The sequence below is a fragment of the Ambystoma mexicanum genome, chromosome 4p (assembly GCF_040938575.1).
Source record: "Ambystoma mexicanum isolate Mex_15411 chromosome 4p, UKY_AmexF1_1, whole genome shotgun sequence".
Lineage (NCBI taxonomy): Eukaryota > Metazoa > Chordata > Amphibia > Caudata > Ambystomatidae > Ambystoma > Ambystoma mexicanum.
In genome coordinates this window covers 968,690,103-969,129,659 of record NC_090927.1, presented here as the reverse complement: position 1 = coordinate 969,129,659, position 439,557 = coordinate 968,690,103, and the positions used below count along the sequence as shown (strand labels likewise).

Sequence of the window (439,557 nt, the reverse complement as noted above, 5' to 3'; positions counted from 1 at the left end):
AAATAACAGTTCTTATACAAAATTAATCATTTTAATTGCAAACTTGGTTGAACTGAAACAGAGTTAACATGAGCATGTTTATTTATTGTATTTGTTGGTAGCGCCCAAACCCGGAGGTATCACAGTGCTAAAGGTACATAGTTAGGACTAGATGGAAAACAGTATGGTCATTATATTACATCAGAGAATGTGAGTCGTACAGAATAAGGTGGTTGCAGAACATTTTAGGACGCGAGTCATACAGAATAAGGTATTTGAGTTACATCATAGATCATGAGTCAAGTTCAGAGTATGTAGGGCAGTCCAGAAATGTACAGATATTTGTTGAACAGTGAGGCTTTTACTTTCTTAGGTAAGAGTACATAGGCAAGTTCTTCTTGGATCCGCTTAGGAATGACGTTGCAGTGTGGGAGCGATGAATGAGACATGTTATCCCCATTTTCCCATGAAGAAAACCCCTTGATACCCAACACCCTATTGGCTTTTTAGGCCAATCTTCCGTCCCTGGACAAAAGGCAAAAGCTCCAAGACTGTCTTTTCCAATTCATATGATCATCAAGTAATTTCCCAAGTAATCTGCATCAGTTTTCATCGATGGACTCTATCTCCATAATTACACAAGTACTGGGATGAGGAGGAAGAAGGGAACGATACAGAGCGTAAAGAGCCTCAAGCTCAATGAACGTGCTAGTTGTTTTCAAAATGCACCATTGGCTGGACATTTACAGGATTAAAAATCAACTGCAAGAGGCTGCTGCTGTCTGGGAGAAGGTGTTGCACCTCTCTGCGAGGCTTGTGGACCTTGGAAGCACGAATCAGTGTGGCAGAGCCAAGGGGCTCGCCAACAGAGAGGCAGAGGAACACTGCACGAGCAGGACAATACCGCAGACACACCAGGAGCCAAGGAAAGACTCCTGGACGTTCAACAGCAGGAGAAAGTAGCGTTTCACCTACCGGGACATTAAGCAAGACATGCATGCTGGAGCATAGCCGCGAGAGAAGCCGGAACGACGTTAAAGCAGCCCAGAGTGTAAAGCCAGCGGCAAAGCATTGCTGTGTAAGCACACACAGGACAAAAGATGCCACACAGAGCCGGTGAGTCAACCCGAGCAAGGTGAGGACCCCAGGGCATTTCTGCAACAGCGCCAGAGACAAAATGTGGACATTAAAGCTACAGAAACAGAGGCATTAAAGTTACTGATTGTAAATCAAGCCTACTTAGTGTTCATTTAGTTCTTTTTCACCAGCCATTCGACTGGTGCTTGTTCTACCTAAATAGTCACATGATGGTGTTGATTCACTGATGTCGGGTATGCACAGGGCAATCTTTCATTGATGCTGTCTGGTGGCAGCTTTATATGTGTAATCCTTTTTGTCTGTTATACTATTTTGAGTTTTGCGTGTTTCAGATTGTTTTCCTGATTCTGCAAAAACCCTTTTCATTGTTAATACACAAGTACTTATGTTTTGTCTGCTCTGCAAGCAACTTGCGTTCAGTAAAATACATCATTTTTTTCATGTGTCTATCTGATCTTGTTTAATTCTTTGCCTAAATACCTTTTGGATACACTTTTAATTCTTTAAATATAATTAAGTGATCATTTCCCCTTAAGTGTACAGCCACCCCTGGTCTCCTCTTGTTGCTCTGGACAAGAAAACCACGTCTGCTCACCAGAGTCTGGGACCCACACAGATAGAAGAACGCTGGGAAGAGAACAGTGAGTTTGAGACCTATGAACATTGTTCTTGGCAGGCGAGTAAACCAAGTCTGTGTTGGAGTTGTTGTACCTGGGCACAGAGGGAGCCAGGTCTGCCAATAAGGGTCTGGGACCCTTGGTTTGGAGGAGCATCCAAGCCTCTTCTTCCTCGTCACAGTACCTGGGCACAGAGGGAGCCAGGTCTGCCAATAAGGGTCTGGGACCCTTGGTTTGGAGGAGCATCCAAGCCTCTTCTTCCTTGTCACAGTACCTAGGCAAACGAGGAAGCCAGGTCGGCCAATAAGGGTCTAGGATCCACCTTGGTTTGGAGGAGCATCCAAGCCTCTTCTTCCTCATTGCAGTACCCGGTCATTGAGGAAGCCAGGCCTGCCAACAAGGGTCTGGTGCCCACCTTGGTTTAGAAGAGCATCCAAACCCTTTTCTTCTTTATCGCAGTACCTGTTCGAGAAAGGAGCCAGTTCTACCTATCATGGTCTGGGACCCCTATAGATGAGCAAAGAAAGAGAGAAATGTTTCCTATAAGTTGGAGAAAGACATTGGCCCTCTTTACAAGTGTGGCAGTTCCGATTACGGCACATGTTCCGGACCGTCACACTACGAGATGAAATGACAGTAGCAATGGTGCTGGCAACAGCGTACACTGTGCCACGGTTGCCGGTAGCACAGGTAACGGAAACTGTGGGACCCACGTGAAGCAGTGCTGGAAACTCCAGCACCACAGAAAGAAGGCCGCATTACAAGGGCAGATTTCCCCAAAACACTGGCACAAAAATGCCACTGCCACTGGGAAAACCGTGCCAGAAACACTGGCCCTGCGGAGAAGGCGATAACCAGGCCTATCCGGAGATGGGAGTTAAATTGGGTTTTACCTCCAACCTTTTCCTGGAGGTAAAAATCTCCATTTAACGCCCGGTTTGGGCGCTATTAGCGTGATGTTAATTGAACCGGAGCTAATAGTGCCACAAAACCCTCTTTGGGTCTATTGGACCCAATGAGGAATGGAGCTTAACCGGCCAATCGCTACTCGTGATCCGGCGCTAACAGCGCCGGACTGAGTAGCGGTAACGCTATTTGCATTGGGCGGTATCCCATTGCAATTAGCGCCGGGATACCGCCCAACTCATGATGAGGCCCTTTTTCTTTTATACCAGTAGTTGAACCAATTGGCTGCTTACATTTGTTTTGACATGCTCCTTTGTGAAAGCAACCAGGTACATTCAAGTGTACAATCAGAGATTGGGTGGAGAGGTTGAGTTCCAGACTCCTAAGTTCGTGGCCCCTGGATGGGCCGGCAGCGCAGGCCATATTGCCGCTAATAAGAGAAGCCAATTGGCAAACTGCATAAGTATGATGGAGTATATTAGGTAACTGCCTCACTTACTTGCATCGGCCAGGTTTAGTGGTTCCTTCTGGGTTCTCGGCAAAGCTCCCTCTCTGATGGAACGGCATGCTGCGCTCCACTCTTACTGCCCTAACTGCGATGGTTCACGGCTATACGCTGCTCTGCAGTAACCGTGCTTGCCAGGCGCTTTGTGGCCACTTCACAGAGGAAAGGTTTTTATACGTATATCTACTACCAAGAGTGATTGGCTTCAGGGTGAGTTAAAGGGGCCACGCCCTTTTCCACCAGCAAAGGTTCATGGCTGCACGCTGTCATTGTAAATAATTGTAATGATGTTGCCGCCAAAATATATGGCAGCATTCCCACCGAAAACCACTTCCACGATGCGGTGGCCACAATGTATGGCTGAATTCTCGCTGAAAGTCGCTTTCATGATCCAATGCTCACAATATATGGTAGCATTCCCTCCCTCTGAAAATCACTTTCAAGGGGCTACAACCACATTACAGGTAGGCATTGGCATTGAAAATCATTTTCATGATGCTGTGCTAGCAATTATGCAAGCTTTGCCTGTCTAAATCCCTTTCATGATGTTGCACACACCATATTATACATGGCAGCATTCTTGCTGTCAATTACATTAATGATGCCGCCACACCAATGTATGAGAATGTTGCCCCTCTATTTCAGTCTATTGGAGCTACACGTTATACATGTATTTATTTGATCGTATTGCCCATTTATATTGTGCTTAATGTCATATTCTGAGCATCTATGCACCAGACTGGCTATCGAACGCTTGTTGCACATAAACTTGCTCCCAAGTTGAGCACATTGCCCCTATGCTGTTCTCCCGCCATTGTCACTGTAAAATACTTTGATGATGCTGCACTCACAATATATGACACCTTGCTAAGTGTACATCTCGTTCATGTGCAGTGTGGTGCTTTTGTGCCCCTCACACATTGACGAATTACACACACACGCACACACACGCACATGCATACAAGCATATACTCACAAGGCGCATACACTGATTCATCTCTTGCACGCACACACTCACAGAAATATACCCGCATGCATATACTCACTCACAGGTGTGCACATAGTCACAATGCCACACGCACACACACATAGATGGTATCTGTATAAATGATCGAATAAAAAACGAAGAAGAAATGACAATGTTTTTACCTATTTGTTTCTCGACATTTTTGGGCTGAGTCTGTTGTAATAAAATATAGGTGTGGGGTGGGGTAAGGGTATTAGTTAAGGTAGGGGGTGAGGTTAGGTCCGCATTATTAGAAAAGAAATGTGGTACTTTCTCCTTTCAAATTTTTGAATTCGATCATTTCATGGTAAACCCACATACATATTTAAACGTACCTTCTCTCCCGTCTGAACGGGCATCGGGATATCATGATCTACCACTGGGCATGGGGGCTGTGCAGAAAAGGAAAGGACTAGAGGAAGGAATAGGATGAATAGTGACAGGGACTCAACACTGAAGCAGTGCTTCCTAGCGACACAACTCACGGGCTGCTTCGATCGACACTGGTATGCTACGGCAAAGCCTAAAAGATTTTAAAAAGTGGGATAATTAAAGACAGCCCAGTATATACCGCTAACATAGGAGGAACAGCAGAGATAAGAGGCAGTTGTCACACTGAAGGGGGCACATGTTTCTAGGTAGGGCTAGATTTGAATGACAGAAGCATTTCTCCAACCAGGGTGTGCCTAACGCTGTCTTGTAAGGGTCAGGAACAAACCTGATTGGATGAATGCTGTACAGGAAGGAAACAGCAAGCCAAACTACCTTATATCCATACACCAATCCTAAAAGCCCTTACACATAGTAATAGGGTGCCTTTCAGCCAAAAGCAATGAACAACTCTTCTTCACAGGTCACGCCCAACCCTTTTTTGTGAAGTTGCTTGACATTGAAATTTTACAATTTCTAATTATTTTGGTGTGTGTTTGATGCCCGCTTCCATTGATTAATGCCAGGGTTAATGGAGCAAGACAAACAAAATGGAGCATGCTAAAAAGGACAATATCCTTGCTGGACAGCTATTGCATTATCCCCACTGGCCATCCAAGGAGGGTTTATTCAACATGGTTCATAGAGGAGATGCAAGAATCCAGCAGGTGGTCCCTACTGGATCCTGAGGGCAAGATGTTCTTCATCTGACGGTTACGGCAACGCTTCAAACAAGTCACCTAATGCTTTGCTGTGTAAATTGTTATAAGTATACGATGGCATGCTTGTTATGCTGCAATATAATTGGATTTCTTGGTTTGTGATTACTGTCTCCATTTAGAGAAGCTTTTCTGTCAGTCGGGAATGTTTCAGCCTACTGCGCTACCACAGAGAACATGTCCCACGGACTGCCCCCACTGAGTAACTCTGTGGTTAGGACGGCATTTGCCTCGCAGCTACCCTTGCCGCAGCCACTGGATCCACGCAAGCACAGGGTGAGTAAAGTCAGCTCATCAGTAATCACTGTGTTTGTTGTACCTGATAACCGGAATATCATAATATCTTTTTGTGAAATGGAAACCTCCTTTATAGGCTTCAAATGGCATGCCTTGACTGACAGCTACACACATAACCATTCTCATAGCTTTCCGATTCATCTTCTGCACGTTGTGGTGGTGCACAGCATTTCAAGAGAACACTATTTTGATATTGCTCTTTCTTTTCCATTTGCCAAGATGTCCGGGGTAGCGACATTACAGGACGTACAATCACAGGATCATTAGCACCGTTGACACCAAAGGTTGCAATCTTTCAGGCTGGTGGCATGGTGGCATCACAGGAAGCTGCACCACTAACATAAAAACTATAATACATTCAAGATTCATAAAGTCATGCAAATGCTACTAAAAGGCTAGTCTAGTTACCAGCTTTAGATCAAATCGTAGGGTGCTGTCCTGATGGAGGAATAGGGAATATAAAGGAGGCCATATACCATAGCAAGGATTTGGGCAAACGGAGAGATCCAGCCGAACAAAACGATTCCTAAGAGAAGCTAATTCTTCGGACCAACTTTCAAACTATGTTGAATAAACGTTGACTCGGTCAATGAATTAAGCTGTGAGTACAGAATGACATGGCTTCTTTCAATGAATAATTTTTTACATACATTCAGAAAAGAGCAGAACTAAAACAGTGTGTTTCTTAACACATTGGGGATAACAAAACAGTACAGAGGGGCACTTTTTAGCAGTCAAGAATGACTGAAAAGGACCAAAGTTAGTAACTGAAGTGCAAAACATAGTCAATTCAAGAGAAAACAAATACATTCCAAATAAGGGTAAAAGCGGGTAAAATGAATGGCCAATCACTTGTCCGGTCTTGCCCATTATATTGCATCTTTGTCTTTACAAAGTCATCAGGTATCTCTCTTCCTCGCTCTGTTCCTTCACCTTTATTGCCCTGCTGCTTGGCACTGCATCAACCTCGAAAATCTATTTTCAGAATATTCTCTGATTCATTTGTCAGCATAAGATGATATATTGTCCATCTCTCACGCCAAGAACAAACAGAAACAAAATGTATATAAGAAAAGGTAACATTAACCTAAGGGGGCAAGTGCTTCAAACTAAAGAGGAGTAGGAATTCAATATGCAGAATTGTCACTGGAGGCAGTAGGGGGGTCAGGTTGGGAGGATGCAGGAGATGGCAGTGACAGCTACCTTTTTAGCAAGTAAGCAAAGTTTGAGCCAAGCTTTGAAGTGATCCACAGCTGGGCTGGCTGGTAATGTCATGGGCAGCAGGAGGTTTCAGGTGAGCAGGGTGGGTATGGAGAAATAGAAGAAGACAGAGGAGGCACAGGCAGGGTATGGGACAGTGAGGTTGAGTGCAGAGGAGGATTGAAGGGAACAGGATGGTGAGTACATTGAGATACAATCAGACAGGTTCTGAGAAGCAAGACCATTGATAGGTTTGTAGACTAGATCCAAGGCTGTGGAAAGGAAGGTGTGAATGTGCAAGCCGGTTCGTGTTGGTCAAATGGAGTCATAAGTGCACAGTGAAAGTCAAAGAAAGAGCAATTAATGGAAGAGGTATACATATGGAAAAGAGACACATCATCAAGGTAAGGGGCAAGAGAGTCCTGCCTGAATTTCCTCTTAGTCACTGATGAGGCGAGATGAGGAGTAGAAGGTGTAGGGACTGAGAAGTTAAAGTAAACAATGGAATAATCAGAGGATGAGGGGTCAATGGAGAGGTCGGAGGAGGAGAGTGAATTAGAGAGAAAGACAAGGTCAAGAGAGTTCCCACCAGAGTGGTCAGATATGATGGATTTAAGTTCAAGGCTGCAGAGGGCTTGGGAAGGTATCATATAGGCACTTAATGGTAGTAGTCACCCTCTTTATTAGGTATATCATAATTGGTTATTTATAATGTGCCTAATAACCAGAAGTTTCTAAGCGCAGACCCGGGATCAAACCTGTGTTGCTCCACATCGTCTTGCTTCCAAGGCAAGCATGTTGCCCCTGAGCTATCCTCCCAAGGCTAGTGACTGGATTAGGTTCTTATTTTAAATCTAAGGTCTCATCTCCCCCTACTTTTATGCCTGTTCTGACTGCTTATGTAATCACCTGCAGGAGAGGTTGTACCCATTTTAAAAACAGTCTGTTGTGCATCCAGGTCTTCATCATATATGGAGATTAAGAGTCACATAGATACATTTCTCATTACTGCTGCTTATGTGCATTCCACTTCATTGCAGTCATACATGTTTGTACGTTTGTAGCCACGCGATTGAGCAGTTATTTATTTGGCTTGCCAGCCCTCGGAGGTTTGACTTTGCATTGTGTTGCCTTGCTTTACTTCATAGTCTGAGAGGGAAATAATAAATGGGTCCATCTGTCTACAGATCATCCCTTTGCCCTCCCCAGAACTTGCCTGCAGCTTTTCCCCCCGCCTATTCATAGTAAAACACAAGTAGTAAATAAAGGGTGGATGGGCTGCAGCTCTATTGCACAAAATGATAGCACTGCTAAGAGGGTATTTTTTCAGCTGGAACAGGTGGAACAGATGCTTCATTTTATGAGCTCCCATTTGCTTATTTTTTTAGGAGGAACACATGTTCCTGCTCCAGTGGCTTAGCATTCAAAGCATGGGCACCAAAGAAAAGGTCCATGTGCTAACAGCCCTAAAGACAGCAGAATTGCACTATGTACCAGCTGTTAAAGTTGTTAAAGTCAGAGAGACCGTAATCAAGGCCCAAACCATTTAGTTGCTGAGTTTTTCACTAACGGTACAATCCGATGGCCCTTCCAGAGTGTCTACCTTTCTGAAATGGCTAGACCCTGTTGCAGCAACTTACAACCTGCTGCACATTTTAAAAATGGATATGCATTTGTAGTGTTTAAAATGACACTTGTTAGTTTGTTTTAGACATTTGCACTTATTGTTCTTTTGTTATCTTTTCAGACATTTCTTATGTTTCCCTGGAGAACATTTTTATCAGATGGGGGTCTCTTCCCCGTGTTAGTGGGCAGCCTGTGCACCACAGAATACAACATGCAGGTACCGTAACGTGTGAAATATCATTCCTTAACCAGCATTTGTTTATGCGATGGTGTGCACTGAAACAGCGTCAGAGGCTTTCCATGAACTACTGCAGTGGTCTCCTCTACTTTTCTCCTTTTGTTTGTTTTTGCCAATGTGTGTTCAACAGAGTTGTTTCTACCTTGAAAATGTTTTATCGGATACCAAGCAACATGTATTCTAGAAATACATGCTTCCTACTGTTTTATCTGATTTCATTTGAATGCTTATGGAGCTCAGTGTTCACTCAATATGGCGTCTTTCATCTACAAAGAACATTATTGCAGCCAGTCTATTAAAAGTAATGTTTTAAGTAAAGCTAACTCAGCTGTATGAGATGTTGGTGAGTAAACCAAGTCCTCTCACCTGCCAACCTGAGTCCACCCAGTGTTTCATCCTTCATAGGTTGGTATGATATGATAGGTTATTTATAACGTTAAAGCGCAGACCCAGGGATCGAACCAGTGTTGCTCTGTGTCATCTGGCTTCCAGGGCGAGCACGTTGCTGCTGAGCTATCCTCCCAAGACACGTTGGGTACGTTCGTTTTTGCAAATACAACCACAAAGCTCATTGAACTTCACTGAGTATCCCTACACGCACACATCCCATTCAAAGACAGCTGCAGCATATGCAACGCCGTCATCAGGCATACTCCCACCTACCTGGCAGACATCATTGACGGTCAGTGCACCACCGGAAGTCAGGACCCGACGAGACTAGATCAGCAGAAATGCAATAAAGAAAGAACCAGGAAACAAGCATGCTCAATCTGCAGTTCAGGAAAGAGATCAGGACTCTCCTCTTTAAGGAGCGGAAACTTCACACCCTGTACGATGCACCCTACGAGCCACCCAGCCCAGTGTTTCTACTGATGTCAGCTTCTACAGTCCTCCCCCGTTCATTTCCCCCACACATCTTTCAGCAATGTTTTCTGTTTCATACTAAATGTAAACGTTCCCTCTACCTTAAATGGAACCCCGGTAACAAATGCTGTGTTTTAGGGACTGTTCCCCGTAACCATCTAATGTATGTCTGTGACCCCTAACAATGTAAAGAGATATATTGCTTCCCAAAGCTACCCCCCGTGAATAAATACCCAAAATAAAATAAGGCATACATTCATAAAGCCCCCAACATAGATTTGTACTGTTCACTTTTGTTGAATAATATGAATAGGTAGAGATTACGTTGAATTACTTCCCATCACAAAAAACATAAGTATAGATGTTATAGCTGGATCGTAAGAGGTTGACCCATTTGAAAACCTTTTTTTGGTAAACTCTTTAGCCTATCTTTAAGCTGTTTCTGGCAACTCCACCTATACACTACTTCATATCTATGAAGCAGGGACGTGTGGGTTTCTTGCACTGTACAGTTCTAATCCTGGAGTCCAGGGTTCCATGCTCTAAGCCAATAAAAGTACAAACAAAAACCTGCCCTGCCAGTAAACCTTCCCTCTTCTACCCAGTCTTGGAACTCAATTATCAGGGAGTAAGTACAGTAAGGTTGCTCAGAGGCAGCAGAAGACAAAAACGTCTGCTGTCAATAATATCCAAACAAGGACACAACTAGCGCAAAACAGCAGGCAAGAGCAAAATGAAGAGTTGGAAAATATTCTTTTATTTTATGTTATCGTTCTGGGTAGAACCAGGGCATGTCCAGCGTACGAGAATGTCAATGTCCTGGCTATCATTGTGACATCTGTTGAATATCATGCTGTGAGGATCCCGATCTAATGTTGAGACGATTGCAATTCCTATATAAAAATATGATTGCCCCATTTCTAAAAATGTCTTCACTATAAGCGCAGCAGTCTCAACCAAGTACAGCAATTTTGCATGTGCAGCAATTTTAGAAGGCATTGCTCCATCACATCCAAGGGGCATCCATCTTAGATGAAGCCACTAAAAACTCACCTCTTCTCCTGGGCCTTACAACCTTTAGATTACCAGTAAAGGATCAGTCGCTGAAGAAACCCAACCTGCTCTCTCCACCTACTAATCATCATTACCCCCAGAATGAGATTCCAATCAACATGGACTCTACTCAGCCCTGGGCTTTCTCCAAAATGTACCAGTATCACCTCCATGTGTAGTTAAAACAGAACAATACCAGACTTCCTTGTGCACTCCTGCATTGGTGGGCCCAGGTAAATACTACCCTGAAGCACAGCCACACCACCACGTGCAATACAGTACCGTACAGAAGAATTCAGTGGCCCAGGAGAGGAGGAGGGATGGTTAAAGGCTTGCACCTGAGATTTAGTGAACCCTGGAATGAGCAGCTGTGTCCACAGTGATTATGTATGACCAATGTTTGTGTGATATGTAGCATGTTTTTTTGGTGAAACATCCCAATTTAAAAGAAAACTTGTGCATTGGTGTATTTCTCTATTTAATATTAATGTGGGGGATGTATTGAAAACAAAATGTGCACACACTTTATACTCAGAAAATAATGTTAAAACCTGAACTGTACTAGAAAAACAAAAGAGAGGTGAATGAAACACAAGTGAAGAGGGGACAAAGAAAGTAAGACGTCCAGGGTGACACTATTACTCTTAATCTTTAATCAGGAGCATATTTTATCAGGGCTAGAGCACATTTATATTTGAAAATTGAATTTTCCTCTGTGGGCTGGTTTTCTCATCAACATGGGCAGCAGCAGTCTTTACCCATACAACAATTGAGGCTTGTCTTAGTCCTTTCTTGGAGAGGAGTGCTGCTTTTGGTGTCAGGGAACAGGGATACTGATGTGGCACTGTCAATACATTTGATCTTTTTCATCAGGTTATTTCTAGTAAAAAAAAAAAGTACTTCTGTATTCTTTCTTCGCACCGTTAAGTCAACTGAGGTGAGCACTCTTGCAAAACATATGTACAATATTTGAATAGAACCACAGATTTAGCAGTTTCACACAGTGAGAAGCAATCACAGCATCCGACAAGGGCACAGGAACACAAGGGCAGGGGGCTCATGGCGTTGCAAAGTGTTCCTCCACCAGCATCATTCCTGCCCGAAATTGGGGAACTGGCCATTTCATGAAAAAGATGGATCAAGTCTTTTGAAGATTATGCCAGTGTTGTGTGCGGCATGAGCTACAACGTTGATAGAAAGAAGCCTTTACTCTTACACTGTTTGGGACCAGCAGGACAAGAAAAATTTGAGGACCTTCCATATCTACCAGAGGAGGAATGTCTCAATATGAATGAATATGAGAAATCTGTAAAGAAAATTAACAAGCACTATGAGAAAAAAGTAAGCACTATACTAGAACGCTACAAATTTGGCAAACGGGTACAAGAAGTAGGAGAAAGTGCAAAGCAGTACATCACAGCCCTTTGGAAACTTGCCAGGACCTGCAATTTTAATCAGCAGTTGGATGAAAGACTCAAGGATCAATTCATGCTGGAGTGCAGCAGCAGCAAAGTCAGGGAGAAACTATGGGCGGAAGGGATCCCCCGTTTGATACTGTACCACGGATTGCAAAGTGGTGGAACGCACTTATAAATGCGTCAAGACACTGTAAAGCAGGATTAAAGAAATGATGATTGGGCCAAATCCAGAAAAGGCTCTACCCAGGCTGACGACTCCTGTTGTGTCATCGGAGACAATAGCACCTGTAAATGATCACCCTCCACAGAGAAAATCGGTTCCGGAAGACAGAAATTACAAGAGAGGAGGGCAGAGGTTAGAAAACCATAGGAGGGAGAGGAACGCCCCGAATGAATTGGCAAAGTAACCCAAGAAGATGTTACAGGTGAGACAGTGCTTCACACTGGGCCAACAACCTGGATTGCCCGGCTTTGAGAATCATTTGTAAGGTTTGCAATGGAAAGGGCCACCTGGCCAGAAGTTTTAGGATCAAGAAGACCTCAACCCACTAGATAGGTGGCGATTACAGCAAGAATGATGGAGATTAATGCATATCACCAGTAGGCAAGGAGGAAGAGGAACTAGACAGCCCTAAAGCAGCTGTTTTCATCAATGGAGAACCGGTCATGATGACGATCGACTCTGGGGCAAAGTACACTCTTATGCCGGAGACTCAGTGGAAGAAGTTTGGTCATAAATACCTGAATGAGGTCGACACAAACCAAAAGGCCTATGGGGCAGTAAAAATAGACCGCAAAGATTGGTTTCATGCAACTCTGCAATTCAAAGGGAGAGACGCTACTGGGAAAATATATGTGTCAATGAAAGGAGCGATCCTATTGTTGAGCTGGGCCCATCAAAAATAACTTTCTGCCAAGCTGGATCCGAATGCAAAAGACAGTGTTTTCAATCAAAAATTCTCAGAATGTTCTGCAACAAATGTGGGAAGGAGTATTTCAAGGATGCTTACATAGTTTTGTTAATCGAATAAGGGTCAAACATAATTGTACGCCAGTAGTTCAGAAGCAGCAGAGCATTACGATATCTATGAAAGATGAAATGAAGATGAAATTGAAGAAGCTTGAGAAACAGGGAATTATAGAGAGCATTGATGTGTTGATGTCTCCCCTTTGGTCGCAGTTAGGTTGAGCTCAGGAAAGTGAGATTGTCCATGAATATGAGCGAGCTCAACAAATGTGTCATCCCAGAGAGACATCCCTTGCCCAAAATATAAGAGAAAATATCGACGATGGTTCCAGCCAAAGTGTTCTACACTTTGGATCTCACCTCAGCATACGATCAAGTTAAGGTGCATACGGACTCAAGGCATTTGACAGCGTTTGGTTTATTTTGACAGCCTCCGTATTCCAGAAGATTATGTACAGTATATTTGATGGTGATGAGGGTGTGTTGTTCTTCCAGGATGACAGTTTGGTATATGCCGACAATATGGAAGAGCACAACAGAAGGTTAGATGGAATCTTTAGGAAAATATATGCTGATGGTTTACTCTGAGTAGGGAGAAGTGCAAGATCAACAGAAAATAGATCAAATATTTAGGGCATGTCATCTCCAAAGAAGGGATATCTCCCAAAAAGAACCTATCAGAAGTAATTGAGAAAATGCCCACACCAACTGGTAGGGACCAGGTACACAATTTCCTCAGTATTGCTGAGTATAATTTTAAGTTCATCTGAGACTTTGCCAAGCCCACGGCTGAGAGAGAGTTGATTAAAGCAAAGATAGCATTTGAATGGAGTTATTGCTGTGAGAAGGAATTTGTTCACATAAAGAAAGCGTTGGCAGCAGCCCCCGTGCTGCAGAATTACAGAAGGGGAAGGAACACAGTCATCACAACGGATGCAATCAACATTGGTGTGGGTGCATTGTTAACTCAGATTGATGGAGGGAAAGCGTATGTAGTAGCTTTTGCCTCAAGATTACTAAAGGGACCGGAGAAGATTTATGCCACCATCATAAAAGAGGCTTTGACAATCAAGTGAGTAACAAAGAAGTTTGGGAGCTTTGTGCGGGGAACACAGTTTGAAGTGCACACTGACCACAAACCACTGGTGGAGATAATCTCATCCAAAGGCTTGGATAAAGTGTCAGCAAGAATTAAAATATGGGTTTCCAGTTTAGAGGAATATGATCTCAATATGATGTATACACCAGGTGTGAAGAACTATGCAGCAGATCTTCTGTCTAGAATGACAATGAAGGAGCAGACGAATAATGAAGAGGAGGAGCATGAGGTGGTTTTAGTAATTTTGGGGATGTCCATTCCACAAGAATAGTATGAAGAAGCTATGCAGGGGGACGTGAGACTGCTGAAGGGCAACAAGTGATCTTAAAGACGATGCAAAGGATAAGGAACTACTTCTGGTGGCCTGCCTGCAATGTGCAAATAGAATGAGTTGTAAGAAACTGTATCCTTTGTGAAAAAAGTGACCATGTCTGTGTGAGTGCAAAGTGTCATATGACAGTGACAGACATTCCCAAACATCCGTGGGAAAAAATATGGATGGATGTCATTGGGCCGATCTGGAGTGATGGTGTCCGCATCTATTGCGTTGTTGTGCTTAATCAGCTGACTAGGTGAGTCAAAGTTCTAATGACGGAGCAGAGTGATTGAGTTTCTGGAGAAGTTGTGTGGTCGGGAAGAATATCCCAGCATGGTGGTGAGTGATAACGGGTCCCTTTTCAGGTCAAGGGAGATGGAGAGATATTTCACGGAGCATGTAATTGTACACAAAATAAGTGCCACATATCACCCTGAGACTAACTGGATGGTGGAACGCTTTAACAGGGTACTAAAGATTCGATTTGATGGGCTTGGACTAATGGGAGAGATTGGAAAGCTGCTGCGAAGGAGATTGTTATAGCTCACAGGTTCATGACCTACAGTACTACACGTGTATCACCTTTTGAGCTCAGAAGGGACAGAAAAGCCAACACCAAGTTGTTCCCCCATCGGATGGGGAGTGTTGGCATTGCAGATGGTAAGGTGGAAGGTGTTGTCGGGAATATGAGGAGTGAGATGAAGAACAAAATGTGGTATGACAAGACTGGTGTGAGACATTGAGTGTCTCGACAGGTGGGAGACATGGTGAGAATTGAGTTGCTGTTTCCCCTCAGGAGTAATGGATGCAAATGGTTGAAACCGATCAGGGGGAAGGAGGTCTTTAGGTTTGCAATCAAGACCGAAGATGATTGTGTGCGGAACATGGAGAGAGTAATGGTGGTGAAAATGAATGATGGAAGCGAAGAGTGTGATACTAGGAAAAGAGCAGTTGGAGAGTTTTCCTTGCCAGATGAAGCAGGATTAGGGCAGTCCAGCTCAAGGTGTGGAAGGAGGTATTCCAAGCCGTAATAAGCCATATAATGTATAATCGGTTCCATAACAAATCCAATAGTTGAATGCCAAATTGCAAACAATACACAGAAGCATTGTACAACATTTCATGTTGGATGTATACTGCCAAGACAGAGAGCCACCAGTTTTCACTCATTTGAGTTTACTGATAAAGCCAATGGGGAGCGTCACATTGTGTCAGCAGATCCATGCTACTGAAGAGCCTGACAAATGGGCTCCACTCCCGTCCCCAAGTTGGGGGGGTTGCATTTCTGTGCTTCTTTTGGGACCCTTGAAGCAGCTTTTCCTTTTGCACTGAGGGACATGGAGGAAGACACGGAGGGGGGAAGGGCACGTCCCTGTTACGCTCACCTGGCTCCCACAGGGGCGTCGATCGGACCCAGACAGCTGCGACCTCCTCCAACGTGAAGCGTAGTGCGGAGATGACAGACTGGACTGGACCGCCTAATCACGTCTGCTTGACCCGTAGAAGTATTCTCCTGCAAGTGGAGAGAGGGATTTAGCCACCTGTGGATTCTAGTAATGGCTTCCCACTGTTCTCCCCACTAATCACCACCTATATTCACTTTCAGTAAGCTCACCTTATGTTTTTAAATGATGAGCTCTCCATCCTGCGTGGAATGCAGGGGCGCGTAGATACCAGTTACTTCACTGGTTTGAAGGCGTTGGAAGAGTTCGGATGAATATTGACTCCGAGGTTCCAGGCGAGAACCCGTAAGTATAAAGTTCAAAGAGTTCAATATGTCCGATGTTCACTCCTGTACATTCCTTTCTTGTGTTGCAGCTGGATCCAAGGGAAGATTGTTTTATGGCAGCTGATGGTGTTCAGGTAAGAGTCTGTATTACCCGACACTGTCCGGTAAAAGATGCGTGTATTTAAATTGCTGGTTTCTCTCTACTTACAGGTGCGGCGTAAGAAGTTGCGGTTTGTTACAGAATAATGCCTCCTGTTGTTAATCAGGTAAGTCTATGGTGGAGAGGTTGTATTTGTTGGCTCTCTCTGCTCACCTTATGTTTCTTTTGTCTCCTAGATGGTGGAATTCGGCAAAGAAAAATGATGGAGGCTGCGCCGGATCGAAAAATGCTGTGAGGACTGGTGAGTATGGCGCGGCGCTGCAGCTGGTGATGCGACGCGTGTAGAATAATGTCCTTTTCAAGTTCGAAGACGTGATGGATCCGGAATTCAGGTAAGGATTGAAATAATATCTGTGTTCTAACCTTTCCTTCTTCTTTCTTCTATTGCTAGGAGCTCTGGATTCGAGACGGGTGTGGCTGAAGACTGGATGCTGACTGCAGGCACGGTGAGTGTTACGCTGCTGGATGCAGAATAACACAAAGCATGTGCTGCTGTCGGGCGTGGTTTAAATAGCCTCCAAAGTAGTTCCAGGTAAGAAGTCCCTAGAACCACACCCGAGTAAAAAATAGTCCCTGTAGTAAAATAGTCCCATCCAGGCCTCAAGTTGGCTTGGATTCATTTGCAGCATGGTCTGCATGAGGTAAGTAAAGTCTATGAGCCTGGCGCATATGCCGCCAGGACTGATTTCTATTATGAGCCTGATGCCTAAGGCGCCAGGACTGAACCCAGACAGCCCCCAGCCGGGGCTGCTGGGGTTTTATTAAATATCTGGATGCCTGCTCCCGGGGCTGATGGGCTTGATCCGGATGCCCGGGGGTAGGCATCATGACAGCACTCCCCCCAAAGGCCCCTCCTAAAGTTGCTCTTCCCCTTGGTCCTGGTTTGTCTGGGAAGTTTTGATAGAATTTCTTCACCAACCGAGGTGCATGAATGTGGTCACTAGGCTCCCATGACCTTTCTTGTGGTCCGTAACCCTTCCAGTCGATTAAATAAAAAAGTCTTGATTTAACCATCTTAGAGTCCAGGATATTCTTTACCTCGAATTCAGGTTCTCCATCTATTAGGATGGGGTCAGGTGGTTTGGTTAATCTTGTCCCAGGTTGAACTGGTTTTAGAAGTGGAACATGAAAGACAGCATGAATCCGCATATTAGAGGGTAATTCCAATTTGACGGCCACCGGGTTGATAATGGCCTTAATGGTGTAAGGGCCCAAATATCTAGGATTGAAAGTTCGAGTTCCCTTTAGAGGTATGTGTTTTGTAGCCAGCCAAACTTGATCTCCAATCTGGTATTGTGGAATTTCACTTCGATGTCGATCAGCATTTTTCTTGAATTTCTCCTTTGCTTGTTTCAAGTGTTCTATTGCTTCCTTAAAGGCTTGTGTAATAGTAGAGTGCAGATAAGTCACTGCAGGCATTTCTAAGTGTTGAGGCGAATCGAGTTCTGAGGTTCGAGGATGATGTCCATATATGGTATAAAAAGGGGTTTGTCCGGTTCCTGAATGTACGGAGTTATTGTATGCGTATTTGGAAATCCATAAAATATCTTTCCAATTGCTTTCGGTTTGGTGTAGTATACAACGTAGGTATTGTTCAAGAGTCTGGTTGGTCCTCTCCGTCTGACCATCAGTTTGGGGGTGGTGACTGGTTGAAAGCTTTACATCGATTTGCGCCAATTGACCGAATTTCTTCCAAAATTGCAAAATGAATTGACTACCTCGGTCAGAGACCAATACGGAAGGAAATCCATGGATTCGAACAATGTTTTCGAGAAATTCCTTGGCCAAAATTGAAGCGAAAGGTAATCCTTTTAAAGGAATAAAGTGGGCCATTTTGGAAAAAAGATCCACAGTAACTAGAATGGTGTTAAATCCATTACACAGAGGTAGATCTGTAATGAAGTCTAAAGACAAGGTGCGCCATGGTGTAGGTGGAATATCCAAAAGTTGTAAAAGGCCAGCTGGTTTTTTCTTCTGACTTTTGTTTTGGGCGCAGATACCACAAGACATCACAAATGACTTTACGTCCTTTCGTCAGGTGGGCCACCAGAATTGTCTTTTAATTTTAGCTTCAGTTTTTGCGATACCTGGGTGTCCTTCCACAAGGGCGTCATGATAATTGGAGATGACTAGTTCTTGTAGTTGCTTGTGTGGTAGAAATAGACATCCTTGATAGTAAGGTAGGTAATTGATGACTGAATAATCTTGGCCTTTCTTTACTCAGTCCTGCAGGGATTGTTATTTCTTGGAATTACAACTGTAATTTCGATACTGTTTCCCGCAATAATTAACAAAATGTGAATAATCTCACCTTGACAGATCGAGTAGACCGCCAGAGAACAACCATGTGCAGCCGTGAAAGATACCCTAGGACAGCCCTGTCCTCTCCGACCCGGAGTGGGATTAACCAGGGGAGAGAACAGGGTCGCCAGGGAAACCCTCGATGGGGAAGAAAACCCTGGTAGAATCCGAAAGTGTTGTGGATCCGGATGGTTGATGAATGTCTTCTATGAGTGGCTGTGGAAGCTGGGCAGGAAGGCTTCGTCTGGATTAACAAAGGAAAATGGTCAGAGTGGTTGTGTAAAGAAGGGAATGGGAATTGGAAATTAAATGGCACAGTAAAAGGTTCTCACCAGCGGAGTGAAGGAGAGGATGATTGATTTAGGGCTTCAAAGGAGAAGAGATCGGGAGACGGGAGCTCTTAAAGAAATAATACTTGGGTCACAATCTGAATCAGGAGAGACAGAACGGCATTCTGATTTTATAGCACTTACAGCTATCGGGTGTTTCTGCAAGGATGAAATCAGGGTTGGCGTAATCGTGACGCCGATGGATATCTGGGCTCGATGAGAAATCCCGAGAGATAGCGAGACCGCAATGGGAGTGAGAGTCTGGAGATGAGAGCTTGAGAGACAAAAGGTTACAGGGTTAGTCGAAAAGTCAAACAGTAGAGGCAGAGATCTTGAAATCCCTAGAGGCGAACTCACGGAGCGTCTGTAGAAACAGAAGCGACGCGAGGAGTTGCCGGCTTCCGTGTTTGATAAAGGATCACGTGAGCAGGCCGGAACGTCTCGGAGAAACGTGAAGAGTCTAGACTGCTTCCTTCAGAACAGAAGCCATCTTGAGAAGGATTCTCGGGAGTCGCGTAGAGAAGAGTACCACACAACTGATTGCGAGCCCATAGCGACCACCTCCCACAATGTGTAACAGTATACCCCCTCCTCCTGGGGGGAGAACCCGGTTTACCCGGGAGAAAAAGAAAGAACCGTCGAATCAACTTAGGAGCATGAACACCATAAGCTGGTTCCCAGGATCGTTCAGCAGGTGAGTAGCCCTTCCAATCTACCAAAAACTGCAATTTACCCCTCCTGTAACGAGAGTCACAAATATTGGCCACTTCATATTCTGGACCAGTAGCAGTGAAGACCGGAGGCGGAGGAGGGTTCTCCGATCTCCGAAAACGGTCCGGAACGACCAATTTGATTTGAGATAAATGGAACACTGGATGAATCCGAGACCAAGAAGTCGGTAGGGCAAGTCTGATTGCAGCAGGTCCAACCCAGGATAAGACTTTAAAGGGTCCAAAATATCTATGAGATAATTTAGAAGGTACAAGATGCCGGGGAAGGAATCGGGATGCCAGCCAAACAGAATCTCCTGGGATAATAGTAGGGGCTGCCCGACGATGCTTGTCTGCGTTCCTCTTAGCCCGATCTTGAGCCTCTTGAAGCAACAGTTTGGCTAGCTTCTGACCCCCTTGTATATCCGAGAGAAGACTGTCAACCCCAGGGCAACAGGAAGCAGGAATAGAAACGGTAGGTACAAATGAAGGGTGATACCCATATGAACAATGAAAAGGACTAGTGTGAAGTGCAGAATGCTTGGCGTTGTTGTAGGCAAACTCTGCAAATGGGATCAATTCGACCCAATTGTCCAGGGCAGCTGAGATGAAACATCTCAAATATCCTTCCAAAGTTTGGTTTAATCTTTCCGTCTGCCCATTAGTCTGGGGGTGGTATCCGGAGCTTAAAGCTCTCTTGATTCCCAGAATGTGACATACCTCCTGCCGGAAAAGAGAGGTATATTGGGGGCCTCAATCCGATACAATGGTATCAGGGAGTCTGTGTCGAGAAAAGATTTCGGAAAGGAATATCTTTGCCATATCCGCCGCTCCAGGAAGTTTCACTAACGGGGTAAAATGTGCCAGTTTGGTAAAGTAATCGATGGTGACCATGATAGTGGTTTTATTCTCAGAAGAAGGTAGGTCCGAAACAAAATCGGTGGAGATTATCTGCCAAGGTCGGTCAGGAATAGGCATTCTTGAAAGTAAGCCCAGAGGAGACGTCAGAGGAGACTTAGACTGAGAGCAAATTGTGCAGGCTGCAACATAATCACGGATGTCTGCCTTTACTTCCGGCCACCAAAAATGTCGTTGAACAAGCTCCAAGGTTGAGGCATATCCTCGATGGCCAGCTGCTCGGGAGTCGTGACACATTTGTAGAACTTCTTGTTGTAGTGAAGGAGTGGGAATCAGAATCTGAGCTCCTCGAAAATAATGGCCCCTCTCTTCAGTGAGCTGATGGTTAGCGGCGATTTCTTCACATAGGAGTTTGTTTTGATTAGTGGAAGTCAGTACTTCATGAAGAAAATCAGTTAGGACTGCGATAAATCGTGCTGTGGGGAACATCCTTTCAGAACAGAAATTAGAAGTTGGAGAATCTTTTCGAGAAAGAGCATCGGCCTTTAAGTTTTGTTATCCATGAAGAAAGGTGTTTTCGATCCGAAAGGGAAGAAAGAAATAGGCCCAGCGAGCTTGTCTACTGTTGGTGGTCTGGGCATTCTGGATTACTCTGAGATTTTGGTGATCGGTTCGGACTTTGACAGGAAAAGAAGATCCCAACAGCAGATGTCTCCACTCTTCGAAAGCCCGCTTAATAGCTAAAAGTTCCTTCTCAAGAACTGAATAATTCAGTTCTGCTGCGTTGAATGTCCTAGACAGATACGCGACGGGTCTTTCTTCCCCCTGGTCAGAGAGTTGTAACAGCACAGCTCTCATTGCGTATTGAGAGGCATCAGTCTCCACGATAAACGGCTTGGTCTGATCAGGGGTGATCAAAATAGAGGCAGAAGTGAACATTTCTTTCAGAGTTTGAAAGGCACTTTGGGCTGCTTCATTCCAGAAGAATGTGACGTTCTTCTTTAGTAATTGTGTAATGGGCAGAATGATTTCAGAAAAACAGGGGATAAATTTCCTGTAGAAATTTGCAAAGCCTAGAAATGGCTGAATGTCTTTAACACAGGAGGGAATGGGCCAATCTAAGACTGCGGGCACTTTCTTTGGATCCATAGATATGCCCAGGCTAGATAACACGAAACCTAGGTATGTAACTTGCTCTTGATGGAATACACACTTTGAGGCTTTGCAGTAGAGATGGTTTGATTGGAGTCGACCGAGAACTATGTTAACATGATTGATATGGTCTTTCGGGTTGGAGGAATAAACAAGAATATCGTCCAGGTATACGATTACGAAATGAAACAAGATGTCAGCGAACAAGTGATCCATGAATCGTTGGAACACTGCTGGTGCATTCACTAGACCAAATGGCATCACATGATATTCAAAGTGTCCGAACGGGGTGCGAAAGGCTGTTTTCCATTCGTCCCCAGGAGCTATTCTGATGAGGTGGTAGGCTCGTCTGAGATCGAGTTTAGTGTAAACAGAAGCCCCCCGGACTCCCTCTATAATGTCAGATATTAAAGGCACGGGGTACTTATCAGGAATAGTAATCTTTTTGAGACCTCTCTAGTCGATGCAGGGACGGAGTTCCTCAGAATCTTTTTTGGGGATAAAAAAAAGAGAAGCGCCCGCTGGGGAGATGGACTCAGAGATTAGACCATTGCGTAAATTGGCCTGGAGATAGTCTTTTAGGACTGCCTTTTCCCTTTGGGACAAAACATAACATTCTGCCAAAGGGAATGGGCTGTTCTGGAAGAAGGTTGATATGACAATTGTCCCTCCTATGAGGAGGTAGAGTGGGAAATATGGGATTCTCAAAAACTGACTGAAACTTTCGATGACACAGAGGGATGATCTCTAGTTGGTTTATGGTGGGCCCGGTTGGATGGTCTGACACTTCAGTCGGAATGTGAACACCCACTGACTCCTGGGACAAACAATGATTTACGCAGAACTCAGACCCTAGGAATAAAGTACCCGCCGACCAGTTAATATAAGGGTTATGGAGTCATAACCATGGGAGACCCAAGATAAGAGGGAAGTGAGCGGCTTTAATAAGGTCAAAGACCAAAGTTTCTTTATGATTGGCAACCATACAAGTAATCGGTTCGGTCTGTTCCTTGATCGGCCCAGAGCTCAATGGACTTCCATCCACTCCTTGGATAGGAGTAATGATGGATTTGGAAACAAGTTGTATCTCGTGTTTCGTGGCCCAATCATTGTCCAGGAAATTGCCTGCAGCTCCACAGTCAATCAAGGCTGGTATGCCCGCTAACACTCGTTCTGAAAGAATCATGGATAGAGATACCACCACCATGGTTTGGCAAGTAGCTGTGTCAAGCGACATTCCCATTCGGTATGGGGAAATAGGATTTGGAGCCACTGCCGTTCTTCCCCTTGAGGTAGGGCTTTGAAGTTTCCCGATTTAGGAGTTGGGGTACGTCGTGGAGGAACCAAATGACAATCCTTCAAAACATGTAGTGAAGAACCACAATACATGCACAGTCCACCGGTCTTTCTTCTTTCTCTTTCAGAAGCGGATAGTGGTCCCCTCACAGCTCCAATCTGCATGGGCTCCTCATTTTGGAAGTGTGGTTTATTTCCTGTCTGATAATATTCACTAAAGGATCGGGTACTCTTGCTCTTTTTCCGTTCATAGGATCGTTCTTGCAACCGGTACTCAATTTGCATGGTTAGCGTTATCATGTCTGCTAAGTTGGCTGGGCGAGGAACTTTAGAAATCTCGTCTTTCAGCTCATCTGTTAAATCCCCTACGAAAAAGAGTAAGAAGACCCTCATCCGGCCATCCTAATTCAGAAGATAACTGCTTAAATTGGGTGATATACCCTAAAAGGTCCTTTCCGCTCTGTTTTAGGTCAAGAAGTCTTTCCTGAGAGGATACAGTGATTTCTTTCCTCCCAAACATGGATTTTAAACTGTTAGAGAAAGCAGCATAAGAATCAAGGATTACATTGTTTGAGGTAACCAAGGGCGTGGCCCATGCCAATGCGGGCCCAGATAAGTGAGAAATCACAAACCCCACCTTATCTTTGTCTGTTGGGAAAAAACGAGGTTTAAGTGTAAACTGGACCGTACAGCTATCAAGAAATTCTTTGAGTTTGTAAGGGTCGCCATCATACATTATCGGGTGTAATGTGGACGGGGGGTATCAGAAAATGCTCTAGCAACTTGTTGTCGTAATTGTACATTGTCCTGCTTAAGTGATTGTACCTCTAAAGACATGGCCTGCATAGCGGCCATTAATTGCTGCATTTGTTGTTCCATAATGGTCTTCGTCTGTCAATATTTTATTGGCGTCGCTTACTGTTATTTCTTGGAATTACAACTGTAATTTCGATACTGTTTCCCGCAATAATTAACAAAATGTGAACAATCTCACCTTGACCGATCGAGTATACCGCCAGAGAACAACCAAGTGCAGCCGTGAAAGCTACCCTAGGACAGCCCTGTCCTCTCCGACCCGGAGTGGGATTAACCAGGGGAGAGAACAGGGTCGCCAGGGAAACCCTCGATGGGGAAGAAAACCCTGGTAGAATCCGAAAGTGTTGTGGATCCGGATGGTTGATGAATGTCTTCTATGAGTGGCTGTGGAAGCTGGGCAGGAAGGCTTCATCTGGATTAACAAAGGAAAATGGTCAGAGTGGTTATGTAAAGAAGGGAATGGGAATTGGAAATTAAATGGCACAGTAAAAGGTTCTCACCAGCGGAGTGAAGGAGAGGATGATTGATTTAGGGCTTCAAAGGAGAAGAGATCGGGAGACGGGAGCTCTTAAAGAAATAATACTTGGGTCAGAATCTGAATCGGGAGAGACAGAACGGAATTCTGATTTTATGGCACTTACAGCTATCGGGTGTTTCAGCAAGGATGAAATCAGGGTTGGCGTAATCGTGACGCTGATGGATATCTGGACTCGATGAGAAATCCCGAGAGATAGCGAGACCGGAATGGAAGCGAGAGTCTGGAGATGAGAGCTTGAGAGACAAAAGGTTACAGGGTTAGTCGAAAAGTCAAACAGTAGAGGCAGAGATATTGAAATCCCTAGAGGCGAACTCACGGAGCGTCTGTAGAAACAGAAGCGACGCGAGGAGTTGCTGGCTTCCGTGTTTGATAAAGGATCACGTGAGCAGGCCGGAACGTCTCAGAGAAACGTGAAGAGTCTAGACTGCTTCCTTCAGAACGGAAGCCATCTTGAGATGGATTCTCGGGAGTCGCGTAGAGAAGAGTACCACACAACCGATTGCGAGCCCATAGCGACCACCTCCCACAATGTGTAACAGGGATGCTGGATCGAAAAAAGTTGTTGGATTTTTAAATGAATGTCTTGTAGAGTCTGTAGAGTAGTTATGCCAAGAATTCTTTGTTCTGAAATTATAGGCACCGGTTCCGGGTTCGAATATACTTCTCTCATCCATATTCGGGATAAGGCATCTGCTTTGCCGTTTTTACAACCTGGTCGATAAGTGACCACGAAATCGAATTCGGCAAAGAATAATGCCCACCGAAGTTGACGCAATGATTGGGCCTTGGCTGTTTTCAAATACTGCAGATTCCTGTGATCGGTTATTACAGTGATGGTATGCCTGGCACCGAGAAGATAATGCCGCCAAGCCTTGAAGGCGGACTTGATGGCTAATAACTCCTTATCAGTAACCGCATAGTTTAATTCGGGTGCTGAGAACTTTCTTGACCAGAATGCTACTGGATGAAGTTGACCGGTTTCGGGATCCTTCTGGGACAGGACAGCTCCCATGGCTAAACTGGATGCATCGGTTTCAACTATGTATGGAAGCTCAGTGCGGGCATGCTTTAAGACAGGTGCAGAGGTGAATTTCGATTTTAGCTCTTGGAAGTCTCTTTCAGCCTCTTCAGTCCACAAAAAACATTTGTTTTTTCACAAAAGTGCTGTGATGGGGTGTACAATATGTGAGTATTCCGGAATAAATCTGCGATAGAAATTAGCAAATCCAAGCATGCTTTGTACCCCTTTAACTGAACTGGGTGATGGCCACTTGAGGATTGCGTCCACCTTTCGAGAGTCCATTCGAACTCCTTTTGGAGTCAGGATAAATCCCTGGAATTCAACTTCTGTAGAGACACATTTCTCCAATTTTGCATATAACTTGTGCTGGCATAGTTTCTCAAGGACTGCACGAACGTGCTTCAGATGCTCTGATTCTGAGGAGGAGTACACTAGAATATCGTCTATGTATAGGACAACACAGACGTCAATGAGTTCACAAAAGACATTGTTCATAAAATACTGGAAGGCTGCTGGTGCATTGCACAACCCGAACGACATCACCTGGTATTCGAATAACCCGTACTTGGTGCGAAAGGCAGTCTTCCATTCATCGCCTTTCTTTACACGTACCAGATGATATGCCACTCGGAGGTCTAACTTAGTGTAGATACAAGCATCCTTTACTTGATCTAGTAATTCAGGGATCAGAGGCAATGGGTATCGGTTTTTTACCGTAATCTGATTTAATGCGCGGTACTTTATGCACGTTCTAAGGTCACCTTCCTGTAAAAAAAGTGTTCATGCTGCCTGAACTAAAATATGTGCCAGTGTTATCACTGTAACACACTTTAGTAATGGTGCTTAGTGATGGTGCTTCGAATATATGCCAGTATGTCAGTGTGCCATTATAAATCCTATTTGTGGTGTGAGCCAGCACATTCATAGTACCAGTGCTCCGCCCCCTCAAACAGACACACACACTGACTCACTCACAAATGCACACACATTCAAACTCTCTTGCGTACACACACTTCGCAATCACTGCAAGCAAGCAAAACATAGTTTTTGCCCCTTTTTTGAAGTGTACATTTCAATGTGGTGAGCCAGTGTCTTAATTCCATCCAGTCAAGACCTGGTCACACGAGTAGAGAATGCAGCAGAGCGTGTGTGATGGGACCTAGATAGGGAGTTAAAAAAATAATGTCACCTACATCATGCCTAGTGAGGTTTTGGTGTACCGATTGCACTGTGCATTTACAGTAAGTAATCTGATAAAAACCAAAGTAGAGATTTGGCAATTCAGCGCCAATGTCCCAACGTTCTGCTACCAATTGCTGCACGCCTCTTGGTTAAAACCCCAATGAAAGTAAAGTTCTTGAAGATTTAGGAATGCACGCAGCATGCCACAAAGCTCCACTGACCATGCGTGGGACCTTCCCACATATAATCACAAATTGCAATATCAAAGCAAATCCGGGACTAAGCAGGTGGTAGAGGGTGCAACCGGACAAGTGGAGTGACCACCACTTCCCCTTGCTCTGCTACTGCTCCTCTGACAGGTCATATACATCCCCTTTAAGAAAAAAAAGCACCCCTCCCATCCATGCAATGCCGAAAAACGTCCTGTTGCTCATTCATGGTGTATGTCCAGTTGCATTTTACGACAGCCCCATATATTTTGTACTGTTAGTTATTTTGAGTTGTCAGTTGGTCACGAGAAGGGTGGGTTAAGGCAATTGACTGCAAACTGCAGGCCCTACATTTGTGCCGTGGCACATTTTCTGATCTTGTGCCCAGGCCCCGCTAATTGCACACCTGCACTGCCTCCCTGGTAATCCCTGCACCTGGGGACTGTTATTCTGTATCCCTACGGTCCCCTTACCAGCACATATGTTTGCTCTTACCTTGCACTTGCCACCATCTGGCCGTTTTATTTATCTTATTATTCTACTATCCCATGTACTGCACTTTCCCCCCTCCCTTCCCTCTCGCACTTTTCCCTTTCCCCCCTTCCCATGCACTTGCGCGATCTGAAGGACACCTGGCCTAGTAAGATCGTTGTCTGTCTTCCCCCTGTTTCCCCCTCCCTTGCCTCGTCACGCCCCAAGGCGCGTTATAAATGCCATACCATATCATATCATATCATAACCTGAAAATGCATTATTGAACCTAACTCAGTGTACTACAACACCCCACGGCATACAAAACAGAAAAAGCGATTTGCAGGCCTAAAAACAAATAAATGCAACCCTCTCTGATGTTTCCATAGTCAAAATGATTCTCAACAGTTGTTACTGGGTGGTCTGCTGACCAAGGGATGGCACAATAGCCACCACTAAAACATTTGACCTGAACCAGTGATCGAAGTGATAGGGAACGATCAGGAGCAGTGCTCCACTACTTTTGTTTTTATCTGTTTATCATTCCTGTACTTTTAATGATCAAATGCACCATTCTATACAGAGGATTTGTCCATTCCTGTCTTTTTGCTAGTGTAAAGTTGTAATAGGAGTCTTTTTTACTGGGTCACTTTGACTATTGCAATGCCCCGGATACAACACCCGTAACACATTGCAATATGTTTCTGCCTATCCTCTCCCCTGCTGATACCACAGTTCCACTACTTTGATCGATACACTTCTACCACTGAGCCCTATTTCACAACACATCTCAGGGCACGATTCCAATCCCGAAACAACACAGATTAACACAGGCCGAATGTACACCACCACAATATACCTTTCTACTCTACATTTCCCTAACCAACACACAAACCAACAACCAACACATCTCCCCATACTCCTTAAACACCCATCGGTCAGGCCCCAAAGAACTCCACAAACATTTTACATAACCTGGAGCGTACATTAACAACTGCTTCAGACAACCTACAAAACGTATATCACATTTACACACCACAAAGAGCCCTACATTTTCATATTTGCACACATCAATAATGCAGCAAGCAACCTTACCCTGCTCCTCCTCCTCCTCCTCCTCCTCCTATGTTGGTCTAAGACCATGAAAGGGCAGAAGTTGTGCTGTGCAACTCCCAATGACATGTCATAATTACAGGGCATAGCAAAGGGTGTTACTCATTCTACTGTGAGGAAGAGCGTTGTATGGCCCAGGATGCTGTGATGACTGGCGGTAGCGGAGGAGGAAATGAATGCGGCCTTTTCTGCAGTCCGCCCCATTTACTGGATTCTCTGGTGACCTGACTAGCTGTTCAGTAGGTATGTCCTCCTATGTAAATGAAGTGAGGATAAGTGTGGCAGGATCAGTGCTACAATACACCAATTCTAGGTGACAACATGAGGGACACTAGCAATGGAGCATAAGGATACCAGTTTATCCCTTAAACATGACATCTGCCTCATTGTAAGAGAGTCTTTTTACAAACAGCATGAACTTAATCTCTTCTAGGGACTGTAAATGTTTGCAGACAAGATGCAGATAAGATGCAAGGACAAGACTTGTCCTTTAGCGGTAAAGTGAGGTGTAAAAAAGTGGGCAGCAGACTAAAGTCTCACATTACCGATCCAGCAATGTGCACCCACTATGAAATGTAGACACTTGACCACATACCTTCAGAACTCTAGATGGTACAAGTATTTAGTTGTTTGTTTTCAAGAACTGTACAGCATCTTTCTTATAGAGATTACTCGCAAAGTGCACATATCAGCTGTATGACAAATATATACATTGTTATATTAAGCAGAGTATGATTACAGATTTATTTTCCACATCCTGGTTAGAAAATACAAATTCCAGAATGCAAAGTGTTGAAAGCTTGAAAAATCTCTTTCATAGCAGACATAAATATACACTAAGCTTTAAAAAGACGTTTTACTTGCCTCACTTTAATTGTCTTGGAAAGAGGCACAGCATGTGAAGTTAACACGAGGTCATCTGCTGCCTTTTCCTTTACACTGATAATCCGTTGGTAACATAAAGGTGTTGACTGGGTCATTCCCAGGCCATTGTTAAGGGGCCAGGATGCAGCATTCCTGGTGTACGTCCCAGAGCTCAAGTTGAGGGAACACTCGGGTGGACGGTGCCCCCCCATTTTTTTTCGGAATGTGGACTCCACCCACCAGGGTGTTTTAGAGGCCGTGTGTAAAACAAGACACTTTGACTGTCTTTTTTGAAATGACAAATTTACGCACAATCTGGGGATTCGAACCGCAGTTGCTAGATTCGCGGGTCAGGCACTTGTATGTCAATGAGTCCCCTATTTTTATTTTTAGGACTTGACCCCTGGTGGATCCTGTTTATCTTCATTCTCCTCAGGCTCGGACAGGCCTACATGGCAATAAGGCAATGCCCAATGTTCAGGACCCACATGACAGTGTGGGCCAGTTTTCTGTGCAAAGTGGGGCCGTTTTCTGTAACAAAATGGGCCAGTCTGAGAAGTTTCTTCACTCTGCGGCCGGTATTTTTGACCAAAATTACAGAACAAAGATTCTTTAAAATGCACTATTTGAAACGCATTTTACCAAAAACTCCCTGTTAGGTGCTAAACAAACAGTCTGTCATGAAAGGAACAAATTGTCATTTCCAACTATAGGCCACTTTTTTATTGGTGCCTGAACAAATTTGATGCCCCAGGCCGACCCTGATTGCCCTTCCTTTATCCTTGAAGGAGTTTTTCACTCTCAGATCTCGACATACTTAAATCTGCAGTCCTTGCTTCCCCTGGCTCAATCTGGTTTTTGTCCTACACACTCAACTGAAACCCAAAACATCATTTCTCCATGTTACTAACTCTCTTCTCCTCTGGGCACTTCCTTCTTGATCTTTCTGTGGCTTTTGACACAGTGTCGGGCACCCCACAAAGCTTACTAACCTCTCAGTTTTGGGATTCTCTGATCCACTCACACGCTGGTTTCATATATATCTCTCTGACTGCACTTATTCTGTCCCTTGTAGGGATGGGAGGGGGTCAAACATCCTTAGCTCATACTCTTTGCTATAGTGCCCTGCAAGGCTCCATACTTGGTCTTTTGCTTTTCTCCAATCATATTGTTCTCCTTTTTTTCTCTTATTGAGTCTTTCAAACTCTCATCTCACTTCTACACTGACAACTCCCAGATCTTCTCCTCTTTCACTTCCTTTTCTGATTCTCTTCATTCCTCTGTCACTGCCTGTCTCTCAGCTGTCCAGTCCTACATGGCGACTTGCTTCCTACATCTTAAGCCATCCAAAACAGAGATCCCCTTCTACCCACCATCCTCCCCTCCTGCCCCCATCCCCAGGTCTTTTCTTTCCTCCTTCTTTGCTACCTTTTTCCTTCTCTTCACGTATTCTCAGTGTTATCTTCGACTCTTCAATCTCTGTCTCCTCACATATTTCGTCAGTCCGCAAACATCTGCTGTTTCCATCTTTTCAACATTCATCGTATTCGTCCCTTACTGTCTTTTCACGTGGCTAAACTCCTTATTGCATCCTCAATGTTCTCCTGCTTCGCTTTCTACTCCCTCATTGGCTTGTGTTCCTCACATCTTACTAATATCCACTCAGTCTTCAATTCAGAAATTCATCTTCTTTTTTAGTATCCCCTTTCCTCTTTTTCTTCTTCTCTCTTAGCTATCTCTATACTTCCTTAAAACTCCTGTCTTCTTTTTCACTTTCTCTGTGTTGTTTTCAAATGTTATCACAGACTTTCCCCACACCGTCCATCTTGCTGCTCTCATCTCATTTTACTCACCCAATTCGTTCACAAAACCTTTATCTATTATCTGCCCCTAAACCATCCTGCGCTCCTTCTTGCATTCGGTCCTTCTCTCTTAATGCTCCAAAACTTTGGAATTCTCTGCCCCTCGACATACGTTCCTTCCACATCTATTGATCTTTCCTAAAATCTCACTGTGTTTCCACTCTCTCCTCCCGGTAACAATCTTCTGGTCCGATTATTTATATTTCAACCTGTGTGTATTGTGTTGTGTAACCATGTGCAGCACTTTAGCTAATGCGCTATACACATTGCAAAAAAATACAAAATTCTAAAAGCCACAGAGGCAGCAATGTCTGGCACTGTTGTGTGTTGTTCTTTATTTCAACTCCTGGAGCGTGTATATTTTGGGCGCCTCTTCGGTCCCATAATGTACCCAGATAAAAGTTGCAGCCTGAGTGGCAGGGACTGCATCTGGAGAGCTGCCAATATGCAACATAGTTGTTGAATAGCTATGAGGGCTTCTTTGTTTTGCGTGTGTCCCATTGATGACTTTTCACAATATACATGTGGGGAGGACTGTTGCAGCGGTGTAGGAAATGATCAGACATCAGCCTACTTGGAAGTATAATTTGAAGCATGCCTTGAGCCGCAGGTGTCCAATGTCATCTCCCTGAGATCCCTGCCTCGAGGTTCATAGGCATAAGCCATAGAGATAGTTTAGAGAGTTAAGGATTTGTTGCTGAGATAATGGATCCAACTTTGGGTCAGAAGTTAAAAATCCTGGAAAGGCCAACTTGCTCTCTCAACCTTCCCAGTACCATTAATAGCAACACCTGCGGTTTCCAGTGTTACCCAACAGGGAAATAATGGTAGCAATCGCTGCATAGCAACACGTTGTTATCACTATATGATAAAGTAGAGTTACACTAGACAAAGCCTGTCGTTGTAGTTTTTTCTCTATCACACACTGCTCCAGTGGCAGTATGTGTTTGTGCTCAGAAGAATAGGCGACTGAGCAAAGAGAGAGTAACCCGGCCATTTTATTGTTTTACTTTTGTCTCTAATAGTAGATAAATATATCAACATGTTTTTATTGTATTATTTTTAAATGCACAAATACAAACAAGTAATTTCACAGTGCATGAGGGAAAGAAGTAAAAGGGAAGCGTGGGGTGTCAAAACTGGCCCAATAAGTGCAAGGGCACAAGGGAGCATTGTTGACCAATGATTGTTGACTACGCAGAGCCACAACTACCTAGTATACAGATCAGCAATTGCATCACGTCAGAGGCAGGAGTGAACAAGGGTGCGAACTTTCAAAACTGTTACCACAGTACTGATGATATAACTTCACAGGACCTGACGGCAAACCAAGAAAGGACAGGCCACGGTGCTCTGATAGGTAGGAGGGGTAGGGTCCTAGCATGTTCGGGCAGTCCCCCTCCCCTTAACTGCTGTAAAGTTAGGGAACTTGTACCGCTTGCAGATTAAGGCAAAGTACCAAGATGAGAAGGGGCTCAAGTTGCCATGGGTGGGAGAAGTGTGAGGGTGGGCTGCAGTGAAAGGGAGGAAGGGCGGAGATGACTGAGCAGTCATTTACTAAGTGCATGTGGCCTTGAGGGTACCTGGATTCTTGAGCAGGTGGGACTTCACCGCTCATTTGAATCTGAACTCATTCTCTTGTAGTCCCAAGGCATTTGGAAGGGCTTTCCAGAAAGTGGCTGTGTTGTATGCTAATGATTTTACCCTCCTTTTGCTGTTCCCTTGGTTTGGTTATAAGAAGGTTCTTATTCTTGGATCTAAGCAATCTGCAGGGATGATATTTAGCCACTAAGGTTGTGATGTATTGATGTCTTTTCCTAGACAGACCGTGGTGGGTAAAAGACAGTGCTCCGAGTGTTATGCAATGCTCCATTGGAAGCCAGCGGGATGCTTTGAGGCCCGGTTTGTGATGTGGTTATGTGTCCTAAGACCCAGAATCAGCCTAGCTGCATAATCCTGTAGAAGGGCAGAGTTAGTGTGTTTGTATTTTGTTAATACCTAGGTAAATTCCATTACAGTAATCCAATTCAGATAGTACCAACCATCTATCTAGTTCTGCTTCCTTTTTGGGTCATTTAAAAAAAAGGACAGATTTTTTCAGCAAGTGTATTTGGAAGTTGGACTTCATAACCACATCCTCGTCCTGAGGTGAACAAGGTAAGATTTCATTAACTAGGATGCCCAAGTTCCTGACTGTCCCAGTGGCACAAGCAATGAACCCTTCTCCGTGGGTCAAAGGCTAGGGACGGAGCTAGGCATTTGGGTGTTGAAGAATAATTCACCTTTTTATGGTACGGTTCTTCCTAAATGGATTCAAAAGTGGACTTATGTTTGCATATTTTGCCTTACTTCACAGCTGTCAATGGCACATCTACTGTACAAGGTTATTCATGGTGTTTCCACTGCATCAAATATTCTGTCTGATTGTGCAACACCATGCCACATGTAAGCATTTCTGTGCTCTGTGCCCCTCTAGTTGTGCTTATGTGGCTTGAGTGACCAAGACCGCAGAGTGGCTCATGGGGAGTTGGTTGCAGTGCAGCTGTTGATGGAAGACGTCCTTCAGAATAATTATGACTTCCACCAATTGGACTCAGAAGGCCAAGAAGCACCTTCTCCTAGTGGAATACAGGTCTGGTATTTTAACCACTACAAAGTAGTTCTACAACTGATATCACATCACAGAGGAAAATGCATCCTTTTTCCCTTGGGCATTCCTTTTGTCTAAAGGAAATCAAGAGATCTGCAACAAACATGTCACAGACACATACATTCTCCAAAACCAAAGTTTCTGGTCAAGCGCTCAAGTGCTGAGCATAGGACTGGGCTCATCGACCCACAGAATCTGGTTTATGTGAGTGTTTGGAAATATTAAGTAATCTCCATTGAAATTAATTGCATGTACATTCTTGTTCATCAAAGCCATTGTAGATATTCTGTAAACCTGTCTTGATTTTGCTATTTTTTCTTTTGAGACATTCTGCTGCTAAACATCACCATTTACTCTTTGCTTGCCCAATCCTTTCCAATACCAAAGGCAAATTAAGCAACTAATTAATTACTATAAAAACCTAATATCTAATCCAGCCAACACATGTTTCGCAACAGTGGGCACTTTCTCAAGGCGTAGAAAGTTCAACTGTTCATTAATCGTGGGGGTCATGTGAAGGGTGGTTCTTGAAGTAAGCATGTAAGGAAGAGTTCCCTTGGCACTGTCACTTCCTGGCTTAAATTTGAAGAGAAGGTGCTGTGAAATTGCTTTGAACCATTGAATCTATGTGCAAAAGACTGTCATGATCACAATAATATTACATTTTGGCTGCCGGATGCTGGTGTAGAGACATCCCGGGCCGTGCAGGGCCTTGCACATTTCTTTGACTGAGGCCAATAAGATAGCAGCGGCAGCACCTACAGCAAACTTTGTGTCATGTTCCACTGCAGCTGAACGGAGATGAGAGGTCTGTCATTGAGCATACAACAGTACTCAAAAAGGCTGAATACTTTTAGGGGTGCTCATGTAGATGTAATGTATGAATTGTTGGTCTGAGAGAGGGCTGTGAGACTGGAAACATGGAGGAGTGCATGGAAAACCTTAGTTGGAATGGAAAAAGCTTTCATTTCAGAAGTACCATTTCCCAAAACAATTTGTAATAGAGCGTGCACTGAAGTAATTGGGGCCTCGCCCTAAACTAGGAGCTATCCCATGCTCATGGGTTCTTAAATATGTAAAATGCCATGGCTGAGTGACCACCCTATGACTGGCCGGAGAACAAGGGGAGCTTCAATCCCAATCATGATTCTGAGATTTTTCCCCGCACTTCAGCCTAGGAGTTTGGAGAGCGAGGAAATCCTTTTATACTGCAAAGAAACTTCGATGTGATAAGAATATCATGGTAAAGAGGGAGATATGTCTCTGACAAGTTGAGGAGATCATTGGGGTTGGGGGGTTAGGGAGATGGCAATATTTAATGTTAATTATGCGAGAAACAGTGAGAAGCTTTTTTGTTGGAAATAATATTTCATCCTTCTGGCCTGAGTAGGACTGAGTAAAAGAGTACATATATTCAAACACACATGCCATGATGAGTGCTGAAATCAGGCTGCTATCATGGAATATACATGGACTAAATAACCATCAAAGAACTATAATATTATTAACATATGCTTGCAGACATGGAATCAGTATTTTATGCCTCCAGTTTTCAAGTGACATCAAATACATAACAACGTGGGTGAAACCGCGAGAGCAAGTGGACCACTGGATACCTTTCAGCATACTCTAGCTATGCAAGAGGAATAGCCATCATGATTTTGAAGTTAATGCGATACACACATGCAATCACGGAACCTGAGGGTAAATTCATCTTCATGGTTGGCTCAATAAATAACTATGGCATACAAATACTACACGTATCCCTCAGCAAACACTGAACACCAGAATTTTAAAAAAAAGGTTGCTGGTCACCTGTCACATAGGTTGGAAACACTATCAATATGGGTTGGGGATTTCAATCATGTGTATGATGTAACTATACACTGATCACACAGCAAACAAAGGCCCACCTCTAAATCAATCAAAAACTCTGTACTGCACTATCATTTTGCAGATTTATGGAGATCGAAACATCTGGCACCAAGGGGGTTTTCCTATTACTCGAGAGTGCATGACCCCTTGGCTAGAATCGATTGTATATTTGTCACACATGAAATATCTTCCTGCTGTCAGAATGCATTATTCTGCCGAGAACATTAATCGATCATAGCCAAAAACAAAATCATAATGAGGCTGCCAGGTGATTTCAGTTTGACTCAATGGAATGGACCTTGCCTTCGAGGTGCTGACCAGAATGGGGCAAAGTCATGATATAATTCACTAGCTGAAATTGTTATGTACGGCTCTGTAGTCAAGAGCCATCACAAATCCAGATATATCACCGAGCTTCACATTTCTGAGGGGTATGAGACAGAGATGCCTATAGTATTTGCTTGGTTATTTAACCTTTCACCCACTTTTTTGCTTCAGAAACACACATAGCAAGGTGTTTGGTGTGGTTAAGCTGGTCCCTGATCTTCCTTTAAGTGGACGACATGGCACTACATGTCACTGGCCGACAGTTTAATTTTAACCTGTTAGTTAACAATGTGCTGAATACAAACAGTACGTAGGGCCGGGAATAAATTGGGGCAAATCAGAGCTGCTATATAGACTGAGTTTAGATATTGTCCAGCTGTACCTGAGAGTGCATGTGGCTCCAGAACCTGATGTGGTATTTAAACTTAATTCTGCGATTCCACAGCAAGAACAAAGAATATAAAGATGGATTGTTTTACTGCTATCTCTAACCTTTATAGCCACTGTAATTAAAATCATAGTACTCCCACTTGTCTCAGGCAAACCCTGTATGTTTACTGCTGAAATTCTTTGCACAGTTGAAGTCACTGTTGGTTAGATTGCTGTAGAGGGGTAAGCAACTGTGCTTACATTTGGAATTCCTTACTGAACCCCATGACAGGCACTTCATCCTCTATCCTTATACTACAGGGTAGATGAAGTTCCCTGCTGTGTACTGGCTTCAGAAAATGGGAACTGATCTGCATGTGAAAATGGAACAGTTACTGACAGGGCCTACTACATTGAATACCTTCGTTTCCTAAGGGATGAGGGGCCTTTCTAGCAGACTAAATCCAGTGCAGAGTACTCACTGGACGTGGCAGAACATCACCATGATCATGAACGATGACGTGCTGTTATCCCCTCTCATACCACTACTGGAAGGTAAAAGACGTGGTATTACATGTGATGCATATATGTACAAAACATGGAGTGGGCTGGAGATTACAGAGTGGGCTGACATAACTGAAAGGTGATACATCTCATTGCATCTAAATGTATTCACATACTACAGTCTGAGATTTGATCTTAAACAACATTGTCCGAACATACCGCTGAGCCCGCTGTAGGAGCAGCCCGCGCTGCCCCCGAGATGCAGAGAGGAAGTGGTAAGCTCCAGGCATAATATCAGCTGCCTCAGAGCCCCCGTTATCCTCACAGCACATCTTCGCCTCATCCGCTCTAAAATCGCTTTTATTGAAGAGCACCTGTCTGCTATACTCTACAAATGCTGCTAACCTTACTTACCTGCAGCCTCCAAGCACATATTGCCCATGTGTTTGCATTCCACTCGAAATTCGTTTGTCAGGCAATTTAAAGATGGCCGCCGTAATTTAAAGATGGCCGCAGCGCTTTGGACCCCCGCGCCTGACCTTGTCCTGAATGCCTGCCTGACCTGCACCCTGCATCCTGCCTCCGGATTGGTGCTGACTGGCAACACATCGTGCCTCCAATCACCAGTAGGTGAGAGCCGGCCAATGAGGTAAGGCCCAGAGAGAAGGCCATCCCCCTGACTGAGCTGACCGAGCGCAGCCACGCAGCCAGGCGACGTCCTTATGCCCAAAAACATCTGCAATTCATCTTGCCTCTAGTGCCACTCCGGCTAACTCAACCAGCAGTGCTTGACCACCTGCAATGGAAGGTAATCCACGCTACCTGCATCACCTTTAATGTACTTTATTGACTCTGAGATACAGCGCTCTCCTTACCGTCTATAGTGCTCGCCCACAGTTTGCTACCAACGTGCTCACCTGCAGCACCCCTGTTTAACACCTGCCATACTGCCTATGATTTACCTGCAATGCTCCCTTATTGCGCCTGCCTCAGACTAATGTGCGCGATTCTTGAGTTAGTCTGCCTACCTCCTGCATTATCCAAACCTGCTGCGCACATATTCTGATCTGCTCCACATGTATGCTACATCGCTCTTCTGCCTGATAATGCTTGAGGTGCAATGCCTGTTTGACGTGCCACACTTTTGAATGGTGCCTTGTGTACTCTGCACTGCTCCTTACTTGATGTAAGTGTAGTGTACTTGCGTAACCTAACCTGCTGTGCCTCACTACTGATTGGTGCCCCATGTAAGTTGCATTGCTCTTTGCCTGATATGCCCACATTTGCTGTAAGCCTGGTATCTGCTTTGCCTTTTGTACCTCTGCTATGAAGGTGCCCACTCATTCACCCAGTACTGCCTAGACTGCCGCATTGCTACAACTGTACCCTGTGACCTTTTTGAGACCCTTTTGGTCGCCTACCATTGCACCCTGTGACCTATCCGAGACCCTTTTGGTCGCCTACAACTGCACCCTGTGACCTATCCGAGACCCCTTGGTAGCTTGCCACTGCATCCTGTTACCTATTTAAGACCCTTGGGTCGCCTGCCTTGCACGTTGCTAACTACTCTAAGTCATGCATTTTAGTTCATATTGTGATTCTTGAATATGATGATCCATATCACTAGATGAACCCCTGGCTATAACTAGCCACCCGCAATCTATATTGCGACACCCTAGCCAGACATCCTAGCGAAGTAAGGGAAGTAACTTGAACCATTTAACTACTCTAACTACCATGTGTAGAAACCTGACCTCCCTGACCCTCCTAACTACAATCATGGCCTTTGCTACCTACAGCACTAGCCCCCCCACAGACAGAAACCTGAGAGACTTAGGGCAAGACTACCTTGCATTTATGAACCCAAAAGAAATAGCGCAAACAATACTGTTAGATCCCCAACTATACAGACGCACTTGGATAAGCAAACTCAAGCCACGAAACCCTCAACTCCGACCCCGAATCCCACTCACTTTCATAAAAAGAAACACCCGAGTCGAAACAAGCACACAGATAAATCTGCAAGCTATCCTATTCCTAAGAATACTTTATCACTTACTAGATCCCTTATCAACGCCAGATCCATGGTAGCCCATGCAACTGAAATTGCTGACATACTAAACAACAGCAGCATCGACCTCCTTGCCATAACAGAAACTTGGTTCCACGAGGCAGCAGGACCCTCCCTGATGCTAGCCGTACCTGACAATTAACAGATCCACAGAGTAGATAGACCCAATGCTAAAGGCGGTGGCCTAGCCATCATCGCTAAAACTACTTTGCCTATCAGACTCAACACCTCACCTCCCTGTGCTTCCTGCGAAGTACTCTCATCAAAATTGCAACTCTCTAATAACCACACACTAACTGTTCTATTGATCTATATGCCCCCAGCTCCCTTGGGAACCTTCGAAGATGACCTTACCACCCTCATAGCTAACAATACCCAAAATCACTCGCAAACGCTGTTGCTGGGCGACTTTAACATTGGCTTCAATGAGCCAGATAACAAAAATGCCTTCTCTATAACAGCTATCCTAAACGACAACGGCCTTACCCAAAAAGTCCTCACCCCCACACATGTTAAAGGTAGAACCCTTGACTGGGTATCTGAACTTAACTGCAACATAGTCATTACTGACATCATCCCTCAACCATGGACCGACCACTATCCAATACATTTCATTGCCACACTTGATCTCCTCAGCCCTAAAATTATCAAAATGATACCACCACTCCCCACCAGAAGTAAAAAAGACATTACTACAGAAAAACTCATCCCCCTCCTCCTGCCTACTATCAATGGCCTGGAGAACAATACTGACCCAGACACCCTAGTGGACACCTTTAATAAAGCTGTGTCTCATGCACTAGATACTATTGCACCACCCAAACTACGCAAAGCTAAACAAGAAGCCCACCTTAATGCTTGGTTCATACCCCAACTCAAGGACCTTAGAAAGCAGAAACGAAAACTCCAAACTATCTGGCGAAATACTGACGACAACAGAGTTAACTTAACCCAATTCACCAAATATTACAAGACAGAAATTATCAATACAAAAAAAATGTGACTGAAAGCAGGCGTGTGGGCTGTCCCAGATTATCTCGCTCTGACAGAGGCTCGTTCTAATACCATATACATATTTAAATAATTGGGCATATACCTAGACAATTTCTTATATATCACATGGACACATATTCACAGATAGGGGTGTATCAGCCACCTTTACTCCTGAAAATAATCAAATACTCCCAAAAAACACAGAGTAGAACTACTCCCAACATAAAATAGAAAACGGCCATGTAAGGCGTCTGCCCCGTGCTTCCACCCACAAAGCTCCAGGGATATGTCTGGGCCATTAGTACACCAGAGCCACAGGAAGAAAATCTACTATTATTACTGCCTGATCTGAAGATGCTAACATTTATCTTTTAATGTACAATAATATAATATAAATAGGTGCAAATATCTATATATATATACATATTACAAAAATATTTCTGTTTTATAATTAAAACATATTTTACTCACTTATAAAATACTCTTATTGTGCATGGGTCTTTTTTCTCCCTAAAATATCATTTTACTACCAAAATAGGGAGTAAAATACTTCAATGTCAAAATCTTATCTGGGGCACTACATGGAGATGAGGGTGATTAATGAATTACATATAAAAAATGGTTGAGATTGTTGGGGACACTATCCCGCTACCGCCAACTGGATGTGTATTGGGATTGTTCATTGATTATCATAAATTCATTGCAAAATTCATTGAGCTGGCTCTATTATTGACTAGGCACAGGATTGCGTTACAGTGAATGCAAGAAAGCGCTCACGGCATGAGGACGGGATTAAGATATGTGATATTGTGAAGGGTTACTTTAATCTCTTGAGTGTGTGCTCTAGAAATATGGAGACGGTTCTATGCATACGTATATCAATTACATGATCAAAATGTGCGATATGATTCTGAAATTCTTCCTACCTCTTCAATTGGTACTCGTGGTATTTGTTCTGCGTTGGCAGCATGACAACTAGAGCTTGTAAAATGTGTGCTGAGCACATTAGTACTTTATTTGGAGGCTTTCTCCTGAATTTTAGATGCTTAACAGAACCACATTAAACGTAACTGTTGTCATGTGCTTGGTGTGAATGCAGGTGCTCGGGAACGCATGAGAGAATGTTGGTGTGCCTGAGAGAATGTTTAGCTGTTAGTGGAGAATTGCCTGTAGTGACGGTTCCACTGTATGTCAGTTTGAGAGCCCCAGCGTGGGTGATGGGACCCAGTGGGTCATGTTTACCATCTTAATGTAACAGGAATAAAGCTTACTTGTGGAACCTACCCAAGATGACTAAGGAGCTTTAATTATTACAGTAACAATATAGCTTGGGGTTGATCTTGTTCATATTATGAATGTTACATTGTGAAACTAAGAATGTGTTTGTAGAAATCATGATGAAATGGTTGTAATAATTATCACAATTTCTTTTTTTAAACTTCTTTTCTTTATTGGCAAGTAGTAGCGGCAGGTACACAACACAGTACATAAACAGTTACAATCTTATATTCAGATTTTACGGTGCATTTGAGAAGTATTTAGTGGGATGGGCTGTTAGCCCGGTGTATTTTCCACAGTTCGGGGTCAAGGTTTGTCTTGTACATCTGGCGAGTTAGGGGACTCCGGTTCTATATCTTCTTTGTTGTTGAGATAGCTGCAAAAATCTGTCCACACATCTTTAGGGCGGGAATGCGCTGGGAGGGAATTAATATATTCCTCTTCACAAGTCTGCATCCAGGTGAGAGCATTCAACCACATCTGAAATGTAGGGGAGGAGCGGCGTTTCCAACATTGCAATATGCATTTTATGGCCACCATGGCACTCACATTAAAACATGTAGACATTTTCTTCACTTCATCCCCATTCCACATCCCAAACAGTATGGCTAACGGATCTGGGCCCAATGTGGTACCGACTATTTCTGAGAGGGCATCAATCACTGCTTCCCAGAACGCGCCGAGCACATTGCAGGACCAGAACATGTGTATGTGGTCAGCATTTTCGGATCTGCATCTAGGGAAAGTGTGTATCTGATTATGTGCGAATTTCGCCACCTTGTATGGTGTGTAGTACAGTCGGTTGAGGAGTTTGTATTGCATGCAGTGGAATCTAAAGTTAAGGGAGATCTTACGTGTGTTTAGACACATTTTCCTCCATGTACCATCAGTGATTTCCAGGCCCAGCTCCTCCGCCCACTCGTCGCGTGGGCTGCAGGGTGCGTCCTCTGATTTTTCCAGCAGTATCTTATATAGAGAGGAGGTTATGCCCCGGCTGTTAGCTGAGTTGGCTACAGACTGAATCTCGGGCAAATCTGGGGGCTTGCTCAGGTAGGATGGCCAAATATCGCGGACTGCAGCTCTTAATCTGAAATATTGCAACAGCTCTAGTGCCAATCCCGAGTGGCCCGGGCACCATGTCTGGGGGGTAATGAATTTACCTTTGGGGTATAGGTCTGTCAGTGCCTGGTATCCCAGGTCTAGCCAGTGCCGCGAAACACATTTGTCGTGAGTGGAGGTAAGCCCCAGCAATTGCCAGATGGGTAGCCATTTGTAGTACGGCCGGTGATCAGGCTGGGAGTGTAGTAAGCAGTTCCATGCCATAAGTATGGTAGCCACGGGGTCTGACGGGGCATCCGTGCAGTATGTACGGTGGAGAATTAGGGACATGACATTTACTCCCTCAACTGCTAGTTTTTCAAGCTTAACATGAGGAGGTGCAGTTAGATGCTTGTACCAGTGTGTAGTGTGTTGGGCTTGTGCAGCAATCCAGTATCGGGTTAGATCAGGGGCTGTGAAGCCCCCTTTCTCATAGGGGAGGATCATATGTTACCACTTCTTACGGACCGGGCCAGAATGCCAAAGAAATTGGGCGCATGTGGAATTCAGCTTTTCAAAGTATTGCTTCCCTGGCCAAATCGGGACATTAGCGAATGTGTAAAGGAGTTTGGGGACCACTATCATCTTTATTAGTGAGAGTTTGCCCCCTAAAGAGAGTGGGAGATTGCGCCATCTTGCTATTTTTGATTCTATGAGCTGCGCTGTAGCAGTATAGTTGTCAGCCAGCAAGGAAGATCTAGATAGTGACACCTGAACCCCCAGATATGTGATATCGCCTGGGGACCAGCGGAGAGGGAATTCACATGTCGGTTGTTTAGTTGCATATGTGAGTGGGAATATCTCTGATTTAGAGTAGTTGATGGTGAAGCCCAAGAATGTGCCTATTTTCATTATGTCGCGGATAATAGGGTCTACATGTGTAGATGGGTTCCTGATGAAGAGCAGTACATCATCAGCATTAAGCAATATTATTTCCGGTGTATCCTGTAGACGTATGCCCTTGCAGGGGTGGCAAGCTCTGACATTATCGGCCATTGGCTCGATGGCGGGCGCAAATAGAATAGGGGAGAATGGGCAGCCCTGACAGAGTGAAGGATGAGGACGTTAGGAAATTGACCAGAACCTTAGCTACAGGACTTGTGTATAGTTTAATGTAGGATATCATATTAGGGCCAACCCCCATTTTCTCCAAGACTGCCCACATATATTGCCAGGAAACCATGTCAAATGCTTTCTGGGCATCCAGTGTGACAGCAACCGCAACAGCTTTTTTGATCAATCCTGGACATTACATTGAAGAGCCGTCGGATATTGAGGGCTATTGAGCGACCGGGGACAAAGCCGCTTTGGTCTTCATGGACAAGATGTGTCATGATTGGAAGGAATCTGCTTGTTATTACCTTAGCAAATATTTTTGTGTCTGTGTTTATAAGTGATAGGGGCCTGTACGACCAGCACTTGTTGCGGGGTTTACCCGGCTTGGGAAGAACCGTTATGAGAGCCTCCCGTAGGGATTGGGGAAGAGTGGATAGGCAGAGTGATTCAGCCCAAACTTCAAGTAGTTTCAGCGGTAGGAGGGCTACATGCTCCTGATAAAATTCTGAGGAGAGCCCGTCCGGCCCCGGGGCCTTGCCCTTTGGGAGATCTGTGATGGTTTTAACTATCTCATCAAGAGTGATCAGGGTGTCACGTTGTTCTCTAGTGGTTTGGGAGATATAGGTCATTGGGATTTGGTCCAATAGTTCACTTATGTCTTGGGCGGTGTGTTCATGTTGGGGCGCATATAAGGCAGCGTAGAATTCCGAGAAGGTGTCAACGATTTGCTGGTCAGACCAGTGTTGCGTGCCCCTCGCGTCTATGATGCTATCAATCCGGGTCCTGCCCCCTTTGGTGCACACCAGCCTGGACAGGGTTCTCCCTGGTCTGTCCCCCTCTCCATATATCCGTGCTACTAGTGGGCGCGTGCAATACCGTACCTCTCTCATGGCATGGGATTCAAAGGTTTCCAGCTCCGATCTTATCTGTGCCAACTTTGCTGGGGTAGTGATGTGGCACATTCGGCTCTAGCTCCTTGAGTCTAGATTCCAAGCGATGTAAATCTTGTTTTGTGACCTTTAGCACTCTCGCTTCCCTTGAGATACACATGCCTCTGATGTAAACCTTAAAGGCCTCCCAGCGAATTCCCTCAGTTGTGTTGTGATGTTTATTGCAGTCAAAGAAGGTGTTTATATCAAGTAGAATCTCAGCTTTAAACACAATATCGCATAGTGCCTCTGATTTGAAGCGCCAGGGAGAGCGGTTGGGTGAGTCCGTCCCTAGCTTAATCTGCACCGTCAACGGGGAGTTATCTGAGAGTGTACGAGCTGGTATCTGGATGTCTATGACCTTGCCTATCAGTCCACCCAGGTCAATTCTGGACTAGCTGTCGTGTACTGATGAATAATAGGTGTATTCCTTCATGTGTGGGTGAAGTGTCCTCCAAGTATCGCGTATGCCCAATGAGATCATGTGTGTGTGCAATCGGCGGGAAGCCCGTGACATAGCTCTATGGGTTGCCCCTGTCCTGTCGAGATCGTTGTCCAGTATCAAGTTCATGTCTCCCCCCATATAATAGTGACACCAATATACCCCATGAGTAGGGAGGGCACCTTGTCGAAAATTTCGGGGCTGTCAATATTCGGACCATATGTGATTACAAGCAAATATTCCTCATTGGATATCGTACAGTGGAGGACAACATATCTTTCGTCCCAATCATGGGACTGAGACCGCACTGCTAGATTTAAAATCTTACACCGCTGGTCTAGTTGACAAGGGTCATACTGCCCTGTTGCTATTATTGGATCTATCCGCCGCGTTTGATTTAGTCGATCATCAATTACTGGTGGACAGACTAATCACAATTGGTAAATGCTCCCCTGAAGCATCTGCCTGGCTCAAATCGTTTTTGGGTCCACGGAACATGAGAGTTACTAAGGATAATGCTCACTCCATGGCTTCTCTATTATTATGTGGAGTTCCACAGGGCTCATGTCTTTCGCCTCTACTCTTTAACATTTACTCTCGTCTTCTCTGCGCTCTTCTGTCAGCCCTGGGCATTTATTTTGCCAATTACGCTGACGACACGCAGATTGTTATCAAACTCACTGGTGAGTATCTAAAAGATGTAGAGTATATTAACTCCATCTTTGCTGAAATTCAGAAGTGGATGGCGCTGAACTCTTTAGCCCTCAACAATGCTAAAACGGAGCTGTTGATCCTACGTACCCAGCAGAGACTGAAGAAACTTGGCACAAAATATGACAACTTTTTGATTGGTCAACATATATCTCTGTATCCAAATCCGTAAAAACTTTGGGAGTCTATTTTGACCCGTTGCTATCCTTCACTCGTCAGGCCAATTTCCTTAAATCCTCGTCATTATTATATTCAGTTTCTATGGCAGATTCGTCCTTATCTGTCTAAAGAGAACCTTGCACTGATCGCAGCTGCAATTGTAAACTGCCAGCTGGATTATTGTAATAGTCTTATGATCGTTCCTCCCAGGCCAACATTAAAGCTTTGCAGATTATATAAAATAGTGCAGTACGCGCTGTATTGGGCCTCAAGCGAAACATGCACGTCTCTGACGCTAGACGCAGCCTTCACTGGTTGCCAGTGAAACAGCGCTTACACCATAAAGGCTTAACCATTGTGTTTAAATGCCTATATGGTCAAGCTCCATCTTACCTTACCACTAGGATTAAAAAGAAACCAGTCACCCGTTCTCTGCGCTCAAGTAGCAATACAGTCTTGGTTCAACCTCCATCTACTCTGAAAGGATTTGGGGGTATTAGCTTTGACTCTTGGGCACCAGCTCTTTGGAATGTACTCCCTAAATATCTTGCTAATAGTGAGTCTCTGCCTATCTTCAAAAAGCAATTAAAAACCTTCCTGTTTGACAAAGGATATGACTCATATGTTCTCCCAGCACAGTCTCCCTCAGTTTCCCGCCATATCTCCCCATTTTGCTGGCCTTTGTGAGGTTTGGTTTCCCAAGTCTCCCTGTTTCTTTGTTTTTCTTGTTTTGGCATTGTCAGTTGTCTGCCCTCCCTTTTTCTCCTGTGTGCGCCCTGAGGCCTGCGGGTTAGTGGCGCAATACAAGAACGCAGATAGATAGATAGATCTTCCTTCAGGGTCTATATGACTCGTTTTCAGTAGGATGGTGCCAGACATGATGCAAGGTGCCCCAGGGATGTGTCTCCTGCAGTAGAAGTATTTTGATTCTGTGTCTCTGAGCGTATGCAGTGATTCTGCAGGCCTTTGTAAAATTACTTAACCCCCAAACGTTCCATGTCATCAGTTTAATGGCCATGTTGTGGCATTATGGAACCTCCCAGCACTAGGATCTGCCTCCATTCAACACTGTGTGTGTCACCGTGGCGTGCTTGTGAAACGCCCCAAACGAAGCCACCACTCTCCCGCCATTTTTCTTGTAACATTCCCCAACTTTGCCACCCCCACCCTTACTGCCCATCCCCGAGCAGCAGTGTAATGTCTCCCCCCATAGAGCGGACCTCGGCGTGCCATCCCCAACTCAGCACAGCCAGTCTGCAAGCCCAACTGGGCCACAAACACAACAATTTTGCAAGAGTAACATTGCAGCCGCAGCGGGGGTCGCCGCTGCCGTGTGACCAACTTTTACTAATGACTTAGTGTGAGAGACACCATAGTTCTCGCAACAGCAGTTGATGCTCTGAGTTACAAGAGAAGCCACAGAGTGCATATAGAAAACCATAACAGTTGAAATACAAACTTTGGGGCCGATGGTTGTTCCAATTAGACGGTGGCTCTGCACCGGCCCATGCAGGGATGGCGATCAGGGTCAGGGATGCCCACCAGTCTGGGTGTAGGTGGGAACAGGATAATGTTGTTGTGGCTCAGTCATCCAATGGTGATGTGCATCCAGGGTAAGGGTGAGCCATGAGCCTGAGGGCAAAGTTCCACCAGGGGAGGCCCAGCAATAAATGGCAGGTGACATCACCCTCAGTCATTGTCCATCAGGTCGTCTGCTGGATCTCTAAGTGGGATATGTGCCTCTATGAACTTCACTGCTTCATCTGGGACTGTGAAGAAGTAGAGTTTGTTACGGTGGGTACATTTTATGTGAGCGGGAAAAAGCATGGCATAATCAATTTTCCTTTCTCGAAGAATTTTCTTCACTCCATTGAATTGGCGTCGCTCCATTTGTACCCCCTTAGAGAAGTCCGGGAAGATCCTGATAATTTGCGAGTCTAGCCTTAGTTCTCCTTTTTCACGTGCCAGTCGGAGTATGTGATCCCTATCCCTGCAACTCAGAATCTTCGCAATTATTGGCCTGGGGAAGTCTCCCGGTTTGGGGCGAGGAGCTAGTGCACAGTGTGCGTGCTCAACAGCGAAGAACGGGGAAAGCTTAGGATTGTTGAGTAAGTCCTGGAGGAGGTTTTCGGTTGCAAGATCTATGCGCCCTTTGAGTGCAGATTCAGGAACACCCACAATGCGAATGTTGTTTCTGCGTGACCTGGATACTAAGTCATCGCACTTGTCTTTGACAAATTTCATGTCGCTGGCAAGCTCTGTGACTGTGTTCTGCAGTGCATGAATCCCATCTTCCTTAACACCAATCCTGGTTTCCGATTTGGTGATCCTGGCTCCGTGTTGGTCGAGCTTGGTTTTAAGCAACGCTACGTTTGCATTGATGTCAAGTTTTTCATGGAAGGATGCAAAGATCTTGGACATGGACTCCATCATTGCTGTTAAGTCAGGGTGAGGAGGATCTGATGGTATTTACACATCTTCCTGACCTGTGGAAGGGCCCCCCTGCACAGGCCTGGGCGCTGCCTTGGCAAACTTATCCATAGCTCCGACCTTGTTGGCACCCCGAGATCTATTAGACATTGTAGGGGCGGGTGGTTGTGCACCCTGGTGCGGTCAAGTTTCGCGTGTGCACCTTTGGGATGCCCCGCACTGTAGCCCCCGGGGCTACAAACTCAGGTGACAAGGCAGTATGGTATCAGCGTTGTAGGTGGTTGCACAACATATAGCCCTGCGTCCTCTTTGAGGATCCCAGTGAGCTCCTAGTGTAATCCGGGCCATCAGAGGGACCCTGCAGCTCTCCCTAGGTTACACCAGAGGGGCCAGTAGAACCAGGGTAATCAAGGCAGAATGCCGCAGCGGGAACAAGGGAGGACTATGTTCTCTATCCGATAATCAGCGCACGCTTCCGACACCACTGAGGTGAACAGGCCAACAATGTTCTGTGTAAGAGAAGATGCCAGATAGAGGCCAGCGGGATTGTCATGCACTTTCAGGGAGCCAGTGGTGCAATTGAGGGGTAGTGGCTAGTTGTGCTGCAATATTGCAGGTTTTCTTGTCAGGCCACCGAAGTAGTAGCTGCAGATGCAGAATAAGTGTACTGCCGCACCACTGTGTGATCAGATTCCTGAAGGCATGGGCAATGAAATGTGGATGAGGGCATAGGTGCCGGTCATGGGTCAGTGTTCTGTGTTTCTGCGGTGGTTTGGAGAGGCAGCAGGATGGCATGCAGTACTGTGTCCAGCCAGGTCATAAGGAGAATGCGAGATGAGATGGTGGGGGCTCCAGTGATGTGGCCCTCGGGCCGCCCCGTTCGAGTTGTGCTCAGGGTGTAGTGGACTCTGTAGTAGCCGGTCCCAGGTTGGAAAGAGGCATGTATGTGTGGCAGGGATAAGTGCCAGTAGCCACAGTGTTCCAGACAGACAGAGCCCCAGAGGCTGGATGAGTCGGGAGGAGCGGGAGCTGGAGCTGGGCCCCCCCAACAGCAGGGGGATGGGTATGCAGCTACAACCTTTCCAGGCGCTGCAGCCTGTCAGCATGTTCCGGCCACTGGGCGACCGCGTCAGCTCCCCACAGTAGTTGTGTTCTGGGGGGCCGGCCAGCCGCGAACGAGGCGCCGGCATCCACAGGTGCCCCGGAAAGCCCAGCAGCAGTGTCGCACCCCACTGGCGCACTTACTTCAGGTGAGGTCGGGCTAGCCTTGGCGCGCAGGGGTCCAGACGAGGTGTTCCAGGCCAGTAGCTGGGGTTTGCAGCCTGTCCCAGGCTGCCCGTTGCCCTCAGCGGGGTCACTCAGGCAGATATGGCGTGCGCACCCAGGGCAACACAGGTCGCGTACCACCATCTCGGCCCTCCCCGCTCCAGGATTGTATATGGAGTTTGGCTCCGCGAGTCCTTAAAACCGCATCCGGCTCCGCACCCCCAGCAGGAGAGAGCAGCCGAAGACACTTCCCGTCTATTCCACAGGTGTCTGCACGGCCGGAGCGCGATGCAGGGCCGCGCAGCTCCACGCAGCCTAGCGGGCAGGCCTGCCGCCGGTTCAGCTGTCCTCAAGTTCAGGTGGCTGTATCACAGTCGCAGGCCTCCGATTCTCTTTGATGTCTCGCACTCTTGGCAACGTGTATAGGCAGTTGTAGGGCTCAGTATATGGAGAACCTGCCGTTGTTGTTGGATTGGTGTCGGTATCACACAGAGCTTCCCAGTTAGGCAGCCATCTTGCAGGCTGTTCAACAGCACCCCCCCCAATTATCACAATTCTGATGTTGTAGCCTTGTTAACTAATAAAAATAGTTTTTAAAAAATGAACTGCTAATTCAACTTTCAATATGCTATCAACTTGTTTTCTTTGTTTATTTCCAGCATGATAGTCAGGGCTGGCATTATATGCATTGCGCAGGGTTTGTATGTTCATTCCTAAATGGAATATTTGCAAACAATGGAAGCTCCCATAGGTGTGAAACACGTGTTGGCTGGATTAGATATTATGTTTCAACTAGCAAAAAGTACCCGTACTCCACACAGGTTCCTTAGGCAGACATGATAGCACTCTCATAAATTGTTGAAAATCAATGATCCTGTAGGTTGCTGTTCCGAGCTGCTTATCGCTTGATGTGCTTTGCACTCTGAAGTAAACTGCACTGACAATGGGCGCGTGTGTCTGGCTCACTTACCCTGGTGCAGATGTGGAGGGGAGGGAAGAGTTGGCGTGCTGCGGCATACTGGGACCTCCTGTGCACTCTCCCCACCTGTCGCCTCACCTTGCAGTGCAAATATTTCAGAAACTGTGTGACCTAGGGCCTTCAAGGTATAGGGACCTTTGAGTTGTGTTCCTCTCATCTATTCCGCTTACAATGAGCTTTGTCTGGTCTTCTACGACCACATTGATGGTTTTGCTGATTTCAGGCAACTCCCTTATATGTGAAGGGGCTGAAATCCATGGAAAGGGGTGGGTTGTCCAGATGTCATGTAGGCAGTAATGTCAGGAGGGTCCTAACAGGTAACTATACAAACTTTAGTGCAGATTGGTGGATCGGTGTGGAATTGTATAAGGAACAAACTAACAGATTTTCTACTTTATATATATATAGATAATAAACACAGCAAAGGTCATTTGAGAATGATCTCCTTTATTTATACTTGCAAAGAATTAGGGGAGCACATAGGAGAAGATCATTTGTTCAGTGGCCGATCGTTTTGAAGGGAGTAGAGAGGCCCTTCTCTCCTAGACCTACTGTGCAGCCACAATGCAAACTTAATTGGATAAAGTACTAGCGACGCAACTGCTCTAATCCCTTTTGTAAATAGAAACCGGTTGATATTTACATTACTGTTAATAAGATCCGACCCATTTTAAGGCCAAGTGTCAGTTTTCTTAAACAAGATGACAAGAACATTTAGGAATACACTCGTCTTCTCTTCTGAATGTGCACCTTTCAGTTTCTAATGTGCCAACCCTCCCGATTTAGGGGGTAGACTCACGATTTTTAAATGAACAATACTGCTATGTTTCCTTTCTACCATCTAAAATAATTCTTACCCCAAGGCAAGCCTAGGGGAAAATTCATTTATCCTGCTTTCTATGGGAAGCTGTCCCTGCCAGGTGCTTCTGAATGTTGGCATGTATGACATTGGGCTGTCTATCAGCCAGGATCTTCCCCAAGGGTCAACACCTACTCCCATATTTAGGGGAAGTCAACAGCATTCACACACGTTCCCGAAATAGCATTCAAAAGGCTGCAACTGGCACAAAGTACATGCAGAGTTTATGTGCAGGGCCACCAAGCCGGGAAGTGCTCTTGTCTCCATGCAAACAGTAAAAGTCTAATTCACTGAAGAGCAACAAATGCATGCCTCTCACCTCCAGTAAAGCCACAACGGGTGCACTGCCCGAGCTTCGCACTGCTGGCAGGATATGAACGGCCTAAACCCCTGCCCGAGCTATGTAAAATGAAGCCTTCCGTGGGAATGTTAGTACAAAGGGAAAAACATTTGCCTCTGGAAGTGTTGTGTACTGTATAGATGAGGGGATGTTGGGTTAGCATCTTCATAAAACTCACAAAATGCCTTTGTGATGACGTCTTCCGCCTCACTCTGGCAACATCCAGTCCATTGTTCGGGGGGTCTCAATGCCTCCCCAAGCCAGCGGATGATAGGCCTGGGTGTGGTATGAAGAGGATACCCTAGTCGCCTCTACTTAATCCCCATCTCAGGATTGGGGACTGTCACATTGCCACCACAGACACCTCTGCCCCTTAGTGGAACCCAGGAGCAGCAATCCCACAGAACTGGCAGCCCCTGCAGGCTCTACTCGCTTTGTGTGGGCACAAGAACCCCATGAATCCCATAGATCTACAGAGGGAAAGAGAGGAACATGAATTAGGGCAGGAAACTCGGCACTCCGTCAGCCATCCATTGCTCAGGACCTCCAGTCTCATGCAGTTAAGCGCAGATAGGCTAATGGAGTCCACCCCGGTTCCTGGGCAGGGAGTGACCACCAGATAGAGGATCACTTAAGAGGATGGGCTAGCAAGGCCTTCGTCCCACATCAGAAGTGGGGGACATCCTCAGCAGTGGCATGGGCAGCTTTTGATGCTGGGTGGGGGGCGGAGGGGGCCTGCGAGTGTGCTGAGGGGAGCATTGGTGATGTCAATAATACAAGGTCGATGGCGGATTGTGAATATTATCAGTGAAGTGGCACTAACATTTGCCCCAAATTAGCACAAGTGGCTGATTGAGGGAGCCTTAAATTAACATTTGGGGGATTCAGGGGTACTCTCCTGAGACACATTTGTTTAAATGATGGGTTGAAATGGAGCACTTTACAGACCATTTTAAGTAAAAAAGGGTTGAAAAGCCATCCAATTTACAAATATTCGCTAAGAAAACACAGGGCATAATCCAATAGATTCCTGTCACCATCAGTAAACATGAGCATTTCACAATATTTTCACAATGGCTCTGTCCACAATATATGCCACCATTGCCCCATATATCATGTTCATGAAGCTCTGCCCAAAATATAAGACATCATTGTCACTTTAAATTACTTCGATGAATCTGGGTCAATATATGGCAACAATTAATGAAGGTGTGGAAATCTAGAAAAAAAAACTGCATTATGAGAACTGGTTATCGGACATGCGTACACTTTCGTGGTATGAGAAGATTCAGGCTTCTAGGCGTTTTCGGGAGACTGATTATGAGGAGATGTGGGGATCGTTTAATAATTTGTTTGGATAAGGTGTAGGATTTGTTCTTTAGGTGTAACGTTGATAGGGAGTTAGGTGGGGAGTGTTTGTCTTGTCCTGTTTGGTGTTGTGTTTTGTTTAATGTAGGATATGGGGTGGGAATTTTATGGCAATGATGAGTTGATTGTTGTATGTATTTTAGAGAAGTGATATGTATGGAATTGCTTATACTTTACTCTCACAGGTATGTTTTTCAATTGTAACTTTTGGAAAATTATTAAATAAAGTTAAAAAAATATATATATATTGCCTATGTAAATTACTTTTTATGAAACTGCAGCCACAAGATATGCCAAAACTGCCACTTAATTATTGTGATGATACTGCACCAACAATACATTCACACTTTCCATCACTTTGATGTTGTTTACAGAGTATATACTGGTATTTCCACTGTAAGTAACTTTCACGGCGGCCCGAGTCCCCACCAAATAAACATTTGGAAGCATTCCAGGTAAAAAGATACACACACACGCAAACATTTCTAAATATGGAGCAATCCGAAACAGTAAATGCAGCGGTTGCATCTAAGCACCACCATGCGTCATTTATTCCCATTTGCGCAATCATAAATAGTGCTGTTTTGTTCATAATTAAAAACAACCAAACACTCACATTAGTTTTATAATTAGATCAGCCTGAATATGGTGCATACACAGAACTTGTTCATGTTGGAACATCTGCATATAAGGGACCTTGAGATAAACTGATTCCTCAGGATCACACACTTTACTTGTAAAAACCAGTCTACGAGTTAGGGACTTGGCCATATATCTTCTTAAGTCTACTTTGTAGAAATGTGTTAATGTTTGCTTTCAAGAATACTATTATATTACTTGAAAAGTACTTAAATGATAAAGACAGCTTCACAAATATGAAAACCCTGATAAACCCCTATAGAAACATATTAAGCAACAAGTGTAATTGTAGCTTTCTTTTCCATCCATCTTGATTGGAAGACTAAAATTACCAGAATGCAAAGAAATGTAGTTTGTTAAACACACTGCACAGTAAACTAGGACAATTGCTCAGCAAGTCAATTGTTTAAAAATGGTGTTAATATCGGAGAATCCAGACTCAAACCCTTTTAGGGGATTTAAGAGTTGCAATTTCTCTCCCTACCTGCAAACCATTCCTGTTACCAGACAAAGGCTAGACATGCCAGAGATTAGCCAGCTCTATGCAATTCTTTATATTGAAACACACATACAGAGCATTACATTAATACCCATACACCCAAGAGGAGGGACAAGCCAAGACCAAATCCCACATGAGGCCTACAAGCCAGCCCCAGTGGCAGAAAACAACACACAGCAGCCAATCCATATTCCAGCGAACACATCCGAGTTCCCGTTCACCAGCCTGGTGGAAGACGGGGCCAAAACCCTTTAAAAGCCCACACACTCAGTCAGGCAGATAGTGTGGGTGTTTGGAACATACGCTGAAAACAGGAGGGTGGAGACAGGTTGGATGAGAGATCACTAGATTGAGCAAGACCCTAGAGAGTGGTTGAGAGACCCAGGAGACTGTGCAATAGTGGAACCTGTGAGCTGGAAGGGAGTCCCAGGTGACAAGACTAATGAGCCAAGAGAGCTGGTGCAAGAGGTAAGGGCCTGAGAGAATCAGCACAGAAGTGAAAGAGGGAGTTACTATGAGGAGGTGAAAAGGGGAGAACATCAGGGGAGGACACAATTAGTCTTGAGAGGCGCAGAAGGAGTGTTTTCAGGAGGGGGGAGGAGGTAAGGCCCATGGGGAAGACAAAGGTGATATTGAGGAGGTGATAGATGGTGCAGGTCTAAAGATAAACAGAGGTGGTTATCATGAAGAGGACAGTGAAGAATTTCAGGGGTAGCATTGAAGAACATCAGGATGTGGGCTGTTAATGACATCAAGGGGCGGATGGAGGTTTTTATCAGAAAGTGGTAGGAGGTAAATAAATGGGGGTTGAAGGCGCTGGATATCAGGCAGTGGGAAAAAGAAGACACTATTAGTCGGAGAAGTACCAGGTTATCTGAGAGTGCAATTTGGGAAAAGAATGATGCCAAAAGATTTGAAGTTGTGGAGGCCAGGAATACGTTACCATAGGTTGGTTTTTGGAGATCAGAATGGATGAAGAGCGATTTTTATTGAATCCAGAGGTGCTTCGGGATGAGGGACGTACCTGAAGGACTAATAAAGATGGTACCCAAAAGGATAAGGAATGAGAGAAGGAAAGAAAGAGGGGAGCAGTAGATGAGAAATGGACAAGAAAGGAAAAGGAGTTAGAAGACTGGGATCAGGAAAGTGTGAACAGACTAATAAAAGAGAGAAAGAGACAGAGCCCAGAAGCAGGTCAACGGTGAAGTGTGTAGAAAGAGCAGAAAGCTGGGCCTTGGACTGGGCATAGGCTCCATGAGAGACAGGATCAGTGTCTTTGGCCACCCTTTCCCCATGTGTCTCTCTACTGACCTGCACCACAGTTGCCTTCACTCTTTCTGGCGCCCTCACCAGTAAAACAACTCTGGTCTTTAATGGACTTGGAAAGCGGCGAAAAGTCTTAAGCGTGAAGAAGGGTGCAAGCAACCCTGAAACCTAAATTGGAGATTAAAAGGGGACATATTCTGAGACAAGAGAGGGTTTGTGCCACCCTTAAACACAAGTTGTACAGCTCTGAGAAGCAAGGTGCAGGTAGCCTTAAAGCCTAAACTTATAAATATCAGGGCGGAACCCAGAATGACACAAGAGGTGAAAGACTTTGTACAAAGACTTAGGTCAAACTTCATCTGGGTTGGAGAACTCCAAAGCAAGCCCTTCTTAAGGAGAGGCCATCTTTTACTTAGACTTTCCACTTTTAGATGATTTGGCACTTTTACTTCACCTTGTGCAATCAGCTGATCCTGACACTTTCATTAATTCTTCCTTGTTTATTATTTTGCACACCCCTGTAACATTTCCCCTAATCATTATGTTAAATTTGATTTTCAGAGTTTGTCTGGCCATTTGATCCCCACCACAGATGCAACACCTCTCATCATTCCTGGGGCCATGAGCCTAAAATCGCACGTGACAATGCCCATTTGAGCTTTTAGAATTCTAACAAAACAGGTGTGTGATTAATTGGGGAGATCAACACATAAATGTAATATCTAGATAGCCTTCATTTTGTGGGCACTTGGCTAGAACTTGCAAAAAATTGCTCACCTTTGCTCAAACAAATGCGCTGTGCAGTGTTTTGACTCACGTTTTGAAACATACAAAAGGCTGCAATTTGCAGAAATTGTCACAATTGCAGCCTTTTGTGTGTGAAAAAACTGCAAGATCTTTTATAATCCCATTTTCTACTAGAGCTGTGACAGCTGGGCCCTAGTAGCGCTTCCCAGCAATTGGAATTGTGACTTCCAACTCTGGACAAGTGGCACCGCTCCCCCGCTGAGCAGTTAATCTCTGCTCTGATCCAGCACCTTCTCCAGTGGCCCTCCAACAAACCACCTGCAGATCTTTTTCATCACCACCAAAAAAGAACAGGAACTGCCACAGTTCACTACTGCCTTTTTAAGGGCATGAACCATTGGGTGGATGGGGCAACTGCTTCTAAGCCTCTGAAGATCTCTGGTCAAGAGGCTCTCCCATATTTACTTATTCCTCCTGAGAGGCATCTGGAAAATGTGTAACTGAGGCCCTTTCCTTAACATTGGACTTATACTTATGGGTAATGCAACATCAGAACCAGTGTCCTGCTCAGCCAAACAAAAGCTGGTTCTTTCCTCACATTGATTCCTATGAGTGACTCACCTCCGGTTGTTGGGATACAGGTCTCTTAGTGCCCTTAGGGTATTACAAGTCCACCTTAGTAACCGAAGGACCTGTTTCATGTTGAATATTAACTTTGAGCATAACGGTCAGGACCGCAACCCTAAACACTGAAAAACAAACTCCTTCTAAACAGTCTGCTTACCTGTAACATGACCATCGGTTACTCATCTTGAAAGTATTATTATATGAAAGTCACTTTGTTGTGATTCCCTTATACAAGTCTTGCGCTCTATCTTCAAACCGCCCTGCTCTCTTCACTGGACTGTCTGCAATATATACTATTAGGGGAGCCAGGAAAAGCTTACAGAAAGCCATGCAATCTAGCTGCAGGTCAGACTCTCACACCATGAACACAGGGCTGAGAGGAACAACCACCCTAAAACAGACAGAAAACCATGCAACCTAGCTGCAGGTCAGACTCTCACACCTTGAACACAGGGCTAAGAGGAACAACCACCCTAAAAGAGACAGAGAACCATGCAACCTAGCTGCGGGTCAGACTCTCACACCGTGAGCACAGGGCTGGGAGGAACAACCACCCTAAAACAGACAGAAAACCATGCAACCTAGCTGCGGGTCAGACTCTCACACCTTGAACACAGGGCTGAGAGGAACAACCACCCTAAAAGAGACGGAGAACCATGCAACCTAGCTGTGGGTCAGACTCTCACACCGTGAGCACAGGGCTGAGAGGAACAACCACCCTAAAACAGACAGAAAACCATGCAACCTAGCTGCGGGTCAGACTCTCACACCGTGAACACAGGGCTGAGAGTAACAACCACCCTAAAAGAGACAGAGAACCATGCAACCTAGCTGCGGGTCAGACTCTCACACCTTGAACACAGGGCTGAGAGTAGCAACCACCCTAAAAGAGACAGAACCATGCAACCTAGCTGCGGGTCAGACTCTCACACCTTGAACACATGGCTGAGAGGAACAACCACTCTAAAAGAGACAGAGAACCATGCAACCTAGCTGCGGGTCAGACTCTCACACCGTGAACATAGGGCTGAGAGGAACAACCACCCTAAAACAGACAGAAAACCATGCAACCTAGCTGCAGGCGAGACTCTCACACCTTGAAAACAGGGCTGAGAGGAACAACCACCCTAAAAGAGACAGAGAACCATGCAACCTAGCTGCGGGTCAGACTCTCACACCGTGAACACAGGGCTGAGAGGAACAACCACCCTAAAAGAGACAGAGAACCATGCAACCTAGCTGCGGGTCAGACTCTCACACCGTGAACACAGGGCTGAGAGTAACAACCCCCCTAAAAGAGACAGAGAACCATGCAACCTAGCTGCGGGTCAGACTCTCACACCGTGAACACAGGGCTGAGAGTAGCAACCACCCTAAAAGAGACAGAGAACCATGCAACCTAGCTGCGGGTCAGACTCTCACACCGTGAACACAGGGCTGAGAGGAACAACCACCCTAAAAGAGACAGAGAACCATGCAACCTAGCTGTGTGTCAGACTCTCACACTGTGAACACAGGGCTGAGAGGAACAACCACCCTAGAAGAGACAGAGAACCATGCAACCTAGCTGCGGGTCAGACTCTCACACCATGAACACAGGGCTGAGTGGAACAACCATCCTAAAACAGACAGAGAACCATGCAACCTAGCTGTGGGTCAGACTCTCACACCGTGAACACAGGGCTGAGAGGAACAACCATCCTAAAACAGACAGAGAACCATGCAACCTAGCTGTGGGTCAGACTCCCACACCGTGGACACATGGCTGAGAGGAACAACCACCCTAAAAGAGACAGAGAACCATGCAACCTAGCTGCGGGTCAGACTCTCACACCATGAACACAGGGCTGAGTGGAACAACCATCCTAAAACAGACAGAGAACCATGCAACCTAGCTGTGGGTCAGACTCTCACACCGTGAACACAGGGCTGAGAGGAACAACCATCCTAAAACAGACAGAGAACCATGCAACCTAGCTGTGGGTCAGACTCCCACACCGTGGACACATGGCTGAGAGGAACAACCCCCCTAAAAGAGACAGAGAACTTGGGCATGGCAGGGGTCTTTTTAGCATTGTATACAGACTGGGCTGTTAAAGATCAACTTTGGGGTGATGTCCTTGGCAGCCTTTATTTGCATAGTTGGCAGTACTGTATTTTTATAAAGTATCGAAATCGATTTTGATTAATGTTCAGTTAAACCTTCCAGAAATAAATGCTTTCAGAAGAAGTGGAATAAGCTTTTTCATTAGAAATGAATAGTTGCATTTCAACTAATACCATATATGCTCCATGTCACAGGGTGCACAGAGTGCTCCTTTTTAGATGAGCATGCAATTTCAGGGATCCTGCAGCAAGTCGTGCCGTTGCTCTCTTTAGTTGTATTGATTGACTTTTGCATATTGTGGTGCTTAGAAGCCCTATACTGTATTGATGTGCACATGTTATCATTCATTCCATTATTTGGCCGGTTAAAAAAACAAAAACAAATAGGCCAGATTTGCAAAGAAATTCACAATTCGAAAAAGCACAAACAATGCACTTTTGTGAGTTGTGTGAGTCTGAGAGACATGCAGGTCACTGTATTCAGAAAGCTGTCGTATACATTTATCGTATGTCAGTCTAAATGATGCACTATTTTCCTGACTTAACTACATTAGTGCTGGGCACGTGCATACAATACTAATGTTCTATAGTCTTGCAACACCTACTGTCTGGTTTTGGGATGTATTTCACTACCATGGGCATTTAAAGGTCCTTTGATAGGGTACTGTTCAGAATTTAAAAAAAAAAACATCTATCCCTGTTTGAGGGATAGGCATGCATACTAGAAAGCAGTTTTTAAGCTTTTAAGCGATGAGTTAAAAATGTATGTTATTGGTTTTATGTAGACCCTTCAGTGCATTGTGCAAGCATCCTTGCCTGTTCCAAACAAGCACAGGGAAGTGTTTTGCTTTTTATACATTGAAATTACGTTTTAAGTGACTCAGGAGGCACGTTATACATTTGTGTTACCGCCCCTGTATGCCCCCTGGTTTGCACAATCACCCCTGAGAGGGCCTTTGAATGTTTGCAAATCCCCCATCACTAGAGCCAGCAAACCTTTTGTGAATCAGACGGTTAGGAAAGATTTCTCTTTTAGGCAACTTTACCTCCATATTCTATGGACCCCCAAACTTTTTGATTTTGTTTTTTCACCTGTCCTGATTTTTTACAGAGACTTCCATGGCAGTTGTGCTCATTTTGTCATGTGGAAACTGATCAGTCCTTCAGTCTATCAGTATTGGGAAGCTGTTTCCCCTATGTCTTTTACTTTTTACCTGTTTTGGTAACTTTTCTTACAGTGCACACAGCATCTTACAATGCAGTGCCTGGGGATACTTTTGTGTCAACCTAGTCTTTTACACTGGGGATTTTTGGTTGCTTTTATATGTGCCTATAGACAGGCTGGTGCCAGCAATTACATTTTTACCATTTGTGTAGTGTTGTTAGTGTGCATACTCACGTTTATTGCATGTGGCTCCTAAACGTGGCTAGTGCCCTGAGATTTTCTCCTGGAACTTCAGTGGTCGCAGATCATCCTATAAATCGCCTCCGTGCCAGGTTTCAGCATCCCAGCATCAAGGCAGCTGGACCTACAGGGCTGTCTTTGTTCACGACTGGAGAGACTCCTGCTGTCGCACGTGTGCGGTGAGTGTCGCTGGAACTGACTTCCTTCCATCAGGTAGAGTGTCAGGAAGAGGCCTGCATCGGCGCCTGATGCATTTCTTCTTTGGGAAGGGTTGTAGCTACCTCCAGATACTCCCAGTCGAACGGTCAAGTCATTTGGGAAAATCTGAGTAAGGGTCGTGACTAATCGCAATAGTTACAGCCACCCTTATGTCCACTATAATAAACTTTGTGAATAACTTTGATTTTTTCGATTCCCTCGCTTTTTAATTATTTGTTTTAAAGCTGTTTAAGAGAGAGAAAAAGTATCTTACAAACCTGTAAAATCCTTGAGAAGTCTTTTGGAACATTTTTCACCACCACACACACTCTTCCTACATTTGTCCGCTCTATTATCAGGAACCTTTTGACTTTTGGGCAAAAGGCCCCAATCCACAAAGGGATTATACTTATAAAGTTAGGTTCCTCATTCTTGTGAACTGGTTTTCCTTATTGCATAATTGCTTACATTCTTTTCAGGTGTATACATGAATTGTATGCATTCCTACAAACCAAAGGTGACTGTATATATGTTTTAAAACTGTCTGATAGTATTACCTGCTTGATTCCTTTTTCTAGTGTGTCTTTGGACCCATAATAGAGTATGTTTGTACTTACCTGTCTAAGCAGAATCTTTGGGCCTCATTACGAGGTTCATGGGAACCCGCTGGTGCTACCGGTCCGTTGCCGCTGACCTTGTAACACCATTTCTGCCTCCTGATATCCCGGTGCGACCGGGATATTACAAGTCCCGGTGGCCCAGGATGTCAGGCGGTGGGAACTGTAAGTCCCCATTCCTGTGGAGTCCCATAGGACTCCACGGTAATGGGGACACGGAAGCATACCTACAGTGGCCAATGATCCCTGCAGGTCAGACCTGCCGCGAGCACCGGCCCCTGCAGGCATTCTCGTAGTCTGGCGGTCTGGAAAGGATGCCGGTATGTTGCTACCGGCAACCCTTATTTCCGGACTACCAGACTTGTAATGAGGCCCATTGTGTATTTCACTGTGTGGAGTCATTGTGGACACCTGACCCGACTCACCTCTCCTGAGACTAAGCCTTGACCACTCTCCATGCTTACCTTGATTGGGTGTGGCTAACCTCTCAGGGCTCCCCTGTTCACTATAACTAGAACGGCGTCCTGATATCTGTCCACCAAGCCAGATTTGAGAAATACATTTTAACACTGATCTTAACAAAGGACCAAAAAATGCTTTATTTTTGCTACCATCTTCTAACCTGTCTGACATTTTGAAATAAGTGATTATATATTTCTCCCTTTAATGCCGCCAGATCATCTATGTCCTAAGCCCACTCCACCTGAACCTCACACAAATGGCTTTGTGCAAAGATACACTCCCAAAGTGCCCAAGTGGGCTAGCGACACATCTGTGCCTTCTTGACTCTTCCTCATTCACTTTTAATGACATACTTTTTCCTTTGTGATTAAGCAACCATCTGTGGAAAATGATCATCAGCTCGAACAGATGCAGCCTGTTTGGAGTACTTCTGCAGAGTTTCCCGGAATTCATAATCCGATCACGGCCTATTCTTTGCTGAGATCCTTCCTAAAACTATGGAAGCAGCTTGAGTTGTTTAAGGAGGCGTGGGGCCGGCTAAAGCTGCGAGTGGAAGAGGTGAACACTGTGCCACTGTACAAACAGTTTTCAGAGCTCTACCGGTGAGTCTTCATGGAGACGAGAACATGGAGAAATGCCTTGAAATGATTTTCTGAAAAGAGTGCAGTCTAAATGGTCTTTGACTTGTAGGGCCAAACTCGTTCCTTCTGAGCTTCTGTAGTATTTTCTTTGCTTCCTTAATCGTTTAGAGACTTATTGATCTGAATATATATTACATCAGGCAGTAGTCAGCCAAGTTGACAAATCTGGTGTCAATATATTACTCTGGTTGAAGGGTAAATTTGTGGTGTTACATGTGCAATCTTGTTAACCAAAGGAACACGAGTCTCAGCAGTAACTGAAATGAGAAGTAATGGCGACATAAGCATTCACAATAAGTAAAGCCTTGAATTATATATTAGTCTGAAATCATTTACCATGTGTGTCTGGTAAATGGACAGCTGCTATCAGTTCTGGGCACTGGGACATCATAATGTCATCTTCATGTGTGATGATCGTACAACCCATACAACATCATGGGCCACCTTCTTCAGCTTAATGATGGCTTTCCATGAATCCACACGGCTGATCGCTAAAGCAGGGTATTCATAATCTGAGCAGTAAAGCAAGTGATGAAAGAATATGCAGTAGTGGGCATTGACGGAAATGATGACTTATGCTGACACATATTGAATATTACCTTTTGATTGACTATGTTTTGCACAAAGACCAAAGGTTCAAGAATGTGGAAAATGGCAGTATTCAACAATTAGGATCTGGAACTTGTTAGGTCTTAGGCATACGTATTTTAGTTTGTCTCCAGCACTCAGTTTTAAAATACATTGTCCTATCACACCCAGTCCTATAATCAATGGAACTGCAGTGCAATAAAAGTAATTGTGAAGTTATCTTTTAGTTATTTATGCAATACCCACATTTAAATAGAATAGTGCCACATTAAATGGACCTTAGTGGACCTTTGAGTGACTCCTGGTAGCACATGAAATAAGAGTTGCACACAGTCCAGATTGGTTTGCATTGTTTTGGAAATCTTTCAACTGAGTGACTCGCAGGTTCCATGTGACAGCCAACATCACAACTCCAAGAAAAGAAATGTACGCACTGCCCAGATATCCACCCAGCCGTCTACAGTATGGCACTTCGTTAAGAAAAAGAGAAGACACATACTTATCATCTAAATACATGTACTTGAAAATGTAATGAGGGTTTGATGAACTTCTACTAGACCGCCAGCAAGGAAGCATTCCAAACACTTCGTAATGTGGTAGGAAGACAAACTGCTCAAATGGCAACTCATGGTGGATTGAATGATGTATTCAAAAAGTATATAGCTCATTAAAGCATGAAAGCTGTCCATGTGCTGATAACAAGTTTACATCATCCTAAGGGATGAAAAGCCATATTTTCAGAATGATCCTAAAGTGCACCAGGGAGCTTATGCTTCTCTCCTCTAAGGTGATGTATTCCACTTTTCTGTCCACTGTACTCTAAAATTGCTAAACACAGAGGGAAGACTAAGGTAAGGCTCAGTGCCGTCAGAATAGCAATGAGTTGAGACACTTAGGTTTTTTTCCTGTAGAGCAGATGGCCCAGGTAAATAGTACTGATTACCGCTGAGAGGTTAAAGCAGAGGATTAAAACGTTATATTGTCAAGAGTTGACAGCAAAGCTTCTCAGGCTGCTGTGAGTTCTTATCTGATGATCACTGTTTCTTAGCTAGTGTGCTTCTTGGATACAATTCAAAATGTGGATGCATATCACTATAGCATCAAAGGTCAGCCCCTTTTATATTTCAATGAAATATATGCCCCGTACACCGCATACACCAGCCTTCACTTTTGGTCAGCCCCAACAGTCTTCCTTGCTCCCATTTTTTAAAGACTCTGCATTCTATGAGCTTCACGCTCCTGTTCTCCTAAAACGGATCCTGGTACATACCCAGATTAACCTAGTTATAGTAACTATATAGACTTGCCATTACAGTTTGTACTTGTTGCATCTATATCACAATCTTCCGATTACTGTCCTGAATGATACCAATATCCAGGAGTGTACAGCACCGTTTCTAGATGTAAGTTGTTGTGTTAACAATATATTGATCCGAAGCCTCAATTGAAACTGGTCCCCAAGACTAACCTCTATGTATTCATAATTAGTGTATAAGGAAATGTTGTTTTTGTGCTTTACTTCCCAATTTCAATTATGTGACCTCTTTCCATATCGAACACATTCAAACATCTCTCAAAAGGTAGTTATGTTTTGCGTTGTCTGACGTATGACAACTCAGTATCAACCCACGCATTGGTACCATTGCCCCCCTTTACCTCTCTCATCTGCTATCACCCCTGCATATAGGGCTGAAGAGGGCTGGTAATCCCTCCAGTCCTAGCCTAAGGAAATTCATACACAGTGGTCCGTTAATTGCCTTTATTTTATATACATTTTGAATTCTTACTTGCTGAATTTGTATTGCTTGTAGAGCTGTTCTTATACTTATTTTTTATGCTATGTTGGTTCTTTTAGTGACTTAGTTTAAACTACACCTCACGCTATCTCGGATGGGGGCACTTTTGCCCGCAAGGTGCCTAGAATTGCTTCTTGCATTTCCGCTTGAAGGAATTGTTTAACTTTCATAATCTTGCTTGTTGCACATTAAGCGTTCCTTTTACAGTTTCTGACCACATTTCCCAGCTGCCTGAGGGAGACATTCTAGTTGCTCATCAGAGCTTAAACTACTTGCACCTCCCTATTCATATTTTGGGCCCTTTCCCTCTATCTACCTCACTGCATTTATACACCAAGCTTCCGGATCCCATAGGATCATGGCACCTTTACAAATGAATTAGTTGCACAGCACCACATTAACCCACAGAATCTTTTTCAGGCAATCATGGCAGGTTAGGGATTCAATTCAAGTGGACATCCCCTTTTATTAATGTCCATTCATTTCCTAAACACACACTGGAAAGCTCAGACCTAATTAATGACAGAAATGTAGACTGGTTAGCCATCACTGAGACTGGGCTAGAGTCTCACTCCTGCCCCTCTTTCACCTAGGCAGCAACAGATGGCTACTTTGTCACTTATGCTAATAGGTCCACTGGCACAGGGGGTGGTGTAACTATAGTTTATAAGTCTTCTTTTAAGATTGTTCCTTGCCCCTGCATACTCAATAAGGGTTGCAATATTCTCAGCAAAATTATTAACCCAGAAACATCATATTATTCAAATTGTCATTATTTATCGCTAAACCAGCCTATTGAAAAAGTCATCTGATGATATTTCATATACCCTACTTCCTGTAATTAAAGCCAGCAACCAAATGATTCTTTTGAGTGACTTTAATTTAGGATTTGAAGATCCTCAAGGCCATCAGGCTCAAAATATTTGGGCTTTAGCTACACAAAATGTTCCTGTCAAGGCTTTACTTTACACCAAATGTATTCCAAACTTAAGAAGACAAATTTCTGCATAGATTCAAAAGGATTTAATGCAGACAAATATATAATTTACATTCTTTTAAGATCACTAAGACAAAATGCACCAACATTGCCAAATGCACAACATTGTTGCACTGTGCAAAACAATCAATCAATAAAAAATTGTCACAAGACTAATCAACGTCATGAACAACTAACACTTCATTCCCTAACATGATCACCTAGCATTGCATTAATTCAAACCATGTTAGTCATCATTTCGTTTGAGTATCTATCATATATTGCCTGGAGTACATTAAAATTAAGGAATCCAATTGGTCTCTTTGATACTGTAGATGTTGCTCACCAGCGTGCAGGCAGGCCGGGGCATTGCTCAGCTGTTCAAGACTCCAAAACTTCAGTCACTTCTGGGAGGATTCCCTTTGGGGAATGACCCAGACCGGACCTCCTCTAACTGAGGAAACTCTTTTTGGCAATAGACCTTCCTGCTGAACATAGGAAACAGTCAAAAAGGTAAATCACCCAAAAGAGCGGGGAACACCCACACCGCTACACCAACACCAGGCTGCAAAGAAAAGAAGATACGTTAACACCAGTTGACAAATAACCCCACAAAACAAATCTACTAATGGGAGAACTACCTGAGTTCTGAGCAAATGGTCTAATGGCTGAACCTGAGGAGGAACAGGAATAGGAAACAATTCAGCTAAGACAGGGACTAATGACTGGATTACTGTACTAACAGTGTAGACAACAGTGAAACAACTAGTACCGCATGTCTTACTCTGTATGTGTAGGTAAATCCTTTTAGGCAAAACAACGACTTGAAAAAACAATAAACAGGAAGGTTAGTAAGGGATATCTCCCTGGGCGAAAAGAGGGAAGCTTCTAGTGCTGGGATGGTGCAATTAGGCAGAGGAGCATTCAAGGTATTGCACAAGAAGTTCCAAAGCGTTTGTAGACTGCACAAGACAGTTCCAAAGTGTTCGTATTAATGCACAAGAAGGTTCTGATATTCCAGGTGTTGTAGAACTGTGTGTCTATGAAGTAGAAAGTGTGGATGCCAAGATGTTAATTCCCCTACTACGTGGAAGTAGAGATTGAGGGCCGTAGGCTTACCGGGCTACTGGCAGGGCACAGTGCGGGCAAATCCCAGGCGAGCAAGGCGTAAAGCAGTGGATGTTCCTTTGGGTTAGCAGGAGCCAGCGAGTTTCCACATAGAGATAGCGGACGGCGGGAATGCAGGGTCCGCCGGAATGAACTGCGCGTTGAGATTGTAAGAGGTGGTTAAGTGAGCAGTTCAGGGGATATGCGTGTAACGTAATACACAGGAAGTAAATGTTCCAAAAGCAAACCACGAGGACAGTAAGTAGCAAGTCTAGAGTCAAGCGGTCCGGGTCGGCAAAAGGTATTCAGGTAACAATGCAAAGTGTGAGGCGGATGAATGGTCACAAGGATTTCCGAGGTCAAGACATGGAAGAATCAGGTAAAGTCCCTAATATTGGTAAGAAACGCTTATCAGAAGCACTGCCGCTGGGGCTTTGGACTCCTTTATTGGAGAGAAGGCGTAGCCTGTGCTTCCGCGTTGGCTTGATAAGTCTCGTTGCGGTCAGCTGGTGAGTCATGTGACCCGAGGGAGAATGCTTTCATTTCCCTAGCAACCTCCAAAGCTGCCAGAGCGGGGAAACCCTGGACAAACGCTGCTCCTTCAGCTGGGGATAACGCACGTAGCGCACAGCAGGTTGAACCCCAGGTGTAACAGCAGACTCCACTCTACAGTAATTACTTTTGCCACCTTTGCCCTGAGCTTAGCCACACTCTGTATGGCCAAATATTGGAATACATTTGGTGTAATGTAAAGCCATGAAAGGAACATTTTGTATAGATAATGGTATAGTCCTCAGTTCCTCTTAGTCTAAAAGACCCCTGTATGTAAAACTCAAAATATGTAGGAATGCTTCAAACAAGCTTATCGTGATAGCTTTAAAAGAAAGGTATTGGATCCTATTTGGAAAATTAGACATTACCAATATTACCCCTGTTAACGTGACTTGGTCCAACCAAAGGGAGATATTTTTCACTTTGCCCAAATCGGAATAACAGAGAAAAATGGGGTTATCAGTTATGCCATTTAGAGATTACCCCTCTATGCTTCAAGTGAAGGTTTTCCCATTGTTTAATCGTCTTAGTCAAACCCTTGATGAGCCCCTCAACAGTCCTCAATTAATTTCTCATTATAAAATACCATTGGCAATTTAGTTAACTCTTTAAAGTTCACATCAGACAAGAAAACCCCAAAACACAATGTTTGGTATTCTCCCCACCTCTAAATTAGACAGCTCAAGTGAAAATAGAAAAAATATTATTTTGTACTCTGTTAACCTTTCTCCTCATGATGAGCACAAATCGTACATTGCTGTAATCTTGCAAGCAGAAAATAAATATGTTGCTGATGAAACTGATTCTGCAAGCAATCGAAGCAAGACGTTGTTTCAAATTGTAGGAAAACGTACTTATTCACACCCCCTCTCTTATTCAGTTACTCCTTCTGAGGAATGGTGCAATACACTTAAATTCTCATTCAATTCTAAAATCATTGCAATGTGAGTTAATATCAAGAAATTGAGCTCCATAATAACTCTGGGCTTTAGAGTCCCAACCCCACCTTTCTCCATGCCAACTGACGGATCAAAATTCAACAACACCCAAGAACTTAAATTGGAAGAAGATTTAGTCTGCTCAGTGAATATACTTGCATTCTCATTAGCCAAGGTCTCTCCTGAACAGGCTATCACAGCAGAGCATAATGTAAATCCCACCTTCTGCCCCAGTGATAATCCTTTTAATAAAACAACACATTGAAGCAATTGCCCCCTTCATAGTACTTTTTATTAATCTCTCCTTTTCTGTAAATTCAATCCCTCTGGAATTTAAGCATTTATGGATTACAACACTTTTAATAAAGCCTTTCCTAGATCATTCTTTAAGTTACAACTATAGACCTATGACCAACTTATTTTTCCTTTTGAAAATGTTGCACAAAATTGATACCTGTCAACTATAGGAGAATTTGGAAGAAAACAATATTTTAGGTTACTTTCAGCCCGGCTTTAGGCCGAATAGTGCTAACGAAATAGCCTTGCTAGACATCAGGGACAATCACCTCCACATCCTTGATAGAGGCCATGATGGAAGTCTTTTTCTCCTAGATCTATGTGCAGCATTTGATACCCTAGACCACCTGACTCCCCCTATCACCATTGGTGGAGGTCACAGGAATGACCCACCATGCTGCAAAATGGTTTGGAGCATTCCTTTTTAATCGAATCGCTAAATATGTCTTGGAACCTTCGCTTGAAAAAATGACTTCCCGAAATGCGGGATCTGCCAGGGAGCTTGTTTATCTCCCCTTCTTTTCAATATATACTTATGCATGCAACCTCTACAGAACATTTTGTTAAAGCACAATGAATAATTTCAAAATTATGCAGACAACACCCAGTTTTCCTCAATTTTCTTGGTGAGACTAGCCAGGTCTTGGATTGGATCCAATTTATTTTCATTCTTATTGAAACATGGATGACCGAGAACTGGCTTGGTCTGAGTCCCTCTAAAACGGAAACTCTTCTTGTGTTACAAAGTGTATCTGCATCTTATAAAAAGTTAAAATTACAAGGGAATATCATAAAGTCTCAAGGCAAAGTAAAATCCCTCGTAGCAATATTCATTGCTGAGCTGTCTTTGGCTAAAAATGCCAATCAGATAGTCAGTAATGCTGCATACCATCTTATGCTCCTCCAGCAGATCGAACTCCTACTCACACCGGATCCCCTAGGACTTATTGCTCAGGCTATTATTGGTTTGTTGTAATTAATTATTCCTTGGAGCTTCCAGGTACGTAGCCAATGACCTCCAGTTATTTATTAACTCCTCCGCAGTCCGCAAGAATTATTACCAATACACCTCCAAGTCATCACACATCTGCAGTATTATGAAGATTAAATTGGCTTCCGTTCAGGGCTAGAGCTTTCACCCTTGTTCATAAATCCATTCATGGCAAGAAACCACCTTACTTCACCATTTGAAAATGTACATCCCTAATAAGACTTTAATGTCCTTGAGTAAACTTTAGGTGATATTCACAGGTGCCAGCAAACTTGTGCCGTTGGGTTCTCATTTTTGGTTCAGGCCGGTAATCTGTGAAACTCTCTGCCAGGAGATTTAGCATTTTATTTAAAATCTTCTTGCCTTTGGGAGGAAATGGAAGACACGGTTGTTTAAGTTCTCCCCTACAGGCTTTCTTTAAATCATTAAATCACAGAACCGGTTCACTTTATTCATACGCCATCATGTTCTTCCACTGTTGGAAATGCACTCGATTACCTTTTTAGGTTGTGTCATATAAACAACCAAATCACATTAAATCAGTAGAATAACCACAAAAACCAGGGCAACAATGCGCATGAAACACATTCATGGGATTAGTGTAATTTGAATGTGACTTCCAATCTGGATGGTTGTGGATATACATAGATACAGGTTGAGCAAATGTCAAACATTGATAAACACCCAAAATGTGAGTCCAGGAAAAAGCATATGAGTCCCTGCGGTATCAAAAACAGTCGGAATTAACAAATATATTAACCACAATCTATGGAGACAAACACATTAAATCAAACCGTCAAAATATACAAGCTATGTCAACCACGGGTAAAGGGGGGAGGGAAGAACAGAACAACACAGTTAAATGGTCATCATGGTAATTAATTCAGTATTTGTTAATCAAGTTATGCGATCACTATGAAAATCTGCCTGCAGTAAACTTCTGCGCCCTATGACTGAAGTGCAAGGATACAAAGTCAGTTAGTGGGCCTCATTCCGAGTTTGGAGGTAACCACGGCGCTATTTGCGGCATGGCTGCCTCCAAACTCGTTCCGATTCCGCCCTGGTGAATGGAGCAATTACCGGTCCATTCCAAAGGTTGGCGGGACCGGTAATTCCCCATTCAACAGGGCCCTTCCACATTCCCATTTGAGCCCCCATAGGGCTCAATGGGAATGGGAAAGGTTCTAATAACGGTACCGTAAATGAGCTCTAAAGTCCCTTTGCGGGTCCTGGCCTTAACGCCTGCTAAAAGCAGGCGTTAAGGAAGGACCCGCAAAGGGAACTCGTAGTAGGGCGGTAAGGGTTTAACGGCACCGGTCTCGTTACCGGTGACCGTTAACCCTTACCGCCCTACTTGTAATGAGGCCCAGTGTCTTAATCTTTTGGTAAAAATGTTTGCATTAATCTACTGACTTGCACATAAGAAAACAAAAGAAATGCAAACAGCGCAAGGGTGTATCTCTTGTTCGCAGCACACATGCTAATAGTGTACGTTATGCCAGAGTACAATAAAAAGTAACCTCCAAGGTAAATGCAGAAGAGTCTGCTATGGATAAACATACAGGAATAACTAATGTCAATATGGTGTTGTATTAAAAGGGACGCCGTGTGAGTGCTTTAGGAAATAATGGAGCGAGTTAATGTAAGTGCACCAGGTTTTACCCGGATGATTAGAGTTCAGGAGGCGTTGCAACTTTAAAATTAACCTTTCGGTATCTATACATATTGAACATGGGTCCAACCAAGGGGGTCTGACAGAAAAAAGAAAAGAAGACACGCTGTACAAAAGGTGAAAACAGACATCAGTGAGTGTTCAAAGCAATTTATGACAAAACCTTACCAATGCCATGCTGTGTAAGGCGCAACATGTACTACCAATTCGGTGTACTGATCTTTTGGTATCAAAAGACAAAGCTCAGCGGATACGCGCAAACAATTCTATGGAGAAGTAAGGGGAAACAGCGTTGAGAGACTGTACCTCACATACAGTCTGACATGAAGTCACAAAGGTGAGCGACAAACTCTAGGCATAATCCTTACCCGTGCATGACTGTCTAGGGTAGAGCACATGCAGTGCTAGCCTTTCGGCGTCCCGGTGTAGTTCGGTATCGCCATTTTGGATTGTAGATATAGGCGTATGCACGCATGGCATGCCACGTACGAAATACAACGCTTAAAAGGGCTCTAAAGTTCTTCCACGCCGCATACAACAACAGTTGTCATCAAATGATGTTACAATGCGAGTGCGAAGTGGACAAGATAATGATGCAGCAACATCTTTTGCAAAATAACTTGCGCTCAATAGTGAGAGTACAGGGAACATCAGGGTTAATGTGCAATGCAATAGTGAGCATAATGATTGGGCTGATACAGCTGCTGAATCAATTGAGTCGCGAAGATGAATGCACCACAGTCGCTGGTTGATGTCCGATGCAATGATAAGCCTAGTAAAGACATTCTAACACTTGAAATGCTGATGATGAATTATCTGAATGCAAGGAACAACGTAGCCCATGAGTGTGCTAAATGCATCCAAATCTCCTACATACAATAGTGACAGGTAAATCCTGCACGAAAGGGAAGGAATAACTCCCAGGCGCGTGCTCATTGGACTCACACAACTGCTGTAAATTAAGTTATACAAATGCGATTCACAATAAACACTAGTAGCATGGTTTAGAACACCAAACGTTCTGTGAGCCTTGTCTTTGTTCTATTGATATTGATATTGATATTTTATTTCTATCGCGCTCGTACACAAGTGTTTCAGAGAGCGACAAGGCAAGGGAGGGGAACAGGGGAGAACGAAACAGCGATCTTACTAGGCCCAGTGACATTGAGAACGTGCAAGTGCATGGGAGAGGGGGAGGGGAAAGGTGCATGGAAGGGGGAGAAGTGGAAAGTGTGAAGCAGAGGAGGAACAGATAAATAACAATAAATAAATAATAAAGGCAACAAACCGTTTTAGTGCAGCCAGCATTTTGCAAGTGCTAGGTTTAAGGCAGCAGTCAGGTTAGGTCAGATAAGTGCAGGAAGAAATGGGGGGGGGAGTTGCATGGGTAAAGATACAGATCCCAGTGCAAGGGGTGGCCTGGAGGCAGTGCGGGAGGGTGGCAGGGTGAGCAGGTACCTGGGCCCGGAGGACAGAGGGTGGCCAGGTGCACGGTGCCAAGAGAGAACAGATCAGCAGGGGAGAGGGGAAGCGAAGGCAGAAGAAAAGAGGAAGGTCTTGAGGTGCTTCCAGAACCAGAGATGGTTCTCCTCAAGTTTTAGGGCCTCATTACACGGATGGCGGTAAAGGTTTACCGGTACCGGTATTTTACCGGTACTGGTAAATCCTTACCGCCTTACTACGAGGTCCCTTTGCGGGTTGGGGAATTTAACGCCTGCTTTTTGCAGGCATTAAAAACCAACCCGCAAAGGGACCCAGGGAGCTAATTACGGTACCGCAATTTGCGGTGCCATAATTAGCGCCTTCCCCATTCCCATTATGCCCTATTAGGCAAAAATGGGAATGGGGAAGGGCAATGGTGGAAGGGGGAATAACCGCCCCGCCAACCTTGGAATGGGGCGGTAATTCCCCTTTCCGCCAAGGTGGTGCCGGTATTTTACCGGCATGAACCATGGCGCTAATAGCGCCATGGTTCTCCGCCATCCGTGTAATGAGGCCCTTAGAGTGGCAGGGAGGCTGTTCCAGAGGGAGGCCCCAGCCGAAGGCAAAGATCTACCCCCAGCTCATTTCTTTGAAAAACGACTGACCCTCAGGGAGTTGGAGGTAGAGGAGCAAAGAGCTCAAGAGGGGAGGTATTTGCGGAGGGATAGCTGAAGGTATTTTGGACCCAGGCCCCAGAAAGCCTTGTGGACAATGCCGAGGGTTTTAAATGTAATGTTTGCATCCACTGGGAGCCAATGAAGGGATTTCAGAGCTGGAGAGATACGATCCCAGGGCTCGAGGCGAAGGACAAGTCTCGCAGTCCTGTTCTGGATTAGTTGCAGAGGGCGGAGAGTAGAGGCAGGTAGATTTAGAAAGAGGCCGTTACAATAGTCCAAGCTAGAGAGAACCAGAGCTTGGGATACCATGAGCTTCTGGGGGAAGGAGAGTTGAATTACATGTCAACCACAGTAAAGTGATTGCGTGACCCAAGTCAAACAGCTGAATAAGCATGCTCTGTTCCACATAATTTAGAAGAAACACATGGGATTCCTAACGAGTGATGATTTGCATATCCAAAGTCAGTAGATCTAAAGCGTGTCCAAATCAACATAATTTTAAAGAAACACGCTGAATTCATGATCTGAGTTGAGTCCCAGAGACACAGTTCTGTGCTTGCATAATAGTCATGCTTCAGTTTTCTGTAGCTTAAGTTCCTGGACCCCCCCTCTGATTCCACACAAGACCGTCACAAGTCCTGCAAATGTAATGTCTGTGGCTGATCTGCTTGCAGAGCTGATGCCAACTTGGCCACTGGGTGCTAGAGCATGTTTCTGTTTGCAGTGGAGCTGCTGTGGTGAGGACATGGTGGATCCTGGTGATACTTGCTGTCCAGTGGGTGCTCTGCTTACAGAACTGCTGCAGATCCACGTTGGGAGCATGAGGGACTGTTCTCAATGGCAGGTGGCCCACAGCAGTGACTTGTCCGTTCATTTATCCCACCTCGCAGACCTGCGGCACCCACTTGTGCTCAGCATGTATTTTTCTGTAGCAGTCAAAGTTAGGAACTGTTTGGAGATCTTCCTTAAACCCTGCGGTCAGGGTCTTCAGGCATATCTTACTTCCTAAGGTGCCAGTGATTCCCTTATTTTTTACCAGGCTCTCTAAGAGGTTGAGTGGCAGGGACACCGAGGCTTAGCCCCTAACAAGCGAGAGGGGTCATTAAAATGTGAAATATAGAATTACTCAATTAGAGATTTCCCACTCAATATGTTCATAAAATATATTCTTTATACATAAAAAATTAAAAGATCAAAAACTACGCTGACAGTAAACTTTACAAAACAAGTAGCAAGTTTTCAAGAGTTCTGAAAAGTTCAGTACAATGTTTTTCCTACAGCAGAAAATACATTTAGAGGAAAAGGAAAAGTGTTTTCAGGGCCAACCGGTTTGTGTGGTTCCGGTAATTATTTAGCAGAACACGTGATGTGCTATGAAGAATGTCCAATAGAGTCCCGGCAGAGTGTAGGCCAAGGAAGACCCTTGATATAGAAGAGTAGCACCACCAGATTAAGATCCAGCTGAAGAAAATACTTGCCAGCAGCGCCAGAGAGTTGAGAGAGCAGTACCCCCGGGTAGAAGAAGCAGTTCTGCAGCAGGTGGTTTTGTGGTTTCCAGAGGATGTGACTGTGTAGGGTGTTTAGTGACCACCCGAATGTTCCAGTGTCAGCACGCCAGTGCAAGATTGACCCCAAGTCCTGTGGCCAGGTTAATTATTAAAGATCTCTATCATCCTCGGGCTCAAGACTCTGCTTCAGAGGATGGGGTCACTTGGGAAAATTACAATAGTCTCAGAGTAGTATCTGCAAGAGCAATGTCACACTTTTTACAGGGAACTGTTTCCATTTCCGTATTGTTCTTGAAACAATCTTACACTAAAACGAGTAACATTTTTAACCAAAATAAAAATAATTTAAAGCAAGTGAATCATATTCTTTTTAATCATATGCCAGAGATCTTACTATTGCTGAATCATTAATCGAAGATAATGCATCAAAATAGAAATAAAAAGCAATGGTCCGTTTGACATCCGCATTAGTCTTCAAAACAAAAATCTTATAAATATGTCATCCTTCAGCAATGTAAACATGAAGTAAGATTAGTTATCCCTGCAAGCTCGGTACTCTGTAATAACTCGATGCGTTTTGGGTTAATAACCCATTCATCAGGAGAGCAGTCTTCAGGGCTCTTCTGGGTCCAGTGAAGCAAGTGGGGAAGTGGGTCTGCTTTTATTTCCCTCCAGAGGCGGCGAGTGAACACAGCACCCAATCACACACTGTGCAACATTCAAACAGGGAGGTGGGCAGCCAATGGATGACCATCCTTTGAGGCACACCGAGGCAATCGCGAAGGGTTCACTCTCACAGAGGAAGGGAATCCACACTTTCCCAGGCAGGTATCTGCATATGTTAGTCAGAACTGGAGTCGGGAAGGCTACAGCCCCTAGTCCCGCAACAGAGGCACCCTGCGACAAAATACAAAGAGGGACAAAGGATGGTCATGTGACCCTTCCAGTGTTCAAGGCAAACAAAACCTACCTCCATTTTGTGAATGGAGGAGTGGGTGAAAAAGGACCCCAGCTAGGTAACATTGTTTCCATGCGGTGGACGCAATATTACGCAATCAGCCTAGCTACTTGACTGACAGAACAGAAAGGGGAAGCCTCTATAGAACACTGTAGAGTACCTTTGAGGTGTCCTTGCCATTGGAGTCTTAAGGACTCTTAAGACAGAGCTCCAAAAGCAGAGCCACTCTCACAATCTAGCTTTGTATTAAGCTGGACTGAGAAGAAACATACAGTCCAAAACCCAGTAAAGCCAGCAAAAGATCCAGAGGGCTACCACATTAAGCATAACGCAGGATTTCTCCCTAACAGGGACCAATCGTGTTATGTTCATGAAAGTGTTATAGAGTGGATGTGAGAGAAAGGCAGAATTGCAAAGGAGAGGTTTATTATGATTATGGAAAGGGGAACTTCCCATACTAGGGGGTTGGGATTATGGAGATTCATCTCCAATTAGCTCATGACAATTGGCAGAGCCCACGTTTTCCTTTTTCTTTGGCCCCTCATCTTCTTTAGCCCCCAGTTTCAGGCACTGATTTTGTCACACTAGCACCCACCAAGGTTCCCTTATCACAATTATTTGGGCTTTCATCCTAACCCGGGCCAACTATGCCATTTCCCGTTCCCTCATTCATCTCCAAACCATTCTGGAACAGGGGTGCTGAGGCCTTCTTCAACCTTGGGCCTTACGACCGCACCACTCAAGCTCTGATGACTCAAGGTCTGATGAACATACCCCCTGTCTCCTCCTGGATCATCTTCAAACCCTTTGCCTCATGCACTGCGCAATTCAACACATTTTCCTGGCAACTTTCAACCCTGCATCAAGAAATACCAATCATTGAGAGACCTCTAGGCTTCGACTCCTAGACTCCCCAAGATTCCACAAACCTCACCTTGTGGCCTTTGGTTTGCAGTACATGCTCTGAACTCTCTCTCTCTCTCTCTCTCTCTCTCTCTTTCTCTCCCTCTATCTCTCTCTTTCTCTCTCTCTCTCTCTCTTTCTCTCTCTCTCTCTCTTTCTCTCTCTCTCTCTCTCTCTCTCTTTCTCTCTCTCTTTCGACTATGGACTGAGGTACAGTAACAGTGCTCAACTTTCACAAGAAATGTTGAAACTCACCTGTTCTGATGTGCCTTTTTAAAAACCTCTAATGTTTGTTTCTTCCTCGCTGCATTCATTTTTCTCCCTCTCCACTTGCTCTCCTACCTGACCGCTTTGACTCCCCAAACCTCCATCATGTTTTCTATGGTCTGAAAAGATTCTAGGTCTGCATAAGCACTTTACCAAATAATAGTTCAACGAACCACAAACTGGGGGTCATTCCGAGTAGGGCGGTAAGGGTTAACGGTCACCGGTAACGAGACCGGTGCCGTTAAACCCTTACCGCCCTATTCCGAGTTCCCTTTGCGGGTTGGTACTTAACGCCTGCTTTTTGCAGGCGTTAAAAAACCAACCCGCAAAGGGACCTAGGAGCTAATTACGGCACCGTAATTTACGGGGCCGTAATTAGCGCCTTCCCCATTCCCATTGAGCCCTATGGGGCAAAAATGGGAATGGGGAAGGGCCCATGGTGAATGGGGAATTACTGACCCCGCCAACCTTGGAATGGGGCGGAAAAATAACGGCGTCAACCAAGGCGCTTATAGCGCCTTGGTTAATGCCAGGGTCGGAATGAGGCCCACTGACTCGTCACTCCGATCTCTTCAATGAACTTATGCTTAGTTTTCTTTATGACTGTATCCAGATGGAAGGTAATTGTTAAGCATACAAGAATTGTTTATAAATGAAGGCTCGCCCACCCTAAATAACACAATGTTTCTGCTCTTCTGTGCCACTGCAGAGTTGACATTCTGTACCCCAGCTTGAAGGACCTTGCTAGGCAGATGGGCAAAGAAGAGGAGTTTGAAGCGCTCTTGACAAGTACGCAGACCATACTCCCTCCAAAAGGAGCTTCGGAGGTTGACATCAGGACCCGCCAGGTGAGGGGAACTTGTGTAATCCTATAATGATGAGCTGCCAGACTGGGCCAGTGAGCTAAGGTGTAGGATCCTTACCATACACTTGAGAAGTGTGTTGACATCATGTATCAGGTTCTGGATTCCCAGATTAAATGACTTGCTCTTTGTGGTCCTGGCACTTGATGTAGACTACACCATCTCTGTTGTTGATATTTATCTGTTAAGTTTCTGTGGTAAAACCACATACATGACAAAGAGTGTGCCACATCACCCAGGGCATTGCACTGAAAAAGTGAAAGATCAAGTGTTATAATTTTACATGCATAACTTGAAGTCAGGCTGGGAGTAATGTTCATTGAAATTGTCTTATGAAAGGAGTGTGAGATGCCCGCTTAGATGTAGGTGATGGGACACTGTGCCACAATAGCTTCTATAACGTGATTTTGTTAATTAATATGAATTTGCACCTGTGGCTGTTGACTCAGCCACTCAGAGTGCTCTGAATGTGGCCTTTATCTATTGGTACAAGCTCCTGTTCAGTGCAGCCGGTTGGTTGCACCAGCCCTCCAACTTTGCTTCCCGCCTCCCAGCATCCATGTCCCCCTACACACCTCCCCACATTACTTGCCCCAATTTACCTCAGCCCACACTAAGAAACAGCCATCCACACCGCCACAGCTGTCCAAAGATGTCATGGAAATGGACCCTTCCACTTTTTCCACGGAGGCCATCTTGTAGCTATTTTTCTCAGGAAACAACAGGTTGCATACTCTGCGTGACTCGTATTTATCCATTAGCACCCAAGTGTTCACCAACGCTTCTAATGGTAATAATGATTTGCCTGTTGGGGTATACTTGTTGATAACAGACCAACACCTGAGCGAGGGCCTATTGATTTGGATGGTGGGCCATTAGCACCCAGTAAAAGTGGCCAAGGAAAGGCATCGCTGTCCACTTGCAGAGCCAGGTGCCCAATATATGTATATGGTTCTTAGAGGATTGCCAGTAGATCATGGATCTAGTAGGTTGGATCCAGTTGCTAGGAAACCCAGGGTGGAGATTTCTTCTTAAATTCGTAGTTCGAAATGCTTGACCATTGTCCCTCCATGAACCTTTCAGATTTAGGTGAAAAATGCTGCTGGCTGATCGCACCAATTAATATAATTTAGAAGCAGCACAGCATGTGATTATGGCCAAGTGAGATGCTGGCTTTTGGATGTACCAAAGTCATAATATTTAAAAAGGACATTTGGTGTGATAGGATACTGTGTGCCTGTTCTTGAAGGTAGAGATGGGGCAAACTATCAGCCTCATTATAAACTGGGTGGTGCAGGTTTGGGTGTAAGGTGGGGGAAAAACCCTTGCCACACTACCGCCCAAAATCTGCCAATTAGGCAGTATTTCAACTGGCGGTAATACTGTTGAATGGATGGAGAGTAACACCACTTGTTTTACGGCAGTAATACTGCCAGACCAGGTGGTGGTAACGGTAATACAGTTGGGTGGTATCTCGGCAGATTACAAGCACAAACACACAGGGTTCGTAATGATGCCCTATGTGTTTTGGTAACTGCAAGAGACACGGAGAAGGACCCACGGTGCAATGGATTTCCATTGGCTGCATCCATGAATGCCAAAATGCCTAGGGGTAATTCCAGTTCACCACTTACTTACTAACTTACGTTATGTTATGTTAACAAATTTGTAACGCGCACGTTCACCCTAAGACATCTTGGCCCGTAGAGGAAACACACAGTTAGGTAGAATACCCAGGGTTAAAAAAGTAATGTCTGAAGAAGACTTTGGAAATAAAAAGGATTGTCCACACCTCTCGGAGCCAGAGGGAGGCCATTCCACAGCTTACCAGCTGCCACAGAAAAGGCCCTACCACCCATTCTGGTCAGCGGAAACCTATGGACCACAACAAGATGGGAAGCATCAGGGCGCAGTGTGCGCTGAGGGATATAAGGCTGAAATGTGTCCTGCAGATGGTCAGCACCTTGATGGTATTAAGCTCGATGAACTAAGCATAATGCCTTGAATTTAACCCACTCCATCACTGGGAGCCAGTGAAGAGCCCGCAGCACAGGGCACCATACAGGGTGGAGGAAGCCAACAGACGGCTACATTTTGTTAAAGTTGTAAACGATGTAAAAGTTCATGGACATTCAGTACATGTCCAAAAAGGCAAAGGTCTGCAGACTGGATCCAGTAGAAACAATTACCAACTGGAATTCCTACAATGGGGCCAAAACGCGTAACCCAAAAAACGAGCAAATGGAATCTAATAGTGATGGGGAATAATCGTGAAGATAGCCAAATGGAGTGTGGAAGAGAGCGTTGGAAAAGCTGCAGCCAGCATAAATATGTTTTGATCTATTTGTATTTGTAAGGTGCTGCATAACATAGTGACGGAGGTGACTTCAGGTCCAGCGCTGCATGCTCGCAAATGTTGCTAATGTCAGATTCAACAAATCATGCAGCCATCATGTCTGAGGGTTCCCCATGACCAATCACGGTCAATCACTCCCCAACCCGCCACCATCCCCAGGAGCCCCGACACTTCCCCCAGTCTGCCCTCACTAGCGCTAGAACTGAAATGTTGCTAATTTGAAACACTTGTGTGGTCAGGATTGGGAATGTACCACGCACATTCTAATATAGTAGTGTCCTAAATAATTATGCTATTTAAAAGGCGAAATAAATATATTTTGCTGATTTGGGAATGTATCCCACCACCCACCTCACTTAGGCCGCTCCCTTAGTTAGAGAGACAACGCCAATTCTAAAGGTTCCTTAGTTATGCCTCTTGGGCCACGCCGTTCGCTAAACAGTCTTTCATGATGCTTTAGCAACAGAAGGCCTCATTCCTGGAACTTTTAGCACTGTGCAAAGGGAAGTCAGAATATTCTTCTTTTTCATAACAAGCTTCTATAAAGTTTGGTTTTTAAATGGTGTCAAGTTGGTTAATAACGTGATTTGTGTATTTTCTAAGTCAGTTACACAGAACAGAGCACTGTGTTAGTTCATGAAAGTCAAACATTCACAAATAATTGCACCTTGATCTGTGATAAGGACTGGGAAACAATGTGCTAAGTGCAGAAATGGTAGATTGGTTAAAATCTCAGCTTCACAATTTAACCAATATCTGTGTTCGTGGGAAACCTATTTAATCTTGTGGTATTTAATCTTATCAATTTGCCAGTCTCTAAACATTTCAAAATTGTCAGCCCTAAAAGTAATGTAGTTCTCAGGGTTTTTTTATTTTTTTTTTATTTTTAAAGTGTCACCCATGGTGTAACTGCCTATTGTATTGCTTCATGTATAATATTTGTGGGCTTGTTGTATTGCACACCACAAAGTCAATCGTTTCTTGCTGACTAATATCGATAGCACCTGAAAACCATCAATCTGTTCTAATCTCACTCTATGTTAGCATCCATGCACCTTTCAGTAGCTTTTAATTTATATCCACTGTCTCTTCTATGCAATGGTATGTGTACCTTTCTCTTAGCTTCCAATCTGTCTTCATGCGTGAGCCATTTACATTCTGTGAGAGTGCTAATATGAGTCCTTTCTATACTGGGGTGTACGTACCTTTTTCATATGACTACTGATCCGTGTCCTGCATCTACACTGCCCCTTCCTCATGGCTTCCATCATTAAAATATGTCCTGTACCTACGCTAGCACACAAGCACCCTTGCCAGGGACTGTTAATGTTGCCAATACAATGCCGTTTGTTTATTATTCCGATTCCAGGATGTCTGAAGAGGATAAAGGGGCTGTAAGGGAATACCCATTTATATGTTGAGTGCTGCTGGCAGCAGATCAAGCTATGGGTTGTGATCGCTTTGATGAGTGGTGGCATGACAGGAGATTCTGGATCCTTTCATTTATTTGGTTTGAGGGCAGGCCCCTAAGGCATCTGTGCCCCAGGCCCAAAATTCCTTAAGATAGCCCTGTTTAGGAACACCAATTTATTTTCATCCCGCCAGTATCCCCATGCAATAAAATACTCCTGTTGGCTTTACCATTAAAAATGCCATGCCACAATAAGAAAACATGTCCAGACCAGCTGCACAAATGCACGCCAGTATAAACATGAAATAACACTTCATGTTTGCTTTATCATAGCTAATCAACAAACACGGGTTAGCCACAGTAAGAAATGGCTAGTCTGGCTGCACCAAAATGACAATCTAGCCAGATAATAACACTTATCATGCTTTTTTGAATCATAGATGCCCAGCAAAAAATACCATGCCACAGTAAGCAAAAGGCTAAACTGGATTCACCAAAATGCCAGTCTAGCCATATAACAACTCACTTACCATGCTTGCTTTATCATAGATGCCCAGCAAAAAATGTCAGTAAGAAATTGATAGGCTGGTGCACTGAAATGCCAGTCTAGCCATGTAATAACACTTATAATACTTGCCTATCATAGATTCCCAGTAAAACAAATGCTGCACACCATTTCCCCTCCCGCCACCAAATCAGTGCTCAAACCCACCAAACACAATTGCATGCACACACACACATTCACACAACGTTCACGTGCTCATTCTCATACTCATTCATCACACAAGCCGCCAAGCATCCCTACAGCCCTTGCATACACGCATTGAAGCATTCACTCTGAGAAACAAAGAAAATTCACCTGCATACATTCCCCATTCATACACTCAATCAACAACATCCATTCACACGTACAATCAACAATCACCTTCATTAATTCACATGCACATTCAAAAGCATTACACCATCACGCTCACATATACACAATTGCAAACATACATGCACGCATGCATACATACACACAATAAAATAAAATGCTCACTTGTTCGTCGGCTTGGCTCTAGGCTCCCGGTCACATTGCAGCTGCTCTGGGAGGCGTTCCCTGCAAACCCTTCAGGCAAGAAGCAGGCAGATGCATCAATGAACCAACCATTCCTGCTTCCTGGTGCCTAGTCGGCACCCCAGGCCCCCCTGATCCATGGGGATCTACACAGACAATTCCCCAACTGCCAATATCATGGGAAATGTCCTTGAAGTTTAACTAGGTATGTTGGCTGTCATGTCCTTACATGAATTACACAGGTCATCAGTAAACCTTACCGAGATGCTGCTATCTAAGAAGAGATAATGGATCTCATTACAAATTCAGCGGTGCAGTAAAAAAAAAGGGGCAGATATTCCATTACCAACAGTTTTCTTGGCAGTAACGGAATTATTACCGCTTTTGCCACACCTCCCAATTATATTTTTAGTGGATTTACCACAGCTGAATTACCGCTTATGACAAATCCCCAAAAATCTCCATGTAGTCGTATGAATTTAAAAAATGGGGATTAAAACTGCCCTGCCACCACCCACATTCCAGTGGTAATTCTGCCAGACTGAGTGGCGGTAATTCGATGGCAATACCGCAGAATTATCGCTAAACTTGGAATGAAGCCCAATGTGTGTTCTGGTGGCTTTTCCTATGGAGCAGCCCTCGAACTAGCTCCAAAAAGTTAATGCAAACGTAACCGGCTAAAAGCGGGTTGCTGCATAAGACTCTGGATAAGCACGCGGTTGGTTCTTCATGCAATAACAGCTGGAATAGTGTGAACTGGCATGGCTGACGTACATTTGCAATGCAGCAAATGGAGAGACGCCTATGAGAATCATTTGCACCTATTGCCTCACACCTGATTCACAAAGCCTAAAAGGGGGGCAAATCTGGACCAACACGGAGATGCCCATCACCAAATCTTAGTGAATCTCATGTGCACGTGAGCATCACAAATCTACCACCGGATACATCTCCTGACTGGCTCCGGCTTAGGCAGCAGGTGTGAATCTGAAGGTCCTTTTCTCCATTGCAAACTGCTGTGAATCAGGCCCAGTATCCCAAGCAGGAGTTATCGGCAGGATCTAACCTAACCTGCGGAGCTGTGGCCACATTACACACATTGCTCTGGTACCAGGCAATTCTGCCCCAGTCCTGGGAAGTTGGGCACTACCACGTGCACAGACTGATGACAAATGTTATCTTCGTACTGGTCAGTCAGTGCAATCACATTACCTCCTCGTCCATCTTCCACGTCACAGCCCTTACTTATGAGAGACCTACACCTTTTTCCCCCACCACTTCTGGGCCATACTCCTCACCTCCACCAATGACTCCTGCGTTTGTGTCTGTCTCCACTGAAACGAGCTACTCATCCCTTCCAGGCTTGACAAGATAAGTTTTGTGTTATGCATATAATCATCGAAACCTTGCAGCAATATACTTTTCAGCAGAGTGGATAATCCGGGGCATGACACTAATTAATGTGTTTTGATAAAATGTAGCGTGGCAGCATGGTGACTACCACGAGCTGTGTTTGTTGAACGGATTCTGGCATCACTGTGACTGATGCGGAAAAGGTCACTAAGCAGTTCAGGGCAACATATTACATGGGGTGGACTGGGTACCAAAAGAGGCCATGGAAATAATGCTCCAAGTGGCCCCATATTGCACATTTTCAGCAAGCCCAACCCTTTTCCTCTGAGGAAATGTGTAAATAAAGTAGGTAACTACACAGGAGAAGCCCAGGGTGCAGAGGCCTACTGGAAAATCTCCAGAGTTCCCCATAGGCCCGTCCACCCCTGCATATCAAATTTATGCAGGAGCTGCGACTAGCTATCGCTGGGCAGCACACACAGCACATATAACAAGGGTTTCTATCAGGGCAGAATATTTGAGGCAATCACATCCCCTGTATCACTGCTAGGGATGACAAGGTCGGTAAAAGCTTAGTGCAGCAGCGAGATGCTTGGCAGGTGTCCCACTGCTAACTTCCGGTCCGGCAGTAACAGGGATGTCCACAGAGTAGATCCTTAACAGTAGAGGCACAGAAGCAAACTGCTTGGCAGGTGTCCCACTGCCAACTTCCGGTCCGGCAGTAACAGGGATGTCCACAGAGTAGATCCTTAACAGTAGAGGCACAGAAGCAAACTGCTTGGCAGGTGTCCCACTGCCAACTTCCGGTCCGGCAGTAACAGGGATGTCCACAGAGTAGATCCTTAACAGTAGAGGCACAGAAGCAAACTGCTTGGCAGGTGTCCCACTGCCAACTTCCGGTCCGGCAGTAACAGGGATGTCCACAGAGTAGATCCTTAACAGTAGAGGCACAGAAGCAAACTGCTTGGCAGGTGTCCCACTGCCAACTTCCGGTCCGGCAGTAACAGGGATGTCCACAGAGTAGATCCTTAACAGTAGAGGCACAGAAGCAAACTGCTTGGCAGGTGTCCCACTGCCAACTTCCGGTCCGGCAGTAACAGGGATGTCCACAGAGTAGATCCTTAACAATAGAGGCACAGAAGCAAACTGCTTGGCAGGTGTCCCACTGCCAACTTCCGGTCCGGCAGTAACAGGGATGTCCACAGAGTAGATCCTTAACAGTAGAGGCACAGAAGCAAACTGCTTGGCAGGTGTCCCACTGCCAACTTCCGGTCCGGCAGTAACAGGGATGTCCACAGAGTAGATCCTTAACAGTAGAGGCACAGAAGCAAACTGCTTGGCAGGTGTCCCACTGCCAACTTCCGGTCCGGCAGTAACAGGGATGTCCACAGAGTAGATCCTTAACAGTAGAGGCACAGAAGCAAACTGCTTGGCAGGTGTCCCACTGCCAACTTCCGGTCCGGCAGTAACAGGGATGTCCACAGAGTAGATCCTTAACAGTAGAGGCACAGAAGCAAACTGCTTGGCAGGTGTCCCACTGCCAACTTCCGGTCCGGCAGTAACAGGGATGTCCACAGAGTAGATCCTTAACAGTAGAGGCACAGAAGCAAACTGCTTGGCAGGTGTCCCACTGCCAACCTCCGGTCCGGCAGTAACGGGGATGTCCACAGAGTAGATCCTTAACAGTAGAGGCACAGAAGCAAACTGCTTGGCAGGTGTCCCACTGCCAACTTCCGGTCCGGCAGTAACGGGGATGTCCACAGAGTAGATCCTTAACAGTAGAGGCAGGGCAGCGAGCTGCTTGGCTGGTATCTCACTGCTAACTTCCGGTCAGGCAGTAACTGGGAAGTCCACAGAGTAGATCCTAAACAGTAGAGGCACCGAAATCTATGGGAAACCTTGTGAAAATCATCAGAAATATTTGGTATACTTCTGAGGAGTGGTAAATTCCATACTTATACAGAGGACATGTATTGGAACTGTCCAAATATTTTAAAATCTATAACTGATTTCTAAAATTTGCAGAGAATTTTAAATGTCTGTCCTCATAAGAAATCTGCTTTTTATGCTGAAAAGTCCAGCCCGCAGATTTGGACTGCCTCCACTCACCAGTCTCTCTGGCTTCTTTTTGTCCCCCATGACGCCATCAGCTGGATCCATCAGAGCAAGTGGTGCCAACATGGGGGGTCACTGTTCATGTATACCGCACTGAAACATTCCAACAGTCTCAGCCACGCTTTGTCAGCACGGCATCTCTAAACTAGTGATGACACCGACCACCTTGTTACGGGGCTATGCTATTGCAGGGCTTGTGTCTCCTTAAGAGACTGCAACCTTGCCACGTGAGAGACATCACGTGGGGAAGTACGTCAGGAGGAGGGGAGGGAGTACGGGGTCAGTTCATGAATGTACGAGAATAAAGAAAGACGTATATTCTCCATCGGTGTGTCTGTCCTCATTTCAAGGGCCCAGTCCGGGCCTAACATCTGGTGACGAGCTGACCTACCAGACCACCGAGTCCTCCTCCTTTGCGAGCAGCGATCCCACTCCAATCCGCGCCGCGGGCACCTTCCAGCCTGGCGCACGAGCCTGATCCCAGGCCCGCCGCCTCCTCAACGCGCCGACAGCGCATCCGCGCCGCGGGCATTTCCGAGCCCGGCGCCGAGCCTGATCCCAGGCCCGCCTTCTCCTCACCGAGCAGACAGCGCATCCGCGCTGCGGACAGTTCCGCCTCCTCCACCTGCGTGGTCCCAGCGACGTTGCCTGATCCCAGGCCCTTTTCCTGGAAAAGAAAATCACATGAATAAATGAAGAGCGGGTGACCCACGCCCGCGTCGTGTGACTCAGCAACTACACCACCAGGCCCCAGACTACGACAGAGAACCCACGTGCCAGGCGCCACGCGGCCCAACAGGAGCTGACTGCCCAGGAGTGTTTTTCCGGGGCGCCCTACGCCGACTGCACGGCGACCCACCAGCAGGTGCAACGGAAGCCTGGAAGTCATCAAAGGTGGGTCAGACAACACTGCCACCACACATACTCAGGCACACCCTGCCTGCTGCGTAAACACTCAGCATGAGCTCGCCTCAAGCCCAACAACCACCAAATGCCCCAGCCCCTGCAGGGAACACAGCAACGACAGCATGGCGCATGCCTCCCCCATTTTCAATGATGCCACAAGCGGACAAAGGTCCAAGATGGACTGGTTGGCTAGAAGACTTCAACACCTTCATTGACGCTGCAGGGGAAGACAAGTCCCCTCGGCTATGAAGCATGTTCCTAAATCTGGCGGGAAATGACATCAAAGTCCTTACCAAGACCATTCCCCCCGCAGAACAGACTGACGTTCCAACACTAATAGCGGCCATAAACAGATGATTAGTTATTGAACCCAACAGAGACTATGAAAGATACATATTCAACCTATGCATGCAGAGAGTCGATGAAACCATTGATGAGTTCATAACCCGCCTACGAATAAAAGGGGCCAACTGTCAATTTGAAGCCTTCTCACTCGACGAAGCCATACGGTTGAGGATTACTGAAGGCTGTTTGTCTCAAACCTTAAAGAAACAACTCCTCAAAAAACCTATCACCATAGAGGAAGTGAGCCAGATGGCCAGAATTCTAGAGAGAGTCGAAAAGCAAGTGTCCCAAATTTCGAACACCGCCTCGATGAGACAAGAGAAAGCCGAAACCGTTGTAGCGCTACAGGCCAGCCACGCAAGACAAGGGGACAAAGGCGCCAACCCCAACTATTCCACGACGCCGAGGACCCAACGCCAATGCTACCACTGCGGAATGTCTTTCCCCCACGCAGGGACCTGCCCCGCCATATCACAGAGATGTGGCAACTGCGGCAAAGAGGGACACTTCCAATTAGTCTGCAGAGAAGGCAGACCATTCCCAACACAAAAGTTCCCAATCGCCCCTCAATTCAAAACGCCTGTCAGGAACCCCCTAACCCAGGCCTACCAACCACATCCATACGCCCAGAATCCACTGAGGTACGTCAGAGTAGTCGAAGAGGTGTACCCGAGGGTGAGGAGCAAGTGTCCCACATCAGAGACGAATATGATGGGCCCCCGACACAATTTTCACAATATGAGGGAGGGTCACAAGGAGGCCAACAGGAATTCGACCAATAAAATCAGTATCCACACGACGAATATGTGAATCTCATCATGGATGAAGGCGAAGCCCGTGAGGCATCCAAGATACCCGTCGACATAGCAGGGCAACAATTCTGTTTCCTTGTAGACTCGGGGGCCACCGTTAACATAATGGTTGAGAAGGAATTCAATCAGATCACCAACCGGCCGCCCCTGACACCCTCAAACTGTAAGATCTACCAATGGGGTGCCACAACTCCTCTGCAATCGATTGGATTTTTCAGCCGTCGGCTCATCCATGATAACCAATCCACCACGACTGACATCCATGTCATTCGCAGCCCTACCAAAGGCAGATGCCTGCTCAGTTACAGAACAGCGTCGTGCCTGGGACTCATCGACATACATGTCTGTGAAGGGGACAAAATCCGTTCCACAGACCCAACACTGGAGACGACAGAGAAAGTGCTCTTCCTCTCACCAGCGCTCACCCAAACTGAAATGATGTCGCGCAATGACATCCTGAAAGAGTTCCCTCTCATCTGCAAAGGCCTAGGTCAACTGAAAGGACCACCTGTGAAACTCCACATAGATCCCACCGTCCGACCTGTACCACAACACCCGAGAAGAGTCGGGTTCCATCTTCAGACCGCAGTGTCGGCAGAACTCAATCAACTCCTAAATGATGGAATAATTGAACCAGCCACGGGTCCGACCCCATGGGTATCCCCGTTGGTAATAGTACCAAAAGACGGTGGACGTCTCAGACTCTGCGTCGACATGCGCATAGCCAATACAGCAATCCAGCGCGAAAGGCATCCTGGGCCACGAATTGAAGACATGATAGTTCAATTGAATAAGTCCACCCTCTTCTCAAAACTGGACTTGAACCAGGGTTACCACCAGATGGTACTCCACCCGGAATCCAGGGGGATCACCACGTTTGCCACACACGATGGGTTGTTTCGGTACAAACGCCTAAACTTTGGCATCTCATCAGCTGCGGAAATTTTTCATGAAGCCATCAGGCAACTCATACGTCCGATCAAAGGCACACTGAATTATAGTGACGACATACTGGTATTTGGGCGCACTCGTGAAGAACATGACGCCGCTCTTCGCGCCACGTGCAAAGCCATCCAAGACGCAGGCCTCACGCTAAACGTGGATAAATGCAGATTAAGCAAAAGCAAGCTAACATTTTTCAGTCACATCTTCTCGGCCGATGGGATGACACCGGACCCCGACAAAGTGGCCACTATTTTCAATCTGCAAGCTCCAAGACAGATTGCCGATGTCCGTTCTTTCCTAGGCATGGCTGGGTATTGTGCCCGATACATACCCCACTATGCCACCATCACGGAACCTCTTCGGAAGTTACTCCAGAAGGACATGCTCTTCGCCTGGACAGCTGAATGCCAGGATGCATTTGACTCCATTAAACCGTCCCTAGCAGAAGCGCGGAAACTGGCCTACTTCGACCCAGAATGGCACATTGAAATAGTGGTCGACGCGAGCCCGATGGGACTAGGGGCTATACTCGCCCAGACCAACGGCACTGACGCCCACCCGAGGCATGTAGTGGCATATGCCAGCAGAGCACTTGCGTCCCCCGAGGCCGCATACTCCCAAGCGGAAAAAGAGAGTCTAGCAGCAGTCTGGGCATGTGAACACTTTCACAACTTTATCATCGGGAAAAGATTCACCCTCATAACGGATCACCAGGCCCTCCTGTCGCTGTTTGGGAACCCACGGACGAAAATGCCCCCCAGAATCAAACGATGGGGCATCCGGCTGCAGGAATATGACTATCACATCATTCATCAACCGGGGGGCGAGCATAATCCAGCCGACTATCTGTCGAGACACCCCTCCGGAACGTCAACACCAAGACAAGGCGACATAGAATACATAAGCTATGTCACCACCAACGCACTACCTCCGGCAATGTCACTGGAAACAGTGGCACTCGCAACAGCAGCGGACCCATCCATGGCCTTGGCAATTGAACTCACAGAACACAACAAGTGGAAAGACTACAAGAGAGCACTGTCAACACACCCAGGAGCAAACCGAGACAAATTGGAAAGGTTTGCAAGAGTTCACTCGGAGCTGGCCGTACAAGACAGCACCATACTTCTCAGAGGGGGCAGAATAATAATCCCAACGGCCCTGAGGTCTGAAATAATCAAGACAGCACATGAAGGTCACAGAGGCGCAGACAACACCAAGCGCCAACTACGACGCCACGTATGGTTTCCTTTTCTCGATGCCTTAGTCGATCGATGGGTAAGAAACTGCATGGCATGCCAATGCACAGCCAGGGAGGAAGCACCCGCACCTCTACAAGTGACACAGATCCCGGAACGTCCGTGGGAAAGGGTGGCGGTAGATTTCTACGGGCCCCTAGAGTCAGGAGAATACTTACTCCTGTTCATTGATGAACACTCACATTTCCCCATTGTCAAAAGGTCATCATCCACCGCCTTTGCAGAAGTAACGGCAATCTTCGATGAAGTAGTGAGCGAATGGGGCATACCAGATGTGATCAAATCTGACAACGGACCCCCTTTCTGTGGACATGACTTCTCAAAACTGGCAAAGCACCTGGGTTTCAAACATCGGAAAACAACGCCACTTTGGCCCCAGGCGAATGGCATGGCGGAGCGGTTCATGTCATCTATCAAGAAAACAGTACAAAGAGCCAAGCTAGAAAATGTAGATCTCCACCAAGCTCTGTGCAGGATGCTTCAGGACTACAGGAACACGTCACATGAAGCGACAAACAAGACCCCGGCTGAATTTATGGTAAAGTACCAAGTTCGCACAAGGATCATTCAACACCCGTTGAACAGACCGGAAACAGACACACAACTCCTAGAAAGAGATGCGCAGAGAAAAGAACGAGCCCGCACCCAAACCGATGAAAAGCAGCGAGCACTTCCGAAAGACTTTCAAGTAGGAGATGAGGTCTTTGTCCAACAGCCAACGGTGAAGAAGAGCGACCCTAGGTTCTCCCCGCAGACACTACAGGTCACGGCCGTTAGAGGAACAATGGTGACCGTCGAAAACGAAGAAAGAGAAATCACAAGGAACTGTTCAAAGTTCAAGTTGGCAACAACTACAGACTCTGAGAGACTCCAAACCCCAGACCCTGAGATGATGACAGTGGATGGGCGAGACGCATTGTGGACGCCTCCAAGGTTCTCTCCCCGGCCAGGAATCAAGAGGACAGAGAGACCTGAAGAAGATCCTCAAGAAGGCACCAGCACCCGGCCCCAGCGCGCCATAAAGAAACCAGCACGCCTGGTCGAAGAGTGCTGAACTCGATGCAAGGACATTTCGTCCGGGGGTGATGTAACGGGGCTATGCTATTGCAGGGCTCGTGTCTCCTTAAGAGACTGCAACCCTGCCACGTGAGAGACATCACGTGGGGAAGTACGTCAGAAGGAGGGGAGGGAGTACGGGGTCATTTCATGAATGTACGAGAATAAAGAAAGACGTATATTCTCCATCGGTGTGTCTGTCCTCCTTTCAAGGGCCCAGTCCGGGCCTAACACACCTCAGCCATGAGGTGGAGAATATAGGCAGGTTAAACAGGTTGTGACGCATCAGGTTCTCACATTCCCGAAAATGTTCAGGGTCACTCAACTAGGGGTATGGCTGCCACCTGCGTGGACTGGGGTTGGACATCGTTTAAAAACATGCTGCACCACTGGCCAAGCAAAATACATGTGTAAGATACTGACACGTGAATGGGTTGGGGGGGGGGTTCAGCATCAGTGGAATTCGGCAGGTCATTTTTAATTTCTGTTTTGTTGGCAGCACTTCTTAATGAACCACAGAGTGTGCAGCAACTGGTCATATTCTTAGCTCGTACTGGGATACTGGTTGGTACTGCCTCACGTAGGTAATGCCCGTGACCAGGGAGTCGGAAGAGGTGGCAAGGGCCCGTTTACTGACCAGTAATCTTCATAACTGCTATGCCAAAGCTAACACGCCACAGTCCTTTTTCTCACACCTCAATCTTACTTTAACGGCTTGGAACGTTCAGTAGTCAGCGGTGGATAGATGGAGGGTTATGTTTCCCCATGGGGATGGGCCAAAAGAACTAAATAAAAGGTATAGAAGACGGACGACAGACTGCGCTCTGCCTATTATCCCCGGGTGGCTGGATAGTAGGTATCATCAGTCTGGAGGCGGAAGTCTCATTTAAGTAAAGACGGTGATGAGGAAGCCTTGGACTTTACCAGCTGGTTAGTTAGTGCAAATGCTGTTGCAATACTTCCCTGCGCTGACGCAAAACTGCCCTGAACCAAAACAATATATGTACTCTGGATCCGTATTATAAAGCGAAGGCCGCCATGTCAAGCAGTCCGCTCCAAGGTAAATGTGTTCTTGTGCAGCAATCGCAGTGCTATACGTTGATTACTTGAGTCTGATTCTTGTGACACAGCGCCTTCTTCGCCTATGTTTTATTTCTCTCGTTCAAGGTCACCAGTGTCCTATAATGGCGCTCCTTGTCATTTGTTCCTCTGCTTATCATGGCAGCCTCTCCAAGCAATCCCATTCATGTATTCCTCTCTGTCCTCTGAAGCTGGTAGGAGCTAAGAATATCATGGGGAACAGGGACCTCTATGGATAATTGTGTCTTAGATTGTAGCTATTATATCTTGACGTTTTCATCTGTCATGGCCGCTCCTGATTCCCAATTTCAAGAAGCGGAAGGGTACATAGTGTTGATATTGATATATCAGACAACACAGCTCTTAATGCATGTTTTCTTCTATTTTAGCTTCAAAGAATTCTGGAGGCCCTAGAAACCCACATGATTCACGAAGTGCACAGGAAAATAAGCAAGGACATAACCATGGTTATATCTGAGCGAGCAAGAGAGGACAGAGGTCTCCCAACAGGTGGGTCTGCACTGCCGAACTACGCCCTCGAGAACGTTTCCCATAACATAGCGCTCAGACCCTCAATATGTGACTGCCAGGAATGGTACAAACAGTGACTGTGTTACAAAATGTCCCTCGTTTTCTCTGACTGCCTAGTAACAGGTGGTTAGGAAAGATGTGTATTATTGGAATTTTGTGTCCAGCATTTTAAGTGGGACCCCCAGCTTCTTGTCTCTATCCTGGAAAAGTGGCAGTTCTTGGAGGTAATTAAAGTCTTTGCAGCTTCACTTACCAGCTCAAATCATTTATTTTTGGGGGGACATTGTTGAGCCCCTTGTGCTGCCAGTACACAGAGTCTGTTTCTCCTTTTCATGTTTTCCTGTGTTTTCGTTTTGTGACACACACCACCTTAAGTGGAATGTTACAGGAGTGGTTTGAGTCCCTTTTCCCTTTTGTTTAGCAGCATATTATATTCATTTGTATGTGCATAAAATAGGCTGGGGACAGTGAACCATGTTTTAGTTATTTTTCTGGTGCACTGTTAATGCACCATCTTTATATACTGCATAAGGCCAATTTGAGCACTTCATACTCAAAATGGCTTTGCCATGTGGTTTACATGCTGTCCTTTGGCCATTTTGCGTTTTGCCGTCTTCCTTCTCTCTCAGGTCGAAACTCCCATATAAGCTCCTACGCTTTCACCAGGTCTGACTGGACTCCTGGGCAAAGTGCTTTGTGTGACTCATCTGGTTGAAACTCCCTATCCACGCTTCTTCCAGGAGATGTCTGTTGCTGGGCAGATGGAGGTAAGTAGATGTCCATGATTGGACAGCCCAAAAGGGCGGAGATTATTTTGATTGGATGGCTGGGAGAACTGCCAAGCCTGGATTTCGGATGAGAAGGGGAGCTTTGCAGTCGTTCTAAAGGCCTCCCACTAGAGCCAAGGATCCAGAGAAGAGACGACTGCACTGAAGACCCAGGGAACTGCTACTACAGACAACTAGCATTGCCTGGGCCATCTACCGCCCAAGCCCTCCTGTCACAAGGGAACATTCTTGACAATGCCTGTATCACGTGGACGCTTGGACTCATCCAGTCCTGTGCCCTGCACCAGTATTCTGCCGTCAGGCTTTGGCAGTGCCCTGGGACCACGCGGCGGGCTGCCCATCCACTAACTAGGCCTGGCTGATGCAACGTCCACCGTACTGAGATGCAGCATGGGACGCTGCAGATCTTCGACTTGTGCCCAAGATCTTGCCTGCTGCCCCTGTTCTCCGGCATGAGGAGGGGCTTATTCGGAGCCTGTTCTTTGCTGCTGCAACACATTGAGCCTGCAGACCCATGGCCGTGGTTTCTTCGCAGCTGCACTTTTCCTGCCATGTCCTGGGGGTCCCTCGCTGTCATGGACTTCATTGTGGATACTGCCCTGCGGTGTCTGGCCCATCCTGCGTCACGTCTGATGGAATTGTTCTTTTACATTGGAATCTCTGCCTAGACTGACCCAATGCGGACTCCTTCTTGATCAACTGCACCCAGGACCATTACTGATGTCACCACTGATAGAAGTTAGTGTCCCCAGTGCTTCTGAGTATCCCAGGGGTGGTCAGCTGGAAAATCAGAGTAAGGGGTGCGAGTGTATGTTCCACTTTTGGTGTCCTACTCCCCCGTAGGTACTGCATGGGCGCAAAGCCTACTCCTTACACTACCCTTAGCTGGCTGTGATTGATGGAGTTCTAGCCTAGGATTCCCCCAGCGTAACCTCTAGTCTGGTGGAAATGGAAATGTTCCCCTAATTGTGTCCTTTAACCTTTCCCCAAAAGTGTGCTTTTAAAATACATTTATTACTTACCTATTGGCTGTAGGCACAACTTGTGCAGAGGAACTAGTACATAGTATTTTTGAGTTGTATATACAAAATGTATTACGGCCTGATAAATAGTATAATTGTATAGATCAGTGGGGAACTCTATTACTTGGTGTCACTGCTAAGTGTTGTTAATTGTACTTGCACATCAGCCCCATATTTGCTAACTCTACCTTACTGCTCAGCCTACAATACCATGTGAGCGGTTGGTTGGACCAAGTGTGAAAAGTCCTTGTTTATCCACTAAGTTGACATCCAAGAACTCTCCCAAAGAGCCAGAAACAAATCTCCTAGCATAGGCCATGTTGTATTTACTACATGCAGTATTTCGAGGGATAGTTTATGCAGTAAACATCAAATGATCATGTCCATATGTTTACCTCCACCCAAAAGGTGGAGGTAACATTAATTTGCCCCTCTCCCTTGTCGTTTCAAAAGTGTGTGGCCTTAAGTGAAGGGCTGCGCCGGTCGACCCTTTCACTTAAAAGACCAAAATGTGTGGTGGGCCCCAGAGTGAAGACATGAGCACCTTAGCTGTCTACATTGTCACCCCCATACTCTAGAATGCACAGTAGGGCCATTACACAATTGTATGTGTATTATTTTACATGGTACAACAGCAGTGTGATTCTTTACTCTGCTATATCCCTTTTCATTCCACACACAGCAATAGGAATCAATTCTTTACATTGGCAAAACATAACAGGCACATTTTCGCAACCATGTATTCAGTATTTCAGAAAATCTGCTTGGTTTACTGCAGGTATGGGGGTAAACTCCGGATACAGTGCAGACCCTTATGTAATGCCTTTGTTACACATATGGTCATGGAAAACCCTTCATCAGTATACAAGAAGTGTACACAGGTGGGGAAGAGACACATTTTGCTCACCATATAAGGAAGATACGAGAGTAAATACATGTGTGGTTCTTCCTGGGCTTTAGTCCCTAATGAGCCTCACAGGCACAGCACATAAATGTGTCTAACTGAAATTCATAAAGTATGTTAAAAACATATATTCACCACAGTTAATAAATAGACTAGTCATTTGCATGGGGAAATGACCTGATTTTCATATTGCCCAGGGGTATTTTAATATAAATGACACTGCCCTAGCTCACATGACCGAGCAGATAAAGAGAGGTACTGTGACGATTGATGCGCTCTCTTGTGGCTGTGATGATTTCACCTGCCTGAGTGCAGGTGAATGGGAGATATGGTCATGGGGTTGGGTGCGGGACCTCAGGATGGTGTGGAGAGTATCTATTGCTTACCCCCTCACCCCAACGTCTTGGTGAGGGACAGTGGCTTGACACAATAATTACAAGAAGACATATGGCACTTTAGGAGAAATCCCCAAATTATAGTAACAAGCCATGTTGGTAGAACAAGCGCCACAGGCCCTGTGAATCGGGCCAGCTGTTGAAAAACATTCTTCTTTCGGTTTGGAATCAGTGTAGTTCCCAAATAGCGGCTAGACTGGTTATTGTGTCCAGAGTGCAACATCCAATGTCTGGGTTGTTTGTTTTAGGTAGTTTGTTTTTTGGCCGATCTGTGAATTGTGTGTTTGATGTGTGACAGGGCTGGCAAATTAGTCTGTGTGAGATATGTGTAGAGTACGCTGGAGAGGAGCTGGGTGGTTATTGGTTACTAACACGTGGTTATTTTATTGTTAGTTCCAGGATCCATACTGTCCTTTGATTGTCTTGGGTCTGCAGTGATATTGAGGGAGGTGCCCTTTTTATGCTAGTCTTGGTGAGTTGACTAGCCATGTTTTCAGTTGTTTTCTGAATGTAAGGTGGTCTTCTGTTGTTCTTATCCCTTTTGGGATTGAGTTCCATAGATTGGCTATTAGAAGGGAGAATGTAGCTCCCTTTTTTCATAGTGTTTTGTTTCAATTTGGAGGTCGTTGCTTGATCATAGGTTTCTTCTTGGTTGGTAACGGTTGATTTTGGCTTGGAGGAATTCGGCTCCTTTTCCGTTTAGTGATTTGTGAGTGATGCAGAGGGATTCAAAGTTAATGCATTTTTTACTGGGAGCCAGTGTAGCCTTCACAGAGTTGGTGTGGTGTGGTCTCTTCTGTTTAGTCTCAGGAGTATCCTCGCAGCATTATTTTAGATGCGTTGGAGTTTTTTAGTGGGCCAGTCTAGCATTTCAAGGTAGAGGCTCTGCGCATTGTTGATTTTTGATAGCACTAAGGATATGATTACGAGAGTTCTGTGTGGGAAGGAGGAGTAGGGGAGGATCCCTCTAATTAGTCACAGGAGGTAGAAACATTTCTTTGCTATTGCATTGGCATTTGGTTCTAGTGAGAATCCGTTGTCCATGAGTATTCACAGGTTTTTTTTTATCATGGCAGATGCTTCCGGTTGAGTTCCCATGCCTGGTGGCCAGTTCAATTGTGTCTGTTGCATTTTCCTCTCTGGGGGAGATCATTATTTCTGTTTTGGTCGGGTTTAGTTTCAGATTGTTGATTGTCACCCAGGTGAATGTCTGTGCGGCATTTGTTGAGGGTGTTGTTTGGGTCCTGGGTTAAGGTTATCTTGAAGATGAGTTGGGTATCATCTGCATAGTTGTAGGCGGTCAGTCCGTGGCCTTGAATCAGTTTCATTAGGGGGTGCATGTATATGTTGAAGAGGAGTGGAGAGAGGCTAGAAACTTTGTGGTACACCTCTTGAGATCGTTTTTTCAGTATGGTTAGTGAGGAAATATTTTAGCCATTGTAGAGCAGTCTCTTCTACGCTGCATTCCTCCAGTCTCTGGATTAGTGTTGTCTGTCTGATTGTGTCAAAGGCATCTGCTATGTCCAGTAGTATGAGGGCCGATTGGGTGCTCTTGTCTTTTTTTATTTTAGGTCGTTCCATATGCATAGGAGTGCTGATTCCGTTCCTCTCCAGGGTCTGAAGCCGACTTGCGAGTGGTCAAGTAGGATTTTGTAGATGTAGTTCTCCAATAGTTTTGCCAGGTAGGGTAGATTCAATACAGTTCTGTAGTTGGTGGGATCTTCAGCACTTCCTGTTTTGTTTTTCAGGGGGGCTTGATGTATGCTGATTTGAAGGTTTTAGGTAATATTTCTGCATTTAGGGATACGTTAATAAGTAGACGCAAGTAAGAAGCTGGGGTTCTGTGGTTGAGGATTTCTTTGAAGATCCCTGAAGGGCATTGGTCACTGGAGGAACTGGCGAGGTTGATGTCTTTTATTGGTGTGTTGAAAGCTTCTTCATCTATGAGTTTGAATTGGTCAAGTGTTGTTGCGGTTGGTGGTGTGCTGGTTATGGATGGTTCTGTGTTTGTGTTTATTGTTGCGTGACTTGTGTCATTGGTCTGTTGGATTGTTTCTATTTTTGTTCTTAGGTGGGTAGTGATGTTGTCACACAGGGATTGTGATGGTATGACGCCTTTGTCGCAAGATGTTGGGTTTTTTATTGCTTTTATTAATTTTGAATAGTTCTTTTTGTGGGTGTGTTGCCAATTGGATTCTTGTGGCATAGTATGCTTTATTTGCTTAAATGGCTGTCGGCATTTAATTTTGTCTGATTGATTGTAAAGGTTTCTCCATAGCTTTCCAGTTTGCGGTTTGTTTTTCTGAGTTCCCTCAGTTCTTCTGTGAACCACCTTGCTGCCATTATTTTTTGCAGTGGCTTTGCAGGGCTTTGCTGTTGCTAATTGGTCTAGGGCCTCTGTGATCCAGGCATCAAGTATTTTTTCTGGTAACTCCAGAGTCATTATGTTTAACTGGGCGATGTTTGGTTTGGTTGGTTCCATCAGTTCTGTTAGGGATTCCAGATCAAGACCCTTCTAGTTTCTTTTGTTAGCAGCATACAGTATTGTGTTTCCGGGCAATATGTGGTTTGGGAGTTTGACGGTGAATGGGATCAAGTGGAGATCAATCCATATGATCGGTACCAGTGGGGCGGTGATTGAGAGTCCGTCTCTGCAGACAATTGCGCCCAATGTGTGTCCAGCACTGTGGGTGGGTGCATTCACTATTTGCTTGAAGTGGAGTGTTTCCAGAAGGGCTCTGAGGGAGTTTGCTGTGGTTTCGATTTATTTTTCGGACCAGACGTTGAAATGCCCCAGGATATTTATGTTATCATGATAAGAGGAAAGGTTGGCAATGAAATCAGTGAGTTTCATTGCAAAATTTGGGTTGTAGGATGGCGGTCTGAAGATCAGGAGGAAGAAAAGAAATGTCTTGGTCATTGCGCTTGATGTTGATTAGGAGAGATTTGCAATCTTCGATGTCAGTTGGGGGAGTGGTATGGTGCAGATGTGGTTGTTTTTCGCCATTGCGATTCCACCTCCTCTTCCATTTTCTCTGTTTGTGCGCATTCGTTTGAAGTTGTCTGGTATGGCATCATGGTCGATTGTTTTGTAATTGTCTGATAGCCAAGTTTCTGTGAAAAAGAGTGGATCAGTGCCGCCCTCACTTAGGAGGTCCTACATTTCTGTTTTGTGTTTAGCCACGGATCATACGTTGAGTAGGCTACAGTGTAGCTTGTGTGTTTTTCCTTGCTTATTGTTGCCTATCCTTTCTTGCATCTCAGTCGAGTGGTGTTTGTTGGGTTTTCTTTTCCTGAGGTTTCCTCTTGGATGAGGCTGTTGTTCATTCATATTTTGGTTGGAGCCTCTGTCTCTTTCTTGAGGAGTTTAATTAAATTGACAGAAGGGTTTCTTTGTTCTGGTTCATAGGGGTGGGTTGTTTGCTTGTATGTGTGGTCTTTTTTCCAGTCTTTGGTTATGTAAGGTGTATGGATGGTTAGGGATTCAAGTTTGGCTATGATTCTTGTTGGGGTCCTTCTGAAAATGTCTTTTGGGTTTTTGAGGAATCCCATGAGGCCAGGGTGGCGATGCAGCTACCCGATTGTCCCCCTGGCGGTAGTATTCAGTGGGTGGATCCCACTGGAGGGGAAACCCCCTTTGGGACCAGTGACAACCATATTGGGAGAACGCAGTATCCCTATAACAGCCCCACCTCTCCTTTACCTCCTCCCTCTTCACCCCTACCATCCTCTCCCATGTACGTCTGTAGTAAGCCATAAGTAGAGAGTACTCAGACAAGGAAGATCTCTAGTGAGTCACAACATCATAACTCGATCAGTACTGTGACAAGGAAGAGGCGAGGATCAGTACAGAGTACCTGTCACTGCCCACAGTTCCTTTCCCTGGGATCACCTCACCTGGGTCTTCACTGTGGCTGAGTACCTTCTGTCTTCTTCTGCGGTCCTTCGGGGGTTTCTCCTCTTCGTCTTCCTTCTTGAGAGATCCTTTCCCCTTCTTACGTTCAAAGAGATAGGGGCGGTCTCCTCCCGAGGCCACCTTGACCGTTGATGGAACAAAACAGTCAAGTGAACCCTGGGGAGCCCGCTGCTTCAAAACAGGGAAAAAGCCTAAAAGGCAGAAAAAACCTTGTGTAGCTGCAGATGATGATGGCCGGGTGGATTTGAAGGCCCAGAGGCTGGTATGGTCTTGCAACAACGATCTTGTTTGTATCTCCAATGGATGGCGGCACTGTTTCTGGGCATTCCTTGGGAGGAATGAAGGAGCTCTGGGAGGAGAGGCGGAGGGTGAAGCCACCGAAGAGGGCTTCAGCAATACCGAAGGAACCGTCCAAGGAAGGACGAAGGTAAGATATCACAAGAACAAACAGGGTATACAAAGGAAAGCTCTACCGGAGAACAGGTAAGATCAAGGAGAGCGAGAAGTCAGAGAGAGAGAGCGAGAGAGTATGAGCGAGAGAGAGAGAGAGAGAGAGAGAGAGCGAGAGAGTATGAGCGAGAGAGAGAGAGCGAGATGAAGTGAAAGTGACCCCAAGCGGGTGGGAGCCGGCAAGTCAGAACCCAGCCGCCGGGAGAGACAGGTCTGCGGCAGCGCGAGGCTGACCACAGAACCAGAGCAAACCAAAGCCGGGGAAAGGAGACTGAATAGAAGAGAAAGAAAGGCGAGGGAGGAGAACAGATACCCGGCGAGAAGGCTAAGAGCAGCAGGGAAAACAGGGGAGCAATAGGGGAATTGCCGAGAAAGGGGAAAAACAAGGAAGGCACTGGAGTGGGAGAAAACGAAAGTCAGCGAAAGCGAGTTGCAACGCGACTCGCAGGGGCCCTGGCTTCCTTAAATGCCTGCAGCAAAACAAAGGCTGGACCGCTAGCAGACAAGCCGTAGAGACCTAATAGCGCCTCCATCTTGCCCATAGCTTCCATGGTCACAGCGGTGTGACAGTATGCCCTCTTCTCCTCCGGGTTTCCCTGGGTGAAGGCGATGGAACAGCCTTAGCAGACGTGGGGCGTGAATGTTACGTCTGAGTTCCCAAGATCGTTCTGCAGCAGAATACCCTTTCCAATGGACCAAATACTGTACGGTGCCATGTCTGTAACGGGAATCCAACAGCCTCTCCACTTCGTATTCTTCAGGGTCAGGATCCTCGATCCTTGAGGAGGAGAGTCTACGACGATTCATGGGATCGGGATGATAAGTTTTCAGGAGAGAGGTATGAAATACAGGGTGAATCTTCTTCAAACTAGGTGGCAGTCGTAAACGAAAGGCGACAGGATTCACCTGAGACAAAATAGGGAAAGGACCTATGAAACGGGCCGAGAATTTTCCTGGGTGAATCCAACGTGGGAGATATTTGGTTGATAACCACACCTTGGTTCCTACTGTCCACCTGGGATTAGGTGATCTCTTCTTATCAGCGTATTTCTTGTAGCGAATCCTACTAGCCTCCAACTTCTGTACCGCCTCCTTTTAGATGGAACGAAGATCATGAAGGCGTTGATCAACCGAGGGCGCAGTTGTAGGAGGTATCCCAAAAAGAGGTATGTGTCTCGGATGATACCCGTAGGTAAAGAAGAAGGGACTAAATCCTGTAGCGGAATGTTGGGTATTGTTGTAGGTGAATTCTGCCAATGCTAGATAGGACTGCCACATGTCCTGTTCCTGATGGCAGAAACAGCAGAGATATTGTTCGAGGGTGGCATTTAAACTTTCTGTTTGGCCGTTGCTCTGGGGATGGTAACCACAAGATAAAGCTCTCTTTATCCCCAAAGAGCTACATAACGCCGACCAAAAACGTGAGGTGAATTGGGCCCCCCTATCCGACACGATGGTTCGGGGCAGGCCATGTAATCTCAGCACATCTCTCAGGAATAGTTCGGCCGCAGCAGGAGCAGAAGGCAGGCCAGGCAAGGGAGAGAAATGTGCCATCTTGCTCAGGGTGTCTATAGTCACCATGATAGCTGTGTACCCCCTAGAGGGGGAAGATCTACAATAAAATCGGTAGAAATATGTTCCCAAGGCTGTGATGGTAGAGTTTCTTGTTGGAGCAGGCCTAAAGGTCGGTGAGTGGTATGCTTGTTGGCTGCACATACTGGACAACCCGTCACGTAAGCCTTAATGTCTTTTATCATTGGCGGCCACCAAAAATATCTAGAAGCCAAATGTAGGTTTGCCCCTGGGCCCTTATGCCCAGCCGAAGGAAGGTCGTGGCACCAATACAAGGCTTGAGTTTGGAGTTCCTTAGACGGTAGGTACAGTGCGCCCTGATGAAGGTACAACATTCCCCTCTTTACCAGGAGTGGTTTGTACTCCGATGACACTTCGGAACGACTGGTGGCAAGCTCTACTTCTTGCAAGAAGGAGCTAACCATTCCCAGGATTCTCTTGCCCGCAAGTATTTCATCCTGGCCCTGATTCTCTTGGTACTCCAGACTCCGGGAAAGAGCATCCGCTAAGGCATTGTCCTTTCCGGGAAGGTATGTTATTTCAAAGTCAAATTGGGAAAAAAAATAGGCCCATCGAGCATGTCGGGAGTTACGACACTCCATCTGCTGCAAAACCTTCAGATTCCGGTGGTCCGTACGGACCAGAAAAGGATGGGCAGCTCCTTGTAATAAATGTCTCCATTCAATGAATGCCTGGCGGATCGCCAGTAGCTCTCGTTCCAATACTGAGTAATTCCTTTCACTAGGTGTAAGCGACCTGGAATAATATGCAACCGGATGTTCCACTCCATCCTTGCCAGTCTGTAGGAGGGCGGCTCCAATGGCCCTCCAGAGGCGTCCATCTATACCACAAAGGGGAGAGATTGGTTAGGTTGCACTAGAATGGGAGCTGTCGTGAAGGTCTTCTTGAGTAACTGGAAGGCTTGATCGGCATCCTTATCCCATTCAAACTTCTGACCCTTCTTAAGAAGACGAGTGATGGGCAAAACAATGTCAGAGAAATTAGGGATGAATCGTCTATAAAAGTTGGATAGACCCAGAAACCTCTGTATCTCCTTGGGACTCTTTGGAGTAGGCCATCTAAGGACTGCCCTTACCTTTTCGGGATCCATCTGCACCCCCTTCTTTGAGAGGATGAACCCTAAATATGACACTGAGGCAGCTTCGAAGACGCACTTCTCTGGCTTAACCAGGAGCTGATTTTCCCTTAACCTTTGGAGGACCTGAGTGACATGCCTACGATGTTCTGAAAGGGAAGAAGAAAAGACCAACACATCGTCCAGATAGACCACTACTGAGGCATATAACAAGTCCGAGAAGATCTTAGCAACGAAACGCTGGAATACGGCGGGGGCGCTCACCAGACCAAAGGGCATGACTCTATATTCAAAATGTCCCAGAGGAGTCCGAAAGGCAGTCTTCTACTCATCCCCCTTCTTTATTCTCAGCAAGTGGTAGGCGCCCCGAAGATCTAGCTTGGTGAAGATAGAGGCTCCTTCTACAGCTTCAAGTACCTCCTTTATAAGGGGCATAGGGTATCTATCTCGAATAGTCAAGCTGTTCAATCCCCGGTAATCTATACATGGCCTGAGTTCTGCGGTACCCTTCTTGGGAATGAAGAACATTGAGGCCCCTGCTGGAGAATGAGATTCTTGGATCAAGCCGTTTGTAGATTAGCATCTAGATATTCCTTCAGTGCCCTTCTTTCTGGTAGGGACATCGGATACATGCGCCCAAAAGGAACCGATGCTTCAGGCTTCAGATCGATGGCACAGTCCTCCGCTCGATGTGGGGGTAAAGTACGGGGTAGTTTATCTTCAAAGATCTCGGCGTACTGCTGATAATACGGAGGAATCGTCTGAACCACAGCCGAGGAGGTTGGAATTGCGACTCCCTTCCCCTCAAAAGGAGATGCCTGGAGTAGACACGAAGCCAAGCAATACGGCGACAGAAAACATACAGTGTTAGCAGACCAGTCAATCCTGGGATTATGTTTGCGTAGCCAGGGTATGCCCAGGATGACTGGGAAATGGGCAGCTCTAATCACATCAAAGGTGATCTGTTCTTGGTGCTGAAACAAAGACATGGTGGCTGGACCGGTCTCCTTGATGATGGGTCCAGATGAGAGAGGGGCTCCGTCTACACCCTCTACTGGCAAAGGACAGTCCTTTTGATGTAGGGGAATAGCTTGTTCTTGCGCCCACTGAATATCAATAAAGTTTCCTGCAGCACCGCAATCCAACATAGCCAAGGTTTCTAGTGAAGCGAGAGATTCAAAAGTAAGATGAACCGTAAATACCATAAGTCTATGGTCCTCTCCCGACTCGTCCTGTTGCCTAAAATTGCAGGGATTCTTCAGCACCGCCCGGTTCCTTTCCCTGCTCAAGACCGGGGAGATGCGTTTCCCGAGCGTCTCGGGGGTACCTCGGGGCAACTCCGAAGCAGATGCTTTGAGGATCCGCAGTACATGCAAAGACCTTGGTCTCTGCGTCTCTTCCGTTCCTCGGGAGTCAACGGACCTCTAGTTGTTCCTATTTGCATAGGCTCTTCTGTCTGTGGTCGGGTAGGGGGATTTGCTGTGGGGATTCCTACAGACGGATGAGGTCTGAACCTCCTTCGTTCTAACCTTCGCTCCTGCAATCTGTATTCCAACTGCAGAGACATCGTGACCAAATCTTGGAAGGAAGCAGGACGTGCCATCCGAGCAAGCTCGTCCTTGAGTTCATCATGTAAGCCTCGTCGGAAGAGGGTCTGCTGTACTGAATCCGGCCACCCCGCCTCCGTAGCCAATTTCATAAATGTGGAAGCATAAGTCTGAACATCTTGGTTTCCTTGACTGAGGTCTAGAAGGGCTTCATAGGATAAATATTGAACCTCTGGTCTTTCAAATCTGACACGCATCAATTGAGTGAACTGAGTGTAGTCATTTACAGCAGGGTTTGCCTGAGCTATCAGCGGAGTAGCCCAGGCCAAGGCATTCCCCTCAAGGTTGGAGACCAGAAAGCCGACCTTGGCTCTGTCGAGTTCATACGCCTTAGGTCGGAACATAAAGTAAATCATACAGGCATCCAAAAATTCTTTCAAGAGTTGAGGACTGCCATCATATTTCCCAAAGGAGAACGTCAGGGGAGGTAAGTCGCCTTGGAAATCCTCTCGAGCCGCTACTTGTTGGCGTAAGTTGATATTCTCTGTTCGGAGGCTCTGAACCTCTGCCTGGAGGCCTTGAATCGCTGTCACCATCTCCTGGTATTGCTCCAAGGAGGCCATAGTAGTTTGGGGGCGTTGCAAACTGTCACTGCCCACAGTTCCTTTCCCTGGGATCACCTCACCTGGGTCTTCACTGTGGCTGATTACCTTCTGTCTTCTTCTCCGGTCCTTCGGGGGTTTCTCCTCTTCGTCTTCCTTCTTCAGAGATCCTTTCCCCTTCTTGCGTTCAAAGAGATAGGGGCGGTCTCCTCCCGAGGCCACCTTGACCGTTGATGGAACAAAACAGTCAAGTGAACCCTGGGGAGCCCGCTCCTTCAAAACAGGGAAAAAGCCTAAAAGGCAGAAAACACCCTGTGTAGCTGCAGATGATGATGGCCGGGTGGATTTGAAGGCCCAGAGGCTGGTATGGTCTTGCAACAACAATCTTGTTTGTAACTCCAATGGATGGCGGCACTGTTTCTGGGCATTCCTTGGGAGGAATGAAGGAGCTCTGGGAGGAGAGGCGGAAGGTGAAGCCACCGAAGAGGGCTTCAGCAATACCGAAGGAACCGTCCAAGGAAGGACGAAGGTAAAATATCACAAGAACAAACAGGGTATACAAAGGAAAGCTCTACCGGAGAACAGGTAAGATCAAGGAGAGCGAGAAGTCAGAGCGAGAGAGAGAGAGAGAGCGAGAGAGTATGAGCGAGAGAGTATGAGCGAGAGAGAGAGAGCAAGAGAGTATGAGCGAGAGAGAGAGAGCGACAACGGAGATGAAGTGAAAGTGACCCCGAGCGGGTGGGAGCCGGCAAGTCGGAACCCAGCCGCCGGGAGAGACCGGTCTGCGGCAGCGCGAGGCTGACCACAGAACCAGAGCAAACCAAAGCCGGGGAAAGTAGACTGAATAGAAGAGAAAGAAAGGCGAGGGAGGAGAACAGATACCCGGCGAGAAGGCTAAGAGCAGCAGGGAAAACAGGGGAGCAAAAGGGGAATTGCAGAGAAAGGGGAAAAACAAGGAAGGCACTGGAGTGGGAGAAAACGAAAGTCAGCGAAAGCGAGTTGCAACGCGACTCGCAGGGGGCTTGGCTTCCTTAAATGCCTGCAGCAAAACAAAGGCTGGACCGCTAGCAGACAAGCTGTAGAGACCTAATAGCGCCTCCATCTTGCCCATAGCTTCCATGGTCGCAGCGGTGTGACAGTACCTCCCAGAACCACTTTGCCCATTCCAATGGTTCTTGACAGCCTACCATAAAGAACCAAGTTAAAAACGAAGAAGGACTTCACAAAGCATAGTATGTTCAGGGAAGGAGAGAGGAAGACCAGGGAACAGAGAAAGAAGGAGGTTGCTGTCAAGCTGGTCAGGTGTGCAGGGACAGCACAGCGAGTAGCAAGTCAAACGCTCATTCCATCTCCGAAGGTCAGCAGCCATGCGGTAACAGTCCCACGCCAACAAGGAAGAAGCAGGCATGGCAGAGTCACCAGCGCTCAGAGAGGAGAGAAGAAAGCATGGGAAGCGTCACTGCAGACATTGGGCACAAGAGATGAACAGAGACCTTCATGGATCACGAAATAAGGTACGCTGATGAACGGAGAGGCGCTAGGGCACCTATAGAGTGGTAGAGACAACTTGAGGGTGCAAGTAAGCAAAAGAAGCTCGATGATTGTGTCTGGGACCCTGATGGAAGTCAAAGGACATTTAGAAAACTAAAACAAAATTACAACACTTGGCAGAACTGTGAAACAAGTATAGCAAGGTACTGGCGAAGACCCGCAGTATGAGTATGGGACCCGCACAGATGTAAAATAAAGCCTGTGTAAGAAATCAAGGAACCACACAGAGAACTGTGATAGTGATATACATGAAGACAGTACTTGGCCAAGTCTGTATGTAACACCTCAGCCTGGAAGTGTATCCAAGCTACTTTTCTTCATCGCAGTACCTGATAGGAAGAAACCAGAACATGAAACCAGGATCAGGGACCCACCACAGCTTGGAAGTGCATTCAAGCAACTCTTCTTCATCGCAGTACCTGGTACGAGGAAACCAGGTCTTCTAACCAGGGTCAGGTACCCACCACAGCTTGGGAGTGCATCCAAGCTATTTGCTTTGTCACAGTACCTGATAGGAAGAAACCAGAACATGAAGCCAGGATCAGGGACCCACCACAGCTTGGAAGTGCATTCAAGCAACTCTTCATCACAGTACCTGGTATGAGGAAACGAGGTCTTCCAACCATGGTCAGGTACCCACCACAGCTTGGGAGGGCATCCAAGCTATTCTTGTTCGTCGCAGTGACTGCTAGAAGGAAACCAGGACTGCCAACCAGGGTGAGGGACGTACCACAGCTTGAGAGGGCATCCAAGCTATTCTTCTTCATCGCAGTGCCCGGTAGAAGGAAACCAGGAATGCCAACCATGGTCAGGGACCCACCACAGCTTGGAAGTGCATCTAGGCTATTCTTCTTCATAGCAATGCCTACTAGAAAGAAACCAGCTCTGCTCACCAGAGTCAGAGACCCACCACATTTTGACCACACATCCAAGCTCCTCTTCTTTGCAACAGTGCCTGGTGAAAAGGAACCAGGTCTGCCTCTCAGGGTTGGAGACCCAGAGACAAAGAAGAAGCCTGAGAAGGGCCAACTATGGAACAGGGACTGCCTAAATAATTGTTGGACTGTATTTCAAGCATGAAGAAGACTAGGGCAGGGAGATATTCTTTTTGTCCAGGGTAAAGGAGTCAATCCCTTTGGGATAGAAAGACCTTCCTTTCATTTAGTTTAAACTTAGAGTCTGAGGGACAGAGTTAGGTATTCTGTCATTGGACATTGGGACTTTTGCTTTTGGACATTCTGACACTAGTTATTTTGGTTGAGACAGGGAACCCCCTCTTCTAATTAGGGCATTGTAAGGTTTTCTTCTCATTTTCTCACCTGAATAAACATCTCTACTAATAACCCCTCTGTGTCAGAGGCTTACTTCTGCACCCTTACAGATGGCTGTGTTCTTTGTTGAAATGTTACGTTTGGCATCCTGTTGGGGTACAGGTTTGCTTGGGCCCTTGCATGTGGGTTGTTTGTTGGTGGTTTGTTTTCTGTTGAGTTAGGGTTGTAGGTGGAGAGGTAGCGCGATATGTACTCTGTTTTTGTTCTTGTCTTGGACCTTATCCTTAGTGGTGTCCACAGGGGATTTTTGGCTGTTGCAAATTCTGGTAGGTGACTTCCATTCTGAGGGGGTACAGTTTCCTTCCTATTTCTGTTTTCCTTTCTTGTTTCTTTGACTTTCTTAGATCGTGGCATGTGTGTGGTATATGTCTGTTATTCTGGGGTTTGAGTTTGCAGTATGTTCTAGAGGCAGGTGTCCTCCTGGGTGGTTTTCTTTACTTGGAGTTAGTGGTGGGAGAGCGTTTGTTGTAGAGCATAGTGGTTTCTGTCTCGCTTTGGCTGTAAATTGTAATCTTCGTTTCAGAGACAGATTTGGATTTTGACATAGTGTAGTATGTTCCAGGGGCGGATGCTCTCCTTGGTCAGTTATTTCCTTGTCTTCTATTAGATCGGTGTGTTTCAACGCTTTCCTGGTTTCTGTTTAAATTGATGTTCCCCGATGTACAGTGGTGTTTGCCTCGCTGTTATTGTTGGGTTGTGCCTCTGTTTTGGGTTTGTGATATGTATATATTTGTATGTGATGGTTGTATCTCAGTCTCGGAGAAGGGTGGGGCTTGAGGGCCTTCCTTTGCTGGAGTTTTTGTGGCTGTATGGGGTTCGCAGTGGGAAAAAACCTCTCTGTGGCGGTTGTATTTCCCTCTTGGAGATTCTTGTGTTATGGCTACCGATCCCCTTGTGTTGATGAAGGACTTAGGTTGGTTTTATTCTCCTGATCATTTGCTCTTTTCTTATGGGTTCCTCTATAGTTTCCTGCTTCAAGGGGGCGTAGTTCTCTCTGTAGTGGTTGTATTTCAGTCTTGGAGTCTTGTGGGGCTTGGGCCCCTCAGGTCCCTGCGACTTTAGTGGCTGACTGGGGTTCACAGTGGTGGAAACCTGTCTATGGAGGTTGTATTTCCGTCTCAGAGTTTCTTTTGTTATGGCTCCTGATCCCCTTGTATTGATAAGTGACTTAGGGCCTCATCACGAGTTTGGCGGTAACCCTTAAATCCGGCGGTAGCGCTATTACTGCCAGATTTACGGGTCTGCCAAATCAGGGCTTCGGGAGATTTCTCCCCAGCTCTGAGCTGGGAGGAAATCCGCTGAAAATTCGTGCTCATACCGCCGGCGGGAAATCCGCCGGCGGTATGAGCGCGAAATTTCCCCGTTGAGCCCAATGGGGAAAGGGGCATTCCCGAATGGGCTCAATGGGGAATTCCAAATCCGCCAAACCCGTGATCCGGCGCTAATAGCGCTGGTGGGTTTGGTGGTAGGGCAGATAGCGCTATTAGCGCCGGCCTTACCGCCCAACTCGTGATGAGGCCCTTAGACTGGTTGTATTCTCCCTTGTGGGATCTTTTGTAGTTATCTGCTTCATAGGGGTGAAAGCCTTTCTGTGATGGTTGTAGTTCAGACTCAGAGTCTTGTGGGGTTTGGGAACTCCCGGTTGCTGGGTTTTTGTAGTTGCATCTTGTTCACAGTGCTAACAGCATCCCTTTGGTGGCTAGGGTGCTGCAAGATGTAACCAGCCTTATGTCGGAACTGCACTGTGGGAGGGAATACTCTGTGGTGCAACTCAGCAAAACTAAAGTCAAATTAATCCAAGCTGCGATAGAGTGGTTGAGGACGAAGAATGTACTGTGGTGAAACACAATATTATCTAAATTCAGAATGTAACCTTACCACTGTGAAAAACTCCCTTTCATGTTTGTCGCTGCAGACGGCCACAGCTATACTTTGCAGGGATGGGACGCATTGGAAGCTCCCGAACAGTGGAGAACACCAGATGGCACCAGTATTCAACAGAATGGGCCTCATTTTAAGCTGGCCAGTGCAGAATTAGCATGCCACTATTAACGTATAACGGACCATTATCGCACCGGCCAACTACGGGTTTGCCGGTGAGGTGGTGGAATGACTTAGAGCTAAAACCGGCAAAAATAGCCCATATTGCAGGCGCTAGTAATACCAGCGCATATAATAACGGTAAAATCTCCCATGGGACTCTATGGAATCGGGAGTTACACAGTCACCCAGCACTGGTAATCCGGTGAACATTACATCAGACTGAGTGCCAATAATGGTAATACAGGTTGCCAGTATCCTGGCGGATTTACCACCGGGATACCGGCAAACTGATAAGGAGCCCCAATGTCTAACTTTAAAATGCAGCACATTTTAACGCTGTGGAAATCACAATGTCTATCTTCAGAATGCAGCAAAATTTGGAGCAGATATCAAACTTCAGAGGGCATCTGGAATCAGCACAGTATCTAACTCCAGAGTGCAGCAAGATTTAAAGTAATGGCAAACTTCACTGGGCAACTGGTTCGACTCATAGTCTATCTCCAGAGCAGCAAGCTTTGAGGTTGATATCAGGCTTCTTAAGGTATCTGGTTTCAACACGCCATCATTACAAGTTCGCCGATCTGGTAAAATTGCCGGTAATTCCGGCACCAGCAATTTTCAGAGCCCAGCAAGCTACATGTTTGCCAGTGGGGATTCCCTGATTTACCTCCAGCAAAGAGGTGGAGGTAAATCAGGCCCCCAACTGGCAAAAATAGCTGGTATTTCCAGCATCAGTGTTACTGTGCTGGAAATACCAGCGATCCCCTCCATGGAGTCGTATGGGCCGCCATGGAATGGGGATATACTGCCCTTTCCACCACCTGTAAATTCCCGGTAATACCGGGATATCGGGCAGCGGAAATGCTAGGTCAGTTTGCCGGTATTCGACAGGAATTAACGGCGGGATACCAGCAAACTTTTAATGACCAACAACCAAGATTTAAAGCATTGGCAATCAGCAAGTCTAGCTTCAGAGCACATCAAGATTCAGGGCATTCAGACAGAGAGTTGTGGAAAAGCCACAGTCAGGTTAGGCTTTTTTCTTTTGCTGGAGGGAAATCCTCCACCTTACCACCTTACCATCAAAGCAGTAGTACTGTAGCGGACCCAGCATGCTGGAGATGCCAAAGGGAAATAGAGAACTTTTTACACATGTGATGGGGAGATTCTGGGAGAGGGTCTGTTTGGAATTATTTTGGCTGGTTGTGGTGAGGGTTGATATCTCAATCAAACATTGCTTGTTGGTATTGCTACCTTGAGGGAAAGGAAGTTGGGGCAGAGCAATTAATAAAGTCCTGGAGTTGGGGCTAGTTAATAGGTAAGGGCTTAAAATGGACTTGGGAAATAAGGTACTGCCTGCGGATGGTACCGCTGTGTGATACACTGTTTGGCACGAGGTTTGGGGCATGTTGGAGGAGCACTCAGATCTGAGGCCACCTTCAGGGGTAGACACAAGTGGTTAATGCAGAGGGCTTAGCTTGGATGGGGTGCGGAGTCTGAAAGGGCAGAGCTGAGATTAAGGGTGGGGTATGACCAGGCAGGGTTTTTGGGTTGCCTCTGGAAATACTGCTGTAGCCTCACAATATGTTCCACTCGATATGTATACACTGGAATTTGACTTTGTTAGTTGTGCTAAGGGAAATGTTCAATAATTGGATTGGTTTCCATCTATGAGAACATGATTCTATTGTAATAATGTGTTGTATGTTGAATAATATAAATAAACATAATTTAGTGCTGTAATGCAGCTGTAACAGATGAGGCCCAATGATTTGTTAAATCATGGGGTATTCCTACATTTGCCATCAGGTCGGGTAATGCCCAAGAATGTATATCAGCTGAAATATGTGGTGGAGGCAAAAGTGTTGTTTATCGGTCATATTCTATGCTTCATTCTACTTCTCATCCTCTGCCCACCTTTACATCCTTGACCGTTTTCTCTTCACTTTTTCCAAGCCTTTTGCAGTGACTTTTCTTTTAATTTATCGTCGCCCTGGTCCTCTTACCACTTTTTGTGATGATATTTATACACTTCTTAGTGCTTTTTTACCTTGCTCTAATTCTTTCATACTTCTGGGCGATTGTAATCTCCATCCCGCCTCTACTCATGCCTTTACTGCATTTCTAGCTATTCATGATTCCTATCATCTCTCGGCTCTCTCTGCTCCTCCATCTCATGCTTCCTCACCTGTCTAGATCTTATCCTCACCTCATCTTTGAGTACATCTGCAGTCTCTGTTCATCCTGTTTACTCTTCTGCCATCACTTGCTATTCTTTTCTATTTTTAATCCTATCTCTACTGTTGTCCCCCTGCACGTACTCCTCCTTATTCTCGACACAATCTTTTGTGCTTTTAATACTCCTCTTTGTGTCTTCTTGCATTTCTAATCTTCCATCTCCTTCAGCTTTCCTTGTTCTTCTCATGGACGTTGTCACCTCAATCTTTTCCACTTCTCTCTCCTCATCACTTGATGCATCATACCCTGTTTCTTCATTCTCTCCTTCTCGAAAGCCCCCAAAGCCTTGGATTACTTCCCAGCTTCTCTCGATGCAAAGAGCCCTCCGTCGCCTTGAGCGACGCTGGTATAAGCCCCCCATTGACGTTGATTGTGTTTTATTTTCTTAAGCGCTCTTACTATTCTGATCTCCTGCAATTCCAATCTTCTCATCCTCAACATCTTTTCCCTTCGCTCTCTTGTCTTCTTTTCCCTCTGTCTCCTGACCATTCTCTTCAGTCGACTTTAGCTGTTCTTCGACTTTTCCACTTATTTCACTTCTAAATTTGATACTCTTCCTGCGGTTATCGCTTCTACCTACCCCTCTTTCTCCTCACTCCGATCATCCCACTGCCTCCCCTAATGATCCTGTTTTCTCTTCTCTTATTCCAAAAATGTATCCATCTCTTAATTATTATCTTATTAGTCTTTTCAATATCTTTCTTTTTACTTCTACTTTTCCTCTTTCATTCAAGCATGCTATTAGTCTTCGTGTTCTGAAAAAACTTTCTCTAGATCCATCCTCTCCCTCTAACTTTCATTCTATGTCTCTTCTCCTTTATCATTTTAAACTATTGGAACGCCTTGTTTATTCTCAGGCTTCTTCCTTTGTTACTCTAAACTCTATTCTTCCTCGCTTTCAGTCTGGGTTTTGACCTCTTCACTTTACTGAAACTGCTCTTCTCTCTGTCTGTGAGTCAATACTTTCAGCTTGCTATTCTAAACACTCTTTTATTCTCATCCTTTTGGATGTATCAGCTGCTTTTGACACAATGGACCATACACTACTCTTACAGTTTTTTCTTCTTTTGGATTCTGGGATCTGTACTAACTTGGTTTAATTCTTATTTATCTAACCTTGCTCCGATGCCTCTTCTCTCTCCCATGGCATCCCACAAGGTTCTGTCCATGCTTCTTTTCTTTTCTCTATTTATACTTCTCCTCTTGCTACCATTATTTGTTCCTTTGGGTTATCTCATCACTTCTATGCTGGTGATACCCAACTTTTTTGCCTTTTTCTTCCTTCACACCTGCTATTCATACAAATCTTTCAGCCTGTCTTTCTGCCATGAAAATACGGATGTCCAATCACCTCCTTGTCCTTAATGCTTCAAAAACTGAAGTATTCTATTCCCAGCATGCACTTTTCCTCCTCCTTCCCCTTCTTTCTTTGTCCTATTTCCACCCTCTCGCTTTCCTAGTTCTCTTACTGCCCGTAACATTGGCCTTCATCTTGACACTGACCTATCTTTCACTCACTATATCTCTATTGTCTCTCGTACCTGTCAATTTAATTGTCTGATTTCTTCACTCATCTTTTCACGGTTGTTTTATTGCTCTGCTTTACTCTTTGGTCTTCCTGTTTTTTGTCTACCTCCTTTAAAGTATGTTTTCAATTATTCTATTCACCTTTTGTACTTTCTTTCTCCCCGCTATTCTATTTCTACTTCTTTATACTCTCTTGGATGGTTACCTTTCCACGCTCAAGCTTCACCAAGATTCGGCCACTGTACTCTTCCGCAGATTCTGTGACTTTCTTTCCCTCACCATTCTTTCCTCTGGTCCGACGCACTCAGCTGGACGCTCTCATCTCAGCAGACACCCCCATCTCCAGCCCTTACACTACGCCTCTTTCCTGATCTGACCATACTCTTCTGTCCTCTCATCTGGATCTCTTGGGGCCCAGGCTAAGTCTCTGCCTGCACAGCCAGTCTTCTCTGTCATACTTTCAATGAAGCGAGCGTCAGTTGCTGCTTTTGCCAGCACTTTCACTCCCACTCCTGCCACGGACTCCCCCACTGACTTTGCCCTTGCTAATCTTCACGTCTCTATCACCAGCACCCTGGACATCCTTGCCCCTGCCATTAGGATCCTCATGATGCCTGCCTCCAAGCGCAACACCTGGTATGATTCCGACCTAGCCTATCTGAAACGCAAATGCAGAATTGCTGAGCGGAAGTGGATGGCTTCAGGCACATCCTCTGACAGACTGGACTGCCACCTGCTACAAAGGAAATACAGACTCTCCATCCACTCGAAGAAGAGAGTTCATATCCAAGCCTGCATCGCTGGGGTCACTGACAACACGGGCAAACTGTTTAAAATCTGCAAGGAACCCGCCAATTCTACTGCAGTCTCCACTTCTCCCCTGTCATCCCTGACCCTCTGCACTTCACTGGCTTCCCACTACTTAACCAAAAAGCAGGATATCCTGTCCTCACTGTCCTCTACACCCCTCTCTCCTCCCTCCCTCCTCCCTTCCTAGCCTCAGGTCTTCCCTGGTCCCCCTCTCCAGTTCCCTCTTACTCTCCTCTTGCTCGCCCATAGCACCGAATGAGGTCTCTAGACAAGTCCTCTCTATGAAAGTCTCCTCCAAAAAGGAACTACTGTGCTCCTCCAGAGCTATCAAGGACAACATTGGCTACCTTTCACCAGCTGTGGCAGATTTCTGCAATCACTCCTTTGCCACTGGCTCCTTCCCGCTACCCCTCAAGCACTCCTTTGTGCATCATCTCCCCAAAAACCCTCTGCCGACCCCTCCTGATGGTTAACTACCACCCTTTCTCCACTACCCCTTCCTGGGCAAACTCCTGGAGAAGCTGGGCATCTCCCAACTGATACAAGACACAAATCTGTTGGTTGTCTCCACGACCACCAGTCTTGCTTCAGAGCAGCCAGAGGCACAGAAACTTCGCTCCTGAACACCTGTGATGACTTGCTCTCAAATCGCGACTCCAACTCTCCATCTGTTTTCATCCTTCTGGATCTTTCCTCCGCTTCGACGATCAAACATGCCACCCTGACAAATCAGCTCCATGACACCCTCAGCATCACGGACCAGAAGCTGGACTGGTTGACTTCATTCCTCCCCTACTGACCTTCACAGGTTCAATTGGGACCTTTTTTCCTCCCCTGTCACTCACTCCACCTGCGGCATCCCAAATGCCTCTTTCCTCTCTCTGTGGAAACGGACATACAGTTATGTCTAGTATGTGGCTTAAGAGGGGAAGAGAGAAACAGAAGAGAGGAAGGTTTAATAGTTTATAAACTGTGCCTAGTTGGAGGGATCGAATAGGGAGCTAATTTCAGGATAAGTGTATAAAAGCCACTTTAGAGTGTCTTACCTAGTGCGGGTGTGCTGGGCTTCTAGGTTCGTGGTTGGCAGAAACACATCTGCGGAGCCGTGGAGGTTGCCTAGGTAACCTTGCCAACACCCGGATGTTCGTGCATGCGTACACAATCGTCTGGTAAGGCCGTAAGGAGCCTGAGAGAAAAGGGCGGACATGTTATAAGGATTGTGTTAGGCTTGACGCATAACTAGGTGAACTGCATTTTGGGATGCCAGTGTGTATTGTGGGTCCTGTTTCCGGACGGTTGAGGTCCGTGTCAACGTTGCTGCATATTGATATTTATCAAATTCAAAACATAGGTGCATGTGTTCCCGTGTTTGCATGTACACATATAAATATTTTTCTCATTTTCATATTTCAGTGTGGTGTGCCACATACATTAGTGTTCCCTTGGTCCATGGGCATATGTAAAGAATGCAAGGATTGCCGGTAGGCAGGGGAAAACACTGAGTTATGTCAAGCGGGGGAGGCCTGGCCAATCATATCCTGCTCATACACATATATAAGTATATATTTTTAGGTGTGGGGCACCACATTCATTAGTGTGTCCTAAGTCCCTGGGGACAAGTAAAACATGCAATAAATACAAAAAATGCAAGGATTGCCACAATGCAGGGTGGAACAATGTGTTATTCTCAACTGGAGGCAGGGCCACTCTGATCCTACTCATACCAAAGGGGCCATGAATTATTTGTGCAGCATAGAGAAACAGATGTGCTCCTGCGTGAGGCTCAGTGATCTGTATTGATTGGAACCCTGAAAGGGATGTTTTTTTACCTTTCAAAAACTGAAGGTGTCATCTTGTTCGGGCCTTGCTTCTTGGACTGTAGTTTAGAAATCCACCAGGCCTCCTTGTATGTTAGTGCGTTCTTTACATTGGTGTTGTTAGGTACTATGTCTGCTAGCCACCCTAAAAATTCATCTGGGCCGTGTTGAAATTCTATAAAGTGTGAGACCAGGGGAGCTGTTTGGACTTTACACCTGATCCTCAAGCGATGTTCCACAATTCTTATGTTAATGGGGCATGTGGTTTGTCCCACATAGCGCAAGCCGCATGGGCATTCAATAATGTATGCTACTTTGCTTGTCTTGCAATTGGAGAAGTGTTTCAGGGTCCTTTCCTTTCCTTGCCTTGAATGTCAAAAGCTTTCCCCTTTTTTCATAAAATGCCATACCTTGCAGTTGCCAGATGGGCATTGGCCCATGATATCTCTTAGGTCCCAAAGGGTGCTTTGTTTCTTTTTTGTCACAGTGCATGTGTCAAATATTCTTTTAAGGTTTTGGCTCTCTTTAGGGCCATCCTAGGTAGGGGTTCTTCTGGCATGCTCAATTGTATAAGGGGCCAACATTTCTTTATTATGGCTCTGTTTTTTTCTGTGTCTGGACCAAATATAGTTTCACATGTGATAGTCTCTTCCTTTGCTGCTTGTATCCTAGGGGTGAGTAGCATTTCTCTGGGCATGCACGTAGCTCTTTTATGGCATTTCTGAGAAGTTTCTTGGGTAACCTCTAGCCTTTAGTTTGTCTTTTAGATGGTCTGCATGACGTTGGTGCTCCCCGATTTCAGAGCAAATTCTTCGGTTTCTCAAATATTGTCCGTAGGCCAGGTTTTCCTTAAGGGTTTTCGGATGATAGCTGTCGAAGTGGAGTAACATATTGCTATCTGTACTTTTCCTGTAGAGAGTACAGGACAGTTTTCCCTCCTTATTGCCAATTGTTAGGTCCAGGAAATAGACCTTTTTAGCCACTGTGTTTGCCTTTTCTGTTTACTGGTGTTATCCTTGTTTGCTTCAAGTGTCTGGGACTCCTTAGCCAAGTTGTCTTTGGCCAAATGTTCTGATTCTGGTCTTTCCATCAAAGAATAGTCAATAATCATGTTAACCTGGAAAGATATTTCAGTGGCTGAGCACCTGCCCACAGACTTGCAGTTCACTGGGTCCAATCCCAACAAGACCAATTTGGCCTTTCATTCTTCAGAGGTTGATCGAATGAGTAAAAACATTTTGTCATGTGTACTTTAAAAATGGTCATTATCGTTAGCTAAACCTTATATTTGATAAACAGTGACATTGGGTTTATTGTCCTGTTGTTTTTGTAGAGCTCTGGAAGCATCCAGTCATGAAAGAAAACTTCTCAGCCACCAGGCCACATATTTTAGAGCAATTTATTCAGAGGCTGATGAAGAACTGCCAGGATACAGATACAGAGGTACGTAACCAAAAGCGTGCGTATGTATTTAGCATTTGCTTTTCGGCAGTCAGCGCCTCATATAAATTTGAAAAACAAACTTGTTGGAATTCTGTGATTTCTTCCCTCATGCATGGGATCTGCCCCTGTTAATTCTTCTGCCGTGAACCGAAGCCAGAGGGAAACTACCTCAATTACAGCTGATAGTGGTTGGCGATTATGTTCCTGCAGAATTCCCAATGTATGCTGTTCTTGTATTAGCTTTATCCGATCGTGATAAATCCTATATAAAAGCTGTGTTCCTGAAATGGTCAGCCCATGGTTGTGTCTGTAAGTATACGGGATTGATAAAAAACTCAATTTCATGTCACAGAATTGTTTCTGGATGCAACATTACTGAAAATGCCTTTTTGTATTTGATTTGTCATTTTTGATTCAATGCCTAAAACCAGAGGCAGTTTGTCCTTCTTGAGTGTTTGGGAGCATCTCTCCTTTTCTGAACGAATGTTCTTGGATAAGACGCGTTTGAAGCTCATACTGAGGACATGTGTCTCACCTCTCACTCTATAGAGATAATACCGTTTCTTGGAACTGTGTGTGTCATGTCGCATGGGATTCATATTTGCAGAAAAAGTCCCGATCCACAGCGCTTGTAAGTATAAATTAGACAAAGAGGGTCAAGGCTGCAGGTATCTGGGTAGTGTGGATATACTGGCAGTATAATTCCACTGAGGTAAGTACAATTGCAACACAAACAAATCCCAGTTTCACTGCGCCAAGTATAGCAAAATAAAAATGGGGAGCCCAAGTGAAAGTATGAAAGAAGGTTTAGTACAAGCAACAGCCTAACACGTGTTTCGAGCCTTCCACGGCTCTTCATCTGAGGCTTAATAGGAATAGAGCCTGAAATTTAAGCTGAAGGGACAAGGCTGCAAGGAGCCTGAGAGAAAAGGGCGGACATGTTATAAGGATTGTGATAGGCTTGACGCATAACTATGTGAACCGTATCTGGGACGCCAGTGTGTATTTTGGGCCCTGTTTCCGGATGGTTGAGGTCCATGTCAACGTTGCTGCATGTTGATATTTGTCGAATTCCAAACATACGTACATGTGTTCGCTTGTTTGCATGTACACATATAAATATTTTTCTGCGCGCATTGATTTCTTCCATCTTTCTAAACAGCCGACCAGCTTTAACCGCAATTACAAAGCCTTCAGAGTACTTTTTGGGCATTGTCCCTTCAGCTTAAATTTCAGCTTGTACTAAACCTTGGACGTTAAAGGCTGTTCTTTCATACAAATCACTTGGACTCCCTATTTCTATTTTGCTATACTTGGCGCAGTGAAACTGGGACTTGTTTGTGTTGCAATTGGGATTCATATTCATCTGTGTTGTTCATCGTAAGGTCACTTTTCCATATGTAAATGAAGGTTTCTGCACTATTGCTTATCGTTAGAGAGGTGCGAGAACACGAGAACATGGCATCATGGTTTACACAGCTGTAGATCCGGCAACAGATTAATCAATGCTGGGTCAGCTTGTCCCTCTATAACCTTCAACCCTGCCTGTAACCCTCTCTCCATTACATTCCTATGTACCTTTAATTATGTCCTTACTATATTGTATACATATTGTTGTACCCTATCAATGTATACCTTTGTTGTACAGCATTTCATTGCTTCACTGTTTGGTTTGCGCCTTGTAAAACCAAGCACATACAATCAGGCACATGAATGCATCTGATGAATCCTCAGAGGGTTGATTGGTAGTTACTCTTCTCTTAGGCTCCACCCAATAATTCACTTCATCTGAGTCATACAATGTTGCAAACACTACATCTCCTCCAGGATGCCTTGTCCTAAGACATTTCTCTCTTCACAGTTTACTTTTAGCAAGGAACATCTGGAAGGGTGCCTCACTTCACTGGGCTGTGACCTCATGGAAAGGGAACGCAGCAACTTTGAAACATACTCCATGTTCTACGAGAACGTCCTGCAGCAAGAGCACCAACTGCTATATCAGAAGGAACAGGTAAGTGCAGGCCATGAATAAGTCCAAGAGAAGATGGAGTCTGAGTGGGTGTGGGGGCTTCAGGATAGTTGGATCGTTTAGCACATGTAAGTCTTGACAGTCTGGGTTACTTACTCACATCAGACCCAGTTGTAAAATAACTGTCTAAATTCCGGAAGCTTGCCATACCCATGTGAGAAAGGTGGCGGGTGTCCCTTTCAAAGAGTCTAGGTGCCCAACTCCTAAGCAAAACACTGTCAGTCAACACTGTTGCAGGCGGAAGATGAGAAGGACATGGCGGGAATCCTGCACTATTGTCCTACGGAGAGAGGAGTTAATTAACAATGGTGTGCAACACGAAGGTCCTTTCAGTGCAGTGTCTGTGGACATGCTGTCCCTGATCTGCTGACAAACAGATGACTTTATAGTCCAAGGCTCAAAGAAATAGGCTTTACCTGAGACTTAGTCCACACAGTTGGCACTATGTGGCTTGTTTGGGGTGGGAGTGTGTGTGTGTTTCCACAAATGTATGCTGTTAATGCATTGAACTGACAAACGTGCTACACTGACTTCACTGACTTGCAGCTCCTAAATATTGTTTATTTTTGTTTTCCAACCATGGATTAGGCTGCTTCTTCACTGCAGGAAAGATTGGAGGTAGAGGAGCAGGATTAATCAGATATGGTGATAGCTTGTAAGGCCGGGATCATTCTGCCCTCTAACATGCCTGATAGCTCTACTGCCCAAATAGGCGGGTGCCCTTTCTTTCCAAAATGTGTGAGTACATACTTATCATATGTGTCCCTGAAACCACATCTCACCTACAATCGTAGCCCTGTGTTATCTAATGCGAGAACATTTTGTATGACACGTAAACTCTCCTAAGTATTTGTAAGCAGTTACTTACCCGTGCCTTTGCTCAATATCTGATCAGGCATAGGGATGAACCTTTTAATTTAGTAGTGACACTTTTACTGGTGTGAATTATATTTATAAGGCTTTTGATGTACCAGTTTATGCTGCCAAGCCTAACATTAGGTTGAATTTAAAGTTTGACTGGTGTCCATTTAGGACACTGTTGATGTTTGGTACATTTATATTTAGTCTACTTACTTAATAGTTTATTTGACTTTCATGCACATTTATTGTTAATATATACCTAAAACTGGAAATATATATACCGCTGAAAAAGTGGACTCCTTAACAGGGTCGACCTATCCCTACAGCCAGGGGTAGACCAAAATGTACATACAAAGAAAGCGATAGATGCACTATGTTCTAACAAAACTCTCACATAGAAAGCGTTGGGTAGTTGAACCTCCTAATAATAATCGTCCTTCAAAAATGGACATAGTACTCCTCAAATGTCAATTTTCACATTAATTCAGTTTATTAATATGAAAAATTCATTAGAACACCCTTCGAATCACAAAGCGGTTACTAGTTCCATGCACTTATCACTTTAACAAGATAAGAGAACAACATATCCCAAATACCAGACACAGATGACAATACTGTGATCTAGGCACTCTAAAAGTGTCTATAGTCTAAAACTCCCGACCCGTTTCTGTTCCTGTCACCGAAGTGGTTGAACATTCTTCAGGGTATTTTCTTTAAGATTTAAATTTCTTCAACACTTTGTGTTTAGGGTCGCCGGCATCACAAATGCAATGCCCATTAAAACCTAGGAAAAGGAGAGACAACCAACCTCAATCACTTGCTTGAGACATGTGCACCAAATGCATGCAACCCCCACTAACTGTACATACCCAGCGTGGAGGATACCTAGGGTATGCCCTATTGGCATACTCCATACTGTGTTGCAGTAAATACCTCTAAATGGCACTTAATCTGCGGCATACAACCAATTGAAATCTTCGCCCAGTTCCCAGTCATTAAGGACTGTTCACTCTATGTGATACTCTTGAATAGCATGAGAACTCCTAGGTTCCTGTAAAGACATCTGATAAAGAAGGGGCCACATCATGATGGAATTAAGATGCTCAAACGTAAAACACCATCACCATATTCACCTCATGGCGCCACTATTAATGTGTAACAAAGCTGGGAATTACCTCATACTGCTTAACATAAAGCGCTTGCAAATAGCAGTATTTCTGGTATGCAATTTTATTGTATTTTTATTTTTGTCCAATGCTGGCCCTACCCACAGGGTTTCAGTGCATCTTACAAGGTTCAAAAGGGAAGAGTAGTAAACGAAGTTAAATTATTTTCCAGCAAGGAAGATCAGGCTAGACAGAGGATGGCATGGCAGATGGTCTGGCTGGATTAGGTGTTGGGGAGAGGTATGTCTTTTTAATAAAGTGACGATGGGGGGTGCAGTATGGATGTGGAGTGAACAGCTCCCACAGATGCAGCTCCAGATGCTGTCAGCCGGGGAAGCAAGGAACCATGCAGCCGTCAGCCTGCTGCAACCAACAAGGTAGGTGCTGTGCGGACAAGGGTGATAGCAATCACTCCACCCCACTAAACTGTCCCACCCCTCCAATTGCTCTTATTTCATCACCCTTATGCATCTCAGTTAACTGTATTGTTTAGCCTTCCCTCACATTCTGTACAGGAAAAGTTGCATATTTGCTCTGCTGTTGTGTTAGAGCTAAGCCTTTCTTCCCTGCTTTTAGGAAATTCAAATCTGGGTGTTTTTGTACTGCTGTTGTGTTAGAACTAGGCCTTTCTTTCCTGCTTTTAGGAAATTCGAATCTGGGTGTTTGTGCAGTGCACTGTCCCCTCCTATCCATACTGCTCCTGCGTTTTGCAGTGGTGTGTTGTCTACTTTTTGCCTCATATGTTCCTCCTTCTGTGTAAACCCTACCCCTCTGGTGCTTCCTGTGGTGTGCAACTGTGAGCTGTGCTTCTTTCCTCCCTCACTCTCCCCTCTTGCCTCCGCGCAGCCCCTATGGTGCTCTCCATCTCTCCCATCTTCTCAAACTGCTACTCTATCTCCTATCCTATCCCTCTCACTAAGTCTGGAAGGAAAAGGTTCAAGAGGGATATCCTGGTCTCCAACCCAGGCCTCCCTATCGCTGATACCTACATCAGCGCTTCCTCCAGTTGGACTCTCACCAAAATCCTCTTTGTCATTCCCTCTCCAGACCTATGGACACCTCATATGGTCTCCATTCTCTCTCCTTTCTCCTCCTCACCCATTAACGGTGGCACCCGTTGGGAGGTCCTCATGGCCCCCATCCAATCCTCCAAGACCATCATCATGTCTATCTAAATGGTACCGTCATGGTCCAGGGCTCTCAGCCCAATCTCCTCCTTCTTTATAGGCATCTCCCGCATCTCATCAATTTCCTCCCTTCTCCTGCCACTCCCTCTAACACCTCTCTGGCCCCCCTGCCACCTCTTTTCTCCTCCTCCGCTGCCTCTCTGGCACTCGTACCTCCTCCATTCTGGCCCCTATGCCACTTTTCTATACTGCCTCTGCCCACTCTAGGACCCTTCTTCTGCCTCCGCTGGGTGTACCTCACTCCTGCACTCCACCCAGGAAGAAATTCAAATGTGGCAATCTGTTCCACGTAGCTACTCTGAACTTTCGCTCTGCTGTCAAACATTCCTCTGACATCTGCCAACCTCCTCAAAGACCTTGACCTGGATGTCCTCGCCCTCACAAGACATGGTTCACTGCCAGCTCTGTCATGAGTTTTGACACTCTCCTGCCTGAGGGCTACAAGATCCTTTCCAAGCCCAGACCCAACCCGCCAGGAGGTGGAGTGTCCCTGATCCTTCCGGAGTGGGTCCCTGCTTCTGTCATTCCTACGCAGGCCTGCTCCTCATTTGAATGCCTAGTCTGAAGGCTCTTTATCTCTCCTGCCCTCTGTCTGACTGTGGCCACCATCTACCGGCCACCTGACCAGGTCACTCTTCGTCTTCAAATGGGATGACCTCCCTTCTCCTCTTCTCTCCTTGCCTCAACTGCTCATATTTTCCTCCTCAGAGACCTCAAAATCCACCTGGATACTCTGAATCCCTCCTCTGGGCTCTTCCACAGCCTATGCAACTCTCTCTCTCTTTCCTTTCTACCCTCTGGTCGACACACTCTGCTGGACACACCTTGGATGTTTTAATCTCCTCAGAAATCCTCTCTCTAAAACCTCTCACCACTCCTCTCTATTGGACTGAGCACCTTCTGCTCTCCTCTCACCTGAACCTTCTTATCCTCAAGCAAAGCCTACCCCGGGCACTGCCAACTTCCTTCTAAGTCATTCGGCCCATGAAGCGAGTGTCACAGGATGCCTTTGCCTCTACTTTCTCTGCTCCTCATACTCCTGCGGCTGATTTGCACCCTGACACAGCACCCTCTAACCTGCATCGTTCTATCTCCAACACTCTGGACATTCTTGCCCCTGTCATGAGAATCCGTATGAAGCCTATCTTCAAGTGCAACTCTTGGTATGACTCTGACCTCGCCACGCTGAAACACAAGTGCAGGGTGGCTGAGAGGAAATGGAGGGCTTCGGGCGCATCCTCTGACAAACTGGCTTGCTGTCTGCTCCAAAGGCAATACAGACTCTTTGTCCTCTTCAAGAATAGGGTCAATATGCAAGCCCACGTCTCTGCGGCCTCTATCAACATGGCTGAACTCTTAATCTGCAAGGAGCTGGCCAATCCAACTGCAGTCTCCACCTCTCCATATCCCTCCCAGTCTACCTGTATAGCTATGGCCTCTCATTTCAACACTAAAATTCAGGCCATCCTGTCTTCGCTTTCCTCTTACTCTTTCTGTACCTCTTTCAGGCCCATTTGGCCGCCTCTTCTCCTCCTTTTTCCTCCTTTGCTCTGACAACACCTGACGATGTCTCCAGACAAATCCGATCTATGAAAGTGTCGTCCAAACAGGTGCTCCCCTCCTCATGCATATTCCTACCCTCGTTCCAGCCTTGCCCGGTTTCTGCAATCTTTCTTTCGCCACTGGATCTTTCCCCTCTCTCCTTAAGCCCTCCCTTGTGCACCCCAACCCAAAAAAGCCCTCTGCCGATCCTACATGTCTGGCAAACTATCGCCTGATTTCTATCACTCCTTTCCTGGGCAAACTCCTGGAAAAGCTGGCCATTTCCCAGCTTATCCTCCTCACTGAATCTGTTGGCTGCCTCCATGACCATCAGTCTGGCTTCAGAGCAGCCAGAGACACGGAAACTGCTCTCCTGAACACCCGTGAAGATCTGCTCTCTAACCTCCACTCCAGCTCTCCCAATGTCCTCAACCTCCTTGACCTTTCCTCTGCTTTCGACACAGTGAATCACACCACCCTGATCAAACGACTCTGGGTGAACCTGGGCATCATGGATCAGGCCCTGGCGTGGCTGACCTCCTTCCTCCTGGACCATCCTTCCCAGGTCCAACTTGAGGCATCTCTCTCCACATGCGTTGTCCCCCAGGACGCCATCCTCTCACCCTGGCTCTTCAATGTCTCCTGATCTCCACCCACTCTTTTAACTTTCAGTGTTATGCGGCTAACACTCAGCACTCTTTCAGGCTTACCTCAGCTTCCTCTCCTCCCTCGCTCATTCCTGACTGCATATCCGCGCACGATTCAGGATTGATGCGTCTCCAACAATCTTTTCCTTAATGCCAGTAAGACGAAGATCCTTCTCATTGGCAACCGTGCTCCCACTTTCCCTCTCTCACTCTCGCCGCTGTCCTTGGGCCCTCTACCCTCGCATTCCTATGAGGCAATACACCCTGACGTCATCTTCGACTCCATTCTCTCCTTCTCTTCTCACATCACAGACCTTGCCAAAAAAAAAACAGTTCCAGCTGCACCTCCTCAGAGGTATTCTACCTTTTCTCACTCCCCCCCCAGAAGCTCACTGTCTCTAGAGCTCTGGTCCTCTCCAGGCTGGACTACTGCAACAGCCACTTTCTCAATCTGCCTACTTCTACCCTTCGCCTCCTGCAACTAATCCTGAACAGGACAGCAAGATGTTTCCTTGGCCTCAAGCCCAGGGACCGTATCTCTCTAAGCCCTGAAATTGCTCCACTGGCTGAAGGTGGCTGCAAGGATCAAGTTCAAGGCCCTCTGCATAGTGCACAAGGCTTTATGGGGCCAGGGCCCGCACTCATTCCAACTCTCTCTTCCGAAATACCTTCCGTCTAGAGCCCTTCGCTCAGCTACCTCCAACTCTCTGATGGTCAGACGCTTCTCCAGACAGAGAGTGGGGGTAGACCTCCGTTTGGAATGGCATCCCTGCCCCTCTCAGACTTGAGCCGAATCACCTGAAATTCCGGAAGCAGCTGAAGACCCTCCTTTTCTCCTCTGCCTTCTCTCTCTCTCACTCCCTTGCTAACTTACCTGTCTGATGCTCCGACGGGTTTGCTTGGTTCCCTCAGAATCTCACTGGGCACCAGGCTCCTCCATGACCAATTTTCCTTTGCACTTCCCCCTGGCCTACCGTGCACTTAGGGGCCGTAACTGTAACCTCTACAGTCCCACTGCCTCCTTGCACTTACCCAGAGCCATGCTGCTCTGATCGTACTCTCCTCCTCCTCCCTAAACTCCCAAAGCTCAGATGGGTGTTTCAGTTGGATGGCTTTGTGTACAACGAATAGTCATTTGAAAGCAAATATTCTGGGTATGGGGTGCCAGGGCAGCTGGGATGATGTGTGAGTTTTTGGGTAGGTGCAGGATGAGTCTTGCTGCTGCATTCTGTATGGCTTTCTGGGTATGAAGTTCTGTTGGGGAGTCCAGAGAAGATAGCATTTCCATAGTCCATCTTGGACAGAACTAGTGCTTGGGCTGCGGTGTAAATGTCATGAAGGGGGAAATATGTGTCTTATCTTGCATTGGAAGTCTACTTGTAAGTTTAATGTTTTGGTGATGTCAGTTATGTGGTTGTGTGAAGGATAGGTGGGGGCTAATGCTGAACCCTAGGCAGGTGACAAGTGTGGAGAATGATATGTGTTGGTTGCGCGTGGTGAGATCTTTGATCCAGGTTATAAGGTCACTAAAACATCTACAATCAGGAGAGCTATAACAAAGCTGAGAACTAAAGGGAGAATGTTAAAATGGAAGAATTTATTTTCAAGCTCAAAGGGATGGACATTTAACTCATCCTGGAATTTAGACAAAGACCATTAATCTCCATTCAACCCTACTTCTCCTCCACCCTCGCCCAAACCATCCCAGCTCCTCCTCTACCACGGCACTCTCTGTCTAACCCTTTTAAAATTATTATTATTATTATTATTATTATTATTATTATTATTATTATTATTATTATTATTATTATTATTATTATTGTATTTATTGAGCGCCGCCCTTGCTTCAAGAAGCAACAGGGCGCTTTGCAGAGGTATACAACAATAAATATACAGAACAGAGCATTCTACAGTCGTATACAACAGTACAGATGTATAACGGATTGATTTTCAGAGGTAACAACAGAACAGATATACAGCGGCCGGTAGGATACAGAGGGGCACAGAGGAAGGGTACAGCTATATAGAGTGGAGGGGTGGGAAGGAGCCGACGGCCTCGAGTGAGTAAGGTGATGCAGGGGGGCATAATGGCCTAGGTGTTGAGGAGGAGAGGCTCCCTGAAGAGGTGGGCTTTGAGTTCTTTCCTGAATTGTAGGAGCATCTTTCTGATGCTGACGTCAACGAGGTTCCATAGTCTTGGGCATAGGTATGTGAAAACAAAATCAAAATATCGAGGCTAAGTACCCCAAAAGGAAAAACAATGCATTTCAAAGCTTGCTTTCCCTCAACTGAAATCTTATACTGGGGAATGCGTGGCAGCTCAATTCCATGTTTCAAAACTATCTTGACAGGTTCATTCTGTAAAACACTGACATCATTGTCGTCGACAGCCCACAAGCTCTCTGGTACATTAATGAATTATGGAGGCAAAGGTCTAGTCAAGAATTGCGAGAAAGAAAATTGCTGTGGTGAAATCTTCAAGCGTACTCCATCAGAAGAACAATAAATCACTGCATTTAATTCTTTTAACAAGTTCTCTCCGCAATCCGAAGTCAACAGAAATGGACAGTGGTCCGTAAAGGGACCCAAAGAAATAGGTACCGGCATAGAAACCGGACAAACAACTGGTGTGCCAGAAAACCCTACAGAAACATTGGTTTGCCCTGACAGTGGAATGTTTGGAACCTGTGAATGATCAATGGAACACTTCTGTGCTCCAGTGTCTATCAAAAACTGATGTTTCCTATTTCCCACCGCCATTTCAACATAGGGACCTTTCTGTTTGATGGGAATAGGTGTAGGTTCCAAACCCTGCTTCGGGCAATCCTAGCGAAACAGAATGTCATCAAAAGGAAGCTCTTCAGATAAATATGCAGCAGAAGGATGATCAAATATGTTCCTGGTGTCCACACTTGATGTCTGATTGTCCTGCGAGAAAGGTTGCTGAGGGTCCTGTGCAATCTGACCTCTACCAGGGCCCTCTACACCCGGGCGACCTCTGGATCGCCTACCCATATTATTATTTGACCTCTGTTGCAGGACGGGGCATTGTGCTCGCCAATGACCCTCTCGATGACAATAAGCACACTAGTTAATGTTCACAGGACCCAAGGGCACATTCCCCTGTGGGACATAATGACCTCTAACCTGAGAACTACCCCCTCTGGGGCCTCTAACAATTTGCTGAAATAGCACTTTAGTTTTCAAATAGCCTTTTTCGTTTTTCAACCCTATCTTTTTCATTATTGACACAGTTCTCGTAGTACTGAGCCATGTGCAGTACTTCTGATTGTGAGCGCTCTCAGAAGACATAATTTGTGACTGGCTGTCAGGCAGCAATCCACACACAAATTTGTCCACGAACAACCTTTTCCCAGACTCTGTGCCTAGGTCTTGTCCACTGAAATCCGAGAATACCTGTTCAAACCGATTAAAGAACTCGGTAGCACCCTCAGACTTACCATGGACACAGGCCGTAAGTTTGTCTCCCATATAATTTTTTTTAATGGAATTATATTTTTTAATTTTGCAATAATGCTATCAGGCAAAGTTAGTATCACCTGAGGCGGTCTTTCACCAGCTGGCCTTTCTCCATTGAGTCTAGTTTTATTCACCCATGTATATCCCAACCCTGGTACGTCGTCTATAGTTCTAACTTGCTTCCACAAATCTACAGGCAGGAGTACAGGGAATAACACATCGATATCACCTAAGGTGAACACTGAGGATTGCAAGACGGACTCTATTTCTTTATAGAATCCTGTTGGATTTTTCCTAATATCAGGAATGGATTGCCTAATAGTATTCAATTCCTGTCTTGAGAACGGGACATGAACGAACTGTGATACATAATGTGCAGGAATGTCCACAGCGACTATACCCTGTGCAGCATCGGCCGCAATCTCAACCTTCGGGACAAATGTCGGAGGAACCTCTCTCATAGGCAACTGAGAAGTAGGTGACTCCGAACGCTTACTGAGCAACAGAGCTAAATCGAGCGCTAAAGCAGTCGAATAAGTGTCAAGTGAAAAAGCTCTCTTGCAAATACTCAATAACTCTGTGGGACAACTAATCTTTCTTTTTACACAATCATCCTGTAGGTACTCTATCATTACCTGTATCACTTTCCTCTGCATTTCTGGCGTATACTCCCTATACGTGTCATATACTTCAACTGGAGTTATCGACATATCCAAAATCCATCTAAGTGCATCTTTCGTACAAATTCGTGCTTCTTCAGATATCGATTTATGACAAGGAAGGAACCGTTTCTGTACATACATATTTTCCTCCTCGTCATCCTCATTCTGTAACTTTTCTAACTCCTTTCTATACCCAAATAACCTCTCGACATGCTCAGTTACAGTGTCTCTAGAAAACACTAAAGTATTTAGATCCCTTAACCCTTGGGAGATCCGCATTATTTAATTTTCCCCACATTATACGTAACTGAATCCCTAAACCTTCAATAAAAACATTTTTCTCAGGAAAATTATCCATATTACAAAGTGTGGCAAAAACACTAGCTTGATCATCCTTCTCCATACAATGCTTAGCCCATGCAATTAACTCACGGTTCTTCTCCGGTGGTACAGTATTGCGAGTGACAACCTTTGACCCTGGGCCTCGATCGATTACAAGCGGCTCAGGACCACTTGGAAGAGAGGGAGCAGAGAGGGAGCAGGCAAATTCAATGGGGGTACTGTAACTTGTGCGATAAGAAGAGGTGGAGGAGCTGGAGGAAGGGGAACATTAGGAGGAGCAAGAACAACAGGAACAGCAGGTAGAGCAGGAATAACAGGAGGAAGAGGCAAAGCAGCAGGAAGAGGAACATACGGAGGTGGCGCAGAGGCACCAGGCCTTCGTTCATTTAATAATTTATCTATAAATTCATCGGCAGCATGGAGGTCTTTGGACGGATATATTTTTTGAATTCCAAGTGAGAAAGCCCTGTCCATATTTCTAGTCAATTCAGAATGTTTATCTTGGTCATACACTAATGCTTTTTCGGCGTTCGTCTTATGACGGGGCATGCTTCTCCCTACTTTTAAGTTGTTGCAACGCTTCTTTTTTCCAATTCTGCAAAACATCAAATGCTGCAGTTCTAGCCTTTTTCTTTAATAGAATTGACTCTAAATACTCAATATGAGGGATTTTGAAACTACCATTGATTGGCCACTGACGTTCGGAGGCATGTCTGGTTTGTCTGTGCCAAATGTCATTAAATACTATACTTCCAATGCCATGCTTACAGTACATAGTACATGCCGGCGACCCCTCCTCTGGTGCCGGACGGCTAAATTCAAAAGATTGTCTATCGCTGCGGAACAATGCCCTGAAGCAGGTAGACAATTTGCCAGGCATATCAAATTATTGGTGTTACCTGGTCAATAATTGTGTCTGCAGATACAATGCGCCAAATTCAAATTTTCAGGGTTGAATTAAGAGTCGGGTCACGACTCACCTGAACAAACCTAAGGAGGTCCGATCGGATTTTCAAAGAATCTTACCTAACTAATTTTACCTCATGTATGGTGATTTCGGCAAATCTGCCCGCCTCGATAAGTGGACCCTCGTCAAGATGCCGTCTTAGACCACAAGCTAATCGTCCAGGGATCTGGTCGTGCAGCGCTGCTGAGGTGTCGTGTCTCGTTCAGTTGGGCCCCTTTTATGTCACACTGTCCGATCCCGGTGCGATAGCCTGCGTCAACCTTCAACAATCCGGCATCAATCTTGAGGGTCCCAAGTGTGAGAACAAAATCAAAAAATCGAGGCTGAGTACCCCAAAAGGAAATACAACGAACACGGGTTACAAAGGAACATACAAAGTACTTTATTTTATACTGAATCCAGTTACAAAAACAGAGCAAAATCAGATAGCTATCGGCCCTCAGTACAACACAACGAACTCCAGCGTGGTTCAGTGTGTTCAGTGAGAGACGTTGTACATTAGAATGCATTCACTTTTTATACAGTTGGTGGGCACGATGTCCAGCCCCACTTCGGGTTAATATTCCATGTAATACATCACCGATCTAGGGTTCTTGCCAAGTCTCGAACAACAGCATATAATTGGTTTGCCTTTAATACATGTATCAACAAGCCTATGCAATAACTGTGTATTCTAAGATTTTCCATGCAGGCCTTCTCAAACATTAATACAATGCAGTAAAACAAGTGTTCTACGTTCAGTATTTTAATCCATTGTTTCAACATATGCTCGTGGATTCGTTTTGTTGCACGAGTAATCCTTTTACACACAGGTCAACGAAGGACAAGGTCTCAGTTCACGACCTCAACAAGTGGCCTGCAGGCAAGTTCCATATTAGCTATGTACAGAGGTCAAGACGGCCATGTTGTATTTTGGAATGACATCATCCACCATTTTAACTCACAGGGTGACTTTTACAAAGCGAATCCTAAAATGGCGGATTGACCTAAAATGGCGGCTTACATTGATTTAAGGTCAGGACCTTGCAACACGGATTCTTTCGCAAGCGACTTTCGAGCAGCTTGGCATAGGCCAATATTCATATATTTATTGCAATAGGAGGCACAATATAATTTCTCTTTTGACAGGTAGAGATGGCTTGTTTTCTGGTCTTTCCTTTTTGCGACAGCAGATTTAAAATCTGCATGTGTCCTGGCTTCTGGTGATGATCTGTCTGCCGGAGATGCTGAGTTTCTCCACGAGGTAGCTGGGTAGCTTGAGGGCGACTGCCCTATAGATGATGCAGCAAGACTTGAAGGTGATTTGTGCATGCAGTGGGAGCCAGTGAAGGTCGATGAGGGCCTGGGTGATGTGGTCGTATCTCCATAGAACCTTGATCAGGGGTGCGGTTGGGGGTAGGACACTGCTCAGGGGCACAAAGGAGGATGACGGGAGGCCTTTGGGGTGGGCATTGCCCCATCCATGTTGTAAAGGACAGCGCTTGAATGGTGGATCTAAAGCTGTTTGCGAGGAGGAAGGGCTTGGCTTTCCACAGGAGGGAGAAGGCTAATATGTGTCTTGAAGGAGAGGTGTTTGTTGATGTGGAACCCGAGGGACTTGGCTCAAGGGGTGAGCTTCGTTGTGAAGCCCTCGGGGTTCATCGTTGATAGCCAGGACTGCATGTCTGGGTGTTCGGTGTTGTTGGTTAGGAGTAGGAATTCGGTCTTGGAGGGGTTGAGCTTCAAGTATGCACTGGATAGCCAAGACTGCATCAGCGAGAGGCAGGTTTTGAGCCTGTTGATGTCCTTGATTGAGTCAATCTTGAAGAATAGCTGTATGTCATTACCATATTGGTGGATGTGGATGTGGATGTTGTGTGTGGCTAGGAGGGATCCCAGTGGCTCCATGTATAGATTGAAGATTTCTGGAGAGAAGATAGAATCCTACAGAACTTCACAGGGGATGGGTAGCAATGGCGATCTTGCGGAGTCCATCTGAACAAACTGCTGGCGTTTGGCGAGGTAGGACTTGAACCAGCGTATGACTAGGTCGCTGATCCCCATGCGCCGATTTAGGGTGTCTGTGAGTACCTGGTAGTCTACTATGTTGAAAGCAGATGAGATGTTGAGTAGAACCAGGAGGCAGGGGCGGCCATCGTGAAGGATGTTGATGGTATCATTGACCACCTGTATGGCTGCTGCCTCCATTCTGCATCTGGGTCTGAACCCGGATTGATAGGTTTTGAGGAGATTGTTGATGTCGATGTGTTGCTACAGTTGCGCGGCTACCGTGTTCTCAATGATCTTACCTAGGAAGGGAAGATGGGTGATGGGGCAATAGTTACCTAGTTTGTCCTGATCCACAGTGGGTTTCTTTAGTAGAGGGAGGATTTGTCCTGTTTTTAGGGTCGATGGGAAGGTGCCTTGAGTTAGGGAGCTGTTGATGATCTCCAGCTAGAAAAGGAGTGATTCTGCAGGGGAGGAGGGTCTTGAGGATGGATGTTGGAAGTTGTCTGTATACGATGTGGTTTTAAAGGCAGCCCGGGTTTCTAGCAGGTTCTCTACAGAGAGTGTCTTGAATGTTGTCCAGGGTTCAGAGGCTTTGCAAGGTGAGTCTGTGGAAGCAACGCTAGTGTCTATGTGCTGGCGAATCTTGCTGATATTGTCGATGAAGAAGGTGTTGATGGCGGTGGATTTTTTGATCGAGTGTTGCATGGCAGGGTAGGGTAGCGGGTTGACACAGTGCTTGACCGCTTTGAAGAAGCCTCTGCTTTTGTTTTTTGGCTTCTGCTGTGGTGTTCCGATAGTAGGAGGCCTTGGCTGTGTTGACTAGTTGTAGGTGGGTTGCTCTGATTTATTTGAGGAGCACCAGGTTGGATGCTGTCCTGGAGCGGCACCAGGGTTTCTCTTGTTTCCTGATGACTCTTTTGCTGAAGTTCAGTTCTTGCATGTACCAGGGTGCTGATGGTTTTGGTTTGCAGGTGCGTTGTTTCCGAGTGCGTACTGGTCAATGGAGGCTGAGAGAGTGGCGTTGAGTGCTTCCACTAGAGAGTCAGAGTTTGGTTGGGGGTGTTCGGTCTGTGTTAGGTGGAGGTTGACAAGGTCTTCCTTGAGGGCTTCCACTGGGAAGTTCCTGAAGGACCAGAAGGGTTGTCTGATAGGTTTCTGCTGGGAGTGCTTGACTGGGGTGGTGTGCAGTATGTTGAAAGACACAGCCAGGTGGTTAGACCAGTCAAGCGGAAGAGGAGAGCTCTAGCAGAGGGAAGGAAGTGCAGTGATGATTAGGTTGAGGATATTACTTTTCTTGTGTGTTGGGTCTTTTGTGTGAGGCTGAGGGTGCCGAGAAGGAAGAGGGGAGCTTTCTTCATTGGTTTGGTGGCCTTATTGCCTGGGAGGTTGAAGTCACCTAGGAAGATGCCATTGGTGTGCATGAGGGACATGGAAGTGACCAGATCGGTGAAGTCTCTGATGAAATAGGTGTTAGGTTTAGATGTTCTGTAGATGACATGGAAGGTGATTGTGTCCATAGGGGAGAGCAGGAAGTGGCAGTAGAGGACTTTGTAGGAGCCAATGTTGTTGACGTCAAGTGATGGTGTAGGGCCACAATGATTTGTGGATGATTGCAAGGCCTGTCTTGTTCAGCTGGTTTCTGTATTGGATGCTCTAGCCATCGATTACAAGAACTTCTAGGATGTGGGTGAAGATGGGTGTCATCCAGGTCTCTGTGATGAAGATGGCGTCAAGGTCATGAGTAGTGATGAGGTCGGTGATGTCTGCTGCATGAGTGATAGCTGGGCAGATGTTGGCAAGCATCAACTTCTATGTTGTGGATGGTGTGGGGGTGCTGATGGGCTTGAGGCTGATGTGGGTGAGGTTGCTGCATTGCGGAGTCCATGCCTTAGAGGAGGCGCAATGTTGTTGACACAGGCATTGCCTGGTGATGGTGGGTACGGCCTGTGGGGACAGAGGGAGAAAATACAGGTCAGCGCGTGCTTACCTCTGGTCTGAGTAGGGGTTCGGGCTCTGCGTCCTCCAGGTCCGAACAGGTTCAAACAGGAATTGGCCTTTTCTTCATTTGCCCTTCAATTCGGACGCCCGGGTGAGGGATTCCCTTGATCTAAGAGTCAAGAGCAGAAAGGAAGAGGCAGAGCTAAGAAGGTGGCTGAGGCTTAGGCCACATGATCTGGATCCACTTGCATCTGCTCACCAACGGCCCTGAGGCTCCACTGCTTCCCAGCTAGGTACCGGTTTGATAAATCCAACACATACAGACATACATACATACGGCTTTACAACATCAGGAAATAACAGCCAAAGCTCATGAACATTTTAAACAGTGATAGTCTTATTAGGTATATTAGATGATTGTCATCCATTCTGGATGATAAGCATACCTTGAGGCTGAAAAAGGGTTTTCAGCTTCTTGCTATGGCTGTTAAAATGTGGGGCAAATTCTTATTTTAAACCCTCACTTGGATTACCTCCTACTGGTCCACGTTCCTCATGTCCCTCACCACGAGCACCCTATAGCAGCCGAATGGCTCCTGTTTTACTCCTTAGTATACACATTCATTTCTTTTTATCCCTTCTGAGACATGAGGGGGCCTAGGGGCTGTGCCCCAGCTTGTATCAGATGCGTAAATGTTAGAACGAAAAAAGCTCACCCAGTTTCAGACAGGGAAGGTTAGAACATGTGCCTTCAACTGCCATCAACAGCACTCCCACGGCACTCCATGCACCGCTCTGCATCCAGAATCGGTTTACAAGGCCTGCTGCTGCATCCCTTGCAGTGCGGCCAGGGGTCAAGATGGAAAAAAAATAGCGAAGGGACTCACTGCCATACGAATTGAATGTGGCATCAGAAGAAATTTGCATATCAAGTTGCCCACTGAAAAAAAGTGGGGGGACTCCGTGCACCCACATGTACCCTCGGCTTGAGCCCTAAGAGCGGCCCATGTAGCAACCTGTGGGCAAAAGAGTCCGTCCAGTTATCAACTATACTCTCGCGTGTCAAGATGGATTTCTAGAATATAGCCTAGTGGATAGATTTTTGGAGGCCACCCTAGTTATAGTGAACAGGGGAACTCAGAGAGGTTAGCCAAAACCCAATCAAGGTAGCAATGGGGATATTACCTAGCTTCAGCTATCCAATCCAAGCCTTGTGCCCAAAAATCATAATGCGTCTCCCCAGAATGTTTCTTTAGCAGATAAATTACTTGTGTTGCTTATTGTTTGTGAGATGCAACAAAGTTACTAGGTAAGTAAAATGTGTTTTTATCTTTCAAGTTTAATTACTCAGGTTCAGCTACCAAGAAGCAGTGCAATAGAAGGATACAAAGAGACTTGTTCTCAATGTTATTCTATAGAGGGCATGGGGTAGACAAATGCTTTGCATTTACTTACCCCCTGACTCCGATTATCTCAGATGACTGGATGGGTCCACTGGGGGTCCCTGGTGATGGGATTTCCTGCTGTTGTTTCTGGTGAGAGGTGCCTAGTATCTGCGGTGCAAAAATTCTTACAGTGGGGTCCAGGAGTAGAGTGCAAACCTTGGTGATGGAGAAATGCAAGAATCACCAATGAAGCTCTCTTCAGGACACGTCACAGGTCGGAGAAAGGCAAGTTCCAGTGACGACCAACAAACACAGACTAGGGCAGGCGTCCTTCCAGTTATAGTTGTAGAAGTCCTTCCAGAACAGGAACCCTTGAGGCTGGGAGATGGAATTTTGTCAGGAATGCGACATAACACATGCTGGTGACCACCAAAGCTCTGACTGCAAATGCAGAATGGCAGCGGTTCTACCGTGGTAGCCCACTGGAGAGCTGGACAGTCCAGTGGGTGGTCCAGGGACGCTTCCGAAGACTCAGGATGGCTGGATCATCGAGAACACTTCAAGACTAGTTGGTCCTACCAGTCCAGGGTTTGATGCATTGGACATGGCCTTCGCAAATCAGGTAGTCCAGCAATGCTACACAAGGCCAGATTCAGGAAGGGATGCTGGGCCTCTTTGGGAGGCTTCTTCGGATCTTCATTTGGCTGTTCTTCTTTGAGGGATTTTTGACTCCAAAGCTGATCTGAAGAAATGGCTGCTGGAGTCCTATTCTTATCCAAAGTTCAGCCTGGAGGCAAGTCCAAGACCATCACTGGTAAGGATCTGCACCATGCAAACAGCCAGCAGTTGTCCAATCAGGTGCAACTATTGGTTTCATTCATGCTCCATGTTAGGACAGTTTTACTAAAGTCCCCCCAAAGGGACTTTGTAAAACTATACCTTGGGCAATACAGAAACTCCAACTCTTTGTATCAGGCTGTATCACCTGATATTATATTTGGTAGCAATGACAAAGTAGCCAGGCGTATTTTAGGAGGGAGAGCGGGCTGGAAAGAGGTACAGAAAGCTTGTAGCATACATGTGGCCCAGAGAAACACTGATACACTGATGTATTGTACAAATCATGGTTTGTTTTATATGTACATAGGTATATATACATAGGTAAAGAGAATTCTTTAGAAAGGTAAGTTAAAATATAAGTCATAAACACAATTATAGAAACCAACACAATACTTATGGTATGTAAACCAAAGTATAAAATAGCAGTATGCAGTTCAAGGTGAGTAAAACCTAGTGGTAATAATTTAGAATGACAGTATGCTATTCAAGGGGAGTAAAACAGTGTTAGTAGACAGTTAGAATGGCAGCATGTAATTCAAGGTAAGCAGACCCTATTGTTAGTAACCTATGCTACTTATTCAGTTTCAGAAATAATATAATTATACCAACCATGTTACAAGTAAGTACCTTGCAACCTGTTTAACTTAGTTTGAACAAAAGGGCTGGAAGGACTTGCGAAATAGATTTGATACAAAAAAGGGGGGCTCCCTCAAGAAAATGCTTTTAACCTAAATACATTCAAATCATTGCTTTGCTGCTCATGCTTTAAATATGATGGACAACTTATCCCTGGCAACCTGGGATTGTTGCATTGCTGAATATTCTGCTGTTCTGAGACGTCAACAGAGGCACCATCAATCAACTGAATAGTCACCAGAGGAGCTCTGGCCAGAGCCTCTCAGTTTACCAATGTAGAATCTACCACAGTTGGACTGCGCCAATTGTTCCCAATAGTAGGGGCACTTACACCTTTTACCAGTACACTATCTTCAAGATTATAATTCTGGGGGCAGACAGGTATGGGGGCAGAAGCCAATAATACATCACTGTAGAGAAGAAAAACATACAAATAGTTTATCTGGTGATTCACAGCAACCAGGTCAGAGAAATAACTGCCCACTAGTAGCAGGAAATGCAATGTAGTGTCACAATGTTCCTAACTAACTAGCTAGACCCAAACATTGTATAAGAAAAGTCATGTAGACAAAATCAAGGACTCGGGATCTATGTATATTGTAGTCATGTTCAGTATGACTACATAGCCATAAAGGGCTATTCACTGTTGATTCCGAGGATACCATGTGCCCCTAGTGGAATACAGATGAAGTTATTTTGTCTCTCACCCTCGGCACCAGCGTCATTATGTCAGATGTGGCGCACTATCAAGGCATTAGCGGCTACACCGGGAGCAGGCATTCAGGCTGAACGACAGCTCAGGGGTCACGAAAATGTTATCAGTAAATATGGGAACATGCAGGGGGAGTTGCTATTGCACTAGCAATCTGGACATGGTTTATCTTAGTAGGAAGGCTTACTCACATATATGCCTCCATTATGTCTCTTCTATATAGATGTGGCTGCACGCTACGGCGTACTTGACATTAGCACAAGCCGTTCTTGTCTACAGTGATGTACAATATCTTTTTTTTATAGTGTCACATTGAGTAATTGTTTTTTACTATATATGTTTGTCTTTTTTATAAATCGAATGACGTGAAGAGATTACATTCTGCATCAATAAACACGTGCATCATGCAAGGAAAACACGGAATATGAAGCCTTGATCAATTAAGGGACCTGATTCATGGAGTGTTTTCCAATGGGATTGCGCCATTCTAAAATGCCTCTGTGAATTAGGCCCTATGTATGTTGGCAGATTTCCTGTCTTTGAAAAATACCGGATTAAGCGACATGAGCCTCAATGTAATGATTTTAATGCATTTCAGTTAAAGGCAATTCTTGGAGGGAGCCCCCTTTTTTGTATTGTACATTTGTCACCTAGTCTTCTTTCACTTAGAATAGTTACACCCATATTACTTTTTAGAATAGTGGAATACAATTCAAAAGTAAGCAATCATTTATTAATTACTTTTCAGAATTACAGTATGCACTTCAAAGATAAGAGCTCAGTATTACAAATTTAGAATGGCAGTAGGCTATTCGAGGTGAGTAAAACCCTATTAGTAATAAACTTCTACACTTATTCTATTTCACAAATATGTAGTATCCTAATGTTATTTATCGGAATAGTGGAACACAATTCTAAGGGAAGCAAGAACTCTATAAGACTTTTCAGAAAGGTTGTAAGCAGTTCAAGGTAAGCAAACCCTAATGTAGCACTTTTAGATTGGCAGTATGCTATTCAAGGTGAGTAACACCCTATTGGTAATATTACATCTATTCAGTTTCAGGAATAATACAGGAATACCAACTCTGTTACTTTCTAAAATAGTGGAACACAATTCAAAGGTAAGTAAATAACTCTGTATACTTTTCAGAATGGCAGTAAGCAATTCACAGGTAAGTAAGAACTTTATAACATTTTGAAACTTATTCTATTTCAGAGATAAACTGGTGGTTATCACTGAAATAGAATAAGCATGTAAGCTTACAGAAGTAGCATGTATGTATGTACTGTGAGACACCTGGCTAAACCCCGGAGATCTGTCATTCAAGTAGCCAGGACACTTCCATCGCTATAAGATCAAGTTCTTGGGGATGGAGCAGTAAGGGAGGATCTCCTGGATGGGGGTCCTCCGGGAGTGGGAGTGGGCCACTAAAGGGCGAGAAGTGGTATCCCCCTTCCTTCAACACCTTTTCCCCATCCCCTTCCGTAGGATATTCAAAAACACTGCCCCCACACACCCTTTTCCGACAGGAACATTCCCGGACATTCTTATCCACGTCCCTCTGATTATTGTTTTCCACACTCCCAACCTGCTCAGATACAATGCTACAGTTCCCATAAACCCCCTTGTTTATTTCACGATCCCAGCTATTCCCGGTTGCCCCGCAAACTATACCAATCCCGTCCCGGAGGATACTCTGACATTCCAACCCTTCCCCTTTCCAACACAAACACTGTTTTACCTCATGAAAGACAACAGACTTGTAATAAAACTGTTTACCTGACATGCAGTGGCCTCTCCAGGAATCAAATTTTGGAGGGGCACAGAGGGGGCCAAAGACAAAAGTAGGGGGGGCACAGACAAAAGTAGGGGGAGAACATGGTCACTGCTCATTTTAGGTAGGGGGCACAAGGGGGGCACAGGGTTTCACAGGGGGGCCCCGGCCCCCCCAGCTCCCCCCTAGCGATTCCACTGCTGACATGTCCCGATACAAGGGTCAGGTATAGTCAGGCAATTGACTTAAATCATACACACCTGACGGCCCTTCCTTTTCCCCACAGGGATAAAAGGTGGAGCAAGAGAGCACAGTACCATATAGGCAGACAGCATGACGAGATGGCTATCCAGACCCGGCACTTCAAAAGGAGGAGAAAGTCCGCAAATATCGAGAGGCTAACAAGGAGAAACACAATCTTGCCCTTTTCGAACGCAAACCTGCAAAACCTCCACAGAAGGAATCGTAACACCAACAACGATAGACAGAGTTTGTTGCAGCAAATGACTGCGGTACTCACAGCGTGTCGATGCTGATAAGCAGGAGTGAGGGAAGCTCCCGCGACCGTGGTACCGGCCTTGACTCCAGTGAAGAGAAAAGCCAAGCGGTTCATCACAGCCGGTGAGTCAAAAGGAGAACCAATAAGAATCGGGCTGTGTTGAATAAAAGTTGCAAAGTTACAAGTTGAAAGAAGTTCAAAGAACTGTACACGTGTGAAGGAAAGACCAGCTGCAGAGTGAACCAGACCCACGTGGGTGCTAACTCGAGAGACTCTGGTAGATCCCATATTAAGCACTACAGATACCAGAAGGCCCTATATGAGCCGCAAAACGAGGTTAAACTGGTCATACAGGAGGTCTAGCAAAATCCCTGTACAAGCGAAAGACTTTGATCTACAAACAGTTAGGAAGAAAAAGGGAAGTGAATCCTGCAGGGTGAAAGTAAAAGGGAAGTGAATTCCACCAATATTGAAAGTACTGAAACGGCAAGAGGGATGCCAGAGAAGAGGGGCAAATTCTAAAGTCCCAAGAAACTGTGTGTTGACAAACGTGAACCAAGCCGAGGGATGTCCACTATGAACTGTTTGAAAAGACATTGAGAAACCAAGGGAAATAAATCCTGCTAAAGAGAAGAGAAAGTCACAGTGAACCCGATGGGGGGAGGCTGAAAGTAAAGAGGGGTCGGCGCCCGGAAGAGGGAGTCCCAGGGGTTAAGAATCCTCACCCTAAGACAACAGACAACAAACTTTCCTTTTGTTGAAGGAACTTTTTGTTTTGTTATTTGAAAACCAATAAGGCCCTGAGAACCAGGAGACGCAACCACCAAAGGCCCTGATACTGAAAGGAACTGTTTTGAGGAATCAAACCCGGAAGAGGGCAACCCAGGAGTGAGAGAATCACCCGAAGGACATTTGGAACTGAACTTATTGTTTTTTAAATTATCTTTTGACTCTCGAAGGCAAGAAACTTTTTAGTAAAAGAGGCTTGGCTGTCGAGGCTCCTGTTAAGCTGAAATAGAACTGTTGACTCGTGCTGGGAAAGCTCGAGTGTGTGCTGTCCTCCAAGATCCCACATGACCCTGTGCTCAAAATGTGGGGAAGGAAGACCCAGGCTAACACATCTTGACATATAATTTGTGAACACTTCTTTCTTTTCTTGAAAACTATTCCACACCCTTTTTAAATTAGTTGTAAAGCTTGGCAATAGGTTTCTTAGTATAAGCCCTTTCTATTTTGATACAATGCCACTAGGAATGCCTTATTTTCATTTGATGGTCGACGCTTGCTCCCATCTTAGAAGTTTAGATTAGGCATCTTTCCAACCTGCATACAGTTTAATAAACACCCTTGAACTGTAATCACTTGTGGCTGTCTTTACTGTTGCCACCATGAGTTCCTTAAAGTACTTTACAACACTTTTTCTTTTTTCTAGTCAGAGACCTTATACTTTAAACATCCTTCCTTATTCTAAGGCATGAGTGATCCCAGAGGTAGAAGAATAAGGCAAAGATGCAGGAAACTTAGAGTTCCAGAGGATTTCTCATCCAACAAGTAAGTACAGACTTTAGAGGAGTTAATAGAAAATGTTCAGGGACTTCGTAGAAGGCTCCCTAGATGTGTTCCAGGGTTAGGCCTGGGCGAACAATATGGGCAAGCTCCCAACTACACACATCACCACCCGAGCTACACTGGATCAACACAAGATTTTAGGTAAGTATTACCTTTAGCCACACTGTACTTCAGAAGTGAAGAAGAGCTTGAAAGTGGACGCCTTCCCGATACAACAGCACAGGATCCGGTCTCGGCATTCTTGGTCGTGGTGACGAAAGAAAGGACACTGGATGGGAACTTGCAGTAGCAGTCACCAGAAAAGGCTCCCAACAAAGGATTCTTCACCCTTTTCAAGGCACCAGATGTGGAACCGTTGGCGTCTGATTGATTTGGCTCCCTATCTCGGTCCAGAACTCTGGTGAGGGTACGTCAAGGAGTGGAATTTTGCTTCCAGAGGTCCAACAGGAGATATTTTCATGGGAAGACATTGCACAGCACTCAGCCTCCAGGTCCCAGGGTGTTGGCGGTTTGCAGCCCAGGACAGTCACAGCTCGTCATGGGATAGCTAAAACTGCAGGTCATCTTTAGACAAATTGGACCCACTAGTCCAAGTACCAGAGTCATCGTTTCAGGGAGCCCCAGGTCTCATGGAAGAAGGGGTCAGCACAAGCAGGATTTACACAGCAGACATCTCCGATAGCTGAAATCAGCTACAGCCATCTTCTCTTCTTCTTCTTCCTCATCGGATTCAGCTCCAGTGGTCGACTTGTCTTAAACTCCCAGATCCAGGCAATTTATCCAGGAACCCAGCCATCAGCACACATGCTACATTCAAACATTGGGGGGTTCCAGTAAGAACTGGTTCCAGGCGGGCATGCCAGACGACAAATTGATGCAGAGCTTCGGACTCCTCCCCTGTTTCCTGTCTTCGTAGACAGTCTGGAGCCCCGGCGGGCTACTCAAAGGGTTCCTGCCGAAGACAAAAATTAAACCATGATCTCCCCCTCCCAGGATGGCAGAAGCACCAGGAAAGGACAAGCACAATAAAAATGGAAAAGGAATAAAGAATCCACCATTCTAGATGAATGGTGATCCTTCTGTGCATTACCGTGGCTGGCTTGATAGCCTATGAATAAAAAATCACATGAAAGTCAGTAGAACATGTCCACTGCCACCAGCCATAATAGTAAGGTTGTCACTGTAACATAAATGTAACAGGAGCATTGAGAACGGGGTTACTGTGTATCTCCTAAGCACTCCACGTGGGTTGGGGGGTGCTGATCTCATTATGGGGATAGTAGAAAGGATAAAAAGTATCCTTCTACCCTTGGCAACAGTAGTTCCCACAAGGAACCCAAGAGAAAATAAAAAGGAGCCCAAGAGACAACCCAGCAACAGTGCACAGAAAGTGATACGTGCTGCAATAGGAAAATGCCGATACCCAAAAAGTTATAGGAAAGCATAGTTCCAAAAATAAAGAAGGAGAGTCATAAAAAGTACACCCATAAAAAGAGTAAAAGAAACGGTGAGTGGGGAAAATGATTCGAAATCTCATGCAGGAACATAGAAACATAATCCACAAGTCCATCAAAAAGGGCTTAGGGAGATTTGACATAACAATGAAAATCTAACTAAACAACCCACACCCAGACTTTCTTGAATCTCAGATGTGGAATGGGACCAAACAGTCCCAGCCACTTCCTGGCAAAACAGGATGAAGGTCAAACAACAATATGGGCAAAAAACAAGCGAAACTCTCATTGCAATGGCCAGTTTAGGTCACTAGCCACATTTAGTAGCCATACACGGTACACTCCAACAGTGCACAGTAGAAATAACACAAAAATGGTACGGATATTAATGCTGCCACAAGCTTGTTTTTAGGTTAGACACATATACAATTAACCAAAAATCCCAAGTGTAAAAGGCTAGGGTGATACAAAAGTATCCCCATTGCACTGTATAGTAAAATGGTGTGCAATGATAAAAAAGTTACACAAATTAAGAGACAAAAAGAGAAACATAGTTTCCCAGTACTGATAGTCAGAAAGTCGGATCAGTTTCCCATAACGAATGAGAAAAATGCAGGAGAAGTGAATCTGAAGGTATTACTTTGCAACAAACATGTCAGCACAGGTTAAAAAACAAAGCAAAAAACACTGGACTCCCTTTCCAACTATGATGGGAAATTTCCCAAAACGGAAATCTTTCCTAACACTGTGGCACTCCATGCAGCGCTCCATGCCCGGAATCGGTTTAAAGAGTCTGCTGCTGCGTCCTTTGCAGTGTGGCCCGAGTAACAATCACTGGGATAAAGATTTGCGCCTACCATCAACTGCACTCCCACAACACACAGAGCAACCTTCCGTGCCCTAAAGTGGTTTGCAGAGCCTGCTGCTGCACCCCTTGCAATGCAGTACGTGTAGCAACATAAAGATACACAAATCAGTCTTTTTGCTTTTCTTTCAGTTGTCTATTCGCAAGGATAACATGTAGTCCTTCACCTGGCACCAATATGCCCAGATCATGTGCGCCAATGTATTGAAAGTGTTGCCTCAGAGAAGGTGAATGGCCGGATAACTAATCAAAATCTACTTGTGCCATGTCAGTCAGGCTTCAGACCCAGCTGTAGTACTGAAACAGTTACATTACACATCCTTGATGATATTTATAGAATCCTGGCTGATGGTATTTCCTGTCTTTTTTGTACTGTTAGACCTGTCTGCCGCATTTGACACAATTGGCCATGAGGCTTTGATTGAAGCTTTATCGTGTCGATTGGGGATCAGAGGTCTGGTTTTAAACGGGTTCAGTTCATTTTGGAAAAATAGAAAGCAAAGGTTAGTGAGGGGGACTGCCAGATCCAATTCTTTTTCAGTTCCATTTAGAGTCCCACGATGGTCGATCCCCTCACCCCCCTCTTTACTCTTTAATTTATACATGGAGCCGTTAAGTGTTCTGGCCTAAAAAAAACATGATGCAACTTTGTGATTGTCAATCGAAGACTGAGTCATTGAGGACTTCACATTTTTTTTAACTTAATTAGTCCAAAACGGAGTTTATTTTAATTCATCTAACCAAGCATCTGCGTTTAGCTATTTCTTGAAGTCAAACATTGTGGGGTCTGCTTTTGAATGTTCTCACTTTGCTAAATCATTAGGCTTTATCTTGGACCGCAATTTGACTTTTTTACCACGTATAAATATGTCAGTAAAATTCACTAATTTTCAGTATCTGCTTTCAGGTCAGTGAACAACTATGTTTTCAATGATAATTGTTTTATCTGTATTTGTCTACAATTATAATTATGCCGGTGTGTTAATGTTTTTCTGTTTCTGTTTACTGTTTTGAATTTTATCTTGATGTCACTATTTAATGTATGTATGTATTATATATGTGAACTGATGTGAAGTGGGAGAATGGAAGACCAGGCTCCCGTCCTTCACCTCTCGCGCTTGGCCTAGAGGATCACGGCCCAGACACCCGCCGCGAGAAGAGTTTGTCCATTTACCAGACGACCAGGTACCCTGGTATAGGAACATACGGATGTGTCCATCTGCCTGCCCAACAGCCCGCACTGGCCATGCCGACACCTGCGGTTCGGATCAGCTAGACTAAAATCCACACGTCGTTAGAGATGCCATGACGACCTAGACAACGGGAAGCACTTCTGTACAAATATACACACTGAACATTCCCACACCAATCTACACGAAGAACATACTCAGTGCTCTGACGTAGGCGACAGGCATATTCACGGACGTGCATCTTTATTATTTTTACATAGGCTTTCAGAATGCAGAAACGCAAGACGCATCATGAGCTCATTTATAACGCTTGCTCACGCTTCTCTTGAAACCCATTACCACCATAGAGGTATAATGGAAACACGATACTGGTCATGGAAATATATGCTGTTATAACCTAAAAGCACCTATGCACCAAACGGACTAATTATGCACCAGGCCCAAGTAGGCCTCAACCAAGAGCTCCCGTGGACATTAACAAAGCACGAGTCAGGTTGCTGATCCTGCAGAAAGAACCCAGTGGAGCAACCAGCCAAGGTCGTAATGTTGCAAACTCACATTCCAAGAACAAATCATCAAAGGCACGATGTTGCAACCTCGCACTCCGCGCACCAACGTTACAGTCACGCCGGCAAATTAAACCAGACGCGCAGTAGAAAAAGCAATATTAATTGTGCAGAATTCTGCCTCTTTCACGGTCCCTCCCCACGTGACCAAGCCGAACCTGACGAGATGCCAAAGCCCAGGAGAAAAAGGCGTCTGGGTCCCTCGCTACGAGACACAGGCCAATACACTTGAAAGGCTCAATGGACATCTGCTACAGTGGGAGCGGTCAGCCTTCCACCTATGAATAAATCCTCACATTGTCTGCACGTACCCATATTAAAACATTGTTGCAATCACAGGTACACCGAGAGCTGGGAACAACGGTGGTCCCAGGCTGGGAAGCTCACGGGTGCACCAATCAGAACATGGGGCCCTTATCTCAGACGTCAGTAACATTAGCCAATCCTCAGGAGTCTTCATGTAACAATTCTTATGTATCTAGTCGTAGGGACAACCCAGATATACCACCTGACTACACCTTGTCCACTAATATCATTCTCTATATGTGTACTATACTAACCCTACCACTCGAGCAACCAATTAAGAGTGGCGATAGGTTTTTTGTTAACTTTTTGAAGTGACGCAAGTAGCGCGTCATAATGCAGTAAAAAGGGCCTGCGAGCCCCACGATTGTGTGTGTGTCAGGACGGACGCGTACGCTCCTTGACCCATCCCTGCCGTTTGCATAATAAACAGCAGAAGTCACCTTGCTCCTTGTGTGTGTCTCATACTCTATCTCATCTGGGATATACGGGAGGAGTTGGGGCCTCCCTGCCCGGAGGTCTGCGGACGGCCCGGCCGACCCCGGCAGAATTTCCCCCCGACAAGTTGGAGGCACTGCTGAGATCTGTTTAAGATCGACTTTTATTTTTAATTTTTCCAGGCACTCCCGTTGCGAGGAGGCCCGGCGGCGCGGCCCCCTCTGCCGTTGCCCCCTTCTGAGGACTACAGGACCATCGCGGAGCTGCGAGAGGACCGGACAGCGCAATCCGGATATTGGCCCTCGGGAGCCGGTTGAGAAGTATCCCGCCCGCGGTCGGCGAGTGTCCAGACGTGGTCCAGACGAGGGGAGGTGGCGAGCCGCTTGGAGGGGTGCACGCAGTCGAGCGGCCCTGCATCGAGAGAACTTGGTGAGCATGACACGCACAACAAGCAATGCGAAATTGTGAGGGAGGGGGAGGAAGTAAATAAGGGAGGAGGGAGGTGTTGTACAGATGCGCGGCGAAGGTTTAACCAACTTAGTGTTGCTAATGGAATGAATGGTAGCGAAACGAGTGCGAGAGCAATCGGCTACGTCACGAGAAAGAGGGGGGCGGAGCACGAAAACATCACATGCGACCGCTCGTAAGACACTGATTGGCCTAAGTCGCGACTACGTGTGAGGGTGGGTGTGTGTGGTTTCCTGCGATTTGACATTTATTGATCAATGAGTAGATGAGGTTCCCTATTGTTCGAGCAAGAAACTCGATAGGTAGATGACGTTTCCCTGTGGGCGGTAGCTAGTTACGTAGTTGCCCAAAACGGAAGATAATTGGCTGGTTAAGCCCTCCTGTTGAGGGGCGTATCACACGCGAGGCGACGCAGCGTGCGCAGTCCGGTTATATTATTGATGAGATTACCTTGTTCCAGGAGAGACAGGAAGACAGCTGTGAGGTTAGCGGGGTAGATTGCAAGTGTATTTTGAACTTAAAGAACATAACAAGAATGTACCAGTAGCTCGAAGAAATCGGTGACGTCACCAGTAGGGATTTAATAGGATATCGCAAGCACAAGGAATTTTGGGTTTGAGAGTGGTGGGGAAGAGAAGCATGATAAAGGAGCTGATACGGAGATAAACTATAAACCAGTGGATCGAAAGAAGAAGGGGAAAGGGGCGTGGCTGCGCACGGAGAACGCCGGCCACGGCAAGTGTAAAAGGGGGAGGAGAACGGAGAAACAGGACGACTGTATAAAATCATCGTAAGGGGTACGCAGCCGCAGGGGGCTGCGTGCGCTTCGGCCGCAGGGGGCCGTAGGGAAAGGAATATAATATAACATCATATTTATTATTATTGCATAATTTGTCAAAGGATTGTCGTAAGTCCCCACACTTGCGGGGCGAGGTAAGCAATACAAGGTTGTATATTGTAAACTGTTAGTAAGGGGAAGGGTAACAAGGGGAGTGCAACTATGTCATACGGGAGAGGGTCGGGAGGGTGGGGGAACACCCTCACTACCCCACTACAGCACATATGTACCACACTGCCACCACATAGGGAGAAGTTAATTAAGTACAGCATAGAGTGGACCCAGGGGACAGACAACAAAATGTTAACACCATGGCCGCCTAATGGTAGTTTCGATCCATATGCCCAACATTCACTACTAAACCATCTGCACAATACATACAAGGGGAAGAAGTTGGCAAACCATGTGGAGGTGTTTAACTTATGGAGGATGTTCCAGGGGTCTCGACCAGGACCAAATGGAATGTTCACTATGGGGGAAACACCGGAAGAAAAGGAGATTAAGAAAGAAGGAACGGATGGGGAGAAGGAGTGCGAAAGCACAAAGAATACGGGGAACGAAAGACAGGGAGGAGAAAAGATTGATAAATCAGACGACATAAAAAAGGAACCGAGCAATGAGATACCCATAACACCGGGAGTGAAAACAGAGGGAGGAGGGTTGTACCCTTTAAGAGAATTAGGAGAAATAGAAGGACAGTTAAGGGCGGCTGAAGGATACTCAAACCCGGCATACAGCCCTCCACCATATGTGGCTCATGGGAAGATACCAATGGGGGAAGGGAGGATTAGAGAAGAGCAGACTGTAGAGATAGGAAACGATGAGTGGGTAGCTGCACAGATATTGTTGAAATTACGAGGCTCACTAACAGGAGAAGAAAGGGAGGCGGTAAAGAGAACAAACGAGGATAGTGCAAGAGAGAGTGAAATGAGGGGAGAGGAGCTACTACGGCAGAAGGAAGAGATTTTGGAGGAAAGATTAGCTAAACTAAGGGATGAGCAGAATGAACTGATCAAACAACTTGAGAGGGAGGAAAGAGAGAGAGTGAGGAAAAGGAAAGAAGGTAAGGACGAATTGGAAAAATTAAGGGAACGAAGTGAGGAGCAAAAGAGAGAAGCTGAAAGGGTAAAAGCAGCAGCAGATAGGGTATCAAGAGTAGTGCTGAGAGAGAAGAAGAAGGAAGAAGAAGAAAAGGAAAAAGAAATGGAAATATGGAGGAGGAGGATAATATCCGAGACAGCTAAAAAATATGAAGAGGGGAAGGTAATAGAGAGTATAGTAGAAAGAGAAAGGGTGAAATGGGAAAGGAAGAGAGAGGATGAAAGGATATTGGAACAGATGAGCAACGAAGTAATGGAGGAACTGAAAAGGAAAAGGGAGGAAAATAGTAGGGAAATGGAGGAGAGAAGTGAAGAAGGAAGAGAAGGGAGGGGTAGGGAGAGTGAAAGATGGGGAGATGTATATAAAAGTAGAGAGGTAGCAACAACATCAGCACTAGGGGGAACAGTTGGTAACAACGAAAGGGGAGAAAGAGACCTAATAGATTTGAAAACAGTAACAATAAAAGGAAAAAAGGCAGAGTGGGGGGTGCCATTTATGAATGATTTTTGCAGTGAGGAGGAAGGAGGAGTGGAGAAGGATGGAAGGAAGAGTGAAAGGAAAAGCTTAGATAAACTATACCTCACTAGAACAAACATAGATTCGCCCTGGATGAGTAGAAGATGGGAGGAGCTGGAGAGAAGTAAGGAGGAAGTGAAAAGAATAGGGGAAACACAACCGAATGAAACCACGCCACCCACATCCCCATCACGCCCTCCCACGTCACACCCTACATGTTCAACCACCGCACGCTCTCTGCACAGAATAAAGCTCGCGCCCTTCATGAACGAACTTACACCTTATGCATGTCGGCTTAGGGACCTCCCTAGTCGCAGGCAAGACAGACAAATAAACATACCCATATTGAACACAGGAAATGATGAAAAAAGGGGAAAGGAAGAAGAGGGAGGTAGGAGCAGAGGTAGTAAGGAAGAATTTGAAGTAGTAAAAGAAATGGGGGAAGAGGAGGGGTGTGAAGGCTCAATATCATGGAGCGTAAAGGGTGACACAAGACAGAATTTAATGCCACTGCTGGAGAGAGGAGGGGTTAGACCACAGTATGTACCTTGGAAACATACGGATAAGGAAAATATAAAATGTAGGCTCCCATCACTAAGTGGAGGTGCGGGTAAGTGGATATATGAAATGGAAAAACACACCGCAGGACAGAAACTAGCAGTAGGAGATGTGAAGGGCCTGTTAATATCAATATTAGGGGATAGAGCGGATGACATTTGGAAAAGAGCGGGATTCCATGGGGTAACAATAACAAACACATCGCATGATGGGGCACCATTTGCAAACTGCAGACATGCGCTATGGCAGGCACTGAGAGTGCAGTACCCAGACACATCAGACATAGGAGCCATTACTTCCCGTAAGATGGGTGAAAATGAGGATCCTGTTGATTATATCCAGGATATTCAAGAGAAGTGGCGCATGGAAACTAGAGAACAATGGGACAAAACACCAGCCATATTTTATCATAATCTAGTACAAGGGCTCCCAGAAGGAGTTCAGAAACAACTAAAGAAAGTAGTGGGGATGGAAGCAAAACCATGGCCAGAAATACAACTGACTATAGTACATCACTGCAGGACATGGCAAGGAAAAATGAAACAAAAGGAGGAGGACAGGAAAACAGAAGAGGCCAAATTAGTACAGAAAAAACTTACTAAATACACAATGGAAGGGGCACTAATAACTACGCCCACACCAATGGCCCAAAGCCCAACGCAAGTAGTGGCTGCACAAGATCCCGCTCAAATAGCGCCTCCACAAGGTGTAATACAGCAAGTGCCGCCTCTGCAATTACACGCACCAAACATGGGAGGAGGGTACCCAATGCAAGGAACTGGGTATTATAGTTATAACAGAGGGAGAGGAGGGTTTATGAGAGGGAGAGGATATGGATATAATACCCAACAACAGGCTGGGGGACTTAGAAATTACTACCCCACAGGGCAACCCGTATACCAGGACAACACAGGGAGCTTCCCATGGCAAAACAGGGAACCACCCGTGTGTTGGAGCTGCGGACTATTAGGACACATGTCACGTACATGTAGGGTCAGGCCAGGAACACCAGCATGGAATGAACAAGCACAACCTAGGACCTCACAAGAACAGCAGGGCATACAACAACAGCAGATGTCACAACAAGGGAGTGACCAACAACAACAAACACAACAGCCACAAACCTATTCACTGCCACAACAACAAATAACACAGCAACTGACGCCGCCACAACAACAAGTGGCGTTAATACAACCACCACCCCAAACTCAACGAACACAATTGGGTGGGGTGACGGTGTTGGGACACAACCCTTACACAGGGAATGGCCAATCATTGTACCCCCAATAGGTCAGCCCACAGATGGCCTTGGTGTGTCCCATCCTGTCAGTAACACCTAATAGTGCGGAGGAGCCACGCATAGAGGTAACGATAGGTGACAAAAAATTATCGTTCCTTGTTGACACCGGGGCAACCCGGTCTTGCATAAGGGAAGGTAAATTTAAGATGTCAGGCGAAGCCATGAACACCCAAGGATTTTCTGGGGCTAAAGGGTTGGTTCCATTTACTGATAACGTTCCCTTATCTATTGGAGATTACGATCTGTCAGTGCCACTTTTGTATTATAGTGCCTCACCAGTAAATATACTGGGGAGAGACATAATGAACAGGTTAAATATGACGATCTCCTTTACAGAGGATGGCATAATTTGCTCTACTCCAGGGATTAACATGCTCGCAGCACGACAGATTTTGCAAGCATACTGTGGACAGATAGCGATTAGGGCGGAGCCAGTAGATGGCGAGCTATTCCAGTATGGCACAGACATGGCATTTGCATGGATGCCAGGGATAGGAGGGAAAATATGGAGGAGGCCAGCAGCCTATCTGTTCCGACCAGAAACACCAGTTAATGAACTGGAAGGGAAGGTGTTTGTAATGGACATTGAGAGCATTATTGCAACAGCTGATTATGTTGCTGTGCACGCCCAAGATAAAGAAGGGAGAGCATGGAGGGCAGTGATAGCACTAGCAGAAGGATGTAGGCTGACCCAGGTGTCAGATGAAGAGCTGTTTTCAGAAGAAAAGGAGGAAGATGAAATGGTGTTCATGATGAGTGTAGAAATATGGCTAAGAGTGGCTCACAAACAAGTAGCACAGAAAATTGCAATGGCACTTGAGGCACCCGCAGGCACCCCAGTCCCATTTTTTAAGGAAGATATGTCAAAGGTGCCCAAATCATTATGGACTATTAGCCCTTATGACGTGGGATGCATAAAAAGCATAGGGGGTGTAAGGATAAAATTGAAAAAGGGTGCCATACTACCAAGAGTGAAACAGTACCCATTGTCAAAAGAGGCAGATGAGGGCATATATGAAACCATAACGGCCCTTATAAACAATGGCATATTGGTCCCCTCAGAATCACCATGTAACACAGCTGTGTACCCGGTGCGCAAGGCTAAAGGGGGGTCTTGGCGCTTCATACAGGACCTCAGACCCTTGAACAACATAGTAGAAGCAGAGTATCCAGTAACAGCAAACCCGGCCACAATATTGTGTGGCATTCCAGCAGAAGCATCACGATTTACAGTGATTGACCTTAAAAATGCTTTTTTCTCAATACCATTACACCCAGACTCACAAGATTTGACAAGCTTCACTTACCGAAATACAAAGTGGAAACATACCAGATTACCACAGGGGTATTGTGAATCACCCTCAATTTTCAATAGAGTAATACAGATGGATTTGGGTAACGTTGAGGTGGAAAGCACAGTGTTACAGTATGTGGATGACATAATAATTTGCAGTACAAACGAAAGTAAATGTAGAGAGGACTCCTTAAAAATGTTGACAATATTGGCTGAAAAGGGGTACAAGGTAGACATGGAAAAGATACAATACTGTCAGGAACAGGTACTTTACATTGGCCAACTGATATCCCAACATGGAAGAAGGATTGCACCACAGAGAGCACAGGCAATCTCAAGCACTCCCGTGCCACAGACTGTGAGAGAACTGCAGCAATTTCTGGGGCTGTGCAACTACTGTAGAGCATGGGTATTTGATTACAGCTCATACATAGGACCCCTGCTTGAGGGTTTGAAGGAAGCAAATAAAGGGGAGAAAAAGTTGGGGTGGACTATGGAAATGAGGGAGGCATTTGACGAATTAAAAGACGCGATATCAACTGCTCCAGTACTGGCATCCCCAGACTATGAGCGGCGCTTTTTTATATTTTCACATTGCGACTCAGCAGTGATGAAAGCAGTGTTGGCCCAAAAAACTAGCATGGGCTATAAACCAGTAGCATTTTACAGCGGTCACTTAGACCCTATAATGTTAGGCCACTTCTCTTGTGAACAAGGTCTTGCTGCAGCTGCTTTTGCAGTAGAAAAAGCATCAGCGATAACTATGGGGTGTCCAACTACACTATTTGTGGAACATGCACTATTTGCGATATTGAATAAACCTAAGTCCACACTAACGACACAGAGGGCATCAGGTTATGAGATTATTTTGTCTAAAGCTGAACTAGCAATTGTTAGATGCAGCACGGTTAACCCTGCAAGGTTTCTAGCAGAAGTAATTGAAGAAGGAGATTACGCCCACGACTGCACCCAAGTAACTGAAATGTACTCATGTACTAGGAAAGTTGAAGAAAACGCACTAGAGGGAGGTGAGCTTTTGTTTATTGATGGGTCATCAACTATTGATCAAGGAGATGGGATACGAAGGACTGGGGCAGCAGTAGTAAAAATGATGGAGGCGCCGGTGTGTGTGGCTATGAAGTGTGTACAATTACCACAGCATTACTCTGCTCAAGCCGCGGAACTGGTTGCACTAATATTGGCATTAAAGGAAAGTTTTAATAAAAGAGTAACTATATATTCCGACAGTGCATATGTTACATCAACTGTCCACTCAGGGCTATCAAAATGGAGAAGAAGAGGGTTTAGGAGAGCTGATGGCACTCCAGTACAACATGCCCTCTTGTTGGCTGAACTAATTGAAGTAATAAACGACCCCCAAGAACTAGCCCTAGTCAAATGCACCGCACACACCAATGGGGAAGACTACGTCTCAAAAGGAAATGCAGCAGCAGACGCACATGCGAAATATGCTGCATATTTTGGTGAGATATGGAACCCCACAGACTCACAGAGAGGGAGAGGGAGGGGAATAGCTAGGGAAATGTTAATAAGAGAAGGGTACACCCATCTCCCAGCCACACAGATTATGGAGCTACAAGCGGCTGCACCAATGGCCGAAAAAGAAGTATGGGTGAAAAGAGGATGCACAATGTCACCAACCGACGCACTATGGCGCCAGGGTGGCACTGGGAAAGTTGTAATACCGTTGGCACTGTTAAATACCGCCCTGAGCCAATTACATCACCCTGCCCATACAGGCAAGGAAATAATAGCAGCACGAATTAGAGAAGATTGGTTTTGTCCCGAGTTAACCTCTCATGTGTCAAATTTTATCAGCAATTGCCTCACATGTCAACAGTTTACGGCCGGTCATACTTTAAAAGTGATAAGAGGTACCATACCCCGGCCAGAAGGACCTTTTCGGCACCTTCACATTGACTATGTTGATATGATCAACACATGTCAAGGTAATAGGTATATGATTGTAGTAGTATGCCCATTTTCTAGGTGGATTGAAGCAGGGCCCTGTTCACACCCTGATGCGTTCAGAGCAGCCAAATTCATAGTAAGGGAGGTCTTCCCCAGGTGGGGAGTGTGCGAGGTGTTAAGATCAGACAACGGCCCCCATTTCGCAAATGAAATGTTCCAGCATATCACATCCCTGCTGAACATTAAACACAAATTTGCATGTGCATACCACCCACAGGCTAATGGTGTATGTGAACGCCTGAATGGCTTATTGAAGGAGGCAATTGCTAAAATACAACAAACAACAAAGAAAAGTTGGTTGTATTGCCTTCCGTTAGCATTGTTTGAACTTAGAAACAGGCCAGGGTCCGACCACCACCTCACCCCTCACGAAGTGGTTACTGGACGTCAAATGCGCCTTCCCCTAACACCAACGTCAAGGGCATTCACTGACCACGAAAGTTCAGCGAATGTGTTAGGTGATGAAATGTATCAATATGTGTCTTCTTTGATTACTAGTGTCGTGTTTGTGTCTCAACAGCTCGAGCGCACACGGGGCGGGTCTACCAGCAATCAAGAAAAAGACGAAAGTACAGAATTGGGAAAGGAGAACTCGTGCAAACTTGCCAAAGGTGACCACGTACTACTTCGCAATTTCAATAGAAAGTGGAACGAGAAGAGGTTCACTGGCCCCCATCTGGTGGAGGACGTATCAACAAGAGCAGTAAAACTAAAGGATAAGCGTGCCTGGAACCACCTACATGACGTAAAGATCTACAAACTGCAGACCCGCCCCAGCGCCAACGACAGGTCCATTGGAAGGACAGTAACAACATCCCCGACAGCGGAAGAAAGTTCCATCACAGACAACGACCCAATTGTTCCCTCAGAGACGATAACTGACGAAGAAAGGGGTGATCCCCATACTGCCCACCCTATGGTCACACGCTCAAAGAGTAAAAATACTTCCGCCATCTGAGCAAAAACCCCCCCCCCATTGACTGCTAAGTACAGTTGTAACTAAAACTGAAGGACATTGCTTGCACCAATACACATGTAAACACGTGAATGTTTTCTTTTTTCTCTCGCACATACAGGAACTGCGTAATATTGTATTGTTAAGAAAAGCTAATTAACAAATTCAGTGTGCAGGCGTAGATGGTGCTGCCAGACGATAACTACCCAGAAGAATTGTCACACCAATTTGTATACGAAATAAAAAGGCCAACATACTTAAAAAGGAGAAGGGTACGTGTCTACTACACAGCCTTCCTCCTGGCCATAGAAAATTACATGCCCCACCTCCGCCCATACTTGCCGGTCCTAAGAGACCGATCACTTAGAGTAGCGTGGGAGCAGCTCTTCACCTGGGCACTGAATGACTACTTGATAGGGAGAGCTTAAAGAAACAAAACTAACATTTAATAACGAGCACTTTTGAGAATTTTTAGGCGGGCAACTTTAACGTCACAAGAATACGCTGCCAGGACTGCAGCAAGGTAAGAGCAAAATGCCGGTGAGATTAGCATATGTAATAAAAATAATAGGGATTTTTATGATCACCGGGTTCTTGGCTGCCTCTGTCTGGCAGTACAGCTATGCTATCAGTTTTATTGCTGCACCCAAACCTAATATACCCCCGTTCCCTGCTGCAACAGGTGTTACGTCAGGTGGTAATAGTAACATTGCACCCAAGCAAAATAGAGTTAAACGCAGCACATACTCAGACAATAAAGGTATTGATAATTATGTACAAGATTCAGCACACGTCACAAACAACATATGGTACCAGCACATGACCCGCATTGGTAAGCAGACAACTGAGGACAGCTGTTACGTTTGTTCATTAATACCATACGCCATGAGCGCTTCACGAACATTTGTTGCCACTGAAATAGATGAAAAGACAGCACAGTGCATAATATATTTGGCCCTGTTCCAAACGAAAGGAAGATTTCAAGGAACAGTAGTGCACATGACATGGAAAACACGAGACTCATACCCATATGAAAACAACTTCCTCAAGACCTATCTGAGTTATCACAAGACCAGTTTACATGCTGAAGCATTCAAATACATAACAAGTGGCCCTGCAAAAGGAGAAACAAAGAAGGTAACACTGCAGTATCTACCATGTGATTGGTACGCCACTGAAGTTCCGGGTAAACAAGGATGCTGGGAGAGGCCGCTACTGACGATAACAGGAAAGGTGTATCTGGACAACAGCTGGGAGATAGGAGTAATTGGCAGCAACATGGTAACAAAAGAAACTATCTCAACCATCGAGACACACAATCATCGATGTTGGACGACGTGGATCAAGTACGTACCAATGCTCACGTGGGTAGAAGAAGATGAAGACCCAATAACAATACTACCATTGACTGCGCCCAAAGTATGCTACCAGCATAAAGGAGAGGTGGACGTAGGATATAACACCAATTGTGCAAGCGTGATGGAGTTACCTGAGGGGGGAGCGGGAACAGCAGTAATAATGGACCATTATTGGGCCTGTGGAGAAAAGGCATATCATACATTGCCTCCCCTGTGGAATGGTGTGTGCACAATGGTACACGTCAATGTACCATCACTAGTGGTACCTAAGAAGCATGTCAATGTGGCGAAATTTCCTAAAATGGATGAAGGAGATAAGAGAAGGAAGAGATCTGCACCACTTCAGAAGGAGCAAGAGAACAAGACCAACAGCGAGGATACTGTCCTAAATAGGAGAAAACGACAAGGAGAGCCACTGACAGGAAATTACCTGTGGGGAAGGTCGGAAACGGAACTAACGTCAATACCGCCAGAACACAGACTATTCAGCAGAGCAGCAATGTTCTTCTCCTCAATAATACATCCGGGACTGCAGGCATACGCAAACGCAAAATGGCTCCAAATAACCAGATGGGAACTAATGATGACCATCAATTCAACAGTAAATGGGTTCAACGCAATTAAAGAGGAGCTGCGAGCTGTAAGGATGGTAGCACTCCAGAACAGATATGTATTGGACCTTCTCACAGCAATGGAAGGAGGAGTTTGTGCAAAGATAGGACAATCTTGCTGCACGTTCATACCTGCCAACGATGCTGACAATGGTACACTGACAGAAGCAGTATCACAATTGGCCCAGATGCACTCCAAAATGATGGATGAAAGTAACGGTGTAGACAAGGATAAGAGCTGGTTTTCACTATTATGGTCATGGATGCCATCTTGGCTGTCAGATGGACTGAAAATAATAGTGGGGTGTACTATTTTGGCTGGAGCTGCTCTGATCATAATTAGATTTTGGAAGGCCCGGAAGGCACGCACGACTGACGAGTTGCTGGAAATGGTGGGAATGCACCCCTTGATGCCAGCAGATGATGGCCAGCATACAGGGGTGATAATACAAGAGAGGGAGAAGTTGCGCACCCAAATCATCACCAACCATCTAGACCCACCATCAGTGAAGATCGAGAACCCAAGGAACCCCAGGAGCTACATAGGAAGATGGGTATACTGTACTCCTGGAGGAACATGTGAATATATGTATTGGTCATTTGAAGATCATGTAAACCATTATGGACATCTCGGAGGGATAACTAAGATATGGAGGGTAAGAGGAGATAACGAGAAGGATATGTTTGTGGTCGACAAGTCGACCAGAGGGGGGACTGAAGTGGGAGAATGGAAGACCAGGCTCCCGTCCTTCACCTCTCGCGCTTGGCCTAGAGGATCACGGCCCAGACACCCGCCGCGAGAAGAGTTTGTCCATTTACCAGACGACCAGGTACCCTGGTATAGGAACATACGGATGTGTCCATCTGCCTGCCCAACAGCCCGCACTGGCCATGCCGACACCTGCGGTTCGGATCAGCTAGACTAAAATCCACACGTCGTTAGAGATGCCATGACGACCTAGACAACGGGAAGCACTTCTGTACAAATATACACACTGAACATTCCCACACCAATCTACACGAAGAACATACTCAGTGCTCTGACGTAGGCGACAGGCATATTCACGGACGTGCATCTTTATTATTTTTACATAGGCTTTCAGAATGCAGAAACGCAAGACGCATCATGAGCTCATTTATAACGCTTGCTCACGCTTCTCTTGAAACCCATTACCACCATAGAGGTATAATGGAAACACGATACTGGTCATGGAAATATATGCTGTTATAACCTAAAAGCACCTATGCACCAAACGGACTAATTATGCACCAGGCCCAAGTAGGCCTCAACCAAGAGCTCCCGTGGACATTAACAAAGCACGAGTCAGGTTGCTGATCCTGCAGAAAGAACCCAGTGGAGCAACCAGCCAAGGTCGTAATGTTGCAAACTCACATTCCAAGAACAAATCATCAAAGGCACGATGTTGCAACCTCGCACTCCGCGCACCAACGTTACAGTCACGCCGGCAAATTAAACCAGACGCGCAGTAGAAAAAGCAATATTAATTGTGCAGAATTCTGCCTCTTTCACGGTCCCTCCCCACGTGACCAAGCCGAACCTGACGAGATGCCAAAGCCCAGGAGAAAAAGGCGTCTGGGTCCCTCGCTACGAGACACAGGCCAATACACTTGAAAGGCTCAATGGACATCTGCTACAGTGGGAGCGGTCAGCCTTCCACCTATGAATAAATCCTCACATTGTCTGCACGTACCCATATTGAAACATTGTTGCAATCACAGGTACACCGAGAGCTGGGAACAACGGTGGTCCCAGGCTGGGAAGCTCACGGGTGCACCAATCAGAACATGGGGCCCTTATCTCAGACGTCAGTAACATTAGCCAATCCTCAGGAGTCTTCATGTAACAATTCTTATGTATCTAGTCGTAGGGACAACCCAGATATACCACCTGACTACACCTTGTCCACTAATATCATTCTCTATATGTGTACTATACTAACCCTACCACTCGAGCAACCAATTAAGAGTGGCGATAGGTTTTTTGTTAACTTTTTGAAGTGACGCAAGTAGCGCGTCATAATGCAGTAAAAAGGGCCTGCGAGCCCCACGATTGTGTGTGTGTCAGGACGGACGCGTACGCTCCTTGACCCATCCCTGCCGTTTGCATAATAAACAGCAGAAGTCACCTTGCTCCTTGTGTGTGTCTCATACTCTATCTCATCTGGGATATACGGGAGGAGTTGGGGCCTCCCTGCCCGGAGGTCTGCGGATGGCCCGGCCGACCCCGGCAGAATTTCCCCCCGACAGATGTAAATAAATAAATGACTGCCTCCTTGTAGGGGAAAGCTGAGCTTGTTCAGAGGCGCATCCAGGATTGTGTAACAAGCGGGACCTGCAGCTAATGTAGTCGGGCCCACCATAAGGGGAGCCTGCAGAGGGAAATAGGTCTATCCTCCCTCCGGCCGAATGTACAGGAGGGACTGAGCATAGTGAGGAAGCGCAAACCAATAAAGGAGGGACATTTTTTTAAAATAATGGGTTAAAATGGTGCACGGTGTAGTACTCTTTCTTAATACATTAGTTAAAAAGCCTTTTTTTAGGGTAAGACATGAAAAAAATCCATTTGATGCAAAGTCACCAACAATGCACAGGAGCTTTGCATTTTCAGAATGCCTTTGCCCACTATATGCCAGTCTGGTGGCTGTAAAGGATAAATATACTGCATGAAGGACAAGAAAACAGTAAGCCACGTTGTGCCAAGCTGATAGATAAATAAGTGTATTCATATTCTTATAGATAAACAAGTGTAGTCTTATTAGACACAAATGACAGCTGAGATTTCTAGAGAGCGTCCACGGAAAGCCACATGCAGTTGTCAAAGCTATCTCTGCCCTTTCTACAGAAGGGGCAGTTTATATAGAGAGATCAATAATATGAAATCACATTTTCCCAAATCCAGGTGTGCGCTACCAGACAGGTTTGCATAACGACGACTCCGTGCAACAGCTGAAATCAGGGTGTTAGTTAGCCTTGCAGTTTCTTTGCACCCTTTTGTAACATAGGATCAGCTAGCATAGCAATCACCTCTATGGAAACCAGCATAACAGCAACTGTATACCAAATAATGTCAAGATATAGAAAGGAGAAGTAGAGCTCTCAGGTGTGACGTTGGTTGCTGGACTGGAGAAGAATCTGCTATGCCTGCGGTGTATGTAATGTGTACAGATGATTATACACGGCTTACACAGAATGGGCCTAATGCAGGCCTGGGATAACATATAGATATTCTGCCACAACACCAGTAACCTGCAAGCATAAAAACATGTTCCTACTGATTTTGCCCACTCCAATCCACCTATATATGCCAGTATTTCTACATGCCAGATGCCATAATGCCAGATTGTGAAGGCCAAGCGAGCAACCTTACATATGAAACAGTCTGACATATGTACATTCCAGGAAATGACTATGAATGACATTGAGAGCTGGATCTTGGCCTTCTCAGGACGACATGCTACTTCGAATGTACCGATTATTACTAAAGATCAAAATTCTCATAGGGTATATGATAAAGTAATCTGGGACACCAAACGTATACTTTGGAGAGATTTAGGTAAGGGAAAAATAGATGCACTAACACAGAGTGCTTATTTGCGAAAGAGAAGAGCCTTAAAAAATGCCTAGCGCAATTGGTTAAAAAGATGGTGCAAGTATAATAATGATGCAGCTTTGCAACGTATGGTGGCTGTTGTGTGTAGGGGTGACTCGCGCAGTATTTGGGCTATCCTATGGGAAGCGAAGAGAAGTACCAAACACGCTATGATAAATCTATTAATGAAGATGAGTGGGTGAAGTTTCTTGATTATCGTAATATTCCTCCTAGGTACCCATTACCAGCTTGGATAGATCTTAAACCCCCAGGTATTGCAATTAAGATCATAGAGGTGGACATCTACAAGAAAATTAAGAGCCTGAAATCCTCCCGGGCGCCCGGCCCTAATGGTGTGACTAATGTGGTCTTACGCCATAATTCCCACTTTTGGTCTTCTCTACTTAAAATACAGTTTGACAAGGTTCTCACTGAAGGTAAAATTCCAAGTTACTGGCAAACAGCTGTCCTGGTCCCTACTTTAAAGAAAGTCTCTCCTCTGGAGCTGGGTAACTATTGATTATTGTCGATGTTAGACTCGACTGGAAAGCTATTTGAATGATTTCTTCTTAAAGAGCTACAAAAATGGTTAGAACAAGATAATATCCTGGATAAAAAGAGTGGATTTCGTCCCAACTACTCAACGGTCCAAAACTGGCTCCTTCTTGACTCCATGGTTAAAAAAGCTTGGGACCCAAATAACCCTCCTTTATATGCCATCGTCATTGATTTTAAAGCAGCCTTTGACACAGTTAGGAGAGACCTGCTGTGGCGCAAATTAGAACTATTAGTCTTCCCAGCAGGGATACACTATTGCCTAAAGTTATTAAATAATAACAATACTGTTTGTCTTGGGCTGGGCAATGGCGAGACAATGATAGTCCACGTCATACAAAACTGTCGAGTCAAGCAGGGCTGTGTAACCGCTTTTATACAGTCTCTTTGACTGAGATTTACCCTTGCACCTGTCCCAGACAAAAGGCTGTCCCCCCAAAATGGATGATTTGCATTGCATGGTCCTGGTATACGCAGATGATCTGGTTCTACTGGATCATACATTCAGTGGCATCCAGCGCACTGCTAATGCACTTTGAGACTATGCAGATAAGAATGGGCTTGTCATCAACAGGGAGAAAACACAGATAATGTTATTTACCGCAAAACAAATTGCTAGACCTAGATTGTTGATTCAGAAAGCTGAGATTGCTTATACCTCGCAGTATAGATATCTGGGGGTTGAGTTTGAGTCAGGTATATATGTATTGAAGTTTGCACTAGGAAGGCTTCCCAGTTGACAACACTAATTGGACAGTTTGCAAGGAAAAGGGCTGGTTACTCATTGCTGGGCATAAGACAATTATATATACAGTGGGCCTCGTTACGAGTCTGGCGGTAACCGTGCCTGATATTCCGGCAGGTTACCGCCGGACTCGTATTACCGTTCCGCCTCCGTGATTCCCAGAATTACCAGGGCATTACGACCCCGGTGACCCGGGAATTCCGGAGGCGGAATTTGGTAAATCCCCATTCCCATTGAGTCCCACAGGACTCAATGGGAATGGGGAAGTGGAAATACCGGCACCATCTCGTGATAAACCCGCCAGGTGATGCCTCCCGCCTGCAGAACTCGAGATCATCCGGTCTGGAAACAACGGTGGCGGCGGGTTTACCGCCACCGTTATTTCCAGACCAGGTGACTCGTTATGAGGCCCAGTGTCTAGTTCCTGCTGTCATTTACGGCCTTGAGAGCCTGATTGATTTTGCCTTAGAGTGGCTTCATCTTGGAGAGGGTAGATTTTGGAGGAAATTGCTGGGTTTACCTAGATGTGTGCCCATGGCTTTCTTGAGGCTTGAATTGGGTATTCATTCCCTCAAATCAATGGTCCTAAAGAAGCGATCCATCATGAATATAAAAATGATGAATGGGCCATCAAATCCTCTCTTAAATAGCCTGGGTAACATAGAGTGGAAGCTAGAAATTAAATCCAATTTCAGTAAGAGGATGAGCTCCTTATTTAAAGATATTGGCCCTCATTACGAGTTCGGCCGGTAGCCATGTCGCTATTGGCGCCATGGCTGCCGCCGAAATCGCATCCGTGTCCGGGGCCTCGGAATGAGGATTTACCGGGCCATTTCGAGTTCGGATGGCCCGGTATTGCCTACCTCAAGGACCTGGACACGGTCCTTCCCCATTCCCATTTCAGCCCCCATAGGGCTGAATGGGAATGTGAGAGGGAGCAAACAACGGGCCATAACGAGATGGCACGTTGTTTGCTCCCTCTTCCCCTCGCGGGACCCGGTAAGCATGCCTGGTTTTCCCAGGCTTGCTTACCGTGTCCCTCGAGGGGACCTCGTAATGTTACAGACAATGGGCCTTATTACGACCCTGGCGGAACGGGTTAAACGGCGCCGTAAAAGGTGACGGCGCCGTTTAACCCGTTCCGCCAGGGTCGTAATGAGGCCCATTGTCTGTAACCCAATGTGGGGTGAGGTTAGTTCCAATCTCTGGCGATGTCTGTAAAAGTGTTTAGATTTATGGGATTGGAATGAAAAGTTTAAGCACTTGAGTTCCTTAAAAAGTTATACCTTTGTGCCTGACATTTCATATACTTTTAAAAAGATGCAATCCTATCTAGCTTTATGTCCTTCCATATCCCTGAGGAGATTTATTTTCCTGCTGCGTATTAACAGATTACAGGTGTTGAAAGCTCTGGGTCGATCAATGGCCCTGCCAGTACAAGAGCTTCACTGTCATATGTGTATGGTCAAAACTCATTCTGAGTCCGCCAGACATGTACTTACAGAATGTCTAAGATTGGGTCCTGTATATGTGAAATACTTGAGTAAATTTGTGCATCATCATGATACAATAAAGGACTCAACATTCTGGAAAAAATGTTTAAACACATGTAACAGGCGTTTCCATATCGCTTTGTTTAGGATTTGGAAGGTTGTGGAAACATATTTAATGGTGGCACAAGGAGACGGGAACATAAGTACATGCCAAAGCACCAATGGCTTGCGCCTTGTGTAAATGGTGACCAAATGCTGATGACTAAAAGGGTTTTGGACTTAAATGTGAATAGTACAGCATCTGGCATAATTTAAAACATGCGGTGAATGGCGTGATGCTATAGCTGATTTATTAGCCTGACCTATAAGCTTATTGTTTGATTAATTCGACCATCTACTGATTGGAAGATACAATATTCTTGTGTATATTGCTGTGTTGTACCATTATGTTAGACTGTACTGCTGTATTGCAGTTGTCTTATTGTATGAGAATGGCAATGGTTAGTTTATGTTTTTATGTAGTTACTGGCGTTCTTAATGTTAATGTCTAATATTACTGATATATTTTATATTCTTGACTATACACTTTTGGTATGACAATTAATAATTGAAAAGAATGTTGACATCTATATGGACGTCATCAATTACTGACTGAGTGCAGAAAATGGGTAATATTCATTGTAATGTGGTATTATACTGCAATGAACTATTATTTTGTCGTATTGTGTCGTATTGTGTAATATTTATATTTATTGTATATGTGTAAAGTTTTAATTTAAAACTATAACACATCAAATAAAGAAATAAATAATACCAGTAATGCTGCTGTACAAAACATGGTCATGCTGGCTCTGTCAAAATATGGCAGTATGCCCAAGTAAGAACATACTCCTGTTGGCTTTGCCTTAATGCTAGTAAAATAAAGTCATACCACAGTAAGAAGGCATGTCCTTGCTGACTACACAAATCCCCTCCCGCCTCATATAAAAATACTAATTTTTGTATTTTTGTCATAAAAATGTCATGCTACAGTAAGAAAACATTGCCTTTCAGGCTGCACAAATGCGCACCCCCACGTAAGCACATTTATGTTGCCTTTGACCTCAACACAAGAAGAAAAATGCCATCCCACAGTGAGCAAACCAAACATGCCCTCCTCTCCCCTATGTAAGAACAGTTATCATTTGGCGTTGCCCTTAATGCAAGCACAAAATTCCATGCCACAGTGGTACCCAGCCAGCCCTATCGCGGTACCCTCGCCCCACCCCAAACCCTCCTTCATATAAAAACACTCAAGTTGGCTTTGCTCTGTCCATAAACGCCAGAAACAAAAGCCATACCCCTATCAAAACATTTTCATTCTCCAATGCCTTGCCCGGGCCCCAGCCTTACATACACAGGCACATACACACACAAAAATATACTCATATGTGGTATAAATACTTAACAAATCAAGACTTTTTTGTAGGACACTCCCATAGCCCTAAGCAAGTCTGGGAGATCCCTCAGCAATCCCAAAGCTACAGCAATATTTTCATCAAGTAGATTTCCCAAAAAAGACAAGAAAACAATTGTATTACCTGTTTCCAGGCCCAAGGACAATAGACACAACACATGCTGTTCTAGAGCCTGACAAGATGCTGGTCATAGTTAATGGAAAAACACGATGAACAACAAGATGAATGGGCCTCATTAAAAGTTCAGGGGTAAGTGAAAAACACTGGAGGTAATTGAACTACCTGCTGTCTCTTCGGTCTTTCTGATTATGAGCTGCAAACTCATAAGGTGTTACCTCCAGTGGAATTACCTCCACCTCTAATTTCGCCATTCCCCAATGAAAATCCTATGGGACTTCAGAATGCACACTTTTCACAACTCATATTCAGGTGGAAATGCCATACTTACCCCTGGTGGAAACTGTACATCCACTTCTAATACAATCTCCAAATTCATAATGAGACCCATTTTCTGAAACCATAGACTTATAGCTAGGACAAGCAACAGCAAGAGGTAGACACATCACCATATCCAATACAGCCAGAGGATGACTAAGTGGGCGGAGAAAGAAGGAAAGCAGGAAATGTGAACATGAAGCACACCCTGTAAATTAGGGTCCCCATGTTAAATCCTGAAACCTTGTTTTCAAGTGTTAAACACCAACTCCTGAGGAGAAACAGTATGGTTTGGAAATTGAAAAACATTATATTAACTCATACGTTATTTTAAAATCCAAAATGGAAGGCCAGAAACAAAGATAAAGAAGGGCCAGCATTATCACCAAAGAGAAAGACAGAGGAGAAAAACACAGTGTTACCAATAAAGGCACAGTGAAGCAATCAGAGCAGAAGCAAATGCACCTCAATAATAAGGGGAGATGTAAAGTATATCTTTAATGCAGTGCAGTAAAGATCCATCAAGGAATCATAATGTGGTGTCATGTCAAGCTTTAGGGTAAAGAGCAGAATAGTTAGAGGAGTCCAAATAATAAGCTATGCGGGATCTAACACAAGCACAACATTGAAAAAAAGAGAAAAGCAATTGCGGTCAAGGTAGGTTTGCATTAGTTTAAATCAATATTCATGCAAAACTTCATTTGATTGACGGCAGCGCTACAGTAAAGACAAGAGAGGGATAAAAGAAAAATAATCACATGCCATATTGTAGTGTGTTACGTGGCATCCCACTGACCACAGACTACAAACATGTCAATTTTAATCACCTTTTAAAGTGTGCCGACAATGCCAGTTATTACCCTTCATTGTTTTTGTGGAAGCTCATGCTACCAGAATACAAGGGGGCTCACTTTCGTTGAGCAGTAATGTAAATCTAATGCTTAAAAGTAAGACTTACACGCATTAGATTTACTTCACGGCTCATTTTCATTCATTTGTATGGCGGAGAGGAGATGCGGATCGTACGTTATATATTTTCATGCTCCGCAAATGCTGTGGATTCCTATGAATTCTGTCTGATATTTATACCAGCAAAAAACAGACCATTGTAAATGCTGCCTGCCATGCGTCGTTTACTAATTTTGAACGGCAAAGTGATAAAGGGCCTTTTTATGCTTCACTCTTTTGCAATCTGCAACGCAAAAGCTGAAAATTCCTCAAAGGCGTCCTGCCTACGCAAAAGTGTAAATGTAACAGGCGCTCCAGCCACCCGAGGCTATTGCCCCAGAGCCCCTATTTTGATTGTAGGGAAGCAACAGGGAGCCTCTCCCTGTTTCCTACCCATGCCACCACCATCCACCCAACCTCGCAAGACATGTTGCAACCTTCCCCTCTCACTTCCTCCATACTTACCTGCTGGACCGGAGCTTTGTGCTCCGGTCCCATCACTGCTTCCCCTCCCTGACTGGCATAGAAAATCTAAAAAAAGTCCTTTGTCCCTTTTCTATTTTCTATAGTGTCAGGCATCTGTTTTTTTATGGGAGATTGGGCTTGCGCAATACATTTGGAGCCCACACTCCAATAAAAAATAAAATAAAACGTTATTGTATAAATTCCTGGGTGCGAATAGCAATCAACCCTGCTTAAGGTGCGTACAGGGCTGGTATCAGATCTGAGCCCTCGCCGAGGCCTCGGTGAAGGCACGCTGTTGCAGGCACTTTAAGCGGTGGTGATTGATATAGTAATGTAGTTTAAGGAATAGCTTTATGCTCATATGGTAACAGCTAGCAATTACATAAATACAAATGATTGCTTCTCTGACTGTTGTTGTCAAGAAGGCTGCAAATGGCAGGCAGAACACTACCAGTCAGACGAAAGGCAGGAATCAAACACTTAATTTCAGTAATGTAATTCTTGGGTGAAGCACTGTGTGCCCTCTTGCTGGACTAGCAGGTCTTAAAACCTGGGAAGGATCTACATTTTTGCGCATTGCAACTTACAATAGGTATGAGAACCAAATGTGTTGAGACCAAAAAGGAGCATATTTTTATTTTTGTGATTTGTTATTATTTTTTAATTATGCAGTGACCTGTTGATGTGAAGCATGTGATAAATTATGAGAAAGTGAGGAAACACATAAACCTGTACAGATTGAAAATGCCCCAGAGGAAAGAGAATCCCATTTCCTGGCACGATGCATAATCCTGACAAAGATGGTTTCTCTCTGTGGCAAAGTCTATCCTTGGAGAAGCCCTCTGATGAAATATCGGTGTGATAATTGACTTGTTCATCTCGCAGTCAATTCTGGGCATGGATGAACCTGCTCAGGGTATCTACGTTCATGTTCTACTTCCCCACTAGATGGGATGCTACAGGGTGAATTCAGTACAGGAGACACCACTCCCAAAGTTGTGAGACCAGGAGACAAAGGTAGTGAGACCTGGCTCCCACCTGCATGTTTAAATTAAACATAATGGTTGTATTGTTGGTGAACACTGGATCCACCTTCCCCCAGAGGAGAGTGTGGAAGGATTTCAGACTCAGGAAAACAATCGTCCATTACAGGTGATTACAGTGAATGAGTTTGTCCTAAGGGACCCTACGGCATTGGATCTGATGATTTACACAATTACCTCCTGAGTCCAACAGGAGGGAACTTGTGGTCACTGTGGCCTCAGTTAGAGAGCCCCCTTGGGCAGATTTCCTCCCCACTCTACCAAAAGAGGGGTTCTTGACTCTCCTTTGTTATAGCGATTTTTATACATTGAAGGTCTGAGAGTGAGTTCCAGCGAGACAACAAGAAAATCCGTAATGAACGTATTTTGCAGTGTGCCAAAAAGCACTATCGGAATACACAAGGTGATGTGGCCCAGCAGTCTCTGAAACCACCAGGGCGATGCATGCGATCTAGTGCTCAAATGACAAATTATTTTCTTCAAGGGTGTAGTTCTGTCTTGAGGGGGAAGAGGCATTTCCGGTGTCCTCTCCTGAGAATGGCAGAGTCAAGATTTTTTTTGTTGTTGTAAAAGAAGCCCAGGAATGCAGAGTCTTGCAAACAATGGCAATGCTGGATAGGTTTTCCTTTGCTGATGGAGCTCTGATTAGCCACAAGTCCAGGTAGGGGTAATAGGGATTTTTCTCAGACAGAGGTGAGCCACTGCAGTGGACAATACTTTCTAAAGACTTTGGGAGACGCAATAAAGCTAAAAGGACAACACCTGTATGGGTAGTGAACCCCCTCCAAAGTCAGCCTGTGGAACTGACAGCGCTCCATAGGGATTTGAATGTGGAAATATAATTTTGAAGATCCACAAATGCTAACCAATCCCCCACTTGGAGACCTTCGGAAATCTGTAGTAGGGTGGTCTTGTGGCAGGGCTCTAGAGTTAGGAACTCATTAAGTTCTGAAATGTCCAGAAATAGTATGATGCCTCCTGTTTTCTTGACAATGGGGCCACAATGAGAATCAAAGTTTATGCTCCACTCATTTTCTGGCATTGGTTTTATTATGCCAAGCAAGAGAATATTTTGTATCTCTTTCAGTAATTCTGAAGGCTATATTTGACATTTTGGAGGAGAAGATGGAGAATTGTTTAGAGCGTGACCCTCTCTGAAGATCTTGAGTATCCATATGGGAGAAGAAACTGCATGTTTCTTTATTGTTTAAATGTGTAGTGAATTCAAAATCTTATGGAGTTTCGAAGCAATTTACAGAAAACATAAATGAGAAACTAAATTCTTTCCATTACATTAAACTGAGAAGACGAAGAGCAGTTATCGTTTGAGGAGGGTATCATTGAAACACGTAGTACACAAGTAGTGGAAAGGAAGAGCGGTCTAAAAGGTGAATGGAGGCAAATAACAGACCACGAAGACCTGGAGAGTGGTTGGTTTCAAAGGGATACAGAGAATACTTGGAAGAAAGGAGTGAAGGTGCAAAAAAAAACATAAGGGTCAGAAAAGTGAGTCATAATGGCAAGAAGAGGACAGATTTATCAAGGAAATGTAGCTGGGAGAGGGGCAGATCAATCACTTGTGAAGATGGAGAAGACCTTTTTAAGTTCAGGAAGGTGGGTGTGGGGTCGAGTTTATAAATATTGCTAAATAGAGTTTTAAAGAAGATGTTGAGATTTAATAAAGGACTGACAGAGAGCGTCTTTGATTTCCTGAATTTGGGTGGAAAATGTAGTGTTTTGTGAAGATGCAGTGCTTTGTGGATCACAAAGGAGAGTTTACCTTTTGTTCCTGCTTCCAAATGGAGCTATAGCCAGTCACATGGAAACAGCCTTAACATGCCCATTCTAAAAATTGCAAAGAGATGCAGAAGGAAGGTTCAAAACCAATAATTCAGTGTCCATATAATCACCCCAGCACAATAAAGTAAGGCTTTAAACATGCTCTACTTAAACCCGGATGCTCATGGTGACTAGATATATAGTGGATATAGTGGAAATAGACTAGAATATGGCATGAGAATTAGATGCAAGCCTGAATACAGATGGGAAGCCGGATTTCACAATAGTCAGAGACCATTACATTCTACAATGCCCATGGAATGGAGAAGCCCTAGAGATTAACCACATTCAAATTACTTTCTCATGTTCCCGATACATTCACATCTCACCACTCCTCTCCCTTGGAGTGACCACTTTCTCCTTTCCTCCCACCCCTCTCTCTCTCTAACTCTCAGGTGAAGCCGACTCCAGCACTGCCATCTACCTTCTCGGTCATCCGACCCATGACGCGTGTGTCAGTTGATGCTTTTTGGCGCTACTTTCTCTCAGACTCCAGCACCTTCGGCTGACTCACCCCCTAACACAGCCCTCTCCAACTTTCATCCCTCTATCTCTAACACTCTAGATGCCCTGGCCCCTGTTATGTGGATCCGTTTGAAGCCCAAATCCAAGTGAAACTCTTGGTAGGATTCCAACCTCACCACCGTGAAACGCAAGTGTAGGATAGCAGAGAGGAAGTGGAGGGCATCTGGCGCACCTCCTGACAAACTGGCCTGCCGCCTGCTCCAAAGGCAGTACAGACTCTCTGTCCTCTCTAAGAAGAGAGCCTACATCCAAGCCTGCATCTCTGTGGCATCTAAGAACTCGGCCAAACTTTTCAAAATCTGCAAGGAGCTGGGCAATCCTGCTGCAGTCTCTACCTCTCCTTTTCCCTCCCAGGCCCTGTGCAGGGCCTTGGCTTCTCACGTCACAACTAAAATTCAGGACATCCTGTCCACCCGCTCTTCTTCTACCTCCTCTTCCACCTCCTCTACCACTCCTGGCCAGTCTGAGACCAGCTCTCCTCCTGCTTTCTCCTCCTTTCCCCTGTTCACCCCTGACAATGTTTCTAGACAAGTCAGATCTATGAAAGTCTCATCAAAGCAGGTCCTCCCCTGCACATCCAGAACCATCAAGGACCACATCAACACCCTTGCTCTAGCCTTGGCTGATTTCCCCTCCCCCTTAAGCACTCCCTTGTTCATCCCCTTGTAAAGAAGCCCTCAGCTGATCCTTCCTCTCTGGCTAACTATTGCCCTATCTCCATCACTCCTTTCCTGGGCAAAATCTTCCAAAGGCTGGCCATCTCCCAGCTTAATTTGCATACTGAATCTGTTGGTTGCCACCACGACCACCAGTCTGGCTTCAGAGCTGCCAGAAGCGTGGAAACTGCTGTCCTGAACACCTATGAAGACCTGCTCTCGAATCTTGACTCTAATCTCCATTCTGTCTTCATTTTCCTCGATCTATCCTTAACTTTTGACACGGTCAACCATGCCATCCTGCTCAAACGCCTCCGTGAGAACCCTGGGTATCACTGATCAGGCCCTGGCCTGGTTGACCTCCTTTCTCACTGACTGACCCTCCCAGGTCCAACTAGGGTCTTTCCTCTAATCTATCTCTCTCTGTACTTGTGGTGTTCCCCAGGGGTCTAACCTCTCCCTGGCTGTTTATCCAATACCTGCCACCTCTTGTGCACCGCTACTTTCTGCCCCAAATTTCAGTATTATTCAGATGACACCCAGCTCTCTTTCAGGCTCCCCTCAGTCACCTCTGCTCCTTCTCTCATACTAGACTGTCTGGCCGCAATTCAAGAATGGTGTGCCACCAATGATCTCTACCTTCATGCCAGTAAGACTGAGATCCTCCTCATTGGGACACCTGCACTCTCCTGTCCCCTCTTGCTCTCTCTTTCTGTCTGGACGCCCTGTCTGGGCCCTCTTACCGCTCCTACCTGTGAGGCTAAGAACCTTGGTATGATCTTCGACTCCACCCTCTCCTTCTCTCCTCACATTTCTGACGTCTGTCCATAAGAAGTCAAACTATCAGCTGCACCTCCATAGAGTTATTCTTCCTTTTGTCTCACTTTCCCCCCAGAAGCTCACTGTCTCCAGAACTCTTGTCCTCGCTAGCCTGGGCTACTGCAAGAGCCTCTTTCTAAATCTGCCTGCCTCTACTCTTTGACTTTTACAACTTATCCAGAACAGGACTGCGAGAGTTGTCGTTGGCCTCAAGCCCTGTGATCGTATCTCTCCAGCACTGAAATCTCTGCACTGGTTCCCTGTGGCTGCAAGGATCAAGGTCAAGAACCTCTGCATCGTCCACAAGGCTTTCTGGGCTTTGGACCGCTCAACCTCCAACTTTCTCTTCTTTAATTTTACTTTATTAATTTGTATAGCGCAACTATAAAACTTGGGGCGTGTGGGCGCGACAAATAGTCAGAGAGATCTGAAATCGGAGAACAGAAAATAGGCAATGTGAAAACTTTTTATTTGAATAGCAGCGTCTTGATTCCTTTTCTAAATATTGCTATAGAATTGATATCTCTAAGTTCAGGGGGGATATCATTTCATGCCTTCGGAGCTCCCATGAAAAACGCACTTTTAATAACTTGGGTAAGATTGCATTTGGAAATGTGTAGTTGATTTGAATTATTCGACCTCAACATTCTAATGTTGCACTTTTTTGTCAATTCCTCTGTTAAATAACATGAACCAGAACCCCTAAGACATTTGTGGGTGACGGTCAGCAGCCGAAAGTGGATCCTGGCAGCAACAGGAAGCCAATGCAGACCCTGTCTGGCCTCAAAGACATGGTCAGTCTGTTTTAGTCCTACAATGGTTCTAACCATGGTGTTTTGGTGTGTCTGTAGTCGAGAGATATCAGACTTTGCTGCTCCCACCAGTAGAGTGCTACAATAATCGATCTTAGACCCCACAATGGCCTCAGCAATGGTCTCGCAGTTAGTTTGGGAAATAAAGGGTTTAAGTTAGGCCAGCAGTTTGACATGATAGTCTGTAGAGGACAACAGACTACCTACGTGTGCCTTCATATTTAAGTTCTGGTCCAAGAGCACCCCCAGGACTTTGACTTTCTTTTTTGTTTCAATGGCACACCCATCTATTTCAAAATTATTGTAACCCTCTTCAAGTTCGTTAATTGTATTTCTTATGCCTATTACCATCAACTCAGTGTTCTCTTTATTTTGTGCTAGGCTGTTTTCCATCATCCACCATTGGATGCTTTTATAGCTCTCATTTAACCTTTCTTCATTCCCCTTATATTGGCCTGACATGGGAATGATACATTGAGTGTCATCAGCGAAGTTGGTGAAACCTATGTTCTTTTTTCCATCAGATGGAAAAAAGGCACCATAGATATGTTACGTAACGACGGCGAAAGGCACGCACCCTGTGGAACCCCACAATTAAGAATTCTGGGGGTAGCCTCTGCATCCCCACTCCATACTCTACAACTTCGGCTGCTCAAAAAATGACTCAATCCATAGGGATGCATTATCTAAGAATCTTGCTACCTCCTTCAATCTTGCGACCAGTTTACCATCGTCCACCAGATCAAAGGCAGCAGTCAGATCAAGTAACATCAGTGTCACCACCTGACCTTTATCCATATGCTGTAGGAGTTGAGATTTTAAATCTAGTAAGGCCGACACTGTACTATGTCCTTGTCTGAAGCCCTGATTGCCATCTATTCAGAATATTATTCGCATTCAAAAACATCTTCCTTTTTGAGCTCTACGCTCATCCACCTCCAATTCTTTGAGGGTCAGACACTTCTCCAAGCAGAGAGTTGGGGCAGATCTCTCTCCTCGGCTGGGGCCTCCCTCTGGAACTGCCTCCCTGCCTCTCTCAAACTTGAGCAGAATCACCCCCGGTTCCGGAATCAACTCAAAACCTTCCTTTTCACTTGCGCTTTCTCTCTTGCTCTCCCCTCCTGATGTACACGACTGCTCCACGCACTGGTCACCTTGATACCATCTGAACTCTGGGCAAGGCTCCTGCATGTCCAGTTGCCCTTGCACTGCCTCCAGGTTCTTAAGGGTCTGTTCCTGCAATCCAGCAGTCCCTTCTCTCTGCACTTATGAGCCACCTGCTGGCTGCACTTATTGATTTACCTGCCCTTCTCCCTTCCCCTCCGACCCTGACACATCTCCCCTTCCCTCTTCCTCGCACTTGCGCGATCTGAATGACACAAGGCCTATTAAGAGCGTTGATTTGTCCTCCCTTTGTTTCCCCCTCCTTGTCTTGTCACGCCTAGAAACACTTGTGTACAGGCACGTTATAAATGCCACATCATGTCATATCATGTAATACAGAAAAGATCTGAAAATCTATAATGACACAGTTCAATTAATGTACAGTTGCTTCTGGTGGCTTAACTGATCCTGATCCTATTACATCAGTGCTATCTTTTTCAGAAAGAAAGGCCAAAGACGACGTAATACACAATAAGTATCAGCCACATCGAAGGTCTTAGTGGACAAAGATAAATAGCCCTTTAATTTGTGAGAACTATATTGTGGTTAACACAGAGTTGGTTAAACCAAAAGGCACTAACTGGGCTGAATATATGGCATATGTGAGATATCACTTAATCTAAGAGTAAGGAAAAAGAAGAAAGATATTTTGGAAAAATTAAAGAGAGACAAATACCAACATTTGTAAATCAAAATGGTGTTGAATTAAAGATTGCTAGAAGGACACTGTTGCCTCCTGCAAATCCATGCGTCCCTGACTGATTTAAATGCAGAGCTCCCACTAACTCTGCTGGTAGTACCTCTTCTCCAGATTCCACTTTTAGCCCTATTAGCACCTGTCCAAACTGAGCATAAGAAAAAGCCACTGGATTTAAAGGTTGGCGACTGGGAGCTGATAAGTGATGCAAGCGTTCCTTCAGGATTAATAATGCCTCCCTGCTGCCCTTGTTGTCCAAATCCTGAAATTGAGCAGGGACTCCAACTCCCCAGGGAGACGAGAGACTAAATTGTATGTGTGCTGGCCCACAAATATTACTCCACAGTCTCCAATCCAAGCTATGAACTGAATAACATATTTACCAAGAAAATGCCATTAACTCATGTAACACCCGCCCGGGTTCCAAGTTTCTTTCAAGTCTCCCCTCTATCCTAGCAGATTTAAGGCCCTTCACATCAGGTGTTTGTGTGCCCATATTCTCTAAGATAATACAAAATGGAGAAGATAACCAGTAACTGCAGGAATTAAGTTAAATTCCACTGCTACACCTATCTAAAAAGGTAAATGCAGCTGTTCAGGAGCATGGGGAAGCAATGCAGCAATTAATGATTGTATGGAACACCTGTAGAGGGCCCTTTTCTTGATTCTGAACAAGGTTTCAATGAAATCTAAGACTTGAAATCACAACAAAACATACAAGAATAAAATGTTGTAGACATCACATTTAGCTCTGTTTTAGCAAAATTATGTGACTATTCTTCCAATGTGATTCTGACAATCACTTTCTGATTACAGGAAATCCAAGCGATTGGAAGCAGAGAGGAGCAGGCTGAAGGCAACATCAGTCAGGTGTGTGGCTGAACCTGAGAGATGATGCATTGTTATTGAATGCTGATATCCCACAGCTGCTAATCCATCCACTGTGTCCAAATGTACTTTAGACGACACCTGCTACTTTTCATAGTTCCTTACTAGCACTCAACCACACATAATAGAGATGGCCAATAACATATGGGCTTAAATTGATCGTGTGGCCAATTTCTAGATCTCAAATCAGAAAGTACAACTCATATCCTATCAACTTTCACATATGCACCTCCCATCGAAACGTTTGTGTGAAAAGCTGGGTTGTTTGTACACCTTCTAATGCAACAGATACTCAGCCAATGCCAACATTACAGAACTAATGAGTGGCATGCTTCTGTTTCTTGTAAGAATGCTATACTCACCCTAGTAGAATGTTGGTGTTACTCATGGAAGATCTGTCATTATTTTGGAAGGAGTCACATTGCTTATCAACCCCTCCTGTCTCCCCAGGCTCTGCTGTCTTTGCACTCCCCACCACTCTCCTGTGCGTTACTCTCTCTGTGCTGCTTCCTACGCCTCTCCCCCACATGCTTCTGTCTGTGGTCTCTCCTCCACTCCCTCTTGCTGCGGCCCCCTCTTTCTGCTCTTCCAGTATGCTGCACTGTTTCCTCTTCTCACCCCAGTACGGAATGGTGCCTCCCTATCTCAAAGCTGGATCTCCACTTCTTAGCCTAGCACTTGATTTACCCTTCTTACTTTCATGCTGCATTTTCCACCCCCACCCCGCTTTTGTGCCCGATATCCCATCCCAGGCACGGGCCCCCCTTTCTCCATTGCTTTATCTTTCTATGCCCTGATTTTGTCCCTGTTCCTTCACAGTTCATGTGCCTGCATTAACTGTTCTCCACTGCATATGCCACCCACATACCATTCACATACAGCACCAGATCAACTTCCCTCAATGTACCCATACATATCCCATTCAGCATAATCTGGAGCATGCACTAAGCATCCAACCATCCATTTATTCATTCCTCCATTTATCAACCCATCTGCAATGTGTGTTATCCATTGAAGCTCCTTATCAATTCTGCTGCTCGGCTGTGTTGTTTTCTGTTTCTTTTTGAGGTAGACTGCAGAGCTCAGCCAAGAATTGGTCATGGAAGTCACAGCCTTGCGCGCCAAGCTTTCTGATATTGAAGAAGACCATTTCAGCCTCAAAGAAAGAGTGAGGATAGAAGTTCAGGACGAGTATGAAACCTTAGTGAGGACACTGTTTGGAATCTGCATAAATCTGAAAGTAAGTGTGGTAATGTGTCAATATCTAACTGATCAACAGATTTTACAATCCCTTTCACCAAAGAACATCATTGTGTAAGCAGGTAAGATCGCCAAAAAGTATTTCCCTAATTCCTTTGCCATATCTGCCCTCAGACTAAAGCCATATATGAGCAATAATGCCCAGCAGTGTCATTTCTCACACTTTTGTGTTTGCCATACATTGTAGTTATCTGCTCCAGTATCAGATGCAATATGCACTGTACAGTAAATGGATGTGCACTCTTGTGTTCTGTAATCTGTCCGTCACCAACAACATACATGAAGAACATAACCATATAACCTATATGTGCATAAGGGATCTATCAAAACAACTTCAATAACAGAAGCCACAAGTCACTGCTACACAGTAGATGTCCCTGGTTAAAGAGTATGCAGTAAAAATCTCGTCACAATCTGTATGGTATTCCAAGGATGGAAGAGCAAAAACTGTGGAACATGTGGGGGCGAGGCCAGACCTTGTACTGATCTTTTTCTGCATCTGCACACTGCACCCTCTGGTAAATTTATTGACCAAACACCCATTTTCTTCATCCCCCTCATATCCACCTTTAGGGATCCACACCTTAAAGACCCCCCTCAGGTTACCTCCCTGTTCTGCATATTCCTTTGGACCACATGTCATGAAACAGTAGTCCCCCTCTCTGTCATTGTCCACCCAATGTTGGGTATAATTTTCTGGATCCGACAGGAGTTCATATTTAGTACCAGGCAGCCCAATTGGTCTTTCTGTGGCATGCATGCGGTGTGGGCATGTGCCATGTTGTCTTTACCCAGTACTATTGTTATCATGTGTTTCTCTACTATTTTCTTCCCCGCTCTTTTACATTGTCTCAGGATAATTTGCAGGACACAGATGCCAGCCAATACTTATACTAGTATTGCTATTAGTATATTAAACGTATCTCCTAACCAGGTAGTCACTCATGAGAACAGTGAATCAAACCAGTCCTCATCTTCTGTTTCCTCAGTCTCCTGCACCATATTTTGTATGTAATTCCTGCAGGGATGTTATAGCTTCTGTCAAGCTCCCATTCTGCTCATCGTGTGCTGGTGTAAATATGCAGCAACTTGGTCCTATCTTTTTGCATGCGTCCACCTCCATGGAAGTGAGGAGGTCAAGGACATTGCTATTTTCATCAATCTGACAGCTGTTAGCTCCTCCTTAATAGCATTGGGCCCCTTTGCAGTGCATTGATCATTTGACGTAACTTCCATCTTTTAACTGCAACCACTTAGCATTGGCAGCTGTTTGTAAGCCAGGGAAAAGGAGGGATGTAAAGAACAGCAATGCTTTGATGAATAGCCTGTGTTCAGCTGGTATGTCATCCAGTGTCTCTGTACTTATTTTGAGAAATAATTGTCTCGTTTTGTACGTTGTAACGTTAAGGATATTTTCTCTCTTTTTTTGTTATTGGTCATGGGGTAATTTCCAAACTTGCACCACATTACTTTGAGGCACGACCAGTGCCGGTGCATGCAACACTGCCAGTAAGCATATACCACCCCAATTTGGCTGGTGCTGCATATAAGCCCTTGTACTGCAGGTCCAATTGTGGTCCATTAGTACAGCTGTGCCTATTTTCATACCTCGTAAATCCACGATGTGAATGCATCCATCGTTCTTTCCCACTTTCACTGTGCCATTGTTTCTGAAACACAGGGAAATATTTAGCATCTTTGCAATGTGTATTGGCCCCTTTTCATCTTCAACCCACGTCAGCAAGTTGGCAGTACGTGGCCATTCCTCAAAACAAACTTTATTGCCATTTTCCAAAATGTCCCTTCATATTCCTATTAGAGATTCTACTCTGCATCCCATTATCCCTTCCACCCATCCTTCAGAGGTGTACACATCCCCTACTAAGTGCAGCTGTGGGCTATCCCAACAGAAGGGTATTTCTTTCCCTTGTGAATCTGTCCACTTCAACAATGGATGTTGAATAATTGCCTGAATGATGACAAAACGGAACTCCTCATTCTAAGCACCCCATCTAACATTAATAGATTAGGCCAAGACTACTACCTAGATTCTACGCTAACCTTCGGTAAACAAGTAAATGTGATGGCCTCGGCCACCTCCTACACCTGCAAGCTAATCAGAGCAGCCAAGCCATTCCTTTCACCTAACAACTGTATTACGCTAGCGAGAGCCATGATCCTGTCCAAATTGAACTATTGTAATGCCCTCTATGTATGCAGCAACAAATACATTACAACCAAGATTCAGACCCTCCAAAACAATGCCTTAAGCTTCCCAAAAAATGCCCACATATCTGACCTTAGGAGATCTGTCAACTGGCTCTCTATGAAAGACAAGTTTCTCCTCAAAACTGCATCCCTGACACACAAATGTCTCCACCAGTCTGCCCCACACTACCTCACAGCTAGAATTACTAGAATAGTAGCCACTCGCCCTCTAAGAAAAGTCAATTCCAACCTTCTATTAGTACCTAGATATAAACGTACTAAGTCCGGATGGAGCAGCTTCCCGTCAAAGCGGCACAATACTGGAACTCCCTTCCCCCTGCCTTAAAAGAAGACCTACCCTATCTACAATTCAGATTCAAGCTTATCGATTGGCTTAAGGAACATGATATCTGAACGTACATCACATGCAATCTCTTTATCACCCACAGTATTTATTGTATATATGTGTCTCACAGTACCGCATTGCATTTATTGTATATATTTGTCTTACAGCAGTACATACTTACCTCTGTATAAAATTTGCTCTGACTGCTGATCATGCGCACAGCATTGTAACCATGGCTGTTCTTTATTCTGTGTACCAATGTAACATAAGCTTAACAACCCTCTTTATGCTTTCGCGCCCTAATACCCTCGGGTCTGGTGCGCAATATAAATAATAAAACAAACAAACAAACAAACAAACCTCACCTCTCTGCACCACTGACAATGTATACTTAATTACCATTTCTTTTGTCCCTTTCACTTTTGTTTGCTTGATAAAATTATACTCATACAGGGACTCTGCTCGTATAGCCCATTTTATATAAGCCCACCTCCCCTGAAATTGTCCTCTCGTTTTGCACAATACAAGATCAGCAAAGCAATGCGCTGTGTGTTTTGGTATTTCCTTGTCCACAAACACTTTGGAGACGCTCAAAGCATACGGAATGAGAGAGCAGATGAAGCAGTTCTCATCCGATTTCTCCCCCCCCCCGACTTTGGTCATATGCCTGTATCATAGGTTATCATTCTTTGGTTGTAACCTTCAAATTGTCTTCTCAATAAATATTCATCATCAATCACATCTATCTTAGTACGGGTCATACTTTCACTTATGTTGGCAGCTATATTAATACTATCATCACAACAAGATCTTACTGCCAAAGTATATGCAAACCAGAAAAAACAAAAGGAAGAGAAAAAGGCAGCAATCATTATACCTCTAGAGTCAATTTCCGCAAAATATCATCTTTTATGCACATGTTGGGGCAGTAAAGAAAAGGTGTCCTGTGCCCTTGAAAAATACATCCCTCTGTGGTGCGACGTCACGTGTCATGTTGCTAGTCAGCTCTCACTCTCGCCCTCATCTGGGGTTTGATCACCTCTTATTCTGGCCTCTCTTCGTCTAATAGGGGTGCTGTGCCTCTAAATATCATGTATATGCACTGTGGTGAATCTGGCAATGTCATCTCTCCTTTCCTGGGGAAAGTCACTCCCCATGCGGCCACAGAGAGGCAGAAGCTCCCTGATCCTGGTGGTGGCTATGTGAGGGAGGGCCACATGGGGGAGACAGCCCTCATGGGAGTGGGGTGACATCATCAAATGAGACATGGTACCCCCCTTTCCCTTGGGAGTTAATGACACCCCTGTGGTACCCCAAGCCTACATGGCATACTGTGATACCAGGTCAGAGCAGCCAGGAATGACTAATGATGAATTCCCTAAATTCTCTCAGTCAAAACCAGTAAAGGATATCAAGACAAATACAGACTTTAGTACACCTAGGGTGACTACAAGTACTGAGACAAAGAAGAGGACTGAGTAGTAGAGAGTCCTCATGAGAACCAGCGTGCTCAGTCTAGTGGTTTTCCTCACCCAATCGGTCTAATCCCATTCAAAAGCCAAGCAGGAAAACAGGAAGTGTGTCCTAGCGGGTTCCAGAATTGCCAGGGCGGAACATGAAGCCAGAGGGAGAGCTTTGCACTAGTGTGCAGAGCCGGAGCATCTGGCAGACTGCCTACCATTGCAAGACAGAGCCACCAGCACGAGGTGGAGACACGGAAGCCAGTGAAAGACCTGAATGAGGTTGGGAGAAGCAGGAAGGACGATACACCAGTGAGCCCGCTATGGAGGGTTGGGACACCAGGCCGTTGTCTGGGAAATCTAGGAAGATGTTTGCTTGAAACACTGGGGAATGGGAACCCTGCTGCATACATCCATGATAATCTTCATAGTCCCAGCACTTGAGAGTCTGTGAAATAAGGGCACAAGAACGTTTTTAAGACAGTGAAAGTCTTGCCAGGCGAGTATACTGGGCAACCTGTTGCGAGTCTGGGGCCTTCACCCAAACAATAAAGTGAATGTTGCGAAAGCCATGGCAGGAAAATATACCAGGCAATGTGATTACAAATAGACTGTGAAATTCAAGAAGAGTGCCTCTTAAAAAATGTGAACCCTAGTGGAAGGGAACCATGCCCCCCCTTGGGTTTAAAAGGAGAACAAAGTGTGTAAATCACAGAAAAGGAAAAGGAATCCCTTGAGTGTGTGAAATCCAGGGAAATGGAGCAATACCCCTTGGATTGGATAAATTGCATATCCAAAGGAAAGTAATTGTGATTTTGATCTTTCGGGAAACTGGGAAACTCAGGGGAAGGGGACACCTGCCCTCCTCCTGTCACTTGAGCGTTCATTTTTAGTGGGGTTAGTAACATAAAATCTCCTCTTCTCCTCAGGTAGCTTTTCTAGCCACAAATAGAGGTGGTCACAATTATAATCGACTGTCTCTTTTACAGTGTTCCCACATTGTTTGTACCAATTCCAATCAGCCTTCTCCAATGATCAAGTCTAATTCCTCTATAATTTCCTTCCATGGCCTTTTTCAAGTGTTTTTTTTCATACAGTTTGAGTTTCTGAAGCTGCTGAAGATTTGTATAGTTTAATTCTTCACAATAACACATCAAGATAAAACAGGTCAAAATAATTTGCCATTAAATTAGGAATTCCTTATTGCTCATGCACAACATTCTCAATCTTCTATGTATTAATTTAATTTAAAATCCTGGTCCACGTCATGCAACATGATGTGAACATGTTTAAAAAAAAAAATGTAAACCCCAATTGATTCACAGATTAAGTTGTATTTGTGTATTTAAACAATTGTTCATATCCTTTTATGACTCCAAGTATGTTTGAGGTTTGCTCTTCATATAAGCCTAGGCTATCTGCCCATTTACATGAAGCTTACTCTTTTTCCTCATCTGTGCCCAAGACTAATTGGGAGAGTTTAAAATTCAAACATTATTCAGGTCCTTGCGGCCATTAGCATCAGTTAAGTATAATGTGAACCATTGTGCCCAATACAATAACAGCACAATGTCATTTAGTTAAGTTCCAACACCCATCCTGGTGCTGAGCATATTTACCAAAAAGTTATGTGGAATTGGATCAAAATACTGTAATGACTTTCAAATAAAATAAGCAGAACCCTGTTCAGGGGAAATTTAGCAACTCAGTCCAAAATTGATTTGCACAATTAATTTGTTTAGAACCTCTTTACAGAGAGCGGCAACCTCTGTTTTATGTTTTCGCACATCACAATCTCCCTACCTCCCTCTGAGACCATTATGAATAGGTAGATGTTTAATGTTTTAGAAAACAAATAATAATCACTTTTGAAATGTCACATAATCAGGAGATTAAGAAATCATCATCATACGTTACTTTAATTCAGCAGTTTAGCCGTAAAAGCATAACAATCCATACATACAACAGTATCAATATTACAAATCAATAAAAGAATTAATAAAACTAATTAATACAAATCTTGGGAATCAATTTCGCAGTATTGTTCACAAACTAAATCCAAATACAAATCAGCAAATATAATATTCTATCCTTACATTTTAAGAACATTGCCATTACTCTTAAAAATGCCTGTGCATAAATGCAAGTTCAGAAAAAGAAAAACTTTCCAGATATAGTCAATGCACAGACATTTAAATCATAAAGACAACAGATTGATTATGATTGCAAAAATGCTAAATATATTTTCCATCCCATTCAATTTAACTTTCATGCAATCATATGTGTATAGCGTCTATATCAATATAGACCTGGCAAGCATGAGGCATCTATTAAACAGAGATTTTTTTTCTTTTTTTTCCTCACCCCTCCCAGGTGCGGGCTCACTTTATTGTATAGGGTCTTGAAGTATGACGTTGTGTCCTGATTCGGGGCATATGTTTTTGTAATGCATATTTCTTTATTTTCCAACAGCCCCTGTATTACCACCATCCTCCAATCTTCTTCAACCTTGGACTCTATTAGCTGAAATGGGACGTGTGGTGCTACCCAAGTAATCACACCTCTGGCATACGCAGAGTATGTTGCACCAACGACCGTCCCCTTCCATTTCTTCTGGATCACCTCTAACTTTTTTTTTGTGAGATGAGTCTCCTGAATTAAGGCTATGGGCCTCATTACACGGACGGCGGTGGACCAAGGTGCTATTAGCGCCATGGTTCATGCCGGTAAAATACTGGCACCGCCTTGGTGGAAAGGGGAATTACCGCCCCATTCCAAGGTTGGCGGGGCGGTAATTCCCCCTTCCACCATTGCCCTTCCCCATTCCCATTTGTGCCCCATAGGGCTCTATGGGAATGGGAAAGGTGCTAATTACGGTACCGCAAAATGCGGTACCGTAATTAGCTCCACTGGTCCCTTTGCGGGTTGGTTTTTAACGCCTGCAAAAAGCAGGCGTTAAATTCCCCAACCCGCAAAGGGATCTCGTAGTAAGGCGGTAAGGATTTACCGGTACCGGTAAAATACCGGTAAACCCTTACCGCCATCCGTGTAATGAGGCCCTATGTCTGTTTTCTGCCTTCTTAGGTACATCATGACCTTGTTCCTTTTTAGGTAGCTATTGAGCCCTCTGACATTCCAAGATATCACCTTAAGGTCCCCCATATTCTGGCCTTGTTCCCCCCCTCACTTTGCGTATCCTCACCCCCTGTCTGGAGCTCTGCCACTCGTATATATAAGCTTGTTTCCCCCTTAAGCTATCCAAATGTCCCCCCACTCCCAACACTGCAACTCCCCCAACTTTTCTCCGTCCCTTCCCTCCTTCCCTCCTTCCCCCCTTCCCTGCCCCACCTCAATCCCCAACTCCCTACCTTCCCTCCCCATCCCAACTATTGCCCAGCTCCATCCCTCGATCTCAGGCACCCCCGCTTCCAGCCTGTTTCTTGGCTTTTGCCAGTACTCGGGGCACAGCAGGGAGATAACGCCCTACTGGCATCTCAACAACTTTAGCTACTGGGGGTTGGTCATCTTCATTCTGTGTCTCCTATATTGGCTAGTGTTCACAGTGCATTTTGGCTCATAGCTGCATTATACAATTCTATATTCCAGTCCAAGTCTGCCCGCTGTATTTATCAAATGGTTAGCGTCCGCTCTTTTTTTAGCGTGCTAATCACTCCCATTACTGGTACCTCGCTGTTGCTTCTCCCCCCGCTGCAATATCAGCATAGCACCACATCACTTATCCTGTTCATCTCGTTCTTGGCCGTCTGCAGACTCTGGGCATCCCTGGGTATCCAGCCAGCATGCTGCCTCCTCCGGGGTTTCAAAGAAGTGTACTTTCCCTTTGTGTAAGACCTTAAGTTTTGCAGGGTACAAAAGCATGTATTTGAATACGGCCACCCTCAATCTTCTTTTCACCGCAACCTAGCTGTACCGTTGTCTATGTACCAGCATGGTATAATCCAGGTATGCAGTGACAGTAGCCGATGCTCACGTTATTGTTCCTCCTTTCCGAAAAAATTCCAAGATCTTTTCCCGGTGTCTGTAGTTCAATATCTTTGCTATTATGGCTCAGGGTGGGGCCTCGGGTTGAGGCCTTCTTGTCAGGGCCCTGTGCGCACGTTCAATCGCAAACCCCTGGGAGAGCTTGCCTGCTCCTATTTCCTGGATGAGCATGTTTTTCACGTAGTCCGTGGGGTCCTGTCCTTCTTCACCCTCCGGTAGGCCCACCACATGTATATTATTGCGTCTAGCTCGCACTTCGGCCTCCTCAGCTCGGTTTTGCGGGTTGGACATTAGTTGCTTCAATATATGGACCTCTTTGGCGTTGGTGCTGCTAACATCGGTATTGGTTTTTACAGCGATCTCTAAGCCACTTGTTCGATGCGCCAGTGCCCTTACATCCTGTCTTAGTAGGTTGACCTCTATCCCCACAGCATCAATCATAGTTTCCAATGCCGCTTTGAGGTCTGCCATCGCAGCTCCACACAAGAATTTCAGCTCTGTTATGGCCGACAGGATCTGGTGGTCGTCTCTCGACAAGGTCATCTTTTCCAGTGTGGAGGCCGTAGATTGTGCGGGCGTGGTCGGGACTTGCTGTGTTTTGCTAAATATGTCTATTGTTGGTTGCTTGCCTTTACCTTTGCCCCCCTTGAGAGCCATTGCACTGAACGTCACCGCCAAGTACAGGATAAGTACTGTTGGCTGAGGCTGAGGCTGTGTCCGCTGTGCTCGTTTCAAGCCCGACCGATTTTCGCATGGAGGAAGTCTGAGGCTGCAACACCACATCATTGCCTGACCTTGGAGGAAGAAGGTGACTGTTTTGTACAAACATCCGTAGTGCCGTGCTACGGGCTGTGATTTAAACGTGGACTTACACGCTCGCACATGCCAGGCTCTCAATAGCGTGTGCTTTTATTGTATCAGTGTGCCTATCTCTGTATCAGTGTGCCTAACATGAATAACAACAGGATGCTGTCTAAAGTGTCTTCTCCCATAATTGCAAAACTGATGTGGGATCACCAAAGTGATCTTTTGTAATGCTCACCTGGCTCCCACGGAGGCGCTGGTCTAGTCTGGGTTGCTGTGGCCTCTTCAAGCGTGATGCGCAGAACTCGGACCACCGATTGAACAGGACCCCCAAATCTTGCTTGTCTGGCCCGTAGGAATATCCTTCTGCAGATGAGAAAGGGGATTAACTGTCTGCAGAATAGTGTGCTTGCTCCCCCCTTTCCCCCTTCGTTCTTCTCTGACTTCCTCCAAAACCCCCGGTTTAAGCTCACCTTATGGTTTGGAAGGATGAACTCTCCATCCTGCTTCTGGTGCAGGGGCGCGCGTTCGTCCAGTTACTTCACTGGTTTTCAGAATGGTGCTGGCAAAATCCACTTGACTTTTCTGAGCGATACGCCGTAAGTATGAAGATTCAAAAGTTCAAGTGTGAGCCTCTTTTTATGTTGTCTTCCTAACCTGTGATCTGTCCTTTATTTCAGGTGCAGAACGAAGGCGATGCGTTCAGGGGTTAAATTGCCGATGGTAAAATCAGGTGAGTTAGTGATGAGGGCGACCCTTCTAAATGGCTTTATAATTCCCCATTAATGTCTTTTGTCCTTTCCCCATAGGGGCCGGGGTGCGGTCCCTGCCAACGAAGCGGCGCCGACCCGAAATGTGGAATGGTTCACCAAGAAAAGCCGGTAAGTATTATGGCTGAAAATTCGGCTTTCCTCCTGTGTTCCCTCTGCTCACCTTTTGTCTCTTCTTCTCTCCCCTAGGTGCAGAGATGTGGCGACCACTGCTGACAGCCGAGATGGAGCCGGGAGATGTCTCGAGGACAGGTGAGTGAAGCGCGGCGCTGCAGCGAGCAACGCAATGCTTTTAAATGGAAGTCTTTCTTCAAGAATGCTGGCGTGAAGATTCCGGATGCAGGTAAGAAGTTTGAATAAGTTCTTGGTTTTTACCTTTCTCTTCTCTTCTTTCCTTACAGGTATTCCAGGTTCAAGGCGGGCGTGGCTGGAGTCCAGGTGCAGGAGCAGACACGGTGAGCGTTCAGCTGCTGGGATGCAGAACAACGCGAAGCACGTGTGGCTGTCCGGGCGTGGCTTAAATAGCCGTGGAAGAAGTCCTAGGTAAGTATTCTTCCACAGCCCCACCCAAGTAACAAAATAGTCCCTTCAGTAAAATAGTCCCTCCTAAGCCTCATTTGGCTTGGGTCTTCATGCAGCATGGTCTGCATCAGGTGCGTATGCAGTATGGTCTGCATCAGGTAAGTGCACCAAACACTTTCCTTTATGAGCCTGGCGCCTATGGCGCCAGGACTGATGTCCAACATGAGCCTGGCGCCAAAGGCGCCAGGACAGAGTCCAAAGAGACCCCATAAGGGGCTGCTGGGCTTTTACCCGGGGGCATGATGTCTGCTCCCGGGGTGCTGGGACTGGCCTGGTGCTCCGGGGGTAGGCATCATGACAGCACTCCCCCCCAAGGCCCCTCCCAAGGTCGTTCCCTCTGGTGGTTTCAGTTTGTTTGGGAAATTCCGATGGAACCTTTTTACTAGCCGAGGTGCATGTACGTGGTCGCTGGGTTCCCAAGACCTTTCCTGAGGCCCGTACCCCTTCCAATATATTAGATAGAAAAGTTTTGATTTTGAGATCTTAGAATCCAAAATGTTCTTCACCTCGAATTCAGGCTCCCCATCTATCTGGATTGGTTCTGGTGGCTTTATTAATCTGGTTCCTGGTTGCACTGGTTTCAAAAGTGACACATGAAAAACGGGGTGAATCCGCATGTTAGCTGGTAGATCTAGCTTGACTGCCACTGGGTTAATTATAGCTTTGATAGAGTAAGGGCCTAAATACCTTGGATTAAAAGTCTGAGGTCCCTTGAGCGATAAGTGTTTGGTAGCCAACCATACTTGATCCCCTATTTGGTATGGAGGCGCCTCTCTTCGATGCAGATCCGCATTCTTTTTGTATTTCCCTTTTGCATGTTGTAAGTGTGCAGTTGCATCCTTGAAGGCTTGAGTAATCGTAGAATGCAAATGGTCCACTGCGGGCATTTCAAGGCTCAAAGGTGAGTCCAAGTCTGAAGTACGAGGGTGATGTCCATATAGGGTATAAAAGGGGCTCTGACCAGTTCCAGAGTGTATCGAGTTATTGTATGCATATTCTGCCACCCATAAAATATCCTTCCAATTACCCTCCGATTGGTGCAACATACATCGTAGATATTGTTCAAGGGTCTGGTTCGTTCTCTCTGTCTGACCATCGGTCTGTGGGTGGTGGCTGGTTGAGAGTCTTACGTCGATTTGTGCCAGTTGACAACACTTTTTCCAAAAATGAGAAATAAACTGGCTTCCCCGATCGGAGACTAGTATGGACGGGAATCCATGCAAACGGATGATATTTTCGAGGAATTCCTTGGCAAGAACAAAAGCTGAAGGTAATCCTTTCAACAGAATAAAATGGGCCATCTTGGAAAATAAATCCACCACAACCAGAATAGTATTGTATCCATTACAAGAGGGCAGGTCCGTGATAATATCTAGTGACAAGGTGTGCCAAGGTGCTGGTGGAATGTCTAAGGGTTGAAGAAGACCGGCGGGTTTTGTTTTTTGACCTTTGTTTTGGGCGCAAACTCCACAGGACATCACGAAAGATTTAATATCCTTTCGCCAGGAAGGCCACCAGAATTGTCGTTAAATGTTTTCCTCTGTTTTGGCAATGCCAGGATGTTCTTCCATCAGAGTATCATGATGACGGGAAATAACCAGTTCTTGCAATTCCTTTTCTGGCAAAAATAAGCGTCCTTTGAAGTAAGGTAAGCCATCGTTGACTGAAAAGTAACACCCCCTTTTGATCCAATCCTGCAAGGCTGAAGAGTCCAGGAATTGTTTTACCCGTGCTTGAATGTCTTCAAGGGTTTGTAAAGTGGTTATGCCCAAAATTCTTTGTTCGGGAATTATCGGCACAGGTTCTGAGTTTGTGTCCATTTCTCCCATTCCAATTCGAGATAGCGCGTCCGCTTTGCCATTCTTACAGCCGGGACGGTAAGTGATTACAAAATCGAACTCAGCAAAGAACAAAGCCCATCGGAGCTGTCGTGAAGACTGAGCCTTGGCAGTTTTTAAATATTGTAAATTTCGGTGATCAGTGATCACGGTGATGGTATGCCTGGCGCCAAGAAGATAATGCCGCCAAGCCTTAAAAGTGGACTTAATGGCTAATAATTCCTTATCGGTGATTGCATAATTTATCTCCGGCGGCGAGAACTTTCTGGACCAAAATGCTACGGGGTGCAGTTGGTTGGTTTCGGGGTCTCTCTGAGACAGGACAGCTCCCATGGCTAAGCTGGACGCGTCGGTTTCGACTATATATGGGAGATCGGGTCGCGGGTGTTTCAAAATAGGTGCAGACGTAAATTTAGCTTTCAATTCCTGAAAGGCCTGTTCAGCTTCTTCGGTCCATTCAAAACGTTTATTTTTCCGCAAGAGTGCAGTGATGGGTTGCACCACACGTGAAAATTCCGGGATAAACCTGCGATAAAAATTGGCAAAACCAAGCATGCTTTGGACACCTTTCACCGAACTAGGTGATGGCCATTTGAGGATGGCATCCACTTTCCGTGAGTCCTTTAGGTGTCAGGATGAATCCAAGAAACTCAACCTCGATGGTATGGAAAACACATTTTTCCAGATTTGCAAACAGTTTGTGCTGGCGCAATTTCTCTAGGATGGCCCTGACATGTTTTCTGTGATCTGATTCCGAAGAGGAGTACACCAGAATGTCATCGATATACACGACAACACAGACATCGATGAGTTCCCGAAGGACATCGTTCATGAAGAATTGGAAGGCAGCAGGCGCGTTGCACAACCCGAAAGGCATCACCTGGTATTCGAATAGTCCATATTTTGTACAGAAGGCCGTTTTCCATTCGTCGCCTTCTTTTACTCGTACCAGATGATAAGCCCCCCGGTGATCTAACTTGGTGTATACGCAAGCGTCCTTCACCTGGCCAAGGAGTTCAGGGATCAAAGGCAGAGGGTAACGATTTTTAACAGCTATCTGGTTCAATGCGCGGTAATCGATACAAGTTCTAAGGTCGCCTTCTTTTTTTGGCACGAAGAACAAACCCGAGGATGCCGGAGACTTTGACGGGCGAATGAAACCATTGGCTAGGTATTGATCTAAATATTGTCTCAAATGCAGATTCTCCGGTTCAGTAAGGGCATAAATCCTGCTACAAGGGGGTTGTGCACCTGGCACCAGATCGATTTGGCAATCGTACGATCTGTGAGGAGGTAACGTGTTGGCCTGTTCCTTTTAGAAGACGTCCTGAAAGTCTTGGTATTCCGGAGGTAGTTGCATGGAAACAGAGGTTACTGATGCTAGACTGATCTTCAGATTTTCTGGGTAGCAGGTTTGTGCACAATCCGGGAAGGTTATTCTCTTCGCTCGCCAATCAATTCGAGGATTATGTGTCTCTAACCAAGGGATTCCGAGAATAACCTGAAACTGTGGAGCCTTGATTACATCAAACACAACTGCCTCCCGATGGCCGTCCGGACCTACAAGTGTCACCTCAGCTGTGGAATATGTTACCGGTCCAGAGGCAATTTCGGTTCCATCAACTGTGGTGATGACATCTTTGCTGGTTTTAGGACGCAGAGGGAGGTTAATCCTGGAGACCAATTCACGATCCACATAGTTTCCTATAGCCCCACTATCGATGTATGCCTTTATTGAATGCACTGCTTAGGCTGTTCCGGATCTACGAGGACCATTGGCACAATGAAATGCGAGGTCTGAGAGTTAGTTTTCAAGCTCGGCAAGCGGACCCCTACGCTTGTCGGGCGTGGTCGTTTCCCGATACAGAGTTTTCATGGATTTTATCAGCGGCTCCTACCACCTTCTTGGGCGGCTTTGCCGGGCAATCTCGTAGAAAGTGTCCAGAGGACCCACAATAAAGACATAATTGCATCTGCCGTCTTCTTTCACGTTCCTTTTGAGTTAGAGGTCTTTTAACCCCTCCGATTTGCATTGGCTCAGAGGCTTCAGCCCCCTTGAGGTTAGCGTGGGTCTTGACCAACACCCGGGTCTCAAACCTGGACCGATCTGCTTTTCTGTTTTGCAGTCTGTGATCCAATTGGACCACTAAGTCTCTATATTCTGAGGATTCTTGGGGTGGATTTACAACTTGGGCCAGGACATCTTTAAGTTCTCCGCGTAGACCTCGATAAAATAACGTGATTCTTTTATCCTCTGGCCAACCAGTTTCCACAGTTAGTCTATTAAAGGTTGCAATGTAGGATAGGAGGTCTTGATTGCCATGTCGCAGAGATAGAAGTTCGTCATCCAGAGCCTGCCCCTGGGAGTGACGAGCAAATAACCTTTCCATGCTTGCTTGAAATCCTTGAAAATCACGAAGAATCGGGTCATCTTGAGTTACCAGTGGAACTGACCAATCGGCAGCACTGCCGCTGAGATATGACAATACAAAGGCTACCTTGGTCTGGTCATTAGGGAAGGCCCCAGGTCTGCATAGGAAATGCAAACGATACTGATTCATGAATACGGCGAATCGTTTGGGGTCCCCAGCAAAGCGTTCGGGTGGGGCCAGCGGCATGTTTCCAGGTAGATTAATCTGCACCGGGTTACTGGAAAGCACAGGAGCGGGGTTACCCCCGGAACCGGGTAAAGGAGTTTGTCCAGCTTGACCTTGCAAAAGCTGTCTAGCCAGGTCATCAGCTCTTTCCTTTGTTACAATCACTTCCCTCCTGAGAGCATTAGTCTCTTGACGAGCGGTGTGTACTTCGGCCCGTAATTCCCCCAGTAGTTGGGCCAACTGGTCAGTCTCAGAAGTTTCCATAGCGCCTGGGTGGGAATTTGTAGGAAGGCTTCGCGTTCTGTAACGCTCACCTGGCTCCCACGGAGGCGCTGGTCTAGTCTGGGTTGCTATGGCCTCTTCAAGCGTGATGCGCAGAACTCGGACCACCGATTGAACAGGACCCCCAAATCTTGCTTGTCTGGCCTGTAGGAATATCCTTCTGCAGATGAGAAAGGGGATTAACTGTCTGCAGAATAGTGTGCTTGCTCACCCCTTTCCCCCTTCGTTCTTCTCTGACTTCCTCCAAAACCCCCGGTTTAAGCTCACCTTATGGTTTGGAAGGATGAACTCTCCATCCTGCTTCTGGTGCAGGGGCACGCGTTCGTCCAGTTACTTCACTGGTTTTCAGAATGGCGCTGGCAAAATCCACTTGACTTTTATGAGCGATACGCTGTAAGTATGAAGATTCAAAAGTTCAAGTGTGAGCCTCTTTTTATGTTGTCTTCCTAACCTGTGATCTTTCCTTTATTTCAGGTGCAGAACGAAGGCGATGCGTTGAGGGGTTAAATTGCAGATGGTAAAATCAGGTGAGTTAGTGATGAGGGCGACCCCTCTAAATGTCTTTATAATTCCCCAGTATTGTCTTTTGTCCTTTCCCCATAGGGGCCGGGGTGTGGTACCTGCCAACGAAGCGGCGCCGACCCGAAATGTGGAATGGTTCACCAAGAAAAGCCAGTAAGTATTATGGCTGAAAATTCGGCTTTCCTCCTGTGTTCACTCTGCTCACCTTTTGTCTCTTCTTCTCTCCCCTAGGTGAAGAGATGTGGCGACCGGTGCTGACAGCCGCGATGGAGCCGGGAGATGTCTCGCGGACAGGTGAGTCAAGCGCGGCGCTGCAGCGAGCAACGCGATGCTTTTAAATGGAAGTCTTTCTTCAAGAATGCTGGCGTGAAGATTCCGGATGCAGGTAAGAAGTTTGAATACGTTCTTGGTTTTCACCTTTCTCTTCTCTTCTTTCCTTACAGGTGTTCCAGGTTCGAGGTGGGTGTGGCTGGAGTCCAGGTGCAGGAGCAGACACGGTGAGCGTTCAGCTGCTGGGATGCAGAACAACGTGAAGCACGTGTGGCTGTCCGGGCATGGCTTAAATAGCCTTGGAAGAAGTCCTAGGTAAGTATTCTTCCACAGCCCCACCCAAGTAACAAAATAGTCCCTTCAGTAAAATAGTCCCTCCTAAGCCTCATTTGGCTTGGGTCTTCATGCAGCATGGTCTGCATCAGGTGAGTATGCAGCATGGTCTGCATCAGGTAAGTGCACCAAACACTTTCCTTTATGTGCCTGGCGCCTATGGCGCCAGGACTGATGTCCAACATGAGCCTGGCGCCAAAGGCGCCAGGACAGAGTCCAAAGAGCCCCTATAAGGGGCCGCTGGGCTTTTACCCGGGAGCATGATGCCTGCTCCCGGGGGTGCTGGGCCTGGCCTGGTGCTCCTGGGGTAGGCATCATGACAGCTTTTGATCCTTGGTCTGGCCATGGTTGGTTTTTCACCAATAAAAATTGCTATGGACTTTCTGGAATACCAACCACCTCCTCCGAAACTAAACAGTGACTCTACAGATTCCCCATCTGTAGACAATGCATTGAACAAAAACATGTCGGAATAACTTTCTGCCTTGACTAATGCCCTAAATGGGCTCAAATGGCTGGCGCCTCTCATAAAGTCTGCTGTCAATATAAGTTCATCTACAGCCTCCTCATAAAGTCATGATCTTACCATTGTGTCGTGGAACTGTTGTGGGCTACTTAACTTACTGAAATGGAGAAGAGCGGCAGAACATAAAATCTTACCTAACATTTTATTTATTCAAGAGTCTATGGCCATGAAGGATGTCCAATTTGATGGCTATAAAACTTATTCCCACCATGCTAAGAAAGGGTTGAAAGGGAGACCTACTGGTGGCATTTCGATCTTGATTGATACCCGATTAAATTTTACCATCAATAATATATATGAATCGGATATGTTCATCATGTTGGACATTTCCTTTATGGTCCAAACGAACAAAAATCTATTGTTGGTCTCCCTTTATTGGAATCCCGCTCAACTTCAAATTGAAAAAGCGGTTGAGATTTTGGGTGATGCCCTTAACCTTGCACTCTGCAAAGCTCCATATGCAGAAATCCTTATCGGAGGAGATTTTAATTCCCATATGGGACACCATGGCATCTCTAGGAGTTCCCACTCATACCATCACCATGCCTCTAGTCTAAAAGGAAAGATTTGGTGTAAAATCCTCAAAACCTGGAATATACACTTAATTGACTACACAGATACTCATTCTAATGTCACTTGGAAAAGGGGTAACGCAAGTTCATGGATTGATCACATATTTGCCTCAAATGGATTTTCTCGTTCTATGACTAAAACAAATACCTTTAGGACTGACATGGGAGATCATCTGATGATCACCACCTCAATTCGGAATTATTTCACTTCGTGTCCTCCAGTAGCTCAGTTAGCACTAATTCAAAGTCACAGACCAGGTGCTTCAATCAACTGGTCTCCTGCTGCATGTAGAGATTTCACATTTATTGTCAACAGAGATCTCTGGAAAGATAAAGCACAAAATGGCATGTTTAATTCTGCAATCCTAAAATGGAATTGTGAAATGATTGCCACACATTTGGCGAAAGGTGTTTTTCGCAAGTCTGAGCAACTCTTCGATGAATATAACAGAGATGACTTTTGTGCCAAGATAGCAGTTCTAAAAAGTAAAAAAAACGCTTACATACGGATGTTAAAAAAGTCTACGTGGTGCTCCAATGGCGAGTATTTTGCGCTTAAAAAAAAGGTTCTATTTTCATATTAAAAAGCAGTAAAGGAGATTAATGATGCTAACAAATTGCTTCAAAATCAAAAAATAGTAACTCTTCTTTGTAATTGCAAGACTAAAGACATATGGAATACGATAAGATCTCTATATAAAGAACCACCGCGTGAGTTTGTCTCTGGCATTGACAGTGCAACCTGGACTTCTTTTTTTCTTGGCAAATATGCTCTCCCAAAAAATGTTAGCGTGCTTGATACTCCACCTGATTGCCATCTACTTCCTAATGTTTGTCCTTGGGGAAAGAATCACATACTTGGGGCTATTCAGAAACTAAAAAGCTCTAAATGTGCAGGTCCTGATGGACTCCCTCCTTGTTTAATAAAGGATGATCCTTTATTTTGGGCCCCTTTCTTTCTTACGATCTTCCAAGAGATATTCAAATCCAAAAAGATACTGGAGTCTTGGCTTACTTTTATTATCATTTCTTTACACAAAAAAAGGCTCAATTGAAGACCCAAACAATTATCGTCCTATAGCGATTATTGATGTCGCTGCGAAAATATTCGCCTCTTTAATTCTACAAGAGCTTGAAATATTTGCACGCAACCACGATTCTTTGTGTTCTTCGCAAGTGGGTTTTCGCAAAAGGATGGGAACCCCCTTTAATGCATGTTTGATGGCTCATATTATATCTCATGCCACATGCCCGTCTCATGGCCCCTTCTTTGTTGCCTCCTTAGATCTGAAAGCTGCGTTTGATGGGGTTATTAGGAGCATATTATGGGAAAAATTGCAGAAAGCAAAATTCCCCCAATACCTCATTATTCTTATTCAAATGCTGCACTTTAAAACTAATTTCAAAGTTAGAATTAATAGGGAAGGCTCACTAACCCAAGCTATTCCCTCGTTTACAGGCTTTAAACAAGGCTGTAACTTAGCAGTGATACTATTTAATCTCTATCTACGACATATAGAAGATCTATGGAATGCTAAGAAGTCGTTTGCTATTCGCATTGGAGCCTTTACATTGTCCTGGTTAGCGTACGCTGACGACATCTTATTTTTTGATCGGACTCAGTCAGGCCTTCAAGCTAAACTAGATTGCTTCATGCAACATTGTAACTCTAATAATTTGGTAGTCAATCCTCAAAAATCTAACATTGGGCCTCATTCCGAGGCTGGAGGTAAGGGTTAACGGTCACCGTTAATGGCAACGGTGACCGTTAACACTTACCACCATATTCCGAGTTCCCTTTTGCGGGTTGGCATTTAACGCCTGCTTTTAGCAGGCGTTAAAAATCCAACCCGCAAAGGGACCTTGGAGTAAATTACGGCACCGTAATTTACCGTGCCGTAATTTACTCCTTCCCCATTCCCATTGAGCCCTATGGGGGCAGGAATGGGGATGGGGAACCGGTATGGTGAATGGGGAATTACCGGTCCCTCCAACCTTGGAATGGACCGGTAATTACTCCATTCACCATGCCGGATTTCCATGGAGTAAATAGCTCCATGGTTGCTTACCATGGTGCTCTTTACTCCATGGATAGCGCCAGCCTCGGAATGAGGCCCATTATCTTTTCAAATAAGAAAAAAGTACGTAAGTTTGTATGGAAAATTGGTGTCCCCCCAATTAAAATTAGCCCCACTTTACTGTACTTAGGATTGATTCTCTCTAAGAATATCTCCTATAAATTCATGAAAGAACAATTGATTGCGAAAATTTCTCCATTAAAATGCCAAATGAAAATTCTACTAAAGAAAATTTGCAAATGTTCTCTATTGCCACTATTGGAATTTTATTCAAAAAAAGTTGAAGCCATTCTACTATACGGAGCTGAACTTACCTTACATCATCTAGGGCCATTATTGGACCAACTTCAAGGGCAGATTTGTAAAGATGTATTAGGCTTACCTTCATCAATGCCTAATGTTGTGATAAGACATGAGTTGGGGATTAACTCCCTCTCCTCCAGATACAATTGGCGCATGTTAAACAATTTTGCTAAAATATTATTTCCCATTAGAAATTCGCTCTACATAGGGCTAAACAGAATGTTAATAGATAACAACCCTCCCTCTATGGTGCAATTTAAAGAACGCATGCTAACCCTACTGGATAAGATCAATCTCCCAATGCAAGATCTGGAAATTTTTCAAGAGAAAATCAAGAAGAAATTACTGTTACAGGATTGGGGCGATACCTGTACGACAATGGAAATTTACCCTTCTTGTGCGGAATATTGCAAATTTATACACAAGCAGAAACCACGCATGTCTTATTTAACACTTTGCCCCTGTTCTAAGGTCCGTCGCACTTTTATGCGCTTCAGGCTAGATTTAATTCACACTCAATCTAGAACGAAACACTGGTCTAAAGAAACATTGGCTCACTCTAACAAGGTATGTCGTTTTTGTAATCAAGCTGTGGAGACTTTAAAACATCTGTTCTTATATTGCTGTTACTTTGAAAATGTACGATGTATTCTTATAAAGTCCTTTATGAAAGCTAATACGATTCTAGCTAGAGAGTGGTTTTGGACTAAATGTATGTGGGGATCAACAGATACTTCTGTAGTAAAAACAACAAACTTTGTTAATATCATTGAGAAAGAACTAGAAAATGCATTGCAACCTTAAAGAACTAATGAATGTTGAGAATTGATGGTGCTTAAATCTAGTGTACTCTTGTACAAATCTTAATTTATGAATTTGATATTTTTATGTTCAACATGTCATATCGATTGTGTTCATACCATAATATTTTATGGTGTCTGATTTTAACAATTTTGTATTGTCTGAAAGAATCACAAATTATTTGTAAGGTCTACTTTTTTGACTAAAAACAAATAAAGTTTTTTTAAAAAAAAAAAAAAACTGAATGTCCCAAATCTTGCTCGTCTGTTGCTCAGGCTTATGTCTCGCCCACAGTGTGTTGGTGCTTGTGCTGGCCCACAACCTTAGCTTTTCGAGTGTGCGGCTCTCAGTGGCCCTGGCTGCAGTGCGCGTTCATTCCTCAGTGTGCAGGTCTACTTTGTGTGTAGCCTGCTGTACTGATCCCTCGGATTCCTGGCTCTGGTGCACTTAGTTGTTTTGTGGGTGCTCCAGCACTGCACCAGTTCTATTGTTATAGTTTAGCACACCCAATGTGTCTGTACCTCACCTAGGGCTAGTGCGCTATATTAGAGGAGGACAAGCCCGGCACCAGCTCTGCTGGCATAAGGGCATTTTGTGGGCCACCTATGTCACGTTATTATACTGTCCTTATTTGTTAGCCATTGCTCCTTTCGCCCATCCCCCCCAAGGGTATTCCTTCCTTCTTCTCACCCTTTTGCTGTCTCCAATTTTGTTTATTTATTTATGGGGGGTGCACCACCTTTCACACCAAAGTCGACTGTCTGTATGCCTCCTACTATGGCTTAGTTCCTCTGACCCCGTGGGGCCTTTTCTGATCAACTGATCGGTGCTCAGTCTTTGCCAGCCCCCTCCTTTGTGTTCAGCTGCGCCACGCTGCACCCGTTTTCTTGCTACCTGTCTCTTTGGCCCCTGTCTATTGTTGTGAGAGGTGCATCCCTGGGAGTCGCCTTCCTCCACTTTAAAGTCTGTTCCCCTCTGCCTCCTTCCGGGATCTCCGCTCCTCAGTTTTTTGGCCCCTGTTGCTTTCGCACTACTCCGGGGCCTGCACCTGCCCAGCCTTTTTTCATGGACAGTTTGCCTTGTTTGATGGACTTGGTAAATGCCACTTTTGCACTGTGCGAAGGGGCGGGGGGCACCAAAGCCCACCAAAGCTCTGGTCTTCAAGTTGGGCTGCTCCTGCCCATTCCTTATTGTCACCTAATGACCAACGGACTCGCCGTTGTTATCCTGGTCTGCTTCTTCGCTACGCTTTGTGCGTCGTATTCGCTGTTACCGATGCTCGCCCGCAGTGCCTGCGCTTGAGGCATCCCCTTCGTTGTCTGTGAGCGCACGCTGCCCCAGGGCTTCCTCGGCGCCTCTCAGTGTCCCTCAACGCTGTCAAGGTTCTTCAGGCCCTGCAGACTTGCCACGCTCTTGTTAGCCTTTTCCCCACCATCCAGGGGGGCCGGGGGTCCCGCTTGCTGCAATCTCTAGAGCCCTCTGGCAATGTGCCACGGCAGTGATCTTGCGAGTGCTACAGGGCATGCAACTCAATGCGAGGGGTCGCTTGATGACCTTGTCTATTATTTATTGCAATCAGCTGCAGCCGTTGTCTGCCTGGATTACCAGTGCAGCCGTGCTCCTCTGCTTTCGCTCCGCATTCGGATCTTGCCACTAGTCGTTTTTTTGTTGCAGGACTGCCATTTTGTTTCTCGGTTCCAAAGCGCTCACGGGGGAAACAAAGTTGCAGAACTCCTTCGGTATTCTTTCAATCCACATGCGGCCGCGTTCCACAGAGCTCTCATGTGTTCCTATACCTTTGGCTGCATTCTTCTGTTGTTTTTCCTGCTAAAAGTCAGTGCGCTTGTACGAATTGATATACGGATCCACAGGGCTCACTCAGAAGGCAGCCTAGTCCATGGCTGCCAAGCCACGCCCCATCTATTAAACAGAGTTAATGGATAACACAAATGTCCTTCTAGCAAGAGCTTGTCTTAAAAACAACAGCAGGGACCAACTCACACATGGGTTCTCTGCCCATAATAAGTATAGCAAACCATGTCAGCATTGTACAAAATGTCTATCCTTCAGGACTGGGACCATCGATCTTGCTCTAATATCTTAAATGCTGGACAGAAAAGCACAAAGTGCAGAGTATCCTCTTCACAACCAAGCGACCCCGACACTTGCCTTCATTGTCCTCTGGACAGCGAAACAGCGTAGATCTTATAGGAAGGCAATTTAACGGAGCTCTGGTGAAGTGATTCCTTTCTGCAGGATAATTTGCCCACAGTCAATCATTTTGAATGGCATTGGTTGAAAAAATAGCCGAATTTCTATTTGTGCCCTTCTGAATTTCAATAGATTCTCTATAAGCCCTGGAGATGAGTAACAGCTGATGCTTAAACCGTGTCGCGGCAGCTCTAGTGATAAACATAGGATTAGTCAAGTAATGTTCAGCATTCAATTTTGCCAACAACTTCCTTACATGACATCCGAGGGACTGTCTGCTCTCCCCCTCTGGCCAACAAATGCTTAAATTAACCTGGCCTTAGACTTGGCCCATAGTCCGAGCCAAAGCAGGACTGGTTCCAGCAACATTTCATCCCCCATGAACGACATACCTAGCTCATTATGGACACCATAATTTGGGTCTGATTGTGGAAGGCCGAGAATTAATTTTGGAAAGGAATTCTCAGAAACTCCCATAGCATGGCTCCATATTTCGCAACAGCTTTTGCTTTACTACTATACACCGTTTTGATAAGATCTGTTGGCTTGGTGCTAGATATTGCGCCTCATAAGGAGTTGGGTGGTATTTGGGCTGTATTACCACCCAACTATATTAGCGTTAATGCCCACCGTTCCGGCAGTATTACCGGTGGATCACGGGTTGGATGCTAACTGTAAGTCCCATTTCCCATTGGGTCCATTGGATCCAATGGGGAATTTTTGGTACAATTACCAAGCTGTAATACTGCTGGTGATAATTGCGCTGAGAATGGGCATCTTTTCAGTTTATTTACCCCCAGCTCGTAGCTGAAGGTAAATACGCCAGACTCGTGCTAGGGCCAACCCTTTAATGAGGCGGCAATACCGTTACCACTGCATTTAAAGGCTACCGCCCAACTCGTGGTGAGGCCCATTGACATAAATCTCCTTACTCCCACAAGAGCTTGTTTGACCCTGACCCCTTGTGTCTCAATGTGTGCCCCAGGTTTCAGATCAGGCCTCATTATGAGGTTGGCAGTAAAACCCGCCAATAGGCAGTGGGCTACCGCTGACCCTGTAACACTGTTTCCGCCTCCTAATTTCCCTGTGCTACCAGGATATCAAGAGCGGCAGCGGAATGGTAAATCCCCATTCCTGTCGAGTCCCATAGGACTCCACGGGAATTGGGGACCCTGACGCACTGCCACCGTTGTTAACAGCACCAGTACTTCAGTGAAAACTCTGCCAGTAGGAGCCTGAACTACCAGCAGGCCAGGCCTGTGGGGAGTTCCGTGGCCCCTACCAGCAGACTGATAGTTTCGCTGTCCCGAAAGGGTGCTTGTACGTTGCTATCGGCACCCTTAATTCTGGACCGCCAAACTTGGAATCAGGCCCTGGGGATGAGACCTGTTCCAAGGTAATGAAAATCTGCACTCTTGGGATTATTACGCCTTTCGTCACCATTGGTGCCATTTTCGGGCTCTTCCTAGAGAGATGACATGCAATATGACATGCAATAACAGCCGACTTGGCAGCATTGACTTTCAGATCTAATGATGTCATAAAGTCTGTATACGCCGTGACGAGGTTCTGCAAGGCTTGTGGCGTACGAGCAATCAGAACTGTGTCATCGACGTATGCCAGCAGACTATTATTCGACTCTGCATGCTTAAGCAGCATGCCGTGTTCCCTTAGCATCTGTCCCACAAATGTCAAGTTAGCTGCATTAGCAGCATTTCATTGGTGAATGGGCTCTGTTAGTTGTTACAAAGTGAGTGCTCTGGAAGTGGACATAATGAAGAAACCCACTCAATTCTGAGCAATTTCAGGCTAGGAACCTTCTCTGACCAAGTGCCCCCAAAACGCACACAAAGAGTAACAGACACCCGCCCACACGGGTGTGCGAATTAAGACCAGAGTTTGCTACCTTAGTAATTGCATGGCTGAACTGAACTTAACACAGGTATCCCCTGCAGCTAGTTTATAATAGCAGCCGTTCCAGCGGCTCACGAAGCAAGAAATGGCCCACAAAAAGAGCAACATGAGAAACGGAATCATCCCAATAAGGCGTGCCTCTGACACTCTCACAGCCCCAGACCTGTAACCGCATCAAGCCCACCTCGTCACTCGGCAACTCATGTGGCTCCCTCAGATACCATGGTGCAGTTTGCTGGCGCAAACAGCCCGGTAGAGAGCAGAAGCAGATGCTGAAACACACCGGCAAGGTAGGGCCGGGACTCGGAGCTCACCAATTCCACATCATACTCCAGCAACAAATTATGGCAGCTGCAGAACTAGAGGAAAGGACCTTCCTTCCTATACTCCAGCAACCCATCAAGCCACACTGGAAAGCCGTCCGCTTCCGACGAATAGCCACTAAACCACTGATACACAACCTGCCATGATTAACAGTAGCTACCTCCGGCTCATCTAAAAGACTACCATCAGTGTGCCAGGAATACCAGGAGTCATGCAGATGACATATATCTACCTTAACCTCAAACACCTCGAACCCCTTCATCGCTAAGGCTTCTCGACAGTTTAGTACGCACAAGCAGAAGTTTGAGTTAACAAAGCAAAGATGAACAGTGCACCCCTTACAAAACATGCAATCTGCTAGGACACAAATGTTAGGGAACAATTTGAATGCAATGTCATTCACACCCAAGGCCTCATTACAAGTATGGCGGTAAGCGGTAAAATTGGCAGTATCTCTGTTACCATCAACTTTACCGCTACGCCAAATGGCGACTGCTAAAATGTTTGGTTGGAGCAGGTGTCGTGGAGGGGCCAGCCTCCTCGGTTGTTTCCTAGGTGTCTTATATTCCTGACATGTGCGTTATCACATTGGTTCCTAGGTGCATGGCAAATCAACATTCACTGTCACTTGTACTATGTCGTCACTGTGTGTTGAGTCTCCTGTGGGGCTGGCATCATGTGTCGGCCACTGTGTACATGGCATGCATTGCATCTGGCCGGCCAGGTGTGGGTTGGCTGGCTTGCTTTGGTCGTGCATCTCTGGGATGGGTCGGGCTACAGGCTGTCCTCTCGAGTGGTGAGTCAGGACTGTTGGTGACAGGTATCCGGTGGTGCAGTCAGGTGGGTGTAGTACATTTGGTTGTGTGTGGGTCAGGGGGTCATGTTATCAAACATGTACTCCTCAATGTATATCTACATGGAGCATTGCAGTTGAGGGTCTAGTTGCTGACGCAACTATCCACTGATGTGAATCCATGGGCATGTAAATGTCATATGGTTGCATGGTGGCGATGTTGCCTGTGCATGGGTGTCATGTTAGGTGGGTCCTGCAATCAGTGATTCATGTTATTGTGGCCTGATGCCTCACATGGATAGTGAATGCTTGCTGCGGTTCACGTTGCTTGCTTGCATGGCAGTGTGGGTGTTCGTGGATGCCTGCAGGGTTATCCATTTATGAGAGCATATAGCACTGTGGTTCTCACCAGATTCAGATTGGCTTATGGCTCCTAAATCACCTGTTCCCACGCCCTCTATCCCGTCCATGTGCAAAATGCCACGGACCATGTCCTCCCACAGTGTCTGTTGCAAGGGTTCCATTGACCCACCTCCAGTGGCGGATGTATCCCGGCGGTGGATTCAGATGAGGCTACTGACCAGGGCTTGAAGTCATTCCACCTCTTTTGCATGTCCTCCATCTCACGTTGGACGTGGCCTACGGCCACCACCTTGTCCCGGATTTCCATCCATGTGGTGTTCTTGCGCTGTTGGCTGGTCTTCCTATTCAATGCCTCATACAGCTCTGCAGAGTGGGTGGCCACCAGCTCGGCCAACACTATGAGCTCCTGCTCTGTGAATTTAGGCTTCCACAGCCTCATATCTGGCACCCTGCCTTTGCTCTTTCCTGATGACATGTTTGGCCTTTGCCGAGTGTCTGGATGGCACGCCTATCTTGAGATATTCAATGGATTGTAATTACCAACATGGCCACTGTGGTGCTTCATTATATAGCGATGACGAATTTCCATTACGGTAATAGTAACACTGCCGATTTTTGGCAGAGTTTCATCATAACACGGGTTGTTAACTGCTATCTCCACTGGGTGAAATTACTGTTATCGCCATTGGTGTGTGCGCACATCCACCAGGTTGTAATTCAGCATAATTCCGCTGATCCACATGGCAGTAACCCTAATTCCGCCATGGCGGAGTTACCGCCGATTTTGCCTCAGACTCGTAATGAGGCCCCTAGTGCCTCTGACAGAAGTTTCGTCCAAGCTTTTTTATAGGAATTTTTATTGCCATGTGTTAGACCCTTAAAACAGCATATTAAGTTCATGTTCCGCCAACCAGCCAGGGGGTCGTCTTTGGATGTCCTCTTCTCTACTCTGCAACAGGTAGCTTGCCTGTATACAACAGAACTTTGGGTCACAGTCCCTTTTTGAACCAACCTTCCTTCCTTCCTTCCTTTCAAATGTTCTTTGATGGTTCGTTGCCCTGTTGATGTCCCCAACTGGTTTTGTAGTTTGCAGTGAGATACTGCTTCGACCTGTCAGTTTTCTGGCCTGGAGTTGTACCTTCCCTACCACTCCACTGGGCCTTCTTCTGCCTCCACCATTAATGTGGCCACTGAAGGAGTCTTTGGGTTGTTCACAGCAACTTTGGGCAATTGTTTACCAACATGGTCAAACCCATTCCCAATCCCCCAGACTCATATTAATAGCACTGTCTCCTGCCAACATGTTTGTCATGCATTTTGCCAACATACTAATGACCCCCAGACACATATCCATGTTAGCAGCATCCCTCTCACACCTGTCCAGTAACTGTCTGTGGTCATCTTTCACTCCAGGTAGGCATCTGAAAGTCTGTTTTCGTGTTTGGTGAAATATAGAATATTATCTGTATTTACACTCACACTCGGCCCTTCAGCTGGTTCACCATCCAGATTAGAGCTAGAACCATGAGGGTCCAAGAGTGCAGCATTCTGAAAGCCAGAGTGGCAGGTCAGACGTGGTGATATAAGTGGGAATGATAACTAAACCTCAACCTCTGCCAGACCATCTACTCAACCAGCTGTGCAACCATGGGGCTCAAAATGTAGCAGAGGACCCTCTGGTGTCTCCAATTTTACTAACCTCTCTCCATCTTCTCTATGCACACGCACAAGCTGATTGCAAGTAAAATCCTTGATTATCGTTGGGATAGAAGGGAGCTCTTTAAATTTCCTTTTCACCATCTGCTACCTTCCTCCCTCCAACTCCATCATCGATCAGGGCTCCCAGGGAATTGGTCAGCATCTGCACCAGTGTGGGGCTAACATGATTGATCTATCCGAGCTACAGCTGCAGAGTCTTGTTCCACGTAAGGCGGTCCTTTGATTAGATCAATCATTGAAAAAAGCTTTGATCCACTGGCGCTCTCAGAGACAAAACCAGTATTGCACCCTGAATTAGGCATCAGATTTAATATCACGTTGGGTGGCAAATCAGGAGTTAAATGTACACTTGCAGGAAGCCGTAGCTGGGGGCATTGCTCCCTTCCATGAGGGTGAGTTCTTCACCCTGCTCATATTTGCCACCTCCTCCATACCAACTCTCCATGGCAGAGCTAAACTGTCACCTTCAACAGCCAGTGCTAAACAGCTAGGCGTCACTACAACAGCATCCACCACCTCAGCCACCTCATTCGCCACAGCTACAGTGGTCAGGCCCATGGCCTTCTGGCTTTGGTACACCCAATTAATGGTGGCTTGCCTAGGTGGTTTACAGGCAGCCTTCAGGCCAGACTGATTACCTACAGAGCTCCCTTTTTTATGATTGTCTTCTGTGCACAGAGTTTCCCTACAATGGCGGCCAAACTCCACCAGGCTCAGCTGCAGCACTTCTTATCTGAAGCCCCTTGCCCTTCACCAGCCCTAACTCAGGACCGCTCTCAGTCGACAAAAGTAGACCACTCCACGCGCCGTCTCACTTGCAACTCTCCAGCTTTGCAAAAATATGAACATAGGCTGCTTCTGACAACCAGCACTGGTTCGTTTCAGTTAGCAGTTACTTTCTTTCAATTAGCAGTCGGCAGTAGAAAGTGTCACTACATTGGCCAGCATGTGATTTCCGTCCTCCCACCAGCTCGGAGTGTAATTGTGGAACAGGTTTCAGCATAGGTTTAAGAAAAATGTTAGGGCAAGAGATAAAATATCTTACTGCCACCAGCGTGTTACTATTTAGACACCATCAACATTGTCATGCTGTCTACCACCTCCAGTACCTCTTGCACCTCCCACACCTCATTCTGCCTGTACAGGACTCAGAGTGGAAGAGTGGAAAAGTGGAAGAGCCTCAAACTTCCAACTGCAGGATCGCAGAACGCAACACGCACCAGCAAGGCAAGGCAAAGCAGCAAAGTAAAGCAGCGCCACCAGCAGGGCAATCAAGCTGCTGCATGCTCCTGGAAAGCGAAAACAATACCAAGCAGCACCAGACTGCAGGGTTCAAAGTGCACTCCTCGCAGGCACTGCGGACACCTAGGCTGAACTGCTGTGAGCTACCAGCACTCAGAGACTGCAGGACCAGAAACAGGAACTACCTGGTAAACAGGGGCTGCGCCGGCTCGGACTGCGCTCCAAAACTCCAAGCCGCAGAATCACAAGACCAGGACCATGATTCGAAATAATAATAAGTGCAATGCCTCAGCTCAGTTAATGGCCCACTGCGCAGTCACCTGTCACTAGCACAAGGCACAGTGCAACTAGCTCAAGTGGATGGCACGCTACAATCACCATCCCCTTCTGCTTCCATTTACCGCAGTTTCAGACTCCAGCCTCAGACTCTGGCCAGACTCATAGACTGAACTGTAGCCACGGGCCAGACTCAACCAGCCTCTCTGACTCCGACTAACGGCTGAAGCGCTACCAGGCCGATGCTCCTGTGGACCTTGGACCCCAGTATTCAGTTATCAGTATGGGCACCCAGAAGTTGCTTTGCTGCCAGCCTCTCCATGGGTTTACTTACTATGTACTGCTAGCAGGCTAGAGGAAGGCACTTAGCACCATCCTAGGACGTCCTGCCATGACCGTCAAGCTGCACTACAGGTTGCTGCAATAGCAACAGGAGCCGTTTCCCTCATTTACAATGCACAGAGCACATCAATTCTTACACCAAATCATAATAGTAAAGCAATCTGCAAGTGACTACTTTATTGCTCTTATCTGTACACTTATGATAAAACACCTTAATTTATGTGCTTACTTAAATAACGGTTTAGTTGAAGAGTTTTAAAATGATGCTTTATTTCTTAGGAGGAAATGAAGGAGAGAATCTAACCCACCTACATGTGTATATTGGAATTCTAGTCCCCCTATCACTATCCGATTTCATGTCCCGTTACGGACCGAACCAAATAGGTTCCCACTGTAAATCAAACCAACAGAACCTACCAAAATCCTACAGAAATTTCAGATTCAGACAGGTCTATGTCACTGCAACCAACAAGGAAGTTTACTAATTTCTACTTGTCAATTGCTGATGCAGCCTGTACTATCAACTACTATCAGGACGGAATTATTAAATATTCTTTCTGGGTATCGTTTTACTCTCTTTTAATTTACCTTGAGTAGACACCCATCAGCAGGACTATGCACAAGGTGGTCACTTTTCTGGCACCCCCCAGGCAAATCCCTGCTCACTGCCTGGATCAGCGAGGCTGTCAGCTATTCTCAGGAACCAACACCTCTCTTTAGCACTTCTGGTTAATGTCATAATCACTGGATACCCTCTGCTTCAGCCTTCATATGCAATGGGCCTCTGCACAGTGACCGTAGGACCCTTATGCCAGGATGGCCCCTTTCTGTCTTCTGTTCCAATCAGCCTGTCCCCTTATGGGATTCCTGACATTGTTTCCTAGATCATCTGGCTTTCTGATTTTGATATTTCAAAACATTTTTCCTAACTCCACAGAGTTAGCTTTTATGAATGGCGTCACCATATTCATTATGAGCCATTTGTGATGACATTATTTTACATTGATTCTATATTCAGATGGGACACTCAGATTGTATGACATTTCAAATAAACTTCACCTTAATCTTAACTGATTTTCTAGGAGCATGAGAATCGGTTAGGATGGATGGATTCTTCTCCGCTTTCTTCCTCCTCTTTACTTGTGCACAGAGAACATGTTCCATTTCGTCACTCCTCTGCACTAAAATGACATCACAAAGAGGCCAATTTAGAAACATAAGTCTGAGGTTACTAAATATGTAAATGCAAAAACGTCACACTTTAAAAAATAATAGCACTGTAGTAAAGAAATGGGGCAGTTACTGTCATGCGGCTTTGTTTCAGCTGGGATAAACAGAATTTAAGTGAGCAAGATGCTTTTCATGTATTAAAATACCGATCAAACACTGTACACAGATTGCAACGATACATACAGTTTCTCGCTGCTGGCAATGATTGAAAAGTTGTAAGGGATTCCAAACCTCAATAGAGTGCCGTTTTAAACGTGTTTGCTTTTTTATGCTCAGCAAGAGGATGAAGCTCAGCCTCTAGTAACACTTTCAGGGGCAAATTCCCTACTTCCCCAGGCTGCAGAAAATGTAAGGAAATCCTTTCTAGAAGCTTCAGAATGTATTTATCCTTACTTGGTTCTTAAATTCTGGCAGGACGTTTTGGCAGGAAGCAAAGCACAACCATCCTTTGGTCTTTTGTAGGACTAAAGTGAGTAATACACACATATCTCCTGCCCATTCTCTGGAATGCTGTAAATATTATCACTTGGAGTGATGAACCATTAGAGTACAAGCCTTGATTTTTACGACATTATGTGACCACATTTTAGATTAAATTTCCCTTCTATTTGTTCTTTTTCTGAGGAAATCAGTTTGCACTGGCTGGTCTCGGAAGAGTTTTGCAAACCTCCTTTCATACCTCACCAGTGGGCAAATAGCTGCTCTGTAACCACAAAGGATAGTTCCAGAATCCCACACTAAATTCAAGGGATCTCAGAATGACTTTGAGATTTAAATCGCATAACATGTTTGTGAAAATAAGGAAAACAAGTACACATACCATCAGAGGGTTACTCCAGTTTGTTACCTTGATTTCTTACGTTACAGCAGATAAAATAACCAGGTTTAATATAAACACAGCTACGCGACCATCCTCAAAATAGAACTGATTCACATTTTTTATCAAGAGCACATTTGTTCTTATTGATCAAGGTAAAAGATAAAATGCTATGTATCAACATTTATTTGTAGCCTTATGCCCATCTAATCTGCTAATTTATTCCAAAGGGTTTTAGACAGTTTATCCTCAATGTTTCCAAAATTATACATATCCAAAATGTTTTCTTTCTTTTCATTTTTGTCTCATTGTTCCCAACATCCCTGGTGCTTTTTAATGAATTCAATGACAATACATGTCACTTAGCTCACATTAAATCCTTCTTCCAAAAATGGCTTGCTACACACAATTTGTAATTCCTCATTCATATTTCTAATTGGTTATCAATTATACAATACTAGTGTAACAGCCAGTGTACACTGGCCAAAGTGCAGGTTTTCATTAATACATTAGGACCACTATATACCCTAAGGCAACAGCTCCCTCTAGCAGTGACAACAGATGAAGTTATGCAAATTGGACCACTGTATATCGTAAAACAACGGCTCCCTCTACAGGAGCATTCTGTGCGTTCGGGCAGTATCTACTGCGCATGAGTGCATCAGACAAACATATATCTGGTCTTTTATATTATAGTTAGATTTTACATTGTGTGGTTTCATATACATACATGTTTCCACAAGGGTAATTTATTAGGTACTTGTGTGAAGTAATATGACAAATAACTGTATTTTGCAAGATGGGCAAGTACTACTTTTGATGTGATCCTTAGTGGTTCAGTTTGCAGGCTTCATTTGATTTATTGAGCCTGCAAGTTCAAATCCAGAGAAGGGTCTCTTTCTGACTTTAGTTGCAAATTAGCTATGTTAAGGGTTTCTCTGGAGATTCCTGCACCACAACGAATACTGTTCAATTGTTTTTAACAAACGCCAGTAAAAGAAAACTCACTTTGAAAACGTGTTTGTATGAACATAGGCTATTATGAACCCTTTAAGAGTTATGTTTAACAGAATCTGCTGTTAAATCCAGTGTTTGTGTCCAATAATGAACTTATATTCTTAGAGTTTAAACCTAGCTGATTTTTGTGTTGTTTTACTGTTTTATTGGTTTGCACTATCTACCCTTGCATTTATTTGATTGTTGCGTCGATTAATTTTCTTCTTTCACCTTTTTTGTCCTGACCTGCACTTTATCTCATTTACATTTTAATATTGTATGGTGAATTTTGTGCTTTATTAAATAATGTATAAGTGTATCAGTTTGATTCTGTTTTTTTCAGTAGGCTGCCAATGCCAACACATAAAATAATGTTTGCTTTTTCATCACACTTACGGTTGATTTAATGTCATTTAAATTATATGCAGGGTTATACAAAATGTATTAACCATTAACAGTGCCATTACCCAAGTAGTGATATTCATATAACTAGGAAATAAGATCCTTATTAAGATCCGCGAATATTATGAGCGAAACAAGTATCTGTGTATTTTCTTGCCCCCTCTGTAGGTCAGTTGTTTTTTCTCCTTGATTCTCTGCACCTCTTGCATAACAGGGTGTGTGGAAGAAGGACGGCAGATAAGTCAGATTCTTTCTTTTAATACTACTAATAGCATGCTCCCTCCCAAAGGAAAAAAATCACCATCTTGGTCCTTGCTCCGAGATTATCTAAATGAAGATCCACCCACTTCTGTTCTCCCCTCAATTAATATAGGTTTCAAGGGAGTTATCATTGTTTGAATCTATTCATGCACCATGATCTTTTCAAGAATTGTTTCCTCAGTGTAGAGCCAGGAAAACATAGTTTCATTATGGATATGGGATATGAGGATGTACAAACAGGAGAATGTAAGGTTAGAGTGAGCATGCATTTCTTCAGGACTATCCCAAGAATCCATTTTCCCCTGAAAATACTGATGTGTTTTCTGGTTCTGGAATAACAGAAATGTAATGACCCATGTTTGTTATATCTATTTGTATCTTAATTATTTTTGTATTCAAAGTTTTCAAAAGAGACATGTATACCGGATAGATCAGAGCACATAAGAAGAGGTGGGGAGGAAGGAAAGGAGGACAGGGTATGTTCTGCACACCCAAGGATCTAAAGTATTAAAAATACTGTACGATGACAGTATATTCCAGACTTAGCAAAGAACATGTGCAAATGCTGCTTAATTGCACACACTGTCCTTATTGGTGTATGTCTTGGTCAGTCATTAATAGTCTTCAGGAAGGCCGTGGTAAAGAAGAGGGTTTTTAAGGCTTTCTTAACTAGTGAGTCCGTGAGAGAAAAATGATATCAACCCAGCCTCTTGTTGCATATAGGTTAGTAAATGCCTACCCTTTTTGTAAAGATTTGCCTCGTACTGATGCATGGTTTTGCTGATTGACTCCTGATGGGGCACAACTGGGGCCATGATTGGAGAACATAAATTGCTTTGTTTTGTGGTTACTCTGATCAAAGTATGAGTCACCTATCACTGTTTCACATTCTTTTTTCTTCCACAGTCAAGGCTGGATCAATATCACATCAGCATGAACAAGCAGATGTGCGAGCTTATCAGCGAGGTCCGGAAAGAGGGCGTAGACAACATGATTGAGCTGAAGAAGAAATTTGGTGCCACCAAAGATGATAGCACTTTGAAAGACAATTTGGCCACAGTAAGCACCTTTGCACTGTAAATAGATTTCTGTGACTACTGTGATGATTAAGGTTTTCAGAACACGAAAACCAAGCAAAGGAAATTGATGATGGAACTGATATTGAAACTATGCCCTCAATCAACAACTATTTGGCTACAATAAAAGCACAGTCATCCTTCTCCGCTCTTCAAAAATCTCCAATCTAAATTCTCTTTATGTTCACAAGTAGGGGTGTGTGTGTGTCAGCATTAGTGAATCAGCTTTGCAACCTCCTCGTTCAGACTCAGCCTGTCAAACATACGAGTCAATCCAGTCGCATTCTCTTGCATCTCTAGAGAATGTCCCTGCTACGCCAGTGACCCCAACAATACAAATCGTAGCCCACCATAACCTTGAAATGTAAAAAAAACCTCGAGGAGGAGGCCCAGTTCTTTCTCCTTGACTATTTGCCACAGCACGCATGCTTTGTGACACTCTCACACAGTCTCCATGGAGTCAATGTTTCTATTTGTGACAATGTCCATTTATTTTGAGCTGCCACTCTAAATTTGCCTTGCCTGCATGCGTGCACTCTGATGCACATACAGAGTTCAAAGCAACCCCCGTTCAGAGGGACGGTCCTGCGATTAATTCAAAAGGCAACATTATGGCACCCACCATCATTTATTGCCATTGACACATTTTTGTTTGCGTACAATCAGTTACTGAGAGCAACAGTAAAGACATTTCAAATTTTGGAGGGAAGGAAAAGTGTCTAAGCCAATCTTGATCAAAAGATTCCTGTCCCCATATATCACACTCAGAACTGTATTAGCATCATCTCATAGTGCTGTTTTTATAGCTAGGAAATAGCACCCACATACGTCATGACTCTCCATTAACTTCAACTTGGCTTTTAAATCAAGGACTTGGGCCATGTTTGCGCAGAGCCTAGTAGAGAGAGAAATGGTTTTAATTGTAATATAACCTTTCAAATGACAAGTATGGGCACTCTGAACCTGTAGCCCCTCTGGGAACCTATGCCTATTAAATGTACAGATAGCTTGCCTGCCACATTTTGCTATGACCCATATTTATGGAGGTGCACCATAATCAAATGCCCTCTCAGTCTTATTTTCTCAAACTGCCCTGCCCCCTTTCCATATCACTGGAACTGAGTGAATCTCACCTAATAACTAATGCTATCATAATTATAATTATGCCTTCTTGATTAAAGTTGCTACCGATTGTTTCACATTTTCCAATCCATAGAAAACTTGTCTCCCTTATATTTCTTTACAACAACGCAGTCTGAAAGTGGCCTTAAAACAAAGATCTTTCCGCTCCTTCCAATTTTTGAAGCATGAATTTAGCCATCCTTGCAAGCATAGTACAGTCCAGTGTGTACTTAGTCTTTGCGTTATTGTGACATACCTATCTACATTTGTCCTCCACAGGGGCTGGCTCGCCCATTATGCAGCCTGCCCCGAGCCCTGTTTCATAGGCGAGTTTCCAGATTGGGGTAGAAAGACCAAATTAGAAATGTTCGAGGGAGAAAAGACCGAAGATTATTTTTTCTAAATAATCTTTAGTCTTTTCTCCCCTAAACATTACTGACTTGGCCCACACCCCTACCCACACCCCCAACGCACCCCTACCCACACCCGTACCTCCCTACTTACCTTGCATTCCGACTGGCTGTGTCCCTGTAACACCTGTTCCCTTTCACTTCCGTGATCGGGAGCCGGCGCGGCAGGGTCCTTTCCCCCTTTTTTTTTTCTGGACAACTGCAGGGGTGTCCCTCACAATCCCCTCTCACAATATAGTGAACAAGGGTGCGGGGAATGCCCGTGCAGTCCTATTTCTTTGTTTTTTTGTTATGGCTGCAGGTTACACCCCCGCAACCCCTGCTCACAATATAGTGAGCAAGGGTGCGGGGGACACCCCTGCAGGCCCCAGCACTGAATGCGTGATCTGGTCGAACTTTTCGGTCGTTCGGATTTTTCCAACGGCCGAAATTCGGCCAAATCACGCATTCAGTATTTTTTCCAAACATTTTGGATGAAACCGAGTTCCCTGTTCTCTGTATTTACCTAGGTCTGTATCAGCAGCAAAGATGGAATCATTCTCCAGACACAGGTCACATCTGAAACACATGGAGATCATCCCAAATCTAAAGCTGGGGCCACCAAACTAGAACCACTTTGCAGACTCTGGTTGTCAGGGCTGGTTGTGAAAATAGTTGGGCGCAGACACATCATTTGGTGGAGCTTTTAAGCCTCAGCATGTCAAAGGATTTATCATTTCACGTTGCAAGTTGTTATATGCTGACAATATTTTTCTTCTAGCGCAAGGAGCTCCAGACCCTGCGGGAAGAGAACAGTAGGCTGGAGGAACTGCTCTGCAAGCTGAAAGCGCTTGGATCCTGGAAAGAAACAATTAAACAGGGGAAACTGCGGGTCCAGCTGAGAAGTGTGGAGAAGGTGAGCGCGTTGTACATTGAGACAGGCCGCTGTCAAAATACTGAGATAACTTGCAGCAGTTGCCGAATATATCATGGTCATAGTTGCTAAGAGTGTGAGGGGCAGGATTTTTTTAGCCCAATATTACACATTTTTGAACAGCTGGAAATTTTTTTGACTGTATATCTTTCACCATTTATGGGTCTTGTAGTTAGTAGTCCTAGCAAGATCCCTTACTGAGTAGTTGCAGTGATGAACAGGTCGGTATGTGCATCATTTCTATGATGATTGAAGCAACGTTGAACACAAGTCCCCATTACATAGCGTAACATAACACTTCCAAACCTTTGAATCACCGAGGGAAATTCAAGGTTTGCAGACCCAGAACATTTGAAAGAGAACTTCACAAGGTGGAATGACTTCAGTATTGGAAAGAATAAGTGAAAGAAGTGATATGTTGTTTAATGCCTATGTAAGCAAGAGGCGAAAAGTGTGCATTTGCAAACCTCATGCAGCTAAAATAGCACACTAAGCTGTGTAGAATAATAGCTCAATTTAATTTGAGGTTTTCTTCAGAGATAAGTGTGTAACCTGCCTGTCACAGGTCCAAAGCTTCACAAAGATAACTCATTGAGGCTCTGTAGCCATTAACACTTGCCCTTGTCTGTGTGCATCCTGTGTGTGGGTGCGTGCAGTGGTCAGTGCAGCGTTTTCATTCATTCTGTGCTGACCCTGTCTCCAGCTTTTCTCTTCATTCGATACCTCAAATGTGTATGTGTCACTACTTATTACATTTAATTTCAGTTCATTTGCTTTACCATCAGCTTCTCTCAGAGCAGGGATTACTATATATGGTCTGGGTGCTTTCGTGGGACCCAGACGTTCATTATCAGATGGGTGTACCAACATTGGGACACTTTGGGCACCAATAAAAAATGCAGTTCTGATAGTTAGGGACAAAAATACAACAATAATCACCATGCATATACACATGATCGTTTTGAGAGACAGCTGGCAGCACTTTCTTCCTGGGAAGCGGTGTCGCCCCTCTGTCTGGGGTAAAACTAAGTTTCTGTTCTGGGCCCCCATTTCGAATGAGTTCATAGTCAGTTATTTATTCCTTCTCTTGCTCTGGTCTCGTAGTTTGAGAGTTCATTACTATTAAGTGACGAGTGCCTCCCAAATGTCCCCACTCTTGTGAGTGACAACGGTAGTCTCTGGTTATGCATTACAGTTCCTTTAACTTGACTATGGAAAAAGGTTAGACTAACGTCTTTAACACATCACACTCATTCTGCATCTCTATGATAGACAAAATCCCAGTGCACTCCTCTAATTTGCCGACATGCTGGAATCTGTTCAATGCGAAGGGCTGAACAGATGGAATTGCTGTAAATCGCACAAAAATAAAATGTCGTAAAAATAAAACCAAAAATAAAAATAAAAGTGAACACATGAAAAATTAGAAAAATGAAGAAAAAGGAAAATAAGATGGTGAAGTTCTTGGGTCCGCTCCTTTCGCTTGGTCTCTCGACGACAAGTTGAAGAACAGTGTCTCTCTCCTCGATCTGCTCCACGGCGGAAAGATGACGAAAAGGATAATAAGAAAAAATAGAGGAAAAAATAAAAAATAAACTAGGAACAAGATGTCATAATCCTCGTTTCTGCTCTTCTCGATCTGTCCTTGATGGAAGAATGAAGAACTGTGTCTTCGTCTCCTTGATGTGTCCCCGGCGGAAAGTCTCACTGGAATCTCCTTAGGTATTCTCGCCGGAAGTTGGACAGCTCCACTTGGAGCATTATACCGTGGAGAAGAGTGCTCATGTGTGGGATATTGACTGGAACTCTGGGGAAGGTGACAACGTCTACATCGGCAGGCTTTCCCACCATCTCTGGATAGTCTATGACTAGTCTGAGCATGACATTGTGGGCCAACTGGGTATCTGCGGGGGACAGAGACATTTGCCTTCTTTTTCTGAGTCCTGATCACAAGCCCTTCTTTTGATACGAACAGTCTCTGCACTGGCCTGCTGCGTGGATTGCCACTAGATTGTGTAGTTTGGTCCACAGTTATTATGCGGAAGAACAATACGAAGGTGAGTTCTTCAACGTCTGTTTGCAGTGGAAGCATTTGTGTCCTTCTCACTATGCTCGGGTAACTCAGCGAAGACCTCTGCGATGACGGTTAGCAGCCGCCTGATTACTTTTTTGTTAGCTGGATCTTGAATAAAGTCTGTGACACTGGCTTCTCTCCCTATGAGTGATGGGTATGATAACACCACGAGTTGAAAATAGGTTAGCACATCCCACTTGAAACGTCTGCTGGCATATACCATACGTTCTGTGCACAAAGTCTTGATACTGGATGCTTCAGGATACTGTGTCGGGTTCTCAGAAATATCTTATTTTCCGCTTATCTGAGTCTTAGGGCTTTTCCAATGCTTTGTGTGGCTTTAAACGTTCATATGAGTAGCGTCACTGCAGCTTTGGATGTGCGATTCTCTTCTTTACCCTGCAACTTTGGCTGCACAGAGTGTTCGTTATGTCCTTATCCCCCTTTGCTTGGGAACCTGTCCAGTTTTATGCCACAACTTGCATCTGGGTTCTTTGTCTTGGTCTTCCTCGCCATGGATCTTGTCTGCATGTGCTGAGGTTCTTCCCCGTTGTCTGTGGTTTCTTTGCAGTTGGATGCAGCAGGAGGGCTCTCCCCTATATACGGTTTAATAACATTTATGAAGATCCATGCCCTTCTGCCCTGGAGCTTGACGGCGGACGCGGTGCAGTCCTCTACGATGAAGGGGCCATTAAATCTTGGCTAAAGCTCCTTATGAGTACTCTGTCACCATGGAAGACAAGGGGCGCATGTATACCTTGTGCGGTGTCTGCTTCAGCACTTCCTGATGTGTTTCATGCTGTGCTGTCCCTTTTTCGCCATCGCTGCAGTTGGCCTGAAATGACAGAGGCACTTGATTTCATATAGTTAAGGTACTCCTGCATCTCTGTTCCCAGAACCTCTCTAGTTGGCTGGGCATCACATCTAACTCTATCTCGGTGGGTAAGAGGGGTCCTCATCCTTCTGCCTGTAACTATCTCGTGCGGCGTAAGATGATGGTCGGAGCCGGGTTGGTTCCGAAGTGCATACAATGCCAGTGGTGGACAGTGCAGCCATCCCTTTCTTAATGTGAGCTTCAACTTGGCTAACCTCTCCTTTAACAGGCCGTTGAGCCGCTCACATATCCCATTCCCCTCTGGGTGATACGCTGATGAGAACTTGTGCTTTATACCAAGCAACAAGCTGATCTGTTCGAACACTGCATTAACAAAGTGAGCCCCGTTATCTGATCTCATTACTTCGCACACCCCCCATCTAGGGAACACTTCCCTCACTAGTAATTTGGCAGCACAGGTAGTGTCTGGGTGTGTGCAGGGACCTGCTTCCATCCATCTAGAGAATGGACACACCACCACAATTAAATACCTGTACCCGTTGCACACTTGAATCATGTTTACTTAGTCGATATGCAAGTGCTGGAATGGCCCATTCAGCCAGGGTATAACTCCTCTCACTACTTGTAATGTGTACCCAGCGGTGAACTGTTGGCAGAAAATGCAGTTCACCATGAAAAATGTAACATGCTCTGCTAAATTCGGTGTGAACCAGTCTTCTGCGAGCGTTGCAGCAAGGTTTTCTTTTGTCATATGTATACGGTAGTGTAACTGCTCCAATGCTACCTTCAGTAGGGTGACAGGCTTTACCGGTTTACCAGTGCTGTCCTGCCTCCACAAACCGTCAGAGGGGTTTAAGGAACACCCTCGACGCTTCCACACATTTTTCTCTTCCTGAGGTGCCTCCCCTTGGAGTTCCATTAGCTGAGTCTGCCCCATGTTACTATAGGCCTCAGGTGTGGCTCGCGCTACCATCATCCTCTCATGGGTACGTGCCACCTCCACGTCCATGATTGTTTCAGTTTTGGATGCCATGCGCTTGGCTTTGGTGTCCGCTTCATGGTTTCCACGTGACACAAATCTGTCCCCTTGGTGTGGGCGGCGCATTTCACGACCGCTATGCCCACTGGGAGCTGTAGTGCTTTCATCAACCTGTCCAGTAAGGCTGCGTGTTGCACTGGCGTGCCGTCCGCTCGGAGGTAGCCCCTCCTTTTCCAGCGCGCTAGACCTGCATGTACTGTGGACGTCACATAGGCGGAGTCACTGTACACAGTTACTTCCTGATCTGCCTGATTCTCAATGGCGAGTATCAGCCCCACCAGTTCTGCAGCTTGTGCAGAATAGTGAGAGGGTATTCGCGCACTGACGAGTACTTGGAACTCTCAATTCGCTAGGTGTTTTACCACGGCCACGCCCGTATATCTTTGTTCGTCTTCTTGATCGATTCTTGAAGAACCGTCAATGAACACGATTTCGCCACCTGCCAGGGCATTTTCCTTTACCCTGGGGATTTCATCATAGAATTCCTCATAATTCGCACAGTCATGTATAGGTTCTCCTTCTGCGATTGGCTCAGCTATGAATGTAGCAGAGTTCACAGTTTTACATCAAACTATTTTGATCGATGGGTTGGAGATAATCACCTCATAGGCAGATGCTCTCTGAGATGTCAGCATGCCCTTTGGCTTCTCTAGTATGGCGAATAACAAGTGCTCGACGTACAATGTCATGGAGCACCCCATCACAATAAATGATGCCTTCTCAATGGCGAACGCAGCAGCAGCTAGATTTTGTTCGCATGGGAAGTGGCCCCTCATGACCGGGCCCAGACTCCCGCTGTAATATGCTAGGGGCTTGTACCCCAGCGAGGTTCGCTGCGTGAGCACTGCCGTCATAAAATTACCATCAGAGTGTGAGAACAGGTAGAATTCCTCTGCATAATTAGGAATCCCGAGAACTGGGGCCTTACAAATTGCCCCCTTAAATTCTGCAAACCCCTTCTCCATTGCCTCAGTCCATTCAATTTCTCCTTTTGTTGCCTGGGCTTTCTTCAAAGCCTGAAGCAGGGGCTTGGTATACGAGCTGTAGTCGAAAACCCATGCTCTGACATAATTGCACAGGGCTAAGAAGCTTTGCATTTGTTTTATCGTGAGTGATTTAGCCGTGTTCATGATAGCTTCAGCCCTTTCTAGGGTTACCTTATTCCCTTCGTGTGAGATTAGCTGGCCTATGTACAACACCTCTTGCTGACAGTATTGTAACTTTTCCTTATCAACTTTGTATCCTTTCTCAGACAGGATTGTCAGTAGCTGGACAGAGTCGTACCTGCATTGTTCCTCAGTGGTGCTGCAGATCAGAATGTCATCCACATACTGCAAAATAACACTGTCTAACTGTCTATTGCAATATTGTTTAGGTCCATCTGCAGGACTCTGTTGAAAATGGATGGATATTCACAGTACCCCTGTGGCAACCTCATGCTTTTCAGGCGCATTTGTCTGAAAGTAAATGACGTCAGATCTTGAGAGTCATGGTGCATCGGGATTGAAAAAAACACATTTTTCAGGTCAATCACCGTGAAATATTTTGCCTCATTTGGTATGTTGCACAGAATTGTGGATGGATTAGGGACTAGAGGGAATTCGGCTTCAACTATATCGTTTAATGCTCGTATATCTTGGATTAAATGCCAAGACCCTCCCTTTGATTTCTTGACAGGGTAAATAACCGTGTTGCAAGGTGATTCTGATGTCACTAGGATGCCCTGTTCCATCATGGCGGAAATTGTCTTTGCAATGCCCTCATCTGCCTCTCTGGACATGGGATATTGTCGCGCTCGTGGTAAAATTGCTCCTGGGTTCAGTTTAATTTTTACTTCACCTGTCCCTTTCAGGAGGCCTACGTCATAGGGCCTTGTAGTCCATACACTAATACTACATCAAAGTATTCTGGACGTATCAGCGCCAACATCATTCTCTGTGGCACCTCCCGTTTGATCATTTTGACCCAAAATGTGAGACTTACTTCCACCCTCGTCTCTTCCAGGTCAGGGTATTCTTCGAACAGATCATCATCAGTGACGTCAGTCACTCGATACCCTTCCTCAATGGCGATAATAGCGCAGCATTGTCTTCCTTCGTCATCGTATCCTTCTACCAGTACCACTTTCCCTCGTACTGCGGCAGATTGTATCATTAAGGGAAATACTTGTCCCTCCTCTTCGTGCATAGGTATTCTGGGTCTGAATAAAAACTCATCAGGTGTCCTCATAGTTCTATCTGCGAGGCCTGGCAATCCCACCATGAGCACCCGCACCCCATATGCGAAGACTTCTGGCTCTAACGGTATAGCTCTCATGGCTATACTTCTGGAGTATGCTCTGATCATTTTGCACACGTTTGAATAATGCATTCCTGGGGTGGGGGCATACTATGTCATTCTCGGTAAACGAGATTGTCATATTCAATTTTGTCATCAGGTCTCGACCCAGGATGTTTACTGGGGTCTGACGTGAATACAGTAGGGGTACATTCATTTTGCGCTCTCCCACAGAGACTGGGAGTGCGTCTGGAAAGGGAAATCTACTGTGAGCTCCTGTGAAACTCGTCAGTATCTATGGCCTCGCCGGTCAAGGAAAATTTGCCTTCTCGTATGCATGAGCGCATCTCGCCCGTGTCTACTAAGAAGGAATACTCTTTACCCCTTATGACGACATTCACCCTAGGTTCCCTGTTAGGGTTTGGTGTCACTGATAGGATAGAGCACATCAGAGTTCCCCGTGAGCTGTCCTATTTTATATATAGGTTCAGCCCACTGTATGCTTGTGGAGTACCCCCATTCCCAGGGTTGACTCCCCCTCCGGAGCTAGTGCCCTGTGACATTTGCGGTGGTGCCTGCTGAGATACCTGCTGGGATTGTCCCTGTGGTCCCTGCGGTACGTTCCCCATGTGTGGGGGTTGAACCACTTGCTGTGCACCTTGCTGCAGGCCTGGCGCCTGCTGCTGCATTGTGTGATTTTGTGAAGTGCCCTGCTGCAGGACGGCAGGCTGATTCACCATGCCTGCCCCATCCCTTGACTATTTTGCCACATGCCTTGGTTTCTGCACACGCGCGCCACATGTCCTAGCATTCCACACAGCCAACACACTGGCGGTGGTCGGGCCATCTGTCCAACTGGCATAGCTGGACCGCCCATCTGCGCGTTCTGAAAGCCACTTTGATTATTCTGAATGCCTCCCTGGTTAACTCGAAACCCTCCCTGATTACTCTGTCATCCTCTTCCTCCAAAACCCGTTCCCCTTGGGTAAAATCCCACATTACCCTGATTTTTCTGCGATGGGTTAGTCGCTTGCTGTGCGCTTGGCTCAGCTGGGCTCGTCAGCATGGCTCCCTCGAGAGCATACTTTGAGAGTTTCTTTTGCACCAGCTTTGCCTCCTCCCCCTTACGGGTTGCTTCCTTTTTCCGATTCTTTTCTTGCAGTGGTCTACAGTAATGTGCAATTGTCAACTGTATTTCGGCCCATGGTTTTGCTTCTACTCCTACCAATTTTTTGAGCTGCTTCTGCACCGGTTCAGGCAACCCTTGGCATAATATGTGGTAGAATACAGGGATAGATTTCTTCCAAGACTCATGCGTTTCGAGCACCCACGCGTCTTGAAACTTCTGGATATAGATCAGCGGATCCTCTGACTCATTTTCCAAGTCATTATAGCCCCCATATCAGAAGTGCCTGGATATAGCATTTGCAGCACTTTCCACACTGCTTCCCTACAGTCATTAAATGGTGCTCCGTCATGGGAGGTGTTAGTTAGGGTTACCCTAGGATAGCCTGCCCGTTTCCGTACATAATCTGCTCTTTCACCAAGTATGGCATTTAAGAGGCGTCTTAATGTCCCCTATAGCTAAGGTGACACCCCCGTCATTTTCTCTAACTCATGTATCCACTTTCCAGCTCCCGATGTCAGCATTGGAAGCTTATTTTTAAGGTTCTCTCGGTCCATGTTTGGCCATGCAACATATTGTGGTCTTGCTCCCTCCTTTTCTAGAAACGGGAATTGGAATGCACAGTCTTCCTTTTCCTTCCTCATAGCTCCTCTATCTACCGCTGGGGTGGCACTCCCACCTTGCCGTCTTCCTGGCAATGCCCTTAATCTGTCTGCATAGGTAGGTGCTGCTGCCCCCCTCTGACCGTGGGGTGTTCCTTCATGTCGGCTGGACTGCACGGCAGACTTCGGTGACCTACTTGTGGACTCGCTAGCATCTGACCATCGTACCCCTCGGTCCCCCGGGGACCGTTTTACGCACCGTCTCCCTTCTTCATGTGCCTCGTCCTCCGTTTCACCACCGGAGTCGGTTTCTGAATAATCCCAGTCTCCGCAACTCCTTGCATCCTCTCCGTTCTGCCTGATCTCCAGCCTTTCTAGGGACAGTCCCCTGCTTCCACTACTTCGGGTGACATCCTCAGTGTCATATAGCTGAGTGCTTTCTAAGCACTCATCTTCCCTTCCCCCATCGGATATCTGCTCTAGCCCCATATAATCATATATTTTATCAATCGTTTCCCTGATACTTCTGGTGTCGAAGTCATCTTCAATATTTGTCCCACTTATACCTTGCACCGAGTCGTGTGCAGGAAAGAATTCTTCTATGTCTTCCCATTCTACAACAGGATTGGGTTTTTTAACTTCCCGCTCCGGATATTCAAAATCCTGTGCCTGTCACAGGTTTCCCCCCTTCTCACCTGTCTATGTTGTTTGTTGGAGTTCTTCGATGGAGTCTTCTTTCGCACAGTTCGGGTCTTGTATAACCCTGTGCGTAGGTCCTCGGGTACCAGCATGCGTTCAGCGTCCCGTCTCCTGGGAACGTTGAGATGTCCGGGAATAGTCCAGGACACGGCAAAGAGTGCACTCAGGGAACGAGTGCACGGAGATCCGGGATGCAATAGGGGACAAAAAGGGGAGGAATGAAGGAAGAGGAATTTAGGCAAACCGGGAACCAGCAATCAAAGGATTTAGCAAAAGCGAACTACGGCAGCACACGTCTAGCCACGGCAAGCGTTAGCGTTGAGACGTGCAGGGCCGCGGTGGCGTGTCCGCTTTATAGAACGTAGTGCGTATGACGCGGTAACTAGTAAACAGCGTTCCGCGTTCGGCGGCCATGTTGGGCGTACTGCTGAGTGCAAACCCCTATGGGTCAGGGACCAGGAAGTCCAGAAAGGACGCGTCCGATGGTTCATGACAGCATGCCTCTTCCGAAGGCCTGTTCCTCCGGGTTTACCCGGGTCTATAAGGTGGTACCTTTGAAGTAGTCTGGGGGCATTTAGGTTTGAGACTGGTTCCCAGGTGCGTTCACTGGGTGGGTACCCTTTCCACTCAACCAGATACTGTAGCTGACCACGTCTGTACCTGGATTCACATATTCTGGACACTTCGTATTCTAGCTGTTCATCGACAACCATAGGGGTAGATCTTGGAGCAGTCCGGGAGGTCTGGACGATGGTTTCATTAGAGACGTGTGAAACACTGGGTGGATCCTCTTCCAGGAGTCTGGTAGTTTGAGTCGGAAGGCCACTGGGTTAATGATTTCCTTCATGGAAAAGGAGCCATAGTACTGAGGAGCCAATTTATTAGGTTGTAAGTGTCGAGGTAGTAGTTTCGAGGATAGCCAGACCTTATCACCCACTGCATAGGAAGGTCCTGGTCTTCTTTTGGAGTCCGCATAGTGCTTGGTGTTAGTTTGGGCCCTTTTGAGGTGTTCTTTGGCTTCCTTGTGTACGTCGATGAGGGGTTCAATCCAGGAGTCGACTGTAGGAACTGGTGTAGGATGTGGGAGAATGGATGGTAGAACCGAAGGGTGGAATCCTTGGCTGCAGAAGAAGAGGCTGGTCTTGACAGCCGAGTGATCCGAATTGTTGTAGGCGAATTCAGCCACAGGTATTAACAGTGACCAATCGTCCTGGACCTTGGTGGTGAAACAACAAAGATACTGCTCCACGGTTTGGTTCACACGTTCAGTAGCTTCCGTTGGTCTGTGGATGATAACCTGAGGAGAGGGCACGTTGGATTCCTAGTATACGGCATACGTGTTTCCAGAATTGAGATATGTATTGAGGTCCTCTGTCTGATATGTTCTTGGAAGAGAGTCCATGAAGTCGGAATATGTGTTCCAGGAAGATTCCAGCGAGTTCTGAGGAAGATGGTAGTTTATACAAGGGTGTAAAATGAGCCATCTGAGTGAATAAATCAATGGTAACCATGATAGTTGTGTATCCCCTGGAAGGTGGTAGTTCCACAATAAAGTCTGTAGCGATGAATTCCCGGGGTCTTGTTGATAGCGTTGGTTGGAGTAGGAGACCCGCCGGCCTCTTGTTATCATGCTTGTTTTGATTGCAGACTGCACAGGCTTGGATGTACTGCTGGACGTCAACTTTCTTTTTTGGCCACCAAAACTGTCTTTGTATTAAACAGAGAGTGTTGGTAATGCCACGATGTCCTGAATAAAGGGTATCATGACAGAGGCTTGTAATTCTTTGTCGCAGTCTCTGTGTGGGGATGACCAGGCCATTATCCTTGAACAAATACCCGTCCTTTGTTTTAAGATTCCATCGATTCTTCCCAGTAAATTCCTTCCAGATCTCAGAGGACTGGGTTTGAATCTGAATGTCTTCCAGGAGAGTGATTGCTTGGGCTACAAAAATTGTATGGGGAAACATCTTTGGGAAGGATCGATCTTCAAGAGTTTCATAGTCGGGACGTCAGGATAAGGCGTCAGAAATTATGTTGTGTGTTCCAGGAACATGATGGATTTGGAACTGGTACTGGGCAAAGAAGAAGGCCCAACGGGCTTGACGACTATTCCTACATTCCAGGGATTGTAGAACTTGAAGATTCCGATGATCCGTACTGACCTGAACAGGATGTTTTTCTCCCAGGGGTAGATGACGCCACTCTGTGAAGGCTTGACGGATGGCTAACAGTTCCTTTTCCAGAACAGAATAATGGGTCTCGCTAGGAGTTAGGGTTCGCGAGAGATAAGCGATGGGATGTTCTAACTTGTCCTCGAATTCCTGCTTTAGGACTGCTCAGATGGCGTAGTTGGAGGCATCCGTCTCCACTAGGAAAGGTCTATCAATGTCAAGTTGAGCCAGGATGGGGGCTTGTGTAAACTCCGACTTCAATCATTGGAACGCCTCGTCTTGGGCTGCTGTCCGGAGGAAGGGAGTATCCTTCTTTAACAATGTAATGATCGGTTGAACTATCTCGGAAAAGGAAGGTATGAATTTCCGGTAGAAGTTGTCAAGCCCCAGGAAGGATTGAATCTGTTTCACAGTAGTTGGAACAGGCCAGGATAGTATGGAATTTACTTTTGAGTGGTCCATTCCAATTCCTTCTGGACTAAGGACAAATCCGAGTTATGCCTTAACATGCTCTTCATGCTTAAGATGGTCCTTGGAGTATATCAGTATATCGTCCAGGTTAACTATGACGAAGAGGAACAGCATATCGGAGAACACCCGGTCCATAAAACGTTGGAAGACCGTTGGGGCATTGGCGAGTCCGAAGGGCATAACCAGGTATTCAAAGGGACCAAAGGGTGTTCTAAAGGCTGTTTTCCATTCGTCATCCTCCTTTATATGGATCAGATGGTAGGCACCTCTGAGATCCAATTTCGTGAAGACTACAGCTCCTCTCACCGCTTCCAGGATATCCAAGATTAAGGGCAATGGGTAGCGGTCCTTGAGGGTGCATTGATTAAGACCACGATCATCAAGACAAGGCCTAAGCTCCTTAGTATCTTTCTTGGGAACAAAAAACAACAAAGCCCCCGCCGGGGATTTGGATGGTCGTATGGTGCCATTTTCTAGGTTGGTATCAAGGTATTCTCGGAGGGCCCTTTTCTCTTGTTCTGATAGGATGAACATCCTTCCAAAGGGAATCACTGCTGAGGGTTCAGTGTCAATAGCGCAGTCTACAGGTCTGTGAGGGGGTAGGGCTTGAACTATGGCAGTTGAAAACACATCAGTGTAATCTTGATAGGCCCTGGGGACCTGGATAATATTTGAGACCGTGAATGGGCCTTGCTGGTCTGTCAGCGTACCTTCATAGGATCTTGACGAGGAATCCAGGGATAGACAGTGAGACATACAATGTTCGGAGCCAAGAAACAAGGATTCTGGTGCCCAGTTGATGTATGGGTTGTGCTTCTGTAACCAGGGCATACCCAGTACCATTGGATAATGGGCAAATTTTTATGATGTCAAATTTGATCACCTCTTGATGATGGTTTATCGAGAGCTGGATCTCTTTGGTTTGCAGGGTTATGGGTCATGAAGAGAGAGGTCTCCCATCAATGGCCTCTACAGGTTGCATGATGTCTCGAGTTTCATATGGAATGTGGTGGGTAGTGACCCAATCCTGATCTATAAAAATCCCCATGGCCCCACAATCCACTAATGCCAGAATGGGGCAAGGTTGTTTTGTCCAGGAGAGTTCAAGGATGGAATAGATGTGGAGCAAACATCTCTCTCCCGAAGCTGTGCTCCATCTAGGATCGGGAGCTGGCGTTTCCCAAATGCTGTGGAGGGGCCAAAGGACAGTCTCTCACAAGATGTTTATCTGAGGCACAGTACATACACAGCCCGGTGTGAATCCGTCGCAATCTTTCTTGCAGGGATATGGGTCCGCGGAAGGCCCTCGGTTGCATGGGTTCTGGGTCTGTGGTTGGGGCAGGAGTGGGCTCGGGTTTAGAGGAAGATTCTATAGAGGTCTTTTGGTAAGGCATTTTTGTTTTCTTCTTTTCTGCCTTCCTTTCCTGGATACGAAAGTCTATTTGTAAAGCGAGGTCCATAAGAGCCTGGAAGGAACCTGGGCGAGCTACCCTGGCTAGCTCGTCTTTTATCTCTTCATTTAGTCCTCTCCGAAATAGGGTAAAGCAGGCCTCCGAGGACCAGTCTGCTTCCTTGGCCAGTTGCTTAAAGCGTGTTACATAGGTAAGCATATCCTGGGACCCTTGTTGGAAATCCAATAGACGTTCTTGGGCACTGTAAACCTGTTCTGGGCGGTCAAACATGGTCTTTAGAGCCTGTACAACCCATCATAATCATCCAGGAGGGCATCTCCAGAATTAACTAAGGGCATAGCCCAGGTTAATGCATTCCCGGAAAGATGCGAAATCATAAAGCCCACCTTTGCCCTGGGGGTGGAAAAGTAGTAGGGCTTAAAGGTAAAGTGCACTAAACACGAATCAAGGAAGCCACGAAGGTTCTTTGATGAGCCATCATATTTATCCACTACTCTGCCCAGCAATACACTTTCCTTGGTCGCGGAATCACATTACAGCACTAGTTGTTTTAATGCGGCATTCTCGGCTTTGAGATTCTGAACTTCTGTGGTTAACTCTTGCATGCCGCGCATGAGGTCTTGAACTGTAGCCTCCATGTCCGTATTTGTATCAGTTTGTTGGTGTCTCAATCTGTCACAGGTTTCCCCCCTTCTCACCTGTCTATGTTGTTTGTTGGAGTTCTTCGATGGAGTCTTCTTTCGCACAGTTCGGGTCTTGTATAACCCTGTGCGTAGGTCCTCGGGTTCCAGCATGCATTCAGCATCCCGTCTCCTGGGAACGTTCAGATGTCCGGGAATAGTCCAGGAAACGGCAAAGAGTGCACTCGGGGAACGAGTGCACGGAGATCCGGGATGCAATAGAGGACAAAAAGGGAGGAATGAATGAGGAGGAATTTAGGGGAACCAGGAATCAAAGGATTTAGCAAAAGTGAACTATGGCAGTACACGTCTAGCCACGGCAAGCAGTAGCGTTGAGACGCACAGGGCCGCGGGGCGTTTCCGCTTTATAGAACGTAGTGCGTACGACACAGAAACTGGTAAACAGCGTTCTGCGTTCGGCGGCCATTTTGGGAGTACTGCTGAGTGCAAGCCCCTATGGGTCAGGGACCGGGAAGTCCAGAAAGGATGTGTCCGATGGTTCATGACAGTGCCCTCTGTCTGCGTTTAAGTTCCATTTCCTCATTTACTTCCTTGCGCTTCCTCTCTTCTTCTCTAGCCTTATCTACTTCCCGCATTCGTTCGTTTCTACGTTCCTTTGCCCTTCTAATTTCCTCCTCTTCTCGTCTCTTCTCTCTCTTCTCACGTATGCTTTGCTCTTCTTCCATCCTTTGCTTAGTCTGTCTGTACCGGTTGTAGGCTACCTCTTCTCTGCGATCGAGCTGTTTCTCTTGCTCTTCGCGATATAGTTGTTCTCGCCTTACCCTATCTTTCTTTCTTGTCCTTTCATCCCTTACTTCCATCTCTTTCTCTCTCTCTCTCCTTTGTGTCTCATCAGACCTCTCCCTTGGCCTCAAATCATCACTTCCTTTTCCATCCAACTTCAGAAATATCTGACCTCCCATCCATTCATCTTTCGCGAATGCTATCTCATCCACTCTACCTTAATTTCCTTTACGTTTATTTCCCTCTTTCTCCTTATCTGGAGGTGCACAACTCTGTGCCCAATCTTTTTCTTCATCTTCGCATCTCTCTTTGTCCCTTGAGACCGCAGAGGCGATATTGTTTTCCTGTTCCTTTCCCTTATTATCGTCACTTCTGTACGTAGGCGACTCATATGCGGGGTTGCTATACACCGTGGCTGCCTTAAATTCTCTTAGTGGGTAAAGCCCCTCTGTTTTACTCCCTTCAATGACTCGCTCAGGCGGGGCTGGTGGCGTGGTAGGCGTCTCACCCCCTTCCGTACATACATTTAGTATCCAGTCTGTGGGTGGTTCTTCCACCTTCGTTTCTTCAAACATCTTCCACAATTGTAGAACAGCAAGACGTTTCTCTAGCTTCTTGCCTGTATATGTTGCGTGTAGGAAGGTCGTCATATGCTGTAAAACAGCCTTAGAAAGGGACCCATTATGTGGCCACGGCATGAACATTTTGTGGGCGGTACCCTTAACCCACTCTGCGCTATACTTCTTGAGTTTTGGTGCATGCTTAGGTACTTGCATGCACAGATGCGCAAGTCGGGTGACCTCCTCCATTTTTGATTCCGCCACCAACAATGTTTATACAGTGTTTTATCCTTCCAATAGTATGAGCAAGCACCAAATACGCGAGCTCCGATCCAAGCTTTTCCCGTTAAAATTATACTATCAATTAACTCAAAATCATCAATTCATTGGCGATTCCCTCTCAGTTACAGAATCGTGTAAAACCAAATTTCATTTCACACAATCAATAATACAATTGTTTTACATTCGATGTACAACAAAACACATGTGACAGACACTTAACAGACTAGACAGACACCAGCTGGTCATACATATACCTGCCTTCTAATTAATACCCCGTCATGGAGTTTAAACAAACTCCTTTGATGCGTCTTTAAATGTCACCGTAGTCTATTTGTCCCTTATTATTTGGGTTATGAGTTCACGTTTCTTCTGACCGTATTAAAGCGCAGGAATAAGGCGAATCCTTACGTTTTTATCTCAGGTGCCCCCCTGGTAATCCTTCGTTTTTATCTCATGTGTCCCCCTGGTAATCCTTTGTTTTTATCTCGTGTGTCCCCCCGGTACCCTGTGTTTTTCTCTCGGGTGTCCCCCCGGTACCCATTGTTTTTCTCTCGGGTGTCCCCCCGGTATCCACTCTTTATCTCTTATGCTTGAGTCAGACCCCCTATATATATACAGTCTTCTCTACTTCTGACTATTTAATTTTTTCTCCGCCACCCACCGTTACCTTTCCCTTACTGGCTCTAATGCCTACACGAAATTTGCCAAAGTAACGAGTTTGTTGTTTCACTCACTGATCGCATCTTTTCCTCTCTGGGACTTCGGGATCATCGCCCCTTCCTCTTCCAGCCTTTTAAGGTTTTTTCGTCCGATTGGCTGCCCGTGGGAATGAGAAGGGTTATGCTTGGAAAGGCGGGTTCCTTCAGACCCACTGCAGATTTTTTATGGACTTATTCTATCATTGTCCACGGGGAGCTTCTCAGTCTACTCAGCCGGAATGGCGAAAGGACTCGTGATATTGCCGAAGGCCCAGAGTTACTTCGTGCCGTCGGACTAAGGAGTCTTAGTATTATATAACCAATAATTAATGGCCGAAACCATCCTCACGCTACCAAGTGTTCAATAGGAGAGGAATTCACTGACGGGCCCATAGGTCAGCGCTCACCCTCTAGAACTTGTAAGACAAGATAGCTGCACCATGTGAAGACAGGGGGTGCAGGATTCATTTACTCCAACACGACTCAATAATGAGGACACAGTAAGTTGGCAAAGGGAAGTCCGTTTAATGACAAGTACATCAAACAGAGAAACAAATGGAAATCAGCAGCATTGCGATCACCTGTCTCGCACCGACTTACTCGAACTTCAGTTGAACAGCAATTCTTATAGGCAATATTCGTAATCATTGACGTCTAACTCTACAAAAAATCAACATGCAATATAATTGGTTAGGAAAGGTAACTTAAGTATAGGTGCTATATCTGTATATGATAATAGGGCTTGCAGATTGGATAACTCTTATCGGGTGGGCGTCTACGCCCATCCCACTACACCACACGTGATTGACGTCACTACAAGTACAACGTCTTATGGTTCCACTAGCTATAGGACTCCAGATAACTTGGTCCATTGTGATTGGGCAGGTTACACCCCTAAGCATAAATCTCCACTTTAATTAGCAGCATCCAGAATGGACACCCAGGTGCCTAGTGCCCCAGGATTCACCCTGTCTCCTTTCCATCAATTCGTTTTTTCGGGCGATGTGTCAATTAGTTGGCTAAGGATGGCCTCGAAACTGTAGTCTCTTATCGGGAAAAGTTATGGCATCCTCGGGTCCTGGGTGACATCAGGCGGTGGTACTTCTTTGCGCCTGGCTGGTTACGTGTTAGTTCACCATGAATCCACTTCAGTTTCCAGCTTTTAGTGCATTTAATTCTGTTTCAGCCTCGCCAGCTGCATGGGCCCCTCTTATCGTGACCTTCATGAGGCAGGCTGGTATGCTCTGAAGTTTGAGTCTTGTTAGCTGACGCTCTCCTCCCTTTCTCTGGTTGACCTCGATTTTCTAGGCATGAGCCGCTCTTTGTTGAGTTTCGATTCTGCTCCTTCTCTTGCCTTTGGCTGAGTTACGAAACTTGTCCTGTCAGGCCTCTGGCAGCCTGGGTACATTTCTGCTTTTACAAAATGGAGTTGCACTTGTATAATGTGCCTTATTGAGGTAGATACATGGTTGGCGCTTGCCGCTCTAATCTTCTACTAAGCATTGCAAGCAGTATCGTTTCTTTTGCCTCTTGCGTTCCAAGCCTATTTACACACGTTTGACAGGTCGGTTGCTCCCATCTTGTCTCGTAGCAACGTTTCCTCACGTTTTAACATCGTCTCTTCTCTGTGTCCATTATATTTATTTTGGTAGTTACTCGCACTGGCGTGCTATCTTCGATAGCTGCTTTTGTTCAGGCCCTTGAGTCATTTCCACTGGCCTTCCATTAGGGCTCTTTGGGTCTCTTCATGCACCGTCTGTAGGTACTCTTCGTTTCGTATCCGCGGCTGGTACGGCTGTCTGATAGGGTACCGTGCTCCCCAGGGTTGTCTGGTTATGGGCGCTTCAACAGGTATGGATCTTCTGATGGATACTGGGCAGAGTCCCAGTGCAGCTGTTTGTTGGTTCATCTTCTCCTCATACGTCACACACCTCGGCGAGTGCGCTCCTGGTACCTCGAAATGAGGAGAAGGGGTGCAGGCCATGTCTGTGACCTCCTCTACAACAGGTCCAAAGCTTCACAGGGATGACTCTTTCTTTTAGAAATTTGAAGTACATAGAATTATTGTAATCAAGTCATATCATTTTAAAACTCAATTTTAAAAACATTAAGTTATATAATTTTAAAAACTATTCAGTTGTCCTGTCTGTATTTGAATGTTTGACTTCTAGGTAACACGTTGATCTCTGCAATGGAAATTCAACTCGCAAGTTGTCCTTTAATTTCCATCATGTCTATCAATGCATCGTTAGCATCATGTGGACCACAGAACGGCCTGTGCACATTTAAAGATCTTCCCTTCAGGATTAACCCTTCATGTGCCCCCATCGACCCTCCATCCCCACACATAGTAAAATTCATATCTCCCAGTGTTGCTCCATATCTTACTTACCTCTTCAACACCTCTCTTGACAGTGCCCCTTTTCCATCAATCTACAAGTTGGTTACTGTCATCCCTATTCTTAAGGTACCTGGCCTAGAACCTAACTGTACTACCAACTTTCGTCCTGTCTCTCTACATCCTCCTTACTGTTGGTGTTCCCCAATTGTCAGTCCTGGGTCCACTTCTTTTCACTCTCTATACCTGTGCACTTGGCACCTTGATCTCCTCCTATGGCTTCTTCTACCAACCCTTTGCTGATAACACTCAGATCTTCTTCTTTCCCTCCTTATCTGACGAGCTACAGTCAAAGATGTCTTACTGTCTCTCAGCCATCAAATACTGGATGACAGCTCAATAGGACTGAATTTCTCTACTTACCATCCAAATAGGCTTTCTCTTCCTCTCCCCTTCTTCTATTCTCCTCTTCACACTACCTTCCCTACTCTGCTTCTGCTCGCAAACTTGGTGTCATCTTCAACCCACCTCGCAACTTCTCACTCTTCATCTCCAAATCTGCCACTTCGGCCAGACTTCATCTTCTTAACATCAGAAAATTAAGGCATCTTTTTCTCTTCAATACTTCTAAGCATCTCATCCCCTCTCTAGTACTCTCTCAATCTGATTACTGTGCCAGTCTACTTTATGGCCTTCCCAACTATGCTTCTTCACCTCTCGACAAAGTCCTCAACTTTGTTGTCTGTACACTCTTCATCCTTCAAAGCTTCACCTCCAGCCCATCGTTGGGTAGGCTGGTTATCTATGAGACTCATTCTCATCATCTTCAAAACTATACATGGACTTGCCCCACCGTACCTATCGTCCCATCTCCCTACTCTCCCCTTCTCTCCCTACAATCATACTCGGTTCACCTCCTAGAGTCCCCTTGTGCCCCTTTCACTCCCTCTCATTTCTACTTTCTTCCTTTCCTCACTCCCTTATTGTGGAATGCTATTCCTCTCCCTCTCCGCACTACTCCCACTCTATCTAATTTAAATTGAACCTCCTAGCTCTACTCCTTTCTGAAGAACCACTTGCATAGAATTCTTCACCACCACATCTCCCTGTTCTCCTCTCCCTCTACTTCTCTTGGACAACCTCACAGCACTTATCCCTCACCCCTTCATCTTGAAACTTAGCCCTTCTTCCACTATCCCGTTCCTGTATCATGCTCTACTGTCCTTGTCCCTGGTTCATGTTTTTCCCTGCCTGCATCACCTGGTCTCATATCCACATCCTCTCACCCATTGTTAAGGACACTCGTCCTCCACTCTGTAAATCAATGTTGAAACATTTTGTAAGCAGTTTTGTGCCAAAAATGCATTGTTTTCCCTATAATTATTTGTTAAATTAATAACAAAACCTAATGCAAGCCCTTAAATTGGCACACTGTGACCTTTCAGACCTCTCCTTACTGACGATTAACTGTCAAACAACATTTCTTAAACACACTTTTAAAACGTTGCGATTTTCTATCGACCATGCATTTCCTGAAAATCCCGAATGTTTAGCTGAGTAAATTACCAGGGACTAACCTCGCATATTTTGCTGGTAGACTGTATAAGGCCATATTGCATAGGCATTTTGCACTTGGGTGAAAATGAAGAAAATTGATTCTGATTTTCTGTTTTACGTAAATCATACACTCAACATAATTTCCGTGTAGTGGCTTCCATGCTATCCACTTAGAACCAACAGTCTGGGCTTAAGTGTTTCAGGTGTGCACAAATCGTCACCACAGGAGCTGTATCTGCCTTAACCCCTTACCCACTGACAACCCCTCCCACGCCTTCTCTTCTTGCAGGGCCATGCTCAGTGGGGCTGCCCAAATGCCAGTCATGCACTTTACGAGGCCACTTTACATTATAATACAGTACATATTTATTCATGTTCAGTTACAATGTTGCATCCCCCGTCTGACATGATTCTTATCATCCGTACCTTGCAGAGCCTTCCCTCCAGCCCCAGAGGAGTGTCTGAGACCCCCCCAAGCAAAGGCAGTGTTCGGAGTAGAGGTAGGGTAAAGCATATACCCGGCACTGTGCATCAGTACAGAGAGCAGGCAACAACGCCTTGCAGAGGGTGGCTACTCTGTCTTCCACACAGGAGTGGCTTGCTAATGTCATATATGCTTTATTGATGGTGAACTGCTCCAACCTTCCAGTAACCCTTTGTGTACCTATTAAAGACATGCACCATATATAACATATCAATACACAATACTTTCAAATAGATGCCCCACACATTATGCTCACGTTCAAATGCTTCTGACAAGATTCTGAGTAATGAACACTCAATGAATGCCCTTACACTCTTGCGTATAGTGTACATCTTTTAAGCATGAGAAATAAGTAATAAAGAAACATTGTTACCATTATAGTCACTATACATAACACACTCACTATGCAAAAGGTGAATATCCAGCTATCATTGACTTTTGCCTCTATATCTACACAAAACCAATCAATCATTTCAGAAGCCTATTAACCACTTTAATAGCAGCTGCCTATCTCAATAGATCTTGCTAGGCAACCTGATAGAATGACCTGCCTCCTCAATACCTCTCCTCTTTCCCAATGGGATATTGGAGATGGGTAAAAAAGGTTCTTATACTCACTACTATCCTTAGAAGGTAGGGAGATCAGAGGTGGAGGAGGTATGCCCGGATGCCTGTGGTCTGCACAATCCAAGACCAAATCAAAAATATTGAAAGCAAAAAGCTCCTATCAGAATTACCATAGAGAGCAGAAAGCAGTAAAAATAGGAAAATATGCTTTAAATGGTTTCAGTGTCAATTGGAGTTGACCCTGTTGTCAGAAATAGTCAAATGTGAATAGGCGGGGAGCCGATTGCCTTAGACAGCATACAGCCCATTAAAAGTACTAGTTCTTCTCAAAAGCGAATAGCCAGAGTCTTTTGGAGACTCAAAACCCAGAAATTCAATTGAGTGGCTTCAAAAAGCCAGGAAATGAAAAAGGAGGGACTTCCCCCTCCCCTCGCATGGGCCTGCATGGATTGTGTTTCCAGCCAGCTTCTGGGTCGTCTTCCAGCCTCAGCTCTGCCCCGACTGCCTCATCTGCTCCTTCAGGTCCGTGTTCAGCTCATATCCTGCTTCAACCCCCCAAAGACAGCTTTTTATATTATCAGAGCTCTGCTTACTTTAAGCTGTCAACTCCCTCTCCAAGCAGAGTGCCTTGAGCGAGTTGCTGCCCTACTCCCACGCAGCCAGCGAAGTAGCTAAACCTTTAGCCTAGTAGAAAGATGATGTATTATTACTAATGTAAGGCAAACAGAAACAAGCCAAAACCTCTCACCCAGCGTGAATGCTGATTTCTGATCGCATTACCCTTGTTACTAAATAACCTCTGAATCCCATTCTTCCACATATCTGGCTTCAATGGAAACATTGTGGTTCATTGTAGTTCCTTACTTATTGTTATTGTTAGCAAGAACATTTAGTTTTGTTTACTATAACAACCATAGCCAACCATAGCAAGTTGGAACACTTTGTAGCCTATTAGAGTACAGTTAGTTTGTTTACGTGATCTGCTTGCTTATTCCACAACAAAGTAAGGTTGTCACACATGTAAACAAACTCCCAATAATCCACACCAACCAAAATAAGGGATCGAACCAAGGTGCAATAAGAAACCAGCTTTATTAACAGATTTACCCTGTAGAAAATCCGCAGACATTCTCAATCACTTCCTGTTAGCACAGAGGTCATAAAGTAAACAAATTACATCGCCATATTAATAAAAAGCACAATATTCACAGGCTGCCATTGGCTGTTAAAATAAATCACCTATATAGTTCTTTGCATTACATCCTCTAATTGGATAATTATTATCTTTGAAGCTGTCCCGGGTTCCTCCTACCATAAAAGACATCATGTCTTGGGCATCATCGGACCGTGCTCTAATTGGTTTGCACCACAACACGCTGACATCATTACAATACTGGTGACAGTTTACTGATGTGGCCGTGGGTGTTCCACTCACACTCAACAGTCCAATTAACTTTGATGGGAAAGGAGAGATCGAAACATTTCCCTGGCCAAAGAACTGTCAAACTCACTCCCATGTCATCTTTTCACGCCGAGCCCCTATTTTCCAAACAGTTTGCTCAACCTTGGACAGATTGTCCTGTACTCCCTTTTGATACATACTCCTGCTTGCAAGTGTTTGATCTAGTTTGGTCAGTATGTGCATAGCTTATTCATTGTAGTGTGAGGCCAGTGTATGAGACCATTTGCCTTCAATTTGTTCAACCTGGTAATGTGTGTTTCATGCATGCGTTGAATTGTTTTACCATTGGAGGCAGTGTGGGTACATCTTGCTAGTGTGTTGTTGGCAACGTTAATGTGCGCACCTGGCAATTAAGACATGTGTGTTTCAGTCTGCTAACAACAAAACTAACTGAATTGTTGCTCATCTCATCTGGAACCATGAGAAAGGCCTATTTGGGCAGTTTCAGCTATCCTCCCTTTCTCTCAGTCTTGGCACTTTCATTTGTCTGGAGACCATCATGGACAAACAAAAATCTCTATTAAACTATTTAAACTACAATGCTGTGCTTTCTTAACCATGTTCTGTGCAGGGCCTTGCAAAGGGAAACATTGAGCTTCTCTTGCCATTTATAATGCTGCTATGTATATATCCTACCTAACTGTGCATACCACCATTCACTATATTCCCTCTCTGTGTATTGAGCAACCTAACCCTCCCTATAATGTGGCAAACTAGCTTCCTACAGTGTGACAAAACCAACTCTATCCTACTTGTGTTACATTTCACATGGCGTGGCATACACAAAATGACACCCCTTTCTAGTTTTCTTATTCTGTATTTTTGCTATCATTTGAGAAGAGGCAGGGGCATGGACTTGTACATCACTGATCTCATCTCCACCTTCACATTCCCCCCTCTGGTCACTTTATTGACCAAAAGTCCTTTATCTGCCATTTTATTATACTCATCCTTAGGGATTCAAGCTATACAGACCCCCCTCAAGCTACCTCCTCTTCTCACATATTCTTGTGGTCTACAAGTCATAAAACAGCAGTCACTGTCACTCTCACAATCTACCTAGTGTTGTGTATAGTTCTCGAGATCGAAAGGGGGTGTAAACCTAACTCCAGGTGGTCCAATTGGTCTCTCTATCAGAGCCATCCTACTTTCATCTGGGAAAAAAACGTGCATCTGTCTGTGTTGTCAGTGTGCATCAGGACAACAGTACCTTCTACAGTTACAATAGTAAGGGACATCATGTTACTTTCTTCCTTCCCCTTTTTTACTACTTTACAGTATCCAAATATTATGTGCAAGGTGCACATACTTACTAGTAGCACCAACAAAAGAGGCACTACTACTTTAAATATTTTACTGAACCAGGGAGGCACCCATGAGAACATCCAATGATACCAGTCCTCATCTACTACTTTAGTAATCTCCTTTTCTATAGTCAAGTGAAGGGTGTGCAAGGCAGATATAGCTTCTCTTAAACTGCCATTCTGTTTATCATTTGCAGGTATTAGGGTGCAGCTGCTTGTCCCTATTTTTGTGCACACTCCTCCCTCCATAGCAATGAGGTCTACCACATACCTATTCTGGTGAGCAGTTAGCCTGACTGCCCGTAATTCTTCCTTAATGGTGTTTAGACCTTTCTCTGTGGCATTGACCAATTGCAGCAGCTCCCACCTGGTTATTTGGAGCCCTTTTGCATTTGCTGCTGCCTGTCCCCCAGGGGCCAGCAGGGATGCAAAAAATACAGCTGCCTTACTGTACAGCCTGTATCTTGCTGGTATTGCCTCTAATCTGTCTTCAAAATCTTGTTAGAAATAATTCTCTCTCTTACTCCTTTGTAAGCCCACACTCCTACAAGCCCCCTTCTTGTTGGCCATATCTATTACTGTGGGATGTTCACTGATAGGCACAACGTTGCTCTGGGACACTACAATCGCTGGTGAGTGCAGGGTACTAAGAGAACTAATACTGTTACACCATGGCGAGAGGTGCATGTATGCTCGTGTTCCATAGTGCCAATAATGGTACATCAATATTGCGGTGCCCAAATGCATTCCTGGTAAATCCATAATTTCTTTGAACCTGGTATTTCTCCCTATATGTACTGTACCATTATTTCTAAAGCATAACAACAGGGTTGCCATTCTTTGTATATGCACAAGCTCTCTTGGTATCAACCCATTTGCGCAAATTAGCCTACTTCCCCAATCAGCAAGGCACTAACTGTTCAGGAATGTAACTGTTTCTTCTGCTAGCCCAACCATTATTTCTGCAAAACATCCCATCACTCCACCCGTCCAACCTGGTTTTGTAAAAACCTTCCCCATTAAACAGAGCTGCGGCCTGGTCCAACACCAAGGCAGCAAAGCTCTGGTGGCATTACTGTATTTTTTGATTTCTTGTCGTTGATAAGTAACCTCCCCTCTTTTCTGTCTTTGCAAAGTGCATTTGACTACTGTGTTTGTTCCTGCCAAACTATCCAACATCCTCTGTTCCTTAATATAATCATCTGTAAAAATGTGTTAATAATCATCACTGTCTATCCATTAAACATAGGCCCAGTGGCCTTGGAACAGGCCTTTCATTTTGCAAACTTTGAGATGGACCAGACGATATTGGCCCTCATTACAACATTGCTGGTATCCTGGCAGTAATTCTACCAGTATACTGGCAAATGGTAATACCGTTACCAGCACTCAGTCCAGTGGTATTACAGCCGGATTATGAGTCTGGCTGACAGTGGTAAATCCCCATTCCATGTAGTCCCATTGGACCCCATGGGGGATTTTCTGGTATTACCGGCACCAGTAGTACCAGTGACAGTAATAATGGCTATTCTTTGCCAGTAGGTTAGCGCAATTTCCTCCATCTCTTAACTGGAGGTAGTCCTTCCACCCCACCAGCAAACCTGCATTTCCGCACTGGACAACTTGTAATGAGGGCCTGTGCCATGTTTACTGGTATTTCTTAACTGCAGGATTGGATATGATCACTTCATAGCCAGACACGTGCTTTTCGGTTTCTGCAAAATTACAAACAGGGCGTGCTCCAAATACAGTGTCACTTCACAGCCCATCATTATTGATGCTGATTTCTTAATAGCAAAGGCTCCTGCAAAGGCTGCTGCAGTCAATGCTTGCTCACATGGGAAAAGTCCCTTCATCACTGGATTTAACAACCCACTGTAATATCCTAAGTGCTTGCACCCCATCAGATATTTCTGAGTGAGAACAGCCGTCATCACATGCCCGTTTGAATGGGAAAACAAGAAAAACTCCTCTGCATAATCTGGTAGTGTTAACACTGGGCATGTGTAATTGCATGTTTCAATTCATTAAATGCTTCAATCATTGCTCCCGTCCATTCAAGTGCTTCTTGCTCTTTTTATGCCTGTTTTCATGCTTGCATCAGGAGTGTGATATACGTACTATAGTCAAAACCCCATGATCGGCAGTAATTGCACAATTCAAGAAACTGCTACATTTTCTTTACTGTGGCTGGGCAGGGCATATTGTGAATCGCTTCTGCTCATTCTGGTGTCACCGTCCTGACTTCTTCCGATATTATTTGTCCCAAATATATTACCTATTTCTGACAATGCTGTACTTTTTCTTTGTCAACTTTGTATCCCTTTTCTGCCAATAACATTAGGAGTATCACTTAATCTACATTGCTCTTACGGGGTGCTATACACCAACAGATCGACCACATATTGTATCGCTGTGCTCTTTGTCTGTATATTTGCAAATCCATCTGTAACACTCTGTTAAACACAATAGTGGATTCATAGCACCCCTGTGGTAATCTTGTTTTGCCTGAATGTTTACCTCTCTAAGAAAACAAAGTGAGGAATTGTAAATCTGGATGCAATGGAATGGAAAAGAAGGTGTTTTTGTATCAATTACTTTAAAAAACATGGCACTAAATGGGTATGTTACACAGGATTGTGGCTGGATTACAAACAATTGGGAACTGTGCCTCCACAATGTTATTCAAGGGGTGTAAATCTTGTATGAATCTCCATGACCTTCTTTGTTTTTTCACTGGGTACACAGCTGTGCCACATGGGGATTCTGATGGTACTATTATGCCTTGCTGTAGCAGCACAGCTATTGTCTTGTAAATTCCTTCATCTGCTACTCTTGACATGGGATATTGCCCACCTCTGGGTAACATTGCTCCTTTCTTCAATGTAATTCTAACCACTGCTATGCTTTTAAGGAGACCTACATCATGAGGATTACTGGTCCATAATTATTTGGGCACTTTCTTAAAATCTTCTTAACAATGTGGTGATACTTTTTAGACAATAATATTCTCTGGGGGACCTCTATGTACACTATTTTCAATTGCCATGGGATGCTTGTCTGGAAAGTTATCCCACCATTCTCATCTTGCAACAACTGTTCATCAGTAACATTGGTCAGTATCAGCGCTGGATCAATCGCTAGAACTGCACTCCAGTCAATGCCTTCTTCATCTATCACATTCAAAATCACTCTGTCCTTCCTCACCACTGCTGCTTCTACATGAATCCTAAATCTGTCCCACATTCAATGTCTGTCGGTACCTTAGGTCTAAACAGATATTCTGTGGGCAACCGCAACACCTTGTCCTTTATTCTGGGGACCCATCCCAACAACACCAGTGCACCATATGAGAACAAGTCTGTATTAAGTGGCACTCCTCTCCTAACTCTCTGGTCACAAAACACTTGGATGAAGGTTTTGGCATTCACATAATGAATACTTGACGTGGAACACACTATGCCTTTCTCTGCAAACAAAATAGTCATGTTTAGTTTGTGTATCAAATCTCTACCTAAGATATTACTGGTGTGCTTTGTGAATATAGCAAAGGTACTGACAGTGTATGTGTCCCAATTGTAATTGGTAAATCTCCTGCAAAAGGAGCCATTAACATAGCCCCAAAAAAATCCCTGTGCATCCATAATCATGTCTGACAGCGGAAATTCCCCCTCTGTGACACAGAAGCTAGCCGACCCTGTGTCTACTCAGAAAAATAATGTCCTATTCCCTACTCTCACTCCCACTCTGTTTCTCTTCTAGGTCTGGAGTTACTGTTAGTACTGGACATGTCAGAGCCCTCTGTGGGATGTCCTGTTACAGGTACATGATTTTGCCTGAAGGTAAAAAGGGACCCCCGCCCCACGTAACTGTGGCACCCCCAAAATGTGGAACAACACCTGCTGGTATCAAATTGTTGTCCCACAGTTGTGTTGTCTGATGTGCCTGTGCTTGTAAAGCATTGAGTTGCTGTTGAACTTGGGGCTGTGTCTGTAACTGTGTATAATCAAAAGTATTTGTCGGAGCATATGGCATCTGCTGTGTTTGCGGTGTATCATAAGAATACCGTGTCTGCAGCTTTGGAGGATACGTGGTTGCAGAATGCGCTGCCCTTCCTCTGTAACCTTGAGGCGCAAAACCATATGGTTCCATCCCTCTGCTTCTGCATCCTCTTGCATAATGTCCTGTAACACGCATGTCCACCATGGTCCTCCAAAATTCCCATAGCCATCAAACTAGGTCTTCCTCTGTCAAATCATCCTCCATTTGCTTATCCAAATCCTCCCCCAGTTCCCCTTTGCGAGTCCCTCTCCCTCTGGGATAATACATCTGTTCTCCTCTTCCTCCGTTAAATCCCATTGCTCCGTTCCTGCTGGTAACCGTGCTGATATTCCCCCTCTCATACGTTTGTAATCACTGCTCCCTCTACTGCTGTTCTCACCAACTTCTTTTGCACTAATTTTGCTTCCTCACTCTCTCTTCTACTTTCTTCCTTTCCTTATCCTGTTTAACTGACAACAATGAACAATATGCAATTGTATGTCAGGCCATGTCTTCATCTCGATCCCTACTATGATTCGCAATTGAGCTTGCACGCTGTCAGGAAGACCTTGCCATACAATGTGATATGTTTGTCCCATCCCTCTCTCGTTTCTAAGTGCCACTTTTCTTTCATCTCCTCAATGTACTGCGCAGGGTCTTCATCTGGTTTAATTTTCTGCGTCATGTCTGATTTATCTGTGTACATTACTCTTAATGCCTTCCACATGTTCACCCTATAATTGTTAAATGATGATCCATCATGCTGATTACTGTTTGCTATTACCCCTGCGTATCCTGCCGTTTTCCACAGCTCATCTGCCTGGTCTACCACTATCGAAGCAAATAAACTCTTCATATCCCCCACAGCTGGAGTTATTCCTCCCGTTATCTTTTCCAGTACATTAATCTACTTGCCTGCCCCTGCTGTAAGAGACGGCAACTTAATTATTAAATGATCCCTATCTATCTGTGGCCGCGGAATGTACTGAGCCAATTCCATCCCCATTTGTAACAAGGGAAGCTGTGTGGGTACATTCTTTACTTTTTTCCCTGTTGCCACAGCCATCTGACCTGGCAGGCGTTGAAGCCTATCTCTATATAATGATTCTCTTCTTACATTTATCGGGGGCGTGGGAAACAGAAGCACTGATGGTCCTTGCTCGTCCATTTGCTGGTCGTCACCCTGGATATTTTCAAATTCATCTTCATTGTCCTCTCGTTCCTCTTCCTCGTCCCTTTTCACTGAATCACAATCAATACTGTACTCTCTTCTGATACATACTGCTGCTTGCAAGTGTTTGATCTAGTTTGGTCATGACATGCATAGCTTATTCCTCTGAGCTATTTTTCCATCTTGAAATTATGATTGCTTTACAGACATTTTTAAAGAGGACCTCTTTCACAGCCAGGAAGATATATCCCCCAACCTCACCTAGCCCAACATCCCCCCAAAGACCATTCCAGGCCATCCCCAGTTCTAACCCCTTACCCCATTTCACTGCTGTTTCATGTTCCCCACTACTTGTAAATGTTAAGACTTCCCTGCCCCCAACTGGTTTGCCACTTTTAAAAGTTATATTGTTAGGACTGTTCACCGTGTGAGCATCTCATGTATGTCAGTAACACCTACTGATGTACAGCACTGTTGCTTCTAGAAGCTGGGTTTTAACCCAAATTTCAATCCAATTTCCTCAAATAAAATAAAAACATCAGCGCATTGTTCTGTAGCTGGAAGGATCTAAGAGAAATCTTTTGGGTTGTGGGAGTCTAATATCTGACACGTGTATTTTGTGTTGTAGTCAGATGGCCTCATTACGAGTATAGCGGTATGGTAAAATAGCTGGAAATTGTTAGTAATTTTGTGACCTCCACCTTACCGCTGCATTACTGCAATTATGTACAACAAATTTGGAAGGTAAAATTGATGCTGTACCTCCAGCAAAAAGAGGTGGGCACATCCTCCACTTTACTGATGAAAATCATCAGAATTACTGCTAGCGTTAATTCTGAAAAGAACATTGAATCCTATGGACTCTACAAATGGGGAATTGCTCTGCAGTGTCACCATAAGGATTCCTGTGGTAATGCCACTAGATTTAGTGGTGGTAATGGGAAACAGGTTTTGCAGTAATTCTTCATAGTTATCACCAGATCACCCTCAAACTCATAATGAGGCTGATTGTGTTACGACCATATTCAGAATACTCCATCGAGGCATAGCAGGATGCAATAGAAATGATTACAACAGAAAATGTGTGTCAGGCAGTTGAGAATCTGTGCCCTGCCCCACCCACAATCCAGTTATGTATTTCCCTGTGCATCTGTTCTTGACTATATAATCACCTGTTTATTCTGAATTTTCACACAGAAAATCCATGCTTGAGTATGCCTATAGTGCAGAGGTCTTTAAACTGTGGGCTGTGCCCCCCAGGGGGTTGCGGCCGCATTTCTGGGGGGAGGGGGGGTCCCTGATCCCAGCCTCAAATTTAAAAATAATATGTTTTTTTTAAATGGAGGAAATGGGCAGGGGCTGCTCACAGGGTCGGACTGGATCATAAAACTGTCTCGGGCACCAATAAAAAAGTGACCCCTAGTTGCAAATGGCAATTCATTCCTTCACTGACAGACTGTTTGAATACTACCCAAGGGGGTGTTTTTTGCTAAAATGTAAGCAAATTATGATATTTAAAGAATATTTATTCAGCAACAATCGTCAAAACTACTAGCTGCATAGTGAAGTAACTCAAACTGGCCAACATTGGCCCAACAAGTGGCCCATTTTGGTACACACTAGCATCTTGCATTTTTGGTTCAGGCATTGCCCTATTGCCCTATAGGCCAAAACGAGTCTGGCGGCTCTTCCATAATGGGCAAAGGGCGCCAGATTGTGCTTTTCGAATGAAGGCAAATGTCTGCGGCAGTGGATTCCATGAGACCGGCCAGTCCCTCGATGAAGCCTCTGCATGATCAGCCCTTCTGCGGGTTATGACCCCCTAGAACCAAGCGCAGGACGAGCCCAGTGCGGTTCACTGCACAATAACAATCACACCCTAGTGGTCCGAGCTTGTACATGTGCATAGGTGCACGTGCATGCTGTACACTTCAAAGTACTCCATGGAGCACCCTTTAGAAGTCCAGGGGGAAACCACAGACAAGGTATGGGCACCTCTAACTTGGAGACAAAGCACCTGGAAGTGAGTCAGCGGCTGGATAGACGGAGCATGTGGCATGTCTGAGGCATACTGCAGAAAGAATAGGGGCGTTTCTCGTTCCCCAAGCAATAACTTATGATGTACACTCTATCACCACCAGTTCAAGCTATTTCGAAACATGAACCTATTTCTGTAGTGTAGCTGAAGGCACACCCCTAAATGCTCACACCAGAGAGAATACAACCTGCTAGGGAAGAAAGGCCTAAGTCGATCTTGTAAGGATAACAAGTTTTAATCTCACACACAGATGAGAGCAACAGCAAAGAACTCGGCTGCTGAGAATGTTCTACAGAAAAATAGGACAAGCAGAATCTTATCAAGGTAAACATTATTAATAATAATAATAATGATAATAATAACATTGTCATAGATGACGCAATACATACAGTAAAATCCTGCGTGGCTGGTTGGTGTGCGCCTATACATGATCCGTCTGCTCCATAAAAGATGCCAGGTCATTGGTTCCAGCCCAATCTGTCTGTCTTCCATCACGTGGGTGCTGCAGTGATCATCTTCTTCTCAGGTCGAAGGTCAAAAAACAAATGAACTATACTCCTAACATATAGCTACTTTATCACTATACTGTGCACCTGGCAGGCCTTAATACGGGCACAAAGGAGATTCTGGGGCACTCTAACCTTCACACACCATCCGGCTCCAAGGTCTCCACCCTCATTTTGAACTATAATTTATCCCTCCCAGCCCCTCGCAATACAAATCACACAATTGTCGCTCAACGGTGTGCCCTGTCCGACCTCTTTGAATATTTCAGCACTAGTTACTTTGGGGTTGGTGGTCAAAGGGCACCCGTTGCCATGGAATTCAGGGATCTTAAGGTTTAGTCAGTTATATGGGCTATAACTCGTGGTCGCCTGGGGATGGGCCAAGTCATGCTTTGGCCAGTGTGAGATAACATGCACACTAGATGCCGGTCTGTGATCACGGCCTTGTAGGGCAGATTCCTCTCGAGTTAAAAACACATTTGTGCAACACTGTTAGAACGATGAATAGGCGTTGTGGCGGTTGGGGTTTTGGGGTGTGGGCTGTCCTCATGGGAGATCAGGCATGGCTGGAGATTTCCCTTGTCTCGCAATTTGGGCCTAGTGCATGCCATGCTGCATTCGACGTGCAGGCCTTCCCTTCTATTTATGATTGCTAATATCTATGTAAAATAGCAATGCTGCTTGCGCCCTATGCTACATTATGTGGGTTGATTATATTTGATTATATTGAACACGGGTCCTTTGAATGGGGAGGTGGTCCTCTCACCGCCACCCCTCCACCCCCTGGCCATCATAGGGCTTCAAATGCATCTCGCCTCACTCTAAAGCACTTAGGGGAGTGAGATGGGCCTGCCCCCTGCCCAACATAGTGCATAATATGACTCCATGGATGTTGTCCTGACACTGCTCACAAGACCCTGGGCCACATACCCCCAGAGGTGGTGAGAGTGCATTTCCGAGACGGTCACACAGACCATTCAGTGTCAGGCAAGAATGGCACCCTGGTTCTCCTCCAGGCAGAAGGGTGCGCCGCCCAGCAACTGTCACTGCAGTTCCCCGTTCTTGCCTGTCACCAAAGGTATGTGCCCTGGTGTACAGACACGAAGCCGATGGCGGGCGCTTTGTCATTGCGTTCGCCCACCCTCACAGTCACCTTGCTTTGCCGCTCTGTTTAGCTTGTCAAAGCAAAAGATGCTAATGTTTCAACTTCTGTAAAACATGTTATATGGAGAGGTTCTGTTGGAATGTTAATCCTCCTTATGTAGAAGCACATGGCCCATCTGACCGTCAGCTTTCTCCCATTACATGTTTGCATTCCCACATTAGTCGTTCGGTTTTTGGGTGGAATCCATCGAGAAAGTTGATGTTATTGCACAAAGTTTGGCTCTCCCTTCCTTAGCCTCTATCAGCTGTTCCATCCTCTCTGCCTCCTCTCACTGCACGTTATGTCAAGCTGCCACGTTTAAAAGTTAACAATTTTCTTGCCTTTGAAATAAAATTGTTTTTGTGGGCTTTTCTTCCCTGTTTACTGGTACCGCTGGGTTTCTCCTCGACGATTTTTTGAAAACTGTTCACCAGGCTTCCTGTTAATAATCTCCACAAACAATAGAGAAAGCAACATGCATTGGCCTTGGTCCTGTGTATTTGAACGTATTCAATACAGTTTGTCGTGAAAGGTGGTTGACATGCACAATTTTACCTCTTCGTCCGCCCACCCCTCCGAATCTGCCACTTCGGAGTGAACATTGCATTAAAATGGATGTGTCAGGGCAAATTTGCAGTTTTCTTTTTTAAACAGATTGTTCTGAAGAGGTCTGTGGCTTGCTGCATAATCTCTGTTTCAGATGCCCTTGAAGCAAGCGAGTGTTAATAGACCAAGGATTAAGCAAAGGGCCAAGTAGCTCTAAATTAGTCACGACCAAAGGATTAAGTGAACTATCACAGGTAAGGCACCGACCTTATCTGCTAGTATACCAACACTGAGCCGACCAAGGATTCACGTTGCTGTAAGCAGGTGTTCTCGGGAAAACAATCCCGAGGCTTTTTAACTTCTATATTAAAAAGTAAATTGCCTGTTTAGGTGTGTGTCTTAAGTGTTGAATTTGGCGCCATTAATTTACGTCGTTAACATGCCACTGAACTGCATACTTATACAAGGTGGCTTCAGTTCAAAGTGTTAAAAGTAGTGTTGGCCAACAAGGTCAAAATGTAAATTTTCCTTTGTAAAAGTACTGCCACATTCATAGGGCATGGATTCAAGAGAAGTTAAATAATCATGGCTCAATATTTTACCGGCATACATAAGTCACCCAGTTTTACCCCAGATGGCCTGATCAGCCATTCATAAAAAGAGACATAAGAAAGCATAGCGCATGAATTATTGAAACAAGAGCCGCCAAACAGTAGGCTACCCTTTTGGAGACCACCATCTATCTATCTGCACAGGATAGGGAAGGTCAAGGATATCAATAGGTCTCTTAATGGATATTCACATTTAGTTGGATCCAAACACATACCAAGAGCCAGGACACCCGAGCCAAAGACCTTGACTTGGAAGTCATCCTCTTAATTACAGATATCATTTACATCTAACAGCATGAATTTCACATGAAATATTTCTTCATTGGCACCTGCCTCAATATTAATGAGACTCAATTTTATGGCTTCGAAAAATGAAGCCTAAATATCCTATCACCAAGCTACCCACTCAACAGTTAGGGTGACCAGATTTTCAAAAATGAAAGACCAGCACAGGTTAGAAACATAAAAGTAGGACTTGTATCCAAAGCACATTTTACCCTCCCTCCACCACTGTCACGCCTCCTTCTATGGCACCCCTTCCCCATGGGATCATGCATTAAAACAAAGATGTCCTGCATGTCTCGTATATATATATATATATATATGTATATATATATATGCTCTTCCTGTGGAAACACCAACTTAACCATAACTACATGGACGCTACTGCGTCCATGTAATGTATATATATAGACATACGTCAATATAGCGCTTTCAGGAGCTATTGCTTTGATTGTTGTTACAGTCTTTGCTACACTTTTTTTTAGCCAGTCTTAGTGGCGCAATCAGTAGATGTGTGTGCTTATGGACGAAAAGGTTTGAGGTTCGAGACTATCCTGGGTTTCTAACAATGGAGATGCTAGAAAACAGTTTGCCATGTAAACATATCAGCTTGAATTGTTGCATTACAGCGGGGGCCATCCCCCTTTCCCAAAACCGGGACATGTATTTTAAATTTCAAAAACTCTTGCGACGGGGAGTCAGGGATCCTAAGTCCAGAACGGTCCCGACAAAACCGGGATGTCTGCTCACCCTATCAACAGTGCTTTTAATTCCATGGGTTGACTGCTGCACTCTATATGGAGGGGACATCTGCACGTTGTCTACCAGTGACCAACACAGACTTGACCCTGACAAACTTTCTCCTAATAACATTTGGGTTTTTCATGTTTATTTATCATTTTCGCAAAGTGTTTTTTCAGGTGATATTTGTACATAGATTTTTTGCATGTAATATTTGTAAGGTTATTATAGTATCCTTCCACCATCCTTGTCTGAAAGCTGCAGACCTGTGCCATGCAGGCTCAGCACTGCAGGCTTCTTACTTGTGAATCCCATTGGTCAGATAAGTCCAAACACAACTGAAAGGCGTTCATATCCTCCCTGGAGAGCCGCTACAGCAAGTGGTCTCCAAATCGTGGGGCTCGCGAGCCTCGCGGGTGCGAGGCTCTTTAATAAAACAGTATGGTGATGGTTTTTAATTGGAAATATGACCAGTTATGGCTTGTGGGGGGTCAGCAAGCATTTTTTGTACTGGAGAGGGGGCTTGGTAAAAAATAGTTTCAATACCACTTGAAGTCCACCCTGTCTCACGTTTCTGCACAAAGAAATGCCTGTTTCCATGTAGCTCCTTTTTATATATATGTTAATCCAATTCCCACCAGGGATGTGCCGGTTAGGTGTGATATTATGCTTTCCCCTTTGAATGGTGGCTGCAGGGACAAAGTGGAGCTTGCCTGGAAGTGTTGCCTTCATTTACTGAAGGCAGCTGCTCAGAAGGTTAGGCTTAAACTGGGAGCAAGTTTCTCCTCATGCTCGCCTATCAGTCTTTGTGACTTATCCATCCCCATTCGTCTGCCAAAACTTCAGTGAGGTGATGGAAAAGGTAGTTAGTGGGTGGGCAGCCGTATAATTGTGAGCATGCCAGAGGGACCAACCAGGGTAGGGAAGAAGAATGAAGATGAGAATGAAACACAGACGGATGAGCGAGTAGGAGCACAGAGAGTCATTGGACCAATAAACAGAAAAAGAAAGATAAAATGTACCAATCATACATGCTCTGAGGTTAATGAACTAGTTGGTTGACAGAAGAGTCTGTGTGAAACAGTGATTGGTTACCAACAGTGTTAAAGCTTTCGCAATCTAGACCTAGAATGAATAGCGTTTAAAACAGGCTGTGTCCCCCATCATACCTTTTACAGCCTTTGCCCAAATTGCAAAGACTTCAGGGCAAGGAATGCAGCTTTTTTCTGTACATTCACCCATGCACAGAGCAAAATGATACATTCCCACGAACAGCATATATGTGTCTGTCACCACCAGCAAAGCCCAAGCCAAGCATGCTTCCACATCAGCAAAAATATAAAACATTGCTAGCGGGACATGGACTGCCCATCCCTCTTCTCCAAAGTAGGGGAAGCATGATCCTTCAGTATAACATTTTGTGAGAACGGAGGAAATCACGCCTCTGGAAAACACAGTTTACTGTGTCGATGGGAGAATGTTGGGTTGGCATCTTCATAAACCTCACGTAATCCCCTAACGATTGCCCAATGTGACCAATCTCAAAACATACACTGAGACGGTCAGTGCCAATGTAAGCTTTTAGAAGCCCCGCAAAACATGTGGTGAATTAATTGGGAAGATCAATACATATACATCAATACAATCATTGTACTGGCAATGATGGGTCTTTTGGTCTGGCTGTGCAGTGCTGGATGTAAAGCATGTGATCCAGACCTGCCGTCCTCTGTACTCACCTATGTTTCTTCAGCAAAGAAGGCCTGTTATGCCCAGCGGAGAGTGGCAGTCATTGCAGTCAGAAGCACTGTACTGCTTTTCAATGTCAGTCTGTTCTCACTGACTATCGTTACTGGAGTAGGAGCTGTGTTTGCAAAGCCTCTGTGAGCCGCGGAGCAGGCGGTACAGAGTGGCAGTCATTGCAGTCAGAAGCACCGTACTGCTTTTCAATGTCAGTCTGTTCTCACTGACTATCGTTACTGGAGGAGAAGCTGTGTTTGAAAAGCCCCTGTTAGCCGCGGAGTAGTGCAGAGTGTCAATCATTGCAGTCTGAGCTGACTGCGGCTGCCCTATGAAGTTAGGGAAAACCTGTGAAGTCAGCGTGTTGCTGTATGGGCTATTTGGATTGCAGCAACCTCGGCAGGACAATTCATATGGGTTTTTGAATATTCCTGGACTGTTGGTTGTACTGCAAAACCAGCCTCTGGAAAATACTTACCTGTATGTACGGCTTACAGAGTGGCAGGAACAGTATGGCCCCTTTAACTAATCTCACTCTGATCACTGATGCCGAGATGCTGGCAGCAATTTATGTACCTCTCCCCACGTCACCGGAATGTGGTTTGGCCTCTGACTTTTTCATGGTGGAAGTCGCACCTGTTGACCGAGGGGTCTTGGAGGCCCTCGAAACATCGTGAGGGCTCCTTTTTGTGAAGTAAAGGATGTGGAACCCCCGAATGAAAGCGTAATCCCCTAAAACAGATCTGTGAATTTAAACTGCACAAACATTCTGCGTTTATTGTCCAAAGTTACAAGCTTAGTGGGAATTTCAACAGATGACTTAAATAGACAGATGGAGCCGAGGATTGATCGATCTGTGGTTTATTTTCAATCTAAGCTTGTGGCTGACATCGTTCTCCAAGAGAGGGATTTATTGCAATACTATGGCTTTGACTTGTCAAAACATGTGGAGGCTAAACCAGTGGGTGGCTCAGTTAATGTACTGGGAACCGATTTAAGTGCCGAAATTTCAGCCGTGAGATTAAAAATTAAGACCTCAGAAGAAAAATGGGATTGGTCTTGTTTATTCAATGCAACAACATTCTAAAATTCAACCATTGCTCTATTTTGGACATGTGGGAGGGACCCCGTTTTTCATCCTGTAGGGGGACATGCCGCGCCACTCCCACCTGTTTACTAATCTGGCGCTGGGTTTGGAGTTGAAGTCGCAAATGATTGTCTTCCACAGACTTTGCTGCAAAGTACTCTGGTGTTTGATGGGTACATTGTACTCTTCCAAGCTGCAAGGCATGGAGGGGGGTATCAGGTAATAAAACCGCGGCATAAATTTCGCCAGTAAAAAAAAAAGAATATCGCAACTAAAATGCAGTGGTTTGACCCGGTAAATGTGTACCCCATTATACCATTTAAGGGAAGCGGGGGTTGCGGGGGTATGCCCCCCACTCCCCTAAATGGTATAATGCGTCTGGGGGTTGCGGGGGTGTCCCCCGCATCCTTTACATGATTGTGGCACAAAAAACAACAGCATTTTTGCTGCAGTATTTTGTATTCACGGCCATTTTTGAAGCGATTTTAAGACATGGAACCTGGAGGGGTGGGTACGCCATATGGAGGCCTACTAACTCTGGTTAGATCAGTGAGCAACATTCGGGTCGTGAACATCGACGACTCATTTTTTGGCACCTTACTGACTCATGTGCTAATACTCAGTGATGTGACTTTTCATTTGTTGATTATTAACGTGTACTGGCATGAAAATATTTCAGAGCTGGCTACTCTTTTGGATCATCTGACTAGGTTTTCCAATGCGTGGTGTGGCTTATATGTGGGTGGCTAGATCCTTTTGGCAGGTGACCTTAACTCCGAATGCAAGGATTCTAACTTATATACAAACTAGATAGTGGATGAAACATAATTTTCAAAAAAGCAGTGTAGAACTAATTAATGGCTGAGTTGTATGTGGGGTCTTGGATTATGTCCATTGAATGGATCTGTGGATGGGGACATTCTGCAATGTCCAATTTGGACTAATGGGAAGGCGCACTCCACCATTGATTACATTTTTGTGGGGATTGGATGCTGGAAAACTGTACTGCAATGACTTCTTCCAACCTCCCTTAGCGACCATGCTAGGCTGATAGCTAAGTATGCATTAGGGAATATAGTTGAGGTATCTGATGTTTCTGGCCCAGTTGACCTGTCCGTAAACCCCATGGGTAACCGCCTTTGTTGGAAATATGCTCTGGCGACTAGGGTGAATCATTCCTTGATGAAGGTACTGGAGTACTCCTCTATGGATTGGAAATATTTGGTGTTTTCTGTTGCCAATGTTGAATTTTTTGTTAAAGATTTACTACAGCGTAACCAACGGTCTAGCTATGTATCTTTGTCCATAAAGCCTAAAAAGCACTTACACATTTATAACGAGGAAGTGGTAGTAAGAAAATGCCAATTAAGGAAGAACATAAGGTCCCTAAACCAATGATTGGATATTTTGTTAGAGCAAAATCGAAATTTGATGAGGCAAATGCGCCAAACGTATAGGAATTGGCTTCGATATACCCATTGTTAGAGAATTCAAGAGGATGCAGAAGCACTCTTTGTTGTATTAAAAAACAAAAATGCACAGCCCTTTTGGCGTCTTTTAAATAATGTTGATCCCTTAAAACCAGGGAAACAAATAAATGCAGTAACCGAGAACGACTGGGTTTTACATTTTACAACTTTATATGCACAACCCGGGGGTAACACAGAGTATACTATTCTGGTTTGAGGAATTAGGGATTGGATGAATCTAGTACTGTTTGATTATGATAACACCCTAGAGATAATAATGAGGATTAGTCCAGCTTGGGCGGCCAGCCCGAACAAATTATCAAACCTTTTGTTTAAAATCAATCCACAGGTTTGGACAGAAACTATTAACATTTTGTTCAGGAGTGTGGTATCCCTAGATTTGTTTCCTGTCGCCTGGTCCAAAGCTCATATCGTCCCAATTTATAAGAAGGGAGCGAGAACAAGTCTCTTAAATTTGAGACCTATTGCTCTTCTGGATGCGGACAGCAAGGTTTTTGCCTCAATCCTGCTGTGCCATCTAGAAGAGTGGGGCGTAGCGGCCGGTAGACTATCAAAATGGCAAACTGGTTTTCGACGGAACCTCAGAACATCTTTTAATGGGCTAATAGTTAAAACAATTCAACATCTGGCCTGGGAGGGAAAATACAATTCTGTGTTTATCGCCTCCATACACTTAACAGCTGAAGTTGATGCTGTTGATTGTGAACATCTGTGGTCTAAGCTTTATGAGTGGGGTGTTCCGTTGGGACTCTTGAGGCTAATCATTGAACTCGGACCCAGGCTCCTTCATGTCCAGTTACCCTCACACTGCCTCCGGGCTCCCCAGCACTTAAAGGTCTGTATCTGCAACCCTGCAGTCCTTTATCTCTGCACTTATGAGCCACCAGCTGGCTGCACTGGTGAGTTAACTGCACTTCCCCCTACCCCTCCCCTCTGGCACTTCTCCTCTTCCTCGCACTTGCGTGATCTGAATGAGACAAGGCCTAGTAAGATCTTTATTTTATCCTCCCTTTGTTTCCCCCTGCTTGTCTTGTCGCACCCATAGTCCCACCCAGAAATTCAAGTGTGTCTGGTTTATTCAGACACACTATCACGCCCGATTTCAACATTCTGGGGTGTCAGGCAGGGTTGCGTTTTAGCTCCCTGCCTCTTCAACCTTTATTTATCTGATATTGCTGACTATTTCAAAGCAGCGGCATTAGTTATGACGGTGATACACAAACTAAGGCCTTTTTGGTTGACCTATGCAGACGTCATCTTTGACTGTACGCCAGTAGGACTTCAAAGGCTCATGGGTGCCTCTGCAGTATACATGGACAATTATACACTTCAGATCAATCCTATCAAGATAAAAATATTGAAATGTTCAGGGGGCCGAAAGAAAACGATCTTCCGGTGGCACGTAGGCTTAGAACGTGTGGTAAAGGTGAATTCAGTGATATATTTTGGGATTTGGCTGATAGAGTGGCTTAGGGATTTCATTTTGATATTAACTAACCAACTGATGAGGGTGGATTCCTGTTATGGTACTTATTCTTTGAAAGGATGCTTAACATTCTATGAAGGGAAAATTGTTCTCAAGATTTTATGCAGGTGTTGATGTATACCCCTTATCATTATCAGAGGTGCTGCCATCGCTTGAAGCCTTGTTCTGGCGAAGGGTCCTGCATGTCGCCAATTCAGTACCCGTACATGCAATCCATTACGAGTTGGGGATTATCTCCTTGTGAGCACGAGCACAGTGGAAAATATTGTCACTGGTCAGAAAGATCTTATGCCGAGAGCATGGCTCCTTGTTTGGAGACTTGAAAATGATTCTCGAGTCAGGGAGTGCTAGATGGTTGAACAAAGTGTTTGATCATTGCAGGATAATTTTATTCGAATTGACTAGTCCTTTTGTAGAGCTTAGGGAGAATCCTTTCAGCTTGAGAAACTCTTATTTGCACGCGATTTGATTAATACAATCGAGAAAATGCATGGATATCCCTCGTTGTGTCATTTAAAGTGGGATTATAAGAAACAAGGCATGCTGGCCCCCTGTAGTTGCAGTAAGTACTTTCTTGAAATCTCTTAAATTTGAAGAATATTGTAGAAGGGGTGTAATTGGAATATAGCTTTTGCAATCATATGTTTTACATTTGGAGTCTTTTTTTCGTTTCTTACTTGAGTGAAGTTTTAAAATTGATGGATTTTTTTAACTTGAGTGAAGTTTTAAAATGGATGAATATTTGGGTTTTAACATTTTTTTTTAAGTTGTATATATTGCTAGTAGTTTTTTTCTCGAGTATGATATCTGATTACATTTATTTAATTTTTTCTGTGTATTGTGTTTGTTAAAGGTTAACATTGTTTTCCCCCTAAAACAATTTAAAAAAAGAAGGCACGTTATGTGGATGGCAGAGCTGCTAGAAGTGCTGATAACAGAATTACTGTCGCTCTTATTGCCCTGCCAAATTTTTAGGTTGGACGTGTTGTGAAGGAGAAACCTCCAGCACTTGACTGGAGATTTGTCCTGAAATTACCTAAAAAAAACGGAAGATTTACCGAGTGCTACGGTTCTCCAAAATGGCGACACCGAGGCTTTACCCCTCGCACAGTGTTCTGCTCTGCAGGTGGAATTCTTATAGCAGAGACTTTAACCCTCGCGATTCTCGTGGAACACTTCACGCTGTAGCTTAAATGGCCGCGGGCACAAATGCGTCGTCGAGTATTTATCTAGTTGCGCTTCCTGTTTAAATACTGGGAGGAAACGGTGCCAGAAATGGTGACTTGGCCATTTCTCAACAGGTTCCTTTCCAAGTCAAGAAATTAATGGCTGCAGCGCCGTGGCAGAAACAGATGTTACCCCAGAAGAGCCGGGCTTCTACCACTGCAAAAATAACGCGCGACTTTTAGTACCCTGCAGTCTTCTTATTAATACGCAGATCGCATTCTGAGTCCAGCTGGAACGCTGCGCTGTGTTTCTCACGTGACCAGCGAACCTTCAACTGTGCTGACTTGCTGGGCCATCGACAGATCGGATTCACTTCAGAGTGTACCCACAACAGTGTGGATTCTCCTAACCTGTACACTTCGCATGCATTTCTCACCGCAGGAAAACAGCGGCTTCAACGATATAAAGTAACAACACGCCTCTGCGCATGTCATCCACACCCTGCCCAGTGGCGATGGCGGGGTGCAAAGGAAGCATTGCCTCTGTTCTTCTGTGGCTGGACTCCTCAATCCTTTGAGTAGTCAGAACTGTTAATGTTAGTGTATTTTACATACATCACAAATCAGATATTATAAAAAGACATATAGCCATATGTTCTGTGCATATTTTTATCTCAATTTGTCCGCCAAATTTCCAAGCTCAAAATGGCATTCTTTCACACAGCTGTGTTGTCTTTAATGACTCCATTACATGTCATAGATTAGCAGGCGTCCCAGATGGCACTGAGATTGTGCCCACTTTCTGCCAAACTGTTAATCTATTTCTATAGACTATATCCAGCAGAAATCCGGCACCTTCTCACAATTCAAACGCGTTAATATGACCCTCTTTACTCATTTTACAATTGGGGGACGCATCGAACAGAGATCCGGCATAAGCCATGTAGGTGGCCAGTCGATCTACAGATGGCAAGGGCCTCATTTAGACAGTGGCGGAAGGTAACATCTCCCAGTTTTCTGCCAGTGGAAAACCGATGTATGCAAACTTGGAATAAGCGTCCTGATGTGGGCTCCACATAAAAATAAGAGTAGTGTAATTCTGTGATGGAACAATACTTTCCTTGCCACTCAGTATTCCCCCCGCTAAATTGGTGTTTGTCCATAGAATGTATGCCCCCCTGCCTAGGTTTCAGGCACAAAGAAAATCTACTTGGTTTTATTTGGTTATTCTCAGCACTTCTAATTCTCAGCAAGTTATATTTAGTTGGGCTGTTGACCTTGGCACTTTCACTAGGGCCTACACAGTAGCTCCCAGCTAGCTTTTGTTTTGAACACGTTTGCAATATTGTGGCATTGGTTCGCACAGTCTCTGAGCCAGTGTCATCAGGCATTGCCATCTAGCCTGTTCTCTCCCCCCCTGACTTCTCTTAAGTGCCGCCTCCAATGTCTTTACCAGCTCCCCTTCTCACTCCCTATTACAGTGTGGTCTTCCTGGCTTGGTCAACGCTAGTTAATATCTCCCTGCCTCAAATATGCACTCTGACCCTCTTGGCTTAGCCAATGCAAGTTCTTTTCTCTGGCCCCTCCAAAACGAACTCTCCTCAACTGCCACTACTCTCACTTAGGAACACCACCCTATTTCTTTTATACCATAGTTTAGTGCATGATTGACAGAATACAAACTATGATTTGTGGGTCCGTTTCTCCATTTGCTTTATGATTCAGGATTGGCCATGCCAAAATGTTCCACCCCATCCAGAAATCAATGGCTGGTGCTAGCAGTCTCGGAAACGTACCGAAATGTTGCCTCATTTGTGCGTCCCCGCAGTCACTTCGACTTTGGAGGTGCACAAAATGACGATGTCATTTACTGCGCCCAAGCAGAGCAGGGGTTGTGGGGGTGTCCCCCGCTCTACTTGGCCACAGTAACGGGAGTCGGGGTTGCAGAGGTGTCTCCCACTTACCATTGTAGCACGCGGCAGACAAGAAAGAAGAAAGCACCCTGCGGCGTCAGCTCTAACCCACGTTACTGGGAGGAACTGATGCCGCAGGGATGGCAGGGTGTAGACGCCACACACAGAAGTGTGCCGCCGTAAAGGTAAGTGGGGATGGGGTGGGTCGGGAAGAGAAATGCGGGCGGGGGATGCAGGCACAGTGATCTATTTGATCACTGCACTGCGCCGTAATTGGCATCAACATTTTCTTCGGCGCAGTTATGGGCGGCGCAGTGATCACATCGATTCGGTGTCTCCTGTAGATGTGAAGGATTGTACAGTAATGACGCTTGTCAGGTGTCCCTGCTCTCAAATTCTGAAGTTATAAAAATGTCAGTCATGTTGGAAACGGGCAGTTACTCATGGTGGCCCACATAGCTGAAGCTCCAGTCCCTCTGAGTTTATGGGAGTGCCTTTCTTCCGTGGCAGCGGTGCTGTGTGTAACATGAGCATTCAGCTTCTTAATTTCGAGGGACTGCTGAGGGATTTCTGTCCGACCACTGTCTGGACTATCCGTTGTGCGGTGATTCAACTGCTCTGCTCGAATATTGATCGTCACTGAAGCTCACAAGGAGGGAAAATCATACTGTGTTGGTGCAGATGTGAAACACTCATTCTGGGGTGTCTGTCTCTTGGGGTGTTTTCCCTGGGAATGGATATGTAGCTCTTAGGATTTGGAAAGCAGCCTCATTCTTTCCTTCACAAAGCAGATCACCCACTGCATTTACCCTATGCCCTGTAATACCACATGTTGTCTGGGCCCCTGACTTCCTCAAAGGTTGGTGACTTTGCCTAATGGGACAAAGGCACAGGACTCTTTGTCTTTTGCCTGTCACAGTCTGTAACATGACCCCAGGTGTTATGTTATGTTAAAGGGCATTTGTATAGCACCTTTCACCATTGGTATGGTCTCAATGTGCTCTAGGTTGAATGCCCTCGGGGACCGGAGTCCAGGTCAGTGGAGATAGTGAGAGCAGTAAATAGTGCCTGTGGGCACTCTCTATGTGTGCAGCTAGAACACATTTTCCGTGGTGGATAGTTTCATTTGAATGCTAGAAGGTAGTATGCATGGTATGTGTGCAGCTAGGCCGAATTGCCGTGGGAGTAGCTGCATTCTAGCGTAGGCTGTGCTGGTATGGGAGATTATGTGTGCAGCTACTCTGCATTTATATGTGGGGAATAGCTGCATTCTGAAGGTTGTTGAGGTGTGCAAGGTGGTATATAATTATGTGTGCAGCTAGACCGAATTGATCGTGGGAGATAGCTGTATTCTAGAGTTGTAGGCGCCTGAGCGGAAGTCAAGGTAGTGGAAGATATGTGTGAGTATCCATGAGGATGGAAGAATCCTCCCTCTCACTGATTGCCTTCCTGTGCCAACCAAATGAACTATGCTCCCTATTATATGCATCTGGTGCGTCAGGAACCTCTAGGTCTAGTATGAACTCAGCTCTATCTGCCATCCACTCATTCAGGCGGAAAGCATATTTACACTGCGCTGGTAAGTGCAGACTATACATTTGAAGAAACTTGTGTATTGTAGGGTCACTTTCAGAACTGAAAGTTTCACTCATGCTTTCTGTGAAGATGACACAATGGTCTTGACTCAAACCTTTGTGATGCTTGCAGGATTAGATGGTGGGAAGAAGAACTGTAACACACATTTTACACTCCCTGACTTTCCACACTAATTTCTTTGTATTTTCAGGAGTCTCAACTAAACAAGAAAGACAGTTTGAAGGTCACGATGATGGTGGAAAAGGAGATGGCAGTGCTGAGGGAACGCCTGGGAGCAGCACAAAGTGCCCTGGCCAGGTCTCAGGCTGAGAATGAGAAAGTAAAGAAACAGCTGGACAAACAGGTACTTACAGAAGGATTGTCTCTGTGGAACATGTCAAAGAGGGTGGCATAAGCATAAAGAGGATGGCATTAGTTGCCATGGAGATTGTATTTGGCAATTTTAAGTAAACAGGTGTCATTCCATCCACCAAAACAGAAGGCAACATTATAGATTCAGAGATTTACGCACCTTTCAGCACACTACATTGATAATTGTGTGTGTGGGTGCGTTTTAGACAAGAAGAAAAAGCAAACACATTTTGTTATACAGCCTTCCAGTTGAAAGTTTTAATTCACAAAGAAGGCAGAGCATGTCTGTAATTGTTGAAGATCTTTGACATAATTTACTGTAAAAAAATGGGTGCTCCTTTTAGAAATTGTATAGCCCATTGCTTACCTTGCCCATACGGTCCTTTGATAACTGCATACTGAGGACTAGTTGATGTGTGATTGTTTTGGCAATACACATTTTCTACTGTACTTTGTGAAAATTGTATGTTACATTTATTGCATTACAATCTTTTAAATGATATGTGAATATTAGAACAATCAGTTTTTCCATTCTATCTTCCAATATATTTCTTAGGTTCTTGCCCACTGTGGGAAACCTGATGGTATTCTCCCACCCACTCCCTCGGGATCTTCCATTCATGTGGCCAGGGCAGGGCCATTGCTTTTTGATCCCGACCCTGGGGGTGGACAAGCGAGGGAGGATCACCTCAATGGAGTGTCACAAGGGATTGGAAGGAGGATACCCAAGGGTGAGACATGGTATTTCTCCAATACCAAAACGACCCCCACCTACTCCCCCGCAGCCTTTATGGGGTATTTCCAATCTCAGCCCAAATCCCCCTCCCCATTTCTGACAAATACTGAGATGAGGAAGAGGCAACTAAGATCAGTAAAGATTACCCATAGGAATAACATGGGATGAATAAGGGAAACCTACCCTAGAAAGAACTCAAGTTGTCCCACTAATAGATTCAGGCATTCACAAGTAACTATTCACACCTGACTCCACTTGATTTGTGTTTTCGCAATAAAAGGTGTGGTCTTACACAAATGGATGAGCGAGGCATTCTGTAGTAACTATTCACACCTGACTCCACTTGATTGGTGTTTTCGCTATAAAAGGTTTGGTCTTACACAAATGGATGAGCGAGTAGGGGAGCAAGCAGAAGATCTAGTTGAGAGGAGAGCCAAGACACCAGAGCTGCCCAGCACCAGAGGCCAGCTACCAAGATGCTGAAAAGCTGCAGTTCCTAAGATCAAAAGCGTGGCGAGGGAGCCATGTCTCCTGGGAGCCCAGGAGAGTCCAGGTATGGGAGACGAGAGGCATGCTGGTCTCCTACAGAAACTGCAGATGCAAGTGCTCATTCCACTGGTCTGGTGAGACAGCCCAGGAGTGTCTGAGGTGCAGGCGGTGAAACCCTGACCTCGGAACAAAGAACCGTTGTGAAGCTGAAGCGCAGAAGTCAGCCAAGTGAGTCTGAAAGCATTGCAGAGCCGGGTTGTGAAGAGAGCGATACAAAGTGGCATTTGAAACACGTAAGAAAGAGGACCGTGTTTGTTTGAGTTTTCGAGTGAAGTTAAAGGGACGACTTCAACGATTTGAAAGTAACAGTGTAAGCACGAAACTAAGAAAACATGCGTGTGTAGAAAAAGTGGAATGAAGTTGTTCGCTGAAGTGATACGAGTAAAAGCGTCTCGAAGCCCATGGAAAAGGTGCAAGAGGCACGAAAGGAAAAGGAATTGTAAAAGGGGCCACGAGCCCGTGGAAAAGCGTGCAAGAGGCACAATTATTAGGTATTGGCTCGTGTCTGGGTATGTTCTTGACAATGTGTACCGCATTGTTTCACAAGACCTGAAGTCGTCTAAGATTATTTTTTCTGGCCCCCAACATGAGGGCGTTACAATAGCCCAGCCGGGGCATCACCAGGGCACGTACCAAGGTGACACAGTTTACCTCTGAAACATAGGGCTTGACTAGCCTAAGGAGTCCCAGTATGTACTGTGCCTTGTTTGCCATGCTCTCAGTATTAGCGTTAATGTTCAAGGAAGGTTGGGAATGACTCCCAATGTCCTGACCCTATCCACACTTTCAACAGTTGACTAACTACTTATACTGATGTGACATGTGGTGGAGGCAAACAACAAGACAATCTAGACTTATTTGCCATTTACTAAAACTATGTCCAAAACTCCTGGCCCAGCTATGCACTCTTCTGACTCTCTGGAGCAAACTGTGTCTCCCATGGCTGAAACAACACTGGATATGCAGAAAATATATAAAGGCATGAAACAATGGTTTGTTTCTGTAAACTCTAAACTAGAAGATATAGCATCTAGCATAAATTATGTCAAGACCAAGCTGAATAAATAAAGTGCAAAAATCATGGAAGCAAATATATGAATTGGCCATGCCTAGGATGGACATGCTGAGATGTGCTCCTCCTGCAAAAGCACACACTATATTTTTAAAGTAGTTCAAGTGAAATCCGAATATCTGTAATTGAGATCATGACGCAATAACGTGCGCATTGTGGGGGGGTCCCTGAAAATACTTTAAAAGAAAACATAGAATATTTACTCAGAAAACCATTCCTGATCATTTTCCACAATGTACAGTTAATCGGGTATAAAGCTCCCCGAGACCTAGACCCAAGCTGGTGGCTCACCCCTTCCAATAAATTGCCTCTTAAATTATAGAGATCGTAACTTACTACTGAAATATGCCAGAGAGAAAGGTCCGCTGCGCCTCGTCTTGAACTGAATATTCTTATGTCCAGAGTTCTTTCTCCACAGCAGTACAAAATGAGCGCCGGTATTTCCTTGATGTAAATAAGCTGTTGCATGAGAGGAAGGTGCTGTATGTGATGTTGTTATTGGCAAAAAAAGTGTTGCAACTAGAGAAAGTTTTGCCTTCATTCACCCCACCTACAGCACACACTCCCTAGTCACCCTTTAAGACGTTAAGGAAATGTTGGCAGGTGACAATAATCAGCCAAATTGGTAATTAATGTCTTGTTCCCCTAACGTTAGAAGATCGGAATTAGCCACACCAAGTGAAACGTTAGCATAATAAGAGGTGCACGCACACGTCATTCAGCACTCCCTGATTAGCACATTGAATTTGTTAATCCTTAGTTACTAAAGTTTTACCTTGTGTTGTTATGATATGACTGGTTGTTCATAACGCAATTGGCACCTGGAGGTTTCTAAGTGTGGACCTGGGGATTGAACCTGTGTTGCGCCGTGTTGTCTTGCTTCCAAGGCAAATGCATTGCCCCTGAGCTATCTTCCCAAGACAATGGTTTGCTATGCACTATAATGACTGGGGATGGGGTGTTTGGTTTGGGGATTCTTTGGTTACAACACATTTATATTCTGATATGTATGCCCTTTTATTTTGCAATCAGTGACTCTACTATTAGTTTGGTAGCCTGGTTTGCCACATGAGAATAATGGGGATTTACAAGGTGATATATTGAGAACCTTCATTAGTTGCAATGTACGTTACCTGAGCATTCCAGTAAAACCACTTAAACTCCTTCCCTATATTGAATGACAAAAACTACATATAGTAATTTAGCAGGAAACGCACAGTATTTCTAGTGTGCATGAATCCTTTGCTAAGCATTGAGGCCACTATAGAGTTTAAAATCATTATTTATCCAGCCCCCAGGGTGGCTTACCCTGTTACATAATTCAGTTTGATTTAGTTATATTTCTTCCATTTATGATCCAATGAGGTGACTTATTACAGTACCCAGAGGGTTATAAGTGTAGATGACCAGAAATTCTACCTGCACATTTCCATTTTTGATCATTTAGGGTGGAGATCTAAGCATAATCCTAGATGTAAACGTAGATTGTACCAGTACAGCACCCAGTATGCTGACCAAATCAGCTCATGTCCTGCTAGAAGGTAGGGGGAGAAAGGCATGGTTGATGTGTGAAGGTGTCTCCAACCCAGTGGGAGGGAGTGCTCTTACGGTTCATCCATACATGACATGGCATCACAAATTGATTACTGGTTGATTTTGAGTTCTTTAATTGGGAAAGTCAGATCCTGCATCATACTTCTTCCTACCTAATCTGTTCATTCCCCCCCTGGTACTTACTCTCTCGTGCGGTGATGAGACTCCATGTCAAGCTCAGTGCCGGTTTAAACCGAAAGCTCTGTTGTATCCAGTGTTTGAGACACATATTTATGAGCATAGTCAACTGTTTATTAAAGAGAATGTATGCTCAGTCACCACTATGACAGACATTCAAAATGTATATGCAAAGCATAGCTGTGTCTGCTGAATTTGGGTTACTGCTCATTATCCATCGGAAACTAGGGCTCTCAGAGTTGAAAATGAAATCCTTGGAGCAACAATATTTGCTTCATCCTACTCTCATGGTACTTTCAAATATTAACGCTGAATTGGACAATTTTTCCTCCTTGCCGGATAAAGAGGTATGTTACTTTCAATTCCTGTAGGTGCTATGGGATAGCAGAGAGACCTGCCAGACCTTTGGGCAGACTTATACAGGGTGAGCTCACTCGGGGTGGTATTATGGCGATCAGGAATAGTGCTGATGAATTATCCACACATTGGGCTGTCATAATAGATGCCTTTTTTCAATACTATAAAGCACTATATAGCAGTCGGGTGAATAAATCTGAAGACGAAAACTTAGAACGCTTTGCCTATATCGTTGCTGTCTGGTAACTCAGCCTTCAAACTCAATATACCATTAACTCTGCATGAAATACTTGCTGACATAGATACATTATCAAATGTCAAAGCCCCTTGGAAAGACAGCCTTGGGGCAGAGTTTCATAAAACAATACTGGGTGATAAACCCGGTCTTACCTGTGTATGGTGAAAGGAAGCCCAATTTACAGGGGTACCGCTTGATTATACGGGTATCCCTAATCACGCTCACACCAGATAAAAGTTCACCCCTCAAGGGAATTAAGGCCAAGAGTCTTATCTTGCAAGGATAACAAGTTTAATCTTTTACAGAAAACAAGGATGGGGCAAAGAACTCTTCTCCCTGAACGGCCTTCTGTCCTTCTGTTCCAAGCTCCTCCAGACTGGTGCCAGGCAGGAGCCTTCTATACTGTTAACTTGCTGTAGTGGCATTTCTGGAAATGGGCATGGCTCCATCCCACACTGTCCTGTTTCCATAGAAGGGATACTCCAGTCTTCCTTCCTCCATGGCCGGTGATGTCTGTTTTAGGACATGCTACTTAATATAGTACTAGCTTATGCAAGAATATACTGTAGCTTCATTTTTCATCATTTTGTTACTTATGAACATTTATATATGAACACATTTTCCCGTCTTGCTCTCCATACATCCCCCAATATACTCATATTTTTATCTGGTCCAGTAATTCACCTTAAAATATTTATTTTCTATAATTCTGAATGTTGTACATTAAACATGTTAAAAACCCATTTAGCCATTTTGTGTGCTCTGCCGGAGGTTGGCCTAAATGACGCTACACTGCATGCTCTGCAATCCATTTTTAGCGCAGGTCACATTCCTTTTGACACAGAGTCTGCTGCTTTTTATCGTGCTTTGAGAAAAACTAAATAGAATTTAACATTTTACAAATGTATTCAGCTAACAGTTATTTGCACCTTATATTTAAATAACTGCCTTCTTTTTATTGCCCCTCCTGACCCCTGGACTCTTGTAGTGCTTAGAAATAGAAGAAGTCTTGCCTAATTCTAAAGCGCTTGGGAATGAGGGAAGGTGCTAGCTCTTTCTCAAAAATGGGAAGAATCCATTGCTGCGGGTATCACTCCTCTGTCTGTCTGTAAAGCTGTAATCCCACTTTTGTTAAAGCCTAAAACGCCACCGGAAGGCTATCATTAATATTGCCTACTGTCATTGCTCAATGTTGATGCTAACATTTTTTATAAAGTATTGGCTGTTCGATTACAACCCTTAATGCCGTTCATCATTCATCCAGAACAATCTAGATTCTTTTCAGGTCGGTCTCTGTGGATCTAAGACATTTACATAATATTTTATCTTTGATCGTCCCCAACCTCTCAGCAATGACAGCTTTTGATTCAGAATCTTGGGACTTTTCATTTGATGTAAAGGAAATGTATTGTTTTGTCTTACTGTATTCTCAACTTCTTTCTTTGATAGGGATTGAAAAACAGATACTCTAAGCATTCTCACCCTGTAGAGGAACTAGACAAAGTTGCCCACTTTATCCCTTACTTTTTGCCCTTATAATAGATCCATTAACAGATATGCTGCTAAACATGCATATTGATTGTGGGATTCATTTAAGCGCTGGCCAGGGGAGTTGCTAGGTCTGGAAAAGACCCGGGGCTAAGCTGATGTCGGAACTGTTGGGACTGGGGGCTAGCTAATCTTTTGGCTGTAGCTCCTGAGATTCTATCCGGGGCTACAACCAAAAGATCAGGGGCTATAGCCCCCTTATCCCCCCCTAGCAACGCCCCTGGCGCTGGCACAGAGATTTTCTCCTTATACGCTGATGATATACTACTGTATGTGTGGAATGCAGATATCAACTTGGCCTCAATTATGTCAGATATATCAAAATGTAATGTCCACTCTTGTTAAATTATTTATTGCACTAAATCCGAAATGTTCCCCTCACCTGCAATCCCAAACCTTCAAGGAATTTGTTGGGCACCCCACTCTGTAACATGCCTGGGAGTGGTAATATCTAAAAAGGAAACCACACTATGTTGGAGGGAAGTGCCTCTTATCTCACTCTCCTCCAGCTGTAAATAGATAGATGGGTATATGACCCAATTCAATAATGGGCAACATAGCTCTATAGAAAATGCTAGTCTATCCAAAATTATCGTACCACTTTTTTGAATATTTCCATTTCATTGGGAAGTACTTTTTTTGGTGCCTACGTTCGATGGCAGTGAACGATGTGTGTCACACAGGTGTGATGAGTCTCACAATTTACCTGGCTCTTTGAGGATACCTTTCTTCTTCTCATTGTGGATGTAGAGGGCTTTGACTTGTGTGGAAAAAGGACAATTTAAACTGTGCAAAAAACAAACCCACAGTAAACCATCATTCGAGGACTGGGCTTCTGGCATGGTACCCCTATCAAGACATTAAAAGACTATGTTCAGCATAAAGGTCAAAGTTGACAACTTTGTGGACATTTGGGGGCTGTTAATGTGCTATACCTTTAACCCTCCCACGCACCACTTACAGTCTATGGTCTGTTCGGAATGCGTTCTGGGTATAGATCTGCATTTCCTGTGTATTTGTCCTTGCGTTCATCCCATTGTTCGTGTTTCTGTTGATTTGTTTAAAGAATCAGAACCTGGAGAATCGGCGGTGGGCAGTGAGTTGTAAAATGATTGATTTCTCAGGCAATGTAACAGATTTCAGCCTGGGTTTAATTCAATCATATATTGTCCTGGAAAATAACTCAATAAAGATATACGAAAAATATGAGTTCCGTATATTCTTTATTTCCACACTATCTCGTGGAGTTCAACCCCTTCACTATTATTCCTAAATAGATTAAGCACCAGCGTCTTTGCCTGCTTTTTCCACATTAAATACATTGATCTCATAACCTTTTAACTTCACCTCCCACCACCTTCCCTTTATCTCCATGCCCTTCCTGTATTAGCACTCTGTGACCCAGGTCATTTGTGAACCACGTGACAGTAATACTATCAAACACGCTATTTCCATGAAATTGTCTAATTGAGTGTCAATCCTTTCAAACCCAGTAATGAGTCCTGATCAGACATGGATGATTACCAATTCCCAAGATAATCACAGATGATGGTTAGCAGAATTAAGTGGCCCGCACCATTTTAAATGCAAACATGAACTTATTTTACATTGCAAACTGTTAACCCTCTGAAACACCAATGAGCCAATTATGTGTGGTACCTTACCCGCCATCTTTCTCCTATGTACGCATCTTATGTAGACAATGAAATCTTTTGTTCCATCAGCATAGGGACGTGCATTAATTGAACTCTTCTTGATGAGGCATTCCCTATCAGTCCCCTGTGTTATCCTTCCTTTTGGTTCTTTTTCTCTTTTGTCCCTTGGAGGACACCATCCTTTGCTGCTCCTTTTCATGGTGTTCTAAGGGCAAATATATTTGCGCAAATTCAGTGATTGTTCTTTATTTTCACTGACAGCAAGTTCTATCTCTGGGGTATGTATTGTTCTGCATCTTTAAGATCAGTTGATTGATGTTGAGTTCAATTTTAATGGAAAAACAATGCCGAAAAGGAATATCCATTATTTAAAAATGGCTTATATTAGTTTCTTCATTACAAGCCATATCTGTAGTGTCAGGGAAATGTCCTGTAAATGTTTGCATGTGTGGCAGTTATATGTATTCATGTTCAGATTTCCTTTTTTCTGTATTGTCTCTTATTGCACAGATGTTTGGAAGTAGATAGGTATATCACTCTATCTTGCTTCCAGATCTTTACAACTATGTGTAGCAGGACGTTCATCCATCGCCCGTTTTTTCCGCTGACATTTTGTAATGAAAATGGTTGCCTGAAAAAAAATCATGGGAGGCGGTGGGGGTAAGGGCATATAAGGGGTAGGGTGGGGTGGGGAATAGGGACTGCATAGTTGTGGAGGGAGGACTTGGGGGTTCCCCTCCAAATAAAAAACGTGCTGAGTTTTTTTCAGGCAAACATTTTTGGTAAAAAATGCAGCAAAATAAACTGGGGAAAAATGAACATAGAACCCTTTGTGACGTAGCAAAATCAATTGTGCAAGGAAACTCCACTTCAGCACATGCACTGCATGGACAAATGCAAAGATATCAAGAACGGGTATAAGAATGAAGAACCTTCAAAAGGCCCATACTAAAAATCTATTGTGCAGAGGGATGTTCTCACATATTTGATAACCAAAATTCATGGTATGGTTCTATGTTCTTTTATCCCAAGTTCTTTTTTGCAGCATTTTCGTGCCGAACAATTTTGCCTGAAAAAATTATTTAAAAATATGTGGGTGGGTTACGGGGTAAGGGCATATCATGGGTAGGGTGGGGGTAGGGAATAGGGAATAAATAATATGGGAGGGGTGGCTTGGGGCGAAATGCTAAATAAAATTTAAAAAATTCGATTTGTTTTTTTTGGGCAAATATTTTTGGTAAAAAATACAGCAGAAAAAAAAACGGGCCAAATGAACATAGAACCATGAATGTTGGTATTCAAATATGTGAGCACATCACTCTGCACAATAGTTTTTCAGTCTAGGCATTTTGAAGGTTCTTCATTCTTATACCTTACTTCCTGGAGCCATCATTGATACCTTTGCATTTGTCCATGCACTGGACACTGCATGGACTAAAGTGGAATTTCCTTGCACAATTGATCTTGCTTCTCCACAAAGCTAGTTGCGGCTGTTTGTGTTGATATTGATATTGATATTTTATTTCTATCGCGCTCGTACACAGGTGTTTCAGAGCGCGACAAGGCAAGGGAGGGGAACAGGGGAGAACAAAACAGCGATCTTACTAGGCCCAGTGACATGGAGAACGCGCAAGTGCATGTGAGAGGGGGAGGGGAAAAGTGCATGGAAGGGGGGAGAAGTGGAAAGTGCGAAGCAGAGGAGAAACAGATAAATAACAATAAATAAATTATAAAGGCAACAAACAGTGGTAGTGCAGCCAGCAATTTGCAAGTGCTAGGTTTAAGGCAGCAGACAGGGTAGGTCTGATAAGTGCAGCAAGAAAAAGGGGGGGCTGTATGGGTACAGATACAGACCCCAATGCAAGGGGTGGCCCGGAGGCAGTGCGGGAGAGTGGCATGGTGAGCCGGTACCTGGTCCCGGAGGACAGAGGGTGGCCAGGTGCACGGTGCCAAGAGAGAACAGATCAGCAGGGGAGAGGGGGAGTGAAGGCAGAGGAGGAAGGTCTTGAGGTGCTTCCGGATGATGTTGGGTTCATCTTTCCACCTAATGAAGATACCTCTTTTTACAGAGACATAATAGTAGCAGTCAAATCTTTCCTCAAGAAATAAATCTCCTTTTAAGATTTTTCAGGCCCTGCTCTGTTTCCAACAGTCATGTGCAGTGGGCATCTTTTTTTCTTATCGGGGAACAATGCAGCGCTCACACCCGACCACTGCTTTCATGCTTGAAAATCCAAAATGAGCACCCTTTTTGTTCCCATAGTTCTACTAGCTTTATAAACCTCCAGAGTATCATGATTCTGCTAAATAGTGCCCCTTCCATAAAATATAGCTCCAAGCATCGTCTCAATCAATAACTTGGGAGCAGGTCATTAGCCCGCAATCATGAGCCCTCTCCTGATCCATAAGGCTTAATCATATGTGATGTATTGAATCACTAACAGCAGCATTTTATATTACTGATGTAATATTAAATGTTGAAAGGTATTTTTAAAACAAAAAAAAGATGTTAGTAATAAGGTCCCTAAACTGATTAATATTTTCATGATACTATGACACTGAACAGTAATGCATTCCCTGTGTTTATGACATCATTGTTACCATGTATACCTTTAATTATGTTTTTACCATGCTATCTACAAGACTGTGATAAGAGTTCCCAAACAACTACATTATTTTGCTAACAAAATGATTTACATTTGAAGCACATTTTATTGCGCTTTGGCGAAGGTATGTTAATGTTCCTTCAAAGGATTACTAATCTAAGGTCACAGTAGTGGTTGTGATCTGGGCTTAGATTTAAATAGGAAAGTTTCAAATGCTTTGAAGTTTCAGAGGCAGTTACCCTCGACACGGTGACCTAAGGCTCTTTGAATGGAAGAGGTCTTTGAGGGTCTAAGCAGAACAGATGAAAAGTGCTTTGAAGAAGAGAAGTAAATCCTTGAGTATGGAGCCTTTTACACCTTCAGCTTAAGCAATTGTTGCTCATGGTTTATTGTGGTGCTTCTAAGGCAGGTGTTGCGTCCCACTTGATGGCCTAACATTTTCCTTTGAGGACAAAGGACTATGCAACTATTGCCAACAGGGCTGGCAAACCATATAGCACGCACCACAACCAACACCTCCCAGACATATGAATGGCCACATACGGGCCCACCCAACTATGCCATAATTTTCCTAAAGGCACGATGGAAGTGGTGAGGGCTTACTCATACCCGACCACTATGTGAGAACTACTTCCCTAAATCACTGCACAAAATTACATCATTACATTCCTATGAGGTGTAGCAGGTGATGGCTTAGATGCATCTGCCCCTTGCCCGGTAGTTCACCACAAGATTCACTCAAGTGCTCATACCTCACTGCACAAAACCAGGACAAGTAGGAGCTGGAGACGGTATTCAGAGAGAAAATGAACAAATTATGCATCGGGACTACCCACACCACCGACCTTATGGATTCCAGGCATGACATCACCACAGGTATTAGATGTGGAGGGCCTAAACTGAAATCACAGACTCCTTTACATTGACTCAACACCACCTACATAGGTAAGAAATGGGGATGGCCTAAAGGTTCCATACACTCCACCAGGACCTCTCACCCCACTGACCTCGCAGACCTAAACCATAACATTGCAGTATGGAGGGGAGACCCGACCCATCTGCTTGACATTTGCAAGTTATGAGATGAGAAGGGCCTGTAGGCACCCAACCTGCCTGCCTAATAGCACTGAAGCAAACCCCTTAGGTGCACTTACATCACATCAACAATGTGAGGCAGGTAAAACATGTCCCAGACCTATGGATAACCGAGACCCTGCCAGGAACTTACACCTTGCTTTCCACACTGGCATTTAACATGACTTCCTTAACACTATCTTGTAGACCAGTGGCTGCTCGAGCAGGCCATATAAATGGCAGAGGTGTGCATGACACATTCCGTGTAACCAAGAATAACATAGCATTAATTGTGCAAAACAAAACAATATATATGTTAAAAGAAAAGTGTGAGTGTAAGGTATAAGCCAAATGCTACAGTGTACTTGGGGGTGTGAATATTTGCTAATGCACCAAATGGAATCTTTGGGGTCTCACTGTAAACTGATGAAGCATTTTCAGATACACTATTTATGATTGGGTGTTGGGATGGGCTAGCAAGCACTGCCTTGGTATGAATACTTCTACTGGAATGGAATGTGTGCCGATTAAGAGCCAATTTAATATTTAACTCTTGGATCATCAGTTGACCCTCCCATGGCCTAAAGTTGTGCTTCGTCCTTGTTTCATCCTCTACATGAGACCAAAGACTCGAACATGTAATGTAATGTAAGTGTTCTTGCTTAGCGCCCTTATTCCACTATTTGATGCCTCACTGTGTTTGTAACATGAAGCTACGGGATCATTCACCCACAGCTGCATGTTACACGAATCCTCTACACAAGTGCACAATCAGTTAGTACATAGAAACATGGTGATGATTGCAGGGGGTCATTGAGATACTGCACACTAGCACCAGTACAAGGTTTATTGTGATTGGGTCCCACCATTCATACATCTATACTAAGGTGTGAAGCAAGAAAGGTAGTCTTTGTTTTGCTCACCGTCATTGTATGGATATATTACAGAAGCAATTGCTGACAGAGGCGGAGCACAGGCTGACTCAGGAGTATCGCAGCCGCCAGCACCTGGACCACATGAAGGCAGTCAGCATTGAGAAGCTGCTGGAAGACATTGGCGACAAAGAGCAGAGGTTGCAATCTCTAACAGAGGAAGCAGAGAAGTCTTCTAAAATAAGCCATCTCCAGCAAACTAAAGTCAAAAAAGAAATCAAGCAGGTATGTTGCTTTGCAAATGTTTCTATCATGTAGCATTGACTATTTTTATCATAAGGGTTTTTTCTTCAAGAGTGGACACCATTCCTTGGTTATGATGTTTGTTATAAAACCCAATAGTAAAAGGAATCATGCCCCTGAAACCTATGGCATTCATTTTGTAGCAATGGGTGCTTTGGCTCAAGCTCTAGCTGGCCCAAGGCTCCACCTTGAGTGAATGCACCTAGAAGAAGATGGCCTAACTGTCACAAGTATGTTTACAAGGGCATGTGAGTCCATTGTTTACCTTTAGCAGTGTTTCTGCATGATCTTCCTCATCTGAATCAGAGGCTTGTAGAGCTGCAAACGTGGCCCACAATCGTCATTTTACTCATCCTGCTATGCTGCCTACTCAAAGTGTCTCCTCTTCACTCCTTGATAGTGTTGCCCTCAGTGATTGTTTAAGGTTTGATGGTCATGGACTAGACCCCAAAGCTGTTTGTCACTCTACAGTCTCCGTTCTCCCCTAGTCATGCATGTAAATGTCCTTTCCAGTGGAAATTTAGAGTTGTGTGTATATGGACTCTCATGAATCAAACAATGTTTTTAAATGCTCTTCAATGCTTCGGGCAGCCCATGTAGAAAGATAAGGCTTCAACTTTATCCTCAAACCGTAAAGCAAACCTGAGCCTCATAATGTTGAACATATTGAAATAATTCATAAGTGCTGCCTTGAAAGTTCCTTATGGTGCCTGTCTTCATATACACCTCAAGAATGCACATTTACAAGAGTGGAGCGGTAGTCATCTGCTTCTTATGGCAAATTCTGTTTTTGACGGAAAAAATTGACCCAAACAGTCTCTTCCGGGCCAAAGAATGTAATTCAGTGTCAGAAACACCAACATATCTAACAGTGCCACGAACACTGTTAGAAATTGGTGAAAATCTAAGAAATGAGGACTAAAGTGCTTTGAGACGCTTATTAGATTGGTAACTAGATGGCTATGTGGCTTTGATCTAGGGGTTCGCCAGTTGTGTTGCCTTTAGAAATGTAAGGTGTCGTAAAAACCATCATTGTTGGAAACCTGAGAGGGATCCTTCTGAAAAGGAGGGGATCTGTCTTCATTGTGTGTTCAGTTCACCCAGACACGTGTGTTCATTTTACATAGTGTGTCTCTAATCCCTATTAAGTGTTGTAGAGTTCTGTGCTTTCCAGGTCAGTGCCAACATGTAGTCAATATATACAGTTGTGAAGGCAATGGGCTCTGCTGCTTCTAGAAGCTGCCTATAGTAGGTAATATTGTTATTGTGATATGATATGATATGATATGATAGTTTATTTATATTGCGCTCGTAACGCAAGTGCTTCAGAGCGCGACAAGGCAAGGGAGGGGAACAGGGCAGAACAAAAACGATCTTACTAGTCCCAGTGACATTGAATACGTGCAAGTGCATGGGAAAGGGAAAGGGGAAAAGTGCATGGAAGGGGGAGAGTGGAAAGTGCGGAGCAGAGAAGAACATATAAATAATAGTAAATAAAAATAAATAGATAATAGAGGCAATAAACAGTGGTAGTGCAGCCACAAAGTGCTGTGTTTAAGGCAGCAGACTGATAAGTGCAGAAAAAAGAAAAGTAAATGGGGGTGAGGGGGGACTGTATGGGTACAGATACAGTCCCCAGTGCAAGGGGTGACCAGGAGGCAGTGCAGGAGGGTGGCAGGGTGAGCAGGTACCTGGGCCCAGGGGACAGAGGCATTGTGTGTATCTTGTGGTTCAGAGTATTTCCTGTTATCTACAGTCTTATTCCCGATTGATTGTCTGTACGCCTGGATACTTCTTCTACCCTTGATATTCATCTCCCTGATTCAAAGCTTCATCTTGTCTGTGCCTGCCCTCTATGTCACCCCCAATTGCACTCCATTTCCGATCCCGCTTTACCATAGTGTCTTTTTCTGATACTGAACTGCTAAGTTTTTGCAAACTATTCTCTTCAGTGCCCACCCCCTGAATTTGAAAATCGTTCCCTCTTTGTGGGGTCACTCTTATTTTTTTTAAATCTTTCGGTTTCTTTTTGTGACACTCAGTGCTACATACCCTTTCATTCTTCAATTTTTTTTTTAAATCCCATCAGACACCTGTCAAATATTTAGCACTACTATAATATATGGCCTATAAACATGGTGCTAATTTTATTCATAGCAATACCTTCATGCTATTCTTTATGACTTCTTAGCTCTTTAGCTGGCTTTAGTCCTGTATATCACTTGTCACAATCCTGGACTGTTTCTTCTAAAAAGGCTTGAATGTAGAAGGCTTACATTTTCAGTAGACTATACATTGCAATGGGAATTACAAACACACTCTAGTGGAATGCAGAATCTGTGCCATGATTGTTTCCTCCGTATTTCATGGGGATGACATTGTTTTGACAATTGGACGGAAAGAAACTCTATCTGAGAGGTCAGGGATGAAATAAGGCACTGTAAAAAAAAGTGGTTGTTGCCCTACAGGCCTTGTACATCGCCCACTGGCTATTCAGTTTGAGACTGCAATTGCTCCAAAACGAGCATAGTAATTTGAGGGTGGGGGTAATGCAGTACTGTATTTTCTCAGATTTAAACAAAGTGTAAACCCTTTTGTCATGTAACCTCCATTTCACTATATCATAGACAAGCGAGAAGGGCACTACCTGTTGTGAAAATAAGAGAAGGGCGCAGCATAAGCCATCAAACAGTGCATCCATATACTTCGGGGGTGGGCTATGGGCATGCTACTAAGCCTAAATACAAAGTGGCTCAATGGTGTTAGTCACTTAACCTCAAGAACTGTATAATGACATAGTTGTAATGTAACTAATAAACAACAATCCAGAACACAATACACTCTGCTTTTTGCATCTCAAGAATGATAATCTATTGGACAGGTTTCAACATTCATTGAACAGTTATATCTACTTACATTGGATCCAATTAATAATAAGCTCATCCTAGGATTACTCATATCTTGCTCAACCCATCCACTGTCAGGTTCAAATGGGTGGGAGACGTGGCAGGCAAAACAATGCCTGCAAGCTCTAGGTGGGGACGCGAGTTGAGGCACCTATAGGCCATCTAATCCTGCTGAACAACCATGATGCACGGGACACTGTAGGGTGCCTTCTCCCACATAGTGTATGAGACTCCTGTGTGATGCAAACATCCTTCAGACATGTTCGATGCCACCGAAGACGCAACCTGATGGGCTGGACTTTGCTACTTCTGTGCCATTGCAAAGGAGATGAAATATGGAAGAACATTTATAACATCAGAGCATACATTCTAAATCCCACCAGAATTACAGTTATCTGTTGATAGACCAACATATTGATTAGATATTCTTTAAAGTAGGACTGGTCACAATTAAGCATTTTCCCCTTTAAATGTGACAACTTGTGCATCTATCAAATCCTGCAAATGTACATGAACTGTGAACTTAAATTGAACTTAAACTTATTTGTTCATACAAAATAACCATTATTCAGATTGTAGAGTGGGAATTTCATTTTCATGCCTAAATTAACATACCACTTAGATCATGCATTATCAGAACAGCTGTGTTTATGTAAGTTAATGTGTCTTGGTTTACAACTAAGATATACAATAACATGCAAATCATATGGTTAAAATCAGCACACAAACGTGTTTTGTACATTAAAGTCCAATTCCAGAAAACCATTAGTATGGCAAATGACAATTTCGCTGACATGGTAAATGCTTTTTGAGAAACAGATGCCTCCGCTTGGAAAGCATTAGATCCCACAAAGAAGCATGCACATGTTGCATTAGGCCTTGGTTATTGGATGGTAAATAACTAAATCATTCATTTTTCTAGTTAAATGAGCTCTAAACAACAGTTGGCTTTCACTGATAATGATCACGCCACATGTATGACACTTAGCTCTTGTAGTAGCTGTTGACTTAAAATGTGCATAGAACAAATGAACATTGGGAAACATTTAGACTGTAACTTTTGAATGATTTGCCCGACTGGAAAATACAATACAGATTTTAATTCAGTTGAATGGAACAGTTGAAGTGCATACCATCAAGTATGTTTAACATGTAAATGTTGTGCATAGTTTGCAAAAAGGGATGCAAGTGCAAATTATATCCCTGGATTCAGAGGGGCAGTTTCTCAAGAATAATTGCAAGTGAAAAGAATGCAGGGGATTTGCTTTTTTCATTTTTGTTTATTTAAGAAATGTGCAGTTCACTTTATCCACTGAGCTGCAGTGCAAATGATGCGCTGGCAAACCCCAAATAAACATTAATGTTGGAAGTCCGCGCCTGACACTGATGTAAAACTAGCTCATGCTAGGAGTACATTTCTCAGTTATAAGCTGTTAAAGGACCCGTCATTGTGAAATGTAAACATAAAAAGGCATTTCTATCCCTGTTTGGGGAATAGAAATGCAGGTGTGACAGCAGCATGTTATACTGCTGCGCTCACACTTCAAACAAAATGCATGGCAGTGTCGGAAATTACCCAGTCATGTATTGTGCCTCTCCCTGTACTTGTAATTCCCCCTGTACCTGTAATGAGCAGGCGGATGGGAATGTGGCTGTTTTCTGCACATGTCAAGGCACATTCTGTTTGTGGATTTGTAATACATATTGAAATGCGCAGAAACAACCACTTATTTGCACAAATGTGCAAAGGGGCTGAAAAGAGGCATCTGAATGTGTGCATTTAAGATGCACATATTCAAATGCACACATTCAAATGCCTCGTGTGGAATGGCTGGCCTTATTTTTTAATGCATCTCATCACTTTCTCTGGAAAATGTTTGGAGAATCTGGCCCAGAATAGTCTCCTCAATCTGAATATGTCATGCTCCTTAATATCACGTGTCAACGTGAAGAATTATACTAAAAAGTGTATTTCGGCTCAGTATCAGTTCCCATTCCTGAAGGGAGTCTACTTTACAGCTGTAAATGTGGATGTGATACACATGAGCAAACCTATCAATGGACCCCCTCCAATTCAACTGTAGTGTCATGCGAGATGGGTGTACTTTAGCCTAGTATAAAAACAAGTGCTCCTGTTGAAAAAAAAGCTGATCTGGATTATTTTCTCATTGCCTGCTGACATGCATACAATTTCACTGAAGGAATTTATACCAAAATTCGCAGAACTTGAAGGGATCTTGGTCCAAAAGGAAACCAGAGCAGGCGACCGCCTCTTTCTTACCTCACTCCAAAGTGCCTTAGGAGATTCTTATGACCTGGATGCCCCATGCTCAGTGCATTCCTCATTTTAACCGTTGGACAGAACCGACCAAAGAGGGGTCCCGAGACATCCCAGAGTCTTCGTTCCCGCCTGTGAGATTTAAGTCAACAAACCAAAAACATAAGCAAACTTCTGTCCCACTGTATTTAAATATAACTCCCTCCCTTAGTAATGATACTCTACAAAAGGGGGAGGGGTATTAAAACGGAGTAAAATAATGTATTCCCTTCTTTCAGGAAATGTGCCACATGAAATCAGTGGTTTGTGGCTGATTTCACTGATTTTGCAAAGGATATTAAAAGGCATTAGCTTGCGGCCACCCAGGCTCCTTCTTCCACATGTGGTGGGCTTGCCCGAAGATCCAACCATTCTGGAAAGCTTGCCTGGGGTCCATCACACAAATTACCGGAACAACGATTCCCCTGGAACCAGAACCGGTTTTGCTGGGAGCTCCAATTCCCGGGACCTACCCGCGCTCCGGGCCCAGAGCGAAACTACTAACCCACTGCCTACTAGCAGGGAAAACGGTGGTGGCCCGAACTTGGAAAACCCCGGAAGGCCCTCACATAGCCCAATGGTGGACCAAACTTTGGGACATTTTGGTAGCGGAGAAGGTGACGGCAGCACAAGTGGGAACTCTTCATCGTTTCCAGAATATCTGGGCCCCAGTGCTGGAATTCGACCAGCACTTCCCCGCCCTGACCTATAAACCCACCGGGGCCCGCTGGATCTTAAAAAATCAGGAGATCCCAGAGGAAGATACATAGACGCTGAGGCCCAAACTGGACAGCCCGGGAGGGAAGGGCCCGCCTACAATTCCTAAGGGACAGATGGACCAAAGGGATGGGGGAGGGAGGAAACGCAGGGGGGCATAAAGGACTGGGGATCAACATGCCTAAATAACCACTGCTTATAATGTTTGTACTTGTCATCCTGCCTTGATTTAAAATAAACAAAGTTAAAAAAAAGGCATTAGCTATTGAAACTGCCCTTTTATAATGAAATGTCATGAAGTGGAATAATTCTCATAAGAATTCAAAATGAATGGTGGAGACTTTGATTGATTTTGATTTTATAAACCTGGTATTTAAAGAGGTTAATTGCCTGCAAACTTATCTTCCCTTTGAAAAGAAATCAAAATCATTTGAAACTCACTCTTTCATTTACACACTTAAATCCAAACACATTCCAATTTCTGTTTTCTTTTTTCTTTATTGGACATTTGTATGGCGCCTATACACAGGTGTTTCCAGGTGCCCCAAGACAAGATGGGGTGGGGACAATGGAGTCAAGAAAGTAAAACAGCAACACAAATGGTTATATTGGGCTTGTGACAATCCTACTGTGCAAGTTCATGACAAGGTGATAAGAGCAGGAGTGGGGAAGAGGGAGAAGTGCAGGAGTGGGGTACTCCAAAGGGTGGGAGCGGGCAAGTGCTGGGTGGGCCAGGGCGGCAAGTGCTGGTGGAAGGGGGGGAGGATGAGTGCAGTGAACAGGGAGGACCAAGTTGGGATAGTCCGGGGATGGGAGCCTGAGGTCAAATGCTGGCAAAGGATGCTGTGGGGACTGGTAGTGAGTGGTCTGGTCCCTGTATGGCTCTGAAGGGACCAGGCCCCAGTCGCAGCAGCAGAGTGAGAGTTAGCAAGGGAGGGGGGTACTGTGCAATAGGGTCCTTCTGTTTTTGGGCCCAAGACATCACTAAGGATTGTTTGGTAACTGGACATTGTGTCTAGGAGTAGACTGGTGGCCGCAGATACTTTTTCATGTATTTTTACAATATTTTAGCAAGACTGTGGTTAGTGTCCGTCATGGCCATGTCACAAGGTCTTTTGTCTTCTCCTTTGACCATTTTGTCTATTGGCCTTCCTCCTGGTCTTTGTGACTCAGGAAACCCTTATTTGGGCATGCAGCTGCCTGTGAAAGCCACTGCTTTGCGTGGGCTCCTGCAGGTCATGTGTGTAGGTACTGAGGAAGTGGGTTGGTACTGTCTGGTCCCAATCCACACTACTGGTGCCAGGATGTCTGGTGTGCACAAGGGCATGACAGCTGCAGTGGTCCCTGATTGGACCACTGCTGGCGTGCATGAGTGGGGCAGATCTCGGCCAGCTGGGTGCACGCACTCACTGGACTTGTGGATATGAGGAGGGGTCCTGAATGCAGACCCGCAGATCTTAATCAACCTTTAGATAGAGCCAAGTATCCAGAAGAGCTGAGCAGAAACAAGGACTATACGGAACTGTGCAGAAGAAGGTTGGCACCAAGAGCATGCTGTTGTTCTGGTAGAGCCCTGCTTTGCGCTCGATCTCCGAAGACCTGTAATGGTGCTTCAATGCCTTGGAGTAGTGGGACCAATCACTCTCGATATTTAGTAGTTGCCTGCAAAATAGCCTTCTCGTAAGTGTCCCAGGGCCATCCAATGGATTGTTCAGCTCGAACCTTGGCATCCATGCAGGAGCATTATCTTATTGAATTTTGCCTCAAGCTTTGGGGGAATCCTAGCTTGCACTGCAAAACACCTTTTTGACAAATTTCATCATCCCAGTTGCTTTAGGCCGAGAGAGAGAAAAGCGCTGAGAGAGTTGGTTGCCCCTGCGTCACTTTGCGACAGAGACAGTTGCTGCTGGTACCTTTATTGAAGTATTACACCTTTATTCAAGTATCCTGAGACCAGCTTCATCAGTGCTTTCTTTGTCCTGCAACCGAGACGAGAGATATAGCTCCTGCTGTAAATCAGACCCACATATACACCCACAGCACCTGTGCACTTTGAAGCCGAAGCAACAATGGGAAATCGTACTCCAGGCGAAGCTCTCCAGACCTGCCAAGTTTGGACCCAGAATGAGCTAAGGGCAGTGAGTACTGTAACCACTTACGGTGGCCCCTAGTTAATCCATTGCATCATTATGCACAAAGGATCCCTTGTGCTCCTTGTCTTGGCTTGGGTAGCCTCCGATTCTTAAAGCCCTCTGAAAGTTGGGAATAGCATTGTTCTCCACAGCAGATCCTCCCCTGGCTCTCGGAACCTGTTTTCCACACTTCAGAATCCTATCTCTAACTTTCCAAGCTCCTTAGATATTGTACTTTGTGACTTTAGGCATGACTGAGCGTGTTTACGCGCACATCTAACATTGAACACAAGGCTCCATTCATCATAGGGCTGGACTTATAAAGTTCAGGTTACCCATCTTGGAAGATTGTCTATGTTATAAAGTTTGCCTGCCCTTTTCACTCACAGGTTTTGGCGGGATTCCGCACTTTATCGCATTGACCAGAGTGACTGGATATATTTTACATAGTACATGTTTGAGTGGTTATATTACTGTGTTTTTCATTATTCACTTGTGTTTATTCTTGGACCTAATACATTGTATATTTTCGTATACTACTGTCTAAGGGTAGAACTTGGTGTCTAACTGTGTGTGCTCATCAAAGACCAGAGCACCCCACCCCTCCTGTGATTTAGCCTTGACTGCTCTCCAAGTTGTCGTGAATTGGTCTGGCTATCTTCCCAGAAGTGTTCCCTGTTCACTAACAAGGGTAGCCTCCTAAACATCTGTTCACCCGAGCAGAGTTTAGAAATCCATTCGAACATCTGTCCATCCATTCTGAGAAGGGACACTTTTCCTTCCTCTGTGATGCACATCCCACCATAAAACAAAAATATATATTCCTAAGACATTTATTGCAACCCACTTCACTGGACACATGGCTACTTCTCCTCTCTCACCAGATCCCATTGTGAGGGGGAGATCACTGGCACAGGATCATTGCCAACCCCTTGGGCAAAATCATTGAACTCTGTGTTAAACCTCACCATAAAGTAATAGAGGTTGTGTCATTTTGGTGGTCCCGACAAATCCCTTTTTTCTGCCTGCAAAATATTTCCCCCCCTGTAGGCCCCTTATTGGGCTTTATTCCTCAACACACACAGTGTTAGATGTTTTGATAAGGCATCAGTTTTCTATTCAGATGTGAAGAGTTAGGGGGGGCTGTTGGACCTTCACTCTCGTTTTAGTGGTTCATTTTGCTTGGGGGGGAGCTATGGGCTGATGGATCATCACCCTCTTAGTTTAGTACTTGTATTGCTAATGAGGTTGTTCTGCCGGTCAGTCTGTTAGGTCATTGCCCCTATAGTGAAGTGCAATGGATGCCAGTCCATGAATGCACTCCAATGAAAACCCTGGTGTGATGCCATTCAAGGAAGTCCCAGATGTCAGAAAGGTTTAATCTCCTGTCATTTAGTCCATAGCTCACCCATTTTAGCCATTAAAGGCTAGAACAGCAATGTGTAGTTGGTACTAAATGTGGGGTGTAATCAAATGCCCCAAACCAATGGAAATGAAGGACCCATTGGAAAAAATGACCTACCAGCCATCATAAAAGAACCTTGACACTGAAAGTGGTCCTATTTAGGGAGACTATATGGGTGTCTTTCTGCTGTTGAAATCCAGAGAAATCCTGGTGAGGGGGAATAGCTCAGGGGCAACACGTTTGTCTCGGAAGCAAGACATGGCAACGCAACACAGGTTTGAATCCCGATCCTGCGCTTAGAAACCAAACTCTGGTATTAGGCATGTCACAAAATAACTATTATAATTATTAAAAAAACAAAAATGTAATCCAAGCGCAGATTGGAAAAGCACATCACATTGCTGGCTGAGACATAAATGCAGCACTTTTCACTGAAACTGTCGACCATCAAAAGGTGGTGCACTTTGACAATTCACAACCACTTTTCAGTAGAAAAACGAATGGCAGATAATTAAAAGTATATTTTATTAATGACTGAAAGAAACAGCGCTGTACTTTCAGCACAAAAACAAAGTGAACCCTGATCAGTAAAACACACTGTATATCAAAGAATAAAGGCTGATGTTAGATAAAATGCAATCTGTGAGTTCCCTGCAACCAAGGACAATCGGTGAGTCTCTGGGCAGAATGTTCAAATGGCTTCCCCCACTGCAAGCCAGGTTTGTGCATCCCAACTGTTTGCAACTGCAATAAAATGTGGCCTGTCTGAATGGTGTTGAAAACCAAGTGTCCCCAGACTTGGTGTCTCTGAAAGCTCATTTCTGTGCAGGGCAGATGGCCTGTGCAGTGCATGACCAGAATGTAGGGGGTGGGGGAGTGTGAAAGCTAGGGTTGCAATCAAGGCTGAAATCTGAAAAGAAATACAAGGAAGAATAAGCGTTTCAAATCAAAATAGTGGTCCTCTTCAGCTAAGAGGTCAGCTACCAGATGTATGCATGGCCTTGTGACATCCCAGGGCCAATCTATCATTATCTGCAAAGGGGATCTCTGTGTTGGCCATTGCATCCCAAGTATTTAGGACCTGCAGCCTATACTTCAAACAACAAAGAGGCTAATAAAAGCACAGTCCAGGAAGCCTTGGTCACATGCTGGCTAAGGATGGCAAATGGCCTGGAGGAAGGGAAGGCTCATATTTGCACATACAAATATTCACCCTTTTTTTAAATGGAATGATACAATTGATGCATTTTCTCAGAAACCACAAGCCACACTACATACATAAATGTTTTATTTTTTAGATAAATTCAATGCAATTTGTTGAATAAAATGTGTCCACCTGCGATTTAGGGAAATGTAATGGCAAGCTAAAAGGTGTTCATGGCTGCTCTGAATATGTTCCGAATTTGAGAGTTTGCGAACTGGTGGAGGGAAAAAATTAGGTATGTGGAGAGTAAATTGCATGTGCATAGTTATTATGCTTTTAGTAAAAATGGTGGAAAATTGCCAAACCCTCATGCAAAATGGTGCAGACCCAGCTGTTATTAAATTCCCCATGACTAGCTGAAGCGTAATACATATATATATATATATATATTTCTGATGCTTGTTAATCTGCTTAGAATCACATGCTGTGCATAGGTCCGACATCCAGTGGTCACTGCGGACTATTGCATCTTGTTTTTCGTAGTCGAAAAGGGACGTCGACCGGGCGTGTCTGAAATACTATCCCTATAGTGACATGTGTTGTACCCACAATCGCTCGCGCGTCGAGGTCCCTCAGATTGTTTTTTTCCGCCCAGCTACTGGTCGCCTTTACGCAGAGCTCCTCGAGAGACATTGCAGATTCCATCTCCTCGACCTTTGGTCGTTTTTTCCTGTTTAAAGATTTAATATATCGATCCCTCCCTCGATGCAGTGGTGAAGCTGTCTCCGCCAAGCAAGATCTTCGACGGAGGGGACGAGCGGAGGAGATCTGTCGGCGTTGCCGAACACGTGGCCTGGCCTCGCAGGCCAAATACAGTAGGGAGAGTGGGTGGTCGTGGGACATCTCTGATTCTTTTTCTGAGAATGCCTTTCCTTTTCCCCTTCCTTTCCCTTGGGGTAGTTATCACGCTTTATTGCCTCGGTTATGGAGAGGACACCCTTTAGGTTTTGCCCACTTTGTAAGGGCAAGTTTACTTGGAAGGACAAGCATTCACGGTGTAACCGCTGCTTGCCCCTCGATCACGTAGAGGAGGGTTGCTCGGCTTGTCGGCTTCTAAAGCCAAAGACTCTAAAAGACCGTAGGGTTAAGAGGTGGGCGGCCTATGCTATGTCGAAGGCCGGGTCTTCACCCGCCGCTGCTACCACCGACAGTGACGAGGAACGTGATAACACGACCTCCGCTACGGAAGTCGTACACCCCTCTAAAAAGCGCTTGCGCTCTTCGTCGTCTGTCCCCGGCCCGGACGGGCTCGGCTCACGCCCTGCTTATGGGGATGAACACCCCGACGACACGTACGCACACGATACATCACATAAGCACACAACCCATAGCTCTTCTTCGTCGAAGACGAAGAAAGCATCAGCGCCCAAGGAGACGCAGGTTACACCGGCGGCCTCCTCGGACCGTTCGGGTTCGAAGCCCCTCTCGCAACCGCAGCCGCGACCAGCGTCTGGGCTTTCGGCAAATAAGGGCGCCGCCCCCAAACCATCGGCCGGCGCGCACCAGCAGAGAGCGCACGCCGCCGTAGAGCGTTCGACACCCGTAACGTCCAAACCACAGCCCTCCGCTGACAAACGAGTCACAGAGAGCTTGGCGAGGATCGCCCAGAAGCGTACGCTGAAAGACACGTCGAGCGCTACGCAAAGGTCGAAAGACACGCCGAAAAAGCCCGAAGAAAAACAGGGACTACCCCCTTCAGTCGGGGGGACCCCCAGCACACCGGAAGGCTTTTCGGAGGGCGACGGGACACTTTCCTCGACGTTGTGGGAGGTCAAGCCGTTTTCAGCAAGAAAACACAAATTTTCCCCCGCTAGACCGCTCAGGGGTACCCCATGAAACCATGGAAAGGCTCCATCTCTGCATGGAGAGAATGGAGAGGTTTATGAACACCCAGAACCCTCCCACTCCCAAGAGAACAAGAGAAGGGCCTCAGGAGGACCCCAGGGCCAAATACCCGAGGCAGGATACAGCCTTAGACATCCATAATGTGTATGACCTCACTGGTGAGGAACAATACTTAGAAGAGGAGGATGATTTTGTGGACAATGAAGAAGGACAGAACCAAGAGGAAGGTCTGGAAGACAGCCCTGACATGGTAGGAGAAGGCTTCGGAGAAAATCCAGAAGAAGGACCTTCTCATCCCTGGCAATCCCCATCAGGATATTCGGACACTGATGTCCTGAACCTAAATCCTCCAGACAATTCACCTGTCAGAAACACGTCTCCAATTGACGATCAGCCCACATTCAATGCCCTGTTGCGCAGAGCAGCAGCACATTTCGAACTGGACACTGGGGAGATCTCTCCAGAAATAGACTTTGTGGAAAGAGTAATTAAGGAGAAACCCCCAGTCAGCCAGACCATTCCCCTCCTCGCTTCAGTGAAGAGAAGAATCATCCCTTCGCTATCCACACCCGCACTAATCAGAGGAGTTAATCCAAGGATTGAAAAACTTTTCACTCCTTCACCCTCAGACCCGCTGTACATAAGGGGACATTCCATTCCGGATTCCCTTGTAGTATCTAATGCAAGGAAGAGGGCAGGGGTGCCGCTGTCCACCAGCGAGGCACCACCTGACAAGGAGGGCAAGAGGTTATATGCCCTTGCTACAAGAGTCACATCCTCGGCTGCCTTTTCGGCAAGAATTGCGAACAACAATTCTTTGCTAGCTAGCTACGCGGACGGGCAGTGGGCCAAACTGCGCAAGGACGCCGAAGAAGCGCCGGAACCATTACGTACACGCCTGCTTTCAACTATTGGCGAAGGAACCCAGGTCAACCAGAGTATTGTAAAGAACTCTCTGGATGCTGCTGAGACAGCGGGATGTTCCCTGGTTCAGGGAATTCTCCTAAAACGCTATGTATGGCTGCGCAACTCAGGGTTCAAACCAGAGACACAGGCGTCTTTAATAAATAAACCTGTTGAAGACGCAAACCTCTTCGGGAAGGCGGTGGATGAGGCTCTGGAAATGGCTAAAAAAGAGTTCGATACTATCAAAACTCTTGACCAGATCTCTAAGCCCACTACCAGACGCGGCTATGGCAACACACGCTTTTTTCGTGGCCAACGCCAAAAGCAGAATCAGCAGCAACAGTACCCTGCCACCAGTTACCAGACCAATAGTGGGCAGTACAGCCAAAGCGGACAGCGCAGGGGCAAGGGGAGAGGGCGGGGGTCCACCCCCAGAGGCTCCCAAGCCCCCAACAACACCAAGTGACGCGAAGATTCGCATCCCCTCCCATGCGACACCGGTCGGGGGCCGGATAACATCCTTTCTTCCAGCATGGGAGGGAATAACGTCAGACCGCTGGGTACTTTCCACCGTAGCCCACGGATACTGCATCAAATTCAACAGTTCCCCAACATACAGACCCCCGAGGGGACGACGCATGACACCGGAACACCTTGCCATCCTTCTCCAAGAAGTACAACAACTGCTGGAAAAAGGAGCCATAGAGGGTGTGCCTCTATCTCAGGTAACAGAAGGTATTTATTCAGTGTACTTCCTTGTACCCAAAAAGGATCTAACCATGCGCCCTGTATTAGATCTGCGCCCAGCGAACAAGTTTATCAAACCCCAGAAGTTTCGTATGGTAACCTTACAGGAAGTGATCCCACTGCTATCACAGGGAGATTACATGACAACATTGGACATGAAAGATGCATACTTTCATATTTTAATGTTGCCAGCGCACAGAAGATACCTCGGGTTTATGATAGAGGGCAAACACTACCAGTTCAGAGTGCTACCCTTCGGCATAGCATCAGCACCAAGGGTATTCACAAAGGTACTGGCAGTGGCAGCGGCCCACCTGCACAGGTTGTCCTTCCCAGTTTACCCTTACCTCGACGACTGGCTCATAACAGGGGATTCTTACGAAACATGCTTCTCCAATACCCAAAAGACTGTAGACCTTTTGTTCCAGTTGGGCTTCTCCATCAACGAAAAGAAGTCCAGCCTAGACCCCAGCCAAATCAAACAATTCCTAGGGGCTCTAATTCAAACAAAGGACGGCCTCGTCTTCCCCTCCAACGAGAGGGTCCAAAACATGCTGTTTCAGATCCCTCAATATGTGCCCGGTCGAGAGGTGACGGTACGCAAAGCAATGCGCTTGCTAGGCATGATGGTGTCGTGTATTTATTTGGTACCTCACGCGCGCCTGCGCATGCGCCCTATGCAAGAGTGGCTCAACAGCCAGTGGTGTCAGGCCAGCGGATTATGGGACGATCCAGTGGTGGTCTCGCAGGCCTTAGTTCTCTCGCTACGATGGTGGACAAAGGAAAACCTGAAAAAAGGGAAACCTTTTGCCACACCCGCGGCGGAAGCCACTCTAACCACAGACGCATCCCTAACAGGATGGGGGGCTCACCTATCCCATCAGACTGCTCACGGAGTGTGGACTCCGAACGTAGCATCCAAACACATAAATCTGCTGGAGCTACTAGCTTTGTTCAAGGCGCTAAAAGCCTTCCAGGAACACCTACAGGGCAAAACGGTGTTGGTCCTTACAGACAGGACCACAGCCATGTACTACATCAACAAGCAGGGGGGCACCCACTCTCCAGGACTGTCCAAACTGGCCCAAAATATATGGAAGTGGGCTCTCAAACAAAACATGTTCCTACTGTCAGAACATGTACCAGGGGAACTCAATCTGCTGGCAGACAAACTCAGCAGAGATTTCCCCCTGCCCGAAGAGTACGAATGGCGACTACACGAAGACATCGTCTTCGACGTCTTCACACAATGGGGATTCCCAGAAATAGACCTATTCGCAACCCTGGAGAACTCACAATGCCTAAGTTACGCCTCCAGGTACCCCCAGAACCAATCCAAGGGGAACGGTCTGTCGATGCAATGGTCAGGGAAATTTGTTTACGCTTTTCCCCCGACTCCCCTTCTCAACAAGGTGGTGCACAAGATGCACCAGGAACAAGTAACCATGATACTGGTGGCCCCTATGTGGGCCTGACAGCCATGGTTCGCTCACTTGATGGAGATGTCTCTATCTCCCCCAGTGAAACTCCCCTGCCCGTACAACATGCTGTCACAAGACAAGGGCAGGACTCTGCATCCATGCCCCCAGAACATGAACTTAGCAGCCTGGCTCCTGAGATCATAGAATTCGGACATCTACTGCTCCCGCAGAGATGTATGGACATTCTCAGGGAAGCCAGAAAACCTAACACTCGCCACTTCTACTCTAGCAAGTGGAGGAGATTTGTCATCTGGTGCAGAGGGGAAGGCATCAACCCAATTGACTGCTCTCCCACACATATTGTTCTATACCTGACCCACTTGTTGGATTCAGGTCTAGTGTTCAATTCCATTAAAGTCCACCTAGCGGCACTTTCTGCATACACCACTTCCCAACTCAAGGTGTCGTGGGGGAAGATCCCTTTTATAAAAGCCTTCATGGAGGGAATAAAGAGAATACACCCCCCGATAGCTGACCCAGCTCCCGGATGGGACCTTAACGTGGTACTTAACAGACTCATGGGCTCACCTTTCGAACCCATGCACAAAGCATCTCTTAAAGACCTCACTCTTAAGACTGCTTTTTTAATAGCTATCACCTCCATCAGGAGGGTAAGTGAACTACAGGCTCTTTCTGTTCTAGACCCCTTCGTTACAGTTCACAGAGATAAGGTGGTTCTACGCACGCACCCAAGGTTTGCTCCGAAGTTCATATCGAAATTCCACGTAAACCAGTCTATAGAACTGCCAACGTTCTTTGAAAATCCTTCCAACTTGGGAGAAAAAACTCTGCATACACTAGATGTGCGCAGAGCGCTCATGTTCTACATGGAAAGAACCAGACCACTGAGGAAGACTAATCAGTTCTTCGTCTCGGTGGCAGCAGGAAGAGAAGGGGATGCAGTTTCAAAGTCCACTATTTCTAGATGGATTGTTCAATGCATCAGTCTCTGCTATACTCTTGCTAAGAGAGAACTGCCCTTTAAGCCTAGAGCAGACTCTACTCGGGGCACGGGGGCGTCCATAGCATTCATTGCAAATGTTCCCCTTGAGTCCATCTGCAAATCGGCTACCTGGAGTTCTGTGCACACCTTTACAAAACACTACTGTCTAGATGCACACTCGAGATCTGACTCCCTGGTGGGCCAGGCAGTACTAAGACATCTTTTCTCTACTGTTCCTTCTCATAACCCACCGCCAACTCCGGGTACTGCTCACTAGTCTATGCACAGCATGTGATTCTAAGCAGATTAACAAGCATCAGAAGACAATGCATTACTTACCGTAAAAGCATTTCTGATGATTGTATCTGCTTAGATTCACATGCGCCCACCCTTCCTCCCCGCTCGGATGGAAGGAACATAGACTTCCTTTTATATCTCTCTTTTCTGTACTCACTCACATCTAGAAGGCTCCCTCAGGGCAGAAAAATACAAATAGAGGGACCTCGACGCGTGAGGGATTGTGGGTACAACACACGTCACTATAGGGATAGTATTTCAGACACGCCCGGTCGACGTCCCTTTTCGACTACGAAAAACAAGATGCAATACTCCGCAATGACCACTGGATGTCGGACCTATGCACAGCATGTGAATCTAAGCAGATACAATCATCAGAAATGCTTTTACGGTAAGTAATGCATTGTCATATATATATATATATATATATATATATATATATATTACATGGCCTGCGGTAGAGGGTAGTTATGGTAAAGTTGCTAAACCCATAGGAAGAGCACTTTTTGGGTGGCTTATAACTTTGCTCCCCCCGGATGAATCCTCACCCAACTTTGCAAAAGAGGTATATGGCCCACTCTGAATTATTTTGCAAAGTTTGGTGAGGTTTGGTCAAGGGGGGGGGCAAAGTTGTAGGGGGGGTCCCAAAATGTCTTTTTTTCTCATAGAAATAATGGGAAAAAATGTCTGTTGCGCCTACAGCCTAAACCGCTAAACAGATTTTCACCAAATTGGGGCAGGAACGGTGGCTTGGTCCCGAAAGGGTGCTTTTGTTAATTTGGTGTACATCCGTCCATTAGTTTTTTTTTAAACGACCAAAACGTAAGGCAAAAATATTAGTGATACCTATATCCGCTCCGCAAACTCACTTCCCTGTTCGGTCCGAGGACTGGCTTCTGATTGGCCAGAAAAATTTGCTGACTTTTGTGTGGTCCACAGACATCAGGACGTGGCTGCTGATTGGGTGGTGAGAAAACGTGAAGTGGGTCAGTTTTCCTGGAAGTCCGGCCATATTGGATTTGCTGACTATTTGGGGTTCCGTGGACAGCGCAGTAAAAAAAAAGCAGCATTGCCCTTGTCAAACTCAACAAACAATCTCTGGGGATGTGGAGGGGGGGGAGAGGATTGGATTGGATATGGCCATAAGAAGCCAAAAAACGGGTTGTTTCACCCTCTGAAAGTCAGCGAACACTCCAGATGTCCTGGGGCAGTCCTGTGGTGTTCCCGGACACTTCATATGTCCCTAGGACGCCTGTACCTATTTCTGCATTACAGGGTTGCAGTTTCTGGATGGCTTATAACTTTTGCACCACTCAATGAAACTGCATGTCATTTTGCAATTTTATTCTAGAACTAATCCTGAATGGTTTTGCAAAGTTTTGTGGGTTTGTCAAAAGGGGGCAAAATTAGAGGGGAGGTCCCAAAATATTGTAAAGGCATATAAATGTGGTGTCATTTGATGAATCTGCACAACATTTGGCAAAACAATTTTGGATCTAGATATAAATGGTTTTCTAAAGTTTGGTGGGATTTTCTCAAGAGGGGGCGAAATTAGAGGGGGGGTCTCAACATATTTAGATGGCTTATAACTTTGTTGCTATATGACGAATGTGGACAAAAGTTTTGAGAAAGATTATAGACCCAACCTTCAATGTTTTTGTAAAGACTGAATGGATTTTGTCAAGTGAAGGCTAAGTTATATGACTATTGTATGTACATACATTTTGACACTTTAAAAAAAATAAAACATGGGTGGATTTCGAGCAAATTCGTGAGGAGCATTGGCAAGGACTTTAAAGCATGGTTTTGCAAATGTGCCATTGTTTTATTTTTTGACAAGTGTAATAATGTAGGTACAAAAAATAGTCATATGCCTTTGGTGACTGCGGGATAGTCTGTGGCCGTGGGCAGTAGCTAGATTGTCTGGGTCATGGCATAAGGTCATGATGCGGACAATCTGGCTACTGGAAATGCCATCTTAACCAATTTTGGGGCCCTGGGCACGGACATCTTTGGGGCCCCCTCCACCAAACCAAAGGAATTAAGTGATCAATAATATCTGGTTGCCCCCCCCCCCCAACCCCCTCATCTTGATCACAATCTATAGGTTGATATGCTGCCTTGCAGCATTCAGAATAATCATGTTTACTCCCTTTAAGTCCTCTTACCCTCTTCATTCTTGCTCTAATCAGAATGATAAATAAGTAGCATTTGAAGGCCAACATTAGCCGTCTACGAAGAGGTTTCTTCTGTTCTAGTGTAGATACAGGATACTTTTTATCAATACCATCCAGGAAGGTATGCAGCCTGTAGTATTAATTCAGGACTCTATGTAAAAGGTACATGTAACCCAGAAAAGACAGAGAACTCACATTAGCTACCTTACGGAATGCAAAAAGAAGGAAGGAAGGAGACATCTACACATACCATGGCATCAATAGTGGATGCAGATTAGAAGCTACCAGAAAGGTGTCTGTATCCAGACAGACTGAGATAAGATGTGGGATATGGTTTTCAAATAGTGTTGCAATTGGCGATCAAGGAACAAGTGCTGTGTTGTGTAATATATCAATGATCACTATTAAAGTGGCTGAAACACTATTGCCAGTGAACCTATCAGTGAGGCTTTTATGAAGATCATACCCTGAGAAGGAAATCACTCTGAAGGGCTGACAATTTTGAAAAGTTTAGGGACTGGCAATTCTGAGAGGTTAGGTTAAGATTAAATGAGATACCCATGATCCCACATTGGTTAAGGAGTGGATTTCTGCATTTGAACACTTTCTTTTCCAGTTCTTATCATGAACTAAAACAATCTAATTTTATAAAAACTGACTTGGGAAGTACACAAATCACATTACTAAACATGACCATTTATAAACATTTAAAAACAAAATATTACAGAAGGGTGTTACACAAAATAGGAATTATTCTAGCTTCATTCTCTCCATCATCAAGGGAAGTATATAAGTACCAGTACCAGCATACCAATCGATGTAATTTAACACATTTAATCTGGATTTTTATTTTGTATTTTGAAACTTTAAATACTTCCAAAACAATGGTTTGTGACATTCTCATCTATAAACGTGCATCAAATCCTTTGACTTTTACAAAAAAGAAAACCTTTTTTTGTGCCAAACGAGCAGACCTTAAGATATGCTTGCCAGAGGCCTGCAACATCTGGTCTGCTCTCTTCTGTCTACCACCGCTGTCTACCACCCATTTCAGTCAAATGTCCTACATAAGAAGAAAGATCAAGCAATGGGCTAAACAATGTCACTGCATACAAGAAGGCAAACATCAAATAAGACAGCACAGTAATGTAAAAGATATTAGATGATTTGACCATGATCACTGTATCGTCTGCTGACAAAGCCAGGATGCAACCATGAACGCTTTTGTTCTGCAGTCTTGAATTTGGATACTTATTCACCTCTTGTGCTAACAGTTTATGCTCATCATTGGAGGGGATTGCCTAGGTTTTACAACACCCATGTGAACAAACCAATTTCTAGACCTTCACCATACAGATGATATGTATGTTTTTATAGCAACCCCTATCGGGTGGAAGTACACTGCTGATAATAGCACCTGTTGTGCTATAAAACCAAGTACATATGCAGGTAGGTTTATAAACTTCAAACATAGGAAAGGCTCAGGCAGCTTTGCTGGAATGTTCTATTCTAATCTTGCATAGGAAAACATATCTCTGCAATGAGTGCTTGACAACCTCAGCTAACATCTAAACGATTGTGGAATTCAATTTATCAATGTGCATTTCAACTTTAGCTATTGCACGTGATAAACATAATTCCCACAGGAAGGAAAGAATGCCACAGAGTTGTGCCCTTATGAACACACAAACTATGTATACCACAGTGAACACAGAAGGCATTACATGATAAATTGATCAAGGCAGAATGTACTAGTCAAAACAGACAGGCAATTGGCTTAGAACCTCAGCATCATGCCATAAAATATCCTGACACATGCTATTTAAGTCTGGTGAACAATGGAATCTTACCTATTTAGCTCAGGCAGCCTTGTGGGGCCCCTTTCAAAGGTGGGGGCCATGGGCAAGTGCCCCTTTTGCCCTCCCATAAAAACATCTCTTGCTACTGGCCATGACCGCTAGGGATGAAAAATGGTGTTAAAGTGGCTATGTCTATCTGGGACCGGCTATGTGGTAAAGTTATTCGTAGGTAGGATAGGTTTGAAAGGGAAAAAAGTGCTTGTGGTAATATGTTGATAGGGTTTTGCAGGCTGCCAATGCAAGGGAAGAGGGGCTGTGCACGGAGCCTCGCCTTCTCTTTCCATGTTGGTTGTCTTGGAAAAGGATTTTCCTTCATTCTTACAGCGGGACATTTGTGATGTCATCTTTGATGTCCTGGGTGTTAGTCTTAGCAGTGCACTGTGGTGGCGTGAGTTATGGTTGCTTAGCTTACCATAACTGGCGAATTTCGGAGGTTTTTCTGTTTTACCTGTAACCATAATGCCCCTGTAACAATGTTTTTCCATTGAATTTCATAAGTTTTTATTGGTGGAACTTAACCATAACGTACCCTTAACTAAGTTTGTCATTGAATACATATATATATGTGTATATGTGTACCTTTGTCACCACACTACCATCATATGTGAGGGACACTACGGACTTTCTTTTGAAAATCGATGAACTTCCTTGGGAATCCACATATTTATTAGCAACCATGGACGTGGTGTCCCTGTACACGTCTATAAAACATCATGATGGGATCTCCGCTTGCAAACACTTCCTTAACACAAGATCATTGAATCACCTACAACATTCACATATGATCCTAGAAATGATCAACATATGTTTGACAAACAATGTTTTCCTATTTAACAACGAAATTTTCCGTCAAACTCAAGGAACGGCGATGGGTACGACTTTCGCGCCATCATATGCGAATCTAATGATGGGATACTGGGAGAAAACAACAGTATGGGCAGAAGCTAATGCAAAGTACAGTGAAAAAATTGTGTTGTGGCTCCGTTATATTGACGACTTGTTCATAATCTGGGATGGCTCAGCTGAGCTGTGGTGCGAATTCGTCAAATCTCTTAACGTCAACAATGTGAATCTTAAATTTACGGAAAACCACAGCCGTACATCTATTGTATTCTTGGACGTAGAAGTCAAGATAGAAGCACAAGAAATTGAATCATGTTTACACAGAAAAATCACAGGTGCCAACATTCCGCTGCACTCGAATAGTGCCCATCCTAAAACTCTCCTATGGAGTGTTCCATATGGAGAGTTTGTCCGCATTAGACGCAACTGCTGTAAAATCGAAGACTTTGATTCAGCCAGCAAAATAACAGCTTTCAATTTTCTACAACAGCAATACCCCAAAAGGATTATCGAAAGGGCGTATTTGAAGGTCCGTGAAATGAATAGATATACTATGTTAACTACATCTAAAACGGACAGAGCAAAAGAGGAGGAGAAAAATACTACCAGGTTAATTCTGACATTTGGAAGCCATTCGAGTATTATTAGAAGAATAGTCAACAAGTATTGGAAAGTGTTAAAAGCTGATAAAGACATTGGAGACATGCTGCATGGCCATCCCGATATTACCTTTCGTAAAAGTGCCTCCATCAAAGATTTATTGGTGCAAAGCTATATGACCACAGAAAAGAATGACACAAATACCAATTGGCTTTCCCTTACAGGAACTGGCTTTTTCAAATGTACCAGATGTAATATCTGCAAATATGCAAAGAACTGCAAAAGCTATGAGCATCCTATATTAAAACATCTGGTTTACATCAATAGCAGAATCACATGCGAATCAGAACTGGTGGTATATGCCTTGATATGTCCTTGCTCAAAATGGTACATCGGAAGCACAAAATGCAAGCTGAAAGTGTGCATTTTGCAACATGTGAGAGCTATTATTAACAAGGACTGCTCTTATCCCATGGCTAAACATTTTTCGGAAATGCACAACGCCGATCCAGCTTATCTTGTGTTCTTCGGCATTCATAGGGGAATCCCAGGCCCTAGGGGTGGTGACTATGAAAAAATACTCCGCCAAGAAGAGACTAAATGTATCTTAGACTTCGAGAGCAAAACACCACTGGGACATAACATCTATGAAGAGCTTTATACATTTTTGGGGACATAGAGATCATATTATACACAATAATATTTCCGATTATCTATATATCTATAGGATCCCCCCCTTGTTTGCTACTTTTGTTGTTTCTCTGTTATTTTTCTGTTATTTTTCTATTATTGTATTTGCTTGATTGATTGCGCATTGTTTCATATTTTTTTATTCCTTCTTGACTTATCACTTTTCTTTTCTTTCACTTTTTATGGTGACTTTTATTTTGATACACAACCATCTGTGTAATATACTTGGCTCAGGCATGCCCATAGAGAGGCCTGGTTTTGGTAGATTTGTTCTAGCCTGGCAAGCTAGTGGTGGTCACCTGAATTCCACTCTAAGATATCACAGTGTCTAAGACGATGTGATCACATTTTCAGTTCAGAGTGGCCATCTGTGCATGTATTACCTGATATTACCTGATATGCATATACAGTAAAAAACAAGGTAACACTATTTGGCTAGGGAGTCATTTGAAATCATTGCTCAGTAGCTGTTGGAATATATTTGTTTTGATTGTGAGGCATCACATAAGAAAAACTATTCTTCTGGCTTGCACTAAAGTATTTGCAGAGAGATGTTTACAGCTTACACTATGCACTTTATAAATTTGGCATTAATGTTCTCTATATCCCTCTATATGTATTTATTGTGTCATAGGAATGCATTATTTGTACAAAAGCACTATGCACTCTATATCGTCCCAACGCTATTTGTCATAGGAATGCATTGTTTGCACAGTAGCACTATGCACCTTATATTGTCCCTATGCTACTTACTTAGCGAAGAAACTAATCTCGCTTTCAGGCATTTTACAACAATGGCAAAATGCATAAGTAGTTACTTGTTGGGTCTGCTAATATTTTTGAAAGACTTATTCTTTTACCCCTGCCTACATGCACCTTATGTGACAGACAACATTACATCATTTAGATAAAAACACATGGGACCATCATTTGGCAAAGGAGTTAACAGTAGTCATCGTTAGAAGCAGATGTTGTTCTTGCTGTGTCGTATTATACAACAAAAAAGAAAAAATTCCTTTATTATATTGGAATATTTTAGAGAGATACTTACAGTCTGCATCATGCATTTTATAAATACGACAAGAACATTCTATATTATTCCATATGAATTCATTATATCATAGGAATGTATTGTTGATACAAAAGCACTATGCACTTTATCTTTATTGAATGCTACATACTCAGCGAAGATAGGTATCTCGCTTCTAGGTACTTCGTAACATGGCAAGATGTGTAAGTAGTCACTTCTTGGCTTTGTGAATACTTAAGGCAGATTTATATTATTACCTCTGCCTTTATGCATCTAATAGAAAAAATAACACCATGTTACTTACATGGGAGTTTTAATGTTTCCACATTGCCCTTATAACTGTGGTTTATGTCATATACTATAAGTTGGTTTTTAAGAATACTCATATTTAAAATACCAATTGTATTTGCATGTGTCTTATGATGGCTACAAAGTTATGTTTAACATCCATACATGTGTTTATACCATTCAGTAATGCGAACCAGCAGCCCAAGCCAAGATGGCTAATTGCCATTATTTTTAAGACTTTAAGTCACCTTTTTTATGTCTTTCACTGTGGGGGGAGTGTTTGCTATATAAACAAACACTCGATGGGTGATGAGTGACTGTGAACAAGCCACTGGTTAGTGGTGAAACGCGTCAGGCTGCCGTCTGGCAAAGCATATATTGCATTGGGAGAACACTTTTTATCTGCTGCATTTGTAAAATAAAGGCTGTTATATTTCACACAACCGAAGATGCAGTGTGTTGCTGTTGGATTCCCGTGATGATTTCAATCATTGAAACACTTTCTTGTTCGTGGAGTGCTGCTCGCCTGAATAGTTTCTGCGGAAGCTGTTTGTTTTTTGAAATATATATATATATATATATATATATTGTGGCAGTTACTAGTAAGTTATGAAGTTTTGTCAAATAAACCCTTTTTGCCAAAGTTGGCATGGGAACAAAAGCGGATTTCAAATGAGTGTTGCCATATGCCTGTTCCAGACTCCTAAACCAATCCATAGAGAGAGAGGCTGGACTTTGGAGGAGAGAGAAGGGTAACTGCCCAATCCTGGTTGCGAGAACTCTGGCAGGGCACTGCCAAATACTGAGATCTTGATGGTGTCATCACTGGTTTATAAAGTGGATGAACTCTGTGAGATGGGAGAGCTGCTAAAAACTACCATCTGACAGTCACAAGGAAACACAAAAGGCGATTGATGAAATTGCTCTGGGTGGAGCTGCCTATTGCTGGGGAAGCCTATAAAAGATGACTGGGCCCTATGGTAAAGATCTGGGGACCACCCTTGAGAGTGGAGTGACCAGGCCCCTGCCCTGCCCTCCAAGAGGGTCCTGAAATCCAGCATGCATTCCTGGACTTTAAACTGAGGCCTTCAATGTAAGTAGAATTGAGCCAATTGAAACCAAAGATGGGGAAATCTGCTTGCCTTAAATCCTTTTCCCTCGTAGTGAGCGAGGATGTGTGAGGGGGGGGGGGGTAAAACTGTGTACATCCTTAGTCTTTTTAACTAAACCTATTAATTTAATTAATTCCCCTTGGAAGAACAGCACAGGGTGATTTTTGTTCAAATTCAAATGAACTAAGGTCAATGTGCACTGAAAACTATAGACTGTGATTTAATTGGATAATTCTATGGGACCAGCTTCCCTAACACAGGCCTTTAAGTGGAGGGGGGCAGAAAATCCAAAATTCTTAATCCCAATTCTTTACTGTCCACCTCCCCTAACACAGGCCTTTAAGTGGAAGTGGGGGAGGCTGAAAATCCAGACTTCTTAAATCATCCCAATTTTTACTGTCCAACTTCCCCTTACACAGGTGTTTACGTGGAGGGGGAATGAAAATCCAAAATTCTTAAATCATCCCAATTTTCACTGTCCAACTTCCCCTAACACAGGCCTTTAAGTGGAAGGGGCCTGAAAATCCCAAATTCTTAAATTATCCCAATTTTTACTGTCCAACATCCCCAAAACAGACCTTTAATTGAGGGAGTTCTGAAATCAAACCGCTAAATCACCCTATGTTTATTTTAAAGCAAAAGTGGGGGTGAAATCATAATTGCCATATGCATTTGTACCAATCTATAAACCAAACTGCTAACCTTTTAAGTGCAAAGGAAAATCGAAATTGTACAGCACTACATATGTAAATTGCTTTTGTTCATTGACCAATTTCATTATTTCTTGAAGTGAAATCTGTATGAAGTAAAGTATTATGGTTTGTTTTGTTCCCAACCAACATGTGTGATTTATTTGTGTAACAAGAAGTTTGATTGTGAGCCTCAAAGAAGGTGGCGTGTGTCATTTTAGTTTGATCTCCATTATTTATCATTGAATAAATACAACTATATTACCTACACACCAGCCTGGTTTTGGGCTCGCTGTGGGCACAGGGGGAGAGATTTGTGTGACTTTATATGAGTGTTCAGTAAGGCCAGGGCTAAAGAAATGTAAGCACGTTTTGCAGGGCTCATTGATTGGGGGTGGAAAGGAACTCCCCAGGTTAAGTGTGGTCTCAACATAATGCAAAAAAGTCTGGCACTTTATTATTGGCAAGAGGGGCTACAAAAGTCTGGCAACTTTATTATTGATTCTTAACTTTATAATTTCCTTTCTCTGGGTTTCCACATAAAAGATGTAACAATGCTCTCAAAGCTTAACTAGTCTGCCTCCCCAAAACCTTATCAACTTCCTCATTCCTTCACACCCTCAACTCCAAACCACGTTCATCATATACACTTGAGCAACCTTGAAAACTACCAAATCAAGGAGCCACGCAATAGCTGTTCATCCTGGGCTGTCAACAAATCTCATGTTAGAAAATTGGAGACTAGAGGGTGAAAACTCCCCTTACCCTAGAACATGGCTATTTACAAATCTGTCAGAAAATGGTACATCAAAGCCATATTGAAAATCTTAAGAAATACTCTGCCAGAAACATCCTGCCTATGGATCCATCAACCAAGCCAAATAGCTCTTTCAGGTTGTCAACTTCCTGCTCTCACACAAATGCGCTTGCACCTCTATTTCTCATTCATTAATATCTCTGCAAACAAGTAAACTTTTTCTTAAGGTCAAAAGGAACAAATATCGGTGATACTATTTCACTTACACAACCCAAGAGCCACTTCTCTTCCATCTCCTCTAACACAACCTGCTTCTCCAAGACTTGCTTCAACTTCTCCAAGTCAACTTCAAAGAAATATTGCATCCTTACTAAAAAATTAAGACCAGCCAAAGAATGTAATGACATTTTCGCAGCTACCTTTGCAGCTGATTGTTCCGCCTTCCTGATGGACCATGTCCCCAGCTTAAACAATATGGGCCTCATTACACGGAAGGCGGTGGTCCAGGGTGCTATTAGCACCCTGGACCATGCCGGTAAAATACCGGCACCGCCTTGGCGGAAAGGGGATTTACCGCCCCATTCCAAGGTTGGAGGGGCGGTAAATCCCCTTTCCGCCATTGCCCTTCCCCATTCCCATTTCTGCCCCATAGGGCTCTATGGGACTGGGGAAGGCGCTAATTACGGCACCGCAATTTTGCGGTGCCGTAATTAGCTCCGAGGTCCCTTAGCGGGTTAGTATTTAACGCCTGCAAAAAGCAGGCGTTAAAACTCCAACCCGCTAAGGGACCTCGTAGTACGGCGGTAAGGGTTAACGGTCACCGTTGCCATTAACGGTGACCGTTAACCCTTACCCCCGTCCGTGTAATGAGGCCCTATGTCTCTGAATGCGAAAAAAGAATCATTCATCACCCCCCTAATCAAAACATCCTCGCTGGATCCCTTTATCCTTTCAAAGTATTAGCCTAGCCTATGGCTGGCCTCTTTTGAATTTCAAAAAACCTTGTACAGGTAACAACTAAGCAACTTCAAACATACATGAAGCACCGTTTTGGTTCTTTGTCTGAAGATTGCATATCTTAAAGGGCACATTTGTTAGGCCGATTTGGTGTGGCCTTCAACGGGTGGCAAAGTGGTAATTCTGAGGGGTTTTACCCCCATCCTCCACTGATCCCCACCCGCATTTGCCTAATTTACTCTTAATGGGGTTTCACCCCCGTACCGTCCATCCAACACATCAAATATAAATACCCACACAGACGCACATACCCACACAGGCGCACATACACACACCAAAAACGTACCTTCTCTCCACGCTGCGTCTTCTGTCTTCAGGGCTGCTTCAAGGCCAGGCCTGCCAGCCCCTGTGTGCACGATCTCTGAGCTCCCCAGGCTTGCGTTCACGGTCTTCTGTGTCTGCGATCTTTAGATCACAACAAAATAGACCGTAAATGACAATTTCCTACTAGGCACAGTTCAATCCAGCTTCAGATCCAAACACAAAACGGAGTTCATTCTGGTCAATGTGTCGGATGGCATCCTAGCTTCTGTGGGCAATGGCACTCTCTCCTTGCTCATACTCCCCGACCTGTCACAGCATTCAACATGGTTAACCGCTCCCCTCTCTTTTGGAACAGCTAAAGAATCTGGTGGGCATATCTTGTCTTTCCTTGAACTGGTTCTGTGATTTTCTGTCTAATCACCACAAACAAATTCGACTTGAATTAATAAATTCATTATGTATATGAAACCTCTCATGGACCTCCCTTACAGTCACAACATCCTGTTTCACTCCTACACTGATGACATGTAAATATACCTGCTTATCTCCACCAACAGCAACCTGGTATAAAATGTGTCCCTCCGCCTTGCATCACTGGAGACTTGTATGCATGAGAACTGCATTAAGCTCAACAGTGACAAAGCCGAAGTCCTCCTCCTTGACCTAAATGCCTGCTAAACAAACATCGAGGCATTCTACCACTTCTTTCCATGTTCAGTGCTCCTGCCTCCTACTCTCCATGAGGCAAAAACCTCACTATCATATGAAATGCTGGTCTAAGAATGAATTCTCAAAATTCTGCTGAGGTGAAATCCTGCTTCTTCCAACTAAAATCGAATTGGAAAGTCCTTCTTTCCTCTGGCAGGGCAAGCATTCTGCCATTGTCAGCACACTCGTTAACTCATGACTAGATTACACTATTGCCCACTACATAAACCTTCCTGCCTACCAAAATGTAGCTTGCCATCTCATTGCTGACATCCAAAAACATTAATCTATAATTCCCCTTCTTGTGCGGAGTCTAGTGGCTCCCCGTGAAACATCTAATCTCCTTCAAACTACCCTGCAGACCTTCACATGTCTTCACGATGCAGGAGCAACTTATCTGAAAAACAGGATTCGCCCTTCCCAGGGTGTGCCTGTACTCATTTCAGGTGATGTCTGATGTGCCCTCTGTAATAATACCTCGATTCCCTGTGGGAGCTCTTTCTTTGTGGAACTCTGTCCCTTCTGACCTTCACGATGCAATCTCGCTGCTACATGTAATCACACAGGGCATGGCGGTTCCCGTGTCAACGAACAGTTAATTTCCAGCTCAACGTTTTAGTCTCTAAAGAGCGAAATGCTGTAGAATGAATGCCTCCTCACGAGCTAGAACTAGTAGGTGCTGTAATTATACTACTACTCAATCTTATGCCATCACAGGGACTCTGCAATGGAACAAGGTTTACAACTACGCATCTACAAAGACACATCATAGAGACCCATGTAATAGATGGAACTTAGATACTGTTCTTATACCGCGCATACCTCACATTCCATCTGATACAAATATGCCTTTCAAATTCAAAAGAAGACAGGTGCCTTTATGTTTAGGCTTTTCCAATGAACATTAATAAGTCACAGGGACCTAAGCCCCCTTCCTGGATGCTATCGGCTGTGACCATTAATGAGTCACAGGGACCTACGCCCCCTTCCTGGAAGTGACCAGTGGTAATTCTGATATTTAAGGAGGACAGAAGCGGCCCTATGAATAACCGACCAATATTGACCTTTATGATATGCTAGTATGGCATATGTACTTCGGAAAGGCTAGTAGAAGATAACAGGCTTCACTTGGGATTAGAAATCCTGTGAGCCTTAAAAATGTCTTTCTGTTTTTATGGAGAAAACATGGGACAAGATGGTGGTGAAGGGGTGTAGATTGGCCAAGACAGACAGTTTGTTGAAGGGATGGAATCTGGTGAAGGTGCAGAATCTGGCAGACGTGGAGTAAAATTCGTGAGAGGGAGGTGCATGCATTTAGTTGGGCCTAGGGCAGCAGAAATCCTAAATACACCACTGCATCTAAGGATGCTCTTAAAGGCCCTCCTTTTTGCCCAGGCCTTATCTCTGCAACCATTCTTAGCCTCACACTTTCTCCCTGTGTCCTTCCCAATTTGTTCAGTGCCTAGAAAAATTTTACTTTGTAGTGCGTGCAATAGAAACTCCTTAACTAAATGATACTGTTACAGCAATCAGATTGGGATGGAATTGGTGTTTTCATGTCTGAATTTCTTGTGAGAATTCTTTATATGAGACTATTAAAAGTGGACTACCTAACATCAAATTTTATTTTATTATTTAAAATGTTCTTAGTGTCGTCTTCCAAAATTCAACCTGTTCTAAAATCCCCCCTGCTAAAAACGATGGGCCTCATTACAAGTTTGGCAGTATCTCGGCAGTAAATCCACCGAGATACCACCAAAAGGATTTACTGTTACTGCTACCTGGTCCGGCGGAATTACCGCCAGATTACAAGTGGTGATATAGCAGTGTTAGTCCCCATTTATGGAGTCCTTAGGCCCACGTGGGGATTTCGGCAGAATTACTGCAAGAGGTAGTTTTGTCAAAATGACTCTTTTTTGGCAGTAAGGTGGCGGAATTACCTTTTTCCTCCACATCACCTCCAAACCCATAGTTCGGTGGTGTGGTTATCTGACGGTAACCACTGCATTACCACTGTTTTTGGCCACAGAGCCGAAATCACAATGAGGCATATGTCTTTCTAGAAATTGGGTGGATCTACCCATAGTACCTATTAGCCCTACTTCGCTCCTCCTGCCTCTCAAATGCAACCTGCTCTTCTGCATATGCAACCTCCTTTCACATCCCATCCCTTTTATTCATCCATCACAACTCCTTTTCCACAATTAATCCTCTTTGCTTCATTAAAACAACTCCTCTTGCTTGCTCTGTCTCCTTGCTTCTTCCTGAAGCTTAGCAAGTGGTTGCCTCCAAACATAACCCTTGGTTGGATATATTCTGCTCCTTGTGTGGTTAATTGTGAGATGGTCAGTCACTGGGTTGGTCGATCTTCAATAATTTCGATATGTACAGATGCATTTTTGCAAGCCAACATTTGGACCAGATCGACAATCAACACTCTGGTAATGGCAATTTGATCATTTGTTTGGAGAGGTGAGGGTACTGTGTTATGTTCTGTTATCTTAAATACAGTGTATAGCGAGTAACATTGGCCCATCGCGGGCATCTAGTCATTGGTACCCAGACTTAACAACATTGGTCGGATTGTAACTACATAACTGGTTTGCTTTAGTAACAGATATGTGCCAAGCTGTTTCTTAAAGGCTTCATGGAAAGAGATGGTTTTAAGTGCACAAGGGATGCCATTCCATTCTACAGGACCCAGATACGTGGAGGAACACCACCACCTAAGAGACAATGGGCCTCATTACAACGTATGCGGCCCCGTAATGAACAGTGCCGGTAAGGGACTGGCACCGTTCATTACGGTCCACCACATTACAAGGTCTGCAAAGGGTGCCGCTAAGGACCTCTGGTCCTGGTCTGCTAGCGGGTCCCGCTAAGGACATCTGGTCAGAACAGACGTCCTTAGCGGGACCCACTAGCAGACCAGGATGGGGCCCATTGTTAGCATCCTGGTCTGCTAGCGGGTCCCGCTAAGGACGTCTGGTCTGACCAGATGTCCTTAGCGGGACCCGCTAGCAGACCAGGATACTAACTACGGGCCCATCATTAACGGGCCCGTTGTTAGCATCCTCCCCATTCCCATTCAGCCCTATAGGGGCTCAAATGGGAATGGGGATGTACCGGGTCCCGGGAATGGGAATTACCAGGCCCGCAAAAGTCGGCATGGCTACCTCCAACCTCGTAATGAGGCCCAATGTCTGTACTTGTGGGCTACTAGGAGAGAGGCTCCAGAGGAGCAAAGGAGGGCATTAATGAAAACTAGATGAGGTGAGAGGATATCAAGGTCAATGCGAACAGTTAAATTATACAAAATAATTTGAAAATAATCTACCTCCTTAGAGGCTGCCAATGTAGTACATAAAGGGAGTCATTGCTAAAGACAGATTGCACTCCCTGAAATCTTACCAGTGCATATTCTGATAAACCAAGAAAAGTGTCTTTGTCATAATCCAGAAGAGGCATTTAAGGGTCCTCAGGTGGTACCAATAGTTTGAACCCCTTTCTGCATCATCATTAACATTAAACCTTCCTTTGGGCCCCAGGTAAGCATATTCTGTACCTGTGTACTATGATGAAACCCGATGCCACTATTCACAACTCACTTGATTACAGACATTGCCAAACAGGTTGACTTCTGTCTTACTTCAGATCCAGCTTTAACAGGTTTCCAGTCATCCAGAAGTCAACATGACTTGGGCAGGATTGAAGGTCTCAGAAGAGGTTTGATTCAGAGCACGTAGTCTAATGAGGATCTTGGTATCATCCACTTAGTTAAAAAATCCAAACAATAGGAGCACATAATTAGAAACGAAGGTAAGAAAGAACTGTGAAAATCAAAAGGGCACAGACCCAACCCTGGCATTCAGTGCACAGCGATACAGGGGAGGGATACAGGGAATGGCTTACTAACTAACTTTGACCTGACAATAAAGATTAACACCGAGGCGCAGCAAGTTCGCTGATACCAAATAATTGGAGCCTAGACAGAGGAAAGTCGTGGCCAATGATGTCAAACCTGCCAAAAAATCAAGATGAAAAGGGGCATCTTGACAATTTACTTTATTAATATACTCATAGCCATACAGCTTTGTATATACAAGATGCCATAAAAAGACAATACATACACAAATATAAAACATATAACGCATATCATCAAAAAAGATGTTGATTACAATACATTGGGCTGCAAGGAAACCTATAAGTTGATCAACGGCATCGGCAATGTAATCAAATAATCTCAAGGACAATTAAAACAACCATAAATACATATAATCAATCTTAAATAAACCATTTCATAATATGTCTAAAATCTCTTTACATTTCCAATGAAACGTTACCATAAAATATATAAAATTAAGGTCATTACCCTGCATGAGTTTAGTGCCAGATCTTGATAGTCAAATTTACAGCGTTAGATGAATGTTTTTACCTGAGCCGTGATTTGTTGTGCTAGAGGGCTGAAGGGTCCTTATTCCCTGATGACAAACACAATCCTCACATAAAAATGGAACAACTGCAAGGCTAACAGCCATGGTTTAAACCGCGGCTGTCACACGTCAAGAAAAATGCATGACAGGTTAGAGATGAGCCTGTCATTATCCGGGCAGCCCCCTGCATCTATTCACAACAGGTGCAAGTGAATGTGGCCCCTTTCTGTGCATTTCCAAGCACATTCTATATGTGAATACGCAGAAACAGGGGCGTTGCTAGGGGGAGGGGCTAAGGGGGCTAAAGCCCCTGGTCTTTTGGTTGTAGCCCCGGATAGAATCTCAGGAGCTACAGCCAAAAGACTATAGCTAGCCCCCAGTCCCAACAGTTCCGACATCAGCCTAGCCCCGGGTCTTTTCCAGACCTAGCAACTCCCCTGTGCAGAAATACCAGCTAATTTGCACAAAAGCCCGCAGGGGGTGGGAAATGGAATCGAATATGTGCTTCTGTGATGCCCTTTGAGAATAGCGTGCACTTTTTTGGTGCAAGTGAGGAGATCCACTTGTGCATCTCATCACTTGCGCCAAAAATAGTTTTGACAGTCTGGCCCAATGGGTTTTGTATATTAGTGAATTCATCTTTTATAACGTGTTTAACATCGGGGACCAGTCTCTGAGCGCAGGACCATGATTGAAACCTGTGCTGCTCGGCGTTGTCTTGCTTCCAAGACGAAGGCGTTGCCCCTGAGCCACCCTCCCGCCCCTGTCTATTACCATTTTAATCACTGCCCTCGTGCGGGAAGCCAAAGGCAAAAGTGAGTTGTGTTTCAAAATTCTCGTCGAAGTATATTGCTGTACATTTCCTGTAAAGGGCGAGGCTGTTGAAACAGTTGACGTCAGCAAAAAGAAAAATGATAGGTCTGCTCCGCTGCCTGACATTTGCACAGATGGTGGGGGTCTGCGTCCGCAGTTTATTTTTACTAGATGTTTATCAGTCTGCTCTTGGCCACTGGAACTTGTGGTCACTCTGGAGGATGCGTTGGATGACGTCCAAGAGTATAAGGCAAACGTTTTCCTAGCACAGCCCCACAAACAGCTCGCAATTGTACGTCCTTTGGACGCAATTTACCAATGATGGTTTTACTAAAAAATGAAAGAACAAAAAAAAAACCTTTTCTGCTTGACGTGTGGTAGCAGCACAGTCTCTAATTTATCTGTTTTCCAAGTGAGCTCACATGCTTGGTCTGACTGACCACTTCTAAAGTACAATTTTTCAGAGGCATTTAAAGAGGCCATTTTGTGTCCAAGTAACAAAGTTTAAGGAGAAATATATTCGAATGCAAAGTTCGGGAGCGAGTGGAGCAGGATGTAGAATACGTCTGCTCTGTCCACAGTGATCCGATTCCCTGCATAGTTTTTTTTAGAATGTATATTTACCAAATTCCAGCAATGCAAACATACTAGTGCACCTCACCATGTACAAAAAAAGGGTAAGGACCACTGGTTGTGGATGCACCTTTGCCGGGCCTTCAAAGATCGCCCATTTGGCATCACCCATGCCTTGGGTTTGTACCCTGAGTTGCTAGTTCCGCGACCTCGGGCACAGAAAAAGTGAAACAGCCGAACTGGCTGGAACCTGAGCTGGACAGCAAAGGGGTGGTTTTGTGTTTAAAGACTATAGATATTTCTCTATATGTCCTAAACAGGTAATTACGTTTTGCCACGAATTCACACGATAAATGTGCGTATACATACATAGAGTGCAAACACCAGCAAGTTATGGTGGGTGTAAAAGAATTGGAAAAAATCCTTCCACCTGTTGAGAAAAAAACGTCCACATGAAACGTGAAAGCAAAATTAGCCATTTCAGCCAAGTCGTAGACAGCACAGCACAGAACTAATTACTGTAAGTTATCTTCGATATTAGAGAAAAATGGGCAATGCATTGTGGGTATGTAAATTATCTCAAGTGTAAAAGCCTTTGCTCCAGGAAAATGTATTTGTCTATATAGGGCAGTGCTATTTTATAAATGGCATTTTTCGAACCAAGACAGACACTGCTTGAGGATTAAGACAACTACAAAATGCCTCACCCTTATTAGGGATCATCATTGCAGGGTTCATCCAGCACATCCTAGTTAGCTAGTCAAACATAATGGTGGTGATCTATGTCTGGTTGTCTTGAGTGGTTTACTGTTCCTACATTGCCACCGAGGCATTAGAAAAAACGAGATTAAATAGGTGCCATTTGTCACATTGTAATACAAAGCCCCTGCATGGGGGAAAAAAACCAAAGGTTATTAGCATGAGATGCCGATCTATTGTTGCTTGTTTCGTTAACCCAAGGGTCTGTAACCTTTGATGTTTTTCACTACAACCACCATCAGCCTTGCCCATCTTAGTCAATGGTGAGTGATTATGAAAGTCATAGCCCATAACATCTGGCGAGCCACTGATTTCATTTCCTTGCATTAACCCAAGGGTTTTCACAATCACATAGGAACCCACCGGGGTTCTGTCACCTACTTAGGGAACAACAGACAACTCACAGCCAGAAATGTGGTGTCTAGGCCTTTAAGAGAGAACAAACCCCTAAGGGCTTAGGATAGATAGGCTCGACAGTACGGCTGACATTTCACAAAAGATAACAAAACTAACTTCCTTGTTAGAATATAGTCCTTTAGTCCTTTCCTCTCTCCCGCAGTGTTTGTCTTTTTTTGATGATGCCCAGAAGAGTGACTCTTGGGGTTTTATGTTCCCAGCATTTCTTTCGCGGATTGTGTGGGTTTCGGGTAATAATATCACATATCTGTCTCTGGTCCTGATTGATGGGTGTCTCTGCTGACACCAGGCAGCGTTGTCCCTTTGGGCTTTTGATAAATCCCTCTGCCAGATCCTGCAGCCTGCTATGAGAGTGGCTCAGTGGGCCATGTGCTGCTCTAGACTAATGGATGATGGTTCCAGGGATGCACGTGGGAGATTTCCCGGGCCACATTCCCTTCGTCCATGTTGCTTGGCAGTGGATTGTCAAATTGGGACCACCAGGCACATTTTCCCAGCAAAGGGCCTCAAAACTCCACCCCCCTGGCACAAAACCCTTAACAGGGTACCGTAGAGGACTCTCCGTGGTCTTGTTGGTCCACAAACATGTCTCCCACATGGCATGGCTCCCGCCAATAACCTTATAGCTATAAGATGCATGGCCTCTTGAGATTAAATGTTGAAGGCTAATATGATTGTATGGGCTGCACCATATGAAATTATGCAGCACATGCAAGGTACAGGAGAAGATGAAGACAGTGGCTTAGAGTGGAATATACATTTTTTACTGGAGTACTGTGCCCTCCAGGCACATAAGCACTGTTATGCCCCCTTGTTACTAACTGATACACTACCTCGCAGATGTCTGAAAGTTGATGTCTACACTAGTCACCGGCAAGGGACTGAAACATTACAGTCTCGATTGACTACAATTGCTGCATAGGGATACATGCATTGACAGCAAACATCCTATATGTTTCTCAATATACAAGTGGTATAATCTCTGTTGCATGTTAATCCAACTAGAAATGTGATGTAGGATTGCAGACTGGATGTTCTCCTGCTGGATATTTGCTATTCTCGTTCAATCATTAGTATGGAATTCTTATGTTGCAATTATACAGCAATGTATACTTATGCATACAGTGTTTATTTGTTTTTCATTGTTTAAATAAAACAACAAACAGATTTACATTTTTAAGAAAAACCCTTTCGCAAGATCTGTGAAGAGGACAAGTCCATGAGGTCTGAGAACCCATCCAGGCCCGTGGACTCTCTTGTGAAGTCTGCAAACCCATTTAAACATCAATAAGCAGAAACACTACTGTTAAAAACACACTTAAAACCACAAATTGTAATCACATGCCCAGCAACAGCTCGCCAAGCTGGTCTTTGCACAGACAAATCTTCCTGGCCCTGCATCTATCCACATGAGATCCAAGATGGCGTCCATGTTAATTATTGTGTTAGGCTTGCCCCGTCACTTCAGTTCTTCCCAAATTAGCCTCGATGCCACAGCCAAACCCAGCCCTCCAACATTTGGGGGATCAGAGATGCAGATTTCTAAGCAGAGTCCCATCCCTGGGGAGGGGATATCTCCCTGGAACGCAGCCCAGTAAAATGATGTGGGTTGCTGCAGTAAGTTGTGGCTCACTGTTGCTCACCTCCGTGTCTCCGTGTCTTAAAGTACTGCCACCCAACCTCATGTAACATACTTTCCACACCAGCTTAATGCCCACTCATGTCATCTTCTCTTGGTCTCTTCAGATGCCAGGACAATCTGCCAGTAGTGCTTGGTAAAATCTAAGATTGATATGTACTGGGCCAGTCCACAGCATTCAATTATTTAGCTGAGGCAGTGCATTAGGTGTGCACCAGAGTTGTGCAGACCCTTCAGCTCACATCTAGCTTCTCCACCAGTACAATTGACAGTGACTATTGACTCTGTAAAAGTTTAATCACACCTAGATCTAACATCTTCCCAGCATCCTTCTGGACAGTGTGGCACCAGGCTACCTGCTTTATCTGCGGGAATCTTGATTCGGTAGGCAAAGACTTAAGCCATGCAAGCTCCACTGATGAAAATATCTTGGATTTGATGTAGGATTTCTCAGAGCTCCGACTCTTGAGATGACGTCTGATCTTTCAGAACCGTTTTCTCAAGCTGCACAGGCAAAGCCATAGTAAAAGGTACATCCTTTTTTTAATTTAGTTTATACAAACTTTAAAAAAATATGGAACAGAAAAGAGAATACATCAAACGTCTCTCCCAAAAAAATTCATTTGATTTCCAGAATTCAATTTGACTCATTAATTGCTGTTAACATTACATTCATCTCACACAGAAAATGTATTAGCGCATTCGCAACTTTGTTTGTCGCATTCTAAAACATCATCCACCAGTCTTCTCCAGTTAGAGATGGATTTTTCGCTATCATATTTCCTAAATGTATCGATCTCTGGGATCTTAGCTCAGGGCAGTACAAAGTTAGGTGTTTTAAGGTTTCTATGTGATTTTTGCAAAATCGACATTTTTAATTCACGTCATATTTTCTGTGTCTGAGATGTAGACTTATTTTCATATCAAGCAACTTAAGACGGAATTTCAACAGAGTCCTTTGATAAGTTATATTTGGTGATTTTTCCAAGTATTGTGGCAGCTTGTTTTGACCTTTCCCTTCTATTGCAGCATCTTCCATCAATTTATATCGATACCTGCTGTCTACGGTAGTGCACCAATCCAGTTCTCAGAGCTTTTTTTTCACTTGGTTTGGATTATTTTTCAAGGTTTTGCAGTCTGTATTTAGCTCTTTTAACTATTTCTCACAAGCAAGGGTCCATTTGGTTGGGATTGAATCAGCACTCCCTTTTGCTAAATCAGCTAGGATATCAAACTGTGGTACTCGCTTGTCTACAATGGTCTTCCTATATGTAGATAGCATATTCCAGAGTACTCGTGCGTTAATTGACACTAGACCCAGTTTATATCGCAGACATGTTACTGGAAGTCCTTTACGAAGATTTACTATGCACCTCCAGTAAAGGTTTTCTAGCTGTGGCCATAAAGAAGAAGGGGCTCCAAACGCACATTCGGCTCCGTAAATTCACATAGGCACTCAGCCACCATGTCGGGTTATTGTTTTTTTCATTCGTGTTAAGTCTTGTAGTATCAGAACTTCTGACTTGGCTGAATTGACTTTTATTATTCTTAGTAACATAGCTTTCTAACGCTAATCATTTTCGTTTTGGGCGAATAGGAGTCAAGTCCAACAGGACAATATCGTCAGCATAGAGCAACCAGTTTATTTCTTTGCCATTGATTTTTGGAGGAAATGAGCTAACTGATCCCAACGTGTCTCCGATGTCATAAAGAAACAAGCAGAACAAGGTTGCTGCAAGTGGGCATCCTTGCTTTACACCACAATTAGTTTTAATTGGTGTACTTAGGGTTCCAACATTATCAAGCCTGATCCTAATTTCAGTTGCAGAGTGAAGATCTCTGATTGGGCATAATAACTTCTCTGGACATTTCCATTTGATTAGCTTTGACCATAGCAATTTGCTGTCAACACTATCAAATGCATTTGATGAGTCAATAAAAGCTACGTAGATTTTGTTCTTTTGTTGTATAGCTTCCATTTTCAAAAAGTTTATTATTGTTAAATTTAGGCTACAGCCAACTCCTTTTACGAATCCTGATTGATGTATGTCGCATCTCAAAGAGTATTGAATCCACTTTAGGAGATGAGCTTGCAGTTGGGTGGCAAAGATCTACCACATCGAGGAGGGCAATCGGGCGATAGTTCTTTGGTTCAGAACTGAGGCCTTTCTTAAATATGGGAACCATGATTGCGCTCCTCCAGGATGTTGGAATTTTCCGCTTCCGCAAAATTGTTTCAAACAGTACACTACAGAATTCTGTCCAGTATTCCGGATGTTGCTTGAGAAGAAAATTTGTAAGCCCATCCGGGCCTGCAGCTCTGGAGGAACTGAGTCTCATGATGTTTCGTGCAATATCATCTTCATCAATTTTAATTGCCCACTCACATTCTGGCATTAATTGCGTATCGGTGTTAACTTCTGTTATTACAAATATTGCGGTGTAATGGTCGACCCATCTTTTCTCAGACACTGTGTTACATATTACCGCACCTTGCAGAACTATTGTTTCGTTCAAGTATCTCCAGTAAACGCTTGTATTTTTATTTGCAAGTAACTTCATCATAAGTTCTGCATCATGTTGTAGTATGATAGATTTATTACTAATTAGCCAGTTTTTGTAGCTTTGCTTTTCTCGTTTAATCATACCTACTCACTCTGTCAGATGTACATTTTTACATTTTCTTAGTGCTTTATTTAGTTCTTTATTTTTTTTAGCTATTTCAAAGTCTCATGCAGTCTTTAAAATCTGTTTTGCTCTTATAACCGTGTTTTTCGTGTTCAACTGACATCATTTTTGTATTTAAGAGAGCAATCAACATATTCTGATCTTTTAGATTCTCATTTAGTTGTTCATAGAGTTTTGTAAAAGGTGCCATTGAAATTGTCAGAGCTGCCATTATTAAGGGATTTAGATCCTTGGACAGTTGGTCAACAAGGTTTCTACATAGGCATCCCTTTCGACTTTCGCCATTCTATTTTGTATCATGATACACATTACGTCTTCTTGAGGTGTTACTTTCTTGCTTCCTCACATCTGAGGAATCAGACTCTGAATGAACTGTCCGATGAAGCAGAGGAGTGCTTTTCACTTACGATTGGCATTCCTTTCTGTCGTGTAGATAAATGTATTCGATGTCTCTTTTGTGAGTGACTCACATAATGTTCACTACTTAATTCAGCTCTTTTTCGTTTTAATGGAGGCATTGGCGGAGTCTCGTTTAAACTCACATCCTCCTGAGATATTTCATTTGGATAAGAGTAATGCTCCCCTGTCATGTTTAGATTTGTGTTGTATTCAGATTCGGATTCAATTCCAAATGTTTGTTGTGTCCTTATTTTGGAATTTAGCATAGCCAAATCACGCAGAACCTTGTCAGCGATGGCAATAGAGTCTCGCCGCCGTACTTCGGAGGTGCTCATTTCACTTGCACATTGCGTCTTCCCAAGAACAGCTGTATATGTACTTATATTTGGAGAGCATTTACTTTCAGTCATCAATCCAAAAGCTTCTTTACTTGTGCTCTTTTCTCTATTTAGATGTCTGTATTTTCCTGCAATGGATGTGTGAATATATCTGTAGAGTTCACAGCGGTGTTAAGGCTTTTATCAAGGTTACTATCACAGTTATGTAACACTTTTTTTTCTGCTGTGTTCATAGTGTAGCATGAATTCACCAAACGCCACGCAAAAACGCGAAGTGATGGTATTCTCGGGAGTACAACATCAGATGTGAGTAATGAATCAAGCACATTAGAGTTCAAGGTACATCTGTTTGAGTTATTTAAACTCAAGACATTAGGTACGTAGCTGTTAACATTCTGTGTCTCAACATGGGATTCAACATATTTGCTGAAATCAATAGAGGCAGATTGTAAGTTTTCATTTGTCATGGCTACCGGGCTGCTGGAGATGCAGTCTGAAAAACATCATTAACAGATGACACAGTGGAACTGCAGAGCCGAGCGCGACGTGCAGCTGCACTTAGAGTTGGATGTGGTGCGGCGGCGGTGGACTTTCCCTCCGATCTCGCTGACAGGCAGCGTCACTGATGCCGAGTTAACTGGTGATCTCCAGGCAAGTCTGCATAGGCAAACATGGGAGATGAGGGGAGGGCAAGAGCAGGGCCGACATGGCTTCAAGACTCAGCCTGGCTGCTAATAGCGCTTGAGTCATTTTTCTTTAAGGGCAGATGGTCAGCCATAATTTTCAGCCTTGCAGCTTTTGCTACGTTACAGCCCGTGCACCCCAGCATCACGACCAACACTCCTGCACACTCCGCGACGGTCGGCGTCCGGAGCACTCGTTTTGAATAGTTTGCTGAAAGCAGGCTCCTCCTCTCACACAATGAAGTCAGGTGCTGCACAAGCCGCGTTACAGGATACAATTCCACACTGGTTTCGGGCAGTGACTCAACACGACCAACACTCCGCGACGCTCCGCGTCGGGACCAGTCGTTTGAATAGTTTGCAGAAATCAGGCTTCTCCTCTCACACAATGAGGTCGGGTGCTGCACAAGCCGTGTTACAGGATACAATTCCACACTGGTTTCGGGCAGTGACTCAACACGACCAACACTCCTGCACACTCCTTGATGGTGCCTTTCAGACTTGGCCTATGGCAATTTTACAGTTGAACTTAATAATTGAGGTCCTCCAGCACTTGCACAATCTTGTAATGTCCATGCTACTTGGCAAGAAGTCTATTTTCAATTTTTTTTAAGAGGTCTTTGACACAGTCCCTTCCTTGAAATCTTCATAGCCTGGCTTGTCTGTCATAAAGTCTTCAATGCTTCTACTGTGTTTCCTATAAATGTTGTCTCACTAAGGATCATACCAGGTAGATTTGTTACACATTCTGACCAGTAGCTTCCTGGTTTTCCCAATCTTCTAATAGCATGTCTAAGAAGTCCTTGGGTTCTCTGGCATGCACTAGTTCAAACGGGGAGAACCCACTGGAATTCTGAGATATTCTTCACATGGCAAAGAGGTCCCATGGCAACAGCTCATCCCAGGTCCAACCTTATGCCTCAACTAGTAACAACAGAAGTTCTTTGTGGACTTGGTTAAATCTCTCCATAAAGCTATCCCTTTGAAGCAGATTGTTAGGAAAGATTTTTTAAACTTTCCCCCAATGGTTTTCTATGTAACCCCATTTGTTTTGCTCTGTTTTTGATCCTGTTCTGACTTTTTGAATGGATGTTAAGGCTTCTGCTACACTTCTCTTGCCTTTAGCTAGTTTAATATGGGGAAAGTGACTAGTCTATTCCTACAGACTAGCAGTACTGGGAACTTTGGTTCCCTTTGTAAATCTTGTATTTTTACATTCCACGCAGCACCTTACAGTGCAGTCCGAAGGGTATAGCTTTTTACACATGGGAATTTTTGTTAGTAAGAGGACTGGGACTGTCTACTCCTAGCCCATATCACTGATGCCAGAAAGTCTGCTACTGGGGCACATGTAAAACCAGTAGTTGTCCCTGGTTGGATAACTACTGGCCATTTGAATGGTGAAAGCCTTAACATTGGTGTGCGTGTACTAGATTCCAGCTCAGATTTTGGATAAGAGGATGACTGCAGCCATTTTTATGATCTGCGTTGGAGTCAAAATACTTCTAAGAAGAGCAGCCCATTGAGGACCTGTGTATGACTTCTACTTCTAAATTGGACCAGCAGCCCCTCCAGCAACTGGCACAGTGAAGCCCTGCTTCTCTGCCTGATCTATGTGGACCCTTGTTGGTGCTTCAGCCATTGGACTAGTGGGACCAACTAGTCTCAGCATCTTCTCCAGGATCCAGCCCCTAAGAGGCTTCAGAAGTGGCCCTGTACTTCCCAGTGCACTGAGCTATTCCCTCTGTGCTACCTCGACAGAACCATCGCCATTTTGCATTCAAGCCCATAACTTTGGTGATACAAGTCCCCGTCTCCCAAAATTCCAAGATATACTTGGTCCTGTTCTTGGAAGGGCTAAGAGATCTTATGATATTCATCCCAATCCTAGAGAAGGGTATGTCAGTAATGGAAAGGGGTTTAAATTGACTCACCCCACATCACTGCGAGAGGGCTTTTGACAGATAACATGTTTTGCCTGGTCCTGTGTCTTTTCTATTCCCTGGTGATCAGTGGTTAGATGGGAATGTGCAAGTTCCAACACTGCCTTTTTAAAGGGTGTTCGACTAGGAGCAGGTAGCATCTTTGCCCATTTCTGGGAGGGTTGTTTCTTGCAGAGTAATGAAGCCCCCTACATTCTTCAAAGTGTGACCCTATCTTCTGAAGATCTTCCTCTAAGATCACATCCTCAAAGGCAGATGAAGTGAGGGATCATTTATATGGGCTGATAAGAAGTCAGGGCTACGATGGCCCCCTGGATGTTTTGTGGGGGCTTCATACATCTCAACAGTCTCCGGCGGTGGTTATTCCTATTTTGGGGGTTTAGAGTAAGTGGATTCAAACCCTGTTCCCCTCTTTCTGTAGGACTGTGATCTGTAGACTCATCCACCATATTTGAAGGAATTTTTTCAAATATAATTTTGGCGGGTAGCTCCCCTTCCTGTACCGGGTAAGTCTGGTCATTGATTGCATTCTAACACCCCCCCCACTAGTCACAGCGTATTATGCTTGCCCCCACATCTATGCCATACTCAAGGGCAAGACCAGACTTGGCCACTATCCTGTCATAAATTCCCGGGCAAAATATACCCTTAAACGTCTAGGCAGCAGCAGCGCTCAACTTCTAGGAAGAACATCCAAAGAGTCAGTACTGGAGAGGTCAAAGCTGGTAACTTCTTGGGTAACTTGGAAGGGTATCTTGAGTTGAGTTGCATCTGGATATGGTTGGTAAGCCTCTAGTGGTGTTTCTGTGGAACCCACTTCTGACACCATCTGCCAAGAAGCCAAGTGGAATTCCACAGAGGTTGCAACTCGAATGTTAAGTTAACTCAAAAGGGGTTTTGGAATGCCAAACAAAGTCAGAATGTTCCTTAAAAGTATCTTCAAGCCAAGTCTGGCACTCACAATCTTTCAGTATATGGTTGCTTTGATGAATGATGATCAGGTCACTGGTCAGTCTTTTCATAGTAGGTCACCGGGAGGATAGCACTACCCAAGAGTTAGAGGTTTCCCCTTTTAAGTTCCAAGCTCTTTTACAGGCAGTCCCACAGTGTCTTTTAGAGGTGAGGTGAGCCTGGAGGGGCTCTTGATACAAGGTTGGGATTTAGATCACCTCACTGTCTCACACTAATGAACTTGGTGCACCCAACCCTTCTTCCTTCTCTCATAGCTGTCTCAATGCTCTTTTTTGCCTTTGTGCTTGACACTGGCCCTTGTAATTGTCCCTTGAGCTGGCTGTCATCTAATCTCCTTGTCGTTACACCACTGACTTGTCCATCCTCCTACTTCTCCCACAGAACTGATGCACTGGTGTTGTCTTACTTACTTTCTGGCCATTAATGTCCCTACCTTTCTAAGGGACTTTCCATCATCCCCCTTCTTGGTTATCTATTTCATCTTGCCCCCACCAATTATGGTTCCTGGCTTTTTGCAGCTTCTCTTCCATTCTCCAGATGTCTTATTTCCCTTTTATGCTGCTTCACATCTTGACCTTCTACAATCTTGCTGCCTCTTGCACCTCCTCCCTGATATTCTCCTCCTTCAACCTCTTAAGCTCTCTGATCTCCTCCTTGCCATTAACCTCCAAACACTATTCTCTGCAATATCTACTACCTCTGGACTACACCTTCTCTTTGCCTCCAACTCTCTTTACTCCTTCACTTCCTCCTGTACCCTCAACTCTCTTTGCTCCGCCTCAAGAATTTCTAACTATGTCTGCTCATCTACATCCTCCTGCACCTTCAACTATTTCTACTCCCCCACTTCCTCCTTTTCCTTAACGTTGTTTCTGCCTGTTCACCACTCGCTGCTCCACTACTCCAGCCAATCACAAATAACCTGCCTTTCCCAGCACTTATATCATCTTCTTCCCATGGGCTTCCCACAAATAGCACACCTTTCTCTATGCTTATCTTGAATCTCTCCCTGGACCAGGTTGAAGTCAACGTGTAGCACCTCAGAAGAATAATGGCCTTGCACTTGGGACTGGCAAGAATTTCAGATGTGTAAAATTGATTCTCTCCATTTTGCACAGTGCTGTAGACTGAGCCTATTGTAGGCCGCTCCGTCATCTTGTGTTCAGTATCCATGTACTCAAGTGTACCTGAACACACATTCAGAGCGTAGCCAGCTGGACTTCATTCAGCTCTGCATTCACACAACCATTAACAGTATGTGCTGTATAATATTTTGTGCTATGATGTTCAAGATAGGATTGAGCAAAAGCACCACAAGGCCACTGCGCAGGGGTCCATGGGATCCGCCTGCATATTTTGAAAGGTCCCTCTTAAAGGGGCTGTGAGTGAATGTAAAGATCCCCTGCCAGCCCATCCCTGGATGAGGGGGTGGAGACCAAGGGTTCCTCCCCATACATTCCTCCAAATGACCCCCTCTGTGGCAAGCCATGGCTAGGCAGGGCACACCATATAGTCAGCAACATTTCTTAAGCCTTATCTTAGCAGTGTAACATCCCCAACCAGATCTTCTATCTTCTCGTTGTGGAATTCTCTAGTATCTTACATTGCTTTCAAACTTGAAGACCTCTATCTATTTGTAGCTGCTGCCTTTTCTCTTCCTTTCACTTTCCTTTAATGTACCTGCTTGTATATTAGTAAATATGGCCACCTTTGCTTGCTGTACAACAATTGTGGGTTTATGTTAATCTTTGGTTTGTTTCGTGTGGTGGAAAGACCGCTATGGCACCACTTATTCACATGTTCCATATTACTCTCTGTCCTCCTTCGAGTGTCTCATCCACAGCATTAACTCCCAAAGCCAGACCAGCCTTACTAAAGACAACAACTGCTTATTGGTTGTATCACTTCAGTGCTGCGTGGAAAGTCATATAGGTAATCCAGTAACATCAGAATACTTGTTTGCTTGGTTCACATGATGGTTAGAGCCTTCACCCAAGCTTTCTTTCCATGCATTACTTAGTTCCTTTGCTTACACCTAATGCAGCATCAGCAAGATTCCTCTGCCAAACGCTGCCTTTCTTCAGTCAGAGTGAATTGTTAAAGTTCACTAAAACCTTCATTTTGCTACTTACAGAAAATGGCACTGATGAGTGAAAGCAAATGTAGACAGTGCTTCTGGTGTTTTTACTCACCCATGCCATTTTGTCAGGATACACTGACTGCATGGAGCGGGACGTAGAGCTTAAAATCCACCAATCAGTATGTGTTTCCATCCACATGACAATACTGATGCAGATGGAGAGCCATCTATCCCTTGAGATTCTACATTCACTTTTACCTTTGCAAAGTGCAGACAGAGTCCATGGGGATCCATGGTAATGGCAGCTGCTATGTTTTGACAGGTTGTCCGCTATCTGAAAAGTTCATCCCACTTCCCATCTAAGAGGTGATCCTGTTGGATTACCCCCAAGAAGTGGGTGATAGCACGCACAGAAGCCCAGGAACTGCCTGGATTCCTGGTCATTATCCATTTCAGGTGGATAATGTTCAAAGTCCGACAGCCAAACCCAACCACTGTTGGACTCCGTTCTGCCGGATCCTATGCCTGCATCAAAATTGGCACCTCACTGTGTCCTCACAGAATACATTAACTTTGCAGGAGGTCATCTGATTCATTTAAATCCAACATCCAACATTAAATGGCAGAAACGGGCTTGCTCGGATTCCTTTTCACGGATCAGGTTTAAGTGCTGCTGCACTTGGCTTAATACTTCAAGCATCGCTGGAGATTCCCACTTGGCCTTCCTTTCCCCACCTTTATCATGATTAGTCCATGGACCCTGACCCATATCAGCTGTGTGTGCTCTGCTGTCTTACGTCATTGTGCTAATAATGAAGCCAAGCAGGGTCACCCTAGCAGGGCTCCCATACACACCTTTCCAGGCAAGCTTCTGGCATCCACGGAAGACCTCCGCAGTGACAGAGCTTCTAGCGACCACTGCAGTACCTCCCAGCTTCTTATTCTTTGGCCAAGGCTCTGTTCATTCAGCCACGTTTTCTGTCACCCCAGGAAAGTTTAGAGGTTCTCACGGCATGGTTGGCCCAGATACTACATCACACAAGTGCTGCCGCTTTAGCTGCCAATTCCTGGCACCCTCAGGATTCTAGCCAGCTTCTTTAATGGGTGATTGTTAGCAGTGTAATATCAGTATTAAAAAACAAACATTTTAAGTAGTCGTTCATGCTACTTTCCTCAACAAGGCTTCCTGATCAAACCTCTCCCCACCTCACATTCATGCTAAATATTATAAAAATTCAGAATCCTAGGTAGAGGCCCAAAGGAAACTTTAGATTCTAATTAAGAGAAGGGCCTGTTGAGCAAGTAGACTCCTACGATTAAGTGTGCATGAAGGTGACTGAGCATTGCAAGTGGGAGGGACACACCGCCAAAGCAGGATTATCCCTGGCCAGGTATATTGGGCACTAGCAAGTTTCACTGGGGAACATAGGTCAAAGTGTCCCTCAAAGCAAACAACGCACAGGCGAGGTAAGCAGCCTGTTATAGGGTCGTATTGTGGGGTCACATTAGTTGTGCAAAGCTCTCAACTATTGAAAATTAATATTTAAAGAACATTCTGGGACTACCTATCAATTTGCTGAACCTTCTATCGGTGGCTTCACTACACAACAAATGGAAAGGTGAATTGAGTCCCATGTGCCCATTTTGCTTCACCCAGAAAGAAAGTCTCACTCATTTTGTTTTAATTTGCCCACATTATTTGGACCTTAGGAAAAAATACTTGAAGCCCCTCTTTAGAGAGAGACATATAGGAACCACGGGGGAGGCTATTTAGCCTCTGCACAGATAGCTTTGCAGTCCATTCCTCTGCTAATTATTTGGCCATGGCATGGAAAAGAAGGCAAGACAAGATAGTGACAACACTTTGTGAATAGTATTATACTAGCAAAAAGTACCCGTCTCTCATCAATGGTTGAACACCATTGATCCTGTAGGTTGCTGTTCCAGTTCACTTATCGCATGATGTGCCTTGTACTCTGAAGTAAACTGCACTGAGAATGGGCGTGTGTGGTTAGCTGACATACCCTGGAGCAGTCGTTGGGGGGAGCGCGAGAGTTGGTGTGCTGCTGCATACTGGCACTTCGAAGGGATTGTGTCCTCCGACGTATTCCTCATCTTAGATATCTCCTTCCAGCTCTGCTGGCCTCTGAAAATTTTTCTCTAAAGGGCGCTGCGCGTCAACGTCCTCCGAGTCGATGTCCCTCGACAGCCGCCGTATCGACGTCAACGTCATCCTGCCTATAAAGGCCGCGCGCAGCGTCCGTTGCTCAGTTCCGTTTTTCCGCGCTTACTCAGTGCCTTGGAATACCGTTGCTCAGTTTTGTCAGGTTAAACCTATTTACCTCAAGTTATTCGATCCGTACTCGATGGCTTCTTGGTCGGAACCGACAACTCCTCGATCCGGCTTCAAAAAATGCCGAGATTGTGGGAAAAAGATGTCGCTGACTGACCCTCACAGAGTTTGTCTGTGGCGTTTGGGAGCTGAACACCATTGTTCGGAGTGCGAGGACTGTATGTCCATGACAGCTAAGGCCCTGAAGGAGCGTAGGGGGAAGCTGGAGAAAGGTAAGACTTTTAAAGCTTCTTCTTCATCGATGAAGTCGAGACATTCGTCTCCTCGTCACCATTCGCGCTCCAGGTCTCAGAGTGGGTCCCATCACTCCTCGAGATCGAAGCACTCGAAGAGGAGACGTCGAAGATCCCCTTCTCCGTCTTCCTCTTCCTCTGTTTCGCCAAAGAGAATCCCTTGCCCCACGAAACATAGTTCCCGGGCTGAATGGGAGGAATTCGCAAAAATATGATGAGCGTCTTTGAGAAAGCGGCCTCGACCCCCTCGAAGACTGCCGAGAGCGATGCTCTGGTCAAAAGACCCGAAGGTCAAAAACGCCGCGAGTCGCAGTACCCGGCGAAGGAAACCTCTCGAGCGCGTCTCGAACCCTCGAGTAGGACTATGACCTCCAAACCTTCCTCGAAGGTTCCGTCGACGCCGTCGACGAAGGTTCCGTCGACGCCGAGGTCGGTGTCTTCGACGCCGTTGTCAAAGGGACCTTCGACACACGGGTCTGTCGACTCGACGCCAGCTTCGACACCGGCGTCGACGCCAAGAAAAGTCACGGTTACGACACACCCAGTGACTATCCCCAGGTCCTCGATGACGATGACTTCGAGATTGTCGAGCAGAATCCCAATTCTGTCGAGGTCATCGAGGCCTCCGCCTTTGTTTTCGATGCCACGCTCGAAGCCTTCGACGTCTGCGTCGACGACATCGACGTTTTCGAGGCCGATTATGACAAGTTCGGCACCCTCTGCCTTGGAAATGGGGTTTACACCCTTTATGAGTTCAGAACAATTGAGAACTATGTCCTCAATTATGGAAGAGGGTGAATTGTCTGAACAGGAAGACACATTTGAGTTGCAGGGACCTGTAACCCCAATTAGAGAGGAATTTTCCTCTGAAGAACGCAGGTTAAAGGATCTTCATGATTCCTTACATGAGGCAAGTGGGTTAGACACTTCCCCTGAGGTGGAGTTTGCTAGGCCAGACCCGGGGGAGCATACTGAAACCCCCTATAGAGCCTTAATGGCCAGGATCACAGAGTTTATGGGGTGGTCTGCACCTTCACAATCTTTCCAACAAGATGACCTCATGGATATTCTTGACAAAGGCCCACAGGAGGATCCTGTGGTGCCTTTTCATAAAGCTCTTCAGAGGAAGATTATGATGAACTGGGAAACCCCAGATGTCGTCCCGGCAGTAAATAAAAAACTGTCTAGAAAATACAGGGTATCCTCTACAGACCCGGAGTTTTTGTCAAAACACCCATCCCCAGAAAGTCTGGTCGTACAGGCAGCATCTTCTACCGATGTCAAGACGGCTTATCCTACCGTCCCACAGGACAGGGACGATAAAAAATATGATGCTATGGCAAAGAAAGTTTTTTCGGCATGTAGCATGGCGTTAAAATCTGTTAATGCTACTTGCACCCTTGCTAGATTCAGCCATACACTTTGGGAGTGTGCTTCTACAGCGGCTGAATGCATCCCGGAGGGAGAAGAAAGGGAGGCGTTCCTGAATATCATACAGGACGGTAAAGACGCTATGTGCGAATCCCTCCAGACGGGCATTGATTCGGCTGACAGTATCAGCAGAGCAATGGCGGCAAGTACAACAACCAGGAGATTCGCTTGGTTGAGAAAGTCTGGTTTTGCCCCAGATGTGCAAGCCAGGCTCTTGAACATGCCATTCGATGGCTCTTCTTTGTTCGGGAAAAAGGCGGATGACAGTTTAGAGAAACTGCAAACTTCAAAAGCAGCAGAAACTGCAAACTTCAAAAGTAGCAGCAAAATCCCTAGGCGCTGCAATCCGTCAGACACCTTTTCGTCCCACAGGAACCTCTGCGAGGGGCAAGTCCTTTCGCTTCTACTCCGCATTCGGAAGAGGTAGAGGACGACCGGCTCAAAGGGGACAAAGAAGAACTACCCGAGGTGGACGGGGTAGATATTTAAAAGCCGCAGCAACAGCAGGTGCCTCTTTACCATCGGCATCTGCATCAGCCGCCCCAAAACCACTCTGAGGACTTCCCTCACAGGACACCTGTAGGAGGTAGGTTGACTCATCATCTGGCGGTATGGCAGGCTATCACGTCAGATGCTTGAGCATTGGAAACAGTTGCCCAAGGTTACTGCCTGCCTTTCCTACGCATAACTCAGAGTCATCCACCGGGGATCAGCTCTCAGAAAGCTCCAGATCCGCTCCTCTTGCAGGAAATTTTGGACCTGCTAGAGAAAGGTGCCATAGAACCGGTACCTGTAGCGGAGAGGAACAAGGGCTGGTACTCCCCTTACTTTCTCATTCCAAAGAAAGACGGAGGACTGAGACCCATCTTGGACTTGCGAGAATTGAACAAATTCCTCAGGAAAGACAAATTCAAGATGGTCACTCTTTCTCAGATCCTCCAGGCCCTTCAGTTCCAGGACTGGTTGGTATCTCTGGACCTTCAGGACGCTTATTTCCATATGCCTATCCATCTCAAACACAGGAAATACCTGAGGTTCGCAATTGGCAACTCTCACTATCAATTTCGAGTGCTGCCATTTGGGCTGACCTCCGCCCCGAGGGTCTTCACCAAGTTAATGTCGGTAGTGGCGGCAAGTCTAAAGAGGGAAGGGATTCACGTCTACCCCTACCTGGACGATTGGTTGATCAGGGCTGTTTCTTCGGAACAAGCTCAGATCCAGCTAAATCACGTGTGCCACTCCCTTCACAAACTGGGCTTCTCCCTCAATTTAAAGAAGTCACAAATGATACCATCGCAGAGACTCCAGTTCATAGGAGCGATCCTGGACACTTCCCTGGGAAAAGCCTCAAGATATTCTACAGATGGTTACCAAGTTCCAAGATGCCCAACGTCTCCCAGCCTTCGACTTTTTGAGGTTGCTAGGCCTCATGGCACACTGCATTTTCCCAGTGCCAGAGGCTCGCCTGAGAATGAGATCCCTCCAGTGGGCACTGAGGACTCAGTGGTCACAATTCCCAGGGAGAATGACAGATCTTCTTCAGGTTCCCGACAGGGTGGCTCGAGACCTTCAGTGGTGGGCCTGTCAGGAGAACATTCTGAAAGGAGAACATTTTTGGCAACCCTGGCTGGAGATAACAGTAGTCACGGATGCCTCACTTACGGGGTGGGGAGCCCACGCCAACGACTTGACCATCAGCGGTCGTTGGTCTCCATCGGAGTCCAGACTACATATCAACCTGTTAGAGCTGAGAGCCATCAGACTTGCGCTGAAGGCGTTCCTGCCAGCTGTACAAGGGAAAAACGTCCTGATAATGACGAACAACATGGTGGCCATGCATTACCTCAACAAAAGAGGAGGCGTAGGATCACTACCCCTGTGCAGAGAGGCGATGCAGCTCTGGTTTTGGGCAATCCAAGAAGGAATCTCTCTATCGGCAGTTCACCTAGCCGGAGAGAAGAACTTGACAGCAGACGCTCTGAGCAGGCAGAGCACAGTCTCCCACCAGTGGGAGCTAGCTCAGGAAGTCCTTCAAGAGATCTTCGCCCTTTGGGGAACCCCTCAGGTGGATCTGTTCGCCACCAGCCTCAACAGGAAATGCGATCTGTTCTGCTCAAGAGAATTTCCCCCGAGAGGAGCTCTGGGAGACACGTTCATAGTGGACTGGGAGTTTCCGCTTCTGTACGCGTTCCCACCGGTCCCTGTCATTCCTCAAATGATCAGGAGGTTGAGAAGATTCCGGAGAACCATGATCCTAATTGCCCCGGATTGGGCCAGGAGAACGTGGTACCCGGACCTTCTAGACTTGTCCATCTGCCCTCCAATTCGACTTCCACTCAGAGAGAACCTACTCTCACAGAAGGGAGGTCAGGTTCTCCATCCAGACATCAAAACCCTCAACCTTCACGCTTGGCTTCTGAAAGGCTGAGGTACAAGGATTGGGACCTCCCTGATGATGTTATGGAGGTGTTGCTTTCGGCAAGGAGGCCAGCAACAAAGTCTTTATACCGCTGCCGTTGGAACAGATTTTGCAGCTGGTGTAGAGAACAGAATATCGACCCTTTTTCATGTGGTACACCAATGGTTTTGTCCTTCCTACTATATTTGGCGAATTCAGGCCTACAAGTTGGCACCATTAAGGGCTATCTCGCAGCGCTATCCATCTTTAAGCGCACTGCGGAAGAACCATCCTATTTCAAGTTACCCTTGGTAATACAGTTTCTAAAGGGGTTAACCAATGTTTATCCCCCAAGACCATTCCAAGTTCTCCTATGGGATTTAAACTTAGTCCTAACTTTCCTGATGGGCACACCTTTCGAACCACTCCATTCTTGTTCGTTAAGATTCCTTACCCTTAAAACTGTTTTATTAATAGCACTTACATCTGCTAGAAGGGTGAGCGAATTACAAGCTCTTTCTTGTAAACCCCCTCACACAATCTTTCACAAAGACAAAGTTGTCCTGCAAGTGAACCCTAATTTCCTCCCAAAGGTGGTTTCTGAATTCCATATCACTCAGAAGATTACCCTACCATCTTTCTATCCTCCTCCTCATCCGGGGAAAGAGGAAGAGAGGTTACACAGGCTAGACCCTAGAAGGGCTTTAAGTTTTTACATCAGTAGACTAGCCAGGATAAGACAGGCAGACCAGCTGTTTGTAGGTTACACAGGTCACAAGCTGGGGTTACCAATAACTAAGCAGACCATTTCCAGATGGATCATTCTAGCCATTCTGGAATGTTATAAACTGGCAGGGAAAGAGCCCCCTCAAAACCTTAGGGCTCATTCGACCAGAGGTATTGCAGCTTCATCGGCCCTCAAAAGAGGTGTGCCGGTTAAAGACATCTGCGCGGCTGCTACATGGTCGTCTGTCCATACCTTTACACGATTTTACAACTTGGATTCCTCCTCCAGTCAAGAGACTAGGTTTGGAAGGGCTGTACTGCATTCTATTCATCAATAGAAGACAGCGTGAAGTCAGTACTCCCTCCTCCAATAATAGAATACTGCTATGGGAGCCTATCTAAGATGAGGAATATGTCGGAGGACACAATCCCTTCGAAGAACAAGTTACTTCTTACCTTGTAACGTTCTTTTGACGGGATGTTCCTCCGACGTATTCCTCATCGACCCTCCCATCCATCCCCGCAGTTCTACTTCCCTTGTTGTTGCAGTTTACGCTCCTTCAGGGTGATTAGTCTAGTCCAGAAAGAATTATTGTGGGCTACAAAACGGAACTGAGCAACGGACGCTGCGCGCGGCCTTTATAGGCAGGATGACGTCGACGTCGATACGGCGGCTGTCGAGGGACATCGACTCGGAGGACGTCGACGCGCAGCGCCCTCTAGAGAAAAATTTTCCGAAGCCAGCAGAGCTGGAAGGAGATATCTAAGATGAGGAATACGTCGGAGGAACATCCCGTCGAAAGAACGTTACAAGGTAAGAAGTAACTTGTTCTTCTGTGCTCTCTCCCCACCTGTTGCCTTACCCTGGCGTGGTGCAGTTCGTTTCAGTGCATTTTGGTACAAATGTCCCTGAAACCGTGCATTTTAGAGTTGAGGACCAGTCCTTCTACAATCACATTGATATTTCGCCAATTTCAGGCAACCATTACAGGTTTGAAGGTGCTGAAATCCAGGGAAAGGGGTGGGGTGTCCAAATGTTATGTAGGCAGTCATGTCCAGAGGGTCCTAACAGGTAACTTTGCACAATTTGGTGCAGATTGGCAGTGACGACCCTTGGCCTCTGATGACATTAAAGGAAGTGATGTAATTTGACCCCACCCCAAAGTCACATCACAGGAAGCTATGGAACACGACCTTTCACCCCTTGACCAAACAGGAAGTGGCATCATATAGAATTGTTTCTGAGTACAATAGGAAAAAAATGGTTATAATATCACTGTTAAGTGATTTACATTTATACATGAAGGGATCACCATATGTATCAGCAATATCAGAGTGTATAGGCCCAAAATTACTGTGAATGGAAGCAGACGTCCAAGACCAAACGATAATGATGTGTTATTATATAGCACTTCCGCTTAAGCGCTTCATATAGAACAAATGTACATACAATATTACCCGACCTGTGTTGGTACTCATTTATCAACCTCAGCATGATGAAAGGCTGAGTTGATCTTGCCAGGAGTCGAACCTGCAGATCACAAACACATTGCAGATGCGAGCGCTCAACCCACTGAGCTACCTTAATGGCTATAGCTATCAGAAAACCAGCCACTCCAAAAACAAAGAGCCACATGCTGCTGGCACAGCCCTGGAGCCTCAAATTAATTTTAAAAAAGAGGGATAGCAAGGGAGACCTCAGGGGTTGCAGGTGTGACCCCTGGAAACCCCTAAATGACGTCTCTGCAGATTGGTGACACGGTGTGGAATTGTATAAGGAACAACGCTTCGCCAAGCCACAAACCCACAAACACATTGAGGGGGTAATTCATAGAATTCGGCGCACAAGTGGCGCACGCGGCTGGCGCAGAGTGCGCATGCGGCAGTATGCGCCAGCCGCATGCACCAAAACCCATTCAGGCGCACAGCGTATTCATGGATTAATACATCCATAAACAGCCGTGGCACAGCGACCCTGCAGCAGCGCCAGTTATGCCCCCAACACGACCCCGTGTGCCAAAAACATTGCACAAATCCAGTATATGGCACAAAGGCCAGTGGACCAACATACAGCCCCCCAACCACGAAAACGAATGTAAAACTCCCTGCACATGCCCCAGAATACACATACCCCGCTCGCGCCAGGCCCATCACATGTAAAACTCCCTGCACACCACTCGGAATACACGTACTGCACTCGCACCAGGTAAATTGCTTGGAAAAAGTCCCCCCTGTGGTGTGGGCTGCCTGTGGGGCATGGCCAGGGTGGATGGGCTGCCTGTGGGGCATGGGGAGGGTGGATGGGCAGCCTGCGTGAATTTCAGGGGTGCGCAGGAAGTTTCACACGCGATAGGCCCTGTGCGAACGGGGTACGTGTATTCCGAGGGGTGCATGGGAGTTTTACACGCAATAGGTCCTGTGTGAGCAGGGTACATGTATTTGGGGGGTACGCGGGGAGTTTCACACGCGATAGTCCCTGTGCGAGCGGGGTACGTGTATTTGGGGGGTGTGCAGGAAGTTTCACACGCGATACTCCAGGCGAGAGTGGGGTACATGTATTTGGGGTGTACGCGGGGAGTTTCACATGCTATTTGGCATCGTGGGCCCTCCTGGGTGTGTGGTTTCCCCCCTCCCCATGCCCTGCAGGCAGCCCACACCACAGGGGACTACGCTACAACCCTCACCATGCCCTGCAGGCAGCCCACATGGCACCATGCACTTATGAGCACACTTGTGAGCCCTGACTCATGTCCTCCACCCATCCAGCCACCCCCAGTGACGGGCACCTGCCAGCAGGCCCCGACTCATGTCCCCCCACCCGACACGTCATCACACTCCAGACCCATGGCCCTTATGGCCACCCAAATCCCACCCCAGGCCACCCCAGTCCAAACACCCCACATTGAATTCTCAAAGTCATGATAGAAAATACATAAGCAGCATGCCCATGAATACATGTCCCTCAGACCCACACAATGGTGACACATGACTGTGAAAAACAACATTGTTGCATGCACAAAACAAATGATAGAAGACCACACAAGTAGAGTAAAGAAAAAAAGTGTATTGAAGAATCAACGAAATGAATAAAACGAAATCACACAATAATGAAAAGAAATAATCCAAGTCCGGAACTCCAAAATTGATAAAAAAAAATAAATGCTGCAAGCAATAAAATCCAAAGCAAAATGGCTCCTATGCGTCTGTCCATAAAAAAAATCACAGTTCAAAAAAAGCAAAGTATTCCACCATGGGTCCAAGAAAATGAAATCCACATCGAAAACTATTTACATAAGAACATCCAAGGGTCCATGAGCCCAACAATCCAAAGGAAACCTACAAAAAACCCTACCTAATAAATAACTATATACAAAAAGGTGGGGCATAGTCCATGCGCCCCAAATGAAAGAAAAATAGAAAGGAAACCTAACACTAATGAAATATATACAATGGCGGCGGGCAAGTCCTACGGCTCACTTGTTGATTTTCCGGGCCAGGGCATCATCGAACTCCTGTTCAACGTCCTGGAGGCGGGCCTGTTCCCTGGCCCTGAGGTCTCGCAGGGATAAAGCCATGTCCACCTCCAACTCCCTGCGAATTTCCTCAAAGCACTCAGCCCGCCTCAATGCCCTGCGCATGGAGTTCTCCGCCCTGACCATAGTGAGCCGTGCCTCTTCCGCCCGCCGCCGCTCTGCATATATTTGCTGGCCCAACCGCTGCCACACGGAAGACACTCCCAATCCAGGGTCCTCCTGCCCTTGCCCTCCGGCCGATTTCCGCCCCTCTGATGTTGATGGCCCCGAGCCATCATCGCTCCCACCTTGAGCCTGCTGCTGCCGTGCATGGTGCCCTGCCGGTTGATGCCTGCATGTCCTCCTCCTGCTGGGGTCCAGTTGTTGGGGTGGCCACCCCGCTGGACCTCCGACTCCCGACTGTGGCAGGGATTTGTCCTCCACCGGCCTGGCCGCTTGGTCAGGGGCAGCTCCACTGGGTGGCCAGGTGATACATGGACAGGAAGATGGCACGGAGGACGACTGGCACATAGGGGGTTCAGTTGAGGAGGGGGTTGGTAGAAGGTCCAGCAGACGGAGGAACCCGGCACTGGTGACCCATCCTAGTAGGCAGACGCGGTCAATGAGGCATCCAAAATAACGTGCAGATTCCTCACGAGAACCCTGCACGTCATTCTGGATGCCACGTTGACGCAACGCCACCCCAGCCCGGACAGGCTCAACACGGTCCCGGATTGCCACGTCCGCAGAGAGAGGAAGGCCAGTTGTTGTTAGCGGATCCCCTCCCTGAAAACGGGTCTGGACGAAAGCATCCTTGCTGGTGCGGGAGGATGCAGTCACAGGATCAGGGACAGGATTACACACAGGCTCCTCCGCGGCCGCCTGTGCTGCCTCCTGACCCTGCCCCTGGACTGCACCACTAGCACCAGTGGAAACCCCCCTCCAGACACTGTGTGTGGCCCTTCCACAGACTCCTCCTCAACCAAACCCCCCACTGCCCTGGATGACTCCATGCCATCTTCCTCCATAGGCCCCTGTGGGGTCTCAGAAGCCCCTTCTGCTGCCGAGGAGTCCACCTCCGACCACCGCCTCTTGGACCTACCCTCGGCAGCTGCGGCCAGGGACGCGGCACCAGACTCCTCACTCCCCGACGAGATGACAACCTGGGAGCGGAGCTGGGCCTTGCGTCTCCGGCTGGCGGTGGGATCCCTGCTGCTGTGCTGCACAGCACCGTCTCCGCCCTCTTCATCAGTTGACGCTGCAGACAGGGAGAGACAGAACACAGGCACTGTACAATGGTCTGATACACACATGACAGTTACACATGAGTGGCAGTGTCAAACTTCACACATGGCACCACACTCCCCAACACACATCTCATTTGAACCCACACACATGCGCAAATTCACAGGAATGTTGCAGCAGGCAGCACCATCCATACACATACAACAGCATGAGCATCCGAAGGTTAGCCTGACGTCACATGCAACACAGGGATTGCCAAACACACGCACACACGCCACCAGACATACATGCATCTGTACATCTCCACCACCTGTCGCAGTGAAATCATCGCCATCCATGTCACATCTGCCAATCTGCCTCCTACATGTCGGTGTCACATGCATCCATGGTGTATCACAGTGGCACACATGTCAAATGCACACACACGCACATGTACATTGTTCACATACATGAAGGTGGAACCAGCATCCATGTGTCACACCACAACCATGCCACAGTACATACACAGAAATTTAAACATGTGTGCACCGACACATGCATTTGGGCACCTTGCATTTGATCACATACACCATTGATGTGCCTCACACATGACTGGACTCACATGCGGCAGGCTCATGCCCCTGTACATACACATCCATACATGGGCCTTCCAAGACATATGTGCAACCTGCACACTCCTGCCATACCTCAACATGCACAGCGTCCAATCAGTACGCATGGACACTTAGCGCTCGACTCCGGATGGGTCTGCCTCTGAAGGATCTGCAGGTGGAGCGCTGGGTGTATGCGTTCCAGGACCCTCATCCGGATGTTGGTAAGGCGGACCCGGCACCCCTCTGCATGCTTTGCCTTCAAGAGGCGCCAGGCCTTGCTGAGGGTCCTGGACCTGAAGTCCTCCCAGCGCTTCCAGACATGTTGCATGTCGCGGGCTGCCACCCCCTCCACGTTGATGGCAGCCACAATGTCCTTCCAGATCCTCTTCCGTCCTTCATTGTCGGTGCGTGAACTTCCAAAGAGGGCATCATAATGCCCCAGGACTTGCTCCACCAGGATGCCAACTTCATTGGCAGTGAAGCTGGCAGCCCTCTGCCTCTCTGCTGGGGGGTTGCCATTGGTGCCAGATGGTATTGTGTCAGACATGGCAACCCCCGAGGCAAGTGTGGGTGGGCAGCTGGGTCCTGGGGCTGGGCTGTGGATCGATGGAATACCAGTAGGGAGTCTTCTGTTCCAGCAGGGGTGGTCACAGCAACTGGACCCCTGCAGGTGGATGACGTGCAGGCACCAAATAGCAGGGCACGTGGCCAGCAGGCAGGCAGCAGCAGATGGCAGGTGGGAGCGTGCTCGGGGCTCTGGGGTGCAGGAAAATGGCCTTCTGGGCAGGAGCGTGGTCTTCCATGTGTTGTCGCGTGGCCAGCTTGATACGGAGTGATTTGGCACATGAAAAAACTGCACGTCAGCGTTTAATTGGAGGAAAGGCCCTTAGCGTGTAAGCGCGCCTGTGATGTGACACGCGCCAGCTTTCCCCTGGCACGGGTTGAAGGTCCCACGTGGGTTTCCATCGCTATGTACGTGTTTTTCGTGGGAAACGGTGCGTGTGTTTTCCAGGCGTAGGGGTTCACACGCGATTACTTCACAGCGGGTGGGTATTGGCTCCGCATTCTTCTTCTACACACAAGGAAGACGGTGAGTCGCACACGCTATTTTTCCAACTGCGGGTGTCCATGTTTGTCGCGTACCCTTTTTTTTATGAGCATACTAGCCTGCGTGTTGATCGTGTACGTATTTTTTGGGCTCCTGGCTGCCATAGCGTACTGCGTGTGTTTTTTACACGCACATGGGCAACAGGGGTCGCTTATCTCTTTTTCTTGCTTTTCTGGGATGCCTGTGCGTTTTGTGACACATCATTTCTCCTAGGGGGCCACAGAATGGGACATTCATCATAGCTGTGTATACGTGTTTTTTGTTTGCGCACACTTTTGCAATGCGCAGGGATGCTACCATCTGCCTTTGTGTGGTGGACGTGTTTAGGCCTGTGCGTGTCTTTGGCCGTGCGCAGGTTTCCCCTATTCGATTCCATGAAAACATGTGGTTTGCGGGCGTGTGGACGTTCCGTGTACTTCCCAGCAGTACATCCCCAGTTACGCCTTTATTTTCACGTGTTGTTCCCCATTCCGAGCGTTACACCCCCCGTGTTCCGCCCCCTTTTTGGTGTGTGCGCTGACGTTGTGCTTTTTCGCTGTGCGCCTCACACACGGCATTCCGGATGTTGCAATGACGTGTGCGCTCTTGTGTGCCACGCACAGATTAGGCACACTTCCTGGGGGAAACACGCGCAGAGCTTTCCATGAATCGCACGCTTGCGCTTGCTTTTTCACGCTTGCGCCAGCTTGCGCCACGATTTTCGGCACACATTTGTTCCATGAATCGGCCCCTTAGAGTTTTGCTGGAATCCGGTGGAACGGCTGGGGTGTCCAAATGTCATGTGGTCAGTAATGTCCGGAGGGTCCTAACAAGCAACTATGCAGCATTTGGTGCAAATTGGTGAAACAATGTCAATTTGTATAAAGAACAACTCTTCGCCAAGCCACAAACCCACAAACAAATTTTGACTTGTGCTGAAATCTGAGGAAATCAGTGGGGTGTCCACATTTCTTGTAGCCAGTAATGTCTGGAGGGTCCTAACAGGTAACTTTGCAAAATGTGGCACAGTTTGGTGAAACAGTGTGGAATTGTATATGGAACAACGCTTCGCCAAGCCACAAACCCACAAACAAACAGTTTTGCTGAAATCTGGGGAAAGGGGTGGGGTGTCCAAATGTTATGTAGGCAGTAATGTCCGGAGGGTCCTAACAGTTAACTATGCTAAATGTGTGAAACGATGTGGAATTGTATAAGGAACAACTCTTGGCAAGCTGCAAAGCCACAAACACATTTTTACCTTTGCTGAAATCCAGGGAAAGGGGTGGGGTGTCCAAATGTCATGTACACAGTATTGTCCGGAGAGTCTTAATTGGTAACTATGCAAAATTTGGTGCAAATTGGTGAAAAGGTGTGGAATTATATAAGGAACAACGCTTTGCCACAAACCCAGCCACCCACAAATGTTCACTTTCATAAATATAGAAGATTTGTGATTTATGTGTATCTGACTACTGCATTAGCACTGGCACTTTATCGAATTGTGTAGTACCTTTTGTGATAGTGTATTTATATTCATTTTTGTATTAACATAGTAGATTGATACCTATATGATTTTAACGCTCCTTGCTTCCAGCTACCAAAGGCATGTGTTACTAGTGACCATGAAGCACGATTATGTAATGTAGTTGCTTTGGCTTTTAGAGTATTTTATCTTGCTGTGTAATGCTATGATGAACTATGAATTACGAATTGTACTGTATTGTGCGTTTATGGTATTTGAACTTAAACTGAAAATTGCCACAGGAGCAGACATGTTTTGTTTGTTTTATATTACATTTTGTATTTTATTACAAATCAGCTGGTTCAGGGACACTGTGCCCTCCTATTTAGGAAGAGGAAGTGATCTATACACAAAAGACTGCACGTTTGCTTTTCATGACTGCTACTCCTTGGTTACAGGGGGGAGGTATTTAGGGGGACCCAGAAGCACTTACACAGAAGGTTCTGTGGCAGCCAACAGTGTAAAAGGCTAAGGACACTTACACGCACTATGCACACGCCAGGAGCTGGATAAACACCAACATTTAAGGCAGGTGACGCTGTTTGGCTAATGTTGCGAAGGAGTCCACAGAACATACAAACACTAGGAATCAGTTTCGCCATTTTATTAAGGGTGGGTGAGAAACAACTGCCAGAGTAGGCAAAACTAATGAGGGTGTTCTAAGGTCAAAAGAAGGTTAGAATGGGCAAAACAATATAGTGAATGGCCTTCTCTCGATGGATCTGTGGTCCAGAGTTCAAATGTCGGCTCCCTCTGCTAGAAAGCAAGGTTCTTGAGTGTTCATACCCAGGACAATCCTAGTAATATAGCACACTACTGGATCCTACAAATGTTGGGATATTGTGCACTTGGCTCACTTCTCCAATTTGTGGAGGATATATCAATCCTGACTCGCCTTACCGCCTCGTCAAGAACTCTCAGCTCATCCCCTGACAGTCTCTGAGCCCAGGTTTTCAGCAGGTCTTCTGCTCTAGCTTTGAGTCTGAACCTGGCGGCTTTTATTGTGGTCCACTGGGCTCTCCTGCAAGGTGACCCCCCTGGCCGAATCACTATTGCTCCTGTACTCTTCCTTCTCCTGCGCCTCTCACTATCTCCCTACACTGAAACGACATTTACTCCTGGGTACATCTGTATCCTTTTATACTGTGGTATTGATTAATTGTGGAAATAAAGGCTTTAGTTGGCTGACACATTCCAGCATAAGTAGCAGTCCATGCCTACACGCCTAACGAAAGCTCAAGCACCTGCTCCTTTTCTCTGTTCTTACTGCTGAAGGATTTCATCTTGGGCCGAGACTGTGTTCTCTGAACTTTTATTTATTTAGTTTATTTATATAGCGCAATAGACGAAGCCCATGGGCATAGGAGCGCTAAACAAGACATACATACAAAAACACGAATAAGAGAAGCAGAAAATGATGGCTATGAGACTTCTAGTTCGAGAAGTTAGCAAAAAAGTGCTGTCTTCAGGCCCTTCTTGAAGGCTAGAAAAGATGAACACGCTCGCAGATTGAGGGGAAGCTCATTCCAGAGACTCGGGGCTGCATGTGGGAATGACCCTCTTGTCACACAGGAGCATTTGGAATATCGCGTCACCAAAAGGGGGGTGTTGTTAGAGTGCAACCTCCTGTGTGCGGGCAGCCATTGGAGATGTTGGGCTAGATATTCTGGGCCCAGGCCATAAAGGCATCGATGTGTTATGCAATGCACATGATAAAGAATGCAAATGTTCACTGGCAGCCAGTGTAGGGCCCTTCTGGCTAGGGAAACATCATCTGCTCTCCCCATCCCCATTACAACGTGCACAGCATTATTTTGAACCACCTGAAGTCGGAAGAGTTCCCCTTTGGTTACCCCCAGTAGAAGGCTTGCACAATAATCAAGCTTGGCCCCTATGATGGCACTGCAATCATGGCACAGTTGGTGATACTCAAAAAGGGGCAAAGCTGGGCTAGCAATTTAAGGTAGTAGGAGGAGCAGGTGTTTAGGCTGCTTACATGTGCCTTCATTGACAGATTTTGGTCAAGAATGACTCCAAGAGTCTTGAGCTTAAGTTGAGTTTTAATCGGCAATCTGGCTGTGTTAAACTGGCAGTACTCTTGTCCAATTTTTCGTGTGGAGCTATGTCCAAAACCATCAGTTCTGTCTTTGAGTCATTTAGAGCTTGTCTATTCACCTGCATCCAGGCTTGTATTCTCCCGTACATAGGTATGAGGCACTGAGTACCATCAGCAGACTTTGCATAGATGATCTTTGTTGCATCCAGTTTTTGGAACAAAGGGAGCATAAAGATATTAAATAGCGTGGGTGATAGACAGGAGCCCTGCAGCACATCGCAGGAGACCCAGAATTCCACTGCCAGTGAGTCCTGAAAGAAGACTCTTGCAGTCCGGTTAGTAGAAATTATTGAACGCAGTTAGCTGCTGCAGCAGAGAAATGTGCCATGCTACATAGTCAGTCCGCAAGGATGGTATGATCCACAATATCAAATGCTGCTGACAGATCTAGTAGCACCAGCAAAGCTGAGTTCCCTTTGTCAAATATGTTTAACATATTGACCTTAAGGTCCAGAAGAGTCGACTCAGTGCTGTAGCCTCGTCGAAAACCTGATTGTTTAGGCCTCCGAATCTTATGTTTCAACAGGAACTCCTCAATCTGTAGCTGTGCCACTTTGTCCAGAATCTTCAGTAAGTATGGCTCGTTTATAATAGGCCAGTAGTTACCCGGCACATTCTGGGCAAGAGTGGGTTTCTTTAGAAGAGGTGAAATTCAGGCTTTTTGTTTTATACCAATAGGGACAACACTCTCTTTAAAAGAAAGGTTTATACATTTGGGGGAAAATGCTTACTGCCTTCTTTGACTATTTTGGCAGGACAGACATCCCCGTCACAGTTAGTTGGTTTTAGGTGACTGAGTACCCTCTGCAAGTATTGCTCGCAGATGGGTTGGAACTCAAATTTAAAAGGATCTGTCTTGGAGCGTGCCAGTGGCAAGGTCACACTAACTTCGATATCGGAGTCAATTTTGGTTACTGGGTTTTTCTGTATGTTCTCTATTTTATTTGTCATGGCCTGTTGGATGGATGTGCACCATCTGGCATCCTTTACCACCTGCACAGGAACTGGGCAAGGGTCTTCCAGTTCCTTGAGATTCTTAAATAATTCACCTGAGCTTGAAGTTGCTCCGGAGATTCTATTGTTGTAGTAGCATCTTTTTGCATTTAACGTAGCCTAGTCTTCTGCTGAATGAGTTTTTCCCATTGTTTCAGCGCCCTGAATTTAGCTTCGCGTAGGAGTTAGATATCAGGGGGAAAGCATTTTTTGTTTGGCCTGTCTTTAGATAGGCGTATTTTCAATGGAGCCAGATGATTGATGGCTCATTCAACGAGAAACCTTCTGGATTGACCGTTTGAGTTCTCTAATGCCTAAAGGAATGAATGAAGAGATTAACTATATGTGTTTTTTGTAATCTAGAATTTCCGATTTTGCATATATACTTACAGATGCAGGATAACCTTAGATGTACTCCAGGCATTGGTGCATGAGACCGATTTATCTAGACACTTGGATTAACATTTATACCCTTTTTGAATAATCATTGCATGCTTTAATTGTTTAGAAATCACTCTGGGTGAAAGACTGCTGCTTGCACCTGTAAATGAATAATAGTATAGCACATATATTATGAAATATACGTAACGTACCGTAGGAACCCATGTGTAATCACAAATAGTATGTCTAGCTATCCGAATTTGGAGTAACGCATAGGCATTGACAGCTCGACCTATTGCATATAGTGGAACAGAGGTTGCCATGGAGACACCCCCGCCCCAGGGTAATCACCCGGGGGTGGGGCGCGAGGCGTACGTGCTCCGGCAACCCGGTTGGACCACGGCGCCTCGCAACAGTCTCCATGACAACGTTTAAATGAAACACACAGGCGCCTGCGCGCACACGTCTCTACAGACCGCAGGACAACGCTGGAACTCCAGGTAAGCATCGGCGAACACTCGCCGCGCTCTACATTAGATATAACAACATTAGAATGGCTGTCTAAACCGCCTATCTCTTCAACAGAGAGACGATGGACATATGCGCCTCGCTACGCATTTAAACACACACAGCTGCGAAACTAGAGAGAAAACGCCTTTAAAGCGATCAGGTAGGACTGGTTTCTGTCCTAAAAATCAATGCATACAAAACTTATAATGCTGAAACTAAATGGCTTTTGTTGGTTGTTTATTTTTCATCTGGCGGAACTATTGCATATATGTGGGACAATCCAAATGGTATGTGTGAATTTGTTAATATATTGTATTTAAACCGTAAAGTGTATTTAAATTAATGAATACATAATTATGACTAGCTTGATGATGTAATCAAGTGCCTTTATACAGCCCTGACGAATGTTCAAACCGAAATGCATTGGCAGAATGTATATTGAAGGCAAAATTTGATCGCCCAACACAGTGCAATGTGAATCAATACATGAGAATGTGAATAAACATTCCTGTCTAAAAGTACATAGATATATTTGACTTTTCGTATTTGATTGAAATAAGATATCGAAGAAGGAATCGAATTTTTCGAAAATTTGCAGCCCTAAGAAGGGCCAACTGAGATGCGCCAGTTTTAATAAGGCAGAGTTGCCTTGTTTCTTCATTTGCGGTTTATTAAGGTCCTTGTGCTATAGGACTAGATTTAAACTGGCAGCTCCAATTTTACCTGACACTGAAGGTGAATTTTATATATATAATTTAAACAAAGAAAGAAAGAGAAGAAAATAACTTGTGGTGCCCACCTCTCCGATACTTCTGTCATTCAAGAGTATCGCCATAGGCCTTGGCCAGCTCTTCGACAGAGTTCAGAGAGTCTAGATTATTGATAGTGGTGGCTATAAAAGGGGCCATACTATCCGAAGTCAATTTGCGCAAAATCCTGCATGTCACCCAACTCTTACGGGGTTCAGTTCTCTTAAGGCTTGGAAGAGACATATCCCAGTCCAGTATATAATGATCAGACGAAGGGCAGGGGTTGCACCTCAGATTGGAAATTGAAAGGTTTTGGGTAAGATCCCAATCCAGGATTCTTCCCTTGACATGGGTGGGTGTCCTAGCATGTTGCGTAAAACCCAGATCACAGCGTGTTTTAGTGACTAATGTAGATTGGGAGTCTGTTACGTCGTTGTAGCGCAGATTGAAATTACCCATATACAATATTTTTGATTTAGGTTTAAGGCTGACAGTGATTAAGTCCCTACGGCTAAATAAAAAAAGTCTGGTATGGTCCGTATGGTCTGGGATGGTCTGTAGATGAGAAAGATGTTTATCGTCTCATTTGGGTTCAGTTATAGCTTGGCCATTAATAGTTCATAGTCGGCTAGACAAATTACAATTTTTCTGATTTGTAATAAATTGTGGTGCGGTAGGGCTACTCCTCCACCCTTCCTTTTAGTACAATCTTCTCTCAAGATGTTAAAATCTGGGGGAAGGCAAGTTTTAATGCAGTTCCTGCAGCCACGATTCCGTAATGGCACAGAAATTAATTCCATGCGATGTAATGTAGCCAGCGGACATTACACATAACTGAGGGATCCTCAGAAGAACAAAAAAGGAGCCAAGAGAGTGTGAGCATAGAAGAAAGATAAATATCCAGGAGACATTGCCAACAACACAAAGGGTTCTCAATCCTGAAGACGGCAGAAGGAGAGCTAGGCAGTGAGTATAGAAGGAAGGCTAAGTGGGACAGAGGAATTCAGGGCACATTCCAAGCAACTGGGGAACTGTATTCCCGATCCTGTGAAAAAGGAGCAAGAGAGTGTGACATGGAGGGTAGACGAAGCAGGAGAAAAGAAGCCAGCAGACATTACACACAACTGGGGGAACCTCAGAAGAACGAAAAAGGAGCAAGAGAGTGCGAGCAGAGATGGAAGACGAAGCAGGAGAGAGGAGGTCAGCAGACATTACACATAATTGGGGGATCCTGAGAAGAACACAAAAGGAGCAAGAGAGTGTGAGGATAGAAGGAAGATAAACAGGGCGCGGGAAACCAGGAGACATTCACAACAAAACAGAGGGTTGTATTTCCTATCCTCGTGAGCGGAGAAAAGGAGAAACAGAAGTGAGCAGAGAAGGGCATTCACAGAAACCCTGAGGCATACACAGGCAATACAGAACAGTAGACATTTCTATTCCTTACAAGGTGCACTAACTGGTGGACTGGAAGGGGCTATGGGCCAGGGAATCACATGTGGGAGGCTCCTGATTAAGGTCATGAGTCCTGACTACTTAAGGGCTTTGTTCATCATTTCTCCTAGAAAACTGTTCCGGATCAGGGCCTCGACTGGAGGTACTCTCCGGATGTCACTGGCAGTGGGAATGTCACAGCAACAGAGGGTGGAAACACCAGGTCAATTACTTGTAGTAAATGTAAAAGAGTAACTCATCTGCTCTCTTCTTGCACCCACGTTTGGCCTGCCAGGGCACACCCAACACACAGTCTCGCGCCATGGGGTCTTCCTGGGTAGGATTATAAATGGCTTGGTGCTTCCACTTGCACCTGTCATAAAGGTTACTTTAGCAGAGGTCTGTCTGCGGTTCTGCTTCTTGGACTGCGTCTCGCAGAAGTTGTCAAAATCTGTTGAGAGGCACCCTGCCAACACCTTGAACCTCACACAGCTATTTAAACCCCGCCCTTATGCCACACTAAATTCTTCAATGTCGATCCTGTCTGCAAGAGAATCTGAGAAATTCCTCTGAGAAGGGTCTCATGCAAACAAAGTGCATATATTAGGTTTGAGACTACTCGCTCGACAGTAATGTGTGACTTTATTTCAGAAACAAGAAGAGCATTTCGAAGTGTCACTGTGAAATGTTAGAAAAAGAAAACAACATTTCTATCCCAGTTTGGGGCATAGAAATGCAAGTGGATAAGCAGCATTTCATACCGCTGCTGTTCCACTTAAATAAATGCATGACAATGTTGTGAACGACCCTGTCACGCAATCACACCGCCTATGCCTTTTTTAAAGAGGCACATGGGGAATTACATTGTTTTCAGAGCTGGGAAAGGGGGAGTGGGCAAGGGAGAAATAATGGGTACAAAGGCCTAAGAGAAATAGATTTAGATACTAGAGGCTGAGAGGGAGAAATGTAAAGACTGAGACAGAGAGTCCAAGAAAGAGTGACAAAATAAGAGAGAGAGAGAAGAGACCTCATCAGAGAGCGAGGAGGAGTGGTCTCACAAGTGAGTATGAAAAGGGGGCAAAGACTGGAGATCACAATAAGGAGAAAGGAAAGGATTACATGATTAAGCGAGAGAAACTGCCAGGAATAGAGTGAGAATATGGGAATGGACAGGCGCAGAGCAGGAAGCGGGGGCCAGACAAGGGAGCTGGGGTAGATTCAGAGACAGAGTGTGGCAGAGGTCAAACATGGAGCAACAAAGGCATCAGCGATAGAGCAAGGGCTAGGAATGGGGAGCACAATAGGGAAAGGGGAAAGGATATCATGTTGGAGGTTATAACCCATTGTGTTCTATCGTATCCTTTTATGAAGCCAGTCTCATTTTATAAAAAATGCTAATTTCACGCAGGACACAGTTAATGAATTAAATAAACTATGTGCTGTTGGGTTCCCTGCATGCAATTTTCTTTTTGTGCGAAACAGTGCAAAAGTAAAGAGCAAAAACAGGTAAAACATTGTTACTTTTTACTTTTACTTTCCTTCTTGTAAAAGATGTAAATGCTGCCTGGAAGTAAAACTTTACAGTCAGCATTTACAATCGATTCCTATAGAATCCGGCTGCTTTGAACAGGTGCTAAATGAATGCAGATTCCATAGGAATTCATTTGTTGTACGCCTGCATGAAAGTCTCGTGTAGGGGTACAATGAGGAGATTTTGCAGGGAGGCAAGAGGGGAAAATGCCTATGCTGTCTTTTACTCCGCTTGCAAAACCTTTCCAGAATGACCTGGAGTGGTAAACCAAGACTTGAACTGCTTCACGCATTAAACTTTGGTTTCCTGCTCCAAGCCATAGAAAATGAGTCCCAAGGTGTGCTTGGTGACTAATGGCGCGCAAACGGAGGTTCACGCCTTTCCATCAGTAATGATTGGAGAGGAAGGAGAAGGGGTTACCAGGCTCACAAAATCATTCTCGGTTAGCAGCAAGGTCAGAGACTGCTTTATTGACTTGCAAGACAACTATGAGAAGCACATGTTTACTGTACCAGAACAAACCCGCAACAACCTGACCCACCCACCCACCCGACTTCCACCTTATAGGCTTTATAGTCTCTGCCCTAGTGACACAAGCAAAACTATCTAGCAGCATTCTGGAAAAGGAAGCTGCAATATTATAATTAAGAAGCCATCCTTCTGTGCAAAGTCCAGTCCGTGAAGATGGGCAGGAAAGTCTGTCGCCGACAAAGATGTACCAGTTCATAATTTACCAGGGCAGTACCTTCTATGTAGCTCATGCTGGGCAGTGGCTGGAATCACTGTTAAGATGGATTTCTACAGTCTGGCCTGCTGGACAAATTATAGAAGGCCACCCTAGTTCTGATGAACAGTGATACTCTGAGAGGTTAGCCAAACCCAATCAAGGTAAGCGTGGACAGTGATCAAGGCTTAGTCTCAGGAGAAAGTGAGTGGGGCCAGGGATCCACAATGGGTCCACACAGTGAAGCACACAATAATTCAATTTAGACAGGTAAGTACATAAATGCTCTATTATAGGCCCAGAAACACACTAGAAAAATGAAACAAGCAAGTAGTATCATCACAGAACACTCAGTTATCAAACATATATGCAGGCACCTTAGGTTTGAAGAAATGCATACAATAACCTATTCATCTTAAAGAAGGTAAGTAATTAAAAGCAATTCACAAGAATGATACCCTAACTTTATAAATCCAATCCCTATGTTGACTAGCCCAAAAGCCACAAAGCCTCTTCTTAGGAGAGGGGACAGATATAGGAAGAGTTCTTGTGGTGGTGAAAAAGATTCCCCTCAGACTTGTCAACAATAGTACAGGTAAGTAAGATTATTTTCCTATCCTTTATAACAGCTTTTGGATGAAACAACCAAAAAGCAATGGAATGGAATAAACCAACGTTTATTCTATGGTTTATTATAGGGGCGGCGGCTGAATGCTCTGCGTGTAATCCACGCAAAGCATACCCCCCTGACTCGGATTTTCCCAAGTGACTAGAGAGGTCTACTGGGAGTCGCTGGAGGTAGGTTTTCATGCTGTTGGATCAAGTAGAAGATGCCCAGGGAGGGAGATGGGAGATAGAGGGGTCATTCAATGGGATGGTGACGGACATGAGACTTGGACCCGGATAACCATGACCCTATTGAGATTGGAGGCTGCGGTTCTTACATGAGGGAGGGGATGGTTAATAGCTGTTTATGACTGCTTGCAAATTCTCACCTGGTGGCTGGATGCAGACTGATGGCCCTGGAGGGGGATGGCGTGGAAAGGAGTAAGCAGTTGTCCATAATCCGTGCTGTGAGTGTTTAATATCCATGCTATGCCAATGCTTCATGTTATAAAATTGTTTAATAAAAAGATTTATTTTTTTAAGTAGAAGATGTCTAGGCATTGCAGGTGCAATGATTCTTCCGGTCGGGTATAGGAGCTGAGTGCAACCCTTTATTAGGTCTAAATGCAGGCTGCACTGATGTAGGCCTCTTCAGAACTCTCTACCAGATGGCGGAAGACTGGTTCCAGTGACAGTCACCGCACATGTGTGTCAGCAGGAGCCTCTCCAGTTGCAGTTGAAGCAGATCCTGCTCGACAGGATACCTTGATGCTGGGAAGCTGAAATTTGGCAGGAAGGTGACTTCTGGCATGAGCTGGCGACCATCAAATTTCTGGATGGAAATGCGGAACAGCAACGAGGTAGCCCAATAGAGAGCTGGTCAGTCCACCGGATGGTCCAGGGACGATTCTGAGGGGCCTGGATGGCTGGATCTTGAGAAGACGTTGAGACTGGTTGGTCCCACCAGTTCAAGGGTTGAAGCACCACAGAGGGCCTTCTCAGATCAGCTAGTCCAGCAGGGCTTCATCAGGCCAAATGCAGAAAGGGATGCCATGCCTCTTCAGGAGTCGTCCACGGATCTTCAGTCAGCTGCTCCTCTACACAGGATACTTGGCTCCAAAGCTGATCTCAAGAAATGACTGCAGGAGTCATCTTCTTAACCAAATCCTGGCTAGAAGCAGGTCCAAGCCCACCAATGGTAAGGATCTGCACCATTGAAACAGCCAGCAGTGGCCCAATCAGGGACAACTGTGGGTTTCACTCATGCACACACCCCCAGACTCGCTGGCACCAGAGATGTGGAGTGGGATCAGACAGTGCCACCCACTTCTTGGGCCCACACACAGGTGGCATGCAGTTGCCCACGAAAACAGAAGCTTTTCCAGGCTATTGCATAACCATTTTAGGGATTTCCTGACCTAAGAAGGCAGGAAGAAGCCCAAGGATATGGCCAAAGACCAAGCGCTAAATCTTGTAGCACGGCCATTTTAGGGCACTGGCCACGTTTAGTAGCCAGATGCGGGAAACGCGAATGTGCACACTAAAAATACTTCAAAAATGGTAAATATGTATCTGCTAGAAAGATGGAGAGGAGGGCACTACACTTGTTAATCCTATTGTCATCCAATTATATAGCAGATGAAAACTCAATTCAGAATTTTTACGACAGCGTTACTCTAAAGAAAATAACAGGAATGTGAATTAAACATATCCAGTTACAAAATATTCATTTTTGAATTGATTTATTACACCCTGAACAATCTTTTTGCAATCTTTCTTTCATTTAAAATTGGCAGCAACCTTATGGGGCAAACTGAGAAGCGCCATTCCTAACAAGGTGTTTTCACTTTGTTTTTTGTTTGCAAAATATGTATCTGCTGCCACCAACTTTTTGTTAGGCACATATAAAAGTAACCAAAAATCCCAAGTGTAAAAGACTAGTGTGATACAAATGTATCCCCACTGAGAACTGTGGCATTGTAAGATGCTGTGTTCACTGTTAAAAAGATGCCCACACCAGTAAAAAGTCAAAAGACAAAGGGGAAACATAATTTTCCAGGACTGATTGCCTGAAGGACTGATCAGTTTACCCATGATAAAATAAGCAAAAATGCCACAGAAGTAAATCTGAAGGCTTCACTTCCCTATAAAAAACCAGGACAGGTTAAAAAACCAAACAAAAAGTGTAGGGGTCCATAGAATATGGATGGAACATTGCCTAAACAAGAAATCTCTCCTAACAATCACGCTGCACATGCTAGTAGTTTTCCATTATCATTCCCTACAGTCCACTTGCCAAGTTGTTCCACACCACGTTACCTTGATCAGCCACTACACATTATCTCTTGCTGACTCTCAAGTCCCCTTCACATAATACTGGAAGGGTCAGGAAACATATGGAATTATGTATCACAATGGATATAAAATCTTTCTCATTTAAGAAGAAAGGTCAAATTATAGTGACAATTTGCAGGAGTAAACATTATGCATGTTATGAGACAAATTGGTCATGCGACATAAAACCTACAAGCATATTAGCCAACAACACAGTCTCTTTTCTTTCATACCATCAGTCTCCTAGAACTGAAGGCTATCAGGCGTTCACACTTCTGTCTCTGCATCATATCTTCCTTCTATCGATCCTAGGATGGATACCAACACTGTTCTGCATCGCCTGATCATAAATGGTGATGCAAGTTTTCTGACTCTGTGCTGTGAGGAACTGCCAACCTCGTTCTGAACACTTCAGAGCTGTTCTTCCTGGTGTATGTGGCAGGAAAGGAGAACACCTTTTCGGACTACCAAAGCAGGAACACAAACATCATGCACTGCTAATGACGCCACATAGGCCAACACAAAGTACATGTACGTAACCAGACTTTGAACCAGGCTTCAACAAGGAAAAATATATTAAAAAAGAAAATTAGAAAAAGGCTTATGCTTTGTTTACAATTCATCCGAGGTCCAGGATAAAACAAAACAGTTATTATGATTAGTTTACATTCATGTGCGGTACACAAAAGATATTTCAAAATAGTTTCATGGTTTTCATCTAAGGGCTTATTGGAGAAAGGCCACCCCACCTATCTACTTTCCAAGCCGATATCCACACTCTCCTTGTTACCTGATCCCCAGCTTTTACGATAACCTGTACCCACTTCATGGGTCTGCCCTGGGCAGTCATACCCGGACAGCCAGCTAAGGGCGAGTGGCAAAGGGCAGCTCCCTTCTGGACAGCTCTCTCCTTGTTGGCACCTGTTCGATCATGGACGACCGACAAAGCACCCTACATGCTACAACTAAAGTACGGAGCCAGGGGCGGTGAACCAGCCATTACTGTGCCCAATTAAAACCCTGCCACTTCTACATTACCATCATGATACTATAACACTGTGTAGATTACCGGCTTCACCCCCTAGATAGCCCAATAGATTTATTTGGTGTTATCTGTGTGTTGCACTTAGCTGTATTTTAGGGGTAGGAAATGTATTACACCTAGATGGATTCTTGGGGGTATGATTGTGTGACCCTAGCTTTATTCTTGGGTAGGAAAGGTATTGCACATAGATGGATTGTTGGGGGTAGGGAATGTGTGACCAAGCTGTATTTTGGGTTAGGGAAAGATACTTAGTAAGACTATAAAGGTATCCTGTCTTATTCGATTAAAGAATCCTATGATCCTAGTTCCTCTGTTAGTCTGCCAGTCATGCCTAGAAGATGTACTAGGACAGCTAGTATATTGCGCTTAGTAGACTTCAGGGTAACCTGTCCATAATGTCTAGAAGAGTCTACGAGGGTAACTCCTTTTTTCCCCACAGATAATCATATCACATAGTGAGACCAAAAGATGAGCTCCATCTGAGCTTTAGGTACGTATACCACACCACTTTTGTGGACACCTGCCGCAGTCACGGCTATCCATCCACACACATTAGAATGCAGCTATGACTTCGACAAATTCAGTCTACCTGGACACTTACGTCTTCGCTTCTGTAGGGTAACTCCACAACAACCAGACATATAAAAAACCAGCCTGGTAGCGAAAAAGGCTAGGTGCACCCTTTTCGAGAAGAACAAGAGCTTTATTTTGTATACAAAAGGAAAATGGTGACAGGGTATTTATCTCAAGTCCACTGCCACAGAACTCTCTCTCTCTCTTCATCAAAGTAAATCTCATCTTATAAACGTACAAATCGTCATTCATGATGCATTCGATATACAGGACCCTTCTCCAGTTGGTTATATCGTCTTCTCCACACATGGATGACGGCTTCTTCACCTCGAATCACTGAAAGGTAATTGGTTAAACTATGAAAACCACCACCCTGTCTTCACTACTAGCCACGTAGTATGCACCTGGCCGTCGACATGAACTCGGCAGATAACTTCGAATTCAGCCTGGGCCTTAAGAACAAAGCAACTCTTTTCTCATCCCAGACACGCAGACGCCACCATCATGCCTCCTCGCTGCAGTCTTATAAGTACTGGCATCACCCTTTGCTGTCCCTGGTTCAAATCATGGAGCTTGTTGTTCTTGATTCCCCCCTGTATAAGTTACCCTCCCAAGCGGTAAGCCCGGTGTCCCACTAATCCATCCAATTCATCAAGGATTTATGAGTATTGTTCCTGGACATCTGATAGTTCAAATAGAACAACCATTATTCTGGGGGGGGGCGCTAGTGTCCTAAATCTTAGTTCATGTTTGTTTTGGCAGCTCAAGACCTCTGCCCCGGCTCCCATGAGTATGGCCTTCGCAATGGCCCGCAGCCCTCCTCCCATTTGGCTGCTCGCATTCCTGCCTAATTGTTCAAAGGTCTGACTTGATACATTTATATGTTGGTGTACGTGCGTGTTCCCTACCATGCCTGGACATTGTAATGTGATAATCAAGCAACAGATGGGGCCTTGCTGCAAGGATTCAGGCCTACTCTTAAATACAGTGTTTGTTCATGTTATAAATGTTGCACATATGCAATGTATCCTACGTGACACTATCCCAAAGCAAATGGTTAGTCTTCCCCTACATAAACTTCCTAAATACATCAGTCTCCCACCAATTGCTTCTACCCATAAGGTTCCCCCTCCGCCCTGCACCACCTTCTACGCATTCTCCACGTACTAATATATTTTCCGCAATCTAAATAATTTGGGAGTGGCTGTGATTTGAAAATGCATCCCAACACTTCCTTACACCCTACTTGCCTCAACACCTCTGCAATTAGAATTCAGCAACAACCTATGACAAAGTCGGTCTAGCTGGACACATCTCTTGCACTAGCACACTCTTGTGACTTCCCTCAGCACCCATGCACGTGCCTGACCTCTTAGGTTGCTTACTGGAGCTTAGCCAGCCCACTTAAGTCCTAATATTGGCCAAATGTAAACACGCATTCTAAACCTCTATGAGAATTTCTCATACTCTGGACTCCGGTCCCCGTGGGAGTTCCCACCACAAGCATGTTGAGACTATAGTAATGGTGAAAGGCGCTATATAAATTACTACTACTAAACATTACATTGTCTTCTTTCCCAGGAGAATTGCGATATGGAGAATATCAGATGCAGTGCATGGCCATGGTCGAGTTATGGTTGTTTTAGGAATGCTGGTGCAGACTTATGGTTGCTTTAGAAACCATACCTAGTGAATTTTATTTTGTTTTTTTCCTTGTGTGCAACCACAAGCATCCCTTTTACGAAGAGTGATTTGACAGAATTGCATAGGTTCTCAGTAGGCCAACTTAATCATAACATCCCTTTCACACATACACATACACACTAACATCTCACACACACAGACACACTCACCCGCCCCCTCCATGCCCTTGGGATGTCCCTTCTGCTGCCAGTGGCCATGTTATTGTATGTTATGTTGATTTATACCGCGCACCAATACCACCCAAGGGCAGTTCCAGGCGCTCATGTGGCTCTGCAAGAAAGAGGACACGGTTGGATAGTGAGGGAAGAATGATAGGATAGGTCCAGAACCAGGAGAAACTGGCATCTGTATGTGTTGGCTTGCAGATGGTAGGTTGTGTGCACTGGCTTATTGTATCTGTACGGGTAAGGCCCAATGACTGGGATGTTTTCTGTGTGGCTGTTTTGTTGTGTTGGGGTGTGTCTGTGTGTTTTGCATGTAGATTGCTGGTATTTAGGGTTGTGCGCACTGGCGTGTTGTATCAGTACGGGTAAGGTCCAATGCCTGGAATGTTTCTATGTGACTGTTAGTTGTGTTGGGGTGCATCTATGTCTTTTATGTGTGGATTGGCAGGTATTTAAGGATGCGTGCACTGGCTTGTTGTGTCCGTATGGTTAAGGTCGTGTGTCCGGGTTTGTTTGTTGTAAGTGTGTGTTGTTTGTGTCGGGTGTGTGTTAAGTTGTAGGTTGGCTAACACAGTGGGCGTGCATAGTGTTTGGGCAGTGTGTTTAAGGAAGTAGCGGCGGGGTGGTTAGTGCTTTGGTTACTCGATAGGTTCTTCTATGTGGTTAATCTACACCGGCCTATCTGTTGTGACACATGACGAATCTCCACAATTCTATCTAGTATTACGCACGGTTAATTTTCTCAATTTTATCTAAATGTGACGTATGGCTAAACTTCACAATTCTATCTAAATGTGACGCATTCGCTAAACTTCACAATTCTATCTAAGTGTGATGCATGGTTAATCTTTACAGTTGTATCTAAAAGTGACGCATGGAAAAACTTCCCAATTCTATCTAGCTGTGATGCATGGTTAATCTTCACAATTCAATCTAAGTCTGACACATGGCTAAACTTCATCTGGACAGAGGATGAACTCCTAAATTGGAGGCCCAACAATAAATGCAAAATACCTAGATTTAAGACACCTGGATAGAGGGAGAACGCCTAAGTATGGGACACAAAAGTAAGATTAAACCACCTAAAGGTTGGTACACAGCAGTGATAGGAATACCATTTACAAGTTGGCTAATTTTGGTATGCTATTTTATGTAGGTAAGAAGAGTGGCAGGGCTTTTTGGAGTACAGTGGTTGCTGTACTCCCACCCAGACCACACTAGCCTTATCAGTCGCTGCTGGTTGACTGGGTTTCATGTGTTAATTCCACTGCAAAAATATCACGATGCAAAAAGATTGCCATATTTTTGCTGCGTAATTCACACATGGATCCTGCAGGGGATATCCTGCATCATTTTTCAATGTGCGGGGGCACCCCTGCAAACCCTACTCCATCATAATATCCCCAACAAAACTATTGCCTATGGCTAACCAAATGGCCATATCTACGGCGATCTTTTTGTTGGGCATATTATGTAGTGATACCGGTTGACTGTTGGCTACTGGCTTCACAGGCAAATACAGGCTGGAGCTGGTCTCTTGAGTTGCCCTTTGCCTAGGAGCCCTTAGCCGAAGGGCCTGCACGGGTAGGGGACTGCCCAGGGAAGGTGTCGTATAAGGTAAGGCCAATCACGGGCAGTGGGTGGCCTAGGGGCCGGAGGGGTGTGTAACAGGGAAGCCAACATGAAAAAGGGTCTTGAGAGCAGGAAAAGGCAAAAGGCGCAAGGGCACACCAAAACTGCAATTATGCTCATCCCTCTCAATGCGAGATGGTCTGCACACAATAAAATTACATTTATACTCACCCTGTGGCACCAGGAGCCAAAGAAGGTACAGGGAGTTTCAGCATGTCCTAGACCCTTGCTGGGTTGTTTCTGCCTGCAGTGGCGGGCCAAACATGGGGCGGTAGATTAGCTAGGGCTGGCAAGGATGCGTAACAGGGAAGCCAAAGGGGGAAAGGGTGTTGAAGGCAAGAAAAGGAAAAAGGCACAAGTGCACATCAAATCTACAATTATGCCTGGCCCTCTCAGTGCAAGATGGTCCTCACACAATAAAATTTCATTTATACTTACCCCGCAGCACTTGGAACCAAATAATATGCGTGGGGAGTTTTCAGCAGGGGCTAGATCCTTGCTGGGATGTTTCTGCCTACAGTAGCAGGCCAATCGCAGAGCAGTGGGTGGGTTAGGGGCGGCAGGGTGGGTAACAGGGAAGCCAACGGGGAAAAGAGTCTTGAGGGCAGGAAAAGGCACAAGGTACACTAAAACTGCAATTATGCTCGGCACTCTCCATGTTGAAGAGGGCAAGCTGGTGGCTGTTGGAGGACTTTGTGATTCGGTCTGTGCCTGCATCTATTTTAAAGGGTGAAGAATCTGTGGGCGGGATGATCTAAAAGTAAGAACATTTCCCAAGGCAATTCATTACTTACAAATTTTGTCTGGGTGCACTACAAGGCAACGATTGTAAACGTGATAACATAACATCATGGCGCAACTTTGAAAAAAGGTCAGAACCTGGAGCTGGCATCAAAAGATCAAAATAAGATCTTCTCCTTGGATAGGCACAATATGTCTGTATATTTACACATGTATTCTGCATATTGTTTGACAGAAAGCAGCAGGTATGCAGATTTGGAGTGTGGCTGCCTGGGTGGTGGGAGGTGGTGGGCTCCTCACCTGTATATAACTCTTCATGATGTGAAGGTACAATAAATTGACTTACAAGTTGATCTTGCCCCCCCAAACTACCTCATGGTGTGTTGAGACAATAGAATGTTACATGGATGTGGACCTAGATAAAGCCTACGAGCTGGGCCAGTTCAAGGAGAATTTTCTTTAAATAATGGTGATTATTGAAAATATATTTAACAACAACGTATTTTCTCAAATATCAAATCAGTGTCAAATAATGAAATTCTTTGAAAATCTGTGCTCATTAAATGGGTAAACATTAGTACATTGCATGCATGATCTTTCTGTTTAAGACAGGCTACCTCTATTGTTTCCTTGAAAGTCAACCCCTATATTTGAAAAATAATGTGCTCCTCGCTTATCCAGTGATATTTTAATACTTATTTTAGATAAGAGGCCAGCTTTCTCAGGAGCGCAGTTTGAAACTGGATGCATTTCAACGTGTTGATGAGCTGCAGACTCAAGTCTATGATTTGGAAATAGCAACACCACAGAGAAACTCTTCTGCAGGTAAGTGACACATAAATAAAGATTGGTATATGTGTCGTGAGAAGAACCTTGTGATTTAACTAGACAAACATTTCAATAGGTCATAAGGTCAGCAGAACTGTAGCATTGCTGAGTGTTTACAATAGTGGAGCTTTGACTATATGGATCGTGCACAGACCTGGCAATGAAGAATGTTGATTGGAGCATTGAAAGGATACTGTACCATCTGGTGCAGGTTACATAGGAATCAAATACAGTGGACAATATGTATGCATGCATTCAGAACTAGAAAAGTGGTTAAAGGGCTGGTATGGTAACCTGCCTGGATCTGGAAGGACTAGTGATGTCCACATATATTCCTGGAGCACTGTCACGATGATGTGGATGAAACAGTATGTAGTGTTTTGAGCGCTGACATCTCTCCACAGAGGATTTGGAGCAATACTTACAAGAGTTGGTGAACCAGCAGAAAAAATGATGATGCTCAGATAACCTGTCAGGATGGAGGTTTAAATGAAAACTAGTGAAAGGGACTTAAAATAAGAGTTCCTAATAACCTTAGTCCATTGTCTAATCCCTATTAATACCTGGCGAGGGACAATCAGATTGTAGCAAATGATCTGACTGGCCCTCGCCGGGTTGTTACCTGGCCAGGAAAGACTCACTTGAAGCACTCTGTTCGGAGCGGCGAGTCCTGCGAAGTTCCTTTCCTTTCTCCCTCGACCGCCTCGGAAAGGGTGAAGGGACTGGATGTGGTCCTTTCTCCTGGTTCCATGGAGGCCGTTTTGTTTCCTTTTTTTTCCATTTGTTTTAATGGCCGCCATGGAAAGGTAGAAGTGACTACGTGTAGTCCCTTCTCCTTGTTCCCCGGAGGCAATTTATTTTGCTTTTGTTTCTCGAGTTGAGAAACGGTTTCAAACCTGTTTCCCAACTTGAGATTTTTTTTTATTAGTACCCTGGTATAATGTGCCAGGGCACTAATAGCAATAGAACCGTTGGAGGGGGGCATTACCAGTCTGGCAATGGCCCCAGGGCTACGTTAAAGCCCTCGCTTTGCTTGGGCTTGTAACTATCGCTGGGGGGCATCGCCAGAACAGTAATGCCCCCGCCTCAGGTTCTACGCTTTATTCTAATCTATACAGTTCCGGGGCATCCTTCAGTGCAGTCACAGTCTAGGGGTGCCTTAAGTACCACACTACACTACTTTACTTGACCTTGGCAGATAATTAGCCACCTGTTGCTTCTGCCATCCTCTCTTGCGTGTGTTTGTCCATCAACGGATCCTGCTAGATGGGAAGTGGTGGCCCCCTCCTGAATGTAGTTTTCTCCTGTTGCAAGAGGTGTATTATTGCCATGCCCCAGTATACATTTTTGCTCTTCAGCATACTTGTAAGCTCCATTTCTGGCCTGGACTGCCATTCTCTCCTCTATTGATCAGTCTTACTAATCCCACTCACCCTGTTCCTACTGTATACTAATGGAGTTAAGGGCCACTGGGTGGGCTGACCGGCCGGTAATGACTCTAAGCACATGTTAAAGGCCCTTGCCTAACTCTGGCCTGTAAACTTGGACTAAAGGGCTGTTACCAGCTGGGTCTGCCCACCAAAGCAGCTATGAACTTCCTCAATGATAAATAGTATCTTTTTATGATGTTCCATCTTATCTCTTTCCAAGATTGACTGTTTTTGTATTTGTTTGCCATTGCTAATTTTTAATTGTATCCCCTTTTTTCATTATGCTATGATATGCCATTTATATGCCATTTATAACGCGCCTATACATAAATGTTTCAAGGCACGACGAGGCAAGGGAGGGGGAACAGAGGGAAGACAAAGACAACGATCTTAGTAGGCCAGGTGACAGTGTGATAGCGCATGTGCGATTTGCGCATTCATTAGAAGTGTCTTATGTGCGAAGTGCCTTATTTTTGACTTTCTGTTTCATCTGTTCTATACATCTTTTAAATGCTCAATTTTAATTGAATCATCATAACCATTGGTTTTAAAATGATTTGTGTGATGTCCATTGAGTTCAGTTTTATTCCACTTCCACTGCTTAGTGTAGGTTGTAAGTTTCAGTTCAGAAACACCTTTTGCTGTATAGGCGCATTATAAATGCCCGATAAATAAAATAAATAAAAGGCAATCAGTCTAGAATTTCAAAACCAGTGGGAACATCCGGGTGTCTGATCAGGGAGCTTAGCCTCGTGCAGTATTTCACTGCTGAGATGCTTCAATCAGACCACATTGTGCTCCTTCTATTTGCACCTTTTACCAGTAAGGTTTTGTGTGTCAGATTCTATATTATTTAGTAGTTGTATTTTACCTGCTGTCTAATGTCTTTGTGAGATGCCACTTAAATAGATCAAGGGTATTGCGCTGGGCTTAGGGATGTGGTGCCTTTTGCCACAGGTAAACACCATAACATTGACAGGCCAGAGGAAGCTTCAACTCCTGGGGAATATCCTGCCCCTTGTGAAATTCAGGCCATAAGGAAGACCTTGTCAGATCACTACAAGCTTGGAAAAGTACTGAATCAATTGAAATTGGTGCAAAATTGCACAGCAAGAAGGGTAATAAGGCTGATACAAAAAGGTACACCCATGATACAAAGAACTGTGCACTAGCTACTAATTTAACAAAGGGTAACCTTCAAACGGTTAAGCATTTTACACCAAAACTACTGGTCAGTTGTCCCCAGTACTCTAAAAAATTACCCAAACATCATGCTCCTCCCGAAAACTAAGATCAGCCAAAGGAAGAAGATTCTGCATTGCAAAGACCAGGAAAGAAGATAGTGGGAGAACAATGTTTGTTGGAGTAGATTCAAAGCATGACACATTTTATCACTAGATGTAAGACTCCAGCAAGACAACCTGAAATGCCCTATTTCTAAGAACACTGAGACATATTAGAAAACCATTCCTCATGGTTTCTAATATGTCCCAGTGTTTTTAGAAATAGGGAAAACATTGCCCTAGTGCTAATACCGTGCAAGCTGGCATATGCACCAATACAAAGTGTCTGCAATCTGATCCCTGGTGATCTATTTCATCCATTCTGGTTATACACACTCCTACTGCATGGCCTCCTGCCCAGAGGATATTGGGGGACACAGAGTTTGTTATGAGTTCCATCGACTCTATTCAACGCTTGTCACTCAGTCTCTCTCTGGATTCCACTGTCTGGGGGCAACATAGTGGGACTTGAGGTACTCAGGCAGTGCTAGTATTGCCTACAGTGGCAGTGACCATTTCTGCTTAAAGTGCTGACCCTCTGCCTCTACTTCTTCTGGAGCCTTTACTACAAAAATGTGACTCTGTTTCTCCAATTTGCCGGCCCTTTGTTCTGTGAACATGCAGGTGGCTTTGCATCGCAATCAAGATCCTGAATAGGAACTCCATTGGCATGAAGTCTGCATTATCTTTATCATGACTAACATTGCCTGCTTTACTTGCTGTGGCTTGACGCTGTCAGGCTTTATCATACAATTTGGCAAATCCTCGTAAGAGTCGGTGGAACTGCTACTGCGCATCCAATGTTTCATGGTTCCCCGAGAAGTCTTTAAACCTCGAGGCATGCATGGTGTGCAAAGGGCACATTGAAGTTGGGGTTGTAGGTTATTTTCCGCTCTCTTGTGCCAGTCATTTTTGGTTATCTTTCAGAGTATGCCCAAGTCTCATTTACAGTTACTGTGGTAACTTTCGATCCCTATGATTACTGAGTGTTTCCAAAAGATCATTGACCTGCCGAGGGATCACAAGTTTTGTCCAAGTTATTCTTCTCATTAAAGCTTTCTCCCCTCCTCTTGCAATGGACATCTGCAAGCTATCAGACCTAAACCCTAAGCTTGATAGCCTACCTGATGCAATCACTTACTGCCAAGTACAACTCAGAGAAACAGAAGCATTGGGATGAAGGTAGCAAGCGGCAGAAAATTAGTAGTGAGAAGAGACTACGTTTTGTGGACACCCATCTGCCAGCCCAGTACAGCACTGAGGCCTGGATCAAAGGAATCATATGTAGGCGGAAATGGTGGCCAGAGTTTTTCTCGGTCCACTCATTGCTCTCCCATATTGCATGCAAGATGCATGGCATTTCAGAAGCAGGATGCCAGGCTGACGCTGTCAGTGCTGCCACTAGTATTTCAGTAGTGAGTGCTAGATGAGACACAGCAGGAAGGGAGGAAGGTGAGTCCCAGAGCTGTTTCCGAAGCTGCTGAGGCAGTCACTGTCGGAATCACAATGTTGCCCTTGACTGAAGATATGAGGTCATGAAATATGTGTTTACATTTTTCCAATTAATCACACCCATAGCACTCTCTTTTCCATGTGATGTAGGGGATAAACCCATTGGAGCATCTTTACCCTGAACAGTTGCATTTGGTTTGCTGAGCCCTGAATTAGGGCATGTCAGCTCTAGGTTGATGGCTCTCTCTGGGAAGGGATAATGGGATTCCACAGGTTGAAGCAGGTTGGTTCGTCATTCTGATTCCTCATCCTTGATCCCTCATCCTTGATCCCTCATCCTTGATCTGACTGCGAAGCCTTAATTCGTAGAATGGACAAAGTCTTTTCCATTAAAGTCATGTAGGCAATTATAGCTTAGGAATGAGATGAAATGCAGCTGAGAAGCCTATTAATCCACACATGACTGTGGTGTGAATATCTCGGTTCTGTGTCATATTTCCACATTTTGAAGGCTGAACACCAAAAAGATTTCTTTTGGTCGTTTTAGGGTGTAGCCTCCAAAATGCTGAAATATGACCTAATAGGCCCGACCCTCACGTGCTCCCATCCTGGTGTTTTCTTTTGGAACCAAGGGGGTTTCACGCCCCTCCCTTGCCCCACACCACGCATTCCCCTCATTCTCGAAAACCAACATAAACATTTTTACCCGCAAACCCACCTCCTCCCTTTCCCACCACAAACATTCACCCACCTCTCCCTCACATGTACAGGCCAAAAAAACCACTTACCTTACTGCCAAGAAGTCCCGCGCCAGACCGCGCCTGTCAACCCCTGCGTGTGTGTCGCAGGGAGAATCTGTCATTCCAAAGATGGCCACGCACAGAGTGGATGGCAGTGTTGGAAGGAGCAAGGTAAGTGAGGGGAGGCGTGGAGAGGGGGTGTGTTTATGGGCTAGGGAGGTGGGTGAGTGGGGTTTAAACGATCGATTTAGAAAGACTGACTTATCGTTTTTAATCAGTCTTTCTAAATCGATCTTTTTTTTCGACTATACTAAAACTACATTCTGACTGAATACCAATATCTCGACTCACATGCATCTGAGCTCTAACCAGAATGCTGAACATGCTTGCAGTACTTCTTGTGCCCCAAATGTTTATCTCTGTTAGTAATCTGATATGACTGTGTGGAAATATAAAATCAATTGTGGCCGCACTAAAGACCGGGAGGATGAGTGCGGAAAGAGGAATCTGTCATGGTCTACTTTCTTGTTATTCCAGAGCTGGAGGTGCAGCCTTGAGTCAGTCAGTGAAAACTCTGCCCATTTATTCCAGAACAAAGTCAGAACTGGAAGAAATCCAGGTCCAACTGTGGTAATAGGTGAGAGGTTAAATAAAAGCCTCACCATGGCCTCGGCACAGGTGGAACTCTTATCCTCCAAATGGAAATGCATACCATGTAAAGATCTTTTGGGAGGTTCAATTGGAATGAAAAGATCCAAGAGTAGAAGAAAGTGTGAATTGCCTACAAAGAGATGGACAGGGGTGTTGCTACATCTGGAAAAGATCCAGGGCTATGGTAATTTTGGGACTGTCAGGACTGGGGGCTAGCTGGCCTTTTTGGTTGTAACCCCCGAGCTTCTATCCGGGGCTACAACCAAAAGACCCGGGGCTATAGGCCCCTCAGACCCCCCAACCCCTCTAGCAACGCCTTTGGAGATAGAGACGTGTCATTAATCCTTGCGATTGATATGGATGGAAGTGGGCCTCTTTCAAGAAAGTATGGGAATGCTACTGCTGGTGGTAAGTGATACATACTCTGGTCGTGCAATTGTCGGGGTGATTCTCCCGGGGTCGGCAGAGCTGTCCGCGGACCTCCGGGCTGGGAGGCCCCAACTCCTCCCGTGTTTCCCAAAGGAGTATGAGACACACACACAAGGAGCAAGGTGGTTCTGCTGTTTATTATAACAACGGCAGGGATGGGTCTTGGATCGTACGCGTCCGTCCAGACTCTCACCCTTAGTGGGGCTCGCAGGCCCTTTTTACAGCAGTATGACGCGCTACCTGCGTCACCTGGGAAAGTTAGCAAAAGACCTACTGCCACTCCGGATTGGTTCCCCGAGTGGTAGGGTTAGTATAGGATACAAATGGAGAAGGATATTAGTGGTTAAGGATGAGTCAGGTGGTATACTTGGGCTGTCCCTACTATTAGATACTTGAAAATCGCTACAAGGGGACCCCTGGTGATTGGCTAATGTTAGTGGCGTCAGTGATGAGCCCCCCTGCGTTCTGATTGGTCCTCTCGCGAGCCCCCAAGCCTGGGACCATCGTCGTTCCCAGCTCGCGGTGTACCTGTCATTAGCAACAATGTGCAACTATGTGTCTATACAGACAACATACAGGTCTGCTCATAGACTTGTGGGCGGGCCGTTCCCATCGCCGTAGGTGTCCATCTTGCCGCTTCGCTGTTGCAACCTGTGTCCCAGACGTGGGACCCAGGCGACTTTCTGTCTTGTCGGTCTGGCACCTTGTCAGATCGGCTTGGTCACGTGTGGAGAGACCGTAGCTGGAGTAGAATTCTGCACATTAGATTTGTATTCTGTTTCTGTGGGCTTGGCTTTTTTTTTTCAGGTTCAACCTTGGCGCCGGGCTGGTAGCATGCGAGTTGCAACATCGTGGCCTTGGCTATGAGCTCTCGCTGGAGCTCGTTTTGCATGATCACCACTTGTACTCTTGCTCTGATGCGGATTTTCATGGTGGGGCTCTTGCTTGCGGCCTACTCGGGCCTAGTTCATGGGCGGCGATACATACTCCATTGTACGGAGATCGCGGGTTGACATGGCGTCTCAAGCAATGTTAGGTATACATGATGGTGTCGTCACAGGGCGAGTGGTGGGAGAAGCGTCAGCAAGCGTATACACGAGTTCTTCAAGCGTCTTGCGTTTCTGTATTACTATAAAGAAGGCCTATATGAAAAATAACAACGATGCACGTCAGTGGGTGTGTCAGTCACCTACGTCATAGCACTGGATATGTTCTTCATGTAGGTTGGTGTGCGAGTGACCAGTGTGCATGGTGGCACGTGTGTTCTTGACAGTTGGCTAGGTCATTATGGCATCTCTAACAATGTGGATACTTGTAGCTGTTATCTTAGTCGAGTTCATCCATGCCACAGGTGTCGGCCTGAGCCGGACAAGCTGGTGGGCAAACCCTTATATTCCTGAACAAGGGTATGTTGTCATCTGGTAGATAGACGAACTCGTCCCGTGGGGGGTGCCTAGGCCGTGATCCTCTAGGCCATGGTCGTGATGAGATTGGGGGGAGCTTGTTTTCCCATTCTCCCACTTGACAATAGTGTCAGTTACAGAAGGACTGTAGGGTTGCCTGATTGAGTCTTGACCTTACAGGCTCTTGTGACATTTTTAAACAAAGAAAATGGTCAATGCCAAATTGTGCAGAACAGGACAGAACACACTGCTAAATTAGTGTTGGGAACTTGTGGAGCACTAATACTCAAACTTCTGATTACAGTTTGTTCATTTATTGAATTTGATTCTGTTGGAACCAGTTAACACTTTACAACGCCGTATAAAAATATAGCTTATCTGTAAAAAAAATGATTCACATTAATTTGTACCACTAAATCCATGCATAGCTCTGACAAACAGATTAACCATTTGTCAATCTTTGTGAAAATTCACGCTAATTGTGGCGTGTAACGATATGTATCGAAGTGAAATGAATGTGTATGTTCTGTCCTGTCCTGCACGGTTACAGAAGGACTAAATACTGAAAATGTTGCTCTGCTCTTTTAACACTGATTTACTGCTAGTGTTTTACCCCAGAAATGTACATTTGTCTTTGGCAGTGGTATTTATGTTACCAACAATGGAATTCAGGGCACAATCGAATAGGCACCAAAATATGTATTGCCCTGGTGGTAGATCTTTTATTCCAGAGGTAAAGCAGAAAGCTGATGCCCCTTCCATTAACACTGATTGTACTGGTATCTTGAAATCTCAGTATTACCCACATTTGCCATTTTGCATTTTTCCGAATTCATTTTGCCTCATTTTCCAACTTTTTTACTGCAACGGTGTAGATGTGGGATTTCGGTTAGGTATTTTTGAAGGGGGTGGTCAGAGGGTTAGGGGACGTGCAAGCCCCCCCACACACACACTTTTTGCAGTAAACAAAAAGTGTTAAAGTCATCCAAAGAAATTCGGCGAACTGCAATTCGCCAAAAGGAAATAGAGAAATCTTTTTTTTATATTCACATTTTTATTAAAGCATTTCATTACATGGGGCCTCATTACAACCCTGGCGTTGGACCATGGTGCTATTAGCACCATGGTCCATGCCGGATTCCGCCATGGTGGATGGCGGATTTACCGCCCCATTCCAAGGTTGGCGGGGCAGTAAATCCCCATTCACCATGGCCCCTTCCCCATTCCCATTTTTGGCCCATAGGGCTCAATGGGAATGGGGAAGGCGCTAATTACGGCACCGTAAATTACGGTGCCGTAATTAGCACCAAGGTCCCTTAGCGGGTTGGACTTTAACGCATGCAAAAAGCAGGCGTTAAAGTGTGAATCTGATTTTAAGGGTTTAACGGTGCTGCAGCCTTTTACGGCGCCGTTAACCCCTTAACGCCAGGGTTGTAATGAGGCCCATGGTCAGGAAGACAGACCATGGTCTGTATGTATGTCAGATCCAGAAATCTTCCCCAAATTTCATAATACAGATTAACCTTTGTCTGCTTACGCCTCTGTTTGGCATGTAGTCAGTGTAGGGGTTCGAGATCAGGAGAAATATGGTCAGACCAAGACAGGCCGTGAATGTCTTGGGACTTCCGTTCGGCACAATCAGCTAATGTTTAATCGTTTTCAGAAACTGCCCAGTGTAAATTATGTGTCAATTATGATACAGGCATCAGTTTAGGAGTCAAACAAAGAATGCAAATCAAGGACCTTAAAATGCTGGAAAACCCAAACAGGCCAGCACACCATCAGGGCACGACCGACTATCTGCAGAGAGCCCCCAGCACAAGTCAACACCTAACGCAGGTTTTGTCCAACTCCAGTCCTCAAGGGCTGGAATCCCGACAGGTTTTCAGGATATCCCTCATTAACATTCATGAGAAACAATTTGAATACATTTAGAATCATTGTATGCAAATTTATCGTATTGTATCAGACATGTTTCTGGCCCTCAAGGTATGGAGTTGGACAACCATGACCTAACGGAAAGAAGAAGCAATCCTTCAACCCAGCGTTACAGGCAGCCTTGTGAGGAAGTACTCTGCACCGGTACGGTTCAACCAATAAGAACTGCATTAAATCGACGGGGGTAGGTGATGCATCATCTCTTTTAAGGGCAGCGCCCCCCACCGCAGACATCACTGCACATGCAGATCGCACGACACGCCCATTCACAGAGGATGGATAGAAGTGCAAGCAGAAAGAGGGCTCTGAGACATCATGTGCAGCGTGCAAATGAATCACTGGGGGCCGGTGAATGTATTGCGCATACACTCAGGAGTTGCATCATAGCGCGTGTATACATTATCAATATTTAGACCTTCAAAGGGGGCATTTTTACAAACACAATTATAACACAAACACAATTATATACTCTTAGTTGCTACATTGGTGATTTTAAACAAATGTTTCTTTTCTGCTAATATTATTTGTTTTACTGAAGAGAGAACGCACATCACTTCTATAGGCCGCCATGTTGCATTGGGGCTAGTAACACCATTGTCACCATGCAGAAAATGAACAGGATCTGCTTGCCTGCAGAGGATTAGCACCTGTTAATTTGAATACACTTAGTGCTAAATGGTGGGCAGATACATTTTAACTCTTCAACTCTTCATATAACTCCAAAGACACTCCCCGGCGCCCGTGGCACGCGCACACACCTTCTTCCACCTTCCCCTTTGTTAATTAGTTGCCTACTCGCATAGCAGCAGACGGGATAGCTTTTGCATTTCAAAGGCTGCAGGACCTGCTGTCGTTGATGGCGATTTACATGCGTTTTTCATACAGCACTTGGGAACATGAAATCCAATGAGCCCCTATGCAGCCGCCGCCCAGGAAAATGGGTTGGGGATATTTCCTCTGCTAGGCCCCCCACTCAGGAACGTGGATGGGATTCGTTCCCCTAACCCAGGGGTGCACAACTGATTTTGACAGAGGGCCGAAAGTACCTTACATGAGGGCTATAGTGGGCCGAAAAGTAAATGTGGGCGGGGCGGTAGGCGGGGCGTGGCAGGAGGCTTTTTAAACCCCCAATTTGTACTAAACACATGGAAAAAGAATGTTTTTGAGGGGTAACGATTTTTATTTGCATTTCAAACTTACATTTTGTACTACACATTTTCCATTGTTATAATTTATTTCTATTTAGTTATTGTATCTCGCCTGTTTAATTAACTTATATATATTTTATTGACCCTAGATACTCTATGCCCCATGTCCCTCACCCCCAACCAAACACTATGCCCCATGTCCCTCACCCCCAACCAAACACTATGCCCCATGGCCCCCTCACCACCAACCAAACACTATGCCCCATGGCCCCCTCACCCCCAACCAAACACTATGCCCCATGTCCCTCACCCCCAACCAAACACTATGCCCCATGGCCCCCTCACCCCAACCAAACACTATGCCCCATGGCCCTCTCACCCCCAACCAAACACTATGCCCCATGTCCCTCACCCCCAACCAAACACTATTCCCCATGTCCCTCACCCCCAACCAAACACTATGCCCCATGGCCCCCTCACCCCCAACCAAACACTATGCCCCATGTCCCTCAACCCCAACCAAACACTATGCCCCATGTCCCTCACCCCCAACCAAACACTATGCCCCATGTCCCTCACCCCCAACCAAACACTATGCCCCATGTCCCTCACCCCCAACCGAACACTATGCCCCATGGCCCCCTCACCTCTACCAAACACTATGCCCCATGGCCCCCTCACCCCCAACCAAACCCCCCAACTCAGCACACACACAAACATGCACCCATACAGACCCGAACCCCCCACCCCCCAAATCAGCACACACACAAACATGCACCAATACAGACCCGAACCCCCCACCCCAGCACACAAACATGCACCCATACAGACCCGAACACCCCACCCCCCAACTCAGCACACACACAAACATGCACCCATACAGACCCGAACCCCCACCCCCCAACTCAGCACACACACAAACATGCACCCATACAGACCCGAACCCCCCACCCCCCAACTCAGCACACACACAAACATGCACCCATACAGACCCGAATCCCCCACCCCCCAAATCAGCACACACACAAACATGCACCCATACAGACCCGAACCCCCCACCCCCCAAATCAGCACACACACAAACATGCACCCATACAGACCCGAACCCCCCACCCCCCCAACTCCAAACCCCCACCCCCAACTCAGCACACACACACTCAAGCATGCACCCATACAGACCTGAACCCCCCACCCCCCCAAATCAGCAAACTCTCAAACAAGCACCCATACAGACCCGAACCCCCACCCTCCAACTCAGCACACAAAAAACATTCAAATCAAAACATTCATACACATCCGACACACATCCGACACCCCCCACCCCCACATCTCAACATACACACAAAATACATTCAAATACAAACAGTCACCCCCCCACATCTCAACATACACACAAAATACATTCAAATACAAACATTCACCCCCCCCACATCTCAACATACACACCAAATACATTCAAACACAAACATTCATACACATCTGACACACCCCCCCACCCCGCATCTCAACATACACACAAAATACATTCAAATACAAACATTCATACACATCTGACACACAACCCACCCCCGCATCTCAATTTACACACAAAATACATTCAAACACAAACATTCATACACATTCGACACCCCCCCCACACCCGCATCTCAACATACACACAAAATACATTCAAACACAAACATTCATACACATCCGACACACTCCCTCCCCCCCCGCAAAATACACACACAAACATAAAGCAAAACAAACCCGACACACAAACACAAACAGACCACTTACCGGCGATGTGCTGGAAGGCAGGCAGGTAAGCGGCAGGTAAGCTGGAACGCTGGAATCGCACTACGACTGGCGTGGTCCAAGGCTGAAATGCCTTCCGGCATCAAGCCTTATGGACCACGCCAGCCGTAGTGCTGGCCCTTCATTGGTGCAGCACACAGCATTACGTGGCTCGTAGGAGCGTAGTGATGCGTGTGTGTGCTGAGCCAATGAGGGCCAGTGTTTTCACCGGCCCGGAAGACAACAAAGACTTTCCTAATGGAGGGCGGCCGCGGGCCGCCCTCCATTAGGAAAGTCTTTGTGCCTCGCGGGCCGGTCAAAAGGGCATGGCGGGCCGCAACTGGCCCGCGGGCCGTATGTTGTGCACCCATGCCCTAACCCGTCCGGTTCCTAGGCGCCTGACTACTGTGGACCCGTCTGGCTATCAGAGGAATGAGCAGGACTTTGTGGCTTTCATGAAGAGTGATAGTGCGAGCATTGTATGCATAGTTTTCAACTTATTTACGTATGCATGGTACGTGTTTCATAAAGCGCCCATCTGCTGTCCTTTTGACACCTCAGAGCACTTTGTGAGACTGTAGACACATAGGAGCTGATTTTCACGAGTCCCGTAATTTGGCGATGGGTACTCGGTACGTGTAGACATGCACATAGGTGGTCCCCGCCACCGCATTTTGATAATTTGTTCAGCGGAGTGCAAAGGTGCAGGGTAAAAGGCAGCATACAAGCATGAACTCGGTATGTGCAGACATGCACATAGGTGGGACCCCTCCACCGCATTTTGATAATTTGCTCAGCGGAGTGCAAAGGAGCAGGGCAAAAGGCAGCATACAAGCATGAACTCGGTACGTGTAGACATACACATATGTGGGTCCCTGCCACCACCGCATTTTGATCATTTGCACAGCGGAGTGCAAAGGTGCAGGGTAAAAGGCAGCATACAAGCATGAACTCTGCCGTGCAAATTGAGTAAATGCAGCCTGCCACCTACGCATCGCAGGCAGCATTTAACATTGATCCATATGGGGTCTGCCTCCTTTTTTCTGGCATATAAAGCTTCCATAGGCCCCAAGGGATCCGCAGCATTTGCGCTGGCATGAAAATCTATGCTGGTGCAAATGCTGGGAGTATTTGTATGGGAGAGAGGAAGGGAGCAGTGGAAATGCAAGTGAAGTTCCGTCCCTGTTCTCCACCATTCAAATGATTGAAAATGGGGCTTGGCGTGAATGGAAGGAGTAAAAGCCCTATGCATGGCTTTTGCACCTCCTATTTACATTACACTCTATCACAAAAATGATGCCCACAGAGATGCAAGCAAAACGAATAGGAAAATTCACAATGTGCATACAGTTCCAGTAAATACTATGGGGGAAAGTGTCCAGTCCTACAGAGTGTAACATGAAGTGTAACAACCACGTGTACAAGGCTCATCTCAGAGATTTTGCAGTTTAACGCAGGACGATCAGGAGTACGGAAGGGAACCACGTTACCGCCTCCCGCAACCCGCTGCGCTTGCCCAAAATATACACATTCAAGCCAGCCGGTGCTGTTGATGCTGTCTCGAATACATTCATGCCAGCATATCATTCTTGTGCTCGTGTGAATGCGTTGGTTTCATCCGCTAGCTTTCTCCACATGCTAAAAGGTGACCGATTCCATAGACATCCATTGTTAATTCCTGCTGCCATGTGTATGTTGTGGGGCCATTTGCGTTTGTTTGCACTACGTGCACACGCATAAGCGTCATGGAAGGGATGCTCATGACGATTACTCGAATGTGATAGCCTAGCGGTTTTTAAGGAGGAATGTAAATGTAAGCATCCTAAAATGCTACTCTCAGGTCAGCAGTGCCTAGCATAGGTAAATATCCTCACTGCGGGCTGATACCACAGTGCTGCTGTATCATCTGTTCCTAGCGGAACCTGAGATCAAGGCATAAAACAAACTGTGCAACTGTGACATAACATCTTACTCCACAAATGTGCCTGTAGGAACGTTAAAATAGGGCATGACCGCCACTGCTGCCCCTGCAGGGCACCACCTACAGGATGAGAAGGAGGAGGCCCAGTAGGGCTGAGATCAAAATCTCAGGGCAGCATCGGAAGATTACCCGATTAGCCTGCCCTGGTACCCTGACATGGGGAGTGAGCTGCCAGAAGTGGGTTGGGAGGGGCTGGGAGTATATCTTCCCACCTTCCCATGCCCCGTCGCATTGTTTGCGGCTGTGTGGTTTTTCATTGTTTGCGGAGTGTGTGAGGCAGAGGCTGCTGCAAGCCTAAAGATTAGGTGGGCACCATGATGACCATGCTACTGTTGCTGAAATCGGCACTAATCACCTTCCACCTACTGCCTAGACTGTGTGGGTGTGCAGTGCGTGGGTCTGTGTGCAGAAGCTGATGAGGCAGTGCTGGGGAGACCCGAAGGATGCAGACTAGGCTGCTGCAGCAGCCTCAGTGGAAACAACGCCTCTACAGCTGTAATCAGTAACATCAACCATTCACCTGTACAGCCAGGCTGCATTGGCCAGGTGGTGTGCTCAGTTGGCTTTGCGGCTAAAAGCATCAGTTAACGCTGGCCCCAGTAGGCCACAAAAAGTGGCTTGTAGCATCAACCATCCATCAGCTCACTATCATCAACCCTTTGTTGGAGATATTTATGCGGCAACAATCAATGGAGGAAATTCTTTCCCTCCCCCAATCAAAAGCGCAACACCAATATTCCTTTTATGTTCAATCTATTCCTGTCTGTGATTCATATAGAACCATGTAAATCCCTCACCCTTTAGCAATAGGTAAGCCAAAAACCAGGCTGGCGTATAGAAAGAATATATATGTATTAACTAATCAGGAAAATTAATATTTACACACCACACGATACGCCACTTTTTCCGTGACCCAAATGCTTTTCTTTCCTAGCAATTCCCTTTTCACGCGCAACGAAAACACTACTTGGTTTAGGCTCTTTAACACCAGAACATGTACAGTCCAAATACTTTGCAGAAGGTTCACTTTTAATGACATGTAGCAAGCACCTCGAAATATGACCGGATCATGCACTTAGCAATACACTTTAAATTAAGTTTAATTGAAATAACATGCAATACTTTCCTATTGGAAAAAGCAGTTTCACGCCTTTAGCACTCTTTAAACTTCACACTGTAGATGAGCATCGTACAGCCACTTCTACTGCCTGCAACAGCAAATGCTTCCAAACAAATAATAATAGAAAGTGCAAATACTCCACAAATTAAAATAGAAAACAGACACATTGGTGCCTTCACGCGCTTCCACCCACACAGCTTCACGACATATTCAAATCAGTGTTAGCAGCAGAGCAGTTCAACAGGAAGACACTCTTATATCATTGCCTGATCTGCAGAGGAATTTAAGGTTCAAAATAAATAGGTGCTAACATGTATGGATTACAAAAAAATGTCTGTTTTAGGGTTTAAATACATTAATTTAGCTACCCTAAGAAACACCCAAATTGGGAATTTGAACTGAGTCAAATTCTCTAACTTCAAAATTGTAACTGTAGTCCTGCACGGGGTCATACAAGCGTCCTGATTAAAAATAATCCATCGTCTGATCATTTAAACAGCTGGCATGTGCATAATGGGCCAGTGAGTGACATGCATGTCCAGTGCCATTCCTAGAGTCCCATCGGTATGGAGCGGCAATGAGGATCCTTTTAAAAGTAGGTAGCCATGCTTAGAGCAACTAACAATAATTGATCCAAGTTGTATAGATCATTTACCAGGAAATATTCTGAAAATGCCTTGGGGTAGAGCCCCAAAAACAATTGCAAAATGGCCTCTGAGTCTCTTGTGCTTAAAACTGCCATCACATTTCCATTGGAAGTGAAATCCCAAATCATCTATGGTGGTTAAATCATACCAATTGTCAATCAATGTTAACGACTTCCTGTGCATAAAAAAGCACTATTTTTCACTAAACGTCCCAAATCTCCTTGTGGCAGAACCTCCAAAAGGGGACTTTTAATTCTGCCAAGTTTTGACATATGTCACTGTCCCGGAGAAGTGCCGTTCTCCACCAAGTTTACTAAATGTTCCTCTAAAAATAAACCCACACCTCCCCCTTTAAGGTGGTCTTTAAATCCTAACATGTTTTGACCAATATCAGCCTTGTGCTCAAGATTGTTACTAAAATTGTTACTACTTTGTCAACATTCATTGGACTAGCAGGATGAAGTGGAATAACCCCCAAACCACCCGTAAAATGGTATTTAAGTCCTACAAAATTCTTAACAATATTACTGACCCTACATACCTAAAAACACATAATTTTTGCCTACGTTTCCTCAAAATTCTTTAGGGTTCATCCTCCACGACCTGCAAGTGAACAGAGGCACTGCCATACACTTTCAGCATTACACTGGAAAGTCCATTTGAGATGCATCAACAGAGCAGTGGGTTTAACAGCATTACACACAGCAGAGATGTTGCATAACAGGATTTGAGTTCTTCGATCAGGAGCTGGGTTGATAGCTTTATTGCAGGAACAACAGTGTTGTAGGACAGGATTAAGGTGTTCCATAACAGCAGGATTTAAGTGTTCTTGTTTAATGTCAGGTTAGGTTCAAACTCGGATTGGCCAATAGGGCAATAGGGCAATGCCGAAGTGCAGCCTCAACATGCCAGCGTGGGCCAGTTTGAAGAGTTACTTCACTCTGCAGCTAGTAGTTTTGCCCAGTATTACTGAACATATATGCTTTAAAGTGCAACATTTGCAACACATTTGACCACAACCCTCTGATGTGGTGGTGAAGAATGAGGGTCTTGCATAAGGAGCACTAGAACAATAGTACATGGCACGCCAGGTCTTATTAGGCACAGGATAAACAGGTTCACAAATGGCAGCTGAGATTTGGAGAGATTGTTCACAACAAGTTGTACAGAGTTGTCAGAAGTAGCTCTGACTATTCGTGCAGGCAGCTCATCTTATACCGGCATATCACTCATATAAAAGCAGAAGAACAGGGGGGGTCCAGGAAGGCCACTATGACCACAGCGCTAATGCCAATTACTATGATTGTAAAAGCGGCAGCGTTCAACTGTTAGGTTGAGGGTACCTAGACCAAGAACCCTCAATAAAGAACAGAATGAGTTTAACCAGTGAACTGCGCCAAAGTTTCAGACAATACATCAAACAGTTTTGGTGTATTTTTAATTCCATTCAACAGCCTGACACGTGTTTCGAGCAAAGCTCTTCCTCTGAGGCTGTACAGCAATTGTCAATCGATTAAAAGTAATTTGCATGTACAATTTGATCAATACATACATAACATAACGATTGGACAAAAACAAGGGGGGGCGCAGGGGGTGATTACCAAAATCATAGTGTGAATTGCATGACACCATTATTTGAATCAATTGCAAATTAGCATAACATTATAATTAAATTATCATAAAAGAAAAAGAAAAAGTTGCATATAGTCAGTTACCGTTTCAGAGTGACATCAATTAGATTCCGGATTCAGGAAGAAAACGAACAAGAACAATAAGGAGAATAAGTATTGTGCGGTGACTAGACAACCATGGATAAGCTAAATGGCTAATTAGTCTCTGTTGAAATTAGAATTGCAGAAAAAAACATATTTACCCAGGAAACCTTGTCCAAAGGGAATAATCTGTGCAATAAAGAAATTCATACCCTAATCACGATTTGTTGAAAAAGTCAGAAATATATATCAATAGGCAAAACATACCAATGTACAACACTTACCAATAGTATGGATAAATCTAAGGAAAACTCCAGAGCTAAATCAAAGACAAAATAATGTGTGTCTTATATATTAATACAATTGGTCCAACCAAAATCAATTATCAGTAATAAAGAGATAAAATGTATATATAAAATAGATTACCTTATAATGATTGCAATTGCAAATGGATAATTATGAGTGACTGTATTAGTCCAAAAAAGATGCCGCCGTGGGTGGAAGTAATTGGAAACACAAAAAAGCAAATCCGTGGAGCGCAGATAGTCCCCATAGCAATAGTAGTTGACCAATTGGTAAAAGAAAAAAAGAAACAAAACCCGGAGTTAGGCAAGTATCAATTATGGAAGATCACACATAGTTAAAGGGCAGGGACCGTGTCAAAGTCACACGCGTCATACTTACCAGCCTTCCGGCATCAAACTAATCCAAGGGAGAACGCGCGCGAGCACCATCTCGTGTTAGTTAAAGAAAACTGAATCGCGGAAGCAACGGTGTAGACAGTCAAAGGCGGTGGCCATATTGGGTGAGGTATGTACCCTGACTGCCGAAACAAACACAATAGCCACTTGCTAATTAGCCCACGTATAGCATCAAAGTACTCAAGAGTTACTGAACAAGAGGATCACCTAGAACAAATGTCAGCAAAAATTTGTTGCAAAATATATTATGTTAGAAATTGCATTGGCGCGATGTCAATGCAATACACCATGGTTGTATAACCTGCCGTACATACTTACTCCGTTAGTCACAGAACAACAATCACGGGGAATATACCTCCCAATTGACACACAGGAATAGTGTACAGCCATCCGCAGTGCCAACGGCACTTCCAACCAAAAGCAAATAATTACAATCATTATGATTTGTACATCCTACGTACTAAAACATTAGACCTATTAGATTGATACAGATATATAAAATCCCTTGAGGCAAATGTACACTAACATATAAATGCATTAGTGAAAATACAGACGGAACACATATTAGCCGAAATTAATATGATTAGTGTATATTGCTAACGTAATGCCAATTTAAACAACAATGATAGCTGAATTGCAGGTTAGGTCATAGGAATGCATGAAATTCATGGTCCGAGTTAAGTCCTCGAGTAACCAATCTATGTTTGCAGATGAGTCTTGCTTCCAATTGCCTAAGCCTAAGTTCCATGTTGCCTCCTCTCTTAGAAGGACATATCTGAGCTAGGCCAATAAACCGTAAATCCTTAATATCATCCAATTGATGTGAGGTCTGCCAGTGCACCGCTAATGGGTATTTCAAATCCTGTTTATTCAAAGAGGCCAAGTGTTCCCGAATCCGGATTTTAAGTGGCCTAATAGTACTCCCTATGTAAAATGAACCACAAACACATATAATACAGTACACTACAAACATAGTATTGCAATTAATAAATTAATTGATTACATGTTTTCCCGTAGTGACAAAATCTAGCAATTCAGACTCAAATGTATATGGACACATATTGCAGCTACCACATTTGTGAAAGTCGTTTAACCGCCTTTGGGCTAGCCATGTCTTAGCAGTGGGTGCTTGTGACATAAAGGACGGGCAGAGCAAATTATTAAGAGTAGGCGCTCTGCAGAATGTTATTGATGGATTTGGTTCAAGTAATTTGGTTAAATCATTATCAAGGTGTAGTAAATGCCAGTGGCGTTTGAGGATAGCATACACACTATTACTATCGCTATTGTACCGTGTTATCAGTCTAATTTTATTATGTGGCTCGCTAGCAGGAATTTGTCTAGTTTTGGGTTTAAGTAGATCTGCTCTCTTCATACTAGACACTTCCCGTTCAACTTTGGTCAACAATGTGGGTTGATACCCTCGTTGTTCAAATTGATAATGTATGAACACTTTTTCTGCACCAAAATCAGCATCAAGTGAGCAATTCCTTTTCGCCCGAATATATTCGCCTTTTGGAATATTATTGATAACAGATCGTTTGTGAGAACTAGATGAGTGTAAGACCGCATTAACCGAAGTAGGTTTGCGAAAGGTTTTGGTTATAAAACCTGTAGGGGACACAGAAATGTTCAAATCAAGAAAATCAATAGAAACGGTGGAACAATGATGTATGAATTGTAAACCCCAATTGTTTGCATTCAGAAAGTTAACAAAATGGCTTAAGTCTACTTCATTGCCAGTCCAGAGCATAATAATATCGTCAATGTATCTTTTCCAAAGATATACGAATTGGGAAAAGTCCTTATTCTGGAACACATATTGTTGTTCAAATTGATGCATGAATATATTGGCCACAGGAGGAGCAAAACTTGCCCCCATTGCAATCCCAATCAATCGTTGATAATATGTGTCATTAAATAGAAAAACATTGTTTTGCAAAGCACAAAAAAGAAATTCTTTGATCATTTCAATATGCAGGTGATATGATGCTGATTTGTGTCAGAAAATGTAAGTAATACTGTCAATTGCTTTCTGGTGGTCAATAGAGGTGTATAGAGACTTGAAACAAGTGTAACCAATAGTACATCAGAGATAGGTGGCAATTGCACAAGAATGTCAAGAATGTGCATAGTGTCACGTATGTATGTTGGTGTAGGGTATACCAGTGGTGAAATGCATTCATTCACATAAATTGAGATTGGTTCCATAATCCCACCCTGACCACTAATGATAGGTCTGCCTTCCGGTATCTTGGTAAACTGCTTATGAATCTTGGGCAAAACATGTGCGGTTGGCATGGTGGGTCTGTCAGAGATCAAAAAGGATTTTTCCACATCAGTGATAATGCCTAGTTTATACCATTTGTCAATTAGGGAATTAACTATATTGCGTATATGTGTGATAGGATTATTTTTCAAAATGGCATAACAGCCAGGAGAATTCAAATGAGCCAGTGCCATTGAAATGTAGTCAACTTTATCCAAAATTACGTTACCTCCCTTATCAGCCTCCTTAATCACAAGCGAGTCATTAGATGCTAGCTTGTGAAGGGCTTGTCGCTGTGCTGGCGTTAAGTTAGAATGTATTTGATAAGAACGAGAGAAGCAACGGTCACAAAGTAAATGGATGTCATTGGTCACAACCCGGTGAAAAGTGTCTATAACATTGTCATCCGAAAAAATAGGAGCACATTTTCGATTTATTTGCAAATTCTTTAATTTTCAAATTATGATGCTGTATATCCAATTCTTTCATAGTGTCCAAAAGGTTAGTCTCACTGTCAGAAGTCGCATCATCTATAGACATAAGTATATGTGTGCTCATCATTGTTTGTAAAGAAAGTTCTAATAATTCAGCAACAGGCATCTTAGGTGACTACTGTTTCACTTGTGTAGCAAAATCTTTTTTTTAATTTAAGTTTTCTAATAAACTTAAATGAATCAATCTGTATCTGAACATAATCATTCTTGCAGGATGGAGCAAATGAAAGACCTTTATTGAGTAGTGAGTGTTCTTCCGGAGAGAGCTGATATTGACTTAGATTATGAATTAGATCTATCTGAACTGGTTTGGATCGTTCTGATTCTGAAGGGATTTCTGGTATGAGGCTCTGGTTAGCCTTTGACCGAGTGGGGCGGCGTAGACGCCGCATGTGTTGGCCACCCCTTGAGCCCCTTGGTTTGGACCTTGCATTGCGGTATTGGCAGCGGGTGGTAGGCGAAACCTGACCTGTTTTCTGATAGCCTCTTGTCTGTTGCCCTTTTTGAATCTTCTCATCTGTTCTAAAAAAGGTGCCGGAGTAGGTGGTTCAGGCAATTCAACAGAATCCATGTCCTCTTCGTTCTGAGTCTCATCCTCAATTGGTGCAACACCTGCCACAGCTTTATTCCTAGGCCTATCTGAATCGCTTTCAATATCAGAGCTAGCAGGAGATGAAGCTACGCTACTATTACGTGATCTAGACACATCATCAAATTTGGGCTGCTAGGTGTAGACCCGATTATCTCGATAGTCCCTATCATCTCTTGAGAATTTTCTGCATTTTCTCATTTTAACCTTATCCTGATGCCTCCTCAATATATTGTACAATTTGCATCAGGATGAGGTTAAAATGAGAAAATGCAGAAAATTCTCCAGAGATGATAGGGACTATCATTTTGTGAAATGGAGGCCCTCCTGTGCTGGCTTTTGCTTTTGCGGCACTAATGAAGGAAAAGCCAGCCAGCTGTAGTAAACAAAAGCTACCGCTGGGTGGCTTTCCCTTCATTAGTGCTGTAGGCGGAGGACGGGGACCGGAGACCAGAGCAGGAAAGCTGCAGCTGAATCTCGGTAAGTGCTATTTATTTATTTTTAAAAAAAATAAGCACTAGCTGCGTTTTTTTTTTCTAGGTTTTCCGGGCTGGAGGAGCCAGCATATAATGTTATGCTAATTTGCAATTGATTCAAATAATGGTGTCATGCAATTCACACTATGATTTTGGTAATCACCCCCTTCACCCCACTTGTTTTTGTCCAATCGTTATGTTATGTATGTATTAATCAAATTGTACATGCAAATTACTTTTAATCGATTGACAATTGCTGTACAGCCTCAGAGGAAGAGCTTTGCTCGAAACACGTGTCAGGCTGTTGAATGGAATTAAAAATACACCACTGTTTGATGTATTGTCTGTAACTTTGGCGCAGTTCACTGGTTAAACTCATTCTGTTCTTTATTGAGGGTTCTTGGTCTAGGTAACCTCAACCTAATATAAATATAATATAATATAAAAGCACATTGGCCCGTTTCCACCTGGGCGGTACCTAGGCAGGTTTGCATAGCGGTAACATATTCTTGCAGTAGGCTTTGCGGTTTCCTTGAACCCTTTCGCAATACGTCGGGACAGCTAGCAGGCCACTTCTATGGAAAAGAGCATAACAGCTGATAAACCAAATAATGTAATGACATAGAAAAGGGAAGTACGCGCCCAGCAGTGTGACGTTGTGTTGCAGGGGCAGTGGGAAGTCTGCCAGGCCCCGGCGGCTGCAATGTGCAATGTGTGCAACATGCAGAGGTGAGTGTACAGAATGGGCCTAAGGCAGACTACTGGTAACATATAGATCTTCCGCCACAACGCCCCATCCCCGCCCTTTGGGTACTACTTAAATAGTCTGTAAAAAAAGGAAAAAATGACATGTGTGACATTGGGCCACTTTTTCACATGTGCCTGAGCCAATTTCATGCCCCAGTCGAACCCTGGGTGTATCACAGATCCAGTACTTCAGTAGTTGGGGTGATGTAGAGCATTGTAGGCATTGGTAGAGCATTGGTAGAGCAGAACAATAGCAGAAGGGTTACATTTATTCACCCTCACAAATATACACGATTGAATGTGCTGTTATTCATCATTAATCACCCGCTGCCAGAACCATGGGCCTGATTCACAAAGTATTTTCCAATGGGATTCCGCCATTGGGAAATGCTTTCTTAAGTCAGGACCTATGTATATTGCCTTTATAGAAGGAATTATGCCGCTATCACCTATCACACATAGCATAATATAAGAGTATGGAGCCGAGAAGATCAGGTCACCGCGCTGCAGCACTGCTGATAATGGGCAGCACATAAAGGACACGCTCAAGTTTAGCTTAGTTAGTTTTGTTTCTTTATTTGTACCGCGCACCGAACTCTCAGGTAACTGGGCGCCAAAACGTATGCAAAAGTTACAGACAGTTTAGTGCAGGTCGACCATGGTTACATGGGGGTCGAGGGTTGAGAGAATCAGTTACAATACCAGGCTGCTAGTGTTACAAAAGACATAAAGAGATTAGGCAGGCAAGGTCATTTCAAGGGGCAGTGTTCATCGATGGGGCCCCACCATAAGCGATCAGACAGCTTTTATTATCTCGCTGCGATGGTGCACTTGTCATCATCATGTTCCCACACGCTGTGACGATGCTCCATGCACCGGTCACGTCACAACACAACACCCCTGCCCAAAACACCAACAATAATAACCCTACCTTCGCTCCTGCAGAGCACAGCCCTGGATTTGTATTTGAAGACTTTTCTTGCTATTGCTTGGGAACCGGTTTCCTCCCGAGCCACCTAATTGGTCTTCTCTGGTTTCAGGCGGCGTGGCCATGTTGTCAGTCCCGAGGTTTATTTCCGTCCGTCGATGGGCTTTAGTACGCGGCGCGCTCATCATGTCCCTGGGCACTGCTTAAACCAGCTTGAGTTCTGTTTGATAAATTGTCTCCCACCAGATAGTCCAATGAGCCGAGGAAATATACACTTATTTAGAGTTTCATAGCGCGCTAAAAAGCAATATACCACTTTGAAGCGCAAGGGGGGAGGGGATCAGCATCGGATTGCAGTGCAAGGCCCATTCTTGGATGTGGAACCTTGTTACATCAGTGTTTAACAGACCACTATTAGAGATGTTGACATACAAAGATAATAAAGAGGATGCGTAATGGTGGATGGGTTGATTTTATGCATGTATGTGTTTCTGCACTGGTATGATTCCATGTTGTGTCTGCCGCCTGAGCTCTATGCATTCAATGTGCCGCTTGCCTTACCTGGGTGAGTCTGTTAATTGTGTATAATAAATAATCATAAATAAGTGTAATGCTTATTGTATAATAAATAATCATAACTATAAAAACGCTGATGACAACTCTGTGTGGGATATCTCAGCGGCAACGTGCTTGCCTTGGAAGCAAGGTGACACAGAGCAACACAGGTTTGACCCCCGGATCCGCGCTTAGAAACCTATGGGTATTAAGCGCGTTATAAATAACCTATCATATCATATCGATGTCGCTCTATGGGGATGTCAAATTATAAATAAAGATATTTTAAAAAAGTAATGTTTTGAGTAAACATCCTTACCTCGCGCCTTGAAACACTTGTTTATAGGCGTGTTATAAACGCTATATCATATCATACCTAAATATGAGGCCTGTTATGCTTAGATTTCAAGTTACACTTTCAGAAAAAGCCATCACAATGCAGTGCATGGCTATACCGAAAAGATTCAAAATACTTGTAAATGTATATGATTAACGCTTGCTCTCAAGATCACGAACGCACATTTCCTCTTTCTGTTTATTCCTGAAGGTGTGAGAAGGAAGTCCCCTTCTCTATCGTCATTCAGTCCCGGAAGTGTCCGAACTCACTCTGCAGGTAAGCGGGTTCATGGTATCCATCCTCGACTGCGCTGCTTTTCAGGCATGGCCTGTGAAATCCATGGGTTTGGCTGCTGCACTAGTGCATGGATTGCTTGATGTATTTATAATGGCTTGATTTGTTATGCAGCTTACATTGACAATAACTTACTTTTAAGAGGATGACGTCACAGTAGACACTGTTAAATGCAATACCTTCCGCAACTGCGACATAAGACCCCTGTGTCGTCTCATAGTCTGACTTTCTATGCATATCTCTGTTCCTGTGGCACAGACATTGTCAGGAGTTCAAGGTGAGCATCCAGTCTCACTACGTTCTGAGACTCCTGCTTCAGCTTAATAACTGCCTATCAGAAGACCAGGACAACATATCCCTGCTCCATCGGCTGGCGATCAAACTTTTGAACATAAAGCTTATATAATTAATTGTACATTGGCCAGCTTGCATGGCGCTTGGTCAAAGTCCTATTTCACCGAACAGCATAGTTACAAGGAAATTGTTTATCTAAATGTTAAACTTAGCATTGGTGATAATGGTGTACTAGTTGAACCTTTTAGGAAACCAACTAGTACCAACTCGGTGTTGCATGCCGGAAGCTCTCACTCTAAACATTTGAAATTGAGCATACCTTTTTGAGGAGTTTCACATGACTAGATGTAATTTCGCAGAAAAAATATAATTTTTACAGCACTCTCAAGCTATAGCAAGAAGATTCCAAGAAAACAAATAGTCTAAAGATTTTATAAATGTTGCATTTAGCAAAGAATGCAAATAGAAAAGAAGTGATCTTTTAGTCACAAGAAATCCTCAGAAGGAAGTCAAGTAATCTGGTACCATAAAATGTATCACTACTTTCAACAGTATCAGAAAAATCCTTACTACACATTGGCATCTTCTGGTACGAGATAAAGATTTAAAATGTCTAATTGACGATCGTGCATCTCTGACTTTTAGGAGATTGTACTCCTTACGAACACTTATAGCATCAACTTTTTTTTAAAGGAAAGCCGGCCTTGGAAGTACAGGATAGCTAATAGACAAACACATTGGATTTGTCAAATGTTGTAAATGCAAACCATGTCAATATTAAACCACTATGAAACAACCCACGAACTTGCTCTCAGGTGAAAAAAAGATTGCGATTGAAAGGTGAGAGCAAATGTGCTGTATATGTACTATCCTGTGGATGTAACAAGTGGTATATGGATAGCACAATACACAAGGTTAACCGTTTTATTTGGCAACATATTAGAGCCATCAAAAATAAGGATTTCTCTTACCTGTTGGCAAAGCATTTTGTGGATGTACACCATGTGTATTCTGCTACTGACTCCCAATTAAAGTTTGTTGGGGTAATAAAGAAAAACATTTAAGAGAGAAAGAGGCAAGATACCATATTAATTATGATTAAACCCCCCAATGGACATAATACTGGTGAGGAATTGCATGTTTATTGTATGAGAATAACTTGAGAGTTGGTTTATTTTTAATCATCACTATGTATACCCTGATATGATGTGAATTTGTTTTTATTTTGATGATTTTTTTTAACAATTCCTATATTGATATATGTTTGCTTCTGTGTAACTTGACTTCTGGTTATGGTATTAATTCATATGTTTTTATTTGGTGAATCTGTTTCCAGCACGCTCATATTATTAGTTTTGAAAATGATATATTTGTTGTTTTTCTGGCTTTGTTTCCATGATAGGTTTAGAATAATATGATTGATCTTTTATTAACAACAGTTGCGCAGTAGCTTATATTATGGTTGGTACTATGTAAGCATAGTATACATTGGCTTAATGAATTTAGTGATCATTACTTATTTTAGAGTGTCCATGTATTCCCATTTAGGTTATTAAATGTACCACCTTTTTCATTCTAATATTGTATATGCAAATCATGCATTGACACTTTAGCACATGCACTTTATATTGCTTGATTGAATTATATCAATCCCATTAAATCAAAAAGGTAGAATTTGAATAGATATGTATTTCTCATACAGGAATCACATATTCTGTAGAATTCTCATGCATTTGTTTTTTTATGTATCAGATTTCTCTCTTGTTATGATAGTTGTGAATCTGTAGTTGCACTTGCACGTTATGTCTATTAGCACTTGCACTTTATGATATGAGATTACATGTTATTTATGTTACCTGAGTGGGTTATGGTCTTTGGGAATGCATGTATATTGTACATGTGTACTGGTTGTTCAGTAGTACACTATGGATTGACCTGAGAATTGTTGAAAGTCTTTTAATACAATATATGAATTTTACTACTTTTGAACCATATTACTGAAGACCATTACCACGAACCAGGTTGGATACATAAGGTGCCTCTTGTAGATGTTTTATTAAAGTATTATTATATATATTATTCTAAGCAATTATGTATCACATTCGGAATTATATATATATATATGTTGTCCATGTTGTCCTACCAATATGTTATATGGCATTGCTCTTAGATGCATATTGATTCTCAATTTGATATTTACTAGCACTTTAATATTTTGATAGGTTTAATATCTACATTTTTACTAAAGCTTTTCATATATATATAGTGTGATGAATTATGTATGTTTATCATTTAGAGTGTTTATACATCATGTTTATAGTTTGGAAATGTGAGCTTTGGAATTACTGATTGTGGTTAACATTGGGAATCGGAGGAAGTTAAATGACGGTTACATCCTCTACAAGATGGCTCTTTGCAAGGACATTGCAAATCATGTGGCCCTATGTGGCAATATATAAACTGAGAATGGGCTATGTGGATATACATGTGTGATTGGTTTTTCACATTGTAGCTTTGACAGAGTGTGTTGAGTGAGGCATGACACCAGGAGTAAGATTTAACAAGGATTTATTAAATATGTAACAGCAGGCAGCAGACGCACCTGTAGGGTACAGATGCAAGGCTCAACTGCCCGATTCAAAAGATTCATGTTCTAAATGGAACACATACAGCACACATATTAAAGAATGCATTTACATCACACAGAACCGCGAGTGGAACAGAACCTGCACTCACTTGGATTTGACTACAAACATAACAGTCTGTTGTAGAGTGAAACATGTTTGTAGTTTCCTGGTTGTACAGCTCACACTGTTGTCATTGGGTAAGATTTGTAAGTAGGTTCCTTTATTCAGGTTACTGTGGCATGTATATTCTTAACCTTGTAAAGGAGTAGGGACCCACCAGAACCCACCACACAGGGAGTCAACTCCAACTGAGTTCTCTGGAACCCTTGTGGGTAACACTCTGTGGGTGACCTCACAGTCCATGAGATCACACATGGTAACAGCACAGAAACTCCCACCAACATGAAAATAGGGCAAGGAAAGAGAATACTACAGTGGTTGTGTCTTTCTTTCTTCTCTAAACACCACACAGTAAAGTCTTGTAGAGGTGGCACTGTGGCCCTGCAGTATTTAGGAGTGCTGCCGTCCTCTGGTGGGGGTAATATTCTCCTCTTCTTTTCTAGTTATATATGATGCTTTAGAGGGTTGCCTAGAGCAATGGCATTGGTAATGATATCACACAACCTAATGCAGACAAACATACCACTATAATAAAGAACACTCTCTATGCATCATAGGCAGCACATCTTTAGAAACTGTACTGAAATAATACCCAGTCATGCTGTAACATTTCAACTATCCCTCCCCTATCACTTATTTTCCTCTACACCACCCCTCTTCTCGCTCACCTATTCTTTCTATTAACAAAACATCCAATCCAAACTTTCATCACACTTCCTCTTCTCGCATCTACCTCCGGAGCCTCTCTACTTCACAGACTCAACATCACTATGCTTCTACATCTCACTCTCTTTATATTGCTTTTTGGCATGCACAATCTATAACAAGACTTCCTTTACCTCAGACTATCTTCTTTCCTATTCACCCTCTTTTGACCTCATTATCCTCAAAGAAAACGTGATAGTTCCCTTAGATTGCAACCCAACTGGTACGGGTGATGGTGTACGACTGTTCTCATCTTCCAAACTACCTCTCTCACCTACTCTCCTATCTCCCGCTATTTCTCCCTCTTTCCAATACACTAGCTCCATGTTGTATCTTGCCCCCAGCAAGATGTTCCTGGATCAGAGATGACATGGACCAGGAACCAGGCTTACCCAGGTAAGTACAAACAGAAGATGCTTTATTGTCTTAGTTACATAGATGCAGTTCATGAAGGTCACAAGCATCTGCCCTGGTTCCCTGCCATACTCCAAGTCCCACTGTGGAACTCCCAAGCCTCCAATACGCCAGGCTCCACCTCACCATTCCATGATGCCCTGCATTCACACAGACAGTCACAATGATCATCCAAACTACAACACATCTCCCTCCTTAAAAACAACCACAAGAAACAGATTACACCCACTATCATGCTAGGACTAACAATCATAACACCCATTACTCCTTCTACCCTGGCCTGCCACGCTGGGGTCTCAGAGCTGCCACCACCGAGCACATACCTTGCCACACAGGACAATAAAACCAACCTATGCACTGAACCCTCCTGTACAAAACTCTTTCCGCCAGGACTGCCACCCCTAGCCACAACCTCCACCCCTATCTGGGGCAAAGACACTTGCCAAAGCATCCTAGCCCCAAACCTGTGACTATTGCAATAACCCAAACAACACGTCCTGGACATGCCAACCAACATTCCATAGACACAACCATGTACCCACAAACAAACCATGCCTCATCCCTTCTCCCCAATTAAAACATGAAAAAGTATAGCAAAACGACTCACAATACAAAGCCCACAAAAATCACAAAAGCGCAACCACAAAAAGGAAGGGTGGGGTGTGTGGGCTGTGCATAACGAAAAAATATGCAGAACTGTCAAAATAAACACCACAAGAATGGAACTGTAGTGCAATGCAAAAAAACTCAAAATTTGCAAAATAATTCAGAGGCACACAAAAGATGTGAAAATGTGCAGTACAACCTTAAAATTCCCAAATACACAAATTGAAGGGGCCCCTGAGGGACCCTCGTATGTGGAAACAAGGCACAATCACCACACACGAATGGATACGCCAGACACGAGGTTGTATTCCCAAAATCTAGGGTTTATTGCAAAACAAATAGTCCCAGTTGGCCAAGTGATCCCACGCCCCGCGACGTGTGGCTTACAGACCTCGGGGGACGCAAGCAAGCAAAAATTATATATCAGTTACATATATACAAAATGAGCATCCTACAATCAGTAATGACACATTTGATGCCGCCCCTAATTCATCCCCTTTGAATTGGAGGCGATGATTGACCATGGTGATGATTATGAAACTTTAGACCACAATATTTAGTAACAGGTTGCAATCTCAAATTTACAGACACCATTCTTTATTTGCGAGAACACAGCGCTTCTGTTTTCATGGGCAAGCTGCGCGTAGGAGACTGGCACATACCAGGCCTCACTATCTCTTAGTTTCGATTCTCGCTCTAGAGGTCCGCTTGCTCTCCGGGGCCTCACTGTGCTCAGAAAGGGGGGCCGTAAAGAAGAACATAATTCAACTCTTTAAATGTTAGTTTCATACATTGCTATTCTTTCAGGAGACTCGCTGGCATTCGTGTACTGATTAAAATGCCTTGCTCCCTGCCTTCAAGGATATGTGAGGGAGGGAATCGGGCATTTCTGTCTGGCTTTCCAGTGTAATGTTTCAACATGTTTCTTAGCCTTGGACCATTGAAGCAAAATAATATCTACAGCAAAGCAGTTTTACATGAGGCAAAGTGGCAACGTTAGAGACAGCAGAGAGAACAAAACGTGATTCTGGTCATCTTAAAATGTCCGCACTCTAGTTGAGCTAATAGCTACGTAATAGCTAATGAGCATATATACTTAACACTTTAAATGAGGCGGTTGGTCTTCGGCCAATCAATTATCCTGCATTGCCTTCCGATCGAGGGGTGTCTACTTTTCTAGACTGACAAAATTAGATAGTTTCAATATAGATTAAACTCAGTAAAACCTTGCCAGTGTGTGGATCAACCTGGTCCTCAATGACCATAACTTTAACCACATGAAACACACAAAACACTGTCCCAAAATCTCTGTGTGCCACTCCAAAACAATTTAACAACCAAAATCAACTGGCGTGCTTACCTACTATACTTCCTCTACAATGCACTGCCTGGCACCATAGAACAACTACTAGGAGTCTGAACCTTACTCCTAAAAGACACCAACCTCTACACTGGAGAACATTTGCGGTCACCTACAACGCACTACCTTATAATATGGGCCCTTTGCTCCAATACTCGAACACACATAACTGCGTTCGAACAATCTCCAAACTACATCGCAGGCCCCTTACCCTGGTGTCTACACAACTACCCTACTCTAAGGGTTAAACTCACTGGAGCACTCCTTCTCTAAGTGTCCAACGTCCTCAATAAAATGGGGTTCCTCTGAAGGTTTTCTAATACTACGGCAAACACACCTGGCCAGCGTGTGAAAGCCACCCCACCAACATGCATGCAACTCCTAACATGTGCACAAATCACTACCATTTGCTACATCTCACACATACACAACTGCTACACAAAAGTGCTACCGTTCACACATACACAACAGCTCCACAACATGCTACCTCACGTGCGCACCCTATGCGTCACATACACTCACAAACTACTAGATATTGTGCTCACGGATGCAAACTCCAACTCACTGTCCACACAACACATATTCACTACACACAAATGCGCATTTAAAATACACATTTCCTAAGATAGCGATGTGTTGCACCACCAGCAATGGTGGTGATCAGTCACCATGCTGGGGGTGCATGCAAAAACAACAAAACATCCCGAGTGCACATCCCTGTGCAATTGCATAATCAACAAAAGAAAATCTGTGGACATTTCAATTTTGCCAACTCAACTCCATAATTGTACTCCTTGAAGAAAATAATGTCATCATTTGTCAAAAATAAATCATGTGCAGTCCATGTTCAAAACTGTGCAAATTTTGCTTAAGAATGCATTTCTCCCTCATACACCCACTACACATGCTGCATGCATGTACAGCTCATTCATACAAACTGCATTAGTCTCCATAAATCGTAACACAATTATCTCTGTAAACCTGCACGTACAGCAACAACTTTATAATAGTCTGTCTTCAAAATGCCTTTCCGTTCTCGTAACATTTTTAGTCCTGCAGCACACAGAAATAATGTTCTCCTGAAAATAAACGTGTCGGTAAATCACATAAAATAACATTGCAATCCCATATTGCTACACCCTGTTTTCTTTTCCGGCTGCCGCATACCACAAAATCTGATAATAATGCCTGTATTCCTCACAACACACGCGACGCCACTGGCTGTAAATAAAACTCCAACAGCTCACTGAAAGTACCATTCCTTTTTTTTTCCTTTTTTTTCCAGTGCTGCAGCGAACGGTCGTATAATCACAGTACAGTACCTTTGAAGGGTGCTAGCATAAAATCCATAAAACATCTTAGCTGGCGACTTACAATCAGCATTGTCACTGCAAACCCAATAATTGCACAAACGGCTGCCGCCGCTTTCACTTTGCCTCTTCTTACATTAGTTCAATTTCAAAACGCATGCAGCACAAAAATCACTGATTCTTCCATGTACGTCATGACGCTTGTACACGCTCGCTAGGGCCTTTCCTCTCATACAGGCCTCCTTTTGTCAACACACAGCTCCTGAGCCCCGAACAATGGAGTAGAGGCTAATCCTATGCGTTCCAGCCCAACGGCAATGGCTGGAATGCAGGGGGCTCTGTCGAGTGTGCGCCACTCAAGGCCCCCTTAGAGCCCTCACAAAGTGCCAAAAATTCATTTTTTCTTTTCAATACCTTGAAATGCAGAATGTTTCTTCATCGGACTACAGGTCCCATAAGTCTCTGCACATCAGGAGCGCAACGGCGCTCGGATCATCAGCAATACGCCAAACTGCTCACTAGTGGCAAACCTCCTTCTGCCACTATCTTTTGCCAAATGTAGGTCTCCTGCCCCATGAATGGGCTTCGAGCTTCTACCATCCCCTGATGCCACAGCTATCTTCCTCAATGGCACACACTTCGCTTTCTACTCCACCAGTTCACCATGGCAGGGCTGCTCACTACTGGTAAATGGCATCAGGCTCGAATTTTTGCTTTTTCTCTCCTTCACCTCTTCACTCTCCAACCTTCTCTGGCTCTCTTAGCCTAATCCTCGTCACCAAATGTTGTACGTGTTGGAGGCTTGCGAGTTCCATAGAGTGATGGTTGGGACTTGGAGTATGGCAGGGAACCAGGGCAGATGCATGTGACCTTCTCTCCTACCTTCATGAACTGCATCTATGTAACTAAGACAATAAAGCATCTTCTATTTGTACTTACCTGAGTCTGCCTGGTTCCTGCTCCATGTCATCTCTGATCCAGGCACATCTTGCTGGGGGCAAGATACAACACTCAACAATCACCGCTCCCTATGGTATTTATATTATCTCTATCGGCTACCAGGTTCCGCTGGTCAGTTTATTGACCACCTCTCCCAACTTATTGACTTTGCCCACAGTTCCCTGAACCCATTCATGGTGGTACTTGAGAATTTTCTCTTTATACTGTGGAAGTGTTTTGCACATGAGCTCCCAACGGAGTACCCATAATAACATGAGGTTCCAACCCCACTCAAAACAACAAGAACTCCACAGACACCAAACCTGCAGCGCCTTATTTCAAAAAATCACAATACTCCAATAAAACAATGAGTCCCACAAATATAAAAATCCCTCCTAGATGAAAAGCTTAAGCCCCTGCAGACCATACTTGAGTCACTGCAGGAGTTTAAGTCTGGGGTAATGAACTCCCTGGACCTTTTGTACCCATTTACAAGGAGGGGGGTTGAACAAGTGAATGGCCCAGGAGAGCATGCTGGGCTGAGGGAAGAGTTGAGGGGTGCCCATTTGCGGGGGATACCTCACTCAAACTTTAGTAGTAGCCACATCCCAGGGCCCGGGTACAACCTCAACTTAGAAAGACTGATTCCACAGAGTAAAGTGCTATCCACCATTGTAGTCAAACTGGTTAACCGGTACGATCCTCTTACTTCGAGCGAAGAGCTAGACTGATGGATGTCCCACCGTTCTAGCTCAAAGGACCCAGAGGTTAGTGAGGAGAGGGGGGGCCTGGGTACATATAATGGGGTGGTACCAGTGGCACCAGAGCCTGCCCCCTGGGTTGCAGGCCTGCTGTCATGGTACATAGCTGGGGCAAGGGGAAAATTTGAAAGGGAAGACATTGTGGAGTTTAAAGTCTTACACTGTCATCCTTTGCAAGAGACCTGGGCATTGGAGACCCCCCTTCTAGATGGGTATGTATCCTATGGGATTTGAGCAAAGGGAAATGCTAGAGGCAGATGTTTTAGGGACGTGGCCATCTTGATTAAGGCCTCTTTAACCTGCAGGGTAAGGGTAGTTGAGACAAATATGGACTACCTACAGCTGCTACGTATCTTCCCATCACGGGGGGACCCGGTAGTGCTTTTAAACCTTTATAACAGCCCAGATAAGGCAGAGGTGGATAGGCTGGAAAAGCTCAAGGTTTATATCAATGGGCTATTTAATAAATATGATGAATCGTAGAGCGAACTGTATATGGGGAGGAGATTTTAACCTCAAAATGGGCGTCAGACCATCAGAGGATCTGCTTGACCTGTTGGAGGATCTGCCACAGAATATGCCCATCCCGTTAATGACGGATGGGCGGGTATGTGCAAAGTGCCTACAGATGTGTATCTGGCTTATAGAATGGGGGATGCATTTGGTAAACTGACGCATAGCTCCCGTTATCCCGGATAATTACACCTTTAATAATCACCAGGGCTCCTCCACCATAGATTACTTCTGCATCTCGTTAGAGCTCTGGGAAAAGATAGAGGGTTTTGAAGTGCTGATGGACCCTAGTAGTGACCACCAGCCAATCAGCCTGAAATTAAGTGGTGTTCTGGGGGGATAGGTCATCAATACAGCTTTGCTTGTATGGTAAAAACTAATTATGCCTCTAATAGGATAATGAAATGGGCAAGATTTCTGGACACTAATCTACACTTAGACACTTTGGCAGAGAACATATCCCTCATTCTTGGTATCCAAGATAGTAATGTGAATTTAGGGCAGTTAGTGGAACAGTTTACGAAGCTACTGGGGGCACCGACTAAGGGCTTCACAGCACAGCGCAGCAGGAACACCAACTCCCATAAAAAGGGGGTGGTTTTGACAAGTCCTGTACTTTTGCCAAGAAATGACTCCTGAGAGTTTTGAAATCGCCAACCATCATGAGGGGGGAGATTGATCATCCTAGAGCGAACTATCACCTGGTGCTGGAGAGAAGGAAAGGCAAACGGGAAGAGGAAGCTTGGGAGGGTTTCTTGGAATCATCAAGATGCAATGATCAGCAAGCTTTCTGGGAATTTGTGAAAGGGGGCCCCACTCCCAAAGCAATGGCGAAGCCTGGACGTACACATGTGGAAGAGGCAGCTTGGGTGGGGTATTTTGGGGATCTGTTTGGAGGAGGAGCACCAGCGGAAAGGCATGGGAGAAGTTGTACCTCATTGCATTTCAGCCTAGAGGATATATCTTAATCCATCATTCAACAGGCCCGTAACCAAACCCGGGTTCTGAGGCGATCTCATCATACCTATTTCAGGATCAGTTAGATCTTTGCGCCCATTTGTTGACCATAGTGTTTAATGCTTGCACGGACACGCGTTGTTTCCCAGCTTTGTGAAAATCGTCCATTATCTTTCCCATCTTCAAGAAAGGGGTCCCTGCTAGTCCCACGTTTTATAGACCTATTTCCCTGCTAGATACCTACTTTAATATTTCTGGGAGGGTACTGCTGGGGCACATTGAGTCCTGGTTATCAGAGAAGGGAGGATAGCTCAGTGGTAACATGCTCGCCTTGGAAGCAAGACGACACAGAGCAACACAGGTTCGATCCCCAGGTCCGTGCTTAGAAACCTCTGGGTATTAAGCGCGTTATAAATAACCTATCATATCAAGGTAGTTCTCTCTGATGTACAGTTTGGCTTTCGTCCTGGGGCAGAGCCTAAATCTGTATATAGTTGTCTCCATTTCAGATTTTTGCAGCAGTGTACCTTGCATTTATGGACCTGAGCATGCCTTTCAACAAAGTAAATAGATCAAAGTTGTGGCCGTGCTCTGGTCCATGGGATGCCCAGGGCAATTTTAGCTGTGTTACAAGAACTTCACAGGGAGAACCAGGCTTGTGTGTGCAGCGGCACTGGGGGACAATGCACTATGTACTTCAAAGTGGGATATGGGGTTCGCAAAAGCTGTTTTTTAGCCTCAATTCTTTTCACCCTTTACATCAATGGGCTTCTAAAGGCACTGTTGGATATGGGGCGCATTATCCAAATTTCGGGGCAGGCTTTTTTCCAGTCCTGGCCTACGCAGATGGTACCGTATTAATAGCCATAACCCCCAGGGCCCTCCAAATCCTGATCGCCGCCTAAGATGCGTTTATGAATCATTTGGGGCTTAAAATAAACACCACAAAATCAGCAGTAATGGGATGTGTGGGAAGGAAGAGGCCAGCGAAGATGCGCCCTATGATTTGCAACGGGGGACATAATCCCCAGAGTGAAGGAATTCGATTATCGAGGTGTAAGATTTTCAGAGACAGTTACGGGAAATGCCCATATAAAAGAACACTCGGCAAAGCTAAGCCAATATGTAGGAGGGATTTTGTGCTTTTTATCCTGCTGTAAAGGTCAACCCCTGGATGTAGTCTTAAAATTCTACGCAGCGCAGACAAAGACTGTGACCTTGTATGGAGCACAATTTTGGGGTTTCCTAAAAGCTACTGAGATCCAAGTCAAGAAGAACAACTTTTTTAGAAGGCTATTGGAACTCCTGGGATCCACTCTCTGTATCTCTATTCATAGGGAACTAGGAGTGGATTTCTGGGAGGACGAATGGGCCTTGGCTCTGATTACTTTTTGACTTAGTCTCTGGGCAAATGAACATGCTAATTAATGTAATTTAATCATTAGGACGCTAATGGCAAGGGATAACTGGAAAATAATCCTGTGGCTGGTCTATATTGACGAAGCTCTGTCCCGAAGTAATATTCTGGCACTTTCTCCACCTGATAACTTGGCCAAATCAGATCCTATAAAATAATCTTCGGCTGGGCAATAAAGGAGAACAGGGACTTTATGGAGTTCACTACTAATTTGGATAGAGTGCACACGACGATCAGTAGGGTGAAGGAGATCCAGCCCTATCTCCTCTGGGGTTCTAAAAGGGGAGATCGTTGACCGATCATGCGTGCCAGATTTGACTGCCTACAGCTGAGGGGAACAACAGAAAAATGCCTTGAGTATCCTGACACATCAGGATGCCCGGTGTGTGGGGCAGATAGAGAGGATCTGAACCACTTCTTATTGTTCTGCCCAGTTTACAATATTGTTAGATTGTCTACTCTATTGCCGGTCCTTAAGTCAGCCAGTATCCGCTCATATAGGCCGGCAGTGCTGTTTCTCTTGGCTGCGGACTCTGTATTGACAGTGTGAGCATTATTATCCTTCTTGAAAAGAGCAATGTACCAAAGAAAGGGGTTCTTGGCCCAATTGAACCAAAAGAAATTATTATAATCCATGGATTATGCATTGTGCACTTCAATCTATGGAATATGTATCGGATACTATGAATTGGCTGTATTTTCTTTTCATTTGTTTTTTAGATGGAGTAGTGTTTTAAAATTGTCTTTTTAGATATGGACACTGTATTTTATAAGCGAGAAGAAATGGTAAATGTTGATATGTAATGTGTTTTGTATTTTTATATGTTTGATGGATTAATTGATCTTAAGAAACATATTGACTTACTGACAAAAAAACAGATCGGTTTCATATTATGAACATAACAAAATGCTATTGGAAATGTTGAAATGTACTTTTCACAATCACATCTTCACCTTTAATAATCAAATATACTGTAATAAAACGGGCACAGCTCTAGGTGCAAAGTAAGCACCACTATATGCGAATCTATTTTTGGGCAATTCTGAAACAGAACATGCTTGGGGACACAGCATTTACAGAAGAAGATAAAATAATCTTCTGGGTATGCTACATAGACAACATACTTATAATTTGGAATGGAGATCTCAAAACACTGAAAGACTATTTACATTATCTCAATGAGAATGACTACAACATGGTTTTAACAATGGAACATAGTACAAGCAAAATACACTTTCTGGTTCTGGAAATCTACATACATGAAGATGAAATTCAGACTACAATGAATCAAAATGAAACAGCAGGTGAGAGTATTTTACATGCTATGAGCAATCATCCGTGGCATACGATAAATAATATTATTCCGTATGCAGAATTTCTGCGGATGAAAAGAAATTGTAATATGGAAAAGAACCATGACAACATTCTACAGACCAGCATTAACAATTTCAAGAAAAGAGGTTATTGAATAAAACACTAAATCAGCTTTGCAAAAAACAACAACAAAAGACGGATCAGAATTTCTGGTGGACAATTTAAGGACAAGGAAAAGACAGCATCAACGCTAAGAGTCATAACCACATACAGCTCTGATCACTATCATTCATGGAAGATTCTGCAAAAACATTGGCATATCTTGAAAATGGACACAATAGCGAGAGAGTTGGGAGATAGAACCACCCTCACTTAGGGAAAAGCAAAGAAATTGAAAATAAATCTAAATTCAAGTTTTCTAGATCCAGACAAGGAACAATATGAATCATTACAATCACATTGGCAGATGCCACCAATCAATGGAAAACTACAAATGTGGGAAATGTAAGGTATGTCCACACATGATGGATAAAACACAGACAATTACACTCCCCACGGGCACAACTCGAAAAATCAACGACTTTATAAATTGGGACACTAAATATGTGGACTTTGGAAGACAATGTCACTACAAAAAATGGTACATTGGAAGTACAGTACGGAAATAAAAAATTTGAATTATTGAACATTTGAGAGCAATTCAGAATGGAGATCAAAAATATCCCATGGCCGTTGACTGTCAAAAAGAACCTCCAGGAACAACTAATCAACAATTGAAATTCATGGGGATTACAACAGTTAAAACATTGAAAAGAGGAGGTAACAAAGAACCCAGACTCCGTCAAGAAGAAGTCAAATGGATACTGTAAATGGACAGTTGTGCTCAAGGCCTTAACCAGGAAAATGAACTCTGGTCCTTTCTATAATGCATTGGAACTAGAATGCTTTTACAAGAACACCAAACAAAAGCAGCTCTCGTAGGCGAATCCCAGCGGCGGATAAACCACTTACGGGGTAATTCATGGAATTTCGCACAAAAGTGGCGCACGCGGCTGGCGCACAGTGTTCCCATGCGATAGACTGCGCCAGCCGCGTGCGATAAAATCCATTTCATCGCACAGCGTATTCATGGATTTTAGCCTCCAAAACCAGCCATGGCGCAGAGTGGCGCAGCGACCCTGCAGCAGCGCCAGTTATGCCCCCAAGAACGCCCTCGCGCAAGGAAAATCCATCAAAAGTCCCAATTCAGCGCAAAGGGCTGCGCTAACCCTGGACCAGTTTACAGGGCTGCCAAACGCCAAGCGGGGAACGTGTATTTCAGGGGTGCGAGGGAAGTTCCACACGCGATTGGGCTGGGTACATGTATTTCGGGGTGCGCGGGAAGTCCCACACACGATTGGGCTCGGTCCGTGTATTCCAGGGGTGCGCGGGAAGTGCCACACGCGATTTCAGCAGGGTACGTGCATTTCGGGGTGCTCGGGAAGTTCCACACGCGATTGGGCTGGGTATGTGTATTTCAGGGGTGCGCGGGAAGTTTCACACGCGATTGTGCTGGGTAAGTGTATTTCAGGGGTGCGCGGGAAGTTCCACACGCGATTGGGCTGAGTCCGTGTATTTCAGGGGTGCGCGGGAAGTGCCGCACGCGATTTCAGCAGGGTACGTGTATTTCGGGGTGCGCGGGAAGTTCCACACGCGATTGTGCCGGTTACGTGTATTTCAGGGGTGCGCGGGAAGTTTCACACGCGATTCCAGCAGGGTAATTGTATTTCGGGGTGCGCGGGAAGTTTCACACGCGATTGGGCTGGGTACGTGTATTTCAGCGGTGCACGGGAAGTTTCACACGTGATTGTGCTGGCTACGTGTATTTCAGGGGTGCACGGGAAGTTTCACACGCAATTTCAGCAGGGTACGTGTATTTCGGGGTGCGCGGGAAGTTCCACACACATTTGGGCTCGGTACGTGTATTTCAGGGGTGCCCGGGAAGTTTCAACCCCGATTGTGCTGGGTACGTGTATTTCAGGGGCGCGTGGGAAGTGCCACACGCGATTTCAGCAGGGTATGTGTATTTCGGGGTGTGCGGGAAGCTTCACACGCGATTCCAGCAGGGTAATTGTATTTCGGGGTGCGTGGGAAGTTTCACACGCGATTGGGCTGGGTACGTGTATTTCAGGGGTGCACGGGAAGTTTCACACGCGATTGTGCTGGCTACGTGTATTTCAGGGGTGCGCGGGAAGCTTCACACGCGATTCCAGCAGGGTACGTGTATTTCGGGGTGCATGGGAAGTTCCACACGCAATTGGGCTCGGTACGTGTATTTCAGGGGTGCCCGGGAAGTTTTAACCGCGATTGTGCTGGGTATGTGTATTTCAGGGGTGCGCAGGAAGTTCCACACGCGATTGGGCTGGGTCCGTGCATTACAGGGGTGCGCGGGAAGTGCCACACGCAATTTCAGCAGGGTATGTGTATTTCGGGGTGTGCGGGAAGCTTCACATGCGATTGTGCAGTGTACGTGTATTTCAGGGGTGCGCGGGAAGTTCCACACGCAATTGGGCTGGGTACGTGTATTTCAGGGGTGCGCGGGAAGTTTCACACGCGATTGTGCTGGGTATGTGTATTTCGGGGTGCGCGGGAAGTTCCACACGCGATTGGGCTGGGTACCTGTATTTCAGGGGTGCGCGGGAAGTTCCACACGCGATTGGGCTGGGTCCGTGTATTCCAGGGGTGCGCGGGAAGTGCCACATGCGATTTAAGCAGGGTACGTGTATTTCGGGGTGCGCGGGAAGTTTCACACGCGATTGTGCCGGGTACGTGTATTTCAGGGGTGCGTGGGAAGTTTCACACGCGATACGCCATGTGCGAATGGGGTACGTGTATTCCTGGGGAGGGCGGGAAGATTTACACGGTCCCCTACAACGCGCCAAAAAAGACGGTCCAATCCGGAAACACATACGCCAGCATGAAGCCGGCGTACGTCGACTCGCAGGAAGCAGGCGTACGTCGACACACGCAACATAAAAGTGTGTGCAAACAACAAACAAGCTCATATGCCAGGATGAATATACCGTTCCCAGCAGCAGTGGCCGTGGGATACCGCAGGAGGAGGAGGAGGAGGAGGAGGATAGTCAGGGCCAGAATCTTCACACCCAGAACCAGCCTTTTTGGGATGCCTGATGACCAGGTGTATGGGAGGTACAGGTTTCCACCTCACATAATATTCGACCTGGTCAGTGAGTGGGAGGATGACCTCACATCACCCACCCTCTGCTCCCAAGCACTCACCCCCCTGGAGAAGGTCCTCAATGTACTGCACTTTTTGGCTACCGGATCATTTCAGAGGACAAGTGCGGTAGTGGGGGGGTGTCACAGGCCACGCAGTCATGGTGCCTACACCAGGTGTTGGCCATCATCACTGCACGCCCATCAGTCTGCAGGCACATATACCTGCCCAGAACACCTGCAGAAAGGCAGGCTGCCGCCCAGGATTTCTATGGGGTGGCACAATTCCCCAAAGTGCTAGGTGCCATTGATTGCACCCATGTGGCTCTACGTCCCCCCCAGGGCATCTGAGCACATCTATAGAAACCGCGGGGTGTGGCTACGAGGGCCATGTAGGAGGACGCGTTCTGGAGGAGCTCCCGAGATCCTGCAATTATCCGGGCAAAAAAGTGCGTGAAGACGGGCCGCCGACCGCTGAAAATACACATGCCGGTGTGTGAATGATTGGGCTACGTGTGGTGAACTTCTGGATGGTGCAGGAGTGACGGCGGCAGAGATCGGTGCGGAAGAGATAAGGAACACCGGAGACGAAAGACGACACAAAATGGCCGACCAGGGTCCGGAACAAAGGAAGAAGCAGGCCGCACAGTGACCCAGCGAAAGCGGCGCACTGAGTGCACATTTGTCACTTGAGCAAACTATAGGTCCCCTGGGTCATGTCGAATAGAACGGTGAGGCCGAAGGCGAAACAGCCCACCCTAGACGACTTCACTAAGACGTCCCCGGGTCAAGACATTACCAAGAGCAGGGACAAGCTGGCTGCGAGCAGCATGACGACTTTGGGCGCTAACCAAGAAATCCTGGCTGCGATTGCGGACCTAAGGGCGGCCTGGGAATCTAAGCTCAAACTAGCGTCACTGAACTAAAAACGGCACTGGACCTCAAGGTCGGAGAGGTGCATTAGGACGTTAACCTACTCCGACAGGATGTCAGGGCCTTGGCGGAGCGCACGGAGTCCCTTGAGAAGGAAGTCGGCCCGAATACTGCGGATTGCGCCTCCCATAAATCCGAACTGCACGCCCTGATACAAAGAGTGGGCAACCTGGAGAGCAGAGCGGAGGAGGCGGAAGGACGAGCCCGACGAAACAACATCTGCATCGTGGGCCTGCCGAAGGGATTGGAGGGCCACAATCCCACAGAATTCATTGAATCCATGTTATTGCAAGAGATACCCGGAGGAGCCCTATCCCAAGGATTTGCAGTGGAAAGGGCACACAGAGCCCTAACAAGGAGGCCGCCAGCGGGGAACCCGCCTAGGCCTGTGATCGCCAAAATTCTTAATTACCGTGACCGGGAGAGGATACTGGAACACTTTCGTAAGGGAGGAACGATCACACGAGGAGCGGCAAACATCACGGTTTACCCGGATTACACCCTGTCTGTGCAGCGTAGCCGCATGAACTTTGGGACAGTAAAACGGAGATTGAGAGAGGTGGGCCACAAATATATGTTACTTTATCCGGCAAAATTGAAAGTCATTCATAAACATAAAACTTTGTTTTTTGAAACCCCGGGGGATGGCTCGATGCGCACGGATGTCCCCAGGAGTCAGAAGTTCGTACGGAGAAAGAGCTCGGAAGAGATAAGTGATGCATGAAGAAGGTGCCGCAAGATGGCGTGGCACGTGGCACTTGAATATAGTCGCTTGCGCAGCCTTCAGTAGAGAAGGTCAGACTATTGCACTATTTGTCATAAGCACTGTGGTTAATGTTGACTTAACGGGAGCCTTACGGAGCATTTCTCTCTACCCCACAACAGTTCTAGTTAAGTGGCCATTAGGGCGACTTCACCCTACTGAGCTCTGTGCATCGTTCGGTGCCTGCAGGGCTAGATGTGGGGGTGCCTGAGCTCCGAGGATGGAGCTGGGCAGCAGTTGGGGTGTGTGATGTTGGGGAAGGGACGGGTGGGGGGAGGGAAGTTGGGGTTTTGTTGTGTACATAGTTATGGGGAGTTTGAGCTGGTACGAGAAGCTACAAGTAAACAAGGAGGGCTGTATCTGTATCACGTGGGCAAAGGGGAGTCGCTACATGGGAGGCAGGAAGACACTCATGAGCCATGGGAGACCTTAAGATCGTAACATGGAATGTCAGGGGACTTAACAGCTACTTAAAAAGGAACAAAGTCATGATGTACCTAAAAAGACAGAGGATTGATATTGCGCTGTTGCAGGAAACACATCTGACCCAGCAAAAATTGGAACTGGTGGGGAAGAAGTGGAGAGGCACTGTGCAGACAGACATTACTAGAGGACTTTGGGCTGGCGGATGTTTGGAGACTGAAACACCCTAATGAAACACAGTACTCTCACTACTCAGCTCCGCAGCACCTGCACACGAGGCTGGATTATTTTTTTGCCACGCCAGATGTGATGATAGAGACCACCCAAATAGAATATAGAGCGAGGGTCCTGTCGGACCACTCGCCCCTGGTGCTGACCTGGCAGCACTGTCGCCCCAGGGCGCGGATACCGACGTGGCGCCTCCGGGCGGAGGCGCTCAGAGACCCAGTCTTCAGGGAAGACATCAGGGATGCGATCTCACAGTACTTTGAGGTGAACACAGGCAGCGTAGATTCAGCTTCACTCTGGGAGGCCTTTAAGGTTGTGTTGCGGGGTGCTGCTATTGCTTAGTCAAAAGGCCTGCAGGGTGGGGTCCTAACAGAACTAGAGGAAGCGGAAAAGAAACTGGAGCGCGAAAGCGACAGGGCAGGAGGGGACGCAGAACTTGTACTCGAGTTGCAGCAGAGGTGCGCGGAGCTTTGGGAAAGGCTCTGCAACCTTAACTACAAAAAGTATGTCGAGAGGCAACATGCAGGTGGGGATAAAACTGGCCGCTTGTTGGCGTGGTTATATAAGAGTGAAAACCCCAGGCCCCCGATTAGGACAATAACTAGAGAGGACGGGAAGGTGGTTGACACCCAGGAAGGAGTCAACGAGGCATTCTTGGACTATTATAGAACATTATATGAGGACAGAGGAGGGGACAATCAGGAGGAGATTAGAGAAACACTAAAAGACATGGAATTACCTAAGATTAGTGATGAAGAAAGGGAGGAACTAGACGCACCAATTACCCTGGAGGAATTAGAGGAGGTGGTAAAACAGCTGCCCACCTGCAAGAACCCGGGTACGGACGGATTCCCGGGCGAGTTTTACAAAACATATAAAGCAGAAGTACTCCCCCCTATGCTAGAGATGTTTAATGAGTCTTTTGAGAAGGGTCGGCTACCGGATACGCTCAGAGAAGCACTAATCGTGCCGCTCCCCAAGCCCAACAAGCCAGGGTATTGCTGCGGCTCCTATAGGCCGTTGTCAATGTTGAACCAGGACAGTAAGATCTTGACGGCGGTCCTGGCTAATAGGCTACGGAGGGTCATCAGTAAACTGATACACCCGGATCAGACAGGCTATGTCCCCAATAGAAACATAACCCACAACCACAGGCGACTCCACGGGGTGATTGAAGAGGGGAACAGAAGCGATGGGGAAATGGCGGTGGTGTCCCTAGATGCAGTCAAGGCTTTTGGATTCAGTGAGGTGGCCATGGTTGCTGGCGGCCCTGGAAGAATACGGGATGGGGCCGGGTTATGTTAGGTGGGCGAAATTGTTGTACAGTGAACCACTGGCCAGAGTACGCACAGGATTGGTGATATCTGAGAGGTGGCAACTCAGTAGAGGCACCAGACAAGGGTGCCCTTGGTCCCCGATGTTATATATTCTGGCCCTAGAGCCCCTGGCAGTGTACCTCAGACAACAATATGACATGGTCGGTATTGAAGCAGGGGGAGAGAAACACCTAATATCCCTATATGCTGACGATTTGTTACTGTATTTGAAATACCCGGAGGAAAATCTTCAGTATATTCTAGAGGTCATGGAAAAGTATGCAGAACTGTCCGGCATAGCGGTGAACCCCCAAAAATCGAGCATGTTCCCATTGGGCAGCTACATAGGAGCCCCTCTGGAACGATTGCCAGTGTTGTCCGTACCTTGGGCGGCTGATTCTTTCCGCTACCTCGGAATAGATGTGTATCATACTGTGGAGGGGGAACACTTGCATAACACCGAGGTGGCGGTGAAGAAAATCCGCACAAATATGAAGTTTTGGGAGAAGCTGCCGCTGGCGATGATGGGGCGGGGGGCGATGCTCAAAATGGTGGTCCTGCCTAGGCTGTTACATTTCTTCAGTAATATACCATACCTGATACCCAGGAAGTTTTTTGTCAAACTGAACAGCATGTGTAGGGACTTCCTGTGGCACGGTACCCGCAATAGAGTGGCGCTATGGAAGCACCAGAACTTCCATGATAGAGGGGGCATTAAGCTGCCAAACTTTGAGGCCTATTATGTAGCCAGTCAGTTGCAATATGTAGCCAAATGGCTCTCTGATGAAGAAACTCCTGAATCTAAGCTGTTTGGGCAGGACTGCACCCCGTTTTACCTAAAAGAGATCATCTGGGTTCCTAGACTTGAAATGAACGAACGCCCGGGTATGTTGATGCTTGGGTGGAAGATGTGGCACAGAGTATGCCAACTGATGGAGAACCCGTGCCCGTGTTCCCCACAGGTGCCGCTGGTTGCCTTGGCTAGGGGAGACAACCAGCTCAGGATGATAACCAGAACCTATTGGCAATCGGTTGGGCTGGCCACATTGGGAGACATATGGCAAGAAGGGGCTATTAAAGAATTCGAAGACCTGGGAGAAGAGACAGGCTTGCATGGAGGCCAATATGTCACGTATCTTAGGCTAGTGCAGACTATTCGCAAAACCTGGCCGGAGACTGTACTGGCGGAAGAACCAGACGCTCTAATGGGAACAATATATGACATATCGGAGGGAGGGCACGAGATCTCTAGACTATATGAGATGGTGATGAACCGGGTGGGAAAGGATTTGACTGATCTGAGGCTGGACTGGGAAGCGGAGGTGGGGGCACAGTTGACCGATGGAATGTGCGAACGGGCCATAGGATACCACAAGAAAGTGTCCAGAAATGCTAGATTGCAGCAGATTCAGTTATACATAACGCATAGAGCCTATATGACCCAGAAGAGAATATCTAAGTTTGCAAATGCAGGAAGACAAGCATGCCCGAAATGCGATGAGGAAGACGCTGATATGACAATCATGTTCTGGTCTTGCCCAGTGATTGAAGCTTTTTGGGGGGAAGTGGCACGGAAACTAGCGGATAAAGGGGTCCCGCTCAACATAGATACGGCCTGGGCCTGCCTGTTGACAGGGTTTCCCAGACCACGGAACACTAAACACCTTGGGAAACTGAGGGACCTGGCATATGTGCTTGCTAAAAGAAGGATAGCCATGGGCTGGAAGCAATGCCACAAGCCACGGGTAGAGGTATGGTGGCGGGACTTGCAAAAATGGGCGGAGGCTGAAACGGTGGTGTGGCAGGAGGCATGTAGCAATTGCGGGGAGGAAGATGTAGGCAACCTGATGGCTTGGAGAATGTTAATAACAGGACTGTTTGGCACAGTAGTGGATCCTGCAGCTTCGGGAGGAAGTGATACCCAGCCACATGCAGCGGATACAGAACCGGAAAGGCAAATAAGCTCTTGAGAGGGGGGGGGATTTGGGGAGCAGTAATGAGTGTTAATTGATATTCACGAGTTTATTGTAAATAATGCTGCAAGTTTGGTTTGTATTGTTTACTTTTCAAAATAAAAAATTAAAAAAAAAAAAAAATCTATAGAAACCGCAAGCACTGGCATTCCATCAACATCCAGGTAGTATGTGATGCCAAGGGAATCATCACCTCAGTATATGCCAACTATCCAGGGTCCACCCACGACAGCTTCATTTACAGAATGTCAACCCTAAACCGGGACATGGAAGCTGGGCGGCATGGCGATGCATGGCTGCTTGGAGAGTATAAATGCCACTGCACATGCATGCATGTCAGATACAGAGCAATGTCACTACCCCACTAATGATATCCATCACCACCTCCCCAGGGGACAGTGCCTACCCTCTGAGCACCCACATGATGACGCCAATTCGGAACCCCATCACGCCTCCCGAGGTAAGATACAACACAGCCCATATTGCAACCCGGGGGCATAGTGGAGCGCACATTCGGAGTGCTCAAGTCACGCTTTCCTCCCTTGACCGTTCTGGCGGGCAGCTGTTATACGCTCCCCCAGTAGTGTGCAGGATCATAGTGGCAGCATGTGTCCTGCACAATGTTGCAACATGCCAGGGCCTGGCTGTGGACATGGTGGTGCCCCCACATCCCCAACCACATGCACGCCCGCTGCGCATGGGAGGGGAAAGGGCACGGGGTGAGGCAGCCTGTACGCAGCTGGTGGCTAATTACTTCACATAGAAATCACACCCCTGTGGAGTGCACACAGCCCTGGCACATACCATCTGACAATCAATGATGCCTCAATCAGACAATGATGATGAATGAAGGGACAGTCAACTGTCACAACCATAGCAGCCTGAAATTGTTCACCTGAAAGTGTTACAATGTGTGCATCCCTACCTACACACACACCACCAATGCAGTGTCATCAAAAGAGACACTTCTATGCAGCAAAAATGAATACCCACTTGCAAAATACAACATGAGAACAGGGGGGTGGGGGAGGCCACCCAGGAGGTCTGAGGACAGGGTGCACACCAAAACCCACCTGTGTGGATTCTGCAGAAAAAAAACACCTCCATGGGCTCATGGCCTGCACGGCTACCCTATTGTGGTTGAGAATCGCTGCAGTCGCTCTCCCCACCCTCTGCAGCTGCATCAGGAGGTGGTGGCACTATGGGAGGCAGCCCACGCAAAGCCCTAGTCTGGTCCTCAATGGCAGCAAGCATGCGGGTGTGGAAGGTCTGGTTCTGGAGGATAATCGTGCGGAGGTCCCCATGCAACAACTCATGCCCGGACCACCTCCCGAGTTGCCTGCATCTCAGCTGAGAGCGTACATGTGAGACGCCCCAGCTGCTGTTATGTCCTCGTGTCAGTTGAAGCCTCAAGCTCAACAAGAGTCACCCTGAGGTGACAGAGTTCCACCCTCAGGGCTTCCTTGTGGCCCTGGGACTCAATAGAAATGGCTTCCCGCAGAGTCTCCAGTGCCGCTCCATCAGCCTTTCTTGGGGGACAATGGAAGTGGCCACCCTATCCATGGCCTGAGCCATCATCTCAGCTGATGCTGCCTGTTGGTTTGCCATACCGTATATGGATTACTCCCATGCGGTATTGCCAGGTGGCGTACGGCCACCGCGTCGGCGGGCACCACACCTGCCTGGGGCAAGGCGAACTGCGCCTTGCTGTGCCGGCACTGCCTGAGGCTGCAGGACTGCATTCCCCTCTGATCTGCTGGCCCAGGAACAGGATCAGATGTTGAGGAGTGTGACCCTGCATCCGTAACCACCAAAGGCGGACCTACCAACACTGACATCCCCATTGAGGGTTCTACCCCTGGTGCAGGTGGGTTGGACAGAACAGAATCCCTCCCAGAAACACTTACCTGCGACCGCACATAGGTCTCATCATCTGAATCAACACCTGAATAGAGCTTGGGGGAGGTGCACCCAGAGTCACTCCTGAGAGAATGGTCTGCAGCAAGTGTGGGTTCTCACCCACCACCACACCACGTCCCTCACTGGTGCCCGGTCGGCCCTCAGACCCCTCCTGGGTCTGCACCATCTCCACAACCTCAGCAGTATCAAGTGCGTCATCCCCTGCAAAGACATGAAAGAAAAGAAATGGGAACAGGCATTAGCACCATGGCACACAATTAGGGCTGAGAAGCAACATAACCAGTACTTCATTGACAAATGTCCCACATGACTATAACCCTCCCATGCATGCACCGTCACTGCGTATGAAGGGGAGGCAAATGGCACACATTGATGACGCCAAGATGGAAGATCAACACATTTGCTGCATGCTGGCTAGCAATGCCATCACACATTGGCCTGTGATTGGCATGTCCAATACACATACATGACACATGCCATCACACAGATGGCATGTACCATAGCCATGTCACACATGTGACAATAGGACTGAGAAATGCCTAGTGAAAGTGGTGGAATGCAAACAATCAGCCTGAATGAACACAGAAAAATATGCAACAATGTTGTGGCAAGATGACACTTCAAGGGCAACTGGCGTGATGTTGGGCTAAATGTCTACTGTTGCCAGAAGGGATACTGCAATACCCAAATCCTGGTGCGTAGAATGTATTGGATGAAGCACATGGGTGACCCAAACCACTCAGGCACACACACCCTCACCTGGCACTCAATCAGAAGCCCTCACACACACACCATGCACATGGATGACACACACATGCATGTGCACTCACCGGACAATGCCTCGTAATCTGGCAGGTCTCCCACGCCTTGGATCTGTTCCTCTGTGATGTAGGTCCCAGCAACATACTCATCTGGAGTGAGTTCAATGTCCTCTGCTGGAGACCCACCTCCAGTCACTAGAGTAGCGGCGTGACTTGAGGCCAGCTTTTTCTTTGCCCTGCGCTTCAGGTCATTCCAGCGCTTGTAGCAATCATTAGCTGTGCGCCTCACGATTCCAAGGGCACTTATGATGTCCGCGATCGTCTGCCAGTGTGCCTGACGTTGAGCAGGTGTCGTCTTGCACCCTGCAGTAATCAACATTTCCCGGTCATGTGCGGACACATACTCCACAAGTGCATCACGTTCGGCCTCACTGAAGCTAGGCTTCCTCGAGGTGCCGGACTGTGTAGCCATGTCTGGGGCATCAGCCTGTACTGGACGAGCACTCTTCCTCTTCTGCTTGGAAGGTGGTGGGGATCCTGAGTGTCCTACGCCGCTCTGGACACTAGGGGCAGGAGCCCCGGTGGACTGTGTACTAGGAGTGTGGGAATGAACACTGAGCATGGGACTTGGTGCAGGCATTAGCTGAAGTGGGATGTAGTCAGGGGGAACGTCAGCAGGATGGACTGGGACCGACACTGTCCTGGCTGGGTGAGTGAGAGCTAGAGTGGATGGAGCCGTAGCTGCCCCTGCAGCCTCCACACCCTGCCTACTTGGGGCAGCAGATGACATAGCTGCCCCTGATCCACGTGGCCTGGTGACACCAACGTGCACCGCCACACGTGGCCTAGACCTGCTGACCTGGAAGTCAGCCTGGGAGTCACCCTGTGCCAGGTCTGGTGCCACAATGGGCTGGTCCAACAAGGGCTGAGCAGGGATGGTGTCAGCCACGTTACCCTCAACCAGGGGGGAGGGAGGGCATGTGTGTCCCTGACTGGTCCTCCACACATGGGGGGCTAGGGGCACCCTGCAAGTCCCGGCCACGTCCCCTACCGTATCCACCATGCCCACCTCTTGAGGCTCGGCCACCTTTGCCACCCTTACCGCGTGCTCGCCTCCCAACCATGGCACTGATGTTGTTGTGCGTATGGGAGTTGTAGTAAACTATTGTTCTGGGCAATTGGGGGTCAAAGGGGTAAGGTACTAGATGGAATTCGTACCCCAGTGCTCTAGCAAGGCTGTATGTGACCCCTGGGGAAAGATGACGGGTCACGCAATGCACAGGCACCCCAAAAAAGGGAGATAACGTGCACGCAACCCCTCCTAGACCACGTGCATGGTAAAATAAACCTGCACTACGCTGTGGCACCCAGAAACACAAAAATGAACGTATGCGTGTCACACGCAGCCTAGAATGGCCTCTGAAGGGGTACGCGACACACGGGGCAAGCATAGATGTTAAATACATGCGCGACTCACCGTCTGCCTGGAAAAATAGCGTGAAAAAGAGGCGCGTGTGTGCGCTGGCAACACCCCCGCCAAAAGAAGAATTGTAAGCTCTCTGAGGAGACAGGACAACAGAAGAAGTGTACGCTGTTTGAGGAAACAGGCCCAGAAAAAAGACAAAAATAGAAAAAGCTGTCAGAGGTAACAGGGAGTACGAACTTGAAACGCTGTGAAGTAAATCGCGTGTGAACCGACAAGAAGTACAGATTTCACCCACTCACTCTCCACGAAAAGCACGTACAAGGAAATGGCGTCCTACATGTGCCTTTTAAACATGCCCACGCGTCCAGCGTCACTTCCGCGTGTACGCGCTAAGGCCCTATCCTCCAATTACATGAGCTGACACTCTGACCTGCAGTCATTGGACGTGTGACATGCACCCGTGTACAGGGTAACGCCCGCGCACGCACGTCACAGACGTGCATACACGCTGAGGCCCTTTCCAACAATTACACACTTTGACACTCGGACGTGCTTATTTTTTCCACACGCCATGGAAAACGCCCGTGCGTGTAACGTAATTGGCGCGCCTACACGCTGGGGGCCTTTGGGCCAATTAATTTGCGTACGTGTGCTGACGCGCTTACGCACTGAGGGCCTTTCCTCGAATTACACGCAGACGTGCTGGATTTCCACGTGCCAAATCACTCTGTATCAAGCTGGCCACGCGTAAGCACACGGAAGACCATGCTCCTGCCCAGAAGGCCGAATCACTGCCCCCCAGAGCCCCAAGCATGCTCCCACCTTCCATCTGCTGCTGCCTGGTGCCCACGTGCCCTGCCATTTGCTGCCTGCACATCAGCCAGGGGTGCTGTTGCTGTGACCACCCCTGCTGGAACCAAAGACTCCCGACTGGGATTCCATCGCTCCACAGCCCCAGGACCCAGTTGCCCACCTACTCCTGCCTCTGGGGTTGCCATGTCGTGCACTACACCATCTGGCACCACTGGCAACCCCCAGCCAGAGAGGCAGAGGGGCACCAGCTTCACTGCCACCGAAGTTGGTGTCCTGGTGGAGCTAGTCCTGGGGCAGTATGATGCCCTCTTCGGAAGTTTGCGCGCCGACAAGGAAGGACGGACTCAGATCTGGACGGACATCGTGACTGCCATCAACGCGGAGGGGGTGGCAGTCCGACAATTCCATCATGTCAAGAAGCGCTGGGAGGACTTCAGGTCCAGGACCCTGAACAAGGCCCGGCGCCTCTTGAAGGCAGCGCATGCTAAGGGGTGCCGGGTCCACTTGTCGGATGATCAGATGAGGGTCCTGGAACGCATATCCCCAGTGCTCCACGTCCAGGTCCTTCAGAGGCAGACCCGTCTGGAGTCGAGCGGTAAGTGTACATGCATACTGATTGTAAGCTGTGCGTGCGTTGGTGTGCCAGTAGTGTGCAGGTTGCACATGTGGTTTTATGGGGCCAAGTATGGGGGTGTGTGTACAGGGCCGTGAGGCTAACACATGCGAGGGCTCTCATGTGTGAGACATGGATGGTGCTTGTGTGTGTAGGCTTGCATGCCAAATGCAGATGTGTGTGCACACATGTTTGAATGAATGTGTATGTAAGTAGGCATGGTCGTGATGTCACACATGGATGTTGGTTTCAGCTGCATCTATCTGCACCTTGTAGATGTGCACGTGTGTGTATTTGACAAGGGTGCAACAGTGATGCAACATGGATGCATGTGACACCGGGATGTGGAAGACTGATTGGCAGATGTGACATGGATGCCGATCTCAACACTGCGACAGTTGGCGGAGGTGTACACATGCATGCAAGTGTGGTGGTGTGTGTGCATGTGTACATGCTACAGCACCTGCATGTAGCATACTCATTTGCCATTAAAAATGCCATGCCATACTAAGAAAACGTGTCCAACAAGTAATAACACTTACGTTTGCTTTATCGTAGGTGCCCAGTAAAAATGCCATGCCACAGTAACAATGGTTAGACTGGCTGCATCAAAATACCAATCTATCCACGTAATAACACTTGACATACTTGATTTATCATAAATGCCCTGTAAAAAATGGCATGCCAAAGTAAGAAACGGCTAGACTAGATGCAATAAAATGCCAGTCTAGTCACGTTATAACACTTAACATGCTTGCTTTATTGTATTCTTTTTTTTAAAAACCTTTAAGTTGCACAGTAGACACCATAAAACATTTGTACAGTTTATTGTATTGTTTTCTATTGTTTTTTTGTACCGCACACTAGGCAGACTAAACTGCATTTCGGACGTAATCTTAAAAGTTAGACATAACACAGATAAATATAGATAGATGTATGCAGAGTATTGGAAAAAGTGGGTTTTTAATGCTTTACGAAACATCAAAAGGGAGGAGATATTTCTTCATTCCTGTGGCACCAAGTTCCATAATTTGGGTCGATAGACAGAGAACCGCCTTTCCCCTATTTGATATTAGCGAGATGATAGTATTTTAACCAGTCTTTTATCCTCGAATCTGAGGGTTCACGTGGGCTGGTAAAGAGAGATCCTGTTTGCAAGATAAGAGGGGCTAGACCATTTACACATTTATATATTAGGGAAAGGACTTTAAAATCAGTTTGTTAGCTCACTGCCAGCCAGTGCAATGACATTTGATAATTCACCACCGGGATAGTCTTTGAAACCCTGAAGATCGTTCTGACAGCTGCATTTTGGGCTACTTGTTGTCATTGAATCTGATACTTAGGAATGCCTATTATGGTGGCATTAACATAGTCCAACTTAGAATTCACCAAAGAACCAACCACTACTGGCACATCTGTGGGAGCCAAATATGGAAGGGCTGGTCGCAATATTCGAAGGGTGTAATAAATAGATTGCACCATGGTGTTAATTTGAGAGTTACACCCCAGATCGGACTGCCAGTAGCAGCCAAGATGTTTAACCTTGGAAGCAATGACAGATGGTAAACCAAACAGGTGGGGCGGTGAGGGTACTGCCTCTGGTTTGTTTATTACATTTTTTTTAGCCTAACAATATGATTTCAGTTTTAGTAGGATTAATATTAACAATATTTATTTGTATCAGTCATTTATGACTTTTACAAAAAATAAATTACTTAACGATTTCAATCATATACAATCAATTTCATATATATTTATATATATATACAACAGTATAATAATTACACGACATATCACAACACAATACAATATCACAATATATACAAATTATAACGTATATGTGCAGACATATACTTATTGACCTGATATCAAACTTATAGCAGTCAATTAAGCGCTAAATTAATACATGCACATTGAACCTCGACTCCAACACTCCGTGTGTTCTCATTCTGCTCGATCTCTCTTCTGCCTTTGACACTGTCAACCATGCCATCCTGCTCAACCGTCTCCGTGATGACCTGGGTATCACTGGTCAGGCTCTGGCGTGGCTGACCTCTTTCCTTTCAAATCGACCCTCCCAGGTCCAACTTGGGTCCTTCCTCTCTGACATCTTTTTCTCCACCTGTGGTGTTCCCCAGGGATCTAATCTCTCTCCCTGGCTGTTCAACCAGTATCTGGCACTACTTGCCCACCGCATCGCCGCTCTCTGCCCCTACTTTCAGTGCTATGCGGACGACACCCAGCTCATTTTCAGGCTAACCTCGGCCTCCTCCTTTCCTTCCCTCATCTCTGACTGTCTGTCTGCCATCCAGGAATGGTGTGCCGCCAATGACATCTGCCTTAATGCTAGTAAGACTGAGATTCTACTCATCGGCACACCCACTCCCTCCTTCCCTGTAGCTCTCTGGCCATCCTCGCTTGGCCCTCCTCCTGCTCCTACCTGCAAGGCAAAAAACCTCGGGGTCATCTTCGACTCCACACTCTCCTTCTCTCCTCATATATCTGACGTCTCTAAGAAGTCACACTACCAGCTGCACCTCCTCAGAGGTATTCTTCCCTTCCTCTCCTTCCCCCAGAAACTCACTGTCTCCTGAGCCCTGGTTCTCTCGAAGCTGGACTACTGTATCAGCCTCTATCTTAATCTGCCTGCCTCCACTCTCCGCCCCCTGCAACTCATCCAGAACAGAACTGCGAGACTTGTCCTTGGCCTCAAGCCCAGGGACCGTATCTCTCCAGGACTGAAATCTCTACACTGGCTCCCAGTGGCTGCGAGGATTAAGTTCAAAACCCTCTGCATTGTCCACAAGGCCTTCTGGGGCCTGGGGCCTAAATACCTTCAACTCGCTCTTCCTAAATATCTTCCTTCCCGAGCCCTTCGCTCATCCATCTCCAACTCCCTCAGGGTCAGCCGCTTCTCGAAGCAACGAGTCGGGGGTCGATCTCTCGCCGTGGCAGGGGCCTCCCTCTGGAACAGCCTTCCTGCCTCCCTGAAACTTGAGGAGAACCATCTCCGGTTCCGGAAGCACCTCAAAACCTTCCTCTTTGCTTCTGCTTTCTCTCTCCCTCTCCCCTGCTAAAGTCTCGACTGAATCTGCACCGAATCTGCAACTGGGCCACTCTCACCGACCTCGGTCCTGGTCCCAGCCACTCTCCTCTTGCACTGCCTCCCTGGCAACCCCTGCACTGAGGGACTGTCTCTGTATCCCTACAGCCCCCCCTTTCCCAGCACTTGTCTGCACTTACCTTGCACTTGCCAACAGCTGGCCCTATTTATTTACTTATTCTACTTACTTGTACTGCACTTCCCCCTTCCCCTTGCACTTTTCCCTTCCCCCTACCCCTGCACTTGCGCGGTCTGAATGTCACCTGGCCTAGTAGGATCGTTGTCTGTCTTCCCCTTGTTCCCCCCCCTGCCTCGTTGCGCCTTGAAACACTTGTGTATAGGCGCGTTACAAATGCCATATCATATCATATCATACATATGTACATGTACTCCCAATTACACTTATACACACATACATTCTTGCTTTCACATACACACATTTACTCCCCTTAAAAGGAAGAAAAGGAAAATTCACCAAATAATACAATAGCACAATATTACAACATTCACCTAAAACAGTACAATTCCATCCACTTACTTAAAAGCTTTTAAGTACTTTTCAATTATAAGCCATAGACGATAAAGTGCAATCTGTAGCGAAGTTGATGGGGAATTCAAGCAATAGCACCAAATCTCCTTGGACCAGATAGTTTCATAGTTATGTACATAGCCCTCATATATGTACATATATGAGGATCCCAAACTCTTACATTCTGTAAATGGATGTTTAACTGTTTCATCGATATGTGTCATTTTACAGATTCTACAAGATCTTTGATCTAGAGGCAATTCATTTTAATTGAGGAACGAGAACCGACAACAGAGGCAGCTGATTAATGTGAAGGCTCAGTATTAATGATCAAATTGCCGGATTGGGGCTATGGATATATATAGCTGGGCACATAGAAAATGATGCACAACATGCGATATATATTTATAGCTCTTACGTTTACTTATATGGTTGTAGTTGTTATTCCAATCCCATAAGTTGAATTTCCTTTTAAAGGATTCTTTAAGTATCTCCAGTTCGGTTTTTCCAGTCCCTCTTTATCTGTTCAAACAATGCAAGATTTAAGTCCTGGAATTCACTGCCTCTGTTAGCAGGTTTTCCGTCACTAACAGCACCCATAACTTTCAAAAGCAGGCACTTTGGGGTAGCTTTTGATTTAATCAATAGCTCCCAACTTTTCTTAGCACCTGACCACCCAGAGAAGCCAACCCCAATTCAAATCTAAGATGTTCCATCGGAATGGAGGGCCCAGGTTTCAACATTGTTCTCCAAAATCTACCTTCAAGGCGGTTTAGCTAGACTACATTATCCATGGTCCAGGCCTCTAATCCAGAAAGAATGGTGGGGAAAAAACATTGTTGGTACAGTTTGAAAATTCCCTCTATCGAGTATCCTGGTGTCTGGTTTGCGAATCTATTGTAAAGTGAGGTTAGCTGTTTGTCTTTTCTGGTTTTTGGCTGCTTAATATAGCTACAATCAGCCGATGTATTAACCTCTAGACCTAGGTACGGGTATTGAGTTACATAATTTATGGGTCCTTGAGGTGTAGTGAGAACAGCTCTATTTATCTTCCTGTTTGTGACCAACATCATCTTGGTCTTTTCCATATTAACCGATAGCTCATTTTGGTCAGCGTAATTAAACAGTACATAAAGCATGGATTTCATCCCCGTATAGGTGTTTTAGTATTACCAGGCCATCTGCATATAATAAGCTAGAGACACTGGTAACACCGATCTTGGGTGAACAATTTGAGAAGTTTGATAACTGCTCGGGCAGATCAGCCAGGTATAAATTGAACAGCAGGGGAGCCAGCACACAACTTTGCTTGACTCTCCTGGGAAACTGTATAGATGGAGTTATCTGCCCCTCATTGCTCAAGTGAACACTTGCAGTCGTAATACTGTGTAGCAATTTAACAACAGATAATAGCCACCCAGGGCAGCCTAAGATTTTTAAAAAATTCCATAGCAATGACCGGTTTACTTGGTGGAAGGCTGCCCTGGATTGCATGTACGTAATATATAGACCAGGGCCTTCTTTTATTCTTGCCCGCGTATGAGATGATCTATTAGTCTAATTTTATGTATCGTGGACGAGCCTGGGCAGAAGCCTGTTTGACAAAAGGGCAGGATATTCTTTGTCTCTAGCCAGACTTGCAGCTCTTTTAACACCACAGTAGCAAAAAAGTTTCCTGTTATGTCTAACATTGACAGCAATCTGTAATTTTCGGGAAGGGATCTACTCACTTATTTGTATACTGGTATCATTACAGATTGCTGCCAAGTTACCAGAATTTGGTGACCTCTCCTCCCCTATCAAACAGCGTAGCCAAGGTAAGGGCCCAACCACCTGGGTCGTTCTTAAGGGCTGTATTTGCTAGCCCATTAGGGCATGGTGCCCTTGAATTTTTGAGTGTAATAATTAATTCCCTCAACGTTTCAGGCTTAATATCTAAAGGCCAACACACACTCAATACAGGATCAAAGTTTAAAGAACCTTCAGCACTTTTGCCTCCACGATCTTTATCCACGTTTCCTCGCCTATTAGATTGATCAGCTATTTTTCCTTGCAGCCTTTAGCCAACATAAGAATTTGCCAGATAGTGGAAGCATTTTTACCTGGAAGAGCACCAATGCCATTCAGCAGTCTTTAGAGAAAATCACCAATTTCTTACCCAGATTCTATATACAGACTTTACTTTACGTATTTGTGTCTCACGTTCTACTAGAAGGCATCTTAGAGTTTTATGGTGACAAATCTCTTTCCGCATCTTCCTCTTAGAATCACGGATCATAATATCAAATGGTTTTACATACTTTTTATCAGTAGCCAGATGCTTATGTCCCCGAAGTATTGCAGTCGTTGTTACTACTAGTCTAGTCAACCATTCCTCAATTTCATCGGCATTGAATGGTCTGAATGTTACTCCACAAAGGTAATTTGGATCATAGATAGCTTGCGTTACTTTATGAATGTTAGCTTTAGTCCACTATATCTGGTTTCCAGTGTGTTTACATATAATCTCTCCTGTACCCAGTAGCATAGGTTGATTAAGGGGCAAAGTCATTGTTAGTCTCAATGCTAGACAGAATTTCCGGTGGGGGGTTATTAACTCTTTCACCGTTTTGTCTTCTTTTTGGATTAGATTTTACAATTGCCTCCGTCTCTTTATGTACCAAACATGAAGGGATTTTTGGCAGAATTTTCTGTTGTTGGGAGTTTGTTGCTTCAGCTATGTTAGAAATGTGCACAGAGTCATTGGTCCTCATTATGACCCTGCCGGTCCGGATTCAAGGGTGCCGGTAAGCTTACTGGCACTGTTGTTTCCAGACCGGCATATTACAGGTCTGCCTGCCAGAGCTGCCGTGCCCAACAGGTCTGACCCTGCCGGGCACAGCAGCCACGGTAGTCAGACTGGACACGGAAGCATTGGCACCGTTAGCAACAGCGCCCGTGCTTCTGTGTCCCCATTTCCATAGTGTGCTATGGGACTCTACGGGAATGGGGACTTACAATTTGCCAGCGCCTGACATTCTGGGCCACCAGGGTTGTAATCTCCCAGTGGCACTGGGAAGTCAGGTGCTGGTAAATATTTATGGGTCCAGCAGCAACCCGCCGGTAGCACCGTCACGGTTACCGCCGGACCCGTAATGAGGCCCATTGTCTTTGACCATCCAGCGCAGCTTCACCTCACTGATGATGCCCAACAAGGCTGAAACACGTGTATGGGGTTGCTGTGGTACTCTTGTTCAGAGGAGAATTGCCTAGCATTTCGGTGCTAGACTGCCCCTGGGCAGGACAAAGACTGATATTCGGGGAAATGTCTTCTCTGTGAAAAGAACAGTGAGCTAAAGACTTGGTTGAGACTCTCCCAGGGGCCATCCACCCAAGAACAAGTCAATGGGCTGTGTTCGTGCTGGTAGAGAGTTTCCCAGACCCCCCCTTGTTTTGCATACATTAACTTTGGGTCTAACCCTAAGTTACCAGGGCGATCCAGACGTGGACCCCTTGCTCACTGTTCTTAGAGAGGCACAGCTTCACCTCACTGATGATGCCCAACAAGGCTGAAACACGTGTATGGGGTTGCTGTGGTACTCTTGTTCAGAGGAGAATTGCCTAGCATTTCGGTGCTAGACTGCCCCTGGGCAGGACAAAGACTGATATGCGGGGAAATGTCTTCTCTGTGAAAAGAACAGTGAGCTAAAGACTTGGTTGAGACTCTCCCAGGGGCCATCCACCCAAGAACAAGTCAATGGGCTGTGTTCATGCTGGTAGAGAGTTTCCCAGACCCCCCCCCTTGTTTTTCATAAATTAACTTTGGGTCTAACCCTAAGTTACCAGGGTGATCCAGACGTGGACCCCTTGCTCACTGTTCTTAGAGAGGCGCACCTTCACCTCACTGATGATGCCCAACAAGGCTGAAACACGTGTATGGGGTTGCTGTGGTACTCTTGTTCAGAGGAGAATTGCCTAGCATTTCGGTGCAGGACTGCCCCTGGGCAGGACAAAGACTGATATGCGGGGAAATTTCTTCTCTGCGAAAAGAACAGTGAGCTAAAGACTGGGTTGAGACTCTCCCATGGGCCATCCACCCAAGAACAAGTCAATGGGCTGTGTTCGTGCTGGTAGAGAGTTTCCCAGACCCCCCCTTGTTTTGCATAAATTAACTTTGGGTCTAACCCTAAGTTACCAGGGCGATCCAGACGTGGACCCCTTGCTCACTGTTCTTAGAGAGGCGCACCTTCACCTCACTGATGATGCCCAACAAGGCTGAAACACGTGTATGGGGTTGCTGTGGTACTCTTGTTCAGAGGAGAATTGCCTAGCATTTCGGCGCTGGACTGCCCCTGGGCAGGACAAAGACTGATATGCGGGGAAATTTCTTCTCTGCGAAAAGAACAGTGAGCTAAAGACTGGGTTGAGACTCTCCCAGGGGCCATCCACCCAAGAACAAGTCAATGGGCTGTGTTCGTGCTGGTAGAGAGTTTCCCAGACCCCCCCTTGTTTTGCATAAATTAACTTTGGGTCTAACCCTAAGTTACCAGGGCGATCCAGACGTGGACCCCTTGCTCACAGTGCTTAGAGAGGCGCAGCTTCACCTACTGATGATGTCCAACAAGGCTGAAACACGTGTATGGGGTTGCTGTGGTACTCTTGTTCAGAGGAGAATTGCCTAGCATTTCGGTGCTGGACTGCCCCTGGGCAGGACAAAGAGGGATATGCGGGACATTTCTTCTCTGTGAAAAGAACAGTGAGCTAAAGACTTGGTTGAGACTCTCCCAGGGGCCATCCACCCAAGAACAAGTCAATGGGCTGTGTTCGTGCTGGTAGAGAGTTTCCCAGACCGCCCATTGTTTTGCAGCTTGTTAATATATCTGCGTTTCGCTGTTGTCTTTTTTTCCACGTTAATCTCTCCTTTTTTGTTTCTTAGATTTTATATAAAAGGACAAGACTATGGTTAAATTGAGGGTCTCTATTTCGTAAATAGCCCCAGGAAGTAGCACAGCTGGCAGAGTTTCTACTGCTAAACATTCTGCGTGCTTTGCATGGCGGCTCTCCCTACAAGTTTAAAGCTTAGTAGGTGAGCAGGGTGATGCTTCAGACAGATCTTCCACCACACTGGAGGCGCACTTTTGATTTCCATCGTTCACAGTACTGCTAGTAGCCTCTTCAGGGCTTCCTTGTATTTTTCCCTTGTTTCCTACCCATGTTTTGCTCATGCAGATTTGTTAAATAGAGTATAGCGTCACCCTATTGTTTTAGATCTTTGTGGATCCGACCATGACATTTTTAATACGATCTTTACAGCTAATTCTAGCTCTCCGTTGTTTAAATTAGGTAAGAAGCTAGCTTTGCTGGCATTCATAATGTCTGCCATAATTGTAGCATGACTTATTTCCTCTTGGGCTTCATCTTAAATGTCAGGAAATAAGTATGGGGTGACAGACATATGCTGGCTAGGTTTGGTTATTCTTTGAGAAGACTGCGACTTTACACTTTGCTCTGAAAACTGTAACAAAGGTCCAAGAGCAAATTATTGTCTATGCTAAGCATAGATCTGTTGGAAGAGCAATTTATGTTTTCCAGCTCGTTTGCCTATGTGTCTCCTTGAGGCAAAACTATAGCTGCTTGTTTGTATTTTGTCTTAAATTCTTTCGTTTTTTTTATTTTTACCCTGGATTAGATACGCAGTAATTGTCCCACAGGTCAGTCTTCCCATTAGGACAGGCTTATTGCCTTCAGTTTTGGTAATAGGAGTCATCTGTGTGCCCGTATCTAAAGCATGGACTTGCTTGGATTGTTCTTTTATGCCCGTCTTCTTATAGGGCTTAGCTTTGCTTTCCTCAAGTTGTAAGCCTTAGTGCAGTTGATTGTTTTCGCTGGTATTTTGAGAGAGTACAGAGTACTGTCCTGCACCGAGTATTTAGGCCCACAGCAGTAATCAGCTCCCGAACCACAACAATAGAATTGTTTTTATAAGAAGGTGGGTCGAGTCTTACTGTGCTTAGGGAGGCAGAGTTTTAACAGCCACTGAGCAGAGTTCAGACCACGATGTGGAACTAGGAACAAAAAACCTCTATCAGCATCAGGGTCTCCTCTGGTCACAACAGTCGAGCAACGGACCACAAAAGACCACTTAGTAATCACTTGTTACCCACGCGGCGCTCCACGCTATGAAAAAGGTTGTAACCTCACAACAATAGAGTCTCTGTTGGTAGCTCCTCCTTCCACACAGCAGGCACAAAGAAAAGACTGGAAAATGTCAATAGCGCCACCCACGACAGACCACTTGGTAACCACTTGTGGGATTGAGTTGCAATCTATTCAGTGTCATCCATTGTGCAATCTCAGCTACACAGTAAATAACGTTACGTAATGGTGCCAGCTGGTTTGTAATCCGCATGTATAGCTGAGAGTTGTCTGCGTACAAGTGCTAGGACAGATTAAACGTTGAAAGAATCTTCAGCAAGGAATGTATACAAATATTTAAAAGGATTGGGGACAAAGAGGATCCCTGAGGTTTACGCAGGAGACCTGTGATTCGGTGGATATAGAATTTCCCGACTTAACACTTTGATGGCGATCTGTCAGGAAGGAGCAAAACCATCACTATTAGATACTCCTGCCACATTAGCAAGTCTAGATAATACAATATTGAAGTCTACGGTGTCAAACGTGGCAGAGAGGTCAAGCATAATCAAAATGTTAGGGCTCCTTCATCTGCATTTTTCATAATATCATCCCACACCGCAGTCAGTGCTGTCCCGGTTCCATGCATTGGTCGAAACCCAGATTGCTAGGTATACAAAATGTTATATTCCTATAACTAGGCCTGTAACTGCGAGGCCACTACTCTTTCCAATACCCTAGCCGGCCACGGAAGATCCACAACTGGCCAGCAATTTTGCAACATTCCGGGGCAAGGGATGTTTTTTTGATAAAGCTGTCAGTACGGCTTTTTTAGTGTTGACGGGATAAACCCTTCATTAAGGGAAAATAACGAAACGCTGTAACAAAATCAATCAGGCATTCAGCATTGTTCCTGGCTATATATTCCAGGAACCAGAATGATCATAATTGTCAAGTGCACATTCCATGCCAGAGCAAGACAACGTAACCAGACTGGCTGCAGCAATGCAGTCCAGTCTAGCCACGTAACAACACTTATCATGATGCAAATATGATAAGTGCCTCTGGCATGATTTTATGTTTACTTTAACATTGATGACCTGTAAAAAAAATATATCTGCCTCCCCCGCATCCCCAAATTATTTTCAGGGGGAGCCCCAAATCAGAGGCCTGCTCACCATGCTAGTGGGTGGGCCTCCTGATTTATTCTCAAATCAAAGGCCCGCTCTCCAGCATGGGGAGTGCCACTCACCATGCCGTGAGCAGGCATTTGTTTTAATGAATCCAAGCAGACACCCGCACACCGGTCACCAGCAACACGGCGAACGCTGCTCACTGTGCCGGTTAGCAGGCTTTTGATTTGGGGGCACCCCCGCTCACCCAAATCAGAGAACGGATTTGGGGTGTGGCGGAAGAGGGTGCTTTTTTCACGCATTCATACACATACACTCACGCATGCATACACATGATTCCCTTTCTCATTAACACATGCACACAGGAGCGTAGCCTGGAGGACGCTCCGCCAGCTCAGTATGTGCAGGGAGGCACACGAGCTCCCCCTCCCACAATCAGAGCTACAGTACCCCAGCCTGCATTCCCAAGGGTTCATGCACAGCTGGGGAAGCAAACGCCCCTGCCTTGCATGGCCCTTGGACATGTAAGCAGGTGAACGAAAGAACGAACAGACAAGATGCCAGCTTCTTGCAGCTGAGAGAGCACTCCGTGTTTTTACTGTGCTGGGTTGGCTGCGCCTTGTTCAGAATGGGTGGGTCGATGTCCCTTGCCTATCATGGACGAGCCCTCCCCCCCCCTTACCCTCCAGATGATAGTTGCCCATTTATAATTCTAGATATTACATACAGTACAGCATACTTCGGGTATACATTAGTGGCCTTCTTCAGCCCATACATAGATCATTTAAATAATCGTATTATTTTGTAGATCAATAACACATTAATTAAAATACAAGCTAGACATTCGATTCACTTTAGATACAAAAAACAATTGTGCTAAAGGTCCCATTCAAATGTGTTCATCAGTTCATTAGCAGTTCAAAAAGCTTAATAGAACAACTATACAGAGACACATCACATTTTGCAAATGGCACAGAAGAAAAGAATCAAAGTGCAAGTGCCTAAGGGAGGAGGTCATAGGACAACATAGAATCGGATGTTTCAATGTTTCTAACACCGCTGTATTAGAACAGGTTCGGCAAGAGCGTGCAGAATACGCCAAAGGCAGGGCCTTTGCAATCTAAGGTCAGTAATTGATTCATTTTGAACCTCATATAGATTCTTCCTGCCCTGTGACATGGAAATAAATAGACATAGCGAGGAAGTTGATTTCTTTTTCTTATGAGCCCAGCATACTCTTTACACATTTTATAGGTGCCCAGTTGTTCAATAGTCGCCTGCCAGTCTGTTTCATATACGTTTGTTTTTTATTTAGGTTTTCAATGGGTTGTGTAACAATACCTGTGGATTTCAGTCCATTTTCTGTAAGGTGAAGTGAGAGTTTGATTAGGCACCGCTGAACAGAAATTAATTCTTTATATGCGTTGGATGATTCAACTATTGTAATTGGTTATTTGGTCCTGCAGCCAGAACAAACTCCACTTGCACAGTGCAGACCAAAGTATGTTAGGGGATTTTGTCTGGGTTGAAGGTAACATGGACACCTTAGGAGAAGCTATGTCTCTGTCAAATAAACACGTCTTCTTTGTGTATATATGTGTATGCTTTTGTGAAAGATTCATTTTACAAGTATGAAGAAATGAAATACATTAAATATATAGATATAAACTTTAAGTGATATACTCACACAGGTCCTTCCCGACACCTGGGTCATTCGACCGAGACAAAATCCCCTAATTTTATGTAAGGTGCCACACATTTTATCTTTGAATCTGTATATAGCGGGGACGTTGAGTGTCTTAAACAGGTCACCTAGGTCTATGTACAAGGTATTACAAGGGGGTAAAAGCATTTTCGAGTAGATTCTCAATTGCTTCCCCGATGGACTCCAAGATGATTAACCAGAATTCGTGGGCATTTCCTAAAGTGCTCCTGTGCAAATGTTTGTGAAGCAAGTTTGCATGTTGGCAATTTTAAACACAACAATATATAGCGATTTGTCAGGAATTATGAGGATTGCAACACAAATCTCCAAGTTCCAAGATAAGCCGCTTAACCATTAGACCAGCATAGGAGCTGTGGGCCTTCTGTTTCTCCACCTGTTCGAAGGAAGGGAATTTTGCTCTAGTTTCAATGGACTGACTTTGCAGTAAAAAGTGGAGTTAGGTACAGTACCACTTTTACTACTACTAGTACTACTGTTTTGTCAGTAAAAAAAATGGAGCTGAGTACAGTGGGTATCTTGCACATTACACATTAAGCCTAAAACCCACTGCCAATGGAAATATATGTCTCAGTATGGAGTAATTCATTTTCGGCTGTATAGTGGTCTTGTTTGCACTCATTGTAAAGTTGCTTGCACATGTTCAGCATATGTGAGCCTAGTTACCATTGACCATGATTTTAATTGTTGCAGGCTCGGCCTTGTGGCCTGCTTTCCCGGCTCATTCCACTCCAAGCGTATTACGGGAGTACGCGCAATACTCATCACCATCAGAACTGAGAGGGAGCGCAGTGATGGAAGGTGGAACAGAAGGAAGGATACAAAGGCCAAAAACGGTACGAAGCTCTGCTGCAGCGTAACACGCATGAAACACTAGAATGCACAGATGTTGATGACGGAGGGGAATGGAGGCATGGCTCAGATACATCGGGGAGTCCTTTTCCGTTTTTATGTGCTTATCCTCTGCTATTCTCTGTGCTGAGACCCAGAGTTACACGTGATTCTTTCACTATAACATTTTCTCAGCTTAGGTATATTGGGGCTCATTAAGAGTTTGATGGGCAGAAATTGTTGACGTTAATCCTGTTACTGTGACGTTATTGGGCAGTGACAGAATTGCCACCAATTTTACAGCACTGCTGAATTCTGAGATTGGAATTGAAGCGGAAGATTTAACTCCTGAATTTAGCTGGAGCCACATCCTCCACTTCACCTTTAAAAATTGGCAGATTTTCCACAGCGTAATTACTGCTCACAGTAAATCTATCAAAATCCACATGGACCCCATTGGTCTCCAGAAAATGGAGATTAACACAAGCAAGCATTCAATCATAATCCAGCAGTAAATCCAACGGAGTGAGAGGTAGTAACTGCAATTAAGGTTGGTGGTAATTCCTCTAAGAAAATAGTGGAATTACAACAAAACTCGCAACACAGACATTTGTATTGTAAAAAAGCGACAACTCATTTCTGTTTTCTGCAAAGCCTCAGAACGTTAGCAATGGAGAGTATCCTCGGGATCTATTGTCCACTGCTGTGATTTTCGATCAACCCTTCAAGTGCCAAGGGTGTGAGACACGTCCTTTCCACATTTAATGACAAATGCGGTTAGTACAGTTGAAAATTCCTGCAGCAGAGAAAGGTAACATGGTTTTTAAAAACGTTTGTAGTGGTGATTCTTTGAAAATCAATATAGTTTCTGAGATTTGGTAAGAGATGGCCATTTGAAAAATTAGTTTTTTTAACCTTTGGTTTTCTGTGCTAGCAATGTTATTGTATTGTATCACTTCATTGAAGGTGGTGTCGGCCATGTCCTATACAGGGTACATAACACATGCTAACCTACAACTACACATAAAGTCCCTTTTCTGCTGCTATTAGTTGGGAGTCCAGAGATTACATACTGAGAAGTCCCTTAGGTGAGGGTTCCGCTATGTTTCACAACTGTGTGCCCTGTCATTTAAGTGCCTGAGGGTCAAGACCAGCTGTAGTGATGAGTGGGAGACAGCTCAGGGCAGATGCGGCATGACAGCTCATGGCCTAGAAGCTTCAGGATGACTGGCTACAGCTGTCAAAAGGTAGAGAGGAGTTCTGGCGGGCAGTTGGTGACCGGCAGTAGGGGAGTGAAGATGGAAGGTAAGAACAGGCACCTGACTGACTGCTGTCTTGTTTTGTCAATGACTTGGACCTCTTATGCATGAGAAGAGCACCCCTCTGAGATACTGGCTGAATATCTACTCTCCCCAGTGCACCATTATAGCCATTATAAAAAACATTCAGAGGTTTTCCGCTCCACGCTGTTTGTTGATCATGTCTTTCAACATACTGTAAAATCGTGAGGACATTCTCTTTAGGTTTATCTTCACTGTTGCCTTTTCCTCCATGTGTAAATCCTAGTATTATACAGTAGGACCTTACAGCATACCATAAGAATGCCACAGCGTGATGTCATGCACTTCAACAAGTGTTGCATTGGCTGCATTCAATGCGTTGATATTTTGGTCCATGTGAGGATCATTAATATTCCATGCGATCTCTCGTGTGCACCTTATAATTACTGGTCGACTTGTGCTCGCTATGGTTCATCACTACACGTCAGCTAGAAACCTCTGGTCGGCAAGCACACATAACATCCAGCGGCTGGCTTTCAAGCACCTAAAACATGGAGTCCCTGGTCCTAGACGTTGGAATAACCAAAGCTCTAGCCTAGAGTGAGAACCAAACTACCTAAACTTTAGAGAAGGTTTGAAACCATAACTTTTTAAAGTGGCCTTTGAATGATGCCTGACCGCCCTAACTACAGCAGAAAAAGAATGGCACCTACAGTGGCGGTCTTCAAACTGGGAGGCTGGCCCCTTAGGGGGCCCAAAGGATTTCCAGTGGGGGACCCAGACTCTTTAAAAAGGGGTTAAGATGACTGTTTTTAATCTAAAAAAAAGGATTAAGGTGACTGCTTACAGTAGAAGATATAAGCAGTAGAAAATCTGCTTATATTTAAAGAGCCTGGGTCTCCCTTGACATCATTGTGCCCCCTATGGGGGCCAAACCCTAGGTGGAGGGGCCCAGAAACAATATTCTACTCAATTGGTGGGGGGCTCGGTATGAATGAAAAGGTTTGGATACTGATCTAGTGGTACCCACCTTGTGTCCCGCTTGATTCTAATTGTCCATTGTCATTGGTTCAGAACTTTCCCACCCCCAAACTAACTATCTACCATTATAACCCCTTTCCTCTTGAGCTGCGCATTTGCACCTGTGCTACATGAGGTCAGACACTCTTGATGGAAAAGCCAGAGCTAACAATGTTCACTTGGATTCAGACATGGCAATCTTAATTAGCCACCTAGAAGTCTGAAATTCCTTTTATACCCTCCTTTTATAACTTTCCTGCATGGAGTCTACCCAAAGAAGCACTGTGAAGTGACCGCTAGGTGACATATGTCACACAGCTGCATTGAACTGTATTATATAAGTGCCTCGGCCGATTTCACTACAATAATTTCCACATTTCTATCTTCAATAAACCCAAATGCCCATTATTAGAGGTCTGTGCATGAAGAGCTACAATGTTTTGGTACTTTGATATAAGAGCCCTCATGATAGTTGACGTCTATGACATTTACTTGGATGAGAAGTCGAGAGTTTGAGTAGCACAACATCACAGACTGCATCCGGACCGTTCAAGATTTTCAGTTGAAACGGGCCCTGAGCCTCAGGGGGACCTCCCAGCCCCGATGATGGCAGTCTAACAACACAGCAACATGTTTCTTTAATTCAGGACATTAAATTTACCTTTTGCTGCATAAACATTTGAGGCTGTCTTTTCTAGCACCCTCATGCCGTCCCCTGCCTTCAGTCCCTTGTAGTATCCAGCAGTGTTGGTAGCACCTTGTTGGCTTTTACTCCGGTTTCATCTACATTAGCCCCTTGCTAATTAAGAACAATTAATATCTTTTCAGTGTACATTTAGTGTTTCGGCTCTTGGCTGGCTGCATGTCCCCTGATATTATGCAGCTATTCACATCCTTGATGCATTCGGTTGTCTCCATTATAATTTAAGCACCCCACGGTTGCCACAGGCTGTTTTTCTGAACTGTAGGCAACTGGGCCTTTGGCGGATTGCCATTTGGAAAGTGTGTGGGAGCCCCGGCATTTTTATTTGTACTAATTAATATAATATAATGATGGGTAATTCCATCTCTGAAAGGATAAACTGATGATCAGATTCCACTTTAATAAGCTCTACGCGAAAACCATAGTGTTTATCAGTGCCTTGCTGCATTAATATCATGATCTGCAGCAGCTGCTCTACCAGTGGCACAGAGCAGGTTCAAATGTCACAGGCACCTATTTGATAGCTGTAGTGACAGGGGCTGCATTTAGGATATGCACCTCTGTACCAAAACTATGATGATCATAAGTAGTCCATGCTAGTGGCAGGGTCTAAAGCTAAGCTATGGCTAGGAAAGGCATGCTGCATGGTACTACTGTTTATCACTTCAGCCACATTCAATTTGATATCACACATGTGTCAGTTCCTGGGAGTCTGCTCAGCTGTGGAAGGTGATATGTATTCTGGCCAGACAGGCTGAGCCTGCCAACTGTTAGGAACATGAATAGCCTTGCCTCTTCTTTGCTCTTTTTGTGAGGGTAGGTAAAGTTCTCGTCCATTGACAGCTGCACCATAGACAGCTGTCCTGGGCCCAGGCATATAAGAAGCTCACCCATTCAAAGGGGGTAGTCTCACACCAGGGTGCTGCATTTCTGAAGACCTTTTGACCCTAGTGAGAAGGGAATGGGTGCAGTTAGATAAAGCAGGAGGGCTCTGCATAGTGGAGGAACATTCCCCCATCTTGTTTCTATCTGCCTCTCTCTCACCTTCCTGTCCCCCACTTCCTCTAGAGCAAAGCATTTTTGGGTGTGATGTCAGAAGGGCAAAGTCAACTTCTTTCAAGAACAGTCATTGGGCCACTAAGGCAGGCTTTAGTCCAATCACCTGCAGACTTTTACCTTTAAAAGAAGGGGTCTCCCACCACTTCTTTGAATCATCTTTTAGATTCCAATCTTTCAAGAAGATTTTGTTGGACCTCTGTTGGGAGAATTGATCTTTCCAAAGTCCTCCACCACTGAGGTGAAGACTGAGGGCCTCATTACGAGGAAGGCAGCCACGGAATGAACGGTGCCGGTAAGGGACCGGCACCGTTCATTCCAGGCCGCCCTATTACGAGGTCTGCAGTGGGTCCCGCTGAGGACGTCTGGTCAGAACAGGCGTCCTTAAGCATTACCCGCCAGCAGTCCACGATACTAACAACGGGCCCGTCATTAACTGGCCCGTTGTTAGCATCCTCCCCATTCCCATTGAGCCCTAGGGGGCTCAAATGGGAATAGGGATGTACCGGGACCGGGTCCCGCGAAACGGATTTACCGGGCCCTCCAAGGTTGGAATGGCCCGGTAAATCCCCTTTTGCGGGACCCGGACCCGAGTTTGGAGGCAGCCATGCCCTTATTAAGGGCATGGCTGCCTCCAACCTCGTAATGAGGCTCCGAGTGTCCAAGGCAGAGGGACATTCTGGGCCTCATTACAAGTTTGCTGGTCCAGTAACTACGGTACCGGTTAGCATGCCGGTACCGTAGTTACCGGACAGGGACACTACGAGTTCTGCTCGCGGGTGCCTTTTCTAACGGCACCCGCAAGCAGAGCATGTCAGATGCACCAGCACCATTCTGAAAAGGTGGCGGTGCATCAAACCTCCCCATTCCCATTGAGCCCTACAAAGCTCAAATGGGAATGGGGAGCATTTAATTCCGGCGCCCACGCAATTACCGGGTCCAACTAGGCCGAAATGACCCGGTAATTGCCCATTCGCGTGTCCCAGAAAAAATAGCAAGTTTAGCGGCAGCCTGCTGGTTTTACCGGCAAGGCTACCGCCAAACTTGTAATGAGGCCCACTGTCCCTTAAGCATCCACAGGGACAAGTGGGGGTGAACTGCTGCTCGATCAAAAGCCATTTTTCTGCCAGCCACAGTGGTACCCAGGACCTCACTGTAGTGAAGGACCCCTGCATTGTGTGCCAGCCTCGTCTGTGTCTAGTAGCCAGGGAATAAGGACCCATTTTGTCCCTGAGTGCCTGGAGTAGGGCCCAGAGAAAGCTGAGAAGGATCAATAAGACCTCTTTTCGGAGAATTGCACTTTCCAAAGCCCTCAACCACTGAGGTGAAGAAGAAGCAGTCCAAGGCAGAGGAGACCTATGCCCCACCTACTCCCAGGGCACACTGGTAGCTCCACTTGTCATTCTGCTCCAGAATCTCCCAGACCTGAGAGCAGACCCTGAAAGCACTCACCCTGTCCTCAAGCCCCTTAGTTGGGTCTCACAGCATCTGAAAGATCAGATCTGCTAAGGCTACTTGTTCCGCCTCCTCGAATACGCCCGGAGTAACATCATAGCCAGACTCAACATCATTGAAGCCAAGCTCGATGCCATAGACGCTGAGGGATCCTGCCAGTGCTACTTGCTGGAACTCCTTCAAACAATCGCTTGCACATTGAGCCTGCTCAATGCTGCATCATGCCCTCGCTAAAACCAGCACTTGTTAGGGGGACTAAGTTGTACATCCAACAAGATGGCTGCCTAATCTAGGAGCTCCGTACCTCGCTAGCAAATCCTGTCGAAAACATCCATTGCCACTACAACTCGGTCCAAATTAAACATATATGCGGATGCAAGACCCAGCTGGGTATAACATATCCAAAAATGGAACAGAATCTGCCACCACAACACAAGATAACTGCATTGCGGAGCGAAGCAGAATTGGTGCCGGCGGAGAGACGTGCCGTGCTGGGAGAGGTGCCCCGACCTCTCCGAGAGACAACGACTCTCCCGCGGCACCTGGTGGGGAGACCACGCCACCCCCCCATAACGGAGGACCGCTATGCCACGAGTGAGTGACATCCGCCCCCTCTGCCTAGCGCTGCCGGCTCGTGTGCCAGCTCACCCTGGGGCCGAGACATCGTTCTATAATGTTGCTGCCCAGGCGCGGCCACTTCGGGCCCACGCTCCTAGCAGAATCCGGGCGCGGACACAGCCGAAGCCTTACTGGAGGAACAACATCATCCGCCCCTGTGGCACTGAGGGACCACCCACCCCTCCATCTGAACACCAACAGCTGCGGTGAGGAAGAAATCGGTCCGCACTGGGCTGCCTGTCGTGGAGACGGTGCTCCGCCTGTGTGCCTGGGTCGCCGGCAGGCAAAACACTGGCCCGCTGGATCCAGAACATGGGCACATCTCTGGGGCTCCCAAGCCTTTTAGCCAAGCCCGAGCACCGGTCTGCAACACCTGCTTTGGGGCTCGTGTGGAGCCGCGCATGGACGGAGCCCAGAGCAGGCCTGGCGGCACCGTAAGGTATGCCTTTATTCCTCTCCTCACCCGCAGCGGGGCCAGCAGACTCAATGCTGCATGCTGGGAGCCAACACTGCTACACGGGGGCACCTGTCAGGCCAACTTGCACCCGCAGGGCAACAACTTAATTAGTGCCAGCCCGCCAACACCCCCTCTTGCGTTGGCCCTCCGGTGTCATCCGTCATCAGCCCCCCAGCCCTGACGGCAACACAGCATGCTGGCTGATGAGTGAATTCTGGACTCCCTAATCCCCTTGAAGACTCACCCAGTGCACACTGTAGTGGAGATTTGAACCCCACCATTTTGTGCCTCTGAAGAAGAGTTATAAACTTTGCACCTTATTATAAATACCTGGAAGACACTGCAAAGGTGTCCCTATAATGTAAACCCCCTAAGAAAAATTGCGATCCTGTATTCGGGGGGGAGGACTCTCTATGATCGGCGACCCTTATACCAGATAACAGCTTCTGTACAGTGAGAGGGGACGCTACCCAGCCCACCTGACCAAACGGAAGACGCTGCCTGACGAGTGAATACTGGATCTCCTGATCCCCTAGCTGATCGGCCAGTGTATACAGTCAAGGAGATTTGGACCCCACCACTCTCCGCCTCTGCAGACGAGACATAAACTTAGTGCCTTATGATAAATATCTGTCACACTCCGCAAAGAAGTCCCTATAACGCACACCTCCCATGAAAACCTGCCATCCAGCATTATAAGGGGCAAACTCTTTGTGACCAGCGACCCTTCTGCTGGATAACGGTTATTGTACAGTGTGACGGCACGCAACCCAACCCACCTAACTGAACGGAAAGCGCTACAAGATTGGTGCAACAACCACCTCAAATAATATCGGCAGTGCGTAATACCGCCAACTGAGTGGCGGAACCCCGGAGGCAGCCACACACAGCGACGCACAGTGCACTGCGCTTAGAGCCCCGCTCACCTTAAGCCACAACAATGACCAAAGGCGCCCAAAAAAAAAGGCCCAATGGACTCCTACACAAGCCCGAGATCTGCCACTGCTGAACCTCCTCCCTTCCCCAATAACTCGCAAGTACAACCAATGGAAGTAAATTCAAGGGACGACCACCTATTACAAACCATGCAGAATTGGTTCCTCACAATTAATGTGAAGTTGGATGACATCGTCAGCACAATAGGGTCGCTGAAGGTGAAAATAAAAAAGGAGAGTGGCCGTATCACAGAGGCTGAGGGGCGCATCAGCACAAATGAGGACATCATAGCATGCTACTACCGCACATTAAACTCCATGCAAACAGAACTTAAGAAAGTGGCAAACAAATGCGAGGACTTGAAATCCAGATCCCGGCGCAATAACATCAGGGTGGGACCATTCATGGAAAGCTTGCTTAAATCACTCTTCGACGCAACAAGGTTCTCCCCACAATTTCTGGTCGAGAGGGCGCATCAGACTCTTGCCCCCCCACCTCAACCTGGTGCCCCCCCCAGAGGAGAGTCATTGTCAGGCTATTAAACTACTGCGACAAAGATATGGTGCTTCGACTCGCCAGGGAAAAAGGCACACTACAATATGCTCCAGCAGAATTCATATTTATTCGGACTTCGCAGCTAGAGTACAAATGCAAAGAAGATCGTATGACACAGTGAAACGTCTGCTCAGAGATAGACAGATCACATACTCATTAATGTTCCCGGCCAAGCTCAGAATACAACATGACGGAAAGGCACATTTCTTTGAGGACCCCGCACAGGCAACAGCCTATGTGGAATAACACATACCTGAGCCCCGACCACCACAGCATCCAAAGGCTGCACTACCGCAAGATATGGATGAGAGACACTTGGATGAAAATGACTGAGCGGTTCGCGAGGCACCGCACACGATCCATATGGATCCAACACCCTACATGACAGGCGACGGAAAAGAAACTCAACTATTAGGGGTACGTCAAGCTGGATGGAAGGCAGCGCTGACGACATGACCCCCAAGGGTTCAACCAATAGTTCACGTGGGTTATATCATCAAGTTGGGGCAGATGGTGAGGGTGTGGGGAAGGGACGAGGGGATCATGGGAGGATAAGGCTGTTAAACATTTAAGTTGACCAGACCACCTTAGACTCGGCGGTCTGGGGAAGTAAAGTTCAGAAAAGCTGTGGCAGCAGTTGTACAGCGGGCACCCTGCTCGTACAACACCAGATTACAACAGCACTGGCAGTAAAAGACAATCCAACCACCAGCATCCCATGGCGCTCAAGTTGAAAATGATTTCATGGAACATAAGAGGCCTAAACAACCCAATCAAGGCGAGGAAGATCTGGGCCTACCTAGATCGACACAATCCTAACATTGTAATACTGCAGGAAACTCATGCCCTAGAACCTACTCACAAGCAGATGTCGTACAAGTGGGTAAGAACAGATTCTACACCAACTACTCCTCCCAAGCCAGAGGTGTGTTACCGCTAATACACAAGAACACAGACTTCAGATTGGGATCTGCCAATGTAGACCCGGACGGCAGATTTGTGGTGCTATCAGGAAACATCAACAATAGACCGATCATCATGGTGAATACCTATGGTCCCAATGCTGACGGGCCGGCATTCTACATCAAGATAGCAACGCCGATAGGACACACCCGCAACATCCCTGTCATCTGGGGAGGTGACTTTTACACAATTCTTTACCTCTCCAGGGACAGATCAAGCACAAAACAAAGAAATATGACAAAAGCCTCTTGTGCTATAACACAGATCATGTCACAGTATAGCTTAATAGACATATGGAGAGCAGAGCACCCTACCCAGAAGGAATACACGTACTACTGCACCATGCATGAGGTCCATTCCCAGATAAATTTCTGGTTGATCTCTGAGGTATGGACTACCGATAAATGCCAAACCACAATCCTGCCACGTACGTGGTCGGATCATTCACCCATTATGTTGGAAATTTCCCAAGAACACACCACTGTATCCAGACCTGCATGCAGAATGCCCCTATCCACACTATTGGATGACGCCTTCGCAGAAACACTGCGGATAGACTGTCAGATTCAGGTGTTCCCTTCACCCCTTCCGAGTCACTCCAATCCCCTTCCTCCTCACCTGTGAGTTCTGAATGTAAGGTTCCTCCGAACCGCTTCTTCCACAGCTCTTCTTTCTTCTTTCCTTTTTTTTGTGAAAGGGATCTGCCCCAAAGGGAAGCCACCCTGACTTCCAAATAGAAGGTCTGGGGGGGCCCCTCCTCCGGTTCAGACCAGAGGGGAAAAAGCCATAGGCATAAAAAACCCGTGGGTGATGGACTGTGATGGTCTTCAATTCGAAAATAGCAGAAGGTAAGTCTTTGTATGAGAAGCCGGCAGGTAAGTAGCATGCAGTAAAAAGTGGACTGGAGAACCTTAGACAGACCGTGAAAATACTGTAGCAAGGGAGATAGGGAAAGCTGGAGGAAAAGGGAAGGGAAAATATGTACTAAGCTCCCTGCTAAACCTGGCGAGAGCCTGCGAGTCCCAGGGCGATAGAAACACAGAAAGACAAGAGGAAGGGCGCTAGCAGATGGGAAGAAAAGCCGGCACCGAGAAAAGGCGCAGTGCAGCACACAAAAGGAGAAAAACTTACGAGCGCTCCAACCCGAAAGCCTGACGCGAGTAGGTTGCAACGCGCAGACTTCCGGGTAGGAGCGGCTAAAATGCGATCTCCCCCGGCGGCCGACCGGAAGACTAGACCGCCACTGAGCGTTGCATGGAGACGTGGCGGAACAGCTAATGGCCGCTCCAACGCCATCGGCTCCATGCACGCCAGCCGCGGCGGAGCGTGACAGTATGCCCCCCTCCACGGCCCACACCCCCCGGTTTACCCGGATGGAGTCGGTGAAACCGTCGAGTCAGCCTGGGTGCATGTACATAAGACTCAGGCTCCCAAGAGTCCTCAGAATGGGGAAACCCCTTCCAGGCCACCAAATACTCCAGCCGCCCTCGTCGATACCTGGAATCCAGAATACTCGAAACTTCGTATTCATCGGGGAAAGGCTGTTGGGCTACAGGTATGGTTAGTTTCCGTTTGTAAGGAGTATCAGAATCAACCGGTCGGAGTAAGGAGTAGTGAAATACAGGATGAATCCGGTGCATACTTCTGGGGAGTTGTAGTCTAAAGGCCACCGGATTTATCTGCTTGACAATCTTAAAGGGGCCCAGAAATCGGGGAGTAAGTTTGTTCGGGTGAACCCATCGAGGTAAATATTTGGTGGACAGCCATACCCTGTCACCAACCTTCCACTCGGGACAAGGAAGGCGAGATCGATCCGACTGCTCCTTATACCTACTGCGGGATTGGCGTAGACTTTGCTGAGCAAACTTGTGAGCGGTGGCTATCTCAGCTAAATGGGATTCAAGCGTAGGTATATTGGAGAAGGATTTGAAAGAGGGAAGCAATCCCCGTGGGTGTATTCCATAGGTGCAAAAAAAAGGACTAAGACCTGTAGCTGAGTGCAAGGAATTATTATATGCAAATTCCGCAGTAGGTAGGAGGGATACCCAATTATCTTGTACGCTATTAACATAACACCTAAGATATTGTTCAAGTGAGGCATTAAGCCTCTCAGTCTGTCCATTAGTCTGCGGGTGAAACCCCGAGGAAAGGGCACGTTCGATTCCCAAACGCTGACATAGCGCCGCCCAAAATCGGGAGGTATATTGACTTCCTCGATCACTGGTAATCTTCTCAGGCAACCCATGTAACTTGAAAATGTCCCTAAGAAAAACTTCCGCCATGACTGAAGCAGATGGCACTCCGGTTAGAGGGGAGAAATGAGCCATTTTGGTAAAAGAATCTATAGTAACCATCAGACAGGTACAGCCCTGAGACGGAGGTAGATCTACAATAAAATCTGTAGAAATATGGGACCACGGTTGTACAGGGGTCTCCGGTTGTTCGAGGAGGCCACAAGGTTTATGAGTTGGATTCTTATTCTTGGCACAGGTCAAACAAGTTCTACAATGTCTCTTGACATCTTGGGTAAGAGTGGGCCAGAAAAAAGAACGGGAAATAAGATCTAAGGTACCCCTTATCCCTCTATGACCTGCTGTCACATGGTCGTGGCCCCAACGTAGGATCCCAGATTGTAGGGTCTTGGTGGGGATGAACAACTTCTGACCCACCAGCAATAAACCATCAGACCATCGGACCTGGTGTTGTTGGTTCCGAGGTATCTGAGTCTCTGATTCGGACGTAGTGACCATTCTGACCTCTTGGAGAAAGGCGGAGACCAGGCCCACAAGACGGTTCCTAGGAAACATATACTCAGGTGTGGGTTCTGGTAGTACTTCGGGGACGTTGCGCCTAGATAAAGCATCTGCCAAGCCGTTCAAGGTTCCAGGAATGTAGGTAATGATGAAATCGTATTGACTGAAAAAATGAGCCCAGCGTGCTTGTCGAGAGTTCACACATTCCATATTCCTGAGGATCCGTAGGTTTTTATGATCCGTACGTAGGGTGAAAGGATGCAGACTTCCTTGTAGTAAGTGTCTCCATTCCTCGCAGGCAGCCTTCAATGCCAGTAATTCCTTCTCAATCACCGAATAATTCTTCTGACTGATAGTGAGGCTTTTTGAGAGGTAAGCCACTGGATGTTCCTTCCCATCTCTAGTCTGTAGAAGAACCGCTCCTAGGGCTCTCGCCGATGCGTCTGCTTCTACAATGAAAGGCTTGGTTTGATCTGGCTGACTCAAGATCGGAGCAGAACAGAACCTCTCTTTAAGCGTTAAAAAGGCTTGGTCCGCTTGTTCAGAGAAAAGGTCGTGACTCCTTCTTGAGAAGGGCGGTGATGGGTAGAACTATTTGGGAAAACTGACCTATGAACTTCCTATAAAAGTTTGCCAACCCCAGGAAGCGCTGAACCTCCTTAAGGGAAGTAGGAGCTGGCCAGTCCAGGATGGCCGACACCTTCCTGGGATCCATCGTGATGCCTTCGGAGGAAAGGATATACCCCAAATATGGCACAGATGAGACTTTAAAGAGACATTTCTCTGTTTTGACCTTTAAGTGTTGAGATCGAAGACGGTTAAGTACTGTTCTCAAGTGCTGGGTGTGTTCTTGTTGAGAGGATGAGAACACTAGGATGTCATCAAGGTAAACTATGGTATTCAGAAAGAGCAAATCCGAGAATAGACGGTCCATGAAGCGCTGGAAAATGGCTGGTGCATTAACAAGTCCAAAGGGCATAACCCTATACTCAAACAGACCAAAAGGAGTTCTAAACGCCGTCTTCCATTCATCCCCTTCTCTGATACGGAGGAGATGGTAGGCGCTCCGTAAATCCAATTTGGAGAAGACAGAGGCGTCTTGTACGGCCTCAAGGATGTCTGAAATAAGTGGCATAGGGTAGCGATCCCGGATGGTGACCTTATTAAGGCCACGATAGTCTATACACGGTCTTAGTTCCAGAGAATCCCGTTTGGGTATAAAAAATAACGAGGCTCCAGCAGGAGACCGTGAAGGTTGAATGAGCCCATTAGTCAAATGAGTGTCCAGATAGGTACGAAGGGCCTTCTTCTCTGTCACGGATAACGAAAACATGCGCCCAAAGTGTACTAGAGCATCTGGGGCTAGCTCTATGGCGCAGTCTTCCGGCCGGTGAGGAGGCAGGTCCAGGACCGGAGTTTCCTTGAACACTTCTTGGTATTCCGACAATTCTGGAGGGATCCGACACACAGCACAAATGTTCTTATCTTCAGAAGTAATGATCTGCACTGTATCAACCTGCGGCTGAACGAGACATTTCTGTCTACAAAAATCTGATTCGAAAGCCATAGTGTTGCGGTTCCAGTCTATAGTTGGATTATGTTTCCTAAACCATGGAATCCCGAGAATAATCGGGAAATGAGCCGCTCTGATGAGATCGAATTGTATCAGTTCGGAATGCTGAAGGATGGTCGCAGTTAGGAACTCAGTGGACTGAGTAATAGGTCCGGAGGAGAGTGGGGTACCATCCACCCCTTCCACCTTCTGAGCATCTTCACGTTGCAAGAGAATGAGACCTTGCTGGTTGGCCCATACTGTGTCCATGAACACCCCCACGGCCCCACAATCAAGCAGAGCCATGGTGGTAAGTTCTACGTGTCTTGTCTTCAACTGGATAGCTACTACCATAAGACGCGCATCCATTGCTGGGACTTGGGGCGAAACGGTAACAGAAACATAGGGACTAAGGTTTAGACCTCGGATGCTAGTCCCCTTTAGGTCCGAGGTCGATCGTTTCCCGCCCGCCTAGGTGGTACAGCTGGGCAGTTTCTAAGTAGATGGGCATTAGATCCGCAGTACATGCATAGACCAGATTCTCTCCGTCGTCTTCTTTCCTCTGGTGTCAAAGGAGGCCGAGCTGTTCCGATCTGCATTGGTTCTTCCTTATGGCACAAGGATGGGATGGTAGGTAGAGAGGAGGCTCCAGCGGGATGGGTGACTGGGGTCTTTTGCTTCCTCCTTTCAGCCTTTCGTTCAGAGAGTCTATATTCTATCTGCAGAACCATCGACATGAGATCTGATAAGGTTGTGGGTCGAGCTATGCGAGCCAGCTCGTCCTTGAGTTCCTCCCTAAGACCTCGACGAAAGAGGGTATACTGGACCTGTTCCGGCCACCCTGCTTCTGTAGCCAACCGTTTGAAAGAGGAAATGTAGGAAAGCAGATCACTGGATCCCTGCTGCACTTCGAGTAGCTCTTCAGCCGCTACAAGTGTTATGTCGGGCTGTTCAAATGTCTGTTTCAGCACAGACAGGAAGGCATCATAATTCCGAAGAACTGGGTCGTTGGATGTGACGAGAGGTGTAGCCCAAGCCAGGGCATTGCTTGTCATATTAGACACCATAAATCCCACTTTTATGTGGTCTGTGGAATAGGTCTGTGGACGAAAGGCAAAATGGACAGAACATGCTTCCAAAAATTCCTTCAAGCGTTTAGGGGCTCCATCAAACTTGCCGGAGGACAAGGCCATGGGAGGCAAATCAAACTCCCGTGCTTCTCGGTTAGTGAACAATTGCTTCAGGGTGGCATTCTCAGACTTGACGTTCTGTAGTTCTATATTCATAGCCTGAACCGCGGCTACCAACTCTTGTAACTGCTCCGGGGTAGCCATTGGAATCTTTTGGCGTTGCAAACTGTCAGATTCAGGTGTTCCCTTCACCCCTTCCGAGTCACTCCAATCCCCTTCCTCCTCACCTGTGAGTTCTGAATGTAAGGTTCCTCCGAGCCGCTTCTTCCACAGCTCTTCTTTCTTCTTTCCTTTTTTTTGTGAAAGGGATCTGCCCCAAAGGGAAGCCACCCTGACTTCCAAATAGAAGGTCTGGGGGGGCCCCTCCTCCGGTTCAGACCAGAGGGGAAAAAGCCGTAGGCATAAAAAACCCCTGGGTGATGGACTGTGATGGTCTTCAATTCGAAAATAGCAGAAGGTAAGTCTTTGTATGAGAAGCCGGCAGGTAAGTAGCATGCAGTAAAAAGTGGACTGGAGAACCTTAGACAGACTGTGAAAATACTGTAGCAAGGGAGATAGGGAAAGCTGGAGGAAAAGGGAAGGGAAAATATGTACTAAGCTCCCTGCTAAACCTGGCGAGAGCCTGCGAGTCCCAGGGCGATAGAAACACAGAAAGACAAGAGGAAGGGCGCTAGCAGATGGGAAGAAAAGCCGGCACCGAGAAAAGGCGCAGTGCAGCACACAAAAGGAGAAAAACTTACGAGCGCTCCAACCCGAAAGCCTGACGCGAGTAGGTTGCAACGCGCAGACTTCCGGGTAGGAGCGGCTAAAAAGCGATCTCCCCCGGCGGCCGGCCGGAAGACTAGACCGCCACTGAGCGTTGCATGGAGACGTGGCGGAACAGCTAATGGCCGCTCCAACGCCATCGGCTCCATGCACGCCAGCCGCGGCGGAGCGTGACATAGACATCGAAGCATTCTTCTCCGACTACGAGAACTTGGTACCCGAATTCACCACAGTTTGGGAGATGTTAAGGTATGGACACGCGGGGCAATGATCTCTGCCTCAACTGGGACATTGAAATCCATCAGAAAGGAGCTACAGGAAATGGAAGAGAACTTGAGAAAACTCAAAAACGAACACAGCAACACGCAAAACACGCTGCTGCTGGGGCTAATCAAGGGCAACAGGCAAACATTTTGTGATCTAGCTGACCGAGAAACCCGATGAAAATACAGGCCAGGAGATATGGGGAAGCGGATCGCCCTGGAAAACTACTTGCTGGATTAATCAAAGGGGAACGGGACCCACAGCACATCAACGGCTTTACCAAACCTGACGGACAAACAACCATTAGGCTTGAGGAAATAAATGAAATGTTCAAAGACTATTATCAAGCATTATATTCCAATAACGATAAGGTCACGCCAGAAGAGGTTGATGAATACCTTGAAAGAACCAAGCTACCTACCCTAGATGATATATCCAGAAATAAATTAAATGGCCCGATCACGTTCGATGAAAATACTGAAGCTATAGCCTCACTAGCATCGAGCAAAGCCCCTGGCCCTGATGGGATAGCTATAGAACTGTATAAAACCTATAAAGATATCCATAAAGCTGCTCAGAGTGTGGGGGGAGGTGTGCACCAATGGCAAATTTCCTCCCTCCCTTACGGAAGCGGTGATAACAGTACTGGCCAAACCAGGGAAACCCAGAAATGAAATGGCCTCATACCGCCCGCTGTCCTTGATAAACTCGGATGCTAAGATCTTTGCCAAAATGTTGGCAAACAGGTTATTACCACACTTGCCTGACCTGGTCCACCCGGACCAGCCGGGATTCATATCAGGGAGATCCACTTCCCAAATCTACGATGATTGCTCTGAACCATGGCCCAAGTAAACCCTGACCTTCCCTTAGCTGCAATTATATTAGGCGCAGAAAAAGCATTCGACTCTGTGTCATGGAACTCCTTGTTCAGTGTCCTAAAACGCATGGGGTTGGGAGCAGAATTCTGTAAATTAGTGAAATCTATCTATGTAGAACCAGGGGCCAGGGTTCACACCAATCAAAACCATTCTCAAATAATAAAGGTGGCTAGGGGCACGAGACAAGGGTGCTCGTTCTCACCAATCCTTTTTGCATTGAGGATGGAACCCTTCGCATGCAGAATTCCCGAACACCACGGCATAGGGGCATACATATTCAGGGACACCCCCAAATGATATCTTTATATGCTGTTGACATCCTGCTATATCTAAAACATCCAGAGGAAAACATACCACCAATCCTAGAGGCGGTCTAGATTACTACATTCCGGATACAACATCAACAATACGAAATCCGAACTATTCCCCCTAACCGATAAGACTACTAGACCGACTCAGTTACATGGCATGAAATGGGCAGGAGACACCGTGAAATATCTGGGAGTTCAGATCGCATGTACACATAGGGACCTGTATGAACGTAACCATACAAGCTATCTGAGTACCCTAGAGCATAAACTCACGCTATGGGGCAAGCTACTGGTTTCCATGATAGGCCGTGTGGCCATCCCAAAAATGATTGTAGCACCAAAACTGCTATATTTTTTCAACACTATCCCGATTTGGCCCGGGCGAAAATTCTTTAATACACTCCGAGGTCTGGCAACTGGGTTCGTATGGGGAGGCAGCACTGTAAGAGCAAAATGGGAATCACTCACCAAGCCATACCACTGAGGGGGCCTCACAGCCCCCGACTTCGAACTTTATTACCTCGCTACACAGGTCCATTATGCTCCCATATGGTACAACACAGACTTTAACCATTCACACATAGCATCGAAGAAACGATCAGCGGTGCCGAGCACAACACTGGACGCCTGGAGACGCATAATGCTGAGACTTTCCATTGCAAAACCATACAATCGCAACATTCCTTTATGGTACACCCCAGACTTATCCACGACCATGGATGTTGATGTCCAAATAGCATGGGACCAGGAAAAAACAATGAAACTGGGAGACCTGTTCCCAGACGGCAGATTTGTCTCCATATCCGACTTCAGGGAGAAACTAGGGCACAACCCTATAAAAACACTACAATACTACCGAATGAGAGATGCCGTGCGTAGCCAATGGCCATCTTACCCAAACGAACCAGAATCTAACGAAGTCCTGGACTCGGTAATGCAAAATGGTCGAAGGAAAGGGCTTCTGGCCAGACTGTATGCTAAAATACAAGACGTAACCCAGACTAACCCCAAACTGAGGGAGCAATGGGGAGAAGACACTGGAAAAACTATAGATGAGGCAAAATGGAGAAACAGAACTGCCTGAAATGCAAAACCGAAGAAGCGGACACAATACATATGTTCTGGCACTGCCCTCCGATAACTGACTTCTGGAAATGCATTGCACAATCGCTTTGCGAGATGCTGACCATAACGCCAGCACTCCAACCACTAAAATACTTGCTAGGCGATATCAGTAATGTCAATGTGAAGACCCGAAGACTGTTTAACATTGGGAGCATAATTGCAAAGAAATGCATATTACTCAAATGGAAAGCTACAAATGCGCCCACATAGAAGCAGTGGCTCGCCCAAATGACGCGGGTCAACAAAAATGAAGAAGAATATGCACAGACCATAGTTGCAACCTCAAGACCAAAAGATAGTTGGCCTCCCTTCAGGGCGTTTACTGGAAAACAGGCCCCCATAAGATCTCCTATCCACACTGAGACATAGACACTCCTGAACCTCAGAAAACCGATGGAACGCCCCTATGAATTCAAATAGCATTGACACTACATTTGTGCTTGTGTTGTGTATAGGAATACTCATATCCCATTGTGCTTGAACTGATGTGATGCTGCTTGCTGTCTGACTATGCCACAAGTTAAAATCAAGTTTTAAAATAAAATAAGACCAGCACTTGCTAGGCTCAAATCAACCGCCTAACATCAGCACCTGGCTTGCACCACTGGCGTGTCACTCACCGACATGAGCCAAGGGTTGCGTCATAACTCCATCCAACTCGCCCCTTGAAACTGCTGTTTCACAGAACCGCACATCGGAGCAACTGGATCACCGTTTCCACTATCGCTACCACCACTGGAAAATCACGCATGGACCCATCCCAGTGGTTACCTCCTGACTCGACCCAGCCCGACCTCGAAAAGATCCTGGTAAGCACCCAGACCAGCATCTCTGAAAGCTGCCTTCGAGCCACACAGAGCTACCACATTTGAACTTGTTTAACGCCCGATTGCTGCTTGGGCCCACAAGATCCACCATACTGGAACTGAGATTGATCCGCTTGCACCACTGTTCAAAGCTAGGTTCTATGCCATTGACCCACCAAAGGACGAAAACGTGCTATCGACCCATAACTGCCCCATTGTCTATTTTGGGCCCTAGATACTGGTTAGGTCACTTTTGCAAATTTTTCATGCAAGAGACATATCGTTTTCATACTTGCCTTACAGCCCTGATTCATTACTGAGTGCTGCATTGTGCTTTCTTTTCTTATTCTCTGTTCTTTCCTAAGGGTGGCTTTTGTTTAGTGTTTTTCTAGTTAGTTATTTTTGCATGCGATGTGTTTTATGGACATTCCCTTTATTTTGGGCTGTTCTACTTTGAGGTTTGGGTTGCTACTGAACCACATTCACACCCCTCTTGAGAGCATAGCCTTGACTCTGCCCATATTATCACAAACGGTGAAGGAGATAGATCTCTTAAATGTGCCTGTTTTACCTTTATGATTGTATTGGCTCTTGGTTTGTAGCAGTGTGAGGGCTGAGTGGGCATTCTAGCCCCTTCACATCCATGTACTTCAGCAGGGCAGAGTCCCCTTCATCACAGGGCCTTTAAACATCTTCTTGAAGTGGGAACCTAAGAACCCTGACACATCTTCGGCCGGCCCTGCGCAACACAATTTTAGGCTTAGAGGGACCACTCTCCAGTTAATTAATCTGTGAGGACCCACAGGTGTAGGCCTTGCTCCAGAAGCACAAGGACCCGCACAGGAGAACTAGTTAGGTCAATTTCTCTTCAAAATGAATTTTAATGGTGAAGGGTACTTTTGTGACTTTCCAATGCAGACAGGTTTGGATGGTAATGAATAGGGGTGCTGTCAGGTCCCAGGACATGATACAAAAAATTATTTAATTCAATTTAGCTGCAAATATATGTGGGGGGAGACCCCCGCAGACCCCACCCACACATTCACTCTATCTTAAATATCACAATCACCCACCCGCACATATATTTTCAGCCAAATTCTATTAAAAGAATTTTGCAAATTCGTATCTGACGTTATTGTTCCCCGACGTAACCTCCCTCACCCTGTTTTCTGACCACAAAGAGAATACTTGAGACAGTTCATCTGAGTGAGCCCTGGTGTGCCAGAGAATTCTTTGCAAGTCTGTGCTGCGAATGCAACCTCAATATGGGCCCAAGATGTAAGGCCTCATACAGGTTTAGTGGTAATGGAAAATCCAGTGATATTAGCAAAATACTGCTGGATTTACTGTGCACCCAAATCAGAGTTTGCTGAAACACCTCCAGCAGTATTTTTATGAAATACTACCAGAGGTATTTTGAGGCAGGTTTGCAGGTAAAGTCAGCCTACCTCCATCTCCAGTCCAGTGGTGGCGGTAAAAGGTGTAAAATGGCCCACGTCATTTTTGAGAAAGCTTCAGGGCCGGGGAACACATTTCAATGGGGCAGTAAAAGAGGGTGAGAAAGTTGGCATGTTTGGTGCTCCCTATGACCAACTTTCCCAGGGAATGCATAAAAGGTTCTTGACCTTTTTAACCATTAAAAATGCACAGTAGCAATGTGAACATTATTCATTTCCAACATCAAACTGAAGGTAGAAATGGACATGTACAAAGACTTCAGAATACTACCAGAGATATTCCAGAAAATCCACCTCCCTCAGTGATAACTTCTGAAAAACAGACCTTCAGAAATACCACTAGCAGAAGGGGTATGTACAGCCAGTGCTATTTCTGAAAGAAGGTCCGTCACACACTAAATAAGGCTCTTAGGCCTTTATTGACTTCGGAAACTGAGAAGTGCAGTCTCTATATGCTGATGAATTCATTAAAGCTCTTTCTGTTCACAGGTACCAAGCAGATGTCGAAACAGAATGGCAGCACTGCCGGAGACCACTCATCACACCATCCTCAGCCGGCTGCAAGACCTCAGGCTCAACATAAGATAAAATGACAAGACATGAAATGTCTTAAGTGACCCATGTGCTGTAAACGTTTGTAAAGGGTCTTTGTAAGGCAGTTATACCTTTCTGTGGCACTCTTTCACTGTGCCACTATTTACTGAGAGATGAACCACGTGCTACTTTTTTTGCTGATATATGTACCTAGTGGCTCTCGTTGTGGTATTGCAGGACTAATCTGTATTCACCGACTGAAGTGGGCCGAATCGCATGCATAATCTCACAGCACTTGCCCGCTTGTTCTTCACTGTGTGTTATGAACATGGTTGCCATTTGTTTTGCACTTTGCACTTTATGTCATGAGGATAATAACGAGTAAAGGATTTCTTATTCTCTCTCTTGACACAGTTCTGCATTACCTCTGTGGGAGATTGTTTTGCACAGCAAGGCTGTGCTGAGATCTCATGGCCTCTATTAGGAAACAGGACCTCGATGGAGAATTCAAACTGTACCTCGTGCGCTACCTCCTCTGGTTGTGGCAGCATACAGCTCTCAGAGCATATTTTCAACATCAAATAAAGAGCAATGTTGTACTGCGCAGTCATAATCCACTTCCATAAAGTGCGGGACAGACAGCGTCACTGCTTCAGATAAGATTTGGAAGTGGGAGTATTTTGCTCCTGTGTTTTAAAGTTGGATGTTAAATGATTTTTAGGGAGTAAAAATATAAGTCCAATTCCCAATGAGAGTATTTTATAAGCAAATAAAAATATATTTTAACTGAAAAACGGAAATGTTTTTGTAATAATTATTTTTTGCACCTAGTTATTCATGCACATTAAAAGATACATGTTTACTTCTTCAGATTGGAAGGTTAAAATAGTAGTTTCTTCCTGTGCTACTACGTGCACTACTGGTCCAAACATATTCATGGCGCTGTGTGGG

At 45.3% G+C, this 439,557-nt stretch overlaps 1 protein-coding gene and 1 long non-coding RNA gene across 2 annotated transcripts; both read left to right on the top strand.

The window, feature by feature from the left end:
- The first annotated feature begins 5,385 nt into the window (after nucleotides 1–5,385).
- Nucleotides 5,386–33,574, top strand: LOC138453562 (uncharacterized). The gene is made up of 3 exons (XR_011260469.1): nucleotides 5,386–5,535; nucleotides 8,504–8,599; nucleotides 33,425–33,574. It is a non-coding gene; the product is annotated as an uncharacterized lncRNA (long non-coding RNA).
- A 28,021-nt stretch (nucleotides 33,575–61,595) lies between these two features.
- On the top strand, nucleotides 61,596–439,352 carry LOC138453561 (coiled-coil domain-containing protein 162-like). The gene is made up of 15 exons (XM_069606542.1): nucleotides 61,596–61,820; nucleotides 77,221–77,359; nucleotides 92,459–92,579; nucleotides 117,543–117,652; nucleotides 119,514–119,663; nucleotides 175,765–175,818; nucleotides 176,909–177,076; nucleotides 211,187–211,339; nucleotides 213,649–213,783; nucleotides 258,929–259,081; nucleotides 271,603–271,812; nucleotides 351,543–351,663; nucleotides 376,683–376,748; nucleotides 417,788–417,930; nucleotides 438,562–439,352. Exons 1-15 carry the CDS (start codon nucleotides 61,627–61,629, stop codon nucleotides 438,658–438,660), a joined length of 2,016 nt encoding a protein of 671 aa, XP_069462643.1. The 5' UTR covers nucleotides 61,596–61,626; the 3' UTR covers nucleotides 438,661–439,352.
- Nucleotides 439,353–439,557: the final 205 nt, after the last annotated feature.

Bases quoted from the DNA above. Each gene is read 5' to 3' on its own strand.
- LOC138453561 (XM_069606542.1), top strand. From the start codon at position 61,627: ATGCAGCCTGTTTGGAGTACTTCTGCAGAGTTTCCCGGAATTCATAAT. The intron at 77,360-92,458 runs GTGAGGGGAACT...CTTCTATTTTAG, and splicing joins TTGACATCAGGACCCGCCAG to CTTCAAAGAATTCTGGAGGC. The intron at 211,340-213,648 runs GTAAGCACCTTT...TTTTTCTTCTAG, and splicing joins TGAAAGACAATTTGGCCACA to CGCAAGGAGCTCCAGACCCT.